The sequence below is a fragment of the Lutra lutra genome, chromosome 9 (assembly GCF_902655055.1).
Source record: "Lutra lutra chromosome 9, mLutLut1.2, whole genome shotgun sequence".
Classification (NCBI taxonomy): domain Eukaryota; kingdom Metazoa; phylum Chordata; class Mammalia; order Carnivora; family Mustelidae; genus Lutra; species Lutra lutra.
The window spans coordinates 67,228,862-67,703,635 of NC_062286.1; the positions used below are offsets into that span (position 1 = coordinate 67,228,862).

At 40.4% G+C, this 474,774-nt stretch overlaps 2 protein-coding genes and 2 pseudogenes across 6 annotated transcripts; 3 read left to right on the forward strand and 1 right to left on the reverse strand.

Moving 5' to 3' along the window:
• Positions 1–22,805: 22,805 nt before the first annotated feature.
• On the forward strand, positions 22,806–37,604 carry LOC125109824 (phospholipid phosphatase 2-like; annotated as a pseudogene).
• A 62,406-nt stretch (positions 37,605–100,010) lies between these two features.
• On the forward strand, positions 100,011–168,755 carry RTN4 (reticulon 4). Of its 4 annotated transcripts, XM_047743698.1 has the most exons (9): positions 100,011–100,819; positions 115,293–115,349; positions 116,028–118,415; positions 152,580–152,787; positions 157,175–157,313; positions 166,565–166,634; positions 167,098–167,144; positions 167,349–167,407; positions 167,761–168,755. In XM_047743698.1, exons 1-9 carry the CDS (start codon positions 100,258–100,260, stop codon positions 167,801–167,803), a joined length of 3,573 nt encoding a protein of 1,190 aa, XP_047599654.1. In that variant the 5' UTR covers positions 100,011–100,257; the 3' UTR covers positions 167,804–168,755. The 4 variants fall into 4 exon arrangements, with proteins under 4 accessions (XP_047599654.1, XP_047599655.1, XP_047599656.1 ...); XM_047743699.1 differs by lacking the exon at positions 116,028–118,415 and having other exon boundaries at positions 100,028–100,819; XM_047743700.1 differs by lacking the exons at positions 115,293–115,349; positions 116,028–118,415 and having other exon boundaries at positions 100,029–100,819.
• On the reverse strand, positions 168,004–440,954 carry EML6 (EMAP like 6). 2 transcript variants are annotated; one of them, XM_047743695.1, is made up of 46 exons: positions 440,735–440,954; positions 439,193–439,922; positions 332,640–332,799; positions 328,505–328,603; positions 325,640–325,708; positions 317,281–317,466; positions 315,516–315,651; positions 284,531–284,732; positions 281,778–281,915; positions 279,852–280,108; positions 277,712–277,924; positions 272,942–273,109; positions 271,802–271,908; positions 268,009–268,127; positions 265,751–265,937; positions 263,492–263,597; positions 256,403–256,496; positions 244,965–245,065; positions 243,465–243,667; positions 241,004–241,115; positions 240,608–240,735; positions 235,774–235,915; positions 232,773–232,925; positions 232,469–232,600; positions 224,806–224,894; positions 220,993–221,169; positions 213,605–213,806; positions 213,365–213,491; positions 193,343–193,357; positions 192,013–192,021; positions 191,049–191,127; positions 188,645–188,692; positions 188,426–188,555; positions 186,920–187,018; positions 186,259–186,279; positions 185,723–185,896; positions 181,369–181,577; positions 180,423–180,580; positions 179,681–179,795; positions 177,875–178,063; positions 176,245–176,417; positions 175,673–175,835; positions 173,820–173,923; positions 172,967–173,120; positions 172,454–172,554; positions 168,004–170,824 (listed from the first exon to the last, which is right to left on the reverse strand). In XM_047743695.1, the coding sequence occupies exons 2-46, from the start codon at positions 439,387–439,389 to the stop codon at positions 170,800–170,802; spliced, it is 5,970 nt and encodes a 1,989-aa protein (XP_047599651.1). In that variant the 5' UTR covers positions 439,390–439,922; positions 440,735–440,954; the 3' UTR covers positions 168,004–170,799. The 2 variants fall into 2 exon arrangements, with proteins under 2 accessions (XP_047599651.1, XP_047599652.1); XM_047743696.1 differs by lacking the exons at positions 186,259–186,279; positions 188,645–188,692; positions 192,013–192,021; positions 193,343–193,357.
• Positions 440,955–452,274: 11,320 nt separating this feature from the next.
• Positions 452,275–453,416, forward strand: LOC125109825 (forkhead box protein H1-like; annotated as a pseudogene).
• Positions 453,417–474,774: the final 21,358 nt, after the last annotated feature.

The following is a 474,774-nucleotide window of genomic DNA, read 5'->3' on the forward strand; positions in this document are numbered from 1 at the left end:
GTAATTCGTTCAATATTTTCTTCCTTTCCTTTCTTGGAGAAAGGAACTTTTAGAAATTTTGTATGTGGTGTGTGCCTTTTTCTGATCCTTAAATTGAATTTTGCTAGCTAAGTTTTGGAAGGCTTTTCCTTTTGTAAATATTAACTGCAGCAGAAGAAACATAAATGCTGAATCCTGTGTTCACAAACCAGTCAGGAAAGTGCAAGCTTTTGAGCAGTCCCAGGGTGGACAGGGCTGGCTGACCTCCACAAGACAGGCAGCAAAGTGCTGGGCAGGCAGGCTGCTGTCTTGCTCAACCCCAGGAGGATACGAAGCTCTGGGTTATCCATAGGTAACCCAGCAAGATTAAGTGAGGTGAGAGGAAGGGCGTGGATGAGAGGGGAGAGAGATTGATGACCTGGCTCTTTCCCATGACTTTGTCATTCCAGCTACCTAGTGACCTCAGGGGGTCTCAGTGGAGGGCAGATCCCAGGCTACTGCCCCTTCCTCCCTACCCATAGCCATGCTGAAGTTTCATTCAGTTACCTTGGCCTTTGCTACCATAATTTGACTGATTAATGCAGTCCTGACCTTGTCCCATTAATTCTTAAATAGGTTTGAATAGGAGCTCAGTGTGGTTTCCTTCTCTTCTCCCTTCCCCTTTGATTGGGGACTATAGTGGTTGAATACCCCCCCCCCCCGGCAAAAAAGATATGTTCAAGTCCTAACCCTTGGAACATGCAAAAGTAACCTTATTTAGAAGAAAGATCTCTGCAGATGTAATATAAGGAATTCGAGTTGGGATCATCCTGGACTTGGAGTGGGCCCTAGGTCCAATGACAAGTGTCCTTAAAAGAAGAGGAGAGGACACACAGACACAAAGGAGAAGGTTATGTAGTTGGGGGTGGGAATTATAGTGATACAGATGTAAGCCATAGAATGACAAAGTTCACCTCTAGTGAAGGCATGGAATAGATTCTCTGTCAGAACCTCCAAAAGAAACCAACCCTGCCTACATCTTGATTTTGGACTTCTGGCCTCCCCAAGTGTGCATGAACAAATATTTTTTGTTTTGTTTTGTTTGTTTGTTTGTTTTTGGAGAGAGAGAGAGATGCAGAGAGAGAATCCCAAGCAGGTTCCAGCCCCAGCACGTGAGCCTGATGTGAGTAGGTTCAGTCTCACAACCCTGAAATCATGACCTGAGCTGAAATCAAGAGTTGGATGCTTGATGGACTGAGCCACTCAGGTGCCCCCAAATGCCTCTGGTTTGAAGCCATCCAATTGTGGGAGTTTGTTATGGTAGCCCTAGGAAACGAATGCAAGTGGTGATGTGAGTGTGGTTTGGAAAAGACATAAGACCTGAGCATTTCAAACCTGTATTGTTATGTTTCCAATGGCATTGTCTAGGCTGATGCCGCCAGGGCTTGTGTCTGGGAAAACAGTGCTGGGTCATGTGCTATTAACTACCAGCCCTGGGGTTCTCCTCCTCTAGAGCCAGGGGCTGTCTGAGGCAGATAATGCCTCTTTTCTCCTTATCAGCTGGGAAAATGAGAAAATAACCATATAGCTTATTGACCACCTACTGATGGGAGGGGTGGAAAGGGCAGTCTGCTCTTTCCTATTTGTTTCCTGTCTCCATTCCTAAATAAGGATATAAGCTGGGAAAGAATAGTGCCACAATCCATCTTCTAAATAATGGAATCTTCCCTACAAGGACAAAATAAAGCAATCCTCAAAATTAAAGAAAAACAACCTTCCCACCCTCACTACTCTCTTTGTTCCTTCCCTCTGTCAAGCACCAGCCTTTGTGTCTGATGCCAGCAGTGTGGCCAGAAGCATAAGCTGGGGGAAGCAGAGCATGAGGACCAGACTTGTGCAGGCAAGATGCTCTGGGGAACCACTAAGGGACCAAGGCAAGAGATGGTTCACTTTAGCTGTTTTGGTTTCTATCATTTAAAAATACCGTAAGTTCATTTTGGTATTAATGTGCAAGAATCTTCATTTGTCCTATTGGCTGGAATCCCGCCTCCTCCAGTTGTCTCATTTAACAGTAAAGAGCTTCTTGGCAGTCACTAAAGGGTTCAGTGGTGTAGCCCCAACGAAGACATTTCTGTTAATACATGTTTGCCACTTCGAGTTGCTTTCACATCCTTCAGTTCATATGCGCCTTCCAACAGCCCATGAGAATGGTAGAGCGAGGATTATTACCCTATTTTATTTTTTTTTAAATTTATTTCATTCATTTTAGAGAGAGGGGTAGAGAGAGCAGGAGCAGGAGGGGCAGAAGGAGAGAGGACCTCAAGCAGACTATGTGTTGAGCGTGGAGCACAATGTGGGGCTCGATCTCATGACACTGAGATCATGACCTGAGCAGAAGCTAAGAGTTGGCCGCTTTACCAACCGAGCCACCCAGGTGCCCCTACCCTACTTTGAAATGATAAAACGTGAGGTTCGTAAGGCTAAGAGGGTTTTCACGGATAGCGGGGAAATAGTAGGGAATTTCAAGATTGGGGAGGAGCGCAGGGTGGGAGATGAACATGAGGAGTGGCTGGAGAGTGGGGCGTGTAGGGTGAGGGGAAAGCTGGGGGGCTTGGTCACTTGAAGAGGTTCCAGGAGTGGAGTAGGCGATTGGGAATGCTGGTCAAATGGGAAAACAATGAGAGACACCTGTGGTTTGTGAACAGCGCCTCCCTCCTGAAGCCTGAATGTTCAGTAGTAGATGGATACTGGTAAAACTGTGTCTCCTCACCCCAGTGACTGCCCAGCACAATGATACTTCATGGGGATACAATGAATGAGCTCTGTCCTCTACAGTAGAGAGTAGAGGCCGCTAAGGTAGCGAGTTGTTGTGTCGCAGTCCTGCTTGTTGAATGAGGTCCCCCGCCACAAGGCTGCTCTTGGGGCAGTTGGCTCTATCGGGCACAGGGAGGCCTGGGCTAGTCGATGGGAACATTGGGTTGTTATCATGCTGTGATGAGCTCTGAGAGGAGGCACTTGGCCCCTTCAGACTCCCCAGCAGGGGACCTGGCCTCAGCGGGTCTGACACATCGCATTTGCTTTTGGATCTGCACACATAAAATAAATCTCCCCAACGACCCTCTCCCCACAGCCCCCTCAATTAGAACTGCTTTTGTCCTCAGCTTCCTTTTGTTGAGCAGCTTGGAAACTAGTGAGCAGGGAGAAGAAAGGGAAGCTGTCTTTGTGGGCAGGGGCGCTAGAGCACAGGCTGCTAATGAAGGCGTCCTGAATGGAGCAATTGTGCTGCTGTTTATATAGTTTTTATTTTAATTTGCATCCGTACCAGGCTCGGATCCCAAGAGTCATTCGGCTGTGTTTGGAGCTTTTATCTCCTCCATAGAGCAAGACCTGCCAGCTTATCATTTGCCTTGAGGAAATTAATGTGGGTCCCCCCTCCCCTCACTTTTATCATGTGCTGTCGAATTGTTTATACATCCGTGGAGAGAAAGAAAGACTCCACGGAACTGCAGAAGAAAGGTTCTTTCTCCTGGAGCTGGATCATCTGAGACTTAGCTCTCCTGCTGAAAGGCTTCTAGAGCCCAGGACTCCGGGAGCGAGGTCTGGGTGGCGGAGAGGGGATGGACGGTGAGGGATGGAGGCATGGCGTCAAGGAGCCGAACGGAATCTCTTAGAGTAACTGTGAGAGAAACTGTCCTCCAGTTCTCCTTATCTTCTGCATGGGGACATAGTTCTTCCTCTTATCCTACTTTTCCTGAACATAGACGCAAAATTCGATTCAAGAATCACCCCTGCTCACTATTCCCTTTTTAAGTAAGCTGCAACTCCTCAGTGTAGCATTTAAGACTATACATAACTTATTCCCTTTTAGTTGTCGCCAATGACTGATGGGACTGGTCAGTTCCAGCGTCCACCACCTGAGCCCGTGGTTCTCCCCACCTGTGAGCTGCACTCTGCTCAGGTCATGGGTGAGGCTGGCCCCACCTGAGAAGCCCCTCCTGCCTTGTCCAGGCCACCCTGCCATCAGTCCCAGACTTCCTTGTTGATGGAGCTTTCCAGCTCACATGGCTCTCTCCCTCTCTAGGGTCCTTTCTGCTCAGAATGCGTCCCAGACCAAAAACCTTGACCTTCTCTCAGAACATGTGAGAAATGCTAAATCCTGAGTTCTACCCCAGAACTGCTGAACTGGAATCGGCATGTGAATGAGATCCCTGGGGATATCACGTGCCCAGTAGTGTTGGGAACCCCTTTCTCCATATCCATGTGTTTATCAACTTGTTCTCCCCACCTGGTGATGCATTTATCCCCAGATGTCTTCATGGGTATTCATCTTGCTTCCACAATATGAGTGTTTGCACCTGAACACAAGACCAGTTGACTTGGGTTGACCTACAGTATCTTTGAGAGTTTGAGGATAGTGCTGAGTGTAAGATCTCAGTAAATACTTAGCTAATTCCATGCAGATTTGCCCTGTAAGTCACATTTATCTATTGCTCCTTTAACAAGATTGGCCCAAACATCAGACTTCCAATGTTTTGATGTCCTTTATATGCATGTTTATTCTGTCTTCTTCATCTTAATAATATATTAAGGGCAGGAAACCTTGGCTATTTTTTCTTATTTTCATACAGCTTCCCCCACTCCTTGGTAAAATAAATCTTCCCCAGGACTCGTCAGAGTAGAGAATAGAGTAACGACCCTGACTGGAGAGCTCACCTCTGACCCTCTTTCCACATTGTGCTGGGTCAGAAATCCTGGTGCACATCCAGAGCATACCCCTTGGGGCTTTGCCCTCATCCTTCCACACATTCTCCTGATCTCAGCATTCCTAATTCCTAATCCTCAGGCAGTTCCTGCTTATGTCCGTTTACTCTAAAATCTCTATCTCCAGCACTCTAGTTTCAAAAAGGAAAGATGAGGGCGTTGTCCTGAAGACGTGATAGCTTAGTGGGTGCGAAGGAGGCTACAGGAGGGCAATGCACAGTGTGCACTGAGGCACAGGGGGTGAGCTCCTGGGTCTGGAGCCCTCAGGGGAAGCTTCTGGAGAAGGAGCCTCAGGCTATACCTGAAGGAAACACAGAGGAGGAGAGAATCAGTGTGCTGTTGTATCGTGTGTGTGTGTGTGTGTGTGTGTGTGTGTGTGTGTGTGTGTGTACGCACGCATGCTGGGCAGGGGTGCAGGGAGGCAGAGAAGGGAAGAACTGCTGAGTGCTCAAGGGTAGCAGGACGGGGTAGTACCGGCCAGTGGGTGGGCCCAGCTTGCCCAGGGTTTTTTGGCCATATAAGGGAAGTGAGATTTCATTCTTTAGGCGGTGGAAAGCCACAGGGGAAACTGAGTTGGCAGGAGAGAGGGAGTTTAAGTCTTTCTGTGCCAACAGTGAGCTGGGTGGTCTTGGCAGAATGAGAGGGACACCTGTGGGGAGACAGTCACCACAACTGAGGAAAAAAAGATGGCGACCACCTAGGAGCACCAGCCATAAGGGACCCTGGAGTTGGCTCTTCTGTGTGCCTTATATCCTGTTGGCAATTCCAGTGCAATCTGCTACAGAACTCTCCAGAACATAAGTCTGTTCCTGTTGTCCATTCCCAGTGGCATCATCCAAATACTTATCACTCCTGTTTTCTTCCCACAAGTGTTCTTCCAAAGTACAGTCTGGCCTGGTTCTTTTTCCTGGGTCTGAAGTGTGTGTGCCTGGAAGCCAAGAATCAGCCCCTCATCGTGGTGTAGCAGGTGCTTCATTCTGGCCTCTTCTCCCTCCACCCCCATCCCATGCCATCCTCTCTGCTCACATGTCCCAGTTCCTAAAATCTGCCTTGCCATGGGGAATTCCTGAGCTTTATCCTGTGCTCAGAAAGCCCTCCCCTGACTCTGCTTAGTAAATTCTACTCTCTCTAAGACCTGGTTCAAATATCATCTCCTGGGAAAACCTCCCTGGGTTCCCCAGACAGACACATAAGTGCTTCCTCCTTTTGTCACTGGAGACTTTATACATGTCTCTCTAACTTCACATGTTGGATTTGGGGTGACGGTTTATGCATCTGCCTCTTTTCCCTCTAGATGGTCAGTGCCTTGAGGCAGTCCCAGGAAAAGGCCAGTCTGGGGGGCACAGAAGGATTATGTACCCAGTGTCCCTGTCTTCTGGGGCCCTTCACCTCTGTGACAGCAGTTTCCCACCCTGCACCTGCCCAGTTGGTTGAATTAAACTCAGTTAAGTAGGCAGCCAATTTGAGCAGGGAAAGTGGAGGGCCTAGCAGAGAATCTGGGTGTGTACTGTTCAATAGACATACAGTGGGAGCATATTTTAATATATCTAGTTGCCACATTTAAAAAAAAGGTAAAAGCTAAATGGGTAAATGTCCATGGCTGCTTGATCTGTGATAGCCCCCAAATGGAAACAACCCCAATGTTTGTCAACAGGCGGTGGATTAAAAAAACTGGGATATGGTCATAGATGGAATGCTATTTGGTAATAAAAAGGAACGGATTTCTGATATGTGGAACAACATGAATGAATCTCACAATAATTAGGCTGAACATAAGCAGGAAGAAAATTATGCTTACTCTGTGATTCTACTCACATAAAAATCTAGAAAATGCATACTTCTGTAGTGACAGAATGCAGACCAGTGATTATCTCAGGATGGGGGACAGGCAAAGGGCATGACAACTTCTTGGGGGTGCTGGGCCTGTTCATGATACTGACTTTAAGGATGATTTCACGGTGTATGGTGCCAAAACTTCTCAAATTAGAATTCTTTAAGTATGGGCAGCTTATTGCCTATTAATTATACTTCAGTAAAGTAAGAAAATCAGCAATAATTTTAATATATTTTAATCTCATATATCTAAAATAATATCATTTTGACATCTAATCAATACAAAAATTAATAATAGATTTTTTTACCTTCTTATTTTTGTATTTTTTTTAAAAGATTTTATTTATTTATTTGACAGAGATCACAAGCAGGCAGAGAGGCAGGCAGAGAGAGAGGAAGGGAAGCAGGCTCCCTGCTGAGCAGAGAGCCCAAAGCAGGGCTCGATCCCAGAACCCTGAGATCATGACCTGAGCTGAAGGCAGAAGGTTTACCCCCCGCCAGGGGCCCCTTTGTATGGTTTTTTAAATCTGGTGTGCATTTTACACTATAGCAAACCTCACTCTGGAGCCGCTATTTCTTTCTTTCTTTTTTTTAAGATTTTATTTATTTATTTGACACAGAGAGACACAGAGAGAGTGGGAATACAAGCAGGGGGAGTGGGAGTGGGAGAGGGAGAAGCAGGCTTCTTGCTGAGCAGGGAGCCTAACAGGGGCCTTAATCCCAGGACCCTGGGATCGTAATCTGAGCCAAAGGCAGATGCTTAATGACTGAGCCACCCAGGTGTCCCTGGAGCCGCTGTTTCAAGTGCTTGTCTCTGCATGTGACCGGAAGCTGCCCTATCTGGACAGCAGAGATCTAGACTCTCCAGTGAAATCCCCTCCCCTGATTTGAAATGGCTTTCTCGTGAGAATGGGCAAACTGTGAGCAAAACATTCCTGAAATCTGTATGTGAGATAGTTTTGAGCCACCTCCAGAGTCCCCTTCTGTGGTCTTGAAAGGCTTGGGCTCTCTGGGGCTGTGGATCCGAGAGTGACTCTGAAGAGTCTCCATTCTAAACCTAGAACTTGGCATGAATTCCCACCTTCTGTCCGACCCTCTCTTCCCTCTTATGTTTAAGCTTGAAAGGCAGCATTCTCTTTGCGTATCTATTTGTTCTCAGAGAATTCCTTTTTATTTTCCCTTTTGCACCAGGAAGCGCACTCTACCTCGCTGACCGGGTGCAGGGGTTGGTGTGGGCTGGGAAGTAGGGATGCATGCTGGCCTCAGAGATGGAGTGAGTCTGGGGGCTGCGTCTGGCAGCCTGGGAATGTCCTGGTGTCGAGCAGCCCTGGACCTCTGGCGAGCCTTCACCAAGGCTGGGATCTGCCCCCATTCCCTCAGCTCCTCCCAAGGAGGGCTAAGAAGGGGTGAGGGGATGGGAGGTGCTGGGGGCAGAACAGGCAGCTTCACTAGCCCTGTGGTAACCCAGCAAAGGCTGCCTGAGGATGCTTCCGCTTCTAACCGGCTCAGGGACCCTGACCAAGTTACCCCTTCTTCTCAGAGTCTTAGTTTCCTCATTCATAAAGTGAAGGAATTGAGACAATCTGAACGGTCCCTTCCAGTCTTGTGAGGATCAGTGATTCTAACTGCATTCCGTGGAGCCGGGACCAGTGCCAGGCAGTGTCCTGCAGAAGAAGTTATAAGGGATGCACATGATACAGTCTTCGCCTGTGTTAATGGAACGTGGATTTATAGCTCTCGGTATTATTTGACATTTTTATAAGAATCCATTAGTTTTGCAAGTAAAAAAAAGGGGGGGCAGAGAAAGAGAAAATGCTAAAAATAACACAAAAGAATAAAGTGCGTGTATCTGTGTGTGTGAGAAACTAACCCCTCAAGTGACAAGTCTATTTTTAACTTTTCTTTAAAATTTCAGACCCACATAAAAATCGAAAGCCTAGTATAATGAAACCTCATGTGGCCATCATGTATATATGTACACACATATATATATCTCACAGTAAATACTCATAAATATAGTAAATAATATTTATATGCCTTAAATGTACTAAAATAGCATTATACGAGCTGTAGGGAATGAAATGCTTGATTTTGTTTGTACAGTGAAGATAAATACGGGGCCCAGGACTTTTGTGTGGCTGGCTCTTGGATATCTTTATTCCAACCTGCTGTTCAGAAAAATTATGTTATTATCTTCTTAATACCTCTTGTTGCTTGTTGCTCTTATTTTTATCTGTCCTGGCTAACCTTGAGTCTAAGCCACCTCCCTTCTTAGTGGCTCTGTAATCAGCCAGACCTGGACTGAAAACTTCCTGTGTTACCTGTAGCTCTGTGACCTCAGGCAACTTACTTTCCCTCTCTGAGCTTCAATTTCCTCATCTGTAAAACAAAAATATTAGTACTTGTAAAACAGATAATATTAGCATGCGCCTCAGAGTGTCGAGGTTTCAAGAAAACAGTGCATAGGAGGGGCCTTATGGTAAGAGTTTGACAAATCAAAGATTTCCAGATTGCGATATCCTGAATTCTTCCTCCATTTTTGCAGTCTGACATCTCTGAAGGAATCAGGGCCTTTTATTATCCCCCCCCCCCAGGGATCTAGAACTGCCAGATATAAGCAGAAGGTCTAAACCAGGCTATACAGGTTTCTTCAGAGTTTGTGAGGGAAAGAGTGACTGTTTCCTTTGTGAACAGGAGTAGCATCAGAATAAATGTCTCTGTGTTGGTAACTGTGTGCCCTGGGCTCAGCTTTTCAGGCTGATGGAAGTCCCTGACCCTCTCCAGAAGGACTTTCATACACAAGCGTCTAAACCCAACAGACTGACAGGACAAGAATGGGAGAGAGCCCCTGGACTCAATTCCAGACAGCTGGGATGTTAGCACCCTAAATGTGGTGTTTCTCTTCTCCTCTCTTTACTTTTCAAGCAACAGATTTGATTTACTGTAAGTTAAATTCTTTCTAGATATGGAAACGGAAATGAAATCATTACCAGGGCATTTAAACTCAAAGCATGGCTCCCTGTTTCTGTTCAAACCATCCCCCCTACTCCTCTGCTGCAATAATTTAGATGTTTTCCCCCTTCAGACTGGGCACCCAGTTCCATGCTTGCATCGTTGACCGACTTCCAGGACATCGCAGAAAACATACCAGGGGTTTCTACACCTGTAAAATGGAGATAAAAATGTGTGGCCTTGCCTCATTTCCTCCCCACTCAGAGATGAATGGTCACTTAGCTCCAGACTCCTCTGGACATGGCGAACTTCCCAGATTCCCCTTCAGGGCTGAGGAGTCGTCAGCAGTCGCCTGGGGACCCGCCCTCAGCTGAAACAAGTGGCTTCGGCCAAAGTGACACTCCCTTCCCAGATCAGCCCACACCCAGTGAGGGTCCAGGTGGAGGTGCAAATGTCCAGCCCCTGGTCCTTATTTTGGAATAACTCCAAATGGCCCTTCAGCTCCAGAACTCCTTCTGGGATCTGCCAAGGCCTTTGTTGTGACTGCCACCCGCCCCCCTTTCTTCCTCTGCTCAGTCCTGTCTTCACTCCCCCAGAGCTGGTGTTCCCAGGAGCTCTTGCCAGTAAGGGCTTCCCTCAGCTCTTCTCCTGCATGCAGAGCTCAGAGCCTCAGATTTCCCAGGGCACCTGACCTGTGCATGAGTGGAAAGTAGAAGGGCATCTGTCAATTCCTAGAATTTATTAGGAGTCCTGGTAGGCTGTGTAATTGATGCATTACTTTCCAAGTATTATAACAATTCTAATTGAGGGAACACAAAAACAGAGGGGAGGATGGCCTTACTTAAACAAGTAAATACAGGGGAGGCAAATCAGGAAACGGAGGAAAGGCTTCTAGGAAAGGTCCTGGCTAGGGAGAACGTCAGGAAGGAGATGTACTGGCATCTGGGTGGGGGCCTGACCCTGGGCAGGTGGTGGTTCCCTTTCTCTACCCTGTCCCCTCTCCCCATGCCCTAATCAGGCTATCTGTGTCCCTCCCAGGGAAGGCAAACCTAATGGATTTTATAGATCTGCCCTTGAACAGCCCTGAGGCTATGGTAGTTCCCTTTTTCTTCTCGTTTTAAAATTGTACATGTAATATATGAATACATTCTTCTTGTAATAATGTCAATTCACAGAATAGTCCTTGCACAATTCTCTCCACTGCCGCATCCCCAAGCCCACTTTGCTACCCAGAGAGAACAGTCATTGTCAAGTTAGTATGTGCCATTTTGGGGTGTATTTCTATCCATTTACATGTATAGGTATATATAGAAACGTGTGGTGTTGTGGGTGTTCATGTTTAAAAAATAAATAGATTACTCTATGTATGCTGTTGAACAATTCACCTTTTTTTTTTTTTTTTTTTTTTTTTACTTCAGGTCTTAGGAATGTTTCCATTTGGGCGCTCAGCATAACTGCTACATAGTGATCCCTGCCATGACCGTCCCATGTGTTACTAAGCCATGCTTTTACTAGAGGACATTTAAGTTCATTTCCAATGTTAAGCTTGTACAAACAGTGTTGTAATTCATGTTTTTTTACATGATTCTTCATTCACAAGTTCTGGTGCTTCTCTAGGGACCAGAACAGTTGGGAGTAGAATGTTGGGTCAAATAGCACAGACATTTTAAAAATTTGATGCAACCTCCTTGCCCTCCTAACTCCCAATACTGGGTGTTCCTTTTCCTCTTTTCTTCCAGCCTTATTGGGATCTCATTGACATATGATGTTTTCTAAGTTTCAGGTGTATGATGTAATGGTATGATATGTATCTCTATTGTAAAGTGATTGCTACATAAAGTTAGCTACCAGATTTATCACTTTACATAATTACTATTTTTTTGGTGGTCGTTGTTGTTAAGGTGAGAATATTTAAGATCTACTCTCTTAGCAGCTTTCAAATGCATAATGCGGTATTGCTAACTATAGTTGCCATGCTGAAGGTTAGATCCCCAGAACTTATTTCTCTTATAACTGGAAGTTCATATCCTTCAATCAACATCTCCTCATTGTCCCCATCCCATAGGCCCTGGCAACCACCAGTCTACTCTGTTTCTGTGAGTTTGGCTTTTTTAGATTCCATATATACATGAGACCATAGCATATTTGTTTTATGACTTGTCTTTTTGCTAATAGCCATTCTAACAAGTGTCAGGAGATATCTCATTATAGTTTTGATTTGCGTTTCCCTGATGATGAGTGATGTTGAGTACATTTTTATGTACCTGTTGGCCATTTGTATACCTTCTTTGGAAGTCCATTCAGGTCAATTGTTTGAAAGAGTTTGAGAAGGATTGGCATTAATTCTTCTTTGAATGTTTGGTAGAATTCCCCAGTGGAGTTAGCTGGCCTAAGTTTTTTCTTTTTTGGGAGTTTTTGGTAACTGATTTAATCTTTATACTTGTCAGTGGTCTGTTCATATTTTCTAATTTTTCATGATTAAGTCTTGGTAGGTTGTGTGTTTCTAGGAATTTATCCATTTCTTTTAGGTTGTCCACTTTGTTGGCTTATAATTGATCATGGGAGCCTCTTAGGATCTTTTGCATTTCTGTGGTGTCAGTTGTAATGTCTCCTTCCATATAAAATTTTATTTACTTGAGCCTTCACTCTTTTTTTTTTCTTGGTAAGTCTAGCTAAAGGTCCAACACTGGGTATTATTAGTCTTTTCAATGGTTGCCAATTGGATGAAAAAACAGTCATATTTTAGTATCTTAATTGCATTTCTGTTGACAGTGAGATTTGGCATATTTTCCTTTGCTGTTTGCCATTTATATGTATCCCTATATTTTAAAGATTTTATTTATTTGAGAGAGAGAGAGAGTGAATGAGCTGGGTGGTGGGGCAGAGGGAGAGGGAAAAGCAGGTTCCCCTGAGCAGGGAGCCCGAAGTGGGGCTGGATCCCAGGACGCTGGGATCTGAAGGCAGACGCTTAACTGACTGAGCCACACAGGCGCCCCTGCCATTTATATTTCTTTCAGATATTTTTTTGCATCTTTTAAATTAAATCATTCACCTTCCTTTTCTTTATTGTAAGATTGTTGGTACTTGCCGTAAATCGACCTCTGTGCTCTGGAGCCAAAATATGTAATGTAAGAGCTGAGTTTTAATATAAAGAAGGAAGATAGTTTATTCCTTTGCCAGGCAAGGGAGGTGACAGCAGTCTGAAGCCTTCAAACACTGTGAGCCCCCCAGAGGAAGGGTCTGGGGGCTTATAGGGAAATGTAGGATCTAGTTGGTTTTGACAGACATTGTGTAAGTATTGCCAGCCTCCTTCATCATGTCTTGAGGATGGTAGGTCCTGGGTTCCATTCGAGGGTGATACAGCCTCAAAGAAGCATTAGTGCAGCCATTTTGATTTTTTGTTCAACTTCATGCTCTTAAGCGGTTTCATCCTGAGTGTGAATCCTTTGTTATACCTGTTGCAGAGATTTTAATAATACCACTTTCTTTTCACTTTCTGATACATTTTATCGTTCTAAATTTTGAATTCATATGCTGCCCAGGCTTTTAGTCATTTTTCTTCTTCATGGCTTCTGTGTTTTTGTACCTTAAGTAGGTTTTCCCTACCCCATGGTTATAAACATATAAAAACCATTTGTTAAAGTTGCAATGAGTTGGGACTGTCCTGTAGGCCCGAATCTACTGGGCCTCAGACACTTAAAGAAGCCCATGTTGGGGGCTATGCTCTAGAGCCTTACACCTCCACATTCTCCTTGTCTATGGGGGCAACAAACGGAAGCCATGGCTTGCAGGGATAGTCGCTACTGCCAGGAAGCAAGTCTAGGCAGGGTGCCTTTAGAAAGTCATGTTGCTGCCCACTCTACTTCAGAAGGGTGTGGAAAGTGAGAGGCCAGCTTGAAGATGTGAGTTCGAGAGAGCTCTACCCCTTGTGCCCAAAGTCCTTGACATGCTCAGCAGTCCCAGCACCATGCAGGTGGTACTCTCAGCAAGTGCTGCAGTGTTATAGAAAACACAGTCACTGGGTTGTGGTTCTGATGCTAAACATGGAAACATCTAGCATCACAAGGTCTCATGGAATATTTGCCATTGTAACACACCATGGTGAGGGTGTGCAAAAAGAGTGATGTGTGCCCTTTTAAAGACACTGACTCCACAAAGTTGTGGTCCTACAGAATCAGCCCAATGTGTGATTGAGTCCTAGCCTTGGCCTTGAGCAACTGTGGGAATGTGGGCAAACTGGTGAACTTCTCGAGAACTTGATCTCCTTCTCTGTAAAATGGGCATTATCTTGGCTTGGAGGGATGTGCTGTGAGGACTGACAAGTTAATGAGTGGGAAAGTGGCTCGTAAGTGTTCAAAGAACTACAGTATTGTCTTGACACTTGGGATCTGGGTGACCCATGAAGAAAATAGGGTCTCTGTCCTCAAGGAGCTTGTGATGTATGCCCATGGAAACAGGAAACGGGAAAAGGCAGGACATGGTCAAGTTGTACGGCAGTGGAAATTAGAGAAGGGTCTAGAGTTTGGGTGGCTCGAGCACAATTCCATATGTGGTTGTGTTTTTATGAAAGTTGCCAAATGTGTTTTGTGTGAAATGAAATGAAACTGTAGAGCCCTTTGCGGGCAGAATCCATGTCCTGCCTTGTTCAGCGGAGGACAGTGGAGCATCAGCAGGCGCAACTTCTGTCCCCAAGCTCCTTGTGGGAAGGTTGACTTTTCTTTTCTTTCCATTTAGCCTTCAGTCCTACAGGGCTTTTATCCCTCGCCAAGCCTCTGACCAGCCTTGGCGAAGTGGCCCCTTCTGGGTACCTGACCAGGAATCGCCAAATAGTATTCAGAGGGAAAGGTTGAGAAAGTGGCTGTGGGTGTTTCAGTAACAAAAATGTAATCTCTCTTGTGCTGAGTTCCCTCAACAGGATTTCAGTTTTCTCCATGCCATGTCCCCAAAGGAGTGCAGATGTCCCTCAGAGAAGGAAAAGACTCCTATGAAGGAGAGGGAGGTTGGAGTGATGCTCTCAGCTGTAACTCACAACAGAGTACATGTGTGGGCGGGGCTGGTAGTTCCACTGTGGTGGATAGAGGAGAGGACTGGGGTTGGCCAGTGTATGAGGACACAAGATCCCCAGTTCATCTCTGAATGGACCAGTTTATTTCCCAAGACCAGCTGCCTAACAGAGAGATGCCCAGCCTTCTTCACAAAGGGTGGCAGTGGCTCGATCAGCTCTGGAAAACCATCTACGTGGGGCTGGCTACATTGTTTTCAGGGCTCCGTGCAAAATAAAAATTCAGGGCCCCAGTTCAAAAAGCAGGAATGCAGTGCCATTTAAAGTTTTAAAATATAAAACTTTTTCTTTTAAAAAGCTCTTGTTACTTATAAGCCTAACAGACATGATGCTATTACATGAATAACAGGGTAAATTTACAAATGCAAACAGAATAATGCTTTTGGTATGGTATATTTTATATTTTATTATATTTTATTATTTTATTAACAGTAATATTTTATTAACATGGTATCTCAATCCTAAGATTTTTCTGTTTTTTTTTTTTTTTTCAAATTCATTTATTAGGGCATCAGAAATTATCCTTTCAGCAACTTTGTTTTCAACAGATATAATTCAAAATGATATTAGTCATTCTTGGCAAATGCAAGATCTCAAATAATTTTTGATAACTGTTAATTTTGAGAAGGATCTTTCTGTTGGTACAACTGTTACTGGAAATGTGAGGTATATTTTAGAGGCTGGGACAACATTGGGGTAAATTTTTGGTAAAAATTATTTCAAAATAGAAATTTTCATACATCTAGAGCTGATGATGAGCTTCATGTCTGTCTGAGTTTAATTTTAAGTATACATTTATGCAATGGCATTTAATGCTTCCCCTGGCATTTCCTGTAACTTGTAGAGGTTGTACAAGAAATTGAAAGCAGCCTCCTAATTAGTGTATAATTAAACATGCTTATTTATGCATTTTGTTGCTTTATTTTCCATTATAAGAAAAATCAATTCTAAATTGCCTTCCTTATTAATAATTGATATATCTCAAGCTTTGTATGAGAATAATATCCTTTCTGTTGAAAGAAATGGTCTGTAAGTTTACTTTCTATTTCGCAGCCTGTGGATATTTGCTTTGTGGTGGTGTGACAGTTTTCAAAATTAGAGATCTTAAACTCATTAAAGAATTCAAATAACTCTCAGATAGGTTTGATTGCAAGGTCCATGCACACAGTTTCCTCCTGTAGTAGCTTACTGACCGTTTGCTGCCGCAGGACAGGCAGTTCGGTGCTCAGGCAGCCCCAGTGCTGGGACTGCAGAGTTAGCATTAGTGCAGATGCTGCAGGGCTGGCGCATCCGCCTCCCACTGCTGTCCCAGCCACTGTCACTAGTCTGTCTCAGAGCAGGGCCTGGCTGCCCCTGCTCTGTCCCATCGCCTGAAGGCAGGAGCATGCGCACTGCTGTCAGCCGGCCTCCTCTGCTCATACCTGCTCTGTGTACTCAGCCGTCTTTGCTTGCAAAACACACATTCAAACATAATGTCATCTGGAACTTAGGGATAGTGGCCACAGAGCATTTAAACCGAATCTGGGAGTTGGGCTCTGGGAAGGCACAGAGTGAACACCCACGGGGTCAGCCCCAATTCACTGGGGCTTGTGTGTAAACCTCGGTGGGGAGGCCGCGGGGTCGTTGTGCTGCAAGCCAGAGAGCAATTCAAGCCAAGGGACTCATAAAAGTCAGGACTGTGGTCTACAAAGGGAAACCCAGTGCACCCCGAGTTATAAAGGAGGTCCACCATCTGGATCAACAGCTCCAAGGGCTTATTTTTCCCAGGGTAGAAAGGAAGCCATTACTCAGCACCTCGTGCTACTTAAACTTCCCCCACCTCTGACCCCAGTCTTGTGACCTCAGCAGAGAGGGGTCAGCTGAGCGCAGTGGGGTGACCACTGACATTTCACTGTCATCACAGTCCTCCTCCCTTGGTGCTAGAGAGCTCTGGGCAATGGCCTCAGCTCTCCCCACCAAGGAGAAGAATGCTCCCTGGATGGAGAAACAGAAGACAGAGAAGCAGACCTGCTCTTACATCCAGGAGAGGGGAATTGGTCTCATTTCAGCCCTGCTGCAGGTGCTTTCTTCAGGGGGACACACAGAGTTCTCTGAAGATGGAAGTGGGAGTTTTCTCTTTATCCAGGATTCCAACCAAACATTGGATGAGCTCCGTAGTTAAGCTGTTGCTTGAAAAGTTCTTTGTTTTTATTTTGTTTTGGCTAAGATTTTATTTATTTATTTGAGAGAGAGAAAGAGAGAGATGAGGAGCAGAGGGAGAAGGAGAAGCAGGCTTCCTGTGAGCAAGGAGCTCGATGCGGGGCTCTATCCCAGGACCCTGGGATCATGACCTGAGCTGTCTGAGCCACCCATGCACCCCTGAACTTTATTTTTGCATTATAAAGTCAATTCTAATCTTTAGAGACAGGAGTCTATTTAGAAAATCCAGATAAGTAAAAATAAGAAATATCATGTAGCTGAAATAATCACTTAAAATTTTGACATATACTCTAGCAATCTTTTTTGTTTGTTTTTCTGGATGTATTTCAGGAAAACATGTTGACTGTAGGAAAGCACAAGGAAAAATATGATAAGCATTCATGCACCCAGTACTTTGAATAAGTATTTACATTTTGTCATATTTGCTTAAGATTATTTTATATAAAAGAAATATTGCTGATAAAGTTCAAGTTCTCTTGGTGCCCCACTCAGATCCTGTTTTCCATTTTCCTCCCCTAGGAACAACTTCTATTGTAAACTTACATATAACCTTAACATACACATTTTTATTTTTGGAAAGATTTTATTTATTTGAGAAAGAGAACATGCACGAGTGTGGGGGATGGGCAGAAGGAGAAGCAGACTCTGCTGAGCAGGGAGCCCTTTGGACCCCAGGGATCATGACCTGAGTTGAAGGCAGATGCTTGACAGATTGAGCCACCCAGGTGCTCCAACAGACACATTTTTACAGATTTACTACATGCATGTATTTATATCTTGTAAAGAATTGAAGATGTACCTAAAAAGCATACAATTTTTCTTGAATTTATATTTGTCACTCACTTTTGTCTTTAAGACTTACTCAAGTTGGTGCATATATACCTAATTCACTAATTTTAATTGCCATTACAGCAGCAGTTGGCAAACTAGGGCTGTGAGCATATCCATCCTGTGAGCAAATATGGCTAAGAATGGCTTTACATTTGTAAAAGTTGTTAAAAAAGAAAAAAAAAAAAAAAACCGGAACCTACAATACAGACTTAGGTGATTGACCAAAGCCAAACATATACTATCTGGCCCAAAACAAGTTTGCTGAGCCCTGTTTCATAGTATTCCTTTGTTACAATCCATTGCCCACTGATGGACATTGAGGTTGCTTCCACTGTGCCACTCTTAGCAACAGAAGTGCTACGAACATGCTCACATATGTCCTATGCCTGTGTGTGACAGTTTCTCCAGAACACATGGAACTGCTGAGTTGAATGTGGATGCATTTGGAGTTTCGCTGACAAATTCCCCTCTACCATTGCTATACAAATTTAGACCCCCCCCAACTAGTGGTAAATAAGAGGTCTCGGGTTTTTTTTTTTTTTTTCTTTGTAAATTTTCATCTACTTTTAATTTTATCAGATTTTCAGTTCTTGTGAATCTAATGGGCTTAAGTGGCTCATCGCTTTTATTTATGTCTCTATTTTCTTGTATGTTTGGGCAAATTTTCCTAAATTTATTAGCCATTCAAGTTTCTTCTTTTGTGAATTGCCTTTCTGTTTCATTGAACCCTCTTTCTATTGGAATTTACCTTTCTATTTTTGTAGGAATTCTTTATTTTGAATTCTAAACTTTTGGGAATTTTGTATGTTACAAACCTCTTCTTCATTTATTTTTTTTGTTTTGCTTTCTACTGTTTATGGTGTCGTTTAATGTATAGAAACTTTAATTTTTGTTCTAGTCAAATGCATCTTTTCCCATGTGCTTTTCACTTTCTAAGAATTTTTTCTCTATCTTGAAATCATATAGACTTCTATGTCATTTAAAAGATTTTTGGGGTGCCTGGGGGGCTCGGTCGGTTAAACGTCTGACTCTTGATTTTGGCTGGGGTCATGGTCTCAGGGTCATGGGATTGAGCCCCACACTGGGCTCTGTGCTGGGCGTGGAGCCTGTTTGAGATTTTCCCCCACCAATCGCTTGCGTGCATAGGTGCACGCTCTCTAGCTAAAAAAAAAAAAAAAAAAAAAAAAATTAAAAAAGAAAAGTTTTAAGGTTTCACTTTTTCTATCTAGATGTTTAATCTATCTAGAATTTGCTTTGGTGCGTAGTGTGATGTAGGAATTGAATTTATTTTCTATCTGAACACCAAAAATCCCAACACCATTTTTTTTAAGATTATTTATTTATTTGACAGAGAGATGCAGCAAGAAAGGGAACACAAGCAGGGAGAGTGGGAGAGGGAGAAGCAGGCTTCCCCCTGAGCAGGGAGCCTGATGTGGGGCTCGATTCCACGACCCTGGGATCATGACTTGAGCCGAAGGCAGATGCCCAATATCTGAGCCACCCAGGTACCTCCCCAAAACCATTTTTTTATGTTCTTCCTTTCCCAATTAATTTATAATTTAATTGTTTATTCAGTGAATATTTATTGAGGTTGTACTATGTTCCAGGAACTGTTCTATGCATTGGAAACTGGTGAGAAAAAGAAAAAGAAAAAAAAAACACACAGAAAAAAACTTTGTTCTCAAGAAGCAAATATTCTAGCAGAGGCAACAGCAAAGAAAGTAGACTGTGCGTCAGATAGTGATACAATTATGAAGGAAAATAAAATGGATAAGGAGGACAGGGATTGTGGAGGGACTATTGCTATCATAAATAGGGTGGCTGAGGAAGGTGTCATTTACAGGCTGGCAATGTGACATTTGAGCAGAGACTCAAAGGAAGTGAGACAGTGGGATGTGGAATTATGGGGAAGAAAGTTCCAGGAAGAGAGTATGAAAGGCCGTGAGGATGGAGTGTGCTTGGCATGTTCAAGAAAACCAGCAAGGAGACACATGACTGAAGCAGAATAGGCCAGGAGAGGAAGTCAGACAAGAAATGAGGAACTCAATCATGTAAGGCCTTGTGGGTCATTGTCAGAATTTTGGCTTTTAGTCTGAGCAAGCTGGGGAACAGTGCAGGCTTCTGAAGAGAAGGGGATATCATCTGACTTACATTTTATTTTATTTTTTTTTTAAAGACTTTATTTATTTGACAGAGAAAGACATGGCGAGAGAGGGAACACAAGCAGGGGGAGCGGGAGAGGGAGAAGCAGACTTCCCACTGAGCAGGCCCCAAGAGGGACTTCCCAGGCCCCTGGGATCCTGACCTGAGAGGGGAGACGCTTAATGACTGAGCCACCCAGGTGCCGCCTGACTTACATTTTAAAAGGTTCGCCCAGGTTGCAGCGCTCGGGAAGTCCATGAAACTTCTCATCACCTCACTTTTTCTGTTTTTGGGGTTGAGGGCATCCACTTCAGCCTGTTCTTCGTTGACAGGAGGCTGCTTCCATGATGCCCCAAAGGGCTGGGCCCTCTTGGGGGAGGGGCTTCTGGTGATTGTTGTCGTCAGGAGGAAGAGTAAGAATGATGATGGAGAAGAGCACGCTGACTGCGACGACCTCAGGCTATAAAGGGATATGTCATGTTTCCCAGAGAATTCTGGGTTCTTTGGTTGCTGCTCTGTGATTATTATTATTTATTCCCAGAGCTTTGTTCAAGAGGCTGGTAATGAAAAAGAACACACACCAGATGGGTAGATATTAGCTAAAAGTTTAATTAGCTGAAGAAAGAGAAAAAGAAGGGAGGGGTGTAGGCTGACCTCCCTCCAGACCCCAATAGATCTGAACTTTACTGTGTCTCTTAGTGACAGTGTCCCTATCAAGGCAATTGCTGTGTTCAGTTTAGATTTCCTCTATTATTATGCTCTTGGTTCCTTCGACTATATCATAATACTCGTCATATAATGACCAGTTTAGCTGCACGCGATTTCTTCAGTCAGCTCCACGGGGGCAGGGATTGGGCCGGTCGCGCTCACTACTGTATTCCCAGTCCCATGCCTCTGTGGCAGTAGGTGCGCCATGAGTATTTGGTGCTGAACAAAGAGCACTCGCACGGACCCCTGGTGTGGGATTCACAGCTGGGTCCGGATTCTTGGGTTTAGGCTCTTGGACAAGTCATTGTATACTGCAATTTGCTCTTGGGAGTCTTTGGTTGGTTGGAACTTCCCCAGCTGTCCTGGGGCCTCGTGGGTTTCCTGGTGGCCGGAGTCCTCCTGGAGTGGAGATCCCCCCGGACCTCTGCAGTTGGATGTGGTGTCTGCAGCAGCCGTTGCCTGCAACTGCGGGGGTGTGAGCTGGGGACCAAGCCTGTCTGAATCTCTGCGCCCGGCTGCTGACAATAAACAAGCCTCCCTCCCAGCAGCTGTTGACAGTCGCCTCCCACACAGCCCAGTGAGCCCTGCCCGAAGGAGGCATGACTCCCTCCCAGTTGCTCTAATATTAACACCATATTCTTAGCCGGAGCTCCAGCGCGTCACTCAGACGTTTTCCCCTGGTTTTAGAACAGAAGTCAGATAAGCACAGAAGCACAGAAAACTCATTTGGACATTTATTGAACCACCTCCAAGTCAACCTGTTCAGGTCCCAATTTTCGAATTTGCCCTGCTGCTTGTCCCCTGGCGCTGAACCGCGGAAGTGGAAAGGGCAAGCCGAGCTGTGGCACAGTGGCTGGTGGCGGGTGGGGCAGTCTGCTCCCCGGTGTGGGCCAGGGGATGGGGGACCAGCTGGCAGAAGAGATGGGGAGCCAAAGTAAGAGGGCAGGGAGGGTGGTCCTCTAGGAACCTTTGGTTAGCTGCTGTACTGCCCTCTGACCCTAGGAGCTGGGCAGTGCAGCTCTGCCCTTCTGCAGGGGCTGGGAGAGGGGCAGAGGAGCCACTCCCCTCCCCTTGTTCCTCATCACAGGCAGCACCCCTGCAGCCCACCCCCCAGAACCTGCTGGCTCCCACAGTCCCACCACTGTGTGCCCCGCCAGGAGCTGAGAACAGGGCAGATGGGACTCTGGCCAGCCAGTGGCCTGATCCGCACGCCCCTGCATAATTAGGGGGTGTTCAGAGGTCTGTCTCATTTTCTCAGCAGCACAGTGAGGCTTGGGAGGAAGAAGCAGCCACTGAAACCACAGGCCCTGGGTCCTAGTGGTGCTCCACCTGTCTGGGAGCCAGGCGGCCCTGGGAGATCCCAGGGGAACTACTGACTCCGTTCCGTTTTTCTGCTCCCTGTAATACTCAGAGTTTTTACTATTGCTCAGTGAGTTTCAAGTGGGGCGGGTCACTCTGCCCAGAGAGTGTGGCCTTACACTGTAACCAGGAAGGCCCAAGGTTGCATGAAGAATAAAGTGCCCTATGAATCCAGGGCACTATTATATTTGCTTCTGCCTTAGGGCTTTTATACCCCCATCCAGCAAGTCTGTGCACCTCAGCTGAGGAATGGAGCCAGCCGGGTCTCAGGCACCAGCTCTCTGTTCTTAAATAGACTCAAGGCTTTGCTCACAGCTTTTCAGATGGAGTCATTGAAAACTGCAGCTTCTCTGCCTTTAAGGAATTCCTCATGTCCACCATCAGCCTGGTACGGCTGGGTATGTTGCTACTACTATGCACAGAGACACAGATGGTAGCCTCCAGTGTGGAAACAGAAACTTTTTATTGGAAAACTGCAGAAAACTTGACTATGATTCACTAAGAATGTATTTTGATAAATAAGGAAACAATATGTCAAAAAGTAGGTCATGTCCCTCTTAGGGAGCACAAAAAACCCACCAGGATTCTCTGCAGGTATTTAATGGGGCCGCCTTTGCCTTCTTTCCCCTTTGTTTCTTTTCTGCACTGCTGCCTGTGACAGGGAAGGATGGGGCCCCAGGGAGCTCTCTGTATCCTTCTCTGTGACATCTCCTCTCGGCCTTCTCCCTGCACATATCAACCTCACTAGCACCTCAGCTTCTAATTTTAGCTTCTGTTTTGCATTTTGTGCAGCATAAGGAAATATAATGCAGAATTTAGGCAGGGAGAAGTCAGGCTGTTTTCTTCCCCATAAATTGGCAGTGATCCATATTTGAGGGCTGAAGGCTGATAGCTGTCAGAAAAACAGGGAATAACAAAATGGTTGTGCCTTCATCCGCATTAAAGAGCAGTGTCTTTAGCTAGAACCTATCCTTTTACCTCTGCATGGATGGCTGGTCGCATGACTTCAGAAACCATGACACTAACTCCTGGTTTTGTAGAAGTTCGAAATGACACAGATAATCGATCATGTTGGAAGTGTGAGTATGTGTGTTTGTGTATGTGGGTGTGTGGGTGCATTTGGGGGGCAAGGAGGATTATTTCATGTAAGACACTTTGTTAGAGAGGTGCCTGAGGGGCTCAGTTGGTTAGGCTTCCAACTCTTGATTTCGGCTCAGGTCATGATCTCTGGATTTTGAGATCCAGCCCAGAACTGGGCTCCACGCTCAGTGGGGAGTCTGCTTGAGATTATGTCCCTCTGTTTGCCCCCACCTCATGCTTTCTATCTCTCTCTGTCTCTCTCACATAAATAAATGAATCTTTACAAAAAGTACTTAGAATCAGTGATGTGTCAAGACGAGAAGCTAGATAGATCTGCATTCACAAACAGGCAGAGGACCATATCTTATACCCTGTGTTATGTGGATTGTCTCCTTGTGTGTCTTTTAAAGGATGGGGCAGAACTTTGGGAGCAGACAAGATCAGTACTATTCCAGCTTTGGTAGTATCATCATCATCTGAGAGCTCGTGAGGGATTCAGGATCTTGGGGCCCAGACTCTGCTCCTACTGAATCCCAATCATTGGAGGGTGAGGTCCAGAATCTTTGTTTTGCCATGTTCTCTAATGACTGTTATACATGCAAAAGTTTAAACATCACTTAGCTTGATGATATCTCAAGGACTTTTCTGTTCAATTAAAAGTTACTTAGTTCCTATGGTTTTTAAAATGCCTTTTCAAATGGGGTTGCTGCAAATTTCATCAGTGAAACAAAACCAAACCTGACCTTTGTCATTGTGAAATACAGCACACAGAAAAGTACAGAGATGAATTATATGAAGGGAACCCTAGAAAATGAAATGAATGATAATAAAAGTATGCCTGTCTTATTTCCACCCAGGTCAAGAAGTAGAACCTTGCCAGAACCCTAAAAGCCCATTTTCCAAAGGAATTCCAACCCCCTTTTCTGCCCAAAGGGAACCACTCTCGTGGCTTTTATGGTCATCACTACCTTTCTTTCTTTTATATTTTTACAATCTAAAAATACATCCCTAAATAGCAGAAGGTAGTCTTGCCTGTTTTTGACCTTTATCTAAATGGAATCACAGAGGACACGTTCCTTGGTGTCTGGTTTCTTTTGCTCAATCTTTTGTCTGCAAGATTTCATTAAGCTTTCAATACAAAAATTCTTGTCCTTTGTATAGCTGCAGTGTCCTCTCATTGTTTTTGGATCCATAGTGACACCCAGAGAAGCACAGAAAGTAATTTTCCTTTAGAATTACAGCAAATTAAAATTCATTTGGTTAATAAGAATTTCATGGCGCTCTTGAGCTAACCATTAATTCCCCAGGATGTTGCTGAATGGGGACTGGGAATTATTGCTGCCAAACTCTAACTGTGTTCTCTATGGCAGGGATGAGGCCAAGGAGATGGTTGGGAGGTAGCATCTCATGAAAAGAAATGCACAGACTCGGAGCTCCCAGGGACCTCAAAAGCCAATATTCAACCAGCGTGTGCTATTGGATCAGGTAGGGGATGACCCGGGGCTATTTCAAGGCAACACATATTTGCCTGAATGGTAGTTTCACTCAGGTTTTCTGATCTAGCACACAGACAGCAACTGTGCATCAGGCACATGACAGAAAGTGTAGAAGAGACACAGCATCTAAGGCACAGTTACTGTCAGTCTTTCCTCCTCCTCTGCCCCTGACTCTTGTTCCCCACTGAGGTTAAGAGCATAGCCTTCTGAGTCAGACCAAACTGGGTTCTGGTCCTGGCTCTGCTACTTACCAACTATGTGACTTGAAGCTCATTTTTTATCTTAAAAGTGGAGATTATAATAATAGTATATACCTCAGGGTGCTATCTTTTTTTTTTTTTCTTTTTCTATCTTGGTGATTAATTAAGAAATGGTTGAAAAATGCTTAACATAGCATATGGCTAATAATAATTGCAGCTAACAGTGAATTCTTTCTTTCTTTCTTCCTTTCTTTCTTTCTTTCTTTCTTTCTTTCTTTCTTTCTTTCTTTCTTTCTTTCTAGATCTTATTTATTTATTAGAGCAAGAGTGCACAAGCAGGGGAAGCAGGCTCCCTGCAGAGCAGGACGCGATGTGGGGTTCTGTCCCAGAACCCTGGGATCGTGACCTGAGTTGGAGGCAGATACTTAATGACTGAGCCACCCAGGCACCCCCAGTGATTGCTTTCAATGCGCAGGTTCTGTAACCCTATGTGATTGGTTCTGTTGTTAGCCTCACTTTCAGATGAGGAAACTTCGGCACAGAGAGGTTAAGAAACCTGCCTTGGAACCCCATGGCTAGTGTGGGATAAGAGCAGTCTACCACCAGATCTTTGCTTTAAACCACTCTATATGGCTCGGTAACTGTTCCATATTTTTTAAAATCATCATTTTATGTCTAGGCTTTGGTACTGTTGGTGCGTTTCTCTCATAATTTGTGTCTCACCTCTCGCGTGCCTTCCAGCACAGCCAGGGTCCTCCCAGCTGCCCATCCCAGATCAGTCTGGGACAACACATGAGACTGGCTTTGGAATTTGAGGATTGTTCTCTCTGCTTGTTATACGATGCTCTTTTTCATTTGTCCTTCACAACAGAAGCTGGTAACAACAACGTCCTGCTCCGTGCATACCAGAGGGTCTTAGCTGTCACTTTCTGAAACACCAGCTTGCTCATGGGCGTCGTGCCTTGCTGAATCAGGATTCTGTAGCGGGGAGCGGTCAGAATGGTTCAAGGCTTGGAAAATGGTTTAGAAAGGATGGCTTGAAGGAAATGGCAGTTATTTGGCCGTGACATATTAGGGACTCTAACTTTGAGCAGTTTCCTCTGCCCACATGTGTAAAAAAAGGCAGCAGCACATAGAAAGGGAAGAGCTTGACAGAATGTTTTCCTTCTGTTGATGACAAAGACTCAGTACCCTGGAAGAAGATACTGAGGGGCTCTTGGGAACAGACTGTGTTTTCTGGGCAGTAACCTTGGCAGCTTTAGATGGGGGTGAACACCTCTCTTCTTTTCCCACAGTTTTGTGATAAGGACATTGTATTCTCACATTTCTAAAGGCCTTCTACAGGATGGTAAGTAGAATCACAGCCCCTCAAAATGTCCATGTCCCAACCTGTGGAATCTGTTGATTAAGGGGAGCCCACCAGGGTTATTCTAAGAGAAGAGGGAGGTAGGAGAGTCCATTTCAGAGAGATGCCGTGGGAAAGACTCCGCTGGCCACAGCTGGCTTTGAAGATGAAGGAAGAGGGCCATGTGTCGAGGAATGTGGGCACCTCCAGAAGTTGGAAAAAACAAGTCAATAGATTGTCCTCTAGAGCTTCCAGAAAGAAATGCAGGCCTGCTGATACCTTGAGATCCATGTCAGACTTCTGACCTACAGAGTGATAGGATAATAGATTTATGTTGTGTTAAGCCACTTAGGTTTGTGATAATTTGTTACAGAAGCTGTAGAAAATTAATACAGACAGTTTAACCCATATGGCAAGAATATAATTTGGTGGATTGAGTGGGGGGAGGGATTTTTAATCTTCTCTCCCAGCCTAGCTTCTGTATCTCGAGTTCATGAGACTCAAAAGCCCAGGTGTATGTGTTGGTGTGGCATGAACAGTAGTAACAGGGGATAAGTACCTCAGTTTTTGAAGCTGTCTTCTAAGCTACTTGTCAGGTAATGCACCCTCTGATGTCCCCTGGGATCGAGAGGGGAGGGTGCACGGGGACTCTTAGTCCTCCCACTGTCACCACCCCAGAGCCTCTGCAGCCAGAGAAGCTTCAGAGGAGAAGGAGGTAGGGCTACTTTTCAAAGGCAGCATGAATGGGTATGCTGACTTCCTATGCTTCTCTGGAAGTCTCTTTAATCAGTCATGACCTGGACTTTGGAGCTTCCTTGCCCCCTTCCAGCTCCAGCCACTGCTTAGAGAAGTGAGTTTTTCCGCTTGTGCTGACTCATGTCTCAGACTGCAACGTGGAGCCGCAGACTGATTCACAGAAGGAGGGGGGAGAACAAACCAGCATCATCACAAAATGTACCACGTCCCAGATGAAGAAGTGACATCACAAAATGTTCTAACTGTGCCTGTCTTATATAGATTAATGTAAAGACACGGAATTCCAAACTGCAGACTGGAAGAAAGTCTATCTATATTTTCCTATAAACTGTATATATAGCCTTTTAAAAGAAAAAGAAAACTTTGAACAAGAACAAAGAAAATTAAATCACCTTTTAAATATAGTTTCCCTGAGCTGGTTTGTGAGGCCATTTCAAGGGCCTGGAGGCTGAGTGTAGACCTGTTTCTTTTACAGGCTGGGTTAGCTGGCCCAGGATCAGAAGTACTTGATTTTCTGGTTTTGGCCAGAAAGGAATGGCCAAGAACATTCCCAGGGGTAGAAAAGTTCCTGCATTTGTCATCAGACTTAGGCAGGAGGCTCCTTTGCCATCTGATCACAGGCTGGCCAGTCACGGTCCCCAACACCCTTGGACTGGAGGCCCCCCTCCTGACACTCCCGTTCCTACAAGGGTAGTAAGTGCTCCTCCAGCTCTCGTGGGGAGTGGCTCGGGGCAGTCTGGGTAAGGAAACCAGGCTGAAGAGCCAGTTTACCTATGCTGGGGTTCCTGGGTCCTACAGGTTGGGCTGAGAAGTCTCCTGCTGAACAGAAACCCATAATACTGTCCAGGTGCAGTAAAGGCCCCTGTGGCACCTTGTCCCCACAGAGCAGCTGCCACCGCCACTGTGTCTCCTCTCCCCACTGTAGGCAGACTGATGGAAGCTTCCCCAGGGAGACCTGAGTAGTCAGGGATGCTAATGAGCAGGAAGGTCACCATAACCTCACCTTAGGTTCGAGTCTGTTGTCAGTGAGTATTTAGGGGGCTTGAGTTCAATTCCACAGTGTCCCCAGATTTTAGAAACCATGGTGGTGGAGTTCTGAGGGGTCCTCTTCTGTGAGTAAGCGATGCTTTCCTGACAGGGAAGAGAATGTACTTTCCCCCATTCTAGGCTTGGTCCAAGCTGTTTCCCCTCCTTCTAGAAGAAGCAGGGAGCTCTTTTGCTGGTGAGCCCTTTTATTTCTCTAATGACAGCGCAGGACTGAGCCTGTCTCTCCCTGTCAGATCACTGTCTTCCTCCTCCCCAGGCCAGCCCTGGGGTTTCACCCAGGTCCTAGAATCATGGTGCGGCCAGGCCTACTGTCCATGGACCATCCACTGAGCTCCTGGGCGCGTGCCCCCATTACTCTGACTGCAGGTTTTCACTCTACAGCTTGTTCTCCAGAAACCAATCTCCCCATCTTGATAGGTGCCAGACTCTTCCCACTTTCCCTTTTCGGCTTTGAGCTATTTTATTGCTCCACAAACTGCCGTTGAGTGTTGGCAGAAGAAATCAAACAAAGAAGCCAGAGTCATGAGCAGCTCTAATGACTTCTCTGGCAGAGGAGAATTTTGATTCATGGTGAAATGAGAGGTGGGGATTATCGGTTATAATTATCCTTGCTCCTTCAACCCATATTTACTCTGTTATAGGAATGCAGGCCTAGCCCTGCAACTCCAGGGTTTCTCCACCCGGAGATCTGTTTCCACAGAACAGCGCAAGCTGCAAGGCTGGGCCCAGAGCCAGAGGCCATGTGGATGCAGTGAACAGCAGGGTCAGGTTCCGGAAGAGCCTCTGTGGGCTGGTGAGACACTGCCGAGGCAGCCTGGCTCCACGTTACCCCCCTGGGGACGTGCTACTCTAGAAAAAGCTCAGAGGTCAACTGGGGGGCTTCTGTCTCTTCCCCTGCACGCTTAGGTTTAGAACCACACTGGTTTGGCTAGTGCAGCTTTTCTAAAGCCAGTGGTGTTGAAGTGGGTGGGGGTCTGGACTCCTAGCCCTGCAGCTCTGGGCTCAAGTCCTGCTTAATCACCGGGTGACGTGAGGCTTGTGAGTCTGAGTTTCTTCATCTGCACTACCTTCCGGGAGTGCTGTGGGGTTGGTAAACGACGCAACCTGTGTCAAGCATTTAGTCAATAATAAACGTTCGGTCAGTACTGCTTTTATTAATAGTATTCGTCATCATCGCCGACATCATCGTCACAGCCCAACAGGAGGCTGGTAAGGGGGGCCTGGGATAGTGCTAAGCAAGCTCACCCGGAGAGCCTTCAAGCTCTTTACAAGGCCCGGTACCCTGTGCCTTGACTTCAGTAGCACTAAATTAGAAGGTCCAGCTCCAGTGTTCACTTTCTTTTGATTGTCATCACTGGAGCAGGGTCCCCAGAGGCCTGTTGCAATCCGCTGCCTCTGGTGGTTAAAGCAGTTTTTAGAGCTGAGCCTGTCTGCAAAGCCAGACTTCACGCTGAGTCATACTGCAGGGTCGAGGCCAGTCACCAGGACAAAAGGCAGGCAGCCATCGTTCGGATGAATGGCCATGGTGTACAGAATATTTTTCAAGGGGATTTTAGTGCATGTTTCTGTTTAATGTGTCTAGAAGAAAGAAGGGTGGAATGGGGGTTAACATTTCTTAAACACCACCCACCTGGCCCTAGGTTGGGCTTTAATTTTTTTGAGCCCCACCCACGTTGTCCAATGGGGACTCCCACCTCTTAGACAGCCCCAGACACCCCCCCTCCCCCATATGTCCTTGAGAGGAATCTCTGACACCCAGCAGAGGGTGGGAGGTGGCTGTGAAGGGAAAGCTACTAGATGGGGGGGAGGGGAACAGTCTTCCCCCCGTCCCCTCCCTGCAGACACTCTCAAAGTGAAATGATGGGAACAAGAGTGGAAAGCATTCATTTCTGCCTGAGATTGAGTGAGGTGTCACAAGAGGAAGTGACCCGCGATCAGGACTATGCCACGAGAACTGTCTTCCATAGTTGCCATGGATATATATATTACTTCCACTGTCTATTTGAGTCTAGGGTATGAGGATGTTGCTAAAAAATGCTTCATCATTATCTCTGTACTTAGTTTCTGTTGTACAATCCAGAAAGAGTAGGGTTAAAGTGAAGTAGCTTCTTACATGCAAATATTTCAATATTCTCTCAAATTATTGGAAAATAAAAAGCAACTTTGCAACTAGCAAATTTCCCAATGTTTGCAGGCAGGCAAGTGAAAAGAAAGGTAATGCACTTAAAAAAAAAATCTGTATTTTTCCTGATTTGAGTTTGGCTCTCGATTTTATTGTGGACACAATTTGGTATTTATTTAAAGAATGAGGCGAATAAAGATCTAAATGGATGTATATGTCTCTTAAAATGGATTGACATTGGTCTGCATTATTGGTAATCAGGAAATACTGTTTGGGAACATTTGTTTTCTTCATCAGCAAGAATTTTTTCGAGCCTTTATTGGTTCTGATATGTCACAAGGTATGCATGGTGTTCTGCTTCTTTTGACATTATTGTAACCTTGGGTAAAAATCTATCTTAAGAAAATGGGAGGCTGGAAGGGATTCTAAGGAATCATCTGGCCTAGCCTGCTTCAGTTATAGCTGCAATCATTCATTCTTTCTTTCCTTTTTAAATATTTTATTTTTTAAAGATTTTTAAAAAAATTTATTTGACAGACAGAGACCACAAGTAGGCAGAGAGGCAGGCAGAGAGAGGTGGAGGGAAGCAGGCTCCTTGCCAAGCAGAGAGCCCAATACAGGGCTCGATCCCAGGACCCTGAGATCATGACCTGAGCCAAAGGCAGAGAGGCTTAACCCACTGAGCCACCCAGGTGCCCCAAATATTTTATTTTTTAAAGTAATCTCTACCTCCAAAGTGAGGCTTGAACTCACGGCCCCGAGATCAAGAGTCATAGGCTCAGTGGACTGAGCCAGCCAGACACTCCTACAATGGTACTTTCTATTAGTAAGAGAGAACCTCTGAAACTGAGATTCCAGATTTTATTTTTTTTTAATTTTTATTTTTTAAAGATTTTATTTATTTATTTGACAGAGAGATCACAAGTAGACAGAGAGGCAGGCAGAGAGAGAGAGAGAGAGAGAGAGGGAAGCAGGCTCCCTGCTGAGCAGAGAGCCCGATGCGGGCCTCGATCCCAGGACCCTGAGATTATGACCTGAGCCGAAGGCAGCGGCTTAACCCACTGAGCCACCCAGGCGCCCCAGATTTTATTTTTTAAAATAATTTGTTCCACTATTTAGCATTCCTTCTTTACCCATAGTTTTCTCTTACTGCTTATGAGTGTAAGCTGAATGTCTCACTCCTCAGCAAAGAGGCAAATGGTCACCCCTGCCCCAGGAATAAATAATACCCTTCCCCAGGTCTAGGGTTTTATTAGGGTGTTCCTTCAGTCTCCTCTTCCCTTGACTTATTCTCTTTTTCCAATATCTAGAAGATACTGACTCTGCCGGAAGACCTTGTGCCTGGCCGGGCGCCTGGGCCATACCTGCTCTGAGTCACTTGCCATGCCCTCTCTTCCCCTGACAGACCCCTGGCATGAGGACTGCACAGTAACACCCCCTTGATCTAGCGAAATTCCCACCCTGCTCAGGCTCTTCCTTTTCTAGAGGGTGTTTCTTCAGCATAGTTGGTGAATATCTGTCATAAAACATGTCAGAGGGCAGAAATTCCAGGGACAGACATTCTTATTGAAGCCGAGTTAGGTGTTTTCTCTTCAGGGCCCACCTGGGTCCATGAGGCCACAGGTGTCAGATCTTCTACAGCACAGGAGATCTGTGAGGAAGGTGCAGTACTGGAAGCCATCAGGGCAGTAGAAGCTGTGTGTGTGTCACCCTGAGCAAGTTACTATCAGCGATGACAGTACCCAAAGTTGTATTTGTCACCAAAGGGCCCAGGCTCTTTGGGGATGTTCTCTTAGATCGGCATCCGCTTGCTGGCCTTGGCATTATGGCTTGTGATTTTGGACATTTACTGCCTTTTAGAAGGAAGTCAGCACTCTTTTGTAGATAGCTGGGTTGTTTTTTCTTTTCTTTCTTTCCTTTTTTAAAAAATTTCAAGATTCTAGGAGTTTGTAGTTTATCAATCTTTTTAAGAACTATGGCTGAAACATTTCCTAAGTGGGTGAATTTAAAAAGAAAAGTTCATTCTGTAGATTTTATGCAACTTTATTTCTCATAATTTAGAAATGGTACTTGGAGCAGAGCCTATTGTCACTAGAAAATACCATGGGCTTGAAAAACCTTCTGGTCTTGACCTTGTCTTTGCCATTTTCTTGGAAACATGTTTAGCACGGAGCTCCTGGAGCTATTCTCTGAGGAATCTAACAGTTTCTGCAGACCCTGTATTCTTAGTATTTTCTACAATCTTCACCATGGAAGTTGGTCCGCTATTTATTTCTTTTTAGGGTCAGAGTAATAAAAGAGGAGAGATAGGTAAGGATAGAGACAAGGCCCAAGGGTCGACTTTTATTATCATCGCTTCCCCAATCCCTCCGCAAGAGCTGCTCTCCTTGACGCATCTACTCAAAGTACAGTCAAAACAAAAGAGTAACAACAACAACAACCCCGCCTACCCATGGCTACCAAGGGACTTTCTGTTTCTAATACATTTCGGTTCTCAATATATAATTCATGTACACACACATACACACACACACACACACACACACACACACACACCAGTAGAATTCTAAGCTCATCCTCCCCCCTGCTTCCTCTCTACCATGGCAGGAAATAGGCATTCAAGTTACTAAGTGCTCACCAGCTTAGACTTGGAGAATATAGGCCAATATTTTTAAGTGCTTACTCACACTTCCCTAAAACTGTATATATATATATATATATATATATATATATATATATATGCATACAAACATGTGTAACTTAATTTAACATGGTAAGGAAAGTGTGATTTATAGTTAAAACCAAGGCTGTAAAATAGTGGAGCTTGTCCAGAATTGGATGCACCCCATTGTAGCCTTTGCTGACTCACTCTGAAAGTATCTCGCAATCTCTGGTTTTGTGATTGTAATTGGTAGGGGGAGGAATCTTGCCTTGGGATCTGTGTTTGTCCAGGGAGTGGCATGGACATTCCTGATGCTCATGAGTCTAAGGTCTCTGCATGCCCAGAGTACGCTTTATCTACCCAGAGCCTGACTGACATCTCTCTCCACTTCAGTATCTGTTCAGTCTGGAGTACATGACCTCGTTCTATAAATACCAGCCGTGTTTAAATAAAAGCTGCCTTGGAGCGGTGGCTACTGCAAATCCCCCAGATGCACAGGGCAGGCAGTCCCTTCATCGCTGGGAGGTTTGATCTGCCCTCCCTCTGGGAGAGGGAGCAGAGGCATGGGGGTAGGGTCTAGAGCTGCCCCCACTCACTCTTTCTTTCCACAAATGTATGAGGCCCTGGATGAAGACTTTGGGCAATACAAAGATGAATAAAACTCAGTGCCAGCTTTCAAGGAGCTTACAGTGTGGTACAATAGAGGAGACTGCACAGATAATTATGTTTTGAGAAAGAAAGAAGAACCATGGGGCACAAAGGGCAGGAGGAACAGTTAGGAATTGAGAGGCGCATGAGCTCTCTTCCAAGTGGGACACACTGAGAGCATTGCGGAGGACGTGCCCATCATCATAAAACGTTACTGCAACATTATTAACCATTCCCTGTGCTGCACTTTACATTCCCATGACTAATTTATTTTATAACTGTACCTCTTAATGCCCTATATTCCACCCATCCCACCACCCCCTGGCAAACACTAGTTTGTTCTCTGTATTTATGAGTTTGTTTTTGTTTTGTTTTCTAGGTTCCATATGTAAGTGTAATCATATGGTATTTATATTTCTCTGACTTATTTCACTTAGTGTAATACCCTCTAGCTCCATCCATGTTGTCACAATTGACAAAAATCTCATTCATTTTCATGGCCAGGTATATTTGTACCACATTGTCTTTATCCATTTTCTCTTGATGGAGACTTAGGTAGCTTCTGTGTCTTGGCTATTGTAAATCATGCTGCAATAAACATAGGGGTGCATATATTCTTTCAAGTTGGTGTTTCCATTTTCTTCTGGTAAATGCCCAGAAGTAGAACTGATGGATTATATGGTATTTCTATTCTTAATTTTTTGAGGAAGCTCCATACTGTTTTCCATAGTGGCTGTACCAATTTATATTCTCAACAACAGTGTATAAGGGTTCCATTTTCTCCACATACTCACCTCCATTTGTTATTTCCTGTCCTCTTTAACACTAGCCATTCTCATTGGTCTGAGGTAATATCCTACTGTGGTTTTGATTTGCATTTCCCTAATGATTATTGATGTTGAGCATCTTTTCAATGTATCTTTGGCTGCCTGTATGTCTCCTTTGGAAAATGTCTATTCAGGTCCTCTACCCCCTCAATTTTTTGTTGTTCATTGCCATTTGCACGGAATATCTTTTTTCTGTATATGTCTTTAGGTCTTTTTTTTTTTTTTTTAAGTAGGTTCCATGCCCAGTGTGGAGCCCTGTGCAGGGCTTGAACTGATGACCCTGAAATCAGGATCTGAGCTGAGATCAAGAGTTGAATGCTTAACCAACTGAACCATCTAGGTGGCCTTGTCTGTAGGTCTTTAATGAGTTTCTTATAGGCAGCAGATAGATGGGTCTTGTTTTTTTATCCTTTCAGTCACCCTGTGTCTTTGGATTGGAACATTAGTCCATTTATATATATATAATTATCTATAGGTATGTACTGATTGCCATTTTGTTATTTTCTGGTTGTGGTTCTTCTGTGTTCCTTTCTTCTCTTGTTCCCTTCCCTGGTGATTTGATGACTTTCTTTAGTGCTATGCTTGGATTCATTTCTCTTTACTCTTTCTACATATATTATAGGTTTTTGCTTTATGGTTACCATGAGGTTCACATATAATATCCTATTATACAGTAGTCTATTTTAAGCCAATGGTCATGTGAGTTCAAAGGCATTCTGAAAGCACTACATTTTTATACCCCCATCACCACATTTTATGTATATGATATCATATTTTACATCATTTTATTTTGTGTATCCTTAACTAATTATTGTAGATACAGTGATTTTACTACTTTTGTTTGTTTTTTAACCTTCATATTAACTTTATAAGTGATTGATCTATAGCCCTCACTATATGTTTGCTCTTACCAGGGGATTTTTTTCTTTTATAATTTTCTTACTTCCAGTTATGACCTTTTCTTTTTCTGCTTAAAGAAGTCACTTTAGCATTTTTGATAAGGCTGGTTCTTTAACTTTTATTTGTCTGGGAAACTCTTTATCTCTTCAATTCTGAATGAGAAACTTGCTGGATTTTCTTGGTTGTGGGTTTTTCGCTTTCAGGACTTTGAATATATCATGCTACTCTCTTCTGGCCTGCAAAATTCCTGCTGAAAATCAGCTGATAATTTTATGGGTATTTTTTGGTATGTAATCAGTTAAATTTTTCTTGCTGCTTTTAAGATTCTCTCTTTAGCTGTGACTTTTGATATTTTAATTATGTGTCTTGGTTGTGGACCTCTTTGGGTTCACCTTGTGTGGGCCCCTGTGCTTTCAGGACCTAGATATCTGTTTCCTTCCTCAGGTTAGGGAAGTTTTCAGCTATTATTTCTTCAGATAAGTTTTCTGCCTCCTTCTGTCTCTCTCTTCCCCTTCTGGGACTCCTACAATGTGAATGGTAGTACACTTGATGTTGTGCGAGGGATCCCTTAATTTACCCTCATTTTTAAAAATTCTTTTCTTTTTGTGCTGTTTAGCTTGAATGATTTCTACTATTGTCTTTCAGATCACTGACATGTCTTCTGCATCCTCTAATTTCAATTATTGTATTCTTCAGCTCTGATTGGTTCTTTTTAATATTTCTATCTCTTCGTTGAATATCTCACTGAATTCATCTACTCTTCTCTCAAGTTCAGTGAACATCTTTATGACCATTACTTTGAACTCTCTATTGGGTAGATTGCTTATCTTGGTTTCATTTAGCTGTTTTTTTTCCTCTGGAGGTTTGGTCTTATTTTTTCATTTGGAATAGATTCTTCTGTTTCTTTATGTTTGTGTTTATTTCTATGAATCAGATGGATCAGTTAGGTTTCCTGGTCTTGAAGGTAGTGGCCTTACATAGGAACCTGGTGGGGCCCAGAAGCCCAATTCCGCACCCTCTCCAGTCACCAGAATGACGCACTCAGGGAAGTGTCTCCTGTGTGGGTTGCATGAGTCCTCCTGTTGTGGTGGGCCCATGATTGCTACAGGCACACTGGTGGGTTGGGTTGGCCCTGGCCTGGATGGCTTAGAGGCCCAGTTGTGGCTGATGCAGGCATGATGGTGGGTGGGTTAGCCCCTGGTGTGGTCTGACTATGAGACCAGGTCATTACTGTTATTCTTCCTCCCTGTGACAGTATCACTTTTAAAGGGTGCTGGTCCTGGCTGAGGCTTCATGTAGGGTGTGGAAAGATGGGAGCCTCCTTGGAGGGACACCTGTGGGGTACGCATGTTGGGCAGGTTGGGTCCACAGGGGAATGCCAGGGCAGGGTAAGTGGTGCTGCAAGGTGGATGGAGAATGTTAGAATTGGTGCCCACCAGTGTCTGGCTAGCTAGGCTGAAGGAGGGTAAGAAAAATGGTGCCCATCTGTGCTTCCATTCCCCCTGAAGGTTCCTACACATCCCTGCCCCTCTGGTGAATGCTCTATAATTAGTCAATCTTCACATATGGGCCAGGGGCTTCTAAACCCCCACCTCTGTGCTGGATCTTGGAGCAAGTGAGATCCTCCACCCCTGGGATATCCCTCTGGGTTGTGGGTAGTCATAATAGGGGTATTGTGTCTCTGCCCCCCACCCCCATTCTTCTCAGTGTAGCTTTGTCTTTTTATCTTCAGCTATGGAAATGCTGTTCTCCAGGTTTCTTCTCAGAGCAAGTTGTTCTCTATCAGATTATACCCTTGGTGTGGACATAGGAGAAGGTAGCTTAGGACCTTCTTCCTCTGCCATCTTCTTGACAGTGTTTCTCTGAGTGGAGCCTTTCTGCCATCCTGACTCTTGTGAATCCACCACAGAAGCATGGTTCTAATGCAAAGATGACTCTATCTGGTGCCCCTACTGTCCCAACACCATCATCTGTGGGCTCATGGCCACATCCTTGTTGCGGCCAGAAAGGTCTACCTGATGTACAAAGACCATCTCTATCCCTGCTCTGACTTAACAGTGATATGGCTGCTGTCTACAAGGTGTTGGGGTATTTCCTTTGGGGCTGTAGTGAGTCAGATGCTGGCAGACCAGGGCCAAGTACACCAGCCATCTGCGGCTCAGCTTCCTGGTGGTGTGTGACCCTGACTTGAGCCTCATCAACTCCTCCCTCTACGTGCAGGTGGAAAACATGTGCAAGGGAAGCCCCACTAACCAAGTCCAGACTGTCTACTCCAGACGTTCCTCTTTTGGGTTGTACTGCATGATGTTCCTGGAGCTTTACATGCAAGCACAGCTCTGCTGGAAATGGGCACAACTTCTGCGGTCCATGGTGCAGTTCTTCCTGCTGGCCTTTGCACTCTATGTTGGCTACCCTCTCGGGTCTGACCACAAGCACCACTGGAGCAATGTCCTCATTGGCTTCCTGCAGGGGGCACTGGTGGCCAGCCTCCCCATTTCCTTTCAAGTCCTGGCCTCTGTAGGGCTGCCTAGAGGAGGAGCTGGAACCAAAGCCCAGGCTGTTATTGACGCTGACCCTGGGTGAGGCTGACTGCAACCACCATGGGTACCAGTCTGTCCCTCCTGAGACTGGACCTGTCTGTGTGTCCAGCCAGGGCTCAGGCTGTGCATCAGCGTGTTCATGGCCCTGGCAGGGCCCTCCCCTGGGGTGGCCATGAGGGTTCTGGACAAGCTCCAGGTGCTCCATGCTGGCTGCAGGAGGGGCTTGCACTAAACTCACCTCCTGTGCCCTGGACCAGTGGCCTGGGGCTGTACAGAGCCACTGCAGTGTCTGTAAGGGGCATCTTGTCCTCTTTGCTCCCTCAGAACTCCCTTTTGTTGGATTGGATGAGGGGGACCGAGAGATCTAAATAGATGCTGTTTTTGTAAAGTGTAACCTATACGTCTTTGTTGACTTTTAGTAAAATGAGTGTTTGCTTGAAGATGATGTCAGCCTCTGTTCCCCGTGGCATTGTTCCTACAGTAGAGGGGGAGCTGCTTGCTTGTGGGGGCCTTGGCTGAGTTTAGGGCTCAGAGTAGCTGGTTGCAATGTTGTCGTTTGGAGATATGGGGAGAGTGGTGACTCTTTCCCTGGCCTCATTCTGTGTAACTCTTCATCTTGCTATTGATTCATATTTATCCCATCCTTTAATAAACTGGTAAACGTTAAAAAAAATACACAAAAGTCCCAAAACAAACAAACAAACAAAAAACCTGTACTAAATTGTTTTGGATTCAATAAAGGCTAGTTACACATTTTTTTTAACTACATCAGTTATTATAGTGATAATAAGTACTGTTTTCACAGAAGCTTAATAATATTATACCTCTCAACTGAGAAGCTACCATGATAAATCTCACTAATATTATTAATAATAGATTCTTTTGTGGTTTTGAATACATCCTAACATTGATTTTTAAAAAAATATATTTTTTTCTGATTGAATAAAGAATACTTTTCATAAGAGATTCCAAGGAGTATAGAAATATATAGGAAAAATAAATTATAATTTCATCTCTGAAAATAGCTCCTATTTTTAAAAAACATTTATTTATTTATTTACTTGAGAGAGAGAGTATGTGAGTTAGGGGGAGGGGCAGAGGGAAAGACTCTCAAGCAGACTCTTTCCTGAGATCATGACCTGAGCTGAAATTAAGAGTGGTGGCTTAATTAGCTGTGCTCCCCAGGTGCCCCCCAAAATAGCCCCTATTAACAGCTTAGGCTATCTTTCTTCAGTTTTTTGGTTTTTTTTTTTAAGACTGTATTTGTTTATTTGAGAGACAGAGAGAGAGCACAGGAGCAGGGGGAAGGGGCAAAGGGAGAAGCAGACTCTCCACAGAGCAGGGAGCCCAATACAGGACTCGATCCCAGGACCCTGATCACAACCTGAGCAGAAGGCAGTTGGTTAACCAACTGGGCCATGCAGGTACCCACTCAGATTTTTTTTTCGGTGTGTATACCAACATGTATAGTAATTATTACTTTACTGAAATATGATCCTACTATATATACTGTTTCGAGTATGTTCAAAACTTGTTTCTGTTCTTTCAATACCTGAAGATACATTTAAGTATCAATACCTAAAGATCCACTTTATTTCGTGACTGATTCATTATATGAATCTAACATTATTTGTCTATACCCACTTCCCGGTTGACAAATATATATGTTAATTATTATTATTTTTTTTACAGTTAGTATCTTTAAAGTTCCTTCAATGTCATCTTCATGGAAAACGCCACTTAAAAAATACTGAGAGTGCCATGAGACATGAAAAGAGAAAAAAAATTTTAAAACAAGTGAGTAAATGTTTAAGCAATGATAGAGCTTGGTGCATCCTGGGAATTTCTGGCCAGAGCACCATAGACAACTTGGCCCAGCTGATGCAATTATAATGTAATCATATGTCAGTGATGCAAGTGTCTAAAATTGCAAACAATGTCTTTGTTTTAAGGAGTTCATGGCATAACCACTTTAGAGACCGTTCATATTACAGCTCTGAAGGGTTTCAGGTTTAGAGAGGTACCTAGAGGCTTTGTTGGGATCTAATGAACCAGCAAGGAGACAACCCCCTGGGCTTCTGCTTCCCTTTCACTGTCTTTATTTTGATCAGTCAGTAGCCCCAGCCCTGAAATCTTTACCATCTCAAACCTGAAGCAGGAGTTGTATTGCAAATGGCTAAATGTATCAAGATTTGATAGAGACGAGCTTCCAGACAGAACCAGTATTAAGATTTATGTGATATGCAATATGTCCTGAAGCTCCACCAGTTTGATTAAAAAGGGAGCTGGAGGCCTTTCGGGAATGACACTTCTAAGAGCTCCCTGTGCTCAACCAGGGAAGACCAGACAAAAGTGACGTGGCAATGCAAAGTAAGAACTTGACTCCATGGTTAGGCCACTCCCAGCCGGGCTTCTGCTAATTTACCCCTTTCCAAACGAGTATAAAAAGCAGGAAGTATGCTGGTGCTTGGTGACTCCATGAATGCCATTAGCTTTGTTGAATTTGGACTCCTTTATAGGAAATGTTCTAATGTGTGTGAATGTTGCATCATTTAGAGCTGCACGTTAGTGGGACGAATGCTGCAGATGGGACTTTAGAATAACTTTTTAAAATTAAATCATTGTGTCATTAGATATGAATAAAATGTAAGTCTGCATGACATCCCAGATGACCCACAGTGTGAGCAGGCAAGGTTGACAAGGCTGCAAGAAATTAGTAATAAGAATATTAATAGTCAATTTTACTTAGCCCTCCATGCCAGGCTCTATTCTAGGTATTTACATGAATTTCCTCATTTAAATCTCACCAGGATCTTATGAATTTAGGTAAGGTTATTATTCTCCTTTTATAATTGAAGAAGCTGAAGCGTGGAGAGGTTGATAGACTGGCCCAGTGTCACATACCTAATAAGAATAGAACTGTGATTCAAACCCAGGCAGTCTACCGCTGGAGTCTGCACCGCTAGCCACTGCTATGTCCGAGAAATTTAAAACTTCAAAGTCAAGATCAGATCAACTGAGGTGCAGTGAGCTCCCCCAGAACCCCGATGAGGTCTTGCAATACCATCTCCCATGGAAAGGAGCCACGCTGATTCAGGTCTGGGGCAGGAATTGAACAAGAGAAACTCGAAGCAACTTGTCACATAGATAGTTGAGGAAGCTATCAAAGTGTACTAGAGTTGTTTCAAACGAACCAAAGAGCCAACCCAGCGAGGTTCCCACTGGCCAGAGATGGGACTATTTGTGCATTAAGAGGATAATAAATGGCAATAAGTTGAAACATTAAATATGTTTAAGTCTATGAGTTCATAATGATGCTCAAAAAATTGGTCCCATCTAGAAGATGACTGGGAGGCAATTAATTATTGATTTGAAAACTGATATATAAATTCTATTATTTTTTCATAGCTTTTGATGTCACTTATATCCCTGGGTAACTGGATAATGCACGAGGTGAAGCTCCTCCTTATAGAAATATTCCAGCTCCTAAATGACAAAGCAGTGATGAAATTAGAGTAGCACCTTTCTGCAACTCCCTAAGAATTAATGTGTTTAGACCTTGAATATCACTGATTGTTTCTAACATAAGAAAGAGAGAGATAGCCAAACAATATTTACCTCTTCATGGAGGAAGGAAGAACACACCAAGTCCCATGAAGAAGTCCTGCCAAAAAATCCAAATCTAGTCAAGCTGCTCATTCCCACTCCCAATTTCAGAAAGTACAGAGAAGACAGAGGCACGTGTTACACTCTACCATGGGAACACAAACAGCAAAAAACCAGACTGGGAGAAACTCTACAGGACAAAGGACCTGATTTCTTCAATAAATAATTTATAAGAAAAAAAGAGGGAAAGAAAAACCTATAGATTAATGAAAGAGACTCAAAGGGCATATTAACCAATGGCAATGTGTGGGCATTATTTAGATCTTAATTTTTTTTTCAGACTATAAAGAATTAATAATTTGATCAATGACTGAATATTTGATAATGTTGAACTATTAATATTTTGAAGTGTAATTATGTGTGCATACATGTTTATGTATGTATACATACACACACACATATATACATATATATATATATATATATATATATATTTTTTTTTTTTTTTTTACATCTTCCCTTTTACTGATGACATAGTATGCTCCCTCTGGGATTTACTTCTAGATAAGATGCAGTGAAGTTGGGGGTAGAGGTGAAACAGTAGGCTGTGAGTTGATAATTATTGAAGTAGGTAATACATATACATATAAGTTTATTAATGTTCTTCCTACCATAGTATATGTTTGAAAATTTTAAATAAAATGTTGTTTTTAAATGCAACAACTAATTTGGGGGCTATACAAGGTACATGCTATTTCGGGTCAAAGAATACCTGAGTGATTTAGCCCTAAATATTTTCCATATTAAGACAAAATGAACTTTACGCTCATGACTTGAATGTATGACTTTCCTGGGCTATGCAATGGAATAAGGAGATTAATTCGAGTAGCTGTTGTTAAATTAAAACGTGAGATCCTTGAGCTAGAAATAGGAAGATAAAAACCAGATGGTACTGTGTCACAAAATATCGTCAGCAGCGACTTAAAATAGTTTGGTAGCTATTGTTTGAAGAGATTCATTTACCATTTAAATGTTAGAATTTTAAGTCCAAATTGATGAATTGCCTTTAAATCTTCACCACAATGTCACCAACATTTGTTAGGGTTCTACTCTGTGCTACATGCTGGGAATCCAGAAATGTTTCTGCCTCTCATGGGGGAAAATGAAGGAAAACAGGACACCAGTAATCCTAATCAGAAATGGGTGTAGATATGACAGAGCACGCAAGGAGATACTGTAGCTCAGTGCTGGGGTTAGTTCCACCTGGAGTGGTGAGAGTTGGAGAGATTGAGATTGTTTTGGGCAGAGAAAAGGATAGGATGAAGGGCTCTCTCCTAGGGGAAAATGTGGGAGGCAGAAAAGATGAGTAGGAACGGTGAGGGCTACAAGCCCTCCACCTGCCCTCCTAGGCTCTGTGGACCCCCCCCCTCTCACCCCCTTGGGAATCTTACTTTTCATGTGCTAACCTATATGCTAGTGACTCAGAAATTCCTGTCTTCATCCTTGGCCCCTACTGGGAGCTCCAGTACTGCATGTCCAAATGCCTTTGCTTTGTTACAGATTTCACTGCAAATTCAACATGTCCCCAAACCCTACGCATTATTTCCCCCTGAAACCTAGCCTCTTTCTCCTGTAGTCAGTATCTATGCAGGCATCCATGATACAGACCTTGGAGACCTAGGTGCCCGCATGTCCCGCACCTCCACATCTGATAGCCCACCTTCTCTAAGTCCCCAGCAGCCACCACCTCCTCTGTTCCCCCTGGCTCTTGCCTGGGTTCAAGCCTTGCCCTATCTCAGACAATAGCAGTGGTCTTCCACCTCCAGTTTCTTCCTGCTCCAATCTATTTTCTATTCTGCTGTCAGTTTATCAGTGTTCCCAAGTTTCCCTCATAAGACGCACATAGAGTGCTCATGAAAATGCAGATTTCCAGGCTTCCCTTGGATATTCTGATTCTGTGAGTCTAGGTTAGGGCCCTGAACTAGCATGATCCTCAGGGAATTTTGAAAAATGCTGTTGGAACACACATCCCTGCTACAAATCCTTGTAAGACTGCCATATAGCACTGCTTTTTTAAAAATTTATTTTTTTTAAGCTCCATGCTCGATGTGGGGCTTGAACTCATGTTCCTTAGATCAAGAGTTGCATGCTCTGTTGACTGAACCAACCAGCCACACCCATTGAGCAGTGTTTTAAAGCACTTATTTAAAGGTGATTTCCAGTATGAAATCAGTTTACATTGCAAAGCAGGACAGACACATATTTACATATGCAGAAAAAAATGAAATGTCCACAAAACATTTTTCTCCTCTGTTCTATTTCACTTTAAAGTAATGATAGGAGCGTTTGGGTGGCTCAGTGGATCAAAGCTTCTGCCCTCGGCTCAGGTCACGATCTCAGGGTCCTGGGATCCAGCCGCGCATCGGGCTCTCTGCTTAACAGAGAGCCTGCTTTCTCCTCTCTCTCTCTGCCTGCCTCTCTGCTTACTTGTGATCTCCCTCTCTTTCTCAAATAAATATATAAAATCTTAAAAAAAATTAATGATAGTCAGGGAAGACTCACTAAATTATCTTCAGACTCACAGTCCTGTGGGTTAAAATCCAAGTTCCTTAGCTTGTTTTGTCACATTCTAGCTCATATTCACATTCTGCACATACTTCCATATTAAATTGCTACATGCCATGACTTATTCTATGAGTGATGTACCCGCCATCTAGACCTTGTCTCCACCTCTTGTTCACTTGGTGAACTTTTTTTTTCTTTAAGTCTTTGGTCTGATATCCTGTCCCTTGGGTAAACCCTCCCCTCCCCCTCCACCAAGCCCCAGAGCCACCACGATGGGCTTTGGCCCAGATGCTCCCTGTGCAGTTTGCACACGGCCCAGTTAGTATTGAGCATCTGCTTCTGTGCCCTGAAGCTGCCTGTTCACCATGCTGGTCACTCAAATTCACCACACTCCTTGACTGTAAGGAGACTTTTGTGAGCCGTTTCTAGAAAGGGACTCGAAAAATGCAGACGGCCACAGAGCGGAAGCCTGATAAACCACGGCCCAGTGGCCTGCGTGAGGGAATGAGCCAGGGCCTGATTCAAGGAGCAATAGTGTGGAGCTTGGACAGGAGACAGAGTGGGAAAGTCGCTCCACATCAGGTTGAGAAAAAGGTCTACATGTCATGCTCGAAGACTCAGATTTTATCTTCCAACTAAAATGGAGGTTTTTTTTTTTTTTTCCCTAAGTGGGGTTATTTGACTAGAGCAAGGATAGGAATGATAAGAGTTTTATTTTAGGAAGACAGCTCTGCGAGTGTGGTACCTAATGCTGAGAAGGAAGTAGGAGCATAGACCAGAGGCCTTTGGGTTGATACCAATGACTGGGGTTGGGGAGAGACCCTGGTACCATTAGGGGAGACCTGGTGACTGGCAGGATGTTAGGCACGAGAGAGCAGAGAATCAAAAATAACTTGGAACCCAGCCAAAGAGTCCAGGTCTGCATCAGTAGTGATAAGTCATGCTAATAGTATGTCCCCCTGACATGGTGTGCTAAAAATGGCCCTTGAACTCTCTGGTCTTTTTCCCAATAACCCATAGCAGCAGTCTCATGGTATGAAAAACATCAAGACAATTCCCAGTTGAGAGACGTTCTACAAAATATCCGACTAGTAGTCCTCAAAACTGCCAAGGTCATCAAAAACAAGGAATTACAGCCAAGAGGAGCCTGAGAAGACATAACTAAGTACAGTGTGGTACCCTGGGTGGGATTGTAGAACAGAAACACAAAAAGACGTTAGAAATCTGAGTGAAGTACTGACGTCAGTTAATGTGCCAACATTGGTCTGTTAATTGTAGCAGATGTATCCCACTGTCTAATAAAATGGACCAGGAAGCTGTGATTAGCATCGTGATGTCATGTGGATGTCTCATGTTACGTGAATGATGGTGATGGGGGAAATGCAGAGGCAGCCTTGTGTGGAATAGAAGATCATTCTGACACCATCATTATTTCATTGGTATTCAAAGTCTGAAGCTTCTTATTTGAATGTCCTTGCTATGTATTTCTTACTTCCAGTTCTGGATACCAATACTCACTGGTATCTACATTCACTGGTATCAATACTCATTGGTCTATTCATTTCCTGCCTGCCCCAACTCAAAGGTAACTGTCAGGTCTTAAACTAACACCGGGGTCCCTGTGCCTGGATTGTTACTGCACCAGGTTATCTCTTAGTTGGGTCTTCTCAATCGTTCAGCTCAAGTGTTCCCTCCCCAGAAAGGCTTCCTGGACTACTGGATCTAAAGTAGCCCCTCCCCTCACTCCACGTTGCATGCCCTGTGGTGTTTTCTTCATGCCTCTCATCATGGTCTAAAATTTGCCTGTTTGTGGGGCGCCTGGGTGGCTCAGTGGGTTGAAGCCTCTGCCTTCAGGTCAGGTCGTGATTCCAGGGTCCTGGGATCGAGCCCCACATCAGGCTCTCTGCTCAGTGGCAAGCCTGCTTCCTTCTCTCTCTCTCTGCCTGCCTCTCTGCCTACTTGTGATCTCTGTCTGCCAAATAAATAAAAATAAAATCTTAAAAAAAACTTTTAAATTTTCATGTTTGTTTACTTGCCCGTTGTCTGTGACTAACCTTCCCATCAGAATCCAAGTCCCGTCATGAAGGCAGAACCTCATCTGCTTTATCCGTGCTTTATTCCGCAGCCCGGAAACGGTATCTAGGCAGGCTCAGGACATCTCTGCTGGGTGAATTCCGGGAAAACACTGTCTTTGTTAGCTCAGGTTGCTATAACAAAATACCATAAACTGGATGGTTTAAACAGCAGACCTTTATTTCTCACCATTCTGAAGGTTGGGAGGTCTGAGATCAAGGTGCTGTTGACATGGTTCGTAATGAAAGCGTTCTTCCTGGCTCACAGATGACTTTCATCTTGCTGTGTCCTTACATGGCAGAGAGAGAGAGAGAGAGATTATAACTCCATCCATCGTGGCTCCTTTTCCTCGGCTACCCAGATGTGTCAGGGTAGGATTGTGGTGATCGCAGGAGAATGGACTCTTATGGTTTTTCCATGTCCCTCTCATATTCCTGAAAAAAAAAAAAAAAAAAGAAAAGAATTTTTTCCCATTATAATTGCTTCCCCAATTCGTTTTCTCCTTAGATGAAGCAAACCATAAAGACCACAGACACATATCTAAATGAATTTGGTTTTTTCCTTGGCAGATTTTACAGAGGAGTTAGTTGAAGGGCCCTCTCAGACTGTCTTTCTCTGTCTGGCATCTGGGGAGGGAAGAATTGGCCCCATTTACCCTTTCATCCTGTTCCTCTTACCAGTTTTTCTTTCCCTCCTTCCCTTCTTTGTCTTTGACTCTTTCCCGATCTGCCTGGTCTGGTCTTTTTACATGTGAATGTGTACTTCTACATGTGTATGTACTTATAACCACACACAAATAAATGTTGAATGAGTTAAGCAACAACATTTATTTGTGTGTGGTTATAAGTACATACACATGTAGAAGTACACATTCACATGTAAAAAGAACAACAGACATAGACACATATTTTGACCATTTTGAGTTTAATGACGTTTCAGTTGTATTTCTGAGCACTTCAACTACAGAATCTATTGAACTAAGTATTTTTTTAAAGATCTTATTTATTGATTTGAGAGAGTGTGAGCAGGGGCATGGGTGGTGGGGGCAGGGGGAGAGGGAGAGAATCCCAAGCAGACTCCCTCCTGAGTGCAGGGCTGGCCCCAGCCCTGGATCCCAGGACCCCGAGATCACCACCTGAGCCCAAGTCAGGCACCTAACTGACTGAACCTCCCAGGCACCCTGAACTAAGTATTTGCAGGTATTTACTAAGAACAAATACAAATTCTATTTATTAAAAAAAAAAAATGTGCAACATTCCTTTACTACAAAAGCTGTTACAGCAACTTGCAGGCTCGTGAAATGCATCTCAGATCGTCAGAGCCTGTTTTCAGTCAACCAGATAAAGGCAAGGCCCTCATCCTCTGCTGTTTAGAAATGCGCACGTGTGTGCGCAGACACAGACACACAGAGAGAGAGAGCACACACACACACACACGCACGCTTATTTAGGTCGGTTATCAGACCCAGTGAGCAACACTGAATTGATAACTGAAAAAGTAAATTTTGTGCTCACTGCTTGTGGCTTGTGACTAAAGGTCACACAGAAAGGTTTTAGCCTTTGGGGAAAGATCTGAAGAGAAAAGAAAAATAGCAAGAGTGGAACATTTCAGAGAGATTTCGAGAAGGGACAGAACTGGATCCTTGGAAAGAGTGAAACTTCCATCTTGTGTGACTATGCAGGATCTCTGCAGGCTCTACTGTGGTCTCTGCCTTCCCCAGGGGAGCCTGCAGGCCCCTACAGGTGTGGGCGGCCCAGTTTACCTGACTTAGGGGGAAACCATAGAACGCCCAAACTCAGGTGCCTGAGGCTTGAACCGGATGCTACAGTTCGGGGTGGCCTTTGGGAGAGAGAAGGAGCAGGAAACAAGTGCCCTTCAGCTGCGTTCATTCCACGGGTTCTGTGGAGCACTGTTCTGTGCCACGGACTGTGCTAGGAGCGGCAGGTAGGAGTCTCTCCCTTCACGGAGCTCCCATTCTAATGGAGACAGAAAGATGAAAAATACGAATCCAACCACAAATAAGAGTTATTAGGAGTAAAACAAAGTACAGGCTAGAGAGTGGCTGGGGGGGCAGAAATTTAGGGGGAAAGCACTCTAGGCAGAAGAGTAGCAAGTCCAAAGGCTCTGAAACATGAAGGGGCATCGTGGGCGTGTGTGTATGTGTAGAAAGGGGCCAGTGTTCATGATTCCCCTGAATGCAGGGAATGTGGAAGAAAATGAGGTCAGGGAGGTAAGCAGGGCCAGGTCACTTGGGGTCCCAGAGACCATGGGGGTGGTGAGAAGGGGCGTTTGAATCACAGTGGGAGGCTGTGAATGATTGTAAAGGGTAAGTGATCATTCGGTTCACGTCCACATTGTCTGTCTTCTATGCTGCGTAGAAGAAAGGGCACTGGAACCAGAGTGAAACAGGGTGACTAGTAAGGAGGTTCTTGTACTAGTTCCATTGAGGAATGGTGGCTGATACTTAGGTGGGAGCATGGAAACAGTAAGCAGCACTGGGAAGACAGTGGGGACAAGCGTCTTGGAAACTGTCTCCAATGTCATGAAAATATTTCCAGGTTTATATAAGGAAAATGTGGAACAGAGGCCACTGGGTGCCGCAGGTGGGCAGTAAATGTTGGTCTATCGTTTTCTTGGAATCAGTCACAGGTGGGGGCTTGCTGGCTCGGCGGGTCCTTATTTCTTGGGGGTGCTTGCCTCTGTGGAGATGGGCGAAAGAGAATTCCAGAATGCTTTGTAGTCTGGGGCTTGAGCAGGTGCGTGGGTGCGGGTCTGGTCACTGAGAGGAGGAAGATGAAGGGAAGAGCGAGTTTGGAGATGGAATCAGGTTTGGTTTGGTGTCGTTTTTAATTTGAGTTATCCTTTAGACATCTAAGAGGAGAAATTGAGGCAATTGGTTCCAAGGTCAGGGCTGGAGAAGGCTCCTTGGGAATCATTAGCTGCAACCTCCTTGTTCCTTAGAATGGGCTCAAAGCCCTTCCCCACAGTTCACAGAACTCAAAAGGCCTCATGACGATTTGAGGGAACCGACTTGGTAGACAGGAAGGAAGAGGGGGTTCATTCCTTATCACTTCTGGCTCCAGTTTCTGTTTCTTTTGAATTAGTACAGTTTATGGACTGTCTCTTCTTACCCTGGCAACACCCTTCCCTCACAGAAGGAATTCCGCTGCTTCCTTGATTTTCATATGCAGTTGAGCTGTGGAGGGTGTAGGAAGCTACATTAAAGATTTGCTGGAGACAGAGATGAGTGTGCATGTTTGGGGAGAGCATGGGGTAATACTATAATAACATGAACAATATTTTTTTAATAACACAAGTAATATTAAATGGGGTACTAGTCTTCCCTGCTTTCAAAATGTCTTGGTTTGTGAGGCATATTTCAGAGTATTTCTTTCTTTCTTTCTTTTTTTAAGATTTTATTTATTTATTTGAGAGAGAGAGAGAGAGAGCACGAGCATGGGGAGAGAGGCAGAAGAAGACTCCCCGCTGAGCAGGGAGTCCAATGTGGGGCTTGATTCTAGGATCCCAGAATCATGAACTGAGCTGAAGGCAGACGCTTAACCAACTGAGCAGCCTGGGTGCCCCTTTTCTTTCTTTACTTTTTTTTTTTTTTTTTCTTCAGGATACTTCTATCAGCCAATTACATCTCACATCCCCAACTCGTGGACTTTTCAAGGTAGAGGAACTAACCACCCTCCACCCATGCCCCACTCTCCTCCTCACCGAAGGCAGCTCCAGATCCATTTTTGTATATATATTCAAATCAGACTATACTGAGAAAAAAACTGGGAGAACTCGGAAAAAAAAGACTGTCATTAAGCAAATCTCTCTTTGCAAAACATTAGCGATTTACAAAAAGTAAGCCTTTGTCAACTTGAACAATTCCTGACGCCTCCTTGACCCCTTGTTGCCTATTCTGATATCCAGACAGCTTGTCAGGTTGGGGGGCGGGTCAGTCTGGGTGCCCTTCCCCAACCATGGATCAGATAATGGGGAAAATATACCATGTTCCAGGCCTCCTAAGAGGCATATTTTTACCACATACCTGGACTAAGTCCCCTTGGCCCCAGGGCTACAGGGCTTTGCAGAAGCACAGGGGCCTGCAGAAGGCATTTGGCTCTAGGAAAGGCACAAAGAAGCACTTGTACCTCAAGTGCTTCTGCATTTTGCAGATTTAGTAAATGACAACTAAACCCAGAAATAGCCAAAGCACTAGACATGCAGCTGATACCATTTGCTTAGTTGGAGGGGGAACATCTCTGTTGTTTCAACACTGAATTTCATTTATTTATTTATTTTTTAAGATTTTATTTATTTATTTGACAAAGAGAAAGCGAGAGAGGGAACACAAGCAGGGGAGAAGTGGGAGAGGGAGTAGCAGGCTTCCCACTAAGCAGGAGCCCGGCAAGGGGCTCAATTGCAGAACCCTGGGATCAAGACCTGAGCCAAAGGTAGATGCTTAATGACTGAGCCACCCAGGTGCCCTACAACACTGAATTTTAAACACATGTAGATGCGGAGACATATATGATTGATACATCCACTAATGAAGCTACGGTAGGAAAGTGACTGGTTTTATCAACATGGGATGTGACCAGAAAGAACTGGAGAAGCAGAAAAGTCACACTCCAGGTTCTGTGACTTCAGTCACAGGGGCCCTCCTCTCTCTCCAGAGTGTGGGTCTTCACAGTGCTGTCCGGAAAGGGGTGGGTATTGCGATATCGTACTTCTCCATTACCGGGTTTTAGTATTCATATGGATACTTAATGATAGATAAAGTGCTAAGTGCTCAGGTTTTCTAAACCCTTTTGTTTTCTTTGTAGTATCCCGAGATAAAAGAACCCTAAAGATCACCTTGTTCTTGTGCTACCGTCTGGTGGCAGGATGGGACGCCAGATGAGGTTTTATAGCTTCCCCTTAGAACAGTGTTGCCTAGTGAGGATCCTTTGCTGATGGGTGGTCCTGCTATTGTCTATCTCTACCTTTTCAGCGGTCTCCTTTTTCTTGTTCCTCCCTCTGTGTCTGTCTCTGTTCCTCTGCTTTCAGGAGATTTTCTTCTTTCTCACTTTCACTAAATCTAGTAGTCATTTTTTTAAAAAGATTTTATCTTGTTTATTTAACAGAGACACAGTGAGAGAAGGAACACAAGCAGGGGGGGTGGGGAGAGGGAGAAGTCTTCCTGCCAAGCAGAGAGCCCAATGTGGGGCTCAGTCCCAGGACCCTGGGATCATGACCTGAGCCAAAGGCAGATGCTCAACGACTGAGTCACCCAGGCTCCCCACCTCCCCCCGACCAAGTAGTCATTTTTTTTTAAAGGATTTTATTTATTTATTTGACAGAGATCACAAGTAGGCAGAGAGGCAGGCAGAGAGACGGGGGGGATGCAGGCTCCCTGCTGAGCAGAGAGCCCGATGTGGGGCTTGATCCCAGGACCCTGAGATCATGACCTGAGCCGAAGGCAGCGGCTTAACCCACTGAGCCACCCAGGTGCCCCCCAAGTAGTCATTTTTAACCTACTTTGCCTCCCAGGCATTTTGAGGAAAGGTATGGACCCTCACCTAAGAAAAATGTCAATACAGAAACATACCTTGTCAGGGCCACTAAAATTGATCTATGGACCCCATGTCGAGGACCTTGCCATGAAGGACTACACAGTGGTTGCAGGGAGTGAGGGGGGGCGGTTAGAAGTTCTGATTATGGTCATGAACTAGAGCTTATTTGATGGAGCTAAGACGCTGTTGTGGGAAGATCCGATCTGGCTTCCCTGTGGGGCCCTGGCAAGTGTACGTCCTGCTTCGTACATCATCTGTAAACATGGCAAGTCTTCCTATTTCCTTGTCTGTAAAATGAAGTGTTTGCATTCGATGGGTTCTAAGGTACCTTCTAACTTTGAGTCTTTGTTTGTCCTTCCAGCTCAATCCCGTATCATGGACTATTGATTATTAGCTCCAGGGAGTGCCCTGCTCTGAACGTGTTCCATATATAGTTCTCTTGAGAGAACATGGGAGAAAATAATATATAAACAAAGGGTTTTGATAGGACAGGAGTTAGTCCAAGTCAAAAACTATTTACAGAATATTGTCAAATCACCTAACAGCTCATCCAAAAGAATGCACGTGTGGTTTGCGTTTTTAAATAGACAGACTTCATGCAGGCCAAGCAGGGGAAAATCATCATTCCCACTTTCCCTTCCTTCCCTGTGTCCTGGATGGAATACTCACTGAGTATTCTGGGGGCTGCACCTAGAGTCCTGTCTCCACCTCCAGCGGGCGCCTCCTGGCTGGGAGAGGGAAGCTTCAAACATGAAGGGCGCTTGAGAGAGCCACTTCTGTGAAAACCTCTAACATTCTAGAACCATGGCTCTGTAGGAGGAGAGAAGGGGAATGAAGTTGTCTTCCTCCTTGCAAATGCAAGCGTGTATATTTATAAATTATTTGGAAAAGTTCAGAAAGTGAAGAATTTTACACTCCCAGCTGCTTGACGAATTCTTTAAAAATCCCAACAATACAAATTATTGGCAAGAATCCAGAGCAAAGGATACTCTTGGAGTCTGCTTGTAGCAGTAGGAGGTGGTGTAACCAATTTGGAAAGCAATTTTGGCCATATCTAGGATAATTGAAGCTCTGTACATACTAGCATGCAGCATTGCCTTCTATAGAAATCCTCACACATGGGTGCAGAGATATAGGAACAACAGTTTTTGCATCATTGTTTTTAATTCTAAAAAAAATGGAAACAACCTAAATGGGCATCAGCCAGATTCAGATTTGAAGAGTGGGGGTGTTATACAGCATAAAAGAGACTAAGTTGGAGTCTATGTACAAATAGAAATAAATCTCAAAAACAAATCGTAGACTAGTTTCAGCATGATACACTTAAATGACATTTTAAAAAAATGCAAACCTATGTATATGTGGTTTTGGAGAGCTCCATATGTCCTAAAACATATCCATAACGCTGAAAAGATAACAGTTGCTAACGGTGTGTGGAAATGCTGGAAATCTCATCAGTGGTGTGTACATCACTACAATCACTGGGGTAGATCTTTGGCACTTTTCAGTAAAATTGAATTTCTGCAGATATGTGACCCAGAGATTCTGCTTCTAGGTGTTTACCAACCAAAATACACATGGAGATGGACTGAGAGACCCAGGTATAAGCACATTCATAGCAACCCTGTTTGCAGTATCCCCGAGCTGGAAACAACCTGGAATGTTACCTGGGTGAGTGAATACACAAATGGTATCCCTTTTGATACAATCAGATGCTGCCCACCAGCGACACAGCTGAACAAAGGAGTGGATTAATCTCCCAGATCTGTTGTAGAACAGAGGAGGTTAGATGAAAAAAGGCACATACAATAGAATTCCATTTATGGAAAGCGGAAAACCAGGCACAATTGGTGGGTGGCAATAGACTTCTGGATGGCTGTACCCTTTATGGGGAAGGTGTTGGCTGGGAAGATGTCTCCCAAGAGGCTTCTGAGATGCTAGTCAGGTTCCATGTCTTGCTCTTGGTAGCGGTGACATGGGGGTATTCATTTTGTGAAAGTGTATTGAGTTGCAAATATCTAATCTGAGGAGAGCATCCTGTACTTCGGTCAAAGTTAAAAAAAATAAACCAACCCAGCACTTACTTGTGGACAGTGATTCATTCCAGAACTTGTTACACAGCTTTATTCTCCTGGGCAATAAAGCCAGGCACCATCATCTTTATGTGTTTTCAATGTAGATTAATTGGGAAATGGAATTAAATTAAAATAACTGCTATCCTTGAGGACCTGTGGCACTTCTGTCCATGATACATGTTTGATACGAGGGGCTTGATTTCAGAAGACCTGACTTTTCTTGGCTCTGTTGTCTTTTAACTCTATAATCTTGGACATGTCATGAAAATTCTCTGGCTTTGGAGCACCTCAGCCAGTTAAGCATCTGACTTGGTTTTGGCTCAGGTCGTGATCTTAGGGTTATGAGATAGAGCCCCACATTGAGCTTTATGCTCAATGGCGAGTCCATTTGAGATTCTCCTTCTCTCTCCCTCTACCCCTCCCCCTGCTCACTTTCATTCTCAAATAAATAAATAAAATCTTTAAAGGAAATAAAAGGAATTTTCTGGCCTTAATTTTGGCCATATGAGAACTACAAGAATGGATTGTTGTGAAGATCGCACAAGATGTACCCATGAACTTATTTTGTAAACCTTAAGGAGCCACAAATTCAATTAATTATGATCCATGTATAGCAATGTATAGCAAGATGTATAGCAAGATGATAATAGTCATGTCTCAATGTCTATTGCTAGGGGCTGGGCCTTTACTAATATGCATCAAAGGATGGAATGAGTTAGGACAAGCTCTGATACAAATTCCCTTTTTTCTGTGTAGGTTGGAGAAGGATTTCGTGACACATAGCTTTCTTTTTTTTTTTTTTTAAAGATTTTATTTATTTATTTGACAGAGAGAGATCACAAGTAGACAGAGAGGCAGGCAGAGAGAGAGAGAGAGAGGGAAGCAGGCTCCCTGCTGAGCAGAGAGCCCGATGCGGGACTCGATCCCAGGACCCTGAAATCATGACCTGAGCCGAAGGCAGCGGCTTAACCCACTGAGCCACCCAGGCGCCCCGACACATAGTTTTCTGTGTCAACTTGGTTGATGCTGGTGCCTAGTTGTCCCGTCCACTCTGTTTAGATGTTGCTGCGATGCATTTTTTTTTTTAGATGCGATTAACATTTAAATCAGTAGACTTTGAGTAAAGCAGATTACCCTTCCTGTGAGTGGACATGATCTAATCAGTCAAAAGCCTTAAGAGGAAATACTAAGATCCCATCCAAGAAAGAAATCCTGCCTCTAGACTGCCTTTGGCTCAAGACAGCAGCGTCCACTCTTCCCTGGGTCTCCAGCCCGCCCCTATCCCTGCAGATTTCGACTCGCCAGCCCCCTCAACTGCATGAGCCATCTCCTGACTGTCAGTCTGTATCTCTCTCTGTACTTCCTACTGATTCTATCTCTGTGAAGAACCCAAATCCCAGCTTAGGTAAAGGGAAGAGGAGAGGAAGAGGAGGAAATTTTGTATGGCTGTTAGAAAAGAGAGGATCCAGTTCCCTTTAAAAAAAAAAACCAAAAAAAAAAAACCAAAAAAAAAAAAACCCAAAAACGAATTCTGCAGGCTTGGGGGAGCTGCTTTATCTGGATTACATACAGAAGAGCAACTTTTCCTCTTAGAATTCCCCTTAATTTTGCATTTCAAGTGAAGGTATAGGTTATGCTTATTTAAAAAAACCACAACTGGTATTTTTCCTTCCTCCGTGTGTGAGTGTGTGTGTGTGTGTGTGTGTACATGCGCATCTGTTTTAAACATACTTTAGATCATTCTGCACATAGAGATTTCACATCCTGCTTTTGTTATTATGTTCACATGCAAGCATTTTTCTGTGTTGTAACACACCGTCAGGGACATTGCCTTTAATAGCTGTATATCCAACCTATTGATACTAATTTATTTACTTGTCTCTTTGTTTACCTTTGGTGGTTATTGATATGCTGATTGTTGTTACTGTTGCTTTAAAATTATAATGCTAAAGTGTAGTGGGTAAAGCACAAAATTTGGAACCCTTTAGACCTGGGTTTGAATTTCAGAAATGCTACTTAGCTGTATGACTTAGGGAAGTTACTCGACCACATTAGTGTGAGACGTGGGTGGGTGGTACTACTTTACTTTACAGGTTATAATGATTGAGGAAAACATAAAAATGCCAAGTAGAGTAACTGGCACATGGGAGGGATTCAGTAAATGATAAAAACACATTTCTAGTCAACTGCGAAGTCCCCAAGGGCAAGCCATGATTTTATTATTTTCAACATCTAACCCGGTTTATGATGTGTAGAGCTCAGTACAGTATGTATTGGCTGAACCATTGACTGCTTTACTAAGCTTTGCCAAAATTGAGGATTATTTTCTTAAGTGGAATTACTGGGTCAAAGGACAGAGACAGGCAAGGCTCTTGCAACATGTTACAGATTGGTCTCCTACAAGGATTGTATCAATTTAAGTGGTCATTATGCTAACAGGGAGTGCATTTTTGCATGAAAGTGGACCTCATCTGCCATAAAGCATGACCGTTGTCATAACCAGGGGTTTGGCTTTGAGTCCTGCTGGCAGCAAAGCAGTCCTGTCCCATGATGAGGGGAACAGACACCTGGCCAGGAGTGGGTGAAATGGAGCTAGTCACCAAGACTGGGCTTGCTAAGGCAGCCCGCCAGGGGACTGACTATTTTAGGACCTTATTTGGAAGTGTGGTGGTTTGGTTTTTGGTAGATGCTTCTAATATGGCTCTTCCTGAGTCCTTGACTTTGGGGGAATAAACGTATCTCTAGTAACATATAAATCGTGATATAACTTCTGAGAGTGTAGAAAACAGTTACAGAGGTGATTATTGTACTACTGCTTTTATGAAAAGCCAGTAGAGACGAAAGTACCAGGCAAGTAACACATCTTGGTTCCTGTATTAACAATATATGCATCTCCGTCGGCCTGAACACTAAACCAGGAAATGGTAGAGCCAATGAGAAATAATCTTCATAGTTTCAGAGATTACAGATACAATCATAATAGATATAAATTTGTGCACATTTATGCTTAGTGATCATACCAAAGAATGATACTCAGTGTTAGCCTTTTACCAAGTAAACTACCCACCTACTATAGAATAAAACAGTTGTCGTATCTAAAATCAGCATGAGGAAAAGGCAGAATTTAAGTGTGTTGAGGTCTCTTTTCCCCCATACTTGATAAACTGAATTAGCAATCTTGATTGGCACAAAGGCAAAGCGGGTTTTCTTCACTGGAATGAAACAACTAAACTCTCTGCGTTCATAATTAATACAATAATCAGAAATGTTAACATTCAAAATGTTGTTTGTATGCTTACACAAGGCTGTGTCGCATATATGCCATTTCAAGTAGACAGAGAACGAGTTTGGGGTTCATTTTCTCGTGTGTAGTAGTTGAGAAAAGGATAAAGCCAGGGCCCCCTTTGAGAGATCCGAATATAGAAGAAGTATAATGTCACTCCCTTCCAAAATAAATTGTTTTCCTTTCTAAGACCAAAAGATTGCATCGAAAGATCAGAAGATCTGTCAGCACTGCCAAAGTTCCCACTGGACCACAAACTGTTTTGATCCCCAGGCTCCTTACTCATCTGGGTTACCTGACAGACTCAGTAGATAGATTTGAAAGAACAAAGGTTGCTTACCTCTCCTCTGGGGCAAGGCAGGCTAGTCCTACAGGACACCAAGCCCTGTCTGTCCTCCTAAGAGCTGGAAGAATACATACTGCTTGTTCCTTCATGATAAGTCAACCACCCAGACACAATCCGTTTCTTGCCAGCATTGGTGTTAACTTCCTGCTTCCATACAGGACAAGAGTGGTTTGGGTTTCCCCATCATCTTAATAAGCACTGAGATTTGCAGCCTTGACCACCTTTTTGGCTCTTCTCTTCTTCTTTGCCTGATAGATCAAACAGCTGCCAAACGTCGATTCTCCCCACAGAGCTCTTGTGCCCAGAACCTTCTCTGCGTTCCCCACGCCCACCTCCACAATGCTACTGAACACAGACTCCCTCACCTCTTGCCGGGACCATCCTGATCTGTGACATCTTACCAGGTCTACTGGCTGCAGTTGATCTTTTTTACTTTATTTTCCATTTTATCCCCACGCTCAGGTGGAAATCAATCTCTTTTCCCCCAGTACCTGCCCTGGACGGTTCCACTTCTATCATCATTCTTTTTTTTTTTTTTTTTTTTTTAAAGATTTTATTTATTTATTTGACAGAGAGAAATCACAAGTAGGCAGAGAGGCAGGCAGAGAGAGAGGAGGAAGCAGGCTCCCTGCTGAGCAGAAAGCCCGATGTGGGGCTCGAACCCAGGACCTGGGATCATGACCTGAGCCGAAGGCAGCGGCTTAACCCACTGAGCCACCCAGGTGCCCCTTCTATCATCATTCTAATCTCTCAATCTAAAATTCCCTCTCTCTCTTCCCATTATTCAAATTTTACCTCTCTTTTAGTAGCCTTAAATTTCGCTCTCTCCCCGAATCTTTCTCACTGGAAGTAATTTCCCCCTCCTTTAAATTCCCACAATACTTTGCATGTATTGCCTTTTAAAGTACTCACCTGCTTCCCTCTATTTACAAAGAGTGTCCCTACTGGATGGTAAATCTTTGGAAAGTAGAGTTCTTTTTTTTTTAACGCCCCCCCCCCCCTTTGTACGCCCATAACTCTCAAAATGGTATCTTGCAAGTATTTTTGAGGAGGTTTCCAATATTTGTTAAAGGAAGAGACGAAGGCAGGAAGACAGGCTAAAATCTTCTACAAAGCACACACATATTTAGTAATGGAAAATTGATTATTTTTTTGGTTACTGCTTCCTCACCTCTGTAACATAGAAGAACTGGAATATCATTCCTAAAACGACTTTATTCAACTTGAGAAATAAAGGGCAAACATGTGTCTACATTGCTGTTTCTTTATTTGGTGCTGTTCATCTACAGGCTGGCTGGAGGGTCACTAACTGCCACCAACAACCTGCAAAGCAGGTGAGTTCTGGAAGCATATCATGTACCAGAGTGTGAGCGCCTGAGAGGTAGGACTTGAAACTGAGGCGAAGGATAGATTGTATTCCCTGGTTGCCACCTAAATTTCATCGATCGAGTAAGCATGTGAATTGCTCTGGGGACATGCTGTGCCTTTGACCTAACCTGTGCTGTGACTGGGTTGGGGGGGCCCTCAGGGGTGTGGTAATGTGGCTGATGCATGACATCTCACATCAGACACTGAGGCTCAGGTCCTGACGCTGTCACTTACCAGTGAGTGAGCCGGACACGTTTATCAGTCTCTTTGCTTGTAAGTGAAGAAAATTGTTCTTTGCTTCTCGTGTTCTTTTTGGTTCTCAACACTTGTGAGTCAGGCCGGTAGATGATAATTTTTGGTGTATTGAAACAGCCAGTGACCCCCTAAAGCCATTGATGTGAGCATTCTGAGACAAATGGGAATTCTGGAGATTGTATTTCCAAGTGGCACCTAAGAGAGTCCTTGGTATTTTTGCATATTGCCATAGTGATGGAGCTTCATATGAATGTCACATGTTAGCATTCTGTGGTCCTTCTGAGAATTCTTCCCTGAAGAGACTGGAGCAGTCTTCAGCCGTTCCCTTCAGTGTACCAACTTGCTGCCAAAGCCTCCTTTTTCCTTCTGCTCTCAGCCTATGGACAACACAAGAAAACTGAGTTACTGCTATAGTTTCTTATAATAGTCACAACCAAATGTTATGCTGTTGCGTATTTACATTTTCTATAAAGCTATTTGTAGACACTACTGTAAATAGTTTCATATGACAAGATGCACATTGGAATATGGAGTTAATGCTCTTGGCTCTTAGATATTTATGGAAAGAAATACATAATGAGACCTAAAAGTTTTCCCTGGCTGGAAAGAAAAAGCTCATGTGGCAATAAACTCCATTTAAAAAATGGTTTCTCTGGAAAAGATGGCGTGAGAATGGTCTTGTTTTGGTTGTATGGTACATACAGTAAACCTTTGGTTTATAATTAATTTTAAAACATGTAAAATCCAGCCTAGCCTCTTGATAGAATTGCCTCATAAAATTTCAGAAATAAATAATTATATGGGGGGGGTAGAAATTAGAAGAGGCAATTAAAGAAGATGACAGACTGATGAAGCCCAACAACTGGCCAAGCTTGTTTGGGGTGGGGGGTTAGGTAGAGTTACAGAAAGAACACTTGAATAATTTCTCTTTTGATTATTTGAAATAAATATGGCACTTTTAAAGAAGTATAAAACACAAATGGTAATCCTGAAAAAGAAAAAGAAAAAGCAGGATTATAATTGTGATCTTTATAATTAGGGATTTTCCAAATTTGAAGATCACGTAAGCATTCCTTTGGATAATTTCAAAATTAGAATGTGTATCAAGTATCATTAGGCATGTGCTCAAGTGCAAAGTGGTACGGATATATCTAGAAGAGCAAGATGGCACCATGATAACTGAAGAGAAGAGATCCTCAAAAAACTTACCAAAATTGAAATATTTTTTTTAAAAGAAATCTTTAAAAATGTGCTTCTCATCCAAAAACTCCACAGCATCTAAGGAAATATATATGTACCTGTAACAATTTATTGATGTTGTTTACTCAGTTTTATTTATAATTAGAAGGAAAGAGAAAAAAAAAAGCAAAGGAAGAAAGCAGAAAGAGAAACACTAGAAACAACACATTTCCAATAAAGAATTATTTACATTAAGTTGTGCACGCCCATACAAAGGAAGAATATTTTCATGCTATGGAGTAGTGATGAGAATCATTGAAGTCAGGAAGCAGGGGGAGGAAGAGGAAGAGGGTGAACATTGCTACTTTCTTGAATTCTGGTAAGTTCTCAAGTAAAAGCAGTTTATCTTAGCAATCTCCTAGCTTTCCTTCTGCTCTTCCTGAAATTCTCAAGCTAACTCGGTCACTACAACACCTCTGTGTCACAAAGTTATTTGGAATCATCTCTCCTAAACTATTTCTGGATTTTAGAATTTTTTTTCCCTGACTTCACTAAGAAATCCACAGAATTTCTCAAAAGATGCTGGGGGTGGTTTTTTGTTTCGTTTTTTTTTTTTTTTTTTTTTTTTTTTTCCGTTACAACCACAGCCTGGGCACTAGTCCTGGGACTTTAGTGAAGGGTTTGGGATACTGTTTGCTAGAAAAAGCTGATCTGTAGACAAAGTGCTGCAAGTCAGTGACTGTCTGCAGTAACTTCATTTGTTCTCTGCACTAGAGTAGTGAGTAAGCAACTGGTGTTTTGGTGGCAAAGGGGTCTCACTCCTGTGCGGGCCAGGCAAATCATGAGGAGTTAAAAAGTGGGAAAGGGCATCAAACACTTTAAAGTCAGTGGTTAATGGGTTTCCGTTTTGAAGTTAATTATGTCTGATTATATTTTCTCCTAACTTTTCAAAACATGTTGACATCTCCCTTTATTGTGGCCTTCTAATTACCTGTCAGAAGGTAGGTGAGGTGCTATCGTACCCCTTTGAGAAGGGATGAAAGCGAGGCCCAGGGGGGTAATCGTAGAGCCTAGAGCCGTAGTAGGACCCAGGGTAACTGACTCTCGGTGAGACAATTTATCCTGTAGGTCACAAGTGGGAGCCCCCCGGTAACCACTCCATTATTACTGTAGAAGCTAAGGCAGAATTTGAAACTATTCCCAAGAGCTCAGCCTGAGCTTAGAGATTTAAAGTCACATTAAAAAAAAAAAAAATCAGAGCAGCTGTTTGTCTTTGAAAGGAATGAAGACTTTTATCTGCTGAGATGATAATACATCTGGACCAGTGGTCTTTCAGCAGGGCAATTTTGCTTCTTCACCTCATTGTCCTTGCAATGTCAGGAGATATTTTTGGTTGTCCCAGCTGGAAGGGAGCATTACTGGCATCCCGTGGGTAGCAGCTAGGGATCCTGCTAAATATCATACAGGGCACAGGATAGCCCCCATAACAAAGAATTACCTGCTTTGTAATGTCACTAGTGCCAAGACTCGAGGAACCCGGCTCTGTGTGTCTCTCTGCCTTGGTTAATGGTGGTTGCCACACTCTCGATTGGTCACATGTATAGTCGCTGCCATTGGAATTACATAAACTCACTGGCAAAACTTTTAAATTAGGGACTCTGGGGTGGCTCAGTTGGTTAGGTGTCTGCCTTCAGCTGGGGTTATGATCCTGGGGTCCTGGGATCAAGACCCGCATCTGGCTCCCTGCTCAGTCAAGTACCTGCTTCTCCCTCTCCCTCTGTCTACTGCTCCCCCTGCTTGTGCTCTCTCTCTGTGTGTCAAATAAATAAATAAAATCTTTAAAAAAAACCCCAAAACTTTTAAATTAAAGAGAGTTTGCTCAGGTATTCTTTCTACCCCATATTTGGTGCTTCCTCTTCATTCTTATCCCTTCTCTTAATCCTTGCTCCCTAGTTGTCATCCTCCCTATCTCCGTGGCTTAATTCATCATTTTCCAGTGTCTTCCTGCAACCTCACCCTCTTTGCCAGCACGCTGACGTGCTTCTGCTCTGCTCGGGGCCCCTTTATCTGGCTCTCTAAGCAGGCCTGGGTCCCGGGGAGATTGGCTGCTGGGTGGGGCTGCAGGCCCTGGAGGCGCATTGGTTGGGCCTCTCTCAGGGACAGGGATGGCCTATCTTAAAAAACTATTATTTTTGGAAGAATGATTGGGTGGAGGAAGCAGAAGTCTGTCCCGAGTGCATTAAAATCCACAGGCTAATTTTTCTAGAGGTAAAGTGTACTTCTACTCGTCTCCTGGCAGGAGGGTAAACAATGATGCCCCATGCTCCACTGTGTGTTGTAACTCGGTCTGTTTAATAATCACCCACGGTACATAGGTAGTCTCTTGCCATGCTGCCAATTTCAGCTAGCTCTCAGACAATGGCAGAATTGGATGTACTTATTAAGGGGAGCACTTAAAGTATCATGGGGACTTGCTGATTTTTTGTGAGGAAGGAGGTGCTGAGGGCCAAGTAATATTGATTTTAATTTTCCACAAGAATACTGATAGGGATGAAAAACATTCTTGGCATCTCAGGAATAAGATTAGAACTACATATCCTCGGGGTGCCTGTATGGCTCGGTGGGTTAAAGTCTCTGCTGTGGGCTCAGGTCATGATCCCAGGGTCCTGGGATGGAGCCCTGCCTTGGGCTCTCTGTTCAGCAGGGAGGCCGCTTCCTCCTCTCTCTCTGCCTGTCTCTCTGCCTACTTGTGATCTCTGTCGGTCAAATAAATAAAATCTTAAAAAAAATGAATTACATATCCTCAATAACTGATTTCTTGAACATGACTGGAGTGACCATAACTCTTAGAATCGGCCTCATTAGGGTTGGCTGTGAGCTAGGTAAGATGCATTCACTGTCCGCAGCTAGACTGCGGTCTTAGCTCAGCAGTTGTCAAAGTGAGACCCCTCCTCCCCCGTCCCCCTCCCCCCAGCAGACTCTGGATGCTCCTGAGATACTTTCAGAGGGTCTGAAAGTCCATGTTTTTTTCCTAATGCTATTAAGACGCTATTTGCTTTTCTTTTGTCTGTGCCCTCTCTGCACTAGTTGTGCACTGATGACACACATGTAATGAGAACTGCGGGTGAGCCCGCGAAACCTTAGGCTATGGCTCTCGAGTGTCCTGGGTGTCATTGTCTTCTTCGCCTCCATGCTCTCCCATTAAAAAAAAAAAAAAAAAAAAAAAAAATCACCTGAGAAGGTCCTTGTTGAAGCAGTAAAAATTATTATATTTTGTTAAATCTTCACCCTAGAAAATTTGTATTTTTAGTAATCTGGGTGACAGAGTGGGAAGTACCAGTAAAGCACTGTGGCTGCATACTGAAGTGTGAGAGCGCAATGATTGTCTTAAAGAAAAGCACTGGGCAGTTGTTTAAGTGCAAACTGAATGAGCCACGTTGTTTCTATGGAACATCATGTTTACTTGAAAGAATCACTGAAATACAAACTATTTTTTTTATATTTTTTATTTTTTTAATAAACATATAATGTATTATTAGCCCCAGGGGTACAGGTCTGTGAATAGTCAGGCTCACACACTTCACAGCACTCACCATAGCACATACCTTCCCCAATGCCCATAACCCAACCACCCTCTCCTGACTCCCCCCCCTCGTCCCGCAACACTAAGTTTGTTTTGTGACATTAAGGGTCTCTTATGGTTTGTCTCCCTCCTGATCCCATCTTGTTTCATTTTTTCCTTCCCTACCTCCCAAACCCCCCATGTTGCCTCTCTACTTCCTCATATCAGGGAGATCATATGATAGTTGTCTTTCTCTGATTGACTCATGAAATACAAACTATTTATTAAACTTGGGTGTTTGACAGAAGTTTTCAGAAAGCAAATAAAGTGAGCCTATCATTTTTAAAGATTTATTTATTTGAGAGAGAGAGTGCCTACGTGCACTCGTGTGCTGGAGAAGGGGGAGGGACAGAGAGAGGCCGGAAGTCCTACAGACTCCCTGCTGAGTGCGGAAGGCCCAGGGCTCCATCTCACCACCCTGAGTTCTTGACTGGAGCTGAAACCAGGAGTTGGGTGCTTAACTGACTGAGCCACCCAGGCACCTCGCACGTGAAGGGGAAAAACTTACTATAGTGTTTTCTAAAGTTAAAATTTGAGTTTTTAAGTAAAACTCAGAATTTTGGTAGACTTGGATCTACCACTGTCAGTGTGACAGTTTCCCACTACTAAAAGACCTTTCTGATGAGTTAAGTAGTGATAACAATTAACGTGATTTTTTAGTATTATATAAGGAAATGTGTTAGGAAGACCTGAATAAGTCTATGTACTCATATTTTCAGTATGGCCAACGAATAACGTTACCTGATTATGGATGGGGGAAAGAAGTACATTCAAAGTACAGGAACAACCAGGGGATTTTAATGTTGCAGTTCATTGATGAGGACTTTTTGTTCACAAAAAAAGCAACGAACCAAGTTCATGGGTTTCAGATGCTTTGTAAATAACTTTTAAGGAACTACCGCAACTGGGTTTTGATATAGTATTAAATAATTCTGTCAATAATTATCTGAAACTACTTACTATGGAAGGCCAAATTTTCTTCATATACTTGAATCAAAACAGTACGTTGCAACAGAGAGAATGCAGTAGATGTGAAAATCCAACTATCTTATATTAAGATAGACTTAAAAAAATTTTGCAAAAATGTAAAATGATGTCTAGTTTTTGTTTTAGAAAAAATAGCTATTTCTCATAAAAGTTATTTGTGTTAACATGAATGGGTATATTAAGATTATTTTAAAATAGATAGTAAAACATTTTTGGTTTAAATTTATATTACGTTATATATTAATAACCAAAATCCACACTGCAGAGTGTCTGAAGAGATCCTGAGATCAAAGACGGGAGAACCATCCATCCAGAAGAACATAAATTGCAATATAGAGGTCATACAAACTTGATCTCTTCAAAGTAAGCATGGGCTATTTCCTTTCTTCATTTAGAACAGTAATGATTACATTTGGATAGTGTTTTATACTTTCCAAATAGTTTTTACATGCATCAGTAAGTTAATCCTTTGTGTAATCTTATATAGGTCAGGCATTATTTTCTGCATGCTATGCTAAAGAAAATTAAAGTCCAGAGCAATCAAGCAGCTTATCCTAGATCAGATAGCCTGTGAAAGAATTGGAATCTGTCCCCAGATTTTCTATTTTTATCATATTTCTGTAATATTAATATGTAGGTTCAGAAACTACTAGAAATTATTGGTTTGTGAACCGTTCAAATTATAATAAATGGACAAGGGGTTATTAAGTTACTTTTAGGTAATAAATATCAAACTCAAATATATAATCAAATCATATTGGTTTTGAGTTATAGTCTTTATGTTGACAAGAAAATTACTTTAAATTCTGATTAGTAATGTCTAAATGAATGTTTTTATACAGTTTCTTTCTATCTGTCTATTGTATTAGATGGAACTATATGAAACTGTCAATATTCTCTCATTTTTTTGACTTATAAAAGTGATAATTCCATGTCTTGAACTAAGGCCATTTTTACTTTTTTTTTTTAAAGATTTTATTTATTTATTTATTTATTTTTTTTTTTAAAGATTTTATTTATTTATTTGACAGAGAGAGATCACAAGTAGATGGAGAGGCAGGCAGAGAGAGAGAGAGAGGGAAGCAGGCTTCTTGCTGAGCAGAGAGCCCGATGTGGGACTCAATCCCAGGACCCTGAGATCACGACCCGAGCGGAAGGCAGCGGCTTAACCCACTGAGCCACCCAGGCGCCCCAAGATTTTATTTATTTATTTGTCAGAGAGAGAGAGAGTGAGCACAGGCAGACAGAGTGGTAGAGGGAGAAGCAGGTTCCCTGTGGAGCAAGGAGCCCCATGCGGGACTCGATCCCAGGACCCTGGGATCATGACCTGAGCCGAAGGCAGCCGCTTAACCAACTGAGCCACCCAGGCGTCCCCTAAGGCCATTTTTAAACACAGAAAAGATTAAAGAAATCTTTTAAATTAGGTTAGAAATTATATCAAAACCATAAAAAATATAAACTGAAAAAAATTCTATGTACAAACCCTAATCTTTAGTCCCCACATGTCAATAGTCTAAGGTAACTGTTATGAACAATTTCCTATATATCCTTCTAGAAATTGTCCATGCAATATACAACCATAAATACAGTTATTAAAACACAAACAGACACAGACACCCCCAAGTGGGATCATTCTAAACAAACTGCTTGGCTAATTGCTTTTCTTTTGCTTACTATGTTTGGATATCATCCCATTCAATTCATACAGTTCTTTTTCTTTTTTAAAGTTCTATTGGTCTATTGGAAGACGTACTATAATTTACTACTGAGTTAAAAAAATTATTGAGGTACATGTCCATATAGTAAAATGCACTAATCTTAAAGCTTATTTTCTACATGTGTGTATACATATGCATGCATGAGTATGTATGTGTATGTGTAACTGTATACTACCAGCTAGAACAAAGTATTGGCTGGGTTGCTTCCCAGCCAATAACACCTCCTCAAGCTAGCAACCGTTGTTCTGTTTGTTTGTTTGTTTGTTTTTAAATTTATTTTTTGTTTTTCGTTTTGTTTTGTTTTAATTTTATTTTTTCAGTGTTCCAAGATTCATTGTTTATGCATCACACCCAGTGCTCCATGCAATATGTGCCCTCCTTAATACCCACGAACAGGTTCACCTAACCCCCCCACCCCCTTCTCCTCCAAAATCCTCAATTTGTTTCTCATAGTGCACAGTCTCTCATAGTTCATCTCCCCCTCCGATTTCCCCCAACTCACTTCTCCTCTCCATCTCCCCATGTCCTCCATGTTATTCCTTATGCTCCACAAGTAAGTGAAACCATATGATACTTGACTCTCTCTGCTTGACTTACCTCACTCAGCATAATCTCTTCCAGTCCTGTCAATGTTGATACAAAAGTTGGGTATTCATCCTTTCTGATGGAGGCATAATATTCCATTGTTTATATGGACCATATCTTCTTTATCCATCTGTCCATTGAAGGGCATCTTGACTCTTTCCACAGTTTGGCGATTGTGGCCTTTGCTGTTATGAACATTGGGGTACAGATGGCCCTTCTTTTCACTACATCTGTATCTTTGGGGTAAATATCCAGTAGTGCAATTGCAGGGTCGTAGTGTAGCTCTATTTTTAATTTCTTAAGGAATCTTCATATGTTTTCCAAAGTGGCTGCACCAACTTCATTCCCACCAATAGTGTAAGAAGGTTCCCCTTTCTCCATATCCTCTCCAACACTTGTTGTTTACCATCCTGTTAATATTGGCCATTCTAACTGGTGTAAGGCGGTATCTCAATGTGGTTTTGATTTGAATCTCCCTGATGGCTAATGATGATGAACATTTTTTCATGTGTCTGTTAGCCATTTGTATGTCTTCTTTGGAGAAGTGTCCACTGTTCATGTCTTCTGCCCATTTTTTTAAGTGATTATCTGGTTTTTTGAGTGTTGAGGTTGAGGAGTTCTTTTTTAATACATAGATTAGTTTTGTGTTTTCTTAAACTTCATAGAAATGGAATTATACTGTATTACTGTATCTGTGCACCTGGTTTCTTTTGCTCAGCAACAGTTCTCTGAGATTGACCCATAATGTGTGTAACAGTAGTTTGTTCTTTTTACTTGCTATATAGTGTTCCACTGCGTGAATTTATCTATTCTACTGTTGATGGATATTAGATTTTTAATTTTTTTTAAAGATTTTATTTATTTATTTGACAGAGAAATACAGCACAAGCAGGGGGACTGGCAGGGGATGATAGAAGCAGGTTCCCCACAGAGCAGGGGGAGACCGATGTGGGACTTGATCCCAGGACCCTGGGATCACAACCCAACGTGAAGGCAGTTACTTAACTAGCTGAGCCACCCAGGCACCCAGATTTTTTTTATTTTTAAAGTTTTAGAGATGAATAAAGCTTTAATGAATGTTCTTTACATGTCTTTTGGTGGACAAATCCATTCATTTTCTTTGGTATATTCTTACCTGATTTCATTTTGGTTTAAATGTCTGAAAATGTCTGTAAAGGCAGTGCTTTATAGAGGAAGTACAACACACCCATCACACTAGCAAATAGTGGTAGAAGGCAGATGGGTGAAATACAGAACTCATGAGGGTTTTTTTTTTTTATGAGTGATATTTAAGAAAGACTTTTAGCTGCAGAAATATAAAGAAAATGTGGTATAAATAAAAATAAATGTTTTAGTAAAAACTGTATGCACTGGATGTATGATGGTTGATTCTGGTATGAAGAAGTTCTGCCAGTAGAATGCTAGATAAAGAAGATATTCTGTAGGAGTAGGACTAGTGGCTTTTTCAGGCTAAAGATATCAATCAGTAATATACTGGTTAAGCTTATCTTTGTGATTTCATTTGCATTCTTTCTGTCATATGCTTACTGGTTTATTTTGAGTGCACTATTTAAAAACCCATGAAGTATAATACATGCACTCCAAATGGAAAAACTAAAGTTGTTTATCTGTAATAGTAATCTAATTTGAGGGCGCCTGGGTGGCTCAGTTGGTTAAGCATCTGCCTTCAGCTCAGGTCATGGTCCCAGGGTTCTGGTATCAAGCCCCATATAGGGCTCTCTGCTCAGTATGGAGCTTGCTTTTCCCTCTTTCTGCCCCTCCCCCTTATCATGCTCTCTCTCTTGTTTGCACAAACACACACTCTCTTTCTCCCCCAAATAAATGAATAAAATCTTTAAAAAAATAAAAATAAAAATATTTCTATTATTTTTGTAATATTAATGATTGTTGAAAGAGTACCATTGATGATCTACACCCGAGATGACTCTGGAAGTTTCTTTTAAAAATATATTTTGCTATCATGTGTTTTCTTACCTTTTGAAAGTTCTAATTAATTGTTTATCTTTAATTAATATTTCACCTAATTCGGATCTTTAAATCAAACATTAATATTTCATGTAGCATGTCATAAGTAATATGGATACAATTTGAAGGTACTCTGTCACATCATTTTATCAAAATAACACCCAAAGGTAATTAGCAAATTATTTTTTGGTTTAATTTCTAAACAAACCCCAACCAAAAGAACATGTTACCATTTAGAATGTTCTGACATTGTCACGTTTCCAAACATAAACATGGTTTTGTTTATTCATTGCCTAAAACCATTATTAAGTTAATATTACCAGAAATAGATTTATTTGTGTGGTTTCTTTCTTTTGATTAAGTACTGAGAGACCAAAGTTGTTTTGTTCTGTTTTTAAAAGTATCAATAGTGGCAATTTGTGGATGTGGAATTTTTTAAAACACTAGAAGCCACATATTACTCTGTTGCTCTGAACATTTATTTCACATTGCCAGCTGGACACTCCTGCTTCAACATCTTGAACTTGGCGTGTGGAAAATGGAGCCCTGACGCCCACCGCCCCTGCTGTGCTACTTCCCGCTCCCCACTTGTCGCCCCTTCTTCGCCCAATCTCCTTCACCCCCGAAAAAGGCACACCCACCTACCCAGTTGCTGAAGCCGGAATCTCCCCGCTTTATCTCTGATTCCTCCCTCTTCCCATCCAACAGCAAGTTCCTCCCTTTCTCCCTCTTATCCATCTCTCACTCATTTCACTCTGCATCCCCATTGCCGCCACAGCAGCCCATCTTCTCTTGCCCTGACCGCCACAGTGGCCTGCTTTCTAGTGGCAGGGCTTTCACCTTTGATCCCCATTTGTTCTCCACATGCAGTCAGAATCATTTTTAAGAACATTAATCCATTTTATCCTGCTTACCACTCTTAATATTACCCTTGAAAAAAATTCCCGCAGTGACCTGCTCTTACCATGACTCACTAATCCAGCATGATATGGCATCTGCTCTCCTTTCCTACCATGTCTTGTGTCATTAAGCTCTAGCCACATTGCCTCCTATTAATTCCTTAACATGCCAAGCAAGCCCTTTTCCACCTCATCACTTTGTGCCCCTGGTTTCCTCTGTTTAGGATATTCCCTACAACATCACACAGTTAGCTCTTTCTCAGCATTCCACTCTTAACTGAGATGTAACCTCATTGGAGTGGCCTTTCCTCATCACCTGACCTAAGTAGCCCACTGTTTTCTATCCCTATGTTCTATTTTTTTTTAATAGCATTTACCAAAATTGTAAATATACACTTGTTTTCTTGTTTATTATCTTCTTCATTGTATCAGTTAGGATTTGGTTAACTGCTGAAAGCCAAAAATTCAGTGGTTGGAAAAGATAGTAGTTCATTTTTTACTCATATAACCAAAGTTTAGAGGTAGGTAGATTGAGTTTAGTTTGATAGCTCCAGGATCATAAGAGATCTAGATTCATTGTCTCTGTTATGCCAAATTCAGCACGCCTTCCACCTCACAGTCCAAAATAGTTGCTCATGCTCCAGCCATTATGCTTCCATCCAGCAGGAATCTGGGAGGTAAATGTGGTCTTTATTCAAGGTGGAAGAGGCTAAATACACAGTTAAAAATGGTGAGTTCCTTAATGAACTTATTGCTTGAGCACAGATTATCAGTTTGTGTTAAAACTATCAGGTGGCTCAATCGATTAAGTAGCTTTATAGTAGAGAAGTTGTCTGTCCTCACCTTAATCCAGTGATCAAATATACTGTTTCCTGTTGTGATATGAGGTTCACAGTACCACCTATGGTGTAATCTTGCCAAAAATGGTTGAGTCTAGGAGTGCCCGGGTGGCTCAGTCAGTTAAATGACTGACTCTTAATCTCAGCTCAGGGTGGTGAGTTCGGGTCCTGCTTTGGGCTCCATGCTAGGTGTGGAGCTTATGTAAATTGGGCCTTTTGTCATAACTTCCAGGTTTACAGGAATTACAAGGAAGGAGAAAGTAATTGATGCCCTGAGGAAGAAATCACACAGATTGGGAAATTGGGGTGTTTTATAAGACAGTTGTTCCTGTCTATTTCTTTAACATCTCAGTCTCATGAATATAAGGACTGATTTATTTTAAAGAGACTGAGGGGACATAACCAGATGTGGTGTGTGATCCTCAACTGGATTCTGGTTTGGACGAGCTAGCTATGAAGGATATTTTGTGGACAACTGGGAAAATGTCAAAATGGGTGTTTCCTAAGATACAATAGACTATTCAATGTAGAGAATTGTTGGATCACTGTATTGTGTACCTGAAACTAATATAAAACTGTATGTTAATTATATTTCAATTTTAAAAAGGAACTAGAGGCATCTGGGTGGTACAGTTGCTTAAGTGCCCTGCTCTTGATTTTAGCTTGGGTCATGATCTCAAGATCATAAGATTGAGCCCTGCAATGGGCATGCTCAGCGTGGAGTCTTCTTGAGACTCTCTGTCCCTCTTCCTCACCCGCTCCCCAGCTCTCTCTCTCTCTTTCTCTCAAACACATAAATAAATCTTAAAAAAAAAAAAAGGAATTATTAAGGGATTCTTAATGTCAGCTGTGATTATGTTATTTTGGCTATGTAGGAAAATGTTATTTTTTTAAGATGCATACTAAAATTTAGAGGAAGAATGATGATTGCTATTAAAATTCTTCAGCATAACAAATTGGGAGTCTCTTTCTAACGAAGAAGGAGATGATGGATATTGGGGGCCAACAAAAAGTCTTGGGCTTATTCCGCCACTGGGCTGAAAGTTGCATATGAGCAGGGCCTGTGTCTCTGTTGCTTCCCATTCCATATCCAGTGCCTAATACTGTGCCCAGAATAGAGTAGGCACCGCACATATATTTGTTAAATGAAGGAATAAGTGAGCATGGGAAAAGAATGCTGAAATTACCCATGACTTCAGCTGACATGAAAATTCAACAGACACCGCTTAAAGGATTGATGTATTTGAAAAATAGATACAACTAAAATGTAGCAACCATGTAGTATAATGGTAACTGAAATGGTAAGAAAAGATATGAAACTTCAAAAAAGTAGAAAACATTAAAATGATAAAAATAATAGTTATCAGGATACCATTATTAAGTTTATTGCCCCATTCCCATTCCTTTTGGAGTCCTGGACATTGAACTGGCTTTTTGTAATGAAAACTAACCACAAATAAAAAACTAAATTCTATGTGTTTTTTAGGAAATTGTTAGAAATTTAAAAAACTGTTTTTTTTTTCTTCCTCTCTCTTACCTTCTTTCTTTCTCCTACTAGTAATCTGGTAAGATAGCAAGATATCCATCAGCTGACTACAGCTCCTTCCAATTAGCCAATGACATTCCAGGAGTTTTCCCCTTCCCTGCATCATTAGTTGAAAAATGATAAAATTTTTAATGAATCATTGAACATTACATCAAAAGCTAATGATGTACTATATGCTGGCTAGTTGAATATAATAATAAAAAAAGAAAAATTAAAATTAAGAAAAAAAGAACAATGATAAAGTTATTACTATATATATTAAGTATTTTTTTAAAACAAAAAAGAAAACCAGTGAAGCCCAAGTCATAGATCTCATGCTTGGGGAGTCACGATCAACACAGGTAAAACAAAAGTAAAAATCCCAGCGATACTTGATTTTTCTGCGCCGGTTTACATTTATGGACAGCTTTGACAAACATTTCAGTTATTCTCAAAATGATAGCTTGCTGCAGGCTGGGTTTCAAAAAAGACTAATTGACTTGTTCAAGGTCATCTCCATAGTGAGAGATAAATCTGATATGGGCGCCATGTTTTCTGACATCTTGTGCCAGTGCTTACCTTCTAAAAACCACAACTTCAGCCACTATTGCCTTTTTTACTCAGGACAACTCACTGAGCTATCCTGACTGAATCTCTTATACCTTGACTGTAGGGATGATTTCTAAGACTTTCATTTCTGTCCTTCTGAACCCCCAGCCACACTGCCATTTTTCTTAGCAACAAGAAGAAGCACTTTATTTTCCCTCTTGGTGCTGAGCTCCAGCAGTAGCAACAGACCCACTGTGATCTGCAAGAGGGAAGGAAAACCTCCAACTACCATGAATCGTGCTTAACACAGTACGAGAATGTTTTGGATCTTACTACGAGAAGTTCATTTAAAATTTCATCTCCACAGCAGAAGCTGTGAAAAGCATAGGCAAGGCTGCAAGTGGCTGGTTGCTGGCACGTATATCATAGAGATGCCTTATGAGTGAAAGAGAATCTGTGATTTTGTGTGGTACATTTAACATTATTACCACCTACGCGTTCAGTTGAAAGCTGTTCATGGCTGAGGAGAAATCTGATTCCTTCCTACGTCACCACTCAGCTTCATTTACTGTGAGCTATGGGTGGCTTCCTTGAGAATGTTTGTATCTTTTACCCAGAACAAACATTCCAACAGGGCAGCACCTGGGGAATCTATAAATAGGTTAACTCAGTAACATTTAATAAATAAATGATAATAATACAATACATTTAAAATATTTTCTCTGACTATTCCCTCTCCTTTATCCCCTATGTATCACTAATATACAGTTGAGTCCTCTCCATTTTTTTAAGTCCCTCTAATATATCTCTTCTTTCTACTCTACCACCCTTGTTTAATTTTTTAAAAGATTTTATTTATTTATTTATTTAACAGAGAGAAAGCATGAACACACAAGCACAAGTGGAGGGAGGGGCAAGGGGAGGAGAGGGAGAAGCAGGCTCCCGGGTGAGCAAGGATCCCAAGGTGGGACTCGATTCCAGGACCCTGGGATCATTACCTGAGCTGAAGGCAGATGCTTAACTTACAGAGCCACACAGGGGCCCCTCTACCACCCTTTTTTAAACACTAGTTACCTTTAGTCCTATAAAGCTTAATGAAATACTCTTACTACCTATTTTTCCTTCTCTTTCTCCAAGTCATTCTTTATGTGTTGCAAACAGTTGGATTGAACCAAATTCTTTTCCTGCTTAAAACCATGCAATGTCTTGAAAAGTCTTTAAGTGCTCAGACATTCATGGTCCTCTATAATATGGTCTCCACTTACCTATATAACCTTATCTTGCATTCTACTCATGTAACAACAATAATTATTACTTGGGTACCCAAATCCCAAACCCCAAACTGTGCACTAGGTGCTGTCCATATACAACACAAACTCCTGCTCCATCTAGACCTGTGCCCTTATGGTTCCCATGTGTGCTTTGTTCTTTTCTACACTACGCCCATGCTCTATTTTTCATGTCCTCTATGTCCCCAAATCCTGCTAATATTTTGAGACTGAGATGATTTCTCAGCTCCTCCCAAAATCCCCTCAAATCATTCAGATCCCCAGTCTCTTCTATACCTGACTTGTTAATATTCTTTCTCTGTGCCACATGCTACAGTATTTAGTACCACTGTGTGATTATTTAGTCCTTTCCAGTCTGGAAATTCACCACCCATTAAGTTGTCCTTCGCTGGCATCCATGGGTTGGCCTCAAAGCATACATGAACCAGTTGGAATTACATGTTTTACGTTTGTGTGTTTTCTCTAGGTCAGGAGTTTTCATGGCATCACAGAGAGATCCATGAAGGTTGAGTTTCTCTTTGGATACCAGGTCACATTTTTAGTTTAAGCCTCTTACCTAAACATAGGAAATATATATCTTATTGCATATCCTCTGATCCACCATTGTAAAACTTCTAATGGGCCCGGGACTGAGTTTTAAAATTCTGACTATTGTTTACACTGCATTAAACATGGAGGTGTCCTGAATTTTGATGGCGAAAAACATACAGCCCTATATGCAGAACTTATTTCAATGATAATTTTTAAATTAAGTATTTTTTGAATAGGTAATTCAATTATATAATTTGAAGACCAAAACTACAGAGAAAGGTTAACTGGAGAAATCTCACCCCCACCTGCCTTTTATAGGGGACCTTCAACAAAAAGATTTTAGTTATATATATATTATTATTTATTATTTATTTAAGACTTTATTTTATTTTTAAGGGTTTTATTTATTATCTGAGAGAGAGAGAGCCCATGTGCACGTGCCCAAGCAGTGGGGAGGGGCATTGGGAGAGGGACAGGCAGACTCCCTGCTGAGCAGGGAGCCCAATGCTGGACTCAATCCCAGGACCCTGAGAACATGACCTGAGCCAAAAGCAGATGCTTAACCAACCAAGTGAGCCACCCAGGCACCCCCGAGATTTAATTTTTATTATTTTTTAAAGATTTTGTTTATTTGTTTGTCAGAGAGAGTGAGAGAGCACAAGCAGGGGGGAAAGAGTAGGCAGAGGGAGAAGCAGGCCTCCTGCTGAGCAAGGAACCCAAGGCAGGACTCAATCCCAGGACCCTGGGATCACAACCTGAGCCAAAAGCAGAAACTTAACCAACTGAGCCACCCAGGTGTCCAACAAAAAGATTTTAATACCTAGATAATTGTCTATAGCTTCATTAGTCAAGGCTCTTTTGGATGCAAGTAGCAGAAATTTATCTTGAACCCCTATAAGCAAAAAGGAAATTTTTTTAAAGAATAGCATATCCCAAGGCAGGCCGAAAGTGCAGCTAGATTTCAGAAAAGATTGGAACGAAGACTTGAAATCCATTAAGAACACCAGCAGCTTTATTTTTGTCTTACTGACTGTGCCCACTGGGTTCTTTCTCTCTTGGTCTCATTCTCTCTGCAGACTGACTTCAGCATGCATTAAGTCCAAACACAGCTGTCCCTCTGCTCCTGAGTTTACTCTGTTCAAGTGAGCAACCCAGCTTCTTATCTCTTAGGGCAAATTTGGAGACACAGACAGACAGACAGACAGGCAGAGACTGAGGCCCCGTTTGGCCTGACAAGAGGCATGTGTGCATCCTTGCTTGATCAGCTCTGGACCGGAGAGGTGGAACACAGTACAAACATGGAAGCCCGGGATCCAGCCTTGTCTAGGGCCAGCCGGATATCCCCTGATGTGCCTGCTAAAGTGGTCTTGTTGACCATAGAAAACCGGCTTTTAATGTTCATGGGCCTGAGGCCACTTTCCGCCCAGATAGGTCCCCTGTGCTTGATTATCTCTTTTCTTACTGGCAGGAAATAACTCAGGAGAGCCACAGCATCTTCTTGAGTAGCATACTCTCCTGAGACATAGAGGAGGACTTACCTTATTTTATTTAAAGTTTTTTCAAGTTTCCCTGGGCCAGTTCGCACTGGCTGTTTTCTGCTGTCCTCACTCTAGCTGGTGCTGATGTTGCCAGGTCTGGTTATCTCCTAGGTATTACCTAGTCAGGAACAAGGCACGCTGCCTAATTACTGGAAATAATAGATCAGAGTAATACATGGCTCCTACCAGATCCTTACAACTCTGTTTTGAAGAAGGTGGGGGTGAACAGAGCTAAGAAAAAGAAGTATTGCTTAAGTTACAGTATCTAATTTTAATACACAAAGAATATGGCTCTAATGTGTTTACATGTCATGATGGTACCAGATGGATTTCATGGATATTATATCTTAGCAATACTTTTCTTATCCGTGAGTTGAGAACGGTGTTAGTAGAAGTGATTTGAAAAAAAGCGAAAGGGTACTATCTCTTTAGTGAGATTTTTCCATACAGAAAAAATAATAGCAATTCTTCCTCCCTTCCTTCCTTGTATCCATCCATCTGTCCATCCATCCATCCATCTAAGAATAGCAGTACCTTCTCAGAACTCTCCAGAACTTGTACTGTCTAAAATTCTTATTTTACTGTGTGAAATATCCTCAATAATGTTTTTATAAATAAATTCAATTAATTCACATATGGTGTATTATTAGTTTCAGAGGTAGAGGTCAGGGATTCGTCATTCTTACGTAACACCCAGTGCTCGTTATATCATGTGTCCTCCTTAATGTCTATCACCAGTTACCCCATCTCCCTACTTCCCTCTGCTTTAGCAACCCTCAGTTTGTTTCCTATAGTTAAGAGTCTCTCATGGTTTGTCTCCCTCTCTGATTTCATCTTCTTTTATTTTTTCCTTCCTTCTCCTATGATCTCTGTTTTGTTTCTTGAATTCCACACGTAAGTGAGATCATATGATAATTTTCTTTCTCTGACTGACTTCATTTGCTTGCCATAATACCCATTGTTGCAAATGGCAAGATTTCGTTTTTTGATGGCTGAGTAGTATTCCACTGTATATATATATACTGCATCTTCTTTATCCATTCATCTGTCGATGGACATTTTCATTCTTTCCATAGTTTGGCTATTGTGAACATTGCTGCTATAAACATTCAGGTGCACGGGCCCTTTTGGATCACTACATTTGTATTTTTAGGGCAAATACCCAGTAGTGCAATTGCTGGGTCATAGGGTAGCTCTATTTTCAACTTTTTGAAGAAACTCCATGCTGTTTTCCAGAGTGGCTGCACCGGCTAGCATTCCCACCAACACTGCAGGAGTGTTTCCCTTTCCTAGCACTCTCGCCAACATCTGTCATTTCTTGACTTATTAATTTTAGCCATTCTGACTGGTGTGAGATGTTATCTCATTGTGGTTTTGGTTGTATTTCTCTGATGCTGAGTGATGTGGAGCACTTTTTCATGCATCTGTTGGCCAGTTGGATGTCTTCTTTGCAGAAATGTTTATTCATGTCTTCTGCCATTTCTTGGTGGGATTATTTGTTCTTTGGATGTTGAATTTGATAAGTTCTTTATAGATTTTGGATAGTAGCCCTTTATGTTATATGTCATTTGCAAGTATCTTCTCCCATTCTATCGGTTGTCTTTTGGTTTTGTCAACTGTTTCGTCTGCTGTGCAAAAAGCTTTTTATCTTGATGAAGTCCCAAAATTTCATTCTTGCCTTTGTTTCCCTTGCCTTTAAAATGTGTCTAGCAAGAAGTTGTTGTGGTCAAGGTTGAAGAGGTTGCTGCCTGTGTTCTCCTCAAAGATTTTTTCCCTAAATCAGCTCCTTTCTTTTTTTTTAAGATTTTATTTATTTATTTGACAGACAGAGATCACAAGTAGGCAGAGAGGCAGGCAGAAAGAGAGGAAGGGAAGCAGGCTCCCCACTGAGCAGAGAGCCCAGTGTGGGGTTTGATCCTTCCTGGGATCATGACCAGAGCCAAAGGCAGAAGCTTTAACCCACTGAGCCACCTAGGTACCCCTCTCTTCAAGGATTTTGATGGATTCCTAACTCATGTGGCTGTCCAATTTCCCAACACCCTTTGTTGAAGAGACTGTCTTTTTTCCACTGGACATTCTTTCCTGCTTTGTTGAAGATTAGTTGACCATAGAGTTGAGGGTTCATTTCTGAGTTCTCTATTCTGTCCCACTGATCTATGTGTCTGTTTTTGTGCCAGTATAATACAGTCTTGATGATTACAACTTTGTAATAGAGCTTGAAGTTTGGAATTGTGATGCCACAAGTTTTGGTTTTCTTTTTCCACATTCTTTTGACTGTTAGGGGTCTTTTCTGGTTCCATACAAATTTTAGGATTATTTGTTCCAGCTCTATGAAAAAAAATTGATGGTCTTTTGATAGGGATTGCTTTTAATGTGTAGATAGCTCTAGGTAGCATAGACATTTTAACATTTGTTTTTCCAGTTCATGAGTGTTGAACATTTTTCCATTTCTTTGTGTCTTCCTCAATTTCTTTCATGAGCACTTTATAGTTTTCTGAGTATAGATCCTTTGCCTCTTTGGTTAGGTTTATTACTAGTATCGTATGGTCTTAGGTGCGATTGTAAATGGGATCAACTCCTTACTTTCTCTTCTCATTGTTAGTGTAAGAAATGCAACTGATTTCTGTGCATTGGTTTTATATCTTGCCACTTTGTAGCAGATGATTAACCAACTGAGCACACAGGCACCCCTATTGGGAAATTTGATTACTGCTTCAATTTCCTTGCTGTTTATGGGTCTGTTCAGGTTTTCTATTCTTCCTATTTCCATTTTGGTAGTTTATACATCTCTAGGAATGCATCCATTTCTTCCAGGTGGCCTAATTTGTTGGGATATAGTTGATCATAATACGTTCTTATAATTGTTTGTATTTCTTTGGTGTTGGTTGTGATCTGTCCTCTTTCACTCATGATTTTTCTTTTCTTTTTGATAAGTCTGGCCAGGGGTTTATCGATCTTTTTAATTCTTTCAAAGAACAAGCTTCTAGTTTTGTAGATCTGTTCTATTGTTCTTTTGGTTTCTATTTCATTGGCATCTGCTCTAATCTTTATGAATTCTCTTCTCCTGCTGGACTTAGGCTTTATTTGCTGTTCTTTCTCCAGCTCCTTTAGGTGTAAGGTTAGGTTGTATATTTGAGACCTTTCTTATTTCTTGAGGAAGGCTTATATTGTCGGATATTTCCCTCTTAGGACTGCCTTTGCTGCGTCCCAAAGGTTTTGAACAGTTGTTTTCATTTTCATTTGTTTCTGTGAATTTTTAAAATTCTTCTCTAGTTTCCTGGTTGACCCATTCATTCTTTAGTAGGATGCTCTTCAACTTCCACGTATTTGAATTCTTTCCAAATTTCCTCTTATTTTTGAGTTCAAGTTTCAAAGCATTGTGGGCTGAAAATATGCAAGGAATGTCTTTTGCTACCAGTTGAGACCTGATTTGTGACCCAGTATGTGATCTATTCTGGACAATGTTCCATGTGCACTTGAGAAGAATGTGTATTCTGTTGCTTTAGGGTGGAATGCTCTGAATATATCTGTGAAGTCCATCTGGTCCAGTGTATCATTCAAGGCCCTTGTTTCCTTGTTGATCTTCTGCTTAGATGATCTGTCCATTGTAGTGAGTGGAGTATGAAAGTCCCCTACTATTATTGTATTATTATTGATGTGTTTCTTTAGTTTTTTATTAATTAGTTTATGTAATTGGGTGCTCCCGTATTAGTGGCATAAATATTTACAATTGTTAGATCTTCTTGTTGGATAGACCCTTTAATTATGGTATAGTGTCCTTCCTTATCTTTTACTACAGTCTTTGATTTAAAATCTAATTTGTCTGATATAAAGATTGTTACCCCCAGCTTTCTTTTGATGTCCATTAGCATGGTAAATGTTTTTCCTTCCCCTCACTTTCAATCTGTAAGTGTCTTAGCCAACAGCATATGGATGGGTCTTGCTTTTGTATCCAATCTGATGTCCTATGTTTCTTGATTGGGGTATTTATTTAGCCCATTTACACTCAGAGCAACTATTGAAAGTATGGATTTGGTGTCATTGTATTACCTGTAAAGTGACTGTTACTCTATATTGTCTTTGTTCCTTTCTGGTCTATGTTACCTTTGAGCTCTTCTTTGCTTAGAGGATCACTTTCAGTTATTTCTTGGAGGGCTGGTTTGGTGATCACAAATTCTTTTAGTTTCTGTTTGTCCTGTTAGTTCTATTTATCACTCCTTCTATTTTGAATGACATCCTAGCTGGATAAAGTATTCTTGGCTGCATATTTTTCTCATTTAGCACCCTGGATATATCATGCCAGTACTTTCTGGCCTGCCAGGTCTATGCGGTTAGGTCTGCTGCCAGCCTTATGTTTCTACCTCTATAGGTTAAGGACCTCTTGTCCTGAACTGCTTTTAGGATTTTCTCTGTTTATGAGATTTGTAAGTTTCAGTATTATATGTTGGGTGTTGACCTATTTTATTAATTTTTAAGGAGGGGGTTCTCTTTTCCACCTGGATTTTGATGCCTGTTTCTTTCCCCAGTTTAAGGAAGTTCTCTGCTATAATTTGCTCTAATATACCTTCTGCCCTCCTTTCTCTTACCTCTACTTCTGGGATCCCAATTCTAATATTGTTTTGCTTTATGGTATCTCTTATCTCTCAAATTCTACCCTCATGGTCCAGCAGTTGTTTATCTCTCTTTCTCTCAGCTTCTTTATTCTCCATCATTTGGTGTTTTATATCACTAATTCTCTCTTCTGCCTCATTTATCCTAGCAGTTAGAGCCTCCATTATTTTTACTGCATCTCATTAAAACCTTTTTTTTTTACTTGATTAGATTTTAGTTCTTCGATTTCTCCAGAAAGGGATTCTCTAGTGTCTTCTTTGCTTTTTTCAACCCCAGCTAGTATCTTTGTAATCATTATTATGAACTCTGGGTCCAACATCTTACTTATATCCATACTGATTAAGTCCCTGGAAGTCAGTACTACCTCTTGTTCACTTTTCTGAGGTGAGTTTTTTTGTGTTGTCATTCTTGCAGAAAGTAGTCACTTTTCTATTGTAGAATTACAGCGATTCCTTTCTTAGCTCTCCAGTTGAGTTCACAGATGTTCAGAATGATTTGATAGCTATCTAGCTGATTTCCTGGAACCAAACAAAACTAAGGTCTCCTACTTCTCTGCCATCATAGAAAAACCTATCCTTAATGATGTTTATGAATAAAAACTAACCTGTATAGTGTACTTTTGTGTGCCAGCCACTCTTAAAAGTATTTTGTGATTATTCAACTAATTCTTGAAACCACCCATGAAGTGGCCACAATTACAATCCCCATTATACATATGAGGAATAAGGCACAGAGATGATAATTGTGCAAAATTGCAAACCTAGTAAGTGGTATTGTCAGAATGTCAACCTAAATAAGTTTGACTCTAGAACCTTTGATTTTTTAAAAAAGATTTTATTATTTGATAGAGACACAGCAAGAGAGGGAACACAAGCAGGGGGAATGGGAGAGGGAGGAAGCAGGCTTTCCCGCTGAGCAGGGAGCCCAAATCGGCTCTTGATCGCAGGACCCTGGGATCATGACCTGAGCCAAATGCAGATGCTTAACACTGAGCCACCCAGTCACCCCTAGAACCTTTGATTTTTAACCTACCTTCACTATATCATAGTGAAGGCTGTATTCAAGATAGTGATTACCAAATCATTGAACATGTTTTAAAAATATACTTAACAGGATGACAGATGGGGCTGATGCAGCTCATTTGTGAGCCTGCAGAGCTAAGTGCTTCTGAAACTGTCCTGGTGGGCCTGTTGTCATTAGCTTCTCCAGCTGTTTCTTGAGGGCTTACCTTTGGTAAATGCCACGTTTTTTATAACCTTTAGATTTGGAAACTAGCTATGAACAAAAAATTCTTTAAGAGCATTATAGCTCCAAGTTAATATAATATTTTCTCTTCCAATTTTTTATTATGGGTAATAGTATTGCTCATTTGAATGCTTTCTTCCTAAGTGGTGGTTATCCATGCTTGATATAACAGCGGAGCTCTGTTGGAAGTGGTAAAAAAGATGAAAGTCAAGTTGATAACTAAGCTAGGATGAGACCTGAGAAAGCAACAGAACAAGTGAATTATTGCTTTGGAGAGGTTTTGATCTAAATACGGAGAATGATTATAAAACTGTCTATAATGCTTCAAAGACTCAGTATGACCCTGTAAAGATAACAGGCAGGAATGCCATGCTTGAATCTTATATACAAGTTAAGACCCAGAAGTGCTCATGACTCTCTAAAAATTTTCTCAAGAACATTTCCAATGAAGTCACACACATAGTGTGATTGACAGCATTAGGGTACACTTGAGATCAGTAACAATGAATCTGAATTCACACTGGTTGACATAGTTGTATGTTTTTCTCTAGCTATGTTCAGCTATGATGGTGAAAAAATTAGAGAAAGCAGATGTGAATTTAACTGGGTTGTGGTTTCACAGAGCCAGGTAGGGGAAAGGAGTTGAGGGAGTTTTTGCTATTGTCAATTATTCATTATATGTAAATTTTATAAACACCTTGTCCAATTTCATATAAAAGACTTGGGAGTTTATTTGAATTCTCTTGACCATAGTAATCAATTTGGGATGAATCACCTCCTTTATGATACCGAGTCTTGTATATCTTTACATCTTTTAGTCTCTATAATATCTTTCAATAGAGTTTTCAATTTTTCTCCAAAAATTTAAATCACATAGAGATACTAAATCTAGTATCAGTGAACATGAAAAAAAATTGTGTATCTGTCACAACCTTGCTCATTGTTTTCATATTTCAAGTTGTCTTTTCAAAAATTTACACTTAATTTTCATCATAAAATTATTATTGCTGTCAAATTCTTATTTATATATTTATTTTATATATTTATATATGAATATATAAATTTATATATTTATAGAAATATAATATAATATTAACAATTAATATAATTAATAATATATAAATTTTATATAAATATAAATTCTTATGTATATATTTTATATATTTATATATTTGTAGACTCAAATGGTCTAGTAATAGCAAATGTTGTAACTCAGCTTCCCATTTAGAAATAGTTCTCTTAAAAAAAAAAAAAAGAAACAGTTCTCTTGTAGCTGTTTTCCTTTGAGTTTGTATCCTTTGAGTAGGCTGTCTTGGCTCTCCCAAAAATCTGTGTTATTTCTCCCTTGTAAACATTGTGTTTTTTTCTTTTCACTTAGTTCCCCTACAGTACAAAATATTTGGAAATGCAGTGTCCTAAAGATATTGTGTAAGTGTTTTAAGGCATCATGCATCACTATAATTAGTTACTCAAGTTCACAGCCCCAAATGTCATCATTATATTAGATTTTTAGAAATCCAGTGATTTGGTTAAAATGAGCGTTCTCTTTCTGTGTGTGTGTGTGTGTGTGAACACATGTGTAACATTGTCTATATATTTGGATTAGTTTCCTATGTCCGCTATAACAAAGTACCACAAACTAGATGGTTTTAATTTATTCTGTCATACTCACACTTTGGGAGGCCAAATGTAGGAAATCAAGGTGTTGACAGGGCCATAGTCCCTCCAAATCTTCTAGGAGCCACTCTTGCCTCTTTCAGCTTTTGGCAGCCTCATGTGTTCTGTGGCTTATGGCAGCACTGTGGTAATTTCTGCCTCTGACTTCACGTGACCTCCTTCTCTCTGTGGTTTTTGTCTTCTACTCATCTTAGAAGGACACCAGTCAGATTGGATTAAGCCCACCCTGCTGCAGTATGACTTCGTCTTAACCAACCACATCTGTAAGGACCCTATTTCCAAATAAGATCATTCTGAGGTGCTGGGGGTGAGGACTTCAAAATATTTTTTGAGGGGGAGATATGGTTCAACTCATAACAACACCTAATTGCTTGCTAAGAGAGCCAATGTTCGTTTTTAAGGAATGTTTGCATATTCATTTAAAAATCAACTTCAAGAAAATAAAAAATAAAAGTGTAACTTTAACATTTTTGTTAAATGAAATAATATACTGTTAAAATTTGCAGGAATAAAATATTGCACATCAACTAGATGTGCTGTATCTAGTGGGATTATTTATGCAAATTATTTATTTGTTTGTTTATTTGTTTATTTGACAGAGAGAGACACAGCGAGAGAGGGAGAGAGAGCAGGGGGAGTGGGAGTGAGAGAAGCAGACTTCCTGTGGAGCAGGGAGCCTGATGCGGGGCTCGATCCTAAGACCTTAGTATCATGACATGAGCCAAGGGCAGCTTAACGATCGAGTCACCCAGGTGCCCCCATTTTTTCCTTTAATAAAAGTTCTGCAGGCAATATTTTTTTGTATTTTTTTTAAAGATTTTATTTATTTATTTGACAGACAGAGATCACAAGTAGGCAGAGAGGCAGGCAGAGAGAGAAAGAAGGAAGCAAGCTCCGCGCTGTGCTGAGAGCCAGACGCGGGGCTCGATCCCAGGACCCTGGGATCATGACCTGAGCCGAAGGCAGAGGCTTAACCTACTGAGCCACCCAGGCGCCCCTATTTTTTTGTATTTTTGATTAAGAAATTTGGCTAAATCCCTGAAATTACTATGGTTTTCTTGAGTATATTTCCAAGTCTATTCAGCTTTCTACATAGTTTCATATTTGCTTCTAGAAATAAGGAAGATACAGTTTGAGAACAGAAGCTCATCTAAGTTAAATACACTGTATGACTCTCCTCTTTCTCTTTATTTTCTTACTTTGAAATGTATAAAAGGAAACTGTCTTCTTTCAAAAAAGGCTCTAAAAGATCTTGTTACATTTATAAAGTTTTCTGAATGCTGTCATAAGCCTGCCAGTTCCACTGCTGGTTTAGAGCAATGAAATCTAGAGTTGAAAATGTCCTTCTGTAAAATAGATCTTTCTGAGCCGCTCATCCCAATATTTGTGTTGGTTTGAAAGAGAAATGAAAAGTTAACGATAAACAACAGTAACAACAAAATCTAGATGGTAGGGGCACCTGGGTGGCTCAGTGGTTTAAGCCTCTGCCTTCAGCTCAGGTCATGATCTCAGGGTCCTGGGATGGAGCCCCGTATCGGGCTCTCTGCTCAGCAGGGAACCTGCTTCCCCCTCCCTCTCTGCCTACTTGTGATCTCTCTCTCTCTGTGTCAAATAAATAAATAAAATCTTTTAAAAAAAATCTAGAGGTAGGGGCGCCTGGGTGGCTCAGTGGGTTAAGCCGCTGCCTTCGGCTCAGGTCATGATCCCAGGTCCTGGGTTCGAGCCCCACATCGGGCTTTCTGCTCAGCAGGGAGCCTGCTTCCTCCTCTCTCTCTGCCTGCCTCTCTGCCTACTTGTGATTTCTCTCTGTCAAATAAATAAATAAAATCTTAAAAAAAAAAATCTAGAGGTAGATCAGAGCTAGAGGGCAGTCACCTAGTTAACTTCCTGATTTACAGAAGAGATAGTGAGGCCCAGAAGTTCCTGAAGGCCATTTTGTTGAAACATGGCAGAACTAGATCTAAAATTGTGCTCTATTGAATCACGTTGTCTTTTCTTTTGTATCTTATTCAGAACTTGTACAAAAGGTGAAGAATGGCTGATACTGAATTGTACACTTTTTTATTGCAGTATAGTTTTTATTGCAATGTAGTTAACACACAATGTTATATTAGGTTCAGGTGGATCACATAGTAATTCAACAACTGTATACATTGTATACCACAAGTGTAGCTACATTGTCACCATACAGTGCTATTACAGTGCCATAGACTATATTGCCTATGTTGTACTTTTCATCCCTAGGACTTATTCATTCCATAACTGGAAGACCGCTTCCCACTCCCCTTCATCCATTTTGTCCATTCCCCTCTTCCCTCCCCTGTGGCAACCATTAGTTTGTTCTCTGTATTTATGGGTCTGTTTCTGCTTTTGTTTGTTGGTTTGTTTGTTTTGTTTTCTAGATTCCACATGAAATCATATGGTACTTTTCTTTCTCTGTCTGACTTATTTTACTTAGCATAATACCTTCTAAGTCCATTCAAGTTGTCACAAATGGTAAGATCTCATTCTTTTTAGGGCTGAGTAATATATTTTATTCTTTATCATTCTGAGGTATGTTCTCTCTATATCTACTTTGTTGAGTTTTATCATAAGTAGGTGTTGAATTTTATCAGATGCTTTTTTGTTTCTGTTGAGATGATCATATAACTTTTATCCTTCATTTTGTGTTAAATCATCCTTGCATCCTTGGAATAAATCCTATTTGATCATGGTATATGATCCTTTTAATGTATTGCTGACTTCATTTTGCTCATATTTTGTTGAGGATTTTGGGTCTATGTTCATCAGGGATATTGGACTGTAATTTTCTTTTCTTGTGGCATCCTTGTTTGCTTTAGGTATCCAGGTAATTCTGCCCTCATAAAATGAGTTTGTAAGAGTTCCCTCCTTTTCTATTTTTGGAAGAGTTTGAAAAGGATTGCTATTAGTATTTCTTTGAATGTTTGATAGTATTCACCCGTGAAACCATCTGGTTTTGGATTTTTGTTTGTTGGGAGGTTTTTGATTACTGATTCAATCTCCTTAATAGTAGTTATTCTGTTCAGATTTTCTATTTCATCATGATTTAATCTTGGTAAGTTGTGTTTTTAGGAATTTATCTGTTTCTTCTAGGTGGTCTAATTTGTTGATACATAATTGTCATAGTAGTCTCTTATGATCCTTTGTAGTCCCGTGGCATCAGTTGTAATACCTCCTCTTTCATCTCTGATTCTGTTCATCTGAGTCCTTTTTTTGTGTGTGTGACTAACTAAAGGTCTGTTGATCTGGTTTATCTCTTAAAATAACTAGTTCTTCATTTCATTGATCTTTTCTACTGTCTTTTTAGTAACTTATTTCTGCTATAAACTTCATACTTTCTGGGGTGCCTGGGTGGCTCAGTGGGTTAAGGCCTCTGCCTTCAGCTCAGGTCATGATCCCAGGGTCCTGGGATCGAGCCCCGCATCGGGCTCACTGCTCAGCGGGGAACCTGCTTTCTCCCTCTCTCTCTGCCTGCCTCTCTGCCTACTTGTGATCTCTGTCAAATAAATAAATAAAATATTAAAAAAAAAAACTTCATACTTTCTCCCACTAAGTTGGAGCTTCATTTGTTCTTCTTTTTCTAGTTCCTTGAAGTGTAAAGATGGGTTAAGACCATTTTTTCTTGAGGTAGACATTTATTGTTATTAACTTTCCTTGTAGAAATGCTTTTGCTGCATCCTGTGAGTTTTGTTACATTTCTGTTTTCATTTATCTCCAAGTATTTTTAAAATTTCCTCTTTAATTCATTAGTTGTTCAGTAGCATGTTATTTAATCTTCACATATTCATTAATTTTCTGGCTTTCTTTGTTTAATTAATTTCTAGTTTCATACCACTGTGGTCAGAAAAGATGCTTAATATGATTTCAATTCTCAGGGCAGCTGGGTGGCTCAGTGGGTTAAAGCCTCTGCCTTTGACTCAGGTCATGATTCCAGGGTCCTGGGATCAAACCCCGCATTGGGCTCTCTGCTTAGCAGGAAGCCTGTTTCCTCCTCTCTGCCTGTTCTCTCTGCCTACTTGTGATCTCTGTCTGTCAAATAAATAAATAAAATCTTTTAAAAATATGATTTCAATTCTCTTAAATTTATTAAGACTTGTTTTGTGGACTAACATATGGTTTGTCTGGGAAGATGTTCTTTGTGTACTTGAGAAGTTTGTGTGTGTGTGTGTGTGTGTGTGTGTATTCTGTTGCTTTGGGATGGGATATTCTGCAAATATCTAAGTCCATCTCATCTAACTTAGCATTTGAGGCTGATAATTCTTTATTGGATTCTATCTGGGGGACCTATCCATTGATGTAAGTGGGGTACTAAAATTCCCTATTATTATTGTATGGCTATTTCTCCCTATAAGTTTGTTAATAGAGTTTATTTATTTATCTCTATTAACATTTGCTTTATATATCTAGGTACCCTATGTTGGGTATATAAATATTTATAATTGTTATATCCTATTGTTGGATTGGCCCCTTTATCATTATGTAATACTCTTTCTTTTGGTTTCTATATATATAGAATATTTTTCCATTCCTTCACTTTCAGTCTCTGTATGTGTCCTTACATTTGAAGCAGTGTCTTGTACTGAGCATATAGATGGCACTTGGTTTTTGTTTTTGTTTTTTTAATCCATTCAATCACTCTGTCTTTCAATTAGAGAATTTAGTCAATTTAAAGCTAAAGTAATTATTAATAGGTATGTGCTTATTGTCATTCTGTTAATTGTTTTCTGGCTGTTTTTGTAGTTCTCTGTTCCTTTCTTCTGCCTTTGCTCTCTTCTATTGTGGTTTGATTTTCTTTCATGGAATGCTTATATTCCTTTCTCTTTATTATTTGTGCATTTACAATAGATTTTTGCTTTGTGTTTACCATGATGCTTACATAGAACAACTTATACCTATAACAGTGAATTTTAAGTTGATAACAACTTGAGTTTGATCCCATTCTAAAGCTCGACACTTTTATTCTCTCCCTTACCCCCAGGTTTCATGTTTTGATGTCCTATTCTTTGTCTTTTTATATTGTGTATTCCTTTTTTTTTTTTAAGATTTTATTTATTTATTTGACAGAGAGAAATCACAAGAATTAAACTCACACATATATGATCAATTCATTTATGACAAAGGAGACAAGAAGATAGAATGAGAGAAAGGATAGTTTCTTCAATAGATGGTGTTAGAAAAACTGGACATCCACATGCAAAAGAATGAAACTGGACTACTATTTTATAGCATACATAAAATTTAACTCGAAATGGATTAACAGCTTGTATGTAAGACCTGAAACCATAAAACTCCTAGAAGAAACACAGGCAGTAGCTCCTTGACATAGGTCTTAGCAATGATTTTTTTTTTTTAAATCTGACACAAAAGCAAAAGCAACAGAAGCAAAGTAAATAATTGCAAACTTCATTATACTATAAAGCTCTGTATAGCAAAGGAAGCCATCAAGAAAATGAAAAGACAATCTACCAGATGGGAGAAAATATTTGCAAATCATATATCTGATAAGGGGCTAATAACCAAAATATATTAAAAAACTCATACAACTCAATAGAAAAAGATAATCTGAATTAAACATGTGCAGAAGATCTGAATAGGTATTTTCCTAAGAACACATATGAAAGACCAATGGGCAAATGAAAAGATGCTCAATATCATTAATCATCAGGAAAATGCTAGTCAAAACCACAATGAGCTCTCATCTCAAACTAGTCAGAATGTCTACTATCAAAAAGACAAGAAATAACAAATAGTGGCAGGATGTGGAGAAAAAGGAAAAACTGGTAGGAATGCAAATTGGTACAGCCACTGTGGAAAACAATATGGAGGTTCCTCAAAAAATTAAAAATAGAAATACCATGATCTAATAATTCCACTACAGGGTATTTACACAAAGAAAACAAAACAATAATTAGAAAGATATATATGCTCCTATGTTTAGTGTAAGATTATTTACAATAGCCAAGATATGGAAGCAGACTGATGGTTATGTAGAATAGATGAATGGATAAAGAAGTTGTGTGTGTGTATATGTATGTTATATATATGCATGTTATATATACACATATAAATGTATAGTGGAATATTACTCAGACATAAAAAGGATGAGATCACACCATTTGAAGAACATGGGTGAACCTACAAGGTATTATGCTAAGTGAAATGAGTCATATAGAGAAAGATAGATACCATATGAGTTCACTTATGTATGAACCTAAAAACAAAACCCAAGCTCGTAGATAACAGGGAACAGATTGATAGCTGCCAGACATGGGGGGTAAAGAATGGGAGAAATGAGTGAACGTTTTTGTTTTTTTTGTTTTTAGTTTAAATAAACTCAGTTTTGGGGGAGAAAAAACAAGAGAAAAAAATAGACCTTAAAAAAAGTTGCATAGTGTATGTCATCCGAATATAGCAACCAAGCCTGATTCTAAGATCTAAATAACAACTTAAGGTAGACTTGTATTTATAGCACTATAAATTTCATAGCAAAAAGGGTGATTTAGAGAAGGAAAACTGTTAAAGAAATAGTCTTAACTATTAACTTAACATTTCTTGACCTTCAAAAAATCTGCACATATTTATAAGGTTAAATTAAAATGTAAACTTAAATAATGCTCTGTCACGGAGCATGAAACACCATACTGCAAGCTCACCTTTCTAGAGGGCAAATTAGATTAGTAGGAAACTTCGTGTTTTTTTCTGTTTTCTTTGTGGATTTCTTTTTTTCTTTTTTTTTTTTTTAAAGATTTTATTTATTTATTTGACAGAGAGAGATCACAAGTAGGCAGAGAGGCAGGCAGAGAGAGAGGAGGAAGCAGGCTCCCTGCTGAGCAGAGAGCCCGATGCGGGGCTCGATCCCAGGACCCTGAGATCATGACCTGAGCCGAAGGCAGCGGCTTAACCCACTGAGCCACCCAGGCGCCCTTCTTTGTGGATTTCTTGTTAGTGATTCATAGGCATTCCAAATTGATCACCTAACTTTCTTATCTTTTGTCTTCTGTGTTATGTCTCTGTCTTTTAAAAAAAAAATCCATCTTTATTGAGATAAAATTTTTATCCAATAAAGTTCACTCATTTTAATTGTACGGTTCAATGAGTTTTGACAACGTATGTAGTTCTATAGCCTTCACCACTATCACTTTAAAGAGTTTCCTCATCCCCTCTGTAGTCATTCTCCTTCTCTTCCCTCTCCCCCTGGGAGTTTTGCCCATCATAAAATGTCACATAAACAGAAGCACATAGTATATGGGCTTTTGTGTCTCGTTTCATTCACTTAACACAATCTGTTGGAGTTTCTTTTTATTGCAGGGTAGTATTCCAAAGCCACAAATTGTTGATCCATTCACCAGTTGATGGACATATAGGTCATTTCCAATTTTCATGTCTTCTGGATAGATACTTAAGTATGGAATTACTGGCGCATGTGATTAGGTATGTTTCGCTTCATAAGAAATTGCCAAATGATTTTCAAAAGTGACTATAAAATTTCATACTTGCAAAAAAAGCATTTATTGTATACCCTTGGCAAGATTTTATTCTATGTTTGCTTTGGGAAATTTTAGGGGCACCTGGGTGGCTCAGTGGGTTAAGCCTCTGCCTTTGGCTCAGGTCATGATTTCAAGGTCCTGGGATGGAGCCTGCGTTGGGCTTTCTGCTTGGCAGGGAGCCTGCTTCCCCCTCTCTCTCTGCCTGCCTCTCTGCCTCCTTGTGATTTCTCTCTCTGCCAAATAAATAAATAAAATCTTTCAAAAAAAGAAATTTTATAGTTTTATAGTTTATAGCTGTTCTATTTCAGCCCATGATTCATTTTGAGTTAATATTTTGTATATGATGTAAGATTAGAATCAAGATTCTTTTTATTGAGTGATTTGGGGTTTTTTTGCATATGGATGTCCATTTGTTCTAGCACCATTTGTTGAAAAGACTGTCTTTTCCCCACTGGAATATGTTGGTACTTTTGTCAAAATTAATTAGCTATATACTTTAGGTCTATGAGTCTATTTCTGGACTTTCTATTCTGCTCCACTGATCTATTTGTCTAGCTTTATGCAGGTACCACACTGCTTAAGCATTGTAGCTTTATCATAAATCTTGAAATCAAGTCAAAGTCCTTCTAGTTCTTTGAATTTCTCTCAGCAATATTTGCAGTGTAATGGTAGTGGGCATATTTTATTTAGTCCATCCTCAAATATTGCATGTTTTCTGATGCTGTTGGAAATGATACTGCTTTTTTTAATGAAAAAAAGTATAATTTCTACTTACTTGTTGCTGATGCATCTTTTTTTTTTCTTTTTTCTATTTCCTGGGAGGTTTATCTTCCAAAACTTCTACTAATTTTTAAAAATTTATAATTAAAAATGTTTAGTGTGGTAAAATATACATGACATAAAATTTACCATTTTAACCATTTTTAAGTGCACAGTTCAGTGGCACTAAGTACATTCACATTGTTGTACAACTACCACCACCATCCTTCTCCTGGACTTTCTCATTATCCTTACTGGAACTGTCTACTTATTAAACACTAACTCTCCATTTCCCCTCCCTCTGGCCCCTGATAACCACTGTTCTACTTCCTGTCTCTATGTATTTGATTATTCTTGGTACCTTATTCACAAATGACTTACATTTCTACTACTACTTACTGTTTCTACTACTACCTGACAGGAAAAATTTCCACCCAGGACAATAAATAATACTAGGATAAAATGGAAATGCCAGATCACAGAGAGTTTGTAGCAATAAAAGGAAAGTGAGTTTCCAAAAGGACACAGGCAAGGCAATCTATTGTGGCATTTCCAGAGATGAATGTATTCCTGAGTTTTCTGGAAAGTAGAAAACAAGTTAGATAATGAGCAATATATATCTGTCAATTTTTAAAAAATCCTATACCTCATAAATACAAGTGGTATATAAAAGAATCATTTATTGTCTATTTTTTAAAAATTTAATGGAGCTTGCTTAATCTCTTATTGCTTTTTTTCCAGCCATTTCCTTCTCTTCAGCATCTACATTAGAGAGTGGTTCATTACCCGTAGAGGCAAAAGTACTCCAGGCAATTCTACTCTTTGTTTTTTGGCTAAGAAGCTGGAGCTACCTGCTTAATGAGAATTTAAGGATTATCTGTGGTTTAAATTATTGGTGCTGTCCATATTATATAGATTACTTGGTGCTAAATATAATAATATTGAGTACTTACTGGAATACTATTTTGAGTTCCAAGTTTAATATTTAAAGTGGGTGAAGTAGATAAAATGATATTAAAAAACTAAAGAACTAGACCTATGCAGAAAAGCAAAAGTATGTCTTTTTCTTTTCATTTGTTTTGCTTGGGAAAAGTAAAGGTTAAGTGGAAATACCATTGTTAAGTACGTCCAGAGGTATTTCAGGTCGGTGTTTCTCCTGGCTCCTTTTTAGGCCTTTTTCTCCAAGAGTAGCAGACAGTATGCATCAACCCCCTTCCACCACAGCCACCCCACAATTTTCCTCCAAACCTTTACCTGTGAAACTTAACTTACAAGTTTAGGTACCTGGTCTCAAGACTAGACCTCCATCCTAAGCCCTGGCCCTAGCTTTGCAGTTGTTTCCTGATTGTTTCTGTTCCAAGTAGTACAGGCAAGTCAAGTTCACTGTAGTATCTGAAAACTAAGGTCATCATATTCTCCCCAGCATCACTCACCAGTTCTGGGCTTCCTCTCCTGATTCCTTTGCGTTCACAGTGGTAGTGCCAATTTACCTTTCCACCTAAGCACAAAGCTTATTTCAGCCTCTTTTTTTTTTTCTTCTTTTCCATTGGCCCCTCCATCCTATTAGTCATCAAATTCTATGAGTTCAGCTTCTTCAGTGGTTTTTCAAATATATCTTCTCCTATTTCCCAAACTATTGGTTCATGGCTTCATTAATTTTTGCTCAAATTATAAATAGTAGTTATGTTTCACTTAAGCCACAGTAGCAATAACCAAGTAATTGGGCAAAGATTATCTGTAATTTGTAATTGCATCTTAAATATTGTTTCCTTACTCTAGCATCCTCAACACGTCCTCTGTCCGTGTTATTTTTGTAAATTAGCAATGAGGTCATCCCACCATTTTTAGGAGTTATTTATTTATTTATTTATGAAAGAGAGTGTGTGTGAGAGTGGCTGGGGGAAGGGACAGAGGGGAAGAGAGAGAGAGCGAGAGAGAGAATCTGAAGCAGACTTGGTATGGAGCCCAATTTGGGACTTGATCTCATGACTACAGGATCATGACCTGAGCTGACACTGAGAGTCAGAGGCTTAACCAACTGAGCCACCCAGGTACCCATTGCCCACCTTTTGCTTCAAGACTTTTAATATCTCTTTACTTAGAGAATAATGCCTTCACTCCTTAGCATGACATTCAAGACCCTTCACAGTCTGTATTTAGTTTATTTTTTTCTGGTTTTATCTTCAGTCACTTTCTACCTCTCTAGCCATACCAGATGTCTCTCTATGCCTTGAATCTGTGTTGGAGTTTTAGCCCTTCCTGCCTCTGTAGGTGCTGTTACCCCTTTCACTAGATTGCTTTCCTTCTTTCTCTACCTTAAAAGATTAATTTCTTTCTATGAAGCCTTCCCCAAATCTGCTGGAATATGTCTATGTTTGTGTATGTCTCTCTCTAATATAGATATAGATATAGTTATATAGATATATAGTATGAATTATGCTGTATTATGAGTATATATTATATATTACACATTTACAGTATGAGTTACTATATGTATACATTTACAGTATGAGTTAATTAATATATGTATATTCTGTATATTCACACACATATAAATGCACATATATGAATATATATTTATAAATATACAAATGAATACTACATATATGACTATGTAGTTCTATATATATGTATGTAGTTCTATATATTCTATATATATGTATGTATATACAATGTATGTAGTTCTAATATATATATATATATATATATATATATATATATATACCCCCCAAATATTCTTATGTAATCTGGACTATATGTTCCTTGATGTTAAGAAGTGTGTTTTATTTATTCTATATCACCAGGACCTAGAACGTCAATAGATTTTATTTGAGTAAATGAGTATTGCTTATTGTAAAGATAGTGACTACCTGGTTTCTATTTCCATGAAGATAAAACAGCAGAAATTATACTTCAGTCTTTAAGTATTAGGAAGAATAGGTGAGATGCTGGAATGAGTTATTTATAACTCTAATAATTTTATGAACTCTTTTCTGTAGTACTTTTTTTCATGAGTCTAGATTTTTATTTGTCTAAGATGGTTTAGGAATTTCTCTGCTTGGATTTATGCTGCTAGATCAAAATTAATTTTCTTCTGAAACAAAAATAGTTTCTCTGTTAGATCACAATAAATTTCACCAGAAAAATGGTGTACCCTGAACTTAGCCCAAGGAAATGCAGTGTTAATGCAGAGGACACAAGAAGGTTAAAGGTGAAAGACTAGGTTCAATTTTAATTATGACTTCCACTTGCCTATTATGTGACTTCTTTTTGGAACTTAAAAAATTTGATTTTAAGTCCAACACTAATTTTCAATGCTTAACTAGCATGGCTGAAGATGTTGATCTAATAATATTTCTATTTCCATTCTTATTACAGAATGAACTTAGTAGAAGTCAAGATGTTAATCAGAACCATGAGGTGCATTTCATGCAAAATGTAGGGACAATGACTTAGCAAGCTGTTAGTTTTCCCTTAGGAGTGACAACTGATGTTTCAGGTTTGTTTTGTTTTTTTTTTTAAATAGAGAGGTTGAGTGTAATTCAGTGGTGCTCTTGAATATTAGCAAGTCATTTTCAGTAGACAAAAGAGTTATGCAGCTTTTGAAATAGATTTGTCAGGAATCTACCTCTCATCTTTCTCCTGTGGTTGCTGAACCCAATCTGGAGTCCACATCCTGCAATACGTAGATAAGAGTATAGCTGTGCTATGCCTTTTAACTCTCTCAGGGAGGCAAACATGATACAAGGACAATTAACTGTTCAGTGTATGCCAGATTAGGGATTAATTCATCTTTCTGCAAAAAGATAGAATTCTAGAATGGGATATTTCCTTAAGTAGTGAGTCTCCCTTTACGGAAAAGGTTCAAGCACATTTGTGCTGATTTGTTCAGTGCTGTATTCCAGAGTGCTTGGTGCAGAGTAAATACTCAATAAATATTTCATGTACAAATGAATAAAGCACAAAATACATGATGCTTAAATTAGCTTATGCTGTGTAATGAACCATCCCCCAAAGTAATAGTTTAAAACAACAATGATTTATTATTTTTCATGATTCTGTGGCTTGGCTGCAGAATCTGAAATGTTCTCACATTTCCGGGACCTCAGCTGTTTGGTTGGGATAGCTAGGTCTCTCTTCCGGTGTGTATCTCATCTTCAGCCTCAGTGTTCCAAGAGAGTGAGAATGGAAACAGCAATGCCTCTGCTGGTTAGGCTTGCAACTCACTTCCAGGTCGTTCTATTGGTCAAGAAAGTCACAAGGCCACCTCAGAAGAGGTGGGAAAACTGACCCTACCTCTGGATGGGAGTTGTTGCAAAGTCTCTGGCTGTTTTTAATCAACCACAGATGACCAACTTTAAAAAAACCTTCTAGGGAATTCTTGTAATGAATGAATTCTCAGTCCACCCAAGCTCCCAAAGTCCTTCCAACTCTGAGATTCTGTAATCCTAACAAGCTGAATGGATCTCTAGAAGTGTTCTAAGAAAATAATTACTAACTTGTGGTATTTGGAAACTTTAATCTACTTCTGGTAAGATAATTTAAAAAATAATTGAGTAATTCTTTTTCTAATTATTATTATGATCAAGAATTTATATCTTCCTGGGGCACCTGGGTAGCTCAGCGGGTTAAGACTCTGCCTTCGGCTCAGGTCATGATCTCAGGGTCCTGGGATGGAGCCCTGAATCGAGCTCTCTGCTCAGCAGGGAGCCTGCTTCCCCCTCTCTCTCTCTGCCTGCCTCTCTGCCTACTTGTGATCTCCGTCTGTGGAACAAATAAATAAAATCTTAAAAAAAGAAAGAATTTATATCTTCCTTTAAGCATTTCAAATGCCCATCAGGATTTTCTTGTTAGTGAGAGTGATATTTACATGTAGTTACAGTCATGTGTAACTAACTATGTTTAATTCTGGTGTATCAGCAACATTCTCCTTTCCTTATGCTTTGTTGATCATTCTGTGAACACTGGGTAAATTCTTTACTCTTAATTCATCCATCACATACTGACATTTTAGAAATCACTGAGCTCAATAATATAAAATTTTTACTTTTTTTCTGCTTCAGAGGAAAGTGCTTTTATTGTCTCAGTATTTACTGCTATTTGTTATAAAAGTTGTAAATCTACCACTTTTCTTTACCCTTTTATGATACTTTTTACAAAAGATTGTATTTATTTATTTATTTATTTATTTATTTTAGAGAGTGTGGGCACATACATGGGCATGAGGGGAGGGGCAGAGGAAGAGGCAGAGAATCTCTAGCTGATTCTGTGCTAAGTGTGGAGTCCGAAGTGGGGCTCAATCCCATGGGGAAGACTGAACTACTGATAGCTAAATTGTTACTTATGGTATAAAAGCATGTACTATAGGGGCGTCTGGGTGGTTCAGTGGGTTAAGCCTCTGCCTTCGGCTCAGGTCATGATCTCAGCGTCCTGGGATCGAGCCCCACGTTGGGCTCTCTGCTCAGTGGGGCGCCTGCTTCCCTTCCTCTCTCTCTGCCTGCCTCTCTGCCTACTTGTGATCTCTCTCTGTCAAATAAATAAAATCTTTTTTTTTTTTAAAAAGCATGTACTATAAAATTTTGCTAGTATATTTTTGTATGTGCATGCAGTTGAAAATCATATATATATTTGATAATTTTTTTAAAAGATTTTTATTTATTTATTGAGAGAGAGGCAGTGAGAGAGAGCATGAGCAAGGAGAAGGTCAGAGGGAGAAGCAGACTCCCCGTGGAGCTGGGAGCCTGATGCGGGACTCGATTCCGGGACTCCAGGATCATGACCTGAGCCGAAGGCAGTCGTTCAACCAACTGAGCCACCCAGGCGTCCCTATTTTTGATAATTTTTGACAAATACTGGAAACATGACTATTTTAGTTATCATTGTAGGAATCTGTTTTGTTTAAAATTTTTAGTTTGGCATTAAACTTTCATCTCAAAATTCCACATTAATATTTCTCTCTTCCTACTCTTCAGAAATAAAACAAACTCAAAGCACCTCATAGCCATTGTGTAGAAATAAAACAAATTTGTCTTTGTGGAATGGATATGCCAGGTCCTGAACATATTGATAATTTTTTAAAAGATTTTATTAATTTATTTGACAGAGAAAGAGCACAAACCAGGGACGTGGCAGGCAGAGGGAAAAGCAGGCTCCCCGCTAAGCAAGGATTCTGAGGCAGGACTTGACCCCAGCATCCTGGGATCATGCCCTGAGCTAAAGGCAGGTGCTTAACTGACTGAGCCACTCTGGCATCTCTGGATTGTTGGTAATTAACTTGGTCAGGTAACGTTCCCAGGAAATCTTCTATCTGTCACTTTTCTAAGAACGAATAAATTTTGTTTCTTGGAGAAGTATTAATTTTTACAGAAAGATTGAACAGAAAGTATAAAGAGTTCTCATACACTCCCATGCCTCCTCTCCAACCAGTTTTCCCTATTACTAACATCTTGCATTGGTGTACATTTGCTGCAAGCGATGAATCAGTATTGATGTGTTATTTGCATTAACTAATGTCCACAGTTTACATTAGGGTTCACTCTGTGATGTGTAGTTCTGTGGGTTTTTGCCAATGAATAATGTTACATATCCACCATTATAGTATCATATATAAGAATAGTTTCGCTGCCCTAAAAATCTCTTTTTCTCTCTGTTCCACCTATTCAACTCTCCTCCTTCCTTCGCCAACCACCTTACTTTTTTAATACCTAAATTAAGCCTAGAGTAATATTAATTAGTTTGAGCTAAGAATTTGCTTAAATAACCAATGATTCCCCATGGCAATCAAAATTTCTTAATCATTTAGACCAGCAGTGTCCAATAGAAATATGATATGATCATATGTGTATTTAATATATTCTAGAGCTGCATTTAGAAAGAAAAAAAGTAAAAATAATTTATACTTATTCCAATATATTGACAATATCAGTTACAAAATATAACCATATAAAATCGAGATGTTTAGTTTTTCTGTACTAACACTCAAAATCTAATGTGCATTTTTTTTTTAAAGATTGATTTATTTTGGGGGGAAGGATGGAGGGAGAGGGTGAGAGAGAATCTCTAGCAGACTCCCCACTGAGCCAAGAACCTGACCCAGGCCTGGATCCCATCCCCGACATCATGACCTGAGCTGAAATTGAGTGGGATGCTTAACTGACTGAGCCACCCAGGTCCCCCTGTAGTGTGCACTTTAAATACATTTCAGTCTAGTCACACTTAAAGTGCTAAATAGCCACAAGTGGCCTGTGACTAAGATACTGGACAGCACAGTCCTAGACTGTGAGCAATCTGAAAGCAGGTTATCCTGTCTCCAGGGCCTCTGGAATAGGAATGCAGTGCATATTTTTGTAAGGTATACCAGAAACATTAAAGGGGCTCTCTAAACCTTTGCATGCTGATACTTGTATGTTCTGCGGCCACTTTCCTTTAAACTTCCTTTCCAGTTTTGGAAAAAGTGGAATGGGGATCACACTCATTCCAGCATATCAAACAAATGAGTACTGGCCTTCCTGACTCTCAGAAGGCCTGAATCATCTGAAATGTTGACTCATGAGCCTTAGGTGACTGAAATGTAATGTGAATCAAATTTGCCTTCCAAGGCATCGTTTTGTTTCCACTTTCCTCCTCTCTCTTTCTCTGTTTGGGTGACTCATCTTTCTACCATGTAGGAGTCCAGCAGCAGGCAGAGCCCCAAACCCTTCTGAATGAGCTGACTCTGAAATGGCCCCAGTCCTCCAGACTGTCCAAGCCCAGCTGTTTTGCCTACCTCATGCAGGGTCTGCAGTTTGGACGGAGAACGACCTTAAAGCTTCACCAACACCGCCCCCCCGCCATAAATATATTTTTTTTCTTTAAGGTGGTGAAAGTAGTAGTGATGAGTTGGTCTGATAATTTAAATTTGAAAATGTAATCTTTTTATTTCAAAATCTTTTAATACTTAGCGTATACTTAAATCCTAGGGCCTACTTCACACTACCTTTCTCTACTCTGGGTTTTTCCCTTTCCTGGGTGGAAAGTTACCACCCCTAGTCCCCCAGGATAACGCCCTTCCGGAGGTGTGGGCGAGGAACCCTCAATCCTTCCGGGTAGGCAGCCAGTCCTGCCGCAAGCTTACGCAGCACTGGAACTGCAGACCGACCTCCAGCTCTGAGCAAAGCCAAGACCCCAGCCCACCCCGCGTCTATCCAAGGGGAAGGGTGGGGTTCCCAGTTCCAAACCCCTCCCATCGAACTCACCCCAGCCGGTAGGAGAGAGGAAGTACAAAAGGCTCCACCCACCTATCTCTCTTTCTCTTGCCATTGGACTGACTGGTTGCCCATCGTTTCTATCCCGTAGGCGATTGGCTTCTTCCTCCCGCGCCAGTCCCTGCCTCTCCCTGCCAGGGAGGGTAAGTCACGCCAAAGTGGGCGGAGAATCCGCTGGCCTCTCTCCTTCGCTTTTCTGGGCGGTGGCGGCAACTGGGGACGGGGCGGGTGGCGCATCACGGGCGCAGAGGCAGGAGGAGCAGTCTCATTGTTCCGGGAGCCTTCGCCACTGCAGGTCTCTGGGCTCTTTCGGCCCTGCCCCTTCAGTCCTACCCAACCCCCACAACCGCCCGCGGCTCTGAGGAGAAGCGTCCCGTGGAGACAGCAGCTGCAGCATCATCTCCAACCCGCCAGCCATGGAAGACATGGACCAGTCGCCTCTGGTCTCCTCATCCTCGGACAGCCCGCCCCGGCCTCAGCCCCCCTTCAAATACCAGTTCGTGAGGGAGCCCGAGGACGAGGAGGAAGACGAGGAGGAGGAAGACGAGGAGGAGGAAGACGAGGACTTGGAGGAGCTGGAGGTGCTGGAGAGGAAGCCCGCCACCGGGCTGTCGGCAGCCCCGGTGCCCACCGCCCCCGTCGCTGGCGCGCCCCTGCTGGACTTCGGCAGTGACTTCGTGCCCCCGGCGCCCCGGGGGCCACTGCCGGCCGCGCCCCCCGCCGCCCCGGAGCGGCCGCCGTCTTGGGACTCGAGCCCTGTGTCTCCTGCGGTGCCCGCGCCTTCCCTGCCCTCCGCTGCCGCAGCCTTGCCCTCCAAGCTCCCCGAGGACGATGAGCCTCCGGCCCGGCCTCCCCCTCCTCCTCCGGCCAGCGTGAGTCCTCAGGCCGAGCCCGCGTGGACCCCACCCGCCCCGGCCCCCGCCGCGCCCCCCTCCACCCCGGCCGCGCCCAAGCGCAGAGGCTCTTCAGGCTCAGTGGGTGAGTGCCATGCCCTCCCGCCTCGCGCAGCCCCTCGCTCCCCTCCGGTGTTTTGTGTGCACCCCCAGATGCCACGGGCAGAGCCCTCCTCTCCGCCCCGAGGGGCTTTGTCCGTGGACCTCCGGGCGAAGGCGCCCCCCCTGGTAGGAGCCATCAGGAGCAGGGTGGGGCGGCCAAGGAAACCGGGCTTGTTCTTTATTGTCTGTCTCGGTTTCGGGGAACACGTGCATCCCGCCTGCTCCGGGCTTCTTCCCTCTGGTCCCTGTTCTGCAGCGTCCCGGAAGTTAGGCACCCACCCCTAGTAGGAGCTGGGTCTGTATCTATGAACTAGGGTTGCGGATACATGGGGCTGGTTAGGCTCCCGGGTGAGGATGGAAAGGCCTTGGCGCCCTTCATCTTTTGTCTACCAGTCTGGGTTGCTCCTAGGGAAGAGGCGCAGTTTTGCTGCTAGTCTGTTTGCCAGCATTGAGCCCTGGCCCCCCTCCTCACCTTCTCCCTGGCTTGGGTGGCCCCCCAGCGCCTCATTCCCCTCCCTTTGGACTCTTGGCGCTGGTGAGGAGCTGGCCCAGTGGAAAACATCCACACTGACCCAACTGCAGTGAAGGGAGAGCGCCTCCAGTGGTGTGGCGCGTGGAGAATCGGGAAGGCGAGAGTTCTGGCAAAGTCCTGCCACCGCCCAGTTTATCCGCGCTGTGATGTGGCGACTCCCGGGCTGAAACGAGCCAGGGAAGTGGGATCTGAGCATCGGTGGTCCGAGGGGGCGCAGTTCTACCAGGGTCTCAGCTGCTGAGTGAGAGGAATTGCTGTCAGTGTGGTTTAGGCTCTTGATGCATTATAATTGAATCGGAGAGGAAAAAAAGCAAAATGGTTGACATTCTTAAAGAAGGGAAACCTGTGGTGTTTTTACCGCTGATAGGCCAGTTGAATTTGTGGCAGATTTGCCACTAGACTTAATGAAATGTTTTGAGAAAGGTATTTTCATGTAGTGGTTAGAAATACTATTTCTTAGAAGTTCTGTGGTTTAGGTCTACAGGGACAAATCTGCATAGTTATAAACATTAACAAATCTTTTCATTCAGTTTAGTACCTGAATTCGTATATATACATATATATGTGTATATATGTATATATAAAGGAACATTGTTTTATTACCCTTTTCATTTTGGGAAATTGTTTATTTTGGAAGAGAAAAAAATCAAGTTGGTTAGAGATGGAGAATCTTACTAGACAAGTTACCAACTTACTAGCATGTATCTTGTCACTTTGGGGGCAGAAAGGGTCTCACCAGCAAGCAGTAGGACCTTTCTTTATGTATAAAAGGATGAGAATCTGGTAGTGTTAATTGCTTGGTGAGAGATCTTCATTGCCTTGTAGGGTTTTAGAAATGGTTCATTTTCTAGAAGAAAACCAATCTGAGATCACAGAATGTATTTCAGTTCATTTCTCCACAACAGAGAAATAAGCCAATTGTGATGTTTCTGAATAACATCTTGATAATGACATACCCCAAATGACATATTCCATACTCAAAACACTAATCATTGTCCTTAAGATATTAGAAGATGTGGAGTAACTCAATCTTTGCTTTTTCTGAATTAAAAAACACGTTTAAGAGAAACTAAGGGGAGGTGGAAGAATAAAGAGTAATAAAAAATTTGCAAGTGGGAAATCTAATGATTAACAATGGCATACTGATTTGTCATCTTGTATACCAGCATGGGAACAAAGAGAAGAGTTCTGATCTTTGAACATTAGGGATTCAGGAGATGACAGCATTCTTTTGGAATTTTGACTTTTGGAATACTAAATTTGAAAAACAAAGGACAGGGAATAGTGCCTACTCAGGGACTCTTATCTATATAGTTCCCTAATTCTGCATTGGTGATAGCTATTTCAAAACTTTACTCATTTAGTAAACCACTGAATATCACGATTATTCATGGATAGTTAAACCATTTCTGCGAGTCTTAGGTTCTTAACGGTTTGTTCATTCATTCAGCTGATGATTGATTACCTATAAAGGGACTGGTTGGTTCTATTCTAGGCTATGAGGGTATAGCAATGAGCAATGAGCAAAACACATGTGCTCCCCATGAGGGGAGTACGGTAATAAGCACATAAGTAAGGAACTCAGAATAGTGATAAGTGTTATGAGGAAAATAAAAAGGATGATGGTATGGAAAATGATTGGGGTGTGGGGGAGTGGGGGCTGTTTTTAAGTAGGGTAGCATTGAGGAGTGGTTTTATGAGGAGATGAGGTTTGAGCTGCAGATAAAAATTTCCAAGCAACCCATAGGAAGACAAAAGCCTTGAGGCAGGAATTAGCTTTGTGTGTTTGAAAGTCTAGTAAGAAGACTAATGAGAAAAACTTGCAAGACACTGGTGTCAGGTGAGGATGGGGAGGTGGGCTAAACGTAGATCATCTGGGGTCTCTACCAGGCCAAGGTAAAGAGCTCTACTTTTTTTTTTTTTTTTAAAGATATTCTTTATTTTAGAAATATGCTCCTTAATAGTTATATTGTGATTTTGGAGCAAAAATATGGTTTTGAAGATTTGGAGGACCTGTGAGGACTGATGGGAGTAAAGACAAGGTGAGAAGTGTATAAGGCATGGTTAAAAACATAGAGTAGCCCGATGGGAAGAGGCTTATATTTACTGAGTTGGGCAGATTCCTGACACTTGGGCATTTACATTGTAGTTTACATTATTTTTGAATAAACTCCGATTCCCATCACTAGGAAAGTAGTAATTTTGCTGTTTTCTGTTGTGCTTGGAGCATGCCCACTGTGATGCAGTAATGAAGTGAGATGGAAGCCTCTCACCTGATGACCATTTTTCACGGAGAAAACATTTGGCTTCACTTTGAGAAGGTGGTTGGTTAAAGGGCTTTGAAGAAACGTGAGGAAAATTCTGGATAAAAATTGTGTTGAAGGAAATGAAACATCATTAACGTGACATTGAGCTGGTCTCTGAGCATGTTCTAAACCAGTGTTAAGATTGAAAATGTGGTAGATTGGGTTCTGAGGCATATTGAATACTACTAAATTAAGATACAAGGGTTTTAGCATCCTGTTTTTAATCCATGCTCTGCCATCCACAGTTGCTCTTTTGGTAATTTATATTATGAAACAAAAATGTTTGTGTTGTTTCCAAAATGTAAAGTTCTTTCATTATTTTTTACCCATGTCCTGAATTACTGCTTTATTCCATGGGAGGCCGTTGGAGATTATTGAACTGAGGCATGACATCATAAAAGCAGTGTTAGAAAAAAAAAATGAATTGGTGACAATATTCAAGATAGGATGGAAAGAAGAACAGGGAACTATTTAGAAAGCTTTTGCAGTAGTTCTGAAAGAGATGAGTAGAGCCTGAACTAGTTAACTACTGTTTCAGTCAGTGAAAGTGGAATAGAAGGGAAGAATATAAGAAACTACAAGAAGCATGGTTTTTTGGCTGCAAATCTCTATTTTTATGGTTAGGTTAAAAAAAGTTTTTATGGGGGCACCTGGGTGGCTCAGTGGGTTAAAGCCTCTGCCTTCGGCTCAGGTCATGGTCCCAGTGTCCTGGGATCGAGCCCCACATCAGGCTCTGTGCTCTGCAGGGAGCCTGCTTCCCCCTCTCTCTCTATCTGTCTGCCTCTGCCTACTTGTGATCTCTGTCTGTCAAATAAATAAATAGTCTATAAAAAAAAAAAGTTTTTATGGAAGAAGAATTGATAGGACTTGGAGGCAAAAGATGTAAATAAAAAGAAAAGAATGTTGGTGCTTACTAAATCAATTTCAGAGACTGTCCAAATTTGTTATTTGAAATGGAAATTTGTATAGAATTGAATGCTGCTCATAGATGTAGCTTATGGTTTGGGATTGAAAATTATTAGTCTTTTTAAAAGTCATTAATTATATGATTAGATACAGTGGCATAAGAGCACCTAGTAGAAATGTTAAAAGATTTAAAATGACGTATAGTTTAAAATCTTAAGTGCTAATTCTTAATATAAAATTCAAGTAAACAGTGATGTGACTCTACCAGGAAGCAGTTGCTTCTACAGAAGGAGCTATCTCATACCCTATCCATTCCCTGTCCTCCTTTGAAAATGGTAACAAGGAAAAGAACTGATGAATTTACAGATTCTGAATAATTTTTGTTAAGCCATTTCTAATTTCTTTTTTTTTTTTTAAGATTTTATTTAATTATTTGAGAGAGAGAGAGCATGAGAGAGAGCACGAGAGGAGAGAGGTCAGTGGGAGAAGCAGACTCCCCGCTGAGCAGGGAGCCCGATGTGGGACTCGATCCTGGGACTCCAGAATTATGACCTGAGCTGAAGGCAGTTGCCCAACCAACTGAGCCACCCAGGCGCCCCAGCCATTTCTAATTTCTGACTGGGAATAAAAATTGGGAACTGGTATGCTCCTTATGTATAAGTTGAGTTACATTTTAGATTGCTTTCTAGCATGCTCTGTGTCAAATTTATAGCCCTTTTTAGTAACTGGCAAGCTCCCTCAAACCTTTTTAAAATGAAGTGGTGGATATATCTTGAACCGCTGATAAATACATTATGAGGAATAGTATTTAAAAACATGCTATTTTAGCACTATATTCCTGTAAACTTGGAATATTTGCTATCTTTTTTTTTTTTTTTTTAGATTTTATTTATTTATTAGAGTGCATAAGCAGGGGGAATGGCAGGCAGTGGGAGAAGCCAGCTCCCTGCTGAGTGAGGAGGCCAGGCGGGACTCAATCCAAGAACCCTGGGATAATGACCTGAGCAGAAGGCAGATGTTAACAAACTGAGCCACCCAGGCGTCCCAAGATTTGTTATCTTTATAAAACAAATTTTCTAAAAAGGAGCCTATTATCTATTATCTAATAATTGGCTCTGTTTTATGTGTAGTTATTTCATAATCTATCAAAAAGCAATTTATTTGAAACACTACTGATGCAAGGCCCCAGATTAAATGGCACATTTTAAAGGTACTGTGCTAGCCCAGGAAAAAGTACCTACTCAGTGGATACTTCTTTCCTGAAACTTCTGATTAATTAGAAGTAATGTTGTAGATACACTAGTCTTACAGTACATTCTTTGAGACTTTTTGTTCCTTTTCTAAATACAGAATCTAGAAGGTCCCTTTGGGGGTGACAGCATCAGAAATGGAAACTGTAAGGGCAGACCATAATTCTTCAGTGTTTAAAAGGGTGAATGTGACTTTTGTGGCTGGCTCCTGTGAGACATAGACATGCAAAAAGGTGGGACCCAGCTTTACTGATGCTAATTTCTTCTTAGACTGGTGGGTAATGATTCTTTTTAACTCTAAAGGAGGAGTTAATCATTTTACGTTTAAGCTGTTTGTTTTGTTTTTGGAATGGTGATTATTTTTAAGTTGCTTTGCTCATGTATTCTCATAACATTCTATTCTTATCTCATTGTATGTATCATACCATATATGGTAATGGTATGTTTACTCATTTTTGTTCTCTGCCAGATGGTATGCTCCTTTGGGTAAGGGGTTATGTTACTTTTTTCCATTGAGGAAAAGGTCGATGTGACCTATCTTTATTGCTGAGCACAGTGCCTTAGATGTGGTGTGGGCACTCAAGAGATTTGTTGAATGAATATGATATTATAGATGAAAACTGACCTTCAAATTCTCTGTAGCCCTAGAATTACAATATTTTCTCTCATGAATTCTTATGGATGAATCATTGATGGATCTCTTATGGGTGGTTAATTGGGTTTTTCTCAACTTTTTGTTATAAATAATGTTGCTGTTAACACATATATATTTCTTTGGGAATACATGTTGTTATATGTGTTGTAGAATAAATTCATGCAAGTAGAAATTCTGGTTCAGGAGGTATCTGTGTTTAAAACTTTGATAATGCCAAATTGTATTACAAAGAGTTATTGGAGCCTCTATTCACACCACTATTGTGCTTAGAGTACCGTTTTCCTTATGCCTTTACCATTACAGTGTATTGGTAAGACTAGTAAATGGCTTAGGAAATTTTCTTTCTTTTTTTTTTTTTTTTTACATTTTGGAGTATTTTTTTGGCTTATGTCCCAGTAAGTTTTTTTCTGATCACAGGTTTTGACTATTCTTCCTTTAGGTTTTTGTTCTCACAGACTTAGGAACACTTCATCTATTGTAAGGAAATTAGCCTTTTGTTGTGTTCTGAAAACTTTTTTCATGATTGGTTATTGTATTTTGATCTTTGGCATATTTTTTGGTGCAGAAATTTTTTGTAGTCAGATTTATCATTTTCTTTTTTGCTTTTGAGTCATACAAGTCATTGAGTTTTGTGTAATTCTTAGGAAGACTTCTAAGATTGTAAAAGATGCTCCCATGTTTCCCTTAGTACTTTTATGATTTTTATGATTTCATTTTAACATTTAATTCTTTCATTCCCTACAGTTTATTTTATTTTAGGGAGTAAAGTAGTGATATAATTTTAGTATTTAACATGATTTCTCATTTTTCCAAACGCCATTTGTGTTGAATCATCCATCTTATCTTTACTCTTAAAATGACGCTTTCGTCATATGCTTGTAGAATGGGTGAAATATTTCCTCTTCTGTTCCATGTCTTTGTCTTTTCATGTATAGGACCAAACTGTTTTAATTGCTATAACTTTCAAATGAAATACTAGGTGATAGCATTTTCCAGAATTATTTTTTCTGGCTATCTATGCATGTATAGTTTTCTACTTTATCTTTAAAATTTGTTTATTTAATCCCCTCTCCCTCTATCGGAATTATAGTGTGATTACATTAAATTTATTCATTAATTTAGGGGAGAATTGATGTATGTTTTTTGATTGATATTACATATTTTTTCTACAAACCTGGTTTTTATTAATGTGTATTTTTAAAAATTAGTTTATAATTATGTGAAATAAAGGCTTTAAAAGGCAATTGTTAAGTATTCTGGCCTACTTAGCATGAAACACTTGAAATTCTGGGTTATATAGGTATTTGGCCTCCTCTTTTCATTTGATCATGCATATAGACTGGTAAAAAGAAGTCATCTCATTTTTTGGTTTCTCAAAAAAAAAAAAAAAAACAAAAAAAACACAAAACCCTACTTGAGAAGGGAAGAAACATTCTCTATACTCTTGTAGTTAGAGCTGTAGCTACTAAATATTGGATTATTGTTTTAGCAGTCTTTGAATCCTTAAGTGGCCCACTAGTTTTAAAAACAAAACGAAACATGATTTCTTTAATAGCTTGTTCTTCTGACTGATGCAATTGTGAGAAGGCGGCTCTTAAAGTTTTGTTGTTTAAACAGATGTAGCAGTTGTTGGGTTATCTTGGTGGTCCCTTAGAAGTTCAGTGTTAGTTAAAAAATTAGCATACTCCCTTTTTTTTTTTTTCCTCTTTTCTTTTAAAGCCAGGCTTAGGGCTAGATATGGGGACAAAAAGGTGAGTAGAGGGGCTCTTGGGTGGCTCAGTGGGTTAAAGCCTCTGCCTTGGCTCGGGTCATGATCCCAGGGTCCTGGGATCCAGCCCCGCATCAGGCTCTCTGCTCAGCGGGGAGCCTGCTTCCTCCTCTCTCTGTCTCTGCCTGCCTCTCTGCCTATTTGTCTGTCAAATAAATAAATAAAATCTTAAAAAGACTACATTATAAAACGATGAGTAGAGAGAATTTATGAGAACTGCATGTAGCAGATAAAGGGAAAAATACAAGACCCTTGTTGTAAAAAACTTTCTGCCGACTTAAAACCGGAGGAGTCTTGTGATTGTACTGTAGGAGTGATTGTAAACTTACCTACTTGTCAACATCTTTTGTGAAAAGAGAAAAAATCTTAATTGGGTTCTAGGTTGGCCTGCATATTTTTTGTCTCCAGTTTTACAGATTGACTTTTGACTTGAGTAATTGGAAGGTGCCACTATTAGACTTATTTATCTCAATGTTTTGATAGAGCTAGGTAAACCTGACCTAGAGCATGAAAAACATTTTTTTAAAGATTTACTTATTGGGGCGCCTGGGTGTCTCAGTGGGTTAAAGCCTCTGCCTTTGGCTCGGGTCATGATCCCAGTAGTCCTGGGATCAAGCCCCGCATCGGGCTCTCTGCTCAGCGGGGAGCCTGCTTCCTCCTCTCTCTCTGCCTGCCTCTCTGCCTACCTGTGATCTCTGTCAGATAAATAAATAAAATCTTAAAAAAAAAAAGATTTACTTATTTATTTAGAGAGAGCATTGGAGGGGGAGCAGAGAGTGAGAGAGGGAGAGAGAAACTTAAGCAGACTCCTCACTGAACATTGAGCCTGATGCAGGGGTCAATTCCCACGAATCATGAAAGCTTGACCTGTGCTAAAACCAAGAGTCAGTTGCTTAACCAACTGTACAACGTAGGTACCCTGAAAAACATTTCTTAAAGCTACTGCAGTCTTTGATCTCAAAAAAGAAAGGAATTTCCTTAAAATTTTTTTCTTTGTTTTAAGGAAATTAAACCATGTAAATCCCTTTCATAAATAGCCTTTAAAACTTCTCAGTTTCAACTAATCGACATCAATGTTAAATTATAGAAAGGTTTAGGGGCGCCTGGGTGGCTCAGTGGGTTAAGCCGCTGCCTTCGGCTCAGGTCATGATCCCAGGTCCTGGGTTCGAGCCCCGCGTTGGGCTTTCTGCTCAGCAGGGAGCCTGCTTCCTCCTCTCTCTCTGCCTGCCTCTCTGCTTACTTGTGATTTCTCTCTGTCAAATAAATAAATAAAATCTTTAAATTATAGAAAGGTTTAATATGAAATCTATCAAGTTCTGCTACTTTAATTTTTATGCAGAGCAACTTGATAAAAACAGAGAGCTGGAGAGGGAGAATCTCAAGCAGACTCCCTGCTGAGCACAGAGTCCAAGGCAGCGCTTAGTCAAACAGTGTGGAGATCAGGACCTGAGTTGACATCAGGAGTAGAATGCTTGACTGACTGAGCCATCTGGGTGCCCTTTATTCCACGAAACTTTCTTTTGACCCTCTTAACTAAAGTTTTGTTAATGGAACATGTTCATCAGGAGCTACAGTTAAGTTTAGCACTGATAGAATCAAACATACATATTTTAATTGCTAAAAGAGTTGTGGGTAAAACTGGTTAAAATTGCTTCTATTATGATAGAATTTTAGTATGTTTACATTGCCTTGTTTCTTTTGGAGGGATTTAAAAAGTTATTTATACTTTTTGTTGTAGAAAATTTGAAATGTAAAGACAGAATAGTGAATGAAAGTTGACTTAGCTGTCACTGAGTCCCAATAGCCATCAACCCATGGTCCATTCTCCCAATCCCACACCCTCATAAAGATTTTTGCAAACTGTAACTACTCCTTTTTGCCAGACATAACTGGAACACCCAATAATCAGATGGTTCCCCAATATATTTCACAAAAATTAATGTTATCAAATAACCATTTAGTGTGTATATGTTGTGAATGGTCTTTTTTTGTTTTTATTTTTTCACCAGTTTTTTAAAAAAAGAATTCAAAAGTCTACATATTACAATGGATTGATTTGTTTTATGTCTCATTAACTGTTCCTTGTTCACTTGGATTATCTCTCAAAATTTTATTGGTTAAAGAATGCTCATATACTTTTTTTCATTTTAATGTTTGTATTAAGATATAATCTATATACAGTAAAATACATAGATCTTAAGTTATAGCAGTTTTATGTTTTGACAAGTGTATCCCCTCATTAACCCGCACCACTGTCAAGATAGAGAACATTTACATCATCCCAGAAAGATCCCCTGGGCCCTGCAGTCAATTAAATTCAATTCTTGTTCCGACCTTCCTCCAGCAGCCCCCAGTCCTAAGCAACATTGTTCTGATTTCTTTCACTGCAGATTAATTTTGCCTGTTATATTGCACCATGTGAATGGAATCATATGGTGTGTACTCTTATGTCTGATTACTTGCTTTCAGTATGTTTTTAAGATTTATCAATGATGTTGCAAGTATCAGTAGTTGGTTCCTTTTTACTGCTAAGTAGTATTCCATGATAAGACTATACCATAGTTGAATTAGTCACTTGTTGATGGACTTGGATTATTTATAGCTTCTGGCTACTATGGACAAAAGAATGCTATGAACATTCTTGCATAGGTCTTTTGTGGACATAGGTTTTCATTTCTCTTGGTAAAGAGAGTAGAATGAATAAGAGTAACTGGTTAGAATTGCTGAGTCATGGGCTAAGTATATATTTAACTTTATAAGAAATTACCAGACTGTTCTCCAGAGTCCTTTACTTCCATCAACTCAATTTATTTCCATCCAACTCACAATAGGAGAGTTGTGGTGGTTTCACATTCTCACCAATATTTGATATCAGTCTTTCTCATGTTACCCATTCTGGTGGATTCATAATTGTTTCTCATTGTGGTGTTAATTTAGATCTCCCTAATCATTAATGAATTAGAGAACTTTTTTTTTAAGATTTCATTCATTTATTCGACAGACAGAGATCACAGGTAGGTAGAGAGACAGGCAGAGAGAGAGGAGGAAGCAGGCTCCCCGCTGAGCAGAGAGCCCCATTTGGGGCTCAATCCCAGGACCCCTGGGATCATTACCCAAGCCCAAGACAGAGGCTTTAACCCACTGAGCCACCTACGCGCCCTGAATTAGAGGACTTTTACATGTCTATTGGCTACCTGTATGTTTTCTTTTGTGAAGTGTCCAAGTAATTTTAATTTGCCTGTTGTTACATTGTCTTGTATGTCTTTTTTTTTTTTAAAGATTTTATTTATTTATTTGACAGACAGAGATCACAAGTAGGCAGAGAAGCAGGCAGAGAGAGAGGAGGAAGCAGGCTCCCCGCTGAGCAGAGAGCCCGACGTGGGGCTCGATCCCAGGACCCTGGGATCATGACCTGAGCCGAAAGCAGAGGCTTTAACCCACTGAGCCACCCAGGCGCCCCTTGTATGTCTTTTTCTTACTGCTCATAGGGAGTTCTTAATATATTCTGGATAAAAGTCATCTGTCAGATCTATACATTGTGAATATATTCTAATCTGTATCTTGCCTGTTACTTTTACTGATGGTTTCTTTTGATTAGTATGATTTTCTAATTCTGAAGAATTCTTAATTTATCAGTTTTTACGGTTAGTGCTTTCTGTGTGCTGTCCAAGACATCTTTGCCTACTCCAAGGTTGTGAAAATATTCTATTTTTTTTTCAAAAGCTTTATAGTTTTAGCTTTTATGTTTAAATCTAGATACATCTTGAATTAATGTTTGTCTGTGGAAGTGTTACAGTTTGGGATTTATTTTTTTCATATAGATATTCAGCTATCCCAGAGATTTTTTTTTTTTTTGAAAGAATTTGTCTTGCTCTATTGTTTTGGTGCCTTTGTTGAAAATCAGTGGCCATATAAGTATGTCTGTGTTTGTACATCTATTTTGTTCTGTTTATCTATTTTTTGGTATCCTTATACCAATACTGTTTGCTATAGCTTTGCAGTAGTCTAAAAATCAAGTAGTATGCCTACTCCAAATTTCGCTTTTTTTCCCTCAAAATAGTTTTGTTCTTTCTAGGTCCATTATATTGACAAACATATTTTAGAATCAGTTTGTTCATGTCTAGAAAATGTCTGCTGGGAATTTGATTGGGATTGCATTCAGTCTAGAGAGCAATATGGAAAATGGCATTTTAGGGTTGGAAACATAGTGTTTATCCCATAACAAGCTAACAGGATAGCTTGCCATAGTTTCTTGAATGCTGGCAGTAGACACAGATGCCTGGGTCAGGGACAAAGGACTTTATTACTTATAGCAGTGATAATAGCTGGCATATCAGCATTTTATTTTCTTTTCCTTTTTAAAGATTTTACTTACTTATTTGACAGACAGAGATCACAAGTAGGCAGAGAGGCAGGCAAAGAGAGAGGAGGAAGCAGGCTCCCTGCCAAGCAGAGAGCCCGATGCGGGACTCGATCCCAGGACCCTGAGATCATGACCTGAGCCGAAGGCAGCGGCTTAACCCACTGAGCCACCCAGGTGCCCCTGCATTAGTAACTTTTAATTATATTAAATAGATGAAAAAACAACCATTTTGTTAAGGAGTTGCTACCTTTTATTTAAATGGAGCACCTATGTAATTATTTCATTCTGCTCTTTGATCCCCAAATCTGTTTTGTGTAAGATTATAATATGTTATTTTAACTGAAAGGAATTCTCAGATTCTCTCATCTTATAAAAGAGAAACTGTATTAAAGACGATCACATAGTAAGTTGTCTTTTGGAAGTGTGTACACACTGGGGCGTTTGGGTGGCTCAGTCTGTTGAGCCTCCAACTCTTGATTTTGGCTCACATCATGATCTCGGGGTCCTGAGATCAAGCTCCACATCAGGCTCCTAGCTCAGTGCAGTGTCTGCTTGACCTTCTCCCTCTGCTCCCCAATCCCTCTGCCCACACGCTCTCTCTCTCATATAAATAAAATCTTAAAAAAAAAAAAAAAGGTGTGTACACATGTGTATGTGTTATAAAATCTCAGAAGGTGGTTTGACTTACTGATTTGGATGAGTTGCCCATCCAACCTATTGTTTTAGTTATAGAAAACCTTTTTAAATGTATACCATGGATTTTCCCCTCATTATCTAGTCTGAGAATCCTTCAGATATGGTATCATGCCCAATGTGGATTTATCTAAAATTTATATGACATTGTGAGCTTAACTCTTATTCACCAAGGGGGATGACTTTGGGAGACATGTCCATGTTCATGATAGCCATATCTCTGTTTTTTTTCTATTGATCAACCTTGCCTAGGTTGTCCTTCCAGATAGAAATGTCCAGATTTAGGGGCACCTGGGTGGCTCAGTGGGTTAAGCCTCTGCCTTCAGCTCAGGTCATGGTCTCAGGATCCTGGGATTGAGCCCTGCATTGGGCTCTCTGCTCAGCAAGGAGCCTGCTCCCCCCGCCCCCCGCCTACTTGTGATATCTGTCAAATAAATAAATAAATAAATAAATCCTAAAAAAAAAAAAAGAAATGTTCAGATTTATTAGGTCCTCTACACTAAAGGAATATCTTCCTGTCATTCCTCAAGCTATTTCAAATTGTCTTTTGCTAGAGTCCTTTCTCTAGTGTAAACCACAGTAGATCTTTAGCTCAGGATCTTCCAACTGCAGCTATAAAGTGACATTGTGCAAGCTTAATATGCCAATATGTAGTTTATTAGTTGGCTCGGGCTGCCACATCAAAATACCATAGACTGGGTGGCTTAACCAACTGAAATTTATTTCTCACAATTCTGGAGGCTGGAAAGTCTAAGATCAAGATTTAGTCAGGGTAGGTTTCATTCTGAGGCCTCTTTTCTTGGCTTATCTCTGCCATCTCACTGTGCACTCACTCACATGACTTCTTAATGTTGCTCCGAGAGAGGGAGAGGAGAAGCGGGGACAATGAGGAAGTGTTGTCACACAGGCATGAGCAAGCTCTTTAGTGTCTTTTCTTATAAAGGCACTAACCCTATCAGACTATGGTACCGCTGTCATGACCTCCTGTAATCCTAATGACCTCCCAACAATTACAGGTTGTTTTTAACCCGTAAAATGGGGGATATTAACTCCACTTACAACAAAAGTGTTTTCCCGCATGTAAAACACTTAGAATAACAAGTATCCCTTGGGATGCCTGGGTGGCTCAGTGGATTCAACATTGGACTCGTGATTTTTGGCTCAGGTCATGATCTCAGGGTCATGAGATCCACTTTAGGCTCTGTACTGAGTGTGGAGCATGCTTAAGATTCTTCCTCTCCCTCTGCCCCTCTCCCTGATGATGTGTGCGTGCTCTCTCTTTCTCTCTCTCTCAAAAAAAGAAAAAAAAAAAGAATAACAGGTATCCCTCAATGTTAATTTTAAACAAAATAAGACTGATGATAATAATTATCTTCCTAATGACAATTAGTGTTTTCTTTGCAATTTGAACAGTGGTACGCAGCACTAATATTCTCACAGACTAGTGTACAGTGACTATTGGAATGTTTTCCTTTAGAGATAGACAACCTGGAATATAAGAACATATGCATGATTTTCTGAAAGTGTTCTTCTAAGCTGAACATATGCTAATAAAAAAGGATTAAGCAAAAGTAATTATTAATTTTATTCAAATGCATTTTTAAAATTTTGGCCTTGATTAGGGCAAAAAAATTTACTTATCCGAAAATGTGAATAAAAGTTTGGATGCCATGTATTAACTGAGAAAAATAGTATCTTAAAATCACTTTGGTTTATGAAATTTCTTTAACATAAACATATTATTGCCTCTTGAGAAATGATAGGTTCTGTGGATATCATTTAATCATCTTTGTAATATATATGATAATCTGAATTAATGGTACTACTGATAGTACTACTTTTTCTTTTCCATCTTGGCTTTTTCTTTGTAAAAGTTTTGTGTTAACTCATTACAAACTGAACCCTTGCTTGCTCCTCTTACCTTTAGTCTCCTTCAAACTCTGTCTTTATTTCTGCTGAGGTTATATTCTATTTGTTTTTCAGATGAGACACTTTTTGCTCTTCCTGCTGCATATGAGCCTGTGATACACTCCTCTGCAGGCAAGTTCTTTCTGCTAGCCTTTTATCCTCTGTGTATTCTAACTTTAACTCTTTAGTTTTATTAATTCTGTACAGAGTGGTTTGAGTTTACTAAAAATTAGCATGGTTCCAAGAATGTTTGTCTATTGAAAAAGTTGAAATTTATATTTTATATGTATATCCAAGAGAAAAGTGGACAGAACCAATAAATTGGATATATATATATATATAAGGAATTCTTGGACCCTTGATTTATATTTATATATTGACTAGTCCTTTTTTCCAAATGCACTTATAGCTGAAAGGCTTTCATAGAAATGAATGCCACTCTTTTAAAAATTTAATTATTCAGTGTCTTTTCTGCACTGTCAAACTCTTCTCAAATTCTTTTTTGTCTTCCTCTAAAACTTGTTAGAAGTAGCTTTTCTCAATTGATTATACTGGAGATTTTTTCCTCAGAGACTCAATTTTTGCCTTTTCATAGCATATAATTGGCTCTGTAGCCATGCACGTTTTATTGACAATAGCTTTAATTTTTTTCAGTAATGATTCAAGACTACTTGATTATTTATTGTTATTAACATTTAATTTTAGTTAACATTAACTCTTTACTAACCGTATTTTGAATCTGTCCTAAAACTTGCATTAACTCTGAGAACGCTGGCATTCTCTAACTTTCCTTTCTGTCCATGGTCACAGAAAAAATTATGGACTTGAAGGAGCAGCCAGGTAACACTGTTTCCGCTGGTCAAGAGGATTTTCCATCTGTCCTGCTTGAAACTGCTGCTTCTCTTCCTTCTCTGTCTCCCCTCTCAGCTGCTTCTTTTAAAGAACATGAATATCTTGGTAATTTACCAGTATCATGCACCGAAGGAACACTTCAAGAAACCTCAACTGAAGCTTCTAAAGAGTTCACAGAGAAGGCAAAAAATCCATTTGTAGACAGAGATTTAGCCAAGTTTTCACAATTGGAATACTCAGAAATGAGTTTATCATTCAGTGGCTCTCCAAAAGCAGAATCTGCTATAATAGTAGCAAATCCTAGGGAAGAGAATGAAGATGAAAAAGAGGATTTAGTTAGTAATAACGTTCTTCGTAATCAACAAGAGTTACCCATAGCCCTTACTAATAAATCAGTTAAAGAGGAGGACAAAGTTATGTCTCCAGAAAAAACAAAGGACAGTTTCATTGAAAAGAGAATTGCAGCAGAAGCTCCTATGAGGGAAGAATATGCAGACTTCAAACCATTTGAGCGAGTTTGGGATGTAAAAGACACTCATAAGCAAGATAGTGATGAAGGTAATGTAGAGAGCATGTTGGAGAGTAAAGTGGGTAAGAAATGTTTCGCTGATAGCCCTGAGCAAACAAATCATGAAAAAGATAGTGAAAGCAGTAATGATGATACTTCTTTTCCCAGTACACCAGAAGCTGTGAAAGATGGTTCAGGAGCATATATCACATGTGCTCCTTTTAACCCAACAGCAACTGAAAACCTTTCGACAAACATCTTTCCTTTGTTGGAAGATCATACTTCAGAAAATAAGACAGATGAAAAAAAGATAGAAGAAAAAAAGGCCCAGATTGTAACAGAGAAGAATTTTAGTACCAAAACATCAAACCCTTTCCTTGTAGCCACACAGGATTCTGAGGCCGATTATGTCACAACAGACAGTGTGTCAAAAGTGACTGCGGAAGTAGTGGCAAGCATGGCTGAAGGTCTAACCCCAGACTTAGTACAGGAAGCGTGTGAAAGTGAATTGAATGAAGCTACAGGTACAAAGATTGCTTTTGAAACAAAAATGGACTTGGTTCAAACATCAGAAGCCCTGCAGGAGTCGCTCTACCCTGTGGCGTCTCAGCTTTGCCCGTCTTTTGAAGAATCTGAAGCCACTCCTTCACCGGTGTTGCCTGACATTGTTATGGAAGCACCATTAAATTCTCAAGTTCCTGGTGCTGCTGCTCCCGCCGCGCAGCCCAGTTCATCCCAGCTAGAAGCTCCTCCTTCTGCTAAGTATGAAAGCAGAAAACCTGAGCCGGAAAATCCCCCACCGTATGAAGAGGCCATGAATGTATCCCTAAAAAATGTATCAGGAATAAAGGAAGAAATGAAAGAGCCTGAAAGTACTAACGTAGCTGTTCAAGAAACAGAAACTCCTTATATATCTATTGCATGTGATTTAATTAAAGAAACAAAGCTCTCTACTGAACCATCTTCCGATTTCTCCGATTACTCAGAAATAGCAAAAGTTGCACAGCCAGTGGCTGATCATTCTGAGTTAGTTGAGGATTCCTCACCTGATTCCGAACCGGTGGACTTATTTAGTGATGATTCAATACCTGAAGTTCCACCAAAACAGGATGAAGCTGTGATACTTGTGAATGAAAATCTCATGGACACTTCTCAGTCAGTGATGGAACATGAAACTAAGGAAAAACTCAGTGCTTCACGACCACCTGAGGGGGGAAAGCCGTATTTAGAATCTTTTCAGCCCAATTTAGATACCACAAAAGATGCCTTATCTCCCGAAGTTTCAGCACTAACCCAAAAGGAGAAAATTCCTTTGCAGATGAAGGAACTCAGTACTGCAGTTTATTCAGATGACGGCGTATTTATTGCTAAGGAAGCAAAAGTAAGGGAGAGTGAAACATTTTCAGATTCATCTCCAATTGAGATTATAGATGAGTTCCCTACATTTGTCAGTTCTAAAACTGATTCTTCTCCTAAATTAACCGGGGAATATACTGATCTAGAAGTATCCCACAAATATGAGATTGCTAATGTCCAGGATGAAGCTGGGTCATTACCTGGCTCAGAGTTCCCTCATGACCTTTCTTTCAAGAATGTACAACCTAAAGAGGAAGATAAAGTCCATGTCCCAGATGAACTCTTCAAAGATAGGTCTGATATTTCGAAGGTGCCCTTACTGCCTCCAGATGTTTCTCCTTTGGCCACTCAAACAGAAATAGGCAGTATAGTCAAACCCACAGTTCTTGTGAAAGAAGCTGAGAAAAAAACCCCTTCTGATACAGAGCAAGAGAACAGATCACCATCTGCTATATTTTCAGCAGAGCTGAGTAAAACTTCAGGTAATCAGTCCATACATTGTTTTGTACTTTCTTGCCACCTTTTGACTTATCATGGAACATTCCACTGCATTTTCTGTAGTATATTACATTTATAGTCTCTAATATATCACATTGATAAGAATTCTTTTCTACTGTCTCAGAAGTTTTAGTGCGTTTTTTTTTAACTCCTCTTGTACTCATTACTCGCCCTTGTGTGTAACTTTTTTTCCACACAATTACTCGCTGCCCCTTTTTGTATTATACTATGGAACTAGAAGATTTTATTAGAATCAGCTAATGTCTTTTTTTCTTTTCTTTTCCTTCAGTATTTGCTCATAGCATGAAGAGCAAGAGGTATTAAAACAAAATATTTTAAAATGTATTTACTATGGTTTTCCCAGAAATTACTTCATTTTAAATTTTTATGAAACCACATTTCTGTAACATGTCTCCAGTATTTCAATATACTGCTGTATTTACCAGTAATACGTATAGAGTTAAGCATATTGAGTAGCAGACATTTTGTTGAAAAGTATAAATTGAGGTATGTTGTTAGGAATTCTTCTGAAAAGTAGGGATTGTCATTTTTTCTTTTGATGCTACATTTCCGACACACTTGATTTGTGTAGAGTGATTTGCACATGTGTTTTTTAATTAGCATTCTGATTTAGCTGTGTTTTCTGTAAAAATGTGTAGTGATTACTATTTATTGAGTATACTTATGTTTTGGAGATGGGTGGTATTAGTGGCAGAGAGACAAGGTTAGAGATTGTTGTTATAGTCTAAGAAGGAAGAGAGTGGAGACATAGGACTTGATGTTTGATTGGATATGGACATGAAGGATAAGGAAAGAAGTTACAGATGATTCCAGGAATCCTGGGTTCCTTGTGTTTTCAAATGCATGTATGGCAGTATGAGAAACTGAATTAGGGGATATGAGAGAATGAAGTGGGTTTAAGGAGAGAAGATAAAAAATTAAGTTTTGAATATTTTGGTATTAAAGTACCTATGAGACCTCCAAGAAGTGGTGGATATTAAATATATGAAGCTTTTGGCAGAGACTTTGGCTGTATGTGTGTATTTGTCATGGGCTCAGACCAGTAATTAAAACCGGGGATATCAACTAGGGAGAGCCAAGAAAAGGAGAAGCTTTAAAAGTGGAAGAATTGGTCAGCACTATCAAAGTCAAGAAAGCTTAGTTAAGATAAGGATTGAGAATCTGTCAAAAAGTAGGGAAGGTGTTGGCCTAACAATGGTAGGTGGTGTGGGTGGGCAGGGCTAGCGGTGAGGAGTGAAGGAGACTTGAGTAAATGGATACTTAAGAAGTTTGAGATCATGGGGTGCCTGGGTGGCTCAGTTGATTAAGCATCCAACTCTTGATTTCAGCTTGGGTCATGATCTCAGGGTGGTGAGTTTGAGCCTTGCTCAGTGCCTGCTTGAGATTTCTCTCTCTCCCTCTGCCCTTCCCCCTCATTTGCTCATTTGCTCTTGTGCTCGCTCCCTCTCAAAAAAAAAAAAAAAAAAGCTCAAGATCATGGAGATGGAGCAAAAATGATAGCAAGAATAAGGTAGAGGATAGAGTTGAAGAAGGGCCTTTTTCTTTTACTAAAGATGGAAGGGAAAGTCGAGATAAAGGTGCTAGTAAAAAGTCAGGAGGGGATGGGACAGGATGAGATCCAGAATTCAGGTAGAGGAATTGGCATATAAATAAGGAACATTGGAAGACATTGATTGTAGTTAATGGAAGGGAAATTATGGGTGTTGATACTGCTAGTTTTTGTGGCTGGAAGTTGAGGGAAGTGTATGATGGTGTATGTTTATTCTTTAAAGCAATACGTTAGGTCATTTGCTGAGAATGAACTGGAACATGCTTGGGTGGAAGAGGTCTGACTAGGGAAACAAAGGTTTTGTATGAAGAGTCTAGTCAAGGTTGAAGGGTAGTCTGTATAACACAGTGATTTTTCTTTAATTGTGCCTAACATCCTAGGTGTAGGTTCAGGGAAGGCAAATGCTTATATTGATTCATACTTGTGTTTTGCTAGAGGGGTCTGGCCCCGTGAAAGGATAGTAAATCAAAGGAATTGAAGACAGTAGTAGTTTGATGTGATGGACTGTGGAAACTAAGTTGAAGAATGTAAAGAGAGCAGGGGGAGTTGATAGATGGTTGAATAGAAGGTCACAGACCTTGTGGTTCAAATTAGATCTAAGAACTAAGAGTAAAAAGAATAAGAATATGAACACAGAATGCTTGGAGGTTGTGGTCAAACAAAGTAGGATTGTGCACGTGTATTTGTTTTTTGGGTGTTTAATTTAGAATTCCAGATGGATTATAATGGCCAAAGTTTGGTGGTGAGGCAAGGGCTGATGTTGAGTGGGGTGAAGTTTGCTAGAGCAAAGGTCAAACAAACCATGAGGCTGAGAAATTGGATTGCTCTCATAAAGTCACACAGGATAATGGCAGGACTTGGAGTGGAGAAGATTAGAAATTAGGGACAAAAGACTTTGGTAAAAGGGCAAATGGGGCAGCTGGCAGAATGGTAGATTGAGGCAGTAAGGAAAGATAGAGAATGTCATAGCCGAATAACTTTAACTTTGCCCAGGGCCTCTGAGAACATCTTGAAGCAGCATTGGTGAGCTAAGAACCGTACTGACCTCTCCTCCTGTCACTCAGGTATGCAGGTATAAGAGAGTAACCTCCATTTAGAGTTAATGGGAAAAGCGGTATCATCAAGGTAGAGCCAGGTTTTAGTGAAAGGCGGTACTGGCAGGAATATTCAGTAAAGAAGTTGAAGATTAGGGGAGATAGTTCACAGTGGAATGTTTTTTTTGTTTTTTTTGTTTTTTTTTTTTTTTTTAAACATTTATTTATTTTGGAGAGACAGAGGACACGGGGAGGGGCAGAGGGAGAAGGAGAGAGAGAATATCAAGTAGATTCTGCACTGAGTGTGGAGCTGGACACAGGGCTCCATCTCACAACCCTGAGATAAGTACCTGAGCTGAAACCACGAGTCAGATGCTCAACCAGCTGAGCCACCCAGGCACCTCTGGAATTAGGATTTTTAAACAGCCCAATAAAATGGTTTAGGAGACAGTGGTAGAAAGAAGAGTGAGAATCCCAGAGCAGCATAGTAATGATATAGTGTGGGTGAAGACCACAGACACACACTGACTGATGTGAGCAGTGATTTATAACAGCTTGTGAAGTCCCACTTCTCCACTCAACATTTCTTCCCAGCACTGTTAGCAGTGCCCTAGTAGATTGGAGCACTCCAGAGACACCATTTCCTTGGACTGATTTTACTAAACCTAGGGATATTGGCCTATACTGATTGTAGCCTAATAGTTTGGAATTAAGTAAGGGAAGAGGACAGTGCCTTTGAAGGCTAAGTAGGGGTGGTTGAAGAAGTAAAAGCAGTGGTTGAGCATTCTCTTTACAAAATAGTTATTGAAGTCTTTTCTCTGAAAAAAACTGTTACTCATGCTTCTTTTGCTCAGTGTTTTTTTTTTTTAAGATTTTATTTATTTATTTGACAGAGAGAGAGAGAGAGAGATCACAAGTAGGGAGAGGCAGGCGGAGAGAGAGGGGGAAGCAGGCTCCCTGCTGAGCAGAGAGACTGATGTGGGGCTCGGTCCCAGGACCCTGAGATCATGACCTGACCAGAGGCTTAACCAACTGAGCCACCCAGGTGTTCCTGTTTTGTTTTTTTAATTAAGTGTCCTAGCAGCTCCCTAGTGAATAGAAAACTCTTTGGATACACCCAATATATATATGCTATAGAAGTCATACAAAGGAGAAGTCACTGTGGTATAATAAAAACACTGTGGGTTGGGGCGCCTGGGTGGCTCAGTGGGTTAAGCCTCTGCCTTCTGCTCAGGTCATGATCTCAGGGTACTGGGATCAAGTTCCGCATTGGGCTCTCTTGCTCAGTGGGGAGTCTGCTTTCCCCTCTCTCTTTGCCTGCCTCTCTGCCTACTTGTGATCTCTCTCTCTCTCTCAAATAAATGAGTAAAATCTTCAAAAACAAAACACTGTGAGTGATGTGAGTTGTAGTCTTGGCTATACCACTGACAACCACTTTATCTCTCTAGAAATAAATTTCCTTCTCTATAAGAAGAAAGGGATTGAATTAGGTCCTGGGACTTGTTTCTTTGACTTTAATTTTAATAGACATCTGTTTTAAGCAGTGGATAGTGGCTTTAAGGTGCTTTATACCAAGCATTGTACTAGTTCTTTGGAAGAGGTGTGGAGGAAGATGAGGACTAAGACAATGTCTTGCCCTCAGGCAGCTTTCAGTCAGCTGGTGAAAGCAAACTGGTAAGGACATAGCTAAAATAAAATATAAGGGTACAAGTGCTTCCCCATCTTCAAAAAAAACATGGTTAAGTGTACCGAAGTCAAATGTACCAAGAGTATCAAGAGACAAGAACATTAGGGAGGTTGTGTTCTCAGATGACTAAAAATTTTATACCATCCCTAATTGTAATATACTTAGGTGTGTTCTAAAAATTTGGGGGGTCATATTACTGAATATATAGTTAAATATTAAAATATTGATAAATACTAAATAACAAAATACTAATTTCCTCAGATGATTTATTATTCAATTCTCCTTGTTCTCTTAAAATGACATTTGTTGGCAGAATTCAGTTTTAATTTTGGGAAGAAAGACTGATTTGTAAGAAGGATGAGCAAGCCATGATCATGTAGGCTTTGATGCCTTACTAATAGTTTTGGATAAGATTTGTTATGAAAAAAATGAATGCTAGTCTTCCTCTTCTCCCTTGATAAAGGCATTTTATCAAACTTTTTAATAATAAAATATAAATACTGATTTTTTTTTCTTAGGTCATAATTAACATTATTTTTTTCTTTAACTGTATTTCATTGTTTAGAGGCAGGTTTTGATGATCTAGGCTCAGCATTTCATATATGTTCTTTCTTTACTTCGAAAAATTTATAGCTAAAGATTTATGGTTTCCATTTTTATCTAAAATACATTGATTTTTTGGCACTTAAATTTTTAAATTTTCACTCATTTTAAAAATAAAACAGATTGAAGGTAAAATATTCTAATAATTATGTACATTTATACTACATGTGTACAGACCAAGATAGTGAAACTTCTGAAAAAGAATAGTTAACTAACAGGCAGCACTACCACATGACAATTGAAATGCTTTCCTTAGATGATGGCATGGAAGTTTGGCATAGGAATGTCAGGTTAGGGATATAAGTATATAATGATTGGAAGTAGAAATTCACCAACACAAAGTAAGTTACAGAGAGGCTAGCTCTTCCTTGGGATATTAAGAAAGCCTCTGCAGAAGAGAAGATCTTATGGAAGTTACAGATAGCAAATGTGAGTGGACACATAGGCCTGTTCATTTATATGAAATATGATAAAAAGTTTTTGAGGTTCTGTTTTGGTATCTTTGGGGCAGTTGTATGTATACGGATGTTATGGTCAGTATGTAGAAACCTACTTACTTGCATCTAAGGACATAGTGGATTTGCAGACTGGTCGTGGGTAACAAAGTGAAAAGAAATATTGAGGTTTTTGTTGGAACTAAACTGAAACGCCAATCTATGCGAAACAAGGGTTTATGATACATTAGATGCTAAATTTTCTGTGACTGGAATTAAGTAGAATTGAAATAACAGTATCATTTAGAAGAATTTTTTTTAAAGGACAGTTGCTTTTTAAAAATTAACTTTTATTTGGAAGTAACATCAAACTTAATTGCAAAAATAAAAATGTGCAAAGAATGTCTATCTTCATCTAAATTTAATCTATTAATATTTTCCCATTTGCTTTATCAGTTATGATCTCCTTCTATAATTAACTAGATATGGATACCTAAATACATCCTTATTTTTCCTGAACCATTTGACAGTAAGTTACATACATTGTTTTATCCTTAAATTCTTCAAAAAGGATATTTTCTTATGTAACCTCAGTACAGCTATTAACTTCAAAAATTTCCATTGATAAAGTACTTTTTTTTCTAATGTACCATCCATATTCTAATGTGACATTTAACCTAATAATGTGTCCTGTATAGTGTCCTCTACAAGATCCAATCTAGGGCCAAAATTTGCTTTTAGTTGTCATGTTGTTTTCTGTTTTATCTGTTACATTTCCAATATTTATCACTTACAACATTACATTAACAGTTTTGAAGAGCATAGGTCCTTCCCCTTCTCCCTTTTTAATAGAACATTCTAAATTTTGCATTTGTCTGCTGTTTCTCAGTGATTAGATTGAGATTATGGATTCATGGCCAAATGAAGATGATGTAGTAGTATGCTTTACCTCTCTCATAGTATCTATTCTGAAGATACCCATTATTCATAAGTCCCTCATTAATGATGTTTAGTTTTCACCATCTGGTTAAGGTGGTTCCTCATTTCTGTACTATATAATTTCTTTCTTTTTTCTTTCCTTGCAGCTTATATGCAGTCTGAGGGGTGGTGTTTCAAGACTATGCAAATATCCCACTCCCCATCAGAATTCCTTCTTAGATTTAATGTCTGTTGATGATTCTTGCCTGATTCAGTCTTGAACATGAAGGCTGCAAAATAATAAATTTGGAGGGAGCATTGGAATTGAAAAATTATCAGTTGTCTATGGCATTCTGCTGTTAGCAAGAGTCCTCCTTTTCTATTATTTTAATTAGTTAGTTAATTACCAATACAGATATATGAATTGCTCTTTTCCCCCTAGTGGTTTATAATTCATTACTGTACTTAATTAGTTTGGTTGTAAATTGTCCCAGATTTGGAAGGGCCCTGTTAAGTTGGCTCAAGAATGTACAGCTATCCTTTTTAGGGGAGGGAGAGGGAAGCACTTCTTTCTAGCGTAACAAAATGTAGGCTCATCTTATGCCTACTCTGTCCTGGCCTGAAATCAATCATTTCTTGAAGGATCCCTGATTCTTTTTAGTTGGAAGTAGTATTAGAGATCAAGAGCTGGACCCCAGTACTCCTTGCCTTCTTGAGGTCTTCCCATTTTAGCCTTTCAGTGGACAGAGGTAAAAAAAGCTTACTTACAAGCATAAAGTACATACAAATAAGCCTAAGCACATACACATACTTGTATTTGAAATTGTGAGTTCATACAAATACCTCCTTTTCTGATCCATTCCCAAAGGATTATTTCTTTCCTCCTTCATTTCATATTTGTTTGCTCCTTCTATAATGAGAACCCTGCTGCTAACACTACCAATACATTTACTCATTTGCCTAATTCTCTGATATTTCTAAATGGTTTTAGAATGTTTTCTAATATGATTATAGAAGACACAGTAAAATGTAGGATTATTTTGCAAATCTACCACCCCAGCACTCCAAGATTGAATGTATATAGTCAAGTATAAGTTACTTCGATTAGTTTTTTTCTCTCTTCTTCCTTTTATTTTCCCCAAACTTAGTGTGGTTACAGTTAGAATATATATGAAATATAGTTAGATTAATTTGTCTCAATTTGCTCTCAGTTTTTTTTTTTTCTCTCTGTTTTGGAGGTTTTTGAGACTTCTGAAAGACTGAGAAAGAAAACTGAATTCTTACCATTTTACCTGGCTATGGGAGACCGCTATTTATGGGAAATCTTCTAACCATGAAGCAGTTTCACATATTTAGTGTCCTTCATAATCTGAAGGAAGGAACCATTTTATGGATGACAATACCTAAGTTTGGGGCTTAGTCTTGTTTCCCAAGGTTACTTAGTAAATTATATAGTAAGCACAATGTTTTTGAAGTGTGTTCCAGACATTGGGCTAACTTTCTTATTTATATTCTTATTAATTCCACAAGGAAGATCTTTTTCCCAATAGGTGAAGAACTGGGATTCCAACTTAGGTTTTGTCCCCTTCTCAGTTGTTTTCCATTTTTGGAATGCATGGTTAGGCCTAAATTTAGCAGGCAGCAAAGGTACTTTTATTATATACCTGTTGTGTTGGGGCATTAACCAGTGTAAGACATTTTTTAAAAGTCAAGAACATTGTTTATCATTACATTTTCTTGCATGGTTTTCCATAAGTAGGGGTATCAAAATAACACTTTTGCTTGCATGTGGAGACTGAACACTCTCTTGTGAAGAGCTGCTATCTATGTTGTTGGTAAGCTACTGGTAAAGAAAGGTTCTAATAATGTCTCTTCCAAATCACTGAGATCTTCACTTAATGATAGTGATTGCTTAATATGTTTCTTGGTTGCTTGGTTTGCCAGTAATGCACAGAATATTTTTTGTTTGTAAATGAGTATAGATTGTGTTTTGCTGGAGTGTAAATCACCACCAACTTGATTGGTCATTCATTATACTTAAACTATGTGTATCGAAGAATAACCAAGTCGTATTGATTGCCATTTTAATGAAAGACTAACTTAAGAGGGGCCCATTTATCTAGGTAAAAAATTGAAAATTATCCTTTGCAAATTTATATATGCTTGTTATATGTGTTCATGAATAAGAGCTTTATTTAGATAGTGTTAATGATTTAAAACTTTTCTTACATTAATTTAAGAATGTACTATATATAGCCTTTGAAATTTCTCAGTAAAGCATTATAGATGTTAAGGTTTTGGTTAAAATGTATTTTTAGTGAGTGTATTTAGGACACTTTTTGATAATTATTGGTTGGACTTTAAGACACTGAGCAGTTAATCTGATAAAATAAGAAATTTAAGTAGCCTGAAAAATTAAAATGCTTAATCTAACAAATTGAGTAGAAATGCCTTTAACTGGAAATCTGTTAGCAAATTTATGATATAGCTAAATTAGAGACAGACTGTTGTTAACAAAAGAATTGATTATATTTAAACAAATGTGACTTAATGTCAAATTAATGGGGATTTATTTAGTGCTTACTATGGGCCCAGTACAGATTGAAAATAATTATGAATATGTGCCATAAAAGAGAACACTAAATATAGTGTGGTTGAAAGAACTTCATTTTGGGTATCTTATAGACCTGGGTTCTAATCCTGGCTTTATCAGTGATCACAGTGTATGACCTTGGGCAGATGCTTTAATCTATTTGAGCTTCAGTGCTTTCAATAGTCAGAATTTGTCTGAAGGGTCTGCCATCAGTAAAGTCAGACCAACAGACATGAAACAGTGTGCAGTAATACATGCTCATAGTACAAATTTGAGAAGTAGAAAAATCTATTAAGATGGAAAAAATTTGTAATCATACAGCTCAGACATAATTGTTAATACTTTAGAATATATTCTTCTAGTCTATGTTCTATGGATATGGATACATTATGAGGGAGTGAAAAAATAAGTGTTTTGCCAAATTAGGATCATGGTCTATACATTGTTTATAGCTTTAAAAAAATTAGCAGTATCTTATATAATGCTGACATTTCCATGTCATTATTCTGCTGCATGATTTCTTAATGTTTGGTATTCCTTGGTATTGCATATAATTTGATTAGTTTGCTGTTGTTGGATTCTCAGACGGCTTCTGACTTTTAAATTTATAAATAATGCTGTTATTGTACTCTTTATATTTAAATATGTTTTATATATCTGAATTATTCTTTCCCATAAATTACTGGAAATAAACCCTAGGTAAATGAATATGAGCATTTTTAGGAGTTTTGACAAAAACTGGCTGCCAGAAAAGTTGTACTAACTTCCCCCCACTAAAGTAAGAAAACACCCATTTCTCTATCACCAACAATTGTTAATATTTATTCTTTTGCTTGTTAGATAATATTTCCACATTATACAAAATTCAAAGAGCACAATGACAGTAAGTCTTCCTGTCTCAGCTAGTCACCTCATACTCATTCAGGGTCCTGGAATGTGCTTATTTCTTAGGTATCCTTCTAGACATTCTGTTCTTGGCACTTAAAAAACAAAAACAGAAAACCTTTACCAGTTTGTAGGATGAAGAGGTATCTTGCAGTTTTGGTTTTTGATTATTAGTGAAAATGAATATGTTCCACTTATTTATTGGCTATTTTTATTTCTTTTGTGAATTGCCTGTTCATACCCCTTGCCCATTTTTAAATTTAGATGTTTCTCTGTTTCTGATTTTATGAGAGATCTTTACAAAGGATGAAAACTCCTGGTATGTTACAGTTTTCCAAACAATTTTTATTTTACTCTACATTTTAGTGGACATTTTCAGTTTTCACATAGTAAAATATCCATGTATGTATTATTTTATTTTTATGCCTGATTCTTAGCTATTTAAAATTGATTTTGAATTCTGGTCAGAGATCACATGCTTTCTTGGTGGTGGAGTTGTTTTTCTCTTGCCATCATATTCTGATCTTTAGTTCCCTTGGTATCAGGCAGAAAGAGTCTGAAAATTGAGAAGACAGTTTTTGTTGGATTGCATGCCCAGATTTTAGACAATCAACTGGATGGGTGTTGGTGCCATCTAGTGTTGGATATAGTAAATAGGTCTACAGAACGCTTTATAATTGATTATATGGAATAAATTCAGATGACCGGAGAAATTTAGTGAGTTTTAGATATTTACTTTACATTAACAAATGACTTTAAAAATAACTTTGTAAAAGGTTTTTGACACATTGTACTGAATCAAACAAATGCTTGAGTCATGTTATTTTAAACATGGAATGACCTTAAAGATTCCCCCAAACCTGTGTAGTTTGGAGAAACCATACAAGTTTTAAAAGATACGTTCAAAGACTAGTGACTATTAATTTTTTTATTCTGAATTTAAAAAAATGCTTTGGGTCTTTTGGAATATGTACATTTATTTTAGATTATAATACATGAAGCTAGCATTTATTTAGTTCTTACTGAATAGTATATCACTTTTAATTTCTCTGTGGATTTTAGTATTTGTAACTTGTGGATTTAGTATTTAGCAACTTATATGAAATTGTTTTTAGACTTTAAAATACTCATTTTTTTGCCATTTGAACTTGTGTTGTCATTCATTTTCTAGTCTAAAGTCTTTCTCCATGTCTTCAGATTCACTTTAGTAGTTAATGTTGAAGTGCTATAATTTAGTCCATAGAGGGCATTATATTACAGCTTATGGTATTAAACAGCATTGTTTAATGAGACATATGTTTAGTTTATATTTTTGTATAACTTAGGATAATTACATTTTGAAATAAGTTTAAAACTCCTCTGTAACTGTAATTCTTTTTTTTTTTTTTTAAGATTTTATTTATTTGACAGACAGAGATCACAAGTAGGCAGAGAGACAGGCAGAGAGAGAGGGGGAAGCAGGCTCTCTGCTGAGCAGAGAGCCGGATGTGGGGCTTGATCCCAGGATCCTGGGATCATGACCTGAGCCGAAGGCAGAGGCTTTTACCCGCCGAGCCACCCAGGCACCCCTAATTCTTTATTTTAAAAAATGAATCTGGCTTTCTATTTCCGGAGAGTAGATATACTTATTTTAGCTATGAAGAATTGTATACTGGCAATCTTAGAGAGTATCACTTTAAATCCAAATGACCACATCTTTTTCATTTATTTCCCTTGTTTTCTAAACATTGTAAAAAAAAAACAAACAAAAACTTGAATTTTTCTGGGGTTCAGAAGTAGAGGAAGGAAAGAAATGGGAAAGGAGGAATGTCTTGGGAAGGCTGGCTGGAGCACTTACAGCTTACATATTGCTTCCTGTTACAAAGTACAGTCTTCAGTCTGAAATTCTGCCACTTAGACACACACACACATTCTCTTTTTCTCTCTCTTCATGAGAAGGTTACAGAGAAAGGAATTTTTTTTTCTTTAGTAGGAATTGATTTAATCATATTTTCCTACTAAGGTTAAGTGCACTGAGAAAATGAGAGTTTTTTATTTTTAATTTATTTTTTATTTTATATTTTATTTTTTTTATTTGACAGAGATCACAGGTAGGCAGAGAGGCAGGCAGAGAGAGAGGAAGGAAAGTAGGCTCCTTGCTGAGCAGAGGGCCCGATGCCGGGCTCTATCCTAGGACCCTAGGATCATGACCCGAGCCGAAAGCAGAGGCTTTAACCCACTGAGCCACCCAGGGGCCCCGAAAATGAGAGTTTTGATGTGAGATATGAGGAGAAAAGAAATCTAGAGCGTGTTGGTAATTTTAGAGCAGGGTACCCTTTGGAAAGGAGTTAGAGTCGTGCTTGGGGAGGTTTTCATTTGTTTTTGTCATGCTTTGTCCACCAGGGATGTGGATATTGAGGAGTGAGAAGTCGCCAACCATGAACTTTGGAAAATTTTAAAGTACCATGTAAGGCTAATTTTGCATTTTAAAAAAGAGGAGGTCTTCTATCACCTTCCCCCTGCGAATCTTGTGTGGTCTCCTCCTTTGGAAGCTTTTACTTTTAAGGTAAAAATAGGTTCCTGTCCCAAATAATCAAAGTGCTGTTTACACAAGTTGGGATGTATGTTCTATTTGAAAATTGTCCTCGAAAGAATTCACTTTTTAAAAACAAAATATTAGGGGCCCCTGGGTGGCTCAGTGGGTTAAAGCCTCTGCTTTCGGCTCAGGTCATGATCCCAGAGTCCTGGGATCGAGCCCCGCATCGGGCTCTCTGCTCAGCAAGGAGCCTGCTTTCCTTCCTCTCTCCCTGCCTGCCTCTCTGCCTACCTGTGATCTCTGTCAAATAAATAAATAAAAAAAAATTTAAAAAAAACAAAAAAATATTAAATATTTGACGGAAAGCAAAATAAATGAAAGTAAGTTTTTAACAGATTTATGTCCTTTCTTTGTCTGTTATGTTGGGATTTAATGTGGAGTAGGACCTACAAACTATCCATGTATAAATTTTTCTGAGGTGGAGTATAATGGAACTGTGTAGCAAAGCACGGTAAAATATATATATGTGTGTGTGTGTGTGCGCGCGCATATGCACTTGCATGCTTGCGCATGCTTATACTTGCTTAGAAAGGTATTGGGTTATTCTCTAGAATTGAATGGCTTCATATATGCACTTTCTTAGATGTGTTTTATGTACCTTATCTCCTACTAGTTTGATTGTTATTTGTAACATAATAATAGTGTTAAATAACTAGGACTTATATAGGGCCTACTTTTTGTTAGGGACTATCCTAAGGCCGTTTGCTTATAATAATTCATTTGATCCTCACTAAAAGCATAGTTCTGTGGCTTTATGTTTTTAACAGTTTTGTATCATCAGGCTTTTAAATTTTAGTCCTTTTTTTGCTTAGCTAACCAAACTTAAAATAACCCTTCTAAAACTTTTTAAGAAAAAAATGGGCAAAATGTCAGTTGATTTGTAGGAGTTAGTTGTTCTTGCCAGTTTAATAGTTTCAATTGCCAAGACCCTAAAAATTAAAAGAATTAGGTATCAGTATGTAAGATCAAACTTCAGGGCTCCTGTTTTAACTTTTAAATCTGCCAGGGGAGGTTTTAAGTATATTCAGTGTTTAGATGAATGGTTATTATTATCACATGTTCTTGCTCTCTGAGACTGTTTTTAAATGTTTTCAATCAAATCAAGTACCAACAGATGTGAATAGTATAAATGGTAAATACCTTTGTCTCAAGAAATCTTTTTCTCTCTCCTATTTGTGCAGTAAACTCTGACTTGAAAACAGTGTTTGGGCACTGTTTTTGAGTGCTTTATTCTAATGCTAAAGTATTTGTATGTCTTTACAGTTTCAAGGGATTTGTTGTTAGAGATAGTATTTTGGAAATATTTCAGACTTAACTGAATAGTTTGAGATTTCAAAGTATTGTATGGAGAAGTCAGACATTTTCAGCTGTGGTATGACTTTCTGACAGGGTTCTCAAAAATAGCACATTATATACATGGGTCTAGTGAATAAAATTTTAAATTAGATACTGATTTTTGAGCTTAGAATAATAGACTCTTTTTAAAAATTGCTTTGCTTTATCCAAGTCTGGAGTTAGAAAGTCAGACAGAAAGAACTGAGTCATTGACCAGACCACTTCTGATTCTAAGGATTTTGCAGAATTTTACAGTAAGTTCCAGAAAATATTATACCAACTTCATTGTAGCTATATCATCCTCAGAAGTATGTACATCTGTACATAGGCCATATATCTTATAGTACTTCATCCTGTCACACACTTTAGAACATTTAGCGGATCTCTCATTAAATATTGCCTCTCTAGCTTGGTTAAATGCTAGCGACAGTTAAACTAATTGTGGAACATTAGTAAAGACATAATATTCTGCACTGGAATGAATGCCAGTTTTAGAAAGTTGAGCAAAAATTTTGGAAGTTCTGCACATAGATTTGTTTTTGTATTTATCAGTAAAATTTTGGTTTAGTCTTATGTCATTTTCCCAAGACAAATGATATAATTCGCACATGAATATTTCTCTTCAAGCTAAGAATCTATTAATAGTACTTACAGTAATGTTTAATAGATTATTGAAAGATTGAGTTGTAACAGGTGATGATTAGGAATATATATTTTTAAGTCTCTGATTTCCATTATTGTAAAAGAAGATACAGCATTGCATTAGAAAGATTAGACTGCTGAGATTGAATAAAACCGTTTTTTTTCTTTTGAAGTAGCATATATTCAGTAAATGTTAATAATTGGATTTTGTGATTCTCCACTCATAGCCTCATGAGGGTGCAAATGCTGAATGTTTTAAGCCTTAGTAAACTCAGAGGAGAAAGTACGAAGAGATTCAGCATTTCCCAGACTTGAAATTTAAGCTATTACCCCTCTTTGGATTGGTCCATTTTTACCTTGTTAGGTAACTATTGATTTTAGGGTTTTAAATGCAACTGAAAACCAGTGGCATCATTCACCCACTGTGAAAAGAAAATGATTTCATATAGCTGTAAGTGCGTTTCAGATATATTCAGTGGTTAACTCTGACAAAAGAACAGCTCTCTTTTCTTCCCTTTCTTTTTGGTAGCCTGCCCCCTCTCCCTGGAAAAGTAGCTCCCTTTGGTATGAGCAACAAGTAAAAGACTAGAACAATAAACACATAGGAGGAAGGCGGTCGTGCCTGAGTATTAGTAGCCTAGTTACAGATTGCACTGCGTCAGACTGTTCCACACCCAGAAGATGTCAGGTGACTTCAGTTCTGCTGCAGTTGTGCAGCGGAGACTGCAGACTTCGGTGGAGGAAACGGGTATTTCATGTCTCAAAGGGTAGATTTGTGCAGTTAACAGCTTTTCTGTTGGTATGCATAATTGATAATTGCATCTGGAGGGCAGATCGTGACAAGAGATGGACTGTCAGAAGAAAAATTGGAAGGATAAGGGTATATGTACTTTTTAATCTTCTATTCAGGTTTTTTTATGTGACCAGTAATATATTTCTGTGAATAAGCTTTGCAATTTTAGATGTATTTTGGATTGAAAATGGAGCCTATGAAAGCTTTAAAAGTTAAACATTAAAAGAGCTATTTCATATGTTTTTATATGTGGTTGTATATGAGAAAATATCATGCTGTTCTCTCACTGGCATTTGATTTAGGCTTTGCAATCCTGTGGTTGATTAGGTTCTATTCTTTAATCCTATTCTTTAATCTTGCACATTGTAAATAGTATCGTTTAAATGCATTTCATTTGTTGGTCACTTTAGTGCGATAAATTCACATAGCTGTCTTTCTATTACATAATGACATGTTTTCTGTGACTGTTTTTCTTTAAAGCTGATTTGGTGTAGTTGAAATTCTATCCAAGATTTTTTAAGTAGCAGGATACTGCGTTTGCAGTTAAGCTTGTTTCTTCTTTGGAAATCTGATTGAACCTTTAAAGTCATTACCACACATTTTAAGTAGATTATATTTGTGTATATCTTGAAATCATTAAGATGTATACACAGCAGTTTTAAATGCATGTCTATATTTAAGTCTCTAACCTTTGTCCTTATAATAACCAATCAGTGATCTTAATCCCCTTTCCTCCCCCTTGAAAGCCCAGCAGATCCTTTCAAGTCTCAGTGGGTCATTGTGTAAGAATGTAAGCCCGTAAGTGCTAAAATGTTGACTGTAATGAATATTTTAAAAAAATATTTTATGTAGATGGGTAAATGTGCCATTTTTTTAAAAAAGAGGTGATAAGCTATATATCTGACCACTTGTAATAAATTGTCTTAAAATTATTAGAGCTATTTTAAGTAGTCCAAGTAGACATTATACACCAACAGTTTTTTTTTTTCTGGCCACATTTAAGTTTTACAGTTTTTTAAAAATGTTATTTCCTTCTATAGCAGAATTGTTTGCAGAATTGGTAATAATGTTTCTAAAAGCAATATGTGGAGCTAATTACAACATTCATAACATCCTTTTAAAAATCTATTCAATAAAGAAATGTGGGGGAAAGGCGAGTTTGAGATTGAGTTCACATTGAGACAAAGATTTTTATAGTTGCAATTTAAAGACTAGAAAACAATATAGCTTTCGATTTTTACCTTTATGATTTCTTTGTATGTGAATTTAATGAGGAGAAGGGTTTTTATTTCTTCATCCTTCTGACCTAATGAAAGGTGAGTTGAAACACTAGTTTTTGATAATTAAAATTTGGAGTAATGATACCAATACAGTAAAACAAGCTTTAAAAATAGGCAAAAAGTTACATCAGGGTCTACTCTGCAGATGCTGAGGTTCTGTATTAATAATTTAAATTTTAGACCATTTAATAATACCTTAAGTTATTTATTTGCTGAAATTTAGGGATATTTTGAGACAGGAGAAATTAAGATCTATTATAGCCTGTATTATGCCAGAAATTTATTTTGATTATTTAGACACTAAATATAAAATCACATTTACTGTTGGATATCTCTGGGGAGCTTCACATTGTATGTTAAAATGGAATGGCCTAATATTTTAGTACTTATCTTTGGCTTTTTTGCTTGGTACCTATTTGTCTGATTTATTGGTGAAGTTCTATTTTAGTATTTATCAGCAGCTAATTTTAATGTAGATTATAGATTACGACTTAAATGGAAATCACTGAAGAGGTGAAACTGCTGTGGAATGAGTTTTTCCTCATTTTATGAGGAAATGAGGTTTTTTAGTTTTATGAGAAGTATGGATAGAGAAGAGAAACAAATCTAGGCTCTGGGTATACTTTAAAAAAAAAAAAAAAATACTTAGGCCCCTATTTTTTTTTCCCCTACTGGTTCCTCCTTGCCTTAAGTGCCATGGTTGAAACACCATCAGTCATCTAATGATGGTGAAGTATAATAGTGTAACAGAAGTGAGGGCTACTCTGATTTCAATGTTTTGAAAAGTTTATTTTTTCTTGTTTTGTTTTGTTGCTGCTTAACTAGCATTGAAGACATTTTATCTTTCAGGCTAAAACCAGTATTAATTTGTATTCTCTTTTTTTTTTTAGCTTTGATTTTCCATTCTTAGCAGCATAATTACAACAGATGAAACCCACATGGTACTTGATTATTGGGGTTATATGGAAAGCATTGTTTAAGATTTTGAAGAACGTAGAATAGGAAGGAATGGGAAAGTTTAGAGGTTTGGGTGGGTGGGAGCATGATGTAACCTCTGAACAAGGAATAATTGAGACAGTGAGTAGAGGGTTTTGGATAGAGCAGAGTATTTATAAGATAGTAGTTGAAAGATAAGGTTGATCTGGTTAAAGAATATAGAAGATTTGCAAGATGTAGGTCAGGTTTCCTCATTCTTCCCTGAAGATGAGAATCACCGACTGCTTCTTAAATATACAGATTCCTGTGACCAGACTCAGACTACCTGAATCAGAATTTAGAGCAGAAGGGGCTGGAAATCTGTGTATTAAACATCTTGGTGTCGTTCACGTTATTACCAGGCAAATTTAGGAGATCCTGATTTAGGTTTTTAAGTTTCCGGTTTGGTAACTTAATTTTGGCCAGAGTGAGAAACTTACCCTTTTTGGTCTTAATTTCAGTTTGCTCATTTGCATGCTTTCTAGGCTTCCAGTTTTGAGGTTCCCTGGTTTTAGGAGAAGATAGCGTGGGCTAGATTGCAGAGGACATTCATTGGCTTTTGAATTTTACTAGGAAGGAAATAAAGAGCTTTAGGAAGTTTTAAAGTCAGGAGTGATAAAATGATAGCAGGTTTGAAAGACTGGTTTGGGTTGTTGTATAAGATAAATTTGAGGAGAACTTAGAGGCAGAAGTTACGATGACTGTATTTGTGCCCAGATTTAAAACAAATAATGACTGAACTTGGCCTGAAATCGGAATGAAAAGGAAGTGACAGATTTGAGAAACTCAAGTAAGTAATACTTGACATTTGGCATAGATTTGTGGGACTTGGGTGAAGGAGGGACTCAAAGGACAACATGCAGTTTCAGTCGGAGTGGAACCCTGGCACTGCTAGTGCTTTTTAGTATCAGTAGAAATAGGCAGAAATGAAGCCAAGTTCAGCTTTAGAAGCTTCAGGTTTGGAGTGACTATAGAACTTATGCAAAGCTCCGAGAAATGACAAATTTAATGATAAAGAATTGGGAATTGAATAATTAGATACTACAGAGAAGCTGTTTAATATGAAGATTGAGAAATGCTTTTGGACCCTGTGGAATTTTAGAAACCTCTGCAACACTGTCCTTTATTTGTGTTTTTTGAATTTGGCAGTTAATGTGCTGTAGGCGACCTTTGAGAGAAGTTACTCTGTAGGATGGTGACCGGTGTTTCTAGCATAAAAATTCAGTTTGACTGTTAAGACAAAGTGCCTTTGGCCCATTTCTGGAGCATACTTCTTTCCAGGGGTTCTTGTAGGGCCCCCGGTCTTTACTTCGGATAAACCACTTGCAGTTTCTTTGGAGGCTTCAGGTTACTGAATATGTTTACAGTTGTACATGCAGACTGACAATCCAGGTAGAGAGGAGTAGGGGTCTTGCTGTGTGAAATAAATGTCTCACCTCTTGAGAAAGCCACAAAATGCCTTCAGAGGGAACTTTGGCATTAATTTTGAGACCTATTTGAAAGAAGTTCTAAACTTAGCTGAAACACGACCTTTAAGCATTCATTGAATACTTCTAGATCTTGGTTTAGCTGCATGACACTATATATACATAAATATTTATACATTTGTTGTAGAAGATTTAGGTGTCTTGAAGATTAAAACTTTTGCTTCACATAGAGTGGTTTTTGTTTTGGTGTGTTAAGTTTAGTGGTGTGTGTATGTTGGGGGTTGATATGGTATGTTATGTTCTGTAATCTTTCATCAAGTGGAGAAATGCTTTTAATTTAAAATATATTCTACATTGTTTTAATGGCTATAGTATTCTAAGTATGTACTATTAATCCCATCTAGTGAAATATTCAAGTTACTTCTAATGTTTTTGCAAGTATAAACAGTGCTAAAATGAATATAATTGAATATAAATATTTGTTTTTATCAGTGATTATTACCAAATTGCTGGGTTATAGTATTTAGGCTTTTGGTTCATGGTGCAAAATTGCCCTCCAGAAAGATGATACAGATTATTATTGCTTTTTAATAATAATTTAAAAAATTATATTGTACAAAATATTGTAAAAATGTATGAAAGTATCTGTCCTAAAACTTTGGCCAAGATTAAATATTATGTGCGCATTTCTGATGGTTTTAACTCTAAAATAGTTATTTTGTCAGTTTTTTTTTTTTTTAAGATTTTATTTATTTATTTATTTGACAGAGATCATAAGCAGGCAGAGAGGCAGGCAGAGAGAGGAGGGAAAGGAGGGAAGCAGGCTCCCCACTGAGCAGAGAGCCTCGACGCGGGGCTTGATCCCAGTACCCTGAGATCATGACCCGAGCCGAAGGCAGAGGCTTTAACCCACTGAGCCACCCAGGCGCCCCGTTTGTCAGTTTTAAGTAACTCAATCACTTGAGGAAAACCAGGCTTATATTAAAAAAGGGTCAATTTGCAAATGTTTTCCTTTATATGTGGTTTAAAGTCTTGTACAGCTGTGTAGTGGGAGCAGTGGTGGAAATACCTTCTCTGTTTTATTTATTTATCCAAGTCTGGGTATTCCTTGTTCCTTACCAGGCCTCTTCACTGGTTTTTCCACTAAATCATCTGTGTCACAGCCAAGTTAATCTTCCTGAACTCTGGCTGTTATCATAGCACTTAAGAGGTTTTTCTTTACTTTCAAATTAACTTTAGACTGTCTACCCTGGACTTTCAAAAGGCATTCCCTGGCTTAGTCCCCACCTTTATAATCTCATCTCTCATTACCCTGTCTTCTGCCACATTGAAGCACTTGTTCCTTCAGTGTTTTTTGCATTTGCTTGTGGATTTTTCTATCTAGAATGCCCCTTCTTCCCATTTCATTCTGCCCAAGTCTTATTTATCAAAGGTCCAGTCTTCTGTTAAGGTCTTTACTAATCCTCTGAGGTGGAGGTACTCCATTGTTCTGTAAACTGTGCAGTCAGCGAGGAGACAGTGATGAAGCCACCACTCTTTCTGCCTTTGTGGAATTTAGAGGCTAGGAAAAGAGTGAGGATACCTATGTGTATCTATATAGATGTCTGTAAAGATAGATAGATACGTATCTTGATATACATGTGATCTAGCCAGCTAATTCCATGAAGTCAGAAATAGTGGTGGCTTCACCATTGGATCTCCTTGTTTGTTCTTGCATACCTCAGTGAAGGGAGAGGCTGAGAACTGTGATGTTCAGCCAGGTCTACTAAATTGACCCATGTTTTGATTTTGTTCATTTATATAGTCTGTATCATCCTACTGGAAATGGTGTATATCTCTTTTTGTATGGTCTTTTTGTATGCAGTAAAATACGCAGTAGTCTTTCACACTAGCAGTGAAAGAAAGTAGGTGTGGGTTAGTCGTTGAGTATTGTTAAAATGTTAAGCCTAGTGGGGACTTTGTAGGCCACTTTGTAGGTTCCCTTTTTATTTACTCAGTTGGTCTCATCTCTTTGTAGAATTTAGGCTCAACAATGTTACTAAATGTAATTTAACCTGCTCTTCTGTTTGCATCTTCAGAGCAGTATTCTGAGACCAAATTTTGTTTTTCTGCTTCATCGTGGATGATGCTAACATTTGTTACTCGTGTGTGTTTATGTGTGTGTTTATGTTGTAAAATGTACAGACCTATGTTTCTTAAATCTTCAGTGCTTTCACATTTAGTCCAATCACCACTTAGGCATTTATTGAAGGTATTGATAGATTGAAGGTATTGATAGAAGGTATTGAATACTGTTGTCTCTCCTCAACTACTCTGTCACCACTATCAGACTTATTCTATATAGCATTTACTTAAGGACTGCAAAGCAATTTAAAGATTAAAAATTACCAAATATTACTTATAGCTCTGCAAGCCCTTATTAAGCGTTGGTTGTTGAGATGGATTTAGGAATTTCTACTCTCAGACTGCAGACTTGTTAAAATTATGATTTTCCTAAGAATAAGAGGAGTTACAGCTATTTTTTTGTTGGATGCACCTGTTTGCATATTTTTTCCACTGAAATAATCTAAAATAATTTAAAATATGTTTTTCTGGTCTATTTTAGTGTTCTGATGTTCTCATTTAATTGTCTGTACTACCAGCTATTTATTCCAGTGAGCATTTATATTCATTGTAAATATGGTAGGTATCAATGCTTATAGAAGTACAGATCTTACTCAACTTATGATGGGGTTGCATCCTGATAAATGAATCCTAAATGGAAAATATTGTAAGTTGAAAATACATTTATTTATTTATTTTTTTTTTAAGATTTTATTTATTTATTTGAGAGAGAGACAGTGAGAGAGAGCATGAGCGAGGAGAAGGTCAGAGAGAGAAGCGGACTCCCCGCGGAGCCGGGAGCCCGATGCGGGACTCGATCCCGGGACTCCAGGATCATGACCTGAGCCGAAGGCAGTCGTCCAACCAACTGAGCCACCCAGGCGTCCCTGAAAATACATTTAAAACACTTAACCGTCATAATTTAGCCTACCCTACTTTAAACCTACTCAGAATATTTACATTAGCCTACAATTGGGCAAAATAATCTAACACAAAGCCTCTTTTTTTTTTTTAAGATTTTATTTATTTATTTAACAGATCGAGAGAGTGAGAGAGAGAGAGAGAGAGAGAGAGAGAATGAGAGAGCACAAGCAGGGGGAGTAGCAGAGGGAGAGGGAAGGAAAAGCAGGCTCCCTGCTAAGCCTGATGTGGGACTCAATCCCAGGACCCTGGAATCATGACCTCAGTTAAAGGCAGGCATTTAACAGACTGAGCCACCCAGGTGCCCCCAAAGCCTCTTTTATAATAAAGTGTTGACTGTTTCATGTAATTTATTGAATACTATACTGAAAGTGAAAACCAGAATGGTTGTAAAAGTTGTTTACCCTCATGATCGTGTGGCGCTACTGTGTGGGAGAAGATCGAAATTCAGAGTATGATATCACTGAATATGTACCGCTTCTACACCATCCTAAAATCGAGCCATCTAAGTTAGAGGCTGTCTGTAGAAATAGAATTAGTTTGCCTATTATTGCACTAATAATTTGCTTTGAGCCCCCCTCCTCCCTTCCAGTCTATTAAACTTTTCAAGTTTCTAGAGTTATGGAACAGTATGTTTTCCATTTAGTTTTTATTAGGAGAAAATAGGATTTGGGGCAGGGATTTCCTATTTCTAAGGTTTGGTTCCTATTTCTTGTAATGTTGTAATGCTTGGATGCCAACAAGAAATAAAATTTAAACCACAGTAAATTATGCATTGAACCAATGTCTGTTCTGATTTCATGTTTACATTTGTGTATATCTGGATCAGTTCTAGTAATTTAAAATAAATAACTGCATGCTTACCAAAATTTACCAGAACTAACAGCCCTTTTATAGGAAGATTCCTTATTTTGATGTCCTTTACAACTGAAGATTGTTCAAGTTTGCACAGGTAGGGAGAATCCTTGGTTAGGAATATATATATATTTTAAATGTTTAAAGGTTTTATTTAGCTTTACCTTAGAGAAAATGGAATTAGCTATATAAATTTCTCTGTGGAAAGAAAATTATCATGGTTTAGAGAAATTAGAAGTGGGAAGTTAGGTTTATTTTCTGCTGTATTTTTTGCCTTCTAATAAAGCTAGAAATAGAATGTGGGATTAAAGAAAGTGTTGAAATCTACATGAACTATTAAATTGGTGAATTTAACTTAACAAATGAGGCCTGTATGAATGCTGACACACTCCTTTAAATACAAAATGTGGTATGATGGAGAAAATGAGACTTCTGTGGTTGGACCTGAATTTCAGTCTGTAACCCTACATTATTTATTTATTAATACTGCTAAGCCTCGGTATGCAAAATACTCAGGACAGTTGCTTGCTTAGATTAGGGGATTACAAATTATTATAGAAAAGGCAAATTACATTTATGCTGATTTTACCTAAAATGCTTTTTCCTCAGGTGTTTGGTTGTCGGAATTGGCCAATGAGCTGTAGTGTTGTTGGAAGTAAAGCAGGAAAGATTTAGTGATAAAAGAGACAAGGACCCAAAATTGTGCATGATCTTTCAGAAACTCAAGTTAACGGGAAGAGATGGCCAAGAGAGAAACCAGTATTTTTGCTAATTGTTTGGTTGAGATACTTTGTAGCAGTAGTAGGTATCCATCAACCTGATCGTTGCTCACTAAAACCAAATAAGCAGTGCTTTCAGAGAAAGTTGAATTCACATTTCAAGAAATATGGGCTTAGTAAAACATTACATTTAATATTTCATTGCCCTGTTTGAACAAGTCTCTTAATGTTATTACCTTTATTTAGTGTGTTTAGTTCACTAAGCATTTCCATTGTGTGAAATCTCTTTTCAGCTTCAACTAACTACTTAGTTTGGTATCCATTTTCTAATTTTATACAGGGGGAAACTAGGTTAAGTGATATAGTCTGGGTTATACTGATTGAAGGAAGGATTGAAGGAAGAAATGGGACTCATGCGCCTCTTAACTGTTTCTGCTAAGTTCCCACTTTGCACACATCTTTTTCTGGAGCTCCCACTTGTCATTTATTAGTGTGGTGAGTGCTTCCTGGGTGGAGGTAAAAGCTTACTATGTAGGGCTAAATGATCAACTCTGAATTCCAGTCACTTTCCCTGGCAGTTGAGAGGAATTTAAGGATTATGATTCCTAATAAATACGTAATTACTTATGTAAAGACTATGGTTGTGAAAAATAATGTTATTATCATTCCAATATATCCTTATTTATTAATTTCCCATTTAACTGCCTGCCGTTATTAAAGAAAACTTAATATTTGCTTTTGCTTAGGAAGCAGTTACTCTCCTGTCAGTAGTTTTAGGACCCGCTAGTTCAACTTTTTTAACCCCCGAGACAAAAGATTTTGGAACTGAAACCTGACTTCAGGCTATTCAAGGAAGAGCTTCAGTAAGAATTTGATTTGAGGCAAAATGTAATTGGATGACTTTTGCATGTAAGGCATGCATGGAAGCACTATTTTTAGTTATGACAGATGACATTTTATGATTACCAAGTGTAGGCAACTCTTCTTACTCTATATTGGGCCAGAGGTTTTTATTTTGAAGAAAAGATTGTAGTGTACAGAGTTATTTTTAAATTAAATTTTAGTTTGGTAAGGATGCTACTGCTCTGAGCACTGCACAAAACACAAAATAAAAAATTTTCAGACTTTTATTTTGGAAATAAAAGTGGGTACCACTGCAGGGAGTAAATCATTTTTTTTTTCTAAACAACCAGAATTTATTTAAATGGGTCAGCAGTATTTTATTACAGTAGTCCATAAGCATTTCCCACAGTTATGGAAGGACAGGCACTGTTAAATTAACCTCAGATATTTAAAAGGATATTTTATGAATATATTGTAAAAGACTAAAGTTAAAGCTACAGTAGGTTACCTTGCATGAGTAACACTTTATTTTTCAGTATAGGAGACTTGAGGAACCATGAAACGTTAGTAAGCTTTTCTTTTTCTTTTTTTTTTTTTTTTTTAAGATTTTATTTATTTGACAGAGAGAGGGGGGAAGCAGGCTCCCCGCTGAGCACAGAGCCCCATGTGGGACTCGATCCCAGGACCCTGAGATCATGACCTGAGCTGAAGGCAGAGGCTTAACCCACTGAGCCACCCAGGTGCCCCAAGCTTTTCTTATACAAGCCCTTTGTGTTAATTTTGTTATCTCAAGAATAAAGAGGCCATTAAACTCTTTATTCATAAACAGAACTAATAATTACAAAAGAATCCTAAGTCAGCATGATAGTGACCCTGTATTTCTTATTTCAGGATGTCCTTTATTTTAATTTGAAAATAGTATAGTTTTGAATTTAAGTGTTTCTATTCCTAAGAATAATCTGGCCCCTGTTCAGACAATGCAGCAAATATTAATGAAGCTGATAAGGGGATTATGAAGATGAAAGGCAGTCATCAGTTCCTCAGGGTGTAGTAAGAAGATATAAAAGCCTGTAAAATGATACTGTTTTATAAGTTATCTGAAAGCATTGCTGTATGTTACTGAATAAGTATAGATATCTGAAAATAGTTTAGATAAAACTAATGTGAAATACAAACCAGAAAATTTTTTTGAATAAGAATTAGTACATGCCTCAAACTGGCATAAAGTATGCATTCATTCTAAGCAATCAGTAATATTTATTGAAAGTTTATCTGGGGATATGGTAGATAATAAGGCAACACGCCTCTTGTGGGGTTTACAACCTAGTAGAGAAACATGTTAAAACAAGAATTATTTTTAGGTTACTTTTAATTTTTTTTAGGTGTATAATTCATTGATTTTTAGTATATTCATAAAATTATGCTGCCATCATCATTATCTAATTCTAGGACATTTTTATCCATCCCCCCCCCCCCCCCCCCCCCCCCCGCCAAAACCCCGTACCCATTAGCAGTCACTCCTCATCTCTACTCCTCCCAGCCTGTGACAACCACTAATCTATTTTCTGTCTCTTGCAGAGTCACCTATTCTTAGACATCACATATAGGGAGAATCATACAATGTGTGATCTTTGTGTCTGGCTTCTTTTACTTAACGTCATGTTTTCAAGGTTTATCCATGTTGTAGCATGTAATGGTGGTTCATTCCTTTTTATGCACCAGTAATATTTCATTGTATGGATAAACTGTATTTTGTTTATCCATTCATCAATTTTTGAATTGGGGTTGTTTCCTCTTTTTTGGTTGTTATGGATAATGCAGCTATGAACATAAGTTTTTGTATGAACACAGGTTTTCTAGTCTTCTGGCTAGAAATTCCTAAGAGTAGAATTGCTGTGTTGTGTGGTAAATCTGTGTTAACTTTCTGAGGAATTGCCATACTGTTTTTCACAGTAGCTGAATTTTGTATTTCCATCAGCAAAGTAAGAGGGTCCTAATCTTTCCACTTCCTGCTGACACTTGTTGTTGTCCATCTTTTTAATATTAGCCATTCTAGTGGGTCTGAAGTGTTATCTGATTATGGTTTTGGTTTACATTTCTCTAATAACTAGTGATGATGAGCATCTTTTCATTGCTTATTGGTCATTTGTATACATTCTTTGAAGAAATGTCTATTCAAATCCTTTGCCCATTTTTAATTACCTTATTTGTGTTTTATTGTTGTTAAGTGTTTTTTATATACTGTGAATACAAGTCCCTTATCGGATGTTTGATTTGTGAATATTTTCTCCCATTCCGTGGGCTGTCTTAATTTTTTTTTTTAAAGATTTTATTTAGTTATTTGACAGAGAGAGAGATCACAAGTAGGCAGAGAGGAAGGCAGAGAGAGAGGGGGAAGCAGGCTCCCTGCTGAGCAGAGAGCCTGATGCGAGGCTGGATCCCAGGACCCTGAGATCATGACCTGAGCTGAAGGCAGAGCTCTGCTCAACCCACTGAGCCACCCACGCGCCCATGTCTTCTTAATTTTTTGATAGTGTTTTTTGAAGCACAAAATTGTTCATTTTTGATGAGGTCTAATCTTTTTCTCTTACTGGATGTGCTTGTGGTGTCATATCAAAGAAACTATTGCCTAATCTAAAGTCATGAAGATGTGCACCTGTTTTTTTCTTCTAAGGGTTTTATAGTTTAAGGTTTTCAGGTCTGTGATTCATTTTGAGATAGTTTTTGTGTATGGTGGAAGATAGGAGTCCAACAACTTTTTTTTTTTTTTAGTTTATATACCCCTTGTTCCAGCACCATTTGTGAAAAATTTCTCCCACTGAATTGTCTTGACACCCTTGTTAAAATCAGCTGACTGTGAATGTGTTTATTTCTGTACTATTAATTTTATTTCATTGATCCATTGATCTGTTGTCCATTGTGCAACTACCACACTGACTTGATTACTGTAGCTTTGTAGGTTTTGGAAAAAGGAAGTGTGAATTCTCCATGTTTGTGATTCTTTTCAAGATTGTTTCGGCTATTCTGGATACTTTGTGTTTTTCCGTACAAAGTCTACAATTGGCTTGTCAATTTCTGTTAACAGCAGGTAGGCTTTTGATAGCGATTGTACTGTACCTAGACCAGTTTGAGGAGTATTACCATCTTAATAATAATGCCTTCTAATTCATAAACATGAGATGTCTTTTCCATTTATTTAAGTCTTTAATTTCTTCCAACAATATTTTGTGGCTTTTAGTTTCTAAGTCTTGGGGGTTTTTTCACTTTGTTTTTAAGTATTCTTTTTGATGTTATTGTAAGTGAAATTATTTTCTTAATTCATTTTCAGATTACTCATTGCTTTTATAGAAATACAGTTAATTTTTATATATTAATTTAATCTTCTGTCCTGCATCCTTTCTGGACTTGTTTATTCTAGTAACTGTTTTGTGGATTCCTTGGAATTTTATATATACAAGATCATGTCATCTGCAAATAGAGGTAGTTTATTATAGTCAGGATGTCTTTTATTTCTTTTTCTTGTCTTAAAATTGCTCTACCTCATACCTCCAGGACAGTGTTGATCAGTGGAAAGAGTGGGTATCTCAGTCTTGTTCCTGGTCTTAAGCAGAAAGCTTTCAGTCTTTCACCATTAAGTATGATGTTAGCTGAGGGTTTTTTGTATACCCTTCATCTGGCTGAAGACCTTCTTTCTGTTACTAGCTTGTTGAGAGTTTTTGTAATGAAAGGGTGTTGGATTTTTGTCAGATCCTTTTTCTGTAACTATTATGATGCTCATGCAGTTTTTGACCTTAATTCTGTTAATACGGTATGCTATATTGAATGGTTTTCATATATTGAGCCAACTTTGCATTTCTTAAAGTTTTTTTTTTTTTTTTTTTTTGAGAGAGAGTGAGAGAGAGCATGAGAGGGGAGAAGGTCAGAGGGAGAAGCAGACTCCCCATGGAGCTGGGAGATGATGTGGGACTTGATCCCAAGACTCCAGGATCATGACCTGAGCCAAAGGCAGTCACTTAACCCAACTGAGCCACCCAGGCGCCCCAACTTTGCATTTCTGAGATAAATACCACTTGGCCATGGTGTATAATGCTTTTATGTGTTGCTGTATCCAGTTTGCTAGTATTTTGTGTCTGTATTAAAAAGAGATATTGGTTTGTAGTTTTCTTGCCATGTCTTTGCCTGATTTTGGTAGCAGGATTGAACATCTAAATTAATAATGGATATAAAGTCTCGATGAATATTAGAAGCAATAGCATTTGAATATATTTATCAGCATTTTATTAAAAGTTAATAACTACTCCCCTCTGATTGAGAATTAACAATTCTGGAATCTTCCAAAATGTCTTCATTAAAACCAATTTAAGGAATCTGAGAGACTAGAAGTACTGGAGACTGTCAATTAAGGTGGCAACCGTGTTTGCTAGTATTTTTATAATGTAATATTTTTTCATCCTTACAGCTTCATTAACAATCTTTTAAATTTCTTTACACAAAAATACTGAAATGCTTCTATATTTTGCACATTGACTTTGGTAAATGTAGATTGCCTCTCAGACCTTCCTGTTCTGGCATACATTAATTTTGTCTTACGTATGACTTCCATTACCTAGTTGCCTTGTCTCTCATGGCTCTTCTTCCCCTTATTCCTCCTCAGGACTTTAAGGTCTGTGGCTCTACCAGAGCCTTTCTATGGTGTGTTTCTTTTTTTTTTTTTAAAGATTTTATTTATTTATTTGACAAGAGATAACAAGTAGGTAGAGAGGCAGGCAGAGAGAGAGGAGGAAGCAGGCTCCCTGCTGAGCAGAGAGCCCCATGCGGGGCTCTATCCCAGGACCCTGGGATCATGACCTGAGCTGAAGGCAGAGGCTCTAACCCACTGAGCCACCCAGGTGCCCCATATGGCGTGTTTCAACAAGGCTTTGAAGATACCTGTTTTGAGTATTCCTATATAGCTTTTGCATATGTTTATGTAATATGTGTAGTTTACATTTAGGATTTTCAGAGCTCTTCCATTTATTGAAAAGACCTTATTCTTAGGAATCATAGGATAGGAGGAAAGAAAGAATTAGGTTTGGGTTTACTGTGTCCTCATGCAGTTAAATTTATTTTGGGCCGTAATCACTGAATACTACTGGACTTTATACATGGATATTCCCATATCATCAACTTTAGGGAAATTGAGCTGGTCCAACCCAAAGCACCAGAGTTACCAACTTGGTTATGTACTGTTAAAATTTTAACTATCACCTGGATCTAAATATTTATTAAGCTAGCATACATTATATTCTCCTCCCCATAGGAAAACCTATTGGGAAAACTGCACTCACGTTATAAGGTTCTTTAGCAGTAATGAACAGGAATGGAGAGGGGTGAATTTTTTTTTAAAGTAGAATAATTCATGTTTGCCACAAGGGAGGGCGAGAGGCAATTTCACATGGCATAGAAAGAAAGAAGCAAGTTAAACTCAACTATTACCCTAATACTCCAGTACAAATTGTGTTTACTAGATATCCTTTCAGACTTCATGGTTATCTAAGTTTTTAAAATTTTACTATATGAATCTTTTTGTAACATTTGTTTTTATTTATCAATATGGACATATTTCTTCAGTAATCTACATCACTATCCTTGCTGGCTGCATAGTGTTCTTTTGCATGGACATATTTTCTAATTTTACTTAATTAGATTCACATGGCTTTTAAAAGATTTTTTTCACAGTCTAATTAATTATAGTTTTCATCTATGGGAAAATAGCTTCAGTTATATTGGAATAGAGCTCTTCCTTTTTGGATTTAACTGTGGGTTAAGTAGTCACATTAAAATTTGTGTCTCATTCATTAACCTTCTTGTTAGTTTTACCTTGACTTTTTTGGCCTTTGGGATTCATCTCACATATGGTGATTACCTGCCAACACTCTGCCTATTCATTATGCATGCAAATGCGTGACATTTATTAAACATATTAATGTGCTGAATCTTAGTTTGACATTATACATGGGGCATACAAGTTTTATCAATAAGAAGCCTGTGTCGAAATCTGTGCTCTATCACTTAACTAATTAAGTGATCTGAGTCCAGTCATAGAAGAGCTGGTTCTCACTTTCTTGTCTGAAAGCTGGCCTCTTAGGGTTTTAATAAATGAAAGAGATAATGTTATGTAGTCTATAAATAGTACTTGGCACAGTGTAAGTGCCTGATAAATATTGGCTCAGGAAATAAAGGGAGGTGTGGAAACTATAGATCAGGAACCTGGATAAGATTTCTGAAACATCTGTCTGGCTTAAAAGGTTTGTAGCTGCTCAGTCTTTTTTTTTTTTTTTTTTTTTTTTTTTTTTTTTTTTTTGAAACTTCTAGCATACTGTGGCCATAATGATATAGTTTGTGATTGCTTAAAAAATTGTAGGAATATGAGATCTTGTTTCCCTAAAGTTCTACTAATGTTTGACACTTAAAGAAAGCATTTTTTAGTAAGGTTCATTTCAAAAGACTGGTATGTCTAAGTCCCTCTCCCCTCAAAAAAATCTAGAATTAAAAAGGAAGGAGATTTTAAAATGTATCCTTGGCACAGATAATACAGCAATAAAATCTCATAACTATAGATCCACTGATTGGGAATTTGAATGCAGGACTGATTGTGTATCTTTGTAGTGACTGTGTGTTCATTTCTGAAGGTGAAAGAAAAATTATTTATTTAATGCCCTGGTTACTGATGATAAAACTAAGGTCCAGAGAAGCTAGGAGCCTCATCCAGAGTTGTACAGTTGCAGAGACAGTACTAGCCTTGTGGGTCTCTTGAATCCTAGCCACTGGTAACTTCTTCTACCATAGCTATAGAAATCATATACCAATTATAAATAATTCTTATCAAGTCTTTGAAACTGTCCAGACAGTAACTCTTAGGTTAGGTAATTAGGTTAGTCATTTTTATGTTGTATATCTCAAGCCTGCAGTCATTTCTTTTATAATCAGGTCTTATTGAAGGGTTTTTAATGATGGTGAAGAATAATGAAGATAGCTGCATTTATTTTAACTTTTTACCAATGGTGATTTTGAAGGTTAATAAATGTTTTGGAGCACTTTGAGATCCATACATTTTTATAAGGCAGCATTTTGTTCATATAAAAATTTGAGGTGTATTTTACTTCCTGATTGTTCTAGGTTATCAGCTTTTTGTTCTGTTAGTGAAATCTTAGATAAGTTTGAAAATCTTTTTCCATGTGGCTTCTAAAGCAACATGATTATCACAGCAATATGATTTATTAACTTGCAGGTTAATCATGAGGTTGAAACTTTCTTTTCTTTTTCTTTATATTTAATACCTTAATAAGAATAGTAGTAGTAGTAATTGTGGTGTTCATAATAACAATAATAAATAACAGCCTGGACATTTCTTAAGAATTTGTTAAATGCTGTGTACTATATATTCACTATCTTATTAATGAAACATTTTGTTAATTCATTTTCTCTCTTAATCCTCACAATATCTCAGGATCATTCCTATTGTGTACACATTCTGTAGATACAGAAGCTGAGGTACAGAGAGATTTAGTGACTTGCTTGAGGTCACATAGTTGGTAAGTAATGGAGCCAGTTGTTGAGTGTCGGTGATCCAATACCAGAATCTGAGTGCTTTGTTTGGGGCACAGGGGAGCCCCCAGGGAAAAATTATGTGACTAAGAGCAGTCTTCATCATTGCTTCCCCCACGCTCCCAGGTACCCTAAGAAAACAAAACTACATTAATCATGAGAACCATTGCTAGCAGAGACTTACGAGGCCTCCATCTTTACGTTTTCTAGATCTACCCATTCTTTAGGACCCAGGTCAACTTCTCTCTTTTTCACAGTCTTTAAAATGTCCTCTATTTTTTTTCTTTTTCTCAATTGTAATGATGGTGCAACAGTGATTTTATAATTTTTTTGGTCATTGTTTTTATGTGTCTTACTGTCTTCCTAGAATTGTAGTGTTTTAGAGTTGGACAGGGTCTTAAAGAAAAGTCCACATCCCCATTTTCAAGTTTTTAATTCATTCTACTAGGTTGAGTTCCATGAACATTATCAGTTCAGTAAATATTTGCCGAATGTCACAAATCTATTAGCATCGCTTGCTGTCTCTTTATTCAGTATGACATTATTCATGATGTCAGTTTTATAGCCATAGATAACACTGCTTCAAGTTCTGGTTATTTCTCAGTTGTGCTACTATATTTGTATAATAGTAGAAACTAGTTGAATAGAACAAAACTAAGGTAGATGTTTTAGGCAGGGTTGGAACAAGCTGGAGGTGGGAGAAAATGTGAATAAAGAATTAAAATCAAAGGTTGAACATAAAGCTGTAAATCATATAATGTTAAATTAATAGCATTTAAATCAAATCATAGGATAACAGAGTGTTTCCTAAACATAATAAATGTTGATCCCCTGCTATGTTTCAGACAGTGACTAGCATTTAAAATGTCTTAATTAGCACTCATGATAAATACTAACAGGAATTGAGGGCTTCAAAATGACATCTAACATAATACATTTCACATACGTAGTTTTCCCCACAGAAGTACCCCTAATGGTAAAAGAAAATTACATACCTTAGAGAACCAAAGCAGCCCCTGGAAATGTGTTTTTTCTTTGTTACCTTCTTTATCTTAAAAATTAACAGGTATTTAAGATTGTACTCAAGAATATGCCCATACTTGCATTACTATAAGAATATTAAACACCCCCTCCATTCCCTAGTTGTTCACAGTCCAGAGAGAGACAAATTATGTTTAGCCTGTGAATTCAGGAACCCTCTGGCACACTGCAGAAATCTTAGTGTGTTGTACATAACCCGACTTTAAGACCGCAGGCCTATGGTTATTTGATCCCCACTATGGCTCTGTGACCGTAGACCAAGAACGAATTTGCTAAGTTTGGCTATGTCTGACTCCTTACTATTAATAAACATTATATAACAGTGTAACACATTGAGTTTTTCTTTTTTTATTTGACATCTACATTTTTATGGCATTGTATTTATCTGCTCTCAAGAGAAGTAGCTTTTTCCTCCTCCTCTTTCTCTCTGCCTGCCTCTGTGCCTACTTGTGATCTGTCAAATAAATAAAAATCTTAAAAAAAAAAAGGGGGCGCCTGGGTGGCTCAGTGGTTAAAGCCTCTGCCTTCGGCTCAGGTCATGATCCCAGGGTCCTGGGATCGAGCCTCACATCAGGCTCTCTGCTCAGCAGGGAGCCTGCCTCCTCCTCCTCTCTCTCTCTGCCTGCCTCTGTGCCTACTTGTGATCTGTCAAATAAATAAAAATCTTTAAAAAAAAAAAAAAAAAAGAAGTAGCTTTTCAGGTATTCTAAAGCATGTTTTCCTTTGTCTTTGGTGTTGTAGGCAATTTTTGTTTTAATGATAATAGCCAGGTTAGGTTACAATTTCATTACGTTTCTCAAAGAGATCTCTTAAAAGCAGAGTCGTAGAACTCCTATGTGTAGTTTTTCATAGTTTTATTAACATTTCTTGAATTAGTGATTTTTCTGCAAATAAATATATTTTTACATCATTGGTATCATTTTAGTAAGTGTGTTAAGATTTTTTCTGTTATTTGTATTTATATTATGCAATGAACAAAGTTGAAAGCCCTCAAGATGATATTTTTAAAAACTTGTTTTGGATTAGAAGTCTGCTATACTGGGCTTGAGAGATTGAACGATCTTATATAGCAAGACTGATTGGGACAGGAAGGAAACAGATTTGCATGAGGAAAATTAATGGTAAATAGATGGAGGTATGATTCTGATTTACTACTTCGAATGGGTTTAAAGTGCAGCTTACAAAGTTAATCTTTCTCTAACAATTTAGGTTTTGGATTTACTTTTAGAGACCTTTTTGTTTTTGTAGGTGGAGCAAGTATAAATGTGCCAAATTCAAATGGATAAAGTAATGTTCTAATTTCAGATTTCTTCTTTTTTAATTTTTAGTTGTTGACCTCCTCTACTGGAGAGACATTAAGAAGACTGGAGTAGTGTTTGGTGCCAGCTTATTCCTGCTGCTTTCACTGACAGTATTCAGCATTGTGAGCGTAACTGCCTACATTGTCTTGGCCCTGCTCTCTGTGACTATCAGCTTTAGGATATATAAAGGTGTGATCCAAGCTATCCAGAAATCAGATGAAGGCCACCCATTCAGGTGAGATGTCTGGAAAACAAGGCACACGTTGGCAACACTATAAACAGGATTAGTATTAAGACTTTGTTCTGTAGAGTTATCGGCATGCATTTTTTACTGCTTAAAGATAATTGTAGATTATTGCTAAAAGGCCATACCAAAAGCATCTGCTTTTGAGATTTTTGAGATTAAAGGCCATTTCATGGGCTCATAGGGAAAATACTGGATTTGTGTGTCATTAGCTTAACTTTACTATGTGCCAGTAATATTTATTAGAACTAAGTATTTGATTATCTGATTTTACTTTAATGGGAACTATATCTTTTTAACATGGTTAGGATTGGTGAAAGTTCTGTTTTCTTTATTGCTTCCTTTTCGTGGTATCTGATATTTGAAATACCTTTCTTGCATGTTTTTCTGTAATGGTATCTTGTCATGCCTATGTGTCCTCTTGCCCTTCCTTTTCTGTCTAGTTTTCTGTTCTTGTTCCCTAAGGCATACTTTTGTATCCTCTTGTTATCCTTTGATGAGGATCTGTATGGCCACTTCTTGTCTCCAAACTATCATCTTCTGCCCTGACTTTTACAAGTACATGCTCACATCATGTATCTGATTGGTAATGGGATATACCTTTGTTTGGGTCTTCTGCCCTAATTTCAGACTCAGCATGTATTTTCCCCCAGTTTTAAAAAATTGAAATACGATTCATGTATTACAAAATTCAGTGGTTTTTAGTATGTTCTCAGAATTGTATAGTCATAACCATCTAATTCCAGATTTTCTCAAATTTTTTAAAAAAAGAAATTTTCTACCCACTGGTAGTTATTTCCCACCCAGCCCCTGACAACCACTAACTTAACCATGTCTGTAAATGAACTTTTTTTTTTTTTTCCTCAAACTTGTCAGTTTCTATCAGTAACACCACTACTGTCCCCATTTTCAGGCTCCCAATTTTGATGGCTTTGTTTCCATTTCGGGTAAAGAAGATAACTAAGTTGTACTGTTTTCTCCTGCTTCCTCAGTGAAGACCACAAGCCCATAAAGCCAGGGACCAAATCCAGTCTGCTGCCTGCTTTTGTAAATAAAGTTTTATTAGAACACAGGCATACTCAGTCATTTAGCTGTTTTCATCATGTTGTAATAGCAGAGTTAAGCAGTTGTGACAGAGACTATATATGGACTTCAAAGCCTAAAATATTTAATTCCTCACTCTTTACAGAAAAAGTTTGTCTACTTGTTCACCTGGGGTTCTGGTTACCTTGGTTTACTTCAATTTTTATATGTGGTGTCCGCTTTCCTCAGATAATACTTTAATTATATTTTTAGGTATTTGGGCTTCCTGTTACTACAAGATCAAGTCCAAATATCTTTATCTTGTCTCTCATTCACCCCTTCTAGGGTTTTATTTCCATTCATACTGCCTTTTAGCTTCTCAGATGAACTAATCTATTACACTTCTTATTTAGTTCTGTGTTTGATTTCAAGATGTAACTTTTTTTTTTTTTTTAAAGATTTTATTTATTTATTTGACAGAGAGAGATCACAAGTAGGCAGAGAGGCAGGCAGAGAGAGAGGAAGGGAAGCAGGCTTCCTGCTGAGCAGTGAGCCCGATGCGGGACTCGATCCCAGGACTCTGGGATCATGACCTGAGCCGAAGGCAGCGGCTTAACCCACTGAGCCACCCAGGCGCCCTCAAGATGTAACTTTTTGAAGGTTTCCCTAACACTGGGTCCAGATGATCTGAGGGTTCATTTCCTATTGCACTAAGTATGGCTTTGAGATATTCTCTAATTGTTTTGTATATAGACATCTTTTTTTTTCTTTTGGTAAGGCAGGTATCTATGTAGGCATGAATGAGTGTGTAACTACCAAGAACATTATCTAGTTGATATTAATGGGTAAATGTAAACTGATTTTCAGACTTTACAAGAAGAGATCTACTAAATTATTTTGCTTGTCTTGCTCTAGTTCTCTCTCCATATTGATGAAGTAATGATGCTATATAGGTTTGGGAAAGAGACTGGCATTTGTGAATGCTGTTATGTCCTTGGCCTTTTATGTACAGATTTAATTTTCATAACAACTCAGCGAGACAGATGGTATTATTCCATTCCAAAAGAGGGAAACATAAAGTTCAGTAACTTAAGATTGCAACTTCAAAATGGCAGAGCTGTAGCATGCCAAAAATAATAGAGGAATATGATTTTTAATTAGATAAATCGAAATATTTAAAAATATTGTCAAGCCAAAACTTCTAAATGATCTACACCATAAATTTTAGACATCTTTTTATTTTAAAGAGGATTTTGGGGGGAAAAAAATCTAGTGATTTTCTTAATTCATATTTCTTGAGAAACACTTTATTCTTCATTCAGAGGCCTTTTTTACAATCATGAATTCAGCCGACATGCCAGTTAAATCCTGTTGGACAGTTTTTCCAAGTACCACACTAATGGTGGTACCGTATAGTCTGTGTGTAATACCTCTGGTCACTGGAAAAGAGTGATGGCAGTGCTGGCCTCGCATTAATAATACATACATGCCCATTGAATGAATGTAAATATCCCCAGGATTTCCTTGATGGAGAGAGCCAGCTTTGTGCCTGCTGGCCTCGTATCTTGTCTTTAGCAGGAACAAAAGCAGTGGTACAAAGAAACAGAATACCAGCTTAAAGTTACATCAGCTTCTGTTCTGTGTTTCTCAAAGCTGCACAAATAAACTATTGCTGATTTAAGGGTAGATGTGACTCTTTGATCATTTTTAACTTGATAATAACAACTTGAGATGTGCTGGTTAATCAATAATAATTGTCTGAGTGCTGTGCCATCATAGGAAGGATATATTCCTGGTCTTGAACTAAAAGTTTATACTTTCACAGGAAAAATAAAAAAATATATACATGTCCATATTCCAAGGCTGGATATGGTCAGTGCTATAATAAACTACAAAAGAAAGCATTATTAGAATTAGATAAGAGGGTCTTAGGGAGGAGCCAAAGAGGCTTCATGTGTGGGTGGGATTTGAGATGGGCTAACTGAGTGGATATGCTATTACTAGGTGTGAGAGGAGAACATTGTGGATCAGGAAAACAGTATGATGAACAAAGGCAGTAAGACTAAAAAATGTTTAATGAAGGGCTCATATTTGCCTGCCAGCTTAGTGAGTGGTGAGAAAACAGGTTGGAAAGATTGAATAGGGCTCTGGTTGAAAAGTTGGAACCTTAGAATCACAGAATGTTTCAGCCTCAAGAGATTTAAGAAGGTCTGTTTCTCTAATTTTATGGAGTGGGAACCATGAGCCTGAGAAGTCAAATTGACTTTACAAGGTTACACAGAGAGATAGTAGCAGGTCTTCTGACTCCTACCTGAGTTCAGTCTAAGTAGCACTATCTAGGATAGCTTAAATAAAATGAATTTGGCATTGGCTGAAGGAGTGGATTAGGATGCAGACAGATTAGCGATTGGTTTGGAGACAGAACATTCCAGTTTTAAAATAATGAACACTTAGACTAGAGAGAAAGCACAGTGAGTAAAAACAGAGACACATGTTTGGGGCATATTACAGAAGTCAGCAATGGGACAGGGACTTACGAGAGGACTATTCTTTCCAGTATGAGTAACTAGTGTCCACCAGCGTCGGGGAATGATGAAGAGGGACTGGGTTTTAAGGAGCTACTTGCAACAATAGGAAAGAATGCTTAGTATTTCTGAGTTGGTTCTACTCCACCAAGATAAAATGGCTTCTTTGAAACAGTAACTAATGAAGCAGTTCCTTGCATTCCTGCAAATGACTTATTTACAGTTGTTTTCTTAAATAGGACGATTCCACCTATCTTAGTATAGATTAAGGCATCTTCATGGACAGTAACTATTACGTTTTACTAGCCTTAGCATCATGCTTTTGGCAGCCATTTCACAGTCTGGGCCTTGACATATTGGGCAGTTTCCCCTGAAAAGTTAGGCTGAGAGAGTGTAGTATTTGGGGAATGGGATCTTTGTTAGGAAAATCTAATGAGACAGCATAAAGTCAGCTTGAAGAAAAAACCCAAACCCATAGTAGTAACTACCATTTGTTGAGTGCTCCTCTCCGCCTGCCTGTATTAAGCACTGAACTCACTGAATCTCATGACAGTAACTGTGCAAAGTTACACAGACAAGTTAAGTGACAGAGCTTAATCACGCTCAGATCAGTCTGACTGCGAAGGATTTTTTCTATGTTCGTCAGCTGACCCTGTGCATGTCAGTGAAATATGCATGGATTGGTGAATTTTTACATTGTACCTAATTAGGAAATAGTAGGTTTTTATAGTAAAATATTAATGACTTCTTTTACAGATACATAATTGCTGAATGAGAGACATCCAGGGACAATCACTGTGACCAGTGACAGGATGCATTTTGTTTTCCAGGGCGTATTTGGAATCTGAAGTCGCCATATCTGAGGAATTGGTTCAGAAATACAGTAATTCTGCTCTTGGTCATGTGAACTGCACGATAAAGGAACTCAGACGCCTCTTTTTAGTTGATGATTTAGTTGATTCTCTGAAGGTAAGTTTATTTGCTTTTCATTTTTGATATACCCAGAATTTAATATCAAATGAATGGAGTGAAAAATTCTACTTTTCTATAGGAAAGGAAGTGACAGAGATGTAGTGAAATCGAGCTACTGTAAACTTAGAAGTCAGAAATCAGAATCCCAGCAAATATTTAAAATGGAGAAAAGTACTATTCCTTTCTAAAGGAAAATAAGTTATAAATTCACACTTTTGGAGATCACAAAGATTAGAAGTGAGAAGATGATACACTTATCATGATGAGCATTGAATAATGCATAAAATTGTTGAAACTGTATTGTACACCTGAAACTAATGTAACACTGTATGCTAACCATACTGGAATTAAAATTAAAAACTAAATTTTAAAAAGTGCAACAAAAAAGAAAAAGTGAGAAAATTGAAGGGAATTTTCACTGTAGGAATAAAGATTACTTAATAGAGTTGATACCAGATATGATTTGATTTATTTGCCCTTTTAGAGTCTGGCACTTAATTTCTTGGCTTATGTTTGATTCATATACTCACATAAGCTATTTCATATCTTAGACTCTTTCTTGGAATGTTTGTTCTGGAAAAACTTTAATACTTGGAAACACCTCGTCTAATATTCAGTTGGTAGTTGTTGGAAGTCTTTCTTCAGTTTTTAATCTTGCTATAGCAGCTGTTAGGGTCTCACCTTGCCAGTAAATTTCTACAAAGCTCACTGACTCAAAGCAAATACTAAACCAACTTCTAACATGAGCTCCAAGCACTGGGACTTTAGTTCTTGACATAAAACATTTGTGTTTTTTGTGTTATTGCCTGTGACTCTGCATAAGATAGACTTATTTCCTGTCTACACCTGGGTAGAAATGTACCATGGTAGTAGTTAGTTTTTCATTCACAAGAGCTAGGTGCTAGTTTGCAATTTATCATGCAAAAGAGGGATATCCTAGCAATATGATGATTGGGCCTTTAGAATCAGTGAAGCAATTTCTGAACTGGTCAGATTACATTTAAATGTTCAATCCTTTTAACAAGCATTTTAGCCTTAATAAACCAATAAATAGATATTATTTTCAGCTGTGTCCTTCTCTCAGCTTACAACCCAGACTCTCAGTTACTTATAAATAACATTAATGGAAAATAATTTAGGGGGTCCCTGTGTAGCTCAGTCAGTTAAGCATCTGCCTTGGGCTCAGGTTATGATCCCAGGGTCCTGGGATTGAGCCCCTTGTCAGGCTCCCCGCTTAGCGGGGAGCCTGCTTCTTCCTCTCCCTCTGCTCTGCCCTCATGCTTGCACACATACACTCTCTCTCTCAAACAAGTAAAATCTTGAAAAGGTTTTATTTTCCTTTTATCTTTTTTGTATAGAGTGCTTGCATTTAGTGACATCCTGTAGTAGTGCTTTGAAATTATCTGATGTCAGTGTGTAAATAAATGATCAGAGCTATGTTATTTAGGATGTTTTGGTTTGTTAGTTTCAAAGGGAACAAATAAGAATACTTTGGAGTAAATGAAATAGAACCTTGTATATATGGGTGCTAGACGAACCCGGTCCCTATTCACTGAAGTGATATTTGCTATATTATAGCTTGACAGCTGGGATAGACCATGTGTGAAAAATCATCAAGAAGGTGCTAGTACAGTTTAAGATGAAGCGTTTGTGGGTGGGAATTGGTTGAGAAGACACAGTGTAAATAGTGATAGAGCTTCAAACAACAAAGGGCCATCTCTGAAATTAGCAGTAAAAATTGCTGGGTTGGGGAAGACCTCAAACAAAATCATCATGAAGCTTGATAAAGGGAGAGCGTCATTATTTTTATAGACTTAATAAAAATTGCAACAGATCCAAGGCAGAAGTCATACTACATGTTTGCACCGTGTAATGAAGGCAGCTCAGTATGTCTGTAGTACTCTTCTTGAGAGAAGAGGTGTTCTTGAAGACTGTTTAAATATAAAACAAATTGATCTGGGAATGACTTGTTCCAGTTTTTAGTTTAGTTTAGTTTCCAGTTTTAGTCTCTACATGACTTTCAAAAGAAAACTTTGTTCTTTCAGATTTTATCATCCTCTATATACAGTCCTCTGTGTACCTAGTTATGTGTGGAAATACTTGGCAAAGGCTAGAGGAGCATGAAAATGTTAGAGAAGGCATGATTAAATACTAAATAAATACCCTTTAAATCTGTTTTGCACAGATACTTGAAAAAAAGGAAATTTTATGGATAAATTACTTCTCTAAGATGAATTTCATTTTGCTCTTAAACCTCAATTTTTAATTTCTTTTGAAAATTGCCTTAGATGCTCAGGGATTTTTTTTAAAGCAGATGTTATTCATGATGAAACTAGCAGAAGTGAGAAAAACGGAATTTGATAAATTTTTGCCTTGAGTGGCTTTTATATATGTGACTTTTGAGTAACAGATGTGGCACATGAGGCAGATTTACTTCCTGAAACACTCTATTTTTTTGAAATTTTCTTATTTTTTTGGAAATATTCTTTTTTCTTAATATTGGGGAAAAAAGGCTTGTATAGAATTGTATTTTACTACTTTGTCTCCTTATGGGTTAGCAGTACTTTTGAAAAAGAAAACTTACTTGAATGTTTTTCTTAAGTAGTGTTTTTTGGCAAACCCAGGGCTCCAGGCATGTAACAGATTCTTCAGCATATTAACACACAGAAGGAACTTTGCATTTAAGTCACAAAATATGTTGAAGCAAAAAAATAAGGCAGGCTATGTCTTTTTCTCCCTGTGTAGTGGTGATGGTATGAAGCCCTTGGTAATTCAGTTGCACATTCGGATAATATACACAAAGAGTCTTCCTTGATAACCTGGTGGTTCTGTTCCTTGGGAGACTTTAGTTAGACTTTTTCTTGTTTCTTTTCTTTTCTTTTCTTTTCTTTTTTTTTTTGTTTCCTGTCCTGTGTACCTAGGGTACCTCCAAAGTCAATAAACATTTTCTTTTTACCTTTGGAGCCCCCCTTTAAAATTTAAAATTCAAATAAAAAATTGACCCCTTTAATTAAAATTAAATCTTAATGTCATTGTGTGTGGGTAGTATAGATTCCATCTGTTTCCAATGAATAAGGGTATTACAGAAACACAGGGTACTTGGGTAAAATGTCTCCCTGAAAAAAGCTAACAAAAATCCTAACACTCTTGACTTAGTATTACCTTTCTAAAGATAGTTTCATTTACCATTCTTAATCATCCACAGTTTTTGTATATTCAGTGTTTTGGTCTTTTTTTTTTTTTTTTAAGAAAATGATTTCCTTCTGACTCTATTACTTTTTGCCTTTTAGCCACCGCAGCCAGTAGAGTGGTAGATTATCGTTCCTTAAAGCAAGGAAAACAAAGTTTTTTTTCAGTTCATTTTTTTTTCTTTACTTTTTCAATGTAAAGAAGAAATTGATTTGCCCTAATATTAGACTGATTTATTTCCATATATTTAGAGACTCAATCTGTTGAAAGTTTGCTACCTGCTGTCTCCAGTTTCCAGATGAATTTCTTAAATAACACTGAATTTTTAAAAACTTACAGGAACCAGCTTCCAGCTGGAATTACTTTGATTTTATATGATGCATCATTAGGAAAATGGATACCACCCTAAATTCCAAGAAAATGCAGTGAAGTCTCATAAGTTGTTTTTTTTTTTTTAAGATTTTATTTATTTAGTTGACAGAGAGAGATCACAAGCAGGCAGAGAGGCAGGCAGAGAGAGAGGAGGAAGCAGGCTCCCTGCTGAGCAGAGAGCCAGATGTGGGGCTCGATCCCAGGACCCTGGGATCATGACCTGAGCTGAAGGCAGAGGCTTAACCCACTGAGCCACCCAGGCACCCCTCTCATAAGTTTTTAAGTGTAGAAAATACACATGGTATCCAGCTCTGTGGTATACTTAAAATAATAGCATTTAAACAGAAATTTGAAAGCGGTTTCTCTATAACTTGCAATCTTCATAAATTTGATGCTCTAACATTTATATAAGCTACGTTTCTAGATTCTGGATCACAGTTACCATTCCTTCTATTTGAAACCTTCTTGTTCAGAAAGTGAAAATTTTAGAGTCACTATTCTTAGCATGTGAAACTTTCTTGCTCATTACTTATTTTTTTGACAGTGGCTTTTAAAAAAAAAATCACATAATCAAATGTGATTTTAAAAAATAAATAACTGAACTCCAAGGTTCCAGAGGCATCAGGTCTGCTGAAAAGATCTGTTGTGCTATAGTGGTTATCACTGTGTCTGGCCTAAGTCTTCTTTAGTCGTTGACTTGGATGAATAAGACATATTTTGCAGATTTCTCCTTTTAAATTCTTGTGTAAGAGTTCCATTTGTTTTGCTCCTTTGCAGTTAACTACAAGCTTCTAAGCCCTGGAAAAGATTTCACGTGTCCACAGATGGAGCAATGATACATTTCCCAAAGGATTGATTTTAGTCAAATTTTATGGGCAAAATCACTGACAAAGCATTTCTAATTCCATTCAGTACAATTTTTTTCAGATATTACTGTAAATTTCACTTCAGCCAAATGTTTTAGCCAATCCTCAGGATTTGTTTTAAAGGTTCTCTTAAAGTGGTTTTGTTCCACTGAGTGCCAAACATCAGGTGTGGGGAGGAGAATGAAGGAAAGGAAAGGAAAGGAGGAATGTCCGCTAGTAAAATTAAGTTGCAAAAACCATGTATATAGCCTTTTCTTGGAGAGTCTGGTGTACTTTATTAGTCTCTGAGAGGTCAGAAAGAGGCAGGATAACTTTAACTCAGTGTTATCTGTTAACCTTGTTATAAATAATACCCATGAGTACCAGAAAACTAACCCTTAGTTAATGTTTAATTCTGTTTCTGTGATTGATCTTCTGTGTAGGGGATCTTTGATAGGCTTTATTTTAAAACAGTGTCTTTGCTGCACACTAGAACCGCCTGATAACTATGCCGGGGGCGGGGAAGAGAAGGAAGGGGGGGTCCCTTCTCCTAAAATTGTGATTTAATTTTTCTGGGGATACTGCCAGAAGAGTGACTATTCTTAAAAGTTGTGGCATTAAGCTATAAAGCCCAGGCTATAGTTTTTCCCCCAACTCCTACTCCCACCTCCCACTCACCACCACCTCCACTGGAAAAGAAAGGCCTAGGACAGTCCCTGCAGGGCTCAGCTTTGGAGCTGCTTGAATAAGGCTCCAAGTTTGATTAGAGGGAGCCTGCCTATTGAAACCTCAGATCTCAACGAAAAAAAAAATTTAATAATTTTATTTATCAGATACCAGGACCAGGTGTTTTAGATAGAGGTTCTTATTTTTCTATAAAACAGCTTTGGGTGAAAAGCCTGGATTCTGTATGACTGTAGTTCTGTGACTTTCAGGGAAAGTACGTTACAATTATACGAAAATTGCTAGCGAGGGGTGCCTGGGTGGCTCAGTCAGTTAAGCGTCTGCCTTGGGTTCAGGTCATGATCTTAGGGTCCTGAGATCAAGTTCCACATCAGGCTCCCTGCTCAGTGGGAAGCCTGTTTTCTCCCTCTCCCTCTGCTGCTTCCCCGCTTGTGTTTGTGTGCTTGCTCACTCTCTCAAATAAGTAAATAAATAAATTAAATCTTTAAAGAAGAAAATAAAGTTTAAAAAAAAATTGCTAGTGATAGTTGCCTGCACATCAGGTAATCCTAATGCTCCAGAATACAATCTTAAATCTGAAAGTGAGCCAAAAAAAGGTCTGAACTCCAGAAATAGCTAACCCAGAAGAACATTAAAATCTAGCCCCTAGGCTCCTGTGTGGTTATTAGCATACAATTTTGACAGTTTTGGCTTTTTTCAGCTTGCAGAAAAATTAGAAGGGAAATGGGCTAGGGAAAATGTAGGCAATCAAAGCAATACTAATGAATGAGGCTGAAGATTTCAAAAAAGAGCAAAGATTTTTCAGTTTAAAAATGCAGGAAAATTTTGAAAATGTCAGAATTGCCAGAGTAATGTCTGAAATTCTGTTATGCATCCTGACTCCATTTTCCCTATAAATGTTGCCCCCAGTTGTTGAGACATCATCTAATAAAAAGCTACAGAACCCCCTTTTTTTTTAAAGATTTTATTTATTTGACAGAGATTGCAAGTAGGCAGAGAGAGGGAAGCAGGCTCCCTGCTGAGCAGAGAGCCCCATGTGGGGGCTCGATCCCACAACTCTGGGATCATGACCTGAGCCGAAGGCAGAGGCTTTCATCCACTGAGCCACGCAGGCGCCCCAGCTACAGAGCTTTTTAATGAGGTATTTTATACACAGTCAAGTTTGATTCCCTGTCCCCAGACAAAAGACCGATAAGACATGGCACTTGCTCTCTTGGGAGTATTTATTAGACCTTCATTGTGTTTTGGTTCTTTTCTCTTCTGTCGATACTGCCCAGAGAGAGATGGTTTCTGATCTCCGTGTTCCTATATGCACTGGCTGGAATGTCACAGAGAGTTGCCGTGGACTAGCGTAGAATTTGTAGGTCCAAAATGCAAGTTGCCTTGTTTTGTTTCTTTAAAGTGTTTACGGACCTATTCTTTGCCTCTGTATGATAGCATGCCCATTCGTGAGAAATTCCCACCGATAATGGTTTCTCTGTAGGTGATTTTACCTGCAGCAGAGCAGATAGATTCTGGAGTCAGATGAACCTGAGATCACTATGACCTCTGCTCTGGCAGTTTGCTTAACTGTTCTTTGTCTTGGTTTGCTCTTCTATAGGGATAATAATAGTACTTATGGCATTGTGAGGAGATTCAGTGACCTAATATATTTGCAAAAAAAAAAAAAAAATGTTGCTTTTATTACATAACAGTTCCAAGTAATTGTGCAATTGCTAGGTGCATGTCCTTAACTATACCATTCCTTTCTCTTCTCATGCTGTATTCTGTAGAAAACCTTACCTAGCATTTTTGTTTTGGGTCCCTGAAGTGTTAAATTTTCTCCAGATTGCAGTATTTAAAAATTCTGTGATAACACATAAAAATGTGAATTTTTTGTTTCTCTCTTAAAATCGGAAATTTTGGCAGCATTGGCCTGGAATACTTGCATGGCAACAGTCTGTGGAGCGGGTTGTACGTGCTTCCATGAGAGGGAGAAGTACTTCTGTCTCTTTGCCTCAGTCCTTAGGCTCCTTCGTGCATTTACGGCACCTGCCTAGTCCCACATTTAGTGTTTCCTCTGTTCCTTTCTTTGCCTTTGGGCAGTGTGGCTTTTAGGCGGAATGTCCCCCAAGAGGCAAGTCTAGTGACATTTGAGCCCCTTAGATGGTCTAGAGGTGAAGTCTTGGGCTTCTCTGCTTGTGAATTTGGAGTTCGGCCTTGTGGGTGACTTAATGACCAAATTAGGGCTTCTTTTTAGCTTATGTGTGTTAGTATCTAAAATCTGTCTTGACAAAGGTATCCTTATTGCTAAAGCAGTTTCCTCTAAAATGTGGAAGGTTGTTGCTTTTCTCTTTAGACTTGTGGATGGTGATGGATGAAAACATGAAAATGTTCTCTAGCCGATGGGCTGAAGCGTGGAAGTTATAATTAGCTTCTGCAATTGGAGTCTGTAAAACTCTGAGAAGGAAGAGGCTTGCTAACTGGAGTCATGCGTCCAGCCTTTCTACTATGGCAGTTGCTGAGACCAGGGCAGTATTTAATTTTTGATTTTCGGCTGACAGGTGTTAGGAGTGCTTGACATTCAGTCACTTTAATGTTAGTTACCTTTAGTTGTAGGGGTAATGAGAGGTTGCTATTTGTAGAACTGACAGTTGTGGTGGAGGAATCCAAAGTGTGTTCCTAACCTGCAGTAAATGTGCCTAGTAGAGTTTGAAGTTCTGCTTGGTACTCAGCTCACAGTAGACAGATTTTGTTCAATGAATGACTGTATGGAGGAACAGATGCTTTAGTTCGGGGGTCTGCAAACTACTGCCTGGCTCATGGCCTATTTGGTATAGCCTGGGAGCTAAAAATGGTTTTTAAATTTTTTGAAGGATAATAAAAAAATTTTGAGATAACATTCCAAGGATATGTGAGAGACCATTTGTGACCCGTAAAACCAAACATGGTTATTATCTTACGGTCTTCATAGGAAAGGTTTGCTGATCCCTGCTTTAGGAGATGGAGACGCTGACTCCACTCCAGGCTCCTTTTCATTTATACCGTGTTGTATGTACCTGACTAGTCAGTGTAGACGGTGGCACTGCTATTGTTAACTGCTAATTAGGGCAGAGCTAATGCCAGACACATGAAGGCCTTTAATAGAAAGCAAGGCAATTACGAAGAATAATAAAATCCAGACTGGCTTTGTTAAGTCTTCCAAGAACTGCTTCGAATAGGTCGAGTCTGTACTGTATGAGCTCAACCAAATTTTAGAACCAGAAGAAAACTCTGAAATGTTCTTGTCCGGCCTTTCATGAAATAAAGGACTTGTTAAAATGAAATCCCTTTTTAGAACAGCCTTTCCCTGCTTTCTTTGATGACTAAAAAATAGATTTTTAAGACCATGACTACTGAAGTAGGAGAGTTTGGTTAGTTCTCTACCCCTGGAGGGGACAATGAAAGCGGACCTCGGGCAGGGTCTGGGTCTGCTGTGGTAGTTCCAGTGCCTACCTCACCAAGTTGTTAAGAGGAATAAATTAGTATTTGTAAAGCATTTAAAACAGTGCCTGGCACTAATATGGTAACTATATTGGTGTTCGTTAAATAAATACAGAAGGCAGTGGCTAATACTAATGGTCAGTTTTATTAACAGGCATACAACTTGGAGGCATCCTCAGTTCCAGGGTTAACTGTTAAAACATTTATCACTGTGCAGACAATGCCTCTGATCCTTAATAAAACATTAGAGGTGGTATTTCTGGTACCTGAAACTCCTTGTCTCTGATCATAAGTATTCCCCACCTCATTGTTGCTTGTTCAGCTGAGATTTCAATGTCCAAATTGTTCATCTCCTCTAGATCTTGAAATACTTGTTAGTGCTTTAAAATCAGGCTTAATTGTGAGTTCTCATACCTTTTCAGGCTTCCCATTTAAAACCTAAATGCTATAGCAGAGCAGAAGAGGTAAGGTATACCTTTGGCATATCTGGTCTCAGGGAAAACAAGAGAAAATGAATCAAATCTATATTAATTAGGATTCTGAGACTGGTGACTTACAGGTGAAATAGCCTATTACTTTACCAAGTCTCCAACGATTTTTGCTTCTGACAGGTTGGCATTTAGGTGGGATGCTTCTGTTTGAAAGCTTCAGCTTTGTGTGAATTGTTTTTAACAGGCTAATGTTATTTTCCTACAGTTTGCAGCATTGATGTGGGTATTTACCTATGTTGGTGCCTTGTTCAATGGTCTGACACTACTGATTTTGGGTAAGTTGACAACATGATTTGAACAAAAAGCTGCACAATAAGGGAAGATTGTGTGCAGGAGCTTAGAGACACTTTGGTGGAGAAAATGCTTACATCGTAGGGAAGATGTTGGAGGTCTTTAAATTGCTGATACTGATATTGTATATGTAATTGCTACTTAATTCCTAAAGAATGCTTCAGTCAACAGTGATAAACCAGGTAGGGGCTGGCCTCACCTGATGGTGCAGTCCTAAATTAGACTAACATGGGATACCTGTATTTTATAAGGTCTGTGGGACTTGATTTTCAGCTAGGAATAGTTCGTGCCTCCATTCCTCTTCTGTGGCTCCCCACCAGCAGGAGCCTCCAGGAGAAGCTTGGGTTTTTAACCATTCATTAGGAACGCTGCCTGTTAGATGGCTTTTCAGTTTTACTTCCCTAAATCATACCACTCTGTTTAAAGGTTGTGTATTTCCTTTTTCAGCTCTAATTTCACTCTTCAGCGTTCCTGTTATTTATGAACGGCATCAGGTAATTTCTTAGCTGTAGATTTCGGAATTCAAGACCTACTGTATTACCTAAACAAATCAGTACCAGTTTCCAAAGCCTTATAAAAATGAAAAAGGTGGTGTCTGAAGCCTTTATTAAGCCTTTAATTTGCTGAATATAGTAATGGTTAATAAGATTCTTTAGCAATGTCAATTTTCTAGTAACTCCTTTCCACCTCTCTTGCAGGCACAGATAGATCATTATCTAGGACTTGCAAATAAGAGTGTTAAAGATGCTATGGCTAAGTAAGTATTTAAAATTCACTTTTTTTTTTTCCCCACTAAGAATAAAGTGTGCTGGACTTGGAGAATTCATCTTATAGGCCTAGTCAGTAGCAAATCTTAATCATAACTAAAGTGCAACAGCATTGCCAGAGGATTTTTGTCTATGTTCAGATCATTGCTGTGTTTGCTCTGTGTTGTATTTAAGGCTTTTTTAAGTCTAATTCAGGAGGCAAGGTGGCAAAAATACAGCTTACAGTTTGACAGTCCTTGTAGAAGCTGAGCACTATAATATACAAGTAGTTCTTGAAGCACAGCACTGTTAAATACTTAAAAATATTTCCATTGACCTTTTTTTTCTACCTTTTCACTTGTAGAATCCAAGCAAAAATCCCTGGATTGAAACGCAAAGCTGAATGAAAAAGCCAGAGATCATAAAACACTAGGGGTTTGAAAGGGGATATTCATTTGATTACATGGGGGAGGGTCAGGGAAGAAGGAAACCTTGACATTGCAGCTTCACAGATCTTTATTTTTAGCAATGCGGTGTCTGAGGAAAAATTACCTGTCTTGACTGCCATGTGTTCATCATCTTAAGTATTGTAAGCTGCTATGTATGGAATTAATTAAAACGTAATATTTGTTTTTCCTATTTGAGGCACTGGTGAATAAAAAAAGATCTGAGAAAGCTGTATATTACACTCTGTGGCAGGTAGTCTTGCTGTTGTTTTTTGGGGGGGGGGGGGGGGTCGCAGAGAAAGTGGAGCTGAAAAAAATAATCCTTCTCACAGTTTGTGCACTGTGTATGGTCTGTGTAGATTGATGCAGATTTTCTGAAATGAAACGTTTAGACGAGATCATACCACTAAAGCAAGAGTGAAAAAGCTTGCCTTCCTGGTATGTTCTAGGTGTATTGTGAATTTTACTGTTATATTAATTGCCAATATAAGTAAATATAGATTATATATATATCTATATATAGTGTTTCACAAAGCTTAGCCCCTCCCCCTCCGGCTGCTGCACAGTGCGCGGTATTTCAGAGTCCCCGGTTACATGTGTATAGTTCCAAAGCACATAAGCTAGAAACAGAAAATCCATTTCTAGGAGCACTACCATCTGTTTTCAACATGAAGCAATGCCATGCACATAGTAAACTTCACCGCACAGACTTCCTGTAGTTCATTTTGTGATAAACTCGGAATCTCCGGACTGAATCTAATGCTTCCAAAAATGTTGTTTGCAAATATCAAAACTTGTTATGCAAAAAATTATAAAATGAAGATTTATACATTTGTGGTTTAAGCTGTACTGAATCTGTGGAATGCCTTGTGAACTGTAAAAGCAAAGTATCAATAAAGCTTATAGACTTAAAGGATGTTGGGTATTTTGGTTCTGTGAAATGGCAGCAGCTTCAGAGGAAATACCGAGGAGCCTTGGCTTCAGCCAGGGAGAGGGGGCCGCACTCAGGAAGCCTGCCCGCGCGTGTGCCAGCTGTGTTCACACGATCCCATTTATTGGACACATAACCAAAATGTTTTCAAATGATGTATTTCTTGTACTTTGCTAATTGAAAATAAATTCATGCACCAATATTTTAACATAGAGTAGAACACAGTGCAGGATTTATGAACATACATAAAATCATACCATAGAAATGCTTACAAATAAGATCTATGAAGTTTCTTGACATAGTAGACACTATTGCTCTTTAAATATAGTTGTACATATCCTCATTGATCAATTTATTCTTCCACATGGTTATTTCAATGCAAGGGTTATTATGAAAGGTCAGTGGTACAGTAGAGGCAGACATGGCCATCACTCAGCATCACCAGTCACATGGTTACAGAAAACAGAGTCAGGACTGCACAGGGGCTCAAACTGGGGACCCAGCAGCCTCTCAGGGGATTCATGTAAGGCATTCATAACTGGGCATATAAAAATAGCTTCGTGAGTGATCTAATCCACTTAGAATGCGGAAGCACTTCCGGGGTAAATGTTAGTCTGTTTAATTGAAAATGCTTCATTTCACCTTTCTCTAAACTGGTAACTGCAAATAGCCAGGAACTCAAGCCCCAGAATTTGGCTTCACCGACGGGGAAGACTAATCCGTGTATGTGTGCTCAGAGTCCCCAGTCACTCACCGGCCTTCCTCGCGGTGTGTGCGGCCCACCCTTCTTGGGGTCAGCGGTGAGCCAAGTGTGAAGTGTGACTGAGGCCAGGTAGGGGTCTTCTGGTTAGTATTGTTCAGGTCATATTTTCTGTCATCCAGCTAACTCTGAGGAACTCTTAAGATAGCTTATTTTGTTTTATAATCTTAACCAAATATTGTTCGGGCTTAGGAATTTGTTTAGCAGAGATTTTTTTTCTTTCTTTTTATGTGGACTTGACCTATACAGCTCACATGAACAAATCCATGGGGTCAAGTCATCCCCACTGTGGGGGTGGTAGACCCAATGCAGCCTTGGGTCACCTCATTTATTGCCATTTTAGGACTAAGGGCTTATCCTTCTAGACCCACTTGAGATTTTTTCCCCCCACCCTCCCGCTCTGTTTTGTAGTAGTTGTTTATTTTACTTCTGTTTGGATTTTGTAGGTTTGGCACTAAACAGTGAAAACCCATTTCTACCCCCTCCCTCCGGAATTAATTTCTTTGCTGCTCACCTGCCACTCTTTCCCAAGCAGGTAACCGATGTCTTGCATTTAGGAAGCCGGGACATAAACACATGACATGGGTGACAGACCAGGAATCTGTTAAGGGTCCTGTAGCCCTCCTCAGTTTTGAAGTTTTAGCACCATATGTAGAAAGGAGAAAAATTGTGGGAGGTGAGACAGCAGCCCACACAACTGGTAACTTTCAAAGGCACTTAATGGATATAAAACTCTGCAAATGAAACATTAAAAAATTAAGTTTCTCAACTTGTTTATACATGGCTCATTTGGTTTTGAAAGCTAAATGTGGAGAACTGAGGCTATCAATAGTTCTAGTGCTTAGGTGCATCTAACTGAAGCTGTCTTATTCAACTCATTGGTAAAAATGAATATTTTTAAAGTATATAGAAACAGAATAGCAAAACATCTTTTGTAAAAGTTTTGGTGCAAATTAAAAGCTACATATTGGTTAGGGTTAACTGAGGCTTTGAATTTGGTCAGTGGGCTACATTATCATAATTTTTTGTCAGTGTGGTTAGTACGCCGTCTCAGGAACAGAGGCAGGGACTCCTCCCATGTGAGAACTGACCTTAGCGTCACAGTTTCGCAGAGGATGGAGCGGTCACCCCGCTTTGCTGGCAATGTGGCCTGCAGCGCGGTGGGCCTGGGCCAGCAGCTGGCGGCACAGAGGGGCCCTGAAGTGCCTCCGCGATGGCTGGGCAGGGTTGGGGGAGCAGCAGCAGCAAGAAAGAGGTTTCTGGCATTTACAGACACCGCCATACAAACACACTGAAAAAGCAGACCAGACATTCACCTTGCATGGCTGGACGTCATCGTCCTGTCAAGTGACCAAAAGCAATCCTACCGAGGGCTCCAGAGCCGAGCTCAGGAGATGTACTGGACATCATGATTCCAATTTCTAAAGACAAATCAGGGATCTTGCCACCAATTAAAGATCTGCTTTTTAAAAATAGCCTACTGTTTTTTGTTTGGCTTGACTCTTTCGACAGCCCGAGCGTGCTGAATGTAAGGAACTTGACGCTATCTCTTGTGTTCCTACTGACAAGGTTTTATCAGTCCACTTGAGCAGGAGAGCCCTTTCTAGTGTGCAGGAGAGCCAGGGATTGGAACAGCTCCCGTGGCGACAAAGGCCCAGGGGTCCTGCATTCTACGGGTTACTTCCAAGCCTTTCAGAGCAGTCAGCAGGCACCTCAGCCCTCCCGCACAGGGGTGGCCAGTTCACTTAGTCTTCTGGGCGCTAGCCTGCTCCTGGTCGGGCGGGTGTGGCTCTCAATGGGTGTTTCCACTCGGCAGGGAGCGGCTGGCAGGGTGACCGCAAGGGCACTCAGTGCCAGCCGCTGGTGGCACCGCCAGTGGGAGACTGTGCCCTCCCACAGGCCATCAGAGAGCGTCTTTGGGGGCCGCTTTCGGCACCACCCTTGCTGATAGGAACTGGGTTGACATTCTCTACAGGTGCCTCTTCCACAACCTCTCAGACCACTATAAATAGCTGGATTGCCGTATTTCTTCTTTATCCCCCTTCCCCCTACCAAGAGTTTTGCTTAGGCTGAAATGAAACCAAAATTCATGTTGCCATAAAGCCCTTCAACTATGGTAGAGGTGGAGAATGAGGTGTAGGGACAACCTCATCCTGCTCATCCACAATCCAAATAAGGAATGCCCTTGGAGGGACAAGAGGAAGGGGACTTGGAAATGCTGCAGAGGCTGATGTCGTCTCTGGAGCAGGCGGCAGGGGTCCTTCAAATCACTGGGAGGCCAGTCGCGCCTCACACTGAACCCTGAGCCTGTCTTACGCCGAGCAGCAGTTAAGGTCAAAAGCAGCCCCGTCCCAATAGCTGGCTGAGGTACTCCTGCTGCTAACTAGCACTGGGCCTAATAGCTTCAATTCTCATCTGATCTCATGTAGAATCAGGGAACACCCGTGTTTCTCAGGGTGAGTGAGCCTTGCTACTATTTTTAAACCTCTCTTGGTTGTGGATGAATCATCTTAAGAACTCTGACGATCAGTCTGAAGTTAGGAGTTAAAAGACCTACGGATCATAGGCAAGGATGCCGTGGACTGTCCCAAAGCAGCCATCTTGGGCCCCTCACCTCCACCAACCCCCACTCAGTCCCTGTCCTTCCACACAGCAGCGCTCGGAGTAACACTTGTGCCCTCCCCTTCTCACCAAGCCCCAGAAAGCTCCACTAGGGACATGGGCCCATCCAAGTTTTGGGTTGGGAGTCATCAGAGACTAAAGACCATACTTGAAAAGTCTTTGTCTTCATTAGGATGGCAGCCCCTCCCCATGATCCTGGGAGATGCTGAGCTGACCCCCCGGACACCTGATGTGGGGACAGGGAGATGGAGTACCAGCCAGGCCCGGAGAGTCTGAGCCAGGTCCGTCAGGGTCCTACCTGCAGTCATCTCCTCCAGTGCTGACCACATACTTGTCATCATGAGAGAAACGGATGTTCGTCACGTGAGCAGAGTGGCCAAAGTAACGCTTATGTTTGGCCTGTGAGCAAAAGTGAACAGAGACCGCTGAGAGACTCTGCCCCTCCCAGCAGCCACAAACCACTTGCAGGACTCCCATCTCCCCCTTCCAGAATCACCTGCACTCCTGTCATTCCCATTTGGCCTGGACATCTCTGTTAGCCAGCCTTTTGCCGACTGGCTTTCCCTTCCATTCTTGCCCAAGGTGGACGATTTGTACACCTTTCATCCTCCTCTCCCCACCCCCAGGCTTCCAGGCCCTCCCCTCCAGAGGGAGGTGAAACAGGGGTCACCAAATCTCTACAGGGCCGGAACAAGTTTCCTCTTGTTCTAGGTCCTAGAAGGCTGTCTCGGTGCGGCCCGCACTGCCTGTAGCCTGCAGAAGGAAAGAGCCCGGAGGCAGTGCAGGGGGGGCGACGCCAGAGAGGACTCACAAATTTTTCTGTGCATGGAAAATCAAAGAGCTTCACTAGCCCAAAGTCATCTCCGGTGACAATGTTGAGGCCAGCATGGGTCACACAAGCGCAGTTGACATCAGCCTTGTCTGCATTTCGTGGCCAGATGCCAATGACTTCATCCCCCAGAATGCTATTTGAACAAGCAGAAGTGTGAGAGGAGACAGAGGAAAGGCTTCCGGGAGTCAAGCATCCTCTCCCAGGGATAAGAGGGAGAGAGGCCTATTTTGCGTTATTCGCTATGGTCATGTGGCTCTTCTGTCCCCTCCCCCTCTGTGCACTTACCTTCATTTTTACTGTTCTGCTCTGCTGCATTCCCTTCCATCCCAAAAGGAAAGTTACCCCATCTTTGATTCTCTCCCTGGTCCCTCTAGTTCTTCCTGACTGTGGGCCTGCTGGGGCACCTTCAAGCTCACAGCCTGGTGGCGTCCTTTCCCTTGAACTGCCAAGGCCGCCCTCCTCAGCTTAAGTGGCCTTGCTGGCTGCCCAATGCCTGCTGGTGCCTGGAGGGCCTCCCGGTGTTGCAGGACAGAGTGAGCAGCGGAGCTGGGGGGAGGCCCTGAACCAGGCAGGAGCGGGAAGACCATTTCCCATTGCACTTGCTGGTGAGGTGGGGCCCTGGGAAGATCATGCAAAAGGAGGTACTTTGCATTTCAAAAGCCCCAGTCGGATCAAAGCACTGGGTGGCCAACAACCACCCCCAACCCTCAAAGACAAGACATCTCCATCTCTGAGCTTCTTCGCATCCTGGCCGCAAGCCAACTTGGAGACGGAGCCTGGCACAAGAGACACCCTGTGACCTTCTCCTTAAGAAGTGTTTTCCTCTAGTCACCTTGTCCAGGAGGCCCAGGTGATCTTCTCGATGACCGTGGCTTCAGTGACCTGCTTTCCCAGGGGGACCTCATGCACCTGGCGCTTGTAGGCCCCTGTTGACACCTGTAAGCAGAAGGCAACCCTGTCCATCAACCATCTCTCCAGTTCAAAGGACTCCCCTTTCCCCAGGACTTTTCAACAACTTTTCAACAAACGCAAGTTCAGCCTGAGGCTGCAAAGCCCGCGGCCAGCCTGCTGCAAAATTCACATGAGCAGGAAGGACATTTTCTCATTCATTTTCTGGCTTTTTCTCCAAGTCCTAAGGCAGTGGTTCCTCAAATGTGGTTTCTGACCAGTAGCAGCATCTGGAAAGCTGTTGGAAATACATACTCCTGGGTGCCTGTACCCAACACTTGGAGAGTGGGGTCCGGCCATCTGTGTTTTAACAAAGCCTCCAGGGGATGTCTGATGCTCCAAGTTTGGGAATCCCTGTTCTGAGAAACAGGTCCTTTGGGACAGAGGTGGGCGAGTTTTCTCATGGACAGCAACTGACGTGGATAATTTCTAAAGCATCTAGGACCTGACCCTTTCTTCTATGGGTATAGTCTAGGGGGAGAGAACCATCTTCCAGAAAATCTGCAGTCCCTTCTACCCCTGTGGTGCTTCTAGCCTGGCCACCCTGGGTTGTTCTACTGTTCACGGAATGTACCGAGATCTTCCCCGCCTCAGGGCCTTCATACAGATGGCCCGGAAACACGTTCCCGCCTCTCTTAAAGAGTTGGCTAACTCCTCCACATCCCACAGACCTCAGCCTAAATATCACTTGTGTGGCGAGGAAGTGAATCTAAATTCGGCGCCTGTGAAACACTCCCACAGCACCCCATACTTTTCCTTCCCAGCACATAATCACGATTTGTAATTATACGTATATTTGGTGATGATCTATGTAACGCTTGTCTTCTCCATTACGGGGCAAGCTCCAGGAGAGCTGGGAGCAGGCCCACTCTGTCCACCCGAAAGCCTAGCACAGCACCTGGTTCAGTAGACCACCGACGGATGGGTCCCCTCTCATTTCACAGCAGGCGTCCAACTCCAGGTCGGCTCCCTAACACCTAACATTTGTCCAGAGTGCTGGCTAAGACACCATTCTCTTTTCAGCTCTGAGTCCCAAAGGTGGGGACTCTCTTCATCCCTTCCCACCCGTCTGTTCCCCCAGGAGAATGAGGAGCCTCCACTCCAGGCCCAGAGCTCAGGTCCTCAGTGTGGATGGGCCACGCTACCCCAGAGGTGGAACTGAAATGAATAGAGACAAGAAGCCACACGGGCTGGTGGGAGAAGTGGATTAGGGCTTCTGCTGTCTGTGCTTCTTACTGAAGGACGCTACTTCTTCTTCTTCTTTTTTTTTTTTTTAAGATTTTTTTATTTATTTGTCAGAGAGAGAGAGAGAGAGAGCGAGCACAGGCAGACAGAATGGCGGGCAGAGGCAGAGGGAGAAGCAGGCTCCCCGCCGAGCAAGGAGCCCGATGTGGGACTCGATCCCAGGACGCTGGGATCATGACCTGAGCCGAAGGCAGCTGCTTAATTAACTGAGCCACCCAGGCGAAGGACGCCACTTCTTAAAACTCTAGTCCTTCAACATTCTTAAATTCTCTAGGCCTCTGCCCTTTCCTTAATAAAGTCGGGGGAAAGTAACAGGGCAGAGGGGGTTCCTGTGGAGAGGAAGTCAGGGCACAGCCCAGCACAGAGGCACTCAGCTACCATAAGCTGCCACTGTCGTTGCTGTTGCTGATATTATTAGTATTAGTACTACTATTACTACTATTATTATTACCATTATTGGTTGCCCCAGAGAGCAGCAGAGCTGGAACATACCTGGATGTATCGGCCATCTGCCGAAAAATCCATCTGGATGACAAAGCTTGGAATATCTTTGCAGTAGCCAATGCGATTCAGGCTTGTGCCTTGAGTGAGGTCATAGAAGTCAACTGTGTGTTCTGAAGAACCAACGGCTAAGAATCTGCTGTCTGGGCTGATTCTAGAAAAAGCAGTCCAAGAGCATGGTCAGTGAGAAGGGCTGTCCGGGCTGGTCAGGCGTGAGGTCCGCGCTGGGAGGGGCCTCCCAGGTTCCCGGGCAGCAAGCTCTCCCTTCCTGACTCACAGTTACCTTCTCTGACATTCTAGGGAATTCAGCACTTTCTCTGGGTCCACTCCCATGGCAGGAAGGAAACGGATGCAGCCTTAGGTAGCAGGGCATGGCATGTGTGGTTTTTACTTGGTAAAAACTCCCATGGTAGTTAGCAAAGACATGGCTGAGGGCTCACGTGGGAGTCTCCTGTCACAGCCGGCGCTGAAAGGGCCCCCCTCCCAACCCGCTCTCCAGCCCAGCCCTGCCCCTTCCAGAGTGGGAAACACCAATCTCCCTGCCCAGACCACCTGCTATGTACCTAATATCTTGGATAGCAGATTTCCGGTCTCGTTTCTTCCCCCAGACTTTGAGGCTGTTCACCAGCAAGATGACAAACTCGCCATTCTTCATGCCAATGGCCACCATCTCCCCATCAGGGCTGTAGGCCGCACACCTGGCCGCGTGGCCCAGGTTCACCTTGTTAAGCAGCTTCTGCGTGGACACAGAGGAACTTGCCCTGAGCCCCCCGCCGCCTGGGCTGGTCTCCCCGGGGAACCCTGGCCCCAGGCAGGCACGCTCGGGCTGCCCCTGCTGCTGTGGGGCCTCTGGACCTCCCGAGGCTTCGAGAAGCCGAGGCGGCCAGTATGCCTGAAGCAGAACAGCCGGGAGGCAACATGCATCAGGGCAGTGCTGGGTGAATTCTTCCCTAAGGGGCCTGGGTGGCAGTGCTGTGGGCTCCGCAGTGCGCCGGAGCTCTGCCTTCGGGTGCCCCGTGAGCGGCGAGCATGGTCGCCTTCGGAGCAACCGGCCCCGCGGGCTCCGACTGGCCCCCCTCCTGCTCAGGGAGGAGAGTTGGAGCTTCGGCACCTGGCAGTTCGAATCCCGAATCTGGCTGTCACTACCCGGGTGCGGCTGCGACAGTAACTCCCGCGTGTCCCCTTGGAGAGAAGGGGTACTGACACTGCTCACGCGCGGCTGCTGTGCGCACTGACCATCGCGCCCGCGAGGCGGCTGCCGTGCCGCAGGGACTGACTGACCGACCGCCGTTGTTGCTGGTAAACACAGTGAGTAATTATGACGGTTAACGTGACTAGAACGGCCATAGTTCGGCTCTGGCATACCTGTTCTTTCATCCTTATGCCAAAAATAGGAAATATTGACTGGCTATTTTGTGATGAGCCCAACTGTTGTTAATTTTTAGAACGTAAGTACTTGTTTTACTTATTTAATTTTTAAAAATTTTTGAGAGAGAGAAAGAGACAGAGTGTGAGCAAGCTGGCAGGAGGGGGAGAGGCGCGGGGGTGGGGGTGGGGAGAGGGGCAGAGGGAGAGAGAGACCGAGAATTCCAAGCAGAGTCCACGCCTGGCATAGAGCCCAATGTGAGGCTCAATCCCACCACCGTAGGATCACGGTCTGAGCCAAAAGCAAGAGAGGGACGCTTAGCCGACTGAGCTTCCCACGTGCCCCTAACTACTTGTTTTAATACCAGATAAGACTTGGTAACAATAATCCCCCACCCCGACTACTCTGCTGTTTTTTTACTCAAGATGAATTTTTTAACTTTAATTTTTTCCCCAAGCTCCAAGAGGAACTTTGGTGGGATTTTGATTGACATGTTCCATTTGGGAACATCAGATGTTTCAAATCATTTTTAGTCTTCCCTTCCAGGAGAGACATATCTCTTTATTTTTAAGGTTTTGTGGACTTTCTACAAAGTAGAAAAGTAATTTTCAGCTTATTCCTCTACTATAGCTATGGATGGATATGCAGCTACCCATCGCTGCACAGGGTGTGTGTGAGTGGCCCTTTCATTATTAGGCTTCTTAACTTAATTGCTGACCTGCCATGTCCCCCATCTCTGGCCTGACCCTGGCCAAACCTCGCCTCCCTCCAGGCTCTGGCCAGACCCACCTGCGGGCATCCAAGCCCAGGCAGAGAGGGCCCCTCACCTTGTCAGCCAGGTCCCAGATGCGGGCTGTGCCGTCATTGCTGGCGGAGATGAAGATGTCCTTGGAAGGGTGTGTGGCCAGGCCCCAGATCTCCCCTTCCATGTGTCCATCAATTAGGATGTTGGAAGCAGCATTTTTTTCACCAACTTCAATTATTTCTCCATCTTTGGTTCCTACTAAAATTTTTCCCTGTTGCAATAAAAATATTAGAAAGAAGACAAATACTGTGTGATCCCACTCCTATGAAGTACTCGTCCAATTCACAGAGAAAAGTCAATGGCGGTTGCCAAGCGCTGGGCAGAAGGGGAAAGGGGCGTGAGCAGTTCATAGGTAGAGAGTTTCAATTCTATGAGATAAAGAAAAAGAACGTTCTGTGGGTGGATGGGGGTGATGGTTACCCAGCAATGGGAATGTACTTACTACCGCTGGATGGCCCACCTAAAAATGGCTAAAAGGGTAAATTGTTATGTTATCTATTACTTTGCCACAACTTAAAATGAAATAATTTTATCATCTACTCGATATCTAGTGGGTGCTCAATTGGCAGACAAATAGATGAAGATAGGTAAAAAAGAAGGACATTCTTTTAAAATACAGATTTTAAAAACTAACTTAAGAACACAATTAGAGCAAATGAGGGGATTGGCTCTGGTGGCAGTGGTACTACCAGGGGATGGGTTGAGAGGGTTCTGTTGTTAACTCAATCGTCTATCCTTACGTCACCCCCTCACTTTTCCTGTTCCCCCTCAGCCATGGATGAGAGCATCAGCAGAGTTCTCCATCACTGGGTCTCTGCCAGGACATTCCACAGACGGCAAGCTCACTATAGAGCCAGGCAGCCAGTTTCTGCCATTGGATACCTCAGGTTCTTCCTCGTCTCTCCCTCACACTGAACAAAAACCATCTCCACATGACTTCCAGATTCTGGGCCTCGCTCTGCCTTCAGCCTCCCAGATGTCTCATTACCCTAGTGGATGACTGCCATTGATCTATTTAAAAGCAAAGCTCTCGATTCCTAATTATGGAGACTCCAAGTCATGTCTGCCCTTTTTTATGGGGAACTTCTAGAAACCAAGTTCTTGGACTGATAATAATTCAAATTCAAAAATATAAACACAGGGTATAAAACAGAGGTTGAGATTTATTTTCAAGGACCTCAGAATTTCTTGGGGAATTAAAAAGAAAAAAGAAAAGGAGAAAAGGAACACACACATCAAGACTAAGATTCTGACTTGTCAGCTCTGGGCAAGAGTCTGGACATACATATTTAAACACAACAAAACACAACAAAAGACCACCAACAAAAAACCCCACCCCTGTAGTTGTTTCTGATACTCAACCCAGGTATGACTTGAAAAGCCATGGCTTTGAGTCACAGTTTGATGGCCCCTTCCTGTCCCCTTCCCGCCCATGTAATTGTGGGCATAGGCAAATTATTGACTATCTCTGCGCCTATAGTAATAATATTATCTGTAATAGCAGGAACTACCATCCAGCGACTGTGGCTATGAGGCAGGCATAAGGAAAGGCACCCTGCGTTATAATGCATGTGATCCTCACAACAACACATTGTACTAGAACAGAGGGGCCAAGTAACGTACCCAAGGTCACACAGCCAGCATTACTCAGAAGAGTCTGCACCTAGGTCTGTTGGATTCTGCTAAGCCAATTCCCCCCAACAGGGCAAGTCCCACCTCAGAGGCTCATTTTAAGGATTCAACAATGCAGCACGGGAAAAGTGTCCGGCTCAACTCTCACTTGGCCCCCAGGGGGACAGCTCTGGGCAGACCGGCCCAGCCCACTCACTTTGCCCCGGCACACAGAGCGCACACACTCCACCAGCTGTCCCGTCTCCAGCTGGAAGGCCCTGCAGCGCTTCATCTCCTGGTCCCACAGCTTCACAGCACCTCCTTCTTTAGTCCTAAAAAGGATCAAGAGGCACTTAGCATGTTGGGCCACATCCTAAGACTTGCTTGTGACACCCTAGACCCTGTCCCCATCATCAAGGTCACAGCCGCTGGGGCCCAGCAGGATAGACCCTCCAGGGTGGCCTCTTTCTTGGCCCCACTGATGGGTGTTTACAACCTTTTGGACTGGCAGGTTTCCTAGAATACTTTCAAAGGCTGCTAAGGTAGAAGGAAGGAGAATTGCAGTCTAAAAAATCAAACCATGTTGTTAGATCAAACACGAAGGGAAACGCTTCTCTGTTTTTCTGCTTTATTCTCGTATCTCTGTTCCCACGGGAACTTCTCTCCCCTCCTCCCCATCCTCCCATCCCCCAAAGGGCTACGGAGACGAACACCTGGTGATCAGCAAAGTCGCTCGGGTCGACCAGGAAACCACCCCTCCCCGTCTCTGATCTATACCTCTGAAAGTTTTGACCTAGGGCCCTCTTGGAGGAAGGGGAGACTGATCTCCCTGCTACAGAAGAAAAGATGGGAGAATGAAAATCTGCATTCTCTCCCAGTGGGAATTGCTTCTGGCACTCTCTCCCAAGACAATAAGACAAAAAGAGAAAACCAGCCACCCCAGAGGAGTTTCAGCTTACGGCCGCTCTTTGCCACCAGTCACTATGAGTCCATCCCGGAGGGTCGTGTACATTGTGAAGACGGGGCCTGTGTGAGCCTTGGCCACCAGCCGGATGAGGAAGTGGTCCTTCCACACGTAGACGTCTCCATTGATGGCACCCGTGAACGTGAGGTTGTTCTGTAAACAAAGGGACACCTTCTACACCAGGACACTCATAGCAGCTCTCAAGAGGGTCCCCTCCCAGCCACCTGCTCCTTGCTTCGGGAACCAGAGTTAGAGAAACACAAACACACGCTCAAATTGACCCTCTGTGCTAAGGAAAGGCAAAAGACTCGACAGGAGATGACCATGAGGCACCTATGATAGAATCACCCAGCCCTGAAATTCACTTTCCTGAGTTGCTTTGGGGCATGAGACTTCCCCATGTGCATGTCTGCATGTAAATGAACTTCCATCCCGGGATGGATACATCCCCAGATGACTGCAGAGTAAGGGGCAGGACTCCAGCCAAACTTTATGGGCTCGTGAACAAGGTACAGAACCAAGAGTTGGCTGGGTTTCAGAATGTCCCCAGGGGAGCCTGCACAGCCCGCTCAAGGGGTCAGTTGGGACGTGTAGCACAAGAAGGCTGGGGGATCGGGAGGCTGTCCGGGGGGCATCGTTCCCACGCCCTCGCACCTAACCCGGGCCTGACAGGCTTGCAAGTCAGTCTGCCTCTACAATGATGAAGCTCCTGCCTGGAGTGACTGGGGCTCCTACCTTTTGGAATGAATATTTTGAGGGGAAAAATGCAGTCAGCTCACCCGGCTACACTAAGGAAAGGGAATAATGGTTGCAAGTGAGCCAATAAAGGAGAAAACGGGGAAATAGCTTTCTTGTTCTTTGTAGCTTCGTGCCTATAGGTGCCCCTATACCCATGCCCGGGGGTCAGGGTCCCCTCTCAGTAAGCTTTTGCTGGAACTCACAGCACCGAAGGCCACGGAGAGCATCGTCTGCATCTTGGCAGCCTCCATGGACCCGATGACCCCCTTCTTATAAAGCAGGGCGCTGCCTGCCAGGGTCCAGAACTTCATATGTTTGACCCCGACAGACACAAATTGGGTGTCTGAGTCGGGGCGAAATTCCACCACAAAGATGCGCTCCAGGTGACCCCCTCTGCTGGCAACCTTGGCACCTGTATGGGTGAGAGATTCTGATGAGGGGGCGTCCTCCCACACTCTGGCCAGGCCCTGAAGCACAGCTCAGGATGGCTCTTCATCCCAGCAAGGCCCAGGGAACACTGCAGATGTTCCTTCTTCCTCAACAGCACCCTCCCAGCCTCAGACACTGCTCTCAAGGTGGAAAAGAAAGAGTCTGGGAAATTTCCAGAGCACCAGGGCTACTAACATAATCCCCCATCCCCCTCCACCCCCACAGACCACATCTAGGCACCCATGAACACAGCAGGAAGGGATGGCCCCAGAGTGGAAGCTTCCAGATAGGAGAAAAGGGCACCCTTCATTTCCCCACCTCTGATCTCTGAACCCACCACAGGATTCCTGCCCACCGGCAGCGGGAATGTTACTGGAGACTCCCATTCCTTTAGACAGTTCTTTATTTCTTCCCAAGATTCTCTGCTTTTGCGTTCTTCAAAAAAAAAGTCCTTCGCATTCCTTTTTCTTTTATGGTTTTTGGGTTTAAAAATTCTACCTTTTATACCTAATTACTAGTTGTTTCCTCAACCCCATTTATGTGTTTGACTCATATGCGGGGCTTTAACTTTTGTCCTCAGACAGTCCGAGCTCCACCATTTATTTTTCGAGCAATTTTGGGAAAGTTATTTGAACCTCCTGGTGCCTCAGTTGGCTCATCCATAATTTGGGGATAATAAGCGCTCCCATTTTAGAAGATGTTGTGAGGATTAAAAAGTCTGGGACAATTGAAGCCCCAAGAGCCGAGCTGGGCACAGCGACTGTTCCGGGGGCGTCAGCAGGTGCTGTGGCCACTCTCCCCGCGTCGGGTCTAGACCGGCCAGCTCGCCTCTCAGCCTCCAGCTCACACATATCTGTTTTTAACTCATCATTGCTCTTCAGCCTTTGAGTTTTTAATTTTTATTTTACATTTCTTTCCATTTTCTTCAAATTTATTCTTAATGTTTTAGTTTCAATTTCCTCTTAATTATCTCCTCTTCCTATTTACTCACACGTATACGTTTTTTCTCCTCTTCAGTTAACATTTTTAAAAAAAATTCCAGTTCAGTTAACAGCCAATGTTCTATTAGCATCAAGGGTACAGTATACGGATACTTCTGTACATTTCTCAGGGCTCATCACATAAGTGTACTCTTAGTTCTCTTTACCTGTTTCACTGTTTGTTACGCGGCTCTCCAGCAGAGTGGCGGTGCTGGATTCTCGTGCAGCTGGGCCTGTGGCCCTCGGCCTCGCCCGCCAGGAGCAGCAGGGGGAGACCCACACGGTACCGCTCAGGGCATCCGTCTCAAAAACACGTACTTCCCTACCTAGGGCTTGGAGGCTTGAGAACTCCGGTTCCCAAGGATACCATAAACTAAGTTAAAAGACAAATACCACAACGGGAGAAAACATTTGCAACACTTACAGGACAAAGACATATCGTGAGCAATCAGTACAAAAACTACACGTCGTAAGAAAACACGAACAACTCTCCCTTCTCCAGCAGAAATAAGGTTTGAAGGGCTGGATTACAGCCAAAGCAATGCACACGGGCTGCCAGGGAGATAGAAGACTGTTCTCTGGAGTCGTGGGAGAAATGCTGTTTTACTTCGCACCTTCTTTTAAGCGACTGTTTTTTTCTGGTCTTACTCCACGGACCCTTCTAATTGTGGGGACACCTGTGTCCCACCTTGCACTGGCTTCTACGTTGCTCAGAACAAGTTTCATTTAAGTATCAAGGACCTGACAACGTGCATTTTATATAATAAGCTCATTCTGTACTCAACTTTGTTTCTTAACTACACACACACACACACACACACACACACCCCGAGTTCCACAAAAACAGGCCTCCAACAAATGAAGAATAAATAATATGCTCTCTAATGTTAAAAAAATGTAGATAAACCGCCCGCAAAACTGTATCATCTGTAAACAGGACTTGAAGTGAAGGAAAAACCACACACAATCGGCTCAGAAGAGCTGGTGGTTGGTGACACATGAGATATTCTTACTGCTCAGAGCCCTTCTGCAGACACCCAAGCGCTGGCTCCAACAAAGACATGGGAGAAAGTTCCCCAAGAGAAGGCTTCTCTTGATTATGTTTAAATGCTTATTTCAAAGTCCTGGGTCTCCGGTTCCCCCATCTGGAGGTCAGAAGGCACCCCCAGGTGAGCAGGAGTCTGGGCTGGGGCAGGGCCGGAGCAGGGGCAGCCCAGAGGGACAGATGGCAGAAGGGAGGAGAGTGGGCCTGAACTGAAAGACCAGCCCATGTGCGACGGGGGGGCAGGGGGTGCTGACGGGATGACTCTCTTCCAAGGAACTAGGCACAGACTTGGTCCTGGCTGCTGCAGACGGCAGAGTTCCTCCCATAGAAGAAAGGCATAATCAAGCATCTTAGGCCCTCGCAAGAAAGGGCTTTATAACAGATCTCCAGCAGTGGGTGGGCTGCCTTGGGAAGTGGCGTGGGCCATCTGCCTACAGGTATTTGGCTGAGGATGGGAGTCGGCCTGTCAGGAGGGCACCTGCAGGGACGACTCCACGCGGGGGATCCGGACTGGTCCTTCCAATGTCACGAGGCCACGAGTCTATTGTTTAAGACCCTCAATGTCTCATTGGGGGCTGAGGCTATTTAAGAACAACTCGACATGACAGGAGATGAAGCTGCATGCCCAAAACATAGATTATGGGGCCATTTGGACACAATGCACTGAGGAACAAGAAAATGAGAGATGACGGGATAAGATGAACGAGTCTCATCATAAAAGTCTGCAGCCATCAAAAGAAATGAAATCTGGCCTTTTGCAATGACATGGATGGAACCAGAGGGTATCATGCTGAGTGAAATAAGTCAATCAGAGAAAGACAATTATGATCTCCCTGATATGAAGAATTTGAGAGGCAGAGTTGGGTGTTTGGAGGGCAGGGAAGGAAAAAAATGAAACAAGACGGGATCAGGAGGGACACAATCCATAAGAGACTCTTAATCTCACAAAACAAACAGGGTTGCCAGGGGGAGGGGAGGTGTGGAGAGGGTGGTTGGGTTATCGACATTGGGGAGGGTATGTGATATGGTGAGTGCCGTGAAGTGTGTAAGCCTGATGATTCATAGACCTGTACCCCTGCGGCAAATAATACGTTACATGTTAATTAAAAAAAAAGAAATAATGCAGAGAGATTCCATGTATCCTTTGCAAGTTTACCACCATGGTGGCATTTTTGAAAAACTATACAATGTCACAATCAGGATGTTGGCATTGATATAATAAAGACAGAGAACAATTCTATCAATTAAAAAAAATCAAAAAATAAAAGTCTGCAGGCTCCCAACCTCTTTTTCTCACATGGGGACCCAGGAGGGATTGGAACTTAGCCCCCAGCTCTTTCTAACTCCCTCCATGGGGAGGTGCTGAGATAATGAGCCTCTAGAAGCCCTGAATTGGAGAAGTGCCACCTCCGTGCGTGCCTGGCTCAGAGTGCCCCAGATACAGGCTGCCGGGCTGGAGACAGACCTCATTAATATCCTAGCTAATTGGATCTGTTCTGCCAACCTGAGAATACACTCGAAAGATTGCACATCTTTGATTCTAACCTGAACATAAATTTAGTAGTAGCCTGTGTGTATGTGTGTGCGTGTTGGGGAAAGGCAAGAAAGAAATCCTGTTACTAAATGTAAACCTTGATTATAAGGTGAATCTCCATTTCAAAAGAGTTAAAAATGCAAAAAAAAAAAAAAAAAAAAGTGTTTCTGAGCCCACAGTGGTAAAATCCTGCCCCAGTTCCCGTAATAAGGCAACCAGGGTGACAAGGCTGCAGTGGGATCTAGAGGTCACGGAGGGAATGTCAAGGACATGGACATTTCGGTGGGAAGGGAATTAGGACCGAGATGGAGGTGGCCACGGTCTTCCGCCTGAGGAGGAAGGCTGCCAGCAGAGAGTACCCACAGACCCTTCCTCGACCGGCCAGGACTGCCCTGGCCATGGGGCCCAGGGGTCTGACAGGGAGTTTCTCCGGGATCTAGAGACCCTGGTTTCTGCCAACCCAGCAGCAGTGCCCACGGTGGGCTTCGGAGTGAGGCCCGTGGAGGTTTGAGCCCCACACACACCACAAGCAGGCCTCCCCAACAGACAGACAGCCTAGCTCCTTTTACCTTCTTGCCAACGCCAGACGGTGATGGTGTGCTCGGGGTCCACTCCCACTGACACCAGGAGCTTCCCGGTGGCACTGAAGTTGATGTAATTCACCCCTTTTGAGTGGAAGCACCGCAGCATCGAGAGGGTGTGCTTGGTCATGGCGTCCCAGATGTGGATTGAAGGCGTCGTCCCTGAATGTGTGAGGCATGACACAGAACTGAGGCTGGAGAGCGGGGGTCTGGGGGCATGCTTAGGTTCACCCCCAAAGCCTTTTTAAGACCGGTCTTTGGGGTGTTATGGTTACTGGGCCTCACAGACCTACAGCCTGACCTGGCCAGCAGTGAGAGACGAGACACAGCTGCCGTGCTTTTAGAGCCGGGGGCCTAGGGGGCATCTGTGTCCAGCACACACAGTCGTGGAGGGGTTCATACAGAAGAAACTGGTGAGCTCAGCGATCTGTATCTGCAGTTTCGCCAGATACAATCAGCAAACGTGACAAAGTGACATGATTTCTCTGTGCAGATTCCAACTATTCACAGGGGAACAGCCTTACCTGGGGTCTCGGTCTTATCAACTGCGTTGGGTGGACAATGGCAATGAGGAAGCGTCAAGGGAAGACAACAGCTAAAGTGAGTCACGTTTCTAATAGTGAGGCACTTAACAGCAGCATCGGGAAGCTCCACATTAAACTTAAAAATGGACATGAGTTCAATGAATACAAGCAGAAGGAGGTGTTTGTAAAAACTGCCTTCGACACGACAAAGTTAAAAACAACAACTGCAACGCGCACACACAGCACAACTTCTCACAAATGTGAATCAGTTCACATTTGTCCTTGGCAGTCTCCCAGGGTCCAAAAGAGCCGGGCACACAGACTGCAAGCCGCCCTCGCCGAGCACAGTCCCAGGCTGCAGAGGGGGTGCTCTTTATCTCACCTCTTGGCATCTGAAAAATTACCCCCACAAGTCCACAGGGATACGGGCACCCGTTTATTTGGATTATCAGGCTCTGGTCTGACTTTATGATCCCTCAGAATCCCTAATCACTGGATATTTCAACCCACATGACACAAATATTCAGGGCTCCCGAGATAACAGCAATGTCGACAATGGGTAGGTGTCAGCAACCCGTCCGCTCCCTTTCCAGATAACCGCCCATCAAGCAGGGTCTCTGCTTGGCTGCGGGAAAGCTCGGCAGCTGCAGGACTCTCCTACCTATCTGGCTGGTGGCCACCACGTTCCTGTACTTGGGGTGCTGGTTCACTGTGAGGCAGAGGATATCGTCCGTGTGCTCCAGGTAGAAGCTCTGGCTCCCTAGGGGCAGACACAGGAGGGTACGTGGGGGTACAGACCTCTCAGGGCAACCTCAAAACATTGTGTAGGCCTGCAAATGCCTTGTAAAACTGAGCGACGAAGGCCCCAAGTTGTCGATTTTAGAATCCTGCCTGAGGAGCTGGAAGACCATTTTCACATTTACATATTCTATTCCAGGCCGGGCAGAAGAGCTGGGGTCTATTCTCTAGCACCTGCCGGCTCCCCTGAAACCCTTCCCGCTATCTGTGGGGGTCTGGAGCTCAGTCCAAGTGCAAGGCTTCCAGGGTCCAAAATGGTAACAGAGATACTACCTAACTGAGCAAAATGGCACCACTTACTCATCTGAAAGGAAGGCTATGGAATAGGAAAATACTTAGGGACTCTCTTCCAAATCCTCCTTTCTCAAATGGCACAGGTGAGGTCTTCACCCCATCATACCCTCACTCAACGTATGTCACAGGAGGTAGAAGAAAGAACAAGAAATATGTCCTCATTGATTGACTGTGGCAAATGGGTTTGCCCACTTCCAAGGTGGCCACTGTTAAACCCATCCAAAGGCCGAGAACTAAGAGATAAATGGCAGCACCAGTAGGCAAAGAAATAGCACGTTGCTACAAAAATGATAATATGTGGCTACACAAAAAAGAGAAAACATATAGAAAATTTCAAGGCCCTCCTCCCCACAAAAGACAAATCATTATGTGCTCAGTGACTTTGTCTAAAAATGTATGACAAACAAGTACACAGACTTGGGAAGGAGCATAAACATTTGAAAAAAGAAAGGGAGTCTGTTTTAAGATATGAAGCAAATAAGGCAAGATGTGAACACATTTAAATCCGTTGGCAAATTAATGGGTGCCAAATTAATTTCTGAATACTTTTTTTTGGCTTGCGGTATTTCTTTTTCAACTATTTAACGTGAGTCATCCTACAGTGAAGGGACATTTGGGGTGTTTTGCTAATGCTTTAAGAGTTCTCTTTCTTCTGGCTAACCAGTCAAAGCAAGCCAAACTTAAAAACCCAAGCTGCTAAAAACACTTGGTCACTGTGAAAAATTAATGAGCAAAATTCCCCTGGGCTTTGTTCTTGGTAACTGCCTGCAAGGAATTTCTCCACTCCCCACACCCTCTTTCTGGCTCCTGTCCATCCCTCCCAGCCTATGAGCAGCTGATGGAAACGTGGACACCTCCCTCTAAGGGCTGACAGCAGGGTGTTGTTAGAAAGGAAGAGGGCTTTGACCTTTGCACATGGCCCTCCACACTTTCTAGGACCAAGGGATTCCAGTCAGAAATTAAGAGGACAGGTTCCCACAGGCAGAGATCGCACCAGCTTCTGGGCATCTCAAGAGTGGGGGAGGCAGGCAGGGCGCAAAGCAGAGCCTCACAGGGAACCCCGGGGCCGCGTTACCCGTGGAGAGGTTCTGCAGCACGCCGGCCGCCGCTGTGTGGAAGATGATGTCCGCGCCGTCATTCAGGTAATGCAGGTTGTTGCGACAGTCGAATCCCCTGTAGCCAAACACGTGGTCGAGAGCCAGCTCCTACATTCCCACACACAGATGACAGCGGCCCTCAGAGGGAGCAGGAGCAGGGCCACAGGCCCACACTCCGGGGGCAGCCAGTCCCTTACCTCATGGGAACTGCGCGGCTGGTTAGACAGCCAACTCTGGCTTCTGGTCTAGCGAAAGAGAAAACGCAGCCCTTTCTTTAGTTCCCTGAAAGGCTAGGGGGACAAGGCTCACATATAGAATTACAGGGAGTTTTCTGAATAGGCTAGATAAGCTTCCAGGCTCTCCAGGTGAGTCCAGGCTTACTGATTTGATGCCCTACAAAGGTCCCCTGGAAGTTTTGTGTCTGTGCCTTGGCAGGCACTCTTTGTTGGGGGGGGGGTGCGGAATGGTGGCCCAGGGATTTGCTTTGATTCCCACAAACACCACTGGGCCTGGCAGAGCAGAATATCCAGGCAAATGCCATGCTCCTTCTGTTGCCTGGTGCTTGCCCTACAAGGTTTCTACATCATTTGCATTTTTTTTCAACAACCAGATACTGTTCTGGGTTTATAGTCTTTTTCTTCTTTTCATCTCATCTTCCGTGACAAAGAGCAGCGGCTGATTAAGATCACATCAGTTATTAATGCAATTTGATGCGTACACGTACTGTTGGCAGCTCTTCTGTGCCAGGTGTGGTGCTGGGGAGGTGGGACACAAGAGTAAGAAGCTGTGGGTCCCTTTCTCTACGTCCCCTGATTCTAGGTTCCCTGACCTCTCTCTCTAAAGCTCATCAGTTGCAAACATCGGATTATTTGTCCTAAAATACCATAACCCCTCCTTACTCCAGAACACTCACTGACTTTCACTGCCTGTGGGATGAAGCTCAAATTCCTAAGCTGGCATAGTTACCCCCATTCACACAAGCTCTGTGCCCCTTGGTCCAGCTGAATTTCTATTTAGCCCACTTATCATGAGCTTTCCTATCTTTATGATTTTGCTTTTTGAAATCTCTCTTGCCTAGAGAGCCCTTCTCTTCCTTTCTTCTCAGCCTCCTCCCACGTGGATGTGTCCCCCAGAAGCTGCAGGTGTGGCATGTGACCCCTCATCCTGGTGGACATCGAGTCAAACAGGGCTAGTCAGATTGTTTCTCCTGGGAATTTAGAATTGAGGACACTGGTAGGCTTGGCTGTCTAAGTGAGGAGATAGAAGCTCAGGGGCTTGGTCATACCCATCATCTACCAAAATAGTTCAAGAAGTCTGCAGAAAAAGGGAAGGATGCATCAGACATATAGGGCCCTGACGGGCAGGAAGAAGCACCATTTTGGTTTATGGTGGCTTCTCAGCTTCTGGATGCTGTCTTTTCCTAAAGCTCAGCTGCATCTTCTGACCTGTGCTCTGTTCCATGATAAATCCCTCCAATTAGTTCTCCTTTTCCAATAAAAAACAATTTAAGATGGATTCTTCTGTCCTTAGTGAGTTCACAGTGTGCTAGGAGGGAGAGATGAGTGAGAAATAATGGTGATAGCATGTGTGACAAGGGCTGTGGATAAGGGGTGTGTGTGTGAGGAGTGTAGGAGGGTTTAGGATGAGGAGAATTAGGAAGATTGCACATAGGACATGCCAGAGAAGAGCTTGGAGGTCCAAGGTGTGGGGAGGGTAGAAGACGCGCCTTCTAAAACACAGGAGCCTGAGGGTCACCCCAGTGTTAGAGAACATTAAGTAACAGGTTTGGGAACTGGAGATTTGAAGTATGGTGGCAAATCACAGGTACTGAAGCTGGAAGAGGGTCCTGGTTGAGGTTTTGAAACCATGCACTTGAATCCCCCAGGGAAGTATGGGAAACTTCTGGGTCTTAAAGCTATTGCATTTTAGAGCGTGAACGCTGTGGGCACCAAGACATGTGTCAGAAAGGGAGGGGACTCTGAAGGCAGAAACAACAGCTAGGAGGCTCCTCTTAGAAAAGAGCAGGTCCACAGAGTGGCAATCCTCAAGTAAGAACAACCAAGTTCAAATCTCTGTTTCCTGGCTTGGAGAACTTGGGCATGGGGCCTAATCAGTCGCTTAACTTCTGGGAGCTGGTGTTCTCATCTGTAAAATGGAAACAATAGTACTACCTTCCTCCCAGGTAGGAGACGTGCATAATATACGTCTCGGGAAGTACGTACGCAGTGCCCGGCTCACTGCGAGAGCTCACACAACATCAGAGACGCGAATAAGCCCCCTCTTCCCCTTTGTGTCTCTTCTCCCCTGAGGGGGACTAGGTCTGATGTAAGGGAGTCAGGTTCGAAGGACATGGGATATTTGCAAGTTAGTACTGACAAGACCTAGTGAAAGGGCTGAAGAAACATGACCCAGTGGGTGAGAGTCCCTGGGATCAGGGCCACAGTGCCATGCAGGAGGGAGAGAGGACAAGAGCGACCTAGCAGGTCCATTCAGGTTTACTAGAAGGTAAACGCAGATGGGCCTGCGCAGATGGTGATGTCCACTAGGCAGGCCTTACAACACTGATATCAGATTAAAAACAAAATAGTTTAACCTCCTTACCTCAACCAGTTTCTTTTTTTTGGTGATATTGTTCTTCTGGAGTTTCTCGGGCTGGGGAGCTGCTCTGCTAACGGGCGGTCTGGAACAGAGAGTAACAACAAAACAAGACAAAACAACCCCAAAACATGGTGTTGAACAAAAGGCAGCAAGGCTGCCCCTCCAGTGAGCTCAGGTAAGGCCAGTGCCAGGGTCCCCGCCCCCTTCCCCCACTCAGCAGACCCTCCACCTGGGTTTGTTGTGTCCTGCTCCCTCCTTTGCTCCCCGAGAAATGGTAGATTCTGACATTTGGGGTCCCACACAATGGGGCCTGGATTTAAAGGCACTGGGGTGGGCTTCCCCACACCTAAAGCATCGTAGTCCGAAATTAGGCTTTCTACCTCCAGGGAGCCAAGAAGAGCACAGGAGCCAGAGGGGCTGATTTTCAAATGAAAGAGGAGCCTAAGAACGAAAAGGAAGAGGCTGTGCTTCCTGAACCCCCCTGCCATTCTCCAGGCAGGGATGCACCTACATTGTTCAGAATTAGGTGGTCAGAGATCATGGCCTGCTGTGAGGTGGGACTCACAGGTCAGGTTTGGGAAAGGGCCCAGATGGCCGAGTGCCCAGGTCATTCTCGATACATAAAAGGGCAAGTGAGAAGTACAGGGGTAGAAGGCAGAAAGAACCCTCACTTGGCCCTCTACCTCAGAGTTATGGTTTACCTTAAACTGCTACCATCATCCCGAAGTTTGCCTCCCCCCCGCCCTCAGTTATGGCTCTGGGCCTCCAAATTTAGTGAAGAGATTTTATAATGGGTAGGCTCTCCACTCTTACGCAAGCAGACCAACATTTTGTAATGTGGGGTTCCCTTAAATCAGACTTCTTGGGGTGAGGAAATGGGGTGAGGGGAGAAGCCCGTCCCAGCTCCCGCCACAAGTTTCAAATCTACCAGTTACTGCTCATGGGCTACGCAAAGAGAAAGGATTACCTTGATCCCCTTGGAAGCAGCAAAGAAAGCCAAGTGAGAAACTTAGTACAGTTTAGAGCCGCATTAGCAATCGCCTCATTCATGCACAAGCATTATCTGAATGAACAGACATTCCCGTGTGGCACAAACCATGCTTCCCGGGCATGCCAGCAAAAACTAAAACAGAAATGAAAGAGTGCACCAGTCTACAAATTCAGAAAGCTCATACCCTGGCGTCTCTGGGCAAACTCTGCACTAAAGCGCCTACAGAATAGGGAGAAAAAAGGAAGCCTTGTCAATGCTTCCCGCACACTCTCTGTGACTTTGCGAATGCGCCCGGGGACTCTGCTTGGGTGAGAGTGTGCTGGGGGGAAACTTGTGCTCAGAAACACAATCACATCCTTCTGGATGTCGCGGGGAGTTATGCACAAAGGACGCTTTGTTTCCGAATCGAGTCCGACTCATAATTTAGCCTAATAATTCCCAGGGTTTCTTGGTAGGGCCGCTTGCCTGCTGGAACGGCTTGCATTTTTGTGCTGGGGCAAAACAGGTTACCTTTATTTTCTGAGAAACTCTTCAATCAAAACAGGTTATATAATCATAAGTGATAATTGGACCAAATGGTATTATTATCTGCGCTGAAGAATAGGGAGCGAGCACATCGCTGCACACGACACCCCCGGCTGATGTCATTTGCTGCCAAATTGAGCAAAACGGGGAGGCTGGGGGCACGCCAGTTCTCGCAATTAGACACTTCCTTCACATTAATTATCACTTCCCCGGACATCTGCTCTTTCTTCTGTTTTAGTGGGACTTTCAAATGAAATCCGTGGGTTTCTTCTTTCACCTAAGAATGTTCAAGTGTGTGACAGAAGCAAGCCGAGGTCTGAGATGGGAGCAGGAGGACGCTGGGGCTGCAGCGCGGTTCAAAGGCAGAACTTGTGATTGAACGCAGGGCTGTTTTTGGGGTACACACAGGTTGTATAATATGCTCCATATTATACAGTGTGTACAGAGTAGGCATACAAGCACAGACACTGCGCATTTATATATACACGAGCTTGTATATATATAGAACATAGAGGCAATCCGATGCTATTTTTCACCTTGACTTTCAGTTAAAAACTGAAAAGTAAAGCAATCTCAGAATGTTTCTTTCTCATTTCACAAGCATATGGTTATAGCTGTATTGCTTCACAACTGAAGATGAGAGGGGCAAAAGGAAGAAACCTGGTGGCAAATTCAGCGGATTGTAAGTATAGACCCTTGGCGGCTGTGTATTCTGCATGAATGCTTAGTACTGGATGCTCATCGAACACCTGGACTTTTCCAGAGTGCTGCGAATACTTACTTGACAATTCCCTGCCTCCAAAGGAAAGCAAGTTAAAACACAATACAAGCATTAAAGGCTTCTTTCCAGGCATCTATAAACAGTGTTCGTAACATCAGACGTGGGAGGAACTGCCAAAAATCTCAAACGCAGCCAAAGGCTGGAGGTTTGGCATTCTTCAGCAGATCTAAATCCTTCCAGATTCAGATTCCATCGGAAATGTGACTCTGAAAAGCTTTGCTGAGGTGGGAAAGAGAGGGTGCATGAGAACATTCGCTCACTTTTCAGTCCAATAAACTCTTTATAGCTGGCTGTCCCAGCTGGCACTCAGGATGGGAGAGCCAGGAAGGGAGTGAGCACAGAGAGGAGAAACGGGGAGGGGAAGAGCCTGTGGGGAGGGGGGCAGGTGGTGGGATCCCAGAGGGGTGGAGAAGAGACACAAAGGGGCCTCTGGGGAAAAGTGGGACTTTGAAGTCACTCAGAGAACCGAAGAAGAGTTTCCACTGGGCAAGAAACTTGAGGGAGACTAACAAAAGAGCAAACAAATTAATCAGGAGAGAGGACGATGGACAGGCTTGAGCTCTGAGAGAGCAGAAGAGAAGCTTTGCTGAGGAAGCGAGAGCACAGGCAAGAAGCCAAGGGGAGGCCTCTGGCCTCGAGCACCTGACTGGGTGTTAAGTATTAAGGCAGCAATGTTCTTGTTCGGCCCTGGGGGTGCAGGCTGCAACCCCCACCCATGCCGATGGGTAGTCCCTATGCACGGGCCCGTGACCTCCGTGGAAATGGCACATTTGGGCAGCGAAGGACCAGGAGAAGGTCAATCAGTGCTGCAATCCTGTCGTCTGGTAGCTTGGCTGCCAAAGAGAAAGCTTAGGCTCACTTGGAGACGTGTGGGATCTTCCTGACACAAGATCTCACCCCACGGAGAGCCCCCAGAGGTGGCTGGGGCAGTGTTTGCCCTCCTTGCCCCCGCCACCACCGGGTGCTGCTAGAGCAGAGCACATGGTGACTGGAGGTGTGCAGGGGAGGGCTCCGAACCAAGGCTCTCAGGGAGGCATCTGAAATGACAGGAGACGCGAGGAAAATCAGTCGCACACAACCCCCTCCCGCCCCGGATGAGCACAACATGAGAGCCAACTGGGGAGTGATGCTCAGAAAGCCGGGAAGAAACAAAGTTGTTGCAAATAGCTGCTATAAAGAAAGGTGTGGGTGTGGAGAAAAATCAGCTACATTTAGCCAAGTAATGCAAGTTTAGGATTGTTTTCAGTGTTGTTAACCAGACAATGTTCAAAGGGTCCTTGGAGGAACATAGCTTTCTTCGGATTCCAAGATGTGCCATAAAATGGTCCAAGAGTTTTTGAAATGTCTTGGGAAACTAAGCTACTTTTGGTCCTTTTTGGTGGGAACCAGCAGATGATCTGCACGTTGTTCAGCATCGTCCTCCAATGAGATCTATCAGTCCACGCGTGGCCTTCAGGTACTCACACTAAATTGTGTTTGCACCTATGCATTTTTCTGGGAGAAATGAGGCACGTCTTTAACATATTTTCAAAGACATATGCGATTTGAGAGAGAGAGAGAGAGAGAGATTAAGAACCATGCTTTCAGATAAATCCAGGTTGAGGAAAATTCTACAAAGCCATGGGAGAGCTCCATTATCAAAATAAAAGGAGCTGGATTCTGTTAAATATATTCCACTGTCTTCCAGAACCACCTGTAGAGCTGCTCAGTGGTGACGTGGAGTGGAAGGGGAAGAGTCTGACAGGAGAATTATGGGATGCCCTGAGGGAAGCCGGCCAACTTCAAAATGCTTTGGACTGAAGACTATAACACAGCTCCTCCTCCCCTACCTTTTTTTTTTTTTTTTTTTTTTTAAACAAAAGTGGGGATATAATCCCAGACTTGGCCGCTTTAAGTGAATCCCAATTTATATGGGTGAAAAATGGAGGGCATAAAGACTAGAAAGGAGGGAACTGTGAGTAAAGTGGGCAAACTACTGAAGAGGCCACTCCCACAATCCAAGGGAAGGATGATGAAGACCTAGACTAAAGCGGTGGTTGCGGAGAAGGAAACAAGGGGAAGTTTAAAGAAATACTGGCAAAGTAGACTTCAAGAACTTTTTAAGTGTTTAGTCTAGGGGTTGAAGGAGGAAGAATAATTCAAGTGGAACACCAGTTTTCTGCCTGGGCACCTGGGTGGATGGTGGTACCAAGGACTGAGCCAAGAGAAGAAGAGTCAGACAAAAGATGATGAGCTCCCCTGTGGCATGTTAAACTTTGGACATCTGTGGGCCGGAAGCTCAAAAGAGAGGTGGGACTCAGAGATCCCTCAACCAATCAGTGGAATACATGAGATTATCAGGAAGAGAGTGGGAAGCCTGAGGACCAACAGCATGTGAATGGCTAGAAGGGGGTGCCAGACGTGGGACACTGAGAAGAAATGATTGAAGAGGTAGGAGGAGAGCCAGGAAAGATGGTTTCTAAAAAGTAAATGAGAGAAGAATGGCTATAACTTCACTATCCAACATAGTATCCACTGGCGACATGCATCGCATCCAAATTAAGACATGCTATAACCATAAAATAAACACCAGGTTTTGAAGACCTAGTAAAAATAATTTTTAAAAAGAAAATAAAATGACTCATTAATAATTTTCATGATTACATGTGGAATGATATTTTTAATATACTGGGTTAAATAAAATACATTATTAAAATTAGTTTCACCACCTCTTTTAACTTTTTAAATGTGATTAGTAAAAAAAAAAAAAATCACCTATGTGGCTTGCATTTGTATTTCTACCACACAATGCTACTCTAGAAAAAACACGTTCTTCCTTTTAACAAGACAAAGAGGTTTGGGAATCTGAAAGTCACCATATTAGTAGAATGGCAGGGACAGAAGGTTGACTGGTAGAATAGGCTAGAGAGTAAAGGAGAGATTTGGTAAAGCCTGGATGAGAAGAGGGAAGGGGAAGGAAGGTAGGGGCAGGGATATGTATGTAAGTGTCTAAGATCCGTCAGAAGATTTACTTATTTCCCAAACAGAGTTTGGTGGGGAGACTAGAATGCACTTCTTGGCTGAGGACATGGATCTAGTTTGTGGGGAGTGGCATAAGAGATACAGGAGAGAAAGGCAATGATCAGGGAGCACGGATGGCCAGGAGGCTGAGGTCTAAGCACCAGCTGAGGGACGAGCCTTGAATAGGAAGAGGAACATCATCCTTCTGAGAAGAAAGGAAGTGAACAGTTTACATGGAGTGAAGGATGGGAAGCAAAACAGAGGAGAGAAAAAGAAGTGCCAAGATGGAGTTTATGCCCAGTAGCTTCTGTTTTCTCCATGAAGTAGGGTAGAAAAGCCATGTACTAAGAATGGAGGGTGTGGGCAGAAGAATGAGTAAGGGTCAGAATTGTCTTTGACTGTGGAGTGGCTGGCAGAGGGAGCCAACCAAAGACAAGACTGAACATGAAGGAGCAGTGGAGAGGGCTTCAGTGCTCCTGGCAACATGAACTCTGGTGAGGGCAATCTGAGCTAGTGTGATTTTCTAGTCAGAAGAATGGAGGTATGTGCTGTAGGGGAAATATAGGAGTGAAGAACCAAGAAGCTGGAAAAGGGGTATTCAGGCAGACAAAACAATGAAGCCAGGAAGAGCTGATGAATCTAGAAAAAATGGAGGTATTAAGGCATCTAGGATGCTTTAATGAGGATTAAGATCAGGATTACTGGGAATGAGAAATCTAGAGGGGAGAGGTTTAAGTCACTGATGGAGAGGGGAGCTACTAGTGATTCTGTACCCTATGGCTGACAAGAGCTGAGGTTAGTCAGTGGACCGTCAGTGGAACTCCTCTGAGACAGGAAGCTGGTAACTGACAAGGACAGGAAAGGGGAAAAGATGGCAGAGTATGATGGAAACTTCAAAGGAGGGGGTGGGGCTGGTTAAAGAGTGAGCCAATATGCTTTACAAACACCTACAAAACACCAGACCGCCCCATACTTTACAGTCAGGGATGCTGTTTCAAGGGGCACGAATCATGCACCCCAATAACTGCTTCTGTGAACACCTCCCCAGGTGCCACATCACAACCACACACCAACAGAAAAAGAGAGGGTAACAAGCCTGGTAGTGCCATTCCCTCCACATGGAGATCTGAGAGATGCTCAGGGATTTGACAGAAATAGCTGCACCCTAACCCTGCCACCGTCCTGTAAGGGACGCTCTGTCTCCTCAGAAAATCGCTCACCCATGTGTGATGCGTTCTGTAGCTCCGTGAGCCAAATGATTACACTGTAAGTAGGATTTCCTGGGATTTCCTAGGATTACTCTTTCAAAAAAATCACTCTACCTCTGCACATTTTTTAATGATAAAAAGTGAACAAACTATGCTCTAATGAATGGCAGGTTTAATTCCTAAAATTATCAGTTATAGAGAAGTCATTATTTTGCTTCAAACAAGACATAAAATCAAGAGAAGTGAATAAGGGAAATCATTTCTGAAGGTAGCATTAAATTCCCTTAAAAACAAACAAACAAACAAACCCAATTATTCAGCTTTCAGCAGAGTTACACAGGCAAGCCATAGGCCTCTGAAATTATTAATTTCAGCATTCTGGGAATTTAATAGACACCATAACTTCACATCCTCTCACATTGTTGAAGAACAGGAAACTTGCTACCTTCTACCTACTCAGACCAGCCGGGAGTGCAGAACACAACAGGACTAAGGGGCGGAATAAAGAAAACTCAGCCTAGAGAGAAATGCCCTGGAAGAGCAGGGACACTCCTTGCCCTGTTTTGCCCTGCGCACATGCAATCGCTGTCCCTGTGTGAGGGCTGAGCCTGGCTTACACACAACACACAGGCAACCGCGAGTCTCCTAAGAACGAACTCTCAGGCTCTTTAAGGCCAATCCATTATCATAAATGGGATGGAAACAGAGAATTCGAGGCTCCTTCCCATTGATCAGAACAAGCTTCAAGATAGGATGTGGCGGGTTTGACAGATCTCCAAGTGGTAACTTCGAGGGTGAATTCAGAAGCACCTGTTAGCAAGACCGTCCGTTCTTAGCAGCTCTTACAATCTGAGCTCACAAAGCAGCTACTGATCAGTGATGACAAAGGGCCTCTGTGAGGCCAGGGGGAGTGAGGAAAGGGAAGTGCCAGGCTGTTTGTTCATTGATTTCCCCATGGAGGGGAGCACTGTCCTGATTCACCAAGCTTGTCATGCCTCGGGCAAACTTGAAATGGGCAGTGACTGATTAAATACAGCTTAAAAAAAAAAACAAAACAAAACAAAGCAAAAATAAAAAAAAAACTGGGGGGTAGGTTTCTCTCCCTGAACATAGCAGAAAGGTTAGAAGAAAAATTTGACATTACCTAGAGATGATGGTTTCTTTCAATTCAGGGAAATCTAGCTAATCTTTGCAATATTTTTACACTTTGCCACTTGTGAGCATGTTCTTTGTTTCACTGTACATCCGTGGACAAAGCAGCTTTGGATGAAAAATAGGTGTGATGGCTACAATAACACAGACTTTTCTTTTCCAATTCTTTTTGCCTTGGGTTATTTAAATAGTTGTAAACCAAACAGACACTTAATTCCTAATGGACAGACGGTAAGAAGATAAAAATCTTTAACTGAGAGAGCAATCCCATACCAGATTCTACAGGGGTCACACCATGCCCACCAAAGATGAGACCGACCACCCATGGAGGCTAACAAAATGAAGGTAAATGTGGTTGCTGACCAAGAATGGATCTGTGGACCATTTTGAGGACAGATGAATATATTTCAATATTAAGAGAAGCAGGCTCAGTAAATTCATCCATTCATCTACTCATTGGATAAATAGTTGTTTACTATGTACTGTGTGCACAGCACTATATCAGGCACACGGGGAGAACCAGGACAGCACAGTGCTGACCCTTGAGGCACTAAGAGACTCACAGACAAAGCTGACAATCCAGTGGAACTTAACTATCTGATACCATGGACCAATATAGTCAGGACCCAAGGATTAAAGGTGGCTATTAATTTGGGGCTGAAACAAAAACCAAGTTCCTTTAAAGTTTCTTTTATAAATCCATGGTGTATAGTTTTCTTTACAGGATTTTCTTTTTGCCTAAGTTCATAAATCTGGATAAACCGAATCAGAAGAGATAGGATAAAGTAGGAGAAGATCGATTTTAAGGCCTTCCCCATTCAGCTGTAAGCACAACTTAGTTTTCCTAAGTTTGCAAAACCCTAGAGTGCAAGCTTGAGGTCATTTGGTGCTGGGACCCAACTGTTCAGAGATGAAGAAACCAACATTTATAAAGGGCTCAGAATCTGCTTCTAATTGTGGATTGGTAAAAGCTTCTTGGTTTCCCAAGGAGCATATGGCATAGATTGATGGTTAAAAATGTACCAGAGGGACTAAAATATTCACGTAGGAGTAAGCACAGACTCCTCCTTCATAATCCCCTGCTAAGAATAAACCTGGCAATGTCGCCCCAGCATCTCCTCATACTGGGGAGCTAAGGTGGATGAAGGGTGACATAACTTTGCACACCATGGAGGACTGGGAGAGGGGTTCTGCTCAGGACAAATATGCCCCTCATACATGTTTGGGGGTGCCAAAACTGCCCTCTTCATAGTGGAACTCTACTGAGATGGGAAGGAGAGTGTCGCCCCTCAGGATCCTGATTTACTTGTAGGTCCCCAAGTGGGGTTACTGAGAGATACTGAGATGTTGATGGCTGGGGTCAGTCAAACGTGGGTGAGTAGTGCAGGGCACCACTGGTGCCTGGGAACAAGTCCCTGCATGTGGGGACTCCTGGAGGCACCATTCATCTATCCACACGGAAGGAAGCTCACAGCACGTATGAATGAGCAATGACCAGAGGAGCCTGGTCCCCTGGATCACCCATGTCACACAGTCCTTGCCAGAAAAAGGGGATAGTTAGTCTCAGTGCCACAGAGACTAGGATTAAGGGCTGTTGTTTGGAATTGCCTAAAGGCAGAAGCCGGGGGGAAAACTGACATGAGAGCTAGAAAATTGGCCAGGGGTGCCAAATTCTTAGAGGAAGAAATTTCCAAACTGGATTATGGATATAATGACAAGATGCCAACAAGATCTCAGACTTTGATACCCAGCCCATGGATATCAGTGACTAGAAATGAATCTAAACCTTGTTAAATTGTTAAGGAGTTTATTCACTCAATCAATAATCATTTTCTGAGTGCTGGCACTGTTATCAGATTCAGAGAAAAGGCCCTGTATCAGAAATTTTGCTTTCACAGAGTTGACATCCTAGCTGCGGGAGAGCGGCTTTATGAGAATCTCCAAATCTGGCAAACAACAAAGGCCTGTGATTGCCACCTCTTAAGGCCTCTAACAACAGAAGTGGGATTATAGATCAAAGCCCCAAAAGGTCATCCTCCATGAAGCCAATCCCAGACTTGGCAAAACAGAATAAGGACAAAGAATTTGGCAAGCACAACAAGTAGAGAAGGATGACCAAGGACCCTATCCCACTGTGCTGGAGATAACCTCACACAACCTGAAAGAGAGCATGCTGAGGCAAGATTCTGGTCAAGCCAAAGTCAGTTTCGCTAAGCTCATGTGAACACGTTGCAGTGTGTGAGAGTTGTTGGAGAGTGGTGATACCTCCTTCTGAGCTTGCAGGCAGGCATATAGTCAGACGATCCTAAACACTTGGGTTTGTGTTTGGGGAGGAAACAGACTGTTAAAAGGTATAAAATAAGACCTCAGGAGAACAGTAAGGGGAGCCTCTTCTATTTGGAAGAAGTTCTCATAAGTATGGGTGTCTGTTTCATTGGGGTACTCTGGGGACTTGTGAAATCTTACCACTGGCTAAGGAAATGCTGTTAGTTCCTGCCTATGTAACCACGCTGATAGCTTGCCAATACTCCAAAATTAAAGAAGCTTTACATCTCTCACTTTTGTATTGTCATCTTTCCATCGTCGACACCACTGTCCTATTGTGATGACCAAGCAGATTGCTGTCAGAGTGGGATTAGTGCCAAGGACTCCTGCCGGCCCTTGCCAGAATGCAGCCAGCCACTTTCCAGACAAACACTGGACACCTATTGAGGTTTTAGATGTAAAAAGAAGCCCCACGGGAGGAGCTGAATGTCACTTTGACTTTCACTAAGTCAACCCTTGTTGTAAAAGTTAGAGACTCCAGAATCAAAAAACAAGGGGAATTTAAAGATGCCAAAGGTTTCAAATGTTGGAGGTAATGGTAATAGCACAGTTGATATAAAATTCTGTCATTAACTAACCTTTGCTATAAAAAATGGCGAAAAATGGAGAATAATTTCAAATTAAAAATTTTAACTGTGGTGATTTCTACTTTAAAATATGTGAATTATCCCAACTAAGAAGATCCCAAGATGAAGTAGCTTTACTAGTGAAATTTACCAAACATTTGAAGAAGAATTAACTTGAATTCTTCTCCAACTCTTCTAAAAAAAATAAAAAAGGAGGGAGCACTCCCAAACTCATTTACAAGGCCAATATTATCCTGATACCAAACCTGATACCAAAGGACACTGCTGGAAAATAACAGGCCAATATCCTTAATAAATATAGATGCCAAAATTCTCAATAAAATACCAAAAAACTTTACTTAGCTGCACACTGAAAAGATCATTCACTACATCAAGTGGGATTTAACCTACGGATGCAGGGAAGGTTCAAAATACACAGACTATCAAGGTGATACATCACAACAGAATGAAAGAAAAGCATCATATGATCATCTCAACAGATGCAGAAAAAGCATTTGACAAAATTCAACATCCAATCATGAGAAAAACTCTTAACAAATTAGGCATAGAAGGAACATATCTTAACATGATAAAGTTCATATAAAACAAGCTCACAGCTAACATCATACTCAGTGGAGAAAGGTTGAAAGCTTTTCCTCTGAGATCAGGACTAAGGCAAGGGTGACAATTCTCACCACTCCTATTCAACATACTACTGAAAGCCCTAGTGAGAAACAATCAAGCAAGAAAAAGAAAAGGTATCAGAATTGGAAAGGAAGAAGTAAAACTGTTTCTATTGAGAAGACATGATTATATAGAGAGAAAATACTAAAGACTCCACCTGAAAACAATTAGAACTAACGAACAAATTTTGTAAAGTTGCAGGATACAAAATTAACATACAAAAACTCAGTAGCATTTCTATATGCGAACAACAAATTTTCTGAAAAAGATGTGAAAAAATGGATCCCATTTATAATAGCATCAAAATAATGTACTTGGGAATTACTTTAACTACAGAGGTGAAAATCTCTATGCTGGGAACTGTAAGATCTTGATGAAAGAAACTGATGAAGACAGAAAGAAATGGGAAGGTAACCCATGTTCATGGATTGGAAGAATTAATATTGCTAAAATGTCAATACCACCAAAATCCACCTATAGATTCAATGCAATCCCCATTTAAGATTCCAGCAGCATTTTTTTTTTTTTTTTTTACAGAAGTAGGAAAAAAGACTCCTACAATTTGTATGGAACCACAAAAGACCCCTAATAACAAAAGAAATCCTGAGAAACAAGAGCAAAGCAGGAGGTATGACAGGTTCTGATTTCAAGCTAACCTATAAAGCTACAGTCATTAAAACAGCATGGTACTGGCATAAAAACAAATAGACAATTAGAACAGAATCAAGAGCCCAGAAATAAACCAAGCATACATGGTCAACCCAATATTTGACAAAGGAGCCAAGAATATTCAATTGAAAAAAGACAGTCTCTTCAGTAGATGGTTCTGGGCTCATTGGATATTCACATGCAAAAGAAAGAAACTGGACCCATATCTGATTCCACTCTCAGAAATTAACTCAATGGATTAAAGACTGAAAAGTAAGACATGAAGCCTGGAAATTGTAAGAAGAAAACATAGCAACAAAGCCCCCTGACATGGGTCTTCGTGATGATTTTTTGGATATGACACCTAAAGCATAAGCAACAAACTAAAAAATAAACAACTGGGACTATATCAAACTAAAAAGTTTCTGTGCAGCAAAAGAAACTATCCAAAAAGTGAAAAGACAACCTATGGAATGGGAAAAATATTTGCAAACCATGTATCTGGTAAGCGGTTAATAATACACACGCATGTGCGTGTGTGTACACACACACACACACACACACACCCCTCAAAGAAAAAAAAAAAAACTTAAAAAATGGGCTAATGGCCTTAAGAGACATTTCTTCAAAAAAGATATAGGACAGGGGCGCCTGGGTGGCTCAGTGGGTTAAGCTGCTGCCTTCGGCTCAGGTCATGATCTCAGGGTCCTGGGATCGAGCCCCGCATCGGGCTCTCTGCTCAGCGGGGAGCCTGCTTCCTCCTCTCTCTCTGCCTGCCTCTCTGCCTGCTTGTGATCTCTGTCTGTCAAATAAATAAATAAATAAAATCTTTAAAAAAAAAAAAAAGATATAGGACAGACCAATGAAAAGATGCTGAACCTCAACTAACATGAGAAGAATGCAAATTAAAACCACAATGAGATATCATCTCACACCTGTTTGGCCATCATCAAGAAGACAAGATAGATAGTGGATGTGGAGAAAGGGAACACTTGTGTGCTGTTGATGGGAATGCAAATGGGTGCAGTCACTGTGGAAAACAGTATGGAGGTTCTTCAAGAAATTAAAAATGCAACTACCATATGATCCAGTAATCCCACATCTGAGAAATGTATCCAAAGGAAACAAGAACACTAACTTGAAAAGATCTTTGCACCCCGATGTGTGCAGCACCATATGTGCAACAGCCAAGACATGGAAATAACCTAAGTGTCCCTCTAGGGCTGAAGATAAAGAAGATGTGGTACAAAAAGAGTAGAATATTAACCATTAAAAACACAGGAAATCTGGCCACTTGGCATATGTTGTCATTTATATATGGAATCTAAAACAACCAACCAAACTTGCAGAAAAAGAGACAAACTTATGGTAACCAGAGGTGGAGGGGAAGGGTGAGGGGAACTGGAGTAAAGTGGTCAAAGATACAAATTTCCAATTATAAGGTATGCAAGTACTCGGGATGTGTGATATACAGGACACAGAGTAAATCTTCAGAGTTCTCCTTTCAAAGACAAGGGTTTTTTTCCTTCTTCTTCTCCTCCTTCTTTTTTTTTTTTTTTTTTTTTTTTTTTGGTTGTGTTTCTATGAGAGGATGGGAGTTAGATGAAGCTACTGCGGTGACATATTTCACGATATATGTTAATCAAACCATTATGCTGTCAGCCTTAAATTTATACAGTGATGTGAATTATTTCTCAGTAAAACTGTGAAGAAGATAGAAAAAAAGAGCTATATTGACATTTACCCACTACTGCATGATAGAGAAATGAAGAAAGCATATGTGGGTACTAAATATTTCCCCCGACAGTAGCTCAGTCTCGTAATTCTTTATCACTTAGGACAAAAACACTAAGGATGATATTCAAATTTAAAAGTGATTTTCTAATTATATTGCGGACCCCTCTCTGGAAAACAGTTAGTATTTAATTAAGACACAAGGCTAGCTTGATCCAAGTGTATAAAAAGCTTTGTTTCTTGAAACTTTACAATGGGATTAAGTCCATGTTACAGAGCCAGGTCAAAGAGCAGAACATCTAGCCTCCATACACCTAATCAAAGGAGCACTAGAACTATCAGTGTCATCAATTCTACCCTTATGCATAATTCATAAGTAAACTACATTAAACTGGGGCTAAGACAATACAATTTAGGGGTTAAAAACGAACTCTTCTACCTCAGACATTTTCTTAAAGGGAGAGATGAGCTTCCCAGTCGGAGACAGGCAGGATAGGTGACAGCAAGCCCAGTGTCCAGCTGAGAAAGGGAGACACGCTTTAGCTCACTGGGGGATTCTGATTGCTGGCCCTAAGTTATGCAGCTTCTGAGAGGAGAAGGCAGGGGGAAGGGTTTGACCCTCTCCTTCTTCAAGTGAAAGGTGGAAAATATAATGTCACGAAGATAGAAACAGAAAGGGTCAATTATCACATTCTTTTCTCATCCCTGGACAGCCAGCCAACAGCTGCAAGCCTCAGCGCTTACTAATAAAGGGCCTTGAATAACAGACCGCTGCCTCAGGAGCCACGAGAATGCAGTCCCTGAGCTAACCCTCGTGCCCACTTAGAGAGACAGAAGTTACTGGATATTTATATGTCAGTTTCCACAAAAATAGTTCACTTGGTACTTATTTTGTATTTTTCATCACAGAGTTAGGTTTTTGTCTGAATGCACGTTCCAACTAAATATATCAAATAAAAATCTCCATCTTTCCCATTCCCCATGCAGCGAGGAGAGGAGGAGACGGGGACAAGTGTGTCAAACAGGAGACATTTCAACATCAACTAGGAACCACAGCCCAACCACGTGAAACTTGGAAGACCAATGGCTGATCAGCTCAGCTGGGTTTTACTAACAGACCATGTGCCACCTTTGGAGATATTACATATCCTATTTGTAAGTTACAAAAAAGATGTCTTGGTGATCCACCTGTGTCGCACTTACCTCATATCCAAAATTGGTATTGCATGGTAATTTAATCCATACAAAAAAATTGGGTATTGGCACTAGACATTTGTACAGCTCTAAGTTTCTAATTTGTTCTTTTTCTTCATGTGAAAATAAAATAAAAACCTCTGGAGATGGGCCAAGGATGTTCACATCTTATTTTTAAAGATGTGTGAAAATATAAAAATGTAATGTGAATATAAAACATCAATTTTAAACATGACCATTCTCAGTGTACTCATGTTTTCTAGAAGTTAATTCTTCTGACACCCCTGGACAAGGGTATAAAACTATGGCCCATCAAAATTGATCCAATTAAAATTGTATAGAGCTTTAAATGTCTCTAATGATTCTTGATACTGATTTGGCCATATTTACTGGTATCTTGAAATGACTGTATATATCCAAAGGCATCTATAAATGATAGTGATTACTGTTCAACATTAAAATGGCCAGAGGTTCTTTTCTGTGATAATAACACCAGTTTCTATTAGAAAAACAAACAAAACAAAACACGAAAGAAGTACGGGCAGGATATTTTCCACCCCTTCGTGTCTATTCCCCACCCTTCTCTCCTCCTGCCCTGAGCCCTTCATGGCCAGCCTTTGACGACTGCATCAACAGGCACTCTTGCCCTTCAGCTTCTGACTGGCTTCAGCTTGAGAGGGGCAACAGTAGAAGAGGAGAGGGTCAGAGAAGAATGCAACTGGGGAATTTAATCCTCAGAGAGATCCTTGCTGGGACTCTGGCCAGTGCCCTTTAACCTTCTCCCTCACGTATCAGCTCCTTAAGGCTCTCTGCTCCCATGACTAATGCTCCCCACATCTGGGGGAGCCATCAACCTTGGGACACAAGAGTGGTGGAGGGGCTACCCCATCCCTGTTGTTTCTCTTAATCCTGCCCACACCTTTGTGACCAGTCCTTTCATTAAACGTTAAACTCTCCCCAAATTACTTCCTTTTCAGAGTGCTCTTGCTTTCCTATGAGGGCCACAACTGACAGAAAGCTTAGGTCACACCTGAAAGACTGAGGTTATACCTCTCACGGTGCACTAATTCTCAGAAATTCTATCTAACATAATGGGTGCCCTATATTTTATATTCTTTGAAGCCAACCTCAGACAGCCAGAGTCAAGAATCAAAACCAGAAAAGGAAAAGAAAGCTTTCTCATCTTTTAGATGACACGATCCAATATAATCTTTAGAAATACAATAAATATAATACAGCGCATCAAAGCATGACAAAGGCCCTATTAAAACAAGGCAAAAAAAGAGTTGAATTTAAAATATCAGCATACTTCATGATCTTTAAAAAAGTTGCCTTTTTTTTTCCTTTTCTATTTTAGGCCTACAACAAGTTAGGTTATCTCCAGTAGTTATGGGGAACTAATGTGCACTTACAGAAACCAAATTCCATGCTGTGACTGCAAAACCAATGATGAGTGTGGGACCGAACTCTTCTCAAAAACAAGGACAATTTCGGAAGTACATAATGGTATTGTGAAAAAGTCACATATACCAACCCAAAGAAAGGTCTGCTAAGGCCACACAGTGACAATTTAAACATTAAACAATGACAACAATAACAACATCAGGATTGGCTGTACCTAAAATGGTTATACTTCTGCCTCAAGAGACAAATAAAACCTATGCCTTTAAAAAGGAATATATACCAACAGTAACCAATTAACCAGTGCTCAGTTGATCATCAAAAAAATGAGGACGGGAAGAATGAAAAATGATTTTTCAAAAGAAAAAAGTAATTTGTTTCACTGATATGACTGACTTAGAGTATCCAAGTAGTTAGCAGTCTGAAATGTCAAAAGTCCTTTTCCTGTTAAGTTGATGCTATGAAATGCCAACACTTAGGCCAAAGGGTAAAGGATAAAAATGGAATTAGACGTACCTAAAGCTTGGGCCTTCTTGGTAATGTCTCTTAAAGTTGACCTTTCCTCCCTGTCTGTGTACTGGTGTACTGGTCATGGAGTGGCCAAGCACAGAGCCAGAGTTTCTGGAAGAGACTGGGAGGAGTCTGGGGCAGAATGGCAGGGGCAGAGGAGGGGTAAGGATTTAATTCTTCTGCGGGAGTGACAGAGTTTCCAGTGCCTGGCAGAATCTTTACCCCCCAGGAGCATTGCTTATGTTCCAGGAAGAATTTGAAAGACTAGGGGAAGCTGGCTCTTTTAGAAGATAGCGTGTTACCTCCTACTCTGTATATATCTTTAGATATGTAACTTTTCTCATAACAAACACAACCTTTACATCCTCTGACTGTTGACTTCTTCTAAAATTCATATTATTGTAGAGTTGTGCAAAACATGCACATGGCAAAGGCAGGAGTCCGTGACTGTTCCAGACAGCGGAGGATGATACAGACATGGACCAGAGACCCCTGTGTTTTGCGTCTCACTCTCTCTCCTTCCAAGTGGCGGTTTAAAAAACTATCCTCGTTCTGTCCTCTCCTCACCACTGTCTATTTGGCATGTTAGGGTGGTCAACATTACTGTTAGTCATAGGACGATGAAGAGCTTCGTCTGGACCTGGAGAAGACTTCATAGCTCCCCGAGATCCTGGATGTGGGGCTGGACACAGTAACTGATTGAAACTCTTTGGGAGGAGCTAACTGCATTTTCAATCATTTATGTGGGATAGTTTAAATTGGAGTATTTTAAGAGTGTGTATATGACAAGAAAAACGTGGTGGGCAGTAGACACGTCCTGTTGTAGGCTCATACAGAAATCCAATTCTGTTAACCACCTTGGACGTTTACTTCTGGTAGAGGTGATCACACTGCTTATTTATGGGTAGGATAAGACTACTTACCTAAACAGCCAATAAAAGGCTCATATTTTACAGATCACCAGTGATTGGTTCAAGGGTGGTCATGTGATCCACCAGAGCCAATAGTACATCATCAAACATTTGTGAGGACTTGTCAATCAGAGGCAGTTCCTTCATGCTGGACTCTAAGCTTCAGGCACTGCAGTCATTTTGCTACTTGAATTGCAATAACCAGAGAAAGCAGAACTGAGCTATGGGGAGAGAACAGCAAGATCTGAGTTTCCCTATCATATGACACCTAAAGTCACCCTACCCCTGGATTTTTGGACATGTCAGCCAATAGGTTCCTTTTACTTAGGCCAGTGTGGGCTGGGTGACCTCCCTGAAACTGAAAGTCATCCCTTATAAATTAGAAAACAACATATCAACTTGGTGTGACCTTGGTAAAGTGGTGCAAGAAACTTCTAGTTCAAATATCTATTAGGGTAAATTGAAATTCAATTGGCCACCCGTGTGTGACCTAGCATGACTGTGCAGTTTTCTCTGTGTGTTGCAATCTCATTGGCCACCTGTGTGTGGCCAGGCTCAACCACAGGGCCTTTGCTCTATAAAAGTTAGTCTCTGAGGCTGGGAGGGGTTGTCTCTTTGTAAGAGATGGCCCGACCTGTTGGTTTGATTCTCGATGCTTGGCACAAAATAAAGCTTTGCTTGACCTTCGCTTTTTATCAGTCTCACTCCTTGATTATGGACCTAACATCTTATAGGCAACTCTAGTAATCTGGTGCTGAGCAAATTCCAGGGATTTTGTCACCTGATGAGTTCAGGAGAACTGCTTTTACTGAAGTGAGAACATAGTATGTTGGTACTATCCCTTGTGCTGTTATGATGGTAGGCGTTTTGTATCTTAAGTTGCTCTGAAAACCACCCTTCCCCTCCTGTTTTTTCTTTCCAAAAAAGAACTGACATTAAGCGTATTTATTAAGGAATAATTTTAAGTTTGCAGGCAGATGAAGCAGCCATAATATTAAGAAAACAGGGCAAAGTAGAAACGAGGCCAAAAGTTGAAAGCGAGGGGGTGTGTCAGGATGAAGGTGGGAACTTGAGAGGCAGCAGAGGTTAGAAAGGTTGCTTTAGACCAGAGCTGGAGTCAGCAGAGGTTGAAGGAGAGCACTACGGGGCAGCCTGAGTGTGTGGGTGAGCTCTAAAAGCATAGGTTCCCCCAACTGGAAAAGGCTTAAAAGTCTTCCTGACTTTCCTCAGCCCCATGCCACACATGGCAGGTGAGCAGCAGGATTACTCAAGACTACCCAAGGCTGGGTTCTGGCTAGACCAGGGTGGTTAGACTAAAGGGACTAGGCACCCAGTGTGCTAGGGCAAAGTTGGAGTGGGGGGCCCGGATACTTGATAAACACCTGGAAGGGATTTCATCTTTGGTAGGTATAATTCAGTATTCTTTTGACAGCAATTACAAATTTCACTCCATTTTCCCACTTCTCAAAATATTGGAACTAGAGATCATGTGACTGCTGAAGAATCCAAACTCCCGGTGTGTTAGGAAATGTACAAAGAAGCACAATCCAAAGCCTTGCAGCTCTTTTAAAATCAGATAATGGGGTCTAATCAGAAACCATCTAGGACTACCTGTAAAGCGAGGAATTAAGAGACGCAGTTGCTTAAAAACTAACTGGTGCATAACCTGCCGCTGTCTACAAGGCACTGTTTTCACTATGATGGATCCTGTGCTCATCTCATGTTTCTAAAGTGGAAAGGATTTAAATTGGAAGTAGAATTTTCAGAAACACTGGTAAAAGGCAAAACGAGTCCCTGCACCAAGAGGTTGTTCCGCACTCATGCCTCTTGCGATTCTCCAGTACTTGTCTCTGGTTAGTCTCACTGGGGTGTCTTGGCCCGGGTGTATAGAGAAAGCACCCAGGTATCTGCAGGTCTGCGTGGGAGGGAACAACGAAGGGCAGGTCAAGAAGAGCCTCTGTGTCTCTAATCAGGGTCAAAGGGAAGAGTGTCAGGACAGACGGTCCTGAAATATTGGCAGGGAGAAGCCAGGAGCTGCCTGACATCAGACTCTTTGTCTGAGGTCCCCAGCTTTTCTATTTCTGCCTCTCTCTCTTCTGCTTGGGATGCTGGAGTTCACAGAGCCTGTTTCTTATCCCAGGTGAGGACTCAGATGAGATATTTGCCTAGCTTATTGTCAAGAGTCCTCCCCACCCCACTTTCCTTCTCTCATCCTCCTTTCTTACACAGTCTCTGAACATCCCACCTTGACTGTCATGCCCTTCTCTCTTCTGTAGTCCAGATGCTGTCTAGCATCCTATCTCTGAGATTCAAGTTCCCCTAACATTACTGATGAGAACTGGTGGAGACAGCTTTTTTTTTTGGTTCTGATTAGGATTTGCTCCCATGGATGCCGTTGATTCAGACACCATTTACTCCTCCTTCCTTGCTCACTCCTTCCTGCTGTGGTCCAGCTTCGCTCCCAGCATGCCTTGCAGCTGTCATCCTGCTTTCTGGTTACAGCCCACTCTGGGAACTGAAGCTGTCAAGGTTTTTAAGTTACGAAGGATGTTGCTCTGTATAAAAAAGCCTTGATTATTCCTCTGGACCCTATATTTATCTCAAAAATGTTTTGTTCACTGCACTTTTTAACTACACCCTGGTGTGAATTATTTTAAAATGCCAACAGAGTCCTGAAATGCCAACCCCTATATCTCTCAATACTATGTAGCATTTTTTTTCCTTTTGTATATATCAAAAAGTCAATCCTGTGGCTGCTAATATACTTATAAGTGCCCAAACTGATGTGGTGAGGTAGCTTCCAAATTCTGGAGATTTTAAGATTGAAAATTCTTAAAGGTCCTTTGTACCTCACTTCTCACACCTTTTCCTAAATTGAACAGGGATGAGTATTTTTACAGGCCTACCCAAAGAGACCTTGTGACAAGTGGAAGTTCAGATGAGCCTCCGCTTAGGTGAGAAACCAATTGCAGTGTTTGGAGTTGGAATTTGCTTAGATTTCTAAATCTTAGTGGCTGGCCTAAGTCTCAGCATGACAAAGCACTGGGTTGTAGACATCAGCCAGAAACAACCTTGGAATAATAGCCAAGTCAAGTCGTTTCGTAACGGTACATGACATTGGAAAGGTTGGGTAATTTTTCTCCCAAAAGAATGTTTAATTTAGACCAAATGTTTCTAAGGGTGGATTATTTAAGGCTGAGGCTTACTAAGGCACTTAGGTGCATATGGTTCTTTTTTTTCTTTATTCTCAGTAGCAGGCCCTTTAAAATTATTTTCCCTTTGTGGCCTTAGAAGAACAATGTTGCAAGCAAGATAAACTGTAATTTATAGACTACTGCAAAAAAAATCTCTATAATTTTTTTTAATCAAAAGAGAACTCTGAATCTTCCCAGTGACATTTAACAAAGATGCCAGGGATGATTTAGAGATTCGTGTAGCAGATTCCAAATTTGTTTGTGTACAGCATCCCCTGTTTATCAAGCTTATTTTTTTAATAAGATTTTATTTATTTATTTGACAGAGAGAGATCACAAGTAGGCAGAGAGGCAGGCAGAGAGAGGGCGGGGAAGCAGGCTCCCTGCCAAGCAGAGAGCCCCAGTGTGGGGCTCTATCCTAGGACCCTGAGATCATGACCTGAGCCGAAGGCAAAGGCTTAAACCACTGAGCCACCCGGGCACCCCATCAAGCTTATTTTAACATCTAGCAATGAACTGAAGCAGGAGGGGGAAATATTTCTTTATATTTACATTCCCACCTAATTTTAAGAAGTGATAGATAAAATTTTTGAAGCAGTTATTATTAGGCAGAAAGCCACACTGAATGAAAAAAAAAAAAAACAAAACAAAACCTGAATCTCATTAATTATGTGGGACCAGGGTACTTGTGATCACCCAAACCATGTCAATATGAAGTACCCACAGAGAATTCTTAAAACATCTTTGTGATCCATGAAATTCTCTTCAGATGTTAGAGTTTTTAGTGAGTATTTATCCTTCCTAGTATGAATATGTTTAAGTTGAGAAACTGTAGTAACTATGAGCTTTTTTCCTAAGAAAATTGCCTAAGTATTTGGCTATTTCCCTTACCGATGTTCACAACAGCACATCAGAAAGACCTAAAATAACATCTGAAACTCTCTATATAGGATCCCAAGGTGGCAAAAACAAATTGGTTAGGTCTGGACTCACCAAACCCACCTGAACAATCTTGGGCAGGTGAAGAGACAATGACAGAAGGTACGCCAAGTGATACAGCGTGACGCACAGACTCTGGTCAGAACAGAGGATTATTTTTTGTGATCCACAAATATTTCTTCAGGACCTTAGACACCCTCCCACCCTCCTACCCCTTTAATCAGGATGTCTCCTGTTAGCCATCACGTTCCAGCCAGCGGGTGGCTATCCTGACATCCTTTCTGGACAAGAGGAAGCCTGATTCAACCAGATCTCATGTTCATTCAAGTCATATTCCACAACCCACTTCCGCAAAGTGTGACCCATGCTTTGCCATGTATTAAGGGCCACGGGCAATTTTCCCCAGGTTAAGTCTGTATGCAGGTTAAGACTCTGTGCATATACACAAAAGCCTAGTCAAGGTAGCAACTCTGAGGCCAAAGAAAATGAACTCTTGTTGAAATCAGTTTCTTGTCATCAGATGTAATAAATGTGGACAAACCTGGCGACACCATACCTTTCTTCCACCGAAACTTCTTTCAGCTGCTGGTGTGGTTTGGTGCCTTCCATTTCCCTGATGCTCACTGCATAGATCTTGGTGGTGTAGTCAATGGCCTTCTCTCTAGCAACGTCGCTGTCATAGCCTCAAACAATGGAAAGAAACAGGAGCGTGGAGTTGGTTGGCAGTGGGAAGGGAGGATGGGGGGTGGGTTGTGCAGGAAGGGGCAGCAGCTCATGGCCGGTGGGGCTCGCTCACCTCCGTCCTCTTCCGCATCTGTGTCTGACTCCTCACTGTCCACTAGTTTGCTCTCTTGAGTCCCCACGAACTCCCTCGTCCAGATCATCAAGGCGGTGTCCGCGCCGCCCACCGTGAGCAGCACAGAGTCATTGTGCAGCCACCTCACGTTGGTGACGTGCGCGCTGTGCCCCACATACTTCTTGAATCTTGCGTGCTGGCCCTGTAGAGCCAGAAACCCATGAGTACCCCATCCAGAGTCTCATTACTCCTGCCTCCAGACTATTTCATCCGAGTTCTTTTCCAGAGTGGCTTCTAGTGGATACAAAGTAAGCAGTTGATCTAAGCAGCAGTTTCCCTCTGTTTCTTTAGAGTGGAAGCTCCATGAGGGCAGGCACTCGGTCTCTTTTTTTCCTAAAACATCACCTGGCTTGTTACAGGTCCTCAGTATGGAGTTTGTGAGGGAAGGAAGAAACATTAGACTACAGAACCTACTTCTGGGAGCCTAATGAAGTGTATGAAGCTTATTTGTTTTTCTCAAATATCAGATGTACATTCTCCACAGGTCTCTAGTGGAAACTCCTGATGGTGAGTCTGGCTGACATTTGAGATGAGAAGTATCTTCCCTGTCAACCCCCATAGTGGCTTCTGTACCACAGCCCAGGCTAGGACAGAAGACCAAGGGACTGCTTATAATCCTGGGGCCTAAAATAAGATTTAAAACAACACAGCAGTTTCTGCCACAGATACTGGAAACAATTTTCCCTGGAAACACCCAAATAATTCATTTTAAAACAAAGTAATTTCCTTTTCAACAAGCATAACCAAATAAAAGAGCCCAATTTATGAGTGAATACGGAAAGCTCTTCAGCGTTGCACACCCAGGCCACACAACATTCACCCCAGGTGGGGAAGGAAAAGGGTGAAATACAAGGCGGCAGCTCACACGGGGCAGTGCTGACATGCGGTGGAAGCCGAAGCTGCCACCAGAAAGCAGCTTCCATTTTTGGCTCATGAGCCATGGCCTGGCAAAAACAGCTCCGGCGAGAGCCATTTAAAGAGGGAGAGTTTTTCCATCCTCTCAGCAACAACCAGAGAGTACCTTGACCGATGTGGAAAGCTGCACACTCTTTCTGAGGTTGTGAGAGGGCCATCGGTGTCCCCGATGGAAACTGGACTCAATAACGGAAGAGGCTTCCAGAGGGTTTGGACTGGCATGTTAGGGAACCTGAAACCAGCACAGACACATGGCAGGAGACAGGTGCAGCAGAGTGCGTGACTCTGAAATACTTTTAGTCAAGATCTCTCTGTATTGGGCGGCCCCCTACCTGAGAGAGGAGTGGCAATGCCCACTCCTCAACAGAGTACTGAGTGTAGAAAGAGCAGGGAAGCAGAGAGGCAGGCCATATTTCCAGGAAGCCTTCCAGAGCCACTGGTTTGCTACAAAATAGGCAGAGATAATGGCAACAAAGAGGACAGGCTTAGTGGCAGCAGCCAGCCATGTGTCCTGCTGGTCTTCCAGTTGGAAGCAGGAACCTACCCACTGTATCTACTACAAACACAAGCTTACTTCTTGAGGTGGACAAAGAAAAGAGCCTGAGGAATGTCGCTCCATACTCCTACTTACATAATGGGATATAGGGTTTCTAGACAGGATGAGAGACAAAATCCAAAAAGAAAGGTTCGGAAGAAAAAAACATTCTAAGGTGATCATAATCAGATTGCAGAGGGAAAGAAAGTGACACAGGAGAAAGAGGAAAAAGTTCTGAGCCACTGAAGTGATTTCACAAAGTTGAGATTCTTGCAGCAAAGGGGGATTCAAGATTCTCAGAATATGAAACAAGATCCCTGTTCCATGGAACAATAAAGGGAATTCATAGTTACTAGACACTTTCAGGAAATTAGCTTCTCCCCCAGGAGGAAGAGGCCAGCTGGGATGTTTGGTGGTTCCCTTAGGGCCTATGGAAGGAGCCTCCTGCTGACCTAGCAGAGCCAGTCCAATGAGCTGTCCTTCCGGGTCATCATGTCAAACCACGCATTTGTGTATCCCTCATTGGGACTCTCTACCACAACTTTCCTCTTCCACTGAGTCACGAAAAAACAAAGAATCTGGAATATGTCTCTACAGGACTGGGTGTTGACCGCTGTTTGGTGAGGCTTACCTGAGAGTTTGATGATAGCGATGTACCCTCTCCCCAGATTCACATTTTACATGGGGCTCTCTGCCTGTCACACTTAACAGACAAGGTTCCTTTCAGAAGAACCATTCTCTAGAAGCTCTGACTTTCTGGGAAGGAGACTTGAGAACATGAGGGTGGGTTTTAGAAATGTCAATGACATGGTGTATTTTAACTTCGCTGGTATAGTCGAAGGGCGCAACTTGCAAGGGAACGGAGGCTATGGGAACAACTGGCCAGCTATATAGATGGTGTCTAAGGAGAGAACTGGGTTTTCTGCGACATGATACAAGGTATTAGAAAATTGGGTGGACTCTGGAAAAGTCTGTTCCATGGAGGCAGGAAATAATGTGATAATCAGGGGACTAATACCTCATCAAGAAGATTTTACACTGTAAAACTGAATATATAAGAGCACGTGTTAGTCATTGCAAGAAAACTGCCTGGAAGAGAGGCCAAGTAACTCCTAGAAAAGAAGAACAAGACAAGGGGTCAAGAAGAAGACATGACATTAGAGTGTAACAAATGGAACTTGGATTTTGGGCAAAGAGATTGCTCTGTGGTGATGAGCACTTGTAGGTATTATGAAGGCCCAATGACATGGGACTCCCTGCTAGACTATTGCAGTGGGAGGTAGCTAATGGGGTAGGGCTGTCCTACCAAGACACCACATGTTGGGGAGGGGGCTTAAACAACAGAAATTCATTTCTCACAGTTCTGGGAAGAGGCTGGAAAGTTTAAGATCAAGGTGTCAGCCAATTTGGTTCGTGGTGAGAGCTCCCTTCCTGGTTTAGACACACCATCTATGAGCACACAGAAAGTATGCTTATGGCTTTTACTCAGTGTGTGTGTGCATGGAGAGAGAGAGAGAGAGAGTGATCTCTGTGGTGTTTCTTCTCACAAGAACATTAATCCTATCGGATCAGAACCCCAGCCTTATGCCTACATTTAACCTTACTTATTTCTGCAAATGCCCTCTCTATATTCAGTCACACTGGATGGTAGGGCTTCAACATATGAATTTTGGTGGAGAAGCAAGCATTCAGCTTGGAGAAATTTGTCCAACAGGCTCAGAGCACTGAAGGAGTATGACTATAGAGCTAGAAAAATTCACCAGCTTGGGTTCCCATATTTAGGGGTGAAAGTGTACCAGAAAAATCAGATTAAGAAAAAGAAGAGGAAGAGAAGTGACACTATCAAAGTAGTTTACATTGACCAGGGGTTTTCAAATGCTGTTAAATTATGAAACTGTTTCTTTAATCAGATCTTACACAGTATAACTCAGGAATAAAAAGATAAACAATCCAACTTAAAACAGTGGATAAAAGATTTGTACAAACACTTCACAAGTGGTCAATAAGGAAACAAGTAAGTGCTTAGCATCCTTAGTCATCAGGGAAATAGAAATTACAAACACAATGAGATCATATTGTCTGCTCCCAGGACAGCTAAATTTTACAAGTCAGACAACATTGAATGTTGGCAACTGGACTCTCTTAACTGCTCTGTGAGAATGAAAAATGATACAACCACTTTGGAAGAAGGTCTGGCAGTTTCTTAAAAAGTTAAACATGCACTTCCCCCTAGACCCAGAAATTTCACTCCTACGTATTTACATAAGAGGGAGAAAACATGTCCACAAAGATTCGTCCAAAATATGTTGCTCGCAGCGTTATACAACCAAACACTGGAAAAGCATGTGCCCCTTGATAGCCATGTTGATAAACAAACTCTGTTCTATCCATACAATGGAATTCCACTCAGCTATAAAAAGGAACCATTATTACACAGAATACCAAGGAGGACTCTCAGAAACATTATCTAAGTGAAGGAAGCCAGACATAAAACAGCACCTACTTGATCATTCCATTTATATGAAGTTCTGGGACAGGTAAAATTTATCCATGGTGAAAAACAATGGAATAGTCTCTTCATGTGAGAATAGAAGTCGGGGGAGGGAACTGACCCAGAAGTTAGCATGAGGCAATTTCCTGGGGTAATGGTAGTGATCTGTATCTTGATAGGTGTTTGGACCATGTAGGTGTATGTATTTGTCAATGTTCACCCAAAAGGAACCTTAAGTGGCACCTGGGTGGCTCAGTCAGTTAAGTGTCTGCCTGGGGCTCAGGTCATGATCCCAGGAGAGCCCCATATCAGGGCTGAGCAGGAGCCTGCTTCTTCCTCTCCCTCTGTTCTATCCCTCCCTCCCACCCACTTGTGCTCTTTCTCTGTCTCAAATAAATACATAAAATCTTTAAAACAAAACAAAACAAAAAAAGGAACCTTAAAAAATTTTGTGTATTTCAACTAAATAAATGTTTTACTTAAAAAACACCATAAGCAAATACTGAACAATAGGTAATGATAGGCATGTTGAAACATTCAGGGCTAAGTACCCTGATATCTACAACTTACTTTGAATTACATATAGAATCTAGGTGGTGGGGTCCCAGGGGTTCGCTGTATCATTCTTTTGCCTTATCTCTATGCTTGAACATTTTTTTCACAAAATTTTAGAAGAAATCTTACATAGAAACTCAATGTATAAAATACAAAACACACAGTGACTCTGATGAAAGCAGGGATGGGGCCCCAGGGCCCCTTCACTTGGCCCCTACCCTGTTGCTTCGGGTTGTCCTTGAGGAGCCTCCTTGGAATTCTGGGAGTTGGAGGAACACAGCTTGATACTTCTGCGATAGCCAGCCCATGCGGGCAGGCTGCGGATGTGGATGATGAATTCCCAGGACCAACAACGAACTTAGCTCAGGAGGACGATGTGGTGGTACCGTGGGGATCTCAGCTATCTAAAGATCTGCCCCAACCTGTCTACTAAAACCGGTATCACTAACTTTTTGACTTGTTCTGTGGGCAAACTCATTTCCAAAAAATGTAGCTGTAGGAAGGACAAGTGCTACAGAGAACTGAACTCTGATCAGATAGGAAGGGGGGCTGGTAAGTGGTAGTGAAGTCATGAATCATTGAGGGAAGGTTACTAGTTGGCTTTGGAATTTGGGACTGGACGTATACATGAGAAGTGTGTCTTAGAAAAAACTACAAAAATAACAATCTGACAGTATGTTAGCAAATGAAGGATCAAAGAGGAAGGCATCCAAAGAAACCCAAGTTGCAGCCAAGGAAACTGGTGTGGTCGGGTCTTAAGTGTACACGTGACGGAGGAGCAGATAACCGAGGATGAATACAAGTCTCGCCCAGACAACTTTAATACAGTTTCAGGAATGCTGAAGTCAAAACCTAAGACACTGAAAAGGAATTTAAGGATATATTTAGGGGTAGAAAAAAAGCAGAAGTTAGGAACACTATTTAGATCAGATTATTTAATAGCAACAGAAAACAGATCTACTCATCTCCTCTATAAAGAGAATGCTCTTCAAACCCAAAAGGGCAAAACAGAGCTGTATGTATGAGTCTAGGTCCATCCAATGTGACCACAGAAGTCAGGTCAGTAACAGCTGGGGAGTTTAGAAACCAGGAGAGGTGGCACCAAACATAAAAAGGTTCCTGTATTCAAAAGGGAAAACATGTAGACTCTGGCAAATATTGATTCATGAGTTGATGCAATCCCTGGAAAATTCTAAGGTGAATTATTACACAAAAGGTCAATAAGCACTTGGAAAAGAAGTAATGATCATTAGGCAGCGACAGGGGTTCACTGTGAACTGTGTATCTTTTACTGATTGGTTTATTAGAAAGAGAGATTAAGGATACCAGAGACACAGTTCATGTGGCTTTTAGCAAGATATTTTCCAAGTTATTAATGATGTGTCCTTGGACTAGACATAGAAATTTGAGCTCGGTGATAGCACAGTCAGGTAAATATAAAGGTCTGTTACTGACTGAGGAACTCTAACCCAATGGGTGTACTAATAAATAGAATATCGAAATGAATGGGGCTCCTGGTGCTGCCACTGGGTTTTTCTAGTCTTTTTATTTCTTCTCCCCATAATTTAAAACTTCCACTTGTGAAATGAGAAGATAACGTGATGCTGGAAAGGAAAGTAAGTATTTTGAAAAAATGTTTAAAAGATGTCGACAGGTTAGAACAATGAGGTGTAGTAACATAAATCTCATTGGGTACAGATATAAAGCTCTGTACTCAAATTTTAGAAAATCAATTGTGTACATACAAGATAAGGGATAACCTAAACATTTTTTTCTGGAATGAAATCTAAGATTCAGCTGCACAGTGTGGCAGCCCATAGAGCTGGTGCCACTTGAATGTGATCTAATCCAAATACAAAATCAAAAGAAGAAGATAAGAGTCCTGCTGAGCCTGAGCTGGTCAACATCTGAAGTGGTGAATTCCATTTCAGATGAGATAGTCTGGAATGGAACTGATAACACGGAGTGTGATCAGAGGCAGGGGCAGCTGGAAACGACGAGCTGTGGGAAATGCCTGAAGAACTGGACACATTTCGGGGTGCCTGGGTGGCTCAGTGGTTAAAGCCTCTGCCTTCGGCTCAGGTCATGATCTCAGGGTCCTGGAATCGAGTCCCGCATCGGGCTCTCTGCTCAGCAGGGAGCCTGCCTCCTCCTCCTCTCTCTCTCTCTGCCTGCCTCTCTGCCTACTTGTGATCTCTACCTGTCAAATAAATTAAAAAAAAAAAAAAAAGAACTGGACACATTTCGGCAGGAGAAAATGAGATTTCAGGGAATCAAATACTATCTTCCTCCACATGAAGGCTCAGGGAGAGGACTGCAGTTACTTGGTGATGGTTCAGAAGGCAGAACTTTGGCTAAAGAGAAGAAACTTCAGTTCTGTATAGAGCAGAACATTTTGACAATTGAACTAAGTGTTGGCAAAGATGCAGAGAAGCTGGAAACCTCGGTATTAAAAAAAAAAAAAAGAACTATTTAATAATGAATTGGGCTGCTTTGTGAGGTAGTAAGTCCCTCCTCTCTGGAAGTATGCTAGTACAGGTTAGAAAGGCACTGGTCCAAGACATTGCAAAGAAATTCCTCCCTTGCTGTTGGTGAGATGTTGGATTTAATGGCCACTGAAGGCCTTTCAAGGAGGAATTAGATACCACGAGGATCTGACTTCTATACAAACAAGTCAGGAGGTGTTTAGACAGCACACATAGCAAGAGGGCTGCCGATGACATCGCTGACTGCTTATGCGTTCAATATTTAAAAATCCACTTAGATACAATACATAGATTTTAGGTTATTGACGAGACTGAGCAAGTATATACAATAAGCATGCAGTATTACCTTGACAGGATAGGAGAAAAGCTTAACAAAGCCAAAATCATCTCCGGTGGCTAGGAGGGAACAGTCTTTGGTAAGACTGGCCGCGTTGACATCAGTCACATCACTATGCGCAGGCCAGATGCCCTCGCAGGTGGGCCCCAGGACGCATGTCCACGTGTCCCACTCTATCTTCTCAATCTTAAAAAGAAGGAAGGAAAATGAATATATTTTCACACAATCGAGAGATCTTTTTCACTGGAAGCACAGTTGGTGGGCAATGTTACAGTAGTTCCCAGTGTACAGCACGGTGATTGCCCAAGTCTATGAGTCCGAAGCTCTGCTCAGCACGAGTATAGCTCCCATCTGTCACTATCCAAGTCTATTACAATACCACTGACTGAATTCCTTATGCCGTATGATCTGTTTTTCTTTTTAAAAAGAAACGATATGAAGCGGAGTCGCTCTAACTGAAGACTTGGCCAACATCAGGCATTTGTGTTGTGATCTGAGGTGCGAAAGTTCCAAGCTGCATTTGTGAGTGGCCTCTGCATTATCTTAATAAACACTACAGTCAGGTAGCCATATATTTTTCTACAGATAAAATCAACATTTTGGAATTGTGGAAACCAGATGGCAAGAAAATCTCTTAGTTCTTCCCTAGATGTGTACCATCATTGAAGCCATAAACTGGATCAGGGTTTCTCAGTGACAGCAGTACTAAGACTCTAGGCCAGATGATTATCTGTGGTCAGGGACTGTCCCGTGCACGGGAGTATTTTACTGGCATCCCTTTCTTCTACCTGCCAGTAGTCTCCCTCCCCAAGTGGTCCCCAGACATTGTCAAATGCCCTGGGGGAGGAGCAAAATGGCTCCCAAGTGAGAACCACTCTGCTTCATTGATCACTCGGGCTGATCAGTTAGCATGCTATTTTTAAAAGTCCACAGACATAAATTTTGTTTTAAAGGACTACTTTCTAGAAGGAATGTGTAACAAGATTCTGCAGCTAGCTTAAATCCTGTATGCTACAGAGAGACAATCTTAAAAAACTGAAGAACTGTTCATATTGCATTGCCCTAAAATATATATTTTATCCTTTAAAACTGTTTTGTCTGAAATTCATGGACAGAAGACTTAAAATTCACATAGGTCAAATTGTGATAAAATCTAGGCTTTCCTTTTTAAAATAAACAACAGTAACTACACTGTGTGTTAGACTCCCCTGGGGAGTCCGATCAGCTAGTATCTCCTAGTATTACAGAGGAACGGCAAGATAAGACGCAGCTAGGGTTTTAGTCACAACACGGGGAGGTGTTAAACGTATTTTAGTTACTGAAATTTCTCATTTCACATTCTGTCCTTTCTGGACCCACGCAGAACTGGAACCAAAAAGCTGCACTGGCCCCGGTGATTTGGGGGGCCTCGGGCAGGACCACAGACAGGGGTGATTTGAGGTGGCTTAAAGTGGCCTTCTCAGGAAGAGAAGGAAATCATTCCTGCTGGTTCTACAAGCAGTCTTTCTGGCCACTGACTCCCTTCCAGGTTCCAGATTCCATTTCTGAGATGCCCCGTCCATCCCCACTCCCTTTGTGGCACTTTCCTTGACCTCGTTATCTAGGGCTTACCCTGCGGTCACCCCAGCAGATCCCCCTTGGCCAGATCTGGGCCCTGTGGTCCCCAAGCAAATATCTCATTTGCTGGAAGCTCTGGAAACTGCATGTAAAACGGAACATTAAGTATGACCTCTGCAATCCACAAAACCGCAAAGTGGTAAACTTGTTAAAAATCCTGGAACTTAGATGGAAGAAGGGTCCTCAAAGGGTCTTTTCCACAGCACCTCACCTCACAGCTGCGTCATTACCATGGTAATTTCCCGGGGAAGAAACTGAAGCTCAGAGAGGTGAGCCCTGTAAACTGTAAATCACAGCTGGCTTAGAGGAAGAGGGCAAACAACCTCACGAGAGCCAGCCTCCTAGTTTAGTGTGGCTTTAACTGCACCGTGCTGCACCATACCGATTTAAACATTTTAATATTTGTCATACTTAACAGTTTGCTGAGTAAGCTTTGCATTAGTTTCACCATGGCTTTTTAAAGAAAAAAAAAATCTTTTTTGTAAAGAGGATTTCCCAAATCCTTCCTATGCAGTTGAAGGGCCTGACAATACTGGTAAAGGAAATGCTGAGCTGCCTCTCCAGGGCCCTGAGGAAGAAAGACTGGGGACGCTAGGCATGGAAACATCCGCAGCATGGCCTCCCCAAACAGCAGCACCAGGGACCAGCCTCTGGGATACCAACTGTTACCACAGAGTGACAGAGCCCGAGCCTGGCATTGCAAGGAGCCTTGTAACATGAACTTCCCTCGTGTGCATCCTCTTCTTATACATAGTAAGTGCCCAGTGGTCCCAAGCTAGAGTCATTCCCCTCTCACCACTGGGTTAGACTGAATTTTACTGTAGTATACTTATTTGGGGGCACCAGAACATGAAGGGAAAAGACAGATGAAATGATGTAAAATGATGTTAAAATACACAGGAGAAATCCAAGAGGCCCCGTGGTCAAGGCTGCCAAGTCACACACGGTCCCCTCAAGACTGGGACCGCAGCTCCACGGCTCCTGCTGTCCTGGAGCCTTCCTCTCCCTCTCTGTAAAAGGCGACTGACAACCATCACACTAGTCTGTTCTGGAGACAAAAACATAGGCTTATGAAGCGCCAGAACATTCACCAAGTATCTAGTATCTAGTGAACAAGTGACATAATTTAAAACATCTCTTACTCAAGGCTATGGAGGTTTCTTTAAAAAAGTTAAAATAGCAACTGATCAGAGATAAATAAATTGGGATCTGGGAGTGAGAACAATTGACCAGTCAACAATCTCCATGAACATAACGCCATCATCTATGACAACTGCTGTTTCTTACATAGTGCATAAGTACTTTAGAAACCATGAAAACATTATGAATGGGCGCAAGTCCCAGTGTCCCTGTCCCACTTTGCAACGATGGGGTAGTTTCTATTACTAGCAAACTGAAGTCAGAGAGAGGCGGATGCCTGTCCCTCAGCTGTGTACCCTCTGACCCCTCTCCTTCTACAGAAGCAAGACTTCCTTTTCTTTCATCAAAGGTTACACAGCAAATAAATGAGTCGGATTATCTCGTGAGGCTGAGACAAGGTCCTTAGGGCTCAATCAGGCAATTACCTTTTGGCCATCCACGTTCGCATGAACCCTGAGAGATCCACCTGCCCACAGGAGCAGCAGAGCCTTTAGGAAGGCATTAGTTCATGGATTCAGATTTTGTATATAGGCTTGGATTTCAATAATTTAAAAATGACCTCGGTGGCCAAGGACATGAGGAAAATATGGAGAGGGGAAATAATTTGATACAAATGGATGGTCAGGTTGTACTTTTATCTTGAAAAGTAATTTCTCCCACTGTTGTTGCAGAAGATAATACTATAATAAATAGTAAAGAGTGAGAAAGCACGTTTCAAGCATTTATGTTCACAGAAAGCTGTGCACGAAAGGCCAGGGATGTCCAGTGGAAGAAGGACTATGTGGTACCCAAGCTGCTAGCTTAGTCAGTGTCTCCCAGCAGAGGGAAATGGAGCAGAAGGCAGACTGCAGGAATGCGCCATGCTACACCAGCAGGCCCGGGGATCCATAGGTCCTCAGAATGGAGGGAGCTGGATTAAGCGGTCACATTTAAGACACAAGCACGCTTAAAGGTACACTGAATATAACCCCTACCAATGGATAATAAGTGGCAGGTTTTTATTTAAAATGGACATATTACATCTTCACAAAACACTTTTTAAAAATCTCTGTATAGGACTGTTACCTCTGAAGGTCTTATTATATGCCGTTTGCCTCTTGGAGCTTCAAAAAAGAGTTGTTCTTTGGCACCCGAATTAACTTGCAACAATTTTCCTGGTATGAGAGAATGAAGCAGAAAGACAATTCACATCTGCACTTATCTTTCTATTGTAAAGAGCTAAGCATGGTTGCAACTATTTGGATTCATTTTAATCAGTCTCGTAAATTGAGCAAATAAATGGTGAATTCTCCAGAAGTGCATGTACAGGCAATTACATGGCATGGCTCAGACCCCGGAGCCAGTAATTTGTCAATGGGGACCTCATTCCTTTTAATGTGACCTTGCACATCCCTCCTAGAATCAAGCCTGCTGTGTTTTACTCTGTTGCAATAGAAGTACATATTTTTCGAAAGCTTGACAAAATCTGGGTTTCTTTTTTTAATTTTTTTTTTTTTTTTTTTGCCCGTTTTCCTGGTTGCACAAGCATGCAGTAAAAGGAAACTGCTTTGGCAAGAACTATGGCATCAGACATGAGAACCTTGTGGCAAGCATCCACATTTACCCAGACCTAAATTCTAAATTTGTCCTTTGAAGTTTAGAAACTGGAAGATAAAGACACACAAAACAACCTACAAATGCTCCCCCCACCCCCACCTTACTTGAAAATTTGTAAAAAAAAAAAAAAAAAAAAAAAAAAAAAAAAAAATCCAAGATTTTCTCCAAACAAAGGGTTGAGCAAAAATGCTCTTTGGGGGGCGCCTGAGTGGCTCAGTTGGTTAAGTGGCTGCCTTCGGCTCAGGTCATGATCCCGGGGTCCTGGGATCGAGCCCCGCATCGGGCTCTCTGCTCAGCAGGGAACCCTCTTCCCCCTCTCTCTCTGCCTGCTTCTCTGCCTATTTGTGATCTCTGTCTGTTAAGCAAATAAATAAACTATTAAAAAAAATGCTCTTTGGGTCTGATTTAAAATTAAAATCTTGAATTTGTTTTGATCAATGTTGAAGATGAGATATTCCGAATCTCCTCCTAGCACCTCACTAATCCTTCATGGCTTGAAATTTAAATGACTCAAAAGATACAGACCGGTATTTTTTTCAGCATTTTTTTTTAAAGATTTTATTTATTTATTTGACAGATAGAGATCACAAGTAGGCAAAGAGGCAGGCAGAGAGAGAGGATGAAGCAGGCTCCCTGCCAAGCAGAGAGCCCGATGTGGGGCTTGATCCCAAAACCACGAGATCATGACCTGAGCTGAGGGCAGAGGCTTAACCCACTGAGCTACCCAGGTGCCCCTTTTTTTCAGCATTTTAAAATCACAGGACATTTCAAACACATGTAGAAGTAAGAAGAATATGAAGAACCCCTACGCGTCCAGTCAGTGTCCAGCTTCAACGGTTACAAGCTCATGGCCCAGCCCCGTTCCATGAGCCACCACTCAGGCCCTCACCAGATTTTTCTGAAGTTAACCTCAGGTGGCCTAATATTTCATCTTAAATAATTCCGTGTACATTTACATCATACCATTTCTTCCCCTACTTGTCCCCCATAATCTGTATATCTAGTAGTCTTGAAATGTCCTTCCTGCAAAAGTATTATCAAGATAAGAACTCTGTGTCTTCTCCCAGGCTCTTTAATGCTCAGGTGGGAGCCGCCTGGGTCTGCAAGCTGGTTTGGTGAACCTTCTGAAGCTGCAGGTCTATTGCTCAGTGATTAATTAAAAATAAGGCTATTTTTGTAATTGAAAACCTTACTTGCTACTAATTTGCTGGGTTATAAAATGGTGATGAGGGGCCTTGGCTGTGAGGAGCGAGTGAATTTGAAAATGCTTCCTTTGAAAAGGGCACATTTCCCTGAATTTGTGGCTGAACATACACAAACAAGAAAAAAAAAAGGTAGTTAAATGAGCTTTGGCTATTTAGTATTATAAGAAAATGAATAATATTTTTCCAATGAACTAAATAGACCTACAAAGTATTTTTTAGGATTCTCAAGAGGAAGTGCAAATAACAAATGATCTGGAAAAGGGATCAAAGAATTCAATGACAACATTCTTTGATTCAGTGGCTAACTGTAGATAGCTTCTGGCCATGAGATATTAAGAATCAAAGAATTCAATGAATCGTAATCTCAAAGAATCATAATTCCCAGATAATCCCAACAATTCACTTTACACTGTAGTTTCAAAGGTAATATTTTAAAGAATACCCCAAAAGTATTAGAATAGTTAAGTGAAGCACTTTATAATTGCAAGATTATGAGAACATCTAAGCACAAGAGATAAGCACCAGGAGTGCTGCTCAGCACCATAATGTCTGGGGTTACCAACCTAGCTCATGCCCTTTTCCTGAGAACTGACCCCTGCCTTGGGCTGCATGGCCCCCATGGCCGTGTTTATCCTCTGGAAGACAATGACCCAGGACGGGCCAGGACAGAGATGGGAGTGGGCACTCAAATTCCCTTTCCTGGGAACTCAGAATCTTGGAGACCCAATCAGTGGGTGCCTAGCTGGGATAAGATGGGAACTTTGGAAGTGAGGGTGGCATTTTGGGGCAACTGAGTGGACCACATGCCAATGAATTAAGGAAAGCTGCCTGTGCAGAAAAAGGGGCCAAAGGCAGACACCAGACCGGGGACAGCAGTGGACACTGAACTGAGCTTACTCGGAGCAGGAGAGGAGAGAAGAGGGGAGAAGTGCCTGCTTGGTTTTCTGGTTCATTCCTAAAGTGAGTTCCTCAGGAGACATTGCTTCCAGCTCTTGGATTTCATGAGCTATCCCTATTTCTTCCCAATAAGCTCATTGATCATTATTATTTTAAAAATTTTAAGCTGAGTGGGTTTGAATTCCTTGCAACCAAGGATATGAAGGAATTTTTTAAAAACTGCAAAAATTCTTTGTTAGGAAAGTGGAATTAGGGGTGTGATTCCTCTCCCTACCCCCTCCATATTCTTTACTGTGGTTATTACTTTTTTTTAAGCATAGAAAAAATATTTAGTCACCACTCTTTTTTTCTGCTGCCTTCTGCTGTCATATAAGCACCGAAATATTCTGAGAACAGAAGGAAAGAGCAAAAAATCTGCATAATCCACTTATAATTGCCCCTTAGTAAGAGTAACCCTATTCTTTCAGGATTCCCACATTTTTATTCACTAGAAATATCTACTCACAAGTAGGAAGAGAACTGGAAGGGCCAGATGGCCTTGTTACTAAGTGGGTATAGGAAACCGCAGTCCCCACAGGTATAGAGAACTAGATAATCCACAAAACTGATTAACACCCATCATCCCAGTTGCCATATAATTTACAAGTTAGAACAGTTCCGAAATTCAGACTAAATGTACCCAATATATCAGACCATTTGCAATGGAAATGGCAAGGAGCGTTCTCTTATGGCCCAAACTGTTCACTGATAATCTTACAGTCCCGGTATTTCTAGAAACAAACTACTATCAGCTAGAAAATGTTCTTCCATATTTTCTCTCTCCGTACATTCTTTCTTTCTTTCTCATGCATTTTGTGCAGGAGCTTCACTCAGGGGGAGCTGGTATTCCTGCAATAGCCTGATGTGCTTTTCGATGATTTCTTAGGACCCATGGTTGCCATGGACACGAAAGGCTGCAGCGGCTGGTGACTGCGCCATCCCCGCCCCTGACGAGCCAGCTGGCTCTGGCAAATGTGTTCGCTATTTTTGACAAGATCAAAGCAATGAAACAGAAGCCTGCTCCTGAGTTCTGCTCTTTAGCCCCTCCAGACGCTCGAGGCCCCACCATGAAAAGTGAGGCTGGTCTCGAGGCAGTATGGCACGCTCCTGAGGTCAAGCCCTGTGAGAACTGGGCTATCAGGAGCACTAGCATACCGATACGACACATGTCTCATGGCTGTCATGCTGGAGTTACACCAGGGAAGATCCACAGGCATACTTGCTCTCATTCTCCAGACAGAATAACCCCCCAAAAATCAGAGGTATTCTATTCTCCTCTCCATCCATAGAAAACATTGACTCTGATATGCTCACCTGACCCAAGGGGTCACTTAGGACAGGAGGCAAAGGCTTTTCAAAGACCTCAGCCTCCTTACTCCCCGGAGACTTTTCCATCACCCTGAGCTCTAGCTGGACTACAGAGGCTGGCTTAGGGCAGAATTATGGAAATAGTGAGGTGTGTCTCTCTCCCTCCAAAGTGATGGCTCCACATTGAGGGTCATCTATATAGACCATCACCGGGACACCTGTGTGATTGCAACCTACCGATCCTGGCCAAGATCTTGCTCTTTCCATTTAGGACTTACTCCTCTTTATAGCCCTAGCATCCCACACAGGGCCTATACATTTGCAGAATTAATTTTTTAGAGATTTTGTTTATTTGAGAGAGAAAGAGAGAGTAAAAACATGGGTAATGACAAAGGGAGAGGGAGAAGCAGGCTCCCCATTGAGCAGGGAGCCCGATGTGGGGCTCGACCCCAGAACTCGGGGATCAGGATCTGAGTCGAAGGCAGACTGACAGAGCCACCCAGGTGCCCCACATTTGCAGAATTAAAAAAAAAAATACCCAAAACACAAGTAAAAAATGCAGTAAGATACCATTTCATACCTACAAGGACAGTGACTATAAAAATGATGCCCCCAAATCAGAAATAACAAGTATTGGTTACCGAACGCCGTTCTCTGCTGGTAAGAATGTAAAGTGGTGCAGTTGCTATGGGAACCAGTACATTGGTGCCTCGACAAATTAAACATACAATCACCGTCTGACTCAGCAATTCCCCTTCAGGGTCTATACACCCCCGAGAATTAAAAGCAGGATCTAGTAGACCCATGTTCATAGCTACCTTATTCACAATGACTAAAAGGCAGAAGCTACCCCGGTGTCCATCGATGCATGACGGGATAAAAAAATTGTGGTCTGTACATACAGTGGAGTATTATTCAGCTTTAAAAAGGAAGGAAATTCTGATCCATGCTACCATATGGATTAATCTTAAGTGCCTTATGTTAGGTGAGATAAATCAGTTATAAAAAAAACAAATACTGGGGCTGCCTGGGTGGTCCGGTTGGTTAATTTCAGCTCAGGTGGTGATCTCAAGCCCCACCTCAACACTGTGCTCAACAGGGAGTCTGCAAGAGAGTCTCTCTCTCCTTCTCCTCCTGCCCTCCCTGCGCTCGCACTCTCTTTCCCTCTCTAAAATGAATTAATAAATTTTTTTTAAAGATTTTATTTATTTGACACAGAGAGATCACAAGTAGGCAGAGAGGCAGGCAGAGAGAGAGAGGGGGAAGCAGGCTCCCTGCTGAGCAGAGAACCTGATGAGGGGCTCAATCCCAGGACCCTGAGATCATGACCTGAGCCGAAGGCTCGGCTTAACCCACTGAGCCACCCAGGCACCCCTAAAATGAATGAATAAATCTTTAAAACACCCAAAAACTGTCTGATTCCACTTACACGAGATACCTAGAGTTGTCAGATTCAGAAAGATGCAAGTAGAATGGTGGTTGGCAGGCGCTGGGGGGTTGGGAAAAGGGGAGTTACTGTTTGGTGGTTTACAAGATGATTGATTTCCGCACATGGGCGCCGGTGAAGGGTGCACAACAGTGTGGATGCAGCTGATGTCCCTGAACCACACATTTAACAATGGCTAAGATGCTAAATTTTATGTGTTTTTACCACAATTAAAACTAATGTAAAAGAAATCTTCCCAACTGAAATTTATTCTTCCTATGTCCCATTTTCTCTTGTAAATAATAATTGAGCATAGACCCCCACCAACGGTCACTGACATGGTGGGATTTCACATGTTGTGCCACATACGGTGTGAGTGTTAGATTCCCAACGAAATGCCCGGTACTCTACTGTGTGTGCACCAGGCTGCCCCTGACTGTCCTAAATCCTGCTCCCAAGACATTGTAAAGAGGGACGTTAGCTAGAGGACATCCAGAGGGGAAATCACTTTCTCTATCTCTGTTTTTTTTGGGTTTTTTTTTTTTTTGGTGTTTAAACAATAAAGCGGAGAACATCCATAGAGGGGGGCTGAGAAGCTATTGTCTCCCTCTATCCCCTGGGCCTCCCTGGTCCCTAGAGGACTCTCAGGACAGCAGTGTCCCATCTGGTAACCAAGCCCAGCCTAGGCCCTGTGTCTGGCCAGGCTTGGACATGAAAGTGAGAGGGACTTATCTGATTTCCCTCTGCCCTTGCTGGAACTTGCACCTTACAATCCACAGCATGCTTCCATCCTTCTGGTGCACTGTGTAAAATACCTATGGGTTGTGAGGCTCAAATAAAATCCAAATTCCAGGGTGGCAAGTATGGTTAAACATGAACACCTGCCTAGCAGAAGTATCTGTCCATCTATGGCCAGTACTTCCAACAGATACTTGAAATAGAATATTCTGGCAACTCTGAAATCATCTCGCTTGGATTGAGGCCCTCAGCCCCTCTCTCCTGGCTGATTTTAGTTGCTTTCCAACTCTAGGCTTCCTTGTCCTCCCAAGATGGCAGGGGTTGCCCCACCCTAAGTCCCTCAGAGTTACCTAATCCCTCCAGGGTAAAGGGCAGGGCTCAACTCCTGGCATGGCGTAAAGGTTCCTTCACAGTCCTGGTTTGTCTCTCCACAGTCTTCTCCCTTCTTGCCCTCAGTCAGTCAACATTAGTTTCTTTATCTCCCCCTGTTCTTCCCACCTACTGTTTTGAAATGCCATATTCCTTTGGAGCCTGGAATGCTCATCCTAGACTTTATCACCTAGTGAACTTCTACTAGTCTTTCAAGATCCACCTCAAAGGATGTTGCTTCCATGAGGCTCCACAGGTTCCCCCATGAGCTCTTTCCTCAGAGGCACCCCTGGTCTTGGTGCTTTTCCCTCACAGTCAACTAAAACTTCTTTGAAAGCTGGGTCCCTGCCCATTCCTAGACGCCTACCCCAAACTCTTAACATCCGCCAAGTCCCTGGGATGAGACTTAAAAGTGACCCACCCTGTAACAGTGCAGACCCGCCCTGCATGCCTAATGCTGACACCACCCATTCTGAGGCCCTGCACGCCCCTGCCTGTGACTTCCCGCTTCTCATTCCCAAGCCTTACCGTCTAGGTGCCTGCACTTCAAGTACAAGTCTGTCTCCCTCACTAACTTACAAACTCTGGTGAGAACTATAGGAACTGTGTCTTACTTCTGAATCAACCACATTGTCTGGCTTAAAACTTTGCTGGTAGAAACTGGATTTGTCATGGGCGTGACTTGGAGAGCAGGGTGACATGAGGTGCACTGAATGTAGCTCTCTACCTATGCCGGAAGGTGACAATTGCTGGAGACTTCCGGGGCTATTCTTTGCGGGGTGGAACACTGATAGGAAAAGGGAAAATGGAAAGGGGGAGACGCAGGGCCAGGACACAGCATGCTGAACCCAAAGGTGAAGAAGTGGATTGCTTCGGTAACAGAAGGCACCTCGTACCTTTAATGGTCTTAAATCTCAGTGGCTTGAATAATAATAATAATTGTAGTAGTAGTAATAAGACAAAAAATACTCAAAATGTTAATAGCAGGTGCCCCTGGGGTGTAAAGTTACAGTCATTTATATTGATTGTGGGTTCTCACTCAGGTTTTCTCCAAAACTCAACCGGTCTCCTCTCTCTGGAAATAACACGTGAATGGCTATTGACTTTTTTAAAACAAAGATTATATCTTAGAAGCCACAACATACTTTACCTCTTGAGTCCCAGTCAATGTGTGTGATATAACTAGAAGCACCTTTACAGATGCCAACCCGTTTGCTTATAAGGACATTGTAGATATCCACAAAGTTATCATGGGATGCCACAGCAAGGTATTTTCCTGTATCTGTAAAGAAAATGTGCAGTTAAAACCAGTAAAACCCAAATGTTTTACACAGGAATTTACTTGCAGGAGCTTATTTCAAAATGGGAAAAATGGTCAAGGAAGTATTTAAATAGTCTGTTTTTGTAAATTTTTATCCCCACATAGTCTAGAAAGTCTCTGCTATAATCTTTACCTTTTGAAAATTTAATATCAGAGATCATTTCTTTTCTGTGATGGAAGGAGACCATGTCTTCAACAGTGTCAGCATTTACGACCAGGAAACTCCCATCATTCAAGCCAACTGCTAAGGCTTTCCCATCAGGGGAGAAGGCACAGCATCTTCCACCTACAAAAGAATCCACGAGGAACAGTTCTCAGCATGATTCTATCATCAAGCAGACTCAATGAAGAGAAGGAGACATTTGCCCATGTACATTCTGCGTAGACATGTGACGGTGTCTTTAACATTACTTGTGAGAAGAACTACAGCTTTGTAATTTAGAATGTATCTTCCTTTCAAACCCAAGGACGATGATCAGAATGTTAAAATGACAACAAGAACAAGAACAACAACAAAACCGCACCAAACAAAACATTTTCTATTTCTTTAAGGATTATCCATTCATTTCTTACTACTTGAATATCTGGTATTTTCAAAAGACCCCGGAAGTGAATGGGGGAAAGGAGTGAAGGATTAATAAAACCAGTACTTTTGGTTCCAAGAAAAGAGGATATTTGAGAACAGGAATACTGGAATTCAGTTTCCAGAAACCCTTTTTTGGATATCATGCCTTACACACAAAACTTGCTTTAGAGACCTTGCTGATCTTAGAGTCACTCCAAGTCTTTGATCCAAGAGTCCTAATGCAGAATTCTAGAGGTGAAAGATTTTATCCTGCTTCTTCTGTCATGAACAACACTCTTTCCGAAGGTGTCAATAAAACTAAACAGTGCGGGCTGCCAGTGCCACGTGAGCCACGTTCCCACTGCTTTTCGGGGTCACAGGGAGACATTTCTGAATGAGTGTGGACTCTGTGTGGGGGGGCGTTTAAAAGGACCCCTATTTAAGAATCTCCCCCCATCTTTCTTATTGTCCAGACTTTGGTAAGCACCCCTCCCAGGGACGGGACAGTCCCACAGCCTTGTGCTAAGGAACTCCAAACTCCGTTTCCACACGCTCCCCTCTGTCACGGTTCATGGTATGCTGAAAGCTATGTCATACCAGCAACTCCAAACTGCCTTATCTAAATTCCATCTTCCTTCATGCACTCAGGTAGCAACAAGTCCTTTAGGTACTGCGAGTCACACCTGGTGCCAGGGCCGAGAGAACACAAGACAAGCCTGCCCTTGAGGAGAGTCAAGATTAGGTTAACCATACGCTGCAATGTACAAACCAGGACACTTCTCAGAGTGAAAGGGAGAGCTATTAATAATTACTCCAGGAAAACCGCTGTGAACTGGATTGAATGGTCATCCACCTAAGATATGTTGGTAGTTGTTCCACTGAACTAATTTTTAACCTAGTGAGTAAAGTCCATTGTCTGACACTGAAGTCACTCACAAGGAGGTCTTAGTATGTCAATTTCCCCATATAAATTAGTGGTCAAAGGATTCAGTCCTGTGTTTAGGGGTATGGGCTTCGGAGTCAGACCTGGGTTTGAATCCTGACTCCCCCACTGACTAAGCCTCCAAGTCCACTATAAAGAAAGGCAAGATGGCAGGGAAAAACAGCCTTAGGCAGCAGCCGGAGGCTTGATCTCTGAAGCCCACTCTGTCTGGGTCTGAGTTCAGTTCTGTCACCCATCAGCTATGCAATTTCAGGCAAACAACCTAAATTCTCTGTGGCACAGTCTCTCAGTCTGTACATGGTGATAGTAACGGCCTTACTCCTTACGTTCCTGTGAAGACCAAATGCAAACTGTGAGGAATCCATAGCTCAACAGGACCAGCCACCATCATTTTACTATTGTCTTGACATCTTTTTTCATTTTATCCCTCGGCAATACGTTCTCCACGTCTCTCTACTTGTAAAACTACCCTGTACAAATATTTTAGGGCCAGACCCCAACCTCAGCCTTTCCTAAGAACTTCCACAGAAGCTTTGAGCCTCAGCTGAAGTTGTCCTTGGCAGCAGGCCTTCTCCCGAGCCTCCACACAACCTGTCTTGTACCAGACATCTTTCATTTGTCTCTCCACATCCACTCTTCTCCCCTCCCTGTGCCTGTGCGGGCCTGCGCAGATCGCGTCAGTGGCCTCCCTGGTCCTCTGGCCTGGTGGAGCATGAACAGGAGACTGGAGGGAGGGAGCAAGGAAGGAAAGGGAACAGGGAGTTTGGGGTCCAGAACCCCCAGGCTGCCTCCCCTGCAGGGTCCCTGCACACTGGCTGCGGCCCCGGGCCGAGGGTCCCAACTCCTGTCTTGCCTGTCCTCTCACACAGCTCTCGCTTCTGGGTTCCAGCATTGCTCTCTCCTCTTGCCCCTTCAGGCCCAGGGCTGATGAAGGTACCTGGCTGTCACCAGCCGCATGGCACTGCACTATCCCTGGCCATTCCTCAACATCCTACTCACCCCTTTAACAATTGGTCCCATTTTTAGACTCTCCTCAAAATCGCCTTATTTGAATGGACCATCTGTTGCTGGGACTCTGTTCAAACCCTGTCCATCTCTGACACTGGAGATGGGACAGTTCATCTTGGGATGCCCCAGTAGCTGACACACAGAAGCTACTCAACAAATGTTTGCCAAATTCGCACTTCTTGGTATACACCTCTTCGTTCTAGTGGCTAGGGTGTTAAATATATATTTACAAAATTTCTTGATAGTAACTATTTTCTTGTAAAACTTTTGTTTTTATCTAATAAAATCAGTTGTAGAGACAGTTGGACATAAAGATAAAACAGCATTCTTTATAAGCTGATGGGTTCCAACAGACTCTCACAGCTCTCCACGAAAAGAAGAAGGACATATTGCCCCCAGGTGGTAAATGTCTGTGCAGTGCAGGGAAAACGAAGGAAGTAATGGATCAGGCCAGCTTTCCGGAACGTCTGTCTGTAGCAACCAACACTGACTTCCCACGACCTGGCATACGTGGGGGCATGTACCAGGTACTCTAAACAGCAGCTGAGTGCAGAACGAACACAACACACTCTGTTGTTGGCAAATACTTTAACAGATGTGTAAAGTGGCATCTCATACCTTTTTTGAGCTTTCGTACTGCCAGCATACGGTGTTGGGAGGATAATTCCCAGATCCGAAGCGTTTTATCGTCGCTCACCGTTGCGCAGATGGGCAGGAGAGGGTGGGCTGCCAGCCCCCATACTTCTCCTTCCATGTGCCCCTGTGGGAGAGGAAACAAGGCCATGTAATCTCAGTTCAGGCTTCCCAGCTAGCCCTTCTGCGGCGCTGTGCGGGGTCCGCACCCTGGGAGCACCTTCAACAGGTTCACGTGTGAAGAAGCACAGGTTGAGCTTCCTTGAACCAAATGAAAGCACTGAATAATTTTTTTCATTTGAATCTAAAGGTGGGCCTACATGAAGCCGAAGTCTTCATTTGTAAAGAAAACATGGATTCGTTGCTCATAAGCTCTGTTTATATGATGCCAAACATCTTTCCTTTTTAGAAACATCTGGGTAAATAATAAAACACCCTCATTTGATCCTCTTCCTTGATATCAAGTTAAAACAGTATATATAGGTACACATACACTGGTAAAACAACTCGATTGTGACATAAAACACCTTTATGAATAAACCCATGTTCTAAAAAGATGTAGGTAACCACCTATCTCTGTCAGAGGGATTGAACAGCAATATTCTTTCTTTTTTTCCAAAAAAAAAAAAAAAAGTAATTTACTAAAAAAAAAAAAAAATCCAGGATCAAATTAAGGCATATGCATTGTATTTGATTGCTATATTTCTCTTTTTTTCTAGTCTTACTGAGATACAAGTGACACATAACAGTGTCTAAGTTTAAGACTGGACAGTGATATGCTTATTAATTTAATTCAATTTTAGTCCTTTGAATGCATAGTATTTGGCAAAACAAAAGCTCAGTTTTCATATCAAGTGCCTTGGGAATAACTCAGGTTCGTGTTTGCTCACATGTTATTCTATAAAGTGAGTAACAGAAAACTGAAATGTGCTTAATAGATATTGGGCTAATTCCATATACCTCTATCTTATCACAAACACACCTAAATGGCTTAGAAATAATGACATAAAAGTGTTTAAAAAAATGAACAATTAGAGAGAAAATGACTCTGATGCCTATAATTTATCACTCAATAAAGGAGTGTAAAGAACAGATTAGTGCATAGAACAGTAAAGCAGACCACAATGTTCACTGAATTTCTGCCTTTAATGGCCACTTATAAAAAGGCTTTGCTTAGTAAAGCAAAAAAGAAAACCGTACACAGCATCTGAAAGGTGTTCGTACTTGGACTGCTTCAGGAAACAGGTGGCTTTCTGAAGAGAAACTGGATGATTCCGGTTTAACAGGGCAACTGTTTAAGCAAAACAATAATTTGGCAGAAGATACGAGGTTCCAAATATGACATTCAAATATCTGAGAAAGGCCAAAGGCTGTAGATACCCTTTGAATTTATTGATTTGGAGTACCCTACATCTCTAGTTTTCTAATTTTCTTCCCTTCAGAAGCCTCTCACCCCAAAGGTCACAGTCAAAGGATGGGTTAGGTGTCAACCCCAATTTCCCCCCAGAATGGATGTGCTTGGAGCCCTTTCCCAGGCCAAGTCCCTTTTTCATTTTGCTTGAGAACAGGACTGCATGGCTCTGAGACCCTTTTAAACTACTGCCTCATGTATGGACTTAAACATGGTATTTCCCTATATAATGGGATTACATTTCTGTAATCCCAGTGAGTGGACAGTGAGCAAGATAGGCCAGAAGTACCTCAAGTGATATAGGAATGGGTTTGGAATCTTACCTTCCTTCTGATCACCGGTAGGTAAAGCTGAGTGTAAATAGCTACAGAACTGAGAGGTGATTATATTCGAAGAAAATACAATGGGAATTACAAACTCATCTCCTGTCACTTTTCCCCTCCCCCAACCCAGTCTTCCTTCTCTTAAAAAATAAACGATCTATTCCAAGGGACATTGTGTTGCCCTGCTACTGGCAAAGCAGTTCAAATACTTTCCCACAGCAGGATAGTGGATGATCTTAATCACACTGCTTGTTCCTTCACTTTCCCACAGTATCCATCCTCTCTTGGAGCAGGACCATGAGCCCCATGAACCCCATGAGCTCCATGAGTCCTGAGAGGACAGGAAGCCCTATTCCACTGTGCACAGCGGGTAGCACAGGGTGGTCCTCAGCAGGAGCCCAACAAACACTGATTGAATTGAACTACTTGGTTCTGCTTAAGAGGAAATACAAATGAGTGATAGATAAGAAGAGGAAAGAGAGAACGGAAACAGACCAGACTGTTCACTGATTTCTGAAAAGGAAAAGAATGTGTAAGGAGTAATGTGTAAAATGTGTAAAAAACAAGTGTAAGGAGACAAGATGGCAGTAATCAACATTTTTTCCTGAAGGTTCCACCAGCTCTACTGCCTGCCCATGACTCTGGGTGCCGCACCTTCTGCATGGTTCCTTGGAAGTCTCCGTGCTAAGAGACATAGGGAGAACAGCCCAGTGTAGTGAAAGAGGAAAGGCTCTGGTATCTGACACCTTGGTTTGAATCCCAGCTCTGCAGTTCTTAGCATATGGCTGTGGGCAATTTAATGGGCTTTGGGTCCCTCATCTATTAAACGTCAAATTCCTGTTGTGGAGAAATAAACGTTGTACAACAGTACTGCCCTGACACAGAGTAGGCACTCAATAAATGGTACCTGAGGCTATTTTTATTATTAGAACAATAGAAACAAATATGGGGGAAAACCAGAATTATATAGAACGAAAAGACAAAAGGCCTTAATTTTCAAGTTTAAAACATATTTAAACAAAATAAGCTCAACTATAATGTTTTTTAAAATTAAAAAAGGTAGAACTTAAATCTTACAGTATTGCTTAAATCACATGATGGTAGGGACCTAAAAAAATATTTAGCAATGTAGCATGTATGCAAATAAGTTAAAGTCTCAAACATGTGGGATTAGGAAGAAATAATCACTTTTCAGTAAAATTAAATAAGAATCCATGGCCAGAGAGAAAAAGAAATTTGTTTGGAAGGAAACAACAAAATCAAGATCACCTGGAGAACGAAGACGTCATGCCTCACTGACACCTCCAGCCTATTCCCAGTCCCGGCTACCTGGCACCATCAGTTACAGAGCTTTTGAGGTTTTTAACACAAAATTCTTTTTTTTTTTTAAATAATTTTTAAAAATTTTTTATAAACATATAATGTATTATTAGCCCCAGGCGTACAGATCTGTGAATCGCCAGGCTTACACACTTCATAGCACTCACCATAGCACATACCCTCCCCAATGTCCATAACGCCACCACCCTCTCCCTACCCCTCTCCCCCCACGGCAACCCTCAGTTTGTTTTGTGAGATTAAGAGTCTTTCATGGTTTGTCTCCATCCCAATCCCATCTTGTTTCAGTTCGCAGAATTCTTTTTTAAACACATTCTTATTCAGGATATCCTGAATGGGGCTTGGGCACATGCCATTTTAAAACCTCATAGTGTTCTGAGTCATTGTGTGTGTGCGGACCTGTTCCCAGGATGTAGCAGATCGAAGGGCCACTCTCAGTGGGATTTGGGGGTTCATCTCTAAGATAGAAAACTTGAAGGAGAAGGAGGTGAACCAGGGACCCAGAGAAGTCCTGAAGCTTATATAATAGGGCATATTTTTTTTCACTCCGCCTTCTGAATGTACACCCTCACCCCAACCTGAGCCCTTTCTGTCTATAAATAAGGTCTGTCCATCACCAAACTGGTCACAGTCTTACCCCCTCAAGTGAGATTTTATCACTTCACTGATCTTTGAGGATTCTGTTGATGTTTATTTTAATGTGATTTTACCTGAATATAATTACTGAGGGGAGATGGAGGGCAAGAAGTAGGTCGTGTGTTTACATGTACCAAGACAGAGACTAGCATGAGGCAAAAAAAAAAAAAAAAAAACCCAAAAAACAAAAAACAAAGGAGACGCTTATATACTTGGTGTGAGTAGAGAAAATAATTTATCCTGACAGTTTTATAGATTTGTCAGATTGAGAAGAAAAATACCTAAGAGCCTCCTCCATACCTGGACTTGATTTAGACAATGAGGTTATGGACTTTGAGCAGATACTGTAATGGGATAACACCCTTGGGGACCTTGGGGTGGGGGGATGTACTCTGCATATTGTAGGACAGTAATATCTATTGCCAGAGGGAAGACTGTGGTGGACACGTTCATGATCCCCCTGGCTTTCACTCCTATGTAGTCACCTCCTTTCCAGTGCAGCATGCCCTGTGACTATCTGCCAACCAATAAAATAGGGCCAAGGGGATGGATGTTTATGATTACATGCCTTTGAGGATATGATTATGTCACATAAGACTGTCATGTCATGCCTGTTTTTTTCTCTTTCCCTTGGTGGTTTCAAGGAAGCAAGCGGCCATGTTGGAGAACCCATGTGGCAAAGAACTGTGTGCAGCCTCTAGCCAACAGCTGACCAGAAATGCAGCCGTCAGTCCTACAACCACAAGAGTGTGATTTCTGCCAACAACCTGCGACGTCTTGGAGCAGATTCTTCCTCAGATTCACCTCAGCTGAGGTGAGCCTCGATGAGACTGCAGCCCTGGCCTTGACTGCAGCCTTGTGAAGCTTTAAGCAGAGGACCAGTTAAGGTAGGCTCAGACTTCTGACCCAGAGAAAGCTTAAGATAATAAGTCTGTATTGTTTTAGGCTGCTAAATTTGTAGCAGTTTCCTACACAGCAATAGGTCAGTAACCCAGCAGTTGTGCAACCCTGAGACTGAGTGCCTACTTCAATATGGCATCCTAAGTGCCCCCTCACCTCACCCGAGTCCCAGCTCTGACAGGAACCGCGTGTTAGAAAATGTACACAGTACCTGAACAAGCAGTGTCATTGGGCCGCTTTTATCAATTTCCAGGATCTCCCCATTTTTTGTTCCCACCAGGATATGTCCATGTCCCAAAGTGATGGCACGAATTGAAGGGTTATCTTCCAAAAGCAAGCCTGAGGGGGGAAATGCTATACTTAATATTGTAAACAGTGCATTGAGTAGAACAACAACAAGCAGTCTAATATTCATATACAGTCTGTCTTTGTAGTTCAAAAGTACTAGTAGCGACAGGCAATCAGCCCTGACATTTCTACCAGGGACCTAGAGGTCTAACTGCAGAAGGAGGAGAACTGTTTTAGTAACGGCTGTCCACGAACTTCGGTACCATCTTTTCCATTCCTATGAAAAGAAAGATTCTGATGACATATTCAGGGGTGGCACCTTTTGAGCTCGTTGACAATGCTGCTCTTTTAATGGCGTAAGTCTTCAAGCATCTTTCAAACATGTCATCCCAGAGTTCTACAATTCCATCCTTTCCACCCGTTACAAAACCCTGTGAAGGCATACATGGGAAGAATGAAATATACATCAAAATGACAAGTTGCCCACCTGGCCTCTAAAGGGCTCCCCCTTGGGAAAAGCAGCTTTGGTCTGTGTTTCCTTCCTAAGTATAGGAGACTGAAAAACCTGATAACATGTAATATTAATAAAATATCTCCTGGAAACATTTCTCCCCTACTTCTCTAGTGGATAAAGCACATTCTCAATGTGTGTTCCTCACACTTTCCTCAGACCTTTGGTTGGTATTTGGCACCCTAGGTCCTGGATGGCCATTTCTGTGCCCCGTCCCCCACTTCAATGTGGGTGCCTAAGGAACAGGAAAGCCTGGCAGAGTTTCTGGTATCTCATCTCTTCCTACTGAATGAACTGGAATTAGCATCGCAATTTAAAATGATTATTAAGTATATTAAAATAGATATTTACTTCCAGGAGAAAACATCATTATCTTTTAAGAGGAACTTAGGCAGTTCATGTAACATTGTTCAATGGACATCGATTTCCAAAATAATTAAAATCCAGATTAATTTTTATAAAACCTGGAAAGTAAAATGCTTAACATATTGGGTATTATTTATTTATTATTATTTTTTTTTTTACTGAACAGTGATCTTTTTTCTTGTTCTAAGCTTATGATTTCTTGGCTTTACTAGTTTTCCTTTCTGGCAAATTATATATACCAACTTCTCTTTGGAAAAATATTTTTTAAATGGAAAATACTAAGTAATTCATTGTTTTCTTGGAGAGTTTTAGTTTCCTTTATTCCAATGAAGTTCATGAGGAAATAATATTTTGAAGTTTTTTAAATTAAATACCCATATTCTCATTATAGATATATAGGGGAGACTCAATCCCCAAATTAAATTCAAATTATACTGTGACATCCTTGTATTTTCCATGATGTTTCGGATTAATTTACCAAGCAATGAAAGAGTTTAAATAAGTTATAGAACATCAACTTCGAGACCTAGACAGATTTTGCTTTCTACTTTAATCTCGTCTAATGTACGATTTAAGCCAGAACAGATTTGCCAGTAAAAAACAGCTTAACCACTAAAACTACCGCTATAGTTGCACATCTAACAAGAACCTATTTTGGTACTGGGATCAGTGTAATTACCTGGGAACAGGGAAATGCAAAATGAAGTGTGGCTTAGTTAGGTGTGTTGGGTAGCTTATGTTGTTCGGAGGTCAGAGAGCAGAGACAGTGGCACCACCAGCAAGCTGGCAGTGAATAAAAAAATAGATTTTTCTGGCAAAGTGGTTCAACAAGGTATTTTCATAGTACTGACAGTAAGTGTCCTCTTTTAAAAACAACAAATAACAACAACAGAACACTGTAAGGTAGGAGGGTGGCTGGACAGAGCAGGATAAAGATGAGCTTAAGTGGAAATATAGCAGGTGTGATGATTATTTTGTATCAGCTTAATTGGTCACAGAGGGCTCTGATTAAATTTTATTTCTGTATATATCTGGGAACGTATTTCCAGATCAGATTAGCATTAGAATTGGTGCACTCATTAAGATAGATTGCCCTCCCCAATGTGGGTGAGCGATATCCAATTCTTTGAGAGCCTGAAGAGAGCAAAAGGCGGAGGAAGGAGGAATTCATCCTTGTTTTTCCTGGCTCGCTGAATGAGCTGGGACATCTCTTTTCCCACCCTCAGACTGAGATACACACTACTGGCATCCCTGGTTCTCTGGCCTTTGGACTCGCACTCAGTTACACCACCAGCTTTCCATGGGTTACAACTTACAGAGCACATCGTGGGACTTCTTAGCCTCTATAACCACATAAACCAATTCCTTATAATAAAATTTTTTTTTTGGTAGATGTGTATGTATATATATGTCCTATGGGTTCTGTTTCTCTAGAAAACCCTAATACAGGCAAAGCCAAGACTTTAACACTCTTGTTAAAGCTGAAGCTGTCTACACAGGAACAAAGTGGTTATGAACTAAACTTTTGGTCAAACTGATGAGTGGGACAATAATCGAACCATTTGCTACTTTGAGGTCTTTGCTTGTTGTGTACAAAAGAGAAAGAGAATGTTGAAATATTTCTCAGGATTCATCTGCTACTGGGTTTGTGCATTATCCCAACACTTCTTGAGGGGCTCTCAGGGGTGAGAGCCAGGATGAACGAGTATGAAAAAAGTGGAAACTGCACTTAAAGAAATCACTGGAAATGAAAGAATTTTTTAAAATATTTGTGCTCCTCTCCATTCACGACAACTACTTCCCAATTCAGACGGTTTTAGAGACAAGCAAGCATCCTGCTGGTGTGGGCCGTCCTCACTCTAATTTAGAATTTTAGAAAGCTAATGATGAAAATATGTCATACCTTATCCAATGCATACATAGCAAACACAGGCCCGTCATGAGCTTTCACTGTCTTTAGTAGTAGAATATCTTTCCAAATAAAAATATCTCCAGTAGCTGCTCCTGAGAACACCAGATCTTCCATTCGCCCATAAGAAACACACATCATTGTTTCCAATTTTCCAACACTGCCAAAAATTCCTCTTTTAGAGGTGAAGCCCCCACCTGAAGTGGACCAAGAACATATGTTATTTTTTTGAAAAACTGACACCTTCTATGAGCAATTGGAATGACTATCTTCAATGAAAAACCCAGCGTGTCTACATTACATGTATATGGAAAGATGGCAGAAAACATCATAAACAAAAATATTCTAAGAGGGTTTCTCATTTACATATTCATTAATTCAGTGTTTATTGACTCCCTCCTTTGTGGTAGATACAGTGGTTGCTGCTGGGGTATAAAGACAAGAAGGAGTTTCTTCATTCAGTGAACTTAGGTTTTGTTTGGGGAGGCTGCCATTATGCATCTCAGTCCAACAAGACACACATCTAACCAAGGTTCAGTGCTGGTTCCATTCCAGCCAGAGGAGGAAGGACTTGGTTCCCCGGGCAAGCTAGGAAAGTCTTCATGAATGCTGACCAGAGAGAATGCCAACAACACTAGCAGTAAGGAAAAATGCAAACATATGACCTATGTTTTGCCTTGATTTTTTGTCCTGGGAACTTCAGGGTGAAAAAGTGAATCACTGTGTAGGAAAAGGTACATCACACTTGTCCCTGAGATGTTCACATTTCCCTGTACTTGCTAACTGGCACTGACAAACCCAGATCTATTCCAGAAAACGAGGCACGGGCTGACTCTCCAGACATGGTGGGTGCCACTATCTCTTCTTTAAAGCAGAAAGCACTGGAACAGTTGCATATTTATGTTTTGTCCAGTGTAAGATTACGTGTGCATGGTACCTAAGCTGATGGTAAGAATTCAAAATCCCAGTAATAGGTCTGGTTTATTAGTGAGAAGAATACGATGTCCTTGCATGTTTTGATATGCTTATTCACTCACCCTTATCATCAATATTATAATGCACACAGATTTACTTGGATCACCTATGGTGTATCATGTTGGGGTTTAATTCATGTTTGAATTCAGCGATAAAAGAACCCTCAAAATACTAAAAATGTTGTTCACTCAACCAAAGTGATTATTTTATTTCCTGTTTGGTGGTCCAACATAATTACAGCTTTGAGAACAGATGATTACATATAAAAATAATTATTTTCACAGAACATTTCCCAAAGCTTTCTAGATATTGAGAAACATGCATGCATCATATGGAGTGTTCCGAGTTTTACAACTTGGACCTTAAGCAGCCCAAAGTGAAGATGGAAGAGAATGTCTTCTACGCACATTTTAATTTTAAATTGCAGAGACTGGCTACGTAATAGTGGTGGGCTTTTTTTCAGAGACTTTTTTTTTTAAAGTTCTCAACCACATAAATGAGAAACCCAAACAACCGTACCTGCTTGTTGCCAGAATTTGATGTGCTTCATCCCAACTGTAACCAGTTTGTCAACATGGTGTGGGTTACATTTAACCACAAATATCTTATCTTTATGCCCTCTGTAAGTGACAAATAGAAAAAAAATATCTAGTTGTCATGAAGCTTTGATACTGAGTTTTATTAAAAGCATACATTTGGTCTAACTTTCATTAAATACTTCTAATAGGACAAGTAAATCAGAAAGTAATTTAAAATATATATAAGGTCTATATTAAAATCATGACCTTTGGCTTTTCTTTGCATATTTGAGCCCTCTCTTCTAACTCTCATACTGCTACCAAAGTCTATTCACTTATGCTTTTAAAAAGTAATGAAATATTTATAATGGATAAGACAGTCTCCATAAGATAAAATTAATGCCACAATCGTAAGACTTCATTTCTCAGGATAGAGAGGTCTTGTATAGGAAAAAGGGGAAGACACTGCCATCATATTAATGAGAACCTTCAAATGTAATATTCTTTGCTGTGGAAGGCATAACTTTAGGTTAAACAGAACTTCAGTTAAAAGTGTATTTACTAGGGGCGCCTGGGTGGCTCAGTGGTTAAGTCGCTGCCTTCGGCTCAGGTCATGATCTCAGGGTCCTGGGATCGAGCCCCGCATTGGGCTCTCTGCTCTGCGGGGAGCCTGCTTCCTCCCCTCTCTCTGCCTGCCTCTCTGCCTGCTTGTGATCTCTCTCTCTGTCAAATAAATAAATAAAATCTTTAAAAAAAAAGTGTATTTACTAGAAATTGAAGTCTCTAGCTCACATCCATGGGGAGAGAAAGGATGTCCTCTATTAATCCAAGAAACGTTAGGATCCTTTGCATTCAGAAATACAAGTTTATAACCCAAGATGCTGAAAATCACATATAAAAATGAAGACCGACTACAGACCTGATGCTTTCGACCTGGTGTTCCATAGTGCTAGGGAAATTTTGCTGCAGAGTAGATTCATATTAGAACTTAAGGATTTACTGGACTTAATGGATTTTACTGGATATAATGGACTATTTGATGGTCTTCTCTAGTATATTTGAACCTAACTTTTGTTATGTAAATAAAAGCAATTAACAAAAAGAACATAACTGACCAACATTTCCTATGGATACATATCCTAATATCTTAAATAAAATTCTAGCAAAGGAAATCCAGTAATACATTAAAAATACTTTGTGAGGGGCGCCTGGGTGGGTCAGTGGGTTAAGCCTCTGCCTTCGGCTCAGGTCATGATATCAGGATCCTGGGATCGAGCCCCGCATCAGGCTTTCTGCTCAGCAGGGAGCCTGCTTCCCTCTCTCTCTGCCTGCCTCTCTGCCTACTTGTGATCTCTATCTGTCAAATAAATAAATGAAATCTTTAAAAAAAAAAATACTTTGTGAATGAATGCAAGGATGGTGTATGATTACAGACTCAAATGGTACAATTCATATTAATATGCATAAGAAAAATTGTATTATTTTCACAGATACTGCAAAGGTATTTGACAAAAATCTAACACTCACTTGTGATTAAAAATACTCAACTAGCACTCATTAAAGTAGGAATTAATGGAGACTTATCTCTTAGACACTTATATTTCCTTGCAGTCTTTTACTCTCATTGAAAAACTCAGATTCATTCAAGAACAACTATACACAGGCCAGTTCTCGAGATGTTGTGTGCCATTATCCTTTAGAAACAGAAAGTGCTGAAACAGTACCTTTTTCATGATATGTTTTTGTGTGTGTCAACTCAAAAGTCAGATTCCTACTTAATAGCATTCCCGATGGAGTCAGGAACAAGATTATCACCACTGCCATTTAACTTTGTATTGAACATATTAACAAGTGCAATTAGTTAAGGTTTTAAAAGTTAAAAACCTAAGAGCTGGAATGTAACAGGTAAGACTATTTCTATTTGCAGATGATGTAACTATATATCTAGAAAACTCAAAAGAAAACAATGTAAAAACAATTACTAACAAGATAATTTAGTCAGGCTACAGCATACAAAATTAAAGGCAGAATCAACAACATATACAACAAACAACTGAAAAATACAATGGAATAAATGACTCTATAAACAACAACAACAAAATCAAGGTATAAATTCAACACCAAAACCTACTCATAGATGTTTACAGCAGTTTTATTTCTAATTGACAAAACTTGGAAGCAATCAAGATGTCCTTCCGCAGGTAAGTAAGAAAAAAAAGTGGTACCTCCTGATAATAGAGTATCATTCAGTGATAAAGAGAAATGAGCTATCAAGCCATGAGAAGACATGCAGGAACCTTTGGTGGAGTCATTAGGGTTTTCTATATATAAGATCATGCCATATGCAAATAGTGACAGTTTTACCTTTCCCTCATCAATTTGGATGCTTTTTTTCTTGTCTGATTGCTGTAGCTACGACTTCCAGTACTATGTTGAATAAAAGTGGTGAGAATGTACATCCTTGTCTTTTTCCTGATCTTAGAGGAAAAGCTTTTAGTTTTTCACCATTCAATATGATGTTAGCTGTGGGTTTTTCATATATGGCCTTACTCTTAGAACTAATAAACAAGTTCAGTAAAGTTGCAGAGTAAAACTTAGTACACAGAAATCTGTTGTATTTCTATATACTAATAAGTAGCAAAAAGAGAAATTAAGAAAAGCAACCCTATTTATAATTGTACCAAAAAGAATAATTACCTACAATTAAACTTAATCAAGGAGGTTAAAGTCCTATACTCTAAAACCTATAAGACATTGATGAAAGAAACTAAAGATGACAAAAACAAATGGAAAGATATACCATGCTCATGGGTTAGAAGAATTAATATTGTTAAAATGTCCATAGTACCCAAAGCACTCTAAAAATTCAGAGCAATCCCTATAAAAATACCAATAGCATTTTTCACAGAACTAGAACAAATAATCCTAAAATCTACATGGAACCACAAAAGACCTTGAATAGCCAGTCAAAGAAATCTTAAGAACAAAGCAGGAGGTTATCACAATCCCAGATTTCAAGGTACATTACCAAGTTATAGTAACCAAACAGTATGGTACTGGCACAAAAAAAGACATATAAATTAATGGAACAGTATAAGGGGCCAAGAAATAAATCCATGCCTACATGGTCAATTAATTTACAACAAAAGAGGCAAGAATTTATAGTTGGTAAAAGCCTTTTCAACAAATGGTGCTGAGGAAACTGGAGAGCTATATGCAAAAGAAGGACACAAGAGCACCTTCTTATACCACACACACAAAAAATGCAAATAGATTAAAGACCAAAATGTGGACTTGAAACCATAAAAATCATACAGGAAAACATGGGCAGCAATCTCTTAGACACTGACCTCAACAACATATTTAAGGATACATCTCCTCAGGTAAGTTAAACAAAAGCAAAAATAAATTATCAGGACACTAAAGTAAGATTTTTCACAGCAAAGGAAACCATCAACAAAACAAAAAAGTAACCTAGTGAATGGGAGAAGATATTGATAAATTATATATATATATATATATATATATATATATATATATATTATATTTGTGTATGATATATGCAAAATATAAAGAAATTATACAACTCAACACCATTAAAAAAATCCCATTAAAAAATGGGTGGCAGACCTGAATAGACATTCTTCTAAAGAAGACATACAGATGGCCAACAGACACATAAAAAGATGCTCATCATCACTCATCCTCAGGGAAATACAAATCAAAAGTGCAATGAGATACCACTTCACACCTGTCAGAATGGCTACTATCAAAAATATAAGAAATAACAAGTGTTGGCAGGGATGTGGAGAAAAAGGAACCCTCATGTACTGTTGGTGAGAATATAAATTGGCGCAGCCACTGTGGAAAATATGGAGGTTCCTCAAAAAATTAAAAAAAAAATACAGGATCCAATAATTCCATGACTGGGTATTTACCCAAAGGAAACAAAAACACTAATTCCAAAAGATCTATGCACCCCTATATTTATTTCATCATTTCTTACAATAGCCAAGATATGGAAGCAACCCAAGTGTTCAACCATAGATGAGTGGACAAGGAAGATGTGGTGTGTGTATAGACACACACACACACACGAATATCACTCAACCATTAAAAAGAATGAGGGCGCCTGGGTGGCTCAGTGGGTTAAGCCGCTGCCTTAGGCTCAGGTCATGATCTCAGGGTCCTGGGATCGAGTCCCGCATCGGGCTCTCTGCTCAGCAGGGAGTCTGCTTCCCTTCTTCTCTCTCTGCCTGCCTCTCTGCCTACTTGTGATTTCTCTCTCTCAAATAAAAAATAAATAAAATCTTTAGAAAAAAATAAAAAGAATGAAATCATGCCTTTTGCAACAATATAGATAGACCTAGGGAGTATTATGCTAAGTGAAATAAGTCGGACAGAAAATGACAAATCCCATGAGATTTCACTGACATGTGGAATCTAAAAAACAACGAGCAAATGAAACAAAATCGAAACAGACCCATGAAGTACAGAGAACAAATTGGTGGTTGAACAGGGGATGGGGCTTGGAGAATGGCCAAAATAGCTGAAGGGGATTACAACCTGACAGTTATGAAATAAATCAGTTATGGATGAAAAGTACAGGAGGGAATATAGTCAATATTTTAACAACTTTGGATGGTGATAGATAACTACACCTATCATGTTAAGCATTTCAAAATGTATATAAATGTCAAATCACTACGTTATACACCTGAAACTCAGATAACATTGTAGATCTACTACACTTCACTTAAATAATAAAATAAAAATACATTTAAGTTAGAAATGTTTAATGAAGCATATATAGGTCAAATGACACAATGTCTTAAATTTTCTTTAAAATATGCTAGCAAATATTGCTAGAATATTAAATTTGCTAGAATATTAAAATATTCTAGCAAAAAATTGAGTAAAAGAAAACAATGAGGGGGGAAAGATTTGTGCCATCTGTAGAATGAAGCAGCTGGGTGAAAAGGAGTCCACTATGCTATTTCCTCCACTTCTGTGTAACTTTGAAATTTTCCATAATAAACTGAAAGAACAGGACAGAACATCTCCATGCCCATTACATGGGCCCTACAGTGATAGGCAGGGAAAGGAGAAGAACTGATGTTTGAAATTTCTTTCTTCATTTCTTTGAAAGTCCAAAGTGACACATGGACATTAGGGCCAAGATACATCACTGGAGGTTATCAGGAACAATAAGGACAAAGAGATTAAAAAGTATAGATATGAAAGGAGAGAAAATGTGCTTAACACCAAGATGAGAAATAGACCAGAAAACCATAAAAGACATTAAATGTCCAAAGATTTCTTGCTTGGAGGAAAATCCCCACGGATCCTAAATCATTAATAAAAACTTTAGAGAGAAGATGCTAGAGAAAACTGACATGAAAATTGAGAGCACGTATAACAAATTACATTTCCTACACAGAAAAGAGGACTGTTTTGTGTTTATCCAATGCCAAATATTTAGATAGTTGGAAAAAAAATTTTTTGAGAGCACTTTTTAGTTTTCATCTAATTTCTTGATGAATGATGGCAGGTTAATGTTTAATTAATGTCAACATGTACATAAAGGACATTCGTGGATACTTCTGCAATCTTTCCCTTAAACACTTGTTAAATCTGTAAGGTAGTTGCCTACAACTATGTCAGTAAGAAAAATAAAATGGAAAGAGTTACAGGTCCTAACCAGAAAGTTAGAATGTGGAAGACTGTCCTTCTGCCCTAATAAAGGATGATTCCTCATGCCAGAGTCCTAAGTAATTCACCCTATAGGGCTGCACTGTAAATTCTATCAGCAAGTGCAGCAGAAGAGGGAAGGAATGTCCCTCTTTCATAAGTCCAGGGCAGCTGCACAAAGGTAAGTTGGTTCCCAAATGTTCTATATAGAAACCTTCATTTGCTTAGAGGCCCAGGCCTGTGATTTGCACTCTCTTTTTTTGTAGAGGTAGCCCACAACTTGGAAGAGTAAAGGAATGACTGATCTTCAAAAGGAATGATCCATCTTCAAAAAAGATTTGAAATAGCTTACAATACACCAAAAACCATAAAATACCTATGAATAAACCTAACCTAAGAAGTAAATGATCTGTACTCTGGAAATGAATACTGATGAAAAAAATTGAGGAAGACACACAAAAAATGGAAAAACATTCTATGCTAATGGATTGGAAGAACAAATATTAAAATATGGCTATAGTACCCAAAGCAACTATACATTTAATGCCATCCCTATCAAAATACCACTGGCATTTTTTTTTTTGCAGAGCTAGAACAAACAATCCTAAAATTTGTATGGAACCACAAAAGACCCCAAGTAGCCAAAGCAACCCTGATAAAGAAAAGGAAAGCCGGAGGCATCACAATTCAGACCTCAAGCTATATTGCAAAGCTGTAGTGATCAAGACAATATGCTACTGGCACAAAAACAACCACAGATTGATAGGACAGAATAGAGAACCCAGAAATGGACCCACAACTATATGGTCATCTTTTTTTTTTTTTTAAAAAGAGAGAGAGCACGTGTGAACATGGGGGAGGGCCAGAGGGGTTGGGAGAGAGAGAATCCTAAGCAGACTTCACTCTTGGTGTGGAGTCTGACACAGCATTCAAACTCATGACCCTGAGATCACGAGCTGAGCCAAAATCAAGAGTCAGATGCTTAACTGACTGAGCCACCCAGGCACCCCATGTTCAACTAATCTTCAACAAAGCAGCAAAGAACATCGAATGGAAAAAGACAGTCTCTTCAACATGACATATTGAGGAAACTGGACAGCAACATGCAGAACAATGAAACTGAACCACTTTCTTACACCATACACAAAAATAAATTCAAAATGGATTAAAGACCTAAATGTGAAACAGGAAACGATCAAGATCCTAAAGGAAAACACAGGCAGCAACCCCTGGGACCTCGGCTGTAGCAGCTTCTTACTAGGTATGATCTCCTGAAGCAAGGGAAACAAAAGCAAAAATGAACTATAGGGACTTCGTCAAGATAAAAAGCTTCTGCACAGTGAAGGAAACATCAACAAAACTAAAGGCAACCTACGGAATGGAAGATGTTTGCAAATGACATATGTAATAAAAGTTTAGTATCCAAAATCTATGAAGAACTTCTCAAACTCAACATCCTAAAACCAAATATTCCAGTTAGGAAATAGATAGAAAATATGAATAGTTATTTTTTGAAAGACCTCTACATGGCTAACAGACATATGGAAAGACACTCAACACCACTCAGCATCAGGGAAATACAAATCAAAACCACGAAGAGATACCACTCACACCTGTCATGATAGCTAAAATTAACATCACAGGAAACAACAGGTGTTCAAGAGGATGTGGAGAAAGGGGAACCCTCTTACACTGTTGGTGGGAATGCAAACTAGTGTGGCCACTCAGGAAAACAGTATGGAGATTCCTTAAAAAGCTAAAAATAGAACTACCTTACAATCCAGCGACTGTGCTACTAGGTATTTACCTCAAGGCTACAAAAATACCGATACAAAAGGACATGTGCACCCCAATGTTTATAGCAGCATTACCAACAATAGCGAAACTACAGAAAGAGCTCAAATGTCCACTGACTCCTGATTGGATAGTGGGGTGTGTGTGTGTGTGTGCGTGTGTGTATACATACTTACATACATACATACATGGTGGAATATTACTCATCATTAAAAAGAATGAACTTTGCCACTTGCAACAATATGGATGGAACTAGAGTATATTATTCTAAGTGAAATAAACCAGAGAAAGACAAATACCATATGATTTCACTCATATGTGGAATTTAAGAAACAAAACAGATGAACACACGGAAGGGGGAAGAAGAGAGAGAGAGAGGGAAACACACCATAAGAGACTCAACTATGGGGAACAAACTGCAGGTTGATGGAGGGAGGGGGTGGGGGGATGGGATAAATGAGTGATAGTTATTAAGTAGGGCACTTGAGATGAGCTCTGGGTGTTGTACATCAGTGGTTAACCACTGAATTCCACTCCTGAAACCAATACTACACTATATAGTAACTAACTAGAAACCAAATAAATATTCGAAAAAATAAAAAAATAAAAAAGGACAACATATGCTTATAAAAAAATAAATAAAAGAGCCTACAATACAGAATAATAACAAAGAACAAGCCAGGTAATAGTAAGAGTAAAGTGAGAGGGCATACTGGCAAATGACAAAAAGAAGCCAGTTGCAGAGCCATATGTGAAACATCTCACATATGAATAAAAATGGATAAGCATACTAGAGCAATATACACTAAAGAACATACGCTAAAATGTTGGCTCTGTCGTGGGTAGTAGAATCATGGATTATTTTCATTTTCCTGTTGGCGCTTTTTTGTGCTAACTTTTCTATGTTGATCATGCATTATTTTGAAAACAGAGAAAAGAGTAATGCATGTGATACTAAAAAAGAGATACTCATTTTTAAAAAGGAAAGTGAGAAAAGAAAGGTGCCAATTTGGTCTGCAGGAGACTTTATCCCATTCCCTAAATGCATGTCCGGGTGGGGACCTATAAAAAACCGAGCAACAGGGCTCACCTGGAAACACACACTCTGCAAGTCTGTGTACCTGCTCTTCCCGGGCCCATGTTTTGTCCCTGAGCTTTCCAGGAGCGCGAGTATGTCACACTGACAGTGTAAGTATTCTTGTTAGGCACCTTGACTACTGTACCTTTTGCCTCCTATTCGTGCTTCTGAGATGAAGCCTGTCAAGAATAATTAGTCACTGTCCCCCACAGTCCTGCTACTGGTGTAATTGACTTGAAATGCAAATAAAAGGACACAGAGGCACCTGATTATCTCCTTATTCTTCTCTGACTGACACTGATATTAGGCGATTTAACTCCTGTCCATAAGAGATTGGCTTTGGTTATTAAATGGGTTACTCATCTGTAACACTAAAGTCTGATCAACCTTCAAAAGGGAAAAAAAAAAAAAGACTGAAAAAATTCATTTGTAACGGAGGTGAATGAACTCTTTCATGAAAATTAGCAAAGAGATGAAAGAACTGTTGAGAGATTGGGATTAAGTCTCAGAGCAATCTTGTAGTAAGAGTTCCACGTACCAATCCCGGATTTCTCTAGCTTCTCTGAGCTGAGAACAAAGGAGCTTCTGTGCAGCATTTGCACAAGTGCAGGCGGCGCCTCTTAACCCTGGTGTCAGCTGGTGACCCGCCATGGCTCCTGCCTTGCCCATCCCTCCAGGGGCAGCTCTCACATCCTGGGGTTGGGGGTTGGGGGAGGCTGCCAGAAGCAGGTTTGCAGCTAAGCCTGGCTCGTGCCCACCACTGGCATGACTGAGACACACAACTACGAAGTGAGGGGTGTCACTGAGTGAATCAAGCCCTCTCAGGAGCTATGAAGACTCCTTGAAGCCTTAGTGGCTTCAAGTAAAGTGTCTTCAGTAAAGTAAAAGTGACTTCAGTAAAGTGTCCCCTGTTTTTCTTTGTCACTTCTTTTATGGCCCAGTTTTGGTCTCTCTGTGTGTGTGTGTGTGTGTGTGTGTGTGTGTGTGCGCGCGCGCGTGTTGTTGTTGTTTTTTAAAGTAATCTCCACACCCAATGTGGGGCTCAAATTCACAACCCCGAGATCCAGAGTCTCACATTCTCCTGACTGAGCCAGCCAGGCACCCCTAATACCCCAGTTTTTAAGGTTTCTATCTGCCTAAGCGTGTAACTGAAGGCAACAGAGTTTTTATTTGTATATTTGTATTTATTTATATTATTATATGAATTTATATAAATATTATGTAAAGAGATACTTTAGCATTTACCTATTTATTATTTTAAAACCTAGTTGTCTTCAAAGAACTTTAGCAATCCGTGACATTCCTTCTTGGAAAGAGCACTGGTTAATGTTACAATTGCAAAAATATTCTTGGAGGGCAATTTTGCAGGTGTCCTGTTTGGGGAATGTGACATAAGGCTTGGGAGCAATTCCAAAAATAAAGTGTGCTACTAATATAATGGTGTTAAGTCACCTTGTGTTAATTAAATAGAAGTAATACTACCCAGCATATAAAATATATACACTTAAAATTTTAATATTTATTTCTTCCATTTCTCTGAACGTTCCTGGCATACAACAGCTGCGCCACAGAAGGTTGGAGAGGGTTTTCTAGCAGGAAAATTGCTTTTCTATTGCTTTAGAAATGCAGACATGTGCTTTGCCTAAAATAATCTGCGTTTCAATTGGTATGTTATCTGAAATATTAAACTAAAATTCAGTGTATTAGTCTAAAGGAAAAGCAGAGTTCTAATGAGGAGCTGAATCTAAGTACTAGTAGGGAATGATAAAACAGTGTGGTATTCTAGAAAGAGAGACCAAGAAAGCCCACTTGGGCAGGCAGATTTATGAGTTGTTATTTGCTGCCAAGAATTTCATCTCAGTAGCACTTATCAGAAAATCTTCTGTCTTTCTCCTAAGATGGTCAGCTGGAGTCTTCAGGGCTCCATCTGTTCCGCTCTGAGTCCCCAGCAACTGACAGATCTTCATTTACTTAATCAAATTGCCAAAAAACCAAAAAAACAACAAAAAAAAAACCCCCAAAACCCTATCTTCCTATGTAATACTGTGAAGGGAATTGTTAATTTACAAAGCGAACAGTGGGGTTCAAAGCCATTACCTTAAAAATGACTTTATACTGCAAGACAGAAACGATGTTGGTTCATGTGGAGAAGAGCTAGTGGAGAGGTAAGCTGATAACCTGTCTTGAGCAGCGAATTGTATCACTGGGCCTGGGCTGCCAACTATGTTGACCTCTGACCACGGCCGGGCAAACAGCTAAGCCCAGCGTAAGTAGGAGTAGAAAGCAGTGTTCAGACCTCGGGCTGATTCAGCAGGGAGGGAGGGTGGGGGGTCAGGGAGGACAGGTGGCCTATAAACAGCAGTCGGTGTTGGAAAGTCTATTTATAAGATGGGGAGATTAGGGAAACAATTTGCCTGCTTTGAAAGCAAGAGGCAGATGCACACGATGGGGCCTCCTTTCCAGCATGACACAGCCTCATGACAAATGGTACTTCTGACTGGAGTGACATTGACACTCCTCTACCATAGGCAAGATGGTCGAAAAACAAGGGGCAAGGCCCAAGTCTGAGAATAGCTGCTTTTCCACTGCTGGAGAAAGCTTTGATAAAGACAATGTGTAGATTACTAAAAGCAAAGTGATGAGTAACTTTCTGGAAAGGGTTTCAGAATTTTCCAGTTCTCCGAAACAAGCATTAACTGCTCTAAGTCAGGTCTGTCACCATGAAATATTGTAGCATGTTTTCACTTCAGTGTTAAGCTTTCCATGTGAATTCCATCTGAGTTTGAAGATGAAATCTGACCAGAAAATGGAAACTATTAGCCTTTACTGAAACGAGTGAATCAGCAGGATGCCGCATGACCTCGGCACCGCCTTACCTTGTGGTGGCTATCTTTTCTCCCTTTTTCCAGTCCCAAAACACAATACTGTGAAAATCGTCTAAACCAACCGACACCAGACATTTTCCATCAGCTGTATGAAAACAACACAAATGGCAAATGACTCATTTCTTCAATGAAAAACCAAAACATTTCATATACAGTAAAGACAAATATGAAATGGATCTTAAGAGTATTATTTAGGCTACAATATGTTAGAAGTATGATATACTAGCTGGACCTCACGGAATGGAATGCCTAACTAGTAACAGTTGAGCTTCCTAACCCATCATAACTGGTTGATGAATTAAATCACTGATCTAACACTCCAGTCTGAGACACAGAGCTGGGGGAGGCCTCCCAGGTACATCACAAAAACCTTGTCTATTTTATGACAAACAAAGCTCATGACATTTTCTCAAAGAGCCATTTGGCTTTATGACTCAGTCTATTTTCGGCTTTAAAAAACCAGATTCTATTTAAATCTCCAATTAAGAGCATTATAGAAACTAAATTTCATTTCAAAAATTCTTTCAAAAGATACTATAATTAAAAAATCTTAATCTCTTAGATTCCCTGTTTCAAATGTACTATGCTTATTATAGGATATTTAGAAAATATAGATAGAGGAAACTTAAAACTCATCCCAATTTTTAGGCCTACCTTTGGTATATATCCTGTCAGTTTCTCCACATGCTTTTAAATAACAAAACCAGGATGATAATGAATATACTATTACCTAATCTTTTTTCATTTGTTATATGATGAACATTTGCCTCTAGTATTAAATATTATTTATAATATCATCAATGATGACTATAACATAGACACTTGGGTTATTTAAAAAAAAAACTTAAAATATATTGTCTATGTAATTAAATTGAAAATCAAAAATAGTTTATATGTTTTTTCCCTTCAAGACCAAAGAGGCCATAGAGTTAGCAAGTCTTCCCCTTGCTTCCTCCTCACAAGTCAGACTCACAGGAGGAGTGTCTGGGCTCAGCGACACCACCTTAGCTCTAAGCTGACTGGGAGACGGGAGATGGGTGACTAGATTCACTATCAGTTTAGCAGGTGTCTTCTGGGATGACAGAGGACCCACAATATGGGGGCAAAGAAACACAAGTATCTAATATGCTATTTTTCCCCAGTCCACTCAGGGTCTTAACTGGTATTTTCAAAGGCAGGTCTGGGGTAGATGTCCCATTAGAGTGGCCAGGTAAAATAAAGGAGGCCTAGTTAAACTAGAATTTCAGATAAGTCATGAATAATTTCTTAGTATATGTAGGTCCCGTGCATTATTTAAATTATGTATTTACATGTGCATTGCATGGAACATACTTGTACTAAAAAATTATTTGGCCTTCTGTATTTCCATTGGCTAAATCTGGCAACCCTCCCCATCTGCTAACTAGTGCCCCACCTGTGAGTGACCTTCTTTGCGCCAGATGGTCCCCCAAGCCACCAAGCTTCCATCTCCAGAGGCAGCAGCAGAGTCAGAGAAAGGAAGAGCCTTAATAAACAAATCCTCCTCAATCCCTGGACTAAGTATGAGGCAAGAGTTTGAAAGTTACATGAACCCTTTCAAGCTATTAGGCTCAGTACCAGATGAGACATTCATGCTTTCCAAAAGTGCTAAATTATCAAGGGATTACGATACACAAATGTGTCTTCTGAATCAAGATGAAGGATAGTCCTTATACTTAACCATTACCAAGCTTTAAATTGTGTGAGGTCTCTTTCTAAACTGATCATGGCTTCCTATTCATTACCAACATTACTCTTTCTGTACCTCTTGGGATGGCCTGGTTCTGCTTCTGTAGTGCTATGTCTCTGTATTTTGGTGACTTTATTTTTCGGAGATTCCGCTCTCCTTTTTTAGCTTATAAGCTCTGCTAGGGCTTAGAATAATCATATCCCATTTCCTTTGTGATCCTCCAACTAAGCTAGTTTCCAGTAAACGCTGAGGATATTGGTGACACTGAGGAGGAAGAAGGAGACAAAGATAAGGTGTGCATATGGGGGCGCCTGGGTGGCTTAGTCGGTGAAGTCTCCAACTCTTAGTTTAGGCTCAGGTCGTGATCTCGGGGTTCTAGGATCAAGCCCAGCAGTGGGCTCCCCACTCAGCGGGGTGTCTGCTTCTCTCCTCTCCCTCTGCCCTCCCCCACTCACACACTCTCCCTCTAAAATAAATAAATCTTAAAAAAAAAAAAAAGAATGTGTGTGCGGGTAGTATGAAGGGAAAGACAATATGCTATGTTATCTAGCTATACAAATTTTATTTGTTTTAATTATCATTTCTTTCAAAAACTTGGCACTAATATTCAGTGCCTCTTTTTTCCCCATTTATTAAGTCTACATTTTGTGTTTCCTTTCATAACCTGTGTATCTATATTAATATATCCTTAGAAGGCAAGCATCCACACATTGAAAATGACGGTTCAAGTTCTGTGCCTTTGGACGAAGGTCTTGGAGTAAATTAATTTTGGGATGCTTTTTTTAGCATTTCTGCAACGCCCTATCAGCTTTTCATGGTTATATTCCTTTCTACCTCAATTCATGACTACGAGGAGAAATGAAGAACAGTCAAATCCAGAGGTGCCTCAACAACCTCCAGACGTGCCTCTTCTTTAGGATAGTGACCTTTTCTTACATTCTGCAGGTGTAGGCTATTTCTGCATACCACATGGTCAGAAATATAATCGGCCACCTTTTTATCTTTTCCCAGTTTTTGCCCTCTTCCACCATCCCCCAAGGAGACTTGGCTTTTGCTTTGAAAATCCATTGTTCCTTGACCAGTTGGAGGTTTTTTTTTTTTCAGCCATATTTTTAGAGTCAAGGTAATGTCCTTTTTAAATCTTTCCAGTCACAGTATGTATTAATTATGGATATTTGGTGACATGGTCCAGAAATAATTCTAAGGCACTTAATGTCAACAGTAAAGGGCATAGTGGAAAGAGAAAATCTCTACTTCAACAATTACAAGTTGGTCCCTGCATTCAGGGCTCATAAAAAATCCATAGATTTTTAGAATTGAACATAGTGAAATCCAGTTGGTCTTGGAAGTGCCCTTGCGGAAATCAGAATTATTCAGTGAAGATTTTAAAAAACATGAGTAGGATATTAAACTTAAAAAAAATTATGTGGCTGAAACTTTGTTTCTAATCTGGTTTTCTATTCACGTGGAGGCACCTTCTGTCCTGTAAGCACAAAATCAAAGATGGCTCTGTTTTTCCCTAGTCAGTGGTAATACACTCACAGAGCAAAGAGTCTCTGAATTAAGTGAGATCATGTAAATTCATTCCTTCTTATTTACAGAGTTATGTGTTATGTTCTAAGAATTGTTTTTCCATTAAAAATGTCTTTTTGTTTGCTTAGCAACAGTGGCAAGAACAGATTAATCTAAACCCCCACGTATGACTGCTTATTTGTCTCATTTTCACATCTATTTGTAGCCTGCTCTGTATTTCCATGACAATTTGTTCTTCTAATAAGAGACAAATGTCCTATCAGGTCTCTACAATACCTCCCCAAGTGAGCTGGCTTTTAAGAAATGGATGGATATGGGGTCCTGAGGTACACAGATGGTGCCACCAGCTAGGTAATGGCCAAAGTTGGGCCCTGCTCACGTGGATCAATAGGGAAATCTAAGTAATCTCTCTTGGCATGTTGACTTAGGCTACTCACTTTTCTAACTTTCCAAAAGAAAGGTATAGTTGCTCCTGTTCCTATTCACATCAATGTGTGATTCGGGGCTGTTCTAGGACAGGGTTCTCTTTTCACTGGGGGTTGTTCATATGGCACCTCTGAGCACCATCATGCCCACTCCACCTTTACACCAGCAAGGCAAGGCGGGGCAGCTGGAGACACTTACCTTTGGGTAAACAGGGGACACGGAGGGCTCCAGGGATGACTCTCACACTCAAAGTTTGCACTGGCTCTGATGGAGGGCAGAGGCAGGAGTGGGCTAGAGGGCTCAGTGGAGAGTTCCTGGCATAGCTCTTGTCAGCTCAAAACCCCAGGCCTGGTGGCCTTCTTATTGCACTGAGGCCAGGAGACCTGGGTTCTAGCTCAGGATCTGCCATGGTCTGACTTTTACCCCAGCCATACCAACAAACTCTCTGGATCTCCATTCTTGGTCTAGAACGTGATACAGGGCTTTTTGTTTTATCATTATCACACAAAGTACTATCAATATAACTTAAATCAAAGAGACCTCTGCTCACACCTTCAGGAGGTGCCAGGGAGACCACAAAGATCAACCAGCCATCATAATTTGTCTCAGGTAAGGTTACACATTCAAAGAAGGATCAAACACAAGTTACTGGGGACCAGCTTACTGCTACTAACTCATCTCTATTCAATGTCTTTGATCAACATTCCTCTAATCCCTTCCCTAAAGGTATGCAAGTAACAGGCATTAGATCTTTTGTTGTTTCTTAATTTAAAAACCAAGAAATTAATTCTACAGAAAAAATATTCTAATGATTATTAAATTCAATTTACATTATTCTAAATTTCCTGCCACTCTGCTTATACGTTGATACACATACACACATTTCCAGTGGAAATCAGTGAATAGATGCTATTTTGAATTCTATTTTTCTCTTTCACTTAATACATAGAAATATGTATGAAATACACATAGTCTGCAGACTTGTCATTTTGAGTTATAGCTTTTATTACATGGTGCCAAATTATCTGCTGGAGTTATAGAGTCAATTTTTAATGTTGTCAAAAATATGAATATATTAGATTCTCTATAATTTAATGCACATTTATGTTTTATTTTTGCTAATGGGTCTCTTACTATTTCTCTAAAGCATATTTTGTAATATAATTTTTATATTAAGTACATACATATGTATTGGTTCACAGAGTTAATTTTAGGAAAAGGGCAGCTGAGCGACTGAGGAGTAGAGCCATGGAAAAAAAGCAGAGGAAATTCATTCACATCCTTGGAAGAGAACCATGTTTGAACGCAAATTATGATTTCCTTTCAGATTTTACTGCTTTATCAAGGACATACAACACTCCTATTTTAAAACTGTAGGCCCATCTGACTTCAGGAAATTCAGGACTTTGTATTCACTGCCACCGGGTGTGTCATCCAGGCTTACCACGGGCAGGCGGCATGCAGAACTGTTCTCTCTTCCTCGGTACTCAATGCCTTCCTGACCTCACATGCCTGCCAGTGTGGAGTAGGGACTCTTTAGCCTGGAGTTTTATTAGTTCAAAAACCACAGAAAGGGGCGCCTGGGTGGCTCAGTGGGTTAAAGCCTCTGCCTTCGGCTCAGGTCATGATCCCAGAGTCCTGGGATTGAGCCCCGCGTCGGGCTCTCTGCTCTGCAGGGAGCCTGCTTCCTCCTCTCTCTCTGCCTGCCTCTCTGCCTACTTGTGATCTCTGTCAAAAACCACAGAAAGTATCAAATAGCCTCTAATAATGATACAACAATTCAGATTTGTACAGTAGTTTACAGTATGTGAGAGTATGCAGTCACAAACAATCCCCCCAACACTGCCCCATGTTACTGGAGGTTAAAACATAAATGAGATCATTTTCACCCAAACATGGTTTACAGTGTGAGGTTCTAGTAGTAGCAGTGACAGGTGAGACAAATGTATGAGGCAAAGCCTCATTCATTCCTTCACAGTTTTGGAGTCGCCTCTGTATCTGCAGCGCAACAATGTGCACGGTGGGGAGGAGAGGGACGGGCTCTGCTGGCCCAGCAGGTTACTATGTGAGAAGGGCACTAGCACTAACAGCTACTGCACCACATGGACCCCAACAGGCAGCATGAGGACGATGACAGCCACGGGCCAGGGGATGCAGAACAAGGGGAAGGTTATTTCTCCCTGGAAGGTTGTATGAGAAACTTGCAGCATGATCTTAAAAGATGGGAGGACGTAAATGGGCATGTGGCAGCGGCATGAGCAAAGGGACACAGGCAAAAAGAAGGAGAAACATGCATTTCAGTACTATGGCTAGGGAGACCTAACAGAACATGAGTGAGTGGGTGGGTGGAAACACCGCAAAGGAAAGTTGAGGCCACATCATAGAAGGTCATGAATGGCCAACCAAAGGCTCAGCCCTGAGTCAGCCAACCAAGAGAAGTCCACATGGTAGCAATGTAACTGTGTTTCCAGAAGACTCCAGAACTGCATGGGAAGGACTGAGAAAGTGGGAATGGAATGGAATCAGAGTCCAGCACGACTATTATGGCAGAGATGAGAAGGAGTTCAGGCTTGAGCGAGGGAAGTAGAGAGAGGGGGACAGAGGAAAGAGAATGCGGTTTGGGGGTCACGGAACTTAATGATTAACATTACACACACTGCACATATTAAACATCTGAATGGAATTTAGAAAAAAAAGAAATTAAAGAATCAATTTTTGGTAGAGAGTTTATAATTTTTCTACTTATCTAGCTTCTACAATTGGAATTTAAAATTCCAGATAAAAACACCTCTGGTGATAAGACCTCATTCTCCATTCTAGCTTAAAGAAACAACCTCACCGTAAAGGAAATGACATTCATCAGCTAGTATTCTAATAGTACTGTGTTCAAGTCTTAAATTAAGGAGATGGAAAACCCAGCTCTGTTGTTTTCAATCTGAAATTTATTTCCAAAACACGAGTGTGGTAAAGTGGCCTTTGCAGAGAATTTGCAGCCCTCCCTCTAGTTTTGTATATTTTAAATTCCAAGTGCCACACTCCCACTTATTTGGAGAGACGAAATTGATGTTCTGAGTCACTGCCAGACATTTGCAGCTAAGACGCTCTACAGCAACAGCTGCTCTGGACTTCAAACAGTTCAAACAAATGCAGAGCACAGTGTGAGCTCTGGGTAATGACTTAGGAGAGAGGAAACTGGTAGAGGACGTGTAATCTAAATAGCACATTTTTTGTGTGAGGTATTCACATATCTGATTTCCGGTCTGAGTCTGGATAGCTGACGTACCAAGGGCTTAGTTTATTACAAATAGAACTCAACTAAATAGGAGGCTGTAAAAACAAAAACAAAACCCCCAAAACCCGGGCCTAAGTAAATACAGAACCATCAGTGACTTCTGTGGAAAACAGGTGCTTACCTGAAAAATCGAGCGCACACACTCCTCTCTGGTGTTGTCCTTTCAGTAGCGATAGACATTTTAGAGTTTGTGTGTCCCACACGTGAATAGCAGCATCTCTTCCAACCTTAAATAACAGGATGAGTGTTATTAACTAATCAGAAATTTTAACGAGAATGATTCCTAAGGGTCATTCTTAGAGAGCCTTCGAGTCAGGTGCTGCTCAGAAATCCAAAACCACACATCTGGAGAGCAGGAAGCCTCTCTCAGAAATCATCTGGCCTGATGCCGTTATTTTCCTGATGAGAAAACAGAGGCACAAAGAGTCTAATAGGCTTGTTCTGGGCATCAAACTGGGTGCCATGCCGGCCTAACTTGGCCCATACCTGCCAGGGAAGGTACAATCAAATGTCCACTGTGCTTTTCGGGTTAGTTTGACATTTCTCTCTCCTGCCTTCTCAACTCCACATACAATTCCACTTCTTGGTCAGGAAGTCACCTGCACATTGTTATGGTCCTGACCTCAGAGTTCTGTTACCCATCTCAATTGTCTCACTCATCCCGAAAAGGCCTGGCCCTGCTTCTCCCCCAGGAAATGACAGTTTCGTGGCTTACCTCTTCTTAAGGTGGATTCTCCTTGAGAGGATACAAACTTCTCTCCCACTAATTCCCAACAATGGAATAAAATTTTAATAGTAAAGTCATTTTCCTCACTTAATTGTAAGGGAAAAAAGAGCCCTGTTGGATGAAATGAGTATAAGAGGGAAAATGGGACATAAAGGCATTCACAAAACTAAGCAGAATCCAGCCAACTCCTACACTGTTGTATGGAGGCACAGTTACCCCTGGAGTGGTTACTGGTGTACTGATTTGTCACTGGTTTGTCTCTCAGCAATTACAGTATAAAATGTGGTATCTCCTCAGGGGTTTACACAAAGAACCGATCTCTGCTCTTCTTTCAAAGCAAAGTTATTAAATGCACATGAATCAAGCGTCATCTGTTTATAAGAACAATAAAGGGGGGAGGGAGGAGAGTGAAATGTAAAAGTACAAAGTAGTCATCAATTACTTGTAAGAAACTTCATCATGTCAGCTAATTCAAAAGATATGGTCTAATATACAGTTGCTAGCAAACCAGTACGTCAGTTAATGGCACTTCGCTTTTGAAGGATTGTAATCCTTTTATGAATTATATGAGAGCTATGGACTTTCCTCTCCTCCAATGCACATTTCTGGGGAATGACTCCCTTCATGCCCTCACTTTCACCACTCATCTCATGAACATGAGGCTATGAACTCTGTGCAAAGACTTCTCCACCACCTGTACGTCAGGTCTCAGAAACACTCGTTTCATGTTAATTTCTGACCCTCATACCACATGTTTTTCCTTGAATTTGCCACTTATGTTGTAGATCAGTTTAAGTCTTAAAAGCTGTTAAAAGCCCATGATAAAACTGAACCAAAATGTACTCTTTCCATTGGAAGAAAAGAATACAAAACTGAAAATACTATTAACATTAATGCTTTGCCACAAAATAATGAATTTGAGTTTAATGGATTTTTTGGTTAATTAAGTTGACTTTATCTCTCCCCTTTCCAAGCACAAAATGACTGAATGCAGGCCTCTGTTTTGAGTGTCTTTTCAATGATAGGTTCAATCCAAAGTTTAGGCATCCCAAAATGATTCTGAAGGAATTTTGTTTTTTTTTTTTGAAAGGTTAAAATATAAAATGATGAGTCAGTCAAAATTCATGGCTTTAAGTTTTGCAAAAATAACTAGATGTTATGTTAGTATTAAAATATGGTTCATTCAATAAACATCGATTACCGAGGATACAATAAGTACTGGGTGTACAGTAAGGAGGAAAATATCTTAAGACTGCATTCATGGAACTTGGTTTAGTTTTAGCTAATCCTGTTTGTACATATCATGTCAAGATGAAATCCCTCAGAGGCTTCCCACAGAGCTTTAATATAGCCAGTGACATTCCCACCATCACAACATGACCCAGCTTTCACTGAATCTTCAGCTTCATGCCTCATGTTTGTTTCTATCAAGTATTTCTTAAACCAGTATGTAAACTAGGTTCAAAACTAAATCCTGTCCCTCCAGTTCCTGGAGGCAATCACGTCGTGCCTTAACTCTGAGCTGCACTTACCTGAACTCTGAGCTGCACTTACCAATAAAACACTTCTGGGCATTGAAAAAAAAAAAAAAAAAACAAAACTAAATCCTGTCTCTCTTTGGCTAGGCCCTCATCTCAGAGGAGAGATCTCTACCTGCCCAGTGGCCACGTAGTCCTTCACTGGATGGATGGTCAGGCTGAGAATGTCATCATCATGCCCCAGGTACAGCCTCTGGGAGTGTTGCTGTCTGTTGTACACGACAGCAACTGCAGCAATGTGATAGACCACTTCCCCAGTCTGCGTGTAGAAGAGATTGTTTCTACAGTCGTAGCCTCTGTAACTGAAGCACAGGTCCAAGAAATGCACAGTAGCTGAATGGACAGTGAGTCAACAGAGCAGGAGAGATCAGAAGACAAAGCTATCACATTGATAGGCACATGCACAAGCAGAACCTCAGGTATCTCCAGAGTCGCTTGGGACAGTAATCTTCAACAGGGTTACAAGGAGCTCTGAGGACATGTGAGGACTCTCTAAAGGGCAAATGTGCCCTGGTAATTTTAACAGAATTTGTTCCTAGATCCTCAGCTACTGTGTATGTGTTCTTTCCTAAGTGACCAGTCTGAGAACACACCTGTGAGGAGGTGCAGCTTTTCCCTTCCCACTTCCCCTTTCTCTATCACCTTCCTCTCACATTAGAAAGCCATTCCTCTGTCCACCTAGAATCTTACTATGATCTGTAACCATAGTAACATCGAACTATGGTTGGAGCATCGAACCTCCCAAGAATACCAAAATGAACTCAAGTGCAGATGTTGAAAGTGAACAATTTCAAGAACTAGATATGAAGTTCTTTTCCAAGTCAAATGATTTCCAATTCTTTGCTTTTAACAAAATTGAAGAGTGATTTAACTGAATTGTCAGGTGATAGATCATTATATTTTCATGTGATGTACCAAAATTACAAAATACACCTGTTTTGCAAGAGGAGTTTAAAGTACTGAGTAAGATTGGTATGATAAAATTGCTTCCTTTCTCATCTACTTATTTATATAAGCTTTCTCAGTTCTCATAACTATTAAAAAAAGAAAAATGGGACTAGAATCAATACTAAACTCTATCACATTCTAGCAATAATATGTGTGCATATATATCTGAACTCACTGAAAAAATCTTATTAAAATTGCTTTCCAATAAAATTATTTATATTTAGTAAGTACTTATTAGAATTTGTGCTATGTTTATGTTGGTCTGACAAGCTTTCAACTACTAAGAGTTGTAACAAAAATTCAATCCAAAAAAGAATGAACACTAAGAGCAGCAATGTCCTGTAGAAATATGATGCAAGCCATGTAGGTAAGTGAAAATTTTCTACATTAAAAAAAAGAAACAGATGAAATTTATTTTAAGAACATTTAACCCATTATGTCTATAATATTATTATGTAATCAATATAAAACATTTAAGTAGGCTCTATGCTCAGTATGGGGCTTGAACTTATGACCTCAGCTGAGATCAAGACTGGAGCTGAGATCAAGAGTCTGACACTTAATTGACTCAGCCACCCAGGCACCCCTCAATATAAAACATTTTAATGAGATATATTACATTCTTTTTCTCATACTAAGTCTTCAAAATCCAGTGTGCATTTATGCCTACCACACATCTGAATTCAGACTAGCCATATTTCACATGCCCAGTGGCTTTAAGTGGATATCATTCCAGATAACACAAGTTAGAGACTTAGGATCACAAGGAATTAAATTTAAATTGCACTTATATACATTTCTTTCCTTGCAAAAAGTATGATAGGGTGATCAATAAAAGCTTTTCAAGCATAAAAATACTACATTAGTATAAAATTCTATGGGAGAAGTAGCATAGAAATACGAGCTCAGGTACTTTTTAAATTGGGGATGGTAGGAATCAAATATCTATGACTGATCCCCTTAAATGAATGATGTATTTATAAAGCACTAGACATTATATTCTTCACAATCATTTAATCTTACACTGAAAAATTTTAGATGTCAACTTAAAGTGTGGAAGGTTGAACATTATTTTTAAAATTCTAAATTATTGTGGGCATATGTAAGCAAAAATGTTTGAAGAAGTGGAGCCAGCTAAATAGAGCAGGAGATATGGGGGTAACAGAAACAGGGACTGGGGAGAAAACAGAGTGGGGGACAATGAGCCACAGAAACATATGCGTACAGAAGTCAATGAAGCATGAAAAATCTAGATACACACATTGTTATGGCCACAGAACATCAACTGAGACAACCGGACAGAGAATCATGGTTCCAATATTAACTTCAGGTAAGTAAACACCAGAGAGAAGAACCAGCCTGAAGTGGGACAGCACCAAGAAGAGGGGACCCAATGGTCTGACAAGGCTGGTGACAGGCACCCACCCGTGTATGAACTGGAGTTTCAAGCTGTCCTCAGGAGCCTTTTCTCTTTTGAGGAAGGGTACTGCATGGTTTTTCTCTTTACTTTGTTGCTTTAGCTGAGGTAGATCTTCTTTGTAAACCTTAAAGCATAGCAGAAACATTTAGTTGAGACTCTCCAGGTTTCAAAAATATTAATATCTTGGCATTGTCAGGAGGTCTTTAACTGCAGAAAATTAAGTTTTTGAGAACATCAAAAGCAAAAAATGATCATCCAGAGACAAAAGTTGGTCATTATATATAATGATCAAGGGGTCAATTCATCAAGAAGATATAATCATTTTAAATACATACCCAACATCAGAGCACCAAATATATAAATCACATATGAACAGAATTAAAGGAGAAATAAACATCAGTAGTGTAATAGTTGGGGAAGATGTCACTCTGAACAATGGATAGATGATGATTCAGACAAAGAATCAATAGGGAACTAGCAAATGAACACTGCAGACCAAACAACCTAGCAGACATATCCAGAACATACCAGCCATCAGCAGTAGTACATGCGTTCTTCTCAGGACACATCAGATGTTAGGCCACAAAACAAGTCTCAATAAATTCAAGAAGATAAAAATCACATCAAGTATGTTTTCTGGCCACTGTGGTATGGAAGCAGAAATCAATCATCACAGGAAGAAAGCTGGAAAGTTCATAAGCTTGTGGAAATTAAACCACACAGTTCTGAACAACCAACCGATCAAAGAAGAAATCAAATGGGAAAAAAATGTCTTGAGACAAAAGACAATGGAAACACAACATAACAAAACTTACAGGATACAGCAAAAGCAGTTCTAAGAGGAAAGTCTGCAGCTATCAACATATACTTTAAGAAAAAAGAAAACTCTCAGATCAACAACCCAACAATATACCCTCAAGGAACAAGAAAAAGAACACACTAAGCCCAAAGTTAGCAAAAGGAAGGAAATAATAAAGATTAGAGCAGAAATATATGAAATAGAGAATAAGACAATAGAAAAGACGAACAAACTCAGAGTTGGTTGGTTTTTTGAAAAGATAAACCCAATAGAGTACATAAAGCATAAGAATGAAGTTTACTTCCTAATGAACAAAACTATCCTGAAATAACTTTTGAATCATTGGGATTTAAGATCATCTTGAGTTTAAATAATTTATATTCAGAAAATATCATAATTTTCTGGTAAATAAGAAAGGAAATTATTCAATAAATTATCAATAAAAATCAATAAAATGATTTTCTATAATTTATTCTAAAGCAAGAAATCTCTTGATGATTCTGACATTTGCAAAATGCAGACCTCATGAATCTTGGTGATCACTCTTTGGAATTATCTTCTTTCATGATTTCACGCATCTTGACAGATCAGACTCTAAGATTTAGAGCAAAGCTCCTGGCCTAACCGAGGACCCAAATTGTGCTGCTGACTCAGAGAACATTTCCTACAATCTAATCTAAATGCAGATAAAAAGTAATATATCTCTATCATGTATTCATGCCCTACTATTGAGAGATATTAATTTAACACAGTCAAGACAAAGTAAATCTATTAATAATTGCTCAACTTCATAAAGGAAAAATTTCATTTGATAAAGCTAGGTAACTAAAAGAATATTATCATAATAAAGTCTCTGTCTAGGATTTAACCAAAAATCTTTAAAATTAAAAACAAAAGGAAGTCAGAAGATACTTCATTACTGCTATGTCTATTGCAGCTGCAATGAACTAAGCTTGTAAAAGCTGAAGATAATTATCCATCTGAGCCCATGGTGCTTTTTTCAGCTCATCAACTACTCAATAGAACTGAATTCTGGTCTTGGTATTTCTACTGCTTATTTGAATATGCCTCATAACCTCTGTGGACTTAAAATTCCCATCTGTAGAACAGGAAAAAACTTCCTGCTCAAGGAGTAACTCAGCAACAAAAAATAATATGAATCAAATAATATAGATAAAAGCTTTAGAAAATCAGATGCAAGGCAGAAATATAAATCCTAGGCATGGATTTCAGTATAGTCAAGCCTTTTCATTCTTTTACTAGCACCATTTTACTAAATACAAAACTCCCAACTAAAGAAAATGGTTTTTCTTTTTTTTTCATAAATTTTATGCTCATTTTGCTTAAATTCCATTTCCTCTTGATATCAGAGTATAATATTTAGTGTGTGTGCTTATTTCCACATTAATAATTTCCTTTCAATCCTCACCTTTAGTTTTACTGCATTATACATTGCACAGTCAAGCTGATTTCATCAAGAAGTTGACCCAAACCATCAGTTGTACTGCCTTTGTACTATTCTTTCAAACATGGAATCAGTGAGTGATGATTACGGGGTGGAAAAAAAAAGTCATCGTCTGGAAAGGTTCAGTGCTTATGCAGAGGCAAAGCCAAGCAATACATAGAATGTGCACTTTGGAGAGAAGCCCAGATCTGCATTCTTATCTTAATACTACGGGTGATGTGGATGTGGACAAAGTACTTAACCTCTCAGGGTTATTGTGGGTTGGATTTGGTGTATGGAAAGCACAGGATCTGGCCCCATAAAGACACATGATACACGGCAGCGGTCCCAGCCTCTATGGTAATTTCCCTAGGCAACACTGACAGCTGCTGTGTCTGAAATGGAAGTCTTATTCACTCCATGTTCAGGTACACAGTCTGCTCCACAGACTCTCATGAAATGACAAGGAAGAAAATAGAACATCTATGGTTATCAACCATAAAAAAGAGATGAGTCTCCAGATTCCCGTGAAGGATGGCTCTCTTTAACACTCACCGTTTAGCACTAAAATGTCTACTTTCAAAAAATTCAGACCCAATTTGATTGTGATTGTGCAACTTGTCTACTAGAGGTGATTTCCAACTGGAGAGATCATGCATATTGTATTTGGGCTTTTACTTTAATTAAATGGACAATGGTCTTTGTAATTGGTCTTCATAATAGTCTATTTAAGTTAAGAGAGAAAGCAGGATACCAGCTCACTTGCAAAGTACCATGGCTCTGAGGCTACCAATTCTGTAAAGAAAACACATGCTTTCATGATGTGTTAGAAAATGAAAAATTGCATATTTTTCTGCAAAAAAAAATTTTTTTTTAAAGATTTTATTTGAGAGGTGCCTGGGTGGCTCAGTGGTTAAAGCCTCTGCCTTCGGCTTGGGTCATGATCCCAGGGTCCTGGAATCGAGCCCCGCATCAGGCTCTCTGCTCAGTGGGGAGCCTGCTTCCTCCTCTCTCTCTCTCTGCCTGCCTCTCTGCCTATTTGTGATCTCTGTCAAATAAATAAATAAATCTTAAAAAACAAAAATATTTTATTTGAGAGAGAGAGAGAGAGAGAAAGAGAGTGAGAGAAAGCAGGAGAGGGTGTAGGGTCAGAGGGAGGAGCAGACTCCGCTGAGCAGGGAGCCTGACTTGGGGCTCGATCCCAGGATCCTGAGATGATGACCTGAACCAAGGGTAGATGCTTAGCTGACTAAGCCATCCAGGTGCCCCTGCAAAAAGTATTTCAAAGTTGTAGATGCTAAAGAGACAGAAACCCTATCACAGGTTCGGTTTTAAAACTGGCTACTACCTTCCACTTAAAAAAATTTTAATAATGTGAAAGGGTAAAGGCCTTATTTTCAATCTGCACTTAAAGACAAGAGGCAGGGGATTTTCCTTATTCTTGTCTTGATTCTCTTCTGCCTAAGTACCAGACATTTTTAGTGCAACATCCAAAGCCAATGAGATTGACGTTCTGGGCTGTAAAGCATCTGTTATGAGCTCTCTGCTTACTGACCTGGCGATCATAATTGATTTGAGTTTCTTGCTCAATATCAGAGTCCAATTCTGGTACATCAGATAAATCCGAATCAGATTCTTCACTGTAGGAATCAGTGCCACCTTCTGCAGAAATACAACCCATGAGAAACAAGTGAAGTTTGGAGACCCAACAGAGCTTACACATTTATTTAAAATATTTCCTTTCTTCTAACAAAGTAAATTTAAAAATCACTATGCCATACTTTTCCTTTTATGTAGGTTCTTAAAACACCTTTTTTCCCTCATCTTTTGGTTAAGTTCAGCACACTCCTTTCAGGAGCATTAACAGATAAGGGCAACTACTCCCCTTACCCCACCCCAGCAGCAAGACTGAACTCATTTCCACACTTTTAGGAGATAACAAATCTTTGCGTTTTAAGTTTTGCTTTGGAAAAAAAAAAAGAAGAAAGAAAGAAAGAAAGAAAGAAAGAGAAAAGAAAAGAAAAGAAAAGAAAAGAAAAGAAAAAGTCAGGGAAAGGTTCTACCAGAATGAAGCCTAGTGAAAAAGGAATCCAACTACTTAGTTCAGTAAATATCCTCTTAGCCTTTTGCCATGTCCACCATGTGGGTGGTAACTGCCACAGTCAAAACCTGCAGAAACTCTCCTAATGAAAACATTTCCTCACCTGGTTTTAAATTTTATTACCTATTTATTTCTGCTGGCATCACAGTAAATAGAATGACTACACATCCCCTGAACTGGAACACACTGGTCCCATTACAGACCATTCTTTGAACTTTACTCTGGAGCCAACTCGGGCTCCCAAGGTTACTCTGTTCCCCCTACTGTCTCACGGTGTAGACCCGCCACAGTTACAGTTGTCTTGAAGAGGCTGAAATGTCTTTGTTCCTGTTATTCTCCAAGGCTAAATCTTCATGTAAATCTTTGACCTTCAACTTGCAATTGGTATAAACAAAATCCTTTGAAGGAAGTTATTCAATTGACTCATATGTGTCTCAAAAGTTTCGTTTCTTTTTTTTAAACTTTGAATTTTATTATAGGACTGAATTTTTCAAAATTGCTTTAACTCTTTATCTTCAAGAGATATGCTAGAACATTCTTTGAAATTTTTATTGACAAAAAAAGAAATGCTGAAAAATTACAATTGGTTTTTACCCTGGGGTGCAGTTTCCAGCAGACCGTTGCTGACACCTTCTGGAATAAATCTCCACTGGAAAACTGAGTGGTCAGCCCCTCCTGTGCTCAATACCCACTGAAAGTCATGGGACCAGCGGACATTTGTGACATGTGCAGAATGGCCCACATATTTTCTAAATTTGGCTCCTGAAAAGATATTTTTGAGAAGATTAGTACTGAAAAAAAAAAAATAGAATTTGTGGGTTAAAAATTCAATTCCTCTTCATGTTGAAAAGTAAAATTCTTAAATATATTAGAAAATATAATTTTCAGTATTACATATCATAAAAAGCAAAGGCTCCTCAAATTCTCCAAATTATTCCAATATGGATTAAGCTAAAAATGGCCTTAAAATTTAAGTCCTGTGGCTGAAGACACATCTGAACCTGTTCCAGATAATGCCTACTGCTTCACTGATTCTGAAAATAAGGATGCTTCAAAATGATTGTCTTATACATTCTTATTTAAATACAGTAAGATAGTCCTTTGCAAAAGGGAAATGATAATTCTGTGGAAAAGAAGTCAGACTATTGTTCAGAGTCATATGGATGTAGAGCTGGCAGAATTAAATTTTGTTTCCTTGCACTGATTGCTTTACTCAGTGAACACCATCCCCAGGTAACGAATGCAGAAGGAAAGCTAATTGCACTAAACAGTTGCCCCTGAACTACTCAAGTCTCCAGTCCAGGCTTGGTACAGGGGAGCACAAAGGCGGACATGAAAACAAGAGCGGTCCCTCCTACCATATGAAGGCCTAGTACTCCAAAAGCCTATGGGAGATTTCAGGGGCAGCAAGCACCACCGCAGCCCTCCTTCAGAAACAACTGTACCTATTGCAGGCCCTCTATTGGAACCTCTTCAATGGGTGAGAAAGCCATTTGTTCAACTGAAATGTGTTTCAAATTCACTCATTGGAGAGGTAATGATTTAAATGTATATGAAGGTGAAAATGACCGCATTATTTTAAAATGCCACCACCAAGCTGCCCCCATCTGTGCATTCTACTACTGTTTGCTTTCTTCATCAGAGCACTTCTCACGAGATGTGTTTACATTTTCCTTACTGTGTCCCCTCAGAACAAAAGCTTCACGAGGGCAGGGATTTGTGTCTGTTTTATTTGTTGAACAGCCTCTACAACAGCACGTAATAAATATTCACTGAATAAAGGAAGACCATGTCCATGTCTTCCCAGGCTTTCCTTAGGGCACATTCACTTTACAAGGCCTCCCTTTGTTCTCTGAAACACAAGAATGTGTCAGGCCTTTGCCCTCATCTCCTCTCTGGCAGGCCCTCTGTCCCATGGCTTTAGGTACTGTTGATATGCCCTCCACTGCCAAACATTCGTCTTCTGGCCCTCATTTCTCCCTGGACTGCTGGTGGGCCGCGTGCTGTGTCAAGTTGGATGTCTAACAGGTACCTCAGACTTACCACGAGCAACAAAAACCCAGGAGTTCCCCTTCCCCTCTCTCTTATCCCCATCTCTCTCCCTCCCAAACACATACTCCCTTGCTCGTTTTCCCATCTCCATAAATGGTGCCACCATCCACCCCACTGCTGAAACCTAAAACTTAGGACTCACCCTCGGTTTCCCCTCTTTCCCTCCATTCCCACAACCAGTCCATCAGCAAGACCTTCAGCTCTACCTTAACACGGTTTCATAACCTCATGGAGTTGTGTTCACATCTGTTCCTAACACCTTTGTCCAAGCCACCTCATCTCTCACCTGGACTTGTGCAAGAATCTAATTGAAGGGGCGCCTGGGTGGCTCAGTGGTTAAAGCCTCTGCCTTCAGCTCAGGTCATGATCTCAGGGTCCTGGGATCGAGCCCCGCATCGAGCTCTCTGCTCAGCAGGGAGCCTGCCTCCTCCTCCTCTCTCTCTCTGCCTGCCTCTCTGCCTACTCATGATCTGTCTGTCAAATAAATTAAAAAAAAAAAAATCTTTAAAAAAAAAAAAAAGAATCTAATTGAAGTTTCCTCTTCCCTAATCCATCCCACATGATATCAAAGTGGTCTTTTAAAAACTTAGACTGGTCATGTCGCTTCTCCATTTTAAGCCCTCAATAACTTCCCACCACACTTAGAATAAGATCCAAATTTCCAACAGTGGCTATAAGGCTGTAAGGCCCTTCATGACATGGTCCCCACTGCCCTCTCCAGCTTCTGAGTACACAGTGCTCCCCTCATTCATCACACTCTAGCCACCTTGACCTTTATGTTTCTCTCCTGCATCAAGCTCATCCAAGCTTTAGTGAAAGCCAACACTTTTCCCCTCAAAGTCCAGGGTTTATGCAACCCATGTCTTACAACATCCAGGACACTTATTTTGGGAGGGAGTACTTCAAGGACTGTCTGAATACATGTGTGCCTGTGTGGGGGGTGGAGGTGTGGGGGTGTGTGTAGCATTAATGGGGCAGCAGCACACAAGTTAGTCAAACAGGAGAGCCTTCCCTTGGAGAAGGGCTGGTGCCAAGGTGGTAAGATGTGGCAAATGCCAATGAGCAAAGGTTTGGATGTTTTATCTCATGGAAGTTTCTGTATGGTGGTGGTCAAACAGAATGGAGTCTAAATGACATCAGGGGAATTATTGGTAATGATACAGTTATTTTAAAAGATTTGAAAACTGCCAAAATGAAATGAGAAAAATTGGGTTGGTGATGTAAAAATAACCACTGTAGGCATTTTCATTAACTGCAGAACATTTACGTCAGAACACTGTACAGCAGAATTTTAAGTACGTTAATTATAAAGGTATCAGTTAACTTGATTGGGAGTTTTATTTAATCACTATTGAAAACTACCATGTTTGCTCAGTCTCCACACTTCTCCTGGTCAGTAGCCGCTGTCATGTTTGGCTGTTACAGGCTCAAAAGTTGGGGAACACCTGACACTGGGACCCTGGGCTGTAGGGCAACAAGTTCTACCAACTGTTACCATTCCTGTCAGCAACACTCCTTTCAGAACTCCCCTGCTGGTAGTTTAGGTACAGAAAGGGCACAGAAGTCTGATTGTCTCTGAGATAAATTGCAAGATTTATAAACCATGTACCATGAAAAGCAGAACAAGTCAATTTGCTCTGAGAATACAGATACTTCCGCAGACTGCTGAGGTGGGTTTTATTACTCCCACCACACTGTCACTCAGCTGTCAACCTTCCATTACTCCACAGATGTCTTCTGTGTGCCATCATCCTCAGGGTTGTTTTACATATCAGGGTGTCTCATTCGGACAGACAGCACTGCTCACCACCTCCCTCCCTCTTCCCCCATTCTCATCAATAACCCCAAGATGTCCGTTTCCATTCCTATTTTCCAGACCCAAGACCACCATACAAGGTTTGCTGATACAGAGGAAATACAAACTCTCGGTGAGTTAACTTCCTCCCAAGTCCTGACTCTTAAGACCAACAGTATTGCTTTGGGCCCCAGTAAGGTTTCTTCTCAGCTCCCATGATCCTTCTGGTTGCCTAACTCACATTCTGCAAGAACATTGCTCAGTCTAACCAGATACACCCTATTACTCAAAAGACCATCAGGGAGGGGAGAATGAATTAGGCACATTGAGGTAATTTTGTGCCTCAAGCATTTGAAAGAGGGCCATTTTGTCAAGTGGAAATGATGGCAGCTTTGCTATGTGTTTTATGTTCAATTCTCAACCATAACTATTGCTGCTTCAGAGCTGCCAGTTAGCCGAAAACGACTTTCCAATTACATTTTTCACTCCCTTTCCTAATTTAAAAATCGCTCAAGTGAGCAAGTTCTCAGGCCACAGCATGTCCCCACTGATTACTTTCTGAAGATCAGGTTTTCAGGCTGGTGGGAAGTCTTAGAAAAACCTGTGTGTGGGCTTTGCCTCAACTTTTTAAGGAAGAAGAAGACAGGGTCATTAGGTGGCTAATTCAGGCACATTCTACAAAATGAAGGTGCCACAAAAATTGAAGTGACAAGTTTTTTTAAAGATTTTATTTATTTATTTGTCAGAGAGAGAGAGGGAGAGAGAGCGAGCACAGGCAGACAGAATGGCAGGCAGAGGCAAAGGGAGAAGCAGGCTCCCTGCCAAGCAAGAAGCCCGATGTGGGACTCGATCCCAGGACGCTGGGATCATGACCTGAGCCGAAGGCAGCTGCTTAACCAACTGAGCCACCCAGGCGTCCCGAAGTGACAAGATTTTAATAACAATAAAACAAAGGAACAAAATGCAAGAGGAGAGTTTTTTTGAACTTATCTTCACTCTCAAAAAATTCGCCAGTCAATTGCATTCGCAATATTAGTACTACAACAAGGGGCCTGACAACTGTGTCATCACCAGAACAATCGCTCTCAGATTTTATCTTAAATATGTCTAAAAGGATCTTGCTTGACTTTCCCCATGGAAGCACAATTAGCTGTAAAGCATAAAGGAATTTTAACTACAATACTTGAATGTAATAAATAATTTAAATTATGAGTGTTAATTTACAAAAATAAAAACTATGACTTATTTAAAATATGAAACATGAATCTTATGAATCACAAACTTGCTGGTAATAACTGTGAACAAAATCTGCCTTGAATTGGTAAAATCCTGTGTTTTAGAACATCAAAAGTAAATGACACCAACAACGCATCTTATCTAAAAGTGTAAAAGAGTAAAAATGAATAAAAAGGTGAAATGGATAATCTGCAAGAATAGACCCCAAGAAAGTCAGTCTTAATTACACCGTGTATACATTTTAGAATATTTACTCAATAAAATCTCACTTTTGGTCTTACCTTTCTTGAGACAAGGAAATTTAAACAATTTAACTAGTCCAAAATCATCACCGGAAACCAGCACTGAACTATTGTAATTTGCATCCACTGAATTGATGTCAGTGACATCAGTGTACTTCGGCCAAATCCCACTCACTTCAGGGCCTTTTACACAAGTCCAGGAGGCCCAAGGAATTCCTTTGATTTCTTCTTTACTTGTTAAAGGCTTCCCAGCTGAAAATTATCAATATATAGTAACATTATGTTACATTTAAATAAAAAGCATATTCTAATTTGCTTTATTCATTTTTCTTATAGAGGTTTATAGAATTTCAAAAGAAAATTCTATAAACCAAGGAACCTAAAGATTCTACTCTCTTTACCCAATTTGCGATTCTTTTTTTCTTCCAGCACGGTATAAAGAGAGTCCATGATCAAAACTCAGATATGGAGATGAGCAAGAAAATGATCATTTTAATCAATGTAATACCTGAAACCACTATACAAATACTGTGCTTTGTTTTATTGATGAAATGACTTGTATGAAGTCGTATATTATCATATCGAGTCACTAACAGTGTGCCAGGTTTTTTTAAAAATTTATTCTCAACTTCTACTTTTCATAATTCAAAGAACCATAGAAGTAATTTTTCAAAATTTAGGCAAAGTTAGTGTAAACATCTCATGGATATTATATAAATTTAAAAGGATTAGACAATGAAAATCCACCAAATTTTGTTGGAGTAAACATTAGTGGTTAGGGAGAAGAGTCTTGACAGTTGTGCCTGGTATGTTCTCAAATGTATGGCATGTTTCCCCATTTGTACCAGAAGCTGGTGAGGGAGATCACCCAGGGGCACACAAAGGCAGAAATACACAGATACAGAAATGCTTGGGGAAATGTCCTGCCATATACAATTTTAAAATTCAAAATCAAGACAGTATAGCATACTACCTCACAGTTTCTTCTTCAAAAACAAACAAAGGTTTTCAAATAAAGAACCTGTCAAATTGGCACACAGAAATTCTGGCCTGTGACAGCGTCTCATAAAAATTCATGAAGATGACCATAAATCAGAAAGTTGACAGAACAGTCTTTAACCCAACATCCCCACTCTGGAAAATATAGTCCAAGGAAGTAACTCAGAAGAGGAAACACCCCTATATAAAGATATCTGGAGATGCACCATCTGTACCAGGAAAGAAACTGGAAATAAGTAAGCCCAAATGCTCACTAACAGGAGGACAAGAAAGCAAATTACGATATTATCACTGAGCAGGATGTTACTTTGCTATTGCAAATGATAAACATGTATTCTGTAATTTTTCACATATGGAAAATATATATGAAATAATTTCAAGCAAAGAAAGTAGACACAGAAATATCTACCTAGTGATGATGCACTGATGAATTAATTGGGTAGAGACTCTTTAAAAAGCTATAGTTACATTAGATGGTATATACTATTTTCCAGTGAAAATTAATTTTTCAAGAAAATTTTTAAGATAAAATATTATTTGATGACAAGATTCATATAAATTTTCTTATATTAAAAAAATTAGTCAAAGATTACAATACAGAAATTTGTCTTTTATTTCTGCCATTTTAGTATTACAAACTAAATGTCACTAAACGTAATAGAAGTCTCATGAAACTCTTCTAAGAGAGATAGTGGAGGTGACAAATAAAAATTGTACTTTCTAAATCCCAATCAGCATGTTTCACCAAATAATATCATAAAGGCTTCCAATTGTGAAGAGCACAAATTTTGGACTAAAACTATCATAGCAAATGGGACAGCAATCCTCAAATGTTTAGCATTTGGGGGCATTTTTCTAGGATATCTTTTCTTCCAGTTATCTTTAGGCATTCTTTATAACTTCTAGCTCTATATCCTTTGCCCATCATAACCACTGCAAATACTTCTGTCCAGTCTGTGCCTTGTCCTTTCATGATCTCTTTCATTGTGCAGTGATTTTTTATGTTAATATGTTCCAATTTATCAATCTTTTCTTTGAGAGTTTGAGATTTGGTGTGGGGGCGGTGGTCATGTTTCTGAGAACATTCCTTGCTCTAAGACCATGATGACGTTCTTCTGTATTTACTGTATGTGGTAGAGAGTTTCGATTTGCACAAACATCCAGTGCCTGCAAGACTTACATGGCATCTTGTAGAACAGGCGTTCTCCTGCGCCGTCGTTAGTCTGCAAGTATTTGCTATCCAAAGACCAGTCAATGTGTGTGATGAAACTAAGGGACTTGCTGCATTCTCCAATCTTCTTGTATCGCTGGGCCACGGCATACACGTCCACTGGGCCATCATTGGATCCCACCGCGAGGTAAGAGCCATCTGGAGAAAATTTCATTTCATGAATGACTTCTTTTCGATCTTTGATATGAACCACTTCTGTCATATCTCTATAAGAACAAAAAGCAGCAATAAAAAGTGATAAGCAGCAAATCGAGAAATAGGAAGCCCAAGCCATGTGTCAAAATTTGTATGTCAGAGAAAAAATGGTTTCAAAAGGGAGAGAACACCTATAAGAATTAAAGACTTAACTTTTGAAGAAACATATAAAATACTCTTTAGTTTCTGCCCCTTTTAGGCAAAATTGACCAATATTTGAAATATCCGGGGCTTCCAAAATAAAACAACAAAAAAAATTTAATGAAATGCCTATTTTCTTTCATGGTTAATTAGGTATTATTTTCCCCTTAAACTTTTTGCCTTAAATTGGGGTTTGTAAAATTATTTTAAAAACACATCCCAGAGAAAAGTAAACTATGTCAAGGTTACTTTTTTTAATACTAAATTCTTATATAATTATTTAATTTTCACTGTGAGAGCTCAACAATTCATATATCAGATCACCCAGATTTTGTACCCCTTCTGATCAGATTCTGCTAAGAACTGCTGCCCTCATTTGAAAGTTGTCACCATACGACAGAATTCTGACTAGCAGGTCCCCTGTGCCAGTACCAACGTCTTCTACTCCCAACGAAATCAGTGCACAAATAATGGCAAATATTAGCTTCCACATGATAATTCCCCTCACCTGCTATCACTTATTAATAGCACTATCATTTATTATACATATACTATACACTGTGTATATACTACATGATATAATTTACTATAATATCATCAAATGGGGGTCATCAAACAGGGTTTGGGGGTTTTGGGGGTTTTTTTGGCTTGGGAAATCCATCAAAAGAAATTCATCAAAAAAGAAAAGATCTGGTAATTAGCCATCTTTCCACACATCACTTAGCAGAGAAAAAAATGTTGCCCACCAACTCAGTAATAAGTTGTGTGTGGCTGGTAAATGAGAATTTAGTGTAATAAACTGTGCCAAGATCATTTCTCAAAGCTATATAGAATCTTCTATGTGCAAAACATGCAGCATCTAATTTATAGCTGCATTTTTTTTCTATAATCACAAATTGTGTAAGCCAAAAAACCAACGAGTGTGTTTCAAGAAATTACAAGTATAAGTCATCACTTTTGTCCAGTAAATACAGGATGTTAATAAATATGAAAGATTCCATTTAATTTTTCATTATAGATGAAAGAAATCTTTTACACAAGCTCACCTCTAAATATCTGGCAGGGCTGGAGACTGCTTTCTCATTTCTTTCTCTTTTCTTGGCTTCCTAAAAGCCCATAGCCCCTTGAGACCAGATGAGCTTGGGAGCTTATTATTCACCAGATTTTAGAAAGGTTCACGTACAACATATTATGTAACATCCCCAGTAGGAGTTAGGGCAGCACCCCGTATTAAACAAAAATTAATATGTTCGTTGCAAATCACATGATAATTATTCCTATTAAGAGATTAATAGGCAATAAACAGTCACTAATCAGTTCACTGAGTCACGACATCCTGCCAAATGAGTTACCCAAGAGCTGTGGATTTTCAGTGTTTGAATTTGGGAAATACAGTTAGGAGACTGTGAATCTAGAGTGTTCCTATTTGAAAGATTTATTTAAATGCCTTTTTCCTGAAGTCCTGGCATACACCCTGGCCAGGAGAACTAGTTTCAACAGGGAGCATTTCTGACATCATTTTTCCGTATTGGTACGTGCCTGACTCGGAGCACTATGAAAGAGCCATCCTTCATGCCCAGGGCCAGCTGAGATCCATCGGGGCTGAAGGCCACGCTGCGAACTGCTTCCTCCATGTTACAGCGGGCGATCAAGGCGTGGTCGGCCAGGCTCCACAGCCTACGCACAAGAACAAAGTTAAAAACAAAACCCACTTCTCACGGTCATTGCCGGGCCTGGGTTGCAAGGCCTGTTCACCACTCTGGTGGTGATGACAGCAGAGGACGCACCAACTTCACACCAGTCCTTCCTCGAGGCAGTTCTGGCAATCTGGGAAGGTGTTGAGTTTATCGCTGGGTCAGTGGCACCATATGAAATACCCAGCAAGAATTCTAAAATGAGGTAACATTTCCAGAGATTTTGCGATTAATAGAATAAGGACATTTTAAACACTCCTTCACACAAAATCTTGCTATTCTCTTTGGAAATTAAAAATCGTTCTTTATTTATACCAATGGTTGTTAATAACACTTAGGGAAAAAGAAGTACTACTGGATGTTATTATTGTTAGTTTGTTTAAAAAAAAAATATGAGTACCCTTCTAGTAACTGTGTTATTTAAGCAGCTTTAGATCGAAACATGCCTTACTTAAATTTGTTGGCCTCCCTGGAAAGAGAACCTGTCTGAGATGGAGAGGATCAGAAGACACCCTGCCCCTGTCCGGGATGCTCCCATAGTTGGTTGTCTCCAGTCATCTCTGTCATTCCTCACAAGCCCCCCTGGGCATCCCACTGCAGACAGGTCCGCCACCCTTACTCGGGGCAGACGCTTCACAGTACCCCTGGCTGATGGACACCGCTGCTGGGGAGAAATGGAGGTCGGGCAACAGGTATAGCACCTCCTAGAACATCTGATCCAGGCACCTCAGACTGAGTGAACATGAACTAAACATTTGAAGATACAAATAAGGGTTTCTGCTAGTTGCAGTTGGGGTAGCTGACCTCTATCTGTTCGTGGTCCTAAGACTGTCTTCTTTAAACACACAAATAACAGGATCTGCCCACGGGACCGAGCATCTAGAGGTACAAGTAAGTCTCACGTGGTGCAGTTTCTCTAAGTGGGTCCTGCCATCAGGATGCATGGAGGCATGCTCCTTAAAATGAAGAGCTGCACAGTGAAGAGCTCACTGATCCTGGAGGCAGCCTGCATGTGTCAGCCTAAAGCTCATGGTAGTCTTGCAATACCTCGTCCATTATTCATAATCTCACACTGCTTTTAGCGTTATACTATTTAAAGCAATGTAAGTTTTGCTTTACTAGCATGCAGAAACTATCACTCCCCAGTAGACTGTACCATTCTTACAAAGTCACTCAGCTCATCTTTCTCAAGAAATTAGGACTTAGTCTCTAAAGTTTCAACAATCAATGTAAAAGAACACTTATAATTTTAGCCAAATTCATGGTTAAGGGGAAGAAGACATTCTGACAGTCGGGCCTCCTTGGAGATGTCTGCATTTCTCAGATGCAAGAAAGTTGTCAAAAAACAAAAGCCGAAGACTTTCTTGAAATCATTTCTATCAGGATGAGTATAAATCAAGCATCTCAGGTGCTCGAGTAACTTGGTGGCATCATTTTGCCTGCTCAGGGAAGGCCCGGAGTCAAGAAAGGAAAAGGGAGAGAAGAGGGCTTAGTTGAGGAAAGAGAAACTTATACCAAATAAACATGTATGCCACATGGAGACACAAGTGTGTGTTTACTGATTTTAGATTGATGGGGCTTCAGTGCTTGGTAGAGATCACAAAATGGATTTACTTTTGGACTTATATGCCACTAATGAGTATACTGCTCCTTGATCAGATTCGCAGACATACAGAACCAGAGCAGGGGAGAAGCAGGACCCTTCAATCTAGTCTACAATGTTCTAATTTAGATATTAGAGCCCAGAAGCAGTAATCAATCAACCAGTTGATCCAGCAGCCTGTCCCTCCCACTAGCACGCACTCTTCCGGCCTGCTTGTCACGGGGCACATTTAAAGGTCAGCAGCAAATACAGAAATACTCAAGTCAGTGGAACAGCCTTCCTCACACACATCTAAATCCTATGTTTAGCCCTTCAACAGTCACGAGACATTCAAAGTATGCTCATTTTGCTCATTTTACATAATGCTGTGCTCTTAAAAAACAAAACAAAAACAAAACCAAAAACAAAACAAATGATCCACGGCAAGAATCTTTGAGGCCCTAATAAAATTGCCTGTCTTTTTAGGAACCAATACTTTCCTTTGATTTGAGGACAATCTTCAAAATTCCATCTGAGAATTTGCAAAGAAATAGTTGTTTCCTCACACTGAAGACAACTCTGAAAATTAGAATTTAAGTTTTGATGAAGACAAACTCATGAATTTACCAGTGGAGATGAACGTCTATAACAAAAGTGTAAAATGCTGTGCGCAGCCCCCTGCAGAGGACCCAACACATGAGGGGGAGGTATGATCTTACCACAGATAGATGCCCTTAGCTCACCGTCAACTGAAAGAGAACCAGGAAGGAGTCTAACTAGTAGCAGTGTATTTTCACTCTGCAGAGCATTTTCGTGACTTAAGATGGAGCCAAAGAAAGAGAGCAACAACAAAATGCTAAGAAGCCAAGTGTTGTTGAGCTAAATGTCTCAACATTCTACTTGAAACCTATGTGGTTCTGTACTGTGGTTTATCCTTCTCTGGAGTAACAGGCAAATGTGGGCAAAATAAATCTGTTATCCCAAGGAGAGGCTAGCCATCATTACCGGGGCCTCACCTGACAGAGCGGTCGTCACTGCCTGTCACAGCTAGTGGCTTCTTGGGGTGCAGGGCCAGCGCCCAGAGCTCCCCCTCACAGTGGCCTTGCAGGATCAACATCGGCTTGTCTCTTTCGCGCACGATCACTTCAAATATCTCACTGTCCTGGGTCCCTGCTAGCAGGCGGTCTGCCTTCCAGCACACGCTCCGGATAGAGAGACCTGGCAAAAATAAAGAAACAAAATAAAAACATATATTCACACCATTTGTAAATCAAGAAAAACACCTAAACATCCTATCACCCAGGATAGCACCTAACGCAACGCATCTTAAAAATGCCTGAAGGATTATGGACATTGGGGAGGGTATGTGCTATGGTGGGTGCTGTGAAGTGTGTAAACCTGGTGATTCACAGACCTGTACCCCTGGGGCTAATAATACATTATATGTTTATAAAAATATTAAAAAATAAAAATAAATAAATTCAATTTAGGTAACCTAAAAAAAAAAAAAAAGGCCTGAAGGAGAAATGTCAACTCCACACACTATTCTGTATTAGTTACCATTTCCTTCCACACGTTGGTCATTTACCCTGCCCCTTGCAAGCTAGATTTTACACGGGAGTAATCATTTCCAACTGACGTGGGGTAAGTATGTGCTTTTACATCACGATGTTTTTTAAATACTACATCTTAAAATGAGTATGAGGAGAAATTGGTATTTATGAAAACCTGTCCCTTTTTGAAATAATGTACTTCTGATTTGCTATGGAAAAGTTAGGAGTCATTTCAATCTTTAGGATACTAACATTATATTAAACTTACATGTGGGCGATACTACAGAATGGTTAATTGCCATATTAGGCAAGTTTACTATGTAGTTGATCAGGACCTAGACTCATTTTGCTGGATAAACAGATGTACCATGTCCCAGAAATATGCAAATGAAACTAATTTCAGTTGCAAAATACCATCAAACATTTGTCAGTGAAGATGCTATTCTTCTCTGACTTAACATTTCATACAATCCTCTCTAAAAGCACAGTACTCCTTTGAGGTACAAACTACCACCTCAAGAGTGCATACTCTCTCTCCAGGCAGGTCTTCATTTGCCTACCTGATTTTTTATTTCTTGGACTCCTTGTGGTCTGTTTTGTTCCTTACCAGGTAATTATTTACTTAGTGCATTTTCTCATGCCTGAATTAGAAATACAGACAGAGGGGCGCCTGGGTGGCTCAGTGGGTTAAGCCGCTGCCTTTGGCTCAGGTCGTGATCTCAGAGTCCTGGGATCGAGCCCCGCATCGGGCTCTCTGCTCAGCAGGGAGCCTGCTTCCTCCTCTCTGCCTGCCTCTCTGCCTGCTTGTGATCTCTCTGTCAAATAAATAAATAAAATCTTTAAAAAAAAAAAAAGAAAAAGAAATACAGACAGAATCCTGCTTTCACAACTACTTTACATAAGGCAGGGATGTGGTAAGCTTTGAGATCTTAGTTGTCTCCCCAATGGGCTTTGTCTCTGGTATAGAAAGTGCCAAAAGTCAGAGCACAGGGTTTTAGTTCTGCTCTAGACCTGATTGGCCAGACACATCAGAGTGTGTCCCTTTCTCTCTGGAAACCAGTTTTTCTTTGCATTAAATGCAGACTGTCATTATGGAGACTATGTAACTCATCATCCAAGTTGAAACTACTTTGAAAGACAAATTAAATTTACATACTTATTTTAAAAAGGATTTTATTTCCTTATGTGTAGAGAGTGAGCATGTGCACACAAGCAGGGGGAACAGCAGGCAGAGGGAGAAGCAGACTCCCTGCTGACCAGGGAGAACGAGGTGGGGCTGGATCCCAAGACCTCAAGATCATGACCTGAGCTGATAGCAGACGCTTAACCGACGGAGCCACCCTGCCATCCCATAAATTTACATACTTTAAAAATATTTAGTTTTTAACCAAGAAAGCGGCTTTACTGTGTTGAAATGAATAGTTCTATCAAAATATTTTCAAAAATAAAATTATAATTACACTTTATTACAAATTGGTAAGTTCAGAACAGAGGGATGAATAGGCAGGGCACAGAGGATTTCCAGGGTGGTGAAAACATTCTGTAAGACACTATAATGGTGGATGCATGTTATTATACATGTGTCAAAACCCACATAACCTGTAACACTGAGAGTGACCTCTAATGTGACAGATGGGCTTTGAGTGATGATATGCCAATGTAGCTTCCCCCACTGTAACAGCTGTACCACTCTGGTGGGAATGTTGATAGTCAGGAAGGCTGTGCATGCGTGGTGGCAGGGGGTCTAGGAGAAATCTCTGTACCTTCCATTCAATTTTGCTGTGAACCTAAAACTGCTCTAAAAAAATTAAGTCTACAAAAACAATGCTAAGCCAAATGGGATGCTGAGACAAAAGAAGGGTTAACTGGGGGTATATAGACACATGAATTATAATCCTCACCTTAACCAACTCACAGTGGTCTTAAAAGGATCCAATGAGAGGATGTATTTACAAAAAAAGTATTTTTTTAGCGCACAAGGCTTTTTTTTTTTTTTTTTTTACATGCAGTTAACTCTTTCCCCCTTGTTCTGAATTCACTGTATGTGTCTTGAAATGGAAATAGTACATAGGCTGATTTATTATTCCCACTTTGAGTAGTAAGGAGGGATACCTTGGCAACAGCTAGTTCAGGGTCAGTCACTCAAAACCCTGCCAGCAAACATCGTGATGGGCTTTCAAGGTTAAGAAGGACAGATACATGGTGAAAGCAGCCAGGGTGAGATTGCAGAATGACAGGGTAGGCAGCTCAGCTGTGGAGGAAACTCTGCTTTGCAGCAACAATCTTTTTTTTTTTTTTAAAGCATTAGTGATTTTTTTTTTAAGATTTTATTTATTTATTTGACAGAGATCACAAGTAGGCAGAGATGAAGGTGGAGAGGGGGAAAGGGAAGCAAGCTCCCTGCTGAGCAGAGAGTCTGATGCGGGGCTCAATTCCAGGACCCTGGGATTATGACCTGATCCGAAGGCAGAGGCTTTAACCCACTGAACCACCCAGGCTCCCCAGCAACAATCCTTTTGCCCTGTCTCTTTCTTGTCCTTCTCTCTCTTCACACTTTTCCAGAGCTTTAGTTACCATTTGCTAATTAACATATTCCTGTTTCTTTGTTATAGGCTTTGGATCACTTACAATTTTATTACAGAAGAGGTTCAACACTTTGTTCTTCAGAAACAGGAAGTAAAGAGGAATATTAATTCTTTTCTTAAAAACATATTTTATTTATTTGAGAGAGAGAGATCGAGCACAAGTGAAGAGCAGAGGCAGAGGGAGAGGGAGAAGAAGACTCCCCGCTAAGCAGGGAGCCCTATGTGAGGCTCCACCCCAGGACCCCAAGATCATGACCTGAGCTGAAGGTAGACGCTTAACCCACTGGGCCACCAAGGCACTCCAGGAATATTAATTCTATTCCAACATCAGCAAAAAACATCAAATAACTTACTTTTTACTACATTTATTGTCCATTTCCTCTCACTAATGTCTGTGAATACAAGAATTTTCTCAGTTGTATACACTGTCGTATCCTCAATACTTAGCCCAGTGTCTGCATGTAGTATATGCTCAATAAAAATGGCCAAACAAACTAAAACATCAGAAAACAAACATTTCCTGTGTTCTTGGAAATACCAAGAAATAAATAACATCCCTATCCTCAATGAAAACATTGAAAGAAGGAGGGATATATTCATTCATTTATTCAAACATTTTTTATTAAGTACCTACTATGTGCCCAAGACTAGGGATTGGACAGTGAATAAGTCAAGTTCATGCCCTATTGGGAGTTTATTTACATTCTAAGAAGCAGCAAGACATGTGTAAGCAGATATTTACACACACACACACACACACACACACACACAATTAAAATCATATATATAAGATTCTAGGTCAAGACAGGGACATAGGATGGTCCTGAATTCACTCCTCTCATGGACACACCTATCTACAGCTACATATGGAAAAATTTCCCCTGGAAGAAACTCAAAATAACTGAATGATTCATATATATCAGGTGAACAAAGAAAAACAAACAAACAAAGAAAAAAAATCTCACATCAAAATGAGTAGGGGTGGCTGAGACACAATCTTGCTATAAGCCCCACCCTTGAGCATCAACCCACAATCGGCAGCAAGCTCACAACTCGGAGCTTCTTTCCAAGGAGTGAAAGTTTTAAAGCCCACATCTGATACCCCAATGTTTAAGACCCCCACCTGAGAGATAAGCTTCCAAAATACCTGGCTTTGAAAGCCATTAGCACTTGTATCCACAGGATCCACAAGGCTCTAACAAATTAAAAAACAGTGGGCTCACTGTGACTATTCTCCAAGGGCCCAGTGCAGAGGAAGCTGAAATGCTCCTCTTTAGAAGTAAATAATGCCCAGAGACAATTTGCTTAACATTTCAGTCTGAAGGGCAGGCATCTAATCTAATACACATCTTGAGGCCCACTGAAATACTCTCCAAAGACTGAGGAGGCCAGAGGGTGCTACATTTGCACTCTCCCTCTGCTTTGTTCCCCACTTGTTGCTATGTCCTGGAAAGAAGCCTGTGCCACAAAGGGCACCAAGGTTTTCGTGACTACTGCCCAAGAGTCACCCTTGACCTCCCAGCTTGGGAGGCCAGCAGTACCTACATTCATGGATCCCACAGGACTGTGACAAATAGAGAAACAGTTCTTAATCAGCTACCCCCTAAGGCACAGCATAGACAGAGCAGACTGAGATGCCCAGTCTCTCTATGGAAGAGGCCTATTAATTTATCTTCATAATTGTGGCCTGAGGGGCCAACCTCTAAATAAATACACATCTAAGGGTTAGCTTAGGGAGATCAGTGGGTATCATCTTTGCATTCTCCCTTTGTCCTGCCCCAGATCATCAGTGTCTCCAAGAAAGGAGGTTATGCTCAGGTCTGGCACCCCAGCTTTTGTGGCTGGCCCCGAGAGGATACATCTCTTTATAGCCTAGTTCTGAAGGCTACCAGAGCTTGTGTTCACAGGTTCAATGGCATGGTAAGCAAACAAACAATTCTTCACTAGCTGTTACCCCAGGGCTCAGTGCAGAGGGAACAAACAGAAATGCCCATCTTCTGCTCTTTCCCTGAAAGAGGTATATGTACATACTTTAAAAGCTGCTGTCTGGGGTCTGGCTTCCAATCAGACTGAATATAGATGCCAACTAAGATCCTCCCCTTTGGGACACTGACAGGTCTTGGTACACCCTCAATTACTGGGAATGACAAAGAACCAAGTAGGCTATTTATACAATCATAAAGGTTTGATGGACAGTCAAGAGCTACGGGAAGGGTTAAACAGTAAGACTCACCTACATGAGGCCATCTCTTTAAGACCAGGAGAGGCGGCCATTTTATCTAATGTAGAGAAACCAACAGAGAGTCAAGAAAAAATGAACAAATAGAATAATATGTTCCAAATGAAAGAACAAGATAAAATCTCAGAAAAAGACTGCAGTGAATTGGAAATAAGTCATTTACCTGATAAAGAGTTCAAAAGAACATTCCTACAGATACTCACTGAGCTCAGGGGAACAAAACATGAACAAAGTGAGAATTTCAACAAAGAAATAAAATATGTAAGAAAATACCAAACAGAAATCACAGAGATGAAAACAATAACTGAACTGAATAATATACTAGAGGGGTTCAACAGGACACTGGATGAAGAAGGAGAAAGTTCAGTAAACTCAGAGGGCGGGAGAACTCATCCAATCAGAGCAGCAAGAAGAAAAAAAAAAAAGAATGAAGACAGGTTAAGGGATTTATCAAACAATCCCAAGTAGACTAACATTGATATTATAAGGGTCCCAGAAGAACAGGGAGACAATGGGCCAGAAAACTCATTTGCAGAAATAATGGCTGAAAATTTCCCTCACATGGGGAAGTAAACAGACATTCAGATCCAGGAAGCAGAGAGTTCCACATAAGATGACCCAAAGAAACCCATACCAAGACATCCTATAATTAAAGTCTCAAAAGTTAAAGACAAGGAGAAACTCTTAAAAGCACCAAGAGAAAAATAATCTGTTTTGTACAAGGGAAGTCCCATTAAGACTATAAGCAGATTTTCAAAAGAAACTCTGCAGGCCAGAAACTTTACCAGGAGTGGCACAATATACTTAACTTGCTGAAGAAAAAAAGTGACAGCTAAAAATACTCTACCTGACAAAGTCATCCTTCAGAATTGAAGGAGAGAGGAAGACTTTTCCAGGCAATCAAAAGCTAAAAGATTTCATTGCCATTAGAAGAGCCGGACAAGAAATGTTTGAGGGACTTCTTTAAGTTGAGATAAAAGGGCACCAATCAATAATAGGAAAAGATATGAAAGTATAAATCTCACTGGTAAAGGTAAATATAGAATAAAATTCAGAATAACTTAATGTTGTACAGGGGGTAGCTTAATTACGTATAAAAGTAGGATGAAAGTTAAAAGACAAAAGTACTAAAAACAACTACAATAATTTGTTAATAGACAAAAAAAGATGTAAGTTGTGACATCAAAAACAAAACATGGGAGAGAGGAGTAAAAATGTAAAGCTTTAGAAGGTATTCAAACTAAAACTATTAACTTAAAATAGACTGTTGTAAGTTGGTTTAGGAAAGCATCATGGTAACCAAAAAACAAAACTATAGTCGATACAGTAAAGATAAAAGAATCTACGCATACCACTACACTACAGAAAATCATCAAATCACAAAGGAAGAGAGCAAGAGAAGAACAAAGGAGTTACAAAATAGCCAGAAAACAATTAACAAAACAATAGCAAGTAATCTATCAGTGATTACTTTAAATGTAAATGGGCAAAATACTCCAAACCAAGGACATAGGGTGGCTAATGGATAAAAAAATATTAGACCTATTTATGTGTTGCCTAAAACAGACTCACTTTCAGATGTAAGAACACACAAAGACTAAAAGTAAGGGCATAGAAAAAGGTGTTCCATGCAAACAGAAACCAAAAGAAATCTGGTATACCCATACAAAATAGGTTTGAAAACAAAGACTGTAATAAGAGACAAAGAAGGTCATTATATAGCAATAAAGGTGTGAATCCAGCAAAAGGATATATTTGTAAATGTTTATGCACACATCAGAAGAGAACCAGGATATATAAAGCAAATATTAACAGACCTGAAGGGAGAAATGGACAGCAATACAATACAGTAGCAGACTTTAATACCCTACTTCCATCAGTGCATAGATCATTCAGACATTAAATCAATATGGAAACACTGGCTTTAAATGATACATTCAACCCAATGGACTTATAAGACTTTTAAAGAACATCCCATCTGAAAGCAACATAGTATACATTCTTCTCAAGTACATATGGAATATTCACTAGGATAGATTGTATATTAGGCCACAAAACAAATCAATAAATTTAAGAAGATGGAAATCTTATCAGGCATCTTTTCTGACCACAATGGTATGAAAGTAGAAATCAACGAGAAGAACAAAACTGAAAAATCTGCATGTATGTGAAAATTATACAACACACTACTGAACAACCAATGGGTCAAAGAAGAAATCAAAAGAGAAATAAAAAACAAATGGAAATAGAAATACAATATACCAAACCCTAGGAGAGGCAACAAGGGCAGTTCTAAGAGCAGAGTTCACAGTGAGAAAAGCCTATATTAAATAACAAGTTATTAAATTAACAACCTAAATTTATAGTTCAAGGAACTAGAAAAAGAAGAACAACTGAAGCTCGAAGTTAGGAGAGGGAAGGATATAAAGATCTGAGCAGAAATAAATGAGGTAAGAGACTAAAAAGATAATAGAAAATCTCAGTGAAACTAAGAGTTGTTTTTGTTTTTTTTTTTTTTTTAAAGATGAGCAAAATAGACAAACCTTAAGTCAGACCTACCAAGGAAAAAGAGAGGACCCAAATAAAATCCGAAATGAAAGAGAAGACATTATAACTGACATTACAGAAATACCAAGGATCAAAATAGACCTCTAAGAAGAGATAAATGCATACAAATTGGACAAACTAAAAGAAAGGGAAAAGTTCCTAGAAACATCAAACTTACCAAAACTAAATTATGAAGAAGTAGAAAATATGAACAGACCAATAATGAGTAAAGAGATTGAATCAGTAATCAAAAACATCCCAGCAAAGAAAAGCCCAGTATCAAAAGCCCTCACTGGTGAATTCTACTACACATTTAAAGAAGAATTAATATCAATCCCTCTGAAATGTTTCCCAAAAATGTATGAGGAGGAAACCCTTCCAAACAGATCTTATGAGGCCAGGACAATCCTGATATCAAAATCAAAGATGTCACAAGAAAATTATAACCCAATTTCCCTGATAAACATAGATGCAAAAATTTGCAAATATTAGCAAACCAAATTCAACAATACATTAAAAGGTTCATATACCATGATCAAGAGGGATTTATTCCATGGATGTAAGTATGGTACGGATGGTATGGCATCTGCAAATTGGATACAAATTATGATACACCCCATTAACAAAATAAAGGATTTAAGTCATATGATCATCTCAATAGATACAGAAAAAGCATCTGACAAAACTCAGTATTCATTTGTGATAAAAACTCTCAACAAAGAAAATAGAGAGGGAATGTACCTCAACATAACAAAGGCCACAAAGGACAAGTCTATAGCTGACATGATACTCCATGGTAAAAAGCTCAAATCTTTTTTCTAAAATGAGGAACAAGACAAGCTTGCCCACTCTTGTCACTTTTGGAACAAGTATTTGGAAATCCTACTCAGAGCAACTAGGTAAGAAAAAGAAATAAAAGGCATCCAAATTGGAAAGGAAGAAGTAAAACTGCCACTATTTGCAGATAACATGATTCAATATATAGAAAACCCTAAAGATCACAGAAAGAGTTAGAACTAATGAATTCAGTGAAGGTGCAGGATAAAAAATCAACAACCCAAAATCAGCTGCATTTGTATATGCTAAAAGTGAACTATCAGCAAGAGAAATTAAGAAAACAAATCCATCTACAGTTGCATCAAAAAGAATAAAATACCTAGGAATAAAATTTTTAATTATCCCAGAGAGAGAAAGAGAGCGAATGCAGGTGTGGGAGAAAGGCAGAGGGAAAGGAGAAAGAAACTCAAGCAGACTCTGCTCTGACCATGGAGTCCAATGTGGGGCTCAATCCCAGCACCAAGAGATCATGACCTACACAGAAACCAAGAGTCTGATGCTCAGTCAGCTGTGCCACCCAGGCAATCCTACCCAGGAATAATTTTGACTGAGGAGGTAAAAGACCTGTACACTGAAAATTATAAGACACTGATGAAAAAAAACTAAAGATGACACAAATCAGTGGAAAGATATTCCATGCCCATGAACTGGAAGAAGATTGTTAAAGTACACAGAATGCCTATATTACTATACTACACAAAGTATTCTACAGTATTAAGGCAATCCCTATCAAAATTCTCATTTTCACGGAAAAAAATAAATGCCATTTTTTATGGAATAAACAAATAAAATTTGTTGTGTGGAAACACAAAAGACCCTAAGTAGCCAAAACAATCTTAAGAACAAAGCTGGAGGCAACATGCTTCCTGAATTCAAATTCAGTTACAAAGCTATAGTAATCAAAACAGGGTGGTATTGGCACAAAAAGAGACACATAGATCAAAGGAACAGAAAGTCCAGAAATAAGCCCACCCATATACGGTCAATTAATTTATCACAAAGGAGTCAAGAATACACAAAGGGAAAGGAATAGTCTTTTCAATAATCGGTGTTGGGAAGACTGGACAGCCACATAAGGAAGAATGCTATCATATATCACACACTACAATTAACTCAAAATGAATTCAATAACAAAAGAGTTGAAACCATAAAACTCCTAGAAGAAACATAGGCAGTAAACTCTCTGAAATCATTCTTGGCAATAATTTTTTTGGCTCTGACACCAAAAGTAAAGGCAACAAAACAAAAATAAATAAGTGGGAGGACATCAAACTAAAAAGCTTCTGCATAGCAAAGGAAGTAAAAGCAAGATGAAAAGGTAACCTACCAAATGAAGAAAATATTTGCAAATCATAATTGATAAAAAGATCAATATCCAAAATATATAAATAACTCATGCAGTTCAAGCAAAAAAATAAAAACTCCAATTTAAAAATGGGCAGAGGATTTGAGTGAACATTTCTCCAAAGAAGACATCCAGATAGCCAACAAGTGCATGAAAAGGTGCTCAGAATCATTAATGATCCAGGAAATGCAAAACAAAACAAGAATGAGATATCACTGCACAGTGGCTATCATTAAAAGAGATAAACAACATGTACTGGTGAGGATATGGAGAAAAGGGAACCCTTGTGCACTGCTGCTGGACAGGTAAATTGGTACAGTCAATGTGGTAAGAAACAAGGAGGTTTCTCAAAAATTAAAAATACAACTAACATATGATCAAGCAATTCTACACATAGATATTTACCCAAAGGAAACAAACCACTAATTCTAAAGGAAAATGAAACCCCACGTTCACTGCAGCATTATTTACAAGAGGCCAATTCCATGTTCGGGCTACGTGTTAATCCATGGATGAATGAATACAGAAAATGGGGCATACACACACAGTGGAATATTACTCAGCCACAGAAAAGGAAGTCTTGCCATTTGGGACAACATGGGTGAATCTTGAGGGCATTATGCCAAGTGAAATAAGTCAGAGAGAGGGGCACCTGGATGGTGCAGTCAGTAAGCATCCGACTCTTGGTTTCAGCTCAGGTAATGATCTCAGGGTCCTGAGATTGAGCCCCGCTCAATCCGGGCTCCGCGCCCAGTATGGAGTGTGCTTGAATTTCTCTCCTCCTCCCCCTCTCCTCTTAGCTCTTTCTCTCTCAATAAATAAATCTTTTTTTTTTAAAGTCAAATAAAGATAAATATTATACAAACTCACTTGTGTGTGGAACATAAAAAGCAAACAAGCAGCAAAAAAACAAAAACTCCTGAATTCACTGATAAAAGGAACAGATGGGTGGTTGCCCAGATGGGGGGCAGGAGGTAGGCAAAAGGGGTGAAGGTGATCAAAGGATACAAACATAGAGTTATAAAATCGCTAAGTCCTGGGGATGTAATGAACAGCATGAAGACTGTAGGTTCATAATACTGTATTGTATATTTGTAAGTTGCTAAGAGAGACCTTAAAAGTTCTTGTTAAAAGAAAAAACGGTAGCTATGTGGTAGTAGGTGTTAATTAGACTCATTGTGGTGATCGTTCTGCAACATATGCATATATTACATCATTATGTACACCTGAAATGAGTATGTCAACTCTATCTCAATAAAAATGATATACACATACAGATATACACACAGATGCCAGCAATGTGTTACAGAGTTTAACCGTCATTGAAATATTTCAACCACAGTCCTTTCATAATTCCACTGATTGTCTTCCAGACTTACCCTTCCGAAGCGGGCCTAGCACCTACGGCTGTCCTCTAAGCCTGAGCACGCCGTCCCCTTCCCCATGGCCTCCAACCGCATGTCCTGCTCCATGAGGCAAAATGACCTAAAACCGAAATTTCTCCCCAAGATCTGACATTGTATTTGGTCCAGTATACAAACCTTTGTTTTTTCCACACCACCCCAACTATTTTTCACCTGCTCATTTCGGGGAACAAATTCAGCAAGGTACAAGAATATGGTAACAAACAATCCTCCACCTGGAATCGCCAAATGTTAACATTTTCAAAAGGTTTGCTTTGTCTTTTTGAAAGAGGTTTAGGAACAAAGAAAAACTTTCCAACTCAGCAAAGACGGAGGAGCGAGTCAAGTTACACAGCACTCGCTGTGTTTTCAGACTGTGACCAGAGAGTTCTTGCATTCCTCCATAGGGCCTATGCGATCTGGCAAGGAGAGGGCCAGAAAACAAGAGACCGAGAGGCCGAGTTTGAGGATGCCACCCCTGTTTTCCCCTTAGCCCCTGGCAATGTGTGTTTCATAGCAGATTTCCACCGGACTAACCAACATATGGAGAGGCTTCAGAGAAGGAAGAGGCAATAGAGTAAAATTGATATGGATTATTTCTGACTAAAGATGGGCAGAGGGCGAAGGAGAGAGATGAAGGGAAGGAGTTGTTACATTTCCATTATTTACAACATAAACTTAATGAGATGTGAACATTTTCTCTCAGAGACCAACTCAGGCTCTCTGCAAATACTCATTGTTTCCAAGAGATAAATTGTATTTTGTCACATCAGACAAGTCAGCCCCAGAGGTCTACCTCAAAAGACAGATAGGACACTGGGCTACTCTGACTTCCAAGGTAACTGTTGAAAACAGGAATCACGACCTGAAAACACCTCAGTGGACAGAACTGTGTTCAGGTTGCCTAATAACATCCTATTTGCACCCTTTCTAAACTTAACTGCTGTTTTGCATGCAACACTGGTGATGAGAAGGACAGAGTCTCTTCTGGGTACATTCTGGAGAGACCCTGGCGTGTGGAGGATCCCTGCAGGGGTCTCACGGTATTGCCCTTCTCCTGTCTGTTGCGACTTGGTTTTAACTTCCCTGACACATATGCAGAGAACAGTAGTGTAATTGTGGTTTCCTAACCGGACTGCCCAAGATGGCCACTGCACTGGGAAATTAAGCTGTCTTTGCTTTTTGTCTTCTGCTGTGGGAGTCCAAACAACATAAGGTATTACTTGGAATATGGTTAGAAATCTGCCAATAATAAACAGAGCGGCAAGAAAAATCATCCTAATTATTTAAAGCCACAGAAGTGCTCTTTTCTTCTAGATAAGTGCATGTTTCAAAGGCTTTCGAATGCATGAGCTGAAGGCATTTTGCTGAATTGGAGAGGTGGCCTTCTCGGACAATCCTCTATGAGTAATGTGGGGCTCTGGCCTGTGCTTGGTCCAGACAGCCAGCAGATGGCAGTAAAGAGCAACCACCCACTTAAAAATCATCAAAGGCGAAGACCACAATCTCACCAGCCTCTTGCCACAGTTTTGTATTCAGACCAGAGAGTGGTAAGCAGCATCTTTCTAATTCTTTCGGTGAATGTCCTCAAACCAGGGCATGAGGAGATCTAGTCCATGAGTATATTGAGTATCAACCCAGACCTAAAGGACACTGGTTATTTTTCATTGGTTCACTGAATAGTTAAGTACACAGACTGGACTTACAAGCCAGCCCCAGCCCCTCCCAGCTGTGATATGGCGGGCTACTCAGTTTTTCAAATCGTCAGTTTCCCTGTCTTGTGGAGAGAATATTGGCACTCATACATCACAGTGCTGTTATGAGGAATCGATACAATCATATTTAAACACTTGACCCATGGTCTGGCACTTAGGAAATTAATAAATATGAGTTGTTATTATCTTAACCAGCAAGTCTGTATTCGTCTCAGCGGAGAGCAACTTGCTATATATGCAGTCAGGTTCCAGCCCCAGGCAGCGTTACACCAGGAGCGATGAAGAAGTTGCAGCCTTTGCCTTCCCTGGAGACTCTTTGTTCTCTCCCTGTGCTACCTACAACTTAGTGTTGGGGTTTGTCGTTCTGATGGACTGGCACCACAGACTCTTAGAAGGAAAGGCTATGGTCCGACACACAAAGACAGAACGAACTATATGGGGAATAAAATTATCTTTCTCCTCAATTATTTGGCCCAAGAAGGGAAGATGGGGGGTGGGGTGGGGTGTGTGCGTGTGTGTGTGTGTGTGTGTGTGTGTTACATACTAGTGTTTTTAAACCCGGTGCTCCTAGGCCACAGCAAGTTGCCAAAAGTAGATACTCCAAACCTCATGGTACACCATAGTCTACGTGAAAAGTGCTTTTAAAAATATGCGGGCCTGGGGGCGCCTGGGTGGCTCAGTGGGTTAAGCCTCTGCCTTTGGTTCAGGTCATGATCCCAGGGTCCTGGGATCGAGCCCCGCATCCAGCTCTCTGCTCAGCAGGGAGCCTGCTTCCTCCTCTCTGCCTGCCTCTCTGCCTACTTGTGATCTCTATCAAATAAAATCTTAAAAAAAATATATATATATATATGCAGGCCTGAATCCCAACCAGAGACTCCTCTCAGTTGGTCTGGAGTGGGGCTAGGCATAGGTATTTTTAGCTCTCCAGGGCTAAGAACCACTTGTTAAGAACCACCACCAAGCTGTTCCCAAGCTACCGTGTCTTATCAGACTTATCAGTCACACGTTGTTGAAAATTCAGATTTCCAGGCTGCACCACCAGCTGATTCTAATGCAATTGGTTCTTGAGCCACAGGTTGGAAAACTCTGCCCTAGCCAACTGGAGAGCCCAGGTTCTGGTGAGCAGAATGCAAAAACAAAGTGCAACGCTGAAAAGTCAAGTCCAAGTCAAACAAGCCAGCTGCGTAAATGGGCAGGAATGATCCCCATGGATATTACCCAGCCCTGGGCCCAGATCCTTACATGTACGACAGGAATGCTCACAATGGCTCAGGAGGAGGCCCTATGGACAGCACCAGGCCCTAAATGGGGACGGTAAATATCTATTGAATAAATGAAGACCTTGCAGCGCTGACAGTATACATTAGTTGCCCAAAGTCCCACAGTGAGCACGCAACAGAGAAAAAAATGAGGACTCAAACAGTCCACGTCTGGAGCAAACACTCTTCCCCACAAACATAATGCCCTTCTCTGTGGACGTGTTCCCAGGACATGGTACCAAAAATTAAACAAGATAGGGTGATGGTTTTTTTCCCCTATAAACCTAACCTTATTAAAGATGCCATACCAATGAATACCCTTGGTAAAGAGGTAAAGGTAATTAAAAAAAAAAAAAAAAAAAAAAGCACTCACGAGAGAGTTCACACAGATGGAAGAGGAGGCATAGGGAGAGGATGTGGAAATGCCAGCAGGGACCTCGGAGGCCCCTTGACCACCCCTCTCAGGAGGTGGGTGACTGAGGCCACCGAGGGGGTCAGGAACAGGCCAGGGACTCCTGGCCCTCCCAGCAGTTCTGGTATCCTAAGGATAGTGCTGAAGGCAGAGTTAGGGGACCTAAAGGAAAGAAGAGGGAGGGAGTCTCTCCAGAGATTCGTGAACACAGACGACTCGGTGACAAGCCTGTCCTTAAGATTTGCAGAGCTTAATACAAAAACAGAAATGTGGACTCCTGGCTAAAAAATGATTAAGAATTTCAACGTGGGACACAGAAAAACACTAACCAATCGCAGGGCCCTCTGGGCAGGAGAGCCAGGGACCACACAGATCTTGTGCCCTGGGAGTTGCTGTGCCTGGGGACCTCCCCCACACCCCCCCACGTCCCCCACCCCCGCTCCTCCCCTCCACCACCGCCCCAGTTAGGGATTAAATGGGATCCTGCACGCAGAGCACTTGGCAGAGCGAGCCCTGGGAGCTGCTGCAGGAGTCATGGGGCCTTGCCACAGGCTGGGCACGGGCTAGTCCTAAATTAGCCTGCAGCTGGCCTGCCACACAAAAGGGCCATGGCCTGCTGCTAGTGCCTACAAGGGCTCTCTGCCTGAGAATTCATAACAGAATTCATAATGAAAATTACTCTTGACCAAATCCTTGGTTACTTCAACATTCATTCTGCAGGATCCCAAATCCTGTGGTCACAGGAACTTTGAAGCATCCACAGCTTAACAGAGGACCTCAGAAGACAGAAACACATGACCAAGTCCACCCAGGAAACCCCCAGGCCAGTTTTTACCTAAGACATGCTCAGGAAGAGTGTTTCAAGGGGAACGACTATGAGAACGAAGCAGATGGTCAACTTCTGCTTGTCTGACACCACATTCCACCCCGAGTCTGAACAAACCATGCCACCCTTGTCCGTTGGCGGCTACTTCGCCGTCCCCACCTCCTGCTCACACTTGGTTCCTGGCAGTACCACCACCTTCTCAGCAGAACAACCGTGGAGTAGGCGACAATGCCCCCAAGGATGATGAGGGGCAGAAGGGGATAAGGGCAGAGGAAAATAAAAAAAGCCAGCCAAGGAACAAGGAGAACAATGGAAGGTACTGGAAGGTATGCACTTTGTTTCTATTGTAAACAAGGGTGTTCTCAGATTTGAGAGTTCGTCTGTTGAGTGTTCTATACCAGATCTGCTCAGCCCTAGCACTGTTAACACTGACTCCTGGATAGTTCTTCCTTGTAGGGATGATCCCAGCAAGGTGACACTACAGGAGGCTCAGCAGTGTCCCTGGGCCCTCCTCAGACAGGCCAGTTGCACTCCACAGTTGTGACAATCAAAAACATCTCCAAACAACGTCAACTGTCCACCAGTGGACAAAATCTCCCATAATGGAGAACAACTTAACCCCAAGGTCCTCAATGTACTCTGAGGAAGAAAAATGGCATTAAGAAGAATAAATAGTGGGGAAGAATAAGCTGGATTCCCACCTTCCAGAACAGGGTGACCTGTCTGAGGTGATGGCCATGATATGCGCCTCCCTAAACCTTTCTCTGACCTCCTACCACTGCTCTTTAGGGCTTCAGCTTGAACACAGCAAGATGACACAAAGAAAGGAACCAAGATGTGTGTGTTCCCTTCTGTGTCCTTGTCACTTGTGCTCCTCCCCAAGGCTCTGCGCTCCAGTCACTCACATCCTTCTTCCTACATTCTTTATTCTTTCAGCAGCAGCTGTTTCCAAAGCACCTGCAGGTTCCAGGTGTGCTCTTTTAAGCCCTTGAGAGGCATCAGGGAACAAAGAGATTCCTGCTCTTATGGAAACAGACAATAGCTATAAGCATAATAAAAAGCAAATCACACTGTTACAAGGTGAGAGAAGTAGATCTGGCAGAAGGCAATGGGAAGGGGATGGGGAGTGCCTGGGGAGGTAGAGGCAGAGTGGGTTTCAATTTTAAATAAGGCATCAGGACAGGTTTCCTTGAGCAAAGTCCTGAAGAAGAGGAGGGCAGTGGTCCTGCAGGTCCCTGGGGTGAGTGTTGGAGAGGGAGCAGCCTGGGAGCACAGAAATCACAGGGGACAGTGGTAGCCAGAGCAGAGGGCAACACAGGAGGAAGCCATGAGGGGGAGGAGTTGGTAGCCCATCCTGTGGCCTTCAATTCTTTATTTGGAGAAAAGAATAATATGATTTGGCTGATGTAAATTTTGAACAATCTCTCTAACTGCTATTCTGAGAATAATGTTTGAAGCAGGGACAGAGGGTGGAAAGCAACCGCAGACATCTAGGTGAGAGACAGTGGTTTGGGCCAGCAGTGGGGCAGCACTGGTGGGGAAAGCCTAAGAAGGAACATCTAGCATTCTGGGTACTTCAGCCTCCTACTCTTGCTTAATGCTGAGGGAATGCTGCTTGACCAAAAACACAGTATCTCTGGAATGGGAGTTTATATAGTACATTAGAACAACAATTCAACAAATACGTGATCGAAGTTAAAGTAAATACACAAAAAACTTCAATAAACTGCCGAAAACTTGCTTTTTAGAAGAGCTTATCCAGTCCAAGGCATGTATCTGATACTTAGTAGATGCTTATAAATGTTTATTGAATGAGTACATATATAATACATCTTATACTATGTGAATAATTACCATATTCCTTTAGACAATCATTGACAGCCACTAACTCCAAGTATTTATTACCACTGATGTAATTCATTTTGGTTGCCTTGCTATAAGAATTATTTTTGGCTTTTCTGTTACTGCTGTAAGTCACTTAGTCTTCATTATTTTATACAGATCATAAATTTGTTTTAAAAATGATCTAACTCAAAATGGATTTTTGAAGTTTGAAGTGAGATAGAAGTTAGAACCCAAATCCTACAACTATCTGGATGCCCATGACCTGACCTCATTGTATTCATCCATAGGGTGAGGGTTCTACATGCTGACATCCAATGTCTCTACCAGTTCACAAATTCCAGAATTTTTCTCCAAAAAATACGTCGGGGGTTCCACCATCCCATATATCTGAGAGTCCTTAGAAATACCATATGACCCAGTTCCTTGGGGTCAGTTGCACTGTGGAATTCAGAAAGTTTTGGATTTTGGACTCATGTAACACATCTAATGGGGTGTGGAGCAGCACAACTCAAAACCATATTGAGATGCCACCTTACACCAGTTAAATGGCCAAAATCAACAAGACAGTAAACAACAAGTGTTGGAGAGGATGTGGAGAAAGGGGAACCCTCTCACACTGTTGATGGGAATGCAAGTTGGTGCAGCCACTTTGGGAAACAGTGTGGAGATTCCTCAAAAAATTAAAAATAGAGCTTCCCTATGATCCTGCAATTGCACTACTGGGTATTTACCCCAAAGATACAGATGTAGTGAAAAGAAGGGCCATCTGTACCCCAATGTTCATAGCAGCAATGGCCACAGTCACCAAACTGTGGAAAGAACCAACATGCCCTTCAATGGACAAATGGATAAAGAAGATATGGTCCATATATACAATGGAATATTATGCCTCCATCAGAAAGGATGAATACTGAACTTTTGTGTCAACATGGACAGGACTGGAAGAGATTATGCTGAGCAAAATAAGTCAAGCAGAGAGAGTCAATTATCATATGTTTTCACTTGCTTGTGGAGCATAAGTAGTAACACAGAGGACATTGGGAAGTGGAGAGGAGAAGTGAGTTGGGGGAAATCAGAGGGGGAGACAAACCATGAGAGACTGTGGACTCTGAGAAACAAACTGAGGGTTTTGGAGGGGAGGGGAGTGGGAGAATTGGGTGAGCCTAGTGGTGGGTATTAAGGAGGGCACATATTGCATGGAGAACTGGTGGTGTGGTGCATAAACAATGATTTTTAGAACACACACACAAAAAATTTTTTTAAACTAAAAAAAAAAAAAAAGCAAGAAAGAAATTTCTCCAAAGATACACAAATGGCCAACAGGCTTATGAAAAATGCTCAGCATTAGTTATCATTAGGGAAATGCAAATCAAAACCATAATGACATACCACTTCACACCTATTAGAATGGCTGCTGTTAAAAAAAAAAAAAAAGAAAGAAAGAAAGACTTGGCAAGGATGTGGAGAGATTGGAAGCCTATGCCATGCTGATAGAAATATAAAATAGGGCAGCTGCTATAGAAAACAGTATGGCAGTTTCTCAAGAAAATTAAAAATAGAAGTACCATATGATCCAATAATTCCAGTTCTAGGTATATATCCGAAGCAATTCAATGCAGGGTCTCAAAGAGATATGTGTACACTGTGTTCACTGTAGCATTATTCACAATAGCCAAAAGGTGTAAGCAACACAAGTATCCATCAAAGATGAATGGATAAACAAAAATGTGGTATATAGAATGGAATATTATTCAGCCTTAAGAAGGAAGTAAATTCTGACACATGCTGCTACATGGATGAATCCTGAAGACATTATGCTAAGAGAAATAAACCAGTCATAAAAGAGCACATCCTGCTTATATGAGGTAACCGAAATAGGCAAATTCATAGAAATGTAAAGTAGAATGGTAGCTGTCAGGGGCTGGAAGAAGAGAGGAAGGAAAGTTACTGTTTAATGGGTATGAAGTTTCAGTTTGGGAAGATGAAAATGTTTTGAAGATGATGGTCCTAATAAGTGTACAATAATGTATATGGATTTAACTGATGCCACTGATCCACTTAGAAATGGTTAAAATGGAGGACTTCTGGGGAAGATGGCAGAATAGGAAGATCCTAAGCTCACTTTGACCCACAGATAAAACTAGGTAATACCCACATCAGTGCAAGTAACCCAGAAAAGGACCCAAAGACTGGCAGACAAACTCTCCACAGCTAAAGATAGGTAAGTGGCCACATCGAAGAGGAAAGGAAGGGTAAAGATGCAATTGGAAACTAAATGGACCCACAGGACTATCCATGGGAGGGAGAGATGTTGTAGGTGCAGAGAAGAGAAAAACAGATTCTCATGCTAGGGAGCCCACTCAAGGAAGATGAATCCCATAACACTTGACTTTGGAAAGCAGAGGTGCTGAGTTTTGTGAATAGAAACTGAGTCCCCACCCTTAAGGAGCACAACAAACAGCTCTGTGGAGATACGGCAAGGCAGCACACAACACACATGGGAGATGGCCCTGAAGCACCATTCTGGTGAACAGGAGCTATTTTCACTACATGTAGGGCACTATAGGACCTCTTCTTTATAAGGTCACTACTTTCAAGAACAGGAGACATAGTTGACTTTTCTAACACCGAGCTACAGATACAGAGAGTTAGACAGAATGGGGAGATGGAGGAATGTGTCCCAAACGAAGGAACAGGCCAAAATCACAGCAAAAGAGTTAAATGAAATGGAGACAAGTAATATGCTTGATAGAGAATTTAAAGTACATGTTACAAAGATACTCACTGGACTTGAGAAAAGAATGGAGGACCTCAGTGAGACCCTTAAAGAGATAAAAACAAAAAAAGAACCAATCAGAGTTGAAGAACTCAATAACAGAAATTAAAAATACATGAGAGAGAAAAAGCAGTAGACTAGAGGAGGCAGAAGAATGATCAGTGACCTGGAGGACAGCGTAATGGAAAGCAATCAAGCTGAATGGGAAAGAGAAGAAAATAATGGTAAAAAATAAAAGTAGAGTTAGGGAACTCCATCAAGTGTAATAATAACATTTTGCATTACAGGGATCCTGGAAGGAGAGAGAAAGGGGATAGAAAATTTATTTGAGGAAATAATAGATGAAAATGTCCTAAATTTAGGGAAGGAAACAGAAATCCAGATCTAGGAGGCACATAGAACCCCCAATAAAATCGACCCAAGGAAGTCCACACCAAGACACCTAGTAATTAAAGTGGTGAAAAGTAGTGATAAAGAGAGATTTTAAAAGTTAACAAGAGAAAAGAAAACCGTTACAAACAAGGGAACCTCCATAAGACTATAAGGTAATCTTTCAACAGAAATTTTGCAGGCCAGAAGAATGGCATGATATATTCAAAGTGCTGTAGGAAAAAAATCTACAGCCAAGAATATTCTATCCAGCAAATCTATTTTTCAGAATAGGAGAGATCAAGAGTTTCCCAGACAAGAAAAACTTAAGGGAATTCATGACCATTAAACCAGACCTATAAAAAATGTTAAAGGAAACTCTTTGAGGGGAAAGGAAAGACCACAAGTTAGAGTCAGAAAAGGAGGAAACAAAAAATAACTGTATCAACAACAATCAGTCAACGGATTCACAAAGTAAAAGGATGCAAAGTATAAAACCATATACTTAAGACTTGGGGGGTAGAGAGAAGTAAAGAATGGGTTTCAAATTTAGGTGACCATCAACTTAATATAGATTGCTCTGTGCATAAGATTCTATATAAAACTTAATGGAAACCACAAATAAAAAACCAGTCATAGATATGCAAAATATAAAGAAAAGAATCCAAGTATATCACTAAAGAAAGCCAACAAACTGTGAGAGAGCAAGTAAAAGGAACAGAGAATTACAAAACCCACCATAAAACAAGTAACAAAACCGCAGTAAGTACATACCTATCAATAATTGCTTTGAATTTAAATGGACTAAACACTGAAATCAAAAGACACAGGGTCATAGGGGAAAAGAGAGGAAAAAAATAAAACAAGACAAAACCAGAGAGGGAGACAAACCATAAGAGACTTTTAACCATAGGAAACAAAAGTGAGAGTTGAGGAGAGGAAGTGGTGGAGGGATGGGGTAGCTGGTGATAGACATTAGGGAGGATGTGATGTAATGAGCACTGGGTATTATATAAGACTGATGAATCACAGGCCCGAACCTCTGAAACCAGTAATAATGGTAATTAATTGAATTTAAACTTAAAAATGTAAATAAAAAACAAAAACAACATGACATGTCTATATACTGCCTACAAGAGACTTGTTTCATACCTAAAGACACAAGCGGATTGAAAGTGAAGGGATGGAAAAGCCTCTATCATGCAAATGGGAGTGAAAAGAAAGCTGTAGCAAAACTTAATATTGGACAAAATAGACTTTAAAACAAAGACTATAACAAAAGACAGAGAAGGACACTAATTAGTCATTAAGGAAATAATCCAACAAGAAGCTGCTATAACAACTGTAAATATTTCTGCACCCAACAAGGCAGCACCCAAATACATAAAGCAGATAATAATAAATATCAAGGAAGTATCAATAGTAATGCAATAGCAGTAGTGGACTTTAACAGCCCACTCACATCAGTAGAGAGAGCATCCAAACAGAAAATCAACAAGGAAACAATGGCTTTGAATGACACATTGGACTAGATGGATCTAACAAATAATACTCAAAATATTCCATCCTAAAACAGTAGAATACATATTCTTTGCAAGTGCACATGGAACATTCTCAGAATAGATCACATATTAGGCCACAAAGCAAGTCTCAACAAATTCAAAAAGATCAAATTCATGCCATGCATCTTTTCTGACCACAACTCTATGAAACTAGAAATTAACCACAAGAAAAAAATCTAGAAAGAACAAATACATGCAGGTTAAATAACATTACTAAACAATGAATGGGTCAACTAAAAAATCAAAGAGGAAATCAAAACATACATGGAGATAAATGAAAATAAAAACATAACAACACAAAATCTTTGGGATGCAGCAAAAGCTATCTAAGAGGGAAGTTTATAGCAATACAGGACTACCTCAAAAAGCAAGAAAAATCTCAAATAAACAACTTAATCTTACATCTAAAGGACCTAGAAAATGAAAAACAAGACCCAAAACCCAGTAGAAGGAAGGAAATAATAAAACTAAAGCAGAAATAAATGAAATAAACTAAAAATATAATAGAACAAATCAAAGAAACTAAGAGCTGATTCCTTGAAAAGAGCAACAAAATTGATAAACTTTTAGGCAGCTTCCCTCCCCCCCACACACAAAAAAACAACAGAAATAACAAATGCACCACAGAAACACGAAAAACCTATAAGACTATTATGAAAATTATATGTCAAAATTAGACACATTGGACAACCTAGAAGAATGGATAAATTCCTAGAAACATATAACTTCCCTAAACTGAATCAGGAAGAAATAGAAAATTTAAACAGGTCAGTTATCAGCAAGGAAATTGAATCAGTAATCAAAAAACTTCTGACAAGGAAAAGTCCAGGATCAGATGGCTTCATAGGTGAATTCTACCAAACATATAAAGAAGAGTTAGTACCTATTCTTCTCAAACCATTCCAAAAAACTGAAAAAATTCTTTCTATAAGCCAGCATTACCTTAACACCAAAACCAGATAAAGACACCACACACACACACACACACACACACACACAAAACAAAAACAAAAAACTAGAGGCCAATAGCCTTGATGAACATAGATCCAAAAATCCTCAATAAAATATTAGCAAATCAAATCCAACAATAATTTTTTTAAAAAATATTTCACTATGATCAAGTGGGATTTATTCCTGGGATGCAAGGGTAGTTCCATACTTGTAAATCAATCAACGTGATACAGCACATCAATAAGGGAAAGGATAAAAACCATATGATCATTTCAATAGACGCAAAAAAAGCATTTGACAAAGTACAACATCCATTCATGGTAAAAACCCTCAACAAATAGGTCTAGAGGGAACACACCTCAACATAATAAAAGCCATCTATGAAAAACTTAAAGCTAAGATCATACTTGGTGGAGAAAAAATGAGCGCTGGGAACTCAAAGACTGGGAACAAGAATGTTCAGTCTCACCACTTTTATTCAACATAGTACTGCAAGTCCTAGCAACAGCAACCGGACACCTAAAAGAAATAAAAGACATCCAAACTGGTAAGGAAGAATAAAAACTTTCACTAATGGCAGATGACATGATACTAAAGAGAGAAAACCCTAAAGAGTCCACCAAAAAACTACCAGAGCAGATAAATGAATTCAGTAAGGTCACAGAATACAAATCCAATATACAGAAATCCATCACACTTCTGTATACTATTAATGAAGCAGCACAAAGTGAAACTAAGAAAACAATCCCATTTACAATTGCACCATAAGTAATAAAATACCTAGGACTAGACTTAATCAAGGTGAATAAACTGTACTCTGAAAACTATGAAACACTGATGAAAGAAATTGAAAACAATACAAATAAATGGGAAAATAGTTCATGCTCATGGGTTGGAAGAACAAATAATTAAAATGTCCATACTACCCAAAGCAACCTACAGATGTAATGTTAAACCCTATGAAAAATATAATAGCATTTTTCACAGATTTAGGACAAAAAATACTAAAATTTAATGGAACCACAAAAGACCCTGAATAGCCAAAGCAACCCTGAAAAAGAAGAACAAAATAGGAGGTATGAAAATCCTAGATTTCAAGTTATACTACAAAGCTGTAGTCATCAAAATAGTATGGTAATGGCACAAAAATGGGCACATAGATAGAAACGACAGACTGGAGAACACAGAAATAAACCCATGATTATATGATCAATTAATCTTTGGCAAAGGAGACCAGAATATGCAATGGGAAAAAGACAGTCTCTTCAATAAATGCTGGTGGGAAAAATGGACAGCTAGCTACCTGCAGAAGAATGACACTGGACAACTTTCTTATATCATACAAAAAGAACTAAAAATGGATTAAGGACCTAATTGCGAGTTCTAAAACCCTAAAATTCCTGGAAGAGGGAGCATAGGCAGTAATTTCTCTAACATTGGCCATAGTAACATTTTTCTAGATGTGTCTTTTAATGGAAGGGAAACAAAAACAAAATTCAACTACTGGGACTTCATCAAAATAAAGAGCTTCTGCATGGGAAAGGAAACAACCAACAAAACTAAAAGACAAGCTACTGAATGGGAGAAGATATTTGCAAATGACATAGCTGATAAAGTGCTAGTCTCCAAAATTTAAAATAAACTTACACAACTCAACCCCCAAAACCCAGATAATCCAATTAAAAAATTGGCAGAAGACATGAACAGACATTTCTCCAAAGACATACAGATGGCCAACAGACAAACAAAATGATGCTCAACATCACTCATCATGAGGGGACTGCAAATCAAAACCACAGTGAGATATCACCTTACACCTGTCAGAATGGCTAAAACCAAAAACACAAAAAACAAGTGTTGGAAAGGATGTGGAGAAAAAGGAACCTTCGTGTGCTGTTAGTGAGAATGCAGACTGCGGAAGTCATTGTGGAAACAGTATGGAAGTTCTTCGAACAATTAAAAATAGAACTATCATACTTTCCAGTAATTCCACTACTGGGTATTTGCCCAAAGAAAATGAAAACACTTTTTCAAAAAGATATATGGACCCCTATGTTTATTGCATTATTTACAATAGCTAAATTATGGAAGCAGCCCTAGGGTCCAATGATAGATGAATGGATAAAGAAGTGGTATACATATAATATGGAATATGGAATATTACTCAGCCATAAAAAGGAATGAAGTCTTGCTATTTGCAACAAGAATGGATCTAGAGAATATAATGCTAAATGAAGTCAGTCAGAGAAAGACAAATACAGTATGATTTCACAAACATGGAATTCAAGAAAGAAAACAAAGAAAAAATAATACAAAACAAAAAACAGACTTAACTAGAGAGAACTGATGGTTACTAGAGGGGAGGTTGGCGGCGGCATGAGTGAAATAGGGGAAGGAGACTAAGAATACACTTATAACTATGAGCACTGAGTAATGTACAGAGTTGTTGAATCACGATATTATACACCTGAAACGAATGTAACACTGTATGTGAACTATAATGGAAAATTTCTTAAATGGTTAAAATGTTTATCCCAATTTTTTTTAAAAAGCCCTCAAGAAAATATTTTGGAATTCCTGGTGTTTTGGCTTTTAGAACTGTAGATAAGGGATCCTGGAAAAATTCAGTTGTTGCTTTATATCATCATGTGTTCTTGGTGAGAATTTGTTTGCAGACTCACCAATCAGCAAAAATTCATTGAAACTCACAAAAATGTAAAAGTCATTGTTGTAAATGAAACACTACTATTCCTGATTGAGGAATGATCCTCCTGGCTTATGAAGGCCATTTTGTTTGACTAAGACTTGGGCAGGGACCAGAAAGCCCCAACCATCAGCTCTGGCCCTACAGATTCAAGTTGATGTGAGCACGACCCATCTCCAAAGCTGGTTCAGTTCTCGATCCACAGTGTCATTGTTTTCACTGGAAGTCAAAGGTCTACATTAGCTCAAGCTCAACTAAAAAGATGTGAGAGAACTGATTAATACTATCCCTAATAAATTGCTTTTTTTTCCTGAGCTTGGCGTGTATCTTAATGTAAACTGTTCCATCTCTCTTGATGTTTAGCAATTAATAGTTATTAGAATATGCAAACACATGCAAATCTTAAGAGTGTTTACATACAACCTAGAAATTGCCATTTGGAAGCCTACAGGAGAGGTAACAGCTGACTTCACAGGTAGCAGACTAAGTAGGTATGCTTTATAAATGGCCCAAATGTTAATGAATAGCAATTTCTGAATTGCTATTCATTAACATTTGGAAATTCATAACATTTTATGTTTAAGAAACGTAAAATATCACTACTAGGTCACGGAAATTGGGAAATGGCCACGGTTAATTGTCTTGGTAAATTTGTTTGGAAAGCTGTTTGGCTGTTTGTGTAAAATGAGAAATCACTATATTTTCATGGAAGTGAATTCAAAAGTAATTGCTACTCAAAAAGTGAAAATGAGGGCGCCTGGGTGGCTCAGTGGGTTAAGCCGCTGCCTTCGGCTCAGGTCATGATCTCAGAGTCCTGGGATCGAGTCCCGCATCGGGCTCTCTGCTCAGCAGGGAGCCTGCTTCCTCCTGTCTCTCTGCCTGCCTCTCTGCCTGCTTGTGATCTCTCTCTGTCAAATAAATAAATAAAATCTTTAAAAAAAAAAAAAAAAAGTGAAAATGTGGAAGGAGACTCATGTACATCAAAAAATTCTTACAAGGAGGCACCTGGGTGGCTCTGTCAGTTAAGCACGTGCCTTCAGCTCAGGTCATGATCCCAGGGTCCTGGGATGGAGCCCCACATTGGGCTCCCTGCTCTGCAGGAAGCCTGCTTCTCCCTCTCCCACTCCCTCTGCTTGTGTGCCCTCTCTCGCTGTGTCTTTCTCTGTTAAATAAATAAGTCTTTAAAAAAAAATAAAAGAAATTCTTACAAGAGTGAAGCCATCCATCCATGTAGCTTCACGGTCAGATGGAGAACACAAACATTCTAACATTGCTTTGCTTGAATGTGCTCCTTTCAAGTGTATTTTGTTTCCATTTTTGAGGATGAGAAAGCCAAGGGTTCTTTCAGGGAGGATGGAGTGGGACAAAGTACATCCACACGTCCTCTGCCCACTCTACCTTCTTCCTTCTGTTTCATCCTTTCCCCATGCCCTTTCTGTCCCTGTTCCTTCACTTTTTTCCCCACATTCTAAGCAAATGCTTAGAGGACCAACGGTGTTGGCTAGTGAAGGGGAATCTGGTTCAGAGAGCTGTTTACATTCAAATTACCTTTCACTGTAAAAATGTTTACATTAATGTAATGTGATTAATGTAATGTAAAACTGTTTACATTATAACTACTTTTAATCCTCTCCTCATACCCTACATATCTTAATCCCTATCCTTATGCTGGGTCTCCTACCTCAGGCTGGCCTCTCTCCTATTCTAGAGGGCGCCCCTGTCACAGGGGTGTGACAGCCGGCCTCTGTGAACACCATAGGCAGGGCCACTTTGAAACCCTCCTCCTGTTCTGAGCTCTGCAAAGGTGCTTCTGAACTCAACTGCCCCCTTTCCTGCCTCAGGGTGAGGATGCACCAAGGCTGGGGGGAAGGTGAAAAAGCCTCTTGGAGGTTTCCCCCGCATGGCCCTCTTCATGCAGCCTGGAGAACTTCAGCTGGATCTGGGGTTGTTACCAACACTTTAACCAGGCTTTTGTTCTTCTGACGCTATACATTCACCGTTTTTCCACTGAGAGCTGGAATGAATGCCAACATTTCTTTGGAAGTTTGATGGTACAGAGTGGACTTCTGTTACAGTGTTGTCAAGAGTGTGACAGGCAAAGGCACCACTGATGAGGGTGGAGGGAGGGTACTACTTGGACAAAATTTTTTATTTCACTGGTATTTTAATGAGTAAAAACATATATATATATATTTTGTGTGTATATATATATACACATACACACTATGTTGTTTATATATATTATATAAATATATTAAAATATAAATAAAAATAAAAATATATATATATATAAATATATATATAAACAACATAGGATATATATATAGTGTGTATATATAGTACATATATATATACATAGTAAAGCCATGAGTTCACAGATATTATTGCTTATAGTGAGGAAGAGTAAAAAAAGGAGAAAGCTGTATTAAAAGCAATTTAAAGTAAAAGACTAAGAAAATAAGAATATTAGTGAGCAGGCACTATAAAATCACTATAAAAATCAAAAAGATGGCAAGAGTATGGCTACCACTGAAGAAATGGCACAAATTCTCAAGGCTCCCTTGGTCTCAAACTGCAGCGTGGTCTTTATGATCCTTTAAAAAGCATAGTCCAGGGGTGCCTGGGTGGCTCAGTGGGTTAAGCCTCTGCCTTCGGCTCAGGTCATGATCCCAAGGTCCTGGGATCAAGCCCCACATTGGGCTCCTTGCTCAGCAGGGAAGCTGCTTCTCTCTCTCCCTCTGCCTTACTTGTGATCTCTCTCTCTCTTTCAATAAATAAATAAAATCTTTAAAAAAAAAAAAAAAGCATAGTCCATTATTCCCACAGCAACAGAGGCCCTTATCTCACTGGTCATCCATCTATAAGTGCACGCCACCTCTCCCCTGATAAACTGTAAGCCCAGGCACTACATGCCACAACTGTGAGGTGCAGGTCTACCTATGCTTCTGGTCTACCATGCGCCACCTGTGTCTGCTTTGACCTTGGCAAGGGTGTGTGTGTAGGAAGCGTTTGAAACTGAAACAAAATGTAGGATGTCCCTGACCGTCTTCCTCTGACTCTAGGGACAGGAGTTGGCCATGCAATCAATACAACCCTGCCCCCCTGTTACCTGGAGCTCTTTCTGCACTGGCTCCTGAACTCTCCTTTGAGAGCCCAAAGTTAGGAACTGAGCATCAGATAGAAAAGTAGAGCTGGGTAAATACGGTTTCTGCTCTGATACCCACTCTAAAATTTATACCTTATCAATGGGATACAGTTTTTGGATGAGCTGGAGAAAGTGACCACCAGGAAGCAATCATCATTGCTGGCTGATGCTCCCCAGCATCCAGCCAGTTTATGGTCAATAATCCCACCTGGTAAGTTTACTCATCCAGTATCTAGTATATGATGTGCTCACAGTTCACCTTGAAACATACACCAGGAAGTTTCATGACTCAAGGTCAACATTTTTGGCTGCTTTACTAACATGTTTTACCTTGCTCTTCTGGATGCTTACTTGCTCATATGTCTGTTTGAAGTATTTTTCTGGATAAAGTTATACAGGCTCATCTCTGTGGCAAAGAACTTAAGGGCCTCCACTGTCTCCTTGTAGATGTTCTGAAGCAGACCCTAAATTTTACAACTTGCAATGTTGACTCTTATGCCTGGTATTCAGAAATGCATCCAAGCCAAGATTCTGAGCTTCCATAAGAAAACAACAATCCAATCTCCAGACTGGCTGACTTTTGGTATTTAATAGATATTTAAGGAAGCTGGTCTCTAGGTACATACAGGAAGGATGACATCCAGCTCACCTCTCTATTGCTCAATTTTTAAGAAAGGTTTGGTTGACAACAACATTCTCTAGGGAGGATGGCCTGGAGACCAGGCAGTGCTCTTCTCTCAGCCCACTGCAGTCTACATCAGGCCAGCAGAGAGCTCTGAGCACTGCCAGACAATCTGGCCTTCAGAAGAACCTCTGCAGCTGCATGGCCACAAGCCCACAACAAGGGGCTTCATGAAAGAGAACCTGATGAGTAACAGCTCGCTCCATGCCCTCTGAGGACTTCCCATCCCATGTCAGAGCCCTGTCTAGCAAGATTCTTAGCATTGGGAGTCATTCGCCTTCACCTGGACACTGAGTAAGTTTTCACCTTGTGGACGGCATGACTCACAGTACTAAGCACCCCTCCCTCAGCACTGGCTGCAGGAGCCAAGAGCAGAGTCTGGAGTCCGCCTGCGGCAAATGAACAGAACCCCCCTCGGTGCTTAGTATATGAATACCGTCTGTGACTTCATCTTATCTTTTCTGTTTACAGCTCCACTTTAAACTCTCTCAAGCCCAAATTCTTTCTTTGAAAATAACATTATAAGTCTATCGTAAGAATTTTGAAAGATGTATATAAACTGTTTTGTATTCCCTGGTACACATACTCAGCATATATAATAATAGCTAACAGTTATTGAGTGCTGACTGTACCATAACTTATCCTAAGCACTCTGTAAGCAGATTTAATCCTCACACAACTCTATGAGGTTGTTATTAGTATCATCCCCATTTTTTAGAAGTGAGCAAATGGAGGCTCACAGGTTTTTAAAATACTGATTCAAATCTATCATAGGCAAAACTTGGATTTGAACCCAAGTCCCCAACTCTGATCCCACTACTAGGAGTTACTACTTTAAAGCTATTTTTTTTGGTCTTGTTCTTCTTGTCAATTATTTGCTTATTTTTGGAGGCTGGGAACAGTCTCATTTAGGGTCACCAACTAGTCCAGAATTTCCCAGTTTTATAATAAAAAAGCTCATTTCCCAAGATAGCACTCAGTGGTTTTCTTATTATGTTCTTGATCTTTGTATATGTTCTTGATCTTTGTAGCAGGACCATTGCTAGTACCTACAGATACCTTCATGCATATGAGGAAGAAGAGGTACCCATTTATTTGGATACTTTTGATCTTCTTTCAATGTATTTATGTAAACTGCCTTAAATCCTTTCTAGAATAAGATGGGGTCCAGAGAAACAAATATAAATACAGAACTTCACATTGTATTTAACACCTTTAGAGTTATGAGTATTAATATACATATTACCTTTATATCCTTGTTCTGTCTCCCTGAGATCAATTTTGGTTATTGGCTTGAAATCAGTATCCCATAATCGAATACACCCATCTCGTCCACCAGTGGCAAAGCCTTCTTCACAAGCATACATGCTAAAGATTCCAGCCTGTTGAGTAAGGCAGAGAATACTCAATACTGCAATGATTCTCAATAGTCATTATAGTTGGATCTTGATTAAAAAAAAAAAAAAAAGCAAAAACAAAAGTTTTTTTAAATACCTTGTTCTCTATTGAAATCCTGACAATCGACCAAGTAGCCACTTATAAAATCCTTCATTTTGGTTAGATCAAAAATTAATCACAATTACCACCAAAGCAAACCAGTTCAAATGCTCCTTTACCATTACTAAACTGATGGCAATTTGAAAAAAAAAAGAAAATCATTCACTAATTCCTTGGTTAAAGTCGATATAAAGATCAATCTCCTTTATGTGACTACTAATTCTTATAAAGAAAAGGCAACAATGGAGGTGTTTCATATAAATTGCTAGTCAGAATAACGAAGGAAAGAACATAAACACTTTCACTGGTAAGCAGGTGCCTGAAATGCATCTCAGTGAGCTCAAGAAGGCAACACCTGAGCCTAAATGAAGACAAATTACATTTGTGTTAGTTTGTTAAGGATTATGTAAAGATGCTTCTTTTCACATGAGAAATAGCTTCATAACTTAAAGATGCTTCTCCACAGGAAAATATTTTGCCTAGTCTCTTGAAAAGTGCTACAGGAATATACTATCAACATAAGATCTAGTGTGAATATACTATCAACATAAGATCCAATGCCTTAGGTTACTAAGGCAGCTGCTTTTATGCATAAGGACAACTACTAACCTCTGAATTGTTTTAAAAGCTGTTTCATAATTAGTAAAGCCAAGAAAGTTCGTTCAACATACCAGACAATGAAAGACCAAAAATTTCCTAGCTCTTTTACTAAGATGTGCTTCAACTTTTCTTTGTATTAAGAGTAATAGGTGACCAGTGTGGAGGCAATTAGTTACAGGTCTGGTGAGTTTCCAAAAAATTTTTTACCCTGTTTCCACTTACTACAATAAGCTTCAGCTTTCACACTCCCCATTCTTCTGGTCATTTCCATTTTATCATTTATAGATACGGCAATGTAACCATTATCACGTGTCAAAAGAGAACAGAATGGTCAGAAGTAAAGTTTGCCCTTGTTCTTACAAAGCAGAACCTCATAAGAGAGAAGTTTATCAATGGTTTCTGTTTGCATTTTAAGAGCTTGTGATTCGGACATGGCAGTGATGCTCACTCATTCAGAGCGAGGAAATATTTACCCTTACTAACCAATGTAAAAACAATACTTATCTACACTCTTGCTATTCAACACACAGGCCCCAGGCCAGCAGCAATGGCATCATCCCAGACTTACTGAGTCAGAATCTGCATTTTAACAAGATCCCCAGGAGATTCATGGCTACCTTAAAGTTTGAGAAGTATTGATCTAGAAGATGAAAAGGATCATAAAATAATTCTATTCTTCGAGATGTTGATGAATAATAACACTAATGAACCAATAATTGAGGTGAAGGCTAAATTATTAAGCTTTTGAAATATTTCTTTTAGGTGAACAAAAATAATTTGAGAAATCTTTTGTGAATGTGTAGAGAGGGTTCAGCAGGGTCCGCTGATTCTAAAGCAACAGGAAAAAAAACACATATTTATGATGTCAACTTTTTAAATAAATAATCACCCACTTTCCACATGGACATACTCACACTATGTGCGCCTTGAATGGTGCGGACTAAATTGAGCCCTTTCCAGACGTAGATGTCTCCATTTAAAGCACCAGAATAGGTGATGTCTTCTTTGGCACATGCAAGGCAAAGGATGGTCTGAAGATCCCCCGTTTTGCCAAATATCCCTCTTTTTGCAGTCAGGGCATTTCCACAGAGTGTCCAAAACTGCAAAGTCATAAAATGAACAGATCCCAAAGTAATGTCTTCTTTCTGATGCATTACATTATTGGTATTTGCTTCTATTTCAGTACATTTTTTTGGCTAAATCTTTTATTGCCCCCTGCCCTTGAATTTTTAATTTAAATGCAATTAATTAACATAATGTATTATTTGTTTCAATGGGTACAGGTCTGTGACTGTCTTACACAATGCCCAATGGTCACCACGACACATACCCTCCCCAAAGTCCATCACCCAGCCACCCCATTCCTCAACACCCCATCCCTCCAGCAACCTTCCATTTGTTTCCTAAGAGTGATTCTCTTATAGTTTGTCTCCCTCTCTGGTTTCCTCTTTTTTCATTTTTCCCTCTCTTCCCCTATGATCCTCTACCTTGTTTCTTAAATTCCACATATCAGGAAATCATATGATAATTGTCTTTCTCTGATTGACTTATTTCCCTTAGCATAATACCTTCTACTTCCACCCACGTTGCTGCAAATGGCAAGATTTTATTTTTTGATGGCTGCATAGTATTCCATTGTGTATATGTGGTGTGTGTGTGTGTATATATATATATACACACACACATACACTCACATATTCTTTATCTATTCATCTGCTGATGGACATCTAGGTTCTTTCTATAGGTCAGCTGTTGTGCATTGCTGCTATAAACATTCGGGTGCACATGCCCCTACAGATCACTAGATCTTTGGGGTAAATACCCAGTAATGCAATTGCTGGGTCATAGGGTAGCTCTATTTTCAACTTTTTGAGGAACCTCCATTTGCATCATTTGCTATAGCTAAACTAGGCACACATAATTTACCTTGTTCTACTGCAACCAACAGAACTGTAAAACCTTTCAGCCAACTGATAGCACCATAAGAAAAACTTTAAAGGTATTTTTTTAACTTTCAAAAGTTCTAAAATTCCCAAACTTTACTAAATGCTTAATGGTGATTAAATACAAAAGGTCAATGTTCTCAGAATTAGAATAAAGTGGACAAATCATCAGGTTTTTAATTTTGGGGCAAATTACAGAAGCAGTCTAGGTTCACTGTAGAGAAGTTTAGAAATACAGAAAAGTATAAAGAGGAAAACTGAGATATCTACAACATCCTGCTAATGTGTTGATAGATCTTCCAGACATTTTTTTCCAGACATTTGGAAAATAATGTCTTTTAAACTAAAATTTGTGATAAATCTTCACTGTAGAAATGTTACTCAAAAACTTTTCTATGAGTTATCTTTTCATATAGCCGAATAACTGATTAAGCTTTTTAGTTTTCATTGTATAATCTATCATGTGGGAGAATCGTCACGCATAAAGCTTGAGCTACTTTATAGAAAGTAATAGCAAGACTTCCATGGTTATACAGAAATTAAGTATTTTGCTTTGACATGGTTTTTTAAATGTATGAATTGGTATGACTTTCCTGCTGTGTATATAGCCCCTCAGTTTATAAAGGCTCTTTATGTTTATTTGATCTTCCTAATATCCCCTGACAACAGGCTAAAGCAGCTATTCCTATCATCCCCATTTGGAAGTGAGGGCAAAGGGGCCGACATGGTTTGCTCAAGTTAAGGGTTCAAAGGGTGTCTTGCATGAGAAAATATTGAAATCTTGATTTTGTCTTGACAACTTTAAGTCTAATGAAGATACTTAGAGTGCAAGAGACCGTTTCAAGACAGCATCTTCAGAACACATACAAGTGGCAAGAAAATTCAAAAATAGAGAACCACGTTGAATCACTTGGAATGAGCAAGGCTAGGATCCAGATCAGTGGTGAGGAAGAAGTTACATCAGGGATGAGGACAGCAGGATTAGGCAAATCCAAGCGACAAAAATTTTTAAAAAGTGTGAGGAAAAATCAGTGACAAGCCAAACATTTTGCGCCTATGGGAGAGGAAAAATGGTGGCCCTCTCAGAGTAGTTAAGTATTGAGGGAAGCAGTTCTGGGATGGTTGTAGCACCAGGGAGGTCTGGGACTCTGGAGGAGGGGCCCTTAGGGAGGATGAGAGGCGGGTGTGCAACCACATGAGACAATACAGCATTCTTCTCTCATTAAGGAAGCAAGCATCAACTCTGGTGATTGGTTTCTTTGGGCACATACTACTTTTATGAAAAGTACACATGGAAAGAAGAAAAAGATCTGGAGAAAATATGGTTAGGTCCACACTTTGGGAAAACATTTAAGTATTAACTTGCAACCTGAATAAACTACTAGATGTAAACACTTACTGGTAGTACAAACATGCTAAAAACCAAACAAGGTGGCCATTTCCTTTTCTCACCATGTCTCCCATACATGAAGATTAAAAGTAGAGTAATAATTTTGTAATCATTATCCCTAAAGAAGAGTAATTGCCTTATAGCTATTTTTTAACTTAGAATGTGCACCTCTGATCTGAGTTACTGAAACACTTTTAAAAATTTTTTGTATTTAACATACAGTGCAATGTTGGTTTCTCAAGTAGAATTCAGTGATTCATCACTTACACACAACCCCTGAGTTACTGAAATATTTCTAATGGACAACCACAAAACAGAGAGAGACCATCCTCCTCAGACACAAAGGTTTTCTGATTAAATCATCCAGTAGGAGGCAACAATACCAACATGAAACATTCCAAATAATCCAACGACTCTCTAAAAAGTCACATATAGATATAATGCCAGGACAGGTAAGAGATTTTTCATAGAAATGGCAAATCTCTGATCTGTCTTCTCGAGAAGCACTTGCTATTTGGAAAACAGTGACAATTTACAGTAGCAACACATCAGTAAATCCACATCAAATGAACAGACATTGTTTATCTTCCCCAAACTCCACTGCCAGATTGTAATGCTAATTTTGTTAGGACTGGCAGCTACCCTGGAGTTCATCTGGCTCTAGGTAATCTCCAGTGTCCCTTCTAGCTGTGACTAGGGACTAGAGAAGGATCAACAATATCCACAAACTTGGGAGGCTCATCTGCTGTGAAACCAAGCAAGCATGACAATGCTCAACGGCTCCTGTCTTCAAGCATTCATTTCAGGTAATTGAAATTTGCCTGTCTGCCAAACCCTGAGAATTTGCAAAAACAGGCTTTCACTCTAGCTACACAATTTCACATGAAAATACTTTCTGGGAGTGCATCAAATATATTTGCATTCAACTTGTAACTGGAATCATTCATTTGCTGTTGGGTAGGTTTGGGGGGGGGGTGTTGGGGAAGGTGGGGATCCTGGAATTGGTTCTAGAAAATACAGATAATGAAAATATTTGTTGAAAGCTGCTCAAACTTGTGGATTTCCTTCTAAACAAAATCAATAAAAATGGCTAGATGGGCATTTGCAGATTATTCCATTTGAGGTCAAAAATACTTATTTTTGCTTAGAAAAAGATGCCTGGGGGCACCTGAGTCCCTCAGTCAGTTAAGTGTCTGCCTTCGCCTCAGGTCATGATCCCGGGGTCCCTGGGGTCCTGGAATCCAACCTTGCATCGTGGTCCCTGCTCAGCGGAGAATCTGCTTCTCCCTCTCCCACTGCCCTTCATCCTGCTTGTGATCTCTCTCAAATAATATCTTAAAAAAAAAAAGCCTGCCTGCTAAAACATAATTAACACACCTAATGGGATAAACAGCTCTGTTTTCAGATGAAGTTCTAGGGTTTTATAGGTCTCTGTTTTTAGAATTAACTGATTAACTGATTAAAAGACCTAAGCAAGGATGGAAAGAAATAGGGAAGACACTGGAGAAATCATTAATTAAGCAGCTAATCTGTTATTTTTCATAATCTGTTCTTGGGGGGGAAAGTCAGGCCAAGACAGATCACTGAAGAAATAATTTCCAAGAGTTCTACACAGGAAGCAAGAGACTGAATTTAAATCTTATCTGTGCCACTATATTTGTGATCCCAGGAGAAGGGAAGAAAATTAACATTATTGTGCCCTTTACTCGCTCCACACCCTGTTTAATGTAACTTTTAATAAATTCAGATGGTAGTGATCCACAACCCTCTAGGTTTTTGTTTGTTTAAGATTTCATTTATTTATTTGACAGAGAAACACAGCGAGAGAGGGAAGCAGGTGGAGAAGGGGAGGGAGAATTAGGCGTCCTGCTGAGCAGGGAGCCTGAGGCGGGGCTTGATCCCACAACTGTGGGATCATCGCCTTAGTCTAAGCTTAACGACAAGCCACCCAAGTACTCCTTGTTTTTTTTTTAGAGAAATTCAGCCTCAGGGAGATTAAGTAGCTTTCCTAGAGTAAAGGAGAAGGAGGTAACAAGGATTGGAAGTCAAATAGCCTTCTACATTTTGGCTTCCACACCGTAGGATATGCAGGTTGGATGGCGGCTCTGGGGTCAGTGTCCCAGACTTCTAGAGAGCCATCAGAGCCTAGTGGAAACCAGGCTTATCATGATCTCACGTAATTCTTTGATTGTGGGTTAAGAGAATAATTCAGTGCCTTTGCAATTTGTTAGACTGATCAGAAACTCATGTTGGCAGATACATTTATCTTTGATTAATAAAAACTGTAAAGGGAATTACTATTTAATGGCTATTTTCTGGCCAAAATTTTTCAAAATACTGGTTTCCTGAGAAAATTAGAAAAGAGGGTCTTCAATGATGAAAACACTGATAATCTTTGAATATATGATGGGCTAAGGACCTTTCTGCTCCCGAGTGCCAAGATTCTATGGGTGTGAATACCTCCCCATTAACTCATAACTGAAGTGCAATCCCTTCCCTCCTTTGGGTAATGCTGCCTTCCAAGCTCTCCCTACCAGACTTACCTTACCCACCAAGGCTCAGCTCAAATACCATCCGCTTTCTAAATCGCTTAACATTCCTCTAGCCAGTTGGGATTTCTCTGCTATCACCAGAGAATTTTGAATTCTTATAAATTGTTCTGTTTTAATGTTTTTATTGCTATACATCAAGTAAATTGTAAGTAGGATCAGTGTTTAGTCCTTCACATGACAGAAACACAACTAATGCTATCAAATATAATGAGTCTCTCAGGTGGACTACATCAAACAATGAAGGACCCTCCAACTGCTGCCAAAGCAAGAAGTCCCTGTATGTGAGCAGACACGGTCTCAGGTTTTTGCACAAAATGTTAATGAAGCCCTAAGGTACTGGTAGGACACTTGATACCTTTGAATAATAGAGCCTATAGCTTTATCTTTTTCTTTAGTTTTTTCATTACTTTTTTATTTTGGAAATATGTTATTATAAAATAATTTTAAAAAGAAAGAAAAAATTAATCATCAGCTCATGTACTCATTAACTGTTTAACACTTTAGGATAGCTTTCCAGTTTACTTCCTACACAAAAACATAGATTACTACACTACTTGTGATCTCTGTCAAATAAATAAATAAAATCTTTAAAAAAAAAATTACTTCTAAAGTAAAAAGAAAAAAAAAATCAAAGCAACAAATTTACCACAACCAGTGGACTGTAAATAAATCTTGCCTATTTCCTAATAACATTAAAAAAATCATCTAAACCATGACTTGTAATGATTGCACAGTATTTCTCCCTATGGATATACCATATTTTACTTAACCACCTGGAGGCAGTTAGGTGGCTTCAGGTCCTCTTTTGTCTGGTTTTATTTGCTTTTGGTAAATTATTCAACAATGAACCCATCCTTGGTTCATATTCCTAATGATTTCCTTGAGATAAATTCCAAGATATAAAATTACTGGTTGTGCTCTCTTTGACAGCACACATACTAACACTGGAAAGAAATTACTGGCTAAGAGGATACCAACATTTCTAAAGCTACTGATAGATATTACTGAATTTCTGGATAGAAAATCCAGAAATATTCATTTCTGGTACTCGTTTACCCCTCCACCACCAAGGTTTGAAGTGTTCATTCACTAAATCTTTGCCAACATTTGGTGTATCTTAATCATAATTTTGATGGATTAAAAATAAGAATGTTAGGGGAGCCTGGGTGGCTCAGTGGGTTAAAGCCTCTGCCTTCGGCTCAGGTCATGATCCCGGGGTCCTAGGATCGAGCCCCACATTGGGATCTCTGCTGGGCGGGGAGCCTGCGTCCCCCTCTGTCTCTGCCTGCCTCTCTGCCTACTTGTGATCTCTGTCAAATAAATAAATATATAAATCTTTAAAAAAAAAAAAAAAGATTTAAAATTAAGAATGTTATTTTAAAATTTCCACTCCTGGGGCACCTGGGTGGCTCAGTGGGTTAAAGCCTCTGCCTTCGGCTCAGGTCATGATCCCACAGTCCTGGGATTGAGCCCCGAATGGGGCTCTCTGCTCAGCAGGGAGCCTGCTTCCCCCTCTCTCTCCACCTGCCTCTCTGCTACTTGTGATCTCTGTCAAATAAATAAATAAAATCTTTTTAAAAAAAATTCTGCTCCTTATTAACGAGGTTTAGACTTTTATGTATCTATTAACCAACAGTGTTTCTGTTTTTGTCAAGTACACATGTCCTTTGTCCATTGTACAGGTTTGTTGGAGGTCTTAACATTTCAAGGACAAACCCAAAATCTACCTACCATGCTTGTGGCTTACGCTTTGCTCATTTGTGGCTTGCCTTTTTTGTTTCTTAGAGGTTGGGAGTAGGTAGACAGAACGTTTCAATGTTTATATAATTGAATCTATAATGTTATACTTTATGGTTTCTTACTTTGCTTTTACATTCAGAAAGGCCTTTCACCTACTTGAGAGCAGTTAAGCATTTACTTAGATATTCTTCTAGTTGTTTTATAGTTTTTAAACATGTAACTCCTGGATTCACAAAGAATTTATTCTAGTGTATCGTATGAAGTAATAATATATCACGTTTTCCCCCCAAATAGTTAACTGTTCTAGGGCCCACTGGTCAAGATACTATTCTAAATTATTATCCCTTTTAAAGTCCATTTCTCAGCTTTGTTTTTTGTTGTGTTGTTGTTCTTATTTATCTTTATTCCAGTCTGATACATTATTTTAGTTTCATAATATGCTTAGTGCAGTTTCCTCTTCATTATCCTTTTTTTATCCAAGTTCTCGATTCTCATTTTTTATCCTTTCAGACTAACTTAGAATAACTGAAAAGGAAATGTCAGACAACAGTAAAAAAAACTTCTAGAGATTTTAACTGACCTTGTACTGAATGTAACTGAAATGATGTGTTTGTAATTCTTAGATGTCGTGTCCAGAACCAAGGCTGCCTCTCCATTTGTTCAAGCCTTTTTTAAAATATTCCTCTGTAAAGTTTTGTAATATTCTTTAAGTCTTACATCCCTCATTATATTTATTTCTGAGCATTTGATCATTGTCCCTAACTATGAAGTAGAACAATGGGGAGGATCATAAAAACCTAGACTCAAAGAAGAATGAAAGAGCTGGGAAACAAGAGGAGTTCGTTGGGGCAATAATACAGATACCTACTCTGTTCAGACAAAAATGCAACATTTTTGTACCAGCGAGATCCACACAGGCCAAAGTCAAGCAAGTAATCCTTACGTTTCTTTCAGTTATGAACTTTAACTTCTATTAACTACAAACCTATAGACAGAAGATCCTGGGGGCATATCCCAGGGTCCAGTAGAAATTTTTACTATATCAGAGCAAAGAAAGTTAATGGTGTTGACTTTACTCCCTGTTTAACAAAAGAAGAAAGAAGCAAATAGCCAAAGGTACGTCCTGAGCCATTTGCGGTAATTCAGTCTGCGTAGTCTAGGGGAAGACAGGGACATTTAAAAACCAATGACCCAGGTAGGTTTGTACTATGTATTCCTCTTTTTCTAATTCCAACCCAATAAGGCACCTTCCTTCTAAAAGAACATATACCAACATGACAGTTTTGATATGCAGTATGTGTAAACTTTCATCAAAATGTAAAATCGTAATTCATAGTACTAAAATCAGAACCTTTTTAAAACTTGCAATCCTCAGAAGTACTCTGAGTATTCAGTTTAGCATTTAATTAACATGAAGTTTTCTCTTCAGCTGCCTCCTGGACACTCCCCTTGATGGTCCCTACTCTGTAGTTCTCAAAGAGCCCCATCAGCTGAGGTCAACTTGCTTCATAATCAAAGAAGCAGGTACAAGAGCTCCAATATTAAGATAAATAAAGCTGAGCCATTTCTCAAAATCCAGTTATACATATAAGCACCTTAAATTCTTTTCATACAAGTTACCCCAAATTTTTTTAAATAACTACTTTACCTTTATATGTTTAACTCCACAGCTAACCACTCTGTTTGGCTGATATGGATCCCAGGAAATATCAAAAATCTGTTCAAAAAAATTAAAATTTGCTATGTTGGTCAATTGTGTTTTTGCTTTCTTTCAAATATCAGTTCAACTGCTAAGACTTCATCCTAACACTTAGGACACAATGTTACCTGCATAGACTGAACAATGGGGATTTGGCTTGGTGATGGGTCAGGAGTTGCTAACACATGTTTTATTGCCTCACATCTACTTACCTTAAGCTGAATAAAGAATAATTAACCATAATCCATGAGACACACTGGTGTCATGTTTTTAACTTGGTCCATTGAGATGACTTAGAAAAAATTTTTTGATCAAACTTTCTATACCTTTACACAATGATAATAAAATACTTTTGAGATAGCTTTATAATAAAAACAGAAAGAGTTACAAAATGTTTCTTTTTAGTAGGAAAATGTTTAATAGTCAAATGCAATTCAACGTGGCCAACACTTTCTATAATCACAGAAGTTAATATTCATAAACATAAGGCAGAAGCATTTATTTGGCACCTAACTTAGCCCACCTAAAATAGTCCTTTAGCCTGTCATTTTAATCTGATCCAAGATACTATTTTATTTTCAGTTTTCCAAGAAACTGAAAACATATCCACTAATACTACTTGCCATTCTTTAAGAAAAGCAACCAGTTTCCCAGCAGTTTTGCATTTTGGGAACAAGAAAGAGAAGACTGTCAACCTTAGGGTCAGATCACCCATGGTAATTGCTCAGAGTGCATATTTCACCAGCCCAGCTGAAAGATTCTGACTTTGTGGGTCTGAAACTGGGCCCAGGCAGCTGCATTCTTAAGCAGACCCCAAGAGAGTCTTAGGCAGTCAGCCCATGGACCACATTCTGTGAAGCTCTAATAGAATGAGTAATTGTCAGTGCTGGAATCTAAATCAGAGAAAGAGCTTAGGCTGCTAATTTCTGATCACATATGAAGGAGAAATATGGACTAATCATCAGAAAGAAAAGGAGGACATATAATCCTCAGGTAGAAAGGAGCAATTATAGACCACAGAAAGAGCACTGAAGAAAGTACTTGGTCCAAGTACCAAATTCCAATGAGGCCCGTTTTATCTAAGCAACCTCAGGCTAGTCTTAGCATCTCTAAAATAAATGACGTCACCTCAGTTCTGTTATGAGGTCAATTAAGATAATGTATGTACAATCATTTTGCAGGCTATAAAGCACTCATTACATAAATGAGTGCTAGGGATTAAGTATTTTAGCCACTAAAATAATCTTGAAGATAATCATTTGCCCATAAGGAGCCAGTAATAATTCATATTGGCACCAGTAATAAAGACTAAAACTGACAGAAATTATGGAGTCTGGGAGAACAGTGTTCTAAAAGAACAGTATTTCATTACAACATTCTAGGCTCTTAAAAGAGTTTGCACTAGAGTAGTACTACACATTTCATAATCTAAGTAGAAAGTGTAAAATACATGAACAGTAAGAAATTCACATATTGATCTAGTCTAATCCAACTTACTTTATAAGATATGATGGGATGGATATAGTATTGAAAATGTGAGTACCACAAATATTTTCAACCTGCTCATTAAGTACTAAGTTAATACCAATTAATTACCAGTAAGTTAATAACCTGGGAGTAGAGCTCAAGCAACACTACACTGTAAAACCTTCCTAGGGAATTCTTATGTGTGGCCAACAGTAGGAATCATTGGGGCCAGAAGGGTGTCAGGCCTCTTCCAACACCAAAGTTCCACGATTGGTCATTCCTGGACTTTCTGAGAACTTAATCCTTGAGTATAATTTGCCCAAATGTGCAGCAACAACTATGGGTGATCTTAAAACCATGATTCTCCATTGATGAATGAAGAAAAAAATTTAGAGCTCAAACTAAGGAAGAGACAGTGAATTTAATATCTAATTTGGGCCTCATTTAGCATGGACACTGACATTAAGGAAACAAAGTACAAAACTAGCAATCAATGTAAGACAGTCATGCAAATTCACTTTTTTTCTGAAATTAGAAAATCAAGACAAAAAAGGTGGTCAAATTATTTTAATTAAGCAAGACAATGGAGAAATAGATTTCTGACCTGCTTCATATCCTATCTTGCCTGCTATGACTATATGGAATTATTTCTGATCACACTGAATTCAATATGATGACAAGCAGGCCACAGTTTATATTCAAGATTCTCAAAATAAAAAAGAATCCCAAAGTTATCATTACATTCTTTTGAAGTTAAAATTTATACACTGTGGGGTAGCTGGGAGGCTTAACGGGTTAAGTTGTTAAAACAGTCTGCTTTCTGATCAGGTCATAATCCCAGGGTCCTGGGATCAAGCCCCAGGTTCAGCTCCTTGCTCAGCTGGGAATCTGCTTTTCCCTCTGCCCCTCCCCACTGCTTGTGCATGCACTCTCTCTATCTGAAATAAATAAATCTTTAAAATAAAATAAACTATACATTTAAAATACATTTTGTGAATACTTTCTAACTACTTCCATCTCTAAACGAACACAACTAAACTTTACATATAATTTCAAATTCAATTCTATTTTGATTTTATCAAGATGCTAAATGCCAGTATCAAAAATTTTCTTTGCCTATGAAAAGTAGTAACAATTTAAAGAAAGCATCCGATCATCAGAAGAGATCATGCTGACATAGTTATTAATCATAAATTAATTTTTTAAGACAGTTTTTAGGTTGAATATGTAGGAAAAGTCATTATATGGAAAGTTTACTTTTAAAAACAGGACAACTCTGGGAAGCTACTTCACAATTCCCTCACATTTAGGAAAACTGCATGGTTCAATCCAACAAGCTCTTCTTACCCGGTCGGAGTGGCCGGTGGCAGAGGCCAGAAGTTTTCCCTTCCTCCAGTCCCAAATGCAGACTGTGTTTTTGGCATCCAATCCCACAGAGGCCAAACGCTAAGAATAAGAACAATAATTTAATAGCTGAAATTGATGGGCACGTTTCTTATTATCCATCACTTCTTTCGACAAATGGTCACTGATGACCTACTCTGGGCCAACCATTGAACATCTGCAAAGAAATGATTTCTCATAATCCATCTTAAGTCCACAACCAAAGATAGCACAGACAACTTCTATTAGCACATACTGAAATTTCAAAAACATCAAAGCTACAACTCATTTGTCACAAAGCCTCTGATTTAACTAGTTGATACCAGAGGAACACAGCTTGAAGGCAAGATTCATTTTTTTTCAAATTTTTTAATTTTTAAATTTAAAATATTAATGTGAGAGTAAATACATCTAGGATTCTATAGACCAAAAGTCTTGCCGAACTACTTCAATGAAAGGGTTTGACGAACACATGGGGAAGGAAACGCCTAATGAACATTGCATTCATTCTTAACTTTCTTAGTTCCACAAATATTTTAGGTGACACATTGGTAAAAGTAATCTGGCACGTCATCTCCTAGCCTAAATTCTTTGGGTTTATATCAGAAATTGTTCTCAAGGGAAAAGAAAATTTAACACATTTAAGTATACACAAAATCAAAAGTATCCAAACATGTATTAGAAACACCAAGCATCAGAGGGAGGTTCTAGCAGGATGGCCCCGCCTACGGAAACCGCACTGTGTAATGGACAGAGGCCTGGACTGGGGGTAAGTCGATTTGACTTCTCTTTTGACTTGTGAGGAGCCAGATCTAAGACCTTGCAAAAGTAATTAACTTCATTAAATTACATTTTCCTCATTTGTAAAATGAACACAAAATAGGTGTTAGATCTACCTTACAGGATTATTGTATGGATTGGTGAAATAAGTCAAAGGGTTTTGAAAGTATAGTATCACCCAAGTAACAAGAGTATCTGAGCTTATGTATTTCACTCAATAGGTTTGTGTGTGTGTGTGCGCGCGCGCACGTGCGCGCATATAAGTGGAATGATAGTCACATATGGCTAAATGCAAATATGTTATGCAGGGATTATTCAGTTTTCTTCAGTAAAGATGGCTTTGATCAATAATGTTTAGTATAAAAAATACATAGTTGGAACTTTAAAAATGTGTCCTTAAGAAAGGGCGTCTTTATTGGTTTTTTCTTTGCTGTAAGTTTTAATAGAGCATCCCAGCAATGGAAATTATAATATGTGGTTGCATTTTTGTCCATATAAGAAAAATCTGAAGTGTGTGAATTCCATTTAGTTTTTTTTTTTTTTTTTGTAATAAGCATGGGTACTAAAGTAAAACCCACATTTCTTGATTGAAAAAAGCCCAAAGTAATCTACTTTATTCATTTGTAGTGACAGGCCCCATGGCTATCTAAAAAGCATTTCTATTGCCTTTTGTTGTTTGAGAGGTGATGGCCATTTGTCATTTTCTAAATATCACTCGATTCCAGTGAACTCTGTCCAAGGAATAAGGCAGACTCGAAGCAATAGGCATCAACAAGCCAGGAAATCCATCACGGCCAGCAAATAGGTTATTTTTCTCAGCTGACAGTTAAGTACCATGCAGTCCACCCTGACCCTCACTCTTCCAAATGGAACCTAAAAGAGAACAGCTAAAATTTTAACACAAACTAACAAAGAACTCAATATTAAATCTGGATTTCCTTCTGCTGCATTACATTTTTCCTGTGATGCTTCTGAACAAATTCTGATAATGTTTGCTAGAAAACCAAAATCAGAGAATATGCATATAGGTACTCATCTAAGCATATGTTTACACTTGTACTTGTGTACGCACGCAGACATTCACTCAATTTAGTCAGGAAGTCACTAACTGCAAATCTCAACAAATGGGACTACTCAGCTTTCTCCATAGACATGGAATCACAGTGGACTAACCTGAATGAGATTACAGAGTAGTTAAATCAAAAACTATGTATGCCAGGGGTCTACATATGTACTGAATCTAAATAATGATCACTACCCTCTCAAAACAGCAGGAAACACTAAGCAAATGTAACTGTTTGAAAAGTGACTTAAACCAGCTCAAGTCCTATAATCCATTCAAACTGTCCCCAACTCTCAGGCTGGTCAAGCCTCAGAATAATTGCACAGGTCTTCCCACAGCATGCCCCTGCAGAATTAACTCTGAAATTTGCCAAAAATTGGATTGAAAAAAAAAATTGGCAGATATACAAGGAAGGGAGGCCCAGGATCACAGAAAAGGCTGGGGGAAAGGCACAGCCTTAGTGAGGAGGTGAAGGCAGTACAAGTCAGGAATCCTCCCTGTGTGTGTGGACTGCCTTTTCTGTAACACAGTTTGAAAGCTGACAGGTAACTGTCATCTGTAACATTAACAAATCTTTTCTGCCAAAGGCTGCTGGAAGTCAAAGGCAAGAAGCAAAGTTTGTTTGTTAGGAGTCCTGGGAAAGCTTCAGGAAGTGTGTCATTTGAAGACCCTTGAAGTGTCTTGGAAGAATGAATCCCTTTAAGTGGCAAGGAGGGTGAGTAGGACACTTAAGGTGGAGAAACAGTATAGGGAGGGGCTGGAGGAACAAAAGTGCAAGGTCTGGTAGAGGAATCTCATGGATGTGTCCAGTGTGACGGCAAGGAGGTAAAAGACAAAGTTATAAAAGTTGGGTAGCCTAGAATACCCAGCCACAAAGTGTGGACTTCATTCATGGAGTTCTCCAAGCTTTTGGTGTTTTTAAAGTAATGCTTTCACTACTCTGTGACCCAGCAATTGCACTACTGGGTATTTACCCAAAGATACAAATGTAGTGATCTGAAGGGGCACCTGCACCCCAGTGTTTAGAGCAGCAATGTCCATAATAGCCAAACTGTGTAAAGAGCCCAGATGTCCATCAGCAGATGAATGGATAAAGAAGATGTGGTATATATATATATACACACAATGGAGTATTACTCAGCCATCAGAAAAAAATGAAATCTTGCCATTTGCAACAACCTGGATAGAATTAGAGGGTATTATGCTAAGGGAAATAAGTCAGAAAAATACAATTATCATATGACCTCACTGATCTGTAAAATTTAAGAAACAAGGCAGATGATCAGAGGGGAAGACAGGAAAAAAAATAACAAGCCGAAACCAAAGATGGAGACAAACTGTAAGAGACTCTTAATCTCAGGAAACAAACTGAGGGCTGTTGGAAGGGAGGTGGGTGAGAGGATGGGGTGAATGGGTGATGGACAATGGGGAGGATATGTGTTGTGGTGAGTACTGGGTGTTGTGTAAGACTGATGAATCACAGACCTGTACCCCCGAAACAAATAACACATTATATGTTAATTTTTTAAAAAAGAATAAGTAAAATCCATAATTAAAAAAATATAATGCTCTCACAATATTTTCAGTTGGTGAAATGTTTAAGCAAGCAACCAATGGTGTGGAGGCCAGTTAGAGGTTGTTTCAACTGTCAGGCAGGCCATGGATTTTGAACGTAAACGACAGTGGCAGAGAATGGGTAGGTGAGACTGTACGTGACAGTGACTGTAAAGATTTTCACAAACACACAGGACTCAGTGGCTACTTGAATTGCAGGGAATGGGTAGGGAGAAGCAGGAGTTAGAAGAGACCTCAAGGTAAAGAGTTAAAGAGAATCTTCTCAGTGAATTATTAGGAGGTGGTGCTATCCTCTAAAAGCAAAGGGAACCAAGGAGATGCTCAGGGCTTGAAGTCTATGGAAAAGGTTTGGTCCAACTCTGATTCCAAATTTAGGAAGCTAAAATGGAAGACGAAGTGGAATTGTTGAGTCACGATGGATCTGATCAACTTGAGTCCACTGCTTCCTTCTGTAGGCTTTTCAGCCAATAAGGAGACGGAGGGAAAAAAAACTGGGGCCCACCCAGAGCTGGAGGTCAGAGCAACAGCTGGAAGGGATCTAACAGGGGAGGATTCTAAGAGGTGGACAAGGGGAGGCAGCAAGATTAGTAGACCTTTTGAGACTGTAAGCTATGTGCACTGTAATTCAAGGTGACTTGTGAGACATCATTAAAGAAAACAGAAATGGAAAAAGATACACACCTGTCCATCTGAGTCGAAAGCCAGGCAGGCAACTCCATGGGTATGGACATCTTTAAGAATAGATACAGTCTGGACATTATAGGAATCCCATATACATATATATGGCTCCTTCCCAACTTGGCCAGTTGCAACGAGAGTTTTATCTGGGTGTAAGGCAAGGCTGAAAAAGAAAAAAAAAAAAAAAAACAAAAAACAACCCTTTTTTCATATCCTCCTGAGCAAAGTTAAGGAAAATATGTTTTTTTAAAATCCACATTTGTTTCTCATTTCAATCATCTAATAATAGAATCTCAAGAGAAAGAGTCTGAACTGTCCTCAAAGCGATAAATTACCTGGCTGGTCTAATGGAAATGTTGAATGGCAAAAGAGGCTTAGCACAGTTTAACAATGATTTCATCTGATCTTACCCATTTGGTTACCTTGAAAATCAAACACTATTATGATCATAATTTTATGCTTAGAAAACCTATGTGGTTCTATAATTGCTTTATGTCAGGATATTTACTTACGGACTTTGAAAATATTACTCAGCTTTTTCAAGTTAGCTTTTGACTTTAATTTGAAAAAAAGGAAAAAGCTGTTGCTAGGAGAAAGTGTGCTTCTCAGAATTAATTAAACCTGCTTGCACAAGCTCCGGGTGCCATCCTCATTAGGATTTCAAAGCACAGAGGGGTCTCAGAGTCAAGTGCTGTTTCTATGTCTGTTGCCATAGATTATGTATTTTAAACGAAAATATCTATTTTACAGAAATCACTAACACCAAAAGAACCACAAATTACCATGCTTGTGGTTTATTTAACATTATTACTCTACAGTCCAATCAAAATAAAACTTTGCCAAATACCAGCTAGAATTTCAGGGAGTCTGGAGCAGTCAAGAGGAAGAAAGGTCATTATTGTTATTCCTAGATGAGCAATTACTCTGTTTTAAAACCATTGTGTAAAGAAGGCATGTTTTTCTAAAAATAGGTGTTGAGAATTTTTTTTAAAGGCACATTACCTATATAAAAAACTAGATGACCATTTACACAATAAAAGAATTTTCTGATTTCAACATTCACACAATTGACATTTTTTTTCCTTTTCAACTTTCAGCATGATTTTAATACAAATATATGCTCTATAAGCAGCCCTGGATTGGCAGGGGCCTGCCCCTTACTACCTCTGGTTCTCTGGGTTTGCTCATCCCTTTGTCTCCCGTTCCTTATCTATAAAATGGAGGTACGACATAAAAGCAGACAATATACAGCACACAGAGCTTTCAGCACAACACTGGGCTCAGAGTAAGCACTCAAAGCAAGTTTCATTATCAACGCTTGTGTAACTGGCATTTATATACAAGCAACTCATGCATATCTCTGGATACAGTGCATCTTTCAAACACAGATTACTTCTGCTGCTCTCCGGTCTACACGTGTGCTTCCCCCAAGTTCTGCCGCGACCAAGCTCCCTCGGCTATCCCCCTGAGCTCGTCCTCATCCTCCCCCAACTGAGCTCCCTTCCTGGGCCTCCCACCAAACCCAGTGCGGTCTTTTGCCCAGGACCCTTGAGTACCATCCCCCTTCCTCACCGAGGGCCTCCCCAGACCTTTGTACCCTGGCGCCGCAGTGCAGCGTGTCTTGCAGGGTGTTCCCAAGGCCCCACTGCACCAGTCCTCACTGGCGGTACCACTCCGCACACTGGAGGGCCGTTCCACATGCACTCTCCTGCGCAGGCTGGTGCTTCGCTGGGTTTTTGTTTTCTTTGAAAACAAGGTGCAGGTGGCACCCGCAGGGCGCATTCTGTAGCTGGAGGGGAGAAGGTGTGAGAGTGGGGCCAGATGCAGGGGCAAGGAGAGGGATGGGCTGGGAGGGACTGCGTGTCCGGGACAGCTCAGAGGACCGCCTATCAGGCCCCAGGTGCTCCTGCCCTAACACCTCTAGCCGGAAGAAGCGTGATCTAGGGGGATCTCGGCGAGTTCTGGCGGGCGGTGCAGGAGTACACGGATGAGGAACACCTGGGTGCTCCGAGTGCCAGAGGCCCCTCACGTGGGACGCCCCTGTAAGAAGTTTGGCTCGTATCACCTGTCAGGAAAACCTCAATCCTCCGTGATGCCTCGTGCCCTTTCCCCTGAGCCTCAGAGTCAAGGTGGGGAGCACTTAGGCCCAGGAGTCAAGCCAGGTGTTGGGATGGGCACTGGCCCAAAGGCTATGCAGGGGCGGTACCGCCCGAGGCCAGAACCCGAGACTGGAATGCACATAGCCCCAGCTGCAACTCTAGTCTGCGACCTTAGACCTTCTCGAAGGAAAGACTTGGACCTTGACGTTTTCTGCAGCGGCCCCTGGGGCCCAATCCACCAGCAAAGGTCCAAGGCCGAGCAACTGGAATCCATGTTCACTGCACATCCTGAGGGCCAGTTGTTCCTCTGGGCAACAGCGAGTCGTCCAGCATTGTCCCAGGAGATCCTTGCTGCCGGTTCCTCTAGCCTCTCCCCTGAAGAACAGCCGCAGAGCTTTGCTTGCCGTCTCTGACACAGCCCAACTGCCAGCGGCCTGAGATGGGTCAGCCAGCCTCTTCACCCCAGCCCCCTCCATCAGATGTTCCCCTGTGAGTATGGTCCGGGATGACCATAGACCTCGGCACCGCCTGGGCAGGGTGGGGGCAGTTCAAGTTTTCCCAGGAAGGCAAACAAGGGTCAGGTAGGCTTCGTGGCTTCTGATGTGTGGGGGAGTGAGTGCAGGTCCAGATGCAGGGGTTAGGGAGGAGATACCCTGGGAGGCACTGCGTGTCAGAGGCAGCTCAAAGTGTGGGATACGGCCCAGGGTGCTGTCTCCACCATCAGTGTCTGCATAGGAAGGCCCACCCCCACAAATCTCAGTTCTATAGCCTTTAGAGGAGTCCTGGGGTAAGAAACACCTGGAAACTCTGGGAGAAGAAACACCTGCGTCGCCATCTAACAAGGGCTTGCTGGAAAATATATCCTAGGGAATCTTTATACGGAGTACCAGAAAAAGGTAACACATATACAAGGGACAAAGGGCATCCATGTATAAAGACAACACTCAAACTCAGTCTTGCAGACAGTAGCAGAAAATGAGATGGGTCAGGTAAGCCAGGGCAGCCTTATAAGCCCTTTTAAGCAGGCCAGGAAGTCAGGGCACGGCTGCCAATTATTAGAGGACATGGCATGAACAGTTGCCTATTTTAGTAAGGTAACTCCAGCAGCAGTGAGGAAGTGGGAAGGACAGATGGGCGAGAAGCATTAGGAGAAGAGCCAAGGAGGCCAATAAGGGGATAGGCGACAGTTAGGTAAGGAGGGGTAGGGTAGATGGAAAAAAGAGTCAAGAGATACTTAAGGGAAAGAGTAAAACTTTTTGGATGCTGAAGGCTAAGGAAAAGCCTAAGCATGTCAAAGTTACCTGAAGTTATTTGCTTGGGCAACTTTTAAACTCACAGAATTTGCAGCATTAGAGTTAAAGCCTATGAGGCCTGATCCTGGGAAAAGATGGCCTAGCCCAATTTTTAGTGAGGAAACCAAGGAGATCCCTTAGCACCATGCTCGGAGCCCTAAGGACTTTCAAGAAGAGGGTTTGACCGGAACATCACATGGTAGAGTAAGCAATAAAGTGCCTGCAGAAGAGGGAGCAAATGATGCCAACATCATGGCTGCTGTATTGTCTCACCACACCGATGTGGGCAATAGGTTTTACGCAAGAACTGGAAAATAGAGAATGAGTGTTATCCCCCTAGATGGTCAGAGACACTATCAAGAGACATAAGTGAAAATTTGCCGGATCATAGCTTCTGTTTAAAAATGTTTGGATGGGGCACCTGGGTGGCTCAGTTGGTTAAGCATCGGACTTTGGCTCAGGTCCTGCTCCCAGGGTCCTGGGATTGAGCCCCGCATCAGGCTCTCTGCTCATCGGGGAGTCTGCTTCTCCCTCTCCCTCTGCTCCTCACCCCAACTCTCTTTTTCTCTCAAATAAATAGATAAAATCTTTTTTAAAATGTTTGAAATATTTGGTAGATGCCTGGGGTCTGGAAGTACCCAGAATTTTAAAAAATTCACTCTTCCAGGCAGTTGTTCTTGCCATCATTTGAGGATTTCCAACCTTTCCTGCTTCCTTGAATAAGGTAGGGGATGAAATAGACGGCTTTCAAGAAATCTTGAAAGAGGACTTCCAAATAACTTGCCAATCTAAACTACTCAATTAGTGGTGTGACCAAAAACATCCCAGTATGGATTTCAAATATTTTTACTCTCATTATTATTCTTTTCCTTCACATCAAGGCTCATAATTGATCACATTCATTAAAAAGTTCACATTGGAAATTTTTAAAAAAATTTTTTGTCATAACTCCTTTTACACTGTTCTTTACATCATCTCTTCCCAGTGCATGATACCCACTGATCCAGATTCCACCTTTGCCATTTGAATATATTAACAGTTTTCTTGTTTCTCCTTTTGTAAGCCAAGACTCTCTGATCTCACCTCTCTGGCTTGTGTGCAACTTGATTGCTGAAAATGACTCATAATGTTTCTATTTACCCACGTCCACATCAAGAATAGAGAGAACAGAGAACAACCTTTATTCATTTTGCAACTTGTTACCTTCCCTTCGGCTCCCCAGAAACGTCACTCCTTCCACCAGAATGATGGCATCTGTGTACCTTTTAGAGCACAGCCAAGTGGAACTTGACTTTCATTTTAAATTTGTCATATCATTTCAACAGCACTCAGCACTCTTTATACCTCATCAGAGACCAGGAGGAAAACCATCAAACTTTAATCTTTGGATTTGCAAGAGCATAATATACAAGGTGTCAGGAATGGGACAGTCGTAGAATCACTTCTACAAGAAGCAGGTTGGAAGTTAACCATCAAGGTATCTATTCCCTTCTTCCCACACCTCTGCCTTTAGGAACTCAAGAATTTCCAGAAAAGTTGTTTTAAGCAGGATCTGCTTTTGTCTAATCTCAAAACATCTTTGGAATTTTAGTTCAGAAGCACTCAAATGACAGATGTGTATATATGTATGTATTTTCCTCCCATAAAACCAAATCCACCCCCTCCTGCATATCACAAAATTGTTCTTCGCTCCTTCCATCGAGGTGCCCTGAGCCTAAAAAGCTACCCTACAGTAATGCCTTTAGACGAGCCGACAGATTAAAGAAAGTTAGGTCCCCGTATCCGAAAAAGGGGCTGTCATGGAAAGAATCATACCTCTTGAATTCCTTCTGATAAGAGTTCATCTATGAAATAGCCAACTATTGAGTACTTCCCAGGGAGAAGATTACAGAAGTGGAAAGTGTTGTGTAATAGTGATTACACAACATATCTGTTCTACTCTGGGTCTCCCATCATCTTCACCATATCACAGTGTTGTAAGTCTTTTCTGAGACTGGAAGTATCGATCCTACTTACTTATATGGTAAGTCTAGCTACTATCTGAGAGTCCATAAATCAAGTCTTCTGTGTTCTTCTAACAAAACTTGCCCTTTGCAAATCTTGCAAATCATTACAGTTATAAAAGCAATGCCACAATATTAAAACTTTAAAAACTGACTCCCTTTCACTGAAGGTCTCGAATCACTCGAGGTCTCAGTCCATACCTATATGAAAAGGTGGGTGTCATTCAATTTTTCCTTTGGTACTCAGTTTATTGCATTGATAATATTATACACGCAGCAACAAAAAAGGGATCAAGCTTTTAAAGAACTGCTTTTCTCTGTGTATATAAAAATCTGTTTCCCTTGGGAAATCCCATCTTCCGTTACCATAGCAATAGAAAGCACTGCAGAGGACTTTCATCACCCTATCTGGGAGAAGCAATTGATTTGTTTCTCCAGCATGCCAGGAGGGAAAAAGCATGTCTTTCTGATGTCAAATGAAATCAGGATGATTTCCAAATATGTTGCATGAGGAGATGAGAATTAATAGGGTCATGGAAAGAGGGAGCCTTGCTTATAAAGGTTAAACAGAAAACACTAATCAACATTAATCACTCTTAATTCCTGAAGGCTAAAAATTATATTTGAGTACTTGTTCCAACTGCAGCATTTAAAAAATGCTCATGATTCTGCCTTCACTTTTTTTAAAGATTTTATTTTTAAGTAATCTCTAAACCCAACATGGAGCTTGAAGCCACAACCCCAAGATCAAGAGTTGCATGCTGTACTGACTGAACCAGCCAAGAGGACCTGACTTTACTTTTTTTTTTTTTTTTTGAAGATTAGTGTATTCATTTGAGGGGGAGGTGCAGAGGAGAGAGAGAGTCCTCAAAATGACTCCCTGCCAAGCACAGCTCCCAACACGGGACATCAAGATCAAAACCCAAGAAATCAAGAGTCTGACACCCAACTGACTGAGCCACCCAGGCACCCCTGCCTCCGATTTCACTTTTTAAAGACTCATTTCGGGGCGCCTGGGTGGCTCAGTGGGTTAAGCCTCTGCCTTCGGCTCAGGTCATGATCCCAGGGTCCTGGGATCGAGCCCCACATAGGCTTCTCTGCTCCGCGGGAAGCCTGCTTCCTCCTCTCTCTCTGCCTGCCTCTCTGCCTACTTGTGATCTCTCTCTGTCAAATAAATAAATAAATAAAAATAATAAAATAAAAATAAAGACTCATTTCATTTTTGCCCAGGTTACTTCAGCGATTCTCTCAGTAATAGATTAATGTTATTATCTCTTCTTTAAAATAGTCTCACCAGGAAAGCATGAAACCTTTCTCTCTGCCTACCTTGAAGGTAACATTAAAGAAATTTCCCAATGTTGGAGGCATAAGTGCATCCATGTGATTGGGTTGAACTGTTTGAGGGCAGTGGGGAGACAGCTGCCTTCTGGAGAGGGAGTGGCCAGCTTCAGTGGATGGGCACCAGAGGAAGAAAAGGCAAAGGAAGGCTTTATCTGAACACAGTAACCTAGAGGTAGTGCAGCCACAGATGGAGGTTGCTGTGCTCCAGTGTCTGTCCCCCAGGATGCCCTCAGCATTAGAGTGCCATCACTGGGACCATAATCTCATCTGATAACACAAAGAGGGAGGGCCCTGCCTTTCAGGTGGGCTTTGGCAGGATGAAAGGAAGTGATGACAATGTGGATAGACCACCAGTGGTCCATTGCCATGTTCCTGACCTGTGTGAGCCTGAGGGTACCCGTATGGTTGAGCACGGAAGTCCCTCAACTTGGACTTCTCAACCACCTGGATGGGTGGTACATTTAATGGGAGTTAATGTGATTTAGAAAAATAAAGAAATGTAATATATCCTCCATGCTTAGTACCACCATACCTGTATTGGTATGGAAATATACTCTAGTAATGTTTTAATACCATGTAGAAGAGTGGTTAAGAGCATAGTGGTTTTGCTGCCTGGGACCAAAGTGTGCAGTGGCATGCTGAAGCCAGCTCAAACTGACCAGCAAGAGCTGTTACGTTTTAGCAATTTTCAGAATCAATTGTTAAACACAACCACTGTCAAATATTAAATTATATAAACTTACAACTAAAAGAATATACACTAAAACTCATTATTTCTTAATGATTTTACTACATTTGACTATTATCTTAAGGCTATTTACCATTCTCCTCTCTCTATGGTAGAAATACTATAGAATGATGTGTCAATGCAAACCTCTTTTCAATCCATACTATCACATTAGTGGTTTTGAAATCAGCCATTGTGGTAGTTACATCATGGAAATCAACAAACACCACAAATAAAGCTTGATTTATTGTTTTGTTGGTTGTCTACACTTAAGACATAAAAGGATAAAATGTTAATAATGCAGAATAGACTTAAAAAGGTGTCATGCCTATAGCTGTTACATTGTGAGTCACACAAAAAATTTAGAAAATATTCTTCCAATATTCAAAAAAATATCATCCAGTTCAGCAGAGAAGTAGCTCACATCATTGGCAAATGATTGAAGTTCTGAGATATGTCTTTGTTGTTTCACTTTTGTCTTAGTAATATAATTGAAAATACCAACAATCATGTCAGAACTACACTCATTTGTCAATGATGTGAGAGACTTCTTTTCTGAACCACAGAATAATCAAGCATTCATTCCTCATCTGATTTTGTCAGATCATAGTTGAACTGCAACTAAAATTTGGCCACAGATACATGAGTTCAACAAAAATCAATGAAAGCATTCTATGAGAATCGACTGGCTGTATGAAATTTACAGTAGAGCGTTATACTTTTCTATTATTTGTAAATTGTGTGCCATCCATCATTTACACCAGTAAAATTTATCACAAACCTTTGAGGGTGTATGTATACATTTTTTTTTCTCTTGAAGAGCTCGTTATTAAACAGTTATCAGTACATCACTGAAGCGTATCTCCTCTACTTACTGGCACAAAATAGTTTCTCAGAAATCATCTTCAGCAAATTACCTAACTTCTATGTGCTCCCCCCAAAACAAGAATAAAATAAGAATAATAACAGTACCTATTTGAAAGAAGGTAGGCATAATTGTGAGGGTTTAATAAATCCTAAGTGACAGTGACTAAAACAGTGGTGCTTAAAACCTAGTGAGCACTGTATAGGTATTGTTATTATTCATTAACTGCCACATGATAGAACCTGCTCCAAACAAACATATGAAAACCATCCTTCACTCCTGAAGATTGACATTCTAAGCCAAGCAAACTCATCTCCGTAGAGTTATTGTGAAATAACCCTCAAAATTTAAAAATAAGACTACCCTCGAAGAATTAAACTATTAAGAACCACATGAAATGGACAAGATAGCTTATCTAAAGAAGTTATCCTAAGGAGGAAATATCCTAGGCAAGAACAGACTTTGGAAATCTAATTCAGTCATGATTGACAGTGCGAGAATTTGGACTCAACTACTGAAATCAATCTGAGTAAACATGTTAATAATAGGGGAAGTTCTGTGTAAAGCCTTTACAGAACAGAGTCAGATTTAAGACAGTATAGTTTTGGGATAAGGATAGACGAAAGATTGCTGGAACAGAATTGAGTCTAGAAATAGACCCAGGCTTATATTGTCAATTGATTTCCAACCAAGGTGTTAAGGTAACTTAAAGGAGGAGGGATAGCTTTGGGGACATTTAGACATCCATATGGAGAAAATGAACCTCGACATTTATCTCTCATCATCCACAAAAATTATCCCAAATGACCAGAGATCTCAGTATAAGAACTGAAAGTATACAGCTGATAGAAAAAACACATGACCAAACATTTGTAACCTTTGAAAGACAATGTTTCTTAACACAAAACAAAAAACAGAGCCATAAAAGAAGAAAAATGATAAACTAGACTTCTGCTCTTTGGAAGACACCATCAGGAAAAGGAAAACACAAGCCATGGACTGGTAAAGAAAATTCATAAAAGACTTTTGCCCTCAATACATAAAGAATGCTTAAATAGTGATAGTAAGAGGACAACCACAGTTAAAATATGGCCAAAAGACTTGAACATTGTCAAAGACCACTATAATTAGGAAGACTGACATTCCGGGTGTTGCTGAAGATGTAGGGCAATTGGAATGTACATACCTTGTTGATGGGAGTGTAAAATGAGAAATCACTTTGGAAAGTATTTGGCAGTTTCTTATAAAGTTAAATATACACTTACTATATGATCTAGCAATTCCATTCCTAGTTATTTACCTAAGAGAAAAGACATGTCTAAACAAAAACATATATACGATTGTTCATAGTAGCTTTATTTATAATAGCAAAAAACTGAAAATAATGCAAATGGCCATCAATGGGTGAATGGAATACGAAGTTATTATATATTCATACAATGGAATTGTTCTCAGAAATAACAAGGAATGAACTACTGATACACACATCAACATGGATGACTCAAAAAACATACTGAATGAAAGAATGGTAGAGCGTTAGTGGAATATTCACATCAATATCTTCACCATACAACAGTGGGAGCCTAGAGATACTATTCAAAGTTGATGACTCCAAAAATAAAGGTATAAAAATACAACTTAAAGTTATGAAAGTAAATGTTAAGGGACTTGAAAATAATGAAACAACCCTTTGGGGAAGAGAAGGAAAGGAAAGTAAAAATGGTATATGTAAACTACATCCTCAAGTATCTTAGAAGCATATCAATCATGAGTTGGACTCTAAAACAGATTAATTTCAAAATAGCAATTAATCATACTGGTTTGAGATGTGGAGGTAAATACTAGGAACAAAAACCAAGCAAACAAACAAACACACAAAAACAACAGTCCTAAGAATCAAAAGTGTTCTTTGGAAAGTAGACTGGGGATGGGAAAGGGTGGGGCAGGGCAGTTTTTCATTATATAAAACCTTCTGTAATCTTTGATTTGTGTATCTACATTGCTTTGATACAGATATAAAAATTAAAGCAAATAAAAACAAAAAAAACAGTTACAGAGAAATAAAAATTGACTAACTTATGCAAAAAAGGAATGTATCTGGTAATTTAGAAGTCTTCCATAGGCAGGAAGTAGGATGGGATATCTGATGACTATATCAGATTTATCAACCCCCAGATGTTCTCATCAAGTACAATTGTTACTGATAAAATGAATTTGATCAGCATGGCTTGTCTTACAATTCATTCTTTGAAAAAGGAGAACTACTGCCTTAAAACTATAACACAACAATTTGGTAATGAGAAGGTTCAGTAATGAAAGGGGTCTACATGAAACCCAGCTTTCTGGAGCTATTCATCTTGTTTTTTCCTCTTCAGGGAAGGAGCATGACTCAAGCATTGAGGGCTATATTTGGCAGAAGTCCTGTTAATTTAGGATAATTAAATATGCCAGTCATGTGTTTCAGTAAGGTCTGATTAAATACTTTAGAGAAGTCATTAGTGAATCCATCTGGTCTAGTGGCTTTGCCAGATGGCAAAATGTTACTACCTCTATCTGTTCTGCTCTTGGAATATTCTACTTCTATTGTAAAGTAGCATGCAGTAATTTTCAGGGTAAGCCTTATTTGCTAGTTTATATTCTCAAGGGATCTGGAAGGTGGACGGCAAGCCTCACAACTGTGTTAACACCATGTCAACTGAGCCACAGATCTCAAGGCTGTATTCAATGGCCTCTTGTTCCACTGCTGAATTCTAAATGATATCATCGTTCCTGTTTCCTCAAAATGTTCTATGTCAAACATTTCAGACGGTGCTCCATTTGTGACTGGAGAGTCAGAACCACAAGGAGAGGTAACAAGCTGTATTTCACACCTATGAGATTATCATACAGGATGAGGAGAGCCCTGGAAGTACTTCCTCCATGTCGGTGGTCATCTAAATGGAAAAGTGGCCAGTTTTGATTTTTAAAATTACAGAGTTGCTCAGCTCTGTGAGAGTGCCATAAAATGACAATTTTAAAGTTGTTTTGGTTCTTTGGCCATGCAAGAGTTGACCTTTGACTTACTAATGCCCTAACCAACTGGATCAAAATGCAAGGTATTCTCCAATGCTTAACAATGGCACTTTTGTGGCAGTGGGTGTCTAAGGTAAATGTTTAAACCCAAGTCATAACTGGGGACTTAGAGCTGCTGGCGGAGGGGAGGTGTGCCTTGATGAAGGTATGAGGCAAAGATAAAGCTATAAAAAAGCCCTAAATTTTATTGCCACTCTCAACCTCCAAACCCTCAAGTCTATTCCAAGGCTAAGCATTAGGTTGAGCTGAAGCTCCACACTCTTCTAGTAAAGGCCAGATTTGCATATCTAATTGACTTAGTTGACTGTGATCAGAATTTATATTTATGGAACTATTACTTCCGAGACCACCCCTGAGCATCCGGGAACCAGGGGTACCACACTACGGCAACTCTTGCACTTAGAGCTCTGGAAACCTTTCAGGTTTCCTCTGTCTTTATGTTAGGGTGTTACGCTTTTTCCAGCATTTCTATGTGTTTAGAGAGGGGCAGGAAGGGTGGGAAGGTAAGCATCTGTCACTTCAGTCCCACATGTTAGCCAGAACTAGATGTCCATGCTTGACTCTTGACCACCACCCTCAATTCTGAACCGCTGGGATTCTATCATTGCAGAGCTAACACTGAACTAGGCATAATGACTAACTAAAGACAATTTTTTTAAGATCTATATGTGCAAGATTATCTGTTTCTACTGCATAGAGATGGTTTTACAGAGCAATGCCCCCTCTCCCACTACCATTATCTCTTTATCACCGCAGACACCTTTAATGCAATGTGAACAACGTGGAAAGATCCAAATGGGGTGCAAGATCATCTATCTTTGCATCCTACGGTAAAGCAAGAATAGGTGATCCAAGAGACCCAGGGAGAAGAGGCCAGAATGAGCAAACTGGCTCTTTCATGTGGGTATGAATTAATATAAAGAAGGGGTGATTTCCATAAGAAAATGCTGAGCAAGTGTCTGGCACCTGTGCCCTTAGTTGGCCTGGTGCCAAAGAGTACTTTTAGACCTCCAGGCTCTAGGGGCAAAAACTGGTTATAATTGGATTCTGCTGTGCCGAAAGAGAAGGGAGAAGGAGTATGCTTTTGAGGACTGGGTCCTCAAAAGCCTAAGAGCCAACCTTAGAAATGTCTTTTGGGATGTTCTTTCCTTTGCTGCTTTTCTCGACTGCTTTATCTATCAACCACAGAAAAGAGTACCAGTATCTCCCACTGAATGTGAATGGATCAATTTCTCCACATAGATCTGTTGAGTTTTGCTTTTTATTTTCTTGGCAAACCACTTTATTATCATGTAGTTATGTTCTTTATCACGAGTATTTGATTATGCTTTAAATTCTATTTTACAAGATATCAATTGAGCTATATAAACTTCCTTTTGGCTAGAATTTGCCTGGTACATCATTCCTATCTTTTTACTGTCCACCTTTCTGCATAAGAATGAAAATAAAGAGAACCTTTAGGGATATGTCTTACAAGGATATAACTGGTTTTTTTAATCCCAAGTAGAAATCTGTATCTATTAACTGGGGAACACAGTTTATTTGTACTTCATACAATCACTGAGATATTTGGATTTATTTCTGCCACTTACCTTATGCATTATTCATCCTGTTTTTTGTTTTCTAGTTTTTCTTCCCCTTTTAATCCTTTTTTAAATTTCTTTTTTTCCCATTCTTTAAAAATTGTGTCTTCTATTGTTTTATTGTGGATTAATCTAGAAATGTTAACATGCGTTCTTACAAAAATCTAAATTTAAGAGTTATCCGTACCTTCTTCTTTAAGCATGGAAGAACTTGAGAACACTTTTTAACTCCAATCTGTCCTGGCTCACATTCCAATTCTACCTTTATGTTAGTTGTTTTTTTAAATATACAAGTTAGACATTATTATTATTATTATTTCACACAGTCAATGTTTATTTACTTATGTATACATTTATCAATTACTTTGTTCTCATTTCTCTTGTCTCTCAGACATTTCAATCTCAGATCATTCTTTCCATCTTAAGTATATCTCTTACGTTTCTTTAGTGGAGGTCTGAAAAAATTCTTGTTTTACCTGAAAATTTCTTTGTCCCTATTCTTGAAATACAGTCTCACCAGATACATAACTCTAATATGACTCTTCACTCTATTCTCCACATTTCTAAACCTCTCTGTCCTAGACCATTTATTCAAATATACTTTCTTTTTTTCAATTCTGTTCATTTCAAAGCTCTAATTGGTTCTTTTTCAAATATTAGTTATCTTAAATAGTGTCTTGCTCCTAATTTGTATTTTAATCCCATATTTTATTTCTTTAAGCATATTAATTATATTCACATTTAATATCTAAAGTCTTCATGGACTTGATTCTGTTCCCTACATTTTCCTGTCTCCACCAATGATGTCTTATTTTCTAACTAAATTAGGAACAAAATTAAAAATAATGATGTTTGTGATATTGGTTTTTAAAAATTGCATATTAGATTCCTTACAATAGTATGTATAGCAAAAATGTTAAACGGAAATGAAAAAAGGGTCTTAGAAAGCCAAAACATAGCAAACAAGCCTAATTCAAGGTCACTGATTTTCCTTTGTATTTTAGTTCAGCACAAATGGTTCAGCAAGAAGAAAAAGAACGTATCTATATTCTATTATTCTACAAAAAGGACAAGCATGCCCTCCTCAGAGCAGAGGCATGACATCACACTGGGGAGTCAAGCATGAATAAACATTCCCTTTAAAAAAAGGCTCCCTCCGGAGCCAGGAATTCATGCAAGCAGCTTTGCAGGTCCAGGCCAACCTCACCTGTTCCTTCATATTCATAGACATGTCATAGGAAATGATTTTCAACTCTAAATTTTCACAGAGCAGAAATTAATGTCTAGGGTTAAGTAAATCCAGGAAAACAGTACATGAAGGATAACTCTATGTAGGCTCCTTAACCCTTAATGCAATGGGAATTCCCTGCCAGCTCCTGTTCTAGAGGCTTTGTCCATGTGGTCAAGTTTAACCCCCAAGACGCGTCTAGCTGGGCTGGAACTGAGGGTCCTACATAGGTACTATGTAGAGGAAATACCCTCTACCTTGCATTCTCCCATATCTGATTTCATCCACTAAAGGTAAAAAATTTTAAAACTGCTTGAGGCCAGAAAACTTGCACTCTGTCCAGAATGGTGGTTCATCTGTCTCCCCATTAGAGTATCTGATATGCCAGTGGGTACAATGAGAATGCACAGAATGTAGGCTGTGCCTCTGAACAGGCCCAGAAAAGAATTTACCATCTTGGAGGGCAGAATGTGATCTATGAGCTTCTAAGTCAATTTATGCTAGTTTTAGGAAAAATGAAAGTACCCCTGAAACAAATAATACATTATATGTTAATTAACTGAATTTAAATTAAAAAAATAATGAAAGCTTGCATGTAGTTGGAGGGGAGGTCTCTGAAAAAGGTGACTATTTTAGGACACGTTTGATGATAATTAATGTCCATGGTTTTAAAACAGGTACCCCCCCCAAAATCTGGCTACAGTGTACTCCTTAATTCAAGTTTTGTTTTGATGGAATATTGGGTGATACCTTTAACACCTAAGTCCTGAGCTATCTGACCCTTCTAGGCAGCTATGTAATGCTTCTTCAACTACAAAAAAATAATAATAAGGTACAGAGTAGTAAAGTGTTGTGCCCAGAATCTCCCAGTTAGTGGCAAAGCTCTACATCAGCTTGACCTCTAGACCTCTAGATTAGCTCCCTTGTTAGCCTTAAAAAAAAAAAAAAAAAAGGCTGGATTTCAAATGAATAACATGTTCTCTGGAGAAAGGTACCACAGCAATAACCAGATTGTGAGCAAATAACCTAAACCAGTAACAGTTAACAACCATTGTTCTTGTTAATCTTCAGCATAACCTTGGGGGACAGTTATTATGTTCTTACTTTGCAGATGGGAAAAGTAAGGCTCAAAATATGAAGTGATTTGTCTTAGCTCAGTCCATAGATGCAAATTACCCAACCATGACTAATAAAAACTTGCAAAGAATCAAGAAAAGTCTTACTCAGATCCTTTGGGCTAATATAAGGCAGATTTTGATCTCAAAAGGAAAGAAACAATTAAGTCTTTAATTTGTGCCAGTGGTTTGCTAGGCATTTTCACATTGACTATCCTTTTAAAGAAGTTCTATTGAAGATCAGAGAGCACGATTTAATAAGGAGCTGAGCGAAGATTCAAAGGGATGTCCAGATTCTGAAAATTTAGAGCCAACTAATTTTACCTCTCTAATACCAGTTGCCTTTCCATTACACCAGAAGCCAGCAAACATTTTCTGTAGACTAGATAGTAAAGAGTTTAGCCTTTGAAGGCCATAGGGTCTCAGTGGCAACTACTCGACCCTGCCATAGCAGTATGAAAGCAGTCATCTGTGATATGTAAATGAATGAACACATCTGTGTTCCAGCAAAACTCTATTCATGGACACTGAAATTTGTATATCATAAAATTTTCACATGTCATGAATATTATTCCTCTTTGGATTTTTTTCATTTCAAATCAAAATTTCATTTACAAAGAACTTTAGGTTAGTATCCAAAATCTATAGAGAACTACTAAACTCAACACCCAAAAAACAATACCGGAAGAAGACATGAATAGACATTTTTCTGAGGACATCCAAATGGCTAAGAGACACATGAAAAGATGCTCACCATCACTCATCATCAGGGAAATACAAATCAAAACCATGATGAGTTACCAACTCCCACCTATCAGAATGGCTAAAATTAACAACACAGGAGACAACAAGTGTTGGCACAGATGTGGAGAAAGGGGAACACTCTTGCACTGTTGGTGGGAATGCAAACTGGTACAGCCACTCTGGAGAATAGTATGCAGGTTCCTCAAAAGTTAAAAATAGAACTATCCTATGACCCAGCAATTGCACTACTAGGTATTTAGCCAAAAGATACAAAAATGCACATTGGAGGATGTCCATTCCCCCGATGTTTACAGCAGCATTATAAACAACAGCCAAGCTATGGAAAGAGCCCAATGCCCAATGACTAATGAAGTCGATGTCAATAAAGAAGATGTGGTAGGTACGTACAATGGAATACTACTCAGCCATCAAAAAGTAGGAAATCTTGCCATTTGCAATGACATGGATGGAGCTACAGTGTATTAGGCTAAGCGAGATAAGTCAATCAGAGAAAAACAAATATGTGATTTCGTTCATATGTGGAATTTAAGAAACAAAACAGATGAACATACAGGAGGGGGAAAAAAGAGGGGGGGAATAAATCATGAGAGACTTTAAATTATAGAAAACAAACAGAGGGTTGAGGGAGGGAGATGGGTAGGGAATGGGATATATTGGGTGATGGGTATTAAGGAAAGCACTTGTTATGATGAGCACTGGGTGTTGTATGTAAATGATGAGCCACTGAACTCTACTCCTGAAACCAATATTGAACTGTAAGTCAAATAACTAGAATTTAAATTAAATAAATAAATAAAAATGATGAACAAAAGCACAAAAACAAAATAAAAAGAACTTTAAAATGTAAAAGCATTCTTAGTTCATGGACCATGCAATAACAGGCAGTCAACAGGATTTGGTCTGCGGGATGTTGTTTGCCAGTCTAAGTCATATCATCCTTCTTTTAGTATCTACTGGTTGCCAAAGGCCAATTAAGAATCTAGTTTGTCAAAAGTTTAAAAACCTACTTTGTCAAAGGGTTATTTGACTTCTTAGCACTAAAATCCATAATCTTGACATTGAGCATATGACTTACAAGAGGAAATAATTTTTTTCTTTTTTATTGTAAAATATTTCAAACATATAAATACATATACACTCATACATACATAAAATGTGTATATATAAGGCATAAAAAATAAAATGAACACCCATGGGCCCATTTGCCAGTTTAAGAAACATATTACCAAACAATGATGCTCCTCCATAATGCTACCTGGTCACATTCTCCTTCCTCTCCAAGATAATACCACTATCCTGAATTTTGTCTTCATCATTCATTAGTCTTTTTAATATATAGTTTTATTATGCATGTATGCTGGTCTGTATTTGAATTTCATTTAAATGTTGTGTTATTATACATATACTTCTAGGACTTGCTTTCTTTCATTCAACATTACATTGTGAGATTACATCTACATTTGATGTAGTTATACCAAATGAAGATGGAAGAGGAGGAGGGGGAGGGGAAAAGGAAAGGATGAAGGGGGCGCCTGGGTAGCTCAGTGGGTTAAGCCTCTGCCTTCAGCTCAGGTCATGATCTCAGGGTCCTGGGATTGAACCCTACATCAGACTCTCTGCTCAGCGGGGAGCCTGCTTTCCCTTCTCTCTCTCTGCCTGTCTCTCTGCCTACTTGTGACCCCTCTCTGTCAAATAAATAAATCCAAGGCCAAAGGGTATGTCTTCAGTCTCACTAGCCTTGCCTTCCCAGTTTTGGCATTCTCAGTGAAGTCAACATTCTTGGGTTTGCTTCTCTCCTTTATGGTTATCTTTAATATAGCCTCTTAAGTTACTCCACAACATATACTCTCTTCCTGACTGTAGGAGACCCCAGGGCACTGTTCTTTCAATTCACACACTTTCACTGCACACAGAGGCATTCTGGCTGTGGAACATGTTTTTTCTCATTAAGCCAGGAAGATTATGACATGTTATGAAATGACAATGGTTTTATTTTTTCCTCCAATAATGAACATATATGGATAATTCTCAATTAACTGAGAATTATTATTATTTCTGCAAATATTATGAGCTTGTGTTCACTGAAATAGATTTGATAAGACTAGTATGCTGGGTTACACAATGCTTAGAGTATTTTATTATATTTTAGCAAAATATTTGTAAAATATCTTTTTATGAAAAGAGATTTGTTATCCATTACAAATCCCTAAGAGACCTTTCTGCCTCACATAACAAAGGAAACAAAAATAAGCAATATTTATTGAGTACCTCTTTTGAGTACAGTTATCAGAAGCTTACATACCTGAATAAATGCACAAAAATTAAATTCTCAGGTGCATGAAAAGATTATATAAAATCAGCATAAATAATTTTAAACAGCTGCCACATTATTTTAATGTCACTATCAAAGAGTACTATTAGATTTCAAAATTCTAAAGTTGTACAAACAGTTTGGGATGATTATTTCTCAGGATACGGCAAAGCACTGCCATTTACTCAAAGTGAAAAGACCATAGACAGAAAGGTGTGAACCAGCCTAGGTTTCACTCAGTTGGACTAGGAGCTGTGCAGACACTGCAGGGGTTCACACTGGGGGACAGACATACAGGAATAGGAGAAGAAACCCAGGTTCCTTCGAAGCTACTTACAGACGGGGAGGTAGATGAAGAACAGCTGGGCACGAAGCTTCAGAATCAAGGGGGACAAACAGAACTGAGGAAGAGTATGTACTTAGCAATGCCCTATGTACCAGGTGAGGCCCAGGAGCAAGATCCCTCCGATTTTAGGGAATATAACTAATAAGAGCGACATTAAGGCTAAAGACACAGATTTGGAAGTTAAATGATGAAGATCATGGTATTGACCAAAGCCAAAGGATATGGCTTCAGGCTCACCATCCTCAGCTTCTTGGTTTTAGCATTCTATAGAAGGTAACTAACAAATTCCCCAAGGGAATTTTAAAATGGAGTGCACAGTAGCAACCTCAATTCACATGTATGAAAGTAGGGAACAGGTCACAAGCCCATAGGTATGGGGTTCAGGTAGCCAGGGAAGGGGCTAGAACTACCTCCATCAGGGTTAGCTCAGGAGTTAAGTGTGCAGGTAGAGGATATAATGGACTTAGCTACAGGCTGGGACATGGGTACTGCAAAGGCAAGGAGAAATGAAGGGCTGACAGGAACTTACAGAAGGATTATTAATTGAAGCTAAAGCTAACTCAATTTAGAAGTGAACTCAAGATACTTTTTTTTTAATTTTTTTTATTTTATAAACATATATTTTTATCCCCAGGGGTACAGGTCTACGAATCGCCAGGTTTACACACTTCACAGCACTCACCATAGCACATACCCTCCCCAATATCCATAACCCCACCTCCCCTCTCCCAGCCCCCCTCCCCCCATCAACCCTCAGTTTGTTTTGTGAGATTAAGAGTCACTTATGGTTTGTCTCCCTCCCAATCCCATCTTGTTTCATTTATTCTTCTCCTACCCCCTCAACCCCCCATGTTGCATCTCCTCTCCCTCATATCAGGGAGATCATATGATAGTTGTCTTTCTCCGATTGACTTATTTCACTAAGCATGATACCCTCTAGTTCCATCCACGTCGTCGCAAATGGCAAGATTTCATTTCTTTTGATGGCTGCATAGTATTCCATTGTGTATATATACCACATCTTCTTTATCCATTCGTCTGTTGATGGACATCTAGGTTCTTTCCATAGTTTGGCTATTGTAGACATTGCTGCTATAAACATTCGGGTGCACGTGCCCCTTCGGATCACTATGTTTGTATCTTTAGGGTAAATACCCAGCAGTGCAATTGCTGGGTGATAGGGTAGTTCTATTTTCAACATACTTTCAGGGATCATTTCTATAGTTTGTTACTCAAGATACTCTTTTAAACTCAAATCTAAGTATTAATGTTAATGGCAAAGATTAATCATTTATTACAGATTCATACAGAATTTTGACAACATCTAAAGTCTAATATTGGGTCAAGTTTCTTATTCATGCATTTCTCCAAAAGTGGCATTCTCTTTAATGATTCCATTTGCAGGGGGAGAAAAAAAACTATGTAGGAGTCCTACAGAATTATCAAACAGAAGTTTATTACTCACTGAGATTTTATGTGAATTGCTAATTTACATAGAAAAAGAAGCCTACTTTGAAAAAATCTAAGTTGTGTACAACATCCCTTTAAGCATGAATAAACAATCAGAAAATCAAAAAGTTCTCAAAAGCTACAAATTTTCAGAACTATCTAAATGTTAAATTATGGCAAGCAAAAAGAATTGAAAATATTAGAATATATTACCTTTAAATTGGCTGCTGCAAATTTCACCAAAAAGAAGTAGGGAATAACAAAAAGATAAGAGCAGAAATCAATGAAACAGAAAACTGAAAATGATACAGAAAACTGACAGAGTTTAAAGCTGGTTCTTTTTATTAATCTTTCCAAAGATTAATAAAAAAAGATAAGCCACAAAAAAAAGAATTTTTTTAAAGATTTTTATTTATTATTTATTTGAGAGAGAGAGAGAGCACAAGCAGCGGGGGTGGGATAGAGGGAGAAGCAGTCTCCCCACCAAGCAGGGAGTCCGGTGAGGACTCAATCCCAGGACCCTGGGATCATGACCTGAGCCGAAAGCAGCTGCCTGAGCCACACAGACACTCCTAAAAAAACTGATTTAAGAGAGAGAGAGAGAAAGAGGGAAAGAGAACATAAATTATCAATATAAAGAATGAAAGAAGCTCTATCACTGCAGATCCTACAGACATTAAAAAGAATAGGGGAGGGGCGCCTGGGTGGCTCAGTGGGTTAAAGCCTCTGCCTTTGGCTCAGGTCATGATCTCAGGGTCCTGGGATCAAGCTCCGCATCGGGCTCTGCTCAGCTGGAAGCCTGCTTCCCTTCCTCTCTCTCTGCCTGCCTCTCTGCCTACTTGTGATTCTGTCAAATAAATAAAATCTTTAAAAAAAAAAAGAATAGGGGAATATTAAAACAACATTACACACCACAGAATTACAAAGGATTATAAAAGATGACTATTAAAAATTATATGCCAACAAATTGGACAACCTAGAAAATGATTAAATTCTTAGAAACAAAAATCTTCCAAACCTGAATCAGGAAGAAATAGAAAACCTGAACAGACCAATTACTAGGAATGAAATTGAATCAGTGTTCAAAGAACTACAAGTAAACAAAAGTCAAGGACCAGAAGGATACACAGGCAAATGCTACTGAACATTTGAAGAAGAGTTAAAACTCATTCTCCTCAACTATTCAAAAAAACAGGAAAAAAGGGGAAACTGCCAAATACATTCTATGAGGCCAGTGTATCTACCTTGATACCAAAACCAGACAAAGACACACACACACACACACACACACACACACACACAGACACAGTTACAGGCCAAAAATCCCAGATGAATATAGATGCAAAAAATCCTCAACAAAATATTAGCAAAACACATTCCACAATACATTAAAAGGATCATTCACCATAGTCAAGGGAGATTTATTCCAGGGATGCAAGGATGGTTCACTATTCACAAATAAATCAATAGGATATACTACACTAATACAATGAAGGATAAAAATAATATAATAATTTCAATAGATATAGAGAAAGCACTTGACAAATTTCAATATTTTCTCATAATAAAAACTTTCAGCAAAGTTGGTTTGGGGGGGCACCTGGGTGGCTCAGTTATTAAGTGTCTGCCTTCAGCTCAAGTCACGATTTCAGGGTCCTGGGATGGAGCCCCACATTGGGCTCTCTGCTCTGCGAGAAGCCTGCTTCTCCCTCTCCCACTCCCCCTGCTTGTGTTCACTCTCTCACTGTGTCTCTGTCAAGTAAATAAATAAAATCTTAAAAAAAATAAATAAAACATTGATGAAAGAATTATGGAAAGATATTCCATGCTCATGGATTAGAAGGACAAATATTGTTCAAATGTCCATGATACCCAAAGCAATCTACAGATTCAATGTAATCTTAACAAAATACCAACAACATTTTTCACAGAACTAGCAGAAACAAACAAACAAACAAACAAAACAAAACAAAACAAAACAAAACACCTACTAAAATTTGTATAGAACCACAAAAGACCCAGAATAGCCAAAGCAATCTTGAGAAAGAAGAGCAAAGCTGGAGGTATCACAATTCCAGATATCAAAATATACTACAAAGCTGTAGTATTCAAAACAGAGTGGTACTGGTACAAAAACAGATACATAAATCAATGAAACAGAATACAGAGCCTAGAAAAAAGCCAACACTTATATGCTCAATTAATCTATGACAATAGTAGACAAGAATATACAGTGGGGGAGATGCAGTCTTTTCTTTAAATGATGCTGTGAAAACTAGACAGCTACATGCAAAAGAATGAAATGGAACCATTTTCTTTCACCATACACAAAAATAAACTCAAAATGGTTTAAGGCATAAATGTGAGATGTGAAACTAAAAAACTCCTAGAAGAAAACATAGGCAGTAATTTCTTTGACATCCAAGCCATAGCAACATTTTTCTAGATATGTCTTTTAAGGTAAGGGAAACAAAAGCAAAATTAAACTATTGGGACTATACCCAAAATAAAAAGCTTTGCACAGCAAAGGAAACCATCAACAAAATAAAAAGGTAGCCTACTGAATGGGAGAAGATATTTGCAAATGATATGTCCAATAAGGGATTAATATCCAAAATATATAAAGAACTTATACAACTCACCACCAGAAAAACAAAGAATTGAATTTAAAAATGGGCTAAGGACATGAATAATTATTTTTTCAAAGAAGACATACAGATAGCAAACAGACACATGAAAAGATACTCAACATACTAATCATAAGGGAAATGCAAATTAAAACCTATGAGATATTACCTTACACCTGTCAGAATGGCTAGAATAAAAAAGACAAAAATAAGAAGTGTTGCTGAGAATACAGAGAAAAGGATCTCTCATGCATTATTGGTGGGAATGTAAATTGCTGTAGCCACTATGGAAAACAGTATAGAGTTTCCTCAATAAATTAAAAATAGAAATACCCTATGATCCAGTGATTCTACTACTCAGTATTTACCTAAAGGGAAAAAAACACTAATTCAAAAAGATAAATGCACCCCAATGTTTACTGCAACATTATTTACAATAGCCAAGATAAGGAAGCCACCCAAGTGTCTATTGATAGATGAATGGATAAAGAATGGGTAAGAAAGGGGCACCTGGGTGGCTTAGTGGGTTGGGCCTCTGCCATCTGCTCAGGTCATGATCTCAGGGTCCTGGGATCAAGCCCCACATGGGGCTCTCTACTCAGCAGGGAGCCTGCTTCCCTTCCTCTCTTTCTGCCTGCCTCTCTGCCTACTTGTGATCTGTGTGTGTATGTGTGTGTGTGTGTCAAATAAATAAAATCTTAAAAAAAAAGAATGGATAAGAAAGATGTGATACACACACACACACACACACACAATGGTATATTGCTCAGCTATAAAGAAAGAATGAGATCTTGATCTTGTTATTTGCAACAAAATGGGTGGACCTAGAGGGTATTATGCTAAATGAAATAAGTCAGAGAAAGACAAATACCATATGATTTCATGTATATGTAGAATCTAAAAAACAAAACAGATGAATAAACAAACAAAAAGCAGAAACAAACCCTAACAGAGAACAAACTGATGGTAGCTCGGGGGGCAGGGAATGGGCAAAACAGATGAAAGGAAATGAGAGGTAGGAGATATAGAGGAAAAAAACAATACTACACATCAATAAATTTAACTACTTAAATAAAATGGACAAATTCCTTGAAAGATACAAATTACTATATTTTCTCTCTCTCTCTCTCTCTCTCTCTCTCACACACACACACACACACACACACACATAGGGAAAATATGGATAGTTTTCTATGTGCTAAACTGAATTTATAATAATAAAAAAAAAAATTCCCACAAAGAGAACTCTCAGCCTAGATGGTTTTACTGGTAAACTGTAAACAACATTGACCAACTCAATGTAATCCCAAACAAAATTCCAACAGACTATTTTATATAATTGAGAAGCTGATTCAAACTTTAATATGGAAATATAAAGATCCTGGAACAGCCAAAACAATCTTGAAATAATGTCAGTCTTATATAAACTCTTGTGGAAAAACCATATGAGCACCTCAATAGATGCAGAAAAAGGATTTAACAAAATGTAAAACCCATACATGATTTAAAAAAAAAAAAAACCCTCTCAGCAAGTTAAAAATAGAATGAAAATTCCTAACCTGATAAAAGGGAACTATGGAACACCAGTAACTAAAATATTTAATGTTAAAATAGTGAATGCAACTCAAAATGGATGATAGACCTCAATGTGAGACAGGAATCCATCAAAATACTAGAGGAGAACATAAGCCGCAACCTCTTAGACACCGGCAACAACAATTTCTTTCAAGACAATCTCCAAAGGCAAGGGAAACAAAAGTAAAAATGAACTTTTGGGACTTCATCAAGATAAAAAGCTTCTGCACAGCAAAGAAAACAATCAACAAAACAAAGAGGCAACCCACGGAATGGGAAAAGATATTCGCAAATGACACTCCAGACAAAGGGCTGATATCTAAGATCTATAAAGAACTTCTCAAACTCAACATCCAAAAAGCAGATAATTAAGTTAAAAATGGGGAGAAGACATGAATAGACACTTCTCCAAAGAAGACATACAAATGGCTAGCAGACACATGAAAAAATGTTCATCATCATTAGCCATCAGGGAAATTCAAATCAAAACCACATTGAGATACCACCTTACATCAGTTAGAATGGCAAAAATTAACAATGCAAGAAACAACAAATGTTGGAGAGGATGTGGAGATGTAAATTGCTGTAGCCACTGTGGTGGGAATGAAAGTTGGTGCAGCCACTTTGGAAAACAGTGTAGAGATTCCTCAAAAAATTAAAAATAGAGCTACCCTACAACCTGGCAATTGGCCTACTGGCTATTTACCCCAAAGATACAGATGTAGGGGGAAAAAAAGGGCCATCTGCACTCCAGTGTTCATAGCAGCAATGTCCACAATAGCCCAACTGTGGAAAGAGCCAAGATGACCTTCAACAGACAAATGGATAAAGAAGATGTGGTCCATATATACAATGGAATATTACTCAGCCATCAGAAAGGATGAAACCCAGCTTTTGCATCAACATGGTTGAGACTGGAGGAGATTATGCTAGTGAAATAAGTCAAACAGAGAAAGTCAATTATCATATGGTTTCACTTACTTGTGGAACATAAGGAATAACATGGAGGACATTAGGAGAAGGAAAAGAAAAGTGAAGGGGGGGAATCAGAGGGGGAACAAACCATGAGAGATTACGGACTCTGACAAACAAACTGAGAGTTTTGGTGGGGGAGAGATGGGGGAAAGGTGAGCCTGGTGGTGGCATGTTTGGGTGTTATATGTAAACAATGAATCTTGGAATACTACATCAAAAACTAATGATGTACTATATGGTGACTAACATAACACAATAAAAAAAAAATAGTGAATGCATTCTTTTAAGATGAAAAACAAGGCAAGGATGTCAATTTCATTCATCACTTCCTTTCCTTATTGTACCACAGGTCAGAGCAGTGAAATAAGAATAAAGAAAGAAAAAGCATAAAGATTGGAAAAGAAATAAAACTGTCTCTACTCCTGGAAGATACTTTTTATATAGAAAACATTAATAAATCTTAAAAAAAAAAACTACTAGAAATCCGAAGTATAACAAGGTTGCAAGACATAAGATCATGTGTAAAAATCAACTGTATTTTTATATACTGGCTGTGAAGTGGGAAAAAAATCTAAATGCCACTTATATAACATCAAAAATACAGAGTACTTAGGAATAAATTTAACAAAAGTTGTGCAGTTCATGGAAAAAAAACACAAAATATTACAGACAGAAATTACAAAGACTTAAATAAGTGAAAACATATACTATGTTCATGGATTGAAAAATTCATTATGAAGATATAATTCACCAAAGTTGATTAATTTTTTGCAACCCTAATTAAAATTCCAATAGACTTTTTGATAGAAATCGACAAGTTGATTCAAACTTTTTTTTAAAAAAGATTTTATTTATTTATATCACAGACAGAGATCACAAGTAGGCAGAGGAGCAGGCAGAGAGAGAGAGAGGGAGGAAGCAGGCTCCCTGCTGAGCAGAGAGCCCGATGCGGGGCTCAATCCCAGGACCCTGAGATCATGACCTGAGCTGAAGGCAAAGGCTTTAACCCACTGAGCCACCCAGGCACCCCTGATTCAAACTTTTAAACAGAAGTGCCAAGAACCCTAGGGCGCCTGGGTGGCTCAGTGGGTTAAAGCCTCTGCCTTCGGCTTAGGTCATGATCCCAGGGTCCTGGGACTGAGCGCCGTATTGGGCTCTCTGCTCAGCAGGGAGCCTGTTTGCATTCCTCTCTCTCTCTCTGTCTGCCTCTCTGCCTACTTGTGATCTCTGTCAAATAAATAAAAAAAATCTTAAAAAAACAAAATGTGCCAAGATCCTGGAATAGCCAAAACAGTCTTGAAAAACAACAAACTTAGAGGACTTACATTATTGATTTCAGGATTTACTATAAAGCTAGGGTAATTAAGAAAGTGTAGTATTGGAACAACAATAGACCAATGAAACAAATAGACCAATGAAATGGAAGTCCATAGAAGGTCAACAACTTGCCCAAGATCACAGAGCTGGTAAGTGGGAGGGATCGAATTTGTACTCCAGCAGTCTGGTTCTAGAGCTTGTACTTAATAACCACTACACAGACTACTTTACCATAACAAAGATTCAATAAAACTAATTGCTTCCCATAGACCCCTTACTACCAGCAACAGTCTAAAAAATTATAGTTACTATATTATTATTACTATAGTTAGTAATAACTATATAGTTAGATTATTATTACTAACTATAGTAATAATAGTAATTTGTTAAGCACCTACTACATGGCAGACATTGTGTTGACAATTTACCTATATTTAATCATCACAACAGTCACATGCACACACACACACACACACACACACACACACACACAAACCACTGTTATAATCCCAATTGTACACATAAGAAAACTGAAGCTGAGAGAAGATAAGTGACTTACCAAGTTGCAATGTATCAGTAGCGGGACTGGGATTTGAACCCACAACTGCTTGATTTCAAAACCAACTGTAATAAGCTGCTGTTAGACAAACCAAGTCTTAGGACATCAAACAATCGCTAAAATGTGTGAAGTACTTATAATTCACCAATATTTTTCAAATACATATGCAAATGAATTATTCCTGATGAGAATACATTTATTATCTGCCTTTATTTTTTATATTCTTATTTTTGATACTTTGTCTACATTACTGTAAAGATCGATGTATGTTTTGTTTTAAAATGACAGAAAGAGGGGCGCCTGGGTGGCTCAGTGGGTTAAAGCCTCTGCCTTTGGCTCAGGCCGTGGTCCCAGGGCCCTGGGATTGAGGCCCACATCAGGCTCTCTGAGCCTGCTCTCCTTCCTCTCTCTGCCTGCCTCTCTGCCTACTTGTGATCTCTGCCTGTCAAACAAATAAAAAAAAAAAATCTTTAAAAACAAAAAAAAAATGACAGGAAGATCTTCCCCACTCGAGCTCTCTCTCTCTCTCTCTCTCAAATAAATAAATAAATAAATAAATAAATAAATAAATAAATAAATAAATAAGGGGCTCCTGGGTGGCTCAGTGAGTTTAACGTCCAATTCTTGATTTTGGCTCAGATCATGATCTTAGGAATGTAAGATAGAGCCCTGTGTCAGGTTTGTGCTTGGCAGGAGCCTGCTTAAGATTCTCTCTCTCTCCAGGAGCATGGAACATTTTTCCATTTCTTTGTGTCTTCCTCAATTTCTTTCATGAGTACTTTATACTTTTCTCTGTATAGATTCTTAGTCTCTTTGGTTAGGTTTATTCCTAGGTATCTTATAGTTTTGGGTGCAATTGTAAATGGGATGGACTCCTTAATTTCTCTTTCTTCTGTCTTGTTGTTGGTGTAGAGAAATGCAACTGATTTCTGTGCATTGATTTTATATCCTGACACTTTACTGAATTTCTGTACAAGTTCTAGCAGTTTTGGAGTGGAGTCTTTTGGGTTTTCCACATAGAGTATCATATCATCTGCGAAGAGTGATAGTTTGACTTCTTCTTTGCCGATTTGGATGCCTTTAATTTCCTTTTGTTGTCTGATTGCTGAGGCTAGGACTTCTAGTACTATGTTGAATAGCAGTGGTGATAACGGACATCCCTGCCGTGTTCCTGACCTTAGCGGAAAAGCTTTCAGTTTTTCTCCATTGAGAATGATATTTGCGGTGGGTTTTTCATAGATGGCTTTGATAATATTGAGGTATGTGCCGTCTATCCCTACACTTTGAAGAGTTTTGATCAGGAAGGGATGCTGTACTTTGTCAAATGCTTTTTCAGCATCTATGGAGAGTATCATATGGTTCTTGTTCTTTCTTTTATTAATGTGTTGTATCACATTGATTGATTTGCGGATGTTGAACCAGCCTTGCAGCCCTGGAATAAATCCCACTTGGTCATGGTGAATAATCCTTTTAATATACTGTTGAATCCTATTGGCTAGTATTTTGGCGAGAATTTTTGCATCTGTGTTCATCAAGGATATTGGTCTGTAGTTCTCTTTTTTGATGGGATCCTTGTTTGGTTTTGGGATCAAGGTGATGCTGGCCTCATAAAATGAGTTTGGAAGTTTTCCTTCCATTTCTATTTTTTGGAACAGTTTCAGGAGAATAGGAATTAGTTCTTCTTTAAATGTTTGGTAGAATTCCCCCAGGAAGCCATCTGGCCCTGGGCTTTTGTTTGTTTGGAGATTTTTGATGACTGTTTCAATCTCCTTACTGCTTATGGGTCTGTTGAGGCTTTCTATTTCTTCCTGGTTCAGTTGTGGTAGTTTATATGTCTCTAGGAATGCATCCATTTCTTCCAGATTGTCAAATTTGTTGGAAGAATAAATATTGTGAAAATGTCTATGCTACCTAAAGCAATCTACACATTTAATGCAATTCCTATCAAAGAAATTTTTTTCAAAGAAATGGAACAAATACTCCTAAAATTTATATGGAACCAGAAAAGACCTCGAATAGCCAAAGGAATATTGAAAAAGAAAGCCAAAGTTGGTGGCATCACAATTCTGGACTTCAAGCTCTATTACAAAGCTGTCATCATCATCAAGACAGCATGGTACTGGCACAAAAACAGACACATAGATCAATGGAACAGAATAGAGAGCCCAGAAATAGACCCTCGTCTCTATGGTCAACTCATCTTCGACAAAGCAGGAAAGAATGTCCAATGGAAAAAAGACAGCCTCTTCAATAAATGGTGTTGGGAAAATTGGACAGCCACATGCAGAAAAATGAAATTGGATCATTTCCTTACACCACACACGAAAATAGACTCAAAATGGATGAAGGATCTCAATGTGATAAAGGAATCCATCAAAATCCTTGAGGAGAACACAGGCAACAACCTCTTCGACCTCAGCCGCAGCAACATCTTCCTAGGAACATCACCAAAGGCAAGGGAAGCAAGGGCAAAAATGAACTATTGGGATTTTATCAAGATCAAAAGCTTTTGCACAGCAAAGGAAACAGTGAACAAAACCAAAAGACAACTGACAGAATGGGAGAAGATATTTGCAAATGACATATCAGATAAAGGGCTAGTGTCCAAAATCTATAAAGAACTTAGCAAACTCAACACCCAAAGAACAAATAATCCAATCAAGAAATGGGCAGAGGACATGAACAGACATTTCTGCAAAGAAGACATCCAGATGGCCAACAGACACATGAAAAAGTGCTCCACATCACTCGGCATCAGGGAAATACAAATCAAAACCACAATGAGATATCACCTCACACCAGTCAGAATGGCTAAAATTAACAAGTCAGGAAATGACAGATGCTGGCGAGGATGCGGAGAAAGGGGAACCCTCCTACACTGTTGGTGGGAATGCAAGCTGGTGCAACCACTCTGGAAAACAGCATGGAGGTTCCTCAAAATGTTGAAAATAGAACTACCCTATGACCCAGCAATTGCACTGCTGGGTATTTACCCTAAAGATACAAACGTAGTGATCCGAAGGGGCACGTGCACCCGAATGTTTATAGCAGCAATGTCTACAATAGCCAAACTATGGAAAGAACCTAGATGTCCATCAACAGACGAATGGATAAAGAAGATGTGGTATATATACACAATGGAATACTATGCAGCCATCAAAAGAAATGAAATCTTGCCATTTGCGACGACGTGGATGGAACTAGAGGGTATCATGCTTAGCGAAATAAGTCAATCGGAGAAAGACAACTATCATATGATCTCCCTGATATGAGGGACAGGAGATGCAACATGGAGGGTTAAGGGGGTAGGAGAAGAGTAAATGAAACAAGATGGAATTGGGAGGGAGACAAACCATAAGTGACTCTTAATCTCACAAAACAAACTGAGGGTTGATGGGGGGAGGGGGGGTTGGGAGGGGGGTGGGATTATGGACACTGGGGAGGGTATGTGCTATTTTGAGTGCTGTGAAGTGTGTAAACCTGGTGATTCACAGACCTGTACCCCTGGGGATAAAAATATATATTTATAAAAAATAAAATTAATAATAAAAAAAAAGATTCTCTCTCTCTCTCTGCTCCTCCCCATTAGCGCTCTAAACAAACAAACAAATAAAAATGACAGGAAGATCTTAAAGCATTAGCCCAGTAAGCACTGATAAGCACTTACCAAAACAAAACCAGAACCCTAAAGAGATTATACAAGGTGTGGTCCCTGAGAGTATCTCACTGCCTGAACAATGCCCAAGTTGAGTGAGACAGTTCCAATTTTATTTAATTTTATTTACATTAATCACTCTAAGCTAGTGTTGTTCAAACTTTTGAAATATGACCTTTGGTGAAATGCTCGTGGGGATTATTTAAATTGATTTCACTGGCCACTAATGGGTATCAACCAGCAGTTTGAAAAATATTCCCTGGTATAACAAAAAAAAAGTGGTCTTATCCTAAAAGAGGGTCTTGACCTTCACCCTCTGCTACTGGGGACAATCTATGAATCATTAAAATGCCATGTCTTGTAAAAGTATCTTTGTTTGCTTGGGGTCCTTGGGTCATGCAGAAAGTCTAACAATACAGCCAACAACGGGGTTTTAGGTCACACAGTTCATCTGGAGGTTGAGATCAAGCACATGGGCATCAATCAGTTATGGAGCCCCAGTAAGACCTCCAAATACTAAAGCCTGGATGAGCCTGCCTGGTTGGCCACACTCTGTGTGTACTGTGACACACTGATACCAGGAGAGTCATGTGCCCTCACTCCACCAGGAGAGGACAATGAAACCTCTGCACTTGGAAACCTTCTGGACTCTGCCCTTTACCTCTTCCTTTGGCTGATTTTAATCTGGATCTTTTCCTTGTAATAAATCATAACAGTGAGTGTAACAGCTTTCAGTGAGTTCTATGAGTCTTTGTAGCTAATCATCCAAACTGAGAGAGGTTTTGGGAACCCCCAAACTTGCATTTGGTGTCAAGGTAAGGGTGGTCTTATGGGGAGCCTATGCCTTCTGATTGTACAGCTGGGCCTGAAATTCCACACTTGATCTTAGCCAAAAGGCCGAGAAGCGATGGGCCTGAAATTCCATGTACTCCCCAAGACAACCATGCTCAATGAAATAATCAAATGTGAACTTGACCCAAAATCCTTAAGACAGTCAGTAAGAAACTTCAGAACATTCACCACAATCAGGCTGTAAAAACGACTCCCAAGAAAACTCTAAATCACTAAATGATTTCCTGTAAACTTCAAGATCTCAATTCTGTTCTCATTAAACGAACAAGACACCCAAACCTATGATTATATTGCATTATGTGATACACAAATGTAGATTTAAAATGACTGACAAAAAGATGTTTTCAAAATATAGAGAAATCAAATAAATACAATTATTTTTCAGAAATAATCAACTATAGTACAAATGTAGAAAGTTAACTCAGAATATAAAGTTCAGTACTTTATTTATTTGATTTATACCTGTCCCAAAGCTAAAAGAAGTCCTTATTTTAAATAGTTGTTACTTTTTACTAAAAGTTTTGCAGAAATTTTCCTTCAAAATTTGCCCCCAAATTTCCACTTACTGAGATACTCCTAAGAATCATCAAGTAGAAGTGTGTATATATAACTTATTTGATATATATGCTATGGTCTCAATGCGACCCTTCCAGAAGTCATTATGTTGAAATCCTAACCTCCAAGGCGATGGTATTAGAGGGTGAGGTCTTTAGGAGGTGATGAAGCCATTCCTCCTGAATGAGATTAGTACGCATATCAAAGACATCCAAGAGAGCTCCCTCAGCCTCAGCCCTCCTGCCATTTGAGGACACAGCAAAAAGTCAGTAGTCTGTAACTCTGAAGTGGGCACTTACCAGACACTGAATCCGTTGGCACAGATCTTAGAATTCCTAATCTCCCAAATTGGGAGAAAAAAAAATTTCTGTCATTTGTAAGCCACCCAGTATTTTTGTTATAGCAACCAAAACAGATTAAACCATATATATATATAGTTATATGTATAACTATATATGTAGTTCTACATATAGTTATGATGCCTTGTTTGCTTCAATGTGTGTGTGTGTGTGTGTATTCTAAGCAGAGAAATTAAGACACAACTATCCGTATTATTAAAGGTAAAGAGGGTTAGAGAGAGGTCTCCATGCCAGACCATATTAATTCTTCTTTCTTTGAACTCTCCTGGTTAATTGTGCTACACTAGCCCCTTGCTATGCAAAGTGTGGTCCTCAGGCCAGTAGCACTGACAACAGGTGAGGCTTATTATAAATATAAAGCCTTAGGTCTCACCTTGGACGTACCAGATCAGAGTTTACTTTTTAAAAAGATCCCACCCACCCCATGCCACCCCCCCCACCCTTGTGACTCAAGCTTCAGGGTGAGAAGCATAATAAGGCAAGAAGTGCTGGTCTAAGTCATTTGTTCCTGCACTGGATCCTCTATGGTCTGGTGGGGCTCTACAGTGTTTTGTTCTGGGGCGCCTGGGTGGTTCAGTCGTTAAGCATCTGCCTTTGGCTCAGGTCATGATCCCAGGGTCCTGGAATGGAGCCCTGCATCGGGGTTCCTCCTCAGCTTCTCCCTCTCCCAGTACCCTGCTTGTGTTCCCTCTCTCAACTGTGTCTCTCTCTGTCAAATAAATAAATAGAATCTTAAAAAAAAAAAAAAATCTCTTTGTAAAAAAAAATTAAAAATTAAAAAATAAAATGGTTTGTTCTATGCATTCACATCATGTCACTACAACAGAACTGAAATTTTCTTCTAAGTAGGGCCTGTTTAATCCCCAAAACCTTACTGATGCCTAGTATGATTAAATCTCTGTTACTAAGTCTTTTGATGCTGAGCCAACGATAGTCACTTGTGTGTGCGCACGCGCGCATGCAAACACATGTATGCACGTATTCAGGCATGTTTATTATATTCAATTTTCATTATAAAAGGATTAAAGCTTCCTTTAAAATCGTGACCTCTCCAAGGATATTTCAAATAGGATTCAATTTACCAAGAAATTTACCAAAACCAAAAACAAAACCCTCAATTTACTCAGTGCTCTTCAAAAAGGCACAAATTACATAAATGTGAATTTCAACTGAAGTGGGAAAATTTCATTTCTCCTTTAAGAAATAGATTCTCTAAAGAAATAGGTCATTTAGCTTCTTTATGCCCCTATTATGTTATTCTGAGTGTAATAAGTAAAGACTGAATAGAATAGGAAATTCAGGAGGAGATATTTTCTCTCTCATCAGTCATTTTTAGAAGCCATTAATCAGATTGATTCCCAAGGGGACTTCTTTTGGTTAAAGTTGGATATAGATATAGAGATACAGAGATGTCATATATAGATATGATACTCTGGAGGTTTTATTTATACATGAGATGAGTTATGTACCATACTTTCCTTCCCTTTTTCAGAATCTTTTGAAATCTCTATCTCCTTAAACTTTCACACAAAGAAAGACTGTAGTTTCATTTATTTATACAATTTTATCTAGTACCCAATGTTTTTAATAAGTTTATATAATGAGAGTATCTCATCTAGATTTTGGTGTTGGCCTCTTAATGCTAACAATTGTAACCTGCTGTTAAGTTTGTCCATGAAATAGAAATTATGCAAATTCCATAGAAGCAGCTTCTTCTGAAGCCAAATGAGTACCATTCCTCTTAAACGTTGAAAGTGTACCTCCTTAACCTGCTCCTCTGTTTTGTCACGGTTTCTTCCAGGACCAGGGAATTAGCCTCACTCAGTTATCAAGTATTGAATATGTGGAGTCACATCTGCTACAAGGGGTTGGATTCTGCAATTGCTCTTAGTCCCTTGGCTTACTGTCAGGGACAGGGCAGTCACATGGCTGGTATATATGACTCTATAACAGTGCTGAGGCCCCCCTGAAGAAACTAGACCATCCCTCGGGGTATACACTCCTTGCTGGGAGTTGCAGGAGGCCAGCCATGCTTTCACCCCACCCTCTCTCTTTCCAGGACACAGGAGCTAAATGTGTGTTTGATGAGACTTACTATACTAATTTCATACTCTCAAGAAGCTTGCAACTTAGTTGAAGAAGGAAAACCAACCTTCAGAAATAGTTGCCAAATAATAGAATGGCCTGACAGAATTCTGGGGTACAGGACATCAATGACGAAGTAGTGAAGAGTAGGTCCGTGGCAGAGGGTGTGGTCAGAGTAGAGTTAACAAATGAGTCAGCATTCTGAAATGTTTAGTTGCTGTCATGAAGACAGAGGCAAGGGGCACCTAGGTGGCTAAGTCAGTTAAGTGTCCAGCTCTTGATTTCCGCCCGGGGCATGATCTCAGGGTGGTGGGATGGATCCCTGCATCAGGCTTCATACTCAGAGGGGAGTCTGTTTGAGATTCTCTTCCTATGCCCCTCCCCCTGCTTACGTGTACTCTCTCTTTCTCAAATAAATAAATAAGTCTTAAAAAAAAAAAAAAAAGACAGAGGGCACCTGGGTGGCTCAGTTTGTTGAGCAACTGACTTTGGCTCGGGTCATGATCCTGGAATCCCGGGATCAAGTTGCATCGGGCTCCCTGCTCCAGAGGGAGTCTGCTTCTCCCTCTGACTTTCCCCCTCTTGTGCTCTCTCTCTCTCATTCTCTCCCTCTCAAATAAATAAATAAAATCTTAAAAAAAAAAAAAAAAAAAAGACAGAGCCAGTCCCAGTACCAGAACATACTACTGATCCAGTGACAATTTTATTTACGTAAAACAACAAATATGGCATTTGTCATGTAAGATCTTTTTTTAAAGATCTTATTTATTTATTTTATTATTTATTTTAGAGAGAGAGAGAATCCCAAGCAGACTCTGTGCAGAGAGTGGAGCCTGGCAAGGGGCTCAGTCTTAAGACCCTGAGATCACGACCTGAGCTGAAACCAAGAGTCAGTGCCCAAGTGACTAAGCCACCCAGGCAGCCAAGAACGCTTAGTACCTTTTATTATTAAAGCTAATTCCTGAGCTCACCAAACATTCATAGGTGACCAAGAATTTACTCCACTTAAAGGAAAAGGGGACTGCTGGACATTAAGGTTTTATGGAGAAAACAGGCAGACAGGATCCTTAATGGAGGAACTGGACCAGTTTAAGGAACAAGAGGGGTATAGTGGGAGGAGTATGGATCAAAGAGAACTGAATCGACTCTTGCCCTTTCCTTCCTACCCTCTAAAGATACACTCAGACATTCCTGCCAGAGAAGAGGATTGAGAATTAATATTTTAATAATGAAATCACACAACTGGCAAATGGTCAAATTAAGCTATGAAAAGATTGTATATACAGGAAAATTATATTCAGTGACAGAGAAAAGAGGTGATGCATAGACTCTGTGATGCTGAATTGGTGTCTCTAATGTATTTAAATGATCTATAGTAACAGGAGTTTGAGTGCAGATGAATGGCACAGTGTAGAAGCAAAAAGGCCTCAGCTAAAATCCCAGCTTCCTCGCTGTGCGACCAAGCTGTGGGGCCAGCTAAGTCATCTATCCTAGTCTTTTGATTGCTTTATCTGTGAAATTTGGTACTAATAGGATTTACTTCCTAGGGATGTGAAAGTCATATGAGGAGATGTATGGAATCTGCTTAGTGCACTGCTGGGAGAGTGGAAAATGCTCAGTAAAGGTCAGCTTGTTTTCATGTCTACTGGCCCAAGGCTGGTCAAGAGGGAGGACCAAAAAGCCATTTAAAGAAAACCAGTGATGAGGACTGTTCATCAACTATTAACTAAAGACTGTTTCTGTCAGTGGAGAGAGAGTGGTGTCCTAGGGGCTTAAGGGGACAGAAGAGGGGAGATAAGCGAACTAGGCTGGAATTCCGTCATGCCTGTATTCCAGCAGCAAGAGGAGGGGGTGGCTGAGGACCCATGGCCCCCACCACGCTAGCAGAGCCAGCTCCCCTCTGAGTGACTTCCTGGAAATCCACACAACACTAATGCAGTCACCCAGCCACATCTGTTTCCAATAAAGGCTAGTCAATGCCATTCTTTAGGGGGAAAATTTGGGGTTCTGTTGCTAAGGAGGGTAAGAACAGATATCTGGTAGGCAAACAGCAGTCTCTTCCAAGTCTTGAAATGATCATTGCCTGTGCTGGGTATGTGTGAGGAAGTTCAATAAGATTTAGTGTTTACAGTAATCATTTGTCTTCCTTGAATTGCACAGAAATTTTAAATATACATAGAGATGCTTCATAAGGTAAATGTTCTTTGAAATGAAGGTCATCAAAGGTAGTTTTTATTATAGGCTGCCACCAAAAATAAATACATAAATACTTACCTGTACCCCTTCAGAAAAACAAGGTTAATCTGTGTTTTATTACTTATTTTATGACTTGGCTTTCCTCTCTTCTCCTGTCCCCCAACGCTGAAAAATAAAACATTGTAAACCAACATATAAAAAAACCCAGATGCCATACTTTAAACATTGTTTATATATTGAGTGATTTTTTTTTTCATGTTTACAACTCCTGTATTTACTTCAGCTGTCTGGCAACAACAACAACAAAAAGTGACTGCTTCCAATAATCTTTGTGTTCTAATAATATATCTTTTTTTTTTTTGAGGTGGGGGGAGGCACGCATGAAGGGAAGGGACAGAGAGGGATGGAAGAGAGGGAGAGAGAAAACCTTAAGAAGGCTCCATGCCCACTGCAAGCCCAATGGGGGGCTTGATTTCACGACCTTGAGATCATGACCTGAGCTGAAATCAAGAATTGGATGCTTAACCAACTGAGCCACCCAGGTGCCCCCCCATAATATATCTTTTAAAAAATTCTAAATTCTTATCTCCTTAAATAAAGTATAAGTTCCTTGTAAAGAATGTCTTATATTTCTGTAACATCTATATTTCTCTTTTACCCCAAAGTGCCAACAGAGTATTAGGCATTAAAAACACTTAAATATGGGCATCTGGGTGGCTCAGTTGGTTGAGTGTCTGCCTTAAGCTCATGTCATGATTCTAGGGTCCTGTTGTTGAGCCCTGCATCAATCTCCCTGCTCAGTGGGGAGTCTGCTTCTTCCTCTCCTGTTCCCCCTGCTTGTATTCCCTCTCTCTCTCTGTCAAATAAATAAATAAAAATTTTTAAAAATACTTCAATAGATATATGAAATATACTTTTGTTTCCAGATGCTTTTTTAAACAGAATTTTTATTCATTTTTTTAAATTAAGATATGCTTTACATAAAGGGATATTCACCCTTTTTAGTGTATAGTTCTGTGAGTTTTGACAAACCTGTGGTCATATAACCACCACCACCACTATAGTCAAGACATACAAGAGTTCTGTCACCTCCCAAAGTTCTGTCTTTGCCCCCCTTAGGCAACTGTTTCCCTTGTATTTGGCAACTGCAAATATAGCTACTATAAACTTTGTGTTACAGTTTTCGTGTGAACAGAGTCCTTATTTCACTTCGGTAAATATGTAGGCATAGTATCGCTGGGTCACCAGATCTCACTCAAAGCCCCAAAGCAAGAGTTAGCTTAGATATCAAGTTTTTATTAAGCCTTTTGACAGTCATCCCCAAAGATCTGCATAATAACTTACTAAAAAGAGAAATTGGCACCAATACTATAAGAGACAGCCCAAGGGACATTAACAAAGTAGGCTAGAAGTAAAGGGACAAAATGTATCAAGATCCATTTCTCATTGTGCCCAATACAACAGAAATAAGAGGAAACATAGATGTTGAAAAGTGATAAGGAAATACATGGTTTTAAGATTAATGTTTTACCATTGTTGCTGTAATTTAAACTTCTTTCTATTACTCCTCCTTCAAGTCACATTTCTGAATTTTAAAAGGATTGCTGAAGAGAATGGGGATGGCTCTGTGAGGTCCTAAAGCTTCTGAGGTCTGCTTATATGGAAGCTTCTCAAGAACTCCCTGTAATAGATGCCACGCTAATCCTTAGAGATCTGCTGGTATTTTTCTGGGTGAAAGGAGACTTATTACTCCACAGAATCAGAACTAAAAGGAAAACCAAATATAATCTCATCCCACCCTCACCAGTCACAGATTTGAAGAAAACCAAAGCCAGAGAAATGACTTGCTCAAGGGCACAAGCAACTCTGAGATAAGATCCAGGGCTGGACAGAACAAGTAGAAGGCAAATAGAGGGGTGGACAGTGTGGAACTTCTAATATAATTCTGTTATATAAATCTCCAGTTTTCAATGGCTCTAGCACGTAGGCTAACATCACGAGCACAATGTTTGCTTTACTCAGGGACAGAAATAGAGAAGAACAAAAGGGGTACCTGTATGGCCTTTTGTTTATTTAAAGTAAATATTTTATTGTAGTGCCTCGGCAATTCTTCCTTCTAATTATAGAGTGCATTGACTGGAACTAGAAGTAGAGGCAAATTGATTGACTGCAGGATTTGTGTTGTTAGAGAACTCTACCAATTATGAATAATCTTGAATGACAGATACAGAAAGTTGGGGGGGTACTGCTGGATTTCTTTTACTTTTGAAGGTGTATTGATTTGTGTAAAAAAAAAAAAAAAACTGGAATTCGTTCTCGTTTTAGCAACCTACCAGTGAAATCCCTAAGTGAACTGAATGTGAGCACCTTGCTGATTAAAAGAGATGAAAGAGATGAGAAAAAGGGGGCACCTGGGTGGCTCAGTGGGTTAAAGCCTCTGCCTTTGGCTCAGGTCATGATCCTAGGGTCCTGGGATCGAGCCCCACATCAGGCTCTCTGCTCCGCGGGGAGCCTGCTTCCTCCTCTCTCTTTCTCTGCCTGCCTCTCTGCCTACTTGTGATCTCTGTCTGTCAAATAAATCAATAAAATCTTTTTAAAAAAAAAAAAGATGAGAAAAAGACCCACTTGAATGAGCATGCCACAGGGCTATAGGTGGAACTATAAAAGCACTAATCCCACTCAGGACGGCTCCCCCTTCATGACCTAATCACCTCCTAAAGGCTTCACATTGAGGACTGGGCTTCAACATACCGATTTGCAGGGGACACAAACATCAGCCTATAGTACTTTCTGGTCAGGCATCTATCTACTCATCCCATCATCTGTGTTCCCAAAGACAACTTAAGAGAAGGAGAAAATAAAGTTGAAAACTTCATACCCCACTCTGAATTAATTTCTATAGCTATTTTATTTGTTTATGAAAGAAGCTGGTGGCAATGTAATAACTTGGCCTATAGCTAATATTTATGTTTTAAAGCTTAAAAATTAAATTACAAATATGCATCACACATTATGGAGTACTGATATTGACATGGGCATGACTGATCAATGGTAGCAAGGCTGGTGTTATGTATTTTTTAAATATAACTAATTTTGGTTTTGCTTCCAAGTCTATTAGAACTATGTCTTTGACTCCCAAATGTTCATATCTGAAAGTCATGACACAAGATAAGAACAGGCTTTCTAGCTTTAAAATGGGTGGTGACAGTAAAGAACAAAGTGGTAGTGCATACACAGATTAAGAATGTATAAGATGTAAATATCATTTGTATTTCCCAGTCCCTGGACATGTATTCTATTATTCAGAGTACAATGCACGATGAAGATGCTTCTCCCAATCAAGACTAAATCTAAAATTAACTATCTAAACATTCTCTTAGGCACAATATACAATTTTTAACCTAATTAACTCACTAATGTATCAATGAAAGCAATATATACATGTGTGGAAATACACTGGGAGATAAAATATTATTATAAAATGGGAAAATTGCCATTGTACACACAGAAAATAATCCAGTTTTTTTAAACTGGCTTGTCAGAAATAACTGCCCAATAGTCAACTTTATTGTTTAAGATTACTAATAGTTAATGAGTTTTAAGATATGTAAATTAATATTAATATCTGTTTAAAGTTTGGGAAGACATTCTTCAAACAAGTAATGTATAGGTTACCTTTAAATTTTTCATCATTTAAAAATAATATAATGCAAATATGAATATAGCTTTGCAAAAAGGAGATGAACACATACTCTGAAGCTCGTTCTAACTTAGTATTCAAGAGTCAGAGAAATCAAATGATCCTTGTAGATATGCTGTGTTCTAAAGCTTCTTTATACTGACTAAAAGATGTATATTAAAAATGGTAGGGTTGGGTGCCTGGGTGGCTCAGTGGGTTAAAACCTCTGCCTTCAGCTCAGGTCATGATCCCAAGGTCCTGGGCTCGAGCCCCGCATTGGGCTTTCTGCTCAGCAAGGAGCCTGCTTCCTGCTCTCTCTCTCTCTGCCTGCTTCTCTGCCTACTTGTGATCTCTGTCTGTCAAATAAATAAATAAAATCTTTTAAAAAATGGTAGGGTTATTAAAACTTCAAGAGAGGGACGCCTGGGTGGCTAAGTCGGTTAAGCATCTGCCTTCAGCTCATGTCATGATCCTGGGGTCCTGGAATGGAGCCCCATGCCTGGCTCCCTACTCAGCGGGGAGCCTGCTTCTCCCTCTCCCTCTGGCCCCACCCCCACTAGTTCAGCCCCTCTTGCTCGCTCTCCCTCACTCTCTCAAATAAATAAATGAATCATCTTTAAAAAAAAAAAACACCTGAGAAGTTGAGGGAAATTGGAAGGGGAGGTGAACCATGAGAGACTATGGACTCTGAAAAACAACCTGAGGGTTTTGAAGGGGCGGGGGGTGGGAGGTTGGGGGAACCAGGTGGTATTATGGAGGGCATGTATTGCATGGAACACTGGGTGTGATGCAAAAACAATGAATACTGTTACACTGAAAAGAAATTAAAAAAATATATATATATATATATAAACACTTTAGGAGAAATAAATTTTCAACTTCTGAAAGAATGTTTCAACGAGTTTGGTCCTGTTAAAAAAGAGCCATTTGATGTTCATAACCACAATCAAACAAGTACAGAAATAACACCTGTGAGAATTTCCATCATCACGACTGATCCACCAGTCTGTCAGACTCTATGAAGTGGTAAAACCAGCCAAATAACCAGTTATTTCTCTAATGAAAAATGATGTTTGATCATCTTACTAAATTTCAAAGACATGTGAAAATTTCCATTTAAACACACAGGCTACCTTAGATAGAGAAGGTAATGAAAACCTTCCATAAAATTTTAATCAATTTCTCAAGAAAGCCCCCAAGTCAAAAGACCTCTCCATACATATGATTCTAAGTACCTCATTAGCAAATTGGTCTACTTTAGAATTAAAACTGCATTCCATTCTATAAGCATTTATTAATCACTGCATGACTATTATTATCTAAAGGGCAATGTCTATGTGCTACTTTGCACAGGATCTCATTTAACCTCAAGAACAATCCAACAGGATACAGATGATATGGATACTTAGCCCTCCTTAGACACAAGCACACTGAGACTCCAGAAGGTTAAGGAACTGGCCTAAGGTCACTTAGCCTGTACATCGCAGAGCCAGGATTCAGAGTTAGGTCTATACGACTTTAAAGTCTTTTCACAATTCAATCTTCTTCTGATACCTTTTTAAAAATAGAAATACTGGGGCGCCTGGGTGGCTCAGTGGGTTAAAGCCGCTGCCTTTGGCTCAGGTCATGATCCCAGGGTCCTGGGATCGAGCCCCGCATCGGGCTCTCTGCTCAGCGGGGAGCCTGCTTCCCTTCCTCTCTCTCTCTGCCTGCCTCTCTGCCTACTTGTGATTTCTGTCTGTCAAATAAATAAATAAAATCTTTTAAAATAAATAAATAAATAAATAAATAAAATAAAAATAAAAATAGAAATACTCTTGAAATTCTCATAAATACCTGACATTGAGGTACAAAGTTTTATTTTCTTTCTTTCATCTCTGATATTGATAAGGACCAGACCAAGGGAGAGCCAATTTTTTTAAAAGATTTTATGTTTTGGGCAGCTGGGTGGCTCAGTGGGTTAAGCCTCTGCCTTCCGCTCAGGTCATGATCCCAGGTTCCTGGAATCGAACCCCTCATCGGGCTCTCTACTCAGCAGGGAGTCTGCTTCCCTCTCTGCCTGCCTCTCTGCCTACTTGTGATTTCTCTCTCTGTCAAATAAATAAATAAAATCTTTTAAAAAAAGATTCTGTGTTTTTCAAAGACTTTATTTATTTATTTGAGAGAAAAAGAGAGCACAAGGGGAAGAGGGACAGAGGGACAAGGAGACTCCCCAGTGAGTGGGGGGCTGGACTCGGGGATCAATTCCAGGACCCCTAGATCATGACCTGAGCTGAAACCCAGAGTTGAACGCTTGACTGACTGTGCCACCAGGTACCCCGAGAGCCAAATTTTTATATGAAAATTAGGATACTGATGAGAAAATGTGAGTTTTTGGTCAATTTGAGCGCTGTCAGCCTCTGAATGACCTTCTCCAAAGCCCTCTTGCCTAAATCCCCAATCATAACTCCTTGGAGCCCTGCTGGATCTCCTTAGACAATATATGTATTGCTGGGAGACAAGATAAAAGCACACCTGAGGCACTTATTCCTCAAAGGGAGCCTGTCTTCTCCTGTCCCACTTGTGCCCGTACCATTGTTTCCAGACCCATAAGGACAGTCTGATTTCAACTTCACTAGAGGCCAAAGAAAAGTCAAATCAGAGGGAAAACAGGCTTACACAACCAAAATAATGGCAATATTTTATAAACCTACAAACTTGTAAGAGTTTAACAAGTTTCACTTGGCCAGTATAAATTTGGGAAATCTGTGTGGGAATAGACACTAAAGGAAGGGAAGGGAAGAATATGATTTTAACTTGGGCTTTACAGATTAGTTGTCTTAATGGAGCTTCTGGATTCAATATGGAGGCTTAAGCAACTGGGAGTAATTGCAATTTTTTGCTCTATTTCTTCACTGAAATCTGGATTTAGTGGTGACCTACACTATTTGCCAGAAACTTCTTACTCTAATGAAGAGGAAGGAATCCAAAGACTTTGATACGTGTGGTGGGTTTTAGCTTGTGCAAACTGTTCACCTATCCCCCACATCCCCTGAGAGGGCCAACAGACTCTTCCTCTATCACAACTCACCACAGTGTGGGGAGGGGTACAGTTCAGCACCTGAGCTGGAGCGCTCGGTGTGGCTGGGCTCTGTTCTGAGCTGTGTGGTCTCTGGATCTTTTAGAGATTCAGGGAACATCCTGATACCTGTTACTTTTCTATTTATACTACCTAGAGTAGGTTCTGTTTGCTGCTAAGAACTCTGAGACCTTAGTCCAGAGCATTTTGTCCTGCGCTAGGGTGATGAAGACAAGAGCCCCTAAGGATGGCGGGAGCCAAAGACTTCCAGAGGGGGCAGCCCTCCTTAAAGAGTGCAGAAAGAAATCTTTTCAGGAAAGCAGAGGAGCCACTAAGTGCAGTCATCTCATCTTCTCTAATGCCAACCTTAGACATTGCAAATTGATTATACTAGAGAAAACAGAAGGTTCTCTACAATGGATGCTCTTAGTTAATTCTTTTAGTGTAGCTGGCTGGACAGCCACTCACCCCTAATCAAAGCCAGCAGTCCCTGTGTCTGCCTCACAGGCCCAACCAGCTCATCTCTCCTGGTCACAACCACCCTGGCCTCTTCCTGGAAGCAACTGGCTTTTGTGGGCTGATTGTTTTTAAGACCAAGTTCCTCGAATATTTGTTATTGTTCTTTGTCACCTTCTTTAATAAGTCAGAGGATTTTATTAACCAGGAGTTTTGCTCTGCTTCTCCTCAGAGAAAAGCAGGTAAAGAAGAAACCAGACTATACTTCCCAGAGGGCAACCCCTAGGAAGGTTCATGAGTCAGGAGAGAGTTGCAGGGAAGGGTAGAAACAAAGGAGGAAAAAGAAGATGGAATGAAGAAATGGGGCGAGAAAGAGAGAGAGAGGATATGATAGGAAGCAACATGAATGGGCCGTGGAAGAACTTTGGAAAGACAGGTGAAGTAGGATATTCAGCTGAATGGTATACTGTGTAAAGCTCTATACAGCCTTTTTAAGGAAAGCTATAACTAGGATTCACATTATTTTTCAAGGCTTCTAGAGTTGCATTTGGTTTTGAAAGGATGGTGGTAGAGAGGAGGCTTAGAAAGACCAGGGAGCAGAGGCAGGTTTCAAGTCCAACAGTTACTCTGTTTACACCTCCAATAGCTTATTTTTTACAGACGACACAATTATGCAATAATCCTACACAATAATTCGGTGATCTTAATCATAATACAAAGTACACAAATTGAGGTAAAATCATAGAACCCCCCCAAAACTTACAATATTTCATCCTTAATGATCTTAGTTTTAAAAATGGAATTAAGATTACATATTATAGGGATGCCTGGGTGGCTCAGTTGGTTAAGAATCTGCCTTTGGCTCAGATCATGATCTCAGGGTCCTGGGATTAAGTCCCACATCAGGCTCCCTGCTGAGCAGGCAGCCTGCTTCTCCCTCTCCTTGCCACTTCCCCTGCTCGTACTCTCTCTCTCTCTCTCTCTCTCTGATAAACAAGTAAATAAATAAAATCTTTAAAATAATAACATATTATATAGCATTTATGTCTTACTTTGTACAAAGCGAGGCACTTAAAAAATTGAACTTGTCTTTGCAAACAAACCAAAATAACTTCACCTAGCCCGAGGTCTATGTGTCACTGCAGGTGCAGTGTTCCCTCAAAGGTCTATTCTCATCCATGTTAAGTCTCATCTGGAACAAGCAAGGCAATGTGGTAAGGAGTGTCCAGGCCACGTAGGCTCTGTCCCTCACCCCCCACTTCTGTTGCAGAAAGATTCTGGCACCTTTGACTGAAGGGAGGTAATAGAATCTTGTCTATGGTATGCTAAACTGTCCTGTTGTCTTTTGTTTGACTCAACAAATACTACAGCAAAGCTAAAATCACAAAAAGGTTCAGGATTTTAATTCACTATGGTCCAGCAAGAGAGTCCTCAAAGCAATGATGAGCTGTAAATTCACAAATTCAGGAAACTGACACAGTAGTCTACATGTGTCCAAGAATCAACAGAGCAAGAAACAAATGACAAATATAGCAAAGGGGAAAAATTGGACAGTTGAGAAATAACCCAAATATAGACAAAGAAACATCTATGTCTAAACTAACAGTTCATAAATTTTTATCTGTAAGACAAAGATAAAGAAGGATTGTTTAAAATATTATGTTGGGTGGGGGAGTTAAAAAGCACCTATTCACCAATATAAACTGCAGAGGAATCACAAAAGCTTAAACAAACACAGTAATCGAAACTACTGGCAAAAAATGTAAATTATCAGATCTGTTAAAGATAATAACTTTCTTAGATTTGAAGAAACAGACACAAAGAACACGACCACATTTTCAAAAATAAACATATTTAAACATTTACACAGTAAAATAAGAACAAAACCAAAATTAAAGGACAAAGACTGCTGGAAATACTTGCATAGAATGTAATCAATGTCAAAATCTGTACATACAGAGGAGAAGTTTAGTTTTAATTTTGGAATCCTATGGCCTGAATTCAAATCTCTGATTATTATTTATTGAGCTGGGTAACTTTGAGCAAGTAACTTCTCCTCTTTCAGCATCTTTCTTCATCTATAAAATGAGGACCCAAGAATTCCTAGCTCATGGAGCTCTGGGGAACATTAGCACAATGACTGGAACATGACAAAGAACTCAAAAAATGATAGCTCTGAAGGTAAGAGGGCTGCTGGGTAAACAATATACCCAAGAAGAGGTCAACAGAAAACTGAACATGTGTTTATTCCGAATCAGCAAAATTAGAGTATTTTTATTTTTTGTTTTTCAAATTTTTATCTAAATCCTAGTTAGCTAACCTATGTGTAAATTGGTTTCAAGAGCAGAATTTAGTGAGTCATCACTTACATATAACACCCAGTGTTCATTCCAACATGTGCCCTCCTTAATGCCCATCACCCATCTAGCCCATCTTCTACCCAAGTCCCTCCATCAACCCTGTCTGTTCTCTGACACTGAGTGTCTTATGGTTTGCTTCCCTCTTTTTTTCCCTCTGCCTCTAAGTTCATCTGTTTCTTAAATACCACATATGAGTGAAATCACACAGTATTCACAGTATTTATCTTTCTCTGCCTTATTTTGCTTAGCATAATACACTCTAGCTCCATCCATATTGTTGCACATAGCAAGAGTTCATTCTTTTTGATGGTTGAGAATATTACTAGAATAGCAAGAATGAACACTTGTTATGTGCAACTATATATATATATATACACACACACACATATATATATACATACCACATCTTTATCCATTCATCAGTCGATGGACACTTGGGCTCTTTCCATAATTTAGCCATTGTTGATAATGCTGCTATAAACACCAGGGTGCATGTGTCCCTTTAAATCAGTATTTTTGAATCCTTTGGGTAAATACCTAGTGGTGCAATTGCTGGGTCATAGGGTAGTTTCTATTTTTAACTTTTGAGGAATCTCCTTACTGTTCTCCAGAGTGGCTGCACCAGTTTACATTCCCACCAACAGTGCAAAAGGATTCCCCTTTCTCCACATCCTTGCCAACATCTGTTGTTTCCTGTCTTGATAATTTTAGCCATCCTGACAGGTGTGAGGTGGTATCCCATCGTGGTTTGATTTGTATTTCCCTGATGATGAGTGATGTTGAGCATCTTTTTATGTGTCTGTTGGCCATCTGGATGTCTTCTAGAGTATTTTTAAAAGCCTTGTTACACTCCTAAACTGCAAAAAATATAACACCCAATGTTGGCAAAGCAGTGTTACACATATTCACTGTTGGTGGTAGAGCAAAACATCACAACACTTTTAGAAACATGGTAATATGCAGCAAAAGCTTTATTAGGATTTATGCTTGTTCAGATGGTAATTTTACTCATAAGTATTTATCCTAATTTAACATAAAAGAGAAGGCACAATAGAGTTAATTGCTTGCTAACTGATTTAAAAGCTTCTAACTACATAAAGATCAAATATTAAGGAAACAGCTTAATAAATTAAGGAATGTGAACATGTTAAAACTAGAATGCAAATATTTAAAATAATGATTATGTTGCAGTGAGGCACCTGCGTGACTCAGTGGGTTAATGTCTCTGCTTTCGGCTCAGGTCGTGATCCCAGGGCATCGGGCTTTCTGCTCAGCAGGGAGCCTGCTTCCCCCTCTCTCTCTCTGTCTGCCTCTCTGCCTACTTGTGATCTTTGTCTGTCAAATAAATACATAAAATCTTTTTAAAAAAATAATTATGTTGCAATGTGAATGTAATTATATTGATATCAAATAAAATAACAGAATACAAAATAGCATCACGGTCTCATTACAACTATATTATGATATATACCAATAGAGATAGAGATTTTGCATTATGCAAAAATGAAAAAGTCCATTTTTTAGGGTGGTTAAAAAAAAATAAATGATTTGAATCTCATATTTAAAAGCCTTGTCTACCCAAATCTTTTTTTTTTTTTAATCAAGCCTCAAAAGTTTTCAATATGTATAACTCTGTCATGTTGGGTCAAGCTAGCCTCAATTCATTATAAACTGCAACTAACTCTACGGACATTTTTCTGTGCAACACCAGATAGCCACATTCAACTACATATAAAAAAATTAGATGGAGAAGAGGTGTTAGAAAAGGTCCAAAACTCAAATGTAATTTTATTCCAGATCTGAAAAAGGATTTTACAAACTGGGCACAAACTCACCATATGGTAATACAGAAAACCATTTGTGATGTTCTGAGGATTATTAAAAATATTAACTAGTTAAAGAGAAAATTTTAAAGTATAAATTGAAAATAGAGACTTAGGCTAGTTTTTGCTTGCAATATATGACAGTGTTTCATTAAACACTTAAATTACACCCATAAAATAAAAAAGAAATATGTGCATATATATCAGTTGCTATAGCTTATGAATTATTTCTTGTTTCATGAGACAAGATATGAGGTCAGTAGGTGACATTTCTCAGGCATCATAAAAAAGAATTCTCCAAAAATGAAACAAGATGGGATCAGGACAGAGACAAACCATAAGAGACTCTTAATCTCAAGAAACAAACTGAGGGTTGCTGGGGGGTTGGAGGGGAGGGAGGGAAGGAGAGGGTGGTTGGGTTATGGACATTGGGGAGGGTATGTGTTATGGTGAGTGCTGTGAAATGTGTAAGCCTGATGATTCACAGATCTGAACCCCTGGGACAAATAATACATTATATATTAATTTTTTAAAAATCTGGAACAGCACAAAAAAAAAAAAAAAAAGCATTTTCCAGGTAGCATGTAGGATATGATGTAGGATATGATAAAATAACTTTTATCAGTTATTATTTACTGATTGACATAATGTATGTCTACCATACATACATATACTAATTTCTCCATTGTGTAGAACAATATACAGGGACAAAGCTAATAGTTACTGACAGCAATAAAAATTTCTATAATTTACAGGGCTTTCACTATGCACTGGGAAGGATGCTAAGCCCTTTACACGGATTATTTCACTTAATCTACCCAACAGCCCTAAGGCAGGTGCTACTCTCATCTTTTTTACAAATGAGAGACCTGGGGCTTAATGCGGGTTACACAATAGACAGATGGTGGTGAAGGCCTGAAACATAACATTGTCTGACCCAAAGATAGTAACCTTTATACTCATATTCCGTAAATATACTGCTTGGGTAAAAATGTAACTTGGAACAAACATGGGTTTTTGCAATAAGTGTTGTTTATTGTTGTCTTTTTTTACTGGTTCTCAATGAACTTAAAAGTTCAATTAATCAGAATGCCCTAATATCCCCTGCAAACAGTATCAATAGTGGAGCTTAGGGTTTTTAATCAAGTAAGGAGTTTACCAAATAAAGATGGAGTGGAGGGATGAGCAATGAATGAAGGCAGGAATGCTGAAGCATCTTGGAGAACAAGACAGAAAGAGAGAACTTCGTTTAAAAAAAAAAGAAGAAAGAAAGAAAATTCAAGTTGATCCAGTAGAGTTATTTATAACCCCTTGAGCTTTGATTAGACACATTCATTATTCTTGTTACAAACAGAGTTGAGAGGCCAGAAGAGTATCCAGAAGACCAAAGTGATTAACAGATGATCATTACATGTATTTTAGGTGGGCTGCAGAAGTAGGAAGAACTGGGTCTTTGAAATTAAAAGCGAGACCTTGAATTTGACCAAGAAAAAGGAAATAACCCCAGTATAGAAAAATCGTGTCTTTTTCTATTTCAGAAATTCTATTTCTATTCAGAAATCTCCTGATATTTCAAAGTACTATGTCAATTACTCTAAAATCTAATTCTTAACATGATTCCCAATATTTAAATTTAATTTGAAAAACACCAAATAATATTTCATAAGAAATCAAATGACACTTGGTAAATGTTTTTAAAGGTTTTGTTTACTGGGGCACCTGGTGACTCAGTCGGTTCAACTCTTGATTTCAGCTCAAGTCATGATCTCAGGGTCATGACATTAGCTCTACACTGGGGTGGAGCCTGCTTAAGGTTCTCAAGATTCTCTCTCTCCCTTTCCCTCCTTCCTTCCCCTCCTATCCCCGTGCCTGCATGCATGCTCTCTCTCTCTTTAGGAAAAAAAAAAGGTTTTGTTTACTAATAGGGGGATACCAAAGGAAACTAATCACCAAATAAAATTAGCAAAAAAGGAAAATTTAATATTTGAGGTAAAATTTAGCAGAAGTACAGAAAGATACTTATTAGGTGGTACAGAAATTTAGAATATAACTAAATAGTCTATATAAAGGGCAGATTTATTTTTATGTTATGTTATTTTATGCCTAATTTCTATACAACATAGAATGAAATCTGTTGGCATAAAAGATATAAACTTTTTGGCTACATGTACTATTATTAGAAGTGGCAAAGATAACTCAGATTAACCAATTTTTTAAATTTTAAAATGTTTTTGTATATTTACACATGAATTTCACTATAACATTTGTGTGCTTTTTCATATTGGATATAAGCTTTAAAACATACTTAGAACTCTCTAACCTCAATAATCTGTCACTAGATAAAACTGCCTATATACAATTATATTTCAAAATGTTCACCAGTAGAGGAAAACTACCATAATTTGGGCAAGAGTTTCAGACATTTAGATGAAGCATGGTGGTAATATTTTAATTTCTATGTGAGCCAATTATGAGAACGAAAATGTTTGCCATTCCATAGCCACAAGCCACATCTTCTTATTAAGAAACTCCCCAGGGGCGCCTGGGTGGCTCAGTGGGTTAAGCCGCTGCCTTCGGCTCAGGTCATGATCTCAGAGTCCTGGGATCAAGCCCCGCATTGGGCTCTCTGCTCAGCAGGGAGCCTGCTTCCTCCTCTCTCTCTGCCTGCCTCTCTGCCTACTTGTGATCTCTCTGTCAAATAAATAAATAAAATCTTAAAAAAAAAAAAAAAAAAGAACCCCCCCCAGCCCTGCCACTCACTAGCGCTGTGTCCTTGGGTAAGAGACTTTCCCCTTTCTGTGGCACGTGTGCAAAGTAAGGATAGTAACAGGTAGATATAGTAAGCTTTGGGATTTCATTCGGTGTTTAAACGCTCAGAAAAGTGCAGGCACATAGTAAGAACTCAATAAAGGTGAATTGTTGCTTTTATTATTTGGTAGTATATCTTCATGTACAGAAAGCTGTACACTAGTATTACTTTTATTTATTTTCTTAAAGATTCATTTATTTCTTTTTAGAGAGAGCACGAGCGTGAGCGGGGGAGGGGCAAAGGGAGAGAATCCCAAACAGATTCTCAGCCCAGTGCAGTGCCAATCCCAGGACCCTGAGACCACGATCTTTTAAAATTTTACATATAGGGGCACTTAGGTGGCTCTGTCGGTTAAACATCCAACTCTTGAGCTCAGCTCAGGTCTTGATCTCAGGGTCCTGAGTTCAAGCCCCACATTGGGCTCCACCCTGGGCATGGAGCTTACTTTAAAAAGTAAAAAATAAAGTAAAACTTTTGTTTAGATTTTTATTTATTTATTTGAGAGACAGAGAATGATAGGGAGGGAGCATGAGCAGGGGGAGGGTCAGAGGGAGAGGCAGACTCCCCATTGAACAGGGAGCCCAATGTGGGACCCAATGATGGGACTCTAGGATCAAGACCTGAGCTGAAGGCAGTCACTTAACCAACGGAACCACCCAGGTGCCTTAAAATAAAATTTTACATATAAATCCATAATACCAAAGATGATCATTCTTTTCCTACTGCCTGAAGAAAAATTATAAACAAATATAGGATTTGAACCTTTATAATTAACTGGCATGCCAAATGCTTAACGGCAAGAATGAACCATCTATCACACTCCTGCAACAATTCCAGCATTCATAGAATTTAACTTACTATTTATGTGATACACAAGCAAACAGGCAGTTTATCCTTAAGCACAATCCTTTAACCATGTTTCTATGAAAATACATTGTTCAGGTCATCATTGCATATTTATAGTTAGGGTACAATTATTCCACTGGTAAACTGAGTACAGTTTGAGGTATTTCCTCAAGAATTGTGATTATTATTCCTTAGCTTGGAGAATGACATAACCACTGTGTATTTGTTTTTTAACCTTGAAGTCTCCTCTAGATCTCCAATATTATCACTTGCTTAATTGCTGAGGGAAATAAATAGAGAACATAGGAAGAACTAAGAGGTGTTTTGAACCACTCACCCAGTGCAGCCCTCTTTGGAGAGTAAGCACATGCAAAGCAGTTCTTTGCATCAAAAGTCAATGATTTGGGGCGCCTGGTGGCTCAGTGGGTTAAGCCTCTGCCTTCAGCTCAGGTCATGGTCACAGGGTCCTGGGATCGAGCCCCTCATCAGGCTCTCTGCTCAGAGAGGAGCCTGCTTTCCCCTCTCTCTGTCTATCTCTCTGCCTACTTGTGATCTCTCTCTCTGTGTCAAATAAATAAATAAAATCTTTAAAAAAAAAGTCAATGATTTTCCTAGACAGTCAAGCACCCATTTGTGCAAGTCTAAAGCCGCACATATCATTTTTGATGATGCATTTGAAATGCTAATGGATATTAAATTGCTCTCTGGTTTTTTAATTTGTTTAAGATTTTATTTATGTATTTGACAGAGAGAGAGAGCACAAGCAAGGGGCGTGTGAGAGGGAGAAGCTGACTCTGTGCTGAGCAGGGAGCCCCATGCAGGGCTTGCTCCCAGGACCCTGGATCATGACCTGAGCTGAAAGCGGATGCTTAACTGACTGAGCCATCCAGGTTTTTGAATTTTTTAAATCGCTCTAGTTTTTGACAGCCTAGTCTAGTAATTGTTCAGATTTATGTAGCACCGACTGAAATAATTTTTATTCTATACAATTAATTATGTATTTCTAATTACATTCCAATAAATATTACACTATTTGGTTTAAAAGGCACTTAGTTGTGTAATACTTATAATAGTGAAAAACAAACAACTAAACATCTCTGTTAGTTAAATACATACATGTTGGCATCCACATAGACAAGTGTCTCTAAGGATATACTCCGAACTGTGAAGATCAGCGAACTTTGGAAAAACAAGATTAGCAGTTGGGGGAGTACAGGGGAGTCTCATTCCACACTGTACATTTCCATATTTTTTTTGCAGGTTTTACAATCATCTTGTTTAACTTTTTCAACTTTTAAAGATTAAAAAAAATTTTTTTTTAAGATTTTACTTATTTATTTGACAGAGAGAGAGACAGCAAGAGAGGGAACACAAGCAGGGGGTGTACGTGAGGGAGAAACAGGCTGCCCAGTGAGCAGGGAGCTCCATGTGGGGATAGATCTCAGGACCCTGGGATCATGACCTGAACCAATGGCAGATGCTTAATAACTGAGCCACCCACCTACCCTAAAGACTTTTTTTTTTTTTTTAAGGATATTCTAAAAGAAAAAGGCAGTGCCATGTCAGACAGGACTAAGAGAAACATGTCAAAAACTTGGATTCTCTTCTTAAGTTCTACCACTGACAAGCTCATGAGACTGTGACCACAATGGTTTTCCTCTCCTGTTTCTCCTAATGGCTCTTTCATTTAAAACACCTACTCAGATTTTATTAAAACTGTACTTAAAGAAATCAAATTCTGAAGTTCTGTCATTTCTCAAGGAGAAGCATGAAAGTAGTCACCATTTTTACCATCACAATTATGAAGTGTGTAAAGTAGGATCTTTTACATACTTAATACATACAAGTTTTATTCTTTACGATGCACTTCTGTTTACACTGCAGTTCTGTCTCTTCTCACCTCAATCAAAAGAAGTATGTGGGGGGGCACCTGGGTGGCTCAGTGGGTTAAAGCCTCTGCCTTCAGCTCAGGTCATGATCCCAGGGTCCTGGGATCGAGCCCCGCATCGCATCGGGCTCTCTGCTCAGCGGGGAGCCTGCTTCCTGCTCTTTCTCTCTGCCTGCCTCTCCGCCTACTGTGATCTCTGTCTGCCAAATAAATAAATAAAATCTTTAAAAAAAAAGAAAGAAAGAAATATGTGGGACCTGGCTTAGTGCCTGACTTCCACATCTCAAGCAGAGTGAAAAAATGAACTGTGATCATTACCATCTTTTGAAAATGTACCAGGTTTAGGGGTCAGAATTATGATTTAGCTCCCATTTGGGTGGGGGTATAGAACTTTTACAACATCCCAACAGAAAACTCTCCTCTCTCTCTCCTCACTCACATCAGAACTTCTTTAGTTACAAATTGTAGCACTTAATAAACTTTACTGGGATCTAATACAAATCCTTCACACCTGTCATCTTAAATGGATTTAATCTCATTTTCTTTTGAGAATTAACTTTGGATTTGCGCAGTCTGACATAATCCCAAACAAACCAAACAGTTTGAGATTCCCTGGTACATGTAAATAGAAAAGAACTCTTATTCCAATGTGTCTAAATGACCCCAAACAGTTGAGGAGAAAACAGAAAGTCTGGTCAAGTTGAAATTTCCAATCTCCTGAATGTTTAGATGATAAACATCTAGATTACCTTTTCATTTAAATGTTAAAAAATGTTTTTCCTCTGTGCTATAAGCTTAGATTTGAAGACAGAACTACTAGCATTTGTTCACATGTTCATATATTCCAATCATTTTAATAAAATCATTTCAGAAAGTATACTTTGAAGGCAATAGAAATCTGCTGTAAATAAATCACATTATAAAATAATTACTGAAAAAAATGTGAGTACTTTCAAGTGATCTTTCATTAATGTAACATTCCATGCCAATTGTTCAAGCATGGAGAAAGCTCCTTCTGTCACTGGAATCACTGGGCTGAGGGTCATTGTCACTCTCAGGGTGAGGAACGATGCTAGTGCTGGATGGAACTCATGGCCCCATCTCTCGCAAATGGCCAATTACAACATACAGAAGTTAAATCAGGCCCCTTAAGGATGCAACAAAACAATAATTATATTTCAGATTTCCAGACCTTTTTCTGCATGGTCAAGCTCACACTAGAGTCTTGCTTTGCTAAAAATTAAACACTGAGAAAGCGTGCTAAAGCAGACTAAAACTTTTGAGGTATATATGGAATACAGAAAGCAAAGGGCTCAAATTTACATGGAACCTGAAGCAAAACCCTGCACACTAGAAATGGGCAGAGAAGTCCAAACAAACGTAAGAAGCAGGAGTGGTTTTGAAGTCATCAAAATACTCAATTAAATGACTTCCTACAAAACAGCTCCCCCCGCTCCGCCACTTAATAATTACCTGACAGTGAAAAGATGTTCGGCTCCATGCTAGAACCTTAAGATGTGGACCAAATGCATCTTTGGGGCTGGTAAACTCCCATTCTGTTAGTGTTGAGATCCAAGAGAAGCAAGTTAGAGAGTCTGGTAAATGCCAGGTCTCTACAGAGTAGGGATGGAGATGGACAGCAAAACTGTGTCCAGAAGTATGTGTGTCCTTACTTTCACAATTGTGATAGAAGAAAAAGAGACCCCAACAAAACAACTATCACAACAAGAACAAAGTTGATTTGATTAATAAAATCAAAGGAGGTTTTTAAAATAACAACAAAGTAAATAAAACTTTGTCAAGCTTGATTAAGACCATTGAAAGAAAACACAAATAGGCAATATTAGGAATGATAAGGGAGACACAATTATAGATACAAGAAGATTAAGAACCTTATTACTTTTAATATATTTTAAGACCTAAAATGAAAACTTTTCTGGAAAATAAAATTATAGAAACTTACTCAAGAAAAGGAAACTAATTCAATTGCCAAAAATCCTAAAAATTATAAGGAAAATCAAACTTATACCCAACACGAAGATACCAAGTCCACATAGTTTTATAGGCAAGTTTCACCAAGCCTAAGTTAAACAGGGATTCCTATGGTATTTAAACAATTATTTAAACTGCTCCAGAAAATAGAAATAGATGGTTAGCATCCCAAGTCCTCCTATGAGGTTGACATAACCACGACAATGCTAATGATTATCAAAACTGAAGACAGTAGAAAACTAGAGAAAACCGTTCTTCTATGCCAATACTATATAAATTATATAATAGCAAACTCAAGAAGAGCATTTTAAAAGGTTGTATATCATGATCAAGAAGGGTTGTCATGGGCGCCTGGGTGACTCAGTGGGTTAAGCCGCTGCCTTCGGCTCAGGTCATGATCTCAGGGTCCTGGGATCGAGTCCCGCATCGGGCTCTCTGCTCGACAGGGAGTCTGCTTCCCTCTCTCTCTCTCTCTCTCTCTGCCTGCCTGCCTCTCTGTCTACTTGTGATCTCTCTCTGTCAAATAATAATAAATAAAATCTTAAAAAAAAAAAAAAAGAAGGGTTGTCATAAGAATGCAAGGACAGTTCAACATTAGAAGCTCTATTAAAATTTACTACTACAATACGTTAAAAGAGAAAACGCTATCATTTTCATAGCACCTTCTGTCAGAGTGAGCATTGCTTGTAGACTAGATATCCCATGAAGGCAGAGTCCATGACTGTCCTAGTTATCACTGTATTCCCAGAAACCAGCATACTCACTCCTTCACTCACAAAAATGTATTGAGTGCCTGCTTGGGGACCCTCTTGTGGGGATAGAGCAGTAAGAAACACAAAGTCCTGCTCTCTCAAATTCTATAGTTTGGTTAGAGAGATGAGCAATGAAAAGATAACCAAATACATAAACAATTTCAGGAAATAATAAGCACCATGAAGAAAAATAAAATGGGATGAAAGAGACAGACAGACAAATGGTACACCTTAGACAGAGGACTCAGGAAAGGCCTCTCTGATGAGGCAGCAGGGCACAGAGACCTGCATGAAATGAGGGAGCAAGCCAAGCACAGATGGAGGAAGAGAGCATTCCAGCACAGGGAAGAATAAGGACAGGAGTCCTGGGTCAGGAACCTCCTTGGATTTCTGTGAAATGACAGAGGCCAGTATGGCTGGAGCAAACCGGCTGGGGTACAAATGAGATCAGAGACATGGCCAAGGTCCACAGCTGCAGGGCCTGGCGAGGGATAGCCAGGCCTTTGAATTTCATTATAAATACACTGGGCAACTATTGCAGGATTGAAGAGTAAAGGGAGTGATAAGACTGATTTAAATGCTGACAGGATCACTCTGGCTGCTGCAATGAACTCCCAAGAGGGGGCAGAAGGGGAAACAGAAACACCAGATTATGAGAGGACAGCAGAGCACAGGTGAGATGGGCTGCCTTGCATGAGTGGCACAGGCCCACCCACAGGCTGCAAGCTCAATAAGCACTTGTTTAACGAAGGATTTTTTCATTTCAAGAAAATTTTCAGGAAATTGCTATGTTACACACTTGTTGACAGAAATAATGAGTATCAATAACAAAGAATTTTAAGTACAGAAAGGCACTTTCTGTATTTCCACTTTGGTGAAGACCAAAGTCAAAAGCAATGTAAACACTCTTTCCTAACGCAATTCACGAGGTCTGGACTCAACATCAGCCATCATGGAGTAGAAATGAAAGATTTTGCAATGCAGTATTTCCTCAATTTGATCATTAGAGTAGGGATGGCCAACTCTCTTAGTCCCACAGGATGCTGTGGGAGAAAAATATCCTGTTAAAATAACCTAGGGAAATGCTAATACCACAGCCAAGACTGACCGAAAGTCCAGTCCTCTGCAGAAGTCCTCTCCATTCTATTTGTTCCTGTGCTATAGTGTGATGTAGTGTGGCAGGTACGCTAGCTCCCCCATTCTCCCTGTGATGGACAACAAAATGAGTCATCCAGAATCCCCTTCCATTAAGGACTTGGGGGCCCAATTGCTAGCAGCGCAGGCAGCAGACGGCCTTCAGCTGTTAGTCTTGTCAGGGGTCACTTTAACTGCCAAGAGTTGCCTTGCCCAAGGTCACACCTATTGGCAGGCCAGCCCCTACCTAATGACCAATCGATACAGGAATATAAAGGCCGGGCCATCTCATCTCTAAGTCAACCTGTGGGGGCCAACTAAGGCTCACATGGGGCCTGCAGTATAGCTTGACTCCTCTTCTGCCTCGCTTCCATTGCTATTGATCCATAGAGCACTCCTTAATAAATATCCCACAGTGTAAACTGTCTTACAGTCTGCTCCCTGGGGAATTCAACTTATGATGCCCCCCTTCCCTCTCAGAAATAGGACACCCAGGTGTTACCTAGGCACATGAAACCATGCCAAGAATAAAGATACATCTCCTAGGTTCCATCAGAACCAGTCAGAGCCTGTAACTATGCTCTGACCAACAGGGTGAAGATGGAAGTCAAGCAATTGCCAGGAGTGGCCTTAGTGGGAGGAGAGGGCCCTGCACACTTCCTTCTTCCTGCCGGCTAGAACAGAGACATGAAGACTGGAGTGGGAGCAGCCACCATCTTGAGGACAGCAAAGCATCAAGATAAAAAGAAGCTGGGTCATTCATAGGGGGAGCATTTCATACCTAATACTGTCAGGTGGGTAATACGGTCCCACTTTACAAATGAAGAAACTGCCTCAGAGCTAAACCGTGTGCCCAAAGGCAAACTGATGATAAGCAGCAGAATTAGATTCGAATCCAGATATGACTCCAATGTTGATGATCTTATACCACACTGAGCTGCCTCTGAGAGAAAATTTCGTGATAACATTGCTTAAGGGAAGTACAAATTACAATTATCCATCTCTTCAGACCACAGAGGAAAGAGATATGAATGTTCAAATAAAGCATGCAGACTTTAAGTTGCTGTAAGAAAGAAGTTCCCAGTTGTAAATACTGTAGGAAGTTCAAGAAGAGGGGACAGGAATATGGCTCCTTCCTTGGAGATCTGAGAGATTAGATGATGTAAATGGGAGGTAGTTATTTAACGATGCTTTGCCTACAGATATAGATGTCAGCTCATATATCTTCTAGGCCTCCAATTCCTTCTAAATATCAGCAGTGCCTTTCCCTGTCTTGAGTAATGAGGGGTGGAAGAAAGCTCACCCTTCTGGGATAATCTGCTGGGACGGGGGAGGAAGGGAGTACTAGTCCTCCCTGGCTAGGGGTGGGGAAAGGAAGACCAGGCTCAGTTACAGATCTGAGAGATGAGCAATTCGATGGCCTGGTTGAGGATGCTGGCGGAGAGAGGGGGGCACGCAAGAAGCACCAGGGAAAGCAGGTCAAAAGCTGCTCTGAAGTGGCTGGTCCTCTCAGTTTTGGGTTACATATGGGCCTCGTTGCTAAGTGGTGCCTTAGGATCCCTAAAGACTCAGGCCACTTACTGTAGCTCTGGTTCCTCCTGAGAGAAAAGGTTTCTCTTAGTGTAGCCAGAGGTAGCCTCTAGCCAGAGAGTTATCTCACAAAGGCTGACCCTTCCTGAGGCAGCGCGTCTCGGATCACTGAGAGGCTCTTATACCCTCTTGAGCATTTGGGTCTTGTCCTCCATGGGTCAGTTACCCTCTTATAAGGGGACAGAAGAACAGGCCAATGTTATCCTGTCCTGGGCCATTAGTACTTGAGCTCTCAGATCACTGAGCCAACAAAATATTGAAGAGTGCTTGGTTCCAAGACTTGGCCAAATGTAACATTTGGTTAAATTAATCCAGAATGGTACATATGGACTCTGCCTACATTATCAGTTGCATCAACCAGCAGTCACACATGTAACAGTTGTGTGAAGGGAGACAGGATTCGGGGGTGAGGTGGGGGAAGCATGGTCTCTGAAGCCAAAGGGACGTGGGTATGGAGTCCAGCTCTGCCATTTACCGTAGGCCAGTGTCTTGGCCTCTCCTGTCTAAGTTGTATTACGAATGTTACCTACACTGCAGAGCTGCTGTTCGGTACTACCTGGGACCGTTCCAGCACATGGTAGCTATTCAACACATGTTTGCCATTCTCATCAACAAAAAGGTAGCCTCGGTTCAGGGAAAATTTTCTCTTGGAATGAAATTCTTAAATCTCTTTAAAGGTACAAAACACAGTTAAAATTAAAATTGATCCCACAGCATTTTACCTTATGCGAAATGTTTTGCAATTTCCACGGTCCTGGATGATCACTCTGGCTGGTGTTACCCACTGAAGTTCCCACCAATTATTACCTATTTCATTTTGGTCCAGACCCAGCAGATGGCATTATTCCCCTCTCCCTCCGTGTTTGCGCAGGACTTCTCTCACATCACGAATCCAGTCGTCTGAGCTTGGCTTTAGGTATAGCTGTTTCTCCCAATAGATTGGAAGCCCTTTGATGATAAGAATCAGGACTTGCGATCATCCTTAATTCTTATTGCCTAGCACAGCACCTGGCACAGAGGAGGAATTCCATAAATAACCTGGCAAAATGACACCAAATTGAATAAATGCTGTGGATTCTATGTATTTCATAAAAACTGCATTCAGTTCTATAATCCGTATGGCAGCTGTGATCTTGGAGCACAAAGCATTTCAGAGACTATTTAGTGCCAGTACATTTCACCGGAGAAAATATCACTTTAATGAGAGATTGTCAATTTCATTTGTATAGCCCACAGGGCCCTGGTTAACACTGGGTAAGAGAGATCCCATTTTTCATTACAAATCTGAAATTAATTCAATTTTCAGCTTTGCTTGCCTAGTCATTTTAATTCTAATCCTTGTCTTGAAGAGGTAACACAAATGAAACTATCAGAGTAGGAAAAAGGCTGCAGTTTTGCTACCCAATGAACAGTCATTTTTTACACCAAGGAAACTGTGTGGATGCTCAATCAGTTAACAGATTATTGGATAACTGTGAGGAATTATCTCAACCCCAACTACATATGTCCTTGTGTGTGTGTGTGTAACACACTTATACATATATATATATACACATACATACATACAACACATATGTACATGATAGCTACCATTTCATAGAAGGCATTTTGTAGTGACATTCTGAAAATGGCATTAAGAGACTTCATTTTCACAGAAGGCATCCTGCATCCAGAATTACCCACATTTGCATTTATTTTTGTAATTAGCATATTTCTATTACCAAAAGAAATGCAGCTGATAAACACTTGATAAAGATTTATTGGGGCAGAAAATCTATATAATCTAAATATTGGCTTTTGAATAACTACAGGCAGGGCATGAGAGGCCTACAACTAATGTATCTGCTCTGGTATGAGTAAGAAATGGTGCCTGGGGCATTATAGGTGACAAGGGGACTCAGAGGATGACAGAGAAGGAGCAGGTTGAAAAAAAAGAACTGGATACTAGAATAGCACAGGACACTTAATCTAGCCAGTCCAGGTTAAGGGCCTTCGGGATAATCTGGTGAGAAGGTAGTGAACCCAAACTGTAATTAAAACTACGAAGTGTATAGCACACCATGAGGATTCACCACATAGTCAATTCCATGGGCTGGATGACAGGGCTCAGTTCCTCCTGACAAATTCTTTCGTCACGTCCACAAAGTGCCGAGGTAATGCAATCTCTTTAGGAACAGGTAAAGGAAGTTAAAGGACCAGTTTTCAAACTGACTACTTGGGTGCTTATATTAGCTTAATCTAACAGACAGCCTAGAATGGTCTCTTTACAAGGCGGCCACTCTCCACATAAATACCACAGGGAAGATGCTGACTCAACAAGAAAAAGCACGTGCACAGCTTACAAAGGCCTGCACCCAAGAGACCATGCAGAGCTGACCAAGAGACAGAGGAGACAGAACAGTAAGCAATGTTGGCTTTGAAATGAATATGGGTCACTCCCGATGTGGAAGAGCTGCCTGGGACACAAGTCAACCTGGATCAGAGTGACCATGTTTATCCACTCGATGAGAATCAAGTGCCTAACGCTCACTAGGAACGTTCTATGTGCCAAGGCATGGAAGTAAACAAACCAGACATCATCCCTGCTGGTAAGAAGTTTACATTCTAGAAGGCAAAGGAGGTGGGAGATGACAATAAATACATGCTCTATAGAGAGGGTACACAAAGTCAGGGCATTTGGATGGGGCCTACTATTATCTAAAGTCAGGAAAGGCCTCTTTAAGGAGAAGAAATTAGGCTAAAACCTGAATGAGAAGAAACCAGTCATGCATAAAAGCCAAGCAGAAGGAATAGCAGGTGCAATGACCGTGACGTAGGGTGAGCTTGGTGGCTCTGAGGACCAACAAAGCCAGTGAGTTGTCAGCGCCCAGCAAATCAGAGGGGAGCAGGAGAAGAGGCTAAACAAAAAGCCAGATGGCCATGCAAGGAATTTGGATTTTTTTCTATGCGCAATGGGATGCCTCCAGCAGACTCGGAGAAGGTACGTAACTTTTCAAAGCTCTCTGGCCTCTGGGGAAGCAGGTGGGGGGGAGGGGAAATGGAATAGGTGGAAGAGACTAAGAGAACACCTACAATGAGCACTGGATAATGTACAGAAGTGCTGAATCACTGTATTGTACCCCTGAAACTAATATAACACCCTATATTAACTATCCTAGAATTATAAGTAAATAAATAAGCAAGCAAACAAGCAAGCTCTCTGGCCACTGTGTAGGAAACGGGCTGCAGGAAGGCAAAAGAGGGTGCAGGGAGAATTGTTAGGTTACTAAAAACATGGAGGGCATTGATGATAGTGGCCTGCACTCAAAGGGCAGCAGTAGGATGAACAGAATATTAGAGACAGGGTGAACAGAACTTGTTGGGAAAAGGAGAGGGTGGGATGGAAGGAATCAAAGATGATCCAAGGGTTTGGGGCCTGAGTGAATGGGTGAATGGTGCCTTGTTCTGAGATGCAAAGGTTGGAAGAGGATTAGCTTTTAGGTGGGGTGGGGGCAGGAGGAAAGCAAAGGCTTTGTTTTGACAGACAGGTTTATATCCCCAGATGAAGTGGGCAGTTAGGTACTTGAGTCTTGAGCTCCCTCAGTTACCAAGAACTGATCTTAGAGTAGACTCTGGGTCTCCTGACTCAATGTCTCTACAACGTTGCTTGCCATGAACAAAGAAAATTCTCAGGACACTTCACAGAGAACTATTTCTACAAGTTGACTCTACAATGATAAAATATAATCTACCTAATGTAAATAAATCATTTACAATCATCGCTGTTGCCTGACACGCTGAAAATGTTTCAGGAGTCAATTCAGAATGCCTTCACTCCCGCTGACAAGCAGCAGTGGGGACAAACCTAGAAAGGTTCTTGCCGTAATCCTTGAAATGCCATATCTCTCAGTAGGTTCTAGCAATAACAAGCCAAAACAATGCTAAATTGATCTGATTTCTTTATAGTTGTTGTATCTTTTTTAATTAAAATATAAGTACCTGAGGTGCCTGGGTGGCTCAGAGGGTTGGGCCTCTGCCTTCGGCTCGGGTCATGATCTCGGGGTCCTGGGATCGAGCCCTGCATTGGGCTCTCCACTCAGCGGGGAGCCTGTTTCTCCCTCTCTCTCTGCCTGCCTCTCTGCCTACTTGTGATCTCTCTCTCTGTGTCAAATAAATAAATAAAATCTTTAAAAATAAATAAATAAAATATAAGTACCTAACTGAGTGATATCTCTGGGATCAGCTAAAACTAAACAAAACGTTTTCAGTGTTTTTAAAGACCAGTGAATTATCAAAAAATGTGTTTTTCTGATCTGTTTAGGAGCTAGGACAAGAACTGAAACAGGATAGCACAAGTCAGGAAGAATCCTTTAAATATGATCTCATCTACAAGGTTACCTTTCAGGAGGTCCACTCCTGAACCAGTGTAAACAATTTACCTAGAAGAATTCCATAATCTCTGCAAGAATCTTTATCCAGAATGTGATATCATACAGATGTTCATAAGGGAATTTGACATTAAATCAAAAGTACTTTGGTTTATGTGTACAATGGCAATATGACTCAACCCTCAGAAAGAATGAACTCTTGCCATTTGCAACAACATGGATGGACCTAGGGTGTATTACGCTAAGCGAAATAAGCCAGTCAGAGAAAGACAAATACTGTATGACTTCACTCATAATGTGGAATTTAAGAAACAAAACAGGTGAACATAAGGGAAGAGAAGAGAGGAGAAGGAGAGGGAAGCAAACCATAAGGGACTCTTTTTTAATAAAAGATTTTATTTATTTATTTGAGAGAGAGCACAAACAGTGGGGAGGGGCAGAGGTAGAGGGAGAAGCAGACTCCTTGTTGAGCAGGGAGTCCAATGTGGGGCTTGATCCCAGGACCCTGAGACCTGAGCCAGAGGCAGACACTCAATCAACTGAGCCACCCAGGTGTCCCTAAGGGATTCTTAACTATAGAGAACAAACTGCGGGTTGCTGAAGGGAAGGTGGGGAGGAGGGTGGGCTAAATGGGTGATGGGGATTAAGGAGGGCAGTTATTGTGATGAGCCCTGGGTGTTGTACGTAAGTGATGAACGACTACATCCTACTCCTAAAACTAATATTATACTATATGTGAACTAACTAGAAACAAAAATAAATAAATAAATAAATCAAAAGTATTTCTTCCAACATTTTTTGCAAGTTAAAGCTCTCACAATTGTATGTTTATATATATACAAATATACATACCTGTGTGTATACATACATAAATATGTGTGTATATACATACACATATATATACATATATACACACATGAATACATATACATATCTTTTTTTAAGATTTTATTTATTTATTTGAGAGACAGTGAGAGAGAGAGACATCATGAGCAGGGGGGACGGGTAGAGGGAGAAGCAGACACCCCACTGAGCAGGCAGCCCAAAGTGGGGCTGGATCCCAGGACCCATGGGATCATGACCTGAGCTGAAGGCAGAGGCTTAAGTGACTGAGCCACCCAGGTGCCCTTTACATACTCATATCTACTTTTCACATTACTAATTACTACAGGCCTAGGCAGGCTACTCAATAAATACACATTACCCAGAACTGAATTAAAATAGAAACAGTAGAAATAAAGTAATCTGCATGTGAAATATCTTTTTAGACTACAGACGAAAAGTATAAGCTTGGGTACTTTTTTAGATGAAATAAAATATGCTTTCCAGTCTTGATAAAAATACTTACATACATTTATTTATTTTTATCTAGTGGATTCTACTTTATCACCATATAATAAAACTACAGAACTATCTCTGTGTTGATCCCTGAGAATCTGGGATTTTCCTAGCTGCAGATTCTTCTTCATTGGTATAGCATCGTGAACAGATGAGGGACTGTCAAAGTGTCATGTGAAGACTGAGTGAAACCGTGTTTATGCTGCACCAACAATAGTGTCAGGAGAGGATTCAAGATGCTTCAAAGAAATGGTGACAGCAAATAGATGCTCTCCCAAAACCTACCATGATTACCTCACTCAAGCAGAGTATTTCTGACAAAATAAGGTAAAAGCAGGCTATTCTGCTAGACATATTTAATATATTAGGTGCTCCTTTTAGCTGCAATTGCAAATAAAGGGGAACAAATGATTCTACCATCAAAAAAAGTATTAGTTACGAGATTATTTGTGGGAAACACCAAGTAAATGCACAAATAGAATAAGGCATAGTGCTAAGAGAACTCTGAGAGAATCCTGAAGCTAAGTAAAAGGATATCTATACTCAAAATAAAAAGCAGAATCTAATCAGAAAACCATCATTTGGTGACCATGATAGCAATGAGGGATTAAAGCATGAATCATGAATTGATGCTAAAATTCCTGAGTGAAAGTTTGACGAGAAACATATTTACATAGTCCCAAAGTATCTTCCCCAAGACCCTTCTTCATTACAAACGAAAAAATAATAACTTGATAGTAGTGAAATCTGAACCTAAACAAGTGACCTAAACAAGTGACCAAAGTTAACATCACCAGTAAGAGTACAAATCAACATTATGTGCTTCTTGATATTATGTACAGAGAATATAATATCACTTCTAGGATTCTTCTGCCAAAAATGCATAATCCAAATTGTGAGGAAAACTGGACAAAGCCAGACTGAGAGACATTCTACAAGATAACTGGCCTGTACACTTCAAAAACATCAAGCTCATGGAAGACAAAGAAAGACAAAACAAATGTTCTGGATTAAAAGGACACAAAGGAAACTTGATATACAGATATGACACGTGATCTGGGATTTTCTTTGGCTCTTAAGAACATTATTGGGACAACTGCCAACATTAATCAGATTTGTAGATCAGATAATAATGTTGTTTAAATGTAATTTCACTGATTGTGAGAATCATATGGAGTTAGGCTGAAAAATAAAGTACTTGTTTTTAGGAACTACACATTGAAGTATTCAGGGGAAAGAGTCATCAAATGGTCTGCAACTTATTCTAAATAGTTCCAAAAATGTATCTGTATATATATACACATGCTTGTATATATGCACGTGTGTGTGTGTGTGTGTGTGTGTGTGTGTATTGTGGATGGATAGAGGAACAGATGGATGGATACATAGCTACATAGGTAGTAGGAAGTTAGGTAGATGAAGGAAGGCAAGGAGAGAAGGAGGGAGGAAGAAAGGATGAAAGGATGAGGTAGATGAACAAAAGAGAAAGTATTAAAGCTTAAAGCAAATGTGGCAAAATATTAACATTTGGGGGATCTGCGTGAAACATATACATATTCATTATATTCATCTTGGAATGTTCCTATAAGCCTGAAATCATGTCAAAATAAAAAGTACACTAAAAAAGAAGGTAGAATGTATGTGCATAAAGAATGGCTAAGAATTAAAAATGGTAATTGACAGTTAAGTACCTATCAAGTGATAAAGATAAAGTGCTAGGTGTTGTAGGGACTACACTAAAAAGAACATATGAAAAGTTTTTGCCCTTAAACTTACAGAGAAAGGAGAATTAACACAATAAAATAATCACAGAACAGTTCGAAAGAGTAGATATTTAATTAAATGCTAAAGATTACAGGTGTGGATAACTGATTCATAACAAAATCGAGCCACTGTTTAAGATTTAAAATCATACCAAAACCAAAGCATTTCTGTTCTTATAAATACGCTTGTAAATAATTTCTAAAGATATGTTTATGTGTGCACATAGTTACACATAAGAGGCTAGATATAATATTTACTGCTTCTAAAACTTCGGTAATCACTGGGATTTAAAATACAGCTAATTCTTACACTCAAACTAAGATATCTAGAAAATGTTATTATAATAAAATGGAAAATAGAATATTCTGATGGCAAAAAAGTGAAAGGAAAAAAAGAGAAAGAGAAACAAACACACAGTGCCAACACATGCATTAGCTAGCTATTCATATGGATGACTTAACCATTTCCCCATAATCAAATATCAACAACCCCAGATGAGGAAAATCCTATAAAAGCTTTAATGGGCACACTCACGGATAAATTCTACCAGAAGCAATTTTGTAAATAGAAGATGCTAAACAGAAGAATCTGGCATCTCTTACATACTGAATAGAAGCTGAAAAGGAGGGGTGCCTGCGTGGTTCAGTGGGTTAAAGCCTCTGCCTTCAGCTCAGGTCATGGTCCCCAAGTACCGCATCGGGCTCTCAGCTCAGCGGGGAGCCTGCTTCCTCCTCTCTCTCTCTCTGCCTACTTGTGATCTCTGTCAAATGAATAAATAATTTTTTTAAGAAAAGAAGCTGAAAAGGACACCTTGGCCCTTTGTTGCCCCATTTCTCTAACCTGGGTTTCATTATGCTATGGGCAGAATATTATTTAACTAGTCACTGCACTGATAAGACAGGTGATGTTCTTCAAAATCAAGTTCATCTTTCAGTTCATCCTTGTATTTCCTGATGAGGGCACAATTCAGTTTTGTCTCTCTCAAAGTGAAAGCCTACGCTATCACTTTAGCCACTGAATGACTAAGCATTAACGTAAGCAATGCAAATAAGCCTATATAAGCAGCAAAAGGCAAACAAGTGCAACTTAAGGCTAACGTACCTCAACTTCCTTATTCAGGTGGAGTGCCCCCAAGGTTTCACAGGCAATAGGGATAATGAATTTATTTATGATTACTTTGGGGATCAGATGTTGAGTTAATTATCAGTTCAACTTTTTTCCTCTTGGCCTAATCTCATTAATTCCATATTTAATTGGCTCTTATTTGAATTTTCTGACTTCATAATGTGTGACTAATATTTCCACATGTCCACTGTGTGCCAGTTTGCTTTGTATTAGGAAATTAATTATATGGAGTTGATCTAATTTTATATGCAGACGGGCACATTGTATGCATGGCTGTTCTTTACAACATTTTTCAAATGGCAGAATGAAAGAATTAGACAGCTTGAGGTTGAATTATGACCTTGGACAGATTACTCAACTCTTAGCCATTCTTGCCAACCTAAAGAAAATAAAACATTGACTGAAAAAACAAGAAGATCAAAGAAGAGAGAACTGGAGGCCTGAGAATCACCCCAGCTCATAACTTCCACCCCACTCCTGGGTCAAAACTAACATACCGCACAGAAGACAGTTATGGGAGGTCTGCAGGGCTGGGGAGATTGCATCTCACTTCCCAGACTCAGCCTGGCAGAGGCGGCCTGCTGGCGCTTCCGAGACAATGCGCCCCCTGGTGTCACGCAGGAAAACAACGACAGCTTTCTGAGTCCTCCGGCCCCCTGAGGCTTTTTTTCCCGTGAAATTAATGTTACTCCCAGACTGGATCTTAACCATTTTGAACTACATTCAGTCTTTTAGCCTCTTGATATTACATTTTTTTCTATTACTTGGAGAATAGACAACCGATATCCTCTATCTACATACCCAATGAAAAACAACACAGATATCTTCAACCACATATATATACTCTGCTTGATTTTAAATTATTATTCCTTAATAGAAGATTACTAACAAAAAATGGGGGGGGGGTGTCTGGGTGGCTCAGTCAGTTAAGCAGCAGCTGCCTTTGACTCAGGTGATGATCCCGGAGCCCTGGAATCAGCAGGGATCCTGCTTCTCCAGCTCCCTCTGCAGCTCCTCCTACTTGTGCTCTCTCTCCACCTCTCAAATAAATAAATAAAATCTTTTTAAAAATTAAATTAAATTTAAAAGTGAAGAATCGGGGCGCCTGGGTGGCTCAGTGGGTTAAAGCCACTGCCTTCGGCTCAGGTCATGATCCCAGGGTCCTGGGATCGAGCCCCGCGTTGGGCTCTCTGCTCAGCAGGGAGCCTGCTTCCCTTCCTCTCTCTCTCTCTGCCTGCCTCTCTGCCTACTTGTGATCTCTGTCTGTCAAATAAATAAAAAAAAAATCTTTAAAAAAATAAAAAAATAAAAACATAAAAGTGAAGAATCTTGTAATAATTCTCTGAGTATATACTGTTTTGTATACTCTTGAGTTTTAAAATCATGTTAATGTTCTCTATATTCAAAATATTAAATGAAATCAACAAGGATGGTAGGGAGGATCCTAAAACTGAATGCAAATGAAAATAAATGAACCCAACTATATTTAAAATGAATAACATTACCATGCTGATTTTTTTTTTAAGACAGAGCTAATCTAAGTAACTTCTGACTACTTTCAATGTAAAGAAAAATAAAAGGACTGCAAATAATCTTGAGCTCTTTTTAGTAGGTCTGTTTTTCAGTCCATGTATAGCAATCCTGAAATGATTCTATATGTATTGCAGCACTGATGAAAGGAGTAAATGTATTAATATTTTTTGTGAGCCAGGTTTTCACTGTGGAAGGAGGGAGATGAGAACTCAGGGTGGGAGCTATGTTGGAATTGAGAGTATCAGTACACACTCAGGATTTTTAAATGTATCTCCATCTTTTTAGCTGCATCTATGAGAATAAGTAGGTATACGTATCTCCCATATCTGTTTGCTGAAAAGGTCAACAAGCAATGGCATTGTAGTACAGCAATGATCACACACCTTGGGTTTTTTTATTTTATTTTTTTTTTTTAAGATTTTATTTATTTTTCAGAGTGAGCACAGGCAGACAGAGTGGCAGGCAGAGGCAGATGGAGAAGCAGGCTCCTGCTGAGCAAGGAGCCCGATGTGGGACTCGATCCCAGGACGCTGGGATCATGACCTGAGCCGAAGGCAGCTGCTTAACCAACTGAGCCACCCAGGCGTCCCTGACCTTGGGTTTTAAATACCAGTCCCCAATAACAGGACAAGGGCTCCTTGGAGAAATGGTTGATTCCAATGCTGGGGCAGGGAGAATACATACAAGATGGACCTTAAAAGCTAATTGTGCCAAAAAAAATAAGGTATTAAAAAATTACAAAAGCATGTGAAAAGGATACAGGAAATAACTACCTGGGGATAATCTGAGCATCAAAATAAATAAGAGCAGAAAGAATTTCATTTTAGCAGAATGCTGTTTAATAATACAAAGCAGGAATGACAGAGTTAAGAATTATAAACTCTGGGCGCCTGGGTGGCTCAGTGGGTTAAAGCCTCTGCCTTCAGCTCAGGTCATGGTCCTGGGGTCCTGGGATGGAGCCCCTCGTTGGGCTCTCTGCTCAGCAGGGAACCTGCTTCCTCCTCTCCCTGCCTGCCTCTCTGCCTACTTGTTATCTCTGTCTGTCAAATAAATAAAAATCTTAAAAAAAAAAGAATTACAAATTCAGACATAAATGAGTAGCAATGGATCCTAAATTTGTGGGTGAGAGAAGCTTGAGAGGGAATAAGATCTTTATACAGGCTTAAAAGTGCTTCCCCACAAATTACTTACTAATTACAAAAGGAAAAATAGTAACTCTACAGTGTGGAAGATGGGTAACACTTGAATGATCCATGGTAAGATAATCAAATTTAACATCACCAATAATGGGTGAATAGACACCCTGCACCTGTGATGCCCAGAGGGGGACACACCATCACTCCTAAGGTACTCCAGCCAAAAATGCATACACTGAACCTAACCATAAGGAAACATCACCTGAAGCCATCTAGAAGAACATTCTGTAAAATAACTGGCCTGTATTCTGCAAAAACATCAATGTCCTAAGAGACAAAAAGCAAGCTGAGACCCTTCTCCAGATGAAAGGAGACAAAAGAACCATGCCAGTGATGCATCAATACATGATGGGGGCTGGAGCCTGTAGCAGAAACAAAGTGTCCTACAGGCAACTCCTAGGACAACCGACTAAATTAGACTATAGACTGGATAACGGTATTATGTCGATATTAAATTTCCCGAATTTAATTACCCTGGCTATGTAAGAGAATATCCTTATTCTTGCAGTTGCACATTTTAGCATTAAGAGTGAAGGGGAATAATGTATGCAACCTACTTTCAAATGATTCAAGAGAAAAAAGCAACATTGATAAATGTCTATAAACAGGAAAACCGGTAAGGCAAATAGGTCAAAATACAAAAATGGAGGAAATCTGCAGGCTAGTCTTGCTATTTTTCTGTAAGTTAGAAACTTTTTCAAAAGAAAAAAACTGAAAGTCTTTATATTTTGAATTTTAAGTACAAGTACCTATAACTAGCTTTACTTAAAACCATTTTAAATGTTTCCATATTATAATTCAGACAAATTAAAGTCAAGCGATATGGGCAGAGCTTATGGTTTATGTCAGTAAAAGAAGCATTTTTTTAAGATTTTATTTATTTATTTGCCAGAGAGAGAGAGAGTGAGACAGAGAGGGAACACAAGCAGGAGTGGGAGAGGGAGAAGCAGGCTCCCTACCAAAGGCAGATGCTTAACAACTGAACCACCCAGGCGCCCTGAGAGAAGCACTTTAGACTGAATTATATGTGATTCATAAATATCTCTTTTTATGCCAATGTGATTTTCAAAATGATTAGAGAAATATTTGGTCTTTTAGTTACCTTCATATACTAAAACATACTTTAGTTAAAACCGGTAAATTGCTCTGAAAATGAAAAATACCTTATTCAACTTTCTTTTTAGTAATAAACATAGAGGTACCAAATTTTTAAAAATTCATGATATTTCCCCAAGGTTAGTGGAAATAGGCACCTTAATTTGTGCATTTTTTCAATTTAGCATTTATAAAAAATAATACAAAACATATTATTCACTGTTCTACTCTCCAAGCTACAAAATTATACAAAATTCAAGTTATAACATTGAGCAAGTTCACTCCACAAACTAGAAGTATCAATGACCTTTGTAATCCATTTAAAATCATATTCTCAGATGAAAGAACTGTATTAAAAACAACTTCTCAATTTCTCAACCATGTCATTCAGCTACACTACTAAGGATAATATACTAGGAATTAAAATCATAAAGCTGAGAAGCTGGAAATCCATTTTTTAAAATAATTCAGGATTAATTTCACTGGCATAAACCTCAAAGACACTGATTATTGAACTCAGAATTTCCCCAGATTAATAAAAATATCACCGATCACCATTCCTCATGCCAAGCCTCTGTTCTTCTCTATATTCAAGAAGTTTGTATTTCTGGGCTCCGCCAGACACAGAGAGTACCTCCATTCTTTCTATTTGTCCCAGTAGATATATTCTATTTCTTTTCCTAGTAAATAGATTCCCTTCATTTCAAAGCAGTGTAGGAGTTGGGGAAGTGGGGGGTGGGAGGGCATCATTTTTGTCTAGCTAGCTTCTTGTTGGCAAGAAGGTTGGCAAATTTTATATCCTCTAGAAAAGATGAGAGATTTATTATGACATTTATTTTATGTTCCATATTAGTTCGTAATTGTAATTCTTCTGGTTGTTACTCCAGGAATTAAAACATACACCCTTCACTACTAAAAGTTTAATGTTAATCCTTACCTTTCCCTACTTCCAGAAACAATGTGGATCACTTTAAGTCCATTTAGCCCCTTTCAACTTAAATGCTATTGTTGTTATGTATTTTTGAAATATTACGTATATTCCTAAAACTTAACATGATAGGGGCGCCTGGGTGGCTTAGTCGTTAAGCGTCTGCCTTCAGCTCAGGTCATGATCCTGGAGTCCTGAGATCCAGCCCCCGGTCTAGCTCCCTGCTCAGTGGGGAGCCTGCTTCTTCCTCTCCCACTGTAAGCTGTGGGCCTAATTATCAGATATGCACATTATTATTTACCTAGTAAGAATGTGTCCTTCTTACTACCTGAAAAGAGGACAATATGGGTACAACAGGTTGTTACACAGCCTTTCGAAAGTCACACATTTCACAAATGAGTGATGACTTGAAAACATTCACTTAACCAAAGCCACTTATTTCACTGGAGAGTGAGATGCAGATCTGCTCTTCCGCATCCTCGATTCTGCTGCTGATTCCCTTAGGGTATTTTTTATCTGAGTTACTCAGCTCTTCATCTCTGAGTGGTTCCTTTTTACATTTCCAATCTCTTTGTTGACGGTCTCACTGAGATCTTCCTCTCTTTTCTCAAGTCTGGTGAGTATCTTCATGACTGCTACTTTGAATTTGTTATCAGGCATATTGCTTATCTGTGTTTCATTCAGCCCTTTTACTGTGGTTTTGTCCTGTTCTTTCTTTTTTTTTTTTTTTAAGATTTTATTTATTTATTTGACAGAGAGAGATCACAAGTAGGCAGAGAGGCAGGCGGGAGGGGAGGAAGCAGGCTCCCCGCTGAGCATAGAGCCCAATGTGGGGCTCGATGCCAGGACCCTGAGATCATGACCTGAGCCAAAGGCAGAGGTTTAACTCACTGAGCCACCCAGGTGCCCCTGTCCTATTCTTTCATTTGGGACATATTCCTCTGTCTCCTCATTTCGTTTCCATGTATTAGGGAAGTCAGGGCATCTCCTGATCTTGAAGAGTGGCCCTAGGGAGAAAATGTCGTGTGGTGTCTGAAGCACAGTCCCCCTATTGGCCAGAACCCACGCTGCGGAGGTAGTCCTCTGTGGGCTGCCGTTGCGCTTGGGGTGTGGCTGAGCCATGTTTGCCTTCAGTCCAGTCCATGCTGCCTGTTGTGGGCACACGGGCAGGGTTTGGTTTCTGTGCTCTTAGGGGATCTGTCTGAGGCTGCTGCAGGCTTGCAGCCAGGGGTGTCAGCAGTATGTCCGCCTCCCCAAGCTGCAGTCACACTGAACCGCAGGGTGCTCTCCCTGGGATGCCCCCTGAGAGGTTCTGTGGGCGGGCAGAAAGAGTGAGCCACACGGGAAGCTGCACCATATGCTGAATGCTAAGCGTTCCATCACATTTTTTTGTTTTCAAGCACACGATCCATTTACGTATTATTACGTGTAAGTGATGATGGCAGGAAGAACGTCTATAGCTCTAAAAGGCAACTTACGAGCCATGCACATTTTCTGCTTGGACAGTAGCCTCCCTGGATCACCCTACACTGCTCTATGAAGGACTGTCACCTGGAGTGCAGCAAAACCAGGACAAAGAACAATGCTGTCAGACCAACCTGTAATCCATCCCTGCAAAGCCTCTTAAAATCATAGTCATTTAAGAATATTTACTGACACCTGCTTTCAGCCAGTTATCCAGCAGGAACTGGATATTGGTGAATAAGATAACATGATCCTGGCCTTCCAGAATTTAATCTAATCATGCAGAAGAGAGAGGAAAAAAATGTGTGACTACATTATAGGGTAGTAAGTACTATAATGGAGGAAGTACAGGCTATTGGGGGAGAATATAGGGAATGGAGATAGGGAAAATCATTTTCAAACTTACACCTGTTGAGTCAAAGCCAAGCAAAGATGAGAAAATAGAACATTCCAGAAATGTATAGAGCAAGGTCTAGAAATAAGAGAAACCCTAGGGCACATTCTGGCCAAGCAGAAGTGAAGGCTAAGCCTGCTCAGTAGAAATGTCTTCATAATCAGGGCAGGCAGCACTTGCACCAAAAATGATACTCCAACCAAAAATATACCAAAAAGGAAAACAAACCACCATAAGGAAGAGTCAGGAGGCACAGCAACGAAGAAGATGAGCGTGCGTGCATGCACACACACACACACACACACACACACACACACACAGATTTGGAAATAATAGAACTTGAAAGATTCTAATATACTTAAAGTCAGTAAAAAGATAAAAGAAGGTATAGATACCATTTGGCAAGGATAATGGAGAAGAAAACAGAACACAGAAAAGTGAAAATCAAATAGAAGTTGTAGAAATAAAAAATATAGTCATTGGCATTTAAATGACCAGCACAAGACTTCCAGTTTTAAAGTATTTATCTGTGTTTCTTTGCAAAACCAAACTAGAAAGAGATATAGTGGTTTTAAAAGACACAAACTCACAAAGAGAACATGAAAGGAAAAAATATGCAAGAAAAACTTTTAAAAAAAGGAGGTAAAAAGCAAATGATAAAGTGGTGACTGATCTGAGAGCCTTAAGAAAGTTGAAATCTAAGCCTTCCAGGATGGGAGAGGAGAAGTGGGAAGGAAGCCAGAAATCTGAAGAGGCTCAGGTTTAGCAATGTGAGGTTACCCTGAGGCAGGAGTGCAGGGTGAGGGAGAGGAGGAGAACTAGTTCACAGTTTGTACAGAGAGTAGTTAGCCCACTAGATAGTCTCCCAGCAGAAGTCTGGAGGTTTGCCCACTGAGGAGGCTGCCGAGCTGAGCGGAGCGTTGAGGCCTGTTCGCTGAGTTAAGGGAGTCTGTTTGACCATAATCCCTCCCAATCTTAATGATTGGAAGATTGGCAGATAGGCCTAGAGCCCACCTGTGGCACCCCAGGCAGGATTCAGGGACTTTACCAGGAAAACTGGCCAACACAAGAGAAAATACCTCTCAGTTCTGACATTTTATCATCCTACGATGAACACAACTGGCTCACCACCCTAGCGCCCTATGGCAAAGCCACTCAGCGAGTCCCGTCCCCTCATACAAGGCTGCCTACCAGTGTTTCAGAGTCTTGCTCTTAAATACAAAAGGAACCAAAGGCACCCAAATTGGGATGAAAGCTTCAAACCTAAAAGATAAATACCAATACAAATATGTGAGGGGGAAAGGGAATGCTAAAGTAATAAAGACATGAAGGGGGACAAAAGAAAAAACTGTAATTAATGTCCCCAGAGAAATAAGAGAAAATGTTTGCAATATACTTTAAACAAGAATAAGAAACTATAAAAAAGAAATATTCAGTAAATTTAAAAGAGCTTCTCAAAATATAAGATATGGTAATAGAAATAAAAATTCAATAGAAGATCTGGAAGATAGGGGTGCCTGGGTGGCTCTTTCAGTTGAGTGTCCAACTCCTGATTTTAGCCCAGGTCATGATCTCAGGGCTGTGAGACCAAGCCCTGTGTCGGGCTCTAGGCTCAGCAGGGAGTCTGTAAGATTCTCTCTCCCTCTCTCTCTCTGTCCCTCCCCCTGCTCTCTCTCTCAAAGAAGGTAAATAAATAAATCTTTAAAAAAATTTTTTAATAGGGGTGCCTGGGTGGCTCAGTGGGTTAAGCCGCTGCCTTCGGCTCAGGTCATGATCCCAGAGTCCTGGGATCGAGCCCCGCATCGGGCTCTCTGCTCGGCGGGGAGCCTGCTTCCTCCTCTCTCTCTGCCTGCCTCTCTGGCTACTTGTGATCTCTCTGTCAAATAAATAAATAAAATCTTTAAAAAAAAAATTTTTTTTAATAAAATTGAAAAGAAAATAGTTTGGAAGACAGAATTCAAAAACTCTACCAGAAAATAGGAAACATAATAATGATAAGGAAAATATGATTATAATTAGAGATGAATCTAGAAAGTCACAAAACTACAAAAAAGGGGGGGAAAAAGGCAGGGAGAATGGCAGACATTATCACAGTAACAATGCAAGAAAACATTCTAGAACTGAGGTTCATGAGAGTGCAGACTGGAAAGTCAAGAGAGGCTAGAAAAATGGATGGAAAGAGATTCAAACACAGGCATATGATTATTAAATTTCAGCATGCAAGGAATAAAGAGAAGTTCCTAAAAGTTTCAGAGAAAATAACAACAAACAACAACAGCAAAAAATAAGTAATTCTACTTTTTAAGGAAATAATCCCAAATCCAAAATGGGATTTTTATACAAAAGTGCTCATCAGAGCATCATTAATGAAAAGGAGAAGAAAGGAAACACTGTAATGTCCAACTATAATAGAAACAGTTAAGGAATCCATGCTGTACACAATATAAACTCAGGAACTAAACTTGTATAAATAGGACATAGAAAGTATTAACCATAAAGTATAAGATTAATAAATTGGACTTCATTAAATTAAGAATTTGTGGTGATCAAAAGGCACCATTAACAGTAAAAATGCAAGCTACAGGCTGGAAAGAGATATATGCAATATGGACTTGACAAAGGACTCAGCTCCAAATTTTATACGTAATTCCTATATATCAACAAGAAAAAGCTAGACAAGTCAATTATTTTAAATGGTCAGAAGACCTGAACAGGCACTACATAAAAGAGGGTATTCAAGTGGTCAAACATATGAAAAGGTGCTTATATGAGTTTCCTATTGTTGCTGTAATAGCAAGTTACCCCAAACTTGGTGGCTTAAAACAACACAGTGTATTACCTTGCAGTTCTGGAACTCTGGAATGCACTGTGAGGCCTCGTGCTGTGTTCCTTCTGGAGGCTATAGAGAAGCCAGATTTCCCACTCTGTAGAGGCTGCCCACAGTCCCTGGCTAGCAGGCCCCTTCCATCTTCAAAGTCAGCTTCAGCCTCTTGGGCCCTGTCACACTGCACAGCCGCTTACCCCATGAGGTCTCCTTCCTAGACTCTCCTGCTACCCTCTTTCACAGATAAGGACTTTATGATTGCATTGGGCTCCCCAGGATAAGCCAGGATGATCGCCTCAATTTAAGATTCTTAATTTAAAATCTGCAAAGTTCCTTCTGTGAAATAAGGTCTCATGTTCACAGGTTCTAGGGATTAGAACATGGACATCTTTGGAAGGACATTATTCAGACTACAATGTGCTCAATTTATTGATCATCAGAGAAAACCAAAGTAAAAATACAATGTGCTACTACCCATAAGGATGGCTAAAACTGGAAAAGACAGACAATACTAAGCATTAGCAAAAATGTGTAGAAACTAGAGCTCTTACATATGACTGATGCATAAATTAATACAGCCACTTGAGCAACCTCTTCAGGAGTGTATCTATTAGAGCTAAACATGTGGGGCTCCTGGGTGGCTCAGTCACTTAGGTGTCTGACTCTTGATTTTGGTTCAGGTCATGATCTCAGGGTCATGGGATGGATCTCTGCATTGGGCTCTGAGCTCAGCAGGGAGTCTGCTTGAGGATTCCTTCTCTTCCTCTCCCTCTCCCCTCCTTCCACCTGTGCTCTCTCTCTCCCTCTCTCTCTAAAATAAATAAATAAAACATTTAAACAAAATAAAATAAAGCTAAGCATGTGCTTTCCCTACAGTCTAGGTACATACCAATAGAAAAGCATGCATTCATCCTCCAGAAGACATGCATAAGAATGTTCAGAGAAGCATTCTTTATAGTAGTCTCAAACTGGAAATGACCCAGACATCCGCCAGTGAACACGGTAAATTACACTCATGTCACAGAATGTGATACAACAATAATGAACAAGAGTGAACTACTCCTACATTCAGCAACATGCATGAGTCTCCGAGACAAGCTGAGCAAGTAAAACCCCTCCCAGAAGAGCACCTACTGTAGGATTCGATTTATCTAGAATTCTCCAAGAAGTGAAACCTCTCTGTGTGAGGGGTGAGAACAGCAGCTACCTTCCAGAAGGAATAAGGGCTTCGAGGGAGCAGTGAGAAGTTCTGGAGCACAGCAATGCTCTACTTCTCCATCTCCGCGCTTGGTATATTAGGTATATGGGTATATTCACTTGACTAAGTTTCATCAAGCTGAACACAGACAATGTGTGTGCCTTTTATAGGTACATACTTGAATTTTAAAGTTTATAAAGATGTAAATCGAGACTGGAGTCCAGCTATGGACGATTTTCTCATTCTCGTCTTATTTTCAGTTTTTTTGTTTAATGAGCATATATAGATAATATAATGGGAAAAAAGGAACAACTTTTTAAAAACAGCAGAACTGAGATTCAGTGAGGTTCCTGACAAATCTAAGTACAGTGTGTAATTTAAACACAGTGTAACTGAAAACACTGGGTTGCTAGACATGCTGCAATGATGACCTAGAATGAACTCATCCTTAAGATGGGGAAGCAGGAAAAAAAGTTTTGGAAGCTTGAGTTACAAACAGAGGATGTTCAAGTTTTCCTTCAGAGTAACTCACCATGGGATTTACAAACTCAAAGCATTTCAGGCATCATTACGAAACCCAAAGTTCCATTGCTTTTATTTCTTGGAACTTGATTACAGAATTCACATTCTCACTGCTCTACTTTTTAGAAAGTAAACTGAAGGTACTTATTAGCCAGAAAGTAACAATAAATGGCACAGTATCTTTTGCATAATGAACTTTGTGTGATCAACCAGGAAAACGTTTAGGCTACCCTGTGCCCACATGGAATAACATTCTGTCTAAACTGCAAAATAAATTGGAAATATAATCCCACAAAATAGCTGCAGTGATTTCAAGAGATGAACTTCAAGTTTAATAAGGACAAGGGGGACAGGGTGTGGGTATACTGTGTGCTGCAGAGCATTTGTCCTACCTTTTGTAAAATTCTTTCGTTAAACCCAATCCTATTTTTTTTTCTAGAGGTAGAAGCTCTAATTTAATCCTCTCTGTTCCCTTGTGATTTACATAAAATAACCGAAGTTCCTTGTGAGCCTTCTCCTCAGTGTTGTAAAGGGAATTTTCTGCTAAGAAGCTTTCATTTCCCTCCATTAGAGGCCTCCAAGATAAGAATGAGCTCATGCCCAAACTCCCTCATACCTTGGTCTGTTTCTCAGGCATTAAATCAAACAAGTGAGCCCTGTCTTTCACACCTATAGTTGGTTTCATACTTGCTATTACACATGTCCATATCATTCTGCCCTTTGACTATGAAAATTGTTTTTGTCACATAAGTATGGTTCTGATTTGGGGCACCTGGGTGGCTCAGTGGGTTAAGTCTTTGCCTTCGGCTTGGATCATGATCTCAGAGTCCAGAATAGAGCCCCACATCGGGCTCTCTGCTCAGCAGGGAGCCTGCTTCCCCGCCCCCGCTCTGCCTGCCTCTCTGCCTACTTGTGATCTCTATCAAATAGATAAATAAAATCTTTTTTTTTTTTTAAATGGTTCTGATTCTCAACCTAAAAAGATGTTGCAGAGGCAACCCAGTGTTTCTTTCTCCTGGTCATAACACTTCTACCTTTCCACAGCACGTAGCTCTAGAGGAACTGTCAATCACAATTCCTTACACTGGCTAGACAACCATGATACCTGATCCTAGATCCAAAGGATGGACACATGATTCATGCAAGGCAAAGCAGAGCATCTTCTCTGCAATGTTACAATCTGCTGCTGGAAAAGCTCCCTGTCTCCTCTGAGGTCTCTAGCTGAGAGGCTAAAAACCTGCAGTCCTCCATGGCCATGGCATTGCCCTGCTGCCCACTCCCCTAGCTTGGAAGAAATTTCTCATCAAAAGGAGAATGAGGCCAATGGCCAGAGAAAAACAGCCAAGAGAGGGAGGAAGATCCTAAGAGAGTCCTGACAATGCCATTTGAGTCCCTGATGTTAGCACCAATCTGGAACTTTCAAGTGACATAAGGCACTCAGTTCCTTTATTTCCTCAGGCCAATTTAAACTGTGTCCTGTGAGCCTGAGCCAAAAGTCTTAAAACACCACAAGCTTGAAGTGGTGGTGATACCCGTAACTAGTTGCTGTCTCTCATCAGCTCCTGACAGCTCGCCAGAGGAGCGACTGCTTCAGGGTATGGTCAGACTGGACTGGTCAATGCGTGATCGTGGAGCCACTCTGAATGGGAGGTTCCCAGGTCGGTCATTCCAGGCCTCAAAAGGGAATCCAGTCCCAGGAGCCAAGGATTATCAATCTGCATGTCATCTGAGTTCTCTCTAGGCCACATCTAGAGGCCAGACCCCAGGCTCTCCAGCTGGGCTGCCAGGCCAGTGGAGGAGGTGTGCAGAAGAACCCTGCACAATCTTGGAGCTCTCAAGGGCCCTGCTCTGTGCTGAAGCATAGTGTTTTTATCACAACCAATGTCTTTTTCAGGTAAAGTAACTGATCCCCCTGTTCAAGGGACAGGTGATAGGGATTGTTACCTTTGCTTTCAGCAGATCCATCAAGGAAAAAAGTGGCTTCAGCCCAGCAGAAGTTTGTGCAAGACCTAGATTCTTCAACTGGGACCCCTCTGATTGCCACAAAAGGATATACCTTAATTGGTATTCACATCAGACACATGCCAGGATTTTTCTTTGGAAACTATCCTTGGGGCACCTGGCTGGCTCAGTGAGTAGAGCATGTGACTCTTGCAGGTTCAAGCCCCATGTTGGGTGAAGAGACTACTTAAAGATAAATCTTTAAAAGATTTTCTTTCATTAAAAAAAAGAAAATATCCATGATTCTCACCATCAGATGACAATAACTGAGTGACAAAAACTCAGAGATTACTTAAAGATAAAATCTTTAAAAGATTTTCTTTCATTAAAAAAAAGAAAATATCCATGATTCTCACCATCAGATGACAATAACTGAGTGACAAAAACAGGCCAGGCAATTAGGTAAATGGTAAATTAGGCAACTGAAGCCTGGGATGAGAGAGGCTGGGTTTGAATCCACCTTGACAGTTTCAGCTATTGTTCTTGGGCAAATTACTAAATTCTCTAGGCCTCAGGTTCTTCTTCAGTAAAAGGGAAACAAGAGCCTCTCCCTTAAGGTTTTATTATACCTCCTTAGAGCATGCAACTCTTGATCTCAGGGTTATAAGTTTGAGCCCTGTGCTGGGCGTAGGGACTACTTAAAAAAAAAATCTTTAAAAAAAATTTTTATTTATTTATTTATTTATTCGACACAGAGAGAGATCACAAGTAGGCAGAGAGGCAGGCAGAGAGAGGGTGAAGCAGGCTTCCCACCGAGCAGAGAGCCGGATGCGGGGCTCGATCCCAGGACCCTGAAACCAAGACCTGAGCTGAAGGCAGAGGCTCAACCCTCTGAGCCACCCAGGTGCCCCTAAAAATAAAACCTTTAAAAATAAATAAATAAAAATAAAATGTCTACAGTCCTTCTGATTTCAGAGGAGTTAAAATGAATTTCATACCATATCAGTAGAAGCTGCAGAGGAATGTCACTCTCCTACATATACATTGGTATATCTCTTTTTGGAATGTAGTTTGTCAGTATCTGTCACAAAATACAAAGTATGTATTCTCTGGTGTATACTACTCTGTATACCATTGGTATACCAAAGTATACCATTCTCTGATGGCCATTCTACTTCTAGAAATATCAGCTACAGAAATACTCTAGAGAACAGATATAAGGATGCATGCTACAGTATTGCTTGTAATTGTGGACAATCAAAGTGTCCATCAGTAGGAATGCTGAGACACAAAACAGAGACTGAATCAACAAATTAAAAGTCCAGGGGTCCTTCTGATAGCCATATGCAGGGAGATTCTGGCCTCTGAGTCAATTCTAGTCAAGAAAAACTTATTCAGTATATGCCCCATTCCAGATGTTTTATGAGGCATATATGGATAATGGTGAACAAGATAGATTCTGACCCTTTAGCCAGAAGAAGAAAACCCAAACCCAGATTCTGTATTTTCCTAATACATGTAAGTTCTTGTAAAATTGTTTTTAATAGCACCCATGATTTTTACTTTATAATTTCACCTAAGGTTCCTTTAAAAATTATGCCAACTGAAAGCACTGGGGCAAACTTTTGTATAAAAAGGAAATAAATCATTACTGAGTCCTTCTTTGGCACCATAAGAATCACAGTTTTGGTTATTTCTTATGTCATCTTACTGTTTATTCCTCCTGAGTTTTCTGTCAAATAGCTATAATTTCTTTTTGGTGGCTTGCCAAAAATCAATAACCAATTTTTCCTTTACAATTTTTATAATAAACTGCACTAAAAGGAATCTTTTCTCTCTAGAATGACTGGAATACCTTGCACATATTAAATTTTCTTAACCTATAAATTATAAAAACTATAACCAGGCACAAAATTGGGGTAATAGTGGCTTGGTTCTATAATCGAAGTAGCAATATAATGTAGTAATCCTAGATAAATTTCTACAATGTAGTTATGAGTAAACAAGAGTAAAACAAGTAGAGTAATAGAAACCAGAACTCTTTAAGATTCTTCAACATAGACTTCAAAGATTTTTTTCCCCACATATCTCAAGGACAAATAACATGCCATAAAATCAATCATGCTGGGTGCCTGGGTGGTTCAGTTGTTAAGCAACTGAGCAACTGAGCCTTCAGCTCAGGTCATAATACCCAGGGTCCTGGGATCGAGCCCCTCATTAGGCTCCCTGCTCAGCGGGAAGCCTGCTTCTCCCTCTCCCACTCAACCTGCTTGTGTTCCCTCTCTCTCTGTCTCTACTCTGTCAAATTAATAAACAAAATCTTTTTTAAAATGCTAATCATGCTAATTGGTAGTTATGCTTTGGACCCTAATAAAACGAAACAAAGATCCTGAAATAAATTTACTAAGTCTAACTCCCCTTACAATTACCATTTTTATTGCCATCTTAGTCTTAAATGAGAATTAAGTTCATTTATTATGTGGGCTTTCCAGTTTTCTCATAGCATGGCAAAAAGCAAGTTTATAGCAGAAATGTGTAAAGAGTTAATAATTTTGTTTTCTGTCATTTCACAAATATGTATTTAGTTCCTGTATCAGGGTTTTTGGAACCCCAAATAAAACTAATTAATTTTCTTTAAATAGAGTTTTTGATCTCATGATTACCTTCCACTGTGGTGAATTTCTGGGATTTTTTTTGTTTTGTGATGTATTTTCTGGCTACCTCTTTTCATCTGCCACTACCCAAACACCAATCTAGCAGATTTTTTACCTTATTATCCAGAAAGCACATCTGTTAGGGAAAGAAGGGTGCCCTTTGCTAGGCTTTCTTCTTTTGTGGGTAAGAAGAGGAAAGTGGTCAACTCAATGTGTGAAGACCTTAGACTCTCAAGTCACTGTATAGGGTGGTCTAATTAGGAAAACAAAGGAATCATTTTATCCACTAACATAATGGAGACATTTGGTGAAGTTCTAAAAATATTATTATTTATACTTCATACATATTTTTCAAAATGTTTACACATTTCATAAAATTATTTTTTAAAATCCTATAGTTGTAATTCCCAAAAATGCTTAAGGGAAAAGATCAAGGACTTGCATTCACTTCAAATGAGCACAGGCTGGGGAAAATATACAATGCTATACAGCAGTCTCTCTGAAATGTGCACAATGGAGGAGAAAAGTAACTCCGACTTCCAGTAACTGACAGCTTATAACCACTTCTGGAATGTCTCCTGAGTGAAAGCCTCCTTGATATGGCACCTGAGCGAGATCACTGGGGCATGCTACCACTCAATACTTCCATAGATTTATTGCTAGAAATATGATTTCCACTTTTTTGTGGCACCCAGAAGGAAAAAGCCAGCTGCTGAATTAGCTTTTGAGGTTTGGATGAAACTAGGACACGTCCGGAATTAAACATACCTATAAGCAGATAATCATTTTCCATCTGTAAGATAACAAAACAAAACAAAAAAGATCACTTAACAATAAAAGCTACTCTATCTCAGAAAAAAAATAAGCTCTGAATTATGTGAAATTTGAACCTAAAATTTGATTTAGTCTTTGCAGTTAGACAGACTGTAAGGATAAGCAACAATAACAAACCTGTTTTCTTTTCTTCTTTTCTCTAAAGCATTTAAACTTAATGTTGTATGAATCTTGAAATGAAATAATGTATCTCTATAAAACCAGATGAAATCACAAGTCTGTCCTAAAGAAAACAATAAATGGATTTTCAAGTGTCTGATTTGTCGCTCGACTGAGGCAGATGTACCTCTTGGTTAAGGATAGTTGAGAGGAAGAGACGGAGTTGATGGTCACTCGCACCTTCATTCAGCATTCCCTACTGGAACAGATGGCATTTTGGGGGTGTTTAATCTCCCAGAATAGGTGCCTATGAGTAAGATGACTCTCATAATCTTCCAGGTACCAGGAAGTATGTGCCCAAGTATGTGGGAATGTAGCCCTAATTAGGCTACACTTTCCTAGTGCCTCCACATGTTCCTTCTTACTCACTGCTCTAGCCATCTGGGTTCTGCCCCCACACTACTAGAATGAAAATGCTCTTGCCCTGACCTCTTTGAAGTCCCAATGCTGGTCCATCTCTTCACTGAGCTCCAAAGCGGACCCCTACAATACCTCCAGCCCCTCCACAACACACACAGAGACAGACATCTGCTCAGCCCCTGCGTTGCCAGTCCCTGCACTCCCTGCCATCTTCCTGTCTGTCCACTCATTTGCACACCCTTTTGTGTACAAATGCCCCACTCTCCACCATCCTCTCCTCCTAACTTAAAGGTATGGGTGTCTCCCGGGTTCTGTCTCGAGCCCTCATCCTTTTCACCTCACTTGCTGTCCTTTGATGTCACAAAGGCAATCACCACAAGTGTCTCCTGGCAGGAACTCAATCAGTGTCTGTGAGCTGAGTCTCACCCTCATCCATTTTGGCAGCCATCCACATGACAGCCTGTCTGCTCTGGGTCTCCATCCACCTACCTGCTCTGACCACCGACCACCCCCTCCCATAAAGGGGCGACTTGGAGACTTCGACTCTAGCTTAACATTTTTCACATTGGGCTTCTTAGGTAAGGTAACTGTGCTCTCATGGCTTTGGAGTCCAATCAAAATGGGTTCCAAACCAGTTCTGTTCATTTCTTGCTATGGGACTATACCCTCGAACTTTTGCAGGATTATGGGGAAAATTTTTATATGTGAAATATTTATATGCATGGTGGTTCTGAAACTTACTTATAGTCCAGTGAGCTTTTTTTTTTTTCCTCTATCTCTCTTCAACTTACTTTGCAAAGTTCCTTACATGTTTTATCTAGTTAAGTTTTCATAGTAACCTACCAGTAGGACTAGAGAAAGAATCTGAGGCTGGCTAGGTGACAACCAGTAAGTGGCAGAAACAGATGCAAACCGAGGTCTGACCGGCTCTGAAGCCCTAGATCTTTCCACCTTATAAAGTGACTCCAGGACCCAGAGGGGCCAATAGGTTGAGCAAGTGAGGCAGGGAGACACACAAATGGAAAATTATAGCATAGTGTGAGAAGACAAGTGTGGAGAAAATGCTGTGGGGTTCCAGAGGAAAGAGGCATTGATTCTGTCTCAAGAAATCAGAGAAGGCTTCACAGAGATTGGGTGTTGGAGTTGCCTCTTCAATCAGTCTGCCCCACAGACAGATCAGGAAAGGCATTCTAAGCAGCAGGGCTGTGAGCAGTAACAGGAAACTGTCTGAGTCACTGCCAAGAGTAGGGTGTCATGGCAGTAACAGTGGAACAGGGCAGGGGACGGAGTTGTGGTTGGGTGATGATGGCAAAAATGTAAGATGGGGCCATGCCCCAGTGTTTAAAGCCCAGTCCACCAGCAACAGAGCCAGCAGGAATTTTGAAGCAGGGCAGGGACATTTCAATCTGTGCTTTCAAAGGATAATTTCAGTGCTAGTATTGTGCAGGAATTCTGGAACCCAGAACCACTTGAGGAAGCTTGTTTTGAGGTTTTCTGTTTGTCTGTTTGTTTTGATTTGTTTTTTAACTTGGTTTGTGTTCTTATTATGAATGTTAACTTTGATCATCTGATTAATGTGTTGTCTGCCAGGTTTTTCCACTGTAGTTACTGTTTGTCCTTAGTGATTAGTAAGTATCTTGTAGTGAAGTCCTATGTAAATACCACGTTCCTCAATAAACTTTCATAGCTGGTTATATCATCTACTGATTTTCTAACTCCATCATTCCAGCTATATTCAATAGCTGATGTTCCACCCAAGAAGGAAGGAAGGAAGGAAAGGAGCTTTCTTTTCTCCTCATAGTTATTTATATCACTACAGATGTATACATTTTCCTTTTATTCATTGATTTATGATTTGTACTCAAATTTTCCCAGATGTGGCCAATGGAAGTCCCTTTAAGTTGGCTTTTATGTCATTATAACATTTCCCCCACTCTTCGAGCATTGCTGTACTTTCTGGCATAAAAAGATATTCATAAACTCATCTTCCCTGTCCCAGACATAGACTCAGCCTTTTTTGTGAGAAGTTCTAATCTTTTTGAGGAGAATGGTATTTAGAAACCAAGTTCTGGGTGCTAAGTATATTCCTAATGCTGATGTGTCATTGCATGTCAGTCCTCTCAATGGACAGAGCAAGGAAATTATGTGTGTGTGCACGTGTGTACACATTTATATACACCTATCTCTGTATTTCTATGAGAAAATTCTTTAAAACTTCTTGGCCAGCTCCTAACCAGACCAGAATTTTTAGACGTGTGCTCATAAATCTGAATTTTTTTTTTTTTAATTTTAGCCAGGTTTTCAAACAGAGGATTGAGTAAGGGACTGGTAGCAAGGCCAGCAAACCAGTCCGGAGGCTACTAGAACTGTTCAGACAACAGTTAACAGGGGTGTGAACTGGGGCAAAAGCAGCAAGACACAGAGGACATGACCAACCATACCTGGGGCTGAATGGATAATGGAGACAGAACAGGGAGGGAGTGAGAGGCACTCAGTGTTTCCTGCTTAGATAACTGTCACTGCCATGGCCCACACACTGTCATTTACACAGTCAGCACTGAACACATGTTTATTTAATTGAACATCCTCTCACTTTCCTCCTATAGATTATATAAAAATCCAAGTGACATTCTGGGAAGAAAATAATTATAAAACATTCTACAGTTTATGTCTCTTCCATTACATTTTATCATATGGACTAAAAACTGAATGTTACCCCAGGCAAGAAGGATGACTCGTGAGCTCACTGTCAGCAGGGCAGGATCTCACATAGATAAATACAGCCTGACCAAAGTGATTGTGTTCATGCCTACTATGCAGAATAATAGACCCGCAAGGCTTTTTACCAAGAAGCAATGTCTGTAACAATATCTCTTATAGTCAAAAAAAAAAAAAAAAAAAGAGCTAGAATATGCTCGAGGTAGAAGTCATTAAGCAGAGATGACTGCTTACTATTACTGCAGCATAAAACTCACTGGAGCATGGGCAAGATATATAAAAGAAATGTAAGAAGAAAAATAAAGCTAAAAGCAAATGACCTTGAATTCTAACTGCTATAACAGAAAGTTTAAAACACAGATGAAAGTACATCCCAGAGAAAAATAACCATTCCTACTGTTTTGCATAGTAAAAGCAATCCATCAGTGATCTTTCATTGCCAAGTCCGTGGGGCCCTTTCCCAGACTTATACAGGTGTACTCTGCTGGGACTGCTGAGGTCTCCTTGACACCCTCTCTGCTCTTGGCCACCAGGGCACTCTACTTACCTGGTTTTCCTCCTATTCTGGAGGTCTATTCCCATCTGTCACAAGCACCTTTTTCTCTGTTAATCTCCTAAACATTGATCATCCTCAAAATCCTTTTTTTTTTTTAATATTTTATTTATTTATTTGAGAGAGAGCACAAATGGGGAGAGGGAGAGGGAGAAGCAGACTCCCTGCTGAGCAGGGAGCCTGAAGTAAGGCTTGATCCCAGGACCCTGAGATCATGACCAGAGCTGAAGGCAAACGCTTAACAGACTGAGCCATCCAGGCACCCCAATCATCTTCAAAATCCCAACCTTGGCCTCTTCTCTTTCCTTCATGTGGTCTCTGAGTCCTCATCAACTCCTGCATGCCCCCTGCAACTGCCAGGGCTCTTCACTGAGCAAAGGACCCATATATAGGTACAATCACCTCTAGGATGTCTCACAGACACCTCAATCTATCTATGTTGAAAGCTGAACTCACTACCCCCTGACCTTGAATGTGCTCCTCAATCTGTTTCAGTAAATGATAACTACCATCCAACCAGGTGACTATGACAGAAATCTGACCATTACCGTACACGTTATTTCTCTCCCATTACCTATCTCCAATCACCAGAAAACTAGAATCTTCAGAATATATACATTGCTTTTTTGCATTACCACCATAATGATCTCACTCCCGAATAACTTCAAGTCCCTCTACTCTGCAATAATCCATTATCCACACTGCAACCCAAGTAAACAACCCAGAGCCTAAATATAATGATGCTCCCTCCTCCAGAAAGTCTTCTCTGACGACCACTCCCTCTCATGAATGAGTTAGGTATATGCCTTAAGGCTCTCACATACTTTGAGTTATCACAGAACTGAACACACCAATCCAGCTGATCATTTATTTATGAGTATTGCTCTCATGATCATAAATTCCTCAAGAGGAGATCCATATAATTCACTGTTGGGTCCCCAGCACCTAGCACAGTGAATGACACATAGTAGACACTCAAGAAATCTTTCTTCTAAATCACTTTTATTCCTCTAACCTACAAGTTCTTAACCTGGAGCCCAAGTACCCCTTAATAGAATTCAGGAAGATTTATGTACTTACATGGGCTAAAAACTACTAAAAAATCTTTACTTTTACTAGCTTGTAACAGACTTTAGTATTTCCTATCATTCTGAGTGTTGGCGACAAATTATAGTCATTTCAGTGGTACCTCCACCTTGAGACCAGTAACATCACAGATATTTTCATATTAATTTACAGCTGTAGAAGACCTCTCAAACACCAGGTACAGTCATCACTTCTTTGAAATCATAATTATTAAAACTGCTAGAACTTTCAAATGTATGAGTTAATAAAGCATATGTAATACATCACATTAAATAACTGTATTTCAAAAATAGTTAATTTTCTTTACAATCCTATTTATGGATTTTATTTTATGCATTAGCAGACATTATTCTGTAATAGTGGGAGTATAAATTGATATATGCTCTCTGGAGAACTATCTGGCAAGGCCTAGCAAAACTGATCCTACGTGCAGCCTGTGCCCCAGAAAATCGCATATATACGTTTACTTGTACTAGAATGGTAATAGTATCCAAAAGAAACCAGAAGCCACACAAATGCCCATCTACAGTAGAATGCATAAAAATTACATTTCTACACAACAAAAAATGCAGAAGTGAGAATAATCATGTACAAACACAGATGAATCTCATAGATAGAATGCTGACTGAAAGAAGCCAGACACAAAAGAATGCATACTGTACAGTTCTCTTTTAAAGTACATTAGGCAAAACTAATCTACACTGTTAGAAGTCAGAATAGAGGTTAACTTTGCAGTGAGGGTTACAGCTGGAAGAGGGCACGACGGGGTCTCTGTGGTGCTGGTAATGTTCTAGTTCTTGACGTGGATGAGGGTTATAGGTACATTGGTTTATGAAGATTGATCCAAATGTGCACTTTTCAGTATCTATAGAAAAGGACAGAACAAAACAGACCTATTATTCTGAGATGGGGTCCATAGGCTTCACAGTCGGTCAAAGAGGGTCTAAAAAAGAAGTCCTATTCTAAGCAGAAATTCCAAGGGGGTTATCTTAAAACGAACAATCACCAGTCATTCACTTACTCATTCAAAAAATACTAATTAAGCATCTTCTACATACCAGGCACCATTCTGGGCATTGCAGGCCGGAGAGTGACCAAAACAATCCTGCCCAAATACATCTTAAATTCTAGTGAAGAGAGATAACAAGGAACAAAATAAATAAGAGCTAAGGAGAAAAGTAAAACAGGGATGGATAATAAAGAATGTGTTGGAGGAGGATCTGAATGTTAAATAGGGTAGTCAGGGAAGTCCTCATTGAGAAGATGATATCTTTGCAGGGACCTAAGGAAAGTGAGTAAAGTCACATGGATGTCTGGAGGGAAGAAGGAGCCAGACAGAAAGGAGAGTGAATGCAAAGGCCCTAGGGCAGAAAAGCACCTGGGTTTTTGAGCAGCAGATAGGAGGTCAGTGTGGCTGGGGTGAGGCAAGGCATGGGGAGAAAACAAGTTAGATCACAGAGGTAATAGGAGGCCAAATTCCCATAGAGGCTTACAGGCCATTGTAAGGACTTTGGCTATTATTCCAAGGATTCTGAGCAGAGAACCGACATGACCTGACTTCTGATGCAACCAGATCACCTGGCTGCTGTGTTGAGAACAGAATGGGAAGGCAAGGATGGAAGTAGGGATGAGGCAATGGGTAAGAGGTCTTGCAGAAAGAGCATGGAATGAGAAGAGAGATCAGATGCCATGAGGAACACAAACACATACACACATTCAGACAGACACACAGATGCATTATTTTTGTCATATTTGCTGCTGCTGTTACTGAAATGGCTGCGAGCAATTTGTAGCCTTCATGACTCTTCACTCCTCAATAGTCTAGCACATATCTCCTAAGACAAGTGCTTTCTCCTACATAACTACATTGCTACAATTGAATTCTGTTATTAAACTAATATGTGGGCTCATATTCAAATTTCACCAACTGTCCCAATACCATCATTTATAACAATTCTCCCCACCCCAATGCAGAATTTCACACTGCACTTAGTTGAGTCTCTTTAGTCTCTTTTAATCTGGAACCATTCTTCAATCCCTCTTTTATGAGAATGACAATTTTTTTTCTTAATTTTTCTTTTCTGCAAAGTACAGACCAACTGCATTGAAGAAATTCCCTTACTTTGCATTGGTCTATTTCCTCATGACCAGCCTTAGGTCATGCATTTTGGGCAGGAAAACCTGATGAGCGATGTTGAGAGGGCCCTATATATAAAAGGTGGACTTAGAGGAGATCAAGGTCAGTGAGGGAGGTGAGAGAAAACCAGGGGGCTACAACCTCCAGGACAGAAAAGGAAGGGTATTGAATAGAGGGTGACCAACTGTACCCAATGCTGTGAAGAGATTAAGCTGGACAGGGCCCCATTTGACAGCAGAGGTCACTGGGGCCCTTTCAGAGAAAGACTGCAGGGGTTGGTAGAGGAAGAGGCCAATTTTTTATGTTAAGGAGTAAACAAGAGATAAGAAAAAGGCAGTAAATGAAGACAACTCAGAATCACCACACTTAAATTAGAATGGATTTTAGAAGGTCTTAGAGATCACATAGTCAGCCGGCTCATTTTTAGATGAGGCCCATGTTAAACACCATGCCCACAGTCAGGCATCTGACTAGATTCCCCCAGGAACTGATTCCCCATAGGATGCCATGCTCCTGATTCTGAGAAGTTTGGCATTGAAGAAAAAAAGGCGTAGGGAGGAATCTCAAAGAAAAGGTTAATATAAATAAAGTAGAAATCTTCTAACTTTAATGATCTTCCTAAAATGTAAATCAGCCTTTTGAAATGTTTAAATCCTCCCACTGGTCCCCATAATTTGTGGGAGGAGCTGTAAATCCAGCCGCAGGCCACTTACTCAGCTTAATCTCCCATAGTACCTTCTTCACTCCCACAGTGCTGAACCACTTACTCTCTCTTCAGGGGATCAGGCTCCTGAACCCCTGAGCCTTTGCACAAGCCGTTCCCTCCTTGGTGTTCCTTCTTTCCCCTATTTTTCCATCTGGCCTGCCAAATTGCTCGTCATCCTTCAAAAGTCACTTTCTCCAGGAGGCCTGTCCTTGAACGCCTACTTCTATATCTTTGTGTGAAACTCTTCCGGGCCAGGAAAGACTTCGCTTCATTTAGAGCCAGCAGATGTTACTTTACAATCTCTGCAAACATCTTTCTTACAAACGTTACCTCATATTTTCAAAAGTTGCTTAAAAGATGGCCATGTTTCCTAAAACTAAGAAGATATGAATCAAAATTTTCCTCATAACACAGTCAAAAAATCTTTTTTTGAAAGTGGTGGGGTTGTTTTTTTTTTTTTTTTTTTTAGATTTTTATTTATTTGTTTGTCACAGAGAGAGAGAGAGAGACATCAAGAGAGGGAACACAAGCAGGGGGACTGGGAGAGGGAGAAGCAGGTGTCCTGCTGAGCAGGGAGCTCAGGGGGCTCCATACCAGGACCCTGGGATCATGACCTGAGCCGAAAGCAGACGCTTAATGACTGAGCCACCCAGGTGCCCCAACACAGTCAAAAAAATCTTAAGTAATTTTTTTAAAAAAGGGCGTTTCATTCATTGTAAGATCCATGGACATTATTCAGAAGAAAAACTTTGTGTCTTCAATGGCTGGATTTTCCATGTGGACCAGGAAAACAGAAGGAAAGAGCCAGATAGGATTTGGAGTCTGATTTAACAGCAATGCAGTAATTGGTCATTATTGCCATCCGAATATTTTTTTAAAACAAAATTCTGAATCCTGCCTCGACATGCCAGCTGACAACATATTTTCAGGATTTTCTCTTTGTGAAGTACGTATAGAATGAGTCCTATAGAAATATCATCTCCTTTTCATACCTCACTACTTACACATAATTTGAGATATGAAGAACTAATGACAAATAAAAATATGTTAAGGACTTACTAAGCCCACAACGTGTGCTATACAAGGGAACATACTCAGAACTCAGACCAGGTTGAGAGATGGGTAAGTCAACAAACGCAACACAATGCAATGATTCCAGAAGGCAGGTACTTGCACTGTGGCCTGGACATATAGAGCAAGAAGGGCCTAAAATAGGCCTTTGAAGTTGTCAGAGAAGGCCTGGGGCGGGGGGAGGGGGGGTGGAGGGGAGGTAACACTACACTGAGATTGAAGGCAGAATGAGACTATACACAGAAGCGAAGGGTCATTGCAGGCAGCGAAAATGGCACGTGCAAAGACGAAGATACACAAAATAGGAAGCTGGGCTTGGGGAACTGCGAGGAGTTTGATGTGGCTGGAGGATGTTAGAAGGACAGGGAGGAACATTGGGATGGAGGAGGAGCTAGGAACCAGATTGTAAGAAGCCCTGGAGACTCTGCTAAAGGAGCTTGAACCTTATCTTGGGCAACAGGGAGTCTTAGGTAGCTTTTAAGTCTGGCTTTAGGAAGAGTTGTTTTCAACGCCTGTTAGTCAACCTCACAAAATCATCTAAGGGTCCGTGCATGTCACTCATAGCCAGAGCTGGTATTCAACAGATGTGCACCAGTATCTGTGCCATAATGAATATGAAAATATTTCTTCACCAACTGGTAAAGAGCTGTGCCACCAACATCACCTTGCAGGCTGTGCCAATCCCAGAAAACCTGTGAGTGCCATCTGACCATCTCCCTGGTGCCTGTTAGCATCGGCCCCATTCCCATATACTCCCCTCCCTTCTCCCATCCGACCCGAGAAGTGAGAGAACACCCTCAATAGTAGCACTGGCACCCCAGTGGGCAAATGTGTGATGTCTGTTTCACTCTTCGAGGCTGTGGTCACCAGCCATTGGCCAGCATTCCCCCAGAGAGACTCTGGCATGGCCTCTTATGAGAACTGGAAATTCCATGGTGTGTTTTATCACCAATATTTTGTAGTTAAGCCCTCTTAATAGCCTTTCCTTACCTTTTCTTGCCCTCAGTATTTCTCACCACTGTCCTGTTTTTTGTTTTTTGTCTTTTTTTTTTTCTATCAAGAAATAGTTTGCCTCCTCTTCTTATCTACCTCCTCTGGTAGAGTTGCCATTTGTTCCTTCTCTTCGCCCATGCCTCCCTTATCGGACGATCTTTCTTTTTTTTTAATTTTAATTCCAGTGTAGTTAATACACAGTGTCATATTAGTTTCAGGTGTACAATATTGTGATTCAACACTTCCTTACAACACCCAGTGCTCATCATGATGTGTACTCCCAATCCCCCTAACCTATTTTACCCATCCCCCTACCCACCTCCCCTCTAGTAACCATCAGTTTGGTTTCTATAGTTAAGAGTCTGTTTTTGTTTGTTATTTCTCTTTTTTTTCCCCTTTGCTTGCCATTTTATTTCTGCAATTTTACATATGAGTGAAATCATATGGTATTTGCCTTTCTCTGACTGGCTTATTTCACTTAGTGTTATACCTTCTAGATCCATCCACATCATTACAAATGGCAAGACTTCATTCTTTTTTATGCCTGATTAATTTCCATTGTATATCTATACCACCTCTTCTTATCCATTCATCTATCGATGGACTCTTGGGCTGCTATTACAGTTTGGCTACTGTAAATGATGTTGCAATAAACATAGGAGTACATATATCCCTCTGAATTAGTGTTGCACATTCTTTGAGTAAATACCAGTAGTGCAATTACTAGATCAATCATAGGGTAGTTCCATTTTTAATTTTTCGAGGAACCTCCATACTATTTATCATAGTGGCTGTACTTGTTTGCATTCGCACCAACAGTACATGAGGGTTCCTTATTCTCCACATCCTCACCAACACTTCTTGTCTCTTGTGTTTCTGATGTTAGCCATTTTGACAGGTGTGAGGTGACATCTCATTGTGGTTTTGATTTGCAGCTCCCTGATGATGAGTGATGTTCAGTGTCTTTTCATGTGTCTGTCGGCCATCTGTATGTCTTCTTTGGAGAAATGTCTATTCATATCTTCTGCCTATTTTTTAATTGGATTATTTGGGGTTTGGGGGTTGTATAAGTTCTTTATATTTTTTGGATATTAACCCTTTATCAGATATGCCATTTACAACTATTTTCTCCCATTCAGTAGATTGTCTTTTAGTTTTATTGGTTGTTTCCCTTGCTGTGCAGAAGATTTTTTTTTTTTTAATGTAATCCCAATAGTTTGTTTTTGCTTTTGTTTCCCTTGCCTCAGGAGACACATCTAGAAAAATGTTGCTATGGCCAATATCAGATAAATCACTGCCTTGTGTTCTCTTCTAGGATTTCTATGGTTTCAGGTCTTACGTGTAGGTCCTTTATCCACTTTGAGTTTACTTTTGTGTATGATGTTTCATTCTTTTGCATGCTGCTGTCTAGTTTTCATAATACCATTTGTTGAAGAGACTGTCTTTTCTTCATTGCATATTCTTACCTCTTTATCAAAGATTAATTGACCATATAGTTGTGGGTTTATTTCTGGGCTTGCTATTCTGTTCCATTGATCTATGTGTCTATTTTTGTGCCAGTGCCACACTACTTTGATTACTACAGCTTTGGAATATAATGTGAAGATCTGGAATTGTGGTACCTCCAGTTTTGTTTTTTCAAGATTGCTTCAGCTATTCAGGGCCTTTTGTGGTTCCATACAAATATTAGGATTGTTTGTTCAAGCTCTGTGTAAAATACTGTTGGTATTTTGATAGAGATTGCATCAAATCTGTAGATTGCTTTGGGTAGTATAGACATTTTAACAATATTTGTTCTTCCAATCCATGAACATGAACTGTCTTTCCATTTCTTTGTGTCATCTTCAATTTCTTTCACCAATGTTTTATGGTTTTCAAAGTATAAGTCTTTCACCTCTTTGGTAAGTTTATTCCTAGGTATTTTATTATTTTTGCTATAATTATAAATATAATTTTTTTAATTTCTCTTTCTGGTATTTTATTATTGGTGTGTAGAAACACAACCAATTTCTGTATATTAATTTTGTATCCTTCAACTTTACTGAATTCATTTATCAGTTCTAGTAGGTCTTTAGTAAAGTCTTTAGGGTTTTCTATCTATAGTATTGTGCTATCTGCAAAGAGTGAAAATTTTACTTCTTCCTTACCAATCAGAATGCCTTTTATTTCTTTTTGTTGTATTTCTGATTGCTATAGTTGGGACTTCCAGCACTCTGTTGAGTAAAAGTGGTAAGAATGGACATCCTTGTCTTGTTCCTGACCTTAGGGGAAAAAGCTCTCAGTTTTTTCCCCATTGAGTATAATGTTATCTTAGACAAACCTTCTTGAAGAGGCAGCCCTCTGAAACATGGCCCCACCCTGTAGACTACAGCTGATTGGACTGGGTGGACATCCTGTCCGGTGCTAAGCCAATTAGATTCTCTTTCCTGGAAATTTGGAATTAAGACGCAAAAGAGTGATCAAGTCAACTGATATTGTAGGACCACGCTGGATAGTCATGTATGCTTAGGGGCTGAAATGAATTTTGGAGCAGGGTGACTATGTGCAAAATGGATCATTGACTTAAGAAGCCAGTCTGCAGTCATAGAAAATCAAAGCATATATTATCCAGAGAGAGGCAGAGATATGAATCTTTAAGAATCTGTGATTCTTACAAGAAAGAACTAAGGAAAGAGAAAGAAATAGCTACCTGATAACTGCAATGCCTAAAAGGCCAGCCTACTCCCTATAATTGAGTTCCCAAAGATTCTCTTGTCATCTTATGATCCTCTCCTTAATTGTGTTTCTTTGAAAAAGTTTCAGTTTCTGGCACCTGATCTCTTATTTAGAAGGCATCCTGTCATTTGTGGATCCTGTTTTATTCTTACCCATAAAATCAACTCACAATGAATACAGAAAAATGTTTTAATGACCCTGTTAAATAGCAGCACACTTAACATGAATCCTTGTGCCTTAAAATAATTCTCGATAGCTTTAGACTAATTCTCTGACCAACCTATTTATGTAGTGTCAGTTCAGAGAAAGATTCTTTTATCTCAGGGAGTTATTGCTGGCCTACCACACCCCTCCTTCACGCTGATGGGGAAAGGGGTGGAAAAAAAAAACCCTAGTGGCAACTGTGGAATACTTCAACTTCTGGGTTGAGGTCAGCCAGGTGTCTGCCTCCCACTGGGGAAAGAAAGAAATGAACTGATAAAGGGGTAGAGGTCAAGGGGCACAATCTCTGACTACTCCCTCTGCTTTCCCTTCTGCTGCCTCAAGAGATCTGTCTCCAGCAGCAAGTCCAAAGGCTGAAAATTCATTTTTAAAGAGCAAGAATCTTTGGGAGTAAACAAAGCCAATGTATAGACTGTTGCTGGTCCCTAAACCAGCAGTTACTAAATACTGCACTGGCTCCTCAAAGTATAAATATGGTTTTATTCTTTAAATATATAAAAATCTAAACATCCTTATAGTTTCTAACACTATCTTTTCAAGCAGGATAGGAACCAAAGCCACAGATTTCTATTACGTTATTTCTATTTCTATTACGTTATTTCTATTTCTATTACGTTACAAAGTTAATCTTTGTAAAGATTGTTTCAGTTTCTGGGTCTCCAAATGTTCAGTATCTTCTCAATGAGAAGGATGGGCCCTCTGCTAGGGGAATTCAAAGATTATAGACATCCAAGACAATTCCAAGGGGAAAGAATAGTCCTTTCAATAGAAAGTGTTGGAACAACTAGATATCCACATGCAAAAGAATGAAGTTGGATTCCCCTCACCTCACACCATATAAAAAATTAACTCAGAATGGGTCATCTGCCTAAATGTCAAAGCTAAAAGTTTGAGAAGAAAATGTAGGCATAAATCTTCATGACTTAAATTAGGCAATGGTTTCTTAGATTTAACACTAAAAGTATAAGGGACAAGAGAAAAAAAGAAAGAAATTGGACATCATCAAAATTTAAAAGTTTTGTGCTTCAAAGGACACCATTAAGAAAGTGAAAAATGGGGGCGCCTGGGTGGCTCAGTGGGTTAAGCCGCTGCCTTCAGCTCAGGTCATGATCTCAGGGTCCTGGGATCGAGTCCCGCATCGGGCTCTCTGCCTCTCTCTCTCTCTCTCTGCCTGCCTCTCTGCCTACTTGTGATCTCTCTCTGTCAAATAAATAAATAAAATCTTAAAAAAAAAAAAAAAAAGTGAAAAATGTAACTCACAGAATAGGAGAAAATATTTTCAAATAACAGATAAGGGACTTATATTCAGAATATATAAAGAACTTCTGCAACTCAACAATAAAAAAAAACAATTAAAAATGGGCAAAGGATTTGAATAGAAATTTTCTCCAGAGAGAATATACAAATTGTCGAATTATGAAATGATGATCAATATTATTAATAGGGAAATTCAAATCAAAATCACGAGATACCATTTCATACCCAGTAGGATGGCTATCATCAAAAAGACAGAACACAACGACTGTTGGCAAGGCTGCAGAGGAGATGGCACTCTCAGACATTAGTGGTAGGATTATACATTGCTTTGGAAAACAATTCGGCAGTACTTCAAAAAGTTAAACACAGTTACCATATGATTCAGCAAGTCCACTCCTAGGTATACCCTCAAGATACTAGAAAACGCATGCCTACACAAAGGCTATGGACATCTCTTCCACTGTTCACAGGGACAAGCTCACCATCTCCTTAACTTGTTCCAATCAGTGCCTGCTTGGTTCTTTCTGGAACATTTGGAACAAAGGGCTAGGTACCATCTTAATGAAAAAAAAAATCTGTTAATTTAAGAATTTGGTAAATGTATAGACCATATATATTATTAAAAGTCTATTTAGTTATAGCAATCTCATCTGGGTTGAAAAAAAACACTGGTTCACTGAGCTCTGAAACATGCTAGTGAGGTCCCTAAAATCTTGCTGTGGCCTATGACCAAAATCATTAGCATTACTTGGGAGCTGGTTAGAAATGCACATTGTGAGGCCTCAAAGCAGACTTACTGACTTAGAAGCTAGATTTTAGCATGTGCTCAGGTGACTCCTAAGAACAATGATATGTGAGAAGAAATATCTGCTCTCAAACACTTTAATTACACTTAAGACCAATCCACATATGACAGATTCGGGCTAAAACTACAAGAGAAGCCTGACTGTTGAAGATGTGTAGTTTGGTGGCTTAAGGATGGATTTCTATGTGGTTTCAGGAAGAGAAAGTCCCAGAAGCAAAGCCAGCAAGTCAGCCTTCCCAGCAGCTTCCTTTTTTTGGTGGCAAGAATGTCACCTATATTGCCAAAGTGTTCATATCCAAATCCTTGTGGGTAGAAGAGGCCTTAGGACAGCTCTGCTTAGAAATGCAGCCATGGAACAGTTTTTCACTTACCACAGTATAACCTACCTTCTGACTGACTGTTGGTTGTGGGGCCAATATCATTCTTTGTAAGAGAGTATATTCCAGTACCATGTTTTCTTTTTTTTTTTTTAAGATTTTATTTATTTATTTGACAGACAGAGATCACAAGTAGGCAGAGAGGCAGGCAGAGAGAGAGGAAGGGAAGCAGACTCTCTGCCGAACAGAGAACCCGACGCGGGGCTCGATCCCAGGACCCCGGGATCATGACCCGAGCCAAAGGCAGAGGCCTTAACCCACTGAGCCACCCAGGTGCCCCTCCAGTACCATGTTTTCAAACAATGACCCATTATATAGTAACCACTTTTTCTAAATAAAAACATGGTCGTACAGGGATGCCTGGGTGGCTCAGTGGGTTAAAGCCTCTGCCTTCGGCTCAGGTCATAATCCCAGGGTTTTGGGATCGAGCCCCACATCGGGCTCTCTGCTCAGCGGGGAGTCTGCTTCCTCCTCTCTCTCTGCCTGCCTCTCTGCCTACTTGTGATCTCTGTCTGTCAAATAAATAAATAAAATCTTTAAAACACACACACACACACATGGTCATACATTCTGAATTAAAAACAAGAGACCCACAATATGATAAGAACAAGTTTATAACAATAATTGAATGGTATATTTGTGACTGTCCAGGGAAATCTAGAACATATGGTACCAAGACCCCCGAGGCATTAATGACCTCGATGAGAATTACAATGACCTTGGTTTTTCTCTGGGTATCTACACCAGAATTCTGGGCACACCAAATTCCTCCTCACCCTGGTGCTTTTACATGTAACCTCTCCCCTGCCATGCCAGCTTCACTTACCCTACCCCTTCTCATCCTTCAGGTCTCAGCTTATTAAATGCCATTTCCCTAGAGAGCTGCTCTGGAATCCTATGGCAGGTAACTCCCACCAACCCAGTTCCTCTCTATGATCGTTCCTCTATCAGTACTTTTTACAACCTGTGCCTTCTCATTCATTCATTGTTGGCCTCCACCAGAATAGAGGCAAGTGCTTCATTCCCTGCACTTGTATCTTCTAGAGAGCAAATGAGGTTTTGATGAATAAACAAGTAAAATGTTCTCAATTTAGGGAATAAATAAATCTTAATAAAAATCACCAAATAGGGATGCCTGGGTGACTCAGTCACTTAAGCATCTACCTGCCTTCGGCTCAGGTCATGATCTCAGAGTCCTGAGATCAAGCCCCACATCTGGCTCCCTGCTCAGTGGGGAGCCTGCTTCTCCTTCTGCCTGCTGCAGCCCGTGCTTGTGCATCTCTATCTCTCCTCTCTCTCTTTCTGATGAATAAATAAAATCTTTTTTAAAAATCACCAGACTATAGTTTGTTAATAAGAATAACAATAATAAAATTATTTACAACAGATCATAAGCTTCATCAAAGCCTTTCACTTCATACTCTGCAAATGAAAAGGATCGAATGAATAGTCAATGGTACTACCAAGTAACTTTGCTTAAATCTCTTTCCTTCTCAGAGCCTTTTCCCTCTCAGAGTCACTCCCACTCAGTAAATAAGACTACTTTGCAGAGATGGGAGAGAGGGAAATGCAATGAGATTATATATATATATATATACATATATATGTATATGTATGTATGTATTTGGTACAGAACAGGTACCAATATGAATTTGATTCTTTATAGTTACCCCCATGTTTCCCTTATTCAAACTGATTAAGGGACTGAAAAATTATGAAATCACATTTCCAGGCCTTCATGTGAACCTGTTTACTCAATACTCTAGACCCAACCACAGCTGTTAGACCCCCTCTTCAAATTCAACAAGTTCAATGGTATTTGCAGCACCACATTATTTTAGCCATGTCACAAGTGAGACTTAATTTTTTAAAAATATCTCTAGTAGATCATTGTTTCTGATCATTGTTTCAAAGGTGGTAATGTTCCTGAGGTGAACTTGAACATGGTTCCACGTCCATACTGAGTTCTAGCAATTGGCTTCAAATACTCATGATAAACTGATAAGCACCAGACTGATTACTGAGTTACAAGAAGCAAAAAGCTCACAAAGTTCTGGTTAGAAATAAGGCACAGTGGTAAGAACCACAGTGACTGAGAAAAATAAAGAGTTTGTAAAACAGTAAAGCAATAACCTTGGACTTCGGAATCAGACAGAGTTGGGTTCCAATTCCCAATCTATAGTCTTCTAAATAGTGACTATGGGCAAGATCTTTAGCCTCTCTATGTCCTGGTTTCCTCACCAGTAAACTGGGGCTAATAACAGTACCAATGTCATGAGGTTGTTAAAAGGACGGATGAGATAAATCTGTAGCACATTAAGTGCTACACTCAAGAAATGTTGGATCTACACTCAAGAAATGTTGGCTCTGGTTATTAAATTTATTCTCATCCTCAAAGAGCTTACATACACTTATAAATGAAAATTTATATACACTTATAAATGAAAATATTCAGAATGAAAGTACTAAATGATACGTATTAAGTGAGCAGCGGTGGTCACAAAAGATGCAAAACTTTAGGAGTGCAAGGCATGCCTTCATCTAAGGATGGTATAAGGTCTCATGGGAGTGGTGAAGCTGAAGCAGATGGGGCCATGCAGGGCGTGGAAACAAACAGGCCCCCTGCGGTGGGCACTCACTGTTTGCCAAACACTGTGGGGTACCTTGTATGTAATCTCCACAAGCTACAAGGCAGATACCTTTAAGTCTCCAATTTGTAGATGAGAAGCTGTTTTACTGATGATAGCTAAGGCTCACAGAGGTTTAATAATTTCCCCAAGTCGCCCAACTGGTGGCAGATCTGGTTTTCAAATCAGATCTGTCTGACAACCCACCACTGTGCCATTTGTTGGTAAGAAGGGTTGATGGGGAGATAAATCATTCCAGTATGAGGCAGGGAAGAACAGAGTAATCTTTTTATATGGCAAGTGGGAAACAAACAATTTATGCTTTAAAAAAAAAAAAAAGGAAAATAAGGAAAGAAAAGTGGGTGAAGGCCAGAAGGAATGGAAAGCTAAGGAGTTTAAGCTTCAGCTGGTGGACTACAAACAGTCTGTTTTGTTTATGGTGCAAGTGTGTGCCTTTAATGGAATACTACTAATATCACTACTACGAGAAGTTATTGAATACCAGCTCAGGCCCAGGCCCCCATCTAAACTATTTGCATATATTACTTCCAAAAGTTAAAATTTGCAGTTTAGGTATTAGTATCCCCATTTCACAAATAAACAAGGCCCTGAGTGGCCAAGCCGCTCATTCAGATGACTCCAATAAACAGCACAGTGGGGTTCATCACTGAGTGTGTGCAAGGTCAAAGTCAATACAAATTCCTTCCCCTGAAAGAGTATTGCAGAAAAACCTTCCTCACAATAGAGAGTGAAAAAATAAGAAAAAGGACAATGGAGACAGGGAACTAGCCAGAAACAATATACCAATCCAGAGTAAGGAGATAAATGTCTTAAATGGAGTCACTGAAAATGGAAGGGAGGCGACAGAGAGCAAAATGTGTTCATGACCTTTTCTTTCATTTACTCCATTTGTGTCATGATCGGCTAATTGAAGTAGAAACCAGGTCAGTAAATATTCCAGTCTCCATTGCCAGCCTTGCCTTTAAGCCTGATTTGAGTCCTGCTGTTAGTCTGAGAGCAAACACTGCTACTTGTATTTACCTGTCCTGTCACCATGCTATCAGGGCTAAAATAGGCTTCATCCTCTAATTTGTTATCTGTATTGAAGGGTAATCATTCAAAAGAATAAAACTAAGCCTCCACATCCAATAAATTACATTGTGCTTCACATATCAACATTTTAAAAAACCTGACTTAAACACATAGTCTGTCAAATCAGGAAGACATATATGCTAAGCTCTAGTGAGCTCTGCCAAATCCTACATTATTATTAAAGTTCATTGTGATCTCAAAGATCACATGGTTTTATAAAATGGAGCATAGTATCAATATTTGTTGGGCTGCTTTCTAGTTAATATTCTGGGGAAAGTAGCACAATAAATAAAGCAGTAGGAAATATATGCACTATGAATATAGCTTTCAAGCTAAGGCAAAAGCTAACAGACAATTACTTACATTATCTCATTTGACAGAATCCAGAGTTAGAAGCTTGAATGATCATATAATATCTCCCAAAATCCAAAACATTTTTGCACTGAAACCTTAGCTATAGACCTCCTCATTCACTAGCTAACTGCAATATGTTAAAGGGAAAATCAGTATTGTAACGGAACATGAGTTGAAATTCATAAAGATAAAAGACCATAATTTTCCTGTCTATATCCACAGCTAATACATAAAGATTCCCAATAATTTACAATATTAATTTGAAATATTCAATATATTTATGGAAATAAAATAATGAAAGAAATGCCACTCAGCAGTCTCACTAAAGCTAAAAACAAATGTGCTCTGTGTCCTGCATTTATCAGAAAAAGAAATATGTGTAAGATAAGGCAAAATAACAGCATAAACAGTCTACTTTTACAATTCTTAATTACATAATGATCTGTGGTTTGTGTTTTTTAATCTGTTGGACTTAATTTTATTCCTATGTGCAAAGACATACATGGGTATTAAAGAACTCTGCTCACCTGTACATACTCAGACCTAACCAAATATCACAAAAAATTTAGCAGGAAACTCCAGTCTCTGAAGGTAGGTATACCACTACGCCACTATTCAGTGTAAAGATACAACCACCTTCATAATAGACTAGAAACTAAATTGTGTTTTCTTTCTTTTCATCACTTGAGGCTTCCTGCAAACCAGTTATACAAATAGCTCATTCACCTTTTCTTCCAGCCTGAGTGTTTAAGCCATATATCATCACAATCCCACTAGTCCAGCTGCCTGTCATCACAGCGGTTTACAGCAACTCCACCCTTTCCCCCCTTCAGTTTCAACAGTGCATTTCTTTTTCCTATTAGAGAAAAAAAATTAAGATCAGGAGTTTAAACCATCAAAGTAGTTCAGTGACCTGTCACAACAATATTATTTAACCCCAGGGAATTTTCTGTTTAATTGCCACTCTCTCTGTTCCCCCAAAGGACTACATCTTATTTAGATGGTGTAATGGAAAGCACTGCATTAAGAAAGAGCAAAAACATAATAGGTTTAAATTTTTAAACATCTAACCTTTTCACAAGTCACTTTTAATCATTTGCACCTGTGACTTTAATAATCAGCCTGGCAATTAGAAAAGCAAAATCTCCAGGACAGAACCAAGTGGGATGCCCCAATCACAACCCTCATTGTATCAGGAAGCGAAGAAAAAAGTAATTTTCTCATATATGACAGGAAGAAAGTTTTACATGTCAGCTCCACCCAATCTTGGGAATAGCAGAGCTCCTAATATTTAAAATCTTCATTTTCTAAAAGTCAAGGTTTTTTTGTTTTTGTTTTTCTTTTTTTAAAGATTTTATTTATTTGACAGAAAGAGATCACAGGTAGGCAGAGAGAGAGAGAGGGAAGCAGGCTTCCTGCTGAGCAGAGAGCCCGATGCAGGACTTGATCCCAGGACCCTGAGATCATGACCTGAGCCGAAGGCAGCAGCTTAACCCACTGAGCCACCCAGGCGCCCTAAAAGTCAAGGTTTTAAAAAATATATATCTCACTGTATTTTCAGATATTAAGTTTTTACCGTTTGTAACAATTTTTCGACTGTAGGACTCGAAAAAAAAGGGGGGGGACTGCAGAATAGGCAAAACACTAGAAGAGGGGAGCAAGACTTTTAAATCATTCTCCCCAAGGAGAAATCAAAACCGTTAACATTACACCACATAACCATTTATTTCATTATGAAAGGCAAACTTAGAACACAAGCGGTAATATTCTGAAATATGATAGAAGTTGTTCTACTTCAATGGACACATCAAGTTAGGAAGGCACAAATATGGTCTCTGTCAGTTGTTGTCTATCCTCACCAAGTCATTTGCCCCGTGGGTGAGGCTCCCATATGGAAATCTTCCTTAACTGCCGAAGGCTAAATGGGATTTCCTGTGAATAGCATCTGGACCACACCTTGTCTGGTCACAAAAGCAGCTGACCAGAGCTGGAGGAAAATGCATCTGGTCCAGAGATGACAGGGCAGGGCCAAGAATCAAAATATGCACCTCTACAGTTTAACAGAGAAGGCCCCTTAACATGGCTATTTATCCAATTGTGTTTTTCTAACCAGTCTTGGCCACCCACTGCCAGATGTTGGTCATTCCAGGGGCTGACTGGTAGGATTTTGTGGTCCAGCAGCTGCCAGCCTTTTACAACCTCAGTGATGTTGGGGAAGCATCCATTTAGTGTATAAATATGGTTTTTGGCATTAGAACACTGCCAAGTGAAATATTAGAGTAAAAACTCCCCACCCATTGCAGAAATTTTCCAGTTTCAAGCATCTGAGATGAGGATTCCAAATTACCTGTAGCAAAATTTTCTTCTAGATTTTTTAAATCATTTTGCTTGTTGAGGAACCTACTGAGGAGCCTGCCAAAGATGACACCCACTGTTCAGATTATTGGTCCTACATTTACCCAGTTAGGACAAGAAGAAGTGTTTCATGGTTCCCTGGGATCCTTCCACTTGTAGCAGGAATGAACACCCAAAAAGCAGGACACTCAAACTCCTTAGAGATTTAAAAGCCTTCCAGAGGAATAAAGAGGGAAGAGATCACTCCCTCCCCACCTGCCTGCACTCCCCACCTTCTTTCTGCCCGAGCCTTAGAATCAGCAGCCCTTCTGTAATTCCATGGAGTTCCAGAGAGAATCCTTTACTCCAGAGGGCTCCAGATCTGACTCCAGGAAAGCCCGTTTGATCATCCTTCTCCTCACCCTTCCAGTCTCCACACCCAACCCTTCCCCCCGACCCCAGGCCACCTCCTTACCTGATAATGTCGTCGTTGTGTCCCAAGAAGAATTTTTGGCTGTGCTCTCGGGTGTTGTAAACCACCCCGACCCCAGCCACAAAGTAGACCACCTCCTTGCCGGCGGTGTAGTACAGGTTGTTGCGGCACTGGTGACCCCGGTACCCGTACACCCACTCCAGCCGGAGCTGGCAGCTGGGAGCTGTCCGATCCGCCATGATAAGCCGACCCCACTCGCCCCCCGGCCCCCCCGCGCGCGGGTCCGCGGCCCCTGCGCGCCGGGTCTGTCCTCGCCAAGACTCGGGCTGCGGAGGACCTGCAAAGGCTCAGTGTGCAGCGCCGGGCGCTGATTTCCGCGGCGACGCACAGACACAGCCCAGTGCGCCCGCCGCCACCATCATCCGCCACCGCTGCCGCGGGAGACAACACGCCGGTGCGCGGCCGCCAGACCCCGCCGGGCGCCGGGGCTCCCTCTCCCCGGGCAAGGCGTCTTCGCGAGCGCCAGCACCCGCACGCGCGCTTCACTGCACCTGCGGGCTTCGGCCCCCAGGAGAGGTTCTTGGGGGGGTCACCCCGCCTTTTAGATCAGGCATCTGCATATCCAAACACCGATTACCCAGTTCGCTCACTGAAGTTTGCAGTGCGTGGGGGCTTCGCAGCAGGCAATGGGATTTATTCTATGACAGCTTTGATTTGACAGAGAACCCGGGTAAGCTTTGCCATCACCATCGTTGGATCCGAAACTGACAGTCTATACCCAGGATGCAAGAGAGAGGAAGAAAGAAACAGATTTTTTGTATAAGTCACCAGACCAAGAAAATGATCCCCAAACTAAACCAAGTTTTTTGTTTGTTTTTGTCAACTGACCCCCTTGTTCCCCCCAGATCCATCTCCTTCCTTAATGATATTCAATATGCCCTAAATGCTTCTGGCGGTTGCTGATAACGATTTGAGAGAATACTTTCTGTTTCCCCATTAAGCCAGGGCGAATATGCAAAGGTCATTTTTTAGATGCTCCCAATTCAAAATTCATATCTTCCGTGAACCATCTCTTGGCCGGAAAAAAATAAAAATAAAAACATAAAGAACTTAGCATTTCTCACAAATCAGCAACTCCAACAGCAAGCGTCGTAGAAGATTTTTTTCTGAATTGGAGGAAGCAAGACACTAGTGCAATTGGAGGCAGGAAATTGCTACCTACTAATGCTCCTATCTCCTACTAACGCCACTAAAGAAATTAATTAACAAGTGGTAAAAAATCGTGTACTCCTCTTCAGGAAGGTCTGATCTACCTACGGGGACCCCTGGGCTCAAGGGTTAGCCACCAGTCCGGCGGCGGGGGGGGGGGGGGGCGGGGGTACGGGGACCGAGATGCCCCCTCATCCCACTCCGCAACGTGCGCACACACATCTCGGTCTTCGGCCGCCGCAGGTCCGAGGGATGCCAGCCCCTAGGGACAGCCAGACCCGAGCGCACTGCCTCTCTGTCGGTGTCCTGCACTCCTTCCTCCCACACCCGAGCCAGCCTCGTCCGCAGAGCAGCCCAGCTCTCTCTGCTTCTAACCTCTGCTCGGAGCGGGCACCGCCAGCACGTTCCGGATCTCGCACTGAGGAGCGAAATCCTTTGGCTGCCCTCCGTTCCCCGCCTCCCGCACCCGAAGATGGGCTTCGTCACTGGGGCGCCGCGGGAGACAGGTTCTTCCTTCAGCCGGGGCTCCGGGGGCGGGGCCACAGCGCCGCTTGCGGGAACCGCGGCAGCGGGTTACTAGGCGAGATCACGGCGCTTGGAAACCGCGACGCCCTAGAGTCTAGGGCCGCCCCCTCTCTCTCCCCGCCCAAGTCCCCCCATTCCCCGATGCATCCCGGGAATTGTAGTCCCTTCGATGCCGGCTGGGTCGGGAAGCGCGCGGAGCTGGACCACAAGTCCCAGAATTTGGCACGCCCAAGTGGGGGCCGTGGAGAGACCGTTACCAGCGTCGGCGGTTGTTGCGGTTCTCCCGCTGTGCAGAGGAAGGCGCGTCAAGGGCGACTGCTTGTCAGCGCCCTGCATTCCCTAAGTGACTGAGGCGGCGGCCGGCGTGCGTGTGTATCTGTGAAGAGCAGTGGAGTTAAGAGTAGAGACAATCTGTGTGGCCCACCTCGAGAATTTCTTCTGCACCAGTCCCTGAAGGTTACTGTAGCTAGCTGACCAAAGCCCAAGTTTGTTTTCTACTTCAATTTTCCATTTTGGTCAGATGGATTCTAATCTGTTTGTTAACAAGTGCGGTGCTGCCACCTTTAAGAAAAATGCTGGGGGATGTGGTCTCACTCTGCCCTAAGAGCCAGCGCCTTCCCATGAGCTACCTCCCAACTTACTTGAGGATAACCAGATTTTGGAAATGGGGAGGTGCTCACACCACAAACAACCAGCCTTGGCCTTCAAAGTCAGATGCCTGAGGCATTCCTCCTAAAACTGACCAAACTGAATTATGAATTCTGATGTAGTCCATTTTTTCTTTTTTTTATTAACATATAATGTATTATTTGCCCCAGGGGTACAGGTCTGTGAATCATCAGGCTTACACATTTCATAGCACTCACCATAGCATATACCCTCCCCGATGTTCATAACACAGCCACCCTCACCCTATCCCGCAACCCTAAGTTTGTTTCCTAAGATTAAGAGTCTCTTATGGTTTGTTTCACTCCCCACCCCATCTTGTTTCATTATTTTCCCTCCCTACCCGCTATGACCCCCCCACCTGCCTCTGAAATTCCTCATATCAGAGATCATATGATAGTCTTTCTTTGATTGACTTATTTCGCTTAGCATGATACCTTCTAGTTCCATCCATGTCGTTGCAAATTGAAGTAGCCCGTTTTCAAATTGGGACCACCGCTGACCTGTGGGAAGAGATTTCAAAATCTCAGTGACTGAAAGACTGTAAGAGGATGATACAAATGATATTGGGAGCATGTCCTTCCCTTTCCGAGATCTCAATGTAATTGTTTATTAGTTCTTCGACTACCTCAAGCTTTAATATAGCCTTCTAAGTGGCAGAAAAGTCTCCAGAAGAGTAGAAGTGCCAGGGTTTGGATTAGCAGTTGTTGCCTGCAGCAATGAAGAAGATGTGAGTTGGTTTCATTGTTGTGTTTAAGGGAACAGGAATCTACAAATATATCAGGTGGTACTGTGCAGATAACGGCACTACCAAACACAAAAGCAAATTCCTGAAAAAGATTTGAGACATAACCAAAAATATATATGATCAGAAAGGCCATACCGAGGCACCTGGGTGGCTCAGTCATTAAGCATCTGCCTTTGCCTCAGGTTATGATCCCAGGGTCCTGGGATCAAGCCCCGCATCGGGCTCCCTGCTCGGCGGGAAGCCTGCTTCTCCCTCTCCCACTCCCCCTGCTTGTGTTCTTGTGTTCCCTCTCTTGCTGTGTCTCTTTCTGTCAAATCTTTAAAAAAAAAGAGAGAGAGAGAGAGAAGAAAGCCCATACCATGAAACAATGCCAATGAAGTATATGGAGACAATAAATTTTATCTAGGAATTCAAAAGATGAAGAGTTTTCCAGTTATAATTCAGGAAAGACTTCATGGAGGAACAGGAAGTCAGGTAGAATTAAAGATAAATTGAAAGGACATTCTACATGGGTCTATGGAATAAGATAGATGTCGAAAAAAAAAAAAAAGGATTTAGAGACACTGAATAGAATTGGTGCAAGAGAGAATTCATGTATGATGAAAAGGGGACATAGGCCTGAAAGGTTAGATTGTGGATGGAGCTGAACCTAGAAGTTTGCACTATATCCTTAAAATAATGGAGAGTTATTGAAATTTTTTTTCCTTGAGAAGGAGAATAAAACAGTAGTCTTCAGCAGAATAAGTTTCACCAGGCCTGCCATTACCAGGTCATTATCCCCAAGCAGAGCCAAGGGAATAAGCCAAAATACATGGAGTCTGAGATACACCATTGGCTGCATGGAATAGACTGTGGAACTGGACATTTCATAGGATCTCAAGAAAGAGCAAAGGCCTGTATTGTAGCATAAGCTATACTGAATCCCAATAGATCTCACCCTTTTGAAAGCCTTACCCCACCCTTTTCTAATATCTATATCAGGCTATAGGAAAAGGGACAAAACAATGCACAGCCTCCAACCTATAGCTCTAAGATTATTTCATTCCTAGATAAAGTGAGGATGATGTCAAGATTTTGTACACAATGTATCAGAACATTTTGGAAAGAACTGCCCCATCAAATAAGCAACAAAAGGGGACAGAGCCAAAGCAAACCAAAATCCTCAAAGAAAGTTACATTATATGAAAAAGAATAATGAAGAACCCCATCTGGAAGAAAGTTTATGTCAAAGAAGCAGATTCTCTACCAAAGAAGAATTCAGTTACAATATGAATTCAAAATATCAAGAGCTGAAAGATGGATACCAAGAAAAAAAATCCAAGCTAAAGAAATAATCCAGTGTAAATACAGTTTCAGATCTAATGAGTAGATTTGAAACAATAGGGAAAAAAAAGTCTGGAGATCAAATAACCAGTATGGAAACAACTCTGGAAATTATCACAAGAAATACAGAGGGAAAAGACAGGATATTAAAATAGATGATGCTTAAGAAAGCAAAGCAAATCCAGCATACAGATCATTGGTATTCCTAAATTAGAGAAGCCAACAAATGAAACAGAAGTACTCAGAAATAAATATATTAACCAAATCTGCAGATTAAAGGGGTACAGTGTATACCAGAAAAAAAAAATGACATCGAATATAGTCTCCATAGAGGCATATCTTAACAAAATTATTTAAATTCAAGAATAAAACTTCAGATACCTGGGTGGCTCTGTCCGTTAAGCATCTCCCTTCAGCTCAGGTCATGATCCCAGGGTCCTGGGACTGAGTCCCAAATTGGGGTCCCTGTTCAGCGGGAAGTCCCTTCCCACTCTGTCCCTCCCTCCATCTTTTCTCCTCCCTCACCCTACTCGTGCTCTCTCTCCCTCTCTCAGATAAAATCTTTAAAAAAAAAAAAAAACTTCAAAATCATTTGTAAACTTTAAAGACACTATACCATCTCTGCCAATTAGTGATTAAAGGAAAACATTTAAACATTTATTGTGTGTTTGCGAGGGAACTGAAGTTTATCCTCAGTTGATGAAAGAAATATATTTACCTAAGAATACTAGCTAATATAAGAAAAATGATAGATTTAGAAAATTTTCAGTGATGTAATTGATGCAGGCAAATGTCATAAATGTATATGAAAATGATTAGATGAAAGGCTAATGCTAAAGAATCACTCCCACAGATTATCTATGTTTAAATGGAGAGATCTAGAGGTCATCATCTCAATCAAATTGTCAAATTTCATATCGCCAGGGTGCCTGACTGGTTCAGTCGGTGGAGCATGCAACTCTTAATCTCAGGGTTGTGGGTTTGAGCCCCACATTGGGTAGAGAAGCTAGTTAAAAATAAAATCTTTTAAAAAATTAGTATTACCAATACCAGAACAAACTGTCTCTTCCACCTCCTGTTGTGAGGCAGTACGAAATGCTGCACAAAATATTTTTGGCTGAACACCTAACCCAAGTCTAATCAAGCCTTAACATCTAATTCAGTTTACAGAAAACATGGGACAGGTGAACAAACAAGTTAATTGAAACCATAAGGACACAGGTAAAGCCAGAAGATGAACAGGATACAATACAACTGGTCTAGCCTCATTTAAAAAAGTAAATTTAATGAAACAACAAAAAATACAAAAAGTGGGGAGTTATTCTTGATTAAAAGAGACTAAAGACAAACAAAAGCCAAATATAATGTGATTAGATCTTGGATCCTGTCTTTTTTGTTTTGTTTTGTTTTGTTTTAGTTTTGGGTTTGTTTGTTTGTTTGTTTGTTTGTTTTTAAGTCTACAAAAGACAACGTAGGGAGAGGAACAACTGGAGGTATTCAAATACGAAGCGGACACTAGAGGATATTAGGGACTTGCTGTTATTTTTTAGAAAATCTTACGTTTAGGAAACGTATCCTGAAGTATTGAAGAGTAAAATGTTCTTCCTGCAACGTACCTTCAAATGATTCGGGAAGAAATGTGTTATTTATATACATACAAATACACACATGCACCTATGCATAAGAAGCAATAAAACAAATATAGCAAATAGTAGCAATTGCCAAATCTAGGTATTTTTAAAGTTTTTCAGCATGTTTGAAATATTATAAAAAATTGGGAAAAAATTTTTTTGATCTAGGCAGAAACAAAAATGGAGAAGGGTATGGAAATTAAGCTGGCTTCAGCCTTCTGTCCTGCAAGCTCCAATAAAGAAAAAATGGAACAGTATCTACATACTGATAGAGAAGGAAAAGTGTAACATCAGAATTACACCCAGCTAAATTATGTAAGTGTAAAGGCAACAGATGTTCTCAATATTAAAGAAGTCAAGGGCATTATTTAGCACTTGTGACAATTCTAATGAAGTTTAATAGCAAATGACTTAAGAACTCCAAATAAGTCACTTATAAAGGTTTTGGGGCACTTGGTGGTTCATTTGGTTGAGTGGCCAACTCTTGATTTCAGCTCACGTCATGATTTCAGGGTCTTGGGATCAAACCCCTTGTCAGGCTCCACACCCAGTGGGGAGTCTGCTTGAGGGTTCTCTCGCTCCTCTCCCTCTGCCCTGCTCCTGCTCATGTTGCTCGCTTTCTTTCTCTCTCTCTCTCAGATATTTCTGCTATCACACTCATGGGTACTTTTAAAAAAAACTTTCTGATGATGATATTTGGCCACCCAAGTAGTTAACAAATAATCAGAACTGGAGAAGTCATGGTAAAAAGATGAGAGATGAGCTTTGAATCAATTTAATCATTCTTCAGTTTCACTTAAGTATTTTTTTTGTTAACTCAGGCAAAATTAGTTGGTAACTTTTTATTTTTAAAAAGCTGATCTAATATGATCCCATTCTCATGAAGTTATTTCTATCCATTCAACCACCTGTCCCTGAATCTAACTGTATCTGTTTAGATATAATTCCCCAAAACCTAACTGGTTATTTCTGGAAAAGTGAGATTTAGGATAATTTATTTCTTTCTTCTTTGTAACTTTCTGATGCTTTAAATGTTTGAAATGAGCATGTACCATTTTTTAGTCAAATCATTGCCCTTAAAATATGTGTTGATAATAAATTATATTTTTATTGGAATAATATTTAGAGTCATTAGGACATACCATTTGGTTGATCCACCCATACCCACTTAAGTGACAAGATCGAGGGCCTGTCAGATCATTGAACAGAGTTAGGACATTTGAGTATAGCTATTTAACCACAATTTTCTCTATAAAAGCTCACCATTTTGTTTAGAGCTAGACTTTGCAGGCTTGACCTCATTAGCAATGAACTACTAAAAACTGACAATGATATTTTACCAGCTGTCAACTAATGGGGTTAAAGTCCACATTTTTAACCAAGTAAAAGATTTAAAAATAGAACATTAAAAGATGCTCAACATCATGAACCACCACAAAACTGCAAATCAAAACCACAAGGAGGTACCACTTTATGCCCCAGGAATGACTATAATCAAAAAGAAAATTGCAAGCTTCAGAGAGGATGTGAAGAAATTGGAACCCTCATACATTGCTAGTGAGGATGTAAAATGGTGCAGCTGCGTTAGAAAACAATCTAGCAGTTCCTCAAAAAAGTTAAACATGGAGTTGCCATGTGACCTAGCAATTCCACTTTTAGATATTACCAAGAGACATAACATCCATCCACACAAAAACTTGTACATGAATGTTTGTAGCAGCATTACTCAAAATAGGCAAGAAGTGGAAATAATCCAATTGTTCATCAATTGATGAATGAATAAATAAAACATGTTTAACCATATAATGGAATATTATTCCTCAATGAAAAGGAATGAAGTACTGATACAAGCTACAACATGGAACCTTAAAAATATTCTAAACAAGGGATACCTGGGTGGCTCAGTCAGTTAAGCATCTGACTCTTGATTTCAGCTCAGGTCATAATCTCAGAGTCATGGGATCGAGCCCCACACCAGGCTCTGTGCTCAGCAAGAAGTCTGCTTGCAATTCACTCTCTCTCTCCCTCTTCTTCTCGCCCTCCACCTCCCCCTGACATACATACACTCTCTCACTCTCTAAAATAAATAAATAAATCTTTAAAAAAATATTCTAGATGAAAGAAGCCAATCACAAAAGACCACATAATGTACGTACCATTTACAGCTGGAATGTTCAGAAGAGGCAAATTTATATAAACAAAGTAGATTAGTGGCTTTCCAATATTTATGCTGCTGAAGTGAGCACAGGTTAGTGGCATTCTAGAGCAGAGAATGGGTAGATGAGGGAAATGTGTGTGACTACTACTGAGTATGAGCTTTTTAGGTGGATGATAAAATATTCTAAAATTATATTGTGATGATGATTGCAAAACTCTGAATATACTAAAACCGTTGAATTGTACACTTTAAATGGATGATTTTATAGTATGTAAATTTCAATAGGGCTAATAAAAATAAAATCAGTGTTTAACTTATTTTATTTGGTTGTTGCAGGTTGATTTCCTATATATTATACATATTATTTCCATGCAATTCCTTAAATGTCATTCATTTTTAGAGAAGAAATTATGATTCATAGAGGGAAAGATTGATTTTTAAATTAAAGTTCATACTTTCAATCTATCATCCAGAACCTATCCTCTGTTTAATGTTTTTATAGGAATATTAAAACATTTTGGGTAAACTATATGTCATATTAGAAGGCACAAAATTCTGGGGCTAAAGGAAATCGGCAATTATCAGTCATTTGTGGAGAAAATAACTTTCCAAGTTTTTTTTCCCCACCTCTTTTCAAATGTTTTTAACAAAGGATAAAGAGGAAGGCTCTGTTGAACTCTAATAGATAGACACTATAGTCTAAGATCAAATCAATAAAAAGTTTCCATGATTTTCCACTGAAGGTAGAGTTTCTTTATATTCTCTATTCAATAAAGATAACATGAAAGAACTAGATCAGACAAGTAAGAAAAGGCCTCTTTAATCCATGTTTTTGTTTTGTTTTGTTTTTTAAAGATTTTATTTATTGACCCGACAGACAGAGATCACAAGTAGACAGAGAGGCACATACAGAGAGAGAGGGGGAAGCAGTCTCCCCCCCGATGCGGGGCTCGATCCCAGGACCCCGAGACCATGACCCGAGCCGAAGGCAGAGGCCCAACCCACTGAGCCACCCAGGCACTCCTTTAATCCATGTTTGAATAGAACCTATTCTAAAAAGCATTCACAGATACCCAGAGTCTATCTTTCAAATGTAATTACCTATGATCCTATATAAAGTCTAATTTACAGTCTAATTGAATTGCAGACCAACCTGCAATGTACAGACATCTACAACTTCAGCACACATTTGATTTTGTTAGTCTAAGCATGGGCCCTGGTATAATTCTTTTCTGCTCCTGGTAATAATGTACAGACATCTACAACTTCAGCACACATTTGATTTTGTTAGTCTAAGCATGGGCCCTGGTATAATTCTTTTCTGCTCCTGGTAATAATGTACAGACATCTACAACTTCAGCACACATTTGATTTTGTTAGTCTAAGCATGGGCCCTGGTATAATTCTTTTCTGCTCCTGGTAATAATTCAGCTATAGTGTTCCTTTCTAATAAAGCCCCACGGAAACTCTTGCATAAGATTTCTAATCTCAAAGAGAAAATATGAAAAATTAGTCATATAACTAAGAACATATGCTATACTTTCAGTACATTTTTTTAAAGATTTTATTTATTTGAGAGAAAATGAGACCATGAGTAGTAGGGAGAAGCAGAGGAAGAGGGAGAAGCAGGCTCCCTGCTGAGCAGGAAGCCCCATAAGGGACTCAATTCCAGGCCCTGAGATCACAACCTGGGCCAAAGCAGACACTTAACCAACTGAGCTGGCCAAGCGCCCCTTTCCAGTACATTTTAAATGTTTTAGGTCAGTTATAATAGGGGGTCACATCTGGCTGTTAGATGTGGATCACTGAATCTGACATCATTACATATTCTTCCTAAGTGGATCCTATAGGCTGATTAATGTGTCTTCTCTAAAATTTTTGCAACATTTCCTAGTAAGAACAATAAGAGGATCCTTAGGATGTCAATTTGTGTTTCAAAACTTTAAAGATGTGTGGCAATCTCAATGGTGGGTAGGATCCCATAATGATAATTTAATACTTATTATCACTAACTAGTAGTAGTAGCAGCAGTTTTGTGCTACCTTCAGGTACACTTTCTGGAACACTGCTCAAGCTTACTGAAGGGGAAACTGTAATCATGTCTACCTAAGAATCATAGGATTCTAGAGCTGGAAAATATCTTAGAGATACCTTAATTTTACAAGTAAAGGAGGCTCAGGTGATGGTCAAAAATGAAGATCCCTAACAACTTTATTGAGTGCTTGTATAGTCATACAGATAAACTCCACAGTACTGCTGTGGGGAGAAATTAATGTTAACACAGAAAGTATAAGGGAAGAGTGTGATGGGGAAATCCTTTCAGTTCCAAAGATAAGGTTTGCCCAAACTGTAATTCCTACTTTGCATTCAGTACTCTTTTGGCCTTGGGCAGTTTACCTAATCTCTCTAAGTCTCTGTTTCCTCATTGGTAAAAGGAACATAGTAGTACCTACCTCATAGGATTGTTGTAAGGATTGAATGAGTTAAATACATCTAAGGAACATGAAGCCCTATATGGACTCTCCTTTTCCTTATGGAGCAAAGATTTTGCAGGGCTATGAAGACATGCCTACCTAGAACCCATCACCTCCCCTACCTCTTGTAGGGCCAGATTTCAGGTGTCTAGGACACTGGAATTACCTACATAAATGGTCCTGCGCCCATTTACAGGGCTAACTTCTGGACTGCTCTGCTGGAGGGTACTCTCCTGATCAGAGGCTGACCTGAAGGGACAGCTATTTGTGGGGTGGGAGAGCATGTACCTGAAGCTGGGACGCATAGACTTGTGTGCAAGGCCCCCTCATGGACAAAGTAAGAGGTAGGATGAGAAGAGAGGCAGCCTAGAGGCAGAGGCATTTCTCCTCACGCTGCCACATTCTGGCATGGAACTCAAGGGATTCTAAGAATTCTGCATTTGAATCGGTCCTTCCAGGTTGTTATGAAGGCACATTTGACAAGAGGAAAGAACATATTTGGTGTCTTGCTCAATATCTAACTTTTAAGTGTGTAGACATATGGAATGGACCCCTATAGTAAGTATTCTTGCCTTGCCCTGATGAGTGTTGGGGGCAAACCTGGTGCCTTGCCCATTGTAAGCATTCGGTACATTTTATTATTGTTGTTGTTGTTATTGTAAGTGACCCTTCTCACTTCTAGCAAAATAAAATCTTTCCTTTCCCCCACTGGCCAAAGACAATACACACAGCCTGCCAAGAGAACGATGATGTACAAATACTCAGGATAGAGATTTCTAAAGGCCTGAACAGAGAAGCAAAACCACTTTTCAGGTTAGCAAGTACAACCAGGAGGTAAGCAAAGCCCTTTGCAAAGATCAACTGCCAGAAATTCCATACTAAGCATGAATCCAGCAGCAGCAACTTGCACCTGCGAAGAATAACTCCCAGGGAAATCCTGTACAAAAAAGAAGCCACACCCCCAGCACACAGCCACCCACGGTAAACGGCCATAAAACAAGAGGGTGATCAGCAGATTTGAGAAGAGGAAGCGAGACCCGAGTAGAGATGAGCACTGATTATTCTCCTGGTCTCCGGGGCTTGGCGTTAGCATTGGTTCCTCCATAAGGATGAGCTGGGAGTGGAACAAAAGCCTACTGTTGTCCTACACTATCTACTTTGATTATAGCAGAGAATGTGGGTCCATACATGCTGAACAGATCCCTTTGTTAATTTTATAAGTCCTGAATTTTAAAACATGTTCTGAAGAATATAGAACTTGATCCATTCCTTACACCTCACACAGGCATAAATTTCAAAACGGATCAAAAATATAAATGTAAATATATATATATATACATGTAAAAAAAAAATATTGACCAAAAACATGAGTTAATTCATCCACTACCTGGAGAAACATCTCTAATCATGATGCAAAAAAATTGCAAAAACTGATACATGCAATTACAAAAATAAGACTTTTTGCAGGGCAGAGAATATCATAACAAAAGTGAGAAGAAAATTTATTAACTGGGAAAAATATTTGTAACCAATATTGCAGAGAAAGAGTAATTATCTCTAATACATGAGTTTCTTTTGAGAAAAATGAGACCACTAACTCCATGGCAATATGTGAATAAGTAGTTAATATAAGAAATAAAAATAGCCCTTAATCGTATGAAGAAAGAAATGCTCAAAATAAGAGAAATGCAAATTAAAAACTACACAGATTTCTCTGCTTGGTCCCACAAATACCAACCTAATCTTTACATATTAGCTAGGGTGTTTCATTCCTCAGACGAAAGGTGAATGATATGAACAGGAGATGACAGAGTGACCGAATGACCTAGCCAGGGGCACGTGGACTGAAACATGACCTGAGGGCCTGCTCTATTCGCTTTCTGCACAAGGCGCTCCTTCTCCAGGTCTTGGTGTGCTCCACTGTGAAATGAAGGGGCTAGACTCAACCACCCATGGGACGCCTTCCCCCTCTAAAACGTTATGGCCATTTAATAGCATTCGTTTGTTTTTGGCAATACCTGTTTCAGGGAAGTCATACAATTTAGCTCCACGTCTTTTATTGAGATCCTACTTCAAAGAGCGGTGAAAACAGGGTAGAATGGAGCTATTCACTCCCAATCTAGTGCTCTGTAAAAAGACTGGGTTAGCTCAGGCCGGAGCCCCGCCTCACCACACTGCCCCACTGCCTTGCGCCCTCCCCGCCCTCCGGGCTGTCCCACGCCCTCCCACTTGGCTTGCCTTCTCTGCCTGCGGCCTGTAGCAACCCACACCTGAGGCTTCCCGGGTGAGAGTCGTCCTCCCGGCCCCCCACGAGGAGGAAGAAGAGATACCTGCAGCCTGACAAGCACACCCCCCGCACCCCCCAAACCCGCAAATACTTGGTCATGAAGATGGCTTTGGTGATCCAGGCGGCAGCCCGGCCTAGGCTGAAGCGCCCAATCATGGGTCAGGTCCAGGCTGCGGTCCCCTTCATCGGGGGGTGGGGGGGTGGGGGCGATGGCGGTGGGGCGGGGGGGGGGGGGGGTGGCGGGAAGAGGGCCAGAAGGATTCCATCCGCCACAATCTCTTCTCCAACGCATGTTTCTCTGCAAGATGCCTAAAGATCCCGCAGAGCCCCAGGCCAAGGGCAGCCTCGGGGCATGGACGCAAGCCTGATCCCAGTCGAGATGTTGAGGCCGCACCACAGGCTGAGGCCCTGTGGTGGCTCTGGCAGAGCAGGGCCGTGCGGGGAGTTTTCGCCCAGGACCTGGCCCCTCCACGCTGCTCTGTTGGGCCCAGCGGCCCTCCGGTCCCCAGCCCACGCCCACTGACGGCTTCAGCATGAAGTGTTTGCTAGGGGACTCCAGGGAGGCGGCGCCACGGAGCAGCCCAGGTCTGGCAGGCGCTGGGCACAGTGGGGAGAAGGTGATGCCCACTCCATCCGTGCCCTCTGAGAGGCCTCTGTGGCCCCTCTACCCCCTTGGCGGGCCCAGGAAAGCAGAGGGGGAGACTTTCCAGGGAGCACCAGCAGGCTCTCATCCCTCTCCCCTGAGCACAGAGCCTGGCCCCTCCACTTACTCCAGGACACTGTAGACCCTGGGGGACTGTCCAGTGGGAGTCACAGAGCCTCACTTTAGAGGCAGCACCCACCTCCTACCTGCCAGTCTACCCTCCCAACTGGTAATGCCCCTGGCTCCACTACCACCTACATCCTGTCCCCAGTGCCCAACTTCAGCTAGCACAGCCTACTGGAGGGTGGCCCCTGAAACTCATGCCCCCTCCTCCTGGGGTGGGGTGGCTGCTCTGGGATCTAGATGCTCTTCCAGGGGGTGCTACCCAACCAGAGCATCTGTGGTTAGCCACTCCCAGGATCCAGATGGATCCACCCCAGGCTGGCTGCTCTCCTCTACAGTCTGTGAGGCTCCCAGAGCAGGGGCTGCTTTCCTTTCCTGCCTCTTCCTGCCACCACTGGCTTTTGGGGAACCAAGGCCAAGAGGACCAAGAGGTATCTGTGGCCACAGCAGCCTTGAAACACCAGGCCCCTGTGTGCTGAGAAACCACCGTATTTATTGGACCACCCCACAAAGGGTCGGGGTCAGCCCAGGCAGCGCCCTGGCCCTGATGGTCAGTCATGCCTCTCCTACCCCCAGAGGCAAGACTGGAAAGAGTGAGGACTTTGCTTGCAGTAGCCTCTTCCTGATCCCACTGTCTCTGTCCATCTATCCTTCCTTCCATCCATCCATCACCAAGTGTCACTTCCCCTCCCTGGCTTTGGGCTTGGGGAGGGAGAACCAAATGGTGGCTCCAGCCTGAAGTCCTGTCCTCCCTCATGTGCCTGGGAATGAGGTAGCACCTTTCTGGGGAAAGAAAATCAAGACCCTGCTTGGTTTGGGTGGTGGTAGTGGGGAAGATAACAGTAAAGGAGTAGATAATAAAAAAAATTATTATTATTATTTAAATTTTTAAAAAATAAAAAGACTGGGTCAAATTTGAAAGTGTACTTAAAATCATGTTGTCAATTATATCTCAGTAAAACCGGGGGGGAAAAACTTAATGGAATTGTATATTTTTAAACGTTAAGTTTAATGGTATGTGAATTACATCTCAAGAAGAAGAAGAGGGGCGCCTGGCTGGCTCAGTGGGTTAAAGCCTCTGCCTTCAGCTCAGGTCATGATCCCAGGGTCCTGGGATCGAGCCCCGCATCAGGCTCTCTGCTCAGCAGGGAGCCTGCTTCCCTTCCTCTCTCTCTGCCTGCCTCTCTGCCTACCTGTGATCTCTGTCAATTAAATAAATAAAATATTAAAAAAAAAAAAAAAGAAGAAGAAGAAGAAGAAGAAAGGGCGCCTGGGTGGCTCAGTGGATTAAGCCGCTGCCTTCGGCTCAGGTCATGATCTCAGGTTCCTGGGATCGAGTCCCGCGTCGGGCTCTCTGCTCAGCAGGGTGCCTGCTTCCCTCTCTCTCTCTCTCTCTCTGCCTGCCTCTCCATCTACTTGTGATCTCTCTCTGTCAAATAAATAAATAAAATCTTTAAAAAAAAAAAAAGAAGAGGAAAAAAAAGAAAGTATCTTGGGTGGATCAAAGAGGCTTAAATAGTGATGTGAACCAGAGTATGAACCTTTTTAACTGAACAAAGAAAACCTGGAGGGCAAATTTGGCTGGACCAACAGCGAGAAGCACCCTTTACCAAGACCAGTTACATAATTTGCATGGTCCAGGACAAAATGAAAATGCAAGGCTGCTGGTCCAAAACTGTGAAGAATTTTGGGGCACCTGGGTGGTTCAGTCAGTTAAGCACCTACCTTAGGCTTAGGTCATGATCTCGGGGTCCTGGCTGGAGGGCTCCCTGCTCAGCAGGAGTCTGCTTTCCCTCTCTCTCTGTCCCTCCCCCACTCCCATGCTCATGAACTCTCTCTTTCTCAAATAAATAAATAAAATATTTTTTTAAAAAAGTGAAAAATTTCTAGAGAGTGACAGCAGAATGTTAAACCAAACTCACACCCCTCTGGGCATGGGATCCTATGTGACTGCACAGGTCACAGGCCATGAAGCTGGCTGTATTTATTGAACTGTTAAAATTTTCTAGGCCCAGGACAGAACACTCAATAGACAACTCTTTGAATTTTCACCACAAACTTGCAATAGCAATATTATTATCCCTATTTTGTGAGAAAGGAAATAAAGTCTTTAAGAGGTTAAAGAATCTACACAAGTTCTTACAGCCTGGAAACGACAGAGCCAAACTTCATATTGAGGCCTGACTCCAAAGTCATGTCTTTGCCAGTGGCCTTCAAACTTAATTGCCGAAAAAAAAAAATTTTTTTTTAGAGAGTCTTTTTTTTTCTTTTAAGATTTCATTTATTTACCGGGACGCCTGGGTGGCTCAGTTGGTTGAGCAGCTGCCTTCGGCTCAGGTCATGATCCCAGCGTCCTGGGATCGAGTCCCACATCGGGCTCCTTGCTTGGCGGGGAGCCTGCTTCTCCCTCTGCCTCTGCCTGCCTCTCTGTCTGCCTGTGCTCGCTCGCTCTCCTCTCTCTCTGACAAATAAATAAAATCTTTAAAAAAAAAAAAAAAGATTTCATTTATTTATTTGACAAAGCGAGAGATCAGAGTAGGCAGAGAGGCAGGAGGAGAGAGAGGAGGAAGCAGGCTCCCTGCTGAGCAGAGAGCCCTACTCGGGGGCTCGATCTCAAAACCCTGAGATCATGACCTGAGCTGAAGGCAAAGGCTTAACCCACTGAACCACCCAGGTGCCCCTTGCTAAAAATTTTTGAGTAAGTACACCAACATATGTGGAAACATAGGAAGATAAATTATACACACATACTACTGTCTTTATAAATCATGTACCTTATGAAGCATACAAAACAAAGACATTTTGAAGATGCCATAAATAGATATTCTAATATTTTCTTCCCATACCTCAACCAATTGCCTTTCACAATTTCCTGTAGTACCCAGGGGTTAAGGCTGCCTTTCTTCCAGACAAAAATAGAGTTAATAGTACTCAAGATGTTAATTTTCTTGGGGTGCCTGGGTGGCTCAGTTGGTTAAACAACTGCCTTTGGCTCAGGTCATGATCCTGGAGTTCTGGGATCGAGTCCTGCATTGGGCTCCCTGCTCAGCAGGGAATCTGCTTCTCCCTCTGACCCTTCCCCTTCTCATGCTCTCTCTCTCTCTCAAATAAATTTTTAATAATCTAATTAAAAAGATGTTAATTTTCCTATGAAGTGTGAACATTTTAAAAAGATATTCTTAAAGGGTAACATTCAAAAAGGTGGTTGCTCATAATGGAATTTTAGGCCTTGTGAAACTCAAGGGGCATTTACTTTTTTATTCCTGGAGGCTGAGTTGCCTTGGAGAAATTGCATTTTGTTTGCTGATAAAACAAGCAGGCTGGGCCTGACCAAGATTTTTGGTGTATTCTAGGTTATCTGCACAGTTACATAGCAAAGGTGGATTAGGGGACGCAAGAAGGAAAACATTCACTTGACAAGTGCTTACTGAGTGCCCACGACAGGCCAGAAAGCTTGCTGGTTGCTAGGGATATAGTGAGCCTGCCAGCAAAGAGCTAAGTGTATTCTAAAGAAGCAGAGGGGGCACCATGCCAACAGAAACAACCTTGGAAAGAGATGCAGTTTGTCTTCTCCTCCTTGAACACAAACCTTTCGAAAGCAAAAACTGTGCTTACAGGTGCATTTTATGAAAAGATAGTTCAATACACTAGAACTTGATGAAAGGGGCGCCTGGGTGGCTCAGTGAGTTAAGCCTCTGCCTTTGGCTCAGGTCATGACCTCAGGGTCCTGGGATCGAGCCCCACATCGGGCTCTCTGCTCGGCAGGGAGCCTGCTTCCTCCTCTCTCTCTGCCTGCCTCTCTGCCTACTTGTGATCTCTGTCAAATAAATTAATTAATAAATCTTAAAAAAAAAAAAGAACTTGATGAAAACCACAAATTGTCCTTTAAAATGTTAGAATCGACTTTTTATAAGTCATCTTTGTCTAATATATAGTGTACTTTTTAGATATTCTTGAAGTACTGGGATGCCACAAAGTGCCCTACAAAATTTGTTTTTGAATTCTGCTTTTATCTCTTTGTACATAATCCATCATAATCTGTGGTTGAATCCTGCAGGGGCTAAAGATGGACCTCCCAAGATAAAGGAGATTTTTACAACTCTTCCTCCAGATGGCGACAAAGGACCATGTCTTTAAATTAGGGTCTAGCTTGTAGCCTAAGATACCAACTCTGGGCTGTTTAAATTACATGGAAAATTCAGAATTTATTTCCTTACCAAATCTACAAGGAAAAAAAGTACAAATAAATGATACCTACAGAATTGTATTTTTCTAATATCCTATTGGTTTAAAGGGTAAATTATTTAGATAGACTGCTTTGTAAAAGTAGCACCAGGAAAAAAAGGATGGGAGTAGAAAGAAGAAAATTGGAATCACAGATTGTATATTGAGATGGGTATGTCAACAACTCTTCACATTCCTTTCTTTGGTTGCTATGGTAACTCCCAGGTTCATTTACTCAGCCCTTAATAGAGCTCTGAAATCAGTGGAATGTTAGAGCCAAACTGCCTGGTTCAAATCTTACATGTGACTCTCATGTGATTTAACATTGCTCTGTGTCTCAATTTCCTCATCTGTAAAATGGGGATGATGAGTAACTGAGAATAAGCATGTGAAGCACTGAGCATAATACCCGGCACATACTACATATTTAATAAATCAGCAGTCACCACCAAATCACCATCATAGCCACCCCTACACCATCTACAAAGACTCATCAAAACATTTTTTTCACTGCATTTTAGGAAGAAGCATGGTTCTTAGTATTTGCCAATCCCAGATAAGGAAGGAAACACTCTGGGGCTAAACAGTATAATTTGAATATCTGGCTCATTGCTTAAAATATCAAAATGTTCAGTTTTTCATTTTGAAGCAGTCAAATAATTTGATCAATGAATCACTCCATTCCGTTCAATTGCCATTTAGAAGCTTTCTAGTTTTTGCCGTAACAAAAAATTACATAAAGCAAATTTATGCAGAAAGCCACATTTTTACCAACCCATTTCTTCTTTTAAGTAGATTTTTGCATACCCAGTCTATGTTTCTAGTCTAGCATTTACTCTGTAATTACTAGGAAAAAAAGAGAGAATAAAAATAAGTATCATTTGCTTCAACATTCATGAATAAGTTTAATCTACTCATATTTACAGGAGATGCTTGGCTTTATTTTAGAGTTATCCTCTTTTTGCCTTTCCTTCTTGATATTGCCAATTTTCTCAGGGCTTAAGCAGTTCTTTCAACATTCATCCTTTCCACTGCGATTAATTTTTTAATTGTCAAAATAATTTTCCATATTAACAGCCAATATGTCTGCTCTCAGCTGATCAAGATTCAGCTGGTCTGTTGATGTGGTTGATCTGTTTTGTTTTTCCTTCTAAACAGTTCAATTTATCTACAAAATCCCAATTGTCTTGCTAGCATTCCTCAACTGATTAATTGTGTATCCTGTACCCAGCATTGTCTTTTAAATTTGAATGCTTTGCTTTTGATAGAAACATTTCTCATTGTTTTTCTACTTACTATCAGTGAGACTCAAGCCCTTTGGTAGCAGTGACCATTGGCACTGTATCATCCATCCACATTCATGTCTCCCTGCTTCAGCCTGATGGCAGAACTTGTGGAGAAATATGGAGCCACAGACAGAGATCCTCTTAAGAACCCTGGGCCAGGAGAGTCAAAAGGACATGCTGATAGGGTAAAGCTTGTTTCCCATTAGCTAGATAAATAGACACTTTTTAAAAATTAAACTGCGCGGGGCGCCTGGGTGGCTCAGTGGGTTGAGCCGCTGCCTTCGGCTCAGGTCATGATCCCAGGTCCTGGGTTCAGGCCCCGCGTCGGGCTTTCTGCTCAGCAGGGAGCCTGCTTCCTCCTCTCTCTCTGCCTGCCTCTCTGCCTACTTGTGATTTCTCTCTGTCAAATAAATAAATAAAATCTTTAAAAAAAAAAATTAAACTGCGCTTTACACATTTTAATTTGTAATCAACATTATTTGGCTGCATTCTAAGATTTCTAAGAGATGTCTTTTAAAGTCAGAGAAACTTCATTTGTATGATCTCTGGTACTATTTACATGTTTCACTTAATTCCTATTTGTGACTTTATCAGAAGGAAATAAGCCCATCCTCTCTAACAAAATATTAGAGAAAAACATGGTGTGACAGTCTCTTTGGTGTCCCCGGTGAAACATTTCCTGGTATTCGTGCCTTTGTGTATTCAAGTCCTAGACTCTGGCCTTGGTCTTGTGATTGGCTTTGGCCAATGGGACATTAGCAAGTTCGAAGCAGTAGAAGCTTAAGAAGTACTTGCACTTGGAGGGGGTGGGGGTGGTTGTCCTCCTGGAATGCTTTATCGTAGAGCTAGACCCCTGAAATGTCACAAGTAGAGGGAAACCATTTTGATGTCCCAGTTCCAACCAAGCTGTTGATGGAATACAACAGCGAAAGCATCCTTGGCTACACAACATGGGGCAGAAGTTCCTTCCAATGGAGAGGCATCAACCCACAGAATCATGAGAAGTAACTGATTATTGTTTAGCTACTGTGTTTGGGGATGGCTTTTTACACAGCAATAGGTAGCTGAAACACATGTAAGAAATTACCTTCTCAATGACACATGGTGTTTACCCTAGGTTTCCTCTTAGGAGACCATCACTGCGTACGCTTTTCATTTTGATAAAGATTCAGCTCTCAATTTATATCCAACTGAAATGTCAGAATGATGCCCGACACCCTCCAGTGTGCTTTGGCCTTTGAGCTATTTAAAAATCTCCCACCCAGTGCAGCCCTGTCCTCACTGAATCCCTACCAAGAAGTCTGGCTGGCTGGCGCTCTAAGAATCGCAAATTTTATTTTGGAAATTGCTGACAGATTGTTTCACAGAATATTGTCATAATATCATGTCACTGAATACTGAGTTGCCGTCATGGGAGCAGATTTCTATGGAGATTAGGCTTATCTTTTTAGATTTCTAGATTCCAAGATTTCCTTTTTTGTTAAACTGTGAATTTATTAAAAGTCATTATGAAACCATAGAAAACTAAAAAGAAAAGTTTACCTACAAAAGAAGTCTGAACAATGATGGCAGACTGGTTGAATCCTCTCCAGCATGTCCACACAATGGCGTGCTATGTACTGAGAAAATAATTAGTGAGTTCAGTAGTACTGACCTCCAAAGTCCTCCCGGATAGAGCAGTAAATGGAAAAAAAAAAAAAAAAAAAAAAAAAAAAACCAAGTTTCAGAACAGTGTGTATGGTATGCTACCCCTTGGGTAGGAAAGGTTTTGAGAGAGCGGGGAAGGAAATCTATTGCGTGAATGCATGATATATTTAAAAATCTAAGAACAGGAGTGGGAAACTGACACTAGGGGATTAAGCACAAGAAGGAAACTTTTCACTATTATACCTTTTTATATTTTCTTGTTTTTTAAACATATGAATGTACGACCTATTCAAAATATAAAGTAAGTTGTTTCAGTTTGGGAAGACATGAACTAAAATATTAGCAGGGATTGTCTCTGGGAGATAGGATTTCACATATTTTTTTCCTTTTTGTTTATTTGTATTTCCTATTTTCCCACACAAAAAAATTTTCATGTAATTTAAAAAGCAATATTTAGGGGCACCTGGGTGGCTCAGTGGTTTAAGCCTCTGCCTTGGGCTCAGGTCATGATCTCAGAGTTCTGGGATTGAGCCCCACATCGGGCTCTCTACTCAGCGGGAAGCCTGCTTCCTCCTCTCTCTCTGCCTGCCTCTCTGCCTAATTGTGATCTCTGTCTGTCAAATAAATAAATAAAATCTTTTAAAAAAAAAAGCAGTATTTAAAATTTATCAAATAAAAAAAAAATCCACTGATAGTCCCACCGCTCAATCCAAACACAACTATTACTTTTCTATGCATAAACCTTGTAATCACAAATACATACAATCGGGGAGCCTGGGTGGCTCACTCATTAAGTATCTACCTTTGGCTCAGATCATGATCCCAGGGTCCTGGGATCGAGCCCTGCATCAGGCTCCTTGCTTGGTGGGAAGCCTTCTCCCTCTCTTACTCCCCCTTCTTGTGTTCCCTCTCTCTGTGTCTGTCAAATAAATAAATAAAATCTTTAAAAAAAATACACACAATCTGGTATCCCTTATCTGAATATACTAAGGTTTACATAACCCTTTTCCTATAGCTGAACACTTTGACACTTTTTACTGTATCATTTCATAAATAATGATGCAATCAGATTGTACAAAAAGTTTTCCATATGTGCAAGAGATCCTCAAAAGTGACATTCTGTTTCAGATGGTATAAACATTTTCAGAAGCCTGATATGTACTGTCTAAATGTTTTCCAAAAGGATTGCTGCCAGTAGAAATTTATGAGAACTCCAGGTTCATTAAACTGTCATTAGCCTTGATTAACATTTTAAAAACCTTTGCTAATAGTTAAATTTGAAACTCTTTATAATTTGTCTTTACATTTCTTTGGAACTAATACAGATGAACATTTTTCTATTTGTGTGCTGACGAGTTTTAATTCCTCCCTAAAATATTTTTTCAAGTCCTTTGCCCATATTGAGATTCTAGAGGGTTTTCTTTGTTTACAGGTTTTTAATTATATTTTAATTATTAGTGCTAGACACCTTGTCGGTCCTTTTCCTTGGAAATACTTTCCCTCTGTCATCTGCATTTTATTCTATTTTATTGCATGTAGAGTGTTGTTTTTATTTATCCATACCTATTATATATGCCTTGACATTGCTAACCTTCAGAAGTCTAAAGATTCACTTCTATTTTCTTCTAATTTGATATACTTTGATTTAAATTTTTTTCTTTAATTACTTAGAATTAATTTCTGTGTGCAATGTTAGAAAAAGACTCAGATAGATACTTTTAAGGCTATCAAATCCTTTAATAGAATTTGCTGAGGGATCTTTCCTTTTCCCATTGATCATGTGGCCTTCTTTATAATACTTTTGTTTCTTATGTGTACTAGTGTCCATTTCTATCACAGTTCCTATGTTCCACTGATTTACATTAGTATCACACTCTTTGCTGAAGTCTGAGAACATCTTTTCACAAATGGCAGTGCTCTAACCCATCGAGATCATCATGATCATTTCTTTGATGCCATGTCTTAATCTGATGTTTATTTATCATCCTCTTCAGGTAAATAATTTTACCTTTCAAAAATATTCCACAGTTTTTGTTGGAAATTTGTCAAACATATAAATTAACTTGAGTAGAAACTGGGTTTGTTTGGTGTGTTCAATTTTCTTGCTTCTAGGGGCACCTGAGTGGTTCAGTCAGTTAAGCATCTGCCTTTCGTTCGGGACTTGATCTTGGGGTCCTCAGGTCATGATCTCAGGGTCCCCACATCGGGCTCCCTGCTCAACAGGAAGTTACTTCTCCCTCTCCTCTGTCCTTCCACCCACCACTACCCCCTCCCCCAGCCACTGGTTGTGCTCTCTCTCTCTCTCAAATAAATAAATAAAAATCTTGAAAAAAAAAACCTCTCTCTCTCTCAATCTCTGCCCCTCCCCGTTTGCACTCTCTGGCTGTCTCTCTAAAAAATAAAAATAAATAAAAAAATAAAATAAATATTCTTGCTTCCAAAAGGAACATGTTTCTTCTTTCCATTTAGTCAGGACTTCCTGCAGCTCACCATCATTTTTGTTTGTTATCTTGATTGGTTGGTTCGGTTTCTTCTTACAGGTCACCCATATTTCACATTAAAAGTATTCCTTGGTACTTTATAGGTTTTGTTTTGTGAACGGGGTCTCTCTGTTTTATTTTTCTGATTCTTCCTTACATGGAGGACTTCTAGTGATTATGTATTTACCTCAAATCTGGCCCTTTTGGTGGTTCTATTATTATCCTGGAAAACAATTTCCAGTTTGGGTTTTCTGGAATACAAGTTGTTTTGACACTTAAATTGGCCTGAAACTCTGTTAATTTGTGGGGGGTGGATCATTATTGGTACCACAATGGCCAATCAAAGGGATGATCTGAATGTTTACTTCCCATCAATTTTACTGTTTTGTGGACACATCCCTGTTTTAGGGATGTTACCATGGAACCTTGTAAAAATTGAATTGTGAATGTATGCTGATGAATTATAAGTATAAGAACAGTCCCTAATTTAGATGTGAGCCATGCACCGGGCTAACTCTCGCTCTGTTTTGACAATCACAGGTGAGGAGAGGTGAGAATCCTAAAATAGAAAGGAAACTGAAGAAATAAGCAGAATGACTGAATCAGTAGCTGGTTTTAATTACCTGCCCAGATGTCTGAGTATGTGCCATATTTAATTGGTTCTACCTTGCCGCCTTTGTACAGATAAAGATTCCTAGGAGAATTGGGAAGTCGTGGAGATTTGTAACTTGGTGCTACTACAAAGGCACCCATATTGCCTTCCTTTCATCTTGGCCAAGAAATGAGGTTGTTCTTTGTCCACTTCATTGCAAGTCTCCTTCAGATACACATGGAAGTGGGCTCTGGTTCCCTTTGTCTTATCCCAGGGGCAAACATGGCCAACAGTGCTCCCTCTGGTGGGAAAATCACCTTGCCCAAGCTCCTGACTACAAGGATGGGAGCAGGGCATTCTGCTCCAGGGAAGAGGACCCACAGGGAGGATAGGGGATAAAAACACTGAGAGAACAGTTAGGGGGAGGGGGACAGAAAGTTTGGTATGGACAGATAAATATTTTACAGGTAAAATAAAGAACTGTATAATACGTTCTGTGTACTCTGTGTATGCTACAGCATCTAAACATCCAACTTTCCTTCAGCTAATGGCTACAGCTTCTTTCCTGCTAAAGACCTGGTTGATGAGTTACCTAACAATACGTATCTCCACCCTTCAGACAAAGGTGAAGAGAAAGGACTTAACATGTAAATACCTGAAACCAAGAAACTTGGTAAAAACCAAGAAACTTCTGTTTCTTGGTCAAGATCGGTGAGCAAAAAGTCAAGATGGAATAGCAATTTAGCAGAGGATAAATAAATGTTCAAGTGTGTGCACACATTAGAAGGAATATTTCCATTGAGCAGTGTCAGTAATATGCTAGGAGTTTCAACACACTACAGGTAGTAAAGAACTAAGAGAAATGACTTGTGCCCTGAGAAGCCACAGGAGGAGGATAGAAAAAGTCATTATTTTATAATAGTAAATTAAAAGTACCCCGAAGGATATAAAAATACAGATTCAAAGGGGGACATGCACCCTGATGTTTACAGCAGCATTATCAACAATAGCCAAACTATGAAAAGAGCCCGTATTTTGGAGTCATATGAATAGATAAAGAAGATGCTGTAGATATATATCTATGCTGAAATAGTACTCAGCCATGAAAAAGAATGCAGTCATATGGACGGAGGTAGAGTGTATACACTTAGAAAATAAGTCAATCTAAGACAAATATATGATTTCACTCATATGTGAAATTTAGGAAATAAAACAGATAAACCTACAGGAGTGAGAAAAAAGAAGGGAGAGGGAAGTAAACCATAAGAGACTTTTAATGTCAGAGAACACACTGTGGGTTGATGGAGGGAGGGTGGTGGGGGATGGGCTAAATGGGTGATGGGCATTAAAGAGGGCACTTGTTGTGATGGCCCCCAGGTGTTGTATGTAAGTGATGAACCACTGAATTTTACTCCTGAAAGTAATATTGCATTGTATGTTACCTAAGTAAAATTTAAATTAAGAATTTTTAAAAAGTAAAGCAGCAATCTATTTTTTTTTAAGATTTTATTTATTCGACAGACAGAGATCACAAGTAGGCAGAGAGGCAGCAGAGAGAGAGAGAGAGAGAGAGAGAGAGAGGAGGAGGAGGAAGCAGGCTTCCTGCTGAGCAGAGAACCCAATGCAGGGCTCGATCCCAGGACCCTGGGATCACGACCTGAGCCAAAGGTAGAGGCATTAACCCACTAAGCCTCCCAGGCGCCCCTAGCAATCTCTTTAATAAGATCTGTAATAAACAATCCTTGTCCTGAAAATCAGCCTCATGCTGAGCAGTGGCACGGCTTTCCAAGAAGCTCTCTCAGGCTGACAAGGCCAGAGGAAACAAATATTCAATTGATTTTCTTCCATATTTGTGTGTTCTGACCTAGTGGCTCCCTCCCTTTTTCTTCCTAGATGGGTGCTCTCTTTGTGGATTATTCTGGAATAAAAGTAGGATGCACTATTATTCTTGGTTACGGGGTGGGTGAGATGGGAATTCAGATGATATCCTGTTCTGGCAAAGCTGTTCTCCCTCCAAGCTAGGAGTGAAAGCCTGACCACTTGCATTTGGGGATGCATGGGCTCAACCTTCCCTTGCCTTGTTCACCACTGCACCCCAGAGCATGAGACAGTGAGTGCATGGCACCACTGGTCACAGTAAATTGTTGCATGAAGGCAATGCTTACCTGTGTTTTCAGCCTTTTATCTGTTCATTCCTGCAGCTCCACAGGACTTCCTATCCTTCATAATGTTGTTTCAGACCTGGGGTCCAAGACAGAGGAAGAGGGACTTTTTTCTTCTATCTTCCTTTCTTTAGATACCATTGTCTCTGCTATGAGCTCTGTCAACATTAAGAACATATTTTTTTCCTGAGAAAATTATCAAGGACTAAAGAGTCACTCATTTCCTCAATTTGGTGGAAACCAAGACTGTGTCTTAAGGAACCGCCTCCATTCCTGGGAGATGGCCCAGGTTACAGTTGCCACAAAGGGTCTCAGCTAGAGGAGACGCCTCTAGCTGACAAAGAACCATTAGGAATTGGGAGAGAGGGTGAGGAGATGGATTTTTTTCAATTTTAGACTTTCATTTATTTGGACTTTGACTCAAGGGGAAGATCTTTGATTTCAAAACGTAGTTCCTTTGGACTTTATCATGCAATCAGTTCTAATCTTTAAACTTTCATTTCTCCCTGAGAATTTGTAATGGATGAGGAATTTATATATACATCTGGGGTCTCTTTATAATGTTTGCATTTTATAGGTGAGGTATCTTACTGTTATCATTTGCTCTCATCAAAGAACCTCTGGTGATAGACAATTTAAATTTAATTAAATAGACTAATTTAAATGGGGGTTGAAAACAGAACAGGTGTTCATTTCCAGTTCTGTGTAGAGGAACCCTGGGGCTTAATGTAGGGTTGTGACCGATCTCAGAGCCTTCTGTAGGCAACACCTAAACTACCCAGCAAATTTTGGCAGGGGAGAGGGGGTGCTGAGCCTTATACACTTTGCAGGGAGAGAGCAGTTTAAGGAAAAAGGAACATAAATGATGAATACAAAATTAGGTATAGGGCCATGGGAGGGAGCTGAACGAAGGAGGATCATGTAGCATCCGTATCCTTAGCTTTGATAGATCCAGCATTCTCCCCACCTGTGGTCTGGAGGACACCCAAAGAAACAATGGCCAGTCCACAAGGACAGGAGCAGGACCCTCCCCATGAGTTTTGACCTCTCCCAAGATAGCTATACCCCCTGCTGGGCCACACACTTAGAACTTGCTTGCAAAACCATGCAAAATGATGTCATTATTCACAACAGACTCCTTTCGTAAGTATCTGTGGCCTCTGCTGTAACCTCACTGCCAAGTGAGAATGAAAGTGAATCTTAGACTGAATTCCTCTACCCATGTAAATGCTGATTAGCAATCAGGTAGGAAACAATCCTACAACCTGTTCTGGGATCTCTATGAAGTCCCAGCTCTGTTCTATGCATGGAAGATTAACTAGATGCAGATATGACAATATTCTGGAGACAGGGTAGAGTCAGATTCAGGCATAATAATTGTCCACAAAGGATTTCAGAGTGGGTCTTTCCCCCTAAGAACAAGGATATTCTCCTACACAAGAAGAGTAGTAATATCCAAATTAGGGAATTTAACATTGATACTTACCTATTATTTAATCCACAGCCTATATTCAAATTTTGTCATTGTCTTAGTATTGTTCTTTATACCTATTTTTGGTCTTGGTCTGGGATCCTTTCCAGGTTGCAGGATCGTGAAGTCTCTCCTTCTCCTTGAACCTGGGACCGCTTCCCAGTCATTTTTTGCCTTTGTCCACCTTGACATTTTTGAAGAGTAAAGACTAGTTAGTTTGTAGACTATTCCTCATTTTGGTTTTGCCTGACATCTCCTCATGATAAATTAAGGTTATACATTTTTGGCAGGAATGATACAGAAGTGATGCCATGCAGCCTATTGGGAAGCACGTGACATTGGTTTGCCCCAATACTGGGGTGATAATAATTTTGATGGCTTGGTTACAATGGGGCACTCTAAGGTTCTTCACTATAAAGTCACTACTTTCGCCCTCACATGATTAATAATCCATCATCAGGAAGATACTTTGAGACTATGTAAATACACAGTTTGTCAGGAAACCCACCCACTATTTCAGGTAACATTGATGAGTTTCTAATTCAATCATTTATTTTTATTGTTTCATTTCTATTTTAAGGGAGAGCTTTGTTTCAGTATGACCTCATGAAATTTTATTTAATGGGTTGTTATCCACTATCACTAAAATTTTAAGTAACAGTGGAATTGTCTATAATTTCCAGCCCACATCTTGTATACCTGTCATTTGACTGATGACATCCATTTATCTAATTACCAGAGCTTCTGTTGCTAATCAGACATTAAGAGAGCTGAAGCACGTTTAGTAGCCCAATGACCCCTGGAGTGTATATTCCTGAATTAGGAAAATTGAATACTCACAGAGTGTAGATTAAAGAACACAGTTACATCACAGAGACTATGCTGAAGAATTTAAATTATACAGGACATCAATCATTAAACTTCAGAGGTCAACAGAATAAAAAGTTGGGTAATGTTAAGAGGAAATGTACTCACCTCTTCTTGGAACTGAATTAGTATGGTTTTCGGTCTCTGATTCAAGCTCAGCTCAGCCCCTCCCTACACTTTTCATTCTTGGAAACCTAGTTTGCCTGTGTGGAGCTCACGTTCGCTGCTTCTGGCCGTGCTGTAGGCTTAACAACAATGTCCTGCCCTCACTGGAGGAGGCCTGAGATAGTCCAGTATCTTCTGCACTGGGCAGGTACATCTGTCTAATGCTCAGATTCAGTTACAAAGTCCATTGCCCCAACACGAAACCAATTCTTCCAACCTAGACTTGACCCCATCATAGAGTTGATGTTTTGGCCTTTCTCTGCATGCCTCTTGTCTTATTTCTCCATTGGTTTAGAACACAGTTGGGAAGAGGCTAAATTTTCTGGCCCCCTCAGAGACCTCAACCTTCTAAGACCCATCCCTTTCATTTCTACATCAAGACACTCAAGCAGCTGCTCTCTGTGTTGATGACAGCTTTTCTTTGTTATTTTTTAAAGATATTTATGTATGTATGTATGTTTGTATGTATTTATCAGAGAGACTGGAGAGAGCATGCACAAGCAGGGGGAGCAGCAGGCAGAGGGAGAAGTAGACTCCCCGTCGAGCAGGGAGCCCTATGTGGGACTCTATCCCAGGACTCCAGATCAAGACCTGAGCCAAAGGCAAACACTTAACCGACTGAGCCACCCAGGAGTCCCAACTCTCTCAGCTTTTCAACATATTGAAGTATCTTCCAGATTAAAAGTCCGAAGTTTGTCTTGATCCTCCTCACGAGAATGCTAGTGCTCCCTGGGGTCTCCGTGTGCTGCTTCCTGCTCTGTCTCAGCTCCTCCCAGTTGACATTCCATCTAGCAGCTTGAATCAAGCTGTGGAACCAAAGCAAACCACTTCTCTTTTCGAATCCCTCCATGATCCCCTCTCTTCTTCAGCATCCAAGTCAAAGTTCTTACCACGGCCTACTGAAATGAAAACATAGTTTGGATTGTAAACTGGGTGGACTGTACTAATTTTAGCTTGCTTAGGGCCTAGTAATTGTTACCTCTCTAACTCTTCCCCTTGCTCACTCCTTTCCATCCACTCTGACTGTACTTTGTTGCTCAAACACCTCAGGAGCATTTCATCCTCCAGACCCCTGCCCTAGATATTCCCTCTTCCTAGAACAATTTTCCCTATTTATCTGTGTTACTCATTTCCTTACCTTCTTTGAGATTTTCTTAAATGTCACCTTCCCAGTGATTCCATTGCCAGACCCCCAAGTTGTAACCCCCTCTCAAATACATACAACTCTTTAATCTCTCTCCAGTATGCATCAGGACTAATATATGTTCTATTTAATATTATGTTAATTGTCTCTGTCTCCCCACTAGAATGTAAGATCTCTCAGAATAGAGCATACACCCAAAGAGAGAATCAGAACTCTGGAATATAGAGAGATAATCTAGAATGCTACTATTATGGACTATGTGCTCCCCCACCCCCTACTCCCCACCCAATTTATATGTTGATGCCTTAACCCCCATATTGCTATATTTGGAGATGAGTCCTTGAAGTAAGTCATTAAAGGTAGGATCCTAATCCAATGCGATTAGTGTCCTTACAGGAAAAGACACCAGAGAACTTCCCATACCTCTGCTTGTTTGCACAAAAAAGTCATGTGAGCACACAGCAAGATAGTGGTTGTCTACAAGTCAGGAAGAGAGTCCTCACCAAAAAGCATCTTGATCTGAGACTTCTAGCCTCCAGTACTATAAGGAAATAAATTTCTATTTTTTAAGTCACTGAGTTTGTGGTATTTTTGTTATAGCAGTCTGAGCAGACTAATACAGTCACATAGATTTTTTTTTTAAAGACACATATTAAGATGGTAGAAATAAATCCAGTATATGTGTAGTTACAACAAATGTAAAGAGTTGAAACTCTCCAATTAAAAAAATAGAGTTCATCATGGGTGCCTGGCTGGCTCAGTCAGTACAGCATGTGAGTCTTGATCTCAGGGTCATGAGTTCAAGCCCCAAGTGAAATGTAGAGAGTAGTTAAAAAAAAAAAACAAACAGAGTTCAGCAGACTAAATTTTTAAGAATCCAGGTATATGAAATATAGAAAAGATACACCTAAAACATAAAATAGTAGACCAGGGGAAAATAGTGATTGAGAAATATACAGAATGCAAATTATCAGCAAAATAAACTTTCTATACTAACCAAATGAAACAGAGTATCAGACAAAGTAAAGTTTCAGGCAAAATCATTACTAAACATTACTAAACTAAACTATTACAAAAAAACATTACTAAACTAAATTACTAAAGTAATTACTAAATTACTAAAAGTTTAAGGCAAAATCATTACTAAACTAAGATAAGGGTATAGTATTTAAAAACTTCAACTCATCAGGAAGGTGTAAAAATTCCAAACTTGTACAGACCTAATATTAAAGTTTGAAACAACATAAAGCAAAATTGATAAGACACTTTCTGACTCATTTGATGCCACAAACATCGAAAGATAGGAAAGTGATGCCAGTCTCACTCACACAGGACTGCAAAAATCCTAAATCAAATTTAGTAAAACACATGTGGCAATGTGAAAGCAAACAAAATAGTGCACCATGCCTAGTTTGATTTTATCTTAGGAACACAAATTTTGCTAAATAATATTACTACAGATGCAATTTATTTTCCCACAATTTAAAAGAGAAAGAAACTTGTAATTATCTCAGTAGACACAAACAGCTCTGCCTCTAACACCTGCAGGGCTTGGGACAAGAGTGCAAATGGAGGCCCACATATCATGTAAATGATACTTAAAAGTCATACATCAATCTAAGAAACTGATAGATAAAAATATGCTTTATCCTACTATCTTGGTAAAGTACCTCCATAAGGACAACATTTTTAAAATATGCATAAAGCCTTGGGATTCTTTTTTTTTTTTTTCTTAGATTTATTTATTTGAGAGAGAGAGGGGCTGTGCACTCCAGGGAGCCAGGGCTAAGGGAGAGGATACAGGCAAGAAGCAGACTCCAGGCTGCTGAGCACAGAGAAGCCAGAGACAGGGCTCCATTCAGGACCCTGAGATCATAACCTGAGCCCATATCAAGAGTCCCATGCCCAACTGACTGAGCCAACCAGGGGTCCCAGCAGATGCATCTTTTTGATTGTTCTCACCCCCTCTTCCTTCACTTCCATGAAAAACTAATGCCGGCATTACACAGACTACATGAATGCTTGTTGATTCACAACTTGGTAGGTAAAACAATATAAGAGAATTTAAATTATTGGAATTAAATTATTGGAATTTTTCTAATGAAACATCGTCATGGATTGCTAAGCACATTCTAACCATGCTGGGATCTACACGAATACACAGGATACTAGAAATAATGTCACTTCAAAAGAGAAAGCCTTCTGGGAAGAAAAAAAGTGCTTACATTTTAAATGGTTGTTTATTCTCCCATTGCCTCTGAAACTGCACACTGTTATGCAAAATTCAGATGTGAGAGAAAAATTCTATACTAGTGAGTGAGTAGCTGATGGGAAGTTACCGACAAGTGCATCACTCAGGAGACCTTCCTTCTGTTAGACTCTTCTGCAGTTGTGACTTCATCTTCGGAATTGAAAGCTTTGTCCAAACCCTACCAAGCACATGCCTGCCACCTCTCCCATTCCTACTTAGCACCAGCACTCAAATCTGAACACAGATAAACCTGATCAAATATCATGTCAACAAAATAAAACTATTAAAAAAACCCCCAGCATTAAACACTTAGAATTCAAAAACACCAATAGTAAAATGTGGTGCTGGTGAAAAACATATATAGTTAAGAAACTAGAAATAGGCTCCCAAATTCAAGAAAGAGGATCATAAGGGTAGAATAGTGAAATCAATAAGGACTGACTGAAATACAAATTTATTTTTAATATGCTTTCATTCGTTCATTCCACAAATGCTTACTGAGTGCATGCTGTGTGTTAAGCTTAGCCACTGAACTCAACACATGTGCCTCGGGTCACCCTGTGTTTCTGCAATGAGACAAAAATAATGTTAGCTGTACTTGGTGTTTAATAAATATTAGATACTCAATAAAAATCAGACATTACAAAAAAATCAGACATTATAGTTCTAATGTTGGAAAGAGACCAAGTGAAGTTTGTTTACTGGTAGTATTGGGGTAAATGGCTAGAGATTGGGAAAAACAATGAAGTTAGAGGCACTCCTTATAAAGGACATCAAAATAAACTTCAGAAGAATTTACTGAAGTGTAAGCATTGGATGAAAAGCACAGAATAATGGGCACCTGGCTGGCTCAGTTGGTCAAGTGTCCAACTCTTGATTTTGGCGCTGGTCAGAATCTCAGTGCTCTGGGCTCAGCATGGAGTCTGCTAGTCTTTCTCCCTTTGCCCTCCACCTCCCACTCTCTCTCTCTCTCTCAAATAAATAAAATCTTAAAAAAAAAAAAAAGAAAGAAAAGCACAAAGTTACCAGGTTATTAGATCTATGAAAGATGAATGTCCTCAGTACTAAAGTCACAAAGGGAAAAAAGAAAATGGATGGATCTTAATATTTAAATGTTTTTAAATTCCATATCAAACCAAAACAGCAGACTAGGGAAAACAGTTTGATTCCCTATGTCTGATAAAAGTTAAAAATCTGGAGAGAGTATTTCGATGTATAACCAAATCATGATGACTTCAATAAATAAGCAGGCTACAGAGGTTGTGGTAGATATTTGGATTTTTCTGACAACTGTGATAGACAGGACAATGCCCCCCACCAAAGATAGCTATATCCTAATCCCAGAACCTAGGGATTCATTACATTACACGACAGAAGAATAAAGTTTGCTAATTAACTGACCTTAAAATGAGATGATCCTGGATTATGCAGGCAGGTACAATATAATCACAAGGGTCCTTAAAAGTGGGAGAAAGAGATGTCCATCAACAGATGAATGGATAAAGAAGATGTAATACACACACACACACACACACACACACACACACACACACACAATGGAATATTATGCAGCCATCAAAAGAAATGAAATCTTGCCATTTGCAATGATGTGGATTGAACTAGAGGGTATTATACTGAGCAAAATAAGTCGATCAGAGAAAGACAATTATCATATGATCTCTCTGATATGAGGAATTAGAGAGACAGGGTGGGGGGTTGTGGGGGGTAGGGAAGGAAAAAATGAAACAAGATGGGATCGGGAGGGAGAAAAACCATAAGAGACTCTTAATCTCACAAAACAAACTGAGGGTTGCTGGGGGTGGGGGGAGGGTAGGGAGAGGGTGGTTAGGTGATGGACATTGGGGAGGGAGGGTATGTGCTATGGTGAGTGCTGTGAAATGTGAAAAGCCTGATGATTCACAGACCTGTACCCCTGGGGCAAATAATATATTATATATTAATAAAAATAATTTTTTAAAAAAGTGGGAGAGAGATGTGGACATTCAGGGTGCTGTGTTATGAGAAGGATTTGCATCCATTATTACTAGTTTGAAGATGGAAATAGCCACAAGCCAAGGAAAGCAGGCAGGGAAAGGCAAGGAATCAGATTCTAGAGCCTAGCGCCTCCTAGAGCCTCCAGAAAGGAATGCAGCCCCACTAATACCTGCATTTCAGCCACTCAGACTTGTGTCTTCCAACTTTCAGAACTGTAAGAGAATAAAATTGTGTTGCTTTCAGCCGTAAGTGTATGACAACGTGCCGAGGCAGCAAAATAAAACTAATAGAGCCATCCATGTTTCTTTTAACCCCACTCCTATGTTTGCAGAACCCACCACCTCTTGAGGCAGAATCCTCCCTCTATAGAGAATTAGGACGCCTTTTCCCAGCCTCCCTGGTGGTGAGCAATGGAATGCACCCACACAACTCAGAACTGGAAGCTGGTGATGGGAAGGAGGGGGAGCCTGTGCGGGATCTGTTGTCAAAGGCAACAGGGCAGGCCTGACTGTGGGTGCCTGCAGGTCTTTGCCCAGCAGCAAGTTGAAGGAGCCGGTCCTGCAGCAGGATTTTGGGCATCACTCCCAGCTGTAAAAACCCTCCGCCTGATGCTCTGGCCCCACTGGAGATTCTGGGGCCCTTCATAAGATCCTTTTCTGCTAAACCAGCCTGAGGTGGTGTTTGTAGCTTGTGACCCAGAAGCCTCAGTGATCCAGGTGTGAACAAATAATTTACTCAAAAGGAAAAGGAAATGTCAAATACAGGAGAGCAAGTTTACCCTAGCTGGGAGTCTAAGGAACTCAAAGCATGCTCGAGATGCTATTTTACACTGATGACAAATAAAAACAATCATTGTGTGTGTGTGTGTGTGTGTGTGTGTGTGTGTGTGTGTGTGAAGACTGTTACCCTTATTTATAGCTAGTAACTAAGTGGATAGATGGTTTAGAAAGATGGTAATAGCAAATGAAGCAAAATCTGTAAATACATTCTGAGCGATTCCTAAGAAAATGTGGCAAGGTGTGTGGCAGGATGAAGCTTAATTTTTTGTGTGTTTTTTATGAGAGGAATTATTGATGTGGTCTTAAACTGTGTTGGGCTGTGGATAAAATTTGCATTAGCACCCCAGAAGTTCTTAGGGAGCAGAGGGACAGAGACCTAATCCTAATTTCCTGAAATGTGAAGTTACTAAAGCTGTCAGTGTTGCTGAGATCAAGGTTCTGAGCTGGAAAGGGCAATGAATTCCACAATGGTGGAAGGAGGCCAGCTTCAGAAGTCTGTAGCCTGACTAGGGGAAGTAATTACAGGGCAATATGGTCTGTGAAGTGGCCCTACCTGGATGGGGTTAATGGCCCTAGAAAAGTACCTTGGAAAGAACCAAGTCAGAGCTGTAATTTTAGGAACTCAAGTCTCTTTGATGGGGAGTGATCTGATTGCTAAATGCCTAGAACTTGATGAACGTTTTCATAACTGATGGTGCACTGACCCAATGGAAAATAATATATCATCCTTGAAATAAAAATCACAAAGTGTATCGGGGCGCCGGGGTGGCTCTG

Bases quoted from the DNA above. Each gene is read 5' to 3' on its own strand.
- RTN4 (XM_047743698.1), top strand. From the start codon at position 100,258: ATGGAAGACATGGACCAGTCGCCTCTGGTCTCCTCATCCTCGGACAGC. The intron at 100,820-115,292 runs GTGAGTGCCATG...TTTGTTTTTCAG, and splicing joins AGGCTCTTCAGGCTCAGTGG to ATGAGACACTTTTTGCTCTT. The intron at 166,635-167,097 runs GTAAGTTGACAA...TTCCTTTTTCAG, and splicing joins TCTGACACTACTGATTTTGG to CTCTAATTTCACTCTTCAGC.
- EML6 (XM_047743695.1), bottom strand. From the start codon at position 439,389: ATGGCGGATCGGACAGCTCCCAGCTGCCAGCTCCGGCTGGAGTGGGTG. The intron at 263,598-265,750 runs GTAGAGATCTCT...CTGTTATTTAAG, and splicing joins ACTACGTGGCCACTGGGCAG to GTTGGAAGAGATGCTGCTAT. The intron at 188,693-191,048 runs GTAAGGAGGTTA...CTCTTTCGCTAG, and splicing joins AAAAAAAGAAACTGGTTGAG to ACCAGAAGCCAGAGTTGGCT.